The sequence below is a fragment of the Sarcophilus harrisii genome, chromosome 6 (assembly GCF_902635505.1).
Source record: "Sarcophilus harrisii chromosome 6, mSarHar1.11, whole genome shotgun sequence".
NCBI classification, from domain to species: Eukaryota; Metazoa; Chordata; class Mammalia; order Dasyuromorphia; family Dasyuridae; genus Sarcophilus; species Sarcophilus harrisii.
In genome coordinates, this window is record NC_045431.1 from 1,004,735 (window position 1) to 1,440,021 (window position 435,287).

Here is a 435,287-nt window from a genome sequence, read left to right on the forward strand (position 1 = left end):
CGGAGCGGCCGAGGCGGCGGGGGTGGCGTGAGGGGCGGCAGCTTCCTGGAGTGAAGAGTAGCCCCTTGCGCGTGTGTGTCTGTGCGCGCGCGCGCCTGTGTGCGTGTGAGTAGGTGCAGAAGAGGGTTTCCCCCACCCTTTCCCTCCAATCGGGATCAGTCTTTATAGCTGGGGAGCAGCCGCTAGTGCACTGCGGTCCTGCCGCCGCCGCCGCCGCCGCTCTCACTTGCCTTCACCTTTCCCGCCGCCACCATCTCCATCCTGCCCTTTGTACTTTATTTCACGTGCTCCGAGCAGAACGGGGGATGCCGGGTTCTCTTCCCTGCTTTTAAGATCTACTTGGTTTGCAGCCCCTTCCCTTTCCTCCCCCCTCCCCTCCCCCCTCCCTCCATCGCTCCCTCCATCTCTCCGTCCATCGCTCCATTCATTCATGTTTGGGGTCCTTGGCGACGGCGCAGCTCGGGAGTGAAGGTGCGGGAGGAGCTCGCCTGGGGGGGGCGGGGAGGGGGGCGAGGACCAGAGACACGGAGGGGGGCTTCGGGGAGGAGAGCGCTCCAGGATGGCTGAGAGGAAGAGGAACTGGAACAAGGAGGACGACCTGCCCGTGTACCTGGCCCGGCCGGGTACCACGGCCCAGACGCCCCGCCAGAAATATGGGGGCATGTTCGCCTCGGTGGAGGGCGCCTACGAGAACAAAACCATCGACTTCGACGCGTACAGCGTGGGCAGGAAGGGCTCCCGGACTCCCCGGAGCAGCAGCAGGCCCGACATGATGTTCTTGGGGGAGACGGGGGACAATTTCAGCGAGACCGCCAGCGACGTGAGCGAAGTGTCCGGCTCCGTCATCAGCTCCCCGGGAGACAGGGACGACAAGACGCCGGGCGTGGAAATCCGCTACCCCGTGGGAAAGGAAATGCTCCAGGGCCCGGACAATGGAAAGGTAAAAAGGGAAGAGTGTGTGTGTGCTTGTGTGTGCTTGTGTGCGTGTGTGTGTGCTTGTGTGTGCTTGTGTGCGTGTGTGTGTGCTTGTGTGCATGTGTGTGTGCATGTGTGGGTGCCTGTGTGGGTGCCTGTGCGGAGGGGGTGGGGGGAGACAACATATGGTCTGCGGAGGGAGAGACGTGAGGCTGCGGGGAAGAGAGACCTAGACTGCGGACCCCCTCCCCTCGGGGGTCTATTCCTTAGCGCGGCACTGCAGCCTTGGGGGGGCGGGGAGGGAAGGGGACAGGAAATGGAGAGGTGGAAGGGGCTGGGGGGGGGGACCGGCGGCTTCAAACTTGGGACTTGACGAGCCGGCCAACGGTTTGCTGGCAGGCAGCGGCGGAGCCCCAGAGTGAGGGAAGCGGCGTGGTGGGGGGGGGGGGTCGGGAGCCTCCAGGAGGCACCCTACGCAGCGATTGCCCAGGCTTTCCAGGGGCCAGCCCGAGGAGAGCCCGAGGAAGGAAGGCTAGGAGCCCGGAGACTGCCAGGCCGTAACCGGGACCCTCCTCCCCGCCCCCTCCAGCCCCCGCATATCCCTTCCCTGAAGACCGCAGGCTTGTGGTCCTGGTCTCTGGGAGAGCCGGCTCGGGCCTCGGTCCGAGCCACGAAACGAGGCGCAAGACTCCGCTTGAGCCTCTCGGCCTCCACTTATCACCCGGGGCAAGCTTTTCCATGTAACAAAGCGGCTGCGCGGCTGGCCTGCGGGCGGGGAACGGATTGCTCGGGGGGAACCGACCTGGAGCTTGGACTCAGCCTCCCTTTGAGTCCCTGCAAAGCGAGGGAGCCAGCGGAGGCTGGCGGGGCGTGCATCCCCTCGGCTTCGCATGAGAAGGACGAGGGGACGCTTTACTCGGAGAACGTGGGCTCCGAACTCGGGCGATTCCTTTTGGAATCCCGGCTTTCCCCAGCTTAGCTGTATGACCTTGGCCAAGCCCCGTAAAGTCCCCGCTTCTCGCTTCCCAGTCTGTAGGAAGCCACTTTTCCCACGGGATATGAGGAGAGCGACACAATCCAGTGAAATGATGGAGACAGAGCGTTAGCTGCATTTCAGCCGTCAGGGGCCAGTGGCAGTCATTGGTCGAAGCTGGCGGGAGCTTCTCTCCCCGAGCCCGGAGCCCCGGCTGCCCTAGAAGCGACTGTCTGGGAACTGAGAGAAAGGGGTAACCGAGTGCAAGAGGGAGTGATCTCCCCGCTGCGTCGTGCGCGCTAAGCTCGCTTTTATTCGGGAGCTGGGCTGGCCCGAGCCACCGGGGGCCGGCTTTTGCGAAGGTGTGAGCCCCAACCCACTTCCCCTGGCGTCACTGGAGCTGGATAAAGGGTGGTTCTAAGGCAACTCCGGGGTTTAAGGAAGGGTCCCTGGAGCCCCGAGCCCCGATCCAGCTGAGCTCTGTCCTCTTCCCTGTGCCTCGGAGCGGGCCCTGTGCCTCCAGGCGAGGCCCAGCCTCCCCGCCCCGCCGGCCTCCGTCTGCTAGGGCACAGCTGGCTTCCGGGGGGCTGCCCCAAATTCAACGGTTTGCAAGGGTGGGGGAGGGAGGGTCGGAAGACAGCTTCCAAGTGCTCAGCGCTTCCTGATGCGAGTAACTCCCATTTCTGCATCACGGTTTAGATTTGCAACCCAATGGGGCAGCTAGTACAAGGCTTCTCATTCCCTTTTCACAGAGAGGAAAACGGATGCTAAGAGACGGATTAAGCAATGGTTACACTCAATCACTGAGTCGGGAGTTTAGGGTCAGGATTAGAGTGTAACCTCAGTGATTGAGTGACTCCTCCTCAGAGTCCTAAGTTTCCAAATTTCAGGGAGGAATTTTCTTTCCCATCATTCTGCCTCTTGGTTATTCTCCCCTCTTCTCCTCCTCCTCGGCCCCATCCCCCTCTTCTCTTAACTTTTCTTCCCTTTCCCCAGCAGAGCCCTTAATCCCGAGGCACCGACCCCATCATTTGATTGGCCAGCTGGGACGCCCCTCACTCCCTCCTTTTCATTTGTTGCCAAGTGTTCCCATTTCCTCGGGACGTTTCCATGCCCCACAACTCTGGAAAACTTGATGGGAGAAATTTCTTAAATAAATCCGCTGGAGAATCCAATTTAGGAACCAGGAGGACCAAGTGACTTTTCTTTTATCTTTGAAATATGGGTCAAGCAAATGCAATTGGATCTTGGCTCGGGCCTCTCAAGGCCCAGGTCCTTCTCCCTTAACCACCTGGAGGGGGACTGGGGTGTGTCAGGTTTCCTTTCCGGCTTTCCCAGGGTTCCACCTCCAGAGAGCCATAATGTAAATCAGCTTTGAAAGGAAGGAGGAGGCACAAGTGACAGCTCAGCTGGAAGATACCCACCTAGCAACACTTGCCTTTTAAACTCAGGAACTGCTTCTGAATCTCGAAGCTTAAAATCAGGGAACTTTAGGGCTGGAGGAGGATCTGGGCTGCTCTTTCAGGCCAGGAGAAAACGGGTCTGAGGAGGACCGGCCTTGTCCCTTCTCCCTCCTCCTCTCCTCCAGATGGAATTTGCAAATGGCTGTTCTCTAAGGTGTGCCCACATCAGAGGCCAACAGATGGATGTTGGGCACCAAGGCCGGGCCCCTCTGCCACCAGGCCGCTGTAGCTGCAGCCTTGTTCCTTTAGAAAGGGCCTTTTCCACCCAGATGTTTCCTGCTAGCCCCTCCCCCTCTCCCCCAATTCCCACCTCAAGATGTAGAAGCGCCTGGAGCAGCTAGATTTCCAAACACCTTTTGGTTCATTTGGGTCTCCAGATACCTTTTTAAAAACACAGGTGGGGGGGGGGCGCAAACCCCAAACCGAGGGCAAGAACGCCCTGGCTTTTGGAAGGACTGCTTGCTCCGGGAGGGCCCTCCAGCTTGGGCGTGCCTGAACCTGCGGGTGGGGAGCAGAGGTGGATGGCTGGGTGTGTTGGGGGGCGGCGAGCTCGAGGAGAGGAAAGGAGGAAGCGTGTGTTGGGGTGGGGGGGGAGAAGGAAGATTGGAAAGGAAGCGCTTCCTGGGTTGAGCTGAGCTGGGCGAATCCTGCTAGGTTCCTGCAGCCGAGAGGGCGCTGGTGCAGCCTCTAGAAGGAGCTCTCTCTAGCCAACTCCCTTTGGGAGACCCGGCCCTGTTTTATTGCAGCCGGGAAAAAAAGGTGGCAGGCTTTTAGCAACGCTGCCGTTCGGCTCCGGGAAGAGAAAACTTTAGCTTTATTAAGATTTGGAAACGTTTGCCGGCAGGGCGAGGAGACTGCCCGGGCCCGCCCACGGGGTGTTGTGGGAGCGGCCGAGCCTCGGAGGCTGAGGGGGAGAGCCAGAGCCAGAGCCTCACAGGGAGACAGAGAGCCCCCCCAGAGGGACAGGGACCATGTCTTATCAGGGCAAGAAGAGCATCCCTCACATAACGGTAAGAGCCGCCCAGGGAGCAGAAGTAGGCTTCCTCCCCGAGCTCCCCGGCCTTTGTTGGGGGGGGGGGGGATCCAAAGCCGCCACCCCGGCCTCGGAGCCGGGGATGGGGGAGGAAGTTTGGGGGCTGAAAACCCGGCGGGGACAACGGCCGCTACCAAATTGAGGGCAGGCGTTGGCCTTTACTTGCGGGACTGTAGAATGGACCTGCCACAAGCCCTTCCCCTCGGCGCCTGGTGTATGTATGTAAGGAGAAGGGGTGGGGGGAGGAGGGTTGTGGGACTTTGGAACCAGGTGTGTCTGTGGTGGTGGGGGGGGGGTCTCTGCTTCCAGAGGGTCTGAAGAGCGTGGGGGCAGGTGCCGATCGCTGCAATGTCCCCCCAGTCTTCCCCTTTTCTCCTCTCAGCTCCCGCCTCCCCATCTCTGACTCAAACAGTAATACCTCCCAAGGATCCGTTAGGGACCCTGGATAGCTCTTCAGGCTCCGAGCTGGTCCACACTGCCAGCGATGGGAAGGGAGGGCGATGCAGAGGAGGGGGGGAGCGGACTGGGTGGGAAGGTGGCTTTCTCTGGATGCTAACCCGAACAAAAGAGGGAGGGGACCTCTGTTGCAGGCAGGCTCCAAACACCTCCCCCCCACGCCCCTCTGGCGCCCCTAAGGAGGCAGCCTGTGGCACAATGGAGCCTGTGGCTCCTCCCGGCACCCCCTGGGAACCATTTCCTCTCCCTTCTGGGGGGTAGGGCGGGGGTTGTGGAGTAGAAATAGGGTGAGCCAGGGCGCGCCATGACAGAGGCACCGCCTCCCAGCCTTCCTGGTCTATTAATAGATGAGAGAGGGACTGCTGAGCCGGCGAGATCGAGAGTCAAAGGGTTAAAGTGAGCCGGGCTCCCGAGGTGGGGGAAGGGGAGAAGATGGGAAGGGGCACCAGGGCGTTTCCATCTACGCGTGGGCGGAAACAAAGAAAGATCCGGGTTTGACCACCAAAGTCGGGGTGTGGAGTCTGGCCGTGGCCGCCTAGGGAGGCTCCTGGGGCTGGGGCAACTCTCCCCCGGGTGGGAAACTGCTTCGCGAGCTCAGCCTGGGGTGTGGCGAGGCGCTGAAAGCCAGGGCGCTTGGCCCCTTTGCAGGGGCTTTGAGGTAATTGGTACGCTGGCAAAGTCCTGCGAAGTCACAGGGTTCAGTTGAGGTTTCCCAGGGCTAGCCCTAAATTACCCGGGCGAGCTAAGCTTTTCCAAGTGGGAGGTGGTGGGGAAAAGGTGAAGCTTTGGTCCCCGCCCTCCCGGAAATGCAGTGCTCCTGGGGGAGCCTTCTCCAGCTCCAGCAGCCCCATTCTCCGAGGCATCGCTATGCCCAGGGATGTGGGAAGTTAGAAAAAGAGGTCCCCCCCCAGCAATACCCGGCCCAGAGCCCCCCAGAAGAAATCAGGCTGGAGGGCTTGAAGAGGAACATGTGGTTGGAAGGACAGACCGTTCATTTGTGGAAGTCCAAGCGTCCCGGTGGGATAAAATCCCCTTGTAAAATGCAAAGTGTGCATCATACTATACACTGTGACAGAAAGGGGGAAGAGGAGGAAGAAAAAAAAAAAAAAAAGGAAAGAAGGAACAGTGAGCTTCCTCAAAGAAGCCTTGTAACTCCCGCAAAGAGGTTTTCTTTCCCTTGCTAGATCCAATTTAGCTCAGCCCCTGTACAGGAGGGTTAAAGCCTCAAAGAGAGAAGAAACACAACTGGCAATTTATATAGACCCACTTTTACTTTCATTGTGCCTGCCTAGCTGCTGCTGTGGTTAAGTATTGATCCCGCTTGATAAAGGGAGGAAAATTTCTCTAGATATGGAGAGAAGCTTGTTGAAATGAAAGGTAGATGGATATTCATAGTTCTTATGGTTTGCATTTTGTCCCTAAGAATACAGTGACTGGCCCAATCTTGGGAGGGGAAAACAAACAAACAAAACCAGTACTTCAGCTTCAAGCCCTCAAAGATGATTTCAAACATCTAAAAAGCATTCTAAAACACAGACTTTTCCTTAATTACTTACATGTTGGAGGATTGACTTTGATGTTCCTGTCTTTGAAGCCTGATGCGCTTATGTTTAGAGCGAAGTCTGGGTGTGGCTCTATCTGTGAAAGGAATAGCACTTGCTTCTGTAGTAGCAAAAGCTTCTTTCCTCCATAAAGACCAGAAAACAAACGTGAAAGGCGGAAAGAGTAGGCAGAGATTCAAAGCAAATCTTGCTTTAGAGAGTTCACATTCTAGACTCTGAGTCAGGATCATATAGGAATCCTGGTACAGAAATTGTTAGAGCTGAAAGGAACCTTACAACATTGCTTATAAATTGTCAGATCTGGAAGGGATTGGGAATACAGAATCCTAGCTCTGAAAGGGACTGTCAAACACAAAACAGGATGTCAAAGCTGGAATGGGCTTGACAATAATACAAATGTTGAATTTTAGAGCTGCAAGGGAACTCTAGTCCCAGAACACAGAATAATAGAAATAGCATAAGAAAGCTGGAAGGAAATTGGAGAGCATTTAATTCAACTCCCTCCCCTAGAGCTCCCGGAAGTGGTTTGACCAGGTCAGGCACATGCCATGTAACAAAGCAGGGACAGAGACCCCAGAGTCTGTGCTTTATCCAGGGTTCCAGAAGGGTGCCTGAGGATAATCTAGTCCAGGAATATAGTCTAGGAAATAATAGTCCAGGGAACCAGCTTCATTTTTAAAAAAAGTATTTTGGGGGCAAGGGAATGAGAAGGAGCAGAAATAGCAATGAATGGAAAGACTTAAACTTGTCAAGCTAAATAGATGATAACATTCAATGTTGAGTCATTTTCAGTCATGTCAGATTTTTTGTTGCCCCATTTGGGATTGTTGCAGCAGAGATTCTGGAGTGTTTTGCCATTTTCTTTCCCAGCTCATTTTACAAGTGAGAAAACTGAGGTAAACAGGATTAAGTGACTTGCTTAGGGTCACATTTGAGGCCATATTTGATCTCAGTAAGATGAGTCTCCCTGACTCTAAGACTATTAACTCTGTCCAATGGGGCACATTGATGCACAAAGAATTAGTAACAGGCAACAGTAAATTGAGTGAGCATAAATTGAGCATAAATAGGGCAGATGGATGGATCTCTCCTGGGCACTGGAGATACTGGAAAGATGGATATAGGTACCAGTGACAGAAGTGGAGTAACTGGAGAGGGGGTGAGTCAGGTAGTTTTAGACATGTTGAGTTGGAGATGACAGCAAGAATGGACAAGTAGTATGCTGTAAATTAAGAGTCACTTTAGTATACTAAGCAAGTATCCTAAGCAGCTCTGCCAATTCTGCCTTCTTGGAGGCTGCACTTAATTTCTGGGAGCCTAAATCTCCTGATCTGTGAAATGAGAATAACGGTACTTAAAATAACTTGGCAAGGTAGGTAGTACAATTATTTAATGAGGAAATTCTTATTATTATTAAGAATTATTATTAAGAAAAGAATTAGGTAAAGCTTCAGACGTCAGACAAATGAGTGTTCCAGGTAGAGCTTTTTGATGTAGGGAGACATCAAGGTGGCTCTCAGATGCTTACCAGCAAGTCACTTAACCTTCTGCCTCAGCCTTCTCATCTGTAAAATAGGGGTAATTGGAGCACCTGCCTCCCATAGTAGTTATGAGGATAAAATGAGACAACATTTATAAAGTATTTTGTAAGCCTCAGATCACTATGCAATTGTTCGCTCTTATTATTAGCTACAGTTATTGTATTTGCAAATAAGGGATACTTTGATGTAGAACTGGAAAAGCCTTTAGAATCCTTTAGTCCTATTCTCTTGTTTCATAAGCCTGAAGCCCCAGAGAGGCAGTGGTCTTGACCAAGCCCACCAGTTACTAAGTTTCAGAGCCTAGATTCAAATGCAAACACTGGGGCACAAAGCCCAGATCTGGTGGTTTTTTTTTTTTTTTTACTAAGACATGGGTTCCTCAAGAGAAGCATAAAAAGGTAAAAAGGAAAGAATTCTTGAAAACTCGATTTCCGTTATGGGTATACTTATAGAATGTGGTATAATTTGATATTTTTATGATAATATGAAAAAGAAACTAGAGGTGGAAAGGGGATCATACTGGAAAGATGGAAAAAGAGGTAAAATAAAGGAAATTACATCTCATGAAGATGCAAAGAAGACCTATTATAACTGAGGAAAAGAAGGGAGGGGAATGAGCATCGTGTGAATCTTACTCTCATCAGATTTGGCTGAAAGAGAGAGCCCCAGACATATTTGGTTTCATAGAGAAATTTGTCTCACATTATAGGGAAGTGGGAGGGGAAAGGGGAAAAGAAAGGGAAAGACTAATAGAAGGGAAAACAGAAGTATTAGGAGAAAAGTATAAAAAAGGAGGAGGGGCTCTAAAGGAGGAAGCCTGTTTGAGGGAGGTGGTCAACAAAAGCAAAATACTGGGGAGGAGGGAAGAGGGACAGGAAAGAGAACAGCTTAACTTTGGGTAAATAAGAGGGCAGGAAATACAGAATGAGTTATTTTAATTGTGAATGTGAATGGGGTGAACATAAAACAGGAAGGGATAGCAGACTGGATTAAAAGCCAGAATCCTACAATATGTTATTTACAAGGAACACATTTAAAGCAGAGTGATACATACAGAGTGAAGGTAAAGGGCTGGAGCAGAATATGTTATGTTTCAGGTGAAGGAAAAAAGCAGGGCTAGCAACCCTGATCTCAGATCAAGTAAAAGCAAAGATAGATCTAATTAAATGAGATAAAGAAGGAAACTATATTTTACTACAGGGTACCATAGATAATGAAGCACAAAGACATGGGGTCAATATTAAGAATGCAAAGTTGAGTTTGGACCTCTGCACTGTGGTGATGGTTTTCCCACAATGATAAGTTCATAGCATGAACCCATGATGGTATTAGTGTTTGCTAAGGCACTGACACATCCAGGCCAATGAAAGCTTGGGCTGGACAGAAAGAAGCATGGGATTCTTGAGCTTGCTTTGTGCATGAACTGGTTGGCAATCTGGTGAAGTCTATGAGACCCATCTTCAGAATAATGATTTTGAATGCATGAAATAAAAAGGTCATAAGAGAAACCAATTATATTGAAATACACTTACCAAAATATCAAAACATGAAACCCAAGTTCATGGCGCCAAGGTTAAGAATGCTAATTTAGTATGATTTAGTGAGAAGATTGAGCCTGGAGCCAACAGCCCTGCATTTTGTGCCCCAGTCCCAACATCGACCAGTAGTGTGGATTTTGACGAGTCATTTCATTTCTGGGAGGTAACTTGTTTCCCCATCTATAAAATGGACATAAAAATACACAAATTACTCCCATTATGGGTATGTTGCAAATAGAATACTTATTTCCATCATTATTCCTAATTTAACATTCCCAGCTTCCAATTCTAACATTTCCAATATAGTGCTACAATAAATACTCTCAGTAGAAATTTCAAGAGGAAATTCTTTTTGAAAAGAAAGATTTGAGTTAGAAGAGAACAGAAAAAATACTTGAATGGGCTTAGATCCTCACTTACTGTGTTTACTAAATTTTCCAAAGCAGGCAACTAGGTACACCAGGGGAGAGAGCACCAGATCCAAAGCCAGAATGACCTGAATTCAAATCTAGCTTCCTACTCTTACTAAGTGTGAAATCCTGAGCAAATCATTTAACCCTTTTTTGCTTCAGTTTCCTGATCCATAACATGAGGTAGAGAAGGAAATGGCAACAATTCCAATATATTGCCAAGAAAATCCCCCAGAGGGGTCACAGGCAGACATGACTGAAACAACTGAACACCAAAACTCCAAACACCAGCCCTCCAAATTCCATCTCAGTCCTACCTTCCTGACCTTTAAAATTCTGGAATTCTTATCCTTGGCCTTCTGTAAATCTTCTCAAGACATTATAAACAATGTGCCAGGAATGTTTTGACACTGTGAGTGTATCAGTGCAGTATTCAAGTTCTCCATCTGTTATCCCTTCCTCTTTGTCAATGAATTTTTTGCTTTATGTTCTTTTTGGCCACTTCTTTCGATCAGATTATTACTTATATGGTGCAATGGTTGTTATGGCTTTCCTTTGTATTACCTTTTAGGTCATCCATAATTTTGACTTCAAGATGTTATACTTGTCTTTTATTTAAGATCACTGATAACATACTGATGTTCAAAAATGTTTTTTGGTATATGTTGAGAAGGGGGCATTGAAAATGCTACAATATTTCCCAAATTCAATCTATCTCATTCTTCTTTTATTCAATCTTTTAAAAATGATATTGCTTTTTAATTTTTATATCATGGCTATTCATTCTTAACCTGCTCTTTTCTCTTTTCTCTCCTATCCATTGAGCCCTTCCTCTTAACAGAGAAAAATATTTAAACAAAGTCAATTCACAACCCACAAACAACAATGACTATAGACAGTATATCTCATTTCATACAAATATTCTCCACCTTTCTGATGAGGGCAAGGTTACCAGGAATTCTGAAACCAGATTATTATTTATGTCCCATGCCTGTGTAATATATCTGTATTTATATATTAATTTTCCTTTGTGAATTGTTAGGCCATTTTCTTTTCAGTGGCTAGATCTTATTGCATATGACTGATAAATCATTGAATAGTTAGCTCCAAGGTTACATGTATCCATGTATCCTTTTATTATCTCAGCATAAACATGAGAGTAACCACAATAGAGAAGAGACTCAACATCTGCATTTTGTTATATCAAATCATACCAAATAATACCAATAGTACCAAATAACAAATACAGTGTAATCTTGCATTATATATAATCATATAGGCTTTGGCTGACAATTACCTTCAAAGCCATTAAGTATCATAAAGGTGAGAATGTGGACATAATTACTTATTTGATTAATCTAGAATTTGATTAAGTCGAAATATCTTGAGTTAATCAAGAATATAAGTGTATATTATATGCCAATCTCTGTGCTAAGTGCTAGAGATACAAAGATAAAAATGAAATGGTTCTTGTCCTCAAAGAGCTTATCACTTGATTAAATGAGATAAAATATACACATAACAGTTGAAGAGAATATTACAAGATAATTACAAGATAATATATATATATATATATATATATATATATAGATTGATTGATTGTCATTTATTTTTAAGTTTCCTGTTGTTTTATTTTCAGCAGGAATTTCTTCTCTGTGTTTTTAGCCAGGTCAATTATTCTTTTTGAACAAGTATTGCTCCATTTTAACATCTTTACTATCATTTATATTTCCTTTTTCAGTATACGTGATTTCACTCTTTCATCTACCACTCACACAGGCAGACTGATGCTTCAGAGACTCTGTCCCTCAGACTTTTTTGTATAACTTTTACAATCAAAAAATTTCAGACCCTCACCAAACATGACTAGAATAGGCTCCCACCAACATTTCTCTGATCAGTGATTTAGAACATACGTGACTATTTGCATGTGACTAATGAAAACTGTCTGTTCATATCTCTTCACCATATATCAATAGGGGAGTGGTTCTTATTTTTTAAATTCAGTTCAATAGTATTGTATTTTTCTAATTACATGTAAAAATAGTTTTCAACATGGATTTTTGTAAGATTTTGAGTTCCAATTTTTTTTTCCTCTTTTCCTTCTTTCCCTCTTTCCTTCCCAAGATAAGGAGCACTCTGATACTGCTTTTACATGTATGATCAAAATATGTTTAAATATTAAACATATTTCCATATTAATCTTTTTGTAAAAGAAAAAAATCCAAACAAAAAGTAAAAAACATGAGAAAGACAAAAACAAATGAAAGGTGAAAATAATATCCTCATTGACTCTCCAGAGGTTTCTCTGGATGCAGATGCACTCTTTTAGATTGTCTTAGATTAATATATTTCTCAGAAGAGCCAAATGTATCATTCTTGACCATAACATAATCTTGCAGTTACTGTGTCAAATGTTCTCCTGGTTCTGCTTGCTTCCCTAAGTATCAGTTCATGTAAGTCTTTCCAGGCTTTTCTAAAATTAGCCTGCTCATCATTTCTTATAGAGCAATAATATTCCTTTACATCCATGTGCCATAACTTGTTCAGCCATTTCCCAATTCATGGGCATCCACTCATTTTCCAATTCCTTGGCAACACAAAAGGAGCCGCTACAAACACTTTCACATATGTGCATCCTTTCCCCTCTTTTATGATCTCTTTGGAATACAAACCCAGTAGTCAAAGGGTATGCACAGTATGATAGCCCTATGGGTACAGTTCCAAATTGCTCTTCACCCAGAATGACTGGATTGCCTCACAACTCCATCAACAATTCATTGGTGTCCTAGTTTTTTACATCCCTTCAAACATTCGTAATTATATTTTCCTGTCATATTACCTAATCTGATAGATGTGAGGCGGTACCTCAGAGTTGTTTTAATTTGTGTTTCTTTAATCAACAGTGATTTAGAGATTTTTTTTTCACTTGACTATAGATGATTTTAATTTCTTCATTTGAGAATTGTCTGTTCATATCCTTTGACCATTTATCGATTTGGCTATGACTTGTAATCTTATCAATTTGACTCAATTCTTTATGTTTTAGAAATTAGGTTTTTATATAAAGCATTGGCAATAAAAAAACTGTTTCCTAGCTTTCTGCTTTCCTTCTAATCTTGATCATATTGATTTTATTTGTGCAAAACATTTTCAAGTTAATGTAAACAAAATTAACCATTTTGCATTTTATAATGTTCCCTATTTCTTGTTTGGCCACAAATCCATCCCTTCTTCAAAGATCTGACAGGTAAACAATCCAATCCACTGCTCTCCTAATTTGCTTATAATATATCACCCTTTTTGTCAAAATCATGAACCCATTCTAATCTTATCTTGATATAGGGTGTGAAATCAAAGCATAGGGTGTTTATTTAAATCTAATTTCTGTCTTACCATTTTCTAGTTTTTCCCAGCATTTTTTTTTGTTTTGTCAAATAGTGAATTCTTATCCTATAAGATGCAGTCTGGGTTTATCAAACACTGGCTTTCTAGAATCATTGACTATGGTGTCTTTGTACCTAATTTATTCCACTGATCTACCATACTATTTCTAGCCAGTATCAAATGATTTTGATATCTCTTACTTTATACTATAGTTTTAGCTCTGATATGGCTGAGTTATCTTCCTTTTTTTTCCCATTAATTCCCTTGATATTCATCACTTTTTTTTCCTTCCAAATGAATTTTGTCATTATATTTTTCTAGCTCTATAATTTTTCAGTAGTTTGATTGTTATAGTAGTTGCTAAGTAGATTGATTTAGGTAGAATCATCATTTTTATTGTATTAGCTTGGTCATTCATGAGAAATAGATAATTTTTCAATTGTTTAGATCTGATTTTGGGTGAAAAATGTTCCATAATTTTGTTCATAAAGTTCCTGGTGTTGTCTTGGGAGATAGACTCCCAAATATTTTATATTATCTACAATCATTTTAAATGGAATTTTTCTTTTTATCTCTTGCGGCTTGGCTTTATACACACACACACACACACACACACACACACACACGACAATGATTTATATGAATTTATTTCATATCCTACAACTTAGCTAGAGTTGTTCATTGTTTCACATAGTTTTTAAATTGATTCTTTGGGATTCTCTAAACAATACCATCATATCATCTGCAAAGAGTGATAGTTTTGTTTCCTCATTGTCTACTCTAATTTCTTCAATTATTTTGAAATTTTGACAGTTCTCTATGTATTTGAGAAATGAAGCCTTTATTAGAGAAATTTTCTGTAAAATATTTAATATTTCTGCATTGTCTATAGTTCCTTTTAGCAAAATATAGTTTCACTAAATATCTCTTTTATTTATCTATTTTTGTTTTTGATTTTTCTGAAATAATAATTACTACCACTGTTTTTTTTTCCTTCAGCTGAAACATAGTCAATATAGTCAATAACATAGGAAATTGTTTCTTATGTTAAACTACATATGACTATCTGTAACTCCTTTCTGAACATTTAGAGTCCCATAGAATACATGATTTTTTAGAATGAAAACTTTTTGAGAGCAGGCACAATCTCATTTTTAGTTTTGTTTTTGTATCTCTAGAACTTAGCATGACATCTGGCACATGTTCCGTGCTTATTAAATGCATATTGATTCATTACCCTAATTCATATTTTTGTGAAATATTACTTTTTCTTCCTAGACAAGTCATTTCTCTCTGTCTAATCTGTTTTGTCCTTCCTTCAGAATCTTTGCTAAACACTCCAGCCTATATTCATATCTTCCTGTCTCAGACCTCTTAGACCAAATCAGTCTGTACCAAACAATCCACCTCTTTACTCAGTGCTACAATTGTTATGTGACTGTTTTATATCATTTATAAATCTTAACTCCTCTTCTTGATTTTTAAGTTTCTCAGGACTATATTACTGACTGTATATTGTTTTGTATCACCTAGCAGGGAACTAGAAAACAGAATGTTAGATCTAGAAAGACTGTAGAATGTAGGATGTTGAATGTTAGAACTGGACATGGTCTTAGAACATACAGTGTAGAATGTTAACACTGGATCTTAAATCATAGATTATAGACTTGGGGAGACTCAGGACATGGAATATCAAATGTTTAGCTCTAAAGTGAATTTTAGAACTGAGAACCTAGAGTGTATTAAATGGAAGGCCCAAGAGATCATCCTTTCCAACCCTCCCCACCACCTGTTTTAAGATATGAGGAAAACGAGACCTAGAGAAAAGGAACTTGACTCAGTGAACTAAGAGATCTCAGTCCTTAGTTACAGTAGAATTATTTCCTTTACCGTAGCATTTGCTACAGTGTTGTTGTTCAGGGTCAATGTTGTGGTTCTGTTGTGACTGACTCTGTGACCCTGGGGACCACACTGTCCAGGGTTCTTTTGGCAGAGATACTGGAGTGGTTTGTCATTTCTTTCTCCAGTAGACTAAGGTAACATCTGGGGTAAGATTTGTACTCAGGCCTTTCTGACTCCAGGCTTAATGTTCTGTCTATTGAAGCACTTATTGGGGTCCAGGGAGAAGCGGAACAGGGAATTGAGGCAGGAAATGTATAATGAAAGTCAGAGTCTGTTATTGTCTATGCAAAGTTATTATTAAAATTCTACCTTTTTTGGAATCATAGACTCACGGTTGAAGTAGGACCCCCAGAGAACTTTTGATTTAAGCCCTTCATTGTACAGAGAAGGAAACTGAGGTGAAGTTCTGTGCTCATTGTGATTTAGGAGTCTTTCCATTAGATCTATATTTAGGTTGATCTGACTTTTGGCTCTTGTAATAGGAACAGATTTTTGCCTTTGGACATGGCCTCATTTCCAATTATCACTGGAGGCTGAATCTCATGAACCACAGAGAATGATTCTAATGATACAATATGATCATTAAATATCATCTCATCCCAGTGGCCATTTTTTGAGTTACTGTCCAAGATAATGCAGTAAAAGCATTGATAAATATAAACATGCTGCGTCAAAGCAGGAAATATATCAGATATTTTCAGAAATCAATAGTAATGAGCATGTATAAACTTTACCAGTTGTCACATAAATTAGCACATGATTTTCATCAGTTATCAGACTGTGTGAGGTAGAATCTTTAAAGATCTGACTTTACCTGGAAATGTGGCCAAAGCCTGTTCTGGGCAGGGCTCTCAGAAAGGGGCCCTGAAGTCATAGTCCATGCCAACAAGCCCTGGGCAGTCCATATGAAGAGGTGACCCTGGGAGCACAGAGCAGTATAATACAAAGTAGAATGAGGTAGGTCTATATTGAAAGAGGAACGAAGTATTTGGTGAAAGATCTGTGGAAGGTGAGCGAATTTCTAGATGATGAATTCAGGGAGGGCTTTAAGGAAGAGGGCACATGCTTCTTTACTTCTTTCAGTTAACATTAAGAACTCATTATATGGTGTGAAGCATCTCACTCAGGATGGTGGATCCAAACACAAATAAGCCATCGACACCACTCTTAAGGAATTTACAGCCTATTGGGAGTTTGGGGTGCAAAGAGAGAGATGCCGATCAGCATGATTGAAGAGAATGTGGCCCTATGAGGCCCAGGGATGATGATGCATGAGAAATGGAAGGAGAGGAAGATGGAAGGGTTCAGAGAAAAGACAGGTCTTGGGCTAGACCATGAAAGAAAGAGGGAACGTAAGGAGCTGGACAGAGGTGAGATGGAGGGAGGCTGTCCCAGCCATGGTAGATAGCTTGAATGGAGATGTGAAAATAGTGGAGGCAGGAGATGGACACAATTCAATCCAGCTGGAATTCAGAAGAAATGAAGGGCAGAAGTGTATCTCAAGGTTGGAAAACGAGACTCAGGTCAGACCGAAGAGGGCTTTGATGCTACAATAAGCGCCTCATCCTTTCTTTGGTAGGAAGTTGGGAAGTTCTGATGGTTTTTGAGTAGAAAAGTAACAAGATGGAAATGGAGCATCAGGGAGCAAACAGAAGAATAGCAAAGCATGTTTTTGCTAATGGAATGAATTAAAACAAAGCAATAATAAATATTAACTGATAACCTCCTATGTTTCAAGTCTTGCATAAAAGGTTCAGCAGGTGACAAGGCAGGAAGACAAACTGGGCGAGGGGGGAGGAAAAAATAGTATGAAATGTGACTCTAGCTCTCCCAATGGCAGCTAGGTAGAGCAGTGGGTGGAACACTGAGACTGGAGAGAATGCAGATTTCAAATTTGGTGTCAGACATTTAATAGCAGAATGATTCTTGGGCAAGTCACTAACTGGTCAGCTTTCCTTTTCTCAACTGTAAAATCAGGATAATAATAGTACCTACCTCCCAGGATCTTTGTGAGTGAGCATCATATGAATGAGGTAATATTTGTAAAGCAATTAGCACACTGTCTGACATATTACAAGCAATAAATACTTGTTTTTTTTCCTTCTTAACATGCTCATTTAGTGAGTAAGTGGCAGATTTGGGATTTGAATCTGTTGTTGGATGCAAAGTCCAAATAAAAATTGCATTGTTTATAGAACAATGGCTGTCAGAAATCTGGGGCTGTAACACCTTATTGGATTTGAAACCTCCCAATTTTACAAGTTTTCCTCATATTTTTCTAGTAGTCCTCCTCCCATTTTCAGCCCCAACCATACTCTGGCCAGAAAATACTTCATTCTCTGAATGCATATAGTTCTTTGACTCGTTGAGATTTCTCTGATGCATCGGCCATATTCTGACTTGGGTTCTCTTTATTTAAGTAAATGTCAAGCACGATGTGGTGAAAAAACCAGTAAAATCAAAGTGAGAAGACCTGGCTTTCCTATCTATGTATCCTTCCACCTCTTAGCCTCAGTGATAGTCCTACTAACAAGAATAGTGAATCTTGTTGTGCAAACCTTGGAAAGCTGTTTTGGGGATCAAATCATATAATTTTCATCAAATACTTTGTGGCCATAAAATGTGTTACAGAAATGGAAAGTACTATTGCTTTTATGCCTCCTGGACCGTACACTCCAGGGGGGTAGTGAGGTGGAAAGAGCATGTTGGGTTTGGTATCAAAAGGCTAGGATTTACATTAGAGCCCTTTTTGTAATGATGTGTGATCTTCACTTCATCCTCCTTGCTTCTTTTTTCCCCTCATCTTAAAAAAATGAAGATGGGGACCAGATGACTGATAAAGTCTCTTTCAGTTCTCAAACTTTTTTCTTGTATTTGTTCTTCAGGGCCTGCCTTAGACCTCTGCACTTAAAAAATTCTCTTGAATGTGGAGTAGGGATTCTCTCTTCTTCTTTGACTTTGTCAGTGAATAATTGATCCATTTCTACTGGACGGTCTCCTTTGATCATTGTTCCAAGCAAGTCCTCATTTTTGGGTGAGGGTTCCTCAGATTTCCGAAGTGGATGCGTGCCTGCCGTTCTCCCCCTGCTTTTTACAAGGGCTTAGCCCAGCCTCCTCATTGGAAGCCATCTTGGTTCACAAACTCACTTTCCATCCCACGACAGCGCTACACCTGTAATTTGCCATTCAGCAGGAAAGGCATGACCGGGCACCCCGCCTTTGCGATTTTGTTAGTAGACACATAGCTATTATCACAGGAGGGCTGCAATTCCATGCAGATTATAAGAGAAAAATGGCAAGGTCCCTTTCAAGTCTAAAGCCAGGATCCTGTCCTGATTTTACAGATGAGGAAACTGAATGTCAGTGAGTTTGAGTAGTCATGATCAGACAGCTAGAACAAGTGGTGATGGGGACCCAGTTTTCCAAGCCACAGGCTCAGAACTCATTCCATTGTATTGCTGATTTCTTCATGGGCAAGTTATCAACTCTTGCTTTGTAGGGGGGCTTTTCCTGGCCCCTTTTACCCTTGCCCTGATTTTTCTCTAGTGCATCTAATCTACTGGGGACTGGAGCATCAGTTTCCCAGACTGATTAGAACTGTGCCCACAGTAAGTAAAAATGGTCCAAAGACTCAGAGTGACTGAGAAGTGGCAGTTTTCTCCCTCCTGAGATTAAAACAAAACCCCAAGAAAACTTGTGTCATGTTTTGGATACTCAAAAAAAGATCAATTTTGCTTCCCAATGGGCTCATAGAATCATAGGATTTAGAGCTAAAAGGGACCTTAGAGATTACCCAATTTAATTCCCTCCTTTTAGAGGTGAGGAAACAGGTTCAGGAAAGGGAAGTGCCCAAGCAGAAGGGAGCAGAGCTGAGACTCAACAATGGTGATTTCCTGGATGACATGGGGATGGGGATAAGCCTACTAGGTGTATGGTCTGCCTCATCCTAGCTGTTTTGATGGAAGAAAGAAGAAAAAATCCTTCCTGTTAAGAACGCTTGAAGATAGGAGACTCTCAAGGAGGAAAAAGGCACTAAAATATATCAGCATGAAATGAAGTGTGGAACTGTTACAGCCTGGGAGGTGATTGCTCTAGAAGTTTAAGGAAGGGAACAGGAAGTTCAAGGAACATCACAGTAAGATTAAAGACTTCAGGGAGATCTGTGGGATGAGCTAGACCTTGAACAATAGGCAGGTTCGTGGTAGAGAAGAGGAAGAGGATTCCTGTTTGCTTCATCCAGAAAAAAATGTACAGAGGCAGGTATAGGGGTCAAGGGTACATGGAAAGCAAGGAATGAGTCCTTTTTTCCATGGCCTGCCTCTTCATGAACGTATCCAAGATGGGATTTCAGTGCAAGGGTAAGAGAAAGTTCCCAGAAGGGAGCAAGCAACCCTTTAAAAAGAACAAATGCAATTTCATTATCCTCTCTTGAGCTCAGAGACCAAATGAAAGATGGGGCTCGGACATGGAAACCACAGTGCCAATAAATAGTCTTAGAGCAATGTTCACACTGCGGGGGGGGGGGAGAGATCAATATTATATATACACTCTGATGGCGACTTACTCTGGCTAATGCATGCAAAACTCAATCAAGAGCCCACTCTTGTTTCTTTGCTCCTAGCCCTAATAATCCTCTGAGTGTAAAAGAATGAGAAGTGGAGAATGGAACCAGAAAAAGCAAGGTACAAACTCCAGCTTTGTGACTTTCCACTGGGTCACCTTGGACAAGGCAGCTAAGCCCTGTGGGTCTCCAAAGCCTCATTTAGCAAATGAGGGGATTGGACCAAACAAATCCTATGTTTCTCTTCAATTCAAAATCTATGATCCTGTGATGTCTTCCTACCCTGACCACCTTAACAGTACCTTTCAGCAAAGAACCTATAATTGATAAAGGGTCACTGGTTTTCCCACAAACAGGTACTGGATAAATAATGTGGGGTGACTGATTTTTTCTCTCACTCTTGATTTTCCAAATAGATTTTATGAATTCCTTTTGTTTGTATATCATTATGCAAACTCACTATTGACTTGATTTGGGTTAGAGGATGATGGAGGCAGTGACTGAAGCCTTAAGCCAATAGACCAGAATCTGCTCTAGATTTTGGCAGAAAGAGCACACAGAGCCGATGATGGGTGAGTTTATGTGACAGCTATTTTGCTTGATCACTGACCTCTTTTGAGTCCTCCTGGCTTTTGGCAGTCTTCCAGATTGGTGAGGCTGTCAGAAAAGAGACCTCTGAATAAAGGAAGTGTGAGTTTGCCTTGTCCTCCCTTATCCAGTGGGCCTTAGTCCTCAATGAAACTATCAGCCTAATTCACTAGGCATCTAAAAAAAGTTTATTTAGTTGAATTACATTTTTGCAGCCTCCCTCTTCAGTAGAGTGGATGTGATTTGATTATTTCCTTCTGATTCCCCTTTGTGTCTGGCAGTAGCCTGGGCTAAGCTGTTTCCCAGATCCAAAACGCCCGCTTTCTGACCTCAGAGTCCCTAACTCCACTCAAAGTTTGGCTGAAGGACCCTCTCTTTTAAGAGATCTTTTTTTTGAATCCTTTAGTTATTAAGGATTAAGTTATTAATCACTGTCCCCCTTTTTACTTGTTTTTTTTTAATATTCTATATTTACTTATCTGTGATTGAGGATCCTTCTGATGTGAAACTAAAGTTCTAAGACATTAATTGATTTATCCAACATCACATGCATAACAACTGGCAGTTAGAATTTGAATCCAAGTTGTTTGGATTCTGGCACCATTTCCACTATATTTGGTTTCTACCTCACTTCCTCAAGTAGGATGTAAGATCCTTGGGATCAGGGATGGTGTCACTTCTATGTTTGTATTCCCACACCTAGCTCAGTGCTCGGAAAAGGTTATGTGCTTCAAAATAGTTACTGATTGGCCAAGGAGCTCTAGATTTGGCCCATGTGTAGGAATTATTTTTCCCTCCCTCCCTCCCTCTCTCTCTCCCTTTCTCCCTCCCTCTCTCCCTCCCTTTCTCTCTGTTTCCCTCCCTCCTTCCCTCCCTCCCTCCCTTCTTTCTTCCTTCCTTCCTTCCTTCCTTCCTTCCTTCCTTCCTTCCTTCCTTCCTTCCTTCCTTCCTTCCTTCTTTCCCATCCTTTTCTCTTTTCTTTCTTTCTCCCTCTCTTTCTCTGTCCCTTTCCGATAGTCTCCCATTCTTCCTCTCTTTCTTTTTATTTGTCCTTGTTTTTATTTTTCTTTCTGTCTCTTTCTTTCACTTTATAAGTCATAAAAGCATCTGCTAAAGCATTGAGAAGTGTTACTGTTTGTATGTGGGGAGAGGACATTCAAGGAGGAAATTCCAGATACTGGAAATCTTGAGGTACCAGCGTCCAGAACTGATCAAACATCTCAGGCCCGAGTACTGGGACTTTCTTTCCTTGGGAACAGACAGGGTCACAGCAGGAGCCTTCCTGCAGCCTTAAAGGATGGTGTTGATTTTCTTAAACTGTATTCAGCATAAAAACAAATGTTTATTAAGAGAACAAAAGTACCCTGCAAGAAAGCGATTTTCTTTCTTGCCAGGACGGGGGCATGGTGGGTAATTGCAATGTGGCGACAAGGAGAGGTTCCTTGTTTCCTCTTGTCTGGGGAGAACATAGTGTTTGGCTTTGAGGAAAGTGACGTCAGCAAGCCCCCTGGTGAAAGGGCCCACCAGTGCAGGGCAGGCTGGAGGCGGCTCATTTGGCACCATGAGGCTGGTGCTGGCGGCTGCTACTGGGGAGGAGGAGGGGGAGGAGGGCGACAGCTCAGTTTTCTATGGTGCTTTATATAGTTCCCTCTGTCCCTGGGATTATCCACTTGGCAAACACCCATAGGATCATTGTGGGGGAAGGGAAGCAGAAGGGCAAGGCATTAAGCCAGAAGGAGAAATCATTTGGAAGAGAAAAGTGCCTTCTCTGTGTCCCCCAGGAACTAAGTCTGGGACAATTTGGGTCGGAGATTTAGAGGTGAAGGGAAGCTTTCTGCTCAAGAAGTCTGACTGCTTGTTTTCCAGATGACAAAACTGAGGCTCCAAAAGGGCCCATGACTTGCCCCTTCTTCAGCACCCTAACCATGACATCATCCTCTCTTTCTCCAAGGGAGGAACTAGATCAGGGGCTTTCCTTCCAGGCACCCAGAAAGGAGGCCCCAAGGGCCCTTCTAATCTCACGCCTCACTGGGGATCAGAGAGAAGCCAGGGGCTAGAAGCCTTTCCAAGGGCAAGGAGAAGATGCGGCTCAGGGCTATTAGTCAGCAGCTCCCATGTGCTCTTTTCTTTGCGTTTTCTCCAGCTTGCCAGGGTTAATTGTGGGACTTTTAGTCAGCAGCCGGCTGAAAGGTGGACGGCTGGCTGAAGGAGGTGGAATGGCTGGCGGAAGGAGGTGGACGCCAGCTGATGGAGGTGGATGCCGGCTGAAGGAGGTGGACAGCCAGCCGAAGGAAGTGGATGGCCATTCTCCTCTTCTCTGCTCTTTTTGGACCTCCCAAATCAGGAATCTTGTTGTTTCCGTGTGTTCTGATAACTAGGATCATGGGGTGAGGACTTGGGAGCTGGGAGGAACCTCAAAGGTTCCTTTGTGTCTGCCTACACATATGGATCCAGAGGCCCTGCAGGTGGATGGGGGACTTGCTGAATAATTTCCTGGGGTTCAGTTTTCTCATCTGTAAAATGCGTGAACTGGACAAGATGGCTCCCAGTATCGAGCCTTCAGGCTTTGAATATTTGTATTACCTTGGCTCAGAAGGTATGACGTGGCCTGGCAGGAGAAGTCCTGGACCATGGGGCTGGAGACCCATTCCCAAGTTCACTGCTTAATTCTCTGTGACCTTCTTTAGGCCAAACTCTTTGCAGACTGGCTCTTCTGCTTCTTCCTCCATAAAATGGGAATGGTAGCACCTGTGTTCCTGCTCCCAGGGCTATTGGGAGGATCAAACAGAGCAACATAAAGTGCATCAGGAAAATTTTTATACATCAAGGATTGAATGTGAGATGTCCAGTTGGCACTCCATTACATTCATGTGCCCGGGCTGTTAGACAGTCTACCCAATGACACTCATGGACTCCATTTTCAGTTGTATGGTGCACAAAAGGGGCTGATAAAATAGTTTGATACAATCGTGGCCTTTTGATCATTGATTTCCTTGGGGATTTGGTAGTTGAGCTTCACTAGGAACTAATTAGTTCAGTCAATAGAGTCCTGGATCTGGAATAAAAAAGACCTGAATTCAAAACGTCTCTAAGATAGCTCATTGCAATGCATCCTTGGCAAGCCGGGTAAATGCTCTTCACCTCAGTTTCCTCATCTGTAAAATTGTCGTTGAGTTGTTCAATTGTGTTCATCTCTTCATTCCCCCATCTGGGGTCCAGAGGTCCTGGAGGGTTTGTCATTTCCTTCTCCAGCTCATTTTGTAGATGAGGAACTGAGGCAAGAAAGGTTAGGTGACTAGCCCACTATCACCCAGCTAGCAAGTGTTTGAGGTCAGATTTGAATTCAGAAAGAATAATATACACTCCCCAGAGTTGTTATAAAGATCAAAAGATCGGCTTTGTAAGTCTTAAAAGTGCTATATAAATTCTAGCAGTAGCAGTAGCAGTAGCAGCAGTAGTAGAAGCAACAGAAGCAATAGGAGGAGGAGAAGGAGTAAAGTAGTAGTAGTGTAGTAGTAATAGTAGTAGTAGTGTAATAGTAACAGCAATAGTAGTATAGCAGTAGTAGTAGTAGTAGTAGTAGTAGTAGTAGTAGTAGTAGTAGTAGTAGTAGTAGTAGTAAAATAGTAGTATAGCAGTATAGCAGGAGGAAGAGGAACAGCAGCAGCAATAATAGTAGTAGCAATAACAGTAGGAGGAGGAGCAGTAATGGTAGTAATAGCAGTAGCAATAGGGGTAGTAAAAGTAGGAATTAGAATATTCCTAGCAGTGAGTGCTGAAAGGGCATGAACTCAAGTGGTTTAAAGAAAGAAGAGCTTTAGTTCCTCATCCCTGCTAGGAAGATTGTGGAATCTGAGGGCCCCTGAGTCCACTGGTGGTAGAGTCCTTGTCATTAATCATCAGGATGCTCACCTACTAGAATGATTCTAAGCTGTCACTCCAGTGGATATGTCTTTGTGCAAATAAGACCCATTCCACCATGTCCATAATAAGCCACTCAGGTCATCTCAACCTGTGAAAATTTGTCCATATGCTTTTTAAAAAATATTCTGCCATCCAATACACTGGAGACTTTTTTCTAACTCCATTTTCTGAGGATCAGGCCAGTATTTACTCTTTCTTTTAAAAAACAAATTTTACCAATAAATTGTGGGCTATTTATTAATAAGCATTAATAAAAGAGCATCGACATGTTAATAAAAATTACTAGTAAAATAAATAAATATACCATTAACAAAATGGTAACAAAATGGTTAACAAAAATAAAATGATTATATCCTTGAACAGCATTCAAGATCCTCCACAATCCAACACCAACCTATGTTTCTATCCTTATTTCCTGCCTAATTATGTTCATTTTGTTCTCTAGAGTGTTTGACGGTTTCCACATATCCTGTGTGCTTTTTCACATAAAGCAAGATGGAGGGTTGGGGGTTAAGGGTTATAATAGATCATTTCTAAGAGCTAGAAGATCTCTTCTAGCTCTAACATTCTATGCCTTTTGAATTAGCATTTTCTGATTTATGTCCTTTGAACTCCAGCTCTGACTTCTGATGTTCTGTGTTTTAAGGCCCCTTATATGTTCTCTGAAATGTAATTTGATGCGATTCTGACTTGTGAGTACAAAAGTTCAGAGAAGGGAGAGTGGAGGGTGATCTCAGACAAAGAATGAGGAAGCCTTTATTTGCAAGATGCAAACTTGTCCCATTTGCTCTTTTGATGGTGCTCTGGCACTGAAGTAAAGATTTGCAAGACTTTTCAGATTAAGGTGACTTAAATAAATGCTTATTAGCTTCCTGCCCCAGTTACATTATCTCCTTTGCTCTTTTTTTTTTTTCCAGAGTGACCGGCTACTCATTAAAGGAGGAAGAATTATCAATGACGACCAATCCTTCTATGCAGACCTCTATTTGGAAGATGGACTTATAAAGTTAGTTGGCCAAAACAGAATACTTTGATAATTTTTCTGATTTAGTTCAGTGTTATATATGTGTATGATATATATACATACACATACACATATATAAATTGTATCTGTAATGTATATATATGTATATATAATTCCTGAACTCTAGTTTACTTAATCATTGTATGTTTATGCAAACACTACCACACGCAGGGGTCTGTGTCTCTGTGTGTGTATACACAAGTATGTCCATGTGAACATATACCCATGTTTATATATATTCATATGTGCATGCATAAGTATAATATAGTGATACATGTTATATATATATATATATATATATATATATATGTATTCTTGAATTCTAATTTACTTAAGATACATTACTATATGTATGTATACCATATATGTAAGCTACATATAGATAGATATAAAAGGTTCCACATATACACATGCAAGTGTTATGTACACGTGTATGTGTAAATGAGCATGTACACATGCTTATATGTATATATAAATTCCTATAGATGGATAAAAGTATGTATGTAAAACTAATTTTTTTTTTACTTAGACTAGTATTTAGATGAATACCTATATTTATTTTTTGTTGACATTAGAAATGAAGAATTAGAAATGATTCAGGACAATTTGTCATTGCGGGTAGAATGTGGTTGTTATTATTTATGGAAATGACTGTCAGGGTTATAGGGCAAAAAACACATAGATTGGACAATTTGAATATATTAGAACGGGGGTTGGCTATCTCTCCGGCTTTTACGCTTTTGGTCCTTTCATTGACATCCAAAAATCTGTGGAGTGACTCAAAGCTATGGGGAGGTGATTGAGGTTGGGCAATGTGATGCTCAGTTGTTGTTGTTGTTGTTGTTTCCCCATATGCGTATCAAGAAGACAAATTAAAGAATTGCCAGTGTTTATAACAGCATAGATGGATTCTCTTAGCGATTGACTCTTTAGGAACTACAGTTGGTGTCCAGGGGGGATGGCATTTCCTGGTCTATATTTGACTAGGAAGAGACTAAGAATTACCCAGGGATCCAAGTAAGCAAGATTGAGCAATTGAGGCTGGGTGATATGATATTCAGTTTTTTTTTTCTTTCTCATTTGCATATCAGGAAAACAAATTAAAGAATTGCTCATGTTTATAATAGCAGATATGGCTCTCTCTTAGAGATTGACTCTTTAGGAACTACAGTTGGTGTCCAGGGGGATGAAATTTCCTGGTCTAGGAAGAGACTAAGAATTACCTGGGGAATCCAAGTGAGGATGAAAAAGAAGGGAGTGTTGTGTGTGATCCAAGTCAGAGATATCAGCATAAGAAGCCATTTTCTGGTTCTGGGGATTCCATGATGACTCAACGGAAAGAAATAATTGCATCAAAGGGAAGTCAAATTAATGACTATTTATTGAGGGCCTGCTAGATGTGGGCTATTGTGCTATATGCAGAGGTAAATATACAGATGGATTTGACATTGTTACCACTCTGTAGACATTTAGAATCTAGTAGAGAGTAAAAAGAAATGTCCAAAAGTAAATATAATGGAAGACAGAGGAATACAGAAGAACAAACAATAGGATAAAGCTGGTAAGAAAATTAGGAATTGTTCAATTCTTTTCAGTCCTGTGGTCCTCTTCATGACCCCTGTTGGGGTTTTCTTGGCAGAGATCCTGAAGTGGTTTGCCAGCTGCTTCTTCAGCTCACTTACAGATAAGGAAATTGAGGCAAAAAGAGTTAAATGACTTATGCAGAATCCCAAAGATAATGTGTCTGAAGCCAGATTTGAATTTAGGAAGAAGAGTCTTCCTGACTCAAGGCCCAACACTTTACCCACCATAACATCTAACTTCCTTAAGATTAGAGGTACAATTTATTAGAAGCATTTATCGTATTATGTTATAAAAATCCTTGTATTATCCCAAAAGTTAAAAATAAAATGTAAAAAAGCACAAACAAGCAAAATGAGCCTGATACCTTTAGAAGCTTGGACAAACAGGATTACAAATATGACATAAGCACATTGTGCTTCACAGGGCTGGAGGAATTTGGCAGAATTTGCAGATTAAGGTCTGGCAGAGAAGAAGTCAATTCCTAGGAGGCCCTTTGTTCACCAACATGTTGTACTGCTCACTTCCTTTCATGATTCCCTGCATCTCGGGCTAAACTGATAATCCAGACTAAGACAGACAACCTGCTAGAGCATTGCAAATATCCTGATTCCATCCCCACACTCACCACCTGGGTAGAGGAAGTTATCATGACTCAGTTGAGCTGACACAATAGCTTCCCAAAAGACCGCCCCCCTTTACTCCCTACTTGCTAATCCATACTTTAGGCTTCCCACCTTCAGTCCTTTGCCCAGTGGCTAGGTGGTCCCATAGAGCACAGAGTGCCAGTCCTGAATGAGGAAAACTCTTCTTCCTGGATTCATTCAAATCTAGCTTCTGACATTAGTTGTGTGACCTGTTTGCCTCAGTTTCCTCACCTGTAAAATGAGCTGAAGAAGGGAATGCCAAACTATTCCAGTATCTTTGTCAAGAAAACCTCAAATGGCATCAAGAAGAGTTGGACACAATTGAAAATGACTGAACAATTGGACTATTGACCACTCAGAAAAATTAAAACTCATGTCATTCAATTCACATCAGTTCCCTCCAGGATGCCCATTGACTTCATAGTATGACTCTGTTGTGTTATTTGGAAAATCAAACTTAATAAGTACAATTAAATATATATATATATATATATATATATATATATATATATATATATGATCAAAACAAAAAAAAAACAAAAAAATATATATATATATATATATATATATATATATATATATATATATATGATCCATTATAATGATGTGAACTATTTGAGATAGCAGGAATAGCTCAGTTAATTGATTAATTAATTAATGGATTCATTCATTTAACAGGTTAAACAAATAGATAAATGATTTATATATATATATATATATATATATACACACACACACACACACACACACATATGGATGGATGGATGGATGGATGGATGGATGGATGACTCTGTGCTGATTGTTCCAGGAAACATAGAGGAGGATGGGGCAGAGTCCCTGAGTCCTGAGCTAAAAAGTCCAGGCAATGGAAGAGAAGTTCCATATAACCTGAAGTTCAGGGAACGTACTCATTCTTTTTAAGAGCAGAGTCCCCAAAGAGGAGAAGCAATCTCGTGTGAGTTTTCTGAACTCAACAAGATCTCTCCTAAAAGATGGGGCATTTAACTCACCCCCAAATTGCCAGGAATCCTCTGCTTCTTCTGGGCAATGGTGGCGGTGATCCCCATGTACCCTGACACTGGCAGGGTCCAGGCCCACATGAACCAATTCATTTCTCTAGATCTCCTCCCAAATGCCCAGAGCAATTCTGAAGACAATCCATAATTCATGACCAGGCTCTCCATCTGGTCCCTTAGTTCAGAAGTCAGTGCTTGGTTAGGAACTTTGCTTATTTTGATTGCATTAAAAATGACTCAGAGGCAGGATGACACATGTTAATTATGATGAGTGGAATTAGGGCTAGCTCACCTCCCCTCTCCAGTCTATCTTTTCCCCAGCTCCTCTCTCCCAAGCATATATTCACTTCCAGGCTTGCTGGCTTCCCCATTATCATCTGCAGGAAAAAAAGGCTTGTTCTCTTTGCCTTTGTTGCTCCGATTCCCTAAGTCTGAATACTTCCTCTTCTTCTTTACAGATCTAAATTCTGTCTATCCTAGGAGGCTTCCCTCCTTTCCTCTTTCCTTCATCCGTTCTTGATTATTTCCAAATCACAAAGTATCTTTCTTTAATCTCTTATAGTCCATGTTGTGAATGCCTAAAAGAAGGAAGGAAGGAAGGGAGAAAGGGAAAGGAGGGAAGGAAGGAAGGAGGGAAGGAGGGAGGAGTAGGGATGGACAAGAAGAAGGACGGAAGGAAGAAAAGAAAGAAAGAAGGAAGGAAGGATGGAATGAAGTAAAGAAGAAGGGAAGGAAGTAAAAAAGGAGGGAAGAAAGGAAAAAAGGAGGGAAGGAAGAAAGGAAATGAAAGGGAAGGAAGGAGAGAGGAAAGGAAGGAAAGAAGAAAGAAAGAAAAGATTCATTGAGTGCTTTTTATGTGCCAGGAATAGTGCTATGTGCTTTATAAATATTTTGTCATTTGATCCTCACAATGACTTTAAGAAATAGATGCAATTATCATTCCTATTTTACAACTGTGTAGACTGAGATAAATAAAGGTTAAGTGAGTTGGCTAGGGCCATATCTGGTAACTATATAAGGCAGAATTACAACTCAGGTTTTCTGATCTTCTACCTAGCTGCCTAAAATTTACTAATAATTTTATAAATATATCTCCTTTCGTTCTCGAAACTACCCTGGGAGATAAGAGCTTTTTTTATTTCCATTTTACATTCGAAGAAACTGAGGCACTAGGAGGTTAAGTTTCTTGCCCAGGCTCACATAGCTAGTAATTTTTTCTTAGCTCTTCCTGGTTCTGTGCCTAGCACTCTAAACGAGGTTCCTCCTGCTTTGGCCCTTGGGATCATGGAACCCAGAGCTAGAAGACTCCTTAGACATCTTCTCATACAGACTCTCCTTTTAAAAAATGGGGAAACTGAGTTACAGGGAAGGGGAGTGACTTTACACAGAAGCAGTAAAATAGCAGAAGCAAGGTCTAAACCTAACTTCCCAAACTCTGTATCCACTACTATTCTACATCCTCTCTTTCTTTTCAGTGTTACCAATCCTTTCTCATCTAAACAGGAGCTTCCTTGAAGTTAAAACTGAGTTCTGTGCTCTTTCTGCAACCCCCCAACCCCCAGAGCATCTCACACAGTGATGTCTGGATTGATTTAAAAAGAATAGTAGCTGCGAATTCTTAGTACTAAGAGATGAGTACTACTACTAATTACTATGATTGTTGTTCCTATTTAGCTAAGTTTAATGGGTTTCCAAAGCAGTTCTCTCACACCCACCCTGCCCTGCGAGGTAGGTGGTGGGAATGTCCCTGACTCTAAGTTCTGAGAGGCCGGGACCACTCACCACACCATTAGTTTCCACCCGAAGACCCCTCCAGAATGCACCACCCCAGTGCCATCAGTTTGCCTTTTGCATTGGAGGTTATATGGAATAATATTGAGACAACAGCTTATTTTAATCTAGCTCTTCAGGGTTATAGCTTGAGTTCTTTAGCTCATTTGATCCTCAGAACAATGCTATGGTGTAAATAGAGTTGATATTATTCCCATTTTACATATGAGCCAACTGAGGTTCAAGCCAATATAATGACTATGATGTCTTCCTTTGAAGAGCTTTAGTCCTCCCCTTTGGCAGCTTATAGATAATTTCCCCTGTGGCTTGTTAGGGAGAAACGTTTTGTGATGATGCTTTTTGCACAAGGGTGTAGGTGAGTACCAAGGAGACTTTGCAGTAAACAAGCCCTACGTGCCCTGAGTGTCCCTTGCCGTCGAGCTGTGCTCCCTCATACTGGCAGCGCCTCCTGGGCCAGAGCAGCAGGGAGGCTCTGGGCGTGGCCATTCCTATTGGACTTCCTGGTGTCCATCTCTTGCCGCTCTCCCTCACTCTCTCTCCATCCCTTCTTCCTTGAATGCAGACCTTCACTCACAGTCTCCCTCCATCCCAGGGGAGAGGCAGAAGTTCACACTGATGGGCTTCAGGAAGATGTGAGAACGTGCTGAGAGAGGAAGACACAGAGCAGAGTTTGGGTTTGGGAAGTGGCAATGGGTCCCTCAGGGGTCAAAATCAGGGATTCTTCAGCAGTAGATAAGATTCTATGATTGTGGAGGCAGCCCCAAAGTCTGATGACTTTTCTCCATTCATTGCTTCGGGAATAAGAGTTGGGAAAGCAAATGCTGGGGGTTGAGACTACAGAGGACCAGTTCTCATGAGCCTTGTAATTATCCTCAGTTTTTGCCTCCTCTTTACTCCTTTCCATTAGCCAACCACTACAACTCTTCTAAGCTCTCCTCGTATCTGGTCCCTTCTTCCCACTCACAGAGCCACCCCCTCTCACTTCTCACCTAGACAAGATCACTTGCCTCCTACCTGGTACCTTTGCTTCTGTCCTATCTGCTCTTCTATCTTTCCTGCACTCACCTGCCCAAATTGTCTTCCTAGATCGGGGTTTTGACTCCAGTGGGCTTTTGCATGAGCTTTCCCTATTCCTGAAGCCTCCTGGAACTCTGGATTTCCTTTCCTACTGATCCAAGCTCTCAGCAGCCCGACCTGAACCCCAGTATTGGTATTCCATTCCTCCTCACCCCTGTCTGTCACTTGGCTGTGAATGATCTCCCAGAAGCACATGTGGGGTATATACTCAGGTATTTCTGTACCTGGAGCTTTATCAATGCATTGCCTAACCCCCTCGCCAAGGCTAAACCATTTATTCCTGTTTTTATTCTTATTCAATTTAATTAAACCCACATTCATTAACTTCCTAATCTGTCCAAGTACTGGGAATGACAAGGGGAAAAAGATGGTATCGTGTCTGCCTTTAAGTGGAACATTGTACTGGGGAGAGAGAATTCAATCCAATAAACATTTGTTCAGGACATACTGAATAGGTTAAGGAGGAGAGAGGGAGAAAACTTGGACTTTAAAGTTTTATTAAAATGAATGTTAAAAATTATATTTACATGTAATTAGAAAAAAAAATATCAATCATAAAATGGAAAAAATAATAATTAAATCATTTTCTTCTCTAAGTCTGTGGATTTATATCACAGAGGATACTAAATTTGTGTAAAAGTGCTTTAAATATAGTCAGAATTCAGTGGTATTCCTTTGGGGTCATCTAAATGATGGAGACATTCTCCAGTAATTCTATCAAAAATTATATTGTTGATCAACTGATTTTTTTTACTTCGATATTCTGAGACAATCTTTGTTATTTGTCCTATAGACAAATAGGAGAAAACCTAATAGTTCCTGGTGGAGTGAAAACTATTGAGGCCAATGGAAGGATGGTTATCCCTGGAGGAATTGATGTCAACACATACTTACAGAAGCCCTTCCAGGGAATGACATCTGTGGATGACTTCTACCAAGGCACCAAAGCAGCCCTGGCCGGCGGCACTACTATGATCAGTAAGTACTGCTGCTCATCCCTTGGGCGGCTGGGTCCCTGAAGCGTCCTCCTCCCCAGCAGTAGAACGAGAGTCGAGAAGTCAGAACCATTTTGCATCAGTTCTCTTTACCGTGGCATCTCTCTTGAAGAACCACTGTCTTAGTCGGCAGAAAGGGGACACATAAAGCCGAGTCTTGCTTTCATATTTCATCTCAGATTTCTTTGATTGAAAGCCCATTTTTTATTTTTTGGTGATTAGCTTTGCCTTTGCAGGATGTGCTGCTTGAGGATGTAACATAACCTCTGTTGCTTTTCAGAGCTTTCTATTCCAATCTCTCATCTGAATTCTCACAAATTAGGAATAGTTCTGGCCTATTCACAATGCTTTCCCCAGCTGTTTGAAAATCTTTTCTTTTTATACTCATATATGTGTATATAAACAAATAAATACATGTATCTATGTACACACATGTGTATTTGTGTATAAATGGATTATATATTTATATATAAATAACATTTTTAAAGAAATTCAGGAGTTGAATTATAACATTTGTTAGTGATTTAAATTGGGATTGACAATCTACTTGGAATCTATAGAATCTCAAGGCATTCTTTGCCCTTCATGGGCAATGCTTTTTTTCTATGTATTACTTTCCTTTTTTTTTTCTTGCACCATGATGTATAATTTTTCTTTTCTTTTCTGGAAGACTTATGACTCTAATCATCTCTGCATATTTTATATTCAAAATTATTAGTGTGATTATATAGAACTCACATACATCACACCTGTAAAATTGTACCTCACATCTATGTTCTTGTCTTATAAATATGTCCTTCTGTTTCTCAAGCTTTAGAAGGATTTTGCTTTGTGTTTTCTACATTGTAACTCTCGCTTTTCAGTCATTTCAGACATGTCTAACTCTTTGTGACCTCATTTAGACTTTTCTTGGCAAAGATACTGGAGTGGTTGGTCATTTTCTTGTCCAGCTCATTTAATAGATGAGGAAACAGGCAAACAGGATTAAATGACTTGCCCAGGGTCACACAGCTGGGAAGTGTCTGAGGCTTCAGAAAGGTATATTTCCTGTCTCTAGATACTGTTGTCTATCCACTATGTACTGAGTTTCCTCAATTAAATAATTGTGAATGTTAATTTCTCTTAAGTTTTTCTTTTTAGTATTCTTTTTTTCTGCCCTAAATTCTGATTTGGTTTTCACTTTCATTATTCTTAGCATTTTTTATCATATATATTTTTTCTGGATATTAAGTATTTCTTCTTGTTCTTCCAATATTTCTGGATGCACTTCAGAGTTTCTTGTCTTACTATTTATTTTTATTGAGTTTTCAGGTTGCTGTGTATCTGTGAAATATTTATTCAGTGTGTTATATTCTGTGTGATTTGGGGGGGTGTCATTTTTCCTTCTTTTTATGAATCCCATTGCTGATTTACATGTATGGGGGGGACTGGGCTTATACCCAAATTTTTGTTCTCAATCTCTATGTTTCCACACTTTATTTTCTGTTCCAGTAGCTTTCTATGAAACCCACATTGTTTAGCTCCCATTTCTTCCATTACCATCCATTTTCAGCTGTCCAAAACTCCTCACTCTGAAGATGTGTGAGGAAGAAGTTGGACCTTTGCCTGAGGAAACTCCATCAGGAGACGATTTTCCCTGGGTTCATACTCTCCCATTGCTCCAGACAGTCCATTGTTCTCCTCTGGATAATTTTGGAATTATAGGTCTCTTTTGCACAGTTGGGGGTATATGGGTCTAATGTTATTCCTTGATTAACTTTGTCCTTGATGAATAGTGACAGGATAGAAACCACTGCATCAAAAAATGTGTCATATAGGCCTTTGTCCTTTCTTTCTGGATGCAGGTGGGGCTAATTTGGTGCATTCTACAACTTTACCTTGTCATTTCATAAGGCTTTATATGGAGAGATCTTCCCTGTCTACTTTTCTTCATGCCCAGGCCTTTATTTAAAAAAACAAACAAAAAAAGGTAACTCTAATTGTTTGGGAGCCCGTGTAAAATATTAAGGGCCCACTTTGGGAAAAGGTATTGAAGATGATCTGCTACCTTAAACAGGTAGCCCCTGGTATAATGGCTACCTCCCACCTCCCACCATGAGTCCCACATTGATTCTGAGATACTCCAGTGAACATACATTTAAAGAGTTCTTCAAAGGGGCAATCCAATGCTGTGTCTTAGATCTCCTCTGTGTGGTACGGCAAATCCAATTTACAGATACTCAGAGATGTCTCAAGTGAAGAACAGAAGTGTTTATTCTTAGAATCTTGCAAGAAGCGAACTTCTCTAAACTGGGATTCAGCCAGTCTAGAGAGGTTAATTTCCACAGAGATTGAAATGAGTTATATAGTTGTGACCAAAGAATAATGCTTGGAAGTAACATGAATTTGTTAAATTTTGACCTGAATTTTATGATAGTCAGTTGTGCAACTGCTTACAACTGTTTACCCTATTTCATTTCCCCAGATAAACTGAATCAATCTACCTTAGTTAATGATTTTATAAGAAACCGTATAATCCCCCACACAGAGGAGATTTGTTTAGAGGTAAGTAGTTCCTTAAACTAGAATAACCAAGGAGATTTAGTTTACCTCAGGCTTCCTTGACAAATAGAGATTAGCCAGTTTATAGATTTCTTAGAATATTTTCCAGGTCACTGAACAGTTAGATTGTTCTCTAAATAGTTAAGATCCAGGAGATCAGATATTTCTACTAGAAGAGGAAGTCTTGCTCTCCTTCCCAGAGCCTTAATGATTAACACATCTTTGACATTGGGTCTGGAATTATCAAGGGAGAGGTCCTCAGTTTCCCCATTACACTCACATCCAGGGGTTGATTCTCCCTTTCTGCCATCTGGGGCACATGTCCATTTTGCCCTGGTAAATCCCTACAGCATTTTGAATGCTACTAACAGGCCTCAGATCTTTCTTAAGTTTCAGACTTATAGTTTATCTAACTCAAGAGTAAGCCCTCCTCCAGAGCTTTTACATCAAGTAACTGAAAATAAAAGAGTGGTCTCAGAAGACTATCAGAAATTAAACCCAATTTGTATAACATTAAATAATAATTATAATGACATTCCCTTGTAGAAAGATGCCTTAGGCTGTGATTTAGTCAGACTCACAAAGCCATAGAATGCAGACAACTATAGACTTCAAAGCCTAGACTCAGAACTAGAAGGGACCTTAGAACATTGAATCTCAAATGTTAAAGTTGTAAATAAACCTAGATCATGGAATAGAGAATGTTAGAAAACAGCAAAAGCAGATAGAGCTAGAAGGCATAGTAACTTGCCCATTAAAAAAATAATTGCCTGTACATGCAAACATGTGTCAGAACTGGCTCAATGGAAAAATTTTATTCAGCAAAACTGATGTTTCCTCTGCCCTTCATTTCAGTTTCCTCCCTCCCCTGCTTCAGACCTCCCCACATTCACTCCCTTGGGTTCCTGCTCTCCCTTGGGTGACCATAAGAAATAACTGATTAATGGCATAAAGCTTTCCTTGTGTAACAGTATTTCTGGCAAGGCTCAGACCAGGTGCCTTAGAAGGGAACCCAAAGACCTTGGAGGTCATATTTTTTCCTAGTTTGGGAAGAGAAGAAGCTAATGCTAGATCATAACCGGAGGGCAGATTCCTCTCCTCATCCCCTACCCCCTCTTTGGCAAATAGGAGACAGAATGCCCAGAGAGGAGGGAGATGGTGTGGCCTCCCCATATGTGGAACAACAATCAGACTGTGACTAAAGTGGTCACACGATCAGTCCCTTTCCTCAAATCCAGGTGAAAGCTGAAGGAGCAGGCGTCAAGGGGTGGTGGAGTTTCTTTCACAGATGGCTGGAACATGAGGAAAAAAGCAAGGGGCATCGATAGTCCTTCCCACTGCTCCCTGCTGTAGTTTCAATAGGAGTAACTGGGAATTTCTTAGTAATAAATACCAATGACATACCCTGGTGATTTTTTATTTGTTTTGCGTTTTCTGGTTTTCCTTTATTTATGACAGGAGGGAATAGGCAAGACCTTGGATCTACTCCGGGGAAGAGTGACCTTTCTTAATTTAGGGCCTATATCCCAACCTCCTGTTAGCCCACAATTAGAGAATTTCCACTAATTAGGATCAGAATTGTGAGTCATTCTTGTTTTATAACTAAACTTCCAAGGGCAGAATTATTAGGAAATTGGGGCTTCTAAAAATCTGCTAACCAGTCTAACCAAACTGCAAACTGCAAACTGCAAACCTAACAGTGACCCCTAGAGTTATGTATTTCGATATACACCAGTGTCCCCAGGAAATCAAATGCTTTATTTTACTTAAAATGCCTGGCAAAAGGAGGAGATTAATTGGGAATATCGGATGGCTGGGTAGGGAATCAGGACATTTTGATGCCCCTCAGAGTTCATCAACTAGGTGACTGCTTAGCCTGCCTCTGTGTATGGCTCAGCCTTTGAATAATAATACAATGATAGTCCTAAATGGAACAGCTTATATTTTTAACATGTTCTTCAGTTTGAAGCCCACTGTGATTCTGCGAAGTGTTTCTATTCTCCTTTTAAAGAACAGGAAATGAGGAAGTCACAAAGCTAGTAGGAAGTTGTGCTGACCAGCCTCCAGGTTTTCTAATATAAAAAATACACCCAATCATGAGAAGCCATCAACTGCCTAATCTCACCATTTAAGCCCCTGATATATAGAACCCTACCACTGTTGTTAAAAATGAGATCTTGATGTGGACCTGAGTTTTCTGCCAATGTTAACCTGAAAGCGATCTGCCTGGTGCACTCTTCTTTTGCTTTGAGTAAGAAGAGATTCTGTGACAAAGAAGATCCATTCCATTACCATTAGAAAGTTATGGAAATAGAGCTAGAAAGGACCATAGAAAACAAGACACAGGATGTTAAAAGCAGAAGAGACCTTAGAGAGCACCAAATCTAGGCTGTTATTGTTATTGGGATTTTTTTTAAATTTTAGTAACTTTTTATTGACAGAATCCATGCCAGGATAATTTTTTTTTACAACATTATCCCTTGCACTAATTTCTGTTCCGATTTTTCCCTCCCACCCTCCACCCCCCCTAGATGACAAGCAGTCCTATATATGTCGAATATGTCCTAGTATATCCTAGATACAATGTATGTGTGCAGATCCAAACAGTTCTCTTGTTGCACAGGGAGAATTGGATTCAGAAGGTAGAAATAACCCGGGAAGAAAAACAAAGATGCAAACAGTTTACATTCATTTCCCAGTGTTTTTTTTTCTTTGGGTGTAGCTGCTTCTGTCCATCATTGATCAATTGAAACTGAATTAGGTCTCTTTGTCAAAGAAATCCACTTCCATCAGATTACATCTTCATACAGTATCGTTGTTGACGTATATAATGATCTCTTGGTTCTGCTCATTTCACTTAGCATCAGTTCATGTAATTCTCTCCAAGCTTCTCTGTATTCATCTTGCTGGTCATTTCTTACAGAACAATAATATTCCATAACATTCATATACCACAGTTTATTCAGCCATTCTCTAATTGATGGGCATCCACTCAGTTTCCAGCTTCTAGCCACTACAAACAGGGCTGCCACAAACATTTTGGCACATACTGGTCCCTTTCCCTTCTTTAGTATCTCCTTGGGGTATAAGCCCAGTAGAAACACTGCTGGGTCAAAGGGTATGCACAGTTTGATCACTTTTTGGGCATAATTCCATATTGCTCTCCAGAATGGTTGGATTCATTCACAGCTCCACCAACAATGTATCAGTGTCCCAGTTTTCCCACATCCCCTCCAACACTCATCATTATTTTTTCCTGTCATCTTAGCCAATCTGACAGGTGTGTAGTGGTATCTCAGAGTTGTCTTAATTTGCATTTCTCTGATTAATAATGATTTGGAACACTTTCATATGAGTGGTAATGATTTTAATTTCATCATCTGAAAATTGTCTGTTCATATCAACTGACCATTTATCAATTGGAGAATGGCTTGGTTTCTTATAAATTAGAGTCAGCTCTCTATATATTTTGGAAATGAGGCCTTTATCAGAACCTTTAACTGTGAGGATGTTTTCCCAGTTTGTTGCTTCCCTTCTAATCTTGTTTACATTAGTTTTTTGTACAGAAGCTTTTAATTTGATGTAATCAAAATTTCTATTTGTGACCAATAATGGTCTCTAGTTCGTCTTTAGTCACAAATTTATTCCTCTTCCACAAGTCTGAGAGATAAACTATCCTATGTTCCTCCAATTTGTTTATAATCTCGTTCTTTATGTCTAAATCATGGACCTATTTTGATCTTATCTTGCTATACGGTGTTAAGTGTGGGTCCATGCCTAATTTCTGCCATACTAATTTCCAGTTGTCCCAGCAGTTTTTGTCAAATAATGAATTCTTATCCCAAAAGTGAGGATCTTTGGGTTTGTCAAACACTAAATTGCTATAGTTGACTATTCTGTCTTGTGAACCTAACCTGTTCCACTGATCAACTAATCTATTTCTTAGCTAATACCAAATGGTTTTGGTGACTGCTGCTTTATAATATAGTTTTAGATCAGGTACAGCTAGACCACCTTCATTTAATTTTTTTTCATTAATTCTTTTGAGATTCTTGACCTTTTATCATTCCATATGAATTTTATTGTTATTTTTTCTAGATCATTAAAATATTTTCTTGGAAGTCTGATTGGTATAGCACTAAATAAATAGATTAGTTTAGGGAGTATTGTCATCTTTATTATATTTGCTCGACCTATCCAGGAGCATGATATTTTCAATTGTTAAGTCTGACTTTATTTGTGTGGAAAGTTTTTTGTAATTTAGCTCATATAATTCCTGACTTTCCTTTGGTAGATAGATTCCAAATATTTTTATGCTGTCGACAGTTATTCTGAATGGAATTTCTCTTTGTATCTCTTGCTGTTGGATTTTGTTGGTGATGTATAAAAATGCTGAGGATTTATGGGGATTTATTTTATAATCTGCAACTTTGCTAAAGTTTTGGATTATTTCTAATAGCTTTTTTGTAGAATCTCTAGGGTTCTCTAAGTATACCATCATATCATCTGCAAAGAGTGATAGTTTGGTTTCCTCACTGCCTATTCTGTTCCTTTAATCTCTTTCTCGACTCTTATGGCCGAGGCTAGTGTTTCTAATACAATATTGAATAATAATGGTGACAGTGGGCAACCTTGCTTCACTCCAGATCTTACTGGGAAAGATTCCAGTTTTCCCCATTGCATATGATGCTTACTGATGGTTTAAATATATGCTCCTGACTATTTTAAGAAAAAAGTCCATTTATTCCTATACTCTCAAGTGTTTTTATTAGGAATGGATGTTGGAGTTTATCAAATGCGTTTTCTGCATCTATTGAGATGATCATATGGTTTTTGTTCGTTTGCTTATTGATATAGTCAATTATGCTAATAGTTTTCCTAATATTAGACCAGCCCTGCATTCTGGTATAAATCCTACTTGATCATAGTGTATTATCCTGTGGATGATTTTCTGTAATCTTTTGCTAATATTTTATTTAATTTTAGCATCGATATTCATTAGAGATTGGTCTACAATTTTCTTTCTCTGTTTTCAGCCTACCTGGTTTAGGTATCAGTACCATGTCTGTGTCGTAAAAGGAGTTTGGTAGGACTCCTTCAATCCCTATTTTTTCAAATAGTTTATATAGCATTGGGGTTAATTGTTCTTGAAACGTTTGGTAGAATTCACATGTACATCCATCTGGTCCTGGGGATTTTTTCTTAGGGAGTTGGCTAATAGCTTGTTCTATTTCTTTTCTAAGATGGGACTGTTTAGGATATTTACTTCTTCCTCTATTAATCTGGGCAAGCTATATTTTTGTAGGTATTCTTCCATTTCATTTCAGTTGTCAAATTTATTGCCATAAAGTTGGGCAAAATAATTCCTAATTATTGCTCTAATTTCCTCTTCATTAGTGGCAAGTTCCCTCTTTTCATTTTAAGAATAACAATTTGATTTTCCTCTTTCCTTTTTTTAATCAGATTTACTAAGGGTTTGTCTATTTTGTTGGTTTTTTCATAGAACCAACTCTTAGTTTAATAATTAATTCAATAGTTTTTACTTTCAATTTTATTGATCTCTCCTTTTATTTTTTAGAATTTCAAGTTTAGTGTTTGACTGGGGTTTTAATTTGTTCCTTTTCTAGCATTTTATTGTAAGCCCAATTTGTTGACCTTCTCTTTCTCTACTTTATGCAAGTAAGCTCTAGAGATAAAATTTCCCTTATTACCACTTTGGCTGCATCCCACACATTTTGATATGATGTCTCATTATTGTCATTTTCTTGGGTGAAGTTATTAATTATGTCTATGATCTTCTGTTTCACCCAATCATTCTTTAGTATGAGATTATTTAGTTTCCAATTATTTTTTGGTCTACTTTCCCCTGGCTTTTTGTTGAGTCTAATTTTTATTGCATCGTGGTCTGAAAAGGATGCATTCACTATTTTTTCCCTCCTGCATTTGAGTTTGAGGTTTTTATGTACTAATATATGGTCTATTTTTGTGTATGTTCCATGAACTGCTGAAAAGAAAGTGTACTCCTTTCTGTCTCCATTTCGTTTTCTCCAGAGGTCTATCATATCTAACTTTTCTAGTATTCTATTTACCTCTTTGACTTCTTTCTTATTTATTTTGTGGTTTGATTTATCTAATTCTGAGAGTGCAAGGTTGAGATCTCCCACTATTATAGTTTTGCTATCTATTTCTTCCTGCAGCTCTCTTAATTTCTCTTTTAAGAATTTAGATGCTACACCACTTGGTGCATGTATGTTTAATATTGATATTGCTTCCTTATTTATGCTACCCTTTAGCAAGATATAGTGCCCTTCCTTATCTCTTTTAATTAGATCAATTTTTGTTTTTGCTTGATCTGAGATCAGGATGGCTACCCCTGCTTTTTTGACTTCACCTGAAGCATAGTAGATTTTGCTCCATCCTTTTACCTTTATTCTGCTTGTATCTCCCTGCTTCAGGTGTGTTTCCTGTAAATAACACGTTGTAGGATTCTGGCTTTTAATCCATTCTGCTAATTGCTTCCTCTTTATGGGGGAGTTTACCCCGTTCACATTTATGGTTAAAATGACCAATTCTGTATTACTTGCCATCTTGTTAACCCCTATTTATGCTTTTCTCCCTTTTTTCCCCCTTCCCCCCCCCTTCCCTCCCCTTTCCAGTATTAAACTTGTGAGCACCACTTGCTTCTCACAGCCCTCCCTTTTTAGTATCCCTACTCCCCACCTTAGAGTTCCTCCCCCTATCTTACTCCTTTCCCTCTCAGTTTCTGTATTCCCTTCTGCTTAGCTTATTCCTTCCCTTTTCCCTTCTCACTTTTCAATGAGGATGGGAGAAGTTTCACCATATATTGAATATGTCTAACATTTTTCTCTTAAAGTCAATTCTTATGGCAGTAAAATACCCACTATATTCATCCCCTCCATTCTTTCTCTCAGATATAATAGGTTCCTTTGCCTCTTTGTGAGATATAGTACCCCACTTTACCCTTTTTGATCAATGTCCTTTCCACCTCTAATTTCTAGAACAAGGTATACAGGTATTTTTTATACATCTTTACAGAAGAAATATAGTTCCCAAGATTTCTTTTACCTTTTTTAGGTTTTTCTTGAGTTCTATATTTGCAGATCAAATTTCTTGTTAAGTTCTGGTTTTCACCAAAAATAGGTAAACACTTATTTCGTTGAATAATCATCTTCTTCCCTGGAAAAGATGCTCATTTTGGCTGGTGATTTTTTGGTTGCATACCGAGTTCCTTAGCCTTTTGGAATATCATATTCCAGGCCCTTCGATCTTTAATTGGATGCTGCTAGATCTTGGGTGATCCTTATTGGCTCCTCTATATTTTGAATTGGGTTTTCTAGCCGCTTGGGTATTTTTTCCTTTGTTTGAGGGTTCTGGCATTTGGCCACTATATTCTTGTGTTTTGATTTTTGGATCCCTTTCAGTGGTGATCAGGTGAATCCTTTTCAAGTTATTTTACCCTCTGTTTCTATGACTTCGGCAGTTCTCTTTTGATAATTTCCTGGAAAATAGTGTCCAGGCTCTTTTTCATCGTATTTTCTGGGGTCAATGATTCTCAGATTGTCTCTCCTAGACCTGTTTTCCAGGTCTGTTGTTTTCCCAGAAGTATTTCACATTTTCTCCATTGTTTGGTTTTTGGTCTTGCTTGACTGATTCTTCTTGTCTCCTTGAGTCATTCAATTCCATTTGTTCTATTCTTATTTTCAATGAAGTGTTTTCTTCACTCACTTTTTTTATATCTTTTTTCTAATTGTCCAATTTGTTCTATGGAATGTTTTTCCATTTTGCCCATTTTATTCTTTAGTGAGCCATTTTCTGTTTCCAGTTCACTAATCCTATTTTTCAAGGATTTTATTTCTTTATCCATTCTGTCTTTAAGTGAATGGGATGACTTTTCCAGACTCTCTTGCCAGGCCTCCATCTCCTTTTCCCATTTTATTTCTAGCTCTCTTGTGAGAGCCTTTTTAATTTCTTCTTATGAGATTCATCTGCTGGGGAACAGATGATCTCCTCCTAATGAGTCACCTGGAGATAATCTGTTTTTAGTCTCCTCAGGGTTTAGAGTCTGTTCTCTATCTGTATAAATGCTGTCAGTTGTTAAAGTCCTTTTTAACTTTTTGCTCATTTTGTCAGAGAAGAATCAGAGACAAACCAGCAAAGGAAAAAAAAGGAAAAAAACCCCAAATGGAATCTGCTTTTTGGGGGGAGGGGCTGGATGGCATTACCGAGCTTCCTCTACAGACTGAGGGGGCAGCAGCGAGGCACTAGCAGGACTGTGTTGCGCCTGCGCTCTGAGACTCTGACAGTGTGCTGAGACACTGTGGGGGAGGGGTGACCGGTCTCAAGGAACTCCAGCTGTTTGGGGTTGTATTCTTCACCCCCAGTGTTTTACTTCTGCTGGGCTATGACTTGCTGCCAGGGCAAAGATCCAATCCTTGCAAGCTCTCCCCACAGGACGGCTGAGATCCACCCCAACCCGCTCCGGTCTGCTCGGCTGTGAGCTGCCTGCCCTCAGCCTGTGCCCGATCTAAAACCGTCCCACCCTCGAGCAAAAACAGACCTTTCCTGGCAAATCTCAAGGATGTCTTCTCTTGGTAACTATTTGTGGGGTTTTTTTTCAGTCAGGCATTAATTCAGAGGCTTGTAATGAGATGGATTCTGAGAGAAAATGCGGAGCTTACACAGCTGTGTGCCTCCTCGCCACCATCTTTGTTATTGGGATTTTTAAAGTTTTTTTAGTATCATGGAGTCCTTTTGGGAAAATGATGAAGTCTATCAAACTGCTTTCAGAATATTTGTAAATACTCTAAATAAACTACCTAGCATTACAAAGGAAACCAATTAGATTGAAATCCCACAGGTAGCCATGAAGACAGAAATCATGTGCTTGCTAATGGCAGATTAGTAGATAGGATAATTTTAAAGTAGCAATCAGCATAAATGATAACTTTAATGTGATATGAAAATATTGTCCATTTTGTTGGTGACAAAGTTACATCATTTCCTCCATTCACAATTGAAGGAAATACTTAAATTTCAGTTAAAAGTTAATCAAAATTCAAATGTGATGTTTTTCCCATCCAAGTTTATGGACCCTCTGAAATCTATCTGTGGACCTCAAATTAATGACTCCTGATTTAATCCAACCTTCTCATTTGATGGAAGGTATTTAGTCCCAAAGTCCCATGATTTCATGGTAGAGTAAGACCCACAAACCTTGGTCCCAGCACAAGACTCTTCCATTCCAAAAACTGGAGGAAATCAGGGAAAATATCCAGACAGAGGCAAGACCTCCCTGCAGTTATTGTCTCTATTGCTGCTTCCTCCCCTTTTCTTCAAGGGGATGGGCCAACTTGGCTAATCTTCCCAATACCAAACTACCAGCTACTGCAAGAAGGAGTTATTTGCACCTCATGAATATGGATGCTCCCAATGCAGTCACCACCTGTTGGTAGGAAGGCTGCAAGGGAAAGGATTGGGACTGTTTTGCATACAGCCAAATAAGGGTGTGATTGAAGAGAGTGAAGGGAGTAATTGCCTCCTTTTATCTTTTAATCATTTTAGGGAAAACTGGGGATCAGGATGTGGGTCTGTTTGCACACATAGTACTTATTCCACACTGTACTTTGTCTAAGTCAGCACAGAAAATTCAGAAGCATGGAGAGCCGGAAAAATGGGGCCGTCCCAGGAAATAAATGTCAGGGCATCTATGACAGAAGAAGGACATTTCAGTCTCTGAGGATTTCAGGCATCTGAGGAGACAAACCAGGAGGTCGCTTAGACATCTTGACTTCCAAGTCTGTTGGCTTGTATGAAGAGAGTTGGTTTTATTACTAAAAAGCTTTTGAAAAAGAGGAGTGTTTTGAGCCTCTCTCCTTCTAGGTGATTTCTTAATGTTCAAAATTCAGTAAACCATAAATTGCCCGACCCTGGATATCAGTTCTTTCTTCTGACTCCAGCTCTAAAAGCTCATTGTCCCGTAGGATTAATGAGCACAATTTGGGTTCTTTGTACTAAGTAACATATATCAAAACTCATGTTTGAGGGAAGGGAAGAACAAGAGAATTTCATGGTTTTTGACTGTCGAACTCTCTGTTCTGAAGGCTAATTGTTATTAGAAAAGATTTTATAGAATTAGGCTTAGTAATACAGATGTTTTTGTATTTCACTTGTTATGATACATGGGGGAAATCAGCCTTGGCAAACAAATTTTTCTTAGGTTTATGAGCCTTATTTAAAGCCGAAGCAATTACTTCAACAGTCAGTGTTAGACATGGAAAGCCAATGGGAAGCTGAAACATGATTATGTGGATTGCTCTTTCCTTCAGGTGAAGATTAGCCATGGCCATTTAACTGTGACATCAGATATCTTCAGACACAAGAGGGCTGACAGGGCTAAGAAAAGAGATAGCAACCTTCCACCTACTAGTAGCTGAAGCTATGGGAATCGCTTCTTCCCTCTTACTCCAGGCACACACAAAGACCCTAACCCCTTCTCAGTCAGTAACTTAGATTTACAGAGCAGCCAGCTTCAACCCCACTAGGATTTATCGATTAGTCGATTGATTACATTGTTTCAAGAAAATGAAAAGTCTGTGACTGTAGAACTCTACACTATTTCTTCAGAGACTCCTTATTTGGACTTGGGTGATATGGGCAGAAAAAGTCTCTAGACACTTTTAGGTTGCTGTTGGAAGAAAGAAAAAAAGGAAGGAAAAATGGGAGGGTAGAAAAAAGGGAGGGAAGGAATAAGGGAAGGATTGAGGAAGGAAGGAGGAAGAAAATAAGCAAGCTAGGAAGGAAAGAAGTAAGGAAGGGAGGGAGGAAAGGAGAAAAAGAATGGCAAATAAGAAATACGATAGAGCACTAGTCCTGGAGTAAGGAAGGAAGACCTGATTCAAATCTGGCTTCAGACACATTCTACACATGCAGGAAAATAAAACTATTTTCACTATTATTAAAATGGCAGTCCCCTGACTGTCTTCTTACTCAAAAAGTAATTAGGTTATGTTTGTTTTTTGTCACAATCTCCTATTATTTTTAATCTAGTAAAAGCACAAAAACTTGGAATAATGATCCAAGGGATGTAGTGAATCAGCATAGTTAAATTAGTTAATCAGCAGAATTAAAGAATATTTATAAAGAAACATGTTAATAATATGTATTAAATCAATTACATGTAAATAGAGCACTGCTCCAGACAGTTTTGCCACTAAGTTGCTATGGGATCTGGGATACATCCATTTCCTTCCTTGGGACTTGTTTCTTTTTTGTTTCAATCATGTGTGTGACTCTCCATGATCCCATTTGGGGTTTTCTTGGTAGGCATTCTGGTTTGCCATTTCCTTTTCCAAGTCATTTTACAGATGAGCAACTAAGCTAACCAAGGTGAAGTGATTTCCCAGGCTTACACAGCTGGAAACTGTCTGAGGTTAGATTTGAACTCAGGATGATGAGTCTTTCCTGATTTCAGCCCCAGCATTCAGTGCAGTATAGTGTCATCTAGTGATAAACTGAGATGAAGATTTGATGTCGGTTCCTCCAGCTCTGAATTTGTGTGTTCTCAGAACTCTTCTGCCTCCAGTATTAGATATTTTTCTATGTTATTTTTGTTCCCTTTTTGCTCTAGCACTTTTTGATCTTACCCTGCTCAGCATTGTCATTTATCACTATCAAACATATTACGTAGATTAAATGAAGATATGAAATATTAAGTGGGATGAGATTGATTCGTCAGGCGATTATGATTGCCCCTTAAGTGAAAGTATGTTGTTTTTGCTCCAGAATTACCAGGCAGCTGGGGGTGCAGTGGATGGAGCCCTAGGTCTGGAGGCAGGAAGTCCTGAGTTCAAATTCCACTTCAGACACTTCCCAGTTATGATAACATTGGGCAAGTCACCTGATTTCTGTTTGCCTCAATGTTATTAGTTGTAAAAAGAGAATGATACTAGCATCTAACTTGAAGGGTTGTGGCAAGGCTCAGATAAATTGTATCTGCAACTATCCCTTAGCACAGTGTCTCACACCTAGTAGGTATGATGCAAATGTTTATCGTTCTCAGGACCACGGTCAAATTACATTAATTCTTTTTATACATGCTGCAATAATACCAATGTACTAACAGTAAAATGGACCATTAGGTGCAAGTCACTTCACACTTTTTGCCTCAGGTCCTCATCTGTAAAATGACCTGGAGAAGGAAATGGCAACCCCCTCCAGTATCTTTGCCAAGAAAACCCCAAATGAAGTCACAAAGAGTTGGACAAGACTGAATTGAACTAGCAATGAAGGAAAAATATCTTTTAAAAGGAAAAAAAATCAGAGCTCAGAATAATTTTTAAAAGATCAATTCAGCTCCCAGAAGATCTTGTTTTGATTCAGTCAATTAAATATTTTAATTCCTCCTTAAAGGGAGGTTCCAGTCACTATTGAACCTCCTCTGCTATAGATCATTGGCCAACCATTGTAGAAAGCAGCTAGTTTCTTTTAGTCTCCTGGGGGGGGGTGGAGGGGAGAATGTGGGCTTGGAGGCCAGATTGCTTTCTGCAGAGGCAGAATTGATTGTGAGGAGAGTTCGGGTCCTGTCACTTGAACTATGACCTCCTGTCACTCCTTTCTGTGATGTTCTTGGACATTTCTGTTCAATCTTGCATATTCTCCAAGGTGGCAGGGGTGGAGGAGGGGAGAAGGGGAAAGGAGGGCATCTTCAGAATGTAAGAGACATTCAGCCTTATGGGGAAGCTGAGAGACATTCGTGATTACAGAGGCAAGGGAATAAAACCTTAAAGGGATATTCAGAGCAGGCTACGATTATTGATCAATATTTATTGATTGCCTAATCTTCGAAAGGCACTAAAGGTTATAAACGATTCATTTGAATCCAATAAATATTATTGAAGGCTTGGATTACACAGTGTACTGTACTAAATATTAGGCACAAACTATAATATAACCCAAGACAGTCCCCGTGCCAGGAGTCCATTGTCTATTATAAAAATGGGGGAAAAGTAAGTGTCTAAACCAAGAACAAGCAGACATTGGAGGGTATTTGAGGAGAGCAAGAGTATTTCTGACTGGAGGGGAATCGGGAAACTCTTCATGGAAGGAATCGAAGGAGTTGAGCTTTGTATACCATTCATCTTTATGAGTTCAAATCCTACTTCAGATACTTATTAACTGTGATGCCGGACAAGTCACTTAATGCTGTTTACCTCAGTTTCTCTTGTGTAAAAATGAGCAAACACACACATACACACACAGAGTACATATTTTTCAGCTGGCAGTTCTTGGGATCTTGAATCAGTGAGCCAACAGGACATCACTAGGGATATATTTATTAAATAAGCACATGATTTTCCCCAAAAGGGAATGGAAGCACATGGATTTTTATTAGAAAATCTATAGCTTCATCCATAAAATGATTTACACAAACAGAAAATTCATTTTAGAACCATAACTTTAAGAATGCAGATATACATGGATTCTTTCAAAGACAACAAAGAAATTGTTTTGCTTTTCTATGCATATTTGTTACAAGGAACTTTTCTTTCTTTTTCTCAGTGAATGAAAGATGGAAGGAAAAGAAGATAGATTTATTTTTTTTCTTAATTCAACACATAACACTTAATTTTAAAAAAGACAACTTGAGGAGTTAGTTCTCTCCCCTTCTTCCTTTACTTCCCCATTTATTGGAAAAATCTCTTGAAGGCCAAGGAAGGCTTTCTGCTTCTGTATAGAAAGTTGGCTCAGGTAACTACCTTTTATTTATTCAGTCTTGTCAGAGAACCGATATCTCATGGCTGATGGTGGGGTATAACACTTCCAAAGAAGTTGGTTTTCAGACTGCTCTGTCTGTTTTTGCAGCCTTCCCCCCTCCTCTAGAGTCCAATTATCTTCCCTTCCTTGGTCAGTATAGGTTCTGCAGTGGGAATGCCTAGTTTCTGCAGTGGGAATGCCCAGCTTCTGCAGCGGGCACACCAGTGGGGTTGTCAGAGGGAGAGAGGGAAGTGGAAGCCAGAACTAGAGCTCAGATAATACCAGTTTCAGAGATTTGGAGTCTACCCTGAGCTCCATTTCACAGCCAAAGTCCAGGGGCAAAGAGCTCGCTACATTGGTTGCTTCTGCTTTCTCATTCTCCACTCACTTCTCAATTTTGGGAAATCTGGTTTATGACGCCATCAATAAATTCTGTATCGCTAAAACTGCCCGGCATCTTTGAATTGTTAAACATGGTGTCCTTTGCCAGTTCCCAGCCTCCCCTCCTCTGGAGATTTTTGTTACTGTTATCACCCGTCTTCTTGGACATCTCCCTCAGCTTTCATGAAGCTCCATAGTCTCTTCTAGGTTTCTTCCAGCCTGAATGATCTTTTCTATCTCTTTTGCTCAATGATTTCTCAACCCCAGCCAGGGGGTCCCTCAAAGCTCTAATCTGGGATGTCTTCAAACATGTATATGTGGTACAGACATACACACATATGTATGTGTATATCTGTATAAAGATGTATGTGTATAGATATATGTATATATGTGTGCATGTGCGTACATATATATGTATGTGTGCCTATTGTGTGTTTATTTTTTTTCCAGTGGAGAAGAAGAAAGAAAATAGATTAATTTTCTCTTAAATAGAAAAATCAAATTTAATATAAAAAGCAACTTGGGGGAGGCTGTTTCCCTCCTCCTTCCTTTTGTTGGATAGATAAAGGTGGTGATCTCATTTGTACTGGGGATCTCATCAGCTCCCAAGGTTTTAGTTATCATCTATATGTAAATGTCTACCAATTTACATATTCTACCCTAATTTGGTGTGTGAACTTTGCCCTACATTATCATCTCTACTTGGAGGACCTGTATTCATCTGACATCCAAACAGCCCAGAACCATATTTATCATCCTCCCCACTAAGCCCCTCCCTCTTCCACACTTCTCTTTTACCGTTGAGGGTACCAACATCCTTTCCCCCAGATTTGTAGTCTGTCAGTCATCTGACTGGATCTTTTTCTCACCTCCCCCTTCCTCCCATAGCCAGTCAATTTTGGAGTCTCATCAATCCTATCCCCATTTCTTGCATCAGTTCTCTTGTCTTTATTCACTCGGCCACCACCGTGTTTTAGATCCCCATCGCCTCTAACTTGGATTGTCAAGAGCCTCTGAATTGGTCTCCCTGCTTACAGATATCCAGCTGCCTAATCCAGCCTATAGTCAGCTGTGAAAATAATTTCCCTAAATCGGAAGGATGAACACATCATGTTGCATTTAAAAACATGTGGATTCTTCCTGGTGCCTGTAAATAAAACATGAACTCCTCAGTCTGTGTCTGGAAGTGTTTCCCCTCTTGTTGCAGCCTTCCTTCCAGACATTTCACATGGCTCCCGACGAGCACAATGTGGACCAGCTAAACTGAATTTCTTCCTATTCCCAGTGTCTGTGTGCATACTATCCTCACTCCTGACTACTTCCTTATCTAACACTACTTAGTAGTTTCTAAATACCCCTTAGACGGGCAGCTGAATGGTACAGAAGATAGAGGGCGAGGCCTGGAGTCAGAAGTCTCATCTTCCTAAGTTCAAATCAATCCTCAGATAGCTCCTAGTAGCTGTGTGACTCTGGGCAGGTCACATAACCCTATTTTTCTCAGTCTGTAAAATGAGCTGAAGAAGGAAATGCAGATTGCTCCCATATTTTTGCCAAGAAAACCCCAAAAGGAGTCATGAAAGATCCAAGAGGACTGAACAACAACAAGTATTCCCCATTAGAGTGTAAGTGGCTTGAGGGCAATGATTTGGTGTTTGGTTTTTCTTTATAATTTTTTGATGTCTTTGTCTTCTTGTTATTGGATTGTTTCTGTCCTGTTTGACTCTTTGTGACCCATTTTGGACTTGTCTTGGCAAGGATACTGGGGGGATTTGCCATTTCTTTCTTCAGCTCACTTGACAGATGAGTCAACTGAGGCAGACAAGGTGAAATGATTTGCCCACAGTCTCGCACCTAGTTAGTATCTGAAGCCAGATTTGATTTCATGAAGATTTTCCTGACTGTAAGCCCAGTTCTCTTTCCACTGCTCCATATCTAGCTTTCCAGACCCCCTCCCCTTTCCCTGCACTGGATACTCTGTGTACTAGACTGGTTTGGACCATGCCCTTCTTTTTCTCTTCTAGTTGACCACGTCCTCCCTGAGCCTGGGGCCAGCTTGCTCACCACCTTTGAAAAATGGCACGAGGCTGCTGACACCAAGTCCTGCTGCGATTACTCTCTCCACGTGGACATCACCAGCTGGGACGACGGGATCCGGGAAGAGCTGGATATGTTAGTGCAGGACAAAGGTCAGTCAGTGCCCCCCGGGGGGGGTTTCCTCTCCAACCTCGGGCCTCACGCGGTCATCCCTGTGGCCGGCCCTTTGGATTGTACAAAACTCCCGTGTCGGGATGACCGGGCCAGTCTCGGTGCTACTGTTGCCCACCACTTATTCATATCATTATACATACATATACTATATATGTGTGCCCATCATTACACACATATGGGCCCGTCGGTGGGAATGCGTGTATTTGTACAGAACATAATGGACCATAAGCTCTAGAATGGGCCCATTTGGCATCTGTGTTTGCACAGATACGTGTATTGTTATTGTTGTTGTTCACTTGTTCAGCCACATCTGGTTCTTTGCGACCCCATGGCCCACAGACACCAGTGTTTCCCATGAGGTTTTTCTGGGCCGAGACCCTGGAGTGGTCAGCCATTTCCTTCTCCAGCTCATTTTACAGATGAGGAAACTGAGGCAAACAGAGTGAAGTGACTGCCCAGAGGCATTACACCTAATAAATGTCTGAGGTTGGATTTAAAGTCAGGTCTTCCCTACTCCTGCCCAAGTGCTCTGTCCAAGGTACCTCCCAGCTGCCTCATATATTCGCCTGGACACATAGGAATATTCCATCATTTGTGGCTGAGTACAAAGGTGTGCAGCCCCGGATGAGGCCGTGCAGCCCAGGACAAGGATGTGTGGCCCAGGATGAGGCCATGCTTATTGCCTCTGGGATAGGATGCGAGTTACTGCTGATGAAATGGCTCATTGACAGGAAGTTGCAACAGGAACTTTCACAAGAACACCCTTCATCTTTTCAGGATAGAAAATGCATATTTCTTTAGAGGCAGCTGGCCAGTGAATGGAGGCTGGTCAGGGAGTCCAGCTTCAATCAGACAAAAGTCCTGAGCCACCCGAAGCCTCCACTCGGACAGCCGGATTCCCTCTTGGCCCTTAATTGGACGGTCAGTCCACTAAAAACCTCTGGGGACTGTTCAGAGAGGCAGCTGTGAGGGAGTGGGAGAGGTGCCCAAGTGGGCGTCCTATTTGTAGGCCATTTCCAGCTTTGTTTTGTTGTGGAAGCTTGGCGATCACTTCATTTTTTAAGCTCTGTTTTTTTTTTTTTTTAATTTAGAAAATTAATTGGGAAGTGTTTAACAAATAAAAATATAGTTGTTGTTGTTCAGTCATATCTGATTCTCTGGGACCCCAATTGTTTTCTTGGCAAAGATACTGGAGTAGTTGGCCATTTGTTTCTTCAGTTCATTTTACAAATGAGAAAACTGAGGCGAGTAGGGTAAAGTGACTTGCCAAAGGTCACACAGCTAGTAAGTGTTTGAGACTGTATTTGAACTCAGGGAGATGAATAGAGAGACAGATAGGTTATTGATGGATAGATGACAGAGATATAAAAAATAGATAGACAGATAGTCAGTCTCCTTGAGCTCCTTGAGAGCAGGGCCAACTTGTTTTTCAATCCTATGCCTAAAACTTGGCACAGAGCTTGGCATATGTAAGTGTTTAATAAATTCTTTGTGTCCCAAAAAATCTCAACAGGCTAGACCAATGGATCAAATCCAATAATATGAAATTCAATGGGGGTAAATGTCAAGCACAACACTTGAACTAAAAAGAAATAAAGTTCACATATAGAATGGAGAAGATTTAGTTAAAGAACAATTCATGGTGGGAGGAAGAGTAGGAGAGACCAATGAGATGTGAAATGGAAGCCTTTAAAAACAAGAAGTCATAATCCTACTGAATTCTCCTCTAGACAGATCACACTGGGAACACTGGGTTCCCTTCTGGTCCCTGCATTTGGGAAAGGACAACAATATGCTGAGGTGCTGTTCAAGGATCATGTGAGGGCAGTGGGCATGTTTGGCCTACAGAAGATTTAGGATGGGCAGGACCGACTTTCAGGAACCACATGGGCAGAACAGTGGAGAATGAGATGAGAAGGAAGTGCACGCTTTACTTGACCCAAGAGAACAAATCTGGGATCCATTGGGTAGAAATTACAAAATGTCATCCCATTTTAAGGGGGAATCCTGATTAAATTTATCTAATAGAGGATTTTTTGTTGTGAGATATAATCTTTCCCCCGTATTTTAGATGGTTAAGGAGAAATTGAATGTTCTAAGCTCCTTAAGGGGAAAAATGCCTATGAAATGTATGTAAGTGAAATCTCTTGCTTTGAGAGGTGCTGTTTCCTTCCATTTCAGATAGTTAATTAAGAAGTGGATGTTTTTAGCTCACTGAGGGTGGGGCTATTTCACCTCTTTTATATTCCCAGTCTTAGCATAGCTCCTTGCACATAGTAGGTACTTAATAAATGCAGAGAAATTGGTTTTCTGGGAGAGAAGAAATTTTCAGATGGTATTAGAAATCTCTTCCAACTGTGACATTCTGTGCTTCTATCTTTCTTTTCTAGACTGAAAAGGTTAATTGTGGCAGGGAGCTCCTGTTCTATCAGTGGAGCCGCAAAGATTGGGAGCATTTTATTAAGTTTAAAAGGAATTGATCTGGAGGCGATCATTTCTCCGGGCAGCTTAAGTGGATTTCTCATCTCGTCTCCCTTCGATATCTGTCTTTCCAGGGACCACCCCCAAGTTTCAGATTGGATTGCTTTCAGATGAAGTAGAATTCCTTAGGGACGGATTGTAATGGATGTCAAGTGCAAGGCTTTCCCTTCATTCCCTTGGCCCCAGAGCGGGGTGTCTGTCTCCCTAATTAGCTCCCTTCCTGCCTCACTGGCCAGTGCACGTCCCACTCTATCACACAACCATCTTGTGGCTTGTTGGGCCTGGTCTTCCGTCCCCAGGGAGCTCGGGCCAAGTGGCACTTCGGCATGTTACACAGGTAGCTGGCCGACATTCAGGAAATGAGACGAGCAGGCTGGGTGGCTGGGAGGGCTTGCCCCAGGCCCAGGGCTGGATTTAGAAGCTTGGAAGGTGTCCCCAGAGTGGAGGAGCCCTCCGGAGTGGGTGCCTGTGCTCAGTGGGGAAGATGAATTTGGACAAAGGATGGCTGATGACAGTAGTCAACTAGAGCTCCCAGTCACTGACATTCACCTCACCTGTGGCCATAATGCTCCTGGCCAGTGCACTGGATCCATTCCGAGCATGCACTCTGGGCACTTCTAGGTAGGTTCTAGGCACTAGGGGAGGCTTTGGTGTGATACACTACTCACAGTCTCCTGAAGGACCCTCAGTGGGAATCAAATATATGAGAAGAGAGGCAGCTGGGAGCTGGCAGAAGCAGAAAGCCTGGTACAAGCCCCAGTTTTGTTCCTTATGGCTTCAGACTTGCCACTTGCAGTCTGGACCTCATTTTCCTGTCTAGTCAAAGGCTTGAACTCTATTGGTGGTTTTTAGTCTGTTGATATTTTCTTCCCTAGCCCATTTTACAGATGAGGAAACTGAGGCAGAGTTAAATGAGTTGTTCCTGCTGTCTGAGGCAAGATTTGAACTCATGAAGATGGGTTTTCCTGGCTTCAGGCCATGCACTCTGTGCATTAGGAAAGCTTTTTCTGAATAGAGAAACAAAACAGAAAATCAAAGAATCCCAGGAACTACAAAAACCACAAAGAGCTAAAGGAAGAAGAAAGAAATTTCATTTGTAGGTAGAAAACTTGGGTTCAAATCCTCATTCAATTATTTATTCTCTTTCGATATTTGGACAGACAGAATCAAATTCCCTAGTTGAAAAGACCAGACAAGAGATGAGCTCTCGGCTCTTCTAGCCCCACATATTATGATTCTATACCTTTGCCTGTATAAAAATAACCTGCAAGAAAACAAGGAATTTCCCAATTTAGGTCCAACAGAAGTCCCAAGGGTGCATTGTGGGAAAAGATACTTAGGTCTAGCATCACTCACAGATTTCATCCCAAACCTTTGATTTGAGTACTTCTTCTGGTCTAGCTTCCCTTCTATCATTTCTCTTGTCTCTGTCACTCATTCATTTGTCCAAATGCTGGATTTACCTCTATTTCCTACTGAATTTGCATAGAAAAAATGACTTCTTTTCAGCAGTCTCTAAATGAAATGGGGATTTCCTTCCATTATTTAAAACCAGTGACTGAGAAGGGCAGCAGAAGTTACATCAGACTGTCAGTGTTAGGACGCAGGAAGATTAAGAAGCTTATGATGTATTTCCTAAGTTTATGACACTTAATCTTGGTCTTCTCACTGAGAAGTAACATAGCATAAGGGAAGGAACACTGCAGAACATGGCTTTAATATTTGGATTTGGATTCCACCCATTTGCTCCACCACTTCACTAACTGAGTCACTCTATGAGCTTCATTTTACTCATCTGTAAAATGGAGATAAAACTTTGCCTTTCTACCTCAGAGGATTGTTGTTGGGGGAGAGGAGTGTCTATTTGTACATATATATATATATATATATATATATATATATATATAAAATATATATAATGCAGAGATAAATTGTTGTATTTATTTTTGTGAAGCCATTTGCACAATATATAAATATATAATATTATTGCCTAAAACTTCTTTTCTTTACCCAGAATCATTCCACTTGTGCCCACATCCTCTCGTAAATGAATGAAAGCCATCTCTCTGTTGTTTCACTGTACTAATCAAACCACCCATGACTTTCTGGCAAAGTTTAAAGCTTTCCATGTCTCTACTTTTTTTTTTAACCCAAGAAAAAGATCCCCTATGTCCTCTACCCCTAGCCTGGATATTGACTGATGCAAATCTCTCTTTTTTGTTTTGGAACAGGTGTTAACTCTTTCCAAGTCTACATGGCGTATAAAGATCTGTACCAGATGTCTGACAGTCAGGTACTCATCCCCTATCTGTACAGGCTCTCCAGAGCCAAATGGGAAACTTTCAGCTTGAGCATTTATTTACACCTTGGAAAATCAACATTATGGAGCAGGACTTGATTTATTGCTTTGTTGATTGATTAGACTTCAGAAAGCAATGAGTAAATACTGATAATTCAAAGTAAACTTAAATGGATATCATGAATTTTCAGATGACTGATATTAAGCATTTACCAGCACCTCCCTAGTCATACACATTTGACTTCTGAATATATTTCTTATTCCAGAGGAAATTGACTGTGATTAACTGTTCTACCCTCTCTTTCCTTTCATTAGGAGGTTAAAATGGGAAGGAGCAACACTAATGCTCAGTGTCTTGTTTTTCTGCTTGTGATCACAGAAAATAGCTCTCAGTCTCTTTTTTTTTTTATTACCAGTAGACATTATTTGTACAACAAGATAATTTTCATTTTTGTGGTTCCCAGTCACATACTGACTTCATCAATTAACAGTATTAAGTGTCTGCCATCTACCATGCCTTGTGTTAGGAGCTGAAAAGAATGGGTGGTTGTAGTGAGTGGGAGGGATACAGAGCAGAGCTGGGGAGCCCGGCAGGCCCCGGTTAAGTTGCTGATTCAGAGGCAACTGGATCAGACTCTTCCCTGGCTCACAGATATATAGATCTCTGATGCTCTCCCGGCTTGCCGGGTGTCTGAACTGCCAGGACTGAGTACAGTGGTTCCAAGGAAGTGTAAGGGCATAGGATTAGCACCCTCCCTGTCCAGGGTTTTAACCAAGAAGCTGGTTGCTTTTGGCCATCAGTCACCCAAGAGCTGACCTTAAAGTCAGTCGTGTTTAAGTGCTTTGCACAGTGTGGTAAGGTGGGGTTCAATTTGCCTTGGCTTCAGCTTCCTGATTTTGTGAGGATCAGATGATATACTTAAGGAAAGCACTATGCAAACCTTAAAAAGCTACCTTAATGTCAGCTGGTTTCAGAACTGTTTCAGTAAATCTGCCTAGAACTCCACTTTCTCATAGTATATTCAGCTTAGAACAAAGGAATCAGATATGGAGAAACAGTACAATTAAGAGCATATTCCTGAAGGAATCGAAGGAGAAAAGTCACTTTTTGTTGCAAATCATTTCTAAACAACGCTACATTGACTGGATGATTTTGGCTTGGACTCATTCTTGCTTCTTCCTTCTGCAGCTCTATGAAGCGTTCACATTCCTGAAAGGGCTTGGAGCCGTCATCTTAGTCCATGCTGAAAATGGAGATTTGATAGCGCAGGTAAGTAAGGAATGGGCCTGCTTCCTCATCCCCACTGAAAAAGTCGGGCTACCTAATATGCGCCAGAAACCGGCCCGGAAGAAGATGAAATCCAGAAAGTTCTCCTCCTCATTTGGCTCGTATTAATGGGGGAGGAGATAAAAGTAATGAGACAGGTTCCCAAATTAGTATATACAGGGAATAAGATACAAGTTCCTATCCTAGCACTATCATCCATCACGTGGTTGTGTTCTTTCCCCTGAGTATCTACTTCCCTGTCTGTAAAAAAGGGAATTACAGAGTGGATTGTAGGGTTTAATCTAAACTTCCGGGGCTGAAGTGCAATGAATCCAAGGAAGGGAGGGCAAGGACATAGTAGTTACCATCCTTTCCTGGCCAGGGTTTTGTCCAAGAAGTCCTTTGAATCCTGTTTCAGGATAAGTAGTGGATAATGTGGTTTTAAGCATTTTTTAAAAAGATTTTTTTTCATTGGTATTGCTTTTCATTGTTTATAATTTCCAAGGAAATACTGCTCCTCTCTAAATATAATCATTTTTCCAACTCCTTTATCATAAATTAGAAGCCCAAGGCCCACGGAGATTATTTTACCCATTTCCCCTTTTTAAAGTATTAATAGCTTGTTTAATTATCACGTGAAAGAAGTTTTCATTCAATACTTTTTCCTTCTAATTTGGTAGTGATTTTGAACTTTTGGATAACAAAGTCCTGTTTATGCACCGGTAACAGCTTTAGAAATGATGCCCATTTGTTTCCTGTTTATTCTAGTTAATTTCTGTCTTGGTGATGTCACTCGGTGCTTATAACCCAACTTCCCACTTTCTTGGGAAAAATCATCATATTGGCTTAAACAACTGAGGAATCTTTATGACTCAGATCTTTTTTGTTAATTTATATGAAGTCGTGTTTTTCAAAATCTTTCCTACATTGTCCCCTTTGCATTGAATATTAAAGATGTGTCAGTTAAGTATGAAGAGGCTTGAAGGGCCCTTCCCAGGCTTTCCTTACCTCCTCATCCTCTGTTAATACTTAAGATACAATTGTCTCCAAAAGGGATTTTCCTTCTCCTTTTTGTTTCTTATACTCATCATGAACATGATTGTGTGAGTCTTCATCCTTTTCAGTTGTATGGGATCAAAAGAATTAGGGTTCAAATCCTCTCCCTATTGTTTATTACAGGATTTCCTTGGAACAAATGTCAACTTCTGCAGGCCTTAGTTTCTTAATTTAGAATAAAGGATGACAACATTGGTTTTGTATTTCATCATGTATCTAGAAGGAACAAGGAACATCTACCAAGGGATACTTGGGTGTCTTGCTTTTTAGGACATGATGTTTCTTATTTCCTTTGCACAAATGATAAAAAGAATATGCATATGCATATGTATGTGTTATACACTTGTGTTATATATGTGTTATATACACCTGTAGATGGATGTATAGACATGTGCATGTATGCATACATACATATAAGCAGACAAACACAAACTCCACCAACTCCTTAGATTCACTTCCTTATTTTCTGGTTTCATGTGTAACAATATCCGTATGAGTAGGATTACATTTCTCTAATAGTATGTCGCATCAGTTAATGAAATAGCCCATAATGTAGTAAAAATGAAAGAATAATATAGCAGGACATTAATTTGTCCCAAGTTCATCTCCATCTGAACACCATTATGGAATGAGAACAAAACAATAACCACAATAATTACAAAATAACAACAAGGAAAGTAGTAGCAATAGTAGTAATAGTAGCAGCAGCAATGGCAGCAGTAGTAATAATAATATAATAGCAGCAGCAGTGTAATAGCAGTAGTGGTATGAGTAGTAATAGTAGTAGCCGCAATAGCAGCAGTAGTAATAATAATAGTAATAGCAGCAGCAGTAGTAATAGTAGCAGTGGTATGAGTAATAATAGCAGCAGCAGCAGCTGCAATAGGAATAGTAGTAGTAGTTTCTTGAAAGCAAGTGGCAGGACAACTGAAAGAAAATAGCATTAAATTTGTGCAGTTCAGCCTCATGAGAAGCTTGAGAAGAGATTTCTTTTCTTTTGTCTTCCAGGAACAAAAACGAATCTTAGAAATGGGGATTACAGGTCCCGAAGGACATGCTCTGAGCAGACCTGAAGAGGTAATGAAATGTTGTTTCCCTCCCATTGGAAATGGATATTTTTCCTCTCACGTACACCCGAGACAGTCTCTCAGCCTGCTTTTCTCTACTGGCATTTGTGATAAGAGCTGGTTGGCAAAACTGGTGAGCTGGCGGAGCCCATCTTCTGCTAGACCTCCCCGGGCCTCTGCCAGTACTCGGAAGCCTTCTGCTGCCCATAGCTTCCCAGCTTGCCCGCCCCTTAAAACAGACACGGTTGGCACAGTATTTCTATGCTCTTAATAATAACAATCCTCAATCAAGTACCTTTTGAGTACAGAGCTCGGCAGGTGGAGAGACACAAAGTTTAGACAATAACTGCAGCTCTTCTGGAGTTTAGAATCTACAGGGAGGGTGTGATATAAACCGGTACCTAAAAGATGCAGCTTAGATTCAAGTGTGCCAAGCATTTATTAAGTGTCTGCTCTGTGCAGAACCAGCGTGCGAGCTGATGAGAAAAGTTTGGTCTCCTTTCTGCCCTGAGTCCAGAGTATGATAACCCAGAGACAGCTAAGATAGAACTGATCAGTCAATTGCTCAGTAGGTATATTAATAGATAATGTGTATATACATGCACATACATACATTGCATGCTAAGAAGCATAAAGCAAAGTAACAGATGAAGCCCAAAAGACAGGACCATGGCCACTTGGAGGAGAGCGCCCCTCCTTTTCAGCAGGAGACCTTCCATTTCCTGGGTCCCATTCCCTCGCAGGCCCGCTCTCCTTGGGGACGACAGGTGACAATGCAAACTCCTGTGGCTTAGCAGAGAAGCCGCCCAGGCCAGGAGTCCGAGAGGCCGAGCTGAGTTTTTGCCCTGTCACGGAGCCTGTGTGACAAAAGGAAAGTCACGTCTTATTCCCTTCCTCTCTTTGAGAACCTTTTCTTCTGTCTTTCCTTGTAGCTAGAAGCAGAAGCTGCTTTCCGAGCCATCACCATAGCCAGCCGAATCAACTGCCCGGTCTACATCACCAAGGTGATGAGCAAGAGTGCTGCAGACATAATTACCCTGGCCAGGAAGAAAGGTGCTGGTTTCCCTTCCTCTCCTTCTCCCCCCCCCATGACATTTGGGTGACTGGTCAAAGCCAAGTATCACTGGAGAATGGACAGTGGGCAGGATTGCTTAGTTTTTAAAGGGATCACTTTTCCATATTCAATCAACTGCTAATTGGGAAATGAGGTTTTCTTAAGAAATTATTATCCATTGCACAGGGGACTCGATGACTCCTCACTATCTGTGGCAGAGAAAATCCTGAGATTTAGGGAACAAATACAGCAGTTCCCCCAAAGCCCAGCTGTGGCCTCTTTTTAGCCTTCCAAGTGCTGTCTTTCTTGGCCTTCATTAGTAGTTACTGGGAAAAGGTGTGACATTGGATAAGAACTCGTTTGTAAGATTTGTCTGGTGGTTGGTTCAATGGGTAGGTGGATGGGAGGGAGGGAGGGAGGAAAAGAAAAATAATGAAATTTACAGGTTAACCATCATATATTTAAAAGGAATAGTAAGTTACATGATAGATTTGTAGTTTCACGTGCAATCATCTTTATATATTATTATGAAGATACTTATTTTGTTCCATAATTGGAAATAAAGTTTAAAAAGATTTGCTGAGGATCTTGAAGTTAATAAATATGAGGCTGTCCCTCAGACTGTTGGAGGTCCTGACTATAGTAAAAACAAAAATTTTGTTTTGTGGGCCTTTAAATAAAGAAATTTCATAGCCCTGGGGGAGGGGGATAATCGTTCTCAGCTGCTGCATCTGGCCCACGGACATAGTTTGAGGACCCCTGCTATATACTAAGTCATCAGAACCCAGGTTCTGTGACTCCAAGTCCAGAGTTCTTTCCACTGCCATTCCGTCTATACTTCCATACTGAATTAGATATGGACGGTCTCTGGGACTCCCAAGGATAATGACTGGCTGACCAGTCACTCTGCCCAGCAACTCTTGGTTTGTTATTTACATATACACTCTACAGTAGTAGATCACAGGAGATGGCTGGGAGGATGTACAAAGTTAAAATACACACACACACACACACACACACACAGCCACACATATATTTCTTGATCTATTTTAACCCATCCCATTCTTTCTCACCCAAGGTCCTTTAGTTTTTGGAGAACCAATTGCTGCAAGTCTAGGGACAGATGGGACCCACTATTGGAGCAAAAACTGGGCCAAGGCAGCAGCCTTTGTGACATCGCCACCGCTGAGCCCAGATCCCACAACTCCCGATTACTTGAACTCTCTCTTAGCCTGGTAAGCACACTGAGTAACAAATGTGCAAAACTGGACTGGGGGCATGATGGGGGGAGGTTACAATAAAAGACACTTAGATCACCCTCACTTTCCTTTTCTCTATCCATCTCTTTCATCCTTTCTTTTCCTTTCCTTTTCTTCCTCCTTTCTTTCCTTTCTTTCCCCTTCCCTTCATTCCTCTCTTCTCCTCCTTTTGGGTCCTTCCCCATGAATATTTTTATTGATCTTCTACTCCTAAAATAGGATCACTTGGCAATGAAATGTGCACATATGTCTCTGTATAGCACAGGTTCTGGATCTTTGGTTCCTTGATATAGGGAATTGCTGCAGAAAGCTGGGAGGGTCTGGAAGAGGGGGCACACACCCTGTGCCTGTCTGGGGCCCTTGGGCCCCGCCGGGGATCAGGACTCAGCATGGAGTAGGGAAGTCCTGGGAGCCAGGCTCCTAAAGGAGTGAGGAACGTTGGTGGCCACTCACCCTCCAGTCACCTGCCATCTTAAGGCTTTCTCCAACCTCATTGTGTATACAATATTACCAGAAATGGGAAGTCTTGGGTAAGTCTCTGCATCCAAGTGACTCGTGTTCAGGAGGAAGGGTGCCCGTCTGGACGCTAAGTCCCTGTTTTTGCCTCATGACCAAGGAAGGGGTCAGGAGAGTGATCACTGACAAATTGTTAAGTTTTCAAAGGGTAGCAGTAAATTGGTTATTGATTGTGTGCAGTGCCCCCTCGTGGTCTCTCTGTGGAAGGACACTTGGGGATGAGAGGAGCCCATTGAGAGAATCCATGTATAATCCTCAAAGCTCAGTTTACCCAATGATTTGAAGCCCCTTTACCATCAGAACTCAAGCTTTGGGGAGTAGAATAGAGAGTGAGGGAATCTGGCTTCAGATTCTAGCTTTGACATCCCTCTGACCATGGGCTCGTCCCCTGCCCTCCTTTTTCTTTAAATACCGTCTCTTTCTCCCTCTAAGTCCTAGGAGCTAGGGCACTGAGCAAGTCAAGTTTCTCTCCTTCTGCCATGCCCAGAAACAGATAGACACAGGCAGGAAATCACAGAGCAGCAAGCCAAGCTAATCTCGAAATGCAGTTGGAGCAGTTTGCTTCAACAAGAAGCTGAAAATTGTGTGCATGTGGTTAAAAGAGTTATGCAACATTTATATGTTATAAACCTTCACTGGCCCAGATGGAAACCCATTCTCCTTGTTCTTTAGCGTCGACAAACCATGTGCCCTACTACACAAACATGAATAATTCCTAAGTAAGACAACTCTCAGTAACATTCAGTGACCAGGATGTTATGCTGGGTGAAGGTGTACTAGCAACTTAAAAAACTATATTGAATACAACATATATCCAATATGTTTACTGAATTTACATGTGTTTGATAAATACATATTTATATATACATATATGGAAGACACTCTACAGTAGCAGATCACAGGAGTATATACAAATTCAGAGTATATATATATGTGTATATATGTGTGTGTGTGTGTTTCTACATACATATACAAATTAGCATGTGTGTATTTGTTCAGTTTGTTGGTCACTCCATTCCCAATCCTCCAACATTTCAGTTATTATAGCATCAGATTTAAATACAGAAGTAGCAGTTTTTAGGATAAGAACCTGAAGCCCAGATGGGTGGGTGTGCCTGCCGAGGATCACAAAGCCATGAAGTTTCTAAAGAGAGAGGTGGATAAAGATCTTCCTGACTCCTGATCCAGCTGCTCGATCTAATCTCCTCCAAGGATGACAGCTCCCTAAAGAGCAAAGACCCTGTAAAGTACTTACATATGATCTGGATCATAAAATTGTGCCTTTTTCTCCTTCTCAGTGGGGATCTTCAGGTGACAGGAAGTGGCCATTGTCCATACAGCACTGCCCAGAAGGCTGTTGGCAAGGACAATTTCACCCTCATTCCTGAAGGAGTGAATGGGATTGAGGAGAGAATGACGGTTGTCTGGGACAAGGCTGTTGTGAGTAATTCCCAAGTTTCTTATTTACGAGCACACCATAGGTCACTTCATTTGGCCAAGATTAAGATGTTCTGTGGGGTTTACTTGGGGCCACATCTCTTCAAGAATTTCCATTAACATGGTTTCACCAGGAATGGATAACTTAAAATCCTTAATCAAGCTGTAATATCCTAGAAGTAATAAAGCTGGAGTCTAATCCTTTCAAGGCCAAAGGCCATTAACTGACTCTTTAAAAACATCTCTTTAGATGAAACAATCTTATGGGGGCAATCACTTAGGTCCGAATAAATGGAATGACACTAAGACTGTTAATATTTCTGGAGTCCCCACTGTCAGCTTGGCCCTTATTGGCTTTCTGATGCATAATTCACAAGAGGGATTGAACAGTGTGAGGATTCACTGGGTTTTGGTGGGGTTGTTACACTGCGTTGAGCACTTCCCTGTGATTAGATAACAGTATAACAGGAGCTTGGACACACTACCCTGAGCTTTATGGTGTTGTAGTGGGTTTGGTTATAAAATATGAGTGGCATTCTCATAAACTTGACTTAGAGGAGCCAGACCAAGCAATGGTTTGGTCGAAGGTAGCGGGAAGCATTATTTGGCCAGTGTGTCAAAATGTAAAAGATGTGACATAGGTTGCCATTTGGGGGGGTTGGGTTTCGACCTCTAGATACCTAATACAATTGAGATGGAGACTGGCCTTGTAGTTTCATTGGTACAGGGAACTCCCAGGGAGAAAAGTCATTTACCATTGCACGGCCACCTTCCTTTGTTGCTTAAAGTTGCCCACAGTTTTGGGAAGTTACCTGACTTGTCCAGGGTAACAGCCAGTAGGGAATCTGAACCCGGGTTTCCCAGACTCCAATTCTCTTCATTTACACTTAGCTTCTTCTCATCTAATATACTATACACTCATGTAATATCATTCATGTGACACTTTAAAGTTTTTATAATTTTCCATAATTTCATTGAATCCTCAAAGTAGCTCTCTAGAGGATGTAAAAGAGCCTTATTCTCATTAAACAGATTTCATCTATGAGAGGTCAAACTAAAGCTTCTCTATGAATGCTCTTTCTAGTCTGGCCCCTGGAATAGCAGATATTTTATTTCCTTTCCTATTCCTCAGCTGCTGTCGTTACCAGAGCAATGAGAGTCAGTCTAGATAGAAAGTCCAGAGATCCTGGGGTCAGTTCTAAATTCTATTGCATACCAGCTGGTTTTTCCCTTAGCAAGTCACTTAATGGAGCAGCTCAGGAGTTTTCTAAGACAACAGCCAGTGCAGTAGGGAAGAACGTTTTCACTGGGTGCTTCCTGTTTTATGGATGAAATCCCAAGTCTAGTTTAAAAAAAATTTTAAAGTTGCTATAATCCTGACCTATAATTTCTTCATAAGAAACCTCCTGGGTATTGAATCTCCTTCTACAAGTATAAATCAACAACTAGCCTATAGCTTAGAGACTGAAGCCACATTGCTCTGAGGTGTTTGAAAGGAACTGCCAGTGGTCAAGGCTCATGAGGTACATCGTGACATTTGAAACAACTGAAGCCATTGTAGAATGGGCCAATTCCATCTCCCCACATGCTCTTAGGTAATGGGGCAGAGCAGCAGTATATCATAAATGCAGTGGAAGCTTCTTTGTGAGACCTTCTCGTCACAGATCCAGACCTATCTCTTAGCGCCCCAGGACATGAAGGGTAGTACCAAGTGCTTTCAGAAGGTACCAGGTTTTGGAAGACAACACAAAGTCAAGCTCTCTGCTACTTGCCTCCTTGCTGTTTGTACCTGAGGGAAAATTGTAATCAAACCCATCTTATGTATTCTTGCCCTTCCCATGACTCTGATATTCATCTGAGCTTTATTCTTTTTCTGAAAGGAGTTCAAATCACCAAAAGAGAAAAAAAACAAAGTATTTTACCAGGAAATATTATTGACACTGGTAACAATCTTCCTCCTCAGTAAATTCTATTATACCATGAATTATATGTATTATGGTGATTTACTGTTCAAAGGCTGATTTAGCTTTCACTTCTTAGAGGTGCCTTCCAAAGGGGTTATGCTGTTGTTCTCTTTTATAGCAACAATGCCAGCACGTTGCTTTTAAATAATTAATTAAATCCTTGGAGAAACAAGATGGCACCTCCAATGAAGGCGATTTGTGCTACATGAGGGAGAGTGTTTTGAGCTTATATATTTATGGATCTTACTCATTTCATCCCCCAAATAAGCCTAAGTGGTGGGAAGTACAGGTATTATTATCTATATCTTACAAGCCATCAACCACCATTTAATAAGTGCCTAAAGTATACCAGACATTATGTTAAGTGCTGGGGATACAAAAAGAAGCAAAAGGCAGGTCTTGCCTTTAAGGCGTTGACAGTCTCATACAGGCACTGAAGCTCAGAAAGCAGCTTTGCTAACCTTGAGTCACATGACTTGTCATTATCTGAGATAGCAGTGTATGCATTATTACCATCATTTTATGCAGGAGAAAACTGAAGGGCAAAGAAGGGCCAAAGCCTTGCCTTAGGACACATGGCTAGAAAGTAGCAGAGAATCAAATCCACAACCTTTGATTTCAGACCCAGAGTTCAAAATCCTCTGGTTACTGGTTCAGTCCAAATCCTTGTTTTGATTCAAGAGTCATTGGTATGTGCATGGCCCAGGGTCAGCAATCTCCATTTTTGGCAAAAATGTCACTAAAGGCAAATTCTCTTTAGGCCACGGGCAAAATGGATGAGAACCAGTTTGTGGCCGTCACCAGCACCAATGCAGCTAAAATATTTAACCTGTATCCACGGAAGGGCAGAATTGCTGTGGGCTCCGATGCTGACGTGGTTATCTGGGATCCTGACAAAGTGAAAACTATCACTGCTAAGAGTCACAAGTCGGTAAGTTTGCTCCTTCATTGCTCTTTCTGCTTCAGAACAACTGGGAATATTTACAACAAAAATAAAAATCTCCCGCTGAAAATAATTTGTCAAACATTAAGGTCAGATGGCCAGCAAGTCAAGAAAGAGCAAAATTTCTCCTCCTATTTATAACATATTTATAATATGTCAGCATATTATAAATGCTGACATTTCATTAGCAGTTTAAGGTTTACAAAGAGTCTTCCTTTGGATAAATCTGTGGTAATTGTAGGGCAAGGGTTAAAGTCCCTATCTTATTCCCTATCTTATAAATGAAGATATTGATGTCCATAGAAATTAAGATCCAATGTTATGTAGTTATTAGGTGTCAAAAGCAGGATTAGAATCTCTTCTTTTGTACTTGAAACCCAATGCTTTGTGGACATGCTGCCTCTCCATCGTGGACATGATTTTAAACTGCTTTAAGTTTCATACTGATTACTCCTGGACTGGTAGAACCAATGCATTTCTACATGTATCAACTCAATTGTGTCTTTATTTTGAAGGGCCTCAGTTATAGAAAACTAGGAAGGAGTTGGAAGCTGGCTGTCAAATTGAAGTGTTCTGATTCTTTTGCCTCCAACCCTGAACTTACTGACCTTTCAAAGGAGGGGGAATCGAGTTCTGTGTTTTATTAGGTCAATAAGCAAAAGAGTAATCTCCATTTTTCTCTCATTTGTTGGTAGTATTGATCCTTACTATCAAAGGACACATTCCCTTGGTTGTGATCAGGACTTCATGTTCAGAAAATAAATGATTTCATTAGCCTGACCCCCCCCCCAACTAATGGAGCCACAATCTTCACATGTCTTAATATTATGAGCTTTTGTGGCCAATATTTATAGATGGGAATATAAAAGAATTTGGCTGATGATCAAGCCAAATCATTAACAGATGAGTGTTTGTTTACAAGAAGAAGAACCTCAAAATAAATACTAGAGCACCACTTGGTCAACTCATTTTCCTTTGGGTTTCCTCCCTTATTTGCATTGTTTTGAATCAATGATGTTTTCTGTTCGCATACAAAATGAAACATTGCCAATGCAAATGTTTGAAATATGCTTGAAATAGAGAAGTAGCAAACCTTCCTCTGATAACTACCTTTCTGTAGTATGGAGGTGACTTTAGGTTTGGGGAGTTCTACTTTGGAAGCTTCTACAAAGCTGGAAAACTTCTAGTGATGGACCAAGGTTATCCTGTTAAGGACTTGTCTGGATATGTACAGGTGGGCTCACCAGAGGCTTGACAAGCAGGTGACTTTTTCTGGTCACCGCAGCTCATGAAAACTTGTTTCCTAAGGCACAGATGGGTTCTGTTTCTCTGAAGCAAGTCCTATATTGAAGGGATCATGAATGTTCTGGAGTCTAGAGGCATTTCATTCAGTATCTTTCAAGGACCTGGAAAAGGAGGATTTTTGAATGAGAGTTTTAAAAAATAAAGAGGAACATTTATAAGCAGGAAAATTTTGCAAGTAAGGGACAGACAAGGGATAATGCTATCGTTAATGTTGAAAACCAACAAGCCCAGGCCAAGTGATTTTTAGATCAACTCCGGGAGGCTGTTAAAAGTCTAATATTAATTTTTTTTAATATTTAGGCTGTTGAATACAACATCTTTGAAGGAATGGAATGCCATGGATCCCCACTGGTGGTCATTAGCCAAGGGAAGATTGTGTTTGAAGATGGAAATCTACATGTAAATAAGGGTATGGGCCGCTTCATACCTCGCAAGCCTTTCCCTGAATACCTCTACCAGCGTGTCAAAATAAGGAATAAGGTATGTATACAAGGAGTCTTTGGGTTAAAAGTTTGGGTCTCCTCACTGTATACTGAGTGAATCCCAGAATTCTTCCATTGGAGTGAAGATCAATGGATTAGAAATAGATATTTCAGGAGACATTTGGGTTAGTGAGAAGGCATTAGGCTTGATTCCTTCCAGTTTTATTAAATTCTTTCTTCTAAAAAGAGATGGAAATTCATTTGGATATTAAATCACCTAGCAAGATTGTGATGATTTGAAGATTAAAAAAAGATATGATTTTTTATCTCAAAGAACTTAAAAGTTGTTAGAGAATATATGATACAAATGAGTAAGTATAGTAGGTACAATATGATAGCAATAAAAGAGAGTTCCAAAGAAAGTGCTAAAGAAGGACATCATAGAATCATAGATTTAGAACTATAAGGGACCTCATATGCCATGAAGTCCAGTTACTTCATTGTATGGATGAAAAAGCTATAAGGGAAGTCGTTGGGTCCTAGCTATGGCACTAGAAGGGGTCTTAGAAGTTATCATGTAGATGAGAAGACTCAGGCCTGTGGGAAGCAAAGGAGAAAGTCAAGGTTACACAAGCAGTGGACATCAGAAGTGAAACATGAGCCCATTTCTTTTCAGATTTTGTGATTTTCCCAATACCATTCAAGCTGCATCATATCAGTCAAGGGTACGTGAGTGGTGGGTGGGGCAGAGGAATGGGGGTAATAGGGGAGAAATGAAAGGATATGGAAAGAAAGAAAAGAAGGATTTCAGCTGGTATATTCAAAGTGGGGTGATTTGCACTTTATTTAAAGGGCTTGGGTGTCTAAAGAAAATTTTTCCCCATTAGTATCTTTAGTATATGTACATTATATGTGTGTGTATATATATATATACATATATACATATATGTATATAAATATGCATGTATGTATAGATAGATATAAACACACACATACACACACACACACACACACATATATATATATATATAATTTACATGGGAGAGTTTCTATTCTTATTTAAACCCCTCTTTGAACTCTGTAAACTCTAAATTAAATTCATATCCTAGAATAAGAGAATCCCAGAGATGGATGGAAACTCTGAATCTAAAACTTAGCAGACATGTTATCTACAACAGCCATGAGCTAAGCAGCCATTCAATCTCCATTTGAAGACTGATGGAACCACTGTTTCCTGGCAGCCACTTCCTTTTTGGATGGTTTTAAATGTTAAGGTGTATTTTTTTTTTACATTGAACCAACAATAGGTTTACTTAATCAGTGCTTAACAGAATGGTTTTTAGTACTTGCTTATTGATGGATCAATTTGTCTTCCTTCTACTTGATGATGTCTGTTAAAACAACTCTAATCCCTTTTCTCCATATAAGTCCCTCAAAGATTTAAAGACAACAATGATTTCTGTCCCTCCTGCTCTTCCCCCAAAGCAGTCCACTCAGTTCCTTCACTGGATCCTCACTTGACATGGCTTCCAGGACTCATTATTTTGTCTCTTTCTTTGTGATCATTTTTTGTTCCATCTTTCCCCGAGCTTGGTCAACTGGTTCCCCAGCATTTTTTGTTATAAGGTATTTCCTTATTTATTCATTCAAAATACTTATTGGGCATCTGCTGTGCAAACATTTCTGTGCTGGGTGCCGGAAACAAGTACAAAAAATAATGAGGGTTTCTGTTCCCAAGAATATATGCATCTGACGTCAAATGATATTATTGTTATAATATCATATATATTGTGCATAATATAACAATATAGAAGTGAATTTGAAACATTGTCAAGTGTGATAGAAACAAAGGGAGAATGCACACAAAGTATTACAGGAATCGCTTTCAAATAGGGAGAATTAGGAAGGTTTCCTGGAGGAAAACGAAACCTAAGCTGGGCCTTGAAAGTAGGAAAGAATTGCAGCCTGCAGAGATGAGGAGGGAATGGTCTCTTGGCATCAGGAATGAGCTATGTGAACGAGCACGGCAATGGAGGACCGGCAACTCTGGCTATTCCATTTGGACTGGAGTGTAAAGCTATCGAAGTAGAGGAACATGAAATAAGCCTGGAAAGTGACAATGCAAGCTAAACTGTGTAGGGCATTGAATGGTGGTAGAATATAAACTAAGGAGTTTGTGTCTTAGACTCATTATATCATATATAATTTCATATATCATGTGTTATATTTTCTTATGTATTATGTTTATTATATTAACATGTACATATCTATATCTCTATGTTTTCATCTATCTTTGTATATTAAAACTTCAAGGGATCATAGATATTCAATAACTTCATTTTACCGATGAACAAACTGTAGCCCAAGGAATAGCTATGATTTGAGTGAGCTCAAACAAGTTGTAGTCAGTAGGAAAGATGGTATTTGAGCCCAGGTTCTCTGGAACTTAAGACTCTGGATCAGGGAAGTAAAGTTGGCAGATCAGTAACATGATGACTGCATTGACAGTTGTGGAAAGGGGAGAGAGCGAGAGCCCACAGACAGAAAGACCAATTAGGAGGCTCTTAATATAGTCTAGGTGAAAAGTGAAGAGGAGTCAAGGCTTCCTTTTGTTATCAGTGTCAGTAGAGAGAAAGGAGGAGGTGGGAGAGATATTTAGAATTGACAAATCCCACAATTTCTTGAATGTGCAGGGTGAGGGAAAGGAAAGGTAAAAGTCCAGGTATGAAATGGAGATTCACTGGGACACTTAATCCCAGTGATTAATCACATTTTTGTTGCTTGGTCTAGGTCGGTGCATTGCAAGGAGTTTCAAGAGGAATGTATGATGGGCCAGTCTATGATGTTCCAGCTACACCAAAATATGCAACTCCCGCTCCCTCCGCCAAATCCTCTCCTTCCAAACACCAGCCTCCTCCAATCAGAAACCTCCATCAGTCCAATTTCAGTTTATCAGGTAAGGAATGAGACAATAGCCTCACCTTAGGGACTTCCAACAGAGTCAGCCAACCGTGTCCTAAGAGTAACTTTCATTCTGATTTAGAACAAGATAGAGGTCATGGAGCAGGGAGGGACATTTATCTATAGATGGAAAAGAATAGAAAGGGATTCAGACCATGTCCCCAAACATATGTAGAATAGATAAAGAGATTGATGAACAGATTTTTTTATTGTAGCTTTTTATTGACAGAACTCATGCCTCAGTAATTTTTGCAACATTGTCCCTTGCACACACTTCTGTCCCAACTTTTGCCTTCCCTCCCTCTACCCCCTCCCCTAGATGGCAGGCAGTCTCCTACATGTTAAACACGTTAAAGTATATCCTAGATACATTATAAGTGTGCAGATCCGTATAGTTCTCTTGTTGCACGAGAAAAATTGGATTCAGAAGGTAAAAATAACCCAGGAAGAAAAATAAAAATGCAAGTAGTCCACATTTGTTTCCCAGTGTTCCTTCTCTGGGTGTAGCTGATTCTGTCTATCATTGATCAATTGGAACTGAATTAGATGTTCTCTTTGTCGAAGATAGCCACTTCTGATGGATAGATGTTTAACAAATAATTTTTGAGAGGCAACTGGGGTTGAGTGATTTGCCTAGAGTCACACAGTAAGTGTGTGAATCCAGATTTGAATTCAGGTGCTCCTGATCCAAAGCCAGGGCTCTATTCGATGGTTCTACCTGGCTGCCCCCACCAAAGATATCACACAGGTTTTCTGAGGAACTATAAGACACTGATGATTGCTGAGCCCACCCTTCTTTTGGCAATTGGTGAGAGTGTGTCCTCCGCTGACATTTTCCTGAGTAGACAGGCCCCAGGATTTGCTCCTCCCCTGGAAGCCAGCTTTCTGCTGAGACTACACGTTAATTCGGACTGGTCTCCAGAAGAAAGGCCCACCATATGTTACTCAAGGCCTCCATGAGTCGGTTGGACCTCCAATGACTTGCAGGCCATTGAGAGACAGGAGATCGAGGAACACTCCCAGCTTTGACCAAGCTCATGTAACTTTCCTGTAGAAAGGTCCAAGTTTGGCAGGTTTTATTTAAAGAGCCTGCTAGCCTATGAAATGCCTATTTTACTAGGAACCCGGATCAGTCCTCCCATTTAAAATACAGATTTTAGGAAGTTCACTGGAATGTCTGGAAGATATAGGGAAGCAAAACTAGCAAGAAGTAATCTGAGTGGAGTCCAGAGTGAATGAGCTATGATTTAGAAAGAGTTCTTTGTGCCAGCAATGGGATTTAAGATCTAGTTTTCCATACAGCCTCTCCCCAACCACTTTCCTTACAATAGTGCTGTCATGTGGGAAGTACATGCACTACTCATAATATTACAAGTAAGGCAACTGAGCCTTGAGATGCGAAAGGACCATCCCCTTGTTATGAAACAAGGATGCACCAACAATCAGATCGGATCTGCTAGCACTGATTCCCGATTTCTTTCCGCCATAACCCAGACTCCAATATGCTTAGGTCAAACAGACTTCCCTTCTGCCTCCAACCTTGGGGCCCAGAAGCTGACTGGCTCGATCTTTCTCTTCCAGGGGCCCAGATAGACGACAACAACCCTCGCCGCACCGGCCATCGCATCGTGGCACCTCCCGGGGGCCGCTCCAACATCACCAGCCTCGGCTGAGCCCTGACGATGAACGGGTGACCTAGAGTGAAGGATTGCAGGAACCGCATCCTTTCCCTTTTCTGTCAGTGTTATTGCAATCCAGTTTTATTGGTACTAATGGGAAAAAAGAATGGTGTTTCTGGGATTGGTTCCCTCCTCCCCTTTTCTTTTCGGTATAGGAAGAAGTGATACTAGTGTGGTGTATTTGCTTGGAACTACTTGCCTCCTCAACATTGTGTCTCCATCCCATAGTCACTCAAAGCATGGCGCACCCGCTGCTCTGTCAGCGGGTCCAGGTTTTAGCTTTGTCCTTGAATCTGAATGACGACGGTTCCTCCACACCCTGTAGTTGTACTAGGATAGTGAATGCATGTTCCTGAATTATTTATGCCAGTCTGTGAGTGAGTCCCCTAGAACACATTGCCAATGATTGACCTAGATACAACACCATGACTAAATGCCCTCACTTGACACATTGGAAACTCTTCAAAGGAAGAATCCCCTCCCTCCCAACACACACACACACACACACACACACACTGCTCAAGTTTTAAGCCAGAAAGCAGTTCCTACTGATACAATACAGTTAGGTTGCTTCAAGAGTATATCCTATTGACACGGCCCAACAAGGTTGCTCCAAGAACTGAGGTTGTTCACCAAGGCAGTTCAGGGGCAGCTCCTGTCAATACTGTTGATCCATGGTACTGTTAACATTGCCAATAAGATCACTCCCCTTTTCTCAGTTAGGAAGAGGTATCCATGTCTTGTATCAGAAAATCTGGTCTCTGTCACAACTGTACCTCCCCATACTGTCCATTCTAGTCTGTTTTCATTGTGTCAGCTTTTGAGTTCAGGCGGAGCCAAGGGTTGTACAAGAAATGGCTGCTCCCCAACATACCATTCAGGGCTCTGTCCCCTGAGGCAGTGGCACTCTGGGTTCGCATGGGTTTTGGGGTACCTACGAGATGGCTGAAGTGGCAGTCTGATTTTTAAAGTTTTGTACAAAGTTTTCTTTTGAAATCACACACATTTTTACTTACCGATGCTGTCCCAGAATGACTTGTTGTGGCTCTTATTTCTGAATTCAAAGCTTGTGAAATAAACAAAATTAACTGATCTGTGAACTGGACTGTGGGGTTTTTCTTCTTCTCTTTAAGTGGATGCTTCATGACCATACTCTCCCAACCTTGAACCCCTCAGCAGGATAACTCTGTGGCCCTGGTGTGCATTTGCTTTTAAAGGGAAGAAGCAAACACAAATACTGAAACTGGAGCTGTCCAACATCAAACTTCTGTCATTAAGCTATTGAAGGATGTCTAGAATAGGTAAGTGGTACACTGGGTTGAGCATCGGGCTTGGAATCATCAGATCATAAATTCAAATCCAGCCTCAGACACTTTGTCACTGTGTGATCCTGGCTAAGTTACTTCATTCTATTTGCCTTAATTTCCTCATCTGCAAAATGAGATAGAGAAGGAAATGGCCAATCACTTCAGCATAGAAACCCCAAGTGGGATCAAGAGAGTGAACACATCTGGAAATGACTGAAGCAAAGGATGCATAGAATAAATGGGCAAGGAAATAAGCATGTCTAGAATACTGCTCTGTGCCCGGCCCTGTACCGCGCATTTGATTTTTTACAAATATCTGTAGAGAAGTTAGGTTCACCATGGAATTCCCAAGTTTTTCCCTTATCATAATGAAGACAAAACATGTCTCTAAAAGCACTTATAATGATGACCATAATATTTATAACCTATTTAATGTTCAGAGTTCTTTTTTAGGAAGTGGGCAAACTGTCCAATGAACACAGACAAATACAATAATATTTTATTTTTCTACTTAATTTCTACTTAATGTTAGAAGGACCAACACAGGTGCTAGAGTTTGGACTCATAGTAACTGCAGGAGCTTAACAGCTTCTTAAAATAAAAGCATCCATACTGTCTTGCTTCATGGGACTTTTCTATTGTCTCATGGCAGTTCACATTTATGTAATAATTATGAAGTGCTTTTCACACAATGACCCTTGATATAGGGAATATAGGGGTTCTTATTTCTAATGTATATGTAAGAAAACCAGGACAGCTAGGTGGTGCAGTGAGCACCTGCTTTAGCATCAGTTGAACCTGAGTTAAAATCTGGTCTCAGACATTTACAAGCTAGGTGACCTTGGACAAGTCATTTAAGCCGATTGCCTCCCCAGAACAAACACTCCCCTAAAAAGAAACCCCAAAACAAATACATATGAGAAAATCAGAGAGCTGACTTGTGAAAGATCACACAGTTGCCAAGTGATAGAGATGTCACTCAAACCCTTGATTCCAGATTCAAAGCTCTTTCCCTGGTACCACTAGCCCTCTCCTTAAATAGGCTGTGAGTGTTTATAAAATGTCCTAAGCATTCTGATCTTCCTATTAAGCAGGAGCAGGAAAAGATTTATATGGGAAAGTAGATCACTGAAAGCACTCAATTCTGGTTCTCAGCTACTCGGCTACGTTCTGGATAGAATTACAGGGTAATATGAAAATGTCACCACAGAATATCCAATATTTGAGTTGGCAGGAACTTTAGAATATAAAACATGGAATGTCAGAGCTAGATGAGCATAGACATCACAAATACAACATTTAGATATACAAAGAACACATAAAACACACAAACATAACATGCATATATATGTATATATCAATAAATTTCTATTATTTATCATGTTTTTTTAATCTACATTAAATTTCAAAAAAATAGTAACAGAATCATCAGGTTTGTTATCTTCTGATTTTTTTGTTCTGTATTTTTAATGTTTTATTAACACTTCCCATTTTGTCCCATTCCCACACACAAACTCACAGCTCTTCCAAAGAGAAGTTCTCCCTTACATAAATCAACACATCCTCTATGTCTGAAAATGTCCCAGGCTATCATTCCATCACCTCTCTGCCAAGAAATGGTGCGTGCAGTTAGGAGAAACATTTCCTAGAAATAAGAAGGCTGGCAGCAAAGGCCTGAACAATTGATAGTTTTCCAATAGCTTTATGACTGTTATCCAATATCTTACATTTGATAATAAAATGATGGGAGCATACAGCCAAAAAATGCAGATATTTACTTACTTAAAACAAAAACCACTTCATGCATTCTCTTGACCATAGTCTCCTCACTCTCCCACCATATCCACTCCATTATTCAGCCCAGACCCTACCTTTCTCCTTTATAGTATTGCTCATAAGAACATAAGCACTTCGAAGAAAGGGATTGTTTTATTTGCTTTTTATAATTACACCTACTACATAGCATAGTTCCTGGCACATAATGAATACTGAATAAATGGTCTATTTATTTCTGTCTACCTACCTACTTGTCTATCAATATGTATATATTACAAATTTATATAAAAGTAGAACTTGACTGAAAGAGAACTTTTTAGAAATGAAATGATAAAAGACAACTACAAAAACAAATCTTATATTAACTTTTACAAAAATAGAATTCAGATGATGAGATAAAGATGACATCGTATTTAGTTTTAGAGTCAATATGTTGAGTAAAGGAGTGATGTGGTCAGAACCGTGCTTTAGGAAAACCACTTTGACTGCTGTGCACAGAAGGACTCACAGCAGGAAAAGACCTGAGAGTGCAATGAGGGGGGCCTTGGCAAAAGTCAGGGTAAGAAGGGGGGAGGACCTAAATGATGGTGGGACCGAGCAAGAAGAGAAAAGAGCTAAGAGATTCTATGGAGCTCAACAACTAACTGGATTTGTGAAGACAGAGAAGAAAAATCAAAGTGACATGGAAGTTGTAGACTTTGGTGACATCCTTTGGGAAAATGGTGAGTCTGTAAGTAGAGAAAAAGATAACGGAATACAAAAGAAAAGTCAACTGAACCTATTCAACCCTTGAGATTCACACTTTTCCACTGAGACATGAGTGTTTTTCTCATTCATCAGTCAAATCCCCGGGGTCCGGGGCCCGCCCTGAAGGGGCAACCGATCATCGGGGAATACATAACTATGCAGGAAGAAGGAGTTTCCCACTGACTCTTGAGAGCTGCTACTGTGGGCACCCTAAGAGCCTAAGAGTGTACTTAATAGCCCTAGTAGAGTATACCAATATCTAGATCAGGAGCAAAAAAAGTTGGGATCTTACAAAGTGGATGGTGTAGAATACAGGAGTGGTCTCCATCCCATCCTTGGTAATAGCCGAGGCTTGTCTCCTTAAAAAGAAAGGAAAAGAAATAGATCCTTACCTCTACTCCCTTATCCACTTTCTGATCAGTTGATCACATCTTCTTAGAGTCAGTCCAATATGGAGAACAATGACAGAGCCTAAAAGCCCAGAAGACTAGAGCTCCACAGGCTCCTTGAGATGTCACTTCTGTCCAGGTAAACATACTTTTCTGACCACGCTTACCATTGTGACAATCATAGGATCAGGGAAGCCACACCCAGATAAACCATTGTCATTTATTTGCTGAATAGCCTTTCTTGAGTCATTACTGAGCAATCTTCTAGAAGCCATATGATCAACCAGGTTCATTCCAGTCCCCAGACTGGACAACAGGACTATGTCGGCTGGGTTCAGAACAGGACACATTTCATTGTCAGGTTCTGAAGCGATGACTGATCATTACTTTGCCTGTAATTCAGAAGTCTTTCAAAGTTGTAGTCATTGACATTATTCTGATCATCATGTAAAATATCTTACTAGCTGTACTCATTTCTTTCTGAACTCATTTATGCAAATCTTACCAAGTTTTTGAATCATTCATATTCAACGCTTTTTGCTACATAATATACCATTACAGTCTTAAAACATATTTTATTCATTTGAGAATTTCTATTCCAATCTCTATATTTTAAAGAGTAGAAAATTGAAGTCCAGAGAAGGTATTGACTTATCCAATCACATAACAAGGACTCAAATTCTGGTGTCCCTTAGGGAAAATCCAATACTTTATCCACTAGGCCATGCAACTTCTCTGTCATGTCCAAATCATGATCATTTCTCATCTTCAATGTTAATAATTAAAGAAAAGATAAAGCAGTCCCTGCCCTGAAAGAGCTTACAGTTTAATAACGGAGAAATCAGGAAGACCTGAGTTCAAATCCAGTTTTAGCCACTTACAGACACTATGGCTGACTTAGTCATTTAATTTCTGTTTGCCTCATGTTCCTCAAACATAAAATCGAGACAATAATGACACCTATCTCTCAGGGTTATTGTGATAACATGTATAAAGCATGAAACACAGTGTCTAGAATATTGCTTTCTGTTATTATATCTTTTATTACCATAGAATATGTAATGTATATCCATATATAATTTATTATAATATTCATATTGTTTATTATATATCATATATAACTATTTAACATATATATATATATATGACTTAGCTATTTTGTTATTGTTGTTTTTGTCACTGAGCCTCAGTTTTGTCATCTGTAAAATAGAGATAATATTAGCACTTACCTTCCAGATGAAAATAGAATTTCATGAAGATAAGATTAGATAATATGTGCAAAGAATTTTGAAAACCTTAAAGCACTATCTAAACACTAGATGATGATGACAAAAGAACTTTGCTGCATTCCTATTATGCAGGTAAAAAGGAGAGAGTAATTCATGTTGGAGAGTAGCAGGTGATAAGCTTGGATAATTGGGGCAGGTGAGGGAGGGAAGGGAATGAATGCCATGTTTTCTTTATGTTTGGCCTTTGTCTTGTACCATGAGGGTAGAGATTATATTTTTGCCTTTCTCCACTTCGTAGTACAATTCCTGGCACATAATGGGTACTTAACAGAAAGAGCTTTGTGGGCTGACTTTTGAGACCAAAACTGAATGGAGAAAGGTCTTCTTACTTTGCAGCAAATGATATAACATGCCAAATCTTTGGTCTTCTTTGATTATATTTCACACCACCTAAATCAGTTAGAGTTTGAGGGCATCTTTTCCAGAAGATACAACTTTAAGGATTTTATTTTTCTTTTCTTTTTTTTTTTTAAATGGGGAAAGGAAAGAGAAGCCTTACAAGAGAGCAACAACTTCCTGAAATACGAATTGGAAAAAATAAAGAATTCACTAGAAAGTAGGATTTGTGAATTGGAAAAGACAAAGAACACACTGAAAGTAGGATCTGTGAATTGGAAAAGAAATAATTCACTAAAAAAATTAGTGAAATGGAAAAAATTCCACAGACCAAAACAATACATTCAAAAACTCAATTGGACATATAAGCAGAAGAAGTAAAAAGCTAATGAAGAAAATAATTCTTTAAAATTAGAACTGAACAAATTGAAACTAATGATTCATTGAGACAGCAAGAATCAGTCAACAAAAACAAAAAATGACAAACTGGAAAAACCATGAATTATCTACTTGCAAAACGACAGACTTGGAAAATAGATCTAGGAGAGATAATCTGAGGATTATTGGACTTTCCGAAAACTATGATGAAAAAGAGCCTAGATACTATTTTACAAGAAATCATCAAGAGAACTGCCAGATGTAATAGAATCAGAAGGTAAAATAGGCATTGAAAGAATTCACTGAACACCTTCTGAAAGAAACCTAAAATAAAACCCCAAGGAATATTGTGGCAAAATTTCAGAACTATCAGATTAAGGAAAAAATTTTACAAGCAGCCAAAAAAAAAACTATTTAAATACCGAGGTGCCACAATAAGGATCACCCAAGATCTGGCTGCCTCTACATTAAAGGAAAGAAGGGCCTGGAATATGATATTCCGAAAGGCACAAGAACTTGAGATGCAGCCAAGAATAAACTACCCAGCTAAGCTGAGCATTTTCTTCAGGGAAGAAGATGGACATTTAATGAAACAAATGGAATTCATTTGTTTCTGAAGAAAAAACCAGAATTAAACAAAAAATTTGATCTCCAAGAATAAAACTCAAGAGATGCAGAAAAGGTAAAAATAACTCTTGAGAATTGTATTTCTGTTGTGGATATACAAAAAGAATACATGTAAAATTTGATTGATGATATAACATAAAAAGAAGTAGATATGGAAAGGGATGATGGCAGAATAAGGTGGGAAGAGAGGGATAAAAGAGAACCACATCCCACAAAGAGGCTAAGAAACTTATCATATCTGAGGAATTTAGAGGGGAGGAACATTGTGTGAATCTTACTCTCATCAGAGTTGCTCAAAGAAAAATAATTGACATTTGTTTTAGAGAAAATTCTCTCTCGCCTCATTAAAAGCAGGGGAGAGAGAGGAAAAGAAAAAGAGTAATAAGGGAAGGAAGGGGAAAGACTCAAAGGGGAGGGAGGGATTATAAAGAGGATAAGTATCGTGATACAAGAGGGTACATAAGTTTAAAAAGGGGAAAGAGGGTTGGGGAGGCAAGAATAAGTAAAGCACAATCTGGGGTTATTAGGATGGCAGGAAATACAGATTTAGTAATTATAACCGTAAATGTGAATGGGATGAACTCCCCATAAAGAGGAGGCAGACAGAGACTGGATCAAAAGTCAGAACCCTACAAATATGTTTACAAGAAACACATTTAAAGCAGGGGATACATATAAAGTAAAGGTAAAAGGCTGAGGCAAAATCTATTATGCTTCAGGTGAAGTCAAAAAGCAGGGGAGCCATCCTTATCTCAGATCAAGCAAAAGTAAAATTGATCTAATTAAAAGAGATAAGGAAGGAAACTACATCCTGCTAAAGGAGTACATAAACAACGAAGCAATATCAATATTAAACATATATGCACCAAGTGGTATGGCACTCAACTTCCTAAAGGAGAAGTTAAGAGAGTTGCAAGAAGAAATAGACAACAAAACTGTAATATAGTGAGATCTCAACCTTGCACTCTCAGAATTGAGACAAATCAAACCACAAAACAAATAAGAAAAGAAATTAAAATAAGTAAATAGAATATTAGAAAAATTAGGTATTTGGATCTTTGAGAAAATTGAATGGAGATAGAAGGAATATACTTTCTTCTCAGCAGTTCATGGAACCTATTCAAAAATTGACCATATATTAGGACATAAAGACCTCAAAATTAAATGCAAGAAAGCAGAAATAGTAAATGCTTTCTTTCAGATCATGATGCAATAAAAACTACATTCAACAAAAAGTTAGGGGAAATAGACCAAAAAGTAATTCGAAACTAAACAATCTCATCTTAAAGAATGATTGGGTGAAGCAGCAAATTATAGATACAATTAATAATTTCACTCAAGATACATGACAATGATGAGACATCATACAAATTTGTGGATGCAGCCAAAGCGGTAATAAGAGAATTTTATCCTTAGAACTTACTTGAATAAAACAGAGAAAGAAAAGATTAATGAATTGGACTGCACACTAAAAAACTAAAAGAGACCAAATTAAAAACCCCCAATCAAATACTAAACTGAAATTCTAAAATTAAAAGGAGAAATTAAAATATTGAAAGTAAAAACTATTGAACTAATTAATAAAACTAAGAGTTGGTTCTACAAAAAGCCAATAAAATAGATAAGCCTTTGGTAAATCTGATTAGAAAAGGAGGAGGAAATAGAAATTAGTAGTCTTAAAAATGAAAAGGAGAACTTTCCACCAAGGAGAGGAAATTAGAGAATAATAAGAGTATATTTTGCTCAACTTTATGCCGATAAATTTGATAACCCTAAGTGAAATGGATGACTACCTCCAAAATACAGACTTCCAGACTAACAGAGGAGAATAAATTGCTTGAATAGTCCCATTTCAGAAAAGAAATAGAACAGGCAATTAAACAACTCCCTAAGAAAAAATCCCCAGGACCAGATGGATTTACATTGAATTTTACCAAACATTTAAAGAACAATTGGCCTAATGCTATATAAATTATTTGATAAAATAGGGAATGAAGGAGTCCTACCAAATTCCTTCTATGACACAGACATGGTACTGATACCTAAACCAGGTATGGCTGAAAACAGAAAGAAAATTATAGACCAATCTCCCTAATGAATATTGATGCTAAAATCTTAAATAAGATATTATGCAAAAGACTACAGAAAATCATCTCCAAGATAATACACTATGATCAAGTAGGATTTATACCAGGAATGCAGGGCTGGTTCAATATTAGGAAAACTATCAATATAATTGGCCATGTTAATAACCAAATTAACAAAAACCATATGATCATCTCAATAGATGCAGAAAAAGCATTTGATAAAATCCAACATCCATTCCTACTAAAAACACTTGAGAATATAGGAATAAATGGACTTTTCCTTAAAATAATCAGCAGCATCTATTTAAAACCATCAGTAAGCATCATATGTAATGGAGACAAACTGCAACCATTCCCAATAAGATCTGGAGTGAAACAAGGTTGCCCACTATCACCATTACTATTTAATATTGTATTAGAACGCTAGCTATAGCAATAAGAGCTGAGAAAGAGATTAAAGGAATAAGAATAGGCAATGAGGAAGCCAAATTATCACTCTTTGCGATGACATGATGGTATACTTAGAGAACCCCAGAGATTCTGCTAAAAAGTTATTAGAAATAACTCACAACTTTAGCAAAGTTGCTGGTTATAAAATAAACCCACATAAGTCATCAGCATTCTTATATATCACTAACAAAATCCAACAATCAGAGTTACAAAGAGAAATTCCATTTAAAGTAACTACTAATAATAATATAAAATATTTAGGAATCTATCTGCCAAGGGAAAATCAGAAACTTTATGAGCAAAATTACAGACCACTTTTCACACAAATTAAGTCTGAGTCTAACCAATTGGAAAATATTAAATGCTCTTGGATAGAGGCGAGCAAATATAATAAAGATGACAATATTACCTAAACTAATCTATTTATTTAGCGCTATACCAATCAGACTCCCAAAAACTATTTTAATGACCTAGAAAAAATAACAACAAAGTTCATGTGGAAAAACAAAAGGTCAAGAATTTCAAGGGAATTAATGAAAAAAAAATCAAATGATGGTGGCTTAGCTGTACCAGATCTAAAATTATATTATAGAGCAGCAGTTACCAAAACTATTTGGTATTGGCTAAGGAATAGATTAGTTGATCAGTGGAATAGATTAGGTTCAAGGATAAAACAGTCAACAAATATAGCAACCTAGTCTTTGACAAACCCAAAGATCCCAGCTTTTGGGATAAGAACTTACTGTTTGATAAAAATTGCTGGGAAAATTGGAAACTAATATGGCAGAAACTAGGCATTGATCCATACTTAACGCCATACACCAAGATAAGGTCAAAATGGGTTCATGACCTAGGCATAAAGAATGAAATTATTAATAAATTAGAGGAACATAGGATAATTTACCTCTCAGACCTGTGGAAGGGGAAGGTCTTTATGACCAAAGCAGAACTAGAGATCATTACTGATCACAAATAGAAAATTTCGATTATACCAAACTGAAAGTTTTTGTACAAACAAAACTAATGCAGATAAGATTAGAAGGAAGCAATAAACTGGGAAAATATTTTACAGTCAAGGTTCTGATAAAGGCCTCATTTCCAAAATATATAGAGAATTAACTCTAATTTATAAAAATCAAGCCATTCTCCAATTGAAAAATGGTCAAAGGATATGAACAGACAATTCTCAGATGAAGAAATTGAAACTATTTCTAGTCATATGAAAAGATGCTCCAAGTCATTATTAATCAGAGAAATGCAAATTAAGACAACTCTAAGATACCACTACACACCTGTCAGATTGGCTAAGATGACAGGAAAAATAATGATGATTGTTGAGGGGATGCGGGAAAACTGGGACATTGATGCATTGTTGGTGGAGTTGTGAACGAATCCAACCATTTTGGAGAGTAGTTTGGAACTATGCTCAAAAAGTTATCAAACTGTGCATACCCTTTGATCCAGCAGTGTTTCTACTGGGATTATATCCCAAAGAGATTATAAAGAAGGGAAAGGGACCTGTATGTGCACGAATGTTTGTGGCAGCCCTTTTTGTAGTGGCTAAAAATTGGAAACTGAATGGATGTCCATCAGTTGGAGAATGGTTGAATAAATTGTGGTATATGAAAATTATGGAATATTACTGTTCTGTAAGAAATGACCAACAGGATAATTTCAGAAAGGCCTGGAGAGACTTACATGAACTGATGCTGAGTGAAATGAGCAGGAGCAGGAGATCATTATATACTTCAACAACAATACTATATGATGACCAGTTCTGATGGATCAGGCCATCCTCAGCAACGAGATCAACCAAATCATTTCTAATGGAGCAGTAATGAACTGAACTAGCTATGCCCAGAAAAAGAACTCTGGGAGATGACTAAAAAACCATTACATTGAATTCCCAATCCCTATATTTATGCACACCTGCATTTTTGATTTCCTTCACAAGCTAATTGTACAATATTTCAGAGTCTGATTCTTTTTCTACAGCAAAATAACGTTTGGTCAGGTATACTTATTGTGTATCTAATTTATATTTTAATATATTTAACATCTACTAGTCATCCTGCCATCTAGGGGAGGGGCTGGGGGGGGGTAAGAGGTGAAAATTGGAACAAGAGGTTTGGCAATTGTTAATGCTGTAAAGTTACCCATGTATATATCCTGTAAATAAAAGGCTATTAAATAAAAAAAAAAAAAAAAGGATTTTATTTTTCAAGAGTAGTGGTCAAACAGGATAATTTCAGAAAGGCCTGGAGAGACTTACACGAACTGATGCTGAGTGAAATGAGCAGGACCAGGAGATCATTATATACTTCAACAACAATACTATATGATGACCAGTTCTGATGGACCAGGCCATCCTCAGCAACGAGATCAACCAAATCATTTCTAATGGAGCAGTAATGAACTGAACCAGCTATTCCCAGGAAAAGAACTCTGGGAGATGACTAAAAACCATTACATTGAATTCCCAATCCCTATATTTATGCCCACCTGCATTTTTGATTTCCTTCACAAGCTAATTGTACAATATTTCAGAGTCTGATTCTTTTTGTACAGCAAAATAACGTTTTGGTCATGTATACTTATTGTGTATCTAATTTATATTTTAATATATTTAACATCTACTGGTCATCCTGCCATCTAGGGGAGGGGGTGGAGGGGTAAGAGGTGAAAAATTGGAACAAGAGGTTTGGCAATTGTTAATGCTGTAAAGTTACCCATGCATATATCCTGTAAATAAAAGGCTATTAAAAAAAAAAAAAAGAGTAGTGGTCAGCTGCATTTTGTACCTAGTAATTTGATCTGTATCAGCTGACTTACAAAATAAACTTTTTTTTTAAATATTTTTTTCTGTGTGTAAGCTCTGTATCTTACTAGAGACATCTCCATTTTATGTTTTTTAGATATTTTAGTATTCTAAATAGGAGGCAAATGTAATTTTTTTTTTAAAAGCCATGATAGCTAAAATTCTTAAGTCATTATAGTATGGTTAAATCCTGACCACATCAAGAACAGTTAAAAATAGAATTGTTACCCAGAGGAATACTTTCAGGATGACTATTTTTGGTTTGAGGGCAATTTAAAACACTGAAGTTATACATATGGAAGATGGATCAGCCTACTAAATTTTTAATAAGAACTTAGAAATTTGTTTTTTAAACATTAGATTTTAACTCTTGAGTTTGCCATAGATTAATTTTAAAAACTGTATAAATGACTAAAACAGTTATAGTCATCTCTGTTAATTTTTTATGAAATAAAATTTATTTTTATGAAAAATATGTACTTAATATTTTAGAAATGTCCAAAAATAGAACAGACTACCTTGGGAGATGATAGAATCACCATTATTGGATATTTTCAGCTATTTCCGACTATTTTAGAATAGTAAGTCGACAAGCAACTTATTAAATGGTTTCTATTTTCCAGACATTCTGATAAGTGCCAAACAATACCAAGAAGACAAAAACAATCCCAGAATTTCTCATCATTAAAACCTCAGGGTAAGAGAACAGAGCATTCTAATGAAAGAGATGACATTTAAATAATCCAATCTAAACAAGACATAAACAGAGTAAAGAGAAAGCAATATGAAAAGAGAAGGTATTAGCAGCTGAGAAGGTCAGGAGAGGCTTAAGGGAGCAAGTATAATATGAAATAATTCTTGAAGGAGATTCCGGAATCCAAGAAGTATAATGTGACAGGATGGACCAACCCAAGGGAGCAACACTCACGGAAATTAAGTCTGCTACTGGTCATGCAACAGGGATAATCATCCCTGCCTCCTGAGTAGTTAAAATACTGAAGATTTCTAAGAAACGAAATGTTAAATTATTAAAGCTTTTTGACAGCATCAGATAATTCTAAAGACATGTCTTTATCAATGATCATTACATTAAAAAAAGTTATTACTATTTTTCTGTTGTATCTTAAAGACCTCTTGGTCTTTCCATCTGATTTTCAAAATATTCCTATATGTTATTTTTCCATATTACAATGTTATCTCCATGATAGCAGAGATAGATTTATTTTTTCATTTGTATCTCTTTTGCTTAATCACCATCACCACCACCACTATATCACCTCCTCCTCCTCCTCTTATTCCTCCTCCTCCTCCTCCTGCTCCTCCTTCTCCTTCTCCTCCTCCTTTTCCTCTTCTTCTTCCTCCTCCTTCTCCTCCTCCTCTTCCTCTAGTTTTCCTTCCTTCCTTTATTCAGAGAAGACTTCACATAAAAGGTGAGTCTTGAACTACACTTGGAACAGCCATTAATTAGCTAGTCACCAAAGTAGGTGGCTAATTATTAAATTGGCTGAAGGAGGAGGCTGGAGGAAAGGCGCACTTAGAGCATTCATCATCTAAAACCTAATCAAATATCCAAGATGTTCTAATGCTTCATAGTATTAACTGTTCACATTCTTCTCAAATTTCATATTGTTCTACAGGACAATGTTGGGTTTAATTCTAGTCCCAAGGAGCAGGTCAACTGAATATCATCCCCATTTTACCAGTAAGACTAAAGCATACAGAGAGAAAGAGACTTAATTAAGTCAAAATTGCTCCTTTTAGCTCTAAATATTGCCATTCTAACTCCTACTGTCACTGATGAATCAGGTTACCAAAACTATGTACTCCAAGTCTCTTCTCTCTGGAGTCTGGTGGTAAATCTGAGAAAGAAAATGCCATTAGCTTGAGCTCCCACCATCTTATCAGCTGAAAATTAACTTAATCAGCAAGACTTAAATAGCTTTTAGGAAAAAAAAGTATTTACTATGATGGCACAGTAAAAAATACAGTTAAAAAAGGTTCTCTCCCCCTCCAAAAAAAAGTTGATGTCACACTTCCCCAAATCCACACCAATTCCAAGTAAAAGTAGGCTCAAGTTTAAAGGGTAGCAATACTTCACAGCTATTGACTTCTAGTAGTATTTTTCTCCCGCTTGGTGGAGTTCTCAAAGAACTCCCCTTAAGCACTGTGAGTGCAAATCCAGGGGTCCTTGGTTCCTAATTTAGATACCATTATCATCTGACCTTGATATGATTAAAACACTTAAGAGTTTTAATCTGGGCCTTTGAAGGTCAGAAAGCACTCTTCCAACTGATGTTAAGAGTCAGAGCAAACCTTCCTTCCCCTCCAGTTGATTTCTACCTTGGAACAACACATTTGATATCATTCCTCGAAGATTCCCTTCTTAATTCACTTGCTAATTTAGATTGTCATTATATATATATATATATATATATATATATATATATATATATATACTATGCTATGGCCAAGTTTCACAGGTTTGTCTGAATAGTTTATTAAAAAGAGAACTGGATTTTGAGTTAGAGGAGAGGATTCAATTGCAAGTTCTGACTCTGCTCTTTACTGTACAAGTCAATCAAGTTCCTTGGGCTATAGTACTTACTTCCAGCACTTAAATTACTTTTTGTGGTTGGTTTTTTCAGTCATTTCACTCAAGTCCAACTCTCTGTGTTCCTATTTGGGGTTTTCTTGGGAGAGATAATGGAGTGGTTTGCCATTTCCCTCTGCAGCTCATTTTACCAATGAGGAGACTAAAGCAAACAAGATGAAGTATTGTGCTCCAGGTCACACAGCTGGTGTCTGAGGCCAGATTTGAACTCATGAACATGTACCTTCGTGAACCCAAGTCTGATTCTAATACACCACTTAGCTGTCCAACACATTTTTTTTTATTAAAGCTTTTTTAATTTTCAAAACATGCATGGATAATTTTTCAATATTAACCATTGCAAAACCTTGTATTCCAATTTTCCCCACCTTTCCCTTACCCTCTCCCCTAGACGGCAGGTAGTTAAATATATGCTAAACATGGTAAAATATATGTTAAATGCAATATATGTATACATATTTATACAATTCTCTTGCTGCACAAGAAAAATCAGATAAAAAATGAGAAAAAAAAACAAAATATAAGCAAACAACAAAAAGTGAAAATGCTCTGTTGTGATTCTCACTGAGTCCCCACGGTCCTCTCTCTGGGCGTAGAGGGCTCTCTTCATCACAAGGCCAGTGGAACCAGCCTGAATCATCTCATTCCAACACACTCTTAAGCTCATTGAATGATCTAGAGTACATTAAATGTCAGACGAATGTCAAAGTGCTGTCTGAATTCCAAACTTTACTTTTTGGTATAAATCAATGATTTTTACTGCTATTGGGGAATTCCCATAGTGGAAACTTTGCTTTCGGATAAGGAGAAGCAACCTCTCCTATGACTGACAGTCTTAGGGAGATATGGAAACTGAAAGGTTATGCGGCTTACCCATGCTCACCAGCTGGTGTGTGTCAGAGATGGGTCTGGAATATGTCTTCCTGATTGCAAAGATAAACTTCTATCTACTAAGTCCTACTTTCAATTGATTATTGGCTATAAAAAGATGGGGAAAATCTAGGTCTCATGCACCTCTGATATCCAATAACTGAATTGAAAAGCTCAGTGTGGAAAGAAAAGTTCTTTCTGAAGGAATCTAAGATTGCAAACTCGTTAAGGACAGGGCTTGGCTTTTGCCTCTTTTTGAGTCCCCAGCATTTAGCAGAGCACTTGATACTTGGTAGGAGCTGCATGAAAGTTTATTTGTTGATAGAGACGTTGATAGGAGAAAGTCAACCTTCCCAGAACTTGGAATGAAATATTTTTCAACCATCGGAGGGCACTATTGGCTAGACTTATGAAATCACTTTTCTAAAGAAATAAGAACAAAAGGGAAGCCTGCTTTGTCAATCTGACCACATTTCTGTCATTCACGAACATGTTTGTAGTCATATTAATTTTCCAAATTAATTTTCTTTTTAAAATAATTACCATTTTCATAGAATGAGACTTTTTTTTTAATTTGGAAGGGAGGATACAACCCAGAACATCCAACCTCAGAGTGGGGAAGAGGTTTACATAGACCATCAGACCTGGGAAGGCCCATGAAGACCAGTAGGAGGACCAGGGAGTAAGATTGATTGGCCCAAAGTAATACAGTAAACTAATGGATTTGCAAAGGCCATGATCATTTCACACAACTCGAAAGAAACATTATTTTCTTCTGGACTTTTTAAAAATGCTTTTTGGGTCCTAGATAACAATAGCACTTTCCCTTTACATCATTCTTTAAAGTTTTACAAGTCCTTTGTCATGAACATCATCAGACTGGACCTCACCAAAAATGGCACAAGGAAGATTTCTCAAGTATCTTCTACAGTCAACACTGGGACATCTAGGCCCAAGGTCATATGGCCATTTGGCTCTTCTGCTGTACGGCTTCTGACATCTTGATGCCTCTTCAAGGAACTATAAGTTACTTCTTTTTTTCCTGAACTTCTTTGGTTTCTCAAATTCGCCAACTTCACTTTCACCATAATTCTGCAGTTTACTATTTATAAAATAGAAGAAATGAAATAATGAGAACTTGGGTAAAGAATGTCTCCATTTTTTCTCAGAATGTAAAGACAAAATCTATTCTAAATGAATAGAAAGCAACTGATTCTATAAACACACACAGGCTGGTGCAATGGAAAAGATATCTGCTATAGAGTGAGTAGGACCAAGTTCAAATTCTGGTCTTTCCACTTCACTTGCATAACCTTGGGTAAGCTCCTCAACATCACTGAACCTTAGTTTCCTCATATGTTAATGAAGGATCCAAACTAGGGGCCTTCCAGCTTGAAATCCATGACTCATTAAACTGATGGCTGCTCTTTCTTTAGAAGGGTCAAGTCTTGTGAAGTATCAAAAGTAGAAAAAAGGAGCTTTAATCATTTTAGTAATAAATTAATAAAAGGGGTCAGCAGCATTCTTGAAAGCCAAAGATCCCTCATGGAACCCTCAACACTTATATGCCCTTGGAAGAGTGGGTATTCCTGAGGATGGTTATCACCTATGATTGGTTAACAATTAAGGTGTATAATGAGTATTATAAAGAGAAGTGGGCTTATTCTAATGAGAGTCTAGGAAAAATGACTCACATCACTCAGTCTTGAATAAAGAGATTTTATTTATTGCCATATTACTCATAAAGACAAGTTGGACAAAAGGCATAATCTACTTTCCCCCAGATCTGGTTGAGTAAACACAGTGGGCCAGAATCCATCAATTCACTTAAACTAAAATTTCTTTACCTTTTGAACAGAGTTGAGTTTTCTTGTTGGGTCAGTTTTGCCCAAGATTTCATTTCATTATGAGCCTTATGCTTTAAAGGCTGCCTGAATAACTTATAGGGCTTTATTTCTAAATGAGGAAAGAAAGGAGGACAAGACTTTGTCCTTATCCAAAAATTGACAAATAATATAGGAGAGAAATAATGATTTCACTCAGCCACATGGTACCAAGCGTATGCTGGTGGTCATAAGAAGTCACCTTCCTAGAGTTTCAAAGTGCCATGACAGTTTTTATAGAACAGATCCATGAAATAGGTCCTGGGAAGCTCAGGTGCATTTCATGGAGGGAAAAACCTGAAGCTCAGGGAAATGAAATTGCCCAAAGCTACACAGCTAGTCAGGGATCTTGATTCCTATTCTGCCATTCTTTCCATCCCACAGCTTCCTTGGGGTACCCAAGGAAGGTACCTTGGGGTACCCAAGGAAGGTACCTTGGGGCACAAGTTCTAAAAGCCAGGAGAAAGAGAGCCGGCTCCTTCTGGGGAGACAATATGGAACAGTGGAGAAAGCCAAGATGGAGACTCCCATGACATGGCTTCCAGTCCCATTTCTGCCCTTATCTATGATGTTCCTGGTGGTTTTCCTGGAGGTCTTTGGGGCAGCCTTCTTTTCAGCAGATTAATCATCACAAGAATAGCCAGGTATTAAAGTCCAAATCCTTTATTGTCTCCTTCTCCTGTGCTTAGCTAGCTTTCTCGTGGCCTTCAGAGGGAACTTGGTTTCAGTGGAGAAAATGCAAGAGGAGAGCCCTGCTACCAAGAGACTGACTGAAGATGAATGAATCTTTCTCTGGTCCCCCCTGGCTTATATGCTCTACACTGAGAATAAACCAATCATTTTATCACTAGGAAACCACTATTTGTTGTAAGATTAAATCAATAATACTGAACTTAGAGAACTATTAAGCACCATGCTAAACTACTTAATATTTATCAATTCCACTAACTTAACATCTTGTAAGAATCCTTGTTTCAGAGTTCTGGCCCTTATCAAGGAAAGATTCACCTCTTTGGATCTTAGTTTTCTATCCACAAATGAGAGTATAAAACCAGCTATTCTCCAATCTTCCTGTCTGTGCTATTCATCATCATTCATCCCATTCTTTCCAATAGAGCTCTGTACACTTCTCATGCATGATGTATCAGAGCAGCAGAGGGCAGACTTGGTGCATACATGGCTGATTAAATCCTTAGACCTGTTAGTTCCCACCTAAAGGCAGAATAAAGGCCTAATATATTTGACTCTACCAAACTGAGCAAAATATTCCACAATACTTATCATACATGCAGTCATGTATCTCAGAACAGTCCACAAACCAACGCATGATATGGGTACAGTTGGCCAACTGCATTGAGTGTTGGGAAGACCCCAAGTGCTGGGAATCGGTAGACCTGGAACAGGATATGATCTTGGACAAGTCATTCAACATTTCAGAGCCTCAGTTGTCTCATTTATTAAATGGGGATAAAAATATTTTTTTACTTTTTTAAACCACCAGAGCTATTGAAATGTAAATGTTTTTGTAATTATTATAAAGTTAATAAAAGTTATAGATTGGAATCTAAAGATCTCTGGAGTTTATCTGTTGATCAACTTCACTACCACTTCTTTCTAGGAGATACACACTAAGATTTTCCCCAAAGTCACATCCACATGCATGAGTTAGGAAGTTCATTTGTGGATGTGTGAAGAGAGGAGACTTGGGGCCACTTCACACAGTCTTCAAGTATGTAAAGGGCTTTCATGTGGAAGAGGGTTTAGATTTGTTCTGGCCAAGGTCAGAAGGCAGAAATGGGAGCACTGGGTGGAGCTTGCAGAAAGGCAGATTTTAGTTCATGAAAAAGAAAAATCATCCAACAGTTAAGGCTTGCCATTGTGGAATATGCTGTCTTGTTAGCTAATGCTTGTTTTTTTACTTGATATGTTCAAGCAAAAAACTGGTTAGTCATCTACCAGAGACAGTGAATTGGATATTCCTGTACTAGTTGGGAATTTGGATTCAATGACCTTTAAGATTTTGGTTTTTTTCCCCAGTTTTAAGTTTTTATGATTTATTTAGACTCAGGGAGCTAGAAAGGACCTTGAAGCTGTCATCTGGTCTAGCTCCTTATCACAGGCTGGTTTTAATTTAATGATCAAAAGCAGATAGTTGAATAATTCCATTTTAAAAGCTCTTGAGAAATGGTGATTTCACAACCTCCCTTCTATAATGGCTAAACAAGACTTTCTGTCACCTAACTTAATTCTGGAAAACAGCTGGTCATGATGCCTTTTAATAGATAATAAATGTAAAGCAAATATCATCACCTTCTTTCCCTTTGTCAACCAACCTAACCTTATGCATGCTAGCATGTTATTGGATTTCTTTTTATATACATTTTATCCTCTTGTATATTCTTTGTAGCTCTTATATTTCCAAGTATTTGACAAAGATCTGATCAAAGCTGCATATAACCGAATTATCTCTTTCTTATCAAACTCATGCTAATATTACTCAGCATTGTTATCCCATTTTTTCATTCAATTTTATTTTTATTTCAGTTCCAAATTGTTTACCCACTTCACGCCTTTCTTATGCATTTGGAAGGCAATAATTACAATACTTATTAACCACATGAAATCATGAAAAACATATTCCCACATTAGTCATATTCCAAAAGAAAAAAGAAATAGAAAAAGAAAAATAATTATGTTTTGATCTAAGCTCTAAATTCATCCGTTCTCTCTCTCTCTCTCTCTCTCTGGAAATGGATAAGCATGTTTCCTCATGAATTCTTTGGAATTGGAATGGAACATTCTATTGATTAGGTGCTAAATCTTTTTCAATTGGTCATATTTATAATATTGTTGTGCAAATTGCTCTCTGGGTTCTACTCACTTCACTTTTTTTCCTGCTATATTTTGTTGATAAAACATAAACAGTCTGATGATTAATGTGGTTTACTTTATATTCTGCAATTTTGCTGAAGTTAATTGTTTCAATTAGTTTTTTTTTAGTTTATTTTCTAGGATTCTTTACATATACAATCATATCATTTGCAAAAAGTGATAGTTTTATTTTCTCATTGCCAATGTTTATTCCTTTGATTTCTACTGAAAAACTACTAAATGTGGAATGGCCAGAGAGATGGGAGAAAAAACAGGAGAAAGGAATTTCATCCAAATCTAGAAAGGAGGAACTATCTGGGAGAGGATTATGGGCAGCATCAAAAATTGCAGTGTGATAAAGAAAGATGAATGAAGTACAAAAGGCCCATCTAGGCTCCAAAACATGGTTGGCGTTATTTTGTTTATTAGCTAGACTTGATAAGGGAATGGAGAAAATCTTAATATAATGTGAATTTTAATTAGAAGTGAGCTGGCATCCATTTTCTTTCTTTTTTTTTTTCAGAGAGCCATTTGTTAAACATTCACCAGCAAACTGCTGCCATGATTGCACTGACTAAATGATAGAACTAGGGTAGACCTGTAGGGTTATGAATGGAACTTGTAGACCACAATTGTACCTGGAAGTTCCTGAAGTCTGGCCCCTGGAGGGAGTGTCACCTTCATTCAGAACTGGCTCATTGTTTTCTTGAGGGAGGAGCTTCTTCTTTTTGTTCCTCAGACACTTCTCTGCAGAAGACAGACTATTTTAGCTTCAAATATTTACCAATGACATGCTCTGGATGAATCATTTCTCTTTTATGGCCTCCACTTCCTCCTATAAAATTAGGACTTGGACTACGAGGTCTGTAAGACTCTTCCAAATCTAACATCTGCAGTTTTGGATTAACCAGAGCTCTGAAATCTCAGGTTCCATGTTGTAACAAATCTTCTGCTTTTAGATAACAATCTATGATCTTTTGATTGAGGAGCCCATCCAAGCTGAATGTTCTATGCCCTCAGGTCTGTTGGAGCTCTGACCTTGTCTTTTGATTTCTGAGTATTTATTTGGAGCCTATTGTGTGGCAGACACTCCATAGCACCTCAGATTCTGTGTGAGAAGCACTTTCTAAATATTACTGTATTTAATCCTCACAAGAATCCTGGGAAGGAGGTGCCTATTTCCCAGTTGAGTGTACAACTATGGGGGTATGCAAAATCAAACCAATAATAGATCCAAGGTGATGGTGGCAAGTCAAATCAAGAAGCATTTATTTAGCACTTGCTATCTGCCAGGCACTGACAGTTGGGGAATGCTTCATCTAGAAGCCAGTTACAAACTCTAATATCTCTATTTTATGATTATTTGCAGCTCTGATATTAAGGTCCTTTCTAGATCAAAAATTCTATGCTTGTGACTCTAAGACTTGTAAATCAATGATGCAACTAGTTCACTATTACTTCCCTACCCCCCCCCCCAAAAAAAATTCTCTCTTGGGTGTGCTACCTTATATAGTTTCTCACTTACTTATGTTCAGTGCTTGGAACACCATAAGCACTTAATAAATGCTTATCGACTGGTTTATATTTGCATGTATGTTGCACATTCAGAAACTGAAGTTTAGGGAAAAGGTTAATCCTGGATCTCCCCTGATTGAATAACTAATAGAACTCAATTCAGATTGATAGTTAGAATCATAATATTTTGAATAACGGGACATTCAGTAGTGCATCTTCCTCTATGCATGTAGATGCTATCCTCAGTCTTGAGTTTCCTTGACCAGGTCATCTAGCCCACTAGTCAGACCCCCTGGGCCAAATTTAGCTAGGTGGGTCTCCAGATAACAAGCTTATTAAACACTACTTTTTCCTGGAGGCCTTTAAACTCTTGGTTGAATTTTCTAGTCCTTTAATTCCCCTGGTTTAGTGGTGTTCAATTGTTTTTCATTGTTATGATGCTTTGTGATCTCACTTGGGGTTTTCTTGCCAGAGATACTGGAGGGGTTTGCCATTCCCTTCTCTAGCTCATTTTATAGATTGGGAAACTGAGGCAAACAGGATTAAGTCATTCGCCCAAGGTCACACAGCTAGGAAGCATCTGAAGCTGGATTTGAACTCAAGAAGATGAATCATGACTCCAGACGCAGCACTCCATCCCTGTACCACCTAGCTGCCCTCATTGTCCACTAATATAGCCTTCTATAACTTTAAGATGCCTACATACAATGATGAAACATTAAAGAGTCTAATGAATAGTATTAATGATGATGATGATCATGATCATAACAGTTGATATTTATTTTTGTCATGAGCTTTATAATCATTATTGCTTTTAGTCCTTACAACAGTCCTCTAAGGTAATTGGGGAAGAAAGTATACTTTATTTCACACATGACAGAGAGAGGTAAAGTGGCCTGCCTTGTGATACCACTAGTAATTGAAAGCCAGGTCCTCTGGCTTCCCTGTCCTGGCTCTTCCTCTTCACTCACCAGGCTGTCCTCTCTTGTTGGCTGCTGGCTTATTTTCAGTGAGAGGCACTCGAGCCAATGCCGCCAGCTCAGTGATGAAGATCTGTTCGGCTTCCTGAGTAGGCAAGGGGAGAAAATCAACAATAAGAACATTTGATGGGGGCCCCCCCATCTCCGTGGATCCTAATCCAATCTGATCTTCAGGGCCAACATTTAGAGGAAGTGAAAACTGCTATGGACTTCTCCTCACATTTCTGTGTGACTAAAAAGTGTAGCTAGAAAGCTCTTCGTTCCCAATGAGCCTATTTTAAGGGACATGGAAATGTCATCCTCAACTCACAGATGAGGAGGAGTCAAGAAAGGAGAATGGGCTGACCCAAACTGACAGCTCTGGAGTGAGGATGGACAGCAAGTCTTCAAGTCCCAAATCCAGAGTTATTCTCATACCACCTTACAGAAAGTCATCCTCATTCTCTTACAGACACTTTGATTATAAACAAAAATGGCATCACCCAACTCATCCCGTGGCCCTCCATCATCACAAGATTTGTGTCTGAGATATGGAATTCTTTTCAATGGTCAAATCTATCCTCAAAATACAAAGATTCCCCCTGAGAAAGCATGGCGAAAAGGCGTTCTATACTGCAAGTCCAGAAACAAACTGAATAATACTCAACAGCATTGCTGGGGAAAAAATCTCCCAGCTTCCTAGGGGACGACTTTGGAGTGGTCAGCATTTATCTGGATGGATATATCCTGGAAAACATGTTTAAGAAGCAGTCACCGTATTTAGATGTTATGTTTTGGATTTGCATGATGATACAATTTTATTATCAGGCTCAGTTATTAGAGTGATTTTTAAGCTGCATGGACACTCCTATTAAATAGGAAACCCTAGGTATTGCCAGTCCAGACCAAATCATATATATTAATGTTATTCTGATTGCCTGAAGGGAAATTTGCAAAAGATAGACCTCATTCCTTTCCATTCACAGGGAGAGTGTGATAGAATGAGAAGGTCACTAGTTTAATAAAATCCCAAGAGATATAGGTAAGGGACCTGCTCTGACATTTAATAACAATACTACTTTGAACAAGCTAGGTAGTCTGGGCTTGGAGTCAGGGGGACCTGAGTTCATATCTAGCTTCAGACTGTTTGATCCTGGGCACTTAAGCCCTTTCAGTTTCCTCATCTGTCAAATGAATTGGAGAAAGAAATGGGGAACCACTGAAATATCTTTGCCAAAAAATTCCAAATGGTGTCTTGGAGAGTTGGATGCAAACAATTTACTAAACAACAATAATACATTGGGGAAATGACATTGATTCTTAATTTCTTCATTTTCATACCAGAAGCAATATTATACTCTACCTCACGGGGTTGTTGTGGGGGGGGGGAAAGAAATTTTATAAATGCAAATTTCTTTTTGTGCAGAAAGCCAGTTTTCCTTGGCCATTTCAAGTATGTCCTTGCACAAATACAAATACTTTATTAAACTGAACTGACCGTTGGTTTTCCAAAGAGGCAATTCAGTCAATGATACCTTCATCTCGGTCTCAAGCTGGGCTCCCAGGTGATCCATGACTTCCGCAGTCTGCTTCAGGGATGCCAAGCGAATCTGCTGATGCACGTCAAACTGGGCCAAGAACTTCTTCTGCTGTGACAACATCCTTGCAAAAGGAAACATAAGCCATAGACACCATTCATAAGGGAAGATTATTTGGAAGGGAGCTTTCTCCCAACAGCACTAAGTGCATTGCAAAGGCTGAGGTCTCAGAATTGGGAACCAAGTGGATGCTATGTTTTTAAGTTGCAGAGGAGAGGTGGAGACTACTGGGAAGGCCTATCCCCAGGGCCCTTGATGCATGTAGGGCAAGACTGGACTCCCATATCTCAGGATGGAATGGCAAATCAGAAGCCAGGCTCAGTCTGTGGGTGAGAACAAGAATTATAAGATCTCTGCATGGAACAGGACCCCTGTTGAGGGGCAGGTTAATTCCCCAAGAACCTCCACAGCTGTGGATCACAGCATCTGAAGAAGCTGCAGGGCAGCCTTTGCTGACACAGGTGTCACTGGCGGACTGGGAATGAGATAAATTGGAGGCAGAAGGTAAAGGAGAGAGGTCAGAAAATGCAACGGCCTCTCAGTCAGAGAGGTCAGAGAACAGCCACTGCCTCTCGGTTTCCTTGTATCATCCTCTCACAAGAGGAGATCCATTCTGCAGGTCTGGGTGGGATCTTCAGCAGCCACTGATTCCTAGTAGCCAAGGACCTGTACTGAGCAGTTTGACTGACGTGATCATGAGTTCAGTGGAGAAGTCCATGACCTGGAATTAGGGTGAGTACAAAATAGTCAAGCAGAAAACTTTGGCAAGGGCTAAACTAGTCACTTTCATTTTTTAGCTGAAATGGGGCAGATGGTAAGAAAAGAGTCTCCCCCACTCCGAGGGAGGTATGTAGAAAGCATAGCTAGGTTAATAAAGAGGAAAAGTGTGATTATAACTTGGGAGCAAATCTTTAGATTCTTAGAAACATTAGAATACATGTCTCCTTGGATCTCTAAGGATGAAGAATAAGAACCAGATAAGTGGAAACTAGTGGGAGAGCAATTATCTGAATTTTACGATGATGGTCCTGATTCAATTTCTAAGGAAACATTCTATAGATACAACAGAATATAATTGGCTTTAAAGGAGGCCCCAAGTTCTAAAAACAAACAAACAAACAAACAAAAAAAGAAAAGCTTTAAGGAGAGCAGATAGATAAGGAAGTTAAGAAAAAGAAGAGGAAGGGGATAGTACTAAGTTTAAAGAGTGTCCTAATTCAGTTCAAGTCAATTTTGGAGAGCTCTTTAAGAATTTCCTTCTAGACCTTCCCTTCCCTTGATTTGCCTAATATGTGGAAATTTTGTTCTCTCAGCTCAAGCAGAGCAAGCTCCCTCTCTTATTAGGCACGAGACACATTTTCTAGGAAACTATTGGAAAAATTCTGGCACTATACCAGGAATCCTAAGGAACAGGAAGATATTGGGTCGGCAAGGTGAGCATAGTGGGTAGAACAGTGGCCCAGGTTGGAGCTGGGACAACCTGAGTTCAGTGTCAGAAACCTGATACTTATTAGGTATGGAACACTTGGCAAGTCATTGCTTCACAAAAAAATAGGTAGGTATTATACTCAGAAATGGATTTGTAATGGTGACTGGCAGAGCTCCCATTTTATCTGGTGGTCTCTTTGAAGTGAAGAGGCAACTGTGATTCAGTTCTTCCAGCTGAACCCCAGACTTGGATTTAACCACTGTCTTTCTGGTATTAAGTAATTTAATGATTTAATGGATTTGAATTTGAATCTTGACTCTATTAGTCATTAGCTGTTTATCCTTAGGCAAATCACTTTTCATTTCTGACAAAAAGTACTAATTTCATAAATGATTTACCTCTGTTCTGAGAAGAAAAACAATAATGAGTATAAAATACTTTCAAAAAGTCTGTACCAGGGGTCCTCAAACTTTTTAAATAGGGGGCCAGTTCACTGTCCCTCAGACTGTTGAAGGGCCGGACTATAGTAAAAACAAAAACTTTGTTTTGTGGGCCTTTAAATAAAGAAACTTCATAGCCCTGGGTGAGGGGGATAACCGTCCTCAGCTGCTGCATCTGACCTTCAGGCGTAGTTTGAGGACCCCTGCTATACTATTATCATTACCTTACCTTATCATTCTATTGGTATATAAGATGATATTTCAAATACTTTCATAATGTTTTTATAAAATAAATTTCCTGACAGCTCTTTATCACATATTTATTTAGACATTTTTTTTGAGAGGAGAGGAATTAGTTATATGACATACAGAAGAAACTGACACCTATGTGATGCAGTTTGAGGGACTTCTGGAAGTTCCCCTTCCAAATCTTCTTCAACCAGGCGCTTCATTGCCTGAAAATACACCATTAGACTTGAATTTCTTTGCATCAAACAAGACATTGTACAGCATAATAGCAAGTTTATGTAACGATCAACTATGACAGACTTAGCTTTTCTCAGCAATACAGTGATCCAAGATAATTCCTATAGACTTGGAAGGGAAACTGCCAACTACAACCAGCTTGGGGGGGGGGGGAGGACTATAGAGACTGAATATGGATTGAAGCATATACTATTTTCTTTTCTTTTTTATTATAGCTTTTTATTTATAAGTTATATGCATGGGTAATTTTACAGCATTGACAACTGCAAAACCTTTTGTTCCAACTTTTCCCCTCCTTTTGCCCAGCCTTTCCCCCAGATGGTAGGTTGACCAATACATGTTAAATATGTTAAATTATAAATTAAATACAATATAAGTATACATGTCCTAACAGTTATTTTTGCTGTACAAAAAGAATCAGACTCTGAAATAGTGTACTATTAGCCTGTGAAGGAAATCGCAAATGCAGGTGGACAAAAATAGAGGGATTGGGAATTCTGTGTAATGGTTCATAGTCATCTCCCAGAGTTCTTTCTCTGGGCGTAGCTGGTTCAGTTCATTACTGCTCCATTGGAACTGATTTGGTTCATCTCATTGCTGAAGATGGCCACGTCCATCAGAATTGATCTTCATATAATATTGTTGTTGAAGTGTATAATGATCTCCTGGTCCTGCTCATTTCACTCAGCATCAGTTAATGTAAGTCTCTCCAGGTTTTCTGAAATCATCTAGCTGGTCATTTGAAGCATATACTATTTTCACTTTTTTGTTTTTGTTTTCTCTTACTCATAGTTTTATTCTTTTGTTTTGATTTTTCTTTTACAACATGACTAAAATGGAAATATGCTTAAAATGATTGCACATGTATGACTTCTTTCAGATTGTTTGCCATCTTGGGGAAGGGGCTTAGAAGGAAAGGAGTATCAGGATGATTGGAGATTGCCCTGGATGCCATGGAAGACCATGGCTTTTTTAAGCTAAGGTCCTTCCCAGTTTACAGTTTGAATGAAGCAAAACCCAATTGGTGATTAAGGCTAGTTAGGAACTAAGACAAAAAAAATGCCTTTTTTTTTTTTTTTTTTTTTTTTTTTTTTTTACCCGATCAAAAAGAATCAATCTGGGACAGGAAGATCCTGAGGGTTACTGGACAAAACAGAAACAATTGCTATTTACACTCACTCTGGACCATCAAAATACAAACCAACAAACCAAGTGAGGGTTGGGCAAGTCCTATTTTTGGTCAATCAATGAGAGCCAGAGTGATTTGGGCTTGAGTCATGGGCAAGCAGCTCCATTTGAATCCCAAATCAAAGCCTGATTTTTTCCAATGCTGTATTTTGATACTTCAATAGTGAAGCTACATGCTCAAGGAAGGAGAGAAGGAGGGAAAGATGAAAGAAAGGAAGGAGAGAAGGAAGGAAAGTGACAGGGATGGAGGATAGGAATGAAGAAAGGAGGAAAAAGAGAGAAGGAAAATAGGAGGGAAGCAAGCAAGGAAAGAAGACAGGAGGGAAGGAGCATTGCGAAACTGGAACTGGTCAGTGGGGTCCTCAGAGAGGTAGCTCTTGCTGCTCACAGACTGTTGTTTGCCCTTGGATCTCAAAGAGGGGCCTGACAGGGACATGATGCCATGCCATGCCAGTAAGTTGGATTTAAGGAGTCACACTGGCAAAATCATCGGTCTCACTCTCTCCTCTAGAAAGTTAAGGTGGCACAATGGTTCTGCAGTCAGTGCCTTTCTAAGTTTAAATCTAATCTCAGATACTTACTAGCTGTGTGACCCTACACAAGTCATTTAATCCTATTTGCCTCAGTTTACTCATCTGTAAAATCATCTGGAGAAAGAAATGAAATGGCATTATCTCTGCCAGGAAATCCCCAAGTAGAGTAAAAAAGAGTTGGAATAACTTAAAAACAAGTAAACAAAGCTATAAAATTCAGTCTGGGCACTCAGGGAATTCTAAATGCATTCACTTTTTGCCTTTATAGTAGTCTGTGGTCATAGCTTACATTTTAGATCACAACCAGGAAGCTAAACATTTGTATCAATGATCACAAGGGACAGCAATCAAGAGAGTGGGCCTGGAGGAGCAGAAATGCTTCCTGAAAGCTGGAGACAAAGCAAAACACAACTTCAAGGATGATGGTTTAATAAAAGTAGGTCAGTAGCACTACAATACCTGAGCCATCTCAGTGGGAAGGGATTATCAGTGCCAGGAAAGAATGAATGCAGCCCTTACTATGGGTAAAGCCCTGGGGACGTGGGGAGTGAAGCACTGAAGAAGTCAGATTGCTGACAGGGCAAGATGGTGTACATGAAAGTTTTCCACAGCAAGTTGGAAGAAAAAGGCCCAGCAGCACTTAGGGTGAAACAGGGAGGCAGATGGCAAGGTTTCTTTTCAGAAAAGAAACCACTACCTTTCTGGTGTTAAGTAATTTAATGATTTGATAAAAAATAACTTTTTTTGGGGGGGAGGGAAGTGTTCTTTAGAGGGCAAGGGCTGAAGTACCTGAAGGGATATTTGAATTCCCACAGTTTCCACAGTAAAGCCTGAGAGCCAGGAGGAAGCAGGAGTGATGTTCAGATATGTGGTTATATAGGGATGGAGGGTTGGGAGATATTCTTGGGCCTACCTGCCTATCAGTAAAATTCAGTTGGTAGTGGGTGGTATTGGTGGTAAGGATGAGAAGGCACTTTCCCAAGGGGATTAGTTGTTTGGATTCAGTCATGTCCAACTCTCTGTGACCCCCATTTGGGGTTTTCTTGGCAAAGATACTGGAGTGCTTTTTCATTTGCTTCTCCAGATTATTTTGCAAATAAGGAAACTGAGGCAAGCAAAATTAAGTGACTTACCCATGGTCACATAGTGTCTGAGATCGGATTTGAAAGTCTGTCTAGCAAGAGATGCTTTCCTGTATCATGGCAACCAAGGATGTATTGGAAGCACCTGAAGTCTCCTGAGAGTTGACATTATTCTTAGTTTTGGTTTCAGAACCCCAGGCTGTTTCCAGGAGAATCTGAGGGAAGAGTGTGGTCAAGGGGCCTTGTCCCTTTTGCTCCATGTTAGTTGCTTCTATTTCTCCCTTAGGTTGCCCTTCCACTGCAGTTAGGATACCTGCCAGTCTTAGTGGTTGCTGGTATCACCTTCTCTGAGCAAGATTTCCACCTCTAGGATTTCCAATAAATAGTCATTGAATTTCTGCAATCCAAAGAACCCTAATGAGGTGGGATGCATGTTTCTCCAAGATAAACTATTCCACTTTTGCATAACACTGACTGTTAGAAAAGGGCAAGAAAGGGGAGCCATAGTGCACAGAAGGCTGGGCCTGGAATCAGGAAAAGCCATCTTCATGTGGCCATCTTTGCCAAGAAATCTCAAATGGAGGCAAGAAGAGTCAGATACAGCTTTACATTTGTTAGTTTTGCTGAAATTTTCATCCATTGCTCATGGGTGTAGGAATCAAGCAGAATTCTTAGTTTTTCTTCTGGACAGGCTTTCAAATACTTGAATGTAAACAACCTGTCCTCCTAAATCTAAAATCTGAATACTGCTTATCTGAACTTCCTTAAATGAAGCCCCTGGAACTAAACACCATTCTGTATAAGGCCTTTCACCACTCTAGACTCCCTACTCTGAGGTTTTACTGCTTATCTGTCCTTCCTAAAATGAAGCCCCTGGAACTAAACACAATTCTCAGGTTAGGGGCTGACCAAGTCAGAAAAGTGAGGCTATCACTCCTCCAGCCCCATACCTCTTCATGTCATTGATTGATTTGGGTTTTCGGCTAACATATAATACCACTGACTCCTATTGTGTTTCAATACCATAAAACCTATTACAGCTACTAGGTTGTGCATTTGGCTTTTTGAATCCTTGCATAAAATATTACATTTATTTCTTTTGTAACTGAACTTTTAAAGAAACATTTTATTATTTCTTTATGTCTTTATGATACAGTAATTTGTAGATATACCTACCTTTTCATTCTCCCTCGATCCCAACCCCTTAGTGAGCCTTCCTTTGTAGCAAAGAAACTCAGCAAACAAACTTCATTTGTAAAAGCAGTCAGAATATCAAAAAAAAAAAATGATGAGCAAAAGCATGAATGAAGGAAAGATTGAATTACCAGATCTTGAGTTCTAGTAGTGATATGGGCTATTTCCCATCTCTAACATATTCACAGTTTGGATGGGGCAGCTCACTATTCCAGGCTCAAGGCAATCTGTGGGTCTGCACTCCTGACTTGTGCATTTCCTCTGATGTTTGTAAATGGGCCATCCAAAGTCTTAAAGGAAGGTCCTTCTACCTCCCTGTTTTCTAATACCTACAGTTTACATATTGATAGAGTTAAATGAGCAGGATCCCCCGTTCAACTCCTGAATATGAAAGCAGTATTCATCACAGTATTTGATATTGATAAAAAAAAAATCAATGGAAAAACCTAGATGCAAAAAAATAGAAGCAATTGAAAACAGTTCAATATGTGGTAAATCTAAAACTAAAATATTCAGATTCCTTTTTTTATTTAAAAAATATATCAAGATTGGAAACAATTTGATAGATGTCATGGGCTGACACTGAGCAGTGGCCCGAGCACTTAAGGCTAATTATCAATTGGACAATACTTTATTAATATATGCTTGGAGAAAGAATGGCCCTGCCCACTCTCTGTGCAAGTTTTATCTGTTGTATAGGAGATTGGGTGGAGCATTGAGGGGGGGATGAGAGAGCCAGAGTCACTGCTGGTGGGATTCATGTTGCGGCTGCTCTCACTTTGTATCACCATTCCGTTCACGTCCACAAAAAATAAAGATCAAGGACTTTTGCTGATCCTGACTCCTGCTGATTTTAAAGTATTCTGGGTGCTAACACAGTCATCACAGATAGAAATTAGATTTAGAGGTAGAGTTGGGAAATGATCCAACCATTCTGGAGAGCAATTTGAAACTATATCCAAAGAATTATAAAACTTTGTATAGCCTTTGATCCAGCAATACTACTACTAGATCTGTATCCCAAGGAGACAAAAAGAAAAGAGAGAAAGGACCTATTTGTGCAAAAATAATTATAGTTTTTTTGTTATTATTATAGTAAAGAATTAGAAATTGAGGGGATGCCCATCACTTGGGTAATGGATTAAGAACCTGAATCATGGAATAGTATCATGATATAAGAAATGATGAGTAGATAGATTTCAGAAAAACCTGGAAAGACTTACATGAACTGATACAAAGTGAAGTGAGCAGAAGCAGATCATTATACATAGTAACATCAATTAATGCAATGATCCAAGACAATACCAAAGGACTCATGATGAAAAATGCTATTCATCTCCAGAGAAAGAACTGATAGAATCTGAACACAGACTGAAAGATGCTATTTTTCACTTTATTTATTTTTTATTGTTTTTTTCCACTGTGTTTTCTTTTACAATATGACTAAAATTGAAATATTATTTGCTTGACTGTACATGGATAACCTATATCACATTGCTCAGAGTCTCAGAGGTAGAAAAAAAAGAAAGGAAGGGGGAAATTTGGAATTCAAAAATTTTAAAAAAGAATTTTAAAATGTAATTGGAAATATTATTCAGGAAAAGAATTAGGTTTATAGCAACATCTTCCACTACCTACCATAATAATCTTAAAATTAATGGCCGACCTGATTTTCAAAAGGACATTAGAAATCATTCCATAAAAACCTTGGAAGAGAATGAGATAAAGTACCTTTTACAACTATGATTAGAGGGAGAATCATTACCCAAATAAGGAACAGAAGAGTTGATAAAATATAAAATAGACAATTTGACTACATAAATAACAACAATAATAATACCAATGATGATTTCCCAAGTACCTATTACTGGGCTACACACCAACAAAGTAAAAGACAGTATCAAAGGTCTAATATATACCAAAATATGTCCATCAACATTCTGTGTGATAGTAAAAACTGGAAACAAAGTGGGTCCCCACTCATTGGGGAAAATGACTGAAATATAATTTTGCGGTAAAAATGAAAATTAGGAAAAATTTAGAGTGAAAGATTAATGTCCACTGATTCCAAGCAAGATAAACAGAATGAAGACCACAATATAAACAATGACTACTTCAATCATGTAAATACAAAAAATCATCAAAAGGAAGGGGGAACTAGAAGTAATAGAGAAAACAGTCAAAGTCCTAGGCAAGAGATAATGAAACATAGTCTCTTCTCTCACACTAGAAAGGTTGGGGAATGTTAGACAAAATATCATATACATAACGAGACAGTCATTGCTTGGTATGTTTTGCTTAATTGTTAGTCATATTTTAAAATTTAAAAAAACTTAAAAATACTAAGTTAGACAAAATTATGGCCATAGTACATAAATTTGATGTTCTGCACCCTCGGCCATCTATTTATATTTAATGATAGAATATAGATGTGATGTTACCTCTTCATATGATGATAGTTGATCATCATAATTACACAATGTATGATTTTGCTTTAGTGTCCATTTCTTTTAAACTGGAATAATCATTGATTTGCCAGGTCCTGTGAGTTTCTCCATTACTTCCATATGACACAAAGTGCTGGAAGATAGCAAACTATTTGATTATTGTAATCAGACCTATATAGCAACTCAATATCCCTCAATGGTGAGTCATCAAGCACTCATTTCTGCTTCCTGGAAAGGGAAAACTGGATGGGGTCTTGCCCCCTTGGCTCAATGGCTACATTCTTCATGCTATCACTATCTATTACATTTCTAGTCTCTGTCAATCATAGAATCATAGGAAATCAAAGATGGATTGGATCTTAGAACACAGACTACCAGGATTATACTGCTAGACAGAAAATATAGAATTGAATAACTGGCAAGAACTTTAGAATATAAGGTGCATTTTCAACAACATAGGCAACTGATAATTAAAATGCATATAGTGTTTTAAGGATTACATAGAAAGTCAAAGCAGGCCAAATGTAGAATTGTAGAGTCAGGAAGAACTTTAGGACACAGGAGGTTCAAAATAACTTTAATTTAGAAAATATGGAAAACCAGAACTAGAAAGGGCCTTGGATACTAATGATTTCAGATATAAAAAAGGAACAAATAACTGAAAAATAGAAAAGACTACTCCAAGGTTTCATGCTGAGTACATGGCAGCAATGGGATCAGGAGCAAGTTCACACTTTGCAACGAGAAGGACAAGAAATGGTACAGGCATGGGACTTGTAAGGGTGTTCAGTGGCTTCCTTGGAGAGGAAGCCCTGCAGTAAAGAAGGAAGTACGCCTCTGATATCAGTGCTTGTGAAAATGTTTCATTCACTCTATTAGAGTCCTAGCTTCCCAAAGAAGGGATATTGATGGTAAACCTTGAAGGGAGATGAGCAATCTGAAACGTTGAGATGAAAAACAAGATACCTATGCATAGAATACAGTCTGTGCAAAAGCACAGAGGGGAGAAATGGGTTGTGAAGTGGAAGGGACAGCTGAGAGTCAACTTTAATTGGGCTATAGTGAGTGAAATAGAGTAAAGTGAAACCAGATTGGAAAGATGGAGGGTGTGCTTAAGAGAAAACTGCTTTATTGGATCAATTACGAGATATTTAGAAGAATATCAGAAATTTCCTTATGTAAAATGGAACCAGCTCTCTGTACCTGCTCTAGCCAACAGTGCTATATTTTGTTGCTTTTGTTGACAGATAGGGGCCACAGCTGATCCTCGACTGTGAATGGTACTTGCACATTTGAGCCTGTGGTAAGCATTTATCAAGAAAAACAAGACACGGCTAATGGTGAGAAGCTGCAAAAACCTTACCTTTGATGGACAGTGCTGGGGACATCAGAGGCGGGGCTTGACATGTTTCTACTTGGTAATGGGTCACTCAATTCCATTTTCTTCTGAAGCTTATAATTGTCCATCCTTTCAGCTAAAAAGAATAGTACTCCCATTAAGCCATCAGTTCAAAATTACTCTTTTCCAAACTTTGTGACAAGTTAAATATATATTTTTTCATAACAAAGTAGTCACACATTTCTCTTAAGATGTTATTAATTTGACTAGGAAAAAAATCTTTCAAAGATAAATTTTGTTTGAGATCTTCAGATTTTCACAATTCTAATTTAATTGGAGCAAGTGTAATATATGAAAAAGGATCTGAGACAGACGTCTGTAGACCTGGGCTAATGTTGGCTTTATTCTAAGGAGCTGTGTGATTTTGGTCAAGTCATTTAATAACAACACTAGTACTTGTAGTTTATGAGACAGCAACACTAATTTACCTTTAAGGACCCTTTTCAGCTCTGAATCTATAATCTCAGTATTTAAATGTTTATAATCACTCATTACATTTTACCAACAAGTCGTATGCTATAATGGTCTTGACAAGTTCCAGTGGATACTCTGCTGTATTGGTTCTATGACGCTAGATAAGTTCTTTAAATTCTCATTGCCACAGGCTACACTGAGATTGGCAGCTGAGGATTGTGTGTGTGTGTGTGTGTGTGTGTGTGTGTGTAGGGAGTTATCATTCTCTGGACCTCCCCATACAGACGAAATCACAGGCTCTCTAGACATTTTTTACTTAAGAATCTATGATTCTTTGCTGAGATAAGTAAGGGACAATGGCTATAGCCCATCTCATACTGCTCCTCTCTAGACAAATTGTTGTGAGACCCAAAGCTGAGGGGTTCATACGGGAAATGTCTTTAATGCTAAATGTCAGAGGTGGAAGGGACTATAAGTACATAGAACACAAAATGTAAGAGCTGGGATGGACTTTATACTATAGATGAGAACTTGGATCTATTGGGTGAAAAGGACAGATTTTGGCTTAGTGGAACGGTCCTCTTAAAGGAGGAGGGATTTTCCCATCATTAGGGTTTTCACTTAGGTCCTGGAGGACAATCTGATGGAGCTCTCATAGAGGGAATTCCTCTTTGGGGCTCAGTTGGACTAGATGCCTTCTGAACTTCTACAAAAAGGTCTGAACTGAGAGATGTTAGAACAGAGAATGAGCAATCTGAGATATGGAGGTGGTCTTAGAAATCATTTCATTTCTCTCTCCCTCACCCCATTTTACTGATGAGACACCTGGAGAGGGGAAGGAAGTACTATGTCCAAGATCACATACACAGTTTAAAAAAAAAAAAAGGGGTGTGTGTGTGTGTGTGTGTGTGTGTGTGTGTGTGTGTGAAAATTCATGTCTTGACCCTCAGCCCAGTATTTCTAATTCTAATTTCTAACGTGTGTGTGTAATAACAACAGTATTAAATACTGATTCTCATCTCTTGAGGATATAAGATATTGAGAAAGGATATTCCTCCTTTCTTTAATTAATAACAATAATGATAACAACAAATAGTTAGTATTTATATAGTGCTTACTATATACCAGGCACTGTGCTGAGTACTTTACACTTATTATCTCATTTGATCCTCATATTTAGAAGATGGGGCAATTATTATCCCCACTTTAAAGATAAAGAAACTGAGACAAATAAGTGACTTGTCTAAAGACATGTAGATAGTTAATTGTCTGAAGCTGAATTTGAATTTAGTTCTTCTGACTCTAGACCAGTCACTATTCCACATGCTGTCTGGCCAACCCAATTAATTAGCTGGAAGCAGTAAGTAGAGTTCTGGAGTCCTCAACTGTAAAATGGGGAAAATGATAGCACTTTCCCTTGCAGGATTGTTGTGAAGATCAAATGAGATTATATTTGTAAAAAGTCCTCAGCACAGTGTCTTAGCCCAAAGTAGCTACTTTACAAGTGTCTATTCCCCTGAATCCATCGCTAGCCCATTTAATTTGGGAAGTCATTAACATGTAGATAGTTTGCTGTTTTCCAATATATTTCTCAATAGAAGTCAAGTCCAACTAAAACCTATTTATTCCCCAAAGCAAAACCAACAATGGCGTCGATTCTCCAAAAGAAGACTCAGACCATCACCGACACTTACCCTGTAGCATCTTGAGCTGCTGCAATTTTCTCTCTTCATGAGCCTGCATGATTTTCCCAATCTCTTGGTAGTAACTGGACACGAGCCTGTTTACATTGTTGCTAGTCACGTAGACACTTTCTACAGCTGCTTCGATCAGCGTGCCCTGTGCCAAAAACAAAAAGGAAAAGTGCAGGTTTAGGTGGGGGTCATGGTTAGTCTTGCCACCTCTGTGCCGCTGTTCAGCGTGCTCCTCACGCTAAAATTAAGGTGCTGGAGATGAGAATGTGGAGGTTACAGATATGATGAGATGGGGGGTATTAGGACAAAAATTGGCAATAGCAATTTACTGGATATGGGGAGGGCTTAAGCACCACTACAATGCTTAAAACAATGCCCACAAAAGAACAGATAGAAGTTAACAGAGAAATCTAGACAAGCTAGATAGTTTCTGGAAACAACATGGTGAATTTCTTAAATGCTTAAGAAAAAAAATTGCTGTAGAAAATAGAAGTTTGCATTTTCACATATAATTCTAGTTTTCTACTGTGGTTATAGAAATGTTCATGAGGGATGTTTAATTTTATTTATTTGAAAGAGTGAATGCATCCCATAATGTAGGTATATATCAATATATCCATATCTTTCTAGTGTGAGGGAAAGGCATGTTTTATTATCTGTTCTGGTACTTTCATTGTTTTGTTTTGTTTTGTTTTTAATTACACAGAGTTCAAACTTCTTTTCCATTTATACCATTCTAGTATGGAATACACTGGTTTCTTGATTCTGCTTATTTCATTATATAATACATCATGTTTCTCAAATTCTTCAAAGTCCTCTTTCTTACTGCACAATAATATTCTATTACTTTCAGAAATCGTGATTTTCCACCTACATCTCCTGTTTTTCTCTCTCCAATTTTTGTTGTTAATTCAAGGAGTCCAAGAGTCCGTCTTACCTTAAAATCCTCTCTGTCTTTGGCCTGGCTCTTGGCCATGTCGCACCGAGCGTGCTCAAGCAAGGCCCCGCCGATCACCCGCTGCGTGTGTTGGTACAGAAACTGGATACACTCTTGTACTTCCACAATGAACTGCTGATGGAATTCTAAACGTGTCTGTTGAGTTTCCTCCTTTACTTTCCGCTCTTCTTCCAGGATACGAGACTCCTACAAAGGGAATGAAAAGAGAGAGATGCTAACTTTCCCCCAACTGTACTGGGAGAACCCTGTTATTTTTTTTTTTCTTTTAAGATTTTTTTAAAGGTAAGACTAAAAAAAAAAAGACTGCATCTTACCACTAGGTTTGTATCCCAAAGAGATCATTAAAAGGTGAAAGGACCCATATTTTAAAGATATTTATGGCAGCAAATATTTGGAAATTAAGGGGATCCCCATCAATTGGGAATGGCTAAACAAATTGTGGCATATGCTTATATAGAAATGAGACAGAGAAAGACAGAGAGACAGACCAAGAACATTTGGATGAGACCTGCCTCTGAGCTTCATTCCATCTCTGAATCTGATGATGACCGCTATCTGGCTTTGCTTTCAGGTTTGAGAGCCTCTGAGTCTTAGATGAGCCTTTCACAGAAAGGATGTCTAAAGCTGTAGCTGATAATATCGACCAGACTGACTCCCAGGGAAGGCAGGACAGCTGACAGGCCCCTCTTTGGCTGACACCTTAGGTGACTAAGTGAGAAGCTTCACAAGCACAATGAAGGAACAGGAGTGTCCCTGATCTTTGGAGACTTTGATGACCTTGCTAAGGACTTGGACACCCAGGAGTCCAAAGACTCCAAAGGAGGCTGAGCACTCTGTTGGGGTTTGGGACCAGAGGGAAGTCAGAGAAGGACAATGACATGCAGGCACACTGTTCCAGGTCTAGGCCATGGATCTCTATTGACAAATAGGAACCACAAGTCACAATTGATACTAGAGTAGCCGCCATAGAGAAACACAGGTTTTTCATCACATGTGAAGACGTGAACAGGTTTTGAGTCCTGTTTAACTTTCCTCATAAATTCCATCTTCTAGCTTTACAAAATCAGATTCAACCCATGAGATCTCAGCTTGCAATCTGTGCATGATAAATGAACGAAATAAGGAAATGGAAAAGAGCAGACAAAATGAGTGAGGAGGGTGCTGAGAACTGTTGCTGTATCCTCTGGAGATGGTGGCCATGAGGGAAAAAAAAAACTACTGGATTTTTTTTTAAAAATCCAGAAGATAGCATGAAAAATAATGATATGGATAATCCATTGTATTTTCCATTTTTCAAAGTGCTACACTTACAATAACTCTGGGAAGGTAGCAAGGCCACATCCTCATCTGCCCATCTTACAGAAAACAACACCAAGGTTTGGAGACTTGCTGGATCAGACCAGTCACTATGTGTCACAGGCAGGACTTGGACCAAGTCTTTACCTGAAAGATTCAGGCAGTGCATGTTGCAACAAAAGGTGCTCTATTTTAGGCCCAACATGCCATGTTTGAAGATAATTTCCAGATCTCAAAATTCACATGATTTGAAGGGCTTTTAAAGCTATTCCAATTCTAATATTCTATTTTCTAAAGACCTTTCCAGTTCTATACTCTGTGTTGTATATTCTAAGGTTTCCTATAACTTTAACATTCTCTGTTCTTAAGTCTTTTGGTAAGATTTAGATTTAAAGCTAGAAAAATCAGGGGGTCCCACATTTAATTCCCTCATTTGATAGATGAAAAAACTGAGTCACAAAGCTGAGAAGTATCTGTAGGTAGATCCAAACTCAAGTCTTTCTGGCTGAGGCAAATGGGGTTAAGTAACTTGCCCAGGATCACACATCTAGGAAATATTAAGTGTCTGAGATCAGGCTTGAATTCGGATCCTCCTGGCTTCAGGACTGGTGGTCTAGCCACTGCCCCATCTAGCTGCTCCTAGTCTTTCTGATTCAGAGTTCAAAACTCTTGTCATTACTCTCTGTTCCATCTTTTACTGTGTCTATAATTATAATGATTTCTAGAAATCAAGCATCCGTTTCTATGATATGTGTAAACTTCTACCTCCATCTGTGAATAATGAACTCTGCCAATCACGAAAACAACCCATTTCTCCACTCACACCAGAAAAGCTGAGGTGGATGCTGGCTTTTGTTCTGTGACATCCACCATGGCTATTAACACTTTAACAAGATGTTAACCTTCACCATTCATTTTAGGGCTTAAAGAAATAGAGGCTCAAAACTAAAAAAGAATTTCTGGCCTAAAAGATCCCCTTTAAGAGGGGCTGGTAAGCAGGAACCACAGTGTTCTGCTAAATGCTCTGATCACAGCCACCAAGGTGCAGTGTGCAGAAGTGAGGACGGACACAAATTAAAGCTATCTTCCCACTGTGCACCGCTTTCATTTGGATGTATAAGCCTGTCTCTTGTAGTCGAAAGACAAAAAGAAGGAACATGATGGAATACGGGGTAGTCTTCAGTATGTTTCCCCATAGAAAATAATCATGAAGAAGGAAGCTAATGATCCAAAGATCACAGGCAGCCAATGGTACCCACCCCAACACTGACTTTATTTACTCTTCTTTCTTTATAATTCAGGAAGGTGTTTTCTAACCAGACACTTATGGAAACTTCATTCCTCAGTTTTCTGCCATCATAAAAGACACACGTCAGCCCTTCATAACTGAACGGGGATCGGCCACAGAAATCAAAAGGCACATCATTTTCTCTTATCACTGAATAGTACAACCACTGAAACTATCCCGGGCTGCCATTCAATAGATTTTTCTGAAAGGGTCTCAAAAGGAAAAATCCTATTTGGACCCATCATTAGGTCCTTCTTATTCTCTGTTCTGGCTTTGTACTGTCTCTTCCCAGCCTGCTCAGAAGGGGGTGTAACATGATATATATGACAAGGAAAATCTGATTTCTAAAAAACAAAGCACACACGGAAAACACAGATCCCAAGCTCTGTCATTTCCTTTGTCCTCAGACTTTGTTTCTGCTTCTATGGCAATGTGGAAAATTCCTGCTTCTTATTAAACATAGCTAAATCAAGAATGAACATCATCCTTCAAGCTAAAAGGTCTGAAGTTGAGGCTCATGGCTCCCCAAGGGATCTGTGGCTACATTTCAATGAATCCATGAACATGGGTGGAAGAAAAATGACATCTTGGTTTTCACTAATTTTTACTATAATTTAGTGTTTCCTTCTGTTATGAACCTAGGTAGCAAAGGGGCCCATCACACACTCACCCCCCCCCAACATAAAGAGTTTATGAATATTTGTCCTAAAGGGTATAGGAGGCTACTCTTTGCTATCAATCCATGAAGCATGTATTATGCTTCTACTTTATGCAACATACAAAGTCACATATAGCTAGGTTACAATGCAAATACATCAATCTAGCCTGATTGATTGAAGGCAAGTAGAGAGAGATGATTATTTCGCTTTTGTCTTCATATCTTAGGCATCTCTTTAGGCCTTTTGAGAAATTAATTATTACACTAGATTCTGGTTCTGTGATTATTATAAGAATTGGCATTTATGTAGTACTTAAACCTTAAAGTTGGTAAAACACATAATAATAATTACAATAATAATATGATGTACATGGTTCTTGAAAATTTACAAAGTCCTTTACTTACACTATCTCATCTGATCCTTATAGCAAATCTAGGAGGTGGACCTTATTATCATCCTCATATTTCAGTTGAAGAAACTGAGAAAAACAGAAGTTAAGTGACTTTCCATGACTCAAAAAATTGGATTTAAACTCACATCTTGACTCTAAGCCCAGTGCTCTGGCTCCCGTTCTATTTAATTGAGTGAGTAAATTGTGTGTGTGTGTGTGTGTGTGTGTGTGTGTTTCCACTTTACCAATGACAAACTGAGGCTCAGATTACATTACTAACAACAATAACTATTAACACTTTGACATGAAGCACAGGCTACATTATCTGATTAAATCCTCATAAAAATTCTGTGAGGTGATTGTTGTCCTCATTTTATAGATGAGGAAACTGAGTGACAGAGAGGGTGGATAACACAGCTAGTGTCAGAGCTTCTGTCCACTAGTGCAGTAAGAAGTCTGATGCTCTTCCCCTCTTCCCCATCAGCTGCTGCACAAATCAGTGGATGCGGGTTCCTGTGACCATGGCAGATCCACGCCCAGTTCTCTCTCCTTTGGGCTAATGTGGGCTGGTGTCTTCTCCTGCCTATGTGGCTTTGGGCACAGCATGCAATTCATTCCTGCAGCACCAAGGTTGTTTGGCTAAATCTCAGGCAGCCACATCATCTCCTTTGCCAATAAACCCAGGTGCCTCCCTAGTACTTCCAAGATCAAATGCAAAACCCTGTGCTTGACATTCAAAGCCCTTATTACCTTAACCCTGCTCCCAGCCCTTGTTCTGCTACTTTTGTGGGGAAGTCTTTCCAAGTACTCTGATCCAGCGGCCCTGACCTCTCCTAAGACTCCCCATCCATTCCTCTGGCTGTCTCCCTGGCCCAGATTCCTCCTCATCTCAGCCTACTGCTTTGTTGGGCTTCCTTCAACCAAAATCTCATCTTTTACATCTTTAAGCCTTCCCTGGCACTTTCTAGTTCCAGTGTTTTCTCTTATTTCCTATTTACCTGCATCACTTCCGTTTGTATCTATTTGTTTGCTCGTTTTCTTCCCCTCCTAGTTTGTGAGCTTTGTGGACGGGAGCCATCTTTCCCCTCTCTTTGTATCCCCAGCACTCAGTGCAGTGCCTGGGGCAGATGGCACTTAAGAAATACTGCTTAATCAAGGTTGCCCACTGTCACCATTACTATTCAATATTGTATTAGAAACACTAGCCTCAGCAATAAGAGTCGAGAAAGAGATTAAAGGAATCGGAATAGGCAGTGAGGAAACCAAATTATCACTCTTTGCAGATGATATGATGGTATACTTAGAGAACCCTAGAGATTCTACAAAAAAGCTATTAGAAATAATCCATAACTTTAGCAAAGTTGCAGGTTATAAAATAAATCCCCATAAATCCTCAGCATTTTTATACATCACCAACAAAATCCAACAGCAAGAGATACAAAGAGAAATTCCATTCAGAATAACTGTCGACAGCATAAAATATTTGGGAATCTATCTACCAAAGGAAAGTCAGGAATTATATGAGCTAAATTACAAAAAACTTTCCACACAAATAAAGTCAGACTTAAAGAATTGGAAAAATATCAAGTGCTCCTGGATAGGTCGAGCAAATATAATAAAGATGACAATACTCCCTAAACTAATCTATTTATTTAGTGCTATACCAATCAGACTTCCAAGAAAATATTTTCATGATCTAGAAAAAATAACAACAACATTCATATGGAATAATAAAAGGTCAAGAATCTCAAAAGAATTAATGAAAAAAAAAATCAAATGAAGGTGGCCTAGCTGTACCTGACCTAAAACTATATTATAAAGCAGCAGTCACCAAAACCATTTGGTATTGGCTAAGAAATAGATTAGTTGATCAGTGGAACAGGTTAGGTTCACAAGACAGAATAGTCAACTATAGCAATTTAGTGTTTGACAAACCCAAAGATCCTCACTTTTGGTATAAGAATTCATTATTTGACAAAAACTGCTGGGATAACTGGAAATTAGTATGGCAGAAATTAGGCATGGACCCACACTTAACACCATATACCAAGATAAGATCAAAATGGGTCCATGATTTAGACATAAAGAACGAGATTATAAACAAATTGGAGGAACATAGGATAGTTTATCTCTCAGACTTGTGGAAGAGGAATAAATTTGTGACTAAAGACGAACTAGAGACCATTATTGGTCACAAAATAGAAAATTTTGATTACATCAAATTAAAAAGCTTCTGTACAAACAAAACTAATGTAAACAAGATTAGAAGGGAAGCAACAAACTGGGAAAACATCTTCACAGTTAAAGGTTCTGATAAAGGCCTCATTTCCAAAATATATAGAGAGCTGACTCTAATTTATAAGAAACCAAGCCATTCTCCAATTGATAAATGGTCAAAGGATATGAACAGACAATTTTCAGATGATGAAATTAAAATCATTACCACTCATATGAAAGAGTGTTCCAAATCATTATTAATCAGAGAAATGCAAATTAAGACAACTCTGAGATACCACTACACACCTGTCAGATTGGCTAAGATGACAGGAAAAAATAATGATGAGTGTTGGAGGGGATGTGGGAAAACTGGGACACTGATACATTGTTGGTGGAGTTGTGAACGAATCCAACCATTCTGGAGAGCAATATGGAATTATGCCCAAAAAGTTATCAAACTGTGCATACCCTTTGACCCAGCAGTGTTTCTACTGGGCTTATACCCCAAGGAGATACTAAAGAAGGGATACGGACCTGTATGTGCCAAAATGTTTGTAGCAGCCCTGTTTGTAGTGGCTAGAAGCTGGAAACTGAGTGGCTGCCCATCAATTGGAGAATGGTTGGGTAAATTGTGGTCTATGAATGTTATGGAATATTATTTTTCTGTAAGAAATGACCAGCAAGATGAATACAGAGAAGCTTGGAGAGAATTACATGAACTGATGCTAAGTGAAATGAGCAGAACCAAGAGATCATTATATACGTCAACAATGATACTGTATGAAGATGTAATTTGATGGAAGTGGATTTCTTTGACAAAGAGACCTAATTCAGTTTCAATTGATCAACGATGGACAGAAGCAGCTACACCCAAAGAAAAAAAACACTGGGAAATGAATGTAAACTGTTTGCATTTTTATTTTTCTTCCCAGGTTATTTCTACCTTCTGAATCCAATTCTCCCTGTGCAACAAGAAAACTGTTTGGATCTGCACACATACATCGTATCTAGGATATACTAGGACATATTCAACATATATAGGACTGCTTGCCATCTAGGGGAGGGGGTGGAGGGTGGGAGGGAAAAATCGGAACAGAAGTGAGTGCAAGGGATAATGTTGTAAAAAAAAAAATTACCCAGGCATGGATTCTGTCAATAAAAAGTTACTATAATAAAAAAAATACTGCTTAATGGGTGGCACTGATGAAGTCACTCAAACTCCTCAAGTTTCGAATGGAATTAACAATGTTTAAACTATGTATCTCATAGGGCTGTTATGAGATCCAGATATGATACTGTTTCAAAATCCTTTGCAACTGTAGAGCTCTCCAGAAACGTGAACTATTTGGTTCTGAAAGTGCGGTCTGGGGATTCTGGTGAGCATCTAAACATCAAAACTTTCCCCAATAACAGTAAGGCTTTTTTAATGCTTTAAAAATGTTTTTAACATAGTATATATAAATTTACTAATATGGTGTGTGTATATCTGTATATATATTTTATACATATACATATGATTTTTAAATATTATATATATATATATATATATATATATATATATATCAATAGCTTTAGACCACATAAACCAAAACTCTTCAGGGTGACTATTAGCTCTGAGGATCCTTTCACTGCTAACTTTTATTTGGTCCAAGATCCCACTGAGCTTGAATAATCCATGTTTGATATTTCAAGGTCACTTCCAACTCTACCACCCCATGGGTGCATTGGCTGATTACAAGATATCATTATGGAGAAACCAAAGGAAAGTGGTGATTACCATGGCTTTCAGCAGCTGCCACTGGTGCTCATCCTGACATTGAGAGGAGCTCTTTTCTAGGATGTACTGTTCTTTTAACTCCTGAAGAAGACTCTTTTTCCGGGACATTCTCATCTGAGTCATTGTGGCTGCAGCAATATTCCTGAGAGCAAGTCTTCTGAGGATGGAGCTCAGCATGAGCCTGTGTTTCTGTGATATGGATTTTCTTGACCTGTGGAAGGCATTATGGTTTTAGTGACCATTTCCACCTCTAACATCTTGAAACATAGACATACAAACACACACACACACACACACACACACACACATACATAAGCATGATTATGTCCAATCACAATGACTTTGGTGAGTTTCAAATAAAGGAATACATTTTTGGCTGATTATAAGAAAAATGCAACAGTCAATTCGAAAAGGCAAAAAACTCACCCTTTTAAAAACAGGACTGCTAATAATAGTACACTAAATTATACAATCAGGAGAGAGATGTTCACTTTTTGTTCAGTAGTGTCAGTCATGTTTGACTTTTGTGACTTCATTGGGGTTTTCCTGGCAAAGATGCTAGAGATGGCTAGTTAAGTCATGCTATCTTGATAAAAGCTATCTTGATACCTTTTTCTGTACTTTAGATTCCTCATCTCTCAATTCCTTCCTAGCTCTAAATTTCTATTTGTGTTCCTATCTTATGTTCTTTTCCTGATTATAAATTAAGTGGAGATCGGGAATATACGTTATCCATTTTTGCATCTCCCTCAGTGACTAACACAGTTATCTCTGTACAGAGGGTGCTCAGTGATTATCATTGATTTCATTTTGATACTCTAGGGAAGGCACAGTTTTTAACTTTTCTTTTACGTTCGTCTCTTGAGTTATTGATACACATTCTTAAGACTCCCAAGGTAGACAGCCACAGTTCTCATGCATTGCTTTCTCTTACTGCAAGTATTCAAAGAATACTCTGTATATACCCTTTCAGAAATGGAAATCAGAAATCAAGAACAGTGGTGTCCATGACTCAGGTGAGCTTCTGTCATTGCTCAGTCATTTGATCATACCCAAATCTTTGTGGCCCGGTTTGGGGTTTTCTTAGCAGAAGTACTGTACTGGTTTGACATTTTCTTTTCAAGTTCATTTCACAGTTGGGGAAACTGAGGCAAATAGGGTGAAGTGACTTGCCCAGTATTGCTCAATTATTAAGTGTCAGAGACCAGATCTGAGTGCAGGGAGAATGGGCTTCCTGACTCCAGGCCCAGAACTCTATTCACTATACCATTGATACTAACTGCCTGAGTACTAGACAGAATCTATTCTTAGTCTTTCCTACTTGCTCACTCTGAAGTGGTATTCATGGTTTTAAGGAGACACTAACCCTGGGACTCTGGCCTGATGGCTCCTTACAATGCCATGTATCACAATGGCCAGGAAGGGCAGGGGATCTAAGGGGAAGGCTATGGTATGACAGGATCTCAGGTTCCATATTCATCCATACTTTTTGTTCTCAGATGTGTGTGTACCATTACCACCAAGCTCCCAGGGCCCAAAGACTGACTTCTATTCCCCTGGGCCACATATAGCAGGGCTCTGCTCCTTTAGGACGTCCCTATATGATTACTTTCTTACTGAGAATCAGCTCTGTCTTTTCTAGCTGCCCCGGAATCGTGAAAGATAGAGAGGGAATCTTCCAAGAAGTAGAAGCACTCGGAGCTTCCCGTATCCCGCCCTGCCTTTATGTTCCAGTCTATTGACTTATACTTACTCTTCACTGAGACCACCCAGACGACACAGTACCCCATGGATAATACTCTCATGTTTCTCCAACAAGTGTTTCTTCATGATGGCAGACAAGGCAAACTCTTCAGTCCACAGCTAAATAAAGGAAACAGAATTGATGAAGGTGGCTCAAGTTAGAAAGACAGTGTTGTGTGATAAACAGAAAGAGCATTGGCTTTCAGAGTCAAGACCTAGAATCTTGACTCCATCACCTAGTAGTTCTTGCTTCCTCAACTATACATAAAAAAGGAAAAAAAATACATCTGGACCACAGCTCTTATATTAGAGGTAATATGGCAAAGTGAGGAAGATGCTGAATTTGGATTCCAGAAGCATGGGCCTGAATAGCAATTCTTAGCTGTGTGATAATAGACAAATTATTTAATTTCCATTAGTCTTAGTTTGCTCATCTGTAAAAAGACATTGCAATATCTGTAGTATTTATGCAATAGGACTATTGTATGGCTCAAATGATACAAAGCAAATAAAGTGTTCTGATTTTCTGAAGAAAGCACTTTGTGAACCTTTAAGAGCTAGGAAATATAGAATTTCTATAATTATGACCATAAAAAATCCATAAATGTTTATTAAATGCCTATAATATATAATGATGGGTATGATTTTTATCCCAATTTATTTTCTAAATTACCATTAGAGCAATATGGCACTTCTCCATAAGTCACATATCCAACAAACCTTATTTATCTGGAGGATAGAGAGATTATCATCACAGCTGTACCATGGAAACATATTAAAAAATAAAAATATAACGTGAAAGATAGGCATGGGATAGTGTGGAACGATCCCTTTGATATTAGCTAAGGAGAACGGGGCACAGGTTCTGGCCTTGCTATTTTCTAGCTCTGTGATCATAAGCAAATCATTTATACTCTTTGAGCCTCAGTTTCCTCATTTATAAAAATGGGAATCAACGGTCACAAGGTCTATTGCACAGGATTTTGTGAAGAATGTACTTCATAAACCACAAAAATGACATAAATGGGATTTGTGGGATTTCATAGCTGTTGACTCATTGGGTGAGGAGACAGATGAAAGAATATCATGATTTGGATTATGGTGATGTGTATAATCTGGAAATAAATTGGCATTGGAGCTTTTTTAAGTTTCAAAAATATAAAATTGATGATGTAATAATTGGTACTGTTATTCCTATTCGGATGCAAGCTCCTTGAGAGCAAGGATTAGTGAATTCTTGCTATATGTGTCTTCGAGATCTAGCACTGTGCCTGACAAATAGAAGGCACTTAGGAAATGTTTACTGATTTATTCTTAATCATCCTAAATTACTTGTAAAAAAAAAATTAACTACCACAGTCAGGTTACCAAAATGTTTTGATTAAAGACTAAGTCATGAATACTGAGTGTTTGAAAATTGCTTGGATGAATTTGTAAGTGTAAAATGCTAGAGTTAGGAGGTAACTAGGATTATAGAGTCCAGAATTAGAGCTTAAAGGGCCTTCTGAATAGACTACAGACTGTGAGAGGCATAAAGCATCTTTGGACAAAATACAGATTATTCAAATGAAATATTATCTTTAGAGTTAAGAAGTAGAAAAGATTCCTTAGAGCATAGAATGTTCCATATAAAAGGGGCTTTGGGATTGATATGTCACTTGTGGAAGGGACCTCAGAAGAGCAAATGATTCTACTTGTTTTATAGATGATACAATGGAGTCTCAGGGCACAGGAAGTTCCAAGGTTTGTTTGGTCATTTCAGTCTCGTCCAATTCTCCATGAGCTCATATGAGGTTTTCCTGGCAGAGATACCAGATTGACTTGCCATTGGACAAATGAGGAAACTTAGGCTAAAAGGATTAAGTGGCTTGCCCAGGACATATAGCTCGCGAGTTTCTGAAGCCAGATTTGAACTTGAGAAGATGAGTCTTCCTGACTTCAAGGCCAGCACTCTACCCTCCGAGTAATTGTCAAAAGGGAGACTCTCATTTTAAGTCTAGCAAACTTTCCACTATACCAACAAGCTTCTATTTAGGACTTCACACACACACACACACACACACACACACACACACACACAAACATGATAAATATGGTAATGAATCACGTCAATTGGAGGTGACTCATTTCGAATGCATTCCAGGTAACACTTCAATTAAGCGCCTTTCTCTTCATTGTAATGCACCAAACAGCTTGTAGGGTATGAGCTGGCCACTGAATGTGAACTAATATAGGTCCCCTGGAAATTGGGATCAAAATATGAAGCAAGTAACATGAATTCTCTTTTGCTTGAAGCTGCGAGTTGCACGAATTTATTGGAAATTGCAAAGGCAGGTTGTTAAAGGGCTCTGACTCATCTTGGTTAACAATTTGAAATCTCTCGGCCAAATGCTTAGGAAGCCAAGAAAATGGTCTCATCCCTGCACCCTTGAGGAACAAAACTATCCAGTTTGGCTCCATCTCTAGGCCAGAAACATGCCTCTTTTTTGCCTGCTTTCAAGCTCTGGACAAAATCAAAATAAGAAAATATGTGAATGTACCAAGGACTTGGGGATTATTTATGCCATGTGTTTTCTATCCCTTGTAATTATGTAGGAGGTTAATCCATGAATATCTGAGTGCCTGAAAGGAAGATCAAACAAAGACCATGGAACCAGATGAGAAAACAGAGGCCTCAAAGTTAGGCTAGGTGTATCATACTGCCTCCCTTTGTAATTTAGATGCACGATTGACAAGCTTCCATGGTCTCAAAATCCATCCTTTAGTACCCTATGGTAATCATCTTCTCTGAGCTTAGCTAAACAAGTCCTCAGAGGACAAATATACTGCTCCTCCAAGCATGCTGGTACAAGGCCTGGAACTTGGTGTCCAGAAGATTTATGTTCAACTTCTACTTCAGAGCTTTCCTAATTGTGTGACTTTGGACAAGTTATTCATCCAGTTTTTGCTGCAGCATTTTTATCTTTAAAACAGGATGGTTGGGCTTAATGGCTTCTAACATACCTTGAATTCATAATCTATATTTGAAGCAACTTGGAAGTATGGAAGGTAGACACTGGGAATAGTGGGAAGCATGCTAGATTTAGATTCAATAAGCCTCTGTTAGACTCCTGACTTTGCCACTCACTACCTGGCTCATTCAATGAGTCTGGCCTGTCTTTTCATCTATAAATAAGAGGGTTAGATAGGATATTATGCAATATATCACTTGGCTCTAAATCCAGTGACTGCGGAGGTGGCGTTCTGTGGGTACACTCCTGGAAATCCTGGGGCTTCTTCCATGACCAAAAAAAAAAAAAAAGAGATTTAAGGAAAATAGGAAAGATCCTAAATTGTCACCCCCTTCTCATATTTACTTGATGTTTTAGAACATTTAAAAGTGTTTTATTCTAATTAAATGTGAGGTAAGGAGGGCAAGACTTATTCTTCCCTCTTCATGGATTGAGGTTGAGACTCAGAGTCAGTTGCTTGCCCATGGCCACATGACAAAGTATCAGGGTCTCCTGACTCCTAGAGCCTGTTGTATTATATTTTGAATGCCTCAACTTTTAGCAAGTTGACAATTTGTCTGGAACACGGAGTATATGAAGAAGAAGAATGTTCAATAAGCCTGGAATGGCAGGCTGGCTACAGATTGCTAAAGGCTTTCAGAGTCAGAGGATTTTATACTTTATTATTCCAGATACAAAAGAAAATCACTGAAATTTTCTGACCAAAGGACTGACATTGCCAGACCCGGTTTTTTGGAAGTTAAATTTTCTGGCCAAGTGAAAGATGGATACAAAGAGGAAAAAAAAACAAAAAACAAAGGCAGAAAAGACCAATCAGCACTCAAATTCAATAGCCTAAACAACATATAATGAGGATCTAAACTTCTAAACTAGTGGAAGGACAGCCAAAGATATGAGGTAAAAAATATTTCTGGGAGGGGTAGAAAGAAGACCTAGCAACTGATTGGATTTGAAGGGTGTGAGAGAGGAAAGGATGGATGAAGGTTCTAAAGTTGTAAACCGAGGTTTCTGGAAGAATGATGGTGCTCTGATAACAAACGGGGAATTTAGAAAGATAATTTTTGACAGAAAGGTGGGAATCCCATTTTAGACATGTTGAATTTGTGACATCTACAGAACACCCACCTGAATATTTCCAATCAGAAGTTTTTGGAAGAGATTTGGGGTTCAGGAGCTAGATATGTACATCTGAGAGTCATCTTCAAACTTTCCAACAGGTGATAGTTGACTTGATGGGAATAAAAAAAAATCATTAAGAGAGGAGAGTGAGCCTTCCCAGAGGAACAGAGGGATAAAACTACATACAGAGAATGTTACACAAATGTTGATCCAGGAAAAAAAAGAGTGAGAAACCCAGTCAGAGAAGAATCAGAAAACAATAGGATCATGAAAACTCAAGGAGAGATGGTCCAGGAGGTAGGGATGGCTAATGCTATTAAATGCAGAGAGGTCAAAAAGAATAAGGGTTCAAAGAAAACCATTGGGTTTGGCAATTAAATGACCTCAGTAACCTTGGAGAGAGCAATTTCAGCTGAGTGGTAAGAAGGAAAGTCATATTGTAATAGATTGAGAAATGAGGGGGAAGGGGAGAAAGGAGAGGCAAAGCATATAGATATATTTTTTCTAGGTGTTTGACGATGAAAGAAGCAGAGATAATAGTTGATCTAATATCTTGAGATTATGATAGGATCAAGTGAAGGGCTTTTATTAAGACTATTTAGGTATATTTATAAACAGTAGGAAAGGAGTCAAGGTTTTATAACATTAAAAATAAAGCAGAGAGAAGGGATTAATTGATGGAACAAGCTCAAAAAATATGGGAGAAAAGAGAATCAAGAGCCTAAGTAATGGAGTATACCCTGGTAAATAAAAGAGCCACTTGTTCTGAGATTAAATCTGAGGAAGATAGAGTGGGGAAGATGGATGGTGAAGTGGAGAAGTGAGAAGGTTTGGTTGGTTGTTGTCCTTCCTTCTTGAAGAGGACCCAGATGACATTACTATGTTAGAGTCGAGCTGAAGTAAATCTAAGATCAGAGGAATTATGTGGGCAGAACACATACGAGTGCTTTGACTTTTCTCTTTGTAGGTCTGAAATGGAGCCATGATGTACATCAGTGGGGTCAAACTAATGGGAACAGTCACCACAAAAATCAGACACGGGGATCTTTGTAGGGCACATTTTGATTTAAAAAAAGCATATATGAACATATTATATTATTGTATTTTTCATTTATTTTGTTGAATATTTCCAATAACATTTTAATCTGGTTCAGGCTGCACTTGGAAACTGTGGCAGTATTTGACACCTATCATGTAGATTATGGACTTTAAAGAGGTTTCTGAATTGAGAAGCTGGTATATTTGAGAGGACATCAACCCTCTGTTTACCTTCATGTAAAGTTTATTCCTCACATCTTCATTAATGAGGCAATGTGGAAAATGAGAGAGAATGACAGTCTCTAAATATCTTGAGGCAATTTAAAGCAATTAAAGAATCAATCAGTAAATTAGTTATGACTTATACAACCCGAGGAAATGCTATCTTGATCATACTTATTTAATCAGTTGATGAGATCTTTAAACTTACTTGCACATGAAACTATTCTTGAAAAAGTTCTGGTAGAGCCGAGAAAAATCCACAAATAAAAAGAAAACAAAAGAAAAGGAAAGGAAAAGGAAAAAAAAAGAGGGAAAAAAAAGAACTTAGGTATTACTATGACCTAAAATAACTAAATTATTTCCATTATTGAGAGGTTACAGCTAGATTTGAAATATTTGCCTAAAGACAATGGTTCTGTCCCTGTTTCATATCAATATGAAACCCAGATCTTCTATTCAAAATTAGTAGATGCTGACTTTTTAATTCTGCACTTGCTACATCTCCCATAAATAGGAGATGTCTTATAAATGTCTTAGAAATGACATCTGAGCATTTCACTGCTCTCATGCTCCCAGTTTTTCAAGAAATGGCAGGCTTTCTCATTGGGATTCATTTTACTGTCCTCAAAAAACTTTCAGTGATTCTCTGTTACCTATCAAGGTAAACTACAAACTGAGACTGGTCCCTTTCCTTTTTTGTGCATTTTCCAACCCTAGAACACAATTTTTTTATATCTCATTTTTTCTTTCTTTTTTTTCCTTTTCTTTCCTTCCTTTTTTTTCCCTTTCTTTTTATCTATCTACCCGTCTACTTACCTACTTACCACTACTTCCCAATCAGTATGAATAATGAATTCTGTGAAATGGTCTCATTTATTCAAATTTGCAAGTTAATTCAAATTTGAAGTTATAATTATGTAAAATATGTTCAATGGTTGCAGCTTCATGGAAACATACAGCTTTCAAATAATATGATCATTACATGGGATTCATTGCTAGCCCTGAGACCTAGCATTCTCTTTGTGTGTGTCTCTTTGTCTCTCTGTCTTTCTCTCTCTCTCAGGACATATAACCTACCTATATATTAATATATACAATCTATACATAATGTGAACATACTTACATAGGTACATGTAGTATGTACATGCATATATTTATGCACACATGAATCTATGCAGAGGTATATGGATATACATGTGTTACCACATATAAATACATGTATGTTTATTGTATTGTGCCATATCGTGTACATTACATTATATTGTGTTATATGCTATATATTATGTTGGGTCATATTGCATCATATATTATATATAGTATTATATTACATCTAATATATATATGCTCAAATACTGTTTTCTATTTTTATAATCTTGAGATGTCAAGTTCCCAGAGGATGTCGACATGGCTGTTATAATCAAGCACAATACCTGTTTTTCTTGGTCAAGTAGTTCTTGGAAAAGTGTCCATTGCTTTTCTCGGAATTGGTCTGACTTCTCCAACTCAAGGGCTGCACTGTGGTGAACATCTTGCTTCAAGTGCTCACATTCTCCCAAGGGCAGGCCAGTCAGTCTCAAGAGGGTCTGAAGAAATGTTTCCTCTATGAGTTTTTCAAAAGTTTGGATACTTTTGCTATATAGCTCCTAAAAAAGGAAAACGATCCAAGTGAGCAGAATAGATCCTTCTGTCTTAGAAGGACAACTGGAGGCCCTGTGGGGTTACGGAAAGGGGGCTCACCTGGGACTTTGAATCAAGCCTCTGACTCGGTACCTGTGTAATGGTGGACATGCCATTTTCTCTTTCTGGTTTCTTACTTTCTCAACTGCAAAATGAAAACTCCCACAACCTTGACCTCTCTCTCTAAGAATGGCAGTGTGGCCTGCTTGAAGCTTAGATAGACAAATGGCCTCAGAATTAGGAAGCCTGGGGTTCAGGTCCCTCTTCTGACATGGTGAGCTAGGTGAGCCTCGTGAATAACTTAACTTTACAACCTTTGGGGCAACTGAGAGAAGCTGTAGCTCTGGTGGAGATCTACACTGGTAAAGTGCGTTTCCACATGGGAACTTCCTTATAGAAACGCAATCATAGACTTGATCTCCTCTCTCTTTTCCTAAATCCCCCCAAAAGAGGTTGAAATGATTTCCAAGGCAGGGGTTGCACAATATAAGCATATATAAGTGTACGTGTGCTTGCATGTGTGTTTATCTTGCCTCCCTTTGACAATCTGGTGATAACTTTGTACCTCTTCTCAGAGCATTTTTTTAACAGCCAACATTTACAATGACTATGATTTAAATAGTGCTTAAGGTGAGAAAAGCACTTTACAAACATGACCTCCTTTTATCTCCACCACAAGGCTGAGAGGTGGGCATTAATATTATCACCCCCATTTTACAGATGAGGAAAGCAAAACACACAGAAGTCTTCCTGATCCATAGTCCAGTGTTCCATCCACCCCATCCCACCTAGCAGCAACTAAATGTATAAAATAAAATATGTAAGATTACAAAGTAAATCACAGACCATCCTGAAATCTACATAGCCCAAGTTAACAACCGCTGCTCCAATGGATCTTCTTTATACCTTTCTGTTTGTTTTATGGCATCTAGGTGGTACAGTGGTTAGAGTGCCAGGTCTGGAATCAAGAAGATCTGAGTTCAGATCAGGTTACAGACACTTACTAGGTGTGTGGCTCTGCTCAAGTCACCTCACCCTGTATTTCTCACTTTCCTCATCTTTAAAATGACCTGGAAAAGGAAATGGCAAACTAGTCCAGTATCTCCGCCAGGAAAACCCCAAATAGTACCAGGAACCTTTAGACATCACTGAAAAATGACTCCCCTGTTTTTGCTTTGTATTTACTTGTGCACGTTGCTGCTCCCTTTGCTGCTCACCCAGTGGAACATCACTTGCTTGATGGCCATCGTCATTTTGTGTCTGTATTGCCAACAGCATGCCCAGGGCCTTGTTCATGGCAGACACTGTTTACTGAAATAAATCAAATTCCAGCTCTAATAAATGAACTCCAGCTAATAGACTAACTCTTAATTCTGCCATTTAATCTGTTCAGATGCTCCACCACCACTCTTTTTAGAGACCAACAAGGTAACCTTCAAATTATCTGATGTCTTCTCTGGGTCCCAGTGCCTAGAATCAGAGACTTCGTGAACTGGTGGAATGAGCAGCAAGTCGAAAGAAACCCAGTGATGGCCAACCTCAATGTGAACTCCTCTGTGACTCCAAGTGCAGCAGATTGCCTGGGGGCCTGCGGCGTCTAAGCAAGCTCTAATTGGGTTACCCAGAGAAGTTCACCAGGATGGCACATCAATCCCATGATGGCACGCTTGCCCGGGTTCTGGACAATAGATGGTGCTCCTGAGCTTTCCTGGTCACTGATGGAGTGGGACAAGGCTGTGCACTCGCTCTTGTGCTTTTTAGTAGGGTGTTTTCAGCCATGTTGTCAAAAGCCTTCAAGGAGGACAAACATGGAATCATCTGCTGATGGTAATTAATAGTAAATTCTTTAACTTAAAAAGGCTACGAGCCAAACCAGACCAGGGGGAGGGCTGGCATGTAAAGTTTCGTTTGCAGATGAAGGTGTGCTCAGGGCAGCCTCTGAAGCAGAGGTGCCCCAAAGCAGGCATCCATCCTCTGCTTCTAATTCTGACCTACTGATGAACATGGAGCAATTGTGGGAACTCCAGCTGCCAGCCTCACACCATTCATGTGTGGAACCATGGATTACAGCAAATGAAGAACTTTTAGACACTATGCATAAATTCACTTCCCTTGACAGTACACTTTCCAGGGATGTCCACATTGATAATGAGGTTGACAAACATACTGCCAGAGCTCACTCAGTGTTTGGGAAGCTCTGAAGAAAAGCATGGGAGTGGAGAGATATTAGACTGACTACCAAACTGAAGGTCTTCTGAACCATTGTGCTGACCCCATTGTTGGATGCCTGGAAAACCTGAACAGTCAAGTAGTGTCATTCCGGGAAACTGACTTGCTTCAATTTGCATTTCCTTAGGAAGGTCTAAAGATCACCTGGAGGATAAGATGCAGACACCGAGGTCCTTTGTTGAACCAAAATGTCAAATCTTCCAATTCTACGCAGGGAGATCAACTCCACTGGGCTGGCCACACTGTTCAAACACCAAATGTATGCTGGCAAAAAGGCTATTTTATGGAGAACTCACTCAGAGCAAGTGCTTACAAGGTGGTCAGAAAAAGGGATACAAGGACACCCTCAAGGTCTTCCTTAAGAACTTTAGAATTGATCATATGACATGGGAGACACAGGGATAGGACCACCCGGCATTGACTTTGTCTCATCAGAAATGCTGCTGTGCTCTATGAGCAGAGCAGAATTGAATTAGCTCAGCAGAAACAACAGATGTGCAGAGACTGAATCCACCCCAGATGATCATAGATGTGTCTGTGTCTGTCCTGGGGCAGAGCGTTCCAAGTTCACGCTGATCTGATCAGCCACAGATGTGCTCACTGACTGGACTTGGACATAGTGATGTCATTTTGGTGCTCTTTGAGAATGAAGAGCAACAACCAAACCAAAATCAAGCAGTCCCCCAAGTAAATGCCCAAATAAGTAAGCTCTCAAGTAAGAGCCCATTTGACTGGTAAACTAAAGATCCTCCTTAATCACCAAAAGCTATCTGGGAAAGCCGGTGTAGTAAATTATCACAAACTCCTCTACAATTGAACTATCAGAACCCTTTCATACTAAATAATCAGAAATCATTTACATTTATACTGTTCTAAATTAGTCATACTAAACTATCATAATTTATTAATATTTCCTGATAAATTAGTACATTTCTCACACACACATACACACACACACACACACAACACACACACACACACACACACATCCTTACAAGGAGAGATCTGAGAAGGAAAGAACAACATTGGAAATGCATGATGCAGATCACATACACATTTCCTTTTCTCATTTTTTGTTTCTTTTTTTCTTCTTTGTTCTCAAAAGTCACATCTTACCTTGTCCTCATCCCAAGAAGGGCCAGGAGTCTGTGGTCCATTGTTCTCTCCAAGGGGTCAGAACTCTTCCAAGCTTCTTTTGAAAGGTTTTCACAACCTACTTAAGAACTCACATGTCTCTTATGAACTTATGATACTGTGTGTTAGCAATGTTTATGACATGTCTTCCTACTAGACCAGGAATTCCAAAAGACTGGTCACCTTAGCTTCTCTGAACTTCAGATCTCTTCCAGTGCCTCTCCCAGTGCTGGCCTGGCCCTGTACTAGCCTCACCTACTGCCCTCACCTACTACTTAGAAGGTGCTTAATAAATGCCTCTGAATCCACCCCAGATACGCTTCCATGCATGGACACGTATAGCACAATCCTTGCTACTTAGGCTGCAGCTCATGGACCACTAGAGTTTAGAATTTCTGAATTTGAGTGTGCTAAGACGCTCAGTTGTCTACACTGTCTAGTACTAACGTGATGAGTCTCTGCGAGCAGTGCCTTAGGAGAAGCAAGCCAGGCAGGTTGGAAGTGAAATAGGTCGAAGATCCCAGGATCAGGTTGGCCCCATTATTAGGTGCTCTACTTTTATTTTGAGTGAGATAGGAAGACCCAATCTACCCTATAGCCCACTCCCCCCCAAAATGAAGCACTAAGGAAGGAAATCAGGCAAGCAGACTGGAGGACTAGCTCACCATCAGTAGAGACACATTGGGGAATGCAATTACATATTTTTCTTATAAACTAAAACAAAACTTCTATTCAAAGGTAATTGTTCATTAAAAGACTCACAAAAGAGCAACATGTTTCCAGAGATATTATCTTTTTTTAGTTTCTTTGAAAAGTTCTTTTGTTAAAATAGAGTAAGTTCTCCATTTGATGTGTTCTTAAATTAGTCTATATGCGGGCTGACAGATAATTGTAAAAAAAATTCATACCCTTCAGCAATGAAGTGGATTTTTAAACAAAGATTCTGAGGTAAATCTAGACTTCATCTGTATGATGTGGATAATTAGACATGCATTACCTCTCATGGGGCTGTGGGCAGGATCAAATGAGATAATGTATGCTAGTCCCAATTATCCTCCCCATCATCATTAATTATGCAAATGGACAACAGTATTGAGCAACAGGAAAGGTGCTGGATATGGAGTCTGAAGGCCTGGGCTGGAACAGCAGGATGGATGGTAACCTTTGCTCCTTCCGCTGCTCATCTTTTTTTCAGATCTCCTCAACTCTTGTCCCCTACAGACACATATGCCTTTGCACAGTTCAGCATCCCATGCCATAGTCTCTGCTCTTTTCCACAGTCAGAGCCTCAGACCACGTTTTACCCACATTATGCTGTGACTTCCCCACCTCTCTTCATGTGTCACTATGACCAAGAGCGAACTGTGAGTCCTCAAATGTTAAGGGACAGGGCAATTCTCCGAGAGCCTCCACAGCTGTGGATCACAGCATCCGAAGGAGCTGCAGGGCAGCCTTTGCTGACACAGGTGTTGTGGACTGGGGAGGAGATAAATTGGAGGCAGCAGGAAGAGGAGGGAGGTGAGACAATGCAATGGTCTCTCAGTCAGAGAGGTCAGAGAACAGCAACTGACTCTCGGTCTCCTTGTATCATCCTCTTACAAGAGGAGATCCGTTTTGCAGGTCTGGGCTGGATCAGGTGGCTCCCAGTAGCACAACACTCAAAGGCCGGGGGAGCTGACAAAATTTCTGGCAGGTTCTACCAAGCTGGGAGAGATTCAGACCTAAGCTGATGTGATGATTTTCTGAAGACCAAGTTAATTAAGAGTGAAGAAGTTCCTCACCAGAAGGCTGGCTGAGAGGTCCTGACTGAGTGATTGACTGATTGGTTTGGGCATGGCAACCCAGGAAACCGTGTACTAAGATAAGAGCCTTCAATAACAACAATAGTAAAAAAGAGTAGTTAACATTTATCTCCTACTTGGTATGCATTAAGTACGGTGCTGAGTACTTTTCAATTACCTCATTTTATCCTTAGAGCAATCTTGGGAGATGAGTGCTTTTGTTAACTCCATTTTGCAGATGAGAAAACAGGAGCCAAAAAACAAAAATGAAAGTAAACAAATAAAAAAAGGCTATGGGAATTGCCTGGTGTCACTTGTCCTGTGGACAAAAAATAACTTGCCTGTGGATTAATGTGATTAATGTTTTAGTTACATAAAAAAGAATACATCAAATTACAAAAGAAACCAATTATGCTCAAAGTAATACGTGTTTTTTTTTAATTCAAGTTCATGTACCTCCTAAAATCAATCTGTAGACCAGGAATATGGTGCTGTCTTTCTAGAAAAAGAGGTTCCAATACCACAAAACAAGTTTTTTTTAAATATCAAAGCATATTTCAAAGGCTGTGTGACAGCTGCTGATTTCTGACCATTGCCAACTTTCCAACTTCCTAGCTCAAGAACCATTTCCTTCAAGTCTCCTCACACTCCTGTGCTCATTTCCATTGGTAACTGAGATGCTGCCATTCTGTGACAAACTGGGGTACATTAAATTTGGTGGATTTAAAAAGATTGGAATGGAAGTAAGTTTTTAAACATTGTTTGGGAAAAAAGGCGAAGGAGCCATCCCCTCCCCCTACAAGTCCAAGCAATTCCTTTTGTACTATTTAGCTCATTAGTTCAGCATAATGCATAACATAATTTTATTGATCCTAGCAAATTACTCTCTCCTCCTAGATTTCTGATCTCATTCATCTGAAAGCTCTCTAAGGATGCATATGACCGTCTATCCACATCTTCCCATGAGTTGACTCTACCCAAATATGTACCCAATAGGGATCTACCCAGTATACTGGAGACATCCTTTGCTGCTTCTTGACAGTGAAAAGAGCACTCTGGATACCTATTTTTACCATGGGAGCAGCCCATCTTTATTACTGTTATCATCATCATCATCTTCTTTATCAGTTTTATTTTCCTATCCCTTGATTCTTTGATGATGTCTTTCACTGCTGGTCCTTAGGGTTCCACATCAGTTAGGTATTACAGTCCATCAGTTAGCATTTTCTTGTTTTAATAGCATCTGACAATGCTGGTGCTAGTAACATGAGCCTTTGTTTTCATGGGAAGCTTAGGATCATTAAAGGAGCTTCACGATTGCTTGAAGGTAATCTGGCTCATTCCCTTCTTATTCACCTCTGGGTTTAACTCATTGCCTCACAGCAGGATTTTACTATCCATCATTTCGCTGAATAACAGGATTTTTTTTTCAGTGCTTGAACTAAATCAGTCACATCTAGTGGATTTTTTTATTTCTCTTTTCTTTCCTATAATATCCCCATTAGTATAGAAGATAAAGGAGGTACCACAGACACAAGCCCTGATTTTATGTTTCTCTTTGTCTGGTGAGTTGCCATGGCCAGAGGGTCCGATAGCCAGAGGTCCATTTATTGAGGGTAAACTAAATAGTTCTTAGCAAATCTGGTTTTTTTTTTAAATTCTTTGTTATCCAGGATGACTCTAAAGGAACAGGAATAACTGGCTCCAAGTTGATAGAACAGAAGTCAACAATAACTCTGATAGCAAAAAAAAAAAAAAAAAAGCCTATGAGATATTTGCATTAAGAGTCAATGTTTAAGATTAGACAGGTCATAGTCCCTTTACTCTGCTTAGATCAACTCACATCTGGGGCATCATTTTTAGTTCTGGGGATCATATTCTAGGAAGTGGAAACATGGAGCATGCCCAGGATAGACTGAGAAAGGATTATGAATGCTTTAAGATAAATCCATGTAAGGATCAGTTGGAAGAGCTGGAGATGATTAGCTTTGCAAGAAGACTTGGCTAGGACACGAACTCTATTTTCAAGTATTTGAAGGGTTGAATTTGGCCTGTCGTCCTTGGCCCAGAGGTCAGACCTAGAAGCTTTGGAATAGCAGTTAAAAAGAACCAAAATTAGGCTTGATATAATGAAAACCATCCTAAATATTTGAACTACCTAAAAGTGAAATGAAGAATCTTGGGGATAATGAATTGCTCCTCACTAGGGGCCTTCAGGGAAGGATTAGATTCTTATTCAAGTATGGTGTGGACTCCATGGTCTCTGAAGTCCTTACTGGTTCACTGATTCTGGGTCATCTGGGTTGAAATGCTTCTAACTTATCACGCTTCCTCCAACATTCTTGCCAAAGGAAAAAGATGACAAAACATAAAGGAAAGTTGGGTGTCTCTGGTAGCCACTGTCATTTGTACCTTCCCCCTGAGCAAGGGGGCTCTGTGATTTGGTTTAGTTGGCACAGCTCCCCTGGCTGCCAGGGAGATGACGCTGCCCATCTAGAGGGCGGGTGTTTTGGCGATGTTTCATCCAGCCTCTGGAAATGCTGATTTTCTGTCAGGAATCAGGTTGATATCGATTCTCTGCTCCTTTGAGACTTCTTTTCTACAGAGCTACTTTGGATTACTTGAACAAATGTAATTGAAGAGTTGCCTTGTCTCTTATTCAGGCTTATAAAGCAACAAAAATGAAAGCCACAAATTATCATGACAGTTAATTTTTAAGTCTATAAAATAGATTTGGTGCTGTTATTTCTAATAAAAAACGGTCAAGGACTTTGACTTCCAATGTGAAATTGTCCAATGGGTTCATTCTTTTTGCTTTCCTCTGATAAGCAAGAAAAGGCATTTCTTTCCCTTTTTAATTTTGACATTTTTTTCACAGAATAAATATTGATTTTCTGCCTTGAATAGGGCTAAAATTAATTTGTTTTATTTCCTACTCGACTGCCTCAGCATCTTTGAAATGGCCAGGGTAGCTCTAGGGAGATGAAGACGGGGAATGGACTTTTGCCATACGATTCAAAGCATCTATTAATAGAAACACAGTGTCTAAAATGAAATAAGGAAGAGTCACAGTGTACCCTGCTTCAATAGATCATCTCTGAAATGCTGAGCACAGTTCTGGGCACCATATTTTAGAAGGACATTGACACCCTGAAGAACATCCACAGAAAATCAGCTTGAGATGATGAGGGGATGGAAGCCAGACCTTTGAGAATTACTTTAAGGAGCTGGAGATCTTTAATAGACAAGAGATTATTAGGAGGGGCAGAGGGGGAAAAGATTTGGTAGTATATCCCCAGGATGAGAAGTGACTTGCCCACTTCCCTACAGCTAATAAGAGTCACAGGTTCAAACTTAAAAATCAAAATCTAGTATACTCTCCATTAAACTTTCCCTAGAAGATCATAGATGGAGCAAATCCCCTGTATTCAGACAGAGTCATTTCTCTGGCAGGGATATCCATGGAGAACTCTCTCAAACTTCTAGGAAGGTTTGGACTACATCATATTGGAGCTCATCTCCAACTCCCAGATGCTGTGATTTTAAATGTATCCACTATGCAGCAAATCCAACTAGCTGAAGAATGTCCTCAGAAAGGGGAAGGAAAAATATGACTCCCTTAGCAAAACTGACCTACCAATTAAGATGCTCAGAATGATTGGGAGAGAAGTATCTTCTTTTATCCATACAACTGTCCTTGGAGGCTATTATTATCTTCATTATAAGATGAGAAAACCAAGCCAGATAAAGCTTAAGTGACTTGCCCAGGAGTGAGTGTTTGATAAAACTTAAGTGACTTGCCCAGGAGTGAGTGTTTGAATCAGGATTTGAACTCGAGTCTTCTGAAGTCCAGTTCCATCCCTCACTAGCTGAGATTCACCAACTAATCCAGAACTGATTGCTGAAGATTCTATGTGGGGCTCAGCTTGGGGCATTGGTGTATAAAAATGGAGTTCGCTCCATGCATTCATGGAGTTTCTACAGTGATAATATTCACAATCAAAATAGAACTGAGAGAGTTGGCTCTAAAGCCAGGATATCTAGGTTTAATCCCTGCCGCTGAAAGATATAGATAATCTCGTTAGCACTTTGTGCTCTTAGAAACTGGCCCAAACCATACATGCCAAGAGGATGCCAGCCTACACTGGTGGATGTAGTTTCATCACCTGGGAGTTCCCAATATCACTGGAATGACAAGTTCAGTTCCCTCTCTAATGTAAAGTTTTAGAACCAAGACCAGTTGAATGAAGGTATGGATGACCTGTTATGAAAAAAAAGGGGGGGGAAGGACTAGATTAATTTTAGCATAAATAAGTTAGCTTGAATATATTACACATGTAGAATCACTCAGTAAATGGCCAGCTACTGAGGACATAGGAAAGAAGGAGCCAATCGCAACTAAAGTTTGAAATTTTCGTTAGCCATACGATGACTTAGGAAGTCACTAGGATGGATTTAAAGGCACAATTAATTGGAAATCACAAGAACAAGAGTCTAAATCTCGGTTCTTCTCCTTATTATTATCCTGCCCCTGGGTAAATAACTTACAATTTTCTGGACTCATTTTCTCTACTATAAAATGGACTCATAGATCTCAAAGATCTCTCTAGCTTTAATTCCTCTGGCACAATTTGAGCCGCAGTCAATGGTCAGAAAGATTTAAAAGGAAAATCAATCAAGTTTGGGTGATTCCTTTAACTTAGGACGGTGAGGGAGGAAAGACAGACATGGCTCAAGGGTTTTGAGGCAACTGTGGCGATTGGGAGGATGATGGCTCCATCAGTAGAAATAAGGGAATAGATTTGGGAAAAGAAAGCTCAAGTTTCTAGATTCCTCAGAAAATATTGGTAATGAGGACTGACCTTTTGCCATCTTAGAGTACCAAGTACACATTTCCAGTCGTAAAGCATTATCAAGACAGCCCCTGACATTATTAATGATCTAATGAAATGCCCAAGTCAGGTGTCCCTGAAACACTTTCCCATCAGTAGGAGATCACAGATCAATCCTGGCATCTCAGGCCCCCGAAGTGCAAACCAATTTCTTTGAATTCTGGGGAGCTTCTGCTGACCTTTAAGGAAATCTCAACACTTCCCTTGCAGAACAAGCTTTTTAATCATGGAATGACCTTTTCAGAATCCACGATGCTTCTCTGCTCTGTTTCCATTTTGCTGAACTTATATGGAAAATGAGCTGAGTATCATTAGGATTTCTCAGTACTGACCTGTAAATTCAGGCCCAGGTACCTACAGCAGTGGGAACATTTCGAACAAATATTAGAAAATGTCACAGGACTGCCCTCTTGAGTAAATCTCTGATATTTCTTGATGGATACAATGGAATAAGTAACAATCCAAGACTCTGGAAATCTTAGGAACAAGTAAGCTCTCCCTATCCTTTACTTGTCTAGCTGGGCTTTCTGACATCTCCTCTGTCTATTAGAGTCATTCAGGAACATGTTTTACCCTCTTACAGAAATCCCACTGCACTCTTCAGGACATTAGGCACTCTCAAAGGTAGCTCTTGCCCGTAGTTTGTAATAGTTTGTAATCAATCCTTCACGAAGGATTTATCCTTTGAGCAACCTTCCCCTGGTGCGACTGGATATTGAAGCAATTCATGAATGTTTAATATTTTGGTTTGCCAAAAGTTTAATGATTTTGCTGACCTGGGGGCTTCTTCTATTGAGGCAGAGGAAAGCTTCTGTCCAAGTCCTAATAAATGGTTTTCATGAGCTGCTGTGGGTTAAATAACCCTTTGCTAGTGGTTAAGCTTCTGAGGATGAAGAACCTTTACTGTAACCAATTTAAATTGTTTTACTGAAAGCTGCTGGGGGCCTCATGTGAGGGCTGCTTTATAACCATCCTGTGGTCACTAAGTCGCATGCTTGTGTCACCATACATTTTCTTGCTATCATTTTGAACCAAGTTTCTAAAGGCAAGCCAAGTAGGTTCCTTGTCCCTGGTTCCAGTTTCAGCTCAATGATCATTTTCCATGTCTAAGCTGTAAATACTGATTGACTTGAATTCAAGAGGAACATGTGCAAGCAAGTTTCTGAGGCAAGATTTGAACTTGGGTGTTCAGGTCAAGTTCTCTTCACTGTACCATGTAGGTGCCTTCTGTTATGGGCTGAAGAATTTTTTCAAATGTGTAATCCACTTAAATATATTTTCATATTTGCAACAAAAATCAGACTAAAAGGGAAAAAAAAACATGAGGATGGAAAAAACAACCAAACAAAAAGGTGAAAATCATGTGCTTTGATCCACATTCAATCTCCATAGTTGTCTGGATATAGAATGCACTTTTCTTCCAGTCTGTCCAAATTGCCTGGAATCACATCATTGTTGTTTGTAAATATCCATCCATTGCACTTAGATCATCAGATCAGTCGGCATCAATTGAGCCAAAAAGCTCCTAATGCTTGCTCTAATGTCCTCTTCATTGGTCATACATTCTGATTCTAGTAACTTGGTTTCCCTCTTTCCTTTTTCCTGAATCTTCCTGTATTTTATTCATGCTAGCATCTACAGCTATAAAACTTCCCCCAACACCTGCTTTGGCTGCATCCCCAAAGTCGTGGCAGATTGTCTCATTATTGCCACTCTTGAGTGATGTGCTCAAGAGTTCTGAGAGAAAGCTTGATATGGTAGTAAGATCACAACATTTATGGTCCAGAGGCCCGAGTTTCAGGCTAACTCGGTACTGCTTAGCTGTGTGGCTGTAAATAGGTCATTTTATTTCTTTATTCCATTTCTCCATCCTAATAGGGATGACTCCCTGCACAGGGAGTCACCTGGCATACTGGACTTATGGGAATTGAAGGTATCCCATGATGCAGCTTTGTTTTTAAGAATGTGAGCTTCAGGGCTTGGACTGGGGAAGGGACACATTTCTACAAAATGGATTTTTTAGTATGCTCCCCCCCCTTTCAATAATCTGTTTCATAGATGAAGCAGCTTTGTGTCTGAACGAGGGACCAGAAGATCCCATATTTATGCCTCAGCTCTGGCTTACTCATTGTTTGCCTTTTGGCAGGTGCCTGAGTCTGCCTCACAACCCTGAGAAGATGGGTAGTGTAGTGGGTGGAGCCCTAGCTCTGGAATCAGGAGGATCTGAGTTCAATACCACTCTCAGATACTTACTAGCTGTGTGACCTTAGCAAGGTACTTGACTCCATTTTGCCTCAGTTTTCTCATTTGTGAAATGAAATGGAGAAGAAAATTGTGAACTACTATACTATCTTTGCTAAGAAAATCCCAAATGGGGTCACAGAGAGCTGGACTTGACTGAAATGACTCAACAACATCAAAATGAGCAGACATAGGTATTGTGCTAGAATGGTGCTTCTGGAAGGCTCAGCTACCTCAATTTTTATAGATGAGGAAACTAGGGCTTAGTGAAGAGCAATGGGCCTGCCAGTGGCTATCCAGATCATAAGAAGCACAGGTGGGACTGGAATCCAGTTTTTCCAGCTCCAAATCTAACACTATTTCCACTAACGAGATATTGTTCTCTCATACACATGCAGAATGCAAAAAGGTCCTCAAAAACTCCCACTAAAATGATGTAACAGGTCCAAGAAAACACATCATCTGATTTGAGGAGACAAGTTGACTCAATTCATTAAAGCCAAAACTAGGATTTAGCCTTATTGTGAAATCGGTATACTTGAAATACATAGAGACTGATCTTGTTCTAATAGTCATTAGGGAAAAGGGACCTGGGTAGTTATAGTGTCTTCTATTTTACCGTCAATTTCTTGATTTAGTTTCTTCTTAGAGATATTCTAATATCAGCAATCATTTTATTATGCCCACACTTTTTGGGTGACGACTACCACTTTCCTGGTAGTAAACATCTAGCATCGCATTTGCGATCCAATCCTGCCAGAAACACTTACAGATACCATGGGGGAAACGCCCTGATTTTGGCTTGTAACCTGAACCACGTAGGAATTCCCCAGTGAAGCCATAGAACTCCCCAGCTAGGACTCGGAAAAAATCCAGATCTTGCCCTTGTGGAGTTATATTCCCTGAGCTGTTTTAGGAGATCACAGAATTTCACTACTTCATGGAGTTTTTGAAATATTCTTGTGGTTTACCCCCAAACCTCACAGAGAATTCATTCCTTTACCTTATTTAGCAAAATAAGAATCCTTCACCTCCAATCAAGGCAAGGGGTATATGAGTGTTATTATTTAATTATTATTATTAGTTCATATTATACAATTTAATTTGGATTTATTTAATATATTGTGATGTGATTATCATGGTATTATATAATATAATGACACTATACAACATTGTGTAATATTTGATGTTACTTGTTAATATTCACTGTATATTAACCATCTCTAAGATGGTAAATCAAAATGGGATTCTCTCGATCACTTTACTAGTGATACTTGATCTACCTTGTTCTCTCTGTCCTGCTGCAGAGCAGCAAGGAGATGGACATGCTCAGTTGCAACCAGTATCTGCTTGTATCCCAGTGTCTCGCACTGGCCGACACCAGAAGAAGACGCTGTTTTAGTAGCAAGCTCCCGACTTCTCCCAAGCAATTCTTTTCCTAGTAGGGGCCATCGTGTCTACTGTGCTCACACTTTAGGGGCGACCAGCATCACTTTCCTGCTAGTGGCTTGCCAGCATCTCAGAACCTCCCTAGTTGTGACCTGCTTTTCCAGGAACACTTTTAGATATTATCAGAATTTTATATGTTGACTTGTCTCCAGTTGGTGTCCAATATAACAACATTTTTAAAAATACCTTCCTCAGCTGGAAACTGAGTGGATGTCCATCAATTGGAGAATGGTTGGGTAAATTGTGGTATATGAATGTTATGGTATATTATTGTTCTGTAAGAAATGACCAGCAAGATGAATACAGAGAAGCTTGGAGAGAATTACATGAACTGATGCTAAGTGAAATGAGCAGAACCAAGAGATCATTATATACGTCAATAACGATACTGTATGAAGATGTAATCTGATGGAAGTGGATTTCTTTGACAAAGAGACCTAATTCAGTTTCAATTGATCAATGATGGACAGAAGCAGCTACACCCAAAGAAAAAAAAAACACTGGGAAATGAATGTAAACTGTTTGCATTTTTGTTTTTCTTCCCGTGTTATTTCTACCTTCTGAATCCAATTCTCCCTGTGCAACAAGAAAACTGTTTGGATCTGCACACATACATTGTATCTAGGATATACTAGGACATATTCAATATATATAGGACTGCTTGCAATCTAGGGGAGGGGGTGGAGGGAGGGAGGGAAAAAGTGGAACAGAAGTGAGTGCAAGGGATAATGTTGTAAAAAAATTACCCTGGCATGGATTCTGTCAATAAAAAGTTACTATAATAATAATAATAATAAAATACCTTCCTCTTTAAGAAACCTTCCTGGGTGCTATAGATACAGAAGTTAAAAAAAAAAAAGTTCTTGACTTCAGGAAGCTGACATTCTACTGGAGAGAAATGATACATACTGAGAAAAGTTTATACAAAATGTAGACAAAATAAAGGCAAAGTTTTTGGGAGATGGGGAAAAAGAGAAAAAGAGATACCTTAATTACTGAAGGTATCAGGAAAGAAGTTGCATCTGAGCTGTATTGAAAGGAACACATTATTTCAAGATAATTTTTTAAGGGAAAAGAATATTCTAGGCATACGAATAACCTGTGCAAAGGCTAGTTTGTCAACAACCCAGCAGGGGTGTACTTCAGCCAGCTGAAACTGGCTTAGAAGAGCTGATAATTAAATTTTCAGTGTGAAGACTTGTTTGTGGAAAATCAGCTACAAATCAGGACTTGATTTACTGCTTGGTTGAATTCCAGACTTAATGAAGTAAATGAGGAAAAATAATGTGGGTTAAATTAAATGTCTATTATTATATATTTTTAAGAGTTCAGGTTGTTAAAAATTTAACAGCACATTCCAAGAACATAGACTAGGTAAGGGGAAGTAACATGACATCAGTTTGAGAAGGTATGTTTTAAGGAGACTGGCTGGAGCCAGATAGAAGACAAAAGACACTCCAGAAACCTTGAGTTTGGCCCGGAGGCATGGAAACCTGTGTGGTTCACTACTGACCTCACTGGGTGTTCCAAGGGAAAAAAAGGTTTCTATTAGTAGGACTAGAGCTGAGGCTCATCATGAAACATGAAAGCCTGGGACTCACGAAGCCATTTTCGCATCTCTGGCCACACTTGGGGTACTCATCAGCAGCATCTTCAATCTCCATTACTTATTGTACATCCAGACTCATCCCCTTTTATTACTTGGCTGCAGTTCTGGCTCCTTTGTTCTTTTGGCTTTCTTTTCTTTATTAAACTTTACACTCTCCCCATTGCAACCCTAGCACGTTGAGGCAAGAAGCATTGCTATTCTACCAACGTTGGTGCACCAATGCCCATAGTCACCCAGAGAAAATGTTTCAGCGCTGGGACTCAAACCTAGTCTTCCTGAATCCAAGTCCTAGGCACTTCCCACTCTCGCCCATTGCTGGGGGTGGGAGGGTGGGAAGAAACGACGAGTGCATCACGCAAATATTAATTCACAGAATTTTTTGCTACTCACACACACAAAAAAGAATAGTACCTGGCAGAGATCAGCGACAGCTTCAGTGGTTTTAATGTCATCCTCCTCTTCGAGATCATAACGAGTTAATCTCTGCTTTTCCAGGACTTCGTGATAAGCCTGAAATTAATATGAAGAGAGATTGTTAGTGAGAACATGTGAAGCTGTTTTCACAAATATGGCCCCGTTGGGTTTGGTTTTCTTACAGGCTTCTCTTTCCAAGTCTGCAAAACACTTTCCTAAATCTTTTCTAAGTTGTACATGTTCATCTTTGGCTCTGAGAACTTGAGTTTCTGTCTCAGAGCAGAAAACAACTGAAAGAACCCTTTTCAGAATCACAAAAGAAGGGAACCACACAGAATCACAAAGCAAGGGAACCACACCCGTAAAGTCCGTCAGGTGGTATTTATACTTACAAGGTGTGCTGAGAAAGGAATACACCTGATGACTTTGTGCCTGAAGGCTCAAGACAAAACTTTTGAATATCCCATAGCACAATGAGAAAGTGAAGTTAGATGATGGTTTGTATTCTAGTTTCAACATGGACTAATCATGTATGACTGTGGTCAAGTCATTTGACTCAGTTTCCTTGTCTGTAAAAATGAATGAATTCTACTTGAAATATCTTTTGCACAGATATGTCATAACAAAAGTAGTTTTGTAAGCTTAAAAAGCATAGAAATTAGAGTAATTATTATTGCCTGTCTCCAGAGTTCACTTCTGCTGATTTTCTTAATAATATGAAATGTGACTCTATTCTTTAGGTTGACCTACTTAAATATACCCAGAATTACACAGTGGGGATGAACCACAGAGGTTGTTCAATATAATCCATATAAGAATAAAATCCTTTCACAGCATCCACAAACAATGGTCATCAGTCTTTGCCTGAAGACCTTTAGGGAGAGGGAATATACCCATCTCCTGAAGCAGGCTACTGAACTTTTGGAGAACCCTTACCAATGGAAAAAACTTTCCTTTTATAAAGCCCCAGTTGACCTTTCTGGATTTCAAATATTACTCCAAAATCTAGGCATTCCTTCATAAGAATAGCTGCATTCCCTTTGGAGGGTGGACAACATGGTGCAATGAATAGAGCTGGGAATGTAGCTTCTGGGTCCCCAGATTTAAACTCTGTCCACTGCTTACACCTGAATGTTACTTCATCTATAAAATGAGTCTTGAACAAGATCATCTGAAAGCTGATATTCCAGGGACTATTTTTGAAGGGACCTTTCAATTTTCCTTTTCCATATACTGCATGTAAACAGGCCCTTGTGCTTGAATGGTATGTGCTGTGTGTGTGTGAAGGTCAGTTTATGAATTATCCTTCTAGCACCAATAATCTCTGTTCTTTGTGTCCAAATGACACTCTATTTTTGAAAGTCCTTTCCAGGTTTGACATCCTAATCTTTGAAGACCATCAAATCATCACCACAGATAAATAAATAAAACATGGTGACATATTCTACTTGTCTTTTTCAGGTCAATAAACACTTGCTATTCTGAATTCTTGCCCTATAAAGACCAGGTTTGCTGGAGACCTTGTGACAGAGAGTCTTACAGCTGAGGGATAGTAACTGCATTAGCAAATTCCCCAAGTGAAATCACAAAACTGCCACTGCACCACCAACAGGAAGATTGCAAAAGCAGGAGGGGACCAGAGAGTCAAACTGATTGAATACACATGGCTTATTTGACTTCAATAGAGTCATGTTTTAAAACTGAAGCTGTTAGAGAATGGAGGTGAGCTGGGGAGGGGTCAAGGAACACATACTTTAAATGGGTGTTCTTGGAACTAGTCATGATTCTCTTGCATTATTTCTGCTCTTGAAAGAGAAGGATGGATTTAAAAATAACTCGGGAGGTTGGTGACATGCTGACAATTATCAGGGAAGCAGCAGTCTCAGCATGCTGGGCTCCATCTCGTTCTAAGCAGTACCTGGTTATTAGGGGAGAGAGGCTGAATTACACACTCTGATATCGATCAAGTATTAAGGAAGACACTTGGGATTTCAGAGAGTATTGACATCTTTTTGCAACAAAGAATGGAGAAGTCAGTGAGGAGGAATGGAAGTCAGAGTCACAGAATTTCAGTCAGAAAGGCTGTCTAGTCCAAGGCAGCTGTCTAGTCCAAGTTGGATCTAGAAAAAAATCCCCTTTATTAAAAAGATTCATTTTACAAGAACAGATCAGATAGACTCTACTTGAAGATCTGGAGTGAGGGTAACTCGTCACCTCGAGAAGCCTTCAGTTCTACTTTTGGGTCTCTCTTAACTGTTAGGAGCATTTTCCTGAAGTTTTCTTCCATCACCTCTTTGGACTCCTGGAGCTAAATAGACTAAAGGGCTAAACAAACCCTTCACCTACTTAAAGAAGCTCTTCTGTTCCCTGACTCTTCAGTTCTCTGAAGTAAACATCTCTGCTCCATTGAATCAATCCTCATCTTAACTGGATACTCCACTATCCTGGATGAGCTCCCTCGAGTGAGCAGAAGGCAGAGTACTCCTAGATGGGCATAGGTAAAATCTATTTCCCTTCACTGGGTTGCAAGGTTTTGGAACAGAAGGGGCCTCAGAGGTCATCTGATCAGTGATCTCCAACTTAAGTAGACATGGGGTCCATTTCAGATTGGGCTGCATCATAACCGTACATCTGATACCTCTGGACCCTTGGCCCTGTTTAGAAAATAAACTAAGGCTCAGATAGGAAAAGGGACTTTTCAATGTTTGGGCAGACCTGAGATTTGTAGTCAAGTCTCTTGTTCCAAATGCAATGTTCTTTAAGTTATGCCTTCTTATTAGGATGGTGGGAATCAATTAGACTCTTTACTAAAATCTTAGATTTTAACTACCTCCCTAATAAAGTTAGAGATCAGTTGAGTTGAGTCAGTTACTAAAACTGTAAACTGAAAAGAAGTTGATGTCTTTGTTGGGAGAGAGACTTTCCTCATCCAGAGTTTCTGTATCAGTGATACATCACTGTCCCCTTGTGATGATGTTAAGGTAATTAAGTTGCATCTCAACCCCTAACTTGTTACTCTATTGATAGAAGTGTCAATTTGTGTGGTCTTGAAGGTCCTACCCATAGATCAGTGACTCTAACATTGATAAAAACTAGAATTGTCCATCTTTAAGTTCTTTCTTTCAGAAGATGTTGAGTTACTCCAGCTGTCCTGCAAATCTGTACTGCTCTTTTTCCTCATTTCTGCCTCCTAGTTTCACTGGCTTCTTTAAAACCCCAACTAACCTCCATCCTTTCCAGATTCCCCTTAATTCTAGTTCCTTCCCTCGGTTAATGATTTCCAGTCCACTCTGCAAAAAGCTTGTTTGTACACAATTGTTTGCATGCTGTCACCTCCATTTGGCAATGATTACAAACATGAGGACAGAGGATTTTCCCTTGCCTGACTTTGTTTAGCTGACAGTTAACCCAGTGCCTGGCACATCGCAGGACTTAATCAATATATATTGACTTAGTGACACAACAGGCACAAGGATGGTCACAGAATAGCAATATGTCCGAGTTGAAAGGAATCAAAGAACCAAAAACTTTAGTGCTGGAAGACATTGTAGGGCACAGACTGTCATATAGAACAGACCCCAGAGCATAGAATGTCAAAGCTGGAAGGAACTTTGCAGATTACGTATTTCAAATCTCTCATTTTATTGAGGGATAAAAAAGAAACCTTGCCTAAGGTTCTAAACCTGGCAAGTGGTTCTTAACTATAGTGTTCTTGGTGATTTTCTGGAGGTCTTGGGACCAGCCTTCTTTTCAGCAGATTAATCACAACAAGGATAGCTAGGTGTTAAAGTCCAAAAGTCTTTATTGGCTCCTTGCCTGGGACTGGGCAGCTTTCTGGAGGTCCTTTCAGACCGGCCTTGGTCTCCATGGAGGAAGTGCAGGAGGCCAGCCACCACGGTGGCGTGAGATGAGGTGAATGAAGTCCTCTGAGTCGGAGGGCTTCTGCCCTCCATGGACGATGGAATGAATCTGTCTCTGCGTTCCTCCTGGCTTATATGCTCTATTCGGATTACATTATCATAGGTGTGAATCTTCTAGAATTATATTAATTACTAAATACATGTTCTGGACTAGAGAATCACCATGCTAAACTAGATAACCACTGTCTTTATCAATTCCAGCATGTAAGAATCCTTATTTCAAGTACAAAGTTCTGGCCCATAACAAGTCTTGACTTCCAAGTTCTTTATTTTTATTTTATTTTTTTAATTTTTAAAAATTTTTAATTTAATTTAATTTTAATTTAATTTAAAAATTCTTTAATATTTATATCTATTTTACATCAACATCTAGATATGTAATATTTAATGGAAAAGACAAGAGACTGGCTGGCATCTTAAATGCTATGAGGCTCATTTTATGCCATTGGGAGCATAGGGAAGTTTATTTTGTTGGTGGTGCATATTCTTCATTCCATGGAAACTCTAAAGAACTGCCCATTACTCTGTTGAGTGTTCACCTGTCAATAAACAATGAGAGGAGGTCCAGGGACATGTTGGTGGTTCTTTCAGGGGGTGTCACTCTTGATTGCCCATGGCCCCAGCTGATCCAGGCTTGGAAACCTGTTTTGGGTGGTTTGATTGACAACAAATATGATTTTTCAAGAAGTCACTAGGAGGACATTACCTTAATTACCTCACCAGGGTCAGTCATCTTCTGTGCTTTTCCAAGGAGATGTACTCTCTCTTGTTTGTGAGCCAAGCTCATTTTTTCTATCATTGCCTCCCGACGAGCCAGAGAAGTCTTAATTAGGTCCTTACCTCGCTGAACAAATTCTGAAAGATAATTGTCTCATGTTACCGGTTTGGAAAAAAAATCCCAGATCTCAAAAAGGGAAAGGAAACAACAACACAGACAATGATAACAAGAAAGATCTCTCAGTGGCTAATTTGACTAAAGTTAGAGGTGCTAAGAAACCATTACTGAATTACTGATTCAGCTTTGACTTCTAGATGTTTTACAGTGATGTGTTTTTTCAGGTACAAGATATTCTTCTATTTTCTAAGAGAGGTATAGTCATCTGTCCAAACTATTGAAGATATAGCCGGGGTGAAAATCTGAATCGGATTTTCTGCCCAGTGTTCTTTGTAAAGCTCCATGTTGTTTATACAACACCTCATTTTCTATTTCCAAAATTCTTTTTTTTTCATATCTGCATTATAACAAATTGCTTTTCAGTGGGGAGAATATGTGACAGCTTTTCTAAGCTAATTCTGTTTTTCCCTTAATGGATTCTGTAGTAAGATTATAATTATTTTTGGTGTAATCAGTGAATTATTTTTCTCATCTGTTTTTGCTCTGCTGTCACTCTGGTAACCCTCGATGAGCCACAGCATCTTCCAGCCCTAGTGTTAGATGATTTTCTAGAATACATATTTCAACCTCTATAATTTGGATGCAAAAAAGGAAAAAATCCCAAAGGGAAGAATTTCAAAGTTGGAAAGTGAGAGGTCATCTGGTCCAGAGGCATTAAGTTCTTGACCATGGACTGCATGTGACCAAAAACATACTCAAACCATTCAGATGGGATTGAGAGATATTTAGCAAAATTAAAAAAAAAAACACACAATAAAACAGAAAAAAAAATTACATTTTAAAACTAAGTCAATGTGAGTCCCATAGGGAACCTCATGGAAAGATTGCTTGCCCTATTTCTATTTGCATCCAAAACTACTTACCTGAACAGGAATCCCTAAGAAATGGGCCTCCAGCCTCCTCTGAAAAAGACCATTAGTGGTGAGGAATTGACCACCTTCTGAGACAGCCCAGTCTAGTTTGAATGAGCAACCTGAATCTGCCTCTTTACAAGTTTTATCATGGTTGCTGGGTCTGTCTTCTTGGGCAAGCAGAATGAGCGTCATATATTTTTTTTTTTACCAAAATCAGAATCCTTATGAAATGCCTGCAGATAGCAATTATTTCCTGCTCTGGTTTGGATTTGAGATTTAGATCTTCTCTCAGCTAATCTTTGGGAATTTCTTGAGTCCATATTCCTATCATGCAACTATCAGATTATGGAATATTCTGGTTGCCCTGTTCTGGACACACCCTCATTTGCTAACATTCTTCTCCAAGTGGTCCAGATGTGATCCATCAGAGAACAAAGGGACCAACACTTGCACCCAGCCTCTCCCCCCACTTTTTTTTTTTTTTGCTTCTTTATTCGGCTTCTCCTAAACAGGTTCTGCTTTTTTAACTTGATTACAAAGGCAGAGTTGATGTTTTATATTTAATATCTTCTTGGATCTTCTGTGTCTGCCCAGTCTTATCCCAACTGGGAGCTCAATAGCTCTGTTATTGCTTATAGTGGGGAAGTATCTGCCAATCAATATTTCTCATTCTGAGAGTCAATGTGTTCTTTCTTACTTAAAAACATTTATAATTTTAAATACATATTCTACATGCATGATATATATATATATATATGTGTGTGTGTGTGTGTGTATGTATGTACATGTATAGATGCTGTGTCCTTAGGCCAAATATTCTCATTTTTTAAAGTAAAAAGCAATTTTATTTATTACTGGTTTCCTTTATGTTCTATGCATTTATTCTATGAATGTAAAAACAGACTTTTAAGAATGATGAAGGAACCCAGGCTACATGTACACACCAACATTCAGAGGCCTTGCTTGATACTGTGAGGAACATGGGAGAAAAACAGATCACGTTTCTAAAGCACCTTCTGATTCGCAAAGTGCTTTCTTCAAACCAGCTCATGGAGGCAGATCATATTATCATCTCCATTTTACAAATGAGAACAAAGATGGATCTCCTCATGATCAGCTGATTTGCTCCTGGCCTTATGGGTAGTATAAGAGCTGGGTTGGGAATCACCGTCTTTTGATTCCATTGCCTGTGCCCTTCCCACTCCCCAGGCTGCTTCTAAAGAGAAGGAAATAATGTGCTTTTCCTTAGTCAAAGATTTTTTTTTTTGAATAAGCTCAATAAACAGGAAATGGTTAAGGAATAGCATACAACTCTCTGTGGGCATAAATTCAACAATTATTTGTTAAGAGTTGTCTATGTAAAATAAATAAATGGATAAGTAAATGGATATGTGAATATGTGAATGGATGAATGATTGAATAAATGCATGAATAAACCCACAAGGAAGTACATACGTGATCAATAAAGTCCTCATGTTAGTATACCTTTTGAATGATGTCAACATGACCCAAAACAGAGCCTTTGCTAGTAATTATAACAAAAATTAAATTATAAGTGCATAGAGAACATAAAATAAAATTCTGATAAGGGAGGAGTCAGTGAGGAGAAGAGGGGGAAAAAACACTGGATTGGAGGTCAGGAGACCCAGGTTACTTAATATTTCTGAACTATTAATTGTTTCATTTAAGGTAGCAAGGAAGCACGGAGAGTAGACTGCTTGTCCTGGACTCAGGAAGAACTGAGTTCAAATTTTGCCTCAGACTTAGTTGCTTTGTTTCCCTAGACAAGTCATTTCACCTTTGTTTGCCTTACTTTCCTTATCCATAAAGGAAGGAAAGGGGGAAACAAGCAATTATTAAGTATCATTAAGTATCTCACTAGATCTTTACAATGACCTTGGGAGATGGATGCTATTATTATCCTCATTTTACAGTTTAGGATACTGAGGCAGGCAGAGGAAGGGAGAGGGTAAAATAGTACCTACTTCCCAGGATTGCTGTAAAGACTGAATTAGACTGTGTTTACAATAAGTGCTATATAACTTATTATTATTATTAACAAAGGGGTCAGGTTAGAGAATTCCTAAAAGCCTCTCTGTTGACCATTGGATGCTGATGCTTCAAGTTGGGAAGTGGGAGGTGGACAGAAGGGGCAAAGAGAACATGGGCTTCTGGGAAAAGACAAAGATTTCAACAGGGGAAAATAAGGTAAATAAGGGAGGAAAACAGAAGAGGGAAGAGTTCTGGGGAATGTCAGAACAGTGAGCTGGGCCAGAGGCTGCAGTATGGACTGTGAGGGCCAGGAGAAGTTGGGGTAATCAGAAGAGCATCCTGGAAGCAAAAACCAAGAATCAACAACTCTTAAAAGGAATGAATCAAATAGGACACAGACTCCCGGGTTCCACTAAAATGCATTTTTATGAATAATGGCGCTCTTTCGGCATTCTTGATAGAGATTGGCTGTGTGATTTATGAGGCAATTAAGACTTATTTACTTAGGCAGTTACCAAGCTAAGGTCACATCACACAGCAATCCCTTCTCTGACAGGAGTCCCAACCATAAGCAACACATATCATCAGTCTCAAAATAGATTGTGAGAATATGTTACACATAAGAATGAAGGCAGTGAGATGTACTAGAAGGAGCAGTGGACACAGTGGGGAGGAAACCCAAGCGTGAGTCCCAAATCTGATGCTTGTTAGCAAGGAGGATTTGGGACAGTCATTAGTATTCTCTGAGCCTCTGTTTTATCATCTGTAAAATGGAAAAAGCTATACCAGGACTGATTACTTATTGGTTTCACTAGGGTTTATGTTGGAAGAGACCCTAGTTGAGTGGTCTCATTGCAAGAGAATGAAACTGAGGCCCAATGGAGAAAAAGTAAATGGCTGATCCAAGGATTCATCCTGGTAGGTCACACTACCACAAATTACCGGGAACAAAGGGTTTAGTAAGCCCTAAAGTGCTAGAGAAATGTAAATCATTAGCAGAGAAATAGGGGAAGGATTGGAAGTCCCAGGATTCTTGGTTCAATCTTGGTCACTGTTACATGACCTTGGACAAATCACTTTCCCTTTTGGGGGCTCAGCTGCCTCCTCTGGAAAGTAAAAATGTTGGAGAAGCTGATCTGAATCCAACTCTAAATTGTCTGATCTGTTCTTATTAATGATAAAAGCAAGCATCAATTATATTCATTGAACTTAAGTTTAATCTTAATATTTGGATAAGACTTTCACACATATGATCTTAGTTGGTCTTTGAGACACTAACCCTTGCAATTTGTACAAACAGTTTTACCATTCCCTTGTCACATCCCGACATGGCATACAACCAAAAACACTGGCCAGGAAGGGGCTGGCTCAGGATCTAGGTCACCCACCTCAAAGAGCGGGGTTCTTTCTGCCCAAAGATGCTAGGGACAGTATCTTAGTCCATTAAAGCCAATAAGCCCCATTGTGGACTTGGGTGTGCATTTAGGAGGAATGAGAAAGAATAAGAGAAGAGACAGGGAAAAGCAGAAAAGATTCAAGGAAAAGAAGGACTAAAAAGAGGGGAGAAGGAAGGTGGGAGCCCCTCTGCCTTGCAGCTGCTCCCCTTGACGTGCCATATTTCAGCTGAGGCAGGATTCATTAAAGTGACAAACAATTTGCTTCTTGCTGGGAATAAACAAGATTAAAGACTAAGCAATTCACACACAGGGATTGCTGCACAATGGCGGCAGTAGCAAGTTGACAGATTCCTTTGATCGGCTTAATTTGCTCGTGCAAACCTACTGTAGAGGCTGTGCTTTTAACCTAAATGGCCCCGTATAAAACGTGAGAGTGGTCCATGATCAAGATCTCAGTGAGAGAACAAATAAAGTGACAATCACAAAGAGACATGATGATACCGGGGGGGGGGGGGGAGATACTTCTTTTCAACTGAAAGATATATATTAAAAGACTCAGCTTTCCAATTTGGAGCTCTGTCCAAAGGATAACCAAACTGTCCATACTCTTTGACCCAGCAACAGCACTTGGAGATCTGTATCTGAAATAATTTTTTAAAAGCGCAGAGATGGAGGAGACCTCTGCATATAAACAATGTTTGTACCAATTTATTGTTTTGTTTTGGTTTTGGTTTAGTTTTTTGTAGTGGCAAAAAATTGGAAATTAAAGGGATGTCCATCAGTTGAGAATGGCTGGACAAGCTGTGCTATATGAATGTAATGTTATACTATTCTATGCTAAGAAATGATGAGCAGGCAAATTTCAGAAAAACCTGGAAAGACTTAACATAAACTGGGGCTGAGGGAAGTGAGCAGAACCAGGCAAACATTGTACACAGTAATGGCAAGATTCTGTGATAATGCCCAATGATAGATTAGCTTTTCTCAGCAATACAGTGATCCAAGACAATTCCCATAGACCGGGGATGGAAAACGCCATCCACAGCCAGAGAAATATGGAGACTGAAGGCAGATTGCAGCATACAGTTTTTGCCTTATTGCTTTCATATTTTTTTCCTTTTCTTCTATTTCTCTTTATACAATTTGATTAATGTGGAAATATGGTTTACACGATAATACATATATAACCAATATCAAATTGTCTGCCATCTCAGAGATGGCAGGGAGGAGGGAAGGAAGGGAAGAAGGGAAAAAAGTTGAAGGATCTGATTTTTTTGGTGTCAATCTTCCATTGACTCAGCTTTCAACTCCACTCTAGATAACATTAAGAACTGCTATTGCTTCCATTAGTAATCTCTCTGTCTCTCTCTCCAACCCGTTCCCCTCCCCAATTTGGGTCCAGTCTTTATTACTTAGTAAAACCTGCTACACACTATGTTCTACTGGCAGATCCTTTAAGAATGCAGGGTCAGCCTTTTACTTCAGTGAGGCAGGAAAAGACCATCCCCTTAAATAGAAAAATAAAAACCTATGTATGCTATGCATGGCCTTGTGTTGTATAAGCATAGAAGTTTGTTTTCTAGTCAAGGGCATGCTAGTAATTTAATGGTATAAAATGATAATTAAAGCCAATACAGACATAATTGTGATTAAAAAGGAGTGGGGTTGCATGGGGAGGTACATGGATTAGGAGAGTTGTTCCTTACCTGATTGAGAATTGACCTTTAGAAAATAACACATGTATTTAAAGAAATTTTTGTATTTCATACAAGCAAAGAGATGCAAACAAAATACATGTTTAGAAGTTTTATCTGAATGGCAAAATAATTCATTTAATAAAAAAAATCTATTGCATGAGATGGTGGTATTTTAAATTGAAATGAACTAAAATTAATTTTGCTGTGACACCTTTACCCAGATGTAATGGACCATAGCTTATAGGATGGCAAAATCAGGCTTAAAAACCCCTGGATCGGGACCAGAACATATGGTTCCAGCAAAATAATCTGTCTTATATTATAATGAATTCTATCCCTCTCCCACTCTGAATAAAGCAAGTGTATTATTAATTTTTAAAAAGTGAAAGCTGCACATGATTTTAAAAAACTGGTCTAGCCCTTGCATGAAGAAATTTCTCCAAATGAGAAATTCAAATAATAGATGTGATGATAGTAGTTTAAATTAGGACTTAAAATGACAGACAGGATTTTGGAATCCAAGTAACAGATAATGGCAGTCCCTGAACACAGCAAGATGCTACCAAGAAATCGGTGTTTTAAGTAGGGTTGGTTTGGTTTTTCCCATTATTGAGATGACCATGATCACCTTTGTCCTCTAACAGCACTAATTGGTGGTATTAACACCAATTAGTGGATTTACCATGCCAACATAGAAATAACTTTCTTTCTTCTCAGTTTGAAAATATATTACCAATATTCAAATTATGTTCATATTTTTTATCAGAACAAAATAATCACTGTTTCAGAGACCAGACAAATCTGAGCCACCTACCACTATTATAGTGCTCTACTTCTTCCCAGAAAGCTTTGTGCAATTGTGTTAGCAGCTCTTCCTTCTGTCTTACAGAGAGTTTTCCTGCAATGGTTAATGACTCCAGTGCTCGGGAAATCACCATCAACCAACACTTGGTCTCTTCCTGAATTTGTAATTTTAAGGAGTTGATCATTTTGGCCATATATTCCAAACCAACTGTTCTCTCTTGAAGGTCCTAGAAATAGGTAGATAGATAAAAACAAATACAAAAGTAAATTAATGAATGAATAAGCAAATATATATATGCATATATATATAATAACATATCTCCCATGAAATTGAACAAAATTGTTTATGAGATAACTTTGAGGGATAACTTGACAAAATCATGGTTGGAATTGGGAGTTGAGAAGATCCGAGTTCAAGTCCCAATTCAAAATTTTACTAGCTACAAGACTTCTCATCTTCAATTTTTTTTATCTGTAAAATAGGCATAGCATAGGATGAATTGATATGTTATATTAAAGCATTTTTGCAAACTTTAAAGTATTAGGGATGTGTAAGTTACTGATGACTATTTTACACTTTATTAGCAGCTAGTCTGTATATATCAGAAATGCTTAAAGCAATCATTACAATTTATAGCAATCATCCTGCAGTGTGCAGAGCACAGTACTTACTATCTGTAGGGTGGGATATGAAGTTTAGTTAAAACATGGCTTTTAACCCCACGGAAATCATAACATATAATAATACGTTACAGGACAATACTATGGTGCAAGGAAAAGTATTCTGTGAAGTCTAAAAGGGACATTGTAGGGTTATAGAATTCTAGACCTTGGCAGGACTCGGGGAGAAACCACAACCAAGTATCTGAAGCAGTCTGCTCTGTCTGTGTGAATCTGGCCTAGCTAAGATTCCAACTCCTCGACTGCTGCTTGATCTACACTACTACTGTCTCCTACAGACCCTCAGGGCAGTGTGCACTTCATAGAGGGGGCGTATTTTGGTGGTCTCAAAAAAGTGGCCATGAATTCAGTAGCCAAATAGGAAAAAGCATTCCAGGCTGAGGGAACAGAATGCACCAAGGCACAGAGGTAGGAGAGGCAGCCTGAGGTGACCAATACTCATTGTGAGGGAAGGAAGGTGATGCAAATTCAATATGTGCAAAATATTTATAGAAGGTTTTTGGAAGTAGCAAAGAGCTAGAAAGAAAGTAGATGGGCAAAGAAGGAAGGGAGCTGCTGAAAGAATAGGAGTATATGAATGTAATTGAATATTACTGAATTTTATGAAAGGATAAATATGAAGAATTCAGAGAAGCTTGGAAAGACTTCAAGGAAATGATTCTAAATCAAGTAAGAAGAACCAAAAGAACTGGCATGAAAATTTCAAATATGAAACATTTCATATTGCTGATCAACGCAGTGACTCATTACAGAGACAGCGGAAAGAACAATGGATTTGGAGCCATGGAATGCACATTCAAATCCTGGCGCTGCCATTAACTACTCTTGTGACTTGGGTAAATCCCACTATCTCTCAAGATTTCAGTTTCCCAGTTTGTAAAATGAGAAATTTGGACTACATTCCTTCCAAGGAAGGAATAGTAAAAGTGAAAGCAAGAAAACTATTGAAGTAATAAACAAAATTAAAAGTTGGCTTTATGAAAATAATCTCACCCAAGGGACCCATACAAGGTACTGGAGAGCATCCTCCCTTTTTCCTGGTATCTCTTAGATATTATTGAAAAATTCACCTCTTCATCATCCCTCAGCATTGCCACATAATCAGCCCATCTTTTCTTCCTATCATTCTATGTTTTTCTGATACTATCTTTTATTCTTTTTTGTTATTCTTCCTTGGTACTAGGTTTTAGCTTGCTCACACCCATGATGATTCTTTCTGCCTTTTAAATGATATTCATACATTTCCTTGTCATACAGAAACACCAGTAGTATTTTGTCATCAAAGATGATCTTTTGTTTCTAGGAGAAAGTTGAGGTCATGAAAAGATCTTTGCAATTTTCCAACAACCTATCCCTCCAACTCTTTGTAGATATATTGGCACAGAGGACTAATGCGATCGTTAGCTTCTCCCGTTGTGAATGGCACCTGCCAACATCTCTGCCTCTCAAGGCCATGGAAACCCTGTGCTTGGAAAGGTTCTATATATGAGGAATCCATTTTAAAATCTCTCACAGGGATGGGGGGAGGAAGGAAAAAAAAATTGAACTCAATTTTTAAAAATGAATGGTAAAATTGTTTTTACATATTATTGAGGGAAACTATTAAAATAAATGTCTTATTTGATCTTCACAAATAAAAATAAATAAGTAAAATCTCACACAGCAAAGCAGAAACAATCAATAAGAGCAACCTCATCTGACAAGTTACATAATATTCTATGTGATTAGACTTCTGCCTCTCTGCAGACATGGTTCTTGTACTCTGGAATGAATAGCCATTTTTATAATCATTAAGGATTTTGCTTACTTTGGGTGTTTCCCCCCCCCCATTTCTATTGTTATAGGGCTCCTGCATTGTGGAAAGCACACACAGACAGCATTTTCTGTCTTCTTCAGCTCACATAAATTTCCCCATTTTCCTGAATAACTCACGCCTGCCATTTCTTCTTCATCTAAGAATATTCCTTTACATTATCATACCTCAAGTCACTCAGCCACAGTACTCAGATGTCCTCCTGAGGGAACACAACGCCATCAGATGGATGGGAGCACGTCTCTGGTCACCTGAGGCCTCCCTTCTCCTCTGAGCTCTTTCTACTTACCAGGGTCTGCAAGTCCTGAGAGGTACTTAATAACTCCTCTGCTGTAATCCTTCCTTCAGTCAGATTCTGCATGATCTGCCCGACTTTGGCACTCATACATTTCAATTGGTCTAGGAGAAAGAACTGGGTTTTTTCCATTTGGTTCCAGAAGGCTTCCATCTGTGAAATGAAGATGGCATAGCCAAGTGATGATTGGGTGTAGCAGATATCTTTGAAGAATTTTCAAACATTCTATATTGTACAATACAACCTGCTGATTAATTTGCTTCATTTTGTACAGAATTCCACGCTACCCTTCTCCCCCCCCCCCCCCCCCGCTTTCTACTACGCTATCATTCAGTTTTAAAGCATCTTTTCAGAAGATGAAGAGGCTTAAGATAAGGATATGAAGGATTACAGTAAACACAATTTAAGTATTCAAATTAATTGAGAGCTTAAGGAAACATACTGATCTGAAAGGAACAGGTACAGATCAGCTAGCGGCTCAAAGTTCACAGGAACTATTTCATTAACTTCTGCATTACAGCTGACAAAGTATTTTATATTTATTTACTGTTCCCAGTTTGTGCCTCGGATTTGAAACTGAGAGAAATTACAGTGGATTGCAGTCAGGATATCTTTCATTGGTCGAAATCCCACCCCTCTCACTTGCTACTTGTGTGGAAGATCCACAAACTATATGGGTCTCCAGTTTCTTCATCTATAAAGTGAGGTTTGGCAATATGAAGTCTAATGTCCTATTCGATGTTGAACTATAATAATATATATAATATAAATTGGGTTCTATCTTCCAATTATCTTATATTTAGAGTCAGGATTATTTGTGTTCATACTTTTAGTATGTGGTGGATAAAAGAGGAAATGACTAAAGAAACAAAGGCTTGATGTTCTGAGTACATTTGGTTTGTGGAGCAATGCATGGCAATTGCCCAACAAACCAAGACTAGATCTCCTCAGGTTAGGTCTGGACCCTGAATACAGGGGGAGACAGACAGATGAGATATTAAGCAAATAAGACCCATTAATGAAACAGAAACAGTGTAGCATTAGGCAATCTGATTCCTTCTCAGAATGATTGTTTTAACTGCATAAAATACCTAGAAACACAAGGGAGACTAATTGCATAAAATGAAGGAATCAATGAAAAACTAATTTTAAAGGAATTCCAATGTATGAGTCACTAGATTAAGGGTAAGTATCAAGAACACTACTAATCCTCAGGGAACTTTTATTCTGAAGGGGACAACCACATAAATGGAAACAAGTCAGATAAAAAGGTCCTATGATCCTTGGGGGAAGCAGCAAAGCAGATGGAAATGCTTCTTCTTGAAGTCACTTCCATTGATAAAAACATCTCAGTTTATCTGAGCCATATGATTGTGCCAAGGAACATGTGGTGACAAGAACTTTATTTTCTGAGTCTTCCAATAGGGGCGATTTCTAGGGTGAATCTCCACAGATGTTGCTTCATAGAATAACTGTTCTATCCCCTTCAGAGCACCCTGATGCTTTGGGGAGGCTTGCTTGCCTGTCCTGTAAATGGTAGTGGAGATTTGGTGGCGATGCCTGGATCACTTGTTCTCTATTGAAATGCAGTTTTTAAAATATTTTAAAAAATAATTTCACAGACATTCGGTCAAAAACTTCTGCTGTGGAAAACAATATGCACTTGATAAAATTTTTTTTGAGTTAAGAACAACCAGAATTCGCCAGGAAAATCTCTGGAATAACACTTGAAATGATTTTTCTTTTTTAAATAATAGATTTTTATTTTTCAAAATACATCCAAATATATTCAACCTTGAAAAACTTTGTGTTCCATATTTTTCTCCCTTCTTCTCTACCTCCCACATCTCCTAGACAGCAAATAATACAATAAAGTTTAAATTTGTACAATTCTTCTAAACATTTCCTTATTTATTATATTGCACAAGAAAAATCAGAGCAGAAAGGGAAAAAATGAGAGGAAAAAAATCAAACAAGCAAAGAATAACAACAAAAACGGTCAAAATACTATGGTTTGATCCACATTAAGCTCCCATAGTCCTTTCTCTGGATGCAGATGGCTCTCTCCATCACAAGTCTATCAGAATTGGCCTGAATCACCTCATTATTGAAAAGAGCCAAGTCTATCACAATTAATTATCCTATAATCTTACTCCTGGCACTGCTCACTTCCCTCAGCATCAGTTCATCTAAGTGTCTTCAGGCCATCCTAAAATCACTCTGCTGATCGTTTCTTATAGAACAATAATATTCCATCACTTTCATATACTATAACTTATGCAGCCATTCTCCAAATGCTGGGGGTCCTCTCAGTTTCCAGTTCCTTGTCATTACAAAAAGGTCTCAGATAAACATTTTTGCACATGTGGGCCCCTTTCCCTCCTCTTTGGGATACAGGTCCAGGGGAGACACTGTTGGATCAAAGGGTCTGCATAGCCGTTTGGACATAATTCCATATTGCTCTCCAGAATGGGTGAATTACTTTACAACTCTACTAATAATTTATTGGTGTCCCACTTTTCCCACATCCTCTCCAGCATGTATCATGGATTTGATGATTCATCTTTTTTTGAAAACATAGATGGTAATTAGTACGACAACATTTTTTACACTTCACTGGTTTGGGTTGATATTATCAAATGACTAAGGACATAAGAAGATTGCTGAGAAGATGCAAAAAAAAAGCAGTCTAAGAAGCTGGCTAATTTCAGGTTAATTTGGTAGCAATCACAGTTTTATGATGAAATCCTTCAGTCTGGTCTCCAAAATGAAAGTATAAGAAGGTGGAAAAGAAGAGAAGATTTGGGGTCTAGAGATTTGGGTCTGATTGCCAGCTTCTGCTCTTATGAGCCATGTAATCCCAGCCTCTTAACTTCTTCCAGTCTAAGCTTTTTTCCATAAAATGATGATAAGAATTATTTATTATCGACCTCAAAGGTAGCTTTTAACAGTGCATTGTGGAAACTTCAAAGGGCTACAAAAATGTGTGATATAATTTATTACAAAAATGTTAGATCATTTGATAAAATATTTGGTGATTAACACATATGTAAATTATAAAGAAGGAATGAAGAAGAGAACCAAAAGCTAAATTATTAGTACAATACTATGTCATTCCTTGGTCAAATCCAAGGCATTGTGACAGATTAGAAAAGATCACTTTATTTATTTTGGGGGGAACAGAGCTGAGGAGTTCAACTACAAAATATTCTGCTTGCCAAGCATTCCTTTTAATTAGAAATGAGTTTACTCATGACCTATGAAAGATCAATTTTAGAGGAAAATTATGAAGGACTGGGCTTTTAAAATGCTCCAGGAAATGATGGGGCTGATTAGGTGGCATAATGGACAGAGCTATGGACCTGGAGTCAGAAAGAATCTTCTTCTTGAGTTCAAAAATGGCTTCAGAAACTTTCTAGCTGTGTCATTTTAGGCAAGTCACTTAACCCTGTATGCCCCAGTTTCCTCATTTATAAAATGAACTAGAGAAGGAAACAGCAAACCACTCTAGGAAGACTGAACTAAGAAAACCCCAAGCATGATCGCCAAGAGTTGCACACAATGGAACAACAAGTCAGCCGCAAAGGACAAAGGCACAAGGATATCAGAGAACTAGAAGTTGCTGTATAAACGTAAGCTAAATGAAGTTTTAGGAATAGGCTAAATATTTTGACCACTCTAGAATGTGCTACATTGAGTATAGCTTTTATTCAGTGGGTCAATGGTTCAAATCTAGCAGTGCTAATTCTCAAGGCAGCAATTACTTTGTTAGATCACTCTTACAGATGGCTAACTCTTCCACTGAACCAAAATTTTCTTCTTATCCCTTACTGGAAGTAGTTCTGGATCAAAGTAGATCTAAATCCTTGTTACCCAATATCCATTTAGTTTTTGGATGGCAATGACCATGTAATCTTCCCCTGACTCCCTAAAACTTCTGACTGACCATTTTCCATTCCTTCACCCAAGGCTTGGTTGCCATGGCATCAGTCTCCATTTATCCCATGGGCATCTTCTAGGTTGTCATTGTTCTGAATCTCCCACCAGAACTGAGTGCAGTCTTCCATACCATGGGCTGCCCATCCTGCTTTCTTGGCCCTGGACAGTTGAGTTCCATTCATCACTGTAGCTTTTTTATTTATTATTTTGCATCGCTGATTCATTTAAAGTCAAGTGGCAGTTATCTCACTCTTGCATAACTATGTTCTAAATCCTGATAGCAAAGGAAAGGTTCAATAGTACACATCTCCTCTTACGCTTCAGCCAGACCAAGGATCTTCAACTCTTTCAATCACAAAAGTCCTAACTTAGCAGGCATTGAACCCAAAACTAATCGCCCACATATATCAAACTCTATATTCTATTTGAAGCCTATTTCAAAACAGAAAAACAGAAATGGAAGGCCAATATACTATTCATTAAGAAAACTGCAATTATCATCATTATCTGATGCTTCATTTATACTATGATTATGACTATTTATGATTCCTGGAGGTGAGCAACTAAAGGGAGGGAAAGAGTGTATTTAACACAAAGTGAACCCTCAATACCAGTTATTAAGTCTGTCTAATAGATGGCAAACTGTGTCAGGACTGAAGCCAGGTTTTTAGCTTTGTAAAGATTTTCATGGAGCAAAGAGTCCAATTATGCCCATTATACCAGTCATGGATTGGTAATTGCCAACTTTACTTCAAATTATGCGTACAAAGTAATGGTGTGAGAGCCCAGACAGACCATTGTTCAATAGTGAATTTCCAAGTTGGGACAGACCTCAGTCATACTTTTGACTATTTCCAAGAAGGAAACTGAGGTGAAGAGTGGTGAAGTGTTTTGTCCAAGGTCATGTAGCTGCTTGGTGTAAGCTGGGATTCCAATTTGAAGATAACACTCTACGCTAAGCTTCCCAAGTTTCTGCTCCTGCTCCAGCTTTTCTTTCCTCTCTCTATTTCTTTCTGTCTCTCTCTGTGTCTCTGTGTGTGTGCGTGTATGTGTCTGTGTGTCTTTATCTTTCTTTCCCTGTCTCTCTCACACACACGCATACAACTGAATGGCACATGAATAGAATACTGAGATTGGAGTCAGAAAAACTCAAGTTCGAATCTGAACTCAGATACTTATAAGCAATGTGATTCTGAAGGGGGAGGGAAACTGTTGCCTTTACTGAAACTGTATCCCCTTTAAGATTATCACTCTGAACTGTATTTCCTTTTGATCTGTGATCCCTTTCAGAGTCTCAGCCCCTCCCGAGGAAGGCATATCCACCCAGATAAGTTATCTTTTGGGGATGCCAGAGCCTTTGATTCAATTAGAAATCCTGGTCAAAAAGCACCCCTTTGAAGTGTTGTTAATTCCAATAGGAGATCTGGGCTGAAAACTGATAAGCATCGAAGTCTGGGAACCTTGGCTTCCTTTTCAACCTGAAGCATCCATTTATTCCTTTTAAAGGGCAGTTTCTAAACTCACTTCTCACAGAAGGTCCAAAGCAGCTTGCTAGAACCCTGCTCACTGAGAAGGCATTCTCTTCACAGTGTCAGCCTCCATTTCCCTAAGAGGACTTTGGCACTATAGAAGTCAGTCTCTTAGCAAAACTGGCTTCCTATCCAACAACAAACTTTTCATTTTTGCCAATTAATAATATGGGGTTTCATGAATTCTTTCATGAAGAACCTGTGCCAACCATAAGGGGATTTTAACAACTCTCTGACTGCCATTAACCTTATCAATCCTGCATAGATCACCTAACCTCTGTTTGCCTCCGTTTCCTCAGCTGTAAAGTGAGGAATATCAGGATTGTTGGGAACATAAAATGAGATAATAATTGCAAAATAGCACCTGGCAGAATACCTGATCATAGGAGGGCACTCTATGAATATTTGTTCCCCTTCTCTGTCCATGTGATGGCTGGTAGTCTTTCTCTGGAAGATCCTATAGGTCAGGATCCTGCCAGTCCAGGCATGGGTTACAGATTAAATATATAAGTAGCAAACTGAATTTGAACAGAAATTTCTAAATTCTGACTCCAATTCTCTTTCTACTACCTAACTTGCCCTAGAGCACTGTCCCTCTTATGCCCATTTTCCAACCCCACATCAAAGATAGCTTTTAAGAAGGGCCTATGGGAGATAAAGTTCCCAAATGGAATTTTCTCTATCCAAGTGAGGAGGCAGAATTGTCAGGGAAAGCTCCAACAAACTCTAGTTTGAACTACAAAAGAACATTCTGAGATTCTCACCAAGGACAGAAACTTAAACAAATTTTCTGTCTGTGAATCTTAATTATACCTTCTCTACCACTTACCTGAAAAACCAGAAAACTAAGTCCCTAAAGTGAAGGAATGTATCTAATAATCTTTCAGGCTCAGTCCTTTTTATTTAATTGATTTAATCGCCCAGTGGGGGGGGCATTTTTTCCCAATATTATAAGCATTGCAAAGAAAATAAAATAATTTTGTACTTACATGATGTATTATGTGTTCTGAATATTCTCTCTCTTTTCTTTCAATATCTTCCAGTGTAGAATATTCAGAACTATCAGCACCCATCATCTCTGTGTTTGATAATTTGGACTGAATTTGTTTTTCTAAATCTTCAAAATTCTGAAAAAAAAAATCATCATAAATTAAACGAAAAAATCTTTACTCCAAGAACAGCATGTTAAATACCAGAGGACAAATATTTTCCCCATAGTCTTCACTACAACAGAAAAGCTATTTGTTCATTTTTGATTAAAATGCCCCATAGGTTTAGATTTTCTTAATCATAACTCATGGTCCTATGACATTTTAAGGCTTACAAAATATTTTTCTCATAAAAATCCTCTGACATGGATGCAAGCATTGTCATCTTCGTGGTACACATAAGGAAGCATTCATTTGAAACTCAAGGTCACACAGGCTTTAGAAATGCAAGAGAACTTGAACAATACCAAGCCTAATTTACTCTTTTTACAGATAAGAAAACTGAGCGCAAGAGCAGAGAGCTACCCATAAGCAACAATGGACAAACATTTCTTAAATGCTTACAAGGTACCAGGCACTGGGCTAAGTGCTGGGTATACAAAATGAGCCCAAAAGCTGTTGCTGCCCTCAGGGAGCTCAGTCTAATGGGGACGGGAACATGAGATTTGAACCTCCTTCTTAAGACAATTTAAACAAGATGTTTCCAGACCTAGGGTATTTACTGTGTGGCCTTGTAGAATATATTAAATATTGAAAAGTCTCAGTTTCTTTATCTGGAAAATAGGGATGAAAGTATTTATAATTTCTACTTCCTAGTATTGTTGTGAGGATCCTGAGAGATCATTTACATGAAATTCTATGATTGAATATAAAAATATTTTTCACTGCTGTAAACAGAGATAAAAGCCAATGGCTATGGCCACTAGGAGTGTTTGAGTTATGTTTGAGTTAAGAACATGTTCTTCCTTAAACCTCTTACACCACTTTGTCCTTCTCTTGCTGTTTTCAACTGTTAGACTGGAAGCCCCAGGAGGACAGAAATTGTGTCTTATAATTCTTTGTATCTCTGAAATGCCTAAATTAAATTTATATGTTGAAGGGGGATCCTTAATAAAAGTTTAAAAAATATTAGTATTGGGTCAGGGAATGCCATCTATTTGCTTTAATATGAAATCCCACCAAAGTCCTGATCCATATGGCTATTTTTTCCCTAGTTGAGGCAGCTAGGCAATGCAGTAGATAAAGGATTAAACCAGGAATCAGGAAGAACTGAGTTCAAATCCAATCTCAAATCTTCCTATGTGTATGATGTTAGTTAAGTCATTTAGCTTCTGTTTGCCTCAGTTTCTTCAATTGTAAAACAGAGATAATAACACCTACTGCACAGGTTCATTGTAAGGTTCAAATAATATTTAAAAAATCACATAGCATAGCCTTTGAAATGCAGTAGGTGCCTGTTCCTCTTCCTAGTTGAGGTACTTTGTGGACTTAGTACTTATGTGGACTTCATCTCTTTCATTTTTAACTCCTTTCTTATATTATTTCATGGAAATGAGGAGCACACTCAGGCTACTCATCCATTCTTCCTCACACTCAGGGAATGACTTGGTCACCTCCTTATTGATCATGTACATCATTATTGATGAATTTAATGTCATTTCTTCCATAGGAATCATTCTTGGTAATATGCTTCAGGGTACTTACAACTTACCATATACCATTCTATTTATTGAGCACCTACTGGATACAACCATATGTAGGCTCAGGGAAGAAAGAAAACAAACAGGGAGGGGGAAAAGGCATTATTGTTACTGCCTAGAACTAGTTCATGTAACATCCTCTTAGTTATGTTTATATTGTTATAATTTCATGATTCTAAATCCTTTTAAATTGATGGTTGCTTTTTTGTAGTTAACATTTTTAAGGGAACAAGATCTACACACACACACACACACACACACACACACACACACACACATACACACAGAACTTTCCCCAAAACTTTAATTAAAAAATAAAAATCATGGATACAAGTTTGGCATTTATCAAAAATGAATAGGAAATCAAGAAAGAGGGCATGATAAGTTCCAATAGACCATTATTTCTTTTTTCTCTTATTGAGATGCTTCCTTTTGCTGGATCAGTATTTTCCTCAGTGAGGGACGCCCTTGTATGAATGTTCACTTTAACCCTTCCGCACTTGTTGTCTTGAGAGATTCTTGTATTTGCCTTCCCATAAATTGTCCATATAGATTAATAGCAATTCCCATTGACAGAGTTTCCAATGCATTTTCTTTAGAACAGTTTTAGGTGAAAGCTTTGAGTATACTACCTTAGGAACGAAGACTTTCTCAGTGAGAAAGGTGAAATGCATTTAGGCTAAGATCAGAGCTCAGAAATGTCAGTGGGAGGACTTGAGCCCCTCAAAAGCACCATTCCTCCTCCCACCCCTGTCCAGTGATACCTCTCCTGATCATTTTCCACTGCCTTATGAGCATCATTTAGAAGGTAAATTCATCACCAGCAACAATGGGAAATGTGCAAAATTTCTAAAATTGTTGCTTGTTTTAAAATGATATTTTACAAAGAAAATCATATACTTACAGAAAAAATTAATATTTTAAAGTTTGTTGAAGTAGGAATGAGAAAGACTTGGAAGTCTTTGAAGAAGTCACTTAACCCCTAAGTTCCCCCAGACATTTTTTTTAAGTATCTTTGTTACAAGGGGACTGCTAATCTATTACTGTATTTATGGAGCACTTTAAGTTTTACATAATCCTTGATAGATATTTCATTTGATTGTCACAACAACCCTATGAGGTAGATGATATTATGTCCCCTTTTGAGACAATGACATTGAGAAAGACCAAACAAGATGACCAGAATTATAGCTAGGAAGGTCTTATTTGGAATCAGGTCTTCATGATTCCAAGCCCAGTGCTGTATCTGTTATATCACCTAGCTTATTGGACTGCTCACAAGTCCAGGCATAAAATTTAAAAATAAAAACATTAGCTAAGATTAAAATAACAACTGATATCCTGGAGATGATGAAAAAGGACTAGTTTACAATATTTATAGAATGAATAGGATTATAAATATCATATATTTAAAGCTGGAAGGAACCTGAGAAATTATGCAGCCCAATTCTCTGATCTTTAAAATGAGAAAACTGTGTCCAGAAAATTTAAAGGACTTGGAAGTACCCGAGTCAGGTTTAGAACTTAGTTACTTGGATTCTGGAACTAATATTAATCATCTATTATTGATGATCTTTTTAACAGTCACTAATATTTTACAAGGGATATAATCAAAAAGTTCTTTATGATTTAAATAGATCACTTAAAAAATCTAAGATCTACATTCATTTTGAGAGCACATTTAGTTATCACCAACTGTATGTTTGCTGACTAAAATGAGAATCATGCGAATCTTATGAAAATGTTTTTGTGACCCATAAAATGTAACTCTTACCATTTCTTGTTTTGAAATGATCTTTTGATACAAATCATCACCAGCTTTCTTCTTTGGCAGACTATCACTTAGGGACATTTTCAGAATCTGGATAAACATCTATCAGAAGAAGAAAAACAATAATGCAAGACTGGTTTTTTACCTGTCTTTATAGTAAAGTCACTGGATTTTTTTTAAGGAAAACATTATAGGATATTAGCATACTGGTCCTAGAAGTTACCATATGGCATAGAAAATGAGAGTTTAAAACATCAAATTGTCAAAAATTATTTTATAGAGCTAGGAAAATAACAAAATTAATTTGGAAGAACAAAAGGTAAAAAATAACAAGGAAATCAATGAAAACAATAAGATGGCTAGCCATATCAGATCTCAAACTGCATTATAAAGTAGTAATAATCCAAATAATCTAGTACTGGCTAAGAAACAGTTAGGAGTTCAGTAGAATAAATTAGGTATACAATAGACTACAATAAATAACTACAGTAATTTAGTATTTAACAAACCCAAAGATCCAAGATTTGGGGGACAAACAATTCACTATTTGACAAAAATTTCTCGAAAAACTGGAAAACACTATGGTAGAAACCAAGTACAGACCAACATTCACCTCATCTACTAAAATAAGTTAAAAATGGGTGTGTCATTTAAGCAAAAGGAAATATAATAAGCAAAGTAGGGAAGCATGGAAAATATTGCCTGCTGAATTTATGGATAAAGGAAGAATTTAAGACCAAACAAGAGATAAAACATTATGTAAAATGGTTGATTATGTCAAATTTAAAAAGGTCTACACAAACAAAATCAATGCACCCAAGACTAGTAGGAAAACAGGAAAGTGGCAAAACTTTTTTTTTTGTTTGTTTGTTTGTTTTACAGAAAGTTTCTCTGATAAAGGCCTTGTTTCTTGAATATGTAGAGAACCAAGTTGAATTTATAAGGGAAAAAAAGTCATTTGTCTATTGATAAGTTGTTAAAGGATATGAAAAGGCATTTTCAGAAGAAGAAATCAAAGCTATCTATAATCACATGAAAAAATACTCTAAAATATCAAGTAAAGAAAAGTAAATTAAAATATTTCTGAAGAAGCTATTACACCTTACATCGACTAGATTGACTAATAGAACAAAAAAAAGTAAAAATAACAAATGTGCAGTAGACCATGGTTATGGAATTAAATATATAACAGGCATGGTCACTGATTTTGTTTATTTTGTTTTGTCCTTTTTTTAAGGCAATATTTTACTGTTGCAGACAAGGAGGACACATAGAAATAGCAATAAAACATTCATTTAAGAAAAAAATATTTACAATGCCTGTTTTCCTTCAAATATTCGTCTTATAATAATATTTTAGACCTTTCAAAGAATGTCATATTTCTTTCATCAGGATACTCTATTTTTTACTCTTTTTATTCCCCAATAAGGAATCATAGTTAAAGTTTTGAAGGGCCTATCTTGCACTAAATCATTTTAGAATAAAGCACATATGTGTATAAAAGATAATTATTTTCCATAAATTGAAAAAATATATATAAAGACATTTGAGTAAAATATGAACTTTTCCCATCTAGATGGAGGATTTACTATTAAATCACACATATTGATATTTTAAGATCCCATGATTTCTTCACTTGGTCATATTCTCTGCTTATGCAGATCCAAATTACTCCCAGCACAGCTTTGCATTCAGCATTCTAAGGAAATTCTGACTCATAACTAAGGGATTCCTTGAGGAACAATCTTCTTTGATGGAGCTCTCTTTTGTGCTCAACTGTTCCTTATACAGCCCTTAGGCATCACACTAAGTCTTTTCAGACTGGTAGGATCCACCAGAGCTAGTTCTGCCCCAATTCTTAAGCTTGGAAAATCCAGTCACCTCATGTCTAAAATAGACAAGGGAAAGTGTTAATGGAGGGAGGCGCCCAGCCTTCTTATAAACTGTATGGTCAAAGTGTTATATCTACAGATTCAAACAGCTGACACCAACTTAAGGGCCACCTAGATCATCACATCAATAACTGAATGAGAATCTCCTCTAGGTATAATATCTGAGAAATAGTCATTTGACCTTCTGGTAAAGGGAACTCACCATGGCAATTTCTGCTTCTTCAATGTGTAAAGCACTCACATTTTCTAATAAAACCACACTCATATTCAGATAAAAAATACATTAAAAACAACTACCTTCCACCTACCATGTGTTGTTCCTGCCTCATGTCCTTATCTAAGAGTAGCAGGCTTTTCAGGTGAAGGGTATGCAGACATAAGCTAATATCAAAACTGAAAGAAAAAAAAAGAAAACTCCATTATAATGACTTAAATAAATGATTCCCATGAAATTTCATTAGTACAATGCTCACCAATGTACATTGTCAACTACAGTGCTAAATCATTTATATAAATCATGCCTGATGCATTTTCATTTTCCTTCTGTCTTCATGAGATATTATTATATACATAAAATTTCAACTTAAAAATTAAAACCCAACTTTGAGAATGAATGATGATAGAAAAATAACTTACATTTCTATGATGCATCAAAACTGAAAGAATGTTATGTTCCAAAACCCCCTGAGTTATGTTGAATATTGTCGTCAACATTGTAAGAGATTATTAATCATGGAAATGAAAAGGAACTGAGATGTGATACAGTCAAGGGGTTCTTAACCTAGTAGTTTGTCAATATATCAAAAATTTTTATTTACAAAATACATACATATATATATACACACATACATACATACATGTAATTATAAATATTTTATTGATCAGTATTTTATTGATTCATGTTTTAAAAAGTAATTCTCAGAGATCCAGAAGTTTCACCAGGTTGGAGAAGTGTCCATGAAAGAAACAAGATTAAGATGCCCTGATCAGGTTAAATTCCTCATTTACTGGTGAGAGAACTGAAGCTCAAAGAGATAGATGTCTTGCCCAGCTGACACACCCTTAGTGTCAGAGATAATATCTTAGCATCCTGATACAGTCACTTCTCAGAGTATGAGAACAAGCTAAGAAAGAGTCAGAGAAGCTGCCTTTCCTGGGACATCACACAGAGTCCATTTGTCAGGAAAGGACATGTAGGGCCACAAACAACAAGAACCATAATCCCTAACAACTAATGATGATGAAGTGTTTTGCAGTTAAAGTGCTTTCATGTGCAACATCTCTTCTAAGCCTTAGAGCCACTCTCCAAAGTGGGGAGATGCCACCGATATCTTTATACTTATCTTACAGATGAACCCAAGACTTTTAGGGATAAAATTAAGGGTCATACAGCTAGCCAGAAGGAACTGGAGGATTCCAGCATAGAATCTCTAACTTCAAATGCACTATGTCATACATTATAATTCGCACCTTAGCATCTCAATTTATCTTCCTGACCACTTTATTTTTCCAGTTTGTATGATCTTTTGAGATAATAATGAAGATCAGCCCAGAGTTCTCTTGCTAAGCCCCATGATTTATGTTCAGATCTTCTCTTAGAAGGCAGAGGAAAAACCCAGAGTTAATGCTTACTCATTAAAATATAAAGGACTTGATCATTGTGAAATGACATCCTAGTGTGTGCAGGCTGCAAATGAAAAAATAAAATGGATATTATATTTAAAATGTCTAAAAGTTATCAGCCTTAGAAAAGATATAGTTGAGAATTATATGTGTGATTGAACTTTGAAGCAAAAGACAGGCAAAGACAGAAGGTGAAAGAGATAAAAAGAAAAAAAATCAAATGGAAGGAATGTGTGGACAGGATTAATAAATTTAGCTTCCCCTTCATAGTGACAGAGTGAGAAGGAATGAGAAACATTGGAAATTAAAGACTAGGCTAAAGACAATCTCCAAGGGACAGGAGGAAAGTTATCTATTGCCAGGATCAGTCTTTTTAAGCCAGGTTGAAAATTATCTAGGAAGCTAACCCATGAATTGTTATCCTGGAGTGATGACATTACATGCTGGAGAAGTTTGTTGGAGAAAATAATTTAGAGATTATGTAACAGAGGAAGAGAGTATTGAGTCAAAAAAATTAGAATTAGGAACGTGTTGAGGATAATAGAAACGGAGGCATAAAAATTAACTATACAATGATATATACCTAATAATTACAACAATATAAATGTATAAAACAATGAAACAAGCTGAGCTTGGGCCCAGAGAAAAGCTTTAAAAGTAACCTGTCTCAGTGACTTTCTGATAAAGGCCCATATCCCAAATATTTATATATTATTCTATATTATATTCTATATATTCTATAATATATTCTATATATTATTCTATAAGGAAAAGATTAGAATAAGAGTCACTTCTCAATAAAATTATCAAAGGTTACAAAGAGGCACTTTTCAAAGGAAGAAAGCCAAGGTACTAGCAATTTTATGAAAGAATGATGCAAATTATTAACAGTCAAAGAAGTGTAAATTAAAGAAATCTAAGGTTCTTAACCTCAAATTGATAAAAATGAAAAAAAAAGAGAAGGATGGGGAGACAGGAATGATGAAAACTGGAGAGGCTGTGGGCAAACAGGTATGTTAATGTGCTGATGGTAGAATTATGTATTGGTCAAGCCATTCTGCAAAGCAATTTGGCACCATGCCCCAAAAGTCACTGAACAATAATATACCTTTCAACAAGGGATAACTCTAAAAGATATCTAGTACCTTAGGAAAGAAAAGGACCCAGATGTAAGATACTTATAGCATCTCCTTTTGGTTAAGAGTATATCTAGCCATTGGGAAATGGCTGGACAAATTATGAATATTATAGGATATTGTGGCATTATAGGAAATTATGAAAGTATGATTTCAGACAAATCTGGGAAGTTGTGTGTAAACTCAAAGTAAATTGGGAGAAGAATCAGAATAATATTGTATATGATAACAATACAAAAGCAAATAATTTTAAAAGATGTAAGATTTCTGGTTAACAAAAAGATCAGTAACAATTCCTGAAAACAAAAAAAAAAAGTTCAATAATGTTACCCAAGGTGGCAGCTAGGTGGTGCAGTGGATAGAGAGCTAGGTGGTGCAGTGGATAGAGCAGGTCCTCCTGAAAGGAGGACCTGAGTTCTGACACTTAACACTTCCTACCTGTGTGACCCTGAGCAAGTCAGTTAACCCCAACTGCCTCAGTAATAATAATAATAATAATAATAATAATAATGTTACCCAGATTTTGAGGTGAAGGATTCAATTTTATTTTGTGCATATTTATTATTAGGTTTTTGGTTTTAAATTTGGGGGCAGGTGGACTCTCCTGTCAAAAGAAAAAGAAAAGTGAAGAGAAAAAAGAAGCAAAGAAAAAGGTGTCAGACTTATTGACTCAACTATATTGCACTTGATCACATTCAGAGAAAACAAGCTACAATTTAATAAGTGCCTGATCAGCAGATTTCTTAGGTGTATAGTCTAGAGCTGGAAGCAAATTCAGCTTCTACAAGAAGCAAATCTCTTCTCCGACATTCCAAACAAGAGATGATCTGGTATCTTCCTGAAAGTTACTATAATAAAGAAATAATTGCCTCAACAGAGAACATCCTCCATTTTTCAATGGCTCTAAGTCAAAAAGTACTTTTTACTGGTTGCCTTTTTGTTGTTCTTATTAAATAACAAAGCATCCTGCACACCTCTGTTGGATTCTGATCTTGGTTCTGACATTTCTGATCCAAAGAAGGTTGTTTTCTTCATCTATGACCGATTCTGATTTTTGCAAAATGGAGTGTGTTATGCACCACCTGCATTCATGTGTTGGAATCTTTACAAAGTGTTAAGTCATTGGAGTTGATAGAGACAATAATTATCCAATTTGGCCTGGTTCAACATGATTGATTTGATCTTAGAAGGAGATATTTTGGGCCAGAACTTGAAATAAGATACTAAGTACAACTGATAGAAATGATGCTTGTGTTCACACCTTTAGAGAGCTCATAAGTATCTAAGTACTCAATGGAGTTCACACGTTTGGGAGATTTCAGGCTTAGTATGAGATATCCAGATTCACACCTCTCTTAGGGCCAGAGAGCATTCTGGGAGATAACCCAGAATCCCTGTCCCTCCAGAAGGCAGAGTTAACCTTTGGGAGATCATATATATTCAGGAAGCTCTTAGAGCTTGGGGGAGTTTTCTTGGGAGCATTCCCAGGAGTCGGAGAGGAGCATTCTGGAAGAAAGCCTACAAGCCCTATCTTCGAGGCAAGAGAGATTCATTGCATCTTCCAACTTGGTGCTGGCTGGAGGCTGAAAAAAGCAGAGGCAGAAGCCAAGGACAAAGCTGCAAGATCTCTTGGAACCAAGCAGAGACAGGCCTCTGATCTAACCGGGCTATATTGAAGGACACAATAAAAGATCTGAACTCTTTTATCACCTGGCTGTTTTGGGAAAAGAAACACCAACATTCATGTGCTTTCGGAAGGATAGAACCATGCAGTCATTACAAACCTAAGCCTCTGCACATATGTAAGGGGATGCCATTATCACCACCATCACTACCATCATCACCAAAAAGTATTTATCACAAGAAATATTGTATAAAGGGACTTATATAAACCTGAGGCAGCTGAGTGTGAAGTGAATAAAGTGGAAAATAGAGAGATCTGAATTTGAATCCGGCAGCACACATCTCTTCCTAGCTGTGTGGGGCTATTCACCTAACCTCTGTTTGCTCCAATTCACTCATCCTTAAAAGAAGGCTAATAATATCATCTATTTTCATGGATTATTGAGAGAATAAAATGAGACATCTAAATAAAATATTGCAAAATCAGAGATTGGCAAAATTTAAATGCTATATAAATACTATATATAAAAATATGCCTCTGATGTATCATTTATTAATAATAGTAACAACATGTCTACTTCGTGGGTAGTTATGCTCAGGCCTCATGGCCCCATTTAAGGTTTTCTTGGTAAAGACACTGGAGTGGATTGCCATTTCTTTCTCCAGCTCATTTTACAGATGAGGAAACTGAGGCAAATAAGTTTAAGTGACATATCCAGGCTAGTAGGTGTCTGAAGCCAGAATTGAACTCAAGAAGATAAGTCTCTCTGACTCTGGAACTCTTCTGACTGCAGCATTGAACAGCCTAACTGCAGGGATAAAGCCCCAGTATTCTTATGTGACTGTCAGATAATGCAGAAAACCTATCTTCTCAAGTATTACTTCCCCTAGAATATTATCACTTGGTCCTTACCTTTCACAGGTCAGCACCTCAGGGAAAGAAGTCACCTTAGGAAAGGTTCTGTCATGGAATCGGTCATCACTAATAGCAGAGTGCATGCTACTAGAACAACTGCAATCTTCTTTGTCTCCCTGGCTGAGGGATCCAAGACTACTTGAAGGAGAAACTTCCATCATTTGATTAGGCAAAATTGCCTGTTTCAAATTTTCATGCAAAGAAGGGTTGGATGATCCATCAGCAAGAGGCTATTATAATGGAAAAGGGAAGGAGGGATTGATAACTCCATTATTCAGTATAGCAAAAGAAAGGAAGTAATCTATTTGTTATTAACTAATGGCGTTCTCAAATGTTCTCTTTTAAGCTGTACATACATAGTACTTCTGATAGGATTGAAGCAACCAGCAAATGTGATTATATATTTGGGCTAATCTTTTCTCCTTAAATTAACCAAATAGGTTAGTTCTTTTTACAAAACGAAGACAAAGTTCCAATATTTTAAAAAGTAATTATGGAACAATATTAGAGAAATTTAAAATACAGACAGAAATCTTTGCCTGGCATTTATTTTTTTATTAAAGCTTTTATTTTCTAAACATATTTACATATAGATAGATAGATGATTTTTACATTTACTCTTGCAAAACCTTGTGTTCAAATTTATTTTCTCTCTCCCTTTCCCCCCACCCCCCAGAAGGCAAATAATCCAATATATGTTAAACACATGCAATTCTTCTATACATATTTCCACAATTATTATGTTGCAAAAGAAATATATCAAAAAAAGAAAACAAAATCCAAGCATACTACAACAAAAAAGTAAAAATACTATGCTGTGATCCACATTCAGTCCCCATAGTCCTCTCTCTTATATGATGAGCCTTATATAATGGAGACCAATTTATATCACTCTTTGAGCTTCACCTGGAGGTGTTTTGCCTTTTGTGTTCTCAGGGTTTGAGGTCTGTTTTTCTGTCTTCATAAAAGCTATTTAAGGTCAGAGCTCTTTTTACTTTTCTGCTCATTTTTAAAGGGGAGATTGTACCAAGCTTCCTCTACAGGTGACAGTGGCTTCATGCTGCCCTGTGGCTGATGCTGCTGGCTTCCTTCCTGTGCTAGGTAAGTGTGGCCAAGTCCCATGTAAAGCTGGAATTCACTATTTGCCTTTTGTAGTTGTATGAGATTCTCACAGCTAATCTGCTGATTCACTGCTGTATTTTGGCTGAGACCCTCTCAGTAGATTCCCCTGGCATAAGGATGCAACTCCGTTGCTGAGCTGCTCTTGTGCCCAGCTGTTTCCCCTGTGCCCAGTCATCTCTCCTGTGCTCAGCAGTCCCCCCTGTGCCTGAATTGAAACAGATCTCTCCTAAAGTCATTTCAAGTAACCTTCTGCTGGAAATTTGTCACACTCCAAGTATTTGTGGGTTCTGTCACTCCAAAATCTCTTCAGAGGCTTAATCTGGTGTTCATCTGAAGGAAGCTAGGAAGAGCTCAAAGACCTGTCTACTTTCCGCCATCTTGGCTCCACCCTCCTTTGCCTGGCATTTAAAGCCCTTGTCGCCCCATGTCCATCTTACCTACCAGATTTATTAAATAATACTCCCTTGTATACATTATGCTTCAGACTGAAAAGCTGATGTCCCTGAAATACAGTTTGTATTTGGTTTCCATGTTTTCCCTCAGGCAGCTCTATATGTTATGAGTGTAATGGTCTCCTACCTCTCCCCACCTGCTGAATTCCTAAACATCTTTGGAAGCCTAAAATAAAGACTACTTCCCTTAGGACTCTCCCTCAGATCTCTCCTCTTGCTGTTGGGCAGCTTCCTTTGCCTCTCACAGCAATTTATTTTTGTGCTTTCTACTGAACTTATCTTCTGATTATTGTCAGCTGTAGATATTAGTGTTGGGCATCTTAACTCCCTACCAGCCTCTGACCTCCATGAAGATAAGTATCGAGTCTTCCCTGTGCTACTTGTCTTCATAGGGTCCCATACAGTCCTGTACATGATAGGATACTAAAGCTTGTTGCAGTCAAGAGAAATAAACTGGACCTTTAAATACTTTTTTCTTTCTTTCTATGTTTCTATTTGCAAACACTAAAACACTGAAATAATCTGATTTGGGGATATTCTAGGAGCTGTCATACCCGGGAACTCTCTGGGATGGCTGGACCTTTTCTGTTTTAGATAATCTCAAGAGAAGCCAGCCTCTGAAGAGCTCTGCCTTTCTCTGTCTTCTAGATCTGCTAGCCCTTGCTCACACAAGAAGGAGTAGAAAAGCAGAGTAGCTCGCATTTATCCTGGTAGGAGCTGCCATCATAAGCTAGACGAATATGAAGGTCTTGGACTACTGTCCTCTCCTCTCTGAATTTAATTCTCAGATCTCTGTTACCTAGTGCTTCATCTTCTACTATTGTCTACACTGCTTGTCTAGATATTTTTTATCCAGTAGATTCCTCTTCTCTGAACAAAGTCCTGAAGCAACCTCTTTTGGCCTGCCCCATATTTTTTCTGCCCATGGCCTTGTATGAGAAAATGTCCCTTTTATATACCTCTCTTATGTATTCATCCCAACTATCTTTTATGAAAAATGTTTGTGTTTATATTATCTTAAGCAGCAGGCAACACAAAAATGGACAGTGAGACCATCATAATTTACTGAGTCCTGATTATCTTAACCATCATGTCTCAAATGCTCTCTTACCCTAGAACTTCCATCATCACCTGTAACCTAGGGAACATCCCTTCACCCCACGACATTTTTCTATATGGTTCTTTCATTTTGAGGAAAGACTCAGACCCACATACTTCTTTCTTTTCCCAGCTCTTCTAGTATTTGACTTGCTACCATGTCTTTCAAAAGAACCCCTCATCTCAAATTTCCAGCAGTCATTTTTTAATATATTATCTTCCTCCAGTAGAGTGTGAGGCCCATGAGGGTAGGAATTGCCTTTCTATTTTTCTCATCTTTATATTCTGAGTACTTGGCCAGGCACTGTGCCTAGATTATCACTGGCTTGCTCAGATTATCATAATAATTTGTTTCAAATCTCTCCCCCTAATCCATTTTCAACACAGCTTCCAAAGTTACTATCCTGAACACAGATCAAACCATGTCATTGTCATCCTCCCTTACTTCCAGTGGCAGCTAGCACTTATTGGATCAAACCTAAAGTGCATTATTTAAGTTCAATTGACCTTTCCAATCCAATTACACATTACTACCTCTTGTAAACACTATGGTCCAGCCAAATTATTTATCTTACTCTTTCTCCTAAATGGCACCCGTGACTTTTTGTCTTTGTACTGATTGTGCAACATACCTGGAAGATAATTCATTTTCATTCCCCTTTCTTACAATCCCTATTTATCTCTTTGAAAAGCTGAGCTGAGGCAAAATTTTCTACATGAAGCCTTTCCTTATCTATGCTTTCCAGCTACTAACACCTTTCCTATAAAATCACCTCATTTCTAATTTTGTTTTTTTTTAACCTATGATCGGATTCTCTAATGTATGGGTATTGATATCATTCCATATCAGTAATGATGTATTTCTATCTTTGTATCTATTCTCAAAATTAGATACTGTCTCATTTTAGTTTTTGAATAACCAATTCCTAGCACAGTGTCCGGCAAATGGAAAGCATTTAATTAGTGTTTCTTAAAAAACTAAGAAGTTTTATAGAATAATCTTCTGAATACTTACCCTAAATTTTTGATTGATGGGATAGACCACTTTTGCTTTTAATGCGAATGCTGTGATGTTACTGTTGAGTGGCGACTCATATTCCTGAATAAAAAAAAAAAGAACAAAACATTTGAAGCTTTCAGTGAGAAAATGCACATGCTGACATGTATTTACAAAATGCAAGACCTTATTTTGCCCTATGAATTTGAAGAAATGAACAGATTAAGGAGGTGTCTAAACAAACATTTAGAACTGGCCCGAGAAGTAGTTTTTAAATAATTTATTAAAAAAAGTGAGACACCCTTTGTCTTACTTTTAGAGTTATGTTATAACAGAAAAAATCTTAGTTAAAAAGACATGCAGCTATTTTTCTAATTATATATTCTTATGGAAAGGAAAAACGAACATGTAGAATGGTCAAATGAATGGAGAAAGAGAAAGAAACACAGAAAGAAAGAAGCAAGTGATAGTGATTTATACAAGGAATCTCAAAAGTATTCGTGTAGTCAGGATTGGAAGGAATACAGGCAATATATGAAATATATTATATTATCACATATTATAGAATGTTATTTACATAGATAGAGAGAGAGAGAGATACAGACTGAAGGGGATGAAGAAATAGGAATCCAGCCTAAACACAACCTTCTTCCATGCCAGACCACCATCTGGTCACTCAAATTTTAAATCACTCAAGCTAAATTGATCAAATATCATCAGAAGAAAATATCTATGATCACCCAAATTAAATAGTACTAAAGAATATCAATAAAGATGTGTCTCAAAATTGGCATGTGTAAAAGAAGGAAGGGAAGAAGAAAAGGAAAGAAAGGAAGGGGGAAAGGAAGAAGGAAGGGTGGAAAGGAAGAAGGGAGGGAGGAAGAGAGAAATTGAGTAGGGTAAGCATTCATAAACTAAACTATACTCCTTAAGTAGGACACCCTCTCATTTTGTGATTTCTCAATCTGAAGTTTTAAATGTTCTATTAGGATAGATTGAATCAATGATATATTATACAGCAGAGCTTGAAAACAACAAAGAAGAATTTGTTAGAGATGGAAGAGATCTGAGTGTATAAGAAAGAGAATGTTGGAGCTAAAAGACTTTAAACTCCAGTAAACATTACTACTGAGATGAAGAATCCTAAAAATCCCCTTTATATAACAGTTTCATTTGAAAAAATTCTTCCTTCCAACAACCCAGGGAGATATTCAATGCAAATAATATCTTCTTTCTTTTATAGATGATGTAGGTTAGAACTGGAAAAGACCTTAAAGATCATCTAGTCTATCTAACCCCTTATTTTACTAACATGGGAACTGAACCCAGAAAGGTAAATGGAAGTATCCAAGATGCCACAATTCAATCATTTTTTTTTGTCAAAAAGCAAACAGAAGTGCCTTCCTCAATCAAGGGCTATATAAAGACATACAACCTAGAATCAGAAAACTCAAAATCTGACTTTTGTCCCTCTTTTGTCTAATTCAAGGTAAGACCTTTTCTTAAAAACCAGTAGCTAATAATAGGCAATATAAGTAATGGAAAGTGGAATTCATGAGGAGAGAAAAAAGCCCAGCCCCAGCACTTACTACCTTGTACATTCTTCAGTATCCTTAGCTGCAAAATGGATGAGGAAAGGGGAGATGATTTGGGAGTTTTCTGTGCCTAGATTGGAAATTCTGCCATTTTTAGCTGTGTAGTAATTATATTTTACTATGTCAGTATCTAATAAAATAATTCTAACTTCTAAATTATGCTCTTAATTTAAAATATAATTTTAAAATAGTTTAAAAGCACATTAAATTTTGAAGAATTTCCCTAAATTATTCCCACTGTTTTTCAATCAAATTTTGAGGGGAAAGGAAAGATAAGAGTGTATTGGTCTCCATTTATAGCGATTACTGAACTTCACTACGTCCTGGGTGAGGGACTTGGACTAAATGTTCTTTAAGGTGAAGACTATGAATATAACAAGGTGGGGTTTGCTATCATTTCAGCATTTGGAAATTTTAATTAGTTATAACCTGTTAGAGATCAGTCACACTATGCTCTTTCACAAAGACAATGGCACATATAGAAACAGCAAGATGGGCACATGAGAGCTGTGAGCAGACATTCACTGCAAAGAAATTCTACCAATCCCGATGATGCTCTGAATCAATCACAAATAATATACTAAAGTACCTAAAGTTGACTCATCCTCCATTGGAGTTTTCAATTCCCTTTGTTTGCTTTCATCTAAATCAATATGCCTCCTAAGGTTGGTGGGGGAGATTTAGAGCCCATCTGTCTCGGGAGATATTTGAGCATAGTACTGGGAATGTTATAAGGAAGATTTCTCTTCAAAATGGGGTGTGGACCTTGGAGAGCATGGAGAATCTCATCTCTCATAGAGAGCTCAAGGCTGCCAGAGGAGGTTCAGGGTGTCCTCTGTGACCACTGTCTGTTCTGAGACGCTGTACCTTCTGCTCTGATTGATGTGTTACTGAAGCAGATGCCATGTTCTGGCTGCTTAGGAGCTGGACCTCAGCTCCCTTTAGACCATCAGTAGAGTCAGCCAAGTTTGTTGGCTATCATAGGCTCATTTCAAAGGCATTTAAAAATGCTACCTCGAGACAACAGTATATTAAAAAGAGACAGTCTGCATTCAGTGGAGCATTGGCAGATGCCCAGACCAGTGACATTTTCCATGCTTGCTTTGTTTTATGTGTTTATGTGCAGCCTAAATACAACCTTTTTCCATGCCAGGCCACCTGGTCACTCCAAATCTAAGTCACTCCACCTCCACTTATCCAATATCATCAGAAGAAAACATCCACCATCCAAAACCTCTCTGCAAATACAAAGAATACCGCCAAATATGTTTCTCTAGATGGGCACACCATCTTGTCTAACCATTATTTTCTTTTGCCTATTGTTCCATTTAAATTTGTGATGATGATGATGATGATGATGATGAGCCCAGGACCCAACCCCAAGGAGTCTTCCTGCTTTTTTTACTTAGCAGAAAAATTTTTTTTTAAAGTACAACTTGCTAAAAATGTTTTAAAGAACTATTCCAAGAAAAGATTTTTTTTTTTGGCTAGCCATAGAGATGCTGGAGAATATACGTGCATTGTCAACAAGGCAATACAAGCTGATGGGTTGGCTTCTGCAGCTACAGCAGGACAGGGATATTTAGTTGGAGACAGATAGAGCAAACAAATGATATACATCAGTTTAGGTCCAGCCCGAAGTTTTGTCCCAAACTGTTTAACTTCATTTGACTTATTTGAGGTGAGTGAATTTCTAAGTGGCTCCAGTTCTCTTTTGTCTAGTTCAGTGTAGAGTCTCTACAATCCATGAGCCAGCTGGTCACTTTGGCGTGGATGGTCCATCTTCAGAGAATAGTTATGTGCATTGCGTGGCTTTGTGTCAAAGATGAGAGACCCCAAATTGGCAGTGAAGCAAAAACAGATGTCTGTGGTAGACCAGATGGCCAGGGTCCCTTCAGACTGTATATGATTGTGTGATTTTGGGAGATGTGCACAAGTTCTTGGATGAGGAAGTATCTTCACCTGGTTTGTCTGTATCAGGGCTTTTTATCTTGGGGTCTGTGAATCTCTTAACTAGAAATACATACATATATATATATATATATATATGTATGTATACATATATATGTATATGATAATGATTTCAATAGAATTGGTTTCTTATATAATTCTTTGCATTTTATGCACTTTTCCTAAGGCGAGATCCATACATTTCAGGAAAAAACCACCAAAACTGAAAGGTCAAGAACCTCTTGACCTCTTGAGATAATTTATAGTGATTTTGAAATTTGTAAACTTATTAATACTGAAAAACTTTTACTTTTGCCTTTGTATACATGGTATCTAGAAGAATATTTCAGACAAAGTGGGTACTTAGTATATATCTATTGAATCAAAATAAACATTTAGTTTATATTGACAATTATTATGATCATTTGATATAATTCGTATGGTGATTCAAGGCTATTTCACCTCATTTAATCATCAGTCCATGAATTAAGTAGAATAGGGGTAATTGTTTGACATTAAATGTTATTTCATTTTCTCCCCTGTCTTCTTCCCCACACAGACACATTGAGAGGGTAAGAAAAACATAACCCATTACAAACACATGTAGTCAAGCAAAATAAAGTTCTTCATTGGCCATTTCCAAATACATACTGACAAAAAGACACATATCTATATGTATATAAATATAAACATATATTTGTTCTTCAGTCATACAATTGTGTCCATGATCTCATTTGGAGTTTTATTGGCAGAGATAGTCAAAGGGTTTACAATTCCCTTCTCCATCTTATTTGACAGATGAGGGAAACTGAGGCAGATTTAAATAATTTGCCAGGGTCATTCAATTAATAAGTTTATAAACCTCGACTCATACTCAGAAAGAGTAGGTTTTCTGACCCTAGGTCCATCACTCTATCTACTATACTACCTAATTGCTCATGAATATAAATATATGTATGTTATACATGTATGTATGTATGTGTGAGTAGGGCAGGGATCATTAACCCTATTTTATAGATAGCAAATGAGGCCCAAAAAGAGGTGATGCACCTAAGGGTCACACAGTACAAGCTGGATTTTCAGCTTTGGCCTTCTAAGTCCTTCACACTATATTTCAATGTTCAATTCCTAAAAGTCCTTTCTATACAAGGACTTTTGTGCTATATCTGTATAGAAATACAAAATGTCTTTGTAACATAATATAATCACTAAGAAAGTTGGTTAGAATGTAAATGCAAAGTTGTTTAAAGCAATTTTGCAATTCAGATAATTGTGTGTGTGTATGAGTATGATTTCCACAAAAAGAATGTGCCCCCTCCTCCAGAACAAGAACATTAAAAATAAGTAAAAAATCAATTGGTCAGAGAGAGCTAAGCTCAAATCACAGTATTCCTTAGACATGGATAAAATCTGTTAGGAAAGCAACAAGGCATCAGAAGCTCTTGGATTTGGGAGGATGGAAACTTAGAGGTCTTAGAGTCAGACAGATAAGGAAACTAGGATTCTAATAGAAGCTTCCCTGACTCCTGGCTCAGGGCCAAGCTCCAGAGCTCTTGGGGCCCTTATGCTGCACCAAGGAAGGTCACCAATGACAATCTATGGAAGTTTCCAAGTGAATCATAAACAGTCTTTACTGAAAGGAACAGCAGGAGATGAATATATGTTGATTAGTGCATTCTCGAGAGAACTATTGGAACTCCAGGGAATCTCATTGGGCCCCCAACTTTTAGGGCCACTTTTAATTATCAATTCAGAAGGGGAAATCATGAGCATTTTTGCAAAATGTCCCCCCCAGGAACCTGAAGAGACCTTTTGCTTTATGTCCTACAATAATTAGCTCAACACTGAGGAACTGCTCTTAGGAGAAAATAAATAGCTTACAGATTAGAAATGCCTTTTAGTGGAGAAGGAGGCAGTCTGTTCCACCTTCCTGTGGGTCAGGTTGAGGTTAGTAATTCATTTATAAACTCATGAGAAGTTATGAAGAACCCTGAGTTACAAAGGTGCTTCCTACACCTTCCAGGCTGATGTTTACCTGAATGATTTAAGGTTTATAAAGCAATTTATACCTGTTGAAGTCTGAGAGCAGCCCTGGGAAGTAGGTACTACATAGGTTTTATTATCATATTTTTTTATTATAGGTTTTTTATTTTTAAAAAATATGCATGGGTAATTTTTCAACACTGACCCTTGCAAAACCTTCTGTTTCAACTTTTCCCCTCCTTCCCTCCACCCCTTCCCCTAGATGGCAGGTAGCCCCATACCTGTTAAATATGTTAAAGTATATGTTAAATATAATATATGGACACATATTTACACAGTTATTGCTGCACAAGAAAAATCAGATTTAGAAAGAAGGTAAAAATAACCTGAGAAGGAAAACAAAAATGCAAGCAAACAATAACAGAAAGAGTAGAAATGCTATGTTGTGGTTCACACTCATTTCCTATGGTTCTTTCGCTGGGTGTAGCTGGTTCTCTTCAATACTGAAAAGTTGGAACTGGTTTGGATCATCTCAATGCTGAAGAGAACCACATCCATCAGAACTGATCCTCATATAATCTTGTTGTTGAAGTGTATAATGATCTCTTGGTCATGCTCATTTCACTCAGCATCAATTCATGTCAGTCTTTCCAGGCCTTTCTGAAATCATTCTGCTGGTCATTTCTTATAGAACAATAATATTCCATAATATTCATATACCACAATTTACTCAACCATTCTCCAATTGATGGGCATCCTTTCAATTTCCAGTTTCTTGCCACTACAAAAAGGGCTGCCACAAACATTTTGGCACATGCAGATCCCCTTCCTTCCTTTAAGATCTCTTTGGATATAAGCCCAGTAGTAACACTGCTGTATCAGCAGTGTTACTACTGGATCAAAGGGTATGCACAGTTTGATAACTTTTTAAGCATAGTTATAAATTGTTCTCCAGAATGGCTGGATGTGTTCACAGTTCTACCAACAATATATCAGTGTCCCAGTTTTCCCACATCCCCTCCAACATTCATCATTATCTTTTCCTCTCATCTCAGACAATCTGACAGGTGTGTAGTGGTATCTCAGAGTTGTCTTAATTTGCATTTCTCTGATCAATAGTGATTTGGAGCATCTTTTCATATGACGAGAAATAGTTTCAATTTCTTCATCTGAAAATTGTCTGCTCATATCCTTTGACAATTTATCAATTGGAGAATGGCCTGATTTCTTATAAATTTGAGTCAATTATCTCTATATTTTGGAAATGAGACCTTTATCAGAACCTTTAACTGTAAAAATGTTTTCCCAGTTTATTGCTTCCCTTTTAATCTTGTCTGAATTAGTTTTGTTTGTACAAAAACTTTTTAATTCAATATAATCAAAATTTTCTATTTTGTGATCGACAATTATCTCTAGTTTTTCTTTGGCCATAAATTGCTTCCTCCTCCACAGGTCTGAGAGGTAAATTATCCTATGTTTTTTTTTCTAATTTATTTATAATCTCATTCTTTATGCCTAGATCATGGACCCATTTTGATCTTACCTTGTGTACAGTGTTAAGTGTGGGTCAATGCCTAGTTTCTGCCATACTAATTTCCAGTTTTCCCAACAGTTTTTGTCAAATAGTGAATTCTTATCCCAAAAGTTGGGGTCTTTGGGTTTGTCAAACACTAGATTGCTATAGTTATTAATTATTTTGTCCTGTGAACCTAACCTATTCCATTGACCAACTAGTCTGTTTCTTAGCCATTACCAAATGGTTTTGGTGACCACTGCTTTATAATATAGTTTTAGATCTGGTACAGCTAGGCCCCCTTCATTTGATTTTTTTTTTTTCATTAGTTCCCTTGAAAGTCGTGACCTTTTGTTCTTCTAGATTAATTTTATCATTTTTCTAGGTCATTAAAATATTTTCTTGGGAGTCTGATTGGTATAGCACTAAATAAATAGATTAGTATAGGTAGTATTGTCATCTTCATTATATTCGCTCAGCCTATCTAAGAGCACTTAATATTTTTCCAGTTGTTTAGATCTGACTATTTGTATGGAAAGTGTTTTGTAGTTTTGCTCATATGGTTCCTGACTTTCCCTTGATTCACCCCAACTATGGACAGTTATTTTAAATGGAATTTCTCTTTGTATCTCTTGCTGTTGGATTTTGTTAGCGATGTATAAAATTGTTGAGTATTTATGTGGATTTATTTTGTATCCACAACTTTGCTAACATTGTGGATTATTTCTAATAGTTTTTAGTAGAATCTCTGAGGTTCTCCTAGTATACGATCATATCATCTGCAAAGAGTGATAGTTTGGTTTCCTCATTTCTCTACTCTAATTTCTTTAATCTCTTTTTCATCTCTTATTGCTGAAGCTAGCATTTCTAATACAATATTAAATAGTAATGGTGATAGTGGGCAACCTTATTTCACTCCTGGTCTTACTACGAATGGTTCCAGTTTATTCCCATTACATAGGATGCTTACTTATGATTTTAAATCAATGCTAATGATTATTTTAAGGAAAAATCCATTTATTCCTGTACTCTCTAATGTTTTTAATAGGAATGGATGTTGAATTTTATCAAATGCTTTTTCTGTATCTATTGAGATGATCATATGGCTTTTAAATTAATTTGGTTATTGATATAGTCAATTATGGTAATAGTTTTCTTAATGTTGAACCAGCCCTGCCTTCCTGGTATAAACCCCACTTGGTCATGGTGTATTATCCTGAGGATGATTTTCTGTAATCTTTTTGTTAATATTTTATTTAAGATTTTTGCATCAATATTCATTAGAGAGATTGGTCTACAATTTTCTTTCTCTGTTTTCAACCTACCTGATTCAGGTATCAGTACCATGTCTGTATCATAAAAGGAATTTGGTAGGAGTCCTTCATTCCCTATTTTTTCAAATAGTTTAGACAGCATTGGAGTTAGTTGTTCTTTAAATATTTGGTAAAATTCACATGTAAATGCAACTGGTGCTGGGGATTTTTTCTTAGGGGACTGAGTAATAGCTTGTTTTTTTTTCTTTTTTTTCTAAAATGGGACTGATTGAGCAATTTACTTCTTCTGTGTTAATCTGGACAACCTATATTTTTGAAGGTATTCATCCATTTCATTTAGGTTGTCAAATTTATTGGCATAAAGTAGGGCAAAGTAGCTCCTGATAATTGCTCTAGTTTCCTCTTCATTGGTGAATAGGCTCCCTTTTCATTTTTCAAACTAACAATTTGACTTTCCTCTTTCCTTTTTCTAATCAAATTTATCAAAAGCTTTATCTACTTTGTTGATTTTTTCATAAAACCATGTCTTAGTTTTATTTATTAATTCAATAGTTTTTTTTACTTTCAATTTTATTAATCTTTCCTTTTATTGTTAGAATTTCAAGTTTGGCATTTGATTATATTATCCTATTTTTAAATGAGGAAACTGAGGTTTTCTTAAAAGTCATACATTTAATAGGTGTCATTGGAAGAATTTGGATGAGGTTCTAAGGAATCATATGTTGAAGAACTGATAGATACCTTAGTGGCCCATTGGATATAAAATTTTCATTACACAAATGAGGAAACTGAGTAAGTAAACATTTTTAAGAGCCTACTAATGTTTTAGTCATGTGTTATTTAATTTAGAAATTTCTCATTTGATCCTTGCAACAACTGTGGAAGGTAGGCTCTATTGTGATCCTTCGTTGATAGTTGAGGAAACTGAGATAGACAGGCTTGTCCAGGGTCTTATGGCTACTAAATGTCAAAGGCTGGAATAGAACTCACATCTTGTTCAGTGATCAATCCAATGCCTCTGAGGACCAGCAGAGTTTAAATGACTAGAACACAATCACTTATCTGGTAAGTTTCTAAAATAGGATTTCAGTCAGGTGTTCCTCCATGGAATGCTCATTTCATGTGCATCCTGAACCCCCTAGAGCTTCTATCTCATCACTATAGATTCAAATTGAATTTGTTATTAAAACACCCGACTGTATATTCACACACAGATATAGATTTATAATACATACATATATGTATGTAAAAATACACACATACATATGTATGCATAACTATAGGCATGCACACACATGTGTATTTGTATAGTATATCATACAAACATATAGATTATTCATATATACATATATGTATATACATACCCTAGGATGCAAGTATACCTACCCTAGGATGCAAGTATAAAATCAATTCTATTTGAAAAAAAGGTACATTTAAGAAACCATTAGCTAACAACTACTCTGGTCACTTGGAAAAGTTAGTATACATTCCAGATATGGCCATGGGGGGAACAAAGTCTGATTCATTTTCATTTAAATTTTCTGAAACAAATTTTTCTTTAATAAGCTATTAGGCTATACATTGCAGATATATATTATGTGCTTTCACAAATGAAAAATACGTACGCCAAGAACCCCTTCATCCAGGGGTGTTTGGATTTCCTCTCTCTTTTCTCCTGGTGAAGAGTCAGTTTCATAAAGATGTACATCAGCATCCAAGTTTTTGAGGAGACTCTGGGAATCATCTTTCTAAAACCCCAAAAAGAAAAATACAATTCATTGAAAGAAATAATCTTTGCTGATTTTTAGCGGCTCAGTCCTGAAGCTTACACCATATTTGTTTGTTTATGTCACTTACATGAAAGATTACAGGCATTTTTGGTTGTTGTTTAATGGGATGGAAAGTTAAATAATGTTAAAATATTTTTTCTCAATATGTTGTTCTCTTTGTATCTGTGATGGAAATATGAATTGAGAACTTTATACAAGAGAAAAATCTCTCTCTCCTTTCTTTGCCTAGGTAGGCAGCTGTGGGTGTGAAACATGCATGCTCTCAGAATGGTTTGTTACGTAAAAAGTTGTGATTTTCCTATTTCTCTTCCATTCTTTGCTACAAAGAATGGTTTTCTGGAAGGGAAATGAGGCATGAAGATTATGTAAAAAGAAAATGAATAAATCTAAAAAGAAATATCAGGAAAATGAATCATTAGTCCTGGGGACATAGGCAAAATGGCAGCATAGAAAAAGCCAGCAGCTGAGCTCTTCCAACATTCTCCTCCACACAACTTTAAAATGAATATAATGGGATGGAAGAAGCAACAAAAGCTCATGGTGAGCTGTTCTTCCATCCCCAGACAACTTAGGAGGGGGGAGATAAGAGGAAATAGGAAAGCAGCAGCTTTCAGGACTTCTCCAACCAAAGTATGATGAGGGAACCCACTAAGTGGTGAGATGATGACAGGGAACCTCTGTGCTCTTTGTGGCTTGCTAGTGCTGAACATAGAATCAGAGCCGTTTGACAACTCCATTGCTCATATCTACTTCTGGATCACTGTTCAAGGACACAGAAGAACACTTTTGGTCAAGAGGGAGCAAGGGGGAGCTGGACCTAAGGGATATTGAGTGACCTTTCCTAAGTCAGAAGCACAATGCAGACCAGGAGGAGATCGACTACTTTTAACATCACATCACCTTGTAAGCACCCAAACTTGCAAATCTTCTGAACCATCTCTGAAAATAGCAACATGTAAAAGCCTGAATGGGATAGTAACCATACCCACAGATTTATTTCCTTACTGTGAATACAATTCAATTTTATCATAAAGTCAAAGTCAAGAAATAGGCTTGGAAAACAAGCTAACAATAATAACAAAAAGAACTTCATCTAAAGCTATTATGGTGACTGAGAAAACCAAGAAAGAAACCCTGAAAACAATGGAGTAAAAATAATAACTGTATGAGCCATTCTACAAAGAAAAAAAGTGAATTAAACATGACTCCAACAAGAATTCTTCTAAAAGCTAAAAAAATTAATTTTATAATCAAATAAGAATGATAGAGGAATATTTACATTAATAAATGAGAATGAGGGAAGACAATTATGAAAACACAAGTTAACAGCTTGATAAAAGTAGTACAGAAATCATGAAGAAAACACTTTAGAAAACAGAATTGACTAAATGGAGTTTCAAAACTTCCCTAATAAAAATGATTCCTTAAAAAGTAGAATTGGCCAAATTGGAAAAAGAATGGATAAAGACTCACTAAGAAAATAATAAATAAAATAAAAATTAATAGAAATACTAATATTAATAATTATTAAAATAAAAAATTAGAATCAACATTTAAAAGTAATGACTCCATGAAATATCAAGACACAATAAAACAAAGGCAAAAGAATTTTTAAAAATAGAAGAAATGTGAAATCTCACTAGAAAAGCAACTAATCTAGAAATTAGATTAAGAAGAGAGAATTTAAGAATCGCTGGACTACTGAAAGCCCTGATCGAAGAAGGAACGTAGAGATCATATTTCAAGAAATCATAAAGGAAAACAATATCCTGGAAACAGAATAAAATAGAAATGACAAACACATTTAACAGTCACTTCTTGAAAAACAAATTCTCAAATGAAAACTCCCAATTATATCATAACCAAATTTCAGAGCTCCCAGGTCAAAGAGAAAATATTTCAAGAAGCCCTATTTACAGAGCTTGAAATCCTTAACAAGACCCAAATTTCCTATACCTGGCTAAGGAGCAACAGCATCACCTTGGAATCAGCTGCCCACTCAGAAACTAACAAAGACTTGTTGGAGCCCATTTGAGGCTGTGCCAATATATAGTAAAATAGCAATTCTACCTAAGTTAATTTGCTTATTCAGTAATTAGCAACCAAGGAGCCAAAAACTTTTATAGAACTAGAAAAATTATTTTTAAAAAATTCATCTGGAACAACAAAAGGTCAAGAATATAAAGGTAATCCATGAGAAAATAAATGTGAAGGAAGGTGGCCTAATAGTACCAGATTTCAAACTATAGTACAAAGCACTAATCGTCAAACTAATCTGCCACTGGTTAAGGAATAGAGTCATAGTTCCTAATGGAGTAGATTAGGTACATAATACACAGTAGTATATAATCTAATGTTTGATAAACCTCAAGTTCATGCTTTTGGGGTAAGAACACATCATTTGACAAATAGTTGTGGGAAAATGGGTAAGCAGTTAGGAAGATCCTTCATTTCACATGCAGCAGGGATATGCTAGACTTCGGCAGTATGTAAACTGAGAATTACCAGTAGAATGGCTGGTTTTTGAAGAGGCAGAGAAACTAGAAACCAAACTGCTAACATTTGCTAGATTCTGGAGAAAGCAAGGGAGTTCCAGAAAAACACTGACTTATGATTTCTTGACACTAAAGCTTTTGTCTGTGTGGAACACCACAAAATGTCCTGAGTTCTTAAATAGATGGATATACCGGATCATATTACTTGCCTCCTGATAATCCACTGCACAGGTCAAAAGGCAACAATTAGAATCAAACATGGTTTAAGATGGAAATAGTACAAGGTTGTATATCCATCATCTGCAGGACACATCATCTGAAATCCCAGGTGGATGAATGATAAACTGGAATTAAGATTGCCAGGAGAAATAGCAGCAATCTCTGATATGCAGATGATAAAGTGTCATAGAGTGAAGAAGAATTAAAAAGCTTCTAGATTAGGGTGAAAGAGTATAAAAAAATCTCATTTGAAGCTTAATATTAAAAACAAATCGAGATCCTGGCAACTGGCTCTATGCCATTCTGACAAATAGAGGGAGAATAAAGAAAAGCATTTTCAGATTTATATTCTTGGGCTAAAAGAGCTTTCAGAAGGTAACTGTAGCCATGAGATGCGATCATAATGGAATACTATTGTGCTTTAAGAAATATCAATTAGAATGGTTTCAGAAAAACAAAATAAAAGTGGGAAGCTTTGCTTACACTGATGCAAAGGGAAGTGAGCAAAACCAGGAGCAGCCATATTGTAATGATGAGCAAGTGTGAAAGATCTAGCTATGCTGAATACAACAGTGATCAGAGGCAGTTTCCAAAGACCTATCATGAAAAATGCTATCTGCAGAGAGACAACTGACAAACTCTCAATGCAAATTGAAACATATTTTCTTTAAAATTTCCTTAATATTTTTACATGTTTCTTTTGCAACGTGGCTAATGGAGATATGTTTTACATAATGTCATATATATATGTATATAATCAATATACTCCTTATCTTTTTTCCCCTGAGGCAATTGGGGTTAAGTGACTTGCTTAGGGTCAAACAGCTAGGAAGTATTAAGTGTCCGAGGTTAGATTTGAACTCAGGTCCTCCTGACTACAGGGTTGGTGCTCTATCCACTGTGCCACCTAGCTATCCCTAGTCCTTATCTTTTTGAGGGGTGGAGCTTATGTTATTCATGGGAATACATTTTACATGACTACACAGGTATAACTTATATCAAACTGCTTGTTTCTCAAAGCGGATGATGGAGGAAGAGGATTTGGAAACAAAATTTTTTAAATATACGTATTAAAATGTTTTTACATGTAATTGGGGAAATTATAAAATTATTGAAATTTAAATTGTTCAGTTGGGCCCAACTCTGTGGGACCCCATCTGCGATTGTCTTGGAAAAGACACTGGAATGATTTTGCTATTTCCTTCTCCAGCTGGAGGAAACTGAGACAGTGTCACACAGTAAATGTCAGAAGCCAGATTTGAACACACAAAGATGAGTCTCCCTGATCACAGGCCTGATGCACCTTAATGAGCATTTAATAAGCAGCTATTGTGTACATCGCACTATGTTAAGTGTTAAGGAAACAAACAAACAAACAAATTAACAAGAGTCCGCCTGATGAACACAATATTCACATAGAAGAAAACAATGTAATCAGGTCTGAGGAAGGATAGAATCCCAACAACTAGGGGCAGCTTTGGATGTGGCATCTAGATGAGCTTCCAATTAGCTAAAGATCAAAGGGAGGGGGCAGGGAGAGCATTCCAATGTATGGGGTCAACTTGGCCAAAGGCATAGAGGTAGGAAGGGAGCCAAAAAGAAAGTCTAACTGGAGCACAATGAGAGGAAAGTGAAATGAAGTAAATGCACCACTTAGAAAGTTGATTGAGGGAGCCAGATCTTGAAGGGCTTTAACTTCCAGGCCAGAAGGTTGTATTTTACTTTAGAGGCAAGAGGGGAGCCATCAAAGCTCTGAGGAAGGAAAATGCAAAATACCGACAAATCTGTTTTGGGAAGATCATTAGAGGCTACACGACAGGTGAGGGAGGGGAGGGGCTTGAAGTGGAGAGCCCAATTAAAGATTTTCTCAAAAGTCTGGGTGAGAAGCAAAAGGGTCTGAACTCAAGAGCTGGGCTGTGTCAGCAGAGAGAAGACGTGCAAAAAGGTAGGAAAATGCATTCAAGTGCTCAGTTGATAAACTCAGACAGGGGAGGTTGGGAGAGAGAAGATTTAAAAATTGGATTAAGATTGCCAACATTTAGACTGGAAGGATGGTGGTGTTCTTAACAGAAATAGGGAAGACTGGAGGAGAAAGAGCTTCAGAGGGAAACCTAATAATGGATTCCAGTTTGGCCATGTTGAGTTTGAAATACCTTCAGGTTATTTCAGTGGTCGTCAAAGTGTAGTCCAAAGAATTGTTGGGGTCTCTGAAACCCCTTCAGAGGGTCTACAAATTCAAAATCATTTTTTATTTCTAATATAGTAAATAGCTATAAATATAACCCATGTGAAGAAAAACTCTTTGAACAGATCCTCGAAAGTTTTTTTTTAACAACATGAAGATACTGAGAACAAAAGTTTGAGAACCACTGTTATAGAGCAAGCAGTTATGTGGAGCTAGAGCTTGGGAGAGAGATTAGGGATGGATTGGAAGGTTGGGAGTCCTCTGTCTAGAATTAATCATTGAACAAAAGCAACCACCAAGAGAAACTTTAGAAAGACACAAACAATGGCCAGAATCTTAAAGGACCCCATACTAAGAGAAGGTGACCTAGCAAATGAAACTCACTCTTGGCACTCCGAGCAAGATGAGGAAGAGGTGGAGGAAAGATCAATGACATGAAAGCCAAGGAAGGAGTGGATGAGAATAATGGCAGGGGTTACAGAAGAGTGGAGAAAAGACCAGCAGCAATTAAGAAATTTGGTGGTTAAGCCAAAGAGATCAGTTTCAAGTGAGTGGTCAAGATGTCCCTAGGAAACCAGGAGAGAGCAGTTTGGGAGGAGTAGTTTGAGCCTGACTCCAAGGGCCCGAGGAGCTGGTGGGAAGTGAAGAAGCAGAAACTCCAGGCTCTGCCTAGTAAGAATGGGGAACAAAGGCCAAGGAGAGTCTGAAGAGTTGCTGTCCCCACATATGCTTTTTTTCCTCTGACTCAAAGGAACTATGATAGCATTTAGGGGTGTTCAAGTCAGTCTTCATAGGCTCATGTTAATTGTGAAATTTCTGTGTGAGCTTTTATCCTTTAGAAATAGGCAAGCTCCAAATTGGGGCTTGAGATATTGTGTTGATTGTTTTGACTTAAGAGTGATGAAGTAAATGTTAATAATAAAGATTAAACTTGGGGCAACTAGATGACCCAATGGAGAGAATTATGCATCTGGAGTGGGAACACTTTTCTTCATGAGATCAAATCTGGCCTCAGACAACAGACGTGTGACCTTAGGTCAATTAACGCAATTGTCATTTAAAAAATTAAGTAATTTTAGCTCAAAGGAGCTGGTAGTTAGGATAATTTAATGGGACTGGAGGTTAGCAGAGAACTGAGTGCGAGTTCTGCCAGACATGGCAGGACCACAGGCACAAACCATAACTGTGAGTCATATACCTATGGCCAGGAAATTAATTCACAATTGCCTCATCTGTAAAAGGGGGAGAATTCTCTGTAGCATTTACTTGGCAGGGTGCTTATAGATTCAAAAGAGATGAAATAAGTGGCTCTGCCAATATAAACAACTGCACACATAAAAGCCAGTTATGATAAAGCAGCCCAAGACCTTAGGAGATCCCGAGTCTGGTCCATGTTCCTCATTTTATGGATGAGGAGGGCAGCAGGATACAGCTGGTCCATGATCTTCATTATATGGATGAGGAGGGCAGTAGGACACAGCAGATAGGGTGCTAGATTTTGTGAGGCTAAAACACATGATCTCCAAGGTATCTCAAAGGTCCTTTAGGGATGTGCTCTGTGTCACACAGCTTACAGGCAGAGGAATCTAGACGGGAACTTGGGTGCATTTGAACTTCAAATGTTCTTTCCATTGCAAAGCATTGCTTCTTTCCTTTGCTAGCTTCCAGTTTGTCATTAGTAAAATTGGGGGTCTGCATTGGATCCCATAGGGTACTTTGCAGATCTAATGTTCTTGAGTCTCCATGGCTCTAGGACATGGGCAATAATAAGTTGTTTTATTTTGGTTTTGTTGTTGTTGTTGTTTTGAACTCCTTTATACCAAGTCCGAAGGAGGGCATTTGCCGCACCACCAAAATCCAGACATTGACGTAGAGTAGACAGAAGGATGGTGAGAATCCAGAAATCATCAGCTCAGATATAGCCCCCACACACTACTTATGAGTCGGAGCAAGCCCCGAGTCCTCACTAACTTTCTGGGCAGCCAGAGGTGCAGATGTGCACGGGGAGCGGGGTCCCCACCCCGAGTCACTGGGAGCGAGGTCCCCCCCGCCTCAGTGCACGGCGAGCAGCCGGCCCCTGCACGGAGGACTACAAGCTCCAGTGGGGAGGAGCAGACTGTGGGCAGAAAGAACAAAGTGCCGGGGGACCTACCTTCTCCTGGAGCAGAGGTTTGATCACGTAGACGCAAAGCAGGAGCGCACAGCCGAGGCCCAGGGCGGCCCCCAGAACCACCGCTGGCGCCAGGAGAGCCGGGACCACCTGCAGGGACTCTGCCCAGAAGTGCAGCGGGATGTCCCGCAGGCAGGCGCCGGGGAGCGCCTCGGCCTGGGCCATGAGGAGACTTCCAGGGCCGGATCGCTGCCCTCCTCCGTCTCCCTCGCGCCAGACCTTCCCCCGCCTGCTCCAGAGAAGTTGTTTGCAACTTTTCGGAGAGGAGCGCGGCTGCCTGAGCCTGTTCCAGAGCGGGCAGCCCAGATGGGGGAGTGTCGGGGGCGCATCCCTTCCCTCCCCGGAGCCCTCAAAGCCCTGAGCAGCTGTGCCCAAGGGGAGGGGGGCTGGCTGTTCCCGGCCCCTACAGCCTGCGGATCCCGCCTGTGCTCAGGCAGACCCCGGCATACTTTCCTCTGTGACTCATCCTCCACCTCCTCCCTCTCTCCCCCTTTCTCCCTCCCTCTGGGGTGGGAGAGGGAGGAGTCAGTACTGGCGACCAAGCAGACCCTTTTGCAACCAAAACTCTGCCCTTCTGAGCATGCCCAGTAACAACTTCCCAAAGTCTTTTCTGTGAACTCTGAGAAGTAATTTGGGAAGCTGGGATCTAAAAGGAACCTAGATCTAATATTCAAATCCTATGTGAAAGGGCCTTGGGTGTACCCTTAAGGGGCCTTGGGTTTAGAGAGAGATTCTCTCTAATTTTTAATTTCTAATTTAAGCTCTGCAATTTGCTTCTGGGGAAGCCTCAGAACAAAAGCACATCACAGCTCTGGGACTCGGTTTCCCCTTTTGCTAAACCAGAAAGTTAAATGAATCTCCGTTTCCCTTTAGCTTTAAATCTTCTGACCAAGAGGCTCAGGCTAGATGGACCTCAGAAGCTGGGTTTGATGACTAAGTAGAAAGAAGAGGGGTTGAGGGGAAGGGTGAAAGGCAGCCTCCGCCCTGGATCACGCCAAACTTTCCCCACTAGCAAGTCTTTTTCACAGAAAAAATCTTTTGCACAACCTGGGATACAAAGGTAAAGGAAATAGGACTACAAACATTTCCTGAATCGTCATTTTGTGAAGCCCACGTTTCATCCCATGAGCCCATATGGGTTTGTGACCCACCGTTTCAGAATTCTTGCTTTAGGTGATAGAGCTGAGGAGAGCAGGAGAAAGGGCAACTGCTCTTTGGAAGCAGATTTTGGTGACATCTCCCCTGTGCTATCTTTTTCTTAGCCACCTATTCCTTATAAATTCATAGTGGAAAAGAGGTAAGAATTAGACCTAGAAAGAGTCTTGGCCGCTGACTTCTAATTCTCATTTCACTGATGAGGAGATGGACCATAAGAGATTGAATACGACCAGAATTTGGGAAACAGGTGTGCCGATCAAAGGTTTTGGACTTTGCCCACTATTTCTGGGCTGCTGCTATTACTGATCATTTCTCCTGGCTTTCCTGCCCTGGAGGTAGGCGCTGGTTGTCATGATAGCAAGGGGACTTTCAGGCCACAAAGTGAGAGTTGGCATAAGACCCTGGTCTTGTCATAGTGGGGATCGAAGAAGGAGGCAATTGTGAGGTTATGGGTCACATCCAAACAGACCTTCAGTTGTCTGATAGAGGGAGCTGGGCTCCTTGGGAGGATGGAATCTGTGGGTTGGGGACCACAGCACCTTGCCTCTGATGAGCAGGGACTTGGTTAAGAGAGGGAATGGAGCAACATTTACGTTGTCCCTGATTAGTTGAGTCAGAGAAACCGGAAATTCAATGAGTAATTTTTCTATCACTGCAGCCTTCTGCTCTTGTTCAGTAATGTCTGACTCTTCATGACCCCATTTGGAATTTTCTTGGTAAAAATAAGAGAATGGTTTGCCATTCAGCTCATTTGACAGATGAGGAAACTGAGGCAAGCAGGGTGCCCACGAGCACAGGGCTAGTGTGGGAGTCCAGATTGGAATTCGGGGAGATTCTTCCTTACCCTAGGCCAGGCACTGTATCGGCTTCACCACCTGGTTGCTCACAGGTGGGATTTTAATTGGCACTTAAAGGAACCTGGGGGGGGGGGGCAGTAACTGTAGTAGAGAAGGGAGACTTAGGAAAGCTACCTGTTCCTCAGACCCTGGGTAATAGCTCTGAAACAAAGTGTGATTATAGATTTAAATCTGGAAGAGCCTTTAGAAATCATCTTGACCAACCTGGGCACTTTGCAGCTTACAGGAAAACAAAACTTCCAGAAGTAAGAGGTTTTACTGAAGTTCATACAGGCCATAAATGGCAGGCACAGGATTCTAATACGAGTCTCCAACTCCAAATTCCCCCGGGCCGCATGACCTGGGTTCCTGATTCTCTAGTCTGGGGCTCTCTCTGCTCCCACACACTGCCCCTCATATAGCATTCCATATTTCATTAGTTATATAGACATAGTGATCTCCTTTCTGAGCCCAAATCAAACCATCCAAGTCACCACCAAGAACAAAACTTTTTGAAAAGCCTCATTTAAAACCCAGATTGTGCTAGCACATCGAGAATGTGTAGAAATACATATTAGTAAAGGGGTCTCTGTATACCTACATGTACAGGGCAGATCCAAAGTCCGAGTGCTGCTCCCTTTTAAGCTTCCTTAAGTTAAAAAAAAATGCACTATGATTGTGTGTGTGTGTGTGTGTGTGTGTTGTGTTTGTGTAAGTGTGAGACACATAAATGTAAGCTACTGGAAAGAGCAGACCACCCCTTGGTCATTTTGGTCCCTTATTCCGCCAATTTCCCAAGTTGAGTTCAGTTTCCTCATTTATAAACCGAGTCTCCCGCCCTTCAGCTGGGAGACCTTCAGACCTTGTGTTCTGCTCCCTCATCGAAAGCTGAGAAATTGGGGCTCGGGGGTGTGAAGAAGCGATTTGCCCCAAGTAGCTTGGGCTGGGATTTGACAGTGTCCGCCCCGGATGCCGCGCTCTGGCCTCGGGGATCCCAGTTCGGATCCTGTGACTCGCAGCTGGTGCCCAGGATCTTGGTCTCCCCCGGGGAAACGCGGGACCTGGCCCCTGGCCTCCCAGCTCCCTCCCGCCCGGGCCGCTGCGCTCCCTTCGGGCCGGGGGAAGCACTGGACGCTTCTCCCGCCTATGTCCGGGCTTCCTCCCTTCCCTGTCTCTGGGAACAGCCGTGGAGCGGAGCGCTGCCTTTGGTGCAAGTTTGCCCTCCCTGCAGGGACTGAGCATGCTCAGTAGAAGGGAGGCTTTGGGTCGGGACTAACACTCTTCCCCTCCTTGTTCCCTGGAAACTTGGGAGTTCTTTCCCTTGTGCTTCATGGGGAGCCATGCGGGCCAGGCCTCTCCCGGGGGGCCGCGGCTCCCCGGGGCCGGCCCGGCATGAGGCCCCCCCGCCCCCCGGGGCTCTGGCCGCCTCCCGGGCCGGGGACGTGGGCTGCCAACTTGGTGGCTCTAGTTTTGGTCTGGCAGCTGCCGGCGCGGGCCTCGCGGGCTCCCTCCTACCCGGCAGGCGCGGGGGCCCCTCTGCCGAGCTCCCCTTTGCCCCAGCCGTCCTGCCTGGGTTCCTGCAGCCCGCCCTGGCACCCTGCGGACGGAGGGCCCCCCCTGGCAAAGCGCCCGGCTCTTGGCCCCTCCGGAGATCAGGTAAGGCTTCCAGCACCCGGAGCAGGCGCCGAGACGTGGCCTCAGCTTCTTTATAAGTTTGACTTGTTCTCTTTCCGCAGGGACTTTGTGTAATCTGGGAGAGTGACTGGGACAAGCAGGTCCCGGCGGACAGTGTTGCTTTGGAGGCGGCTGCTGCCTGGCACGCAGAGGGGAGCCCGCCTGTCACTTCCACACCCTCAGCCTGGGAAGGGGCAGGACTAGGCTCGCCCTTCCAGGACCTCCGCCAGAGCTAGCTGGGGTGGGGTGGGGTGGGGGGGACGTGGAGATAGATGCCTTGGGGCAAGGTGATGGGCCAAGTCCCTCAAGTCTACGGTAGAGGGGGAGTGATGATGATGATGGTGGGGTGTGTGTGTGTGTGTGTGTGTGTGTGTGTGTGTGTAGGGGTGTGTGTGTAGAGAACTGATTCTGCTTCTGTGCCTGTTTCCTCATATAAGATAAGGAGATTGAATTAGTTGCTATTTAGGAATTTTTGTTTCCCAGCTCTAAAATCTATGATCATCATCATAAATTAGAGTTTTTTTCTGAACTCTCTAAGTATCTAATGCTCTACTTGATTCCTTTTGGTTTTTTGTTGGTCTAGGCTTAGGATTTCTCGGGGCCAGGGAATTCCTAGTGAAGGGACCTCCAGTATCCTTGCAGATGGGCACCTTTTACACGTTTATAGAGTTGTTTGGGACACACTCAAGGAACTTACCTAGAATCAATCATCTAGCTAGAATGTTCAAAGGCAGGACCCAAATTCTTGTCTTCCTGACCCTATTCTACTGCCCCTTGGTTTATCCTTCTCCCCCTCCCTCTTCCCAGCTCCCTCACTCTCTTTTGCTTCCTTTTCTGACTTCTGATTTCATTAGTACAGATCAGTAATATAAAAGTCAAATCGAAACAGATCTCTGTAGAGCACAAATTCACTTAGAAAATAACCAATCGACATCATTTCTGTTGTACTTTTCCGTAGTTTGTTCAGCATTTTCCAGTTATATTTTAATTTGCTTTGTATGTCCTCGGGAATTTTGCCATTCGCAGCTGGTTGGTGGTGAGCTTGACTCTTCTGGTGTAGACACTTCTCAGTGATAAACTTCCTGAAACATGGTTCTGCATCTTCTCTTCAACTTAGACTTCTGGAGAGGTGACTGGAGGATTGAGAGGTGAAGTGATTTGGCCCCAGATTCATGTAGCCAGTTATTTATCAAAAGGGAATCTTTATCAAAAGGGAATCTATTTCAGCACTTTTTGTCAAATAGTGAGTTTATTACTCTAGAAATGGGGATCTTTGGGTTTGTCAAACTCTACATTGCTGTAGGCCTTGAATATAGTGTTATATCTAATCTATTCTGTTGATCCATCACTGTCAGCTAGTACAAATGATGATTGCTGCTTTATAATATAGTTTTAGGTTTGATACTGCGAAGCCACTATACTTTTTTTTTTTTCATTAATTCACTTGATATTCTTGACCTTTTGTTTTTTCCACAGGAATTGTTATTTTTTTTCTGGTTTTATGAAATAATTTTTTTTGGCATTTTATGACATTGAACATATAGATCAAGTTAGGCAGAATTGTCATTTTGATTATATTAGATCAGCCTACCCATGAGCAATTGATATTTTTGCAGTTGATTAAAATTTATTTGTGTGAGAAGTGTTTTGTAATTATGTTCATATAATTCTTGGGTTTGGCTTGGCAGATAGACACCCAAATATTTTGTTGTATTGGTATAAAGAAAATTTCTCTTTCTACCTCTTGCTTATGTCAGTAATATATAGAAATACTAATGATCTGTGAGTTTATTTTATATCCTCCAACTTTGCTAAAGCTGCTAATTATTTCCGGTATGTTTTTGGATGATTTTCTAGCATTCTCCAAGTATAACATCATATCCTTTGCAAAGAGTGGTATTTTTATTTTCTCATTGCCTATTGTAATTCCTTTAATTGGTTTTCTTTTCTTATTGCTAAAGCCAACATTTCTACCACAATGTTGAATAATCCTGGTGACAATGGACATCCTTGTTTCACCCCTGATCTTACTGGTAATTTCTCCAGCTTCTCTCCATTACAAATAATGCTTGTTGTTGGTTTTACATAGGTACTGCTTATTATTTTAAGAATGGTGCCTTTATCCCTATGATCTCTAGTCTTTTAAAAAGGAATGAGTACTGTTTTGTCAAAAGCTTTTTCTGCATCTATTGAGGTTATCAAATGATTTCTGTTGGTTTTGTTATTGATATGGTTGATTGTAATAATAGTTTTCCTGATATTTAACCAGCTCTGCATTCCTGGTATAAATCCCACTAGTCCTATCCTGCTGATATGTTGCTATAATCTCTTTGCTAATATTTTATTTAAAGCTTTTGCATCAATATTCATAAAGGATATTGGTCTGTAATTTTATTTCTCTGTTTTGGTTCTTCCTGATTTAGGTATCGGTACCATTTTTGTGTCATAGAAGAAATTTGGCAGAACTCTTTCCTTATTTTTCCAAACAGTTTACATAATATTGCAATTAATTGTTTAAAATGTGTAGTAGAATTAACTTGTGAATCTGGCCTTAAATGTTTTTTTCTTAGGGAATTTGTTAAATGATTTGTTCAACTTCTTTATTTCTAAAATGAGCCTATGTAAGAAATTTATTACATCTTCTGTTAATTTAGGCAATTCATAATTTTGTAAAGATTCATCCATTTCATTTAGATTCTCAGACTTTCTGCCTTACAGTTGAGCAATATAGCTCCTAATTATTGCTTTGATTTCTTTTTCCTTGGTGGTAAGTTCACCCTTTTCATTTTGGATGCTGGTGATTTTTTTTTCTTTTCTTTTTCTGATCAAATTAACCAAAGGTTCATCTATTTTGTTAGCTTTTTTCATAAGACCAACTCAGTTTAATTAATTCAATAGTTTTCTTAGTTACAATTTTACTAATCTCTCCTTTGAATCTCAGATTTTTTAATTTGGTATTTAATTGGGGAGTTTAATTTGTTCTTTTTATAGCTTTTTTTAATTATACATTCAATTCATTGATCTCCTATTTCTCTATTTTACTCATGTCGTTATTTAGAGATATAAAGATTTCTCTAAGAATTGCTTTGGCTGTATCACATAACTTTTGGTATGTTATCTCATTGTTATTCTCTTAGATGAAATTATGTATTGTTTCTGTCATTTGTTGTTTCACCTACTCATTTTTTTTAGGATTAAATTATTTATTTTCCAATTAGTTTTTAGATTATTTTTCACTGGCCTTTTATTGAATATAATTTTATTGTATTGTGGTCTGAAAAGAAAGCATTTGTTATTTTTGCATTTTTGCATTTGATTTTGAGGTTTTTATGCCCTAATAAATGGTCAGTTTTTCTGTAGGTGCCATGTACTGCCAAGAAAAAAGTGTATTCTCTCTCTCTCTTCAGTTTTCTCCAGAGGTCTATCATATGCAAGTTTTTGTAGGATTCTGTTAAATTCTATAGTTTTCTTTCTTGTTTACTTTGTTGTTAGATTTATCTGATTCTGAGAGGGGAAGGTTGAAGTACATCACTAAGACAGTTTTGCTGTCCATTTCTTCCTCTAACTGGCTTAACAAATTCTATAGGAATTTGTATGTTCTACCATTTTGGTGCATATACATTTATTATCATTATTACTTCATTTTTATGGTACTCTTCATCAAGATCTAGTGTCCTTCCTTATCTCTTTTAATTAGACCAATTTTTACTTTTGCTTTATCTGAGATCAGAATTGCTACCTCTGTGTTTTTTTTTATTTACTTCAGCTGAATGATAATAAATTCAGTTCTATTACCTTTACTCTGTATGTGTCAAATGTGTTTGTCTTGTAAAAAACATATTGTAAAATTCCGTTTTTTAATCTACTCTATTTGCTTCCTTTTTATGGGAGAGTTTATCCCATTCACAGTTGTGATTACCAGCTGTGTATTTCCCTCCATCCTATTTTCTCCCCTGATTATACTTTTGTTCTCTTTTTTCTATCCTGTCCTTGATAGGTGTTTTTTTGACCACTACTTTATCTCCTGTCACTCCTCTTCCCTTATCTTAAATGCTTTAACCAACCCAGTTTAACTTTTGTCACTCTATCCCTTTCTCTTACCTTTTTTTCCTATTGTTTCTCCTTACCCTTCTATCCAGCCCCTCTTTTTCTTTCCTTGTTCTCCTCCTACTTCTTTATATGATTACATAAATTTATATATACAACTGAGTGATTAAGATATTCCTTCTTGGAGTCAAAATTAATGAGATCAAGCTTCAGACAATGTTCATCTCCTTTCCTTCTTTTCCTGGATTGCAATACTGTTTTGTGCCTCTTCATGTGATCTAATTTGTCCCATTTTATCTCCCCTTTGCTCTTCCAGTACAGATCTTTTTCTCCCCCTAAATGTAATTTCTTTTGGATGTCATTATATCAGAATCCATTCACACTCACACCCTCCATCCATGTGATACCTCCTTCTGTCTATCCTAGTGGCAGACACAGTGCTCAAGAGGTACAGATATCATTTTCCCATCTATTGATGAAAACAGTTTGTTTTTAATAACATATTTTCCCCTGTTGACCTTTCAATGCTTCTCTTGAGTCCTGTGTTCATAGATTAAATTTTCTGTTTAGTTCTGTTTTTTTTCAATAGAAATGATTGAAAGTTTCTTTCTTTATTGAAGATCCATCACCTCCCCTGCAGGATGATGCTCAGTCTCACTTGGTCTTTAATTCTTGGTTATAACCCTAGGTCCTTCACCTTTTGGAATATAGGATTCCAGGCCCTTTGACATTTTATTGTAGAAGCTGCCAGATCCTGAATAATTCTGACTAATGTTTCTTGACATTTAAATTGCTTTTGTCTGGCAGCTTGCAGTAAATTTCTTTTTGAGATTGTAGTTTTGGGTTTTTGCAACAATGTTCCTTGGGGTTTTCCTTGGGAATCTCTTTCTGAAGGGGATGTTTTTTTTCTTTTAAAGCCTTTTATGAGCACTTCCAAGAAGCCTCTCTGGGTTTGGGACTAATTTATATCTCTCTTTGAGATTTCCTCTGTGGATATTTTGTCCTCATTTGATTTGATGGTTTAGTTTTCCCTGTCATCATGCTAGCTTTCTATGGTCAAGGTTCTTTTCTGTTTCTTGCTCCTTTTCTTTTCTTTTCTTTTTGCATTTACTCTTTTTTTTTTATTTTTATGATCAGATGCTCTTGGAGCAAAGGGGGTGCTTCCCACAGCTTTCTATGCTGCTCTGAGCCTTGGCTTTGAGTCCAGGGTTTGAAGGGGATAGCTTTGCTTGTTCTTTTCAGGAAACAGTCTGGTTTCCCAGAGGTTACCTTCTGAGCTGAGACAGGAGGGTGCCTCACTGATTTGCTCTTTTACTGAGCCAGGACTAAGGTCTCGGTTGCTGATTTTCTGTGATTAAGACCTCTCACGAACTTTCCCAGAGTCCATCTGACCTGGACTGAGACTAACCAGTGGAGAGACTGACTTTTCTTTTCCAATCTGTCTCAAACTGGAGAGTGGTCTCATTCCATAAGACTCCATTCAAAGGTCCAAGTGGGTTTCAATGGAAACTGGGAGAGCTTGAGTAGCTTGTTGGCTTTACTCTGCCATCTTGGTTGTACCCCCAGAACTTCATTCTGCCATTTTTGCAGATAAAGAAACTACGGCTAAAGGAAGTAAAAGGATTTGTCCAAAATGTCATGTAAAAGCTAGTGGAGTCAGAACTTGAAACTACTTAGAATTGCATCCAAAACTTTTCCTTTGCCCCTTTGTTTCATAAATACAAGATGTATATCTTGGCAGTATCTACAGTGAGAGCTATTTTGAAAACTAGATCTTCTATGGAGCTAATGAAGTTTCTCTCACACTTGAATTGATGCTAAAGTATTAAAGAAGAGTTAAGAGTTACTTGGACAGTAAGGAGATCAATACGTCACTACTTAAAGAATTAATTCAGGTTATTCACTGAAAAGTCAAACACCAAATTTGAAATACTTTGTCTATACAATAAGCTGGGGATACGGCCGGTACAGATCTGGACCAGATTTTTCCCCCCATTACTTATTAGATGCAAAACCTGGACAAGTTACTGAACCACTGTCTGCATCAGTATCCTCATCTGTAGCATGGTGTTAATCACAATATGTAGCTCCTGGGTTCTTGTAAGGATCAAATGAGAAAGTATTTTAAAACCTTAACGCACTGTAAATGCAGCAACAGCTGATCCTGGCCAATGACTATTACCACAAGCTTCTTCCCCTGCTTGATTCTCCAATTGATCTGACTTTCATCCTTGGGTTTCAGTGGAAAAGGCAGGTTCTAGGAGTAGTTCCTGACGACAGCTGTCATCTCCAGTTGTCTTATATTGGTCCTAAGCAGCAACCTGGGATTACTTGCTAGCTGGTAGAAATTGAGGAATTTATCTGTGGCCTGTGTGGCACATTTTAACTCTAAGTGCACAAACCCCACACTCTGCTCTTGTGCTTGCTCTGCTGTCCCATATTTCTTTCTACTGGGCTCTTACAGTCGGCACCATCCTTCTCCTCTCATTTCACGTGGATTTGTCACGACTCCTAAACTAACACCACATCTCAGCCAGAAGCAATTTTGTACTACACTTCTCGATGCTTTGGGTCTTGGATTTTTAACTGTAAAAGGAGCTGCTGGAGTTCATTCTCTGGTTCTATGAGCACAAGATGTCAGAGCTAGTAGGGTCCCTGCAGTGCTGGAACAGAGGGCACTAGGATGGGAGGAAATGTAAATGTAGAATGTTGGAAGGATAGCTCACCTGAGTGGTGCAATGGACAGAGCACTGAATCTGCAGTCAGAAAGATCTGAGCTCAAAACTGGCCTTGGGCACTTCCTTTTTGTGTGATCATGGGCAAGTCACTTAACTTGATTAAGTGGCAAACACTTCTATATCTCTACAAAAACAGCAAAGTATAAGTGGGTGGAGGTCCAGGGCGATGTTACAAGGGATTTCAGAGAGGCAGAACTAATAAGATTTGACTCATTATTGGATATTGAGGAGGATATTATAAATATTTAGTAAGTATCCACAACGTGAGGGTGTCAGTGAATGGTGCTGGCTTGGTGATGCTCTAGAGGGAAATAAGCAAGTTAGGGAAAGGGGTCAGGGTGGGTGTGAAGATCTATTTTACAGACAAGCTCAGTTTCCCACAGGAGCCTTATTTATGTGGAGGTGACGTCCAGCAGTCAGGTGATATTGGAGGAATGGGGCCCATGAGAGAAATGAGGTTTGGGAGCCATCTTCATGGGATGATAATGGTTTTCTTCAGACCTAAATCCAGAGGTTTAAAGAGGGAAGTGAAAGGATCCTTAGCTGAGACTCCCAGGACTAGGTCCCATAAGGTAAATGATGGTCCAAGAAAGGCTGAAAATGCAAGATCCAAGGCAGAGCAAGGTGGCAAAAACTTACACAGAAGAGATTGGACATTTGGGGAGAATGATGAACGTCAGAAACTGCAAAGGTCAAGAAGGACCACGACAGAAAAATAGCATCCCCTGTGGCTGGCAGCAGAGTCCAAAGAGTTCCAGGCTGGTCAGAAGACGTGGCTCAATCCTGGCTCCACTCTTTATTGTTGATATGATTGAGGGCTTCTTAATTTGCATATTCCTGAATCTCTGTTTATTTGTTTATGAAATGAGCATAATAATACCACCTAATTCACCAGTTCGTGCAAAAAGCAGTATAGACATATCAGTTATTAGATACTTTGTTCTTATGAGGCAGTAGTCCCCTAAAGTATAGACCATTTTTGTCGGGAAAATTTCAAATGACATTAGGTTATTTGACCTAATATAATTTTGTTATATTATAATATAACTTTTGGTATGCTTTTTAATGCTTTTGTATTCTTTTAGCTAGACTTAGGACCCAGGATCCTTGCCCTTTTAGTGTAATATTGACTTACTTCAGCGCTTTCCTCCTCAAAGCCCCCAGATTCTCATTTGGCATTTGTGGTGGGCCTTTTTCCTCACAGTAATGCTGTGGATTCTAAACTTACCATAGCCCCTTCATTATTTACAGTAACAATGGCAAAATTTGGGAGTGGAAAAAGGCATTTTAAATAATAGCATTTTCTTAGAGATTAAAAAGTCTGAGATGGAGGGAACTTTGAACACATAACTAAGAATATTTATTCCATAAGGGAGTCTAGAATATCCGAGCTGAAAGAACTTTTGCCTCATAGAACAGAATTGACAATAGAACTTCAAAGTACTTGTCCTTTTTACTATTGATTGGTCTTCAAATAAATTTTACAAGTGTAACTAAAGAAAATGGAAGGAGTTCAGCCTTTGAATACTGCAGCAGCAAGAGGGCTTCATTTTATTTGGTTATGAATGGAAGCAGCATGAGTCATAGGACAGGGTGAAGAGCAACCTTGGAGCCCATGTCCTATAAGACCCTCATGTCACACGTGAAGGGACTGAGGTCCAAGGAGCTTAAGCGACCCGCCCAGGTTCACAACATACCAAGCAGGCCTTGGGCTGGGATTTTTGTCTGTTTTGTGTTTTTAAGTGTTGTGTGGAAATTGGAAATTTCTCTTGCATCGGTCTCTTATTGTCTTCCTAGTTTCTAAAAATCTAAATATAAAGATTATTGCCTAAAAATCTGTCTCTTCCTTTCTCTGCTTCAGCGTCTTCTCGTGTGTGTGTGTGTGTGTGTGTGTGTGTGTGTGTCTGGCTGCTTAGTCTCTATATAGATGAATATAAAGACTAGTCCCCCAAAACATAAGAACCTGTCCATTTGCTTGTACTTTTAATTATAATCAGTGCATGTGCGCTAGTGAGGTCTTTTTTTCTCCCTTTGTAGAATATGAAATCTTTTCTTCCTCATCTTCGCTCCTATTTCTTTGCCCCCATAATGAATTTAAAATCTCGTGCAAGACATCAACTTGTTTCCATGACAACGGCTGAGCGATCCCAGATTCACGGAACTGTAGATTTTGTAGTTGATAGCCTAGGAGAAAGGAGGTTACTGCTGAAACACAATTGAATAATAATGTGCTGAATAATCGTGGTTTTGGGGACCAGCTAAGAGAAAGACATTTACTTAGTAGCAGTCAGTAAATGATTAGTAAGAACCTATTATGTGCCAGGCACTATACTTGGAGATTTGCTAGATGCTTTCTTTACAATGACCCAAAAGCACAAAGTATGACCAGCATTATTATTCCCATTTTATAAAGGAGGAAACTGAAGCTCTGTGAGATTAATGACCCCCATGGTCATGCTGCAATCTCTTAAGTGGGATTCAAATCCAGGTCTTTCTGAACCCAATTTCTAATACCCTTTCCTCTATAATTGCCTGTGATGGGCAGACTGTCTTCTGGCTTCTGAGGTTCGATGTTATGTGAATAACATATTAATCACGAACACCGCATTGTTAATATTAATCACTATTCGTATTATCGATATTCTTCCCCCAAGTGGGTTGTTTATAGCAAGCACTGAGGTTAATTATTTCTGAAACATAATGTACAACCGCTTTTTGCTGTTGTTAAAAGATTAGTATGTTCCTATACCTCTGGAGCTAGGGAGCTATCCTGGGCCCAGAGGATTTCTTCTAGTAGAAGAAGCAGGTACAATTTGGGGCAGGCCCTCTCCAAAAAGCTTTCTTGCTTCCGACTTCGCACCTAGCCGGGGAAACCCTGAGAACTTTGTCACATTTTCCTGCTCCCTAAAGGACTAACTTATTTTGCAAGCCCTTGAGGTAATGACATGAAATATAGAATAAATTTTATTTAGCAATAAAAAGTAGGGGGAAATCCCACAAAAAAGACTGAAGGAAACCTGTTTTCCACAGGGATCCAGAGAATTCTGTTGAGTATAGAATTAATTATCGAGTGGTTCAGAGAAAGTAAAATAACCGTTCTTTATGGTACCTTCCCCAGAGACCTAGCCAGTCACCCTTGGGAAGAATTGCCAGGAGGCTGTGCCCCTGGAGACCCACAGTGGGATTCACAGCACCAGGAAAAGGGCCTGTCCCCTTTGGATTTTCCATGGTCTACCCTCTGGCTTGACTCCCAGGAAAACTTCCCTGTGTCTCTTCTCCACAAAGTGTTAGCAACTCTCTTATAGTGAAGAGAGCCAGAGCCAAGGAGATTTTGCTCAAAGCTGTTTGCTTTGAGATTAAGTGATTTAAACTTGGGTGACTTGAACTTTGAGTGTCAAAGGATAATGGAAAGGTTTAAATGAGCATATGAGAGCTAGGTACTACAGTGGACAGAGCCCAGGTCTTCAAGTCAGGAACGGTTGAATTCAAACCCAGCCTTGCATCCTTTCCAGCTCTGTGACCCTCATCAAATTGATAAAATCCTCTGCCTCGGTTTGCCCTTCTGTAAAACTGAGATAATTACATCTCCCACTAAGGATTATTTTGAGAATAGAATACTTATGAAGAATTTAAAAAACCTTAATATACCTTACAAATTCTAGCTACATTTTACCCCCTACATTCTGAACTTTGCCTGTTTTCTCTCTGACTTTATCATGGTTTAAGATGAAACATAATGATTCCATCAAAAGAGCTAGATGTGAGTAGAGAGATATCTTAGTTGTACAACTGATGATGTTACTCTCCTTGAGCCCTAGTTTTCTTGTCTGTTAAATGGGAATATTACCGCTTGCAGAATTTACCTCAAAGGATTGTTATGTAGAAAACACCTTGAAAACTTTCAATTATGAAATAATTCCATCTGCTCTGCCAGAACACTCTTAACCCCTGGGCCTTTCCACCTACCCTGAAACTACATCCTACAGATGTGTAGAATGAGGATGTAACTGTTGTTCTGTGCTCTGCTCCATTGAGAGCACATCTGGGATATTGCATTCCCTTCTGAACTTGAGGAAAGCCATAGAAGTAATTGAAGGCTTCCAAGAAGAGGGCCTCCAAAATGGTGAAGGCCCTTAAAACCATTCATCCCGAGGAAGGAAATCAAGAAGATGGGTCTGAGGCTTGTGGCAATTCAACAAAAGGACTGGGGATGTTGCTTAAGAAGACACACTAAAGGAAGCCAGATTATAGTAGTTGTCAAGTGTTTGAAGAAATTCCATTTGGAATTAGGGTTTGTTTTATTCTCCTTGACCCCAGAGAGGAGAATCAGTTTGGAGCAATAAGTGGAAATTTTAGAAGTGGATTTTTGGTTCAGTGCGAGGTTCCATATCATTGTTGTCCTTCAGTCATATAAAACTCTATGACCCAGTTTGGTTTGTTAGCAAAGACACTAGAGGGGTTTGACATTTCCTTCTCCAGCTCATTTTACAGATAAGGAAACGGGGTAAAGTGACCGGCTCAAGGTCATATAGCTAGGAAGTATTTGTGACTGGATTTGAACTTGGGAAGATGAATCTTTCTAACTCTAGACCTGGTACTCTATCTACTAAACCATCTAGACTTCTTCCAAATCATCCAAATCTTCCAAAAGTTGGCTGTCTGAATGAAAGAAACAGGAGTATTGCAAAAGTGACTGAGATTCATTCCACTCAAGGGCTACCACACTTTGTCCCAGAACCTTAGTACAATGTTAAACCACTTTTTATCATCTTCTAGGAAACAGCCTGATTATTTAAGGAATGGTATTGAGAGATCCTAAGATATGGGGGTCTTTGTAAGATTAACTTGGAAAAACCTGTGCTTGATTCTTATAATTCACGTTCTTTGTCAAGGAGGAACTTTCTATTCTTGGAGCATGTTATTACTCTATCTCATCCATAACTGGTGGCCATAAAAGTTTTTAGAACATCCCAACTGGTGATGATGAAACCGGGCAGATCCCTTTGTAAACCACTTCACTTATTAGAAAAATGCCCTCTTCCACTCCCCCCACACACACAATGCTCTGAAATCTGACTCCAACTTGCCTGTGAAAGCTCATTGGATCATTCTAAGACAATGTCCTTTCCAAGTCTTCTTTCTTCTCAGCCTCAATCTCAAGATATTTTGATAGATGTTTGCTTCTAATATAATCATGTGAAAATGATTGGTAAAAAATTACAGTTTATATAATGAACTCTCTCTTTATAGATATAGATATATAAAATCTAGTACATTTATGAAATAAAGTACACATTCATATGTTATATATACTTAAGGGATACATATATTGCATGATATATATATATATATATATATATATATATATATATAATTTAATCTTGCATTATAGTAAAGCTAAAAGAAATATGGGCAACTTGATATATCGATGGACCGAGTGCCAAGGCTTGAGTCAAGAAGACTCATCTTCTTGAGTTCCAGTCTAGCCTCTGTCTCTTAATAGCCATGTGACTCTGAGCAAGTCACTTCACATTATCTCAATGTCCTCATATATAAAAATTATCGAGAGAATGACTCTAACATGCCAAGAAAATGCCAAATAGAGTCACAGAATCAGACACAAGTGAACATAACTGAACAAGGACATAAAGAAATGAAATGTTGCACCTTATGATTTATAGTCAGTGTAATATATTTTAATTGATTATTTTGTATTTTTTTTAATTTAGGACTGTTCCTATAAGAGGTTGCTTCATCTAGAGAACTACCATCACAATATCACAGGTTTGTACTTTTGGTTGTTTTAATTCTTAAAAGACGATGACGTAAATTCTCAATAAGGGTTTAGAAATCTGTCTTGCCCAGCAGTAAAATATGAGAGCAATGGGGTATGGGAAGAGGGGAGGGGTGACAAAAGAGAGGGCACATTGGGGGAGGTAGTGATCAGTAGCACAACACTTTTGAGGAATGACAGGGTGAGATGAGAGAGAATAAATGGGAGGGGGGAATAATTAACAATAGAAAATGTAAAAATAAATTTCAAAGCAAATTACTCTGATGGACTATTATTGTTGTGAGAAATGATGAGCAGGATGCTCTCAGGAAAAAAAACCAAAAACCTGGTAAGTCCCCCACGAACAAAGGGAAATACACTGTATACAAAGTAATAGCAACATTCTGAGATGACCAGATGTTAATGACTTCATTACTCTCAATAATATACTCATCCATCCCTTCTGAAGGACTCATTATGAAAATCCTACGCATACCCAGAGAAGGAACGGATTGACTGTGTGTATATATAGGCTGAAGTATTCTCTATTACTTTCTCTTTCTCTCTTTATTTTTCACTTAGTTTTTCTTGAGGGTCTTTAATTTTCATTAGGATAGGAGATCCATGCTTTCTTTCACAACTTGATTTTTATAGAAATGTTGTATATAATTTCACATGTGGTTATTTAATTGTGGGTGGGGTTAAGGCAGAGAACTTAGAAATCAAAAACCTTAAAAACAAATGTTAAAAATGATTTGAAGGTAAATGGGGGTGGGGAATACTAATGAAATATAGATAAGAATTTGAAAAAAGAGTGACATTGCTAGCCAGCTTTTCCTCTTGTCTCCTTCTCACCTCAGATCCATTTCTTACTGATCCCTGGTCAGTTCTTAGCATAGCTGAAGGAGTACTGGATTTGGAGTCAGAAACCTGAGGTTCATTCTTAGTCCCTTGCATCCCAGCACGTAGGAGAAGGATGACTTCTTGGAGTATGCATCGTAGAGTTGATGGTACTGAAGAGCATCTACAAGGATGAGTAAGATTTTAGTGGAAGGATCACTCAGAAAAGGCTTTTCAGTAAGGAAAATGGGACACATAGCATTATCACCCTAGAATTTCAGCTGAACACATCAATGGATTCTGTGTAAGAACGATATCTCTCATTATTCAATGGGTTCTCGCAAATGATTGAAGTCTATTCACTAATTAGCAGAAATCTAATTACCCAACCACTGTAGAATTGGGGAGGGGGGTCACTTATGAATAGACCATGATGACCGAGTTGGAAATTATAATGAAACGTGATGAATTCATCAAGTCTTTGTTCCCTTCTCGTAGGTGTAGACATTGCTTTCTGTAGCCTCCAAGTTGGCGGTAACCTCAGAGGCAATCTACTCCTGAAGCAGGAATGTCACCTATACCATCCTGACAAATGTCCTATCTTTCCCCAGTCACTTTGACAGCACATTACACTTTTGTACTAGCCTAGTGATAGCTAACATCCTCTCCAGAGCTCCAACTTGTGGCTCCTCCTTTTGCCCTCTGGAGCTACAGAGAACACATTTAATCTATCTTCTACATGGCAGTCCTAATCTCCCACCAGTTTTCTCATGATATTCAAATTTTCCCTTATTTGCTTGCATTTATTCACCTCTGAATGCATAAAATACCCAAAGCAAGTGTTTTCTGTTCTGAAAGAGCCTTGATTATGCTCAGAAGGTGTCATTGAAATAATGAGATACGTTCGAAATCACAAAACAAGCAGATTTGTATGTGGCATCCACTTTCTCAACTACCTGTTTTGTCATTTTTTTTCTTTTTTCTCCTTTCTTTAGCAACCAAGCTCTTTTAATTGTTTTAAGTGTTAAAGTTAGCTGAAACACCAGAAATCGCGATTTTACTTCTCAGTAGTAAAGGTGACTTTAAAATGTCTGGAGTAATGCTTATCCATGTTTTTTTCTTTTGAACATTGGTTATAAATGGGGTGAGGAGATGAATGCTTTGGGGAAAGAACTGGCAAAAACTCCAGCCCATCATTGCAGGAGGGAGTAGAGATCCAAAGAGACTGTCGTACATAGAATGAGATGTACCTAGATACCAAGGAAGGGCATTAGGAGGTAAAAAATGTGTCAGGACTGTTTCATGTTGTGTCCTTCTTTCTTAGAGCCCCCAAGTTGGGGTGACAAAACATTCCATTGCTTTCTAGAGCCCCCACACTGGGGTGATTAAAATATCCTGCTTTCTAGAGCTTCCACACCGGGGTGATTAAAATATACCTTCCTAATGGAGAAGTGATGAGGCGGGACTCCTGAGGATGGTGGGAAAATGGAGTCTTTTATTTCAAGGGCTGTTTCCTTTTTATAAGGTAACAAAAGCAACACTGATCATGTGGACCACATAAACAATTTGCTATTGTACATAGATTGCCACCTGATATCACTCTTCCACCTGCTATCACACTGCTTCAATCTCAACATGGGTTGTCACCGCCCCCTGACTTCTGGGAAGGCCCAGAGCCCTTAGGGGAGGTGGGGAGCTGAAACAGACATTATTAGCAGGTTCCCTCTGGGCTGAAGGGTCTTATACCTCACCTAGAGTTTCCCTACTGACTGTGACTCTCTACATGTAGATAGTCTTTTTTTTATTTTACTTTGTGATGGAAATGCTGGTTTGATTTCTTAAGTTCAGAAGAAAATAATAATAAAAAAATAAATGAATGAATACTGAAAATGGGAAGAAAAAAAAAGAAATAACTGAAGTTTCAAAAGGACTTTCCAAGGAGTTGACATAGTTAACCCCTGGATTTGCCTTTTACTGAAGCTAAGTTGTAAGTGGAGAGTGGTAAATCCTGGAGTCAGCACAACTCCATCTGGCCTCAAACACTTACTAGTTGTGTCCCCAAGTCACCTAACCATAGTTGCCCCCCCCCAAGGCAAATTCAATTCTAAGTCTATGTCTGGAAATTAGGTCTCTGGAACTATTAATTGATTCTTCAATCAAAGTGCTCGTAAAAAAAATGCTCGTTAAGCATCTACATATGTCAGTCCTTTGCCAGGTGCCGGGGACACAAATACAAAGAATGACACAATCTTGCTTGGCCAGGTGCTCACCTTCTCATGAGAAACACACCAAGTATGTGGTTCTGGTTTTATTCTCTAGGTTTTATGTATTTGTATTTTTTATAGTCATATATTTATAGCGTGCTATATGCAGTAACTGATCTAATATATATAAATACCAATATTTGGGCATATTTCTGCGTATTTTACTTGCACATGTATACATGCATACAATATAAATACAATATATGTGTACATTATGGATTTCTCAATATATGCAGATCTTATATGTAATATAAAGAAAACATGTACCCGAGTAAAAGCAGTCAGGTGCATGTTTGAAAGGGACTATACTCTCGGTACCTTTTCATATAGCAGAAAGGCTCCCTACAGAAGGGCTTGCTTGAGGAACAGTTGGATAGGAGAAGATATTTTCTGTAAACAGGCGAGATACAGAGCACAGCTCATTCAGGGGAGGCAGCCCCACTGAGGTTGGCCAAAGAGTCAGGTACAAGGACAGATGTGTAAGAAAAGGGGATGGAAGCAACAAGGGAGGAAAACTCCTCCTAACTCTGAATAGGGCTGGCTTATTCCCACCTGCACCTCCACTTTCTGCTGCTCTCCTTCCAACTGAATGAAGAACTGGTTAAAAGTATGTGTTTCTTCATATGCAAAGTAAAGGGGTCACATTCATGGATTTCTAAGTTCCCTTTCAAATCCACGGGCTTGTGGGGCTCTGCAACTTCTCTTTAGCACCAATAGTTTCACATGTATTTTAAATTCTTTAAAAACCAAAATTGAGTTATATACCTAGCTGTGTCTTTTATTTTTTTTAAATGTATTCAATGAAAAAAATCTTTTAGTAAAGTTTCTTAAAAGGGGCATTTCAAGTTACAAAATATTGATTTGGCGTCTACTGATGAAAACTTTGTGGGGACTTCAGAGTTAGTCATGCAGCATGAATTTTTTTAAGGGTGTGGTATGAGCCAGGAGGCAGGTAGGAATCACAGTGGATATGGTTCTGGGTCTGGAGTCGGGAAGATGCATCTTCGGGAGTTCAAATCTGGCTTCAGACACTTAGTTGTTTTGTGATCTTGGGCAATTCACCTAATACCGATTGCCCCAGTTTGCTCATCTGTAAAGTGAGCCAAAGAAGGAAATGACAAATCACAGAAGAGATCCCAGTAGTAGAGTGAGACATTCCTGGATGCCAGGCAGGTCACCAGGAAGTAAAAAAAATGTGAAAATTGTTTCATGTACAATCTTTTTTTTTTCTATTCTACTTTGTGATGGAAATGCTTGTTTTATTTCTTAAAGAAATATAAAGAAGAAATGTTATATAAAGAAATATTATATAATAATATAATATAATAATAAAGAAAATATTATATAAAGAAGAAAATTTTTAAAAAGATACAAAAGAAACAATTGAATGAATGTTGAAAATGGGAAGTAAAAAACAATTGAAGTCACAAAGAGTCCCAGACAGGACTGAACAAGAGCAGAACTCAACAATGGTAGGAAACCAAAGAGTAAGACGTGACCAAAAAGGGAGCATATGACAACAAAAGTACCAAAGTGTAATGTGTTAGGAATAAAAGAAAAAGTAACACAGTGCTATAAAAGTAAAGTATAAAAGTATATATAGATATAGATGTAGATATAAAAATATAAAAGTATAAAAGTATATATATATATATATGGGAGGAGGATGAACCATGGTTCCCATCCTCCCTCAGGTCATTGGTGTGGTTAAATAATTATCCATCTGAAAAGACTCTTTAAAAAATTTTCTGAAAAACTGAATTGCAGCCTATCTCTTAGGGAACATGTAACATAGAGATGAGAGTATTGTCTTTGAGGACGAATTTAGAGTTTAGAGACACTTGGTCACTTTGTAGCTATGTCTGATTCTTCATGATCATATTCCTGGTAAACACTGGAATGTTTGCCATTGCTTCATCGAGGTCATTTCCCAGATGAGGAAACTGAGGCAAACAGGGTGAAGTGACTTGTCCCAATAAGCTGTGTCCACACAGCTAGGAAGAGAGCAGATTCAAACTCGGGAGGTAACTCCAAGCCTGGAACTTTCTGCATTGGGTCACCTAGCTACCAAAGGAAGGTAATATAGCAATAGAACTGAGTATAGTACTTAATCTTTCATGGTAACAACATCAGAGAGACGCAAACTGAGAACTGTGTGTGTTCTCTGATGGAAGATTGCCCTAGGTCTCAGAATGAGCAAAGGTTTCCTGGAGGAGGTGGAGTTGAAGTTGGGATCCAGAGGATGGGCAGGAATTCCCAGAGGTAAAGAGGAGGGGGGTCATTGTGACTAGAGTTGAGTACACATAGAAAATACCCAAGAGACAATGAAGAATTCAATGGTTTCAATTGAAACCATTCAGCTCTCTATCTCTTTTGTGCCCTTCACCTAGTTAGCATTTCTGGTTGGTCCGTTTTGGATTCCTTGCTGAATACAATGACAATATGGTTCTCCTCAAGATCAAAAATAATTCTGGAATGCCCCCATTTTGTCCAGATAATTGAACCATGAGTTTGTCTCACTGAATTTTGGCTTCCTGTTTATTTATAGCACCATTGGACCCAGTTCATAAATCAAAATTTGTCATCTTTCTGCCCTCTTTGCCATATGACTTAGCCAGTATGTTTATTATTAGTTTTATATCTTTTATGTTGTATATCACTGTCATTTCTTGAACCTGCCCCAGTGAAACTTTGTACAAACACTTAAGCCAAAGTGATTAAATGCTTGCATCTGGTAGAATGTGCATTATTTCTTTCCATCACACCCCCACTTTCTAATCAACAGAGAAATATTTGTTTCTTCGCTGGCTCTCTGAAACGAAGACCTTGTATCTCTTTGTGATAAACTGCCTCTGTACTGTCGGCCACCCAGATCTTTTGAGAGTGGCATTTGTCACACTATCATGCAAGAAGATTAATGGTGGCTTATTTTACAACAATTCTGTGAGGCAGAAGTGTGCTATTGTTAGCTTGACTATCCTGCTGTATAGATGTATAGCCCCACGAACATGGATTGACTTGTCTAGGTATTCTTATCCTATGCGTGCATCTTTCCCATCCTCTCCTATACCCCCAAGGATTAGGTCATAATGCTGTGCCCCATTTCAGCTCTGATGATTTAGTATCGCCAACAAGCAGTTTCAGATTTTCTTTCATCCTTGTCTCTCGGGGCTCAGTAAATGTGCTGGCTACATATAATCTCTCTTAGAAGATCTTAAAATCAAATTGCTCTGTTGCATTGTAACTTTATTTATAATATTATATAGATTTATGTATATATGTATAGATTTATTTCATAAGTTTTATTTTTCATTAGATATATATGGCATTATATTTCCCTAAAAGAATAGAGTTTTCAAACAAATAATGTGAAACATTTATTGTAAATGTTTAATACTTATAATTGTATATCTAGAATAACCTACTATTGCAACCCCATGTCAATAATTATTATGCTATGCTCTGGGTGATGAAAAGAAGGGTCATTTAAATCCTTGGTTCAAAGTAACATTCCCAAGTTCATGGTGCTGCTAAGTATTGGCTAGAATTTGGGCGCCAGGTATCTGATTCCAGGGCCATTCTTTTCACTCCATCTACAATTATTCCAAATCTTCTCTTCCTCTCTCAGAGCTCTTTCACTTCCTTCTTTCCTCTTTCTCTTAGTTGAAGATCTCACCTTTTTTCTTACTTACACGGTCTAAGCCATTCCATCTTAACAACTTCTCCAATTCTCTTCATTTCCAAGTCCCTTAATGTTACATCCAACCTATTCCCCCCCCCCTCCACTATTGCCTCTGTCAGTATCTGACAATATGGTAGCATTAGTCCTTACCAGAACCATTTGCTGCTTATATGTTCTTTTAAAAAGCATTTTATTTACTTTTCTAGTAATCTAGGTGATTTATACTTTGGTAAATTATCATCTATTTATGTTAGATTGTCAGGTTTATTGTTATCCAGCTGGGCAAAATTTCTCCTAAGTATTGCTTGACTTTTCTCTCCATTTGTGGTGATTTAACTTTTAAAAAATGATATTGGTAACTGGGTTTTCTTCTTTCTTTTCTTTTAAAATAAAAGAATCAAGGGTTTATTTTACTAGGTTTTTTTCATAAAACCATTTCTTTGTTTTATTTTGAGTTAAGGTTCAATAGTTTTCTTTGAATTTTATTAATTCTTGATTTTCAGGATTTCTAATTGGGTTTTTTTTTTAATTTGTTCTCAAGTTTTTTTTTTTTAGTTGCCTGCCTAATTCACCAATCTCTTCTTTCTCTGTTTTATTCATGTCAGCATATCAAGTTTTACAAAATTCCTCTAAGAATTACTTTGGCTGTATCCTCTAAGTTTTCATGTGTTGTCTCATTATTGTTATTCTCTTTGATGAAATTGATTTTTTTCCTGTGGTTTGTTGTTCCACTCTGCGAATTTTTAGTTTTCAATTGTCTATTCAAGGTCTTTAATGACTTAGGACTTAATATTTCTGCCTTTATGCATTTGATTATGAATTTTTATGCCGTACTACATGGTCTTGCTCTTATATTTGCTACTTTAATTAGGTCCCTTGCCTTTCAAAAATGCAACCTTTCCAGATCTGCTGCCTCCATGTATCTAAGTCTGTTCCATCATTGAATACTGTCACTAGATCCCCTTTTAGTTCTAATTACCCTATATTTTCCTAAATTTACCAAATGCCTAAAAGTAATCCATCTACACTTGCTGCCTCTCCTTCATCTCTCCTTTTCTGCTCCTCAGTTCAGTGCATTGCAGTCTGACTTCTGACCTCATCACTCCACTGAAATTGTTCTTCCCAAAGTTCTTGCTGACCTTTGCTCACTCAGGAGCATGCTTCCCAGCCTCCCTTCTCTATTTCCTGCCTATGCTCTTTCTCTCTTCGGGTCCTCTCATCTCCAGGCTTTCATGACCTGACTGTCTCTTCATTCTCTTTATCTTCTTGTTCCTTCTCCATCTTCTGTTCTGGCTCACATCTATGTCCTCCCCTAATGATGGATGCTACCTGAGGTTCTGTGCTGATCCCTCTCCTCTTTTTTGTACATGCTCTTCAGGCAGCCTCATCAGTTCTCATAGATCTAACCCTGATCCCTCCACAGATGCATCACAAATCTGTGTGTCCGGCTTCCCTGATGGCATTTTAGATGCTGTAAAGGCTGCCTTAGAGACATGCAAAAAACCAAACTCGCATTTTCCATGAACCCTTCCTTCCTCCTTTAGTTCTCTTACTGAATGCTTCAGCTCCAAGTACAGTTCAAACCTCTCTCCTATACTTCCCCTATCTTTGCAACAGGGTAGGCAAAATTGAGGTCTACTTTGTCTGCTACAAAATGGTCTGGGGAAAGGGATGCTGTCAGATTCTGCAATCACAGGAAGATGATGATTGGGTGGATCCCAGAGTGCAAGCTCTTGGGTCACATTGTGGCTAGTGAATGAGTAAGCATGGTATTCTCTGCTGTGCATTCACAAGGAGCCCTCTTGGCTTCTTGATGTCTGAGACTGTGGAGGTACTTGTAATTGCTTCATTTTGGGGACATTATTCTGATTTTGGGAAGATTCTGAAAATTACTAAGACTTGGGTAAATGTCTCAGTCTTTATCTTGTTGACACCAAATTTGGTCTGGTTGACTTTTAATCAAACCCTTGAGGTATACCCTCTTCCAACCGTGATTGAACACAGTATACAGACTAATTTAAAGAAGCAGGACAAAAGATATGCATGTTGTATTTTATTGCTTTTCCTGTTCCCTACTTTCATCATTGGGAGGGAAATTAAACTGCATGTATAACCCCAGCCCAGACAATTTATTTGTGAATAACTAATCATGGATGTCACCTAAATATTAGTAACTGAGGCACAGAAGGGAAACTGAATGAACTGAGTTGGGTAAATCATTCCCATCAATCATGAATATTCAGATGATGACAGACATAAGGACAGGCAAACTTCCTTTAGATTGAGTCTTGGCAAGTTTGCCGACCTTGTCTTAGTGAAGGGAACCTAATCAATTGGGCTCCAATCTAATACCAAGTGCTGTTATGTTGACTTATTTGGAATGGCAAAGCCATTTACAGCCCACGAGGCTGAGCATGTCACCTGAGTTCTCCATCATTCTCTGAAAAATGGAGAAAATAATCCTTAAAGCCTTGCCCTTAAGTGTTCTTTGGGGAAAGCCACTGTGTAAAAACTTGAAGCTCTCTAGAAAAATGAATCACTGTAATCTGTAGTTCTGGCTAATGCCATGCTTGACTGCAGAGTTTACCATGGTATCCTTTTAACTCATGTTGTGACTCATGTGTGGTTGAATTTTAGCTGAAGGGCCCCTTGGAACAGGAAAGGACAAAAGAACTGAGGATTCTGACGTGCTCCTGACTTCAGCAGCCTCCGATGAACCTTGGAGTCATTCAGTATTTTCTCTGATAAGCTCATGGACCAAGAAAACTTTATTCAAAAGAGATTCTTCTATCACACACAACCTGGTCAGTAAACCATTTGACATATTGAAAATCGACATTATTGCTCCATTGTTGTACAAAATGTACTCCAAAGAATCACTCTATGGCACCCCTCTACTGATACATAATGCCCATTTACTCTTCAGAGCATTCTTGTGGCAGTTACAGGGAGACAGAGGCAGCTCAGTAAGGAAAATACTATTGACAATTAGGGCCTGCCAACTGTAGGACGGTGTGTCTCATGGATTCCTGGGGATCTGGGGGGAGAGGAGAGAGTTCAGTGTAGCAGATCTCCAGATACTCTTCTGTGAAATGAGGGTACCATTGTGGATAGACAATTGGACCTGGATTAGGAAAACCCAAGTTCAAATACAGTTTCAGACCCTGTGTAATCTTGGCAGGTCACTTAACCTCTTTGCCTCAGTGTCCTAATCTGTAAAAATGAGCCAGAGAAGAAAATGGCACACTGCTACAAGGCTTTTGCCAAGAAAATCCTAAAAGAGTCCTAGAATCACGCATGACTAAAAACAGCTAACCATCAACAACACCAAAAGCCAGGTTAAACCTGTTGACTTCTAATGTCTCTCTGGTGAGGCAGGTGAGGCAAGCTGTAGGTCTAAAAATCTGGGATGCTCAGTAGCAGCCAATGGGAATCTTCCCTTAATGTTGAGAAGCATTTGACTAAAATGATGACCTGCTATAGGAAAGGACAGTTAGGCAGAGAACATTGCCTTAGGTGGTTAATTTTGGAGGCAGAATCTGAGAAGGTCATGTCTTTGATACCACAAAGCTCAAAGTCATCAAGTTAAAGTTGCCGAACATATTAGTAGCCTCATTTTAAAAGTGGGCAAATTGATTCTTATAGGGTGAAAGTGAGTTTTCAATGGTAATATATGTGCAAAGTCTAAAATAGCCAGCTGTGCCTTTTCCTCCGTATTATTGATCTCCCATACACCGGCACTCAGTTTCTGATCTCACGCAAAAGCAAAGAACAATTGAGCTATCTCTTACAGGCCAATTTTTTTTCAAGTTATACAACTTATATATGTTTCATAACTAACTAAATATATTTCTGATAGAGATTATGATGATAATGATATTTCCCATTTAGATAGTTTTAAGATTGACAAAATGCTTTCCAAAAGTTTTCATTATTTCATTTTGAATTTTATTTCATATTGAATTTTGAAATAAAAAAGAAATAAAGGAAATTCTCTGTCTTTAATTTTACATTCTCATTACATAAGTATTTTGGAATTTACATAGTGCCTGCATAGATATTGTCCAATTCTGTCAGCAAAACAGTGCTGACTTGGAGAGATTTGGTATTATTACCCACATTTTTAGGCATCTAAAATTCAGGGGAAATATTAAGTGCCCTGCTATAGTGGAGGAAACATTAGGTTTAGAGTCAAAATATAAAGCAGTATTGGAACTCTGATTCATTGGCATTGAGAAGTCCTTGGTAAAGAAACAGCGTCTACCAATGCATGTTGGCATTTGTCACTGAGTTTTACAGAGATATTTAGAGTACTTTAAATAACTTGCCCAAAGTCACAAGCATCTAGTGTCAGTGCTAAGACTTGAACCCAAATCTTCTTGACTTTGAAGTTCACTCACTTTCTATATACAACATTCTCAGAATACTTAGGTTCAAATCAGGACTTTTCTGTGTATTTTGTGAATGGCACTGATCATAATATTTCATCTCTCTGAGTCTGTTTCCTCATTCATAAAATTAAATTGCTGGCTAAGTTGATCTCTAAGGTCCTTTCCTTGTCTAAATTCAGTAGCTTGTTCTGGAATCTGCTGGATAAAGTGGCAAAGCCATTGGACAGAAGCAGACATTCTGCTTGCGGCCATTGGTCTTCATTATCCCCTCCTCTCATCTTCATCTAAGTATACTGTAGCTATGGTTCTACAAAGAGCACATAGCTGAATGGATTTCTCTGACTGTTTTTTTTTCCAGCATGAAGATGTTTCCAGAATTTCTGTGTCTTCCGAGTATGGGATAATTTTCCAAAAATGTGCAATGGTAAGTTTTCATGTGTGGGTTGCATTTGAGGAGAAAAATGCATTTTGTTTCAATAGATGATAGTAATTTTGTACATTAAAGATGAATCATCCTAGTTCCACATATATAGTAAAACATAGGAGCCTTGAATGCTTTAATATTTTTTATAGTTGATACTTGAAACATTCACCATTTTATTATGGAGACATGTCTTCCATAATTGAGAACTTTAGCTTCTCTCTGACTCTGGAGACAACACTCATGACTTTCTGTAACTGGAAAATGATGTCCCTTGGTGGCTGTAGTTCAGACCATTGCCTTCCTGAGCTTCAAAGAATGGTACCAAAGCCCTATCAATTTGGCAGGGGAGACAGTGTAATAGAATAGAAAGCATTCCGGACTCACGGTCAGGGAAGACCAAAGTTTTGGTGATGCTTTGGATACTAGCCTATCATCCTGCCCATGGTTTTGCTTCTTGTCTGTAAGGATATTATGAATAGATTTGTCAAATTCTTTGCTCAAATGCAGGTATCTTTTTCCCCTGTGGTCTCTACCAGTCTTGTAATTCAATCAAAAGCCGAAAGAAAATGAGTCTAGTCTGGAATAATTTCTTCTTGAAGAAGCCTTTCTGACTCTAAACGATCACTGATAGTTTCTTTAACATATTTTGTCCCTTTAATTATTTATTCCAAAATTTCCTCAGGAATCATATTCTGGTGTGGAAAGTATCATTTATCCTTCTTAAAAATAAGAAACAGCATTTTCCCAAGTCCCATGGCATTTCTTCTCTTCATGAAATGATTACTCTCAGTGCTTTTACCATATAGTTCATCTCTGAAGGCAGCAATGGACTCTCACTATCTTCTCATTAGTCTTGAGTTTCACTTTGTAGCAATTACATGTAATTTCTTTTTCCTCCCCCAAAGACTACTTTTATTAGTGGCAAATTCATGAAGAAAATGACACTTGGTTCCTTTCTTTTCTCATCTGTTATCACCTTCCGTGAAAAGTGTGCTCTCTCTACTTGGATCCATGCCTCCAGTGTAGTGGATGAAGGAAGGTTTTGTGCTCAGCTTTAACATTCATCCCTGGACTCGGTTCATTCCTATCATCCTTTTGTAAAGGACCACATCACCCTTCTGGAGGCAGCCTTCATTTCCATGTTCTCACCATCTTTTCTGGTTGGTTAACAGATTCCAAGTAAAATCATAGAATCCTGCCATTCTTCTTTTACCTAACAGAGAATCAAATCGTCATATAAATAAGCCATGACTTTCATCAAGTCTGTTTGTGGAAATGAAAGAAGCTTAGCAGATGAGTGAGGTTTCCCTTCATTATTGTGTCATGCTACATTGGTATAATCTATTTTTTATGTTTCCTAAACTGTTTGCTTTTCTACCTCTACTACCAGTTGTCTATATTGTACATCTAATACCATATTGCTTAGTTCCTCCTTCCTGTCATTCTCCACCAAATATATCTTTTGAATAAATTATTCCATTATGTTGCCACATTCCAGTCATAACTCATATTCTACCAATTCCTAATTATATGAAAAGCATTCAGATGTTTCAACAGCGATAGAATGAACATCTGTCTTATTTATTACAGAAGGGACTCTTGAATTGGTTCAGAGGTCAAATATAATGATCTACAAGGAACTTTTCAAATCGAAAATTCTATGATATATTATGATGAAATATATCGGCTAAAACATGACCAAAGGATCACGAGTCACATAGGGGAAATAATGAATAACACAAGAAGAAAAATCTTTATAACATATCAGGATGCAAATACAAGCAACAGTCTCTGCCCCTCAGGAAATTATATTCTAATAATGGAAGAGAAGGTACAAAGTTGAAGGAAAAGAACTTAATTTCCTATGTAGTACTCTCCATCTTTTCATTGCAATACGCTCTTAAAGATAAGAGAAAACAAAAAAGCAGCTATATTTAAGACCTTATCTTGATCTTCCACTGAGGTGGGCAGTCCATAATATATTTCCATCATAAGGCTGCTTCTTTTTCTCCTATTAATGTTCACGCAGATGTTTTCCATCATGCTTTTGAAGTGAGATTGTTATTAAGACATCCTTTTGTTTTTAAGTCAAATTAAAACTTCCCTCCAGTATCCAAATTATCAGCCTAGATTCTGAGAGCAATAAGAAGTGTAAATTAGTTTCAGGTAGGTACTTTAAAGGAAAGTTAGCTTCCATTTTGAAATCTAATTAATATCTTACATTTTATCTTGCCTGTTTTTAAAAAATACTTTAAATGTAGCCGAACAGATACTTTGTGAGCAGTGGTCAAGTTAGCCATCTGGGTATTTCCTCGTCATTTGGCTGGAAGACAACTTTAAAGTTTTTAATCAGTCATCTTCCTGGAAAACATTCATTTTATTGATTTCTAAATAGGGAGGGAATCATCATTACTATTCCCCAAATTTGTCTTCTTTTAAAAGGTATTTGCAAAGCTCTGTTAATGATGTTTTCTCTTGGAAGGGATTTGTGGCTCATTGGATTTCGCCATTATCATAAGTCATTATCAAGTGGCCAGTTGAGCCTTTTGGTCTAGTGGGGGTAGATGTAGTCGCCTTTTCTTTTCTTAGAATTTCTATAGTTTGACTTGCTGATTCTCTTGAAGGTTAGAGGCAGATATTTTACCTAAGTCAGTGTCAGTTTGAAGGTCAGCAGGGGTGATTTAGGCTTCTCTCCATTAGCATCAGGTCAATCTTGAACGGAAAAGGAAAGCCTGTTAAAAGACAACAAAAAGCTCCCTCCCTGGCCTAATCACATGAGACTCTTTTGGCACCTAACCAGTTCTCTCCCACCTTTTCTTAATCACTATTATTTTAGAGCTAGTACATTAGCTATAACATAGCTAGAAGATTGATATTATGAAAAAAAATAGCAATAATAGGATTTTCTTTGAAGCTCTTTCCCACAATGGATTGCCCTCACTGTTTGAAACTTGAATTTCTTTTCCAATGACCATGTCAAATGATCAGAACCAAAGTTTTCTAGCTGGAATGGTACTTGGAGGTCGAGTCCAACCACCTGTAATCATCACTCATAAAGCTAATTTCAGTATATCTTTATTCCTTGCCACACCATCATAGTCATCACAATTACATCTATGTGTTAAGGTTTACTAAATATCTAATGTAAAATGTCACTAGATGTTGACTGGAATATCTCAGAACCTTTTCTGTTTAATGTTCTAGCATAGCCCACCATGCTAAAAAGGCCTTGAGTATCACCCCTATACCACAGATGTAGAAACTAAGTCTCACAAACATGGTAGTTTGTTCACAAGAACCTGATGGGTACCAGGACTTGAACACAGATCTTGTTTCTCTTGGGTAACGAGGCAGCACAGTGCATAGAATGCTGGACCTGAAGACAGCAAGACTCTTCTTTATGAGCTCCAATCTGACTTCAGACACTTCTTACTCTGGGCCAGTCATTTCACCCTGTTGTCCTCAGTTTCCTTCTCTAGAAGATGAGCTGGAGAAGCAAATTACAAATCATTCTAGTCTCTCTACCAAGTAAACCCCCAAGAAGGTCAGGAAGGCTCTTTCCACTATGCCATTCTTTCCGTTTAAATATAATGGAGAGACTAGGCCATGAAATGTGTCTTTATGGGTCTCGAAAAGAGAAAGAAATATAGCCTAACTTCATTTATAATTTCTGAAAAATTCTCGCCTTAACGATGGGCTCCCTGTGCTAACACTGATGGGGCGTCTGCCAAGCTCTGTCTTACGCTCTGTGCCTTTCCCACCAGGTGAGGTGCAGGTTCCCGGATTCCTATTGTACCCACAGCTAACATTTCTCTGCAAAAGCTGCCGCACTCTATCTCAAAATGGAGGTTTTCGATCACGGGGTCTCCAGGCAACGGCTTGTCATGCATGAGTTCCCACCTCCCTGGGAATTTGAGATGGAGCAGCCTGACAGATCATTAGCAAGCTGCAAAGTGCCAAGCAGCCCCCTTGCCAGAGATCCCATATCTCTGCCCCATTTGACCAGTGTGCCCCTGGGGGAAGGAGTACCCCACTGATTTCTCCTCCGCTTTGCTTTAGGTGTCTGGGCAGAGCGAGCCCGAGACGGCCTCCGTGAGGCTGCTCATCAATAACTCCAGGACTCTGTCCGCAGTCAACCTCTCGGACCTTGTCTTGCTGGACAACATTACAGGCCTCACTGTGCTGGACTCCTCTGGAAATAAGACTTCAGAAGGGCTCCAGGTGTTCAGAAAGAAGTTTCTTCAAGGTAACTCTGGCTTAATATAATAAAACTCTGCTAGATTAGACTCCATTTATTATGGAGAGAGATGGCGTAGGTACAGAAGAAAAGGTGCTGCCCAGTTCTAGTTAGAAGACTTGGGTCCAAATGCTTCCTCTGAAGCTTACGCCCAGTATGACTTCAGGAACTGATTTATTTTCTAGTGCTTCCTTTTTTATTTTTTGGCTATTGACTGAGAAAGTTGAACTAGATGGTCTCAGAAGTCCTTTCTAGCTTTGTATCTCTGATTCCACAACGTATGATCCCATGATCTCATGTAGTGCACTGTGTCGCCCTCAAATTTGTATAAGAAAGCAAAAACAAATTATAATATTATATATATATAACACCTATATAACACACATACCCTATTCATTTTGTTATGGCTTTATAATAATAACGTTGACTTGCAATACAGAGAGTTAGTTTGGGAGTGAGATAAAACTGAGTTCAAGCCCTGTCTGCAGCTCATGTTGGCTGTGTGACCAAGGGTAAGTGACTTAGCCTCTCAGTGCCCTATCTGTATATCTACATACATACATACCCACACAGATATGCACACATATACATATTTATTGTTACTCTTGAGTTCGTTCAATCATGTCCGATTCTTCATGAGCCATTTGAGGTTTTCTTGGCAAAAATATGAGAGTGGGTTACCATTTCCTTTTGTAGTAGATTATTTTACAGCTGAGGAAACTGAGGCAATCCAGGCTAAGTGACTTTGCCAGTATCACACAGGTAATAAGTATCTGAGGCTAGATTTGAACTTTGGAAGATGAGCCTTCCTTATTCTAGGCTTGACACCCTACCCACTGTGCTCCCAACTGTCCTTTTGGTTATTAGATGATTGGAGATATGATCTCACAGGGATTATATGGTTACTAGGTGCTGGGAATAAACTTTCAGTCTGATAGAGGAGATAAGATGCATTCTTAGAGTGAAGGAGTGACAGAAATAGTTAAAATAAAAAGAAAGTCCAGTGGGAATCACCCAGTGGAGAGCTCCCTTCTAGGCTGAAGCATCCTGGGTGCTTTATGCATGAGCTGTCATTTCTAGAGAAGTTCTCACTAGTTGTATGTGCAGATGTAAATGAGCAGAGTTGGGAGGGAGGCCATTTTAGACACAGCAACAATGGAGGTAAAAGCATGGCGTGAGGCAGGGAAGCCCAAGAGATGGGGAGGACTAAGAACTCAGATCTGTAGAGTGACCAAATGTGAGTCCCAGACACTGAAGTCCAGCCTGCCACACCTCCTGAGACAGAGGCCACAGAAGCAGGTCTAAAACTAGGTACGCCATCTTAGGAACTTGTTTTGTTTCCTTTGGTATATTTCTTTTTTTTTTCTTTTTTTTTTTAAGAAGAGAAAAAAGCCTTCTTTATAGATTTTTAGAAGCAATCTCATTTTACAGAAAAGGAAATAAAAGCCCTGAAATGATAAGATCATACAAATGATACAAATTGGAGTCAAGATTCACATTTGGGCCCAAAGATTTTAGATCCATTGTCTTTTCTACTCAAAAATAATGGCATTTATATGGTTCTGCAAAATTTTGGCAAGCATTTTACCTATCTTATCTCATTTGATCCTCACAATACCTGGTGAAATGATTGCTATTCATTATACACATAAAAAAATTAAGGTTGAAAGAGGTTGATGGTCACTAAACATTTATTTTATGTGCCTAAAATGAGCAAAAAGGCCAGAATTCCAGTCCTGGAGTCAAGATTTATCTTCCTGGGTTCACTTCTGGCCTTCAACACAAGATATGTGGTTTGGGCAAGTCATTTAACCCTATTTGCCTCAGTTTCCTCATCTGAAAAACCAGGGTCATCTCCAGTTATCTTGATCACTAACTTTATTTAAAATTTTCAAGAGTATTTTATTTTTCCAAATACATGTAAAGTTAGATTTCAACATTCATTTTGTCAAACGTGGCATTCCAAATTGTCTCCCTTACCTCTCTGTACCACAAGACAGCAATCTAATATAGGTTAAATAAGTGCAATTTTTTGAAACATATTTGTTATATTGTTCAAGAAAAAAATCAAACCAAAAGGGGAAAACCACAATAAAGCAAAAACAAACAAATAAAAAGGATAAAATCCTATGCTTTGATCTACATTCAGTCTCCATAGTCCTCCTTCTGGATATACAGGACTTCTTTCTATCCCAAATCTATTGGAATTAAGCATATTTCTTTTTTTAGCTTTTTGTTTTCAAAACCTATGCATAGCTAATTTTCAGCTTTCGCTCCTGTGCTCAAAATTTTTCTCTCTCCTCTAGACAGCAATAATCTAAATATTATATTAAATATTTACCATTTTCCTATACATATTTTCACAATTATCATAGCAAATTTTTAACAAATGCATATAAAATGACCCCAAGGAAGGCCAGAAGTAATCACAGACAAATAGGAAACTTTGGAAGTAGCACTTTTAATTATATGCCTAAAAAGAAAAGCAAACTGTACATAATGGAAATTAAGCATTTCATGTAGTCCTACTTCAGTTCTACCATGTACATGAAAATGTATTTTTATTTGGTGTTAAGTTCAGAGTTAAATAAAATGAAAAAAAAACAGAAACAAAAAGAGTATTTCAAAAATATGTTTGGGAAGCAGAAAGGAGGCTATTTTGGCTCAAACGTGAAATACATAAGAATTAATTTTATGAACTGGAGCCAGAAAAGTAGGTTGGAAAAGAAACATTAGGGATTTAACTAAAAGAAAAAAAAACTTAAAATACCAACATCCAACTAGCCATCCTTCACCTCTCTAACCCTCATATAGAGAGACAATATAAATTGTTAGTATGAGCAATAAAAAATGTGTCCTTCTCACAAATGAATGTTATTCTAAACGCATCTAATCTAGTTTATGCCTGAAGTGTCATTCCTTCTGTAGAACCTGGCAAATGGTTATCCAGATTTTGTTCACAGTTCATAATTATGACCCTGAGATGTTGAGCATGTCAACTTATGCTCAGCTCCTGAAAAAGAATGAGGGTCAGTCAGTGTTAATTCTGAATTAGCCACAAAATCTAGCTTATTAACATGCCATTATCACAGGATCTCCTCAGAAACCATTTATTCCATTCCAGTACCCGGACAAACCAGAATCCCATCTACAAATCCCTCAGTGATACTTGAGTCTTTGCTTGAAGACCTCTGAGAAGGGGAGATCTAACTCGCTGCAACTCTGGACAGTCTATTCCACTGAGGTAGAAATAAAATTATCAGGAAGTTAGGAACTTGATAAAAAAAATATTTGAATTTACTTGATGAAAGTAAGAACAAAACTGCCTTTCTGTATCTCTTCTCCCTTGATCTAATCCTGCTTTCCTGGGCCAAGCAAGAACAAGTCTGGTAAGACTTTTCCCCTAAGGCAGTCCTTCAGACGTTTGGAGAGAACTTTACATTTTGTCCTCTGTAAACTAAAATTCCCCATTTGAGTAAGCCAGCAATCCAATTTCTGATTCAATAGTTTTGCAGATGTTCGCTATTCTATATTTTACATATTAGATAATGTATAGATTATCTATTAGCCAGTAGATTTTATACATTACATTGCAAAGCCCTTTGCAAACTTGAAAGAACAATGTCTTTGCTCACTATTCGTCCTCCCCATTATGCCATCAGGGTTGTTGTAATTGGAGCAATGACTGACAACCATGCACAAGTCATGTCACTCCTCACGGTGTTTGATTCCACAGCTTCTGCTGATACTTTCCAGTTCCAGATCTCAAATGCTATCATCCACTGACCTTCCAAAAGTAGCATCTAGTACTTACAGGTATTCTAGGTATGACTGGAGAGCAACATGAAGTGATCAAGAACTGACCTTGGGCCAGAAAACCTGGGTTCCATTTCTCCTTGTGATACCCATTGGTTGGGGGAGCCTGGGAAAGTCCCAACTTCAGTTCCCCAGGACACTTTAAGACTCTTGTTTTGCAAGCTGATTCTTATCATTCAATCAATAACCAATAAACCTTTATTGAGCATCTGCTCTGTACCAACTAGATGGCTCTTTGGGTACAATGTCAGGCGTAAAGATGGGAAGATCCATCTTCCTGAGTTCAAATCTGGCTATGTGACCCTAAGTCACTCACCCTGTTTGCCCCAGTTCCTCATCTATAAAGTGAGCTGGAGGAGGAAATGGCCAATCACCCCAGTGCCTTTGTCAAGAAAACCCCAAGTGGGGTCACAGAGAGCCAGATGTGACTGAAATGACTGAACGCATGTGCCAGACATTGTGCTATATGCTGATTGGCAGTGGTAGAGGGAATTCTTTCTCCCTACAACAATAAATAACTTATGGAATGAAATCAATGGTTTATGCTGGGCCAAGTACTGAAGAACTAGCGCTTCTTTATTAGAGATACTATTGGTTTTCTTACTGCAGCGCACATTTGCATGAGTTTCCATGGCTGTAGTGTCACATTATTGATTCAATTTGAGTTTGACATACATTAAAACACTACTTCATTATTTTTTTTTACTTTGGTGAACTTGCCATCCCCCCATGTCCTTCTTGTGTGGAGTTTGCTAAGTTGATTTTTTTGAACCTAAGTTTAACGTGACATTTTTCACTATTAATGGTAATAGGATTAGATTTGACCCAACAATCTGTCTTGGATTCTGCCTCTGTCACCAAAGGTATTAGCTATCTCTTCCAGTTTGACATCTGTACATTTCAACAGCAAGCTTTTTTCTTTCTTATAGTTGATAATCATGCCATTTTCTATTCTGTTTATTCTCTCAAATATAAACCATGTATTATAATAGAATGAAGATTTGACTTTGCTGTCAGAAACCAGGATTTAAATGGTGACTTTGATGTAATCTCGTGATTTGGGGTACATCCTTTCTCTTTCCTTGTCAGGTCAGTGCACTCATATGCAAACTGAGGAAGTTGGACTATATATTCTTAAGGTGCTGCCAGCTCTATGTACACAACTGGTTCAATATATCATCACACAGAATACTTTGCAATCTGGTTAGAAGTTTGGCTAACTATGGGGATAGAAAAAAAGGAATTCATCTCTTAATGAGAAAATATGTATACATTTTAGTGTTTCCTAAAGATTATGCTGGTAAAATAGTTTAACACAATCTTCTAATTTTCCTCTATCTACCTTGTTTTAGGAAATTTTTTTTTAAATTACCCATTTTCCTCAACTTGTAGCAGTTTTAATAACAAAGCAGAGGAGAAAAAAATGAATAAAAATAGCTTTAAGTTCTTTTTGCAACATTCATCTCTAAATGCACTGATAACATCCAAACTTTTTTTACATATTTAAAAATAATTCATGAAGTAGTTTCATTTACACTCACAAATGCCTCATTTGGTTATAATAACACTTTCTAATAGCTGACAATCACATCTCAACTTTGTAGCATATACATCAATTTATGTACATTGCCTTGATTTTCATTAATACTCTGTGAATTGGAACAAATTGTATCATCAACATTGTACAGCTGAAGGAAATTAGCCTCACAATGGTTAAATGGTTTCTCTAGAGTCATATAGATTATAAGCAGCATTCTGGGTCATAAATAGATTAGAATATGGAAATATTGGAGGCTCTACTGATTCTCAGGTTAAGGATCGAAGCCTTTGGCAAAGAAAAGTTGGAATTGAGCCCACAGTACAACATGCAGATTCACTAAGAAAAATAAACTCATGATTCATGAAACAAATCCAACTTACACAATTCACTTGGTTTGACAAATTGGAACCATTGTGTGGTTTGGCAACAACTGCTGAAAAATCGTTAGGGGCCTGGCTACTCTTTCCTCATGAAGAGAGAGGAAGAATGTAAAAGGAATTACCAAGGGATGGTGGTCAAGGGTCTATTGTGATATTCATGGTAGATACTTTATACATAATAGTTCTCTAGATCTGGAGTCATGGACAATAAGATTTAGATTGAAAATAATGGGCATCATGATAAGGGATTTAGAAAAGAATTTAGAGATCATCTATGTTTACCATCTCATTTTATTAATGAGAAAACTATGACTCAGAACAGCTTAAGTGACTTATCCAAATGGTAGACGTAAAATTTCAACCCATTTCCCCTGACTCCAAATCTACATCTCTATCCATTTGGAGTTTTAAATGTTTTTGGTATCATGGAACTCTTTTGACCATCTATTGAATCTATGGACCCCTAGTCAGAACAATTGTAATTATCTAAATGAAAATAAATGGTATTTGGGGCAAAATAAGTTTATATTCAAGCACAGTCATAGCAACATTCTTTTTTAAAATCAAGTTACTGACCCCTGCAAACTATCACATTAACCTGATAAATTTGCAGATGAGGAAAATGAAGACCAAACAAGTGACCATCTTCAGGTCACACACAGATGACAAAGAGGAGAGATGGTATCCAAACTCATGTCCTCGGATTCTACATCCAGTGTCCCAGATATGGCTTCCAGGGGGGCGGGATAAAATTCTGTCTATGAAGCATTTGTGAGCTTGGCTAAGCTCTCTGAGGCACCATGTCTTCATCTGGAAAACGGAGACCATTATACTTATATTGCTTTTTTCATGGCACTGCTACTGGGGAAAATCAGTTTGTAAATCTTAGAGCCCTTTGCAAATTTGAGGAATTTTTTCTATAACCCTTCCCAAGTCCCAAAAGTTTTTCTCATCATAATCTTCTGGGATTATTCCAATTTGTGGCATGTAATATAGGAGAAGGAGAGAACAGGGTTAGAATATTATATACTTTGTAAAGATGAGACAGTTCAAAAAGGCTGTGACTTACCCCCTCTCATGAAAGGTGACAAAGCCGGGAATAAAATACAAGTTTCCCAATTACTATTCTAATACTTTTTTAATATTAGTACATTGCTTGTAGATTTGTGTAATTCTATAAATCAATCCAATTTTAATCCACATTCTTGTGAATTTTTATTTATATAGTACTGAGAGGAACCTCTGTACTGTGGGAAACCTCTAGTATTATTAGCTTCATTTTACAAATGAGGAAACTGAGTCTCTCAAGGTTTATTTGTTCAAAGTAACACAACCTAGCAGCCCTTTTTGTAGTGGCAGAGAACTGGAAATTGAATGGAAGCCCATCAGTGGGGGAATGGCTGAATAAGTGATGGTATTTGTGTGTAATGGAACCTTATTATTTTATAAGAACTGATGAACAGGATGATTTTAGAAAAGCCTAGAAAGACTTTTATGAACTTATGCTTAGTGAAGTAAGCAGAATCAAGAGAACATTATACACAGCAATAGCAAGCTTATGTAATGATCACCTGTGATGGACTCTGCTCTTCTCAATAATGAGATGATTGAAGGCAATTCCAATAGACTTAAGATGGAAAGAGCCATGAGACAGGGAGAGGGAGAGAGGGAAGCATCAAAGCATAGTATTTTCACCTTTTTTTTCTGTTGTTTTTGTTTGGTTGTTTTCTCACTTTTCTCTTTTGATTTGAGTTTTCTAGCACAGAATGATTAATATGGAAAGATGTTGAGAAGAATTTCATGTTTAGCCTGTATCAGATTGTGTCCTGTCCTGGGGAGGGGGAGGAAGGGAGAGAGGGAGAATAATTTGCCACACAAAATTTTGTAAGGGCGAATGCTGAAAACTTTGCATGTAATGCAACCAGTGAGTGTGATCAGGATTCAGATCCCAGGCTCTCCTACTGACAGATTACCCATACACTGGATCTCACAGGTGGACAATCTTTGAGGTTAGCCAACGAAGCATTCCATTTTGTGCAGGAATTGTTTCTCTGGCATCTCGGATCCAAGTCATCCAGCCTCTGAACCACCTAATCGTAATAATAGAGATGGAAAGGCTCTTAATGATGATTTAGTTCAACCATTCATTTACTGAAGAGGAAATGAGGGCTTCTAGAGCTGTGGAGGCTGGTTTAAGGTCTTGACTCCTAAATCCTGGGCAGCCCCAGGACTATGGCTTTAATACTCTGGCTCTAAGGCTAAAGCTCACTCCACTAACCCACCACTGCTCCCACAGCCCAGTCCCCTTCAAAGCCTCACTGGGAGTTTTAATTTGAATTATTTACAAAGCTTCAGGGATGTTTTTCTGGGCACCACAAGCCCTGTCAATGCTGATGGAGAACAAAATGTGACTTGTTTTCTTTCCTTGGGAGCCAGAGTCAGCTGTCAGTCAGACTTGAAAGGCTTTTTCTGCTGCTAAGACTGGCTAAGAGAGTTGCATTATTATGAACTTCAACCTCTGGGATGAAGGAGGCTGGTGGGAAACGGACAACTTATTTTGTGTCCAGTGCTTCTAATGGTCTTTCTTTTGCTCTGTTTCAACAGCTGGTGATGTCTACACAGTCAGTTACCGCGCTCGGCTGACAGCCAAAGAAGCTGGAGATGGCAAGATTCTGAGTCTCCCTGCCCAGCTGACCTTTCAGAGCCCATCACTGGTACGTGGCTTTTGGGATTTTTCCTTTTGGCTTATGATTGATCTTTGGTTTTGAGGAGGACCAGAGACCTCTCGTGCCTTACAAACAGTAGACATTAATAGGTGCTCGTTCAATTGTGTGCTTTTAAAGTGCCTGTAGAGAGGTACCTAAGAGGCTTCAACAAGGAAAACAGTAGTCCTTGACATTTGTAGAATTGTGCATATTCCTCCGTACATTTTTGAGTATCTTCTCACTTGATTTGCCTTGTAACAGTTTACCCTGTGTGACAGCTGGTATAGGTAAAATTGTCCTGGTTTTATGAGTAAAAGAAAGAAGATCAACTTACGGGCACCCATAGATACGGATACATGGTTGGGGCTTGGTTTTTCTTGTTCTGTCAGAAACCCTCATTTCCTGTGCTGTATTGCCCAGCTGGAGATGGGTCTTGAACCCACATTTGAATTTGATCTTGGGCCTTCTCTTTCATGGGGTGCCCTGAGAATGATCAATTTCCATGAATCCTTACTACTGGCATTTCTGCCACAAAGGGTTAGAAATAGAGCTGGATTTAAAGGCTGTGGTTCTGACTCCCAGCCAGTTTTGCAATCACAGGCAAATTCTTTCTCCCTGCGCCTTGAAGTCTCATCCATGAAACCAGGACTGGATGGATACCTCTCTCTAGAAGATCCCTTCTTGCTCTGGCATTCACTGCTTCTTGGGTACTACAGAGATGACACAAGATAGCCCGTCAAGGACTCTAATTAAATAAGTTAGTTGTCTTCTTCTTAAATTGGATAGTTTCTGCTCCTTTCATAATGACTCCCCATTTAGAGGAAGTTATGATTTAGAAAAAGAAGGAATCCTAAGGATAACCAAATTTGTCCCCTCTGCCCTCATTTTAAAAAAGAGCTGAAGGAACCTGGCTGAGTTCAGAGACGTAGTAAGAGGTTTAACATTGAAATCAAGGTCCTTGGGCCCCAGAGATATTGTCATTTCCTTTCTGATGCTGCCCAGAAGATCCTAATTGCTCTGTCTTTCTTGTCTGCTTTTATGCAATTGCAGAATCAAATATTTGAAAGAGAGAAGCCAAACTAAGCTCCTCCTCGGTGTTTGGTCCCCAAGCATCCAAGTCCAAACCCAAGGATTTTGCTTAAAGCTAAAAAATCCCCAGCTTTAATTTCAGGCCATCGTTAGCTGTGGTTCTTGTACCTATTAATTATTAATGTAGGAATGATTTTGCATGCCACATGGGCTTGTGCACCTAGGAGGAAAGAAGCTGTCATCTGGAAATGTCTGGCACTTTGCCTTGAGTTAGAGTTTTTTTTAAGTCAGAATTGAATTTAGTGAGCAGACCAAAAAGTGTTGTTGATAAAAGTAATTAATCCTATGAACATCCAAGTCGAATGCTGACCCTTTCCCACTCATTTGTTGTCTCATTTCGCACAGGAGATTCAGAATGCTTTTTGGCTGGGAAGCACTGAAGGGAATTGAGATTCTTTTTCTATGTAATAATGGCTGACCTTTGTCCTTAGCACCTACTGTATGCCAGGTATTGTGCTAGGTACTTTACAGATATCTCATTTTTATCTCAGAAATGGTTGGGAGTAGTTCTATTATTGTCTCCATTGTATAGCTGAGAAAACTGAGGTAAAAAGGAGTTAACTGACTAGCCCAGGAGCACACAGCTAGGAAGTGTTTAGGCCAGTTTGAAGTTCAGGTCTGCTTGAATCCAGGCCCAGCATCATATGGCCACAGTTGGAATGGAAGAGAGCTAAATCCTCCCATCACTGGAGTTCTTGATTCTGGTTCTGACATTTTGTGATTTGAATTTCCTTCCATGATAAGCTTTGAATTCCACTTTCTTTGGCTATGGGGCCATTGAGCCGGAGCTTTAATAGAGATCTTGTCACTGTTGGCGTGTGCTGGATGAGTCAAAAAAGGCGAGTTCCAATGCAGGCTTTGGCCCTCATACCCTGAGTGATCTGGATTATGTTATTTAATGTCTCTCGGGCTCAACTTCTCATCTCAAATCTCCCTCATTCAGGGAAAGGGATTCCAAGTTCCCTTACGCCTCTAAGGCAGTTGTCATATAATCCCAGTTATAATCTATCATAATCACATATAATCTAATTATATGATTACAATCATATAATCTTATAATAATAAATCCAGCCCCATTATTTTACTACTTAGAAAACCAAGTGAGAAAGTTGGTCTGAGGTCACACAAATCTGAAGGCAGGTTCTCTGATTCTAAAATCAACACTCCTTTTACTCTATTTCCCTTAAGGGCCTCCTATCTTTGCCATCAAAATTATATGGGCAAGATTTCATCTACCAGAATACTGATCAATCTTTTTTTCCCCCTGTTTCCTAGAACAAAACCCAGCTGAAGGCGCTTTTGACTGTAAGAGGACAAGAAAAGGCAAAGGTAAAAGCAATACTGTAATTTGTTGTATTCGGTGTTTCACAGGGATCTTCCTCCGTATCTCTAGAGCTGGTCTCCCACACAGTGTTTGAGCTATTGAGGGATGACATGCATCCCTGACAGCAATTAAGTGTCAAACTGAAGGCCTTTAAATGTACAAAGTAGCCCAGTTGGGTTTCTATAAATGTGCTGGGGCTTGGTGCCTTGGGACTCTGAGCTTCAGCTTGCGGGACACATTCTATAACTTGTGTGGAGGAACAATTTGTTTCATTTCAACCAGCTTTGATACCACTGGAGTTGGGTTCGCAGGCTCAGATTCAAATCCTGGAATTCTAAGGCAGAAGGAGATGAATTCAGAGGAGGGTTGGCAAAGTAGTGGGAGAAAATTGGGGAGGAGAAGATCACTTGGCAGGGAAGGAATCATGGGTTCCTTCACTACATTTCTCTATGGAAATAGCATTAGAAATAGTGGCGAGGTTCCCATGTGAATTCTCCCAAGGCTTCATCCTTGGCCCTCTCCACTGTTCTCCAAAGCTTCCCTTTTCAAGGAGCCCATCTAGTTCTGGGGGTTCATTTATCTGGATGCAGATCATTGCTAACCCTAATTTTTCTCCTGAGTTGTAGTCCTGGATCATCAAATACTTGCGACCCTCAGTGGCCCATGTGCATTTCTAATTCATCATGACAAACAGAAAATTCTTGCTGACCCCCAGAGCCGTTCCTCCTTTCAGTCTGCCTGTTCCTGTTGCAGGGACCACCACCTTTCTAGTCCCTCAGGCATATGACAACAAAATCATCCTTGTCCCTTCCCTTGTCATCTTCTTTCCCCTATGCTTGGTTCCTAGGTCTTCTCCCATCTCCATGCATCTCCTTCCCTCTATTTCTCTCACCACTAGCTTTCTTTTCTCGTCACTTAGATTTCTTCTTCTTTCCCACTTTGTGCATGTCCACAGAGAATTATTCTTTGGCTTATACGTTTGTTGTTGTTCTTTTTAAGAAAAAGAATGGTTTTGCTGGTTTTTTCCTTCAATCAATATATGAAAGAAATAGAATAATACATGCAATGTTTCTCATCCCCCAGCTCTTCAGAGGAATATGAGGGAGGGAAGAGGATTTTTCAGACTTCTATTTGGGGGTCATCTTTGCCTTTATGATCCTGAAACATTAATCTTTAATTATTTTGTGGTTGATCTTTATATTTATGTTGTTGTAGTCTTTATGTGAGGGCAGCTAGGGGGATGCAATCATAGAGTGTCGGGCCTGGAGTCAGGAAAACTCCCTGAGTTAACATGTGACTCCAAACACTTACTAGCTTTGACTCTAGTCAATCCACTTAATTCTGTTTGTCTGTTTCTTCAATTGTAAAATGAGCTGGAGAAGGAAATGGCCAACGACTTCCTCTCTTGGCCAAGAAATCCCCAAATGGGGTCAAAAAGAGTCAGATGCAGCTGAACAACAGCTCACTAAGTCTTTATATGTGTTGTTTGCTTGGCTCTATTTTATTTTTCCTCAGTCCATCTAAATCTTCCTGTGCTTCTCGATATCCATCATATTCTTTGCTTCTTACATCCTGACAATTTTTCATTTTATTGATGTGCCAGAATTTGTTTAGTCATTCCCCAAACAGTAGTCATCTACTCTATCTTTTTTTGTGCTTCTTTGTAACCCCCAAAATGCCAGCATAATACTTTAGCATATAAGGACTCTTTTTAGCCACGACTTCCTTGGGGTTATAAGCTATAGCTATAAGGACCCCCCTGAGGGGTCCTGCCCTTATGTATGCTATATATAGCACAATTTCTGGTTCAAAGTGCGAGGACATTGTATTTACTTTATTTGCATGATCTATAAATTGCTATTAAGAATGGCTGAAATAATTCACAGATCATCCAACAATGTTTTAGTGATTCTGTCTTTCCTAAACACAAGATGATTTTTCACTTTGTTTTCCTATCCCTAGGGCCTTGGAGAACTTAAATATTTGTTTGTTGAATTGAATACATAGGTTCATAAGATAATAGGATGTAAAACTAGCAGAAACATTAGTGACCATTGAGTCCATCACAATCCCATTTTATATTTGATTTTATACATCTATGAATGACCTCCTGCCCCAAAGAGCAAGTTTTCTGGGCATTTTGTTTGCTTTGCTATGGAAAGATCACTGGATGAAGAGGCAGGCGACCTCGGATCTCTTCTTGGCTACTCTATCAACCTGACTTTGGACAAGTTATTTTTCACCAGTCCCTAGCTTCTTGATCCACAAAATGAGAAAGGGAAGAGTAAACTAAAAGACCTAAGCTTCCTTCTGCCACCAGCTTGCCATGATTCTGATTGTTAGAAAGATATACTTTTGGTTTCAGCATGCATCTTAAGAGATGTTGCCATAGAACTTTTCAAAATAATCTGCCTCCAGATCTCCTATAGGAGATGGATTGGGTATTGCTAGATGATTTATATCTCCCAGAGACAGGTGGTAAAAGTTACTGATGGCTTAAGGGTCATGGGAACAAATGGTTCACTGACTTATTGCAAGCTACCAAGTTTGTTTTCCAAATGGAGGTGCTTCTTGGCTCTGAGAAACCTGCTTTTTTATGACAAGAGTTAATGTTTCAAACATGGCTCCCACTGAAGGAACCAGCAGGTGAATCTGAGCGGTTACCTTTTATAATGGAATCTCAGAAGTGTCATTGAATTACATTTAGGTAGGGAGCTGAGCCTTTTTGAGTTCTGAACTTTGGAGACCAATAATATTAGGATTAGAGAGAAAGCCGGTTGCCTACATATACAAAATCAACTTTGGAAAAGCTGCTTCTGTTACGTTAGTACTGTCTTATCTGATCCTAGTGGAAGGTGAAGGATATTAGAGAGAAAATTTCACAGGGATCATCTCCTGACATGTACGTGCTAATAACAGCAGCTTTTCACAAAGAAGCAATGATGTCTAATAAAAGAGGGAGAAAAAAAAACTTTGAACTCACAAAAGCAAATTTCAGTTCTCTTCAGTATTTCTGATGTGTCTAAAATGCACCAGGGAACTATATGTAGACATGCAAAGAACAAGACTTGGCTCTGCCTTCTAAGGGGGCAAACTGCTTGACTAGTGCAAATCCTATACTTCTCAATCATTGCACTTTGATAGCGTGTTCCTACACACACAAGGGGCACGGTGTCAGGAAGGCTTGTCGAACTCCGAGAGGCCCTGAAAATGTGAATTCCTGCAGTTGGATTCGGTGAGAATTCATTAAGCACCCATGTGTCAGGGCCATGGCAGGTGCTGGGAGACACAAGGACAAAAAGAGAATAACCCCCCCTCTCAAGGAACCTGGGTAGTATTAATAAATATTTAGATAGTGGTGAGTTTCTTGCAATTCAACTGCTGCTGTATTTTTCTACCCTGTTAGATAAGAAAGATACCCCATTGCCCCAAAGTCCTCAAAAACATTTTTCCTTCATTTTAAAGAATGGCAATTCAAATTGCTGATGTGGACCCTTGTTCTCTTAAGAGTTAGACCCCTGGCTCCCCACCCCTTGCAAACAGGCTTATCAATACAATAGTAGGGACATTCTACATATATTTCTCTAGTTTATTGATTTTTTAAAATCTAGTATGAAATTGGAGTTCTGTGTAGTATGATACATAGACTTGGGGCATTTTCATTTTCAAATATTCATTTACTAAATACAGTGTTTAGAGAGGGGAAGGGGTAAAAATACAACAGATTCTCTGAATTCCAGTGGAACCAACCCAGCTCCTAACCACAGAACCAGAGACAAAGGCTGCATACCATGGGATGCTATGTTAGAGGCTTTACTTTTCAGCTCTGAATCTGATGAGAAAATCTTAGAGGTTAATGTGGGGACACACGTGGAAAGTGGTCCTATTTGTCTGGATGAGACCCTTATCCTTTGCTTATTAACATATATTAATAGGATTGATTCAAACTGAAGGTGTTTTGTAGCTGTTAAATAGCACACTAATGAGGGCTTAGTGGAGTTAAAGCTATTTCAATTTTCTTTTCTTTTTTAGAGATTTAATTTATGGACTTTTTCCTTTTAACTTTTAATTTTTTAATTAATTAATTTGCTTTAAACTTAAACGCAGAATGGGAAAAGAAAAAAAAAAGTCATGTGCACAGGAGAAGATAAGGGAGGATTCAATAACCAAAGGAAGAAATTTCCATTTCAAGAAAGCCTATGTAATAAATATTACCCCTTGTGGTCAGAGATGTCCATCTTTACTTCTCTCTAGGATTTCTTTTGTTCTTTGCTGTGTATTTTTTCCTTTATTCTCTGTGTTTTCCTTCTTCTTCCCTCCTCCAAGAAGGCTCTAATTAAATGAATATACATGCACATCAATGCACATAGATATGTATAGTTGTACATTGATGCACACACAACTATGAAAATGCATCTCTGTAAGACTGTACTGCACTTGTTCTGTTTCTCTGATGATGGCTAACATCATCCTTTTTATATATATTGTTTTCCTCTATCACAATTTCTTCCATCTACAGATTGCCTTCTACTTTTCAAAGTATTGTATTATTCCTCAGAAAAATGTTTGTGGTTGCTAAGATCTAGAACTGGGTGGAGTTTTAAGGCCATTAATCCAGGAGTTCTTCACTAGGAGAGATTTTGAGTACCAGTGACACTAAAAGGATAAAAATAATTATTGGCAAATGTAGTACAGTGACTTGCCTGTAGTCAAGACATTCTGAGTTCAAATCTGGCCTCAGATATTTACTGAATGATTGATCCTGTGCAAGTCTACTTAGCCCTGTTCACCTCAGTTTCCTCATCTGTAAAATAACCTGGAGAAAAAAATGGCCAACCATTCCAGTGTATTTACCAAGAAAACCCAAAATAAAGTCATGGAGACTCAGACATATTTAAAAACAAAACAACACAGTGAATGAGAAGAGACCCAAAGAAGGGATATGACTAACCAGAGATAACAGAACTTGGGTTTAGTGATGCTATGCAATTTCTCCAGGTAATTAGTTCCTGAGAATTCATTCAAGCAGCATTTATTAAACTTCTATTAAAAACACTGAGAAATCCAAGATAAAAATGAAATTGGCCTGTGTTCTATTGAAGGGGCGGGCTGAGTGGGTACCACATGGCCCATTTGACAGCTGAAAAACTCAGTGTGCATGGAGATTAAGTTGCTTGGTCAAGGTTGCACAGTTAGGAAGTGCCCGAGGCTGGATTTGAACTTGTAAGAAGAATTTTCATGACTTCAGACCTGGTGTTCCATCCATCAGAAATGGAGGTGGAGGGAAGATGTTAGACTTGACAGTGAGTTTAAAGATACTGGTATTAGCCTGATATCTAGGTCTCTCCATGTTAAATAAAATTCTCTGTACACAATTTATGGAAAACAGAAAAGTTGCATGTGATGAGGAGGTGTGGCTGAATTGAGATGATGCAATTAGAGGAAATGCCCATTCATTTAATAAAAATTTATTAAGCACTTACTGTGTGCCAGGCACTGGGCTAAGCTCTGGGAATAGGAAAAGAGCTAAAAAATTTTAAAGGGGGGTAGGGAAGAAGAGAGTGATACTGATATTTTTGAAAGTGAAAAGAAAATATTGTCACTGAGTCATTTATAAAATCATAAGAACAGAAGGAAGTTTGGAAGGTAATAGAGACAAATAGGCAGGGTTAGAATTACCATGTTACATTTTAAATATGTTTTTAAAAATCACTACAATCAAGTTTTCCAAGGTAGAGATTCCTCACGAAGACTTGTTTTTTGCCCTTTTTTTAGGGAACTGTTCAAGTTTCCCAAGTTCATAATGATAAAGATTTTTTTTAATTCCTACAATAGAATATATTGACCCATGTGGAAAATTATTTCTTGACTCATGACAATATGTGAGAGTAAAAAGGATGCTATAATTCAGGTCCCATCATGGTCCCTTCAAGTTAGCATTCTCTGATTCTGTTTTATAATTCTATTGTTATTTGATTCTGGAAAAACAATTCATGTGAAAATTCAGTTTTTATTTCCCTCTTCCTTCCAAATAGGACTAAAAACCAAATCTGTGCAAAGAGAAAGGTAACATGGAGTAGCAGATAGAGATTTACTATTACAGTTAGAAAATTCTGGGCTTAAGCCATAACTTTGCTACTAGCTATTTGACATTGGTACATTTCCACAATATTTGACTTCCCTAGATGATTTTCGAAAATGACTTAATTGTACACAGATATTTCATAACATTTAAAAAAAAAAACTAGAAATTTAATTGGTGCCAGATTTTGGAAGAACCTGAATCCCAGGAATGGTAGTTGTCTTGTCTTCATTAGGCAGGAGTGGACCTTTCAGACATGATTGAGCCTATGCCATTTCGAATCTCCTCATGTTAGCATGAGATGAGTTTGATTTCTGAGAGAGGCAATAATTAAAAAAAGAATAAAGCACTGGAAGAACATATAATTTCCCTCCCTCTTTCCCAAAGTAGCAGAAAGTGTTGTCTTTCTAGTCCCCTTTTCATCAGACACTTTCCAGTTAAAATTTTGAGTTTCTTTGGCTAGATTAACCTTTTCTAACATAATCTCAATTCCCTTTTGTGTGATTGCCCTGTGCTGTTTTGACCCAAGAATTTGTATTCTGTTGCAGTGACTGCTGACATCTAGATTGTGATCAAAAAGATGGAAATAACTCATTCCTCCCAAAAGCTATGCTGCCATGGCTGTGTCATTTGAAGTCTAAAGGTCAATCTGACAGGGCACTCACTAAACAAATGGGAAAAGAGAGGAAATAAGGAGATATGTTTTGAATAGAAAGTATTTTTCTGTAAAAAAGTTTTAATATGGAAAAATACTTTTATCCTTAAAGTGGAAATGAGTGGAATTAAGGAGGGCAAATGTATAAAAATGGCTTTGTTGAATAATTTTTTGATCACTTTTTATGCATGAGGACTCTTGTTGGACTGAATCACATGAGGTCACCATTGCAACTCCACCATTTCCAGTTGTCCTTAACTTCTTCTTCTAAGACCATTTTAAAAGGAGTTGACTGATTTGGGGGAATATATATATATATATATATATATATATATATATTCATTCACTATCAAAAGTATATCTAGGGATTGGACATGATGATACTTGAGGTTCTGGTTGCCTCTAAAAATAAAATGCTATGACCTTAAGTTAGTCATGATATGGTCTACCATACTGGAAGGCAATGGCAACCAAAAGAAGAGTTTTTACATGGGGGAGATGGACAAATTTACACACATGACATGTCTTTCTAGGCACATGTGTGTGCATATGGATATGTATGCATACATGTAATTTAAAAACAAATACCTCCTCATTTATTAAAAATTTTAAATATAATGCATACACTAATGCCAAGCATATCTCTGATGAGGGTATTAGAAAAGGTGCGAAATGTGATACACGGAAGATCATTTTAAAGAAGAGCTTGAAAATTACTTAGTTGACTGAAAGAATAGATCCCTCTATATTTATAATTTCAATATATTTGATTCAGTAGAGTCGGGTGGCACAGTGGATAGAACACCAGACTATATGTGAACCAGACATCATGCTAAGAGCTTTATTAGTATGATTCTGCTTGATTCTTACAACAACCCTGGTAGAGAGATGCTATTATTACTTCTGTTCTATAGATGACAAAGTGGAGGAAAATAAAAGTGGTGTGAGAGAATTGTATCATTTTCTACACAAGTATTTATTCAGGAAAATCATTATGAAGGATGCCATCAAATAAATACATGATAAAAGGAGGGGCTAACTATGTATCTACATAGTCTGTGTGGGTGTTAGAGAGAGGTGGGGGAGAGGGGAGGGGAAAAAAGGGGAAACTGGAAAGAGATAGGGGAAGCAAAGAGAGGGGAAGCAGAAGAAGAGGGAGAAGGAATGGCATGAAGAGACAGAGACTAACCCACAGAAAGGTTTATTATCCACAGACGTTAGCAATGAATACAGGAAAATTTCTGCTTTTATGTTGCAGTCTTGAAGAATTCACCTCAATGTGAATTATCACGAGACTCAATTCCACTTCATGTAGGCTATTAGTCTCCCAATTCCGAATGGTTCTGTTTCCTCCCTTACATTTTCTACATGACACCATCCCTACTTCACTAGTTACCTCCTATAGATTTTGACAATTTCTCTTTCCGTAGTCTTTGTATTTGTGGTGAAGTGATGTGGGCCAGCTTCCTATGGATTTAGTTGTGCTTATGACTTGTTAAATACAAAGTAGTAGGGGTAGGGGTGGGGGGTGATTTGTCTGTGAGAGCAGAGACTATTCACTTAGTTTTGGGTGAATCTTAAAATTAGGAATTTTCAGAATTGGAAGGGATCTCGGGGTCTAGCTCTTCTAACCTATAATGGAGAGAACCCTTCCTCCATCATATCAAAGCTGGGATGTTTACCCAAATTGTGCTTGAAAAGTTTCTACTGATAATATCAGCAAATTAGGGGAGTGTAGAATATTTTTACCATGTCAGTTTTATGGATAAAAGAAAAAAAATATGACCAAATGAGAAGAGAGCATGCATGTAAAGTAGATAATTTTGATGCATCAAATTTAAAGATTTATTTTGTACAAACAAAGCTAGCGTGGGCAAGATTAGAAGGAAAGCAGAAAACTGGGGAAAACATTTTATAGGAAGTTTCTATGATAAAGACCTAATTTCTAAACATTTATAGAGAATTATTGCAAATTTATAACATGTCATTGCTCAATTGACAAATGATCAAAGGTTATGAACACAGTTTTTAGAAGAAATCAAACTATATTCATATAAGATATTCTTAATCACTATTGATTAGAAAAACACAAATTATAAGGACTTTAAGATACCACCTAGATCTATCAGATTGGCTAACGTGACACAAAAGCAAAATAAGATGGTGGGAGGGATGTCGAACAATAAGGACCCCAAGTCATTGTTGATGAAGTTGTGAACTTATATGTGAACGGATCCAAGCATTCTGTTGAGCAATCTGAAATTATGCCTAAAGAGCTTTAAAACTGTATATCCCCTTTGATCCAATGATACCACTATTGGGTCTATGCCTCTAAAGAATCAAAGAATAGGGAAAATGATCTATATGTACAAACATTGTATTTCTAGCAGCCCTTTTTGTGGTTGCAAAAAAAATTAGAACTTAAGGGGATGCCCATTATTTGGGGAATGACTGAATAAGCTGTGGTACGTGACTGTAATAGAATAATTTTTTTGCTTTTAAAAATAAAAGGCAGCTAGATTTCAGGAAAAAAAAACCTGGACAGACTTACATGGACTGGTAATAGTAAAATAAGCAGAATCCAGGAGAACATTTTCTACAGCAACAGCAACATTCATGATGATTGACTGTGAATGTCTTGGGTATCTCAGCACAATAATGATCCAACACAATTTTGAAGGACTTGCAATGAAAAATGCTATCTACGTCCAGAGAAAGAACTAATGGAGTCTGAATGCAGCTTGAAGCATACTATTTTGACTTTATTATTCGTAATGTTTGATTTTTGGTTTTTATTTGGTCCATTTTTTCTTTTGCAAAATGGTTAATATGGAAATGTTTTGCATGACTGCACATGTGTGATCTGTATGAAATTGCTTGCTTTCTCAAGGAGGGGAGTAAGGAAAAAGGAAGGGAGAGAATATGGAACTTAAAAAAAACCCTGAATAGAAAAAATGAGTCTTTGCATGTAATCAATAAAAAATTAAAAAGGAATTTAAAAATAAATAACCCCTATATTCTGTGATAGTGTAATCTATTCTCTGGACAACTCCAATTATATAGTTTTGTTTTTTTCCTCTCTTCCCTCAAAATTATGTTTTCTTCTTTGCAGTTTCTGATTCTTGCTGTGGGTTCCATTCTCTGAGTCTAAATAAAAAAGTTCTAGTTCTACATGACAGCTCCATATTATAACTTATAACAGAATTGTAGAATACAGATTCAGAACTGAACTGGAAGAGAACTTAGCTGAGTCATTGGGTCTGATCACCTCATTTTGGAGTTGAGGTAAATGAGGCTCAGTGAGATTGATTTAGTTGCCCAGTTAGAAGTACTAAGTATCTAGGATAAAGTTTGAACCCAAGACTTCATGATGCCAAGATATGACACCTGCTCACCCACGCTGCCTCTCGTGGGACACCCAAAAGCAAACGCAATATTCCTGATTTGAACTGACCAGGATATAGCACTCATAACCCATCATCTTTTTGCTTAAAGAAACTGTAGGTGTCCCTGTAGTTCTAAGATTCCCTTAATATTTCCAGCTGTCACATAATATTGCCTTATATTTGGCCTACAATGTACTAAAACTCATAGATCTTTTCTTTAGACAAACTATAGTTTATCTTAGAGAGAATCTGTAAATTCGTTTTTCTGTTTCTCATAGGTTTCCCCAAACCATGGTGCTCATGCAGCAGGATTTTTCATTGCTTTTTTAGTGTCTCTGGCACTTACCTGCATCATATTTTTATTTATGTCTCAATCTCGGTGTTTCAGATGGATCCTCTGTAATAAAAATCGGGTGAGTACTCATGAGTTTCTTTCTGTGCTGTGATATTATTGGTGTTTAGCTGTAAAATATGTTGGTTTTGGGGTGGGTTAGGCTAAATCTACAATTATAACAATTGATCATGATCAAAGCCATAGAATGTTAGAAGAGACCTTTGAGAGGCCATTTAGTACATGCTTTAATACAAGGATACATCTGCTTGACATCCTCCCTATATGCTATGCTTTGGCATCCCAAATGTCCTAGACATACATATTCCTTTCCCTGGGTCTTTGTTCATGCTGCTCATAGATCTGCAATGTTATTTATCTTCTTGCCCTCGCTTTCTGTTTAATTCTTCATCTTTTAAATTGCATTTTGAATGTTATTATAAAGCTCTGCCTGATTCTTCTCTCCCCAGAGTAAGGACTTTTATCCCTGGAGTTCACACATCATGTTCATTTGTGTTTTTCTACTGAACTTTTCTTGGAATGTTATGTATTGTAGCTGACTGGGCTGGTGTCAGATACCCCTCTCTCTCTAGGCTCTGTGGGATACAGGCTCTGACTTACATATATTTGGTATCTCCCAAAGTACCCATTTCACTATGCTGCATACAAAAAGTGTTTAATAAATGATCATTGGCTATATCCAGTCTATATTAGAATACTTTTAGGGAATTCATTCCATGAAGCAACCTATTCCATTACTGACAAGTTGCTGTCATTTGGATGTTATTTCTTTACAGGCAGCTAAAATCAGTCTTCCTAAAATAGTCAATTCTTTGTTACTGATACTGTTGAAGTAGAGATCATTGTATGTAATGAATAATGCACAAGCAATCTCAGAAAGCTTCCATTTCTTAATGCCATTGAACAATATATTACACAAAAATAGACATTGTTCCTATCCAGGTACCCTATCATCTTAAAAAAGTTTTATGGTTGGAAATAAAAAGGCATAAAGAATACATTGAAAGAGAAATATTGGTTTTTTTATTAAAATTGTACTGAATTCTGAAAAAGAATAATGTCACCTTAGATTTGTATAAGCACTTAGTTGGTGACATATTTTTAGGACCGTAAATTTAGGCCCCAAAGGAAACTTAGAGATTCAATAGTCCAACCTTTTGACCCTCTAGCAGAGAAGCTCAGACCACACATAGAAGAGACTTGCTTAAGACTATATTGAGTAAGTGGCCAAAGGACTTGAACCCAGTTCCCTGAACCCTAATCCAGAGCTTTCTCTCATGAGATAGGTAAGGCAGATGACATTATACCTCATTTGTAGTACAAAAGTACTATTTTGTATTAAAACAATCATGTCCTTTTCTTAACCAAAGCACCTAAATATAAACCTCATGCCATTAGAAACCTCCCTTTATTTATCTCAGGAATCCCAATGGTCCCAGGTATAGGATCTTGTATAAAGCAAGTGGTCAGTAAATGAAGGTTAAGGGAATAGGAACTAGCTCCTCTAGTTACTCTGAAAGATTTCAAGAAGGAATTTTGGATTTCAGAATTTGGTGTCTTGAATGATAGAAGCAATAGGAGTTGATGGCTTGAGAGAAGAAGAAAAAATATCAGGAAAAAAATAGAGGATTTCCATGATCAGATGGATATGAGTCAATTTCCTTTCAGGTACTGAAACTCAAGTAGCACATTCTGTGCCTGAGTTAAGGTTAAGACAAATTTCACTCTTTGGTTGGAGGAAGAAGCTCCTGAATAGGATACCTGAATCACAGAAGCCTAAACTAGGGAAGGATCTTAGAACAAGAACTTGAAATGTTAGCCTTGAAGACATTACCTATCATATGCCAGACATTGTATTAACCCTTTACAAACATTAGCTCATTTACCCTCTCAATAACCCTGGGAAGTAGATACTATTATTATCAATCCCTTTTTACAGTAGAGGAAACTGAGGCAGACAGAGGATTGACTTCCCAAGGTCACAAAGGTAGCAAGTTTCTAACGCCAAATTTAAGTAAGGTCTTCCTGATTCTCTTACTGGTTCAAAAACCAGTAGTCTGTATACAGCATTATTTATTTGCTTCCATAGGCAGTTAATTATTTTTTGACCCTTGGTTTTCTCATCTGCAAAATGAGGAAAATAAAACCTGGAGTATTTAAAGTTTCATGACTCCCAATTCCAGACAGTTACATCTACATTATGGGAAGCCACCAGTGTTAATGGATTAAAGCACTAGATAGAATTAGCAGGTTCAAGTTCTAGGGCCAATTATTTCATGAAACAATTATGTGACTTTGGGACTCTTTTTTCTCAATTGCACAGAAAAAGGGTTGCAGCTGATGACCTCTAGTGTGTCCTTCAGCCTTAACCTTCTAGTATTACAATAGGGAGTATGTGAGTGAGAGCTGTAGTACATTAATGAAAGGAATAACTGTTTATGGTCCTTGTAAGGGATAGCATATCAATGTAGCAAAATACCTTGAATTTCTGAATCTCTCTCTCTCACGCGCGCGCGTGTGCATTTGGCCACCAAGTAGCACAATTTTCTCTGCTAGAGAGCAGTGTGGCTGGTAGGAGACCAATGCTTAGAATGGTCCAAATCATAATAATGATTTACATTTACAAATAAACCTGTGGCATTTTAAGATTTTCTAAATGTCGGACAAAATTGATCCTCAGACCCTATGCAGTGAGTACTCTTATTATCCCCACCGTCACACAGCTGGTAGACATCTAATGAAGGAGTCAGATTCCTGTGTTCCTGACACTAAGAGAAACACTCTCTCCTCTGCACCATCAAGCTGCCATAGTGACTTGTGATGGTGAATCAAGAAGCAAATATATTGAACAAAGTCAGTCATTGAAATAAAAGCTTTGACCCTTGATTTCATGGAGTTTCAAGGGTCAGGGTTTCCTTAGACATCATAGTATCCAGAAGTTCTTCATCTTTTTTTGGGGGGGTGTTTAGAGAGCTCCTTTGGAAGTTTAATGAAGTGTATAGACCCCTTCTCAGGATAAGGTTTTAAAACAGTTGAAGGAAATGCAAAATTCAGTTGAAAATAAAGCTTTATTTTTTATCCAAGTTGTGCTTCCCCCCAAAAATCTATTAAGAATCCACAAACTCCATATTAAAAAAATTCTGAAAAAATTTAAAAATTTACAGTTTAAGAAACTAAAGCTTGGAGAAGTTCCTTGGCCAAAGTTACAAGGTGAAATTTGAATCCAAGTCTCTTCAGCTCGCTTTCCTCTCATCTCTACTATATTCCAACTACATTAATTCTTAATTTCCTTGAGTTTTTTCTGTAACAGAATTGAAGAAATATTGAATGGCATAAAAATAAGCTACCTCCGTTTTCAGTTAAAAATATTCCTAGAGAGGATTTTTACCCCATCTCCCAAACATGCCATCATTGACCACATACTTCTACCTGCTTTCATTTTTGTCCTTTAGCTTATTGTTTTTAACATTCATGGATCTCATTAATGTATTGTGTTGGGAAAAAAAAATCAGACAAAAACCATGACAAGACTTAATTCCATGTCTTAAAAAGAGATCACAGTCTTGGCAAAGTAATTAGCAATGTGTTAATTTGATTCCAATTTTGAAGATCTTTGAACATTTTGTCTTGAAAATTCATGGTAATTTTTAACCTGAATCAAATCATCTCCATCTATTTCAGTATTTTGCTTTCTTTTTGTAATTATACCTTGGGAAATGTAGGAAAAATACATGGTTTGATTGGCCACCCCTATATTTACATAGTTTACTCTGAATAGTTTGCAGAGAAACATAATTGGTGTTCCATTGAAGTGAGAGCTTTCTCCTCTATGTAGCACAAAATAAAATGGAAAAAAATGGGGTCTCCATCTTGCTAGTGTAGTTTTAGACACCCAAACTGAAAAGTGCTAAAGAAACTTGGGTAAAAGTGTAGAGGCATATTATTATTTATGTGGGTAACTTACATGTTCCATGGTGGTCAGAATCTAAAAGTACTTTGACATCTTAGAAGGGTGATCTCTAATAATATGAAATTTAATATGAATAAATTTTGAGTCTTACATATCAATTAAAATGTCACCCACATAAATATGGGGTAGAGTGGGTTTTCAGTTCACTTGTGTTTATCTCTTTGTGACCCCATGGCCCATAGCATGCCAGTACTGTCTTCGGGGTTTTCTTGGCAAAGATACTGTGATGTTTTGCCTTATCCTTCTCTAGTGGCTTAAGGTAAACAGAGGTGAAGTGATTTTCCCAGTGTCATACCGCTAGTAAGTATCTGTGAGTGAATTTGAGCCCATATCCAGGCCCACTGCTCTATCCCTGAGCCAACCAGCTGTCTCCAGACAATGATTCCTGTGGAAAAGATCTAAAAAAATTTAGTGGGGTGCAAGTTTCATGATTCAAGAGTATGATATGGCTAACAAAAATTCTAAGGCAATCTTAGACTTTGGCACAGTGTCCAGAATAGTGGAGATTATAGCCCTGTCCTTTGTCCCATCCTGGGCAGACCCCACTCAAAGTATTTCATTCAGCTGACAACCTGGAGTGCATCCATAAGAGAATGGTGAGAAGACTTGAAAACATGACATATGACAAGATATATTCATTCAATAAACTGTTTATATTGATATTGTAGAAGAACAGACCTAAGGAGGAACAGCAATGTTTTTTCCCCCAAGTATTAGAGGGATTGTCATGTAGACAAATGTTAGAATGGTTTTTGATGGATCACTAAAAACTGAGCTAGAAATAGTGGGTTGAAGTTGTAGATGATTATGTTGACTTGTAATGGATAGGAAGATATTTCCTATATTAAATTATTCCTATGTCTAAGAATTTCCTCCGGAGTTAGTAAATTCTGTGTAACTGAAAATGTTCAGGTGGAGACAGGATGACCACTGGCTGGGAATATTTTGGTAAAAATGTGTTTTGGGTCCAGTTTCTACTACATGCCCTCTGGGTCCAACCTCTCTAAGATCCTTTGAAACCTAGATATATGTCCTGGCTATACCATGTACCTTCTGTTTGCATAAGACAACTCTCTTTGAGGTTCAGTTTCCTGCTTTCTAAAGTGAAGGGCCTAGATCTCATGTTCTCCAAGGTTCTTTCATAGTTCTAATGTTCTGTGTTCAGAAAGCTCTAATGCTGGCATTCTGTGATCCCTTCCAATTGTAACGTGTTATGGCCTAAGGCCCCTTTTAGTACAATCTTTCTATATTCAATATTTTTATGTTCCTTCCCCACTCTAACATTCTATGGCTCTACAACTGGTTATAAACCAAGGAAGTTTAGTGATAATTTCCTCTTTAGTCTCTGGCATCGGTCTAGTTTATCTTTGAGTCTTGCTGTTTCCCAGATAGCAGCATAACTTAGGTTTTCTAAAATTCCTCTGCAGGTCGAGCAGAGCCCCCATCAAGAAAGCAAGCTGGAGTACTCGCAGTTCACATTTGTGGATGGTGTGAGTGAAGAATTCGCCATCAGTGACCAAATCATCGACATACTATCAGCCGAGGAGCCAGGAAGCATGGTTCAAGCCTTAGAAGAGTAAGAATCCCCACTCGAGCTTTGTCCTCCTTCAAGTTGTCTCCTTGCCTGTGCCTCTGTTAACATGAGCACATTTATTTGCCTGCCCAACCCTTGGGGAACCAAGTGAATGATGAATTCTTTTCCTCCATCACATTTTGGGTTATTCTGGGTTGTAGAACTCTGTAACGTCAAGCTGCAAATAACGGTTCTGCCTCTCCTCCCTTTTCATTCTTCTTATTCTGAACTTGAACAATTCAGTATCAATTTAGCACCAGGAAACTAAGTTCTATTAATTCCACAACTTATCACTAGGACCCTGAGGACTTTACTTTGCTGGATGTAAAATACAGTTTGCGCAGAGGCAGCTTTGTGTGGCTAGAATGGGCATTAATCACCTGGTCAGAAAGCCAAAGTTCAGCTCCCAGTGTCAGCTCTCGTCAGCTGTGTGACCTTGAGCAAGCCACATAGTTTTTTATGAGCCTCAGTTTCCTTATCAGTAAAATAGAAACAATCCCCGTTTTGCATATTTTAATAAGTTATTATAAGGACTAAACAAAAGAATTATTGTGAAAGTCCATGATGGCAAAGATCTACAGAAATGTGACCAAGTCCTACGATATAACCAGGAAATCATAAATGGGGAAAAGAGGAGAATTTTGTTGAGAAAATGGGGATTCAGGTAAAGCTATCAATTAGAGAGGTTATTTAGTGAATTGTAAATAGAAATCAGACTAGATGTGAAAAGAATTTGACTTTTCTAAGGGAACCCTAATTTCCCTGAGATAATCACTACTTTATACCCAACTCAGAATGTTTTATGACTTAAAAAAAATTTCAAATAGAAGTTTTGTTGGAATTCCTATAAAACATGTATATGACTCTGATCAGACCAAAATATGAGAATGAACTAATGTTAATTTTTGTCTGTTCAAATAATTTGGTTTTCTTTCCCCCCATTAATCATGTACCTTCATGCTAGGAAATCCTTTGCTTTTCTTAAACTTCAGCTTACTCATTTGTCAGTAAAGGAAGTTAGAGGAGTTAGCTCTAGAAGTCCTTTCACCATAAGTCTCGTGCTGTGATTCTATGATCATGTGGACTTCCCTCTCTCTGGCCTTTACCGCACAGACAACAGGAATGGACTAGGCCAAATAGTCCTTGGCTAAGAACCAGCCAGTGAAATTAGATTATAAGTTTTTCAGATCTCAGCCATTCTCAAAAGATCATGTGCTAAAAGATAAAAGGTTTGTGATTAATGTTGATGGGAGGAATACCAACAGGAAATATCAGGAAATGCCAAAAGGTTGCCTTTTGGCCTTGGAGTGTTGGGATCAGAGCATTTGTGAGTTGGAAGTTACCTTTTAAGCGATCGAAGAAAACAGTGAGAAGATTTTGCTTTGTACCTTGCTTCCAGCTGTAGTTCCCTGCCTGCAAAGTCAGGATGATGAAAACTTCCCTTCCTTTCTTCATGGAATGGTAATGCCCCCCAACCCCCTAGAGATCTGTTGGAAATATTAGATAGGACCTCCTGATCCCAATAGCATAGGTTTTCTTTGTTAAAATCATGGGTTTGGGGTGTCTGTGTGTACTTGGCTTTACTACTCCTCCATCAAATTGACTTGATAAAGGAGATGAAGGCTGACTTGGTTTTGAGGATCTTATAAAGTTCTTCAGAGAATTTCCTATTTCTTCCTCTAAAAGATAAGCTGTGATTCTCTTCATGGTTGACTGTTTTCATTTCTTCTCCCTCCCTGCCTTGTTTTTTAACTACTTTATTTTATATAATGTATAGTATCCTACATGTAACTGTGTCCCATCCCATGATAGATTATCAACACCTTGAAAGCAGGGATTATTCCACTTTTGCTCTTTATCCCTGCCCCCCATTGCTCCAGGGGGGTTGACACATAGGGAGTGCTTAATAAATGCTCATTGATCCAGAACTCTCAGATAAAGTTGTCCCGGACAAAATGATGGATCTTATTGCCTCTTGGTGTTTGGAGATGCTGACTCTTCTGACGTTTTGTCCATCTTTCTCAGAGGAGAGGTGATGAGTCAGCTTTCCATTTTTTGTACTTTATCAAATCGATTCAATAAATATTAATAGCCAACAATTATGTTCCAGGCACGGTGCTAAGCTCTGTCGATATAGAGATAAATGTGCAAAGGCAAAAATAAAAGTTCTTTTCCTCAAGGGGCTTATATTTTATTGTGGGGCTGGATGGAGTTGAGAGAGGATGAAGGGGAGATACCACATGCTGAGCTTTTTGTTTACCTGCAATTTTGAAATGTCTTCTGGTTTCTTGTACCATGAAACTATCAATTTCTATGCAAATGTCAATTGTTTTCATTTAAAAACAAACACATAAACAATCTCTCGCCTTGTTTAACAACAATTAAGTAGCTCTCTGCCTAACCAGTTGGTATACTCAGGCTTTAGTATGGTGCTGGCCTTCAGTAGGTGAGTAATGAATGCTAATTGATTGATTATTGATTCCTTAAATTCTGAATGATTCATTATATCTAAAATCATGGGACTCAGAAAACAATAATAGTTCGCTCTTGTGTTCTTAAACATTCCTATTTTTAGGGAAAGGAAGGCCTGGATTTGGACTAATATTATAGAAAGGAAAATAATTTCAGAAATAATGATAATAACTAGTATCTGTATGAGACTTTAACATTTATTGCTTAACATATGTTGATTCACCTAATCCTCACAATGACCCTGTGAGGTGGGGGATATTATTATCCCCACTTTATAAAGGAGAGCATTGAAATATGGGGAGGCTAAGAGACTTGCTGAGGATCAAATAGTAAGTATAAATTCTACTTGACTGGAAAATACCAAAAAGGACCAGAACAGGCAGGATTTGGTTTATGAATATAATAAAAGTTTTGTTTTTTTAATTGTCCTCAATACATTGCACAGCTGTCTCTGAAAGGAGTTTGTTTTCCCCCATTTATTCAGCCTTATTTTTTAATTGCCTCTGTGATTTAGAAGTATACCTCCGTCAATTGGTTGGAAATCTTAACGTAATGATGTTAGGCCTCTGAGTATTTGAGATGTGAGAATTTCTTTGTAATCTTAAGCTCTTAATTAACTGTGATTTTCCAGTTTTTTATTTCTTGTAATGCTCACTAGCTACAAGAGGCGAAATACCATTCAGAATATAAATGATTTCATTCATATAAATTTTAAATCGGTTTTTAACTACTAAAAATATCCATTCTGATAAGGAATAATTCATCGAAGTTGTCAAATCCTAGCCTGGTTTTTTTGTTTATGAATTTCATGATGAAATAGAAACTTTAGTTACATTTTTCCTCTTCCCTTATCCTCCTATTTCTTTCTGAATTTAGAAGATTTTTATACCTTTTTAGACATGTGTGTATATGTATCTTTTCCTCTTTAATCCATTCCTGATGAGAGGGTTCCAGAACTTTCAGCCCTCTTCCCCTTCTAATTCCTCTGCATCAATTCTTACTCTTTCACCTTATTTGGATAAGATAATTATCTTTTCAACATTTTCCTGCATGGTTTGCTTTACAGAATCACATCATACTAAGCTCTATTCTATTCTTTCTTTTGAACTACCCAATGATTAATACTCTTATATCTTAGCTATATGGTTTTATACTTCCACCTATAAAAAAAGAAAATTTGCCTTAATTGAGTCCCTTGTAATTAAGCTTGGATGTTTACCCTTTATTTCTCTTAGATCTTATATGTTAAATTTTCTTTTAAGTGCAGGTCTTTTTGCAACAAATTCCTGAAAGTATGGCAATTGGTTAAATATCTTTTTTTTTTCCAATTCAGAATTATGCGTAACTTTTCTGGGTTCCCTGCTCCTTTGTAAGACAGGCTTACATATCCTTGGAGAACTGTATCCTCAAGATCAGATAGCTAGGGATGTCAGCATAAAATTGAAGCAAGCAATTCAGACAAACAAAGGGAAAAATTAAGTCTCCTTTGCCTGTAGCAGCCATATTCAGGAACCCATAACACTGTATTTATTTCTAAGCTCGTTGTTTTAGTCAGACCAAGTTTTCCTTGCAATCAATTAAAAAGGTTCCTTGCAACCTAGTGAGAAGAGGTTGCATAGGTAGACCAAGAAGTATGGTGCTGGATTTATGATTACTTCTATGGAGATCCTGCTTATGGATTTTGTTTTGTTTTCTTTTGTTTTTGCCTTTAAAGTCCTTTAGACATTGTCTAGATTAATGGAGGATCTTAAGATGGGTTTGTGAAAAAGTCATTTAATGGAAAGGGAAGGCATTGAAGGACAGTTGGCTATATTTGCTTGTTGCCTCATGCAATAGGTGACTTGAAGTATTGAAAAAGTGAAGCCTGGATTTAAAAAAATTAAGCTACCCATATTTATTCCCAGCACCATTGGAATGGATTTAGGTAAAAATAGGTTCATAGAAACATAAAATTGGCTTGGGCATTTCCAGTCTTGTCCATATCTGTTCTCTTGAGCTATGTGATCATCTGATCTTATCCTGCTTGTTCAAGTAGGTTTCCCTAATGAAAAGAAAAAGGCTGGCTGCTCTACAAAAGCATCTTGGGTTCCCATGTTGTGAAAAAAGGGGATCTTAGAGGCCATCAAACTCGATATCCATATTTTACATAAGAGGAAACGAGTCAAGAAGAATTAAGTGAAGTCTAAAAGTTCACACAACTGATTTATTCAAGTTTAACAAACATGTGCTAAGCTTCTACCATGTATAAGCATCATGATAGGCTGTGAATATAAAACATGAAAGATCCTCTATCTTCAAGGAACTTAGAGTCTGGATGGCAGAGGATACAAAATATATACAATTCAGAATTACATGAAGTCCAGCAGAATGACAGAGGCAAAGGAGATAGTCAAAAAAGTGGACTAAGAAGATGGGAAAAAGGAGAAAATACATTCAAATGGGACTTGGATATGGCATGTCCTTTAATCTTTCCCCCTCAGGAAAAGGCAGCCATGGGTGAAGATGCCATATATCAATGGCAATATTACTCAATGGAAGTTACTTATTTGTTTTTCTGATCTTAAAGCTACATCGCGCCAGTTTGGACAGTGTGTTTTCCCTGCTCGATGAGAGGATCATTGAAGGCAAAGCTTGCAGTGAGCTAGTGGAATGGGATCTGAATTGGGATTTGGAAGGCATGGGTTTCAGGCCTAGCTTTGTCACTAACCAGCTGAGTCATCTGGACCAAGCCATTGGAAATCTCTGGCCATGATATTCCTAGTTTGTAAGATAATGGGCTTTGTCATTTTTGAGGTACTTCCAACTTTGAAATTTGTGGTGGTTCTTGTAATGTCTTAACCTCATCACATTTGTAGTCAATAATAATAATAATAATAACCCACTTCTATAGCACCTTGATCACTGTAATCCTGGAAAATAGTGATTATTTTATTCTGGATATACAAATAGGAACGTTGAATCCTTGAAAAATAAAGTGACTTTCTTTGTGTTGCATTGAGATTTAATTGTATGAACCCAGTTCTTCTAGACAAAGTAAAGGACATTCCCTTTATCCTTCAGATGACTCTGGAAAAAGTATCAATAGCCTCTGTTATTTGTCCCCAGCTTTTACAGCTTTTATTCCTTGGCGTGGATGCATTGATTTTATTTCAGATTCTTTTACCACCCAATAAAGCCCCTGTTTGTGACCACAGCTAAATAAAAATGTCCAATAAACCATGGACATTGGATGGGCATTAATATGTCTAGAAGTCTGTGGATTCGTATTTTTGCTGAGATACTGGGGAGAGGAAGCAGCTTTGATAGCTGATTTTATTATGTGTATAGAAATTACTGGGTCCTCTGTCGCATTCTAGCTACCACAAGCTGTCCCATCCTTGGCTTATAAATTCTCCCTTGCTTTGTAAAGGTTGAACTCCCTGTTGGTACATGTGACATGAATGTGCCACAAAGACAGCATGTCTGCCTTTTGCATATTACAATATTTTAGGACATTCTGTGCTATAATTTAATGGGTGCTTAGAGTGATGGCTACCCCAAAAATTCTGCTTAAAATTACTCCAGTTGGGAGATAATGTAAGACAAAGCAAAGTTGGCTGATACTGGAATTAACATCCCTGGCTTGTTATCACATCACTTCCTCTAACTATGGAATTAGGGGCACAGTCTTCTCTGAGCATTGCTTTTAGCATCTATATTTTTTTGTTTCCCCAGTGTTTTCTCCTAACGGTCTATGAGGTAGGTCATACAAAGATTGACAGAGAAGAAAATGAGCCTCAGAGGGGTGGATGTTCTTGCTCATGCTTACAGACTCAGTGTCAGATACCATGGAAACTCTGATGTCAGAGCAGGACCCTTGGAGAATATTTCTTTAAACTCCCTAAATTCATAGATAAGAAAACTGGGATCCAGAGAAGGGAAATGCTCGCTAAGAACCATGGTCAGAATGCCAACTTCAGTCGGGCGACTCACAGCTGAGTTCTTCTCACTGCCCCATGTTCCATCAACTTACTGGAGATTGAAAATATATTGCTGACTACACCCAAAGAAAGAACAGTGGGAAATGAATGTGGACTACTTGCATTTTTGTTTTTCTTCCCAGGTTATTTTTAACTTCTGAATCCAATTCTTACTGTGCAACAAGAGAACTGTTCGGTTCTGCACACAAATATTGTATCTAGACTACACTATGACATATTTAACTTGTATAGGACTGCTTGCCATCTGGGAGAGGGAGTGAAGGGAGGGAGGGGAAAAGTTGGAACAGAAGTGAGTGCAAGGGATAATGTTGTAAAAAATTACCCAGGCATGGGCTCTGTCAATAAAAAAATTATAATAAAAAAAAAAAAGAAAATATATTGCTGGAATGAACGCACATGAACATTATGGGTTTCAGGCAATCCCCTGGGGGTTTGTGCACTAAGTTCTTACCAAGGATGAGATTTTCACTTGCAGTAGGCGTTTCCCTTTCTGCCAGAGCCCACAGCTTTGAGGATTTGCATGTATCTGCTTTGATCACAAAGCCTCAAAAAGGTTGAGAAGCATATGAGGCAAAGTTAGGTCTAGAACGTCAAAGATTTGTGACTTTTCAAATAATTTATGGCACACTTTGAACTTTCATTCATTCTTTCCATGCCCTATTTTACTCAACCCTTCCAATCTATTCCCCCCATTTTTGTGAGGTTGCAGATGCTCAGAGAGCTGTAATTGTTTGCTTGACACTGCATCAGAGCCTAGATTTGAACCTCAGCCCTCTTAACAAAATATCACTCTTCTGCCTTGGTGCTTCCTAATTATTTCTCTTTCTTGAACTTCTTATACTCTAGAATAAATTGGCCTCATGCTTTTATGCCTTCTGTAACCTAAAATTCCTCTAACCAGCAAGGTGGCAGAGCAGAAAAAGCAGGATTAAATGGGGTAAATTATATTAGAGTGCTGAGCAAGAGCTACTTTTCCAATGGAGTTTCCCTTCTTTAGATGCGTTCTGCTAGCTATACTTCTTGATTCATATGTTACAGTTTTAACATTGGAATCTTTTCTACTTATAACCCAAAAGTAAATGATGATGTGTATTTTGCCTGAAGAACTTCTTGGAGGAGAAACTCATTATATCCTAGAGGACTCTTATTCCACTTTTGAACGAGGAGTAGTTTCTCACTGCATGAAAGAATCTCAGTTGGAAGGTACCCTGAGATAGGCTGAGAAATAGTCTAGCCTATTTTTGACCACGATTTCTCCCTTACAACTTCCCATTCAAGTCACCCTCCAGCCTCTGCATCTGTTCAGGCTTTCCATTGATGTAGAAGGGATTCATAATTTAGATAAGGCTTGAACTCTGAAGCTCTTCAGTAAGCACTGAATACCTCCTAAAGCAAACCATTCCCTTTTCTGAAGAAGTTATGATTTTTTGGGGTTCTCTTTTAAGAAGTCTTCATCCATCTGCCTCTAAGTGCTGCCCATTGTTACTATTTCTTCATTTCACATCCAAGCAAAAAAAAATGTTTTGTGCTTTTGCCACATGACAGTTAATAAAATACATTGAAAAGTGATCACAGTCTTCTTAGAGATTCTCTTTGTGAGGTTGATGTTTCCAGTTCCTTTATATGATCCTGTCATGATGTGGTCTCTTATACTCACCATAATTTCTTTGCTACCTTTGGAAGTACTGCAGAGAATCATAGCTTTATGGCTAGAAAGGATATTAAAAGGAATCGATACTGTTCCCCTCTTCCCATTTGTAGATGAGAAAACTGAGGAATAGAAGAAGCAAGGAATTTGACAAGGATGACACAACTACTTAAATGTCTAAGATGGAATTTGAACTCCTGGCTCCAGATCCAGTGATCCTTCTGGTGTACCATGCTGTGTCTCAGTGGTCTTAAAATGGGGCACTCTGAGTAGGGTATGGTATTGTGGCTGTAATTTGATTATGGAATAAATTATTGAGTGATATATCCTCACCAACTTCATTCTGTAAGTTAGTTTTGTTATTAATATCAATTAAGATGGCAAAGGTTCGGTGAATGGCCACCTCCCATTTGGGTTATATTGAACCTCTGATCCCTAAGACTGAATTCTTTGTGAGATTTTTGAACAGCCACTCCATCTCCATCATGGAACTTCACAATTGATTTTTTTGAGCCACGTGTGGGATTTTGTGGAACTAATTCAAACCCTATTAAACATAGACTCTGAAAAAAATTCTCAGAGGGAAAAATCTTTCCTTCAACATAAACATTGATGTTAATTTCTCGCTCCCTTAAAACTGCTAATAGAATATTATCTGAATGATATATATTCTCTCAAGATGTTCCAATGGATTGAATAGTTTTTCTTGTGTTCTTCAAAATAAAAAAGAACCATTTCTAAATGATTGGCTTCCCTTAGACATTTTTAATTTATTTTTGTAACAGTTGTTAGTAGGTGTGAAACTCAGTGAAAAGGTGAGCAGTTACTGCAGAATCATGGAATTTTAAAGTTCAAGTAATTGAGTATCCACTTAGTCCCACCCATACCCCAAAGGCATTGGGCAAGAAAATTTTTTACCTTTCACTTGAATGGAATGAGAAAGTCATTATCTCTCTATGCAGTTAAGTCTGTTTTGGGGGCAGCTCTAATTATTAGGAAGATTTTGACTTCAATCTTGAATTTGCCTCTTTATAACTCCTACTTAGGATAGCTAAGTGACACAATGGATATAATGCCTGGCATCTACTAGCTGAGTATTCCTAGTCATATTCCTAGTCGCGTAACCCTGTTTGCCTCAGTTTCCCCATTTATAAAATGGGCTAGAGAAGAAAATGACAAATCATTCCAGGATTTTTGGTAAGAAAACCCCAAATGGAAGCATGATGAATCAGGTATTTCTGAAATGCCTGAACAAAAAACCAAACCAAAACAAAAAACCCTCCTTTTTCTTGCTGTATTACTCTTAGTTCTGCTCTCTTGAGACAAACAGAATAGGTCAATCCCTTTTGAAGTTAATAACCTTTTAAATATTTCAAGAGTCCAACCTTCTAAGTAACCTTCCAGTCCCTTCAGTCTCCTCTTCTTGAGGCTATATATATATCTTTTTACTTGAACTCTTCTTCATGACATGAACTCTTGGACTCAAGGACCCTGTATAGGGAACTAGTTGTGAATTAAACATCTTTTCAGAAGCAATGGCTTCCATTTTGAAGTATGATCTGCTTATTTATTTTATGTCTGTGTTCCTTAACATTTTTAGTTTTCCAGAAGATGGGAATGCAAAGAATACCCATGAAATCTATATTATTTAGATTTTATTCAGGATGATGATGATTTGTTATTTGTGGGTTTTTGGAAGTTTTAGCTACGTGTTATTAAAGTACTTAGATGTAGAATCTGCTCCTTTATTCCTTCAGTGGGCGTTTATTGGGAACCCACCAATGCAAGCCATCAAACACAGGATGTTCAAAGACATCTCTCATCTGTTCCGTAAATACTTTTTCTTGTATAATCCCGTTTAATAGCTGAATGCAGTGGGACGCACAGCACAGAATCGCAATGTTGAAATTATTTCAAAGGTTAGAACATAGAACAAAGGATATTGGAGCTATAAATGACCTCAGAGATTACAGTGCTACTTCCCCATGTTATAGATCAATAAACTGAAATCTGTGACAGCGTGACTCCAGAGTCAGGACAATATAGATTCCGATCCTGCCTCTTTCCCATACTAGCTGTGTGGTTGTGGCAGTGGCATATTCTCTAAGGCTCTAGATTTCAGAACAATTGCTGATTGGCATAGGGGGAGCTTTAATCAGAATCTCAGAATCTGATTCCACCTTGAATGTGTCCCCTGCAGGCATCCCTGTTATAGGTAGCATCCTTCAGACACAGAAAGTTTTTTTATGGCTGGTATTCCTTACAGGGTTTTGTTGGTTATTTTTTATTCATGGCAAGGGTTTTAAATACAGTTGAAGAGCCAATTTTAGAGCATCTGGAATTGTGAGAATGGCTGGCCTTTTCTGTGTGTACATTAAGAGCTTATTTTTTTTTCTTAAGTCCAGGTATTGAAGATGGTAAGAAATAGATTTGTTCATTTGCACAGGATAATGGAAAGAATACTGAATTTAGAAACCCTGAGGACAGGACACACATCTTTCTGCCCCTTCCCTGAGAGATGTCTCTATGGATCTAGACTGAGACAGAAATCAATGTTGTAACTAATGCTAGATATGAAATTCAAGATGAAAAGTTGGAACTTTGCATAAATCAAAGTTGGTAGGAATAAAGCAGACTAAGATTTTGTCTTACATGTACTCGGAGATAACTAATTTCTAACTCAGAAACAGCAGAAATTGCTGATGAGGTGATTGGTGTTGACTAATTGGAATTTTGATCACTGACTTGGAACAGGAGAGGTACAGGTGGGATGCTGTGAAGATGACTCAGTAGAGAGCGATTGGAGTAGGAAATCAGAGTCTTTGCTGGCAAGTGCCATTCACTAATCAGGAATGTGGGGAAGGTTAAAATGTGGTGAAGATGACATTTTACTTCTATCTCCATATGACTTTCAAAATATAAATGATCTTCCAAGCAAAATGATAGTTTTGGCTAAATAAGACGACTAATAGATGCTGTTTCTATGGAGCTTTAAAGTTTACAAAAATGCTTTCTTCATAACAACAGCATGAGATAGGTAATGAGACTATTTTTATCCCCATTTTGGAGATGAAGAAACTAAGGCTAGGAGTTGGATTGTGGCTTACTCGATCAGAAAGTTTAGAAATTGGCAGATTTGAAATTCAACCTAATCTCTATTTGCTAAAATCCAACGTTTATAAAGATTCCTTTGGAAAACTGATTTATTTGCCTATCTTTAATATCTTAGGATCGTTCCCATTCTTTGCAGTTGTTCAAAGATTGCTAGAAATAGTTCTATGATAACCCCACAAGCTTTTCAAATTTTAGCATAAAATAATGGATAATGTAATAAATTAACTGCTACTAAGTGAGAATATCCAGAAATGGAAGAGTAATTAAAAATAGAAAGTTCTCTGTCAGTAAGTGTACCTTTTTGTCAAGAGTATTATTGGATGGATTCTTTCCCTGATTAGAAAGGTAGAAGGTGTGACTGGGCGACCTTTTATTTGCTTTCCAACTTTGATTGTTTACAGTTCCCTCCATTTATCTTCATTATCCCCTCTAGAGAAACAATTTTGTCCTTCTGAGGTATCTCATAAACCTTCAAAGACTGCAAAATAAAATTTTCCTGCCTTTTTTTCTTTGCCATAAGAGTAGCATCAAATAAATTATGAAAAAATCAAGAATTTGAAAATAAAATTAAAATGCATTTTTCTTAGGCTTATATCTCAAACTTTATAATGCTCTAGGAAGATTTTTGAATAATTTTAAATATATGTATATATAATATGTATATGTATATATGTACATATACATATATGTATATAAATATATAAATAGAAATATATGCATATATATATAGAGAGAGAGAGAATGTTGCTTTCTCCTGACTTCTCCATCAATGTCTTTAAATAGGGGTCTATGTGAGAATTATTTCTGCATTTTGCATTATGATAAGGGTATTACAGCCTTGTAGCCAGGGATAGAGGATTCTTAACAAGGGCTGATGAAAATGAATTTGCAAATAAAACCAAAAACTAATAAAGGGAAGGAGGAAGGAGAAAACTGTTCATGATGTCAAGCTAAGAATTTTAATTTTATAACTCTAATGTAATTGGGAGGACAGGAGATGACCAGAATTTATAGGAAATAAAATCCAAAAGTGGCTAATATTAATACCCAAGTTGTTACGATTAAGTGAGATGAATCACAGGAACACAAATTTGACCTCATGGGTATCATTGAGTCTTGAGAAATGAAATGCCACTGAAATCATTGATTCTGAGCTAGAGTGGTAGCTTTTGGAAGAACAAAATTAAATGTATATGTGCATTCAGAGGCTGGGAAGGAAGAGAGATGGAATAGATTTGTAAAATAAAAAGATAATATAGGAAATCTAAGAGCCAGAAGGATTCATATTTGGATGAAAATAAACAGAAGCAGGAGAAGATGTGATACTCTGATTGGAGTTTACTATTAACCAGGAAAAAATGAGGAAAACCTCTAGGGTTGATTACCCTGTGCCAAACAGATGGAAGAACATGGACCAGAGGCACACAGGATAGGCAGGATGGGTTGCCTTCTGCATCACTAGAGGGAACTTCCAAAGTCTTAGTCTTAGGTCCATTTGGGCATAGTACAAAATGCCTGGACCTGAGAGAAAATAGAATGCAGCTTAGATTTTGAAATTTCAAAAGGTTTAAGAGCAAACATGGGCGGCATTTCATGGGCTGAAGTTCTTTGAGGGAAGTAAATCTAACAAGAGTGGAAAGCTCTCAGGAATAATTTCTGAAAACACAATGAAGTACAGAAGGAAGGAAGCAAATGTTTAACACCTACTGTGTGTTAAGCAGTATGGTATAAATTTGATAAATGTGTCATTTGATCGTCTCAATTGCATAAGGCTGGTGTTATTATTTTCCCCATTTTACAATTGAGGAAAGTGAGGCAAACAGAAATGACTTGCTTAGGTTACATAGCTAGTAAGAGGAGGACAAGGAACCATTGTCTAAAGAGCTTGAAAGGAAACAGCAATATAATACTATTCAAAAGGGGGAAAAAATATCCACTCTTTCTGTGTCCTTTTAAAACATAGTATAGATTTTTGCCAGGAACCGAGATCATATTCTCTGTCCTAAAGATTAGAAATCCATTTTCTTCCTGTTTAAAAAAGAAAACGTTTCCATTTGCATACTTCTTCTGTAATTCTCCTGTTTTCCTTAAGCTTTCCAAGATCCCAGAGACTCTGCAACCACAGATGCCTCAGAAAATCCTTCCAACTTCTGGGACATGAAACCAAGGGGAAGGAAGTATTAGTTTAGTGTTCATACCGGAGAGTGTCAAAGAAAGAAATTAAGAAATAGAAGAATTTTTAAAAGCTAGTAAACTGAGCTAGATTAAGTAAGCAAGCCTGAGTTGGAACAGTGATTCTCCAAATGCAAAGACAGAACTCTTGAACAGAGCATATCACTCTTCAGCAGAGTCTACTTTAGAAACTTTGGAAGACATAGCCAATTTCAATATTGAAAATGAAGCATTTTAAGGGGAAATTTCAATAATGACAAATGTATAATAGGTCAATTTGACCTATCTTTAAACTTTAAACTGTGTGTGTGTGTGTAGGAGCCATGCTATAAGGCAGCTCAGGGACTTGATGCATAGAACACCATGCCTGAATTCAGGTCAATCTTATCTCACTTACTAGTTGTGTTATGCTGGACAAGACATGTAATATGTGTCAGGCGTAGTTTCCTTAACTGGAATATAGGGATAATAATAGCATCTCCTTTACAGATTTTTTGTAAAGATCCAATGAGATGGTATTCATAAAAAGGTTTGGCACATAGTAGGTGGTTTGTAAAGACCTTTCCCTTTGCTTCCTCACTTTCCCAAATATTTAGACATATCAATGCACCTCCCTAGTAATGGATATTTTGGGGTAAGTTGGGTATGTGTGAGGGGGGATTATCTTAGTCACTGATTGCTTTATTGATACCCCTTCCATTAGAAAATGAATTTCTTTGAATTGAGCTTTAACTCCAGAAGTAAGTATAATATGTGGATTAGAGCTACTCTTTCCCTCTTAAATGTTTTGAATATTCCAAAGAGAGAGCCACAAAGAATGCCCTATAAATATTTATCTCACACGTTTTTTATTCTTTTTGTATTTGCAAAAGAAATGTAATTTTATGATGTTTATTATTTATGATGTTTTGGTTATGAGTTTTATTTCACATCTATATAATGGAATCCATGGAGAACTGGACTTGGCATTGGGAAGACTTGAATTAAAATCTTACCTCAAATACTATGTAAATGAGGGAAAGTCATTGAACCTCTTTCCCTTATCTTGCTTATTTGGAAAATGAGTAAGTTAGATCTGATGACTTGTAAGGTTATTTCTAACTCTAAACCTTGGTATTGATTTTAGTCATGTCTGATTCTTCATGACCTTATTTGGGTTTTTCTTGGCAAAAAAGTAGTAGAGTAGTTTTCCACATCCTTCTCTATCTCATTTTATAAATGAGGGAACTGAGGCAAAAGAGTTTAAGACTTGATCAGGTTCAACCAGTGAGGAAATGTCTAAGGCCAGATTGAAATTCTTGGAGCTGTCTTCCTGATCCCAGGCCTACCCTTCTGTCTACTATGGCATCCCCTAGCTGTCCCACCTCAAAATCTATGATAATAATATGAAAACCAAGACTTGAACACCTGTCTTTTGATTCCAAAGCCAGCCAGATAGTATCCATTCCACCTGTCAGGTAAATAGTGACTATGAAAAATAGAAATTTACCTCGATTCATCCTAACCCCTTGCCATAGTATTCCAAAATGTATTTAAAAAGCATAAAAATTACTTGAAAAATATTTGGGTTTATAGCTTTATTTTTAACATTATGATTTGCCTTCAATGTAATTTCTCCCACTTGGATTGATGCTTTTCATTTTGACTTTAATTCTGTCATTTGCATCATTAAAGATAGAAAAGATGGGATTATTTCCCCTAAGCCTCTGCTGCCAATCACCATAGCTCATGCAAATGATTTGTAGGATGTGTAGAAACTTACCATATTATCTTTCTCTATAAATTAGTTTGGGGGAAGGAGCACAAAAATCAGTTTCACTAATATCGAATTCATATTTATGGGTCGGCAACTCTTATAGCAACCACATTTGAGCAGATATATTTACACTGTAACATTGTCATAGCTATTGAGTTTTCCTTTGGAATTAATTACCGTCTTCATTAATAAACCAGTGCTCTTTCCCATTCAAGAGAACATTTATTGTTCTTGTAGATCATCTCATCTTATTTTCCCTCCAGACACTTGCTGATGTGAAATGTGAAATGTGAAAGCTTGATGGTTTTCAGTGGACAGAGGATGGCGTCAGGGCATTAATTCCTCTTTTGTAGTCAGGAGCTAATCAAAATATTCATCATATTTGGGCCATTTTAAGCCCTTGTCCTTTTTTGAGGGAGAGAGAGATATGGACATTTTACAGTTCTTTCATGAATTATTAGTATTCACCGATTGAAGGAGGGATAATTCAACTGGAGCAACTGCATATGTATTCATTGTATTCATTCAGTCAATCAATGTTTATAAGGCCCCACGAGTAATGTCTACCTATTGGCAATGTGCTGTGTTGGGAGAGAAAAATCATTGTCCTCAAGGATATTATCACTTAATAGGGTTGGTGAGCCAGATACAATAGTAAAAATTAAAATGGGACAAGAGAAGAAAAGCTGTCCAAAATGCAAAAAACAAAGCAAAAAGACAGTATATCTAGGGATAAATGCAAAAGTCAAACAGATGATGAGCTAAAAGGAAAGAGAAATCAGTTCCAGAGAATGGGTTTCTCTTTGAATTATATGTTTGTGAAGAGGCAGAAATCAGAGAACAGGAAATCTAAATAACAGAAAAGGGCAGAGCCAAAAGGTGTGTGTTAGGAACACGTTCAGGTGATAACAAGTAGCTCAGTTTATCCTGGACAGGGATTATAAGTGGGCAGCTAAGCTGCAGCCCAATTATAAGGATCTTAAAATAACTTGATTTTATTTGGTAAACAATGAAACATCATTGAAGGTTTTTCAAGAGAAGTAATGGGATCTGTACCCAGAGCAATGAGAGAGAAAATAAATGATTGTGTTTGTTAAATTATCTCATATTATGCATGGCATAATATATTATAACAATAATAATATAGCCTCTAATAATAACAATGATTAGCACATAGATATATTGGTGCTTTCCTGTTTACCTAGACATCTTTCCCAACAATACCCAGCAAGATAATTAATGTGAATATCACCCCATTTTATAGAGGAGGAAACTGAGCTCACAGAATTTATTTAAAAAATGAAATTCTTGGTTTGAGGTGAAGGTCAAGATTTGAAGTTGGCCTTCTTGATTTCACTACAAACAGTTGCCTTGTGCTAGGTGGTGTGGTCAGTAGAGCCCCAGGTCTAGACTTTTGAAATTATTTTAACTTTCTGATATCTTCAGCCCTGTCTGACTCTCTGTGATTCCATTTGGGGTTTTCTTGGAAGAGATAACTCAAGTAGTTTGCCATTACATTCTTGAGCTCATTTTACAGATGAGGAAACTGAGGCAGTTATGTGACTTGTCCAAGGCCACACAGCTGGGAAGTGTCTGAGCCCGGATATAGACTCACAAACCTGAGTCTTCCAGTCTCTATGTTCAGGGCTCTGTCCGCTGAGTCCAGAAGATCTCAGTTCAAATCCAGTCTTAGATACTTTTTAGCTGTGTGACCCTGAGTAAGTCATGTAATCTCTGACTGTCTCAGTTTTCTCAATTCTAAAATGGAGGTAAAAATAGCTCCTATCTTTAGAGTGACTATGGACCAAAGCACTTAGCACAATGTCTGGTACATAGTAGGCATTTCATAAATGTTTAATCCTTTGTTTCTGACTCTTTTCTTCTTGTACTATGGAGAATCTGAATAAAATCCTAGCATCCCTTCGCTCTTAATAACAATAGGAATGATTCATATTTATTTGTACTTTATTAGTTTAAAGTACTTCTGAATACCTTAACTCATGTAAATTCAATTCTGTAAAACAACTCCACATTGCTGCCATTCACAAGTCCCAATGCTAGACGCTATAGAAATTATAAAAAAATAGACAGTTTCTGCCTTCGAAGTGACTATTGTCTAATCAAGGAAGTAAATAGAGTAAAAGGTACTTGAGAGCGAGAACTGTTTGATTTGTATTTGTCTTTATATTTCCAGCACGTACCTGTCCCATAGCAGGATATTAATAAATGGTGGTGAATTTAATTGAAAATATTTTTTAAAAATATAAAATACTGCAAGTTGGAACTGTGAGAATACCACCTTTCTAGTCCAACCAATAACTGAGTGAACTCCCCCCTCCTTTATGAGTCATCCAGCAAACTTTCTCGAATTTCCGTGATGGAGAGCCTAATAATTCCTGAGGTAGCCTGTTCCTAAGTGCAGGGGAGATTTTGCTATTGTTTTGTTCCTTATGTCTGACTAAAGCCTACCTTACTTTACCATTAACCCACTGCTTCTATTTTATTCCCTTCCAAATCATATCCCATAAATTCTTAGTCAGAAAATGCTCCATCCTGTACTAAGCCAGTAGACTGACTAGTCATGGACTCAGAATTAGTCATAGGGTGAGCGATTGAGAGCTGGAAGACATCCTACAAGCCATCAGTTGCCACTTCCTCACATTACTGCTGAGGACTTGAGTCCCAGGGGGCTGCCCAGGGTCACACAAGTATTGTGTGTTGTGGGATGTTTTTCCAAAAGGCTTCTTTCTTTCCTTCCTTTGGGAGTACATCGGTCTGTACCTCGTGCACACTACCTCCCCTGGAATGCAGCCTCCTCATCCTCAGTCCCTGCTTGGGACACGTCAGATGATGTTATCCTTCCTCAAATGTGTCCCACGAAACTCTGTACTCCTTTCCATGTGTCCTGTGATGCAGTTATGAATAGAGAGACTCATCACAGAACCATCTTTTCTTGAACCCTAGAGTTGAAGGGACCTTGGAGAGCACCAATTGGTCTCAATCTCCCTACTGCACATTTGGGGCTCCTGAAGCACAGAGGGTTTGCAAAACTCTTTTGAGTCATACTGCTAGGTGTGGGGAAGGTCCTCTTGAGTCCAAGGCTTGGGCTGTCTAACCACTAGGCAATGCTGCCTTTCCCAGTTTCTAATTTTCTGAAGTTCCCATACTCGTATCAATAGAGAGAAAGTGGCTGGATCATGCTGTAGACTCCTAGAAAACTTGGAGTTGTTTAGAATATGTTCCCAGATAACTGTGGTACAAGATAAAGTACAAAGGCAGGTGATCTGAACTGGAGAATACTTCGTAGATATCTATTTCCATAGATAATGTAGACTTTAGGAAAAATATTCTTTTCTCATAAAATCTTGAAGCAAGTGGTCTGTGTTTCACCAAGCATGCTGTATTGCCACCAATTGGCCACATCCCTACATTTTAGGTCTGAGCTTCATTACCATAGTAAGGAGGCAGCAGGAGAAAGCAGGAAAACCCTCTCCCTGGAGTCTGGCAGGGTTTGGGGACTGGCTTTTACCTCCTGTGTGACTGTGCAAGGGACTTCATTGCTCTGGGTCTCGCTTTATTGTCTCTGGGAGGAAGGAATCAGGCTAGATCACCAGATGGTCCCTTCCAGCACTAATGCTCTCGGGTACGTGGGTGTGTTCACTCAAGTACAGGTTCTTCCCTACTCCCCTTCATTAGTCAGGCAGATTAACAAATAGTGGCTGTTGGCTTCTTGGAACTCCTTTCTTTCTTTTGTAGGGTTTGGAGCTAATGGCCTTTCCTTTCTGAAAGTACATTTTATCTCTACTTAAATAAATGCTATGAGCTCTGGCAGAATTTGGGGGAAATAAAATAACCTAAGTTAAAAAATCTCTCTCCTTGGGGGGCTAAAAATTGAATTGGGAGGAGGGAAGAGAGCCAAGCAGAGAATATTGCAGTGAGCAACATAAACATTTATCTCGTTGGAGTATGATCTATGGCGGTAGCACTGTTCATGCCGGGTCCTGGGAGGGAAAGCAATGTGATTAGACCTTTTGGAGCTTGAGGGCTCAGGCTGGCAGAATTACAGGGGGCTCCCGCGTGCCTTCTTTTCCTACCAAGGTCTGCTCTTTATTGCACTCCTCCCTCTGGTCAGTGTGGCCTGCTGGGGACTTCCAAAGCTACAACATTTTAGCATAAGGATGCCACAAACTGACTTATGAGGCAGTTGGATCCTTAAGTTTCAGGTCAATTGACCTTGAGGGACTTAATTTGTGCTGCTTCCTTCACAGTGGAGTGTTCCACAATCCTGGAACACAGCAGGGAGCACACCCTTGTCTAGGAGAGCACAGGGGCCAATCTGACACAGTAGTAACAGCCTTAGGGGCTACTGATTAAACTCCGATCAGAACCCTGGAGAGCTACAAGTGTGGTGGGAGTCATTGCAGTGCAGGGTGAGATGCCACAAGTACCTTCTTGGGAAATTTATGGCTCCCTTAAAGTCATCAGCTAAATGAGCCTTCTGTGTTCTGAGCAGGCAGCAGCACCTGGAAGAGGTGGCGTGGGGCAAGATGCCAGGGTTCTGTCCAGACCTGTTCTGTGCCTGTTTTACATAACTCGTGGTTCAGATCTCAACATAGAAAGTTTGGAGCCACTAGCCTTCTAATCCTACAAACACACGTGGGTATTTGCGCACGCACACACACACAGATTTACACATGTACATACATACAAAACATACATGTACCATATGTATACAGAACACGGGCCTTTCTCTAAAACTTCCAATGAGAGACAAGACTGCTAAGCTACCTGCATGGAGGGTTTTCCCAACTGATGAAAGGGGAGGGACTTTGCAAATGTTCACACACACATAGTGTTCCTGAATGGATCCCTACACAGCTGTGTGTACAATCACATGTGAGTGTGTTCTTCTACCAAAACGGGGTAGCCCCTGCTTTCACATTTCAGTTCTTAGAGAGTTGCCTCTGGAGATACTCTGTCCTTTGGATTGATTGGGTGCAAAGCAAGCGCTCAACATGCCAGCAATCGCTCGTTTCCCATCCATCCACAGTGGAGGAAAGCTGTAATAACTTTAAGAAGAGCTCTAGCAATTAGCACCCAAGAGATGCTTTTGAAAATTATATCTTGCCAATGTGTTAACAGAATTGATGACATTTTGGTTGAATATTGTTGCTAGGTCGATACAAGTCCATTAGCTGAGTGAGCTCCTGGAAGTAGGCCCTGGATAACCCTGTGGGTTCTAGGGGAGAATGTTTGGAGGGACTCCTCCTTTGGCCACATGTAATATTTGTGGCCATATCCCATAGGATTGGCCGCTACCTTACTGCATAATGTTGGGCCAATCCCTTCTCTTTGTTGGGCCTCAATTTCTTTACATACCAAATGAGAGGGTCTGAACAGCTGATCGCTAAGGTTTCTTCCGACTCCAGTGTTTTGTAATTTTTATCATATTCCGTGATTTGCCTCGCATTTGTCAGGAACTGAAGTAACTGAATTGCTGCCTCATCTTATGAAATTATATGATCATAGCTCTTATTGTGGTAGAGACTTCTGAGATCACTTAGTCTGATATCCTGATTTTAATGACAAACATATTGAGGCTCCAGGAAATTAATTTGACTAAGATAACATAGGTAGTGAAGGAAGTAAGGTGGGATTAGAGGCTGTGTGCTCTTTCTAGAACCAATCCTCTCTCCTTTCTTTGAAATGTGGATAAAAACAGCATCTACCTCACAAGGTGGAGTGAAGATCAAATGAGGAAACATGCACATATGTACATGTATGTGTATATATGTATAGCATATCCACATGTATCAAGTTATAAATCTCTTCAGTAGCATATAAATGCTAGCTGTTATGGCTGCCATACCATTTGTATTGTTTTACATTTGAAAGAATATTTTTATCCTAGATGCATGGAAAGCACCTCAAGGGCAGACACCACTTCTCATAATCCTATTTCCCCATGCACCTAGCCAAATTACTTGTATCTCGTAAGGACTCAGTAAAGGGTTCTTGATCGAAGGTTGGGTTTGAAGCTAGGTCTTGCTGTCTAATCATGTAAACCGGGATGATACTTCAAGCAATGGAAATTGCATGTGTTCCCAGGGTCTACTCATTTCTCCTCCCTCTCTCTAGCATGGAGATAGCCACCCTGACCCGGGCAGACGCGGACCTGCAGGCCTGTCGGATGCAGATCAGCAAAGACATAATCGGCATGCTGTTGAAAAACCTGACTCTCAGTGGCAACCTCTCCCCCCACATGGAGAAAAGGATGAGCTCTGTTTTCAAGAAACAGTTTCTCATGATGGAGACTGAAGTCCAAGAGGAGTATGATCGGAAGATGGTTGCTCTGACAGCAGAGTGCACCTTGGAGATGAGGAAGAAAACGGAGGCTCAGTGTCAGAGGGAGATGGCAGCCATGGAGGAGGCCGAGGAGCTGCTGAAGCACGTCAGCGAGAGAGTGAGTCGGCTCCCCCTTCCTTTAGTTCTGTCTCTGTTTCTGAATCTCCTTCTCTGACTATATGAGGAAAAGTTCTTTTTGGTTCACAGTTTTCCGGCGAATATCATACTTTTGCCACGTAGATGTTTCCAGCTGTGCCTGAAAACCTTTTTAAAAAATAAAGTTTTTTTTTTGTTTGTTTGTTTTTTTGCTCTTTGCCAGTACTGATTTGTATTTATCTGAATGAACTGTGATTTTTGTTGGAAACTTTAATGTCTTGACCACACAGCTATGTAGCCTCTTGTGATGGAATGAATGAATAGAAAAATATAAAACCTATTAAGCATCGAGAATACAAAAAGAAAAGCACAAATAGCCTTTGCCCTTTGAGAGCTTAAATTCTAATGGGGGCCACAACTCACAGAGCGGGCTGGTGAACAAGGAGCAGCCATTTGGTTCAGAAACTTACAGAAATGGGAAGTGGAACTGAAAGGGCATAGTTTGACATACTCCATCCTGGGAAAATGGCAGAGCTGCTCTGGTCTTGACTCATAATTCAAGAACTGGACATTGTGGGGAGGTAATAGCAAGAAGATGGCCAGTATGGAAAACTCCCTCCGGGAGGGCTTTTTCCATTATACTAGAGAATGCCTCACCAATGTGCTAAATAATGTAAGGATAATGATAATCATAGCCAACACAAAATAAATAGCTCATATTTCTATACTGCTTTAGAGTTTACAACGTGCTTTCCTCATCACAATTTACTTCATGGAAGTGTTATCCGCAGATGCAAAAAGCTATGGGGGAGTAAAGAGTTTGCCCCAAAATTACAGTTAGTAAGTAAAACTCAAACTCTGATTACTCAGTCTCTGGCATATATATTATCCCACAGAAGCTTGTGAAAGGTTGCTTTGGAATCGATTAAACTTCTCATTGGTGAGAAACTTAATAGTATGTTTTCCCCACATTTCATACCTATTAACCTAAAAACGAATGGTTCATACCTGTCACAATTGATCACATCAAATGAGGGGATGACATTGATGGAATAACTAGTGTCCATCATCTGAATCCTGGGCACTTTTTCATCACTCATAAGTGTCTGTCTGCTAAATGTGCTCTTGATCCTGCTTATCTGTTTTATGTAGGATGAAAAGAAGCCAGGAATGATGTTCTGAAACAGACTTTAGATATTTACTCATTCAGCAATTTGACCCCAGATGCATTTTCCAAGTTCATTTTTCAATTGTCTCCCACTATTCCCTTTTGTGCTTTGAAAACTTTGACTAAATGGGACTTCTTTTGCTCCTCTCAACATGCCTGGTGAATTCTGACCCAACATTCAAGCTCAAATGTCATCTCTCCTTTTATAAGCTTTCCCACATCTTTTTCCTAGGAATGCTCCTTAAATTTTTGCTGCATTTTCACATTTTGCCTTGTACTGTAATGCTCTATAACCATCTGTTAAGTCTCTTATCCAATGATGAACTTCTAATTCGTCTTCAAGACAAAGCCTATACTATGTATAAGAAAAATGCTCCTCTTTGCCTTGTTCTTAATACAAAATAATCAAAACATCTTCCCATGACATTTCTTACAGTTATCCCAATACAGCTCTATTTTGATTGACAGCTAAATTCTTAGGGATACAGGGTAGGGATTACCCTGTATTCACAATTCCTACCTCTTTGCCACACCTTTAATCCCTTGGCAATATGACTTCCAAAAATACCACTCTTCTCAACTGTTCTCTCCAAGGATACTAGGCATGTTTTTTAAAATTATATTACTAAAGTCGACAACAATCAACAATTGTAAAACAGCCCCATACAAAAAGGAATAGGAAAGAGGACCAAAAGGGGGCTGTATGTTAAGATAAATCTCTACTATAAAGATGCATGCATGTATATGTATATGTATGTGTATATAGATGGAAGATTTAGCATTTTATCACATTCTCAAAATCACTCAAAGCTCTCCAAACCAGGAATTGTCCATAACAGATAAATCAATTACAGCTATCTCTATCTTCTAGAAAACCAAGAACCATGATGGAGAACAGGGAAGCCTAATTCCCAATCCCTAATTTATTCACTTAGCAGTTCTTCCCTCACCAGTCTCTGTGACCTGAAAGGATTACATAAGGCAGCCCACAAACTCAAAAAAAGAATTCAGTTCTATGTGTTCCTAGGAATACCACTTCTCCCCATGGCAGAAAACCAAAAGGTATAAGCTAGCATTTGCAGGGAGAGGACCAGGTCCTATTCAGTGCTGCAAAGCAGCTCAGCCAGATGACCGAAGAAGAGGGAATCAGAACAAGATGATGATATTTGTTTATATATCACCACACTAGGGAAGGAGTCATGTATCAGTTGGGACCATGTCTGAATCACTTAGAAGTTACTTGAGGCATAGAAACTGATTGCAAAGCATGAAAGGAGAATGTCTGGAGATCTACCCAGTAAGGAAATATCTATTGAAGGGGAAAGAGTCAAAAAATGAATAATAAAAAGGAACATAAGGGGTCCAGGAATGAAGCGATTGAAATTGCCAAAAAATCTCATCAGGAAGAAAACTCAGTTGAAGTCCTTGAGCACATACACTCATCATCTCTTAAGTCAACAAAGAAAATATTAAAAACAGGAAGGAAAATTGCCTCCAAATGAAACAAGGCATCTATAAATAAATAATGTAAAATTAGTTAACACCTGATAAGGCCTTGTGGATTTCTAGGAAAGCATGGAATCACAACAGTATGTTCTGAATGATTTAGAAGAGAAAAAAGAATTGGGAAAGACTTAAGTATTTAGAATTTCAAGGGATTGATTTAGTCTGTTATTTTACAGATATTCAGAGATATAAAGTGATATATTCATAGTAAGCATAAAATCACATATTCATACATTTCTTTGAGACAATATATTTAGGACTATTGCCACTATATCACACTACATATATTTTACAAGAGCCTCAATTGTGGTTAAACATAGATCTTCCAAACGAGGACACATTTTGATGATATTTCCCTGTAATCGGCAGTTTTCTCATTGTTCATTGATAAATATATATTTGTGTATATGTGTGTGTGTGTGTATTTTAAATCTGTCAGCCATGAAACAGACATTTCTTTTCTTCTTTCAACAGTCTGCTTTAGAATATAGAAATTTGCTGCACAATCTACATCGACGCGAGCAGGACCACTTGAGGAAGTCTCTCTTGCTCAAAAGGGAGGAAGATTTTGCAAAAGCATACAGAGAATTGGCAATTTTCCAAAGAAATGAACTACACAACATCTTTTTTACCCAGATAAAAAGTGCCGTATTGAAGGGAGACCTCAAGTTGGAAACTGCTAAAATGCTGCTTCAAGATTATTCTAAAATACAGGTAATGTCATAAAAGGTTACTTCAACCTTATGGTAGAGTAATTTTAAAAAATGTTTTCTTAAATGTCACTGTTCAGAGAGACCTTTTGTATATTTACCACTTTTGCTGTTGTTGATTGCTGTTGAACTCTTCCCCCATCCTTGTCTCCAACCTGTTAACTCTTCTTTCTCGCTTCAGTGGCTCTCCTTTTCTTTCTGATTCCTCTACTTTCCACTTTTTTAATCTCCATGCTTCTCTTATTCATTCTCTCTCTTTTTCTCTCTCTATCTCCCCATCCTAACTTTCTCCTTCCTTCCTTTGCTCCTTTATTCCTTCTTTTCTTGCTTTCCCTAATAATCAGCACAGAGGTTTTAAGCATCTTCATTTACAACTAAGCTGGTTCACCCTTTCTTAGGCAGCCTGGTGACCCCCATTTCCAAAAGTTCACCATATTGGTGCTGAACTTAATACTGATACACTAAAAGTTTGGTCTACTGCAGTTCCGAGTGTCCAAGATTAAGCAATCTAATAGTTTCACCTTCTCCCAAGATAGGGATTACAGGCTTATACCATCCTTTCTGGATTTCCCTTTATTGTTCATTAGTCTTTCTTTCCCTCTGTTCCCTTCCCCTTGTGTTTTCCATTTCCTTTTATTCTCTCTTCCTTCTCTATATTATAGACTCATGAATATCATGAATAAGAGGAAAGCATGTCAATGATCCTCTAGTCTAATCAACATCTGAATGGTGATTAATTCCCTCTGTAGCACCTCTACAAGTACACTGGTATTTGAATTCTTAGGAAGAAAGCAAAATAATTGCATTTATTAACACCTAATAAACCTTAAAACTCAATATATCTTTTATAATTATTAACATAAATGTATCCTACTTTTTATATAATCACTTGTTTTACATTACTTACATTGAGTTCACAAGTATTTGACCCCTTTTCTTTAATTTTTCATCATGAAACTGTATTCTTCTCACACTGAATATCAATTATATCTTTGGCATAATTATCCAAGTCGATCCTTGATTAAAACCGATAGATTCTCTCTCTCTCTCTTTTTTTTAAATAACCTTTTATTTACAGGTTATATGTATGGGTAACTTTACAGCATTAACAATTGCCAAACCTCTTGTTCCAATTTTTCACCTCTTACTCCCCACCCCCTCCCCCAGATGTCAGGATGACCAGTAGATGTTAAATATATTAAAATATAAATTAGATACATAATAAGTATACATGACTAAACTGTTATTTTGCTGTAAAAAAGAATCAGACTCTGAAATATTGTACAATTAGCTTGTGAAGGAAATCAAAAATGCAGGTGGACATAAATATAGGGATTGGGAATTCAATGTAATGGTTTTTAGTCATCTCCCAGAGTTCTTTCTCTGGGTGTAGCTAGTTCAGTTAAAACCGATAGATTCTCAAAGGTGTTTGAATAATTGATTCCTATGCCATTGTAGCATGTTTATCTACATCACTGATAAACTTCTTGACCTTTTATGATATGTGGTATCGTGAAAGGTGGTTGTTCTGGGCCAGAACTTGAAACAAGCTACTAAGTGGAACTGAGGAGACAATGGTTAAATCTAGTTTAGCCATTTATTTAGTCCTACAACAAATAATGGTTTCCTAGTGATATAATGATTGGTTTATATTCAGTGTAGAGCATATAGGCTAGGAGCCTTAGCCAGGATTTATTCGAAGAGATTAAGAGGGCAGAGAAGGAGGCAGGAGCTCAAGGTCTTGGAACCAAGGAGAGAGATAGGCTTCTAAAAAAGCTAACCAGGTTTGACAAACCCAAAGATCCTCACTTTTGGGATAAGAATTCATTATTTGACAAAAACTGCTGGCATAACTGGAAATTAGTATGGCAGAAATTAGGCATGGACCCACACTTAACACCATATACCAAGATAAGATCAAAATGGGTCCATGATTTAGACATAAAGAACGAGATTATAAACAAATTTGAGGAACATAGGATAGTTTATTTCTCAGACTTGTGGAAGAGGAAGAAATTTGTGACTAAAGACGAACTAGAGACCATTATTGATCACAAAATAGAAAATTTTGATTACATCAAATTAAAAAGTTCTGTACAAACAAAACTAATGTAAACAAGATTAGAAGGGAAGCAACAAACTGGGAAAACATCTTCACAGTTAAAGGTTCTGATAAAGGCCTCATTTCCAAAATATATAGAGAGCTGACTCTAATTTATAAGAAACCAAGCCATTCTCCAATTGATAAATGGTCAAAGGATATGAACAGACAATTTTCAGATGATGAAATTGAAATCATTACCACTCATATGAAAGAGTGTTCCAAATCATTATTAATCAGAGAAATGCAAATTAAGACAACTCTGAGATACCACTACACACCTGTCAGATTGGCTAAGATGATAGGAAAAAATAATGATGAGTGTTGGAGGGGATGTAGGAAAACTGGGACACTGATACATTGTTGGTGGAGCTGTGAACGAATCCAACCATTCTGGAGAGCAATCTGGAATTATGCCCCAAAAGTTATCAAACTGTGCATACCCTTTGATCCAGCAGTGTTTCTACTGGGCTTATACCCCAAGGAGACACTAAAGAAGGGAAAGGGACCTGTATGTGCCAAAATGTTTGTGGCAGCCCTGTTTGTAGTGGCTAGAAGCTGGAAACTGAATGGATGCCCATCAATTGGAGAATGGTTGGGTAAATTGTGGTATATGAATGTTATGGAATATTATTGTTCTGTAAGAAACGACCAGCAAGATGAATACAGAGAAGCTTGGAGAGAATTACATGAACTGATGCTAAGTGAAATGAGCAGAACCAAGAGATCATTATATACATCAACAACGATACTGTATGAAGATGTAATTTGATGGAAGTTAATTTCTTTGACAAAGAGACCTAATTCAGTTTCAATTGATCAATGATGGACAGAAGCAGCTACACCCAAAGGGAAAAAAACACTGGGAAATGAATGTAAACTGTTTGCATTTTTGTTTTTCTTCCCGGGTTATTTCTACCTTCTGAATCCAATTCTCCCTGTGCAACAAGAAAACTGTTTGGATCTGCCCACATACATTGTATCCAGGATATACTAGGACATATTCAACATATATAGGACTGCTTGCCATCTAGGGGAGGGGGTGGAGGATGGGTGGTAAAAATCAGAACAGAAGTGAGTGCAAGGGATAATGTTGTAAAAAAAAATTACCCTGGCATGGATTCTGTCAATAAAAAGTTACTATAATAAAAATAAGCTAACCAGGCCCCAGGAAAGGACTCAAGTGACCACCTTATATTCTAAAACAAAAGAAAGTCAAAATGTAATATTCTTCTTGGTTCAGGTTCCTTGGGGTCTCTGGGAGCAGCCTCCGTTTCAGTTCAGTAATCACCACACCAGTAGCAAGAGGTTTAAATCCAAATCCTTTATTATCTCTTTGCCTGGGACCTGGGCCAGCTTTCTTGAGGTCATCCAGAATGTGTCTTGGTTTCTGTCGGGGAAGCAGGAGGACCACCACGACTTTGTCTTCCCTAGTTCTGATTCTGGCTGAGTTTGTTTGAGCTTATATGCTCTCTTATCATAGGTGGAAATCTTGTAGAAGTGTAGTAGGTACTAAGCACATGTACTGAACTACTATAGTCTTTATCAATTCCACTGACTTAACATCTTGTTTCAAGTTCAGAGTTCTGGCCCATAACAGGTTGTGTTGCAGTGTTCCATCTCCTTATGAATCAAAGATCAGTTCTATTTTTCTCAGTATTCTCAGAATGGTCTTAGACTTATCAGAGTGTCAGTCACTCAAAGTGTATCAGATTTCCAGATCCTTGGAGAGTAAAAAAAAATCCCCCAATATTTTTGAGGTAGTTATTTTATACTCTTATAAAGATAATCAATTTCTTTAGGTTCACCTACCTTCTCTGAGAGTGGTTTTAGTATAATCTTGACTGAAAAAGTAAGTTTCTTTAGCAAAGACAATTGTCTTTTTAAAAATCTTTAGCAATCCACTCTTGGCATTATCTTGTCCACTATGAGAAACATTTTTCTTCATAGCAATGATTAACAGTTTTCTTTTTTCTTTTTGTTTCCAATGTCCCTCTGACTTCAAGATAGATGAGGTGCATTGTAAAGGGTTCTTTAATAATACGCTTCCCCCTCTCTCTAAGCTACCCGTTCCTTTGGAGGTCCTTGCTTATTTTCTGAGAGTTATTCAGACTGCTGTGCAATGTGCAATGATTGTTTCTCATTTATTTCTACCAAGAATTGCTTTCATTTTGGACTCGAATGATATTTGGAATGCTTGATTTCTCCAAATCAACAATGATTGCAATGTCAATAATGGCTAATGCAGTGTGCTCTTCAAATACTACAAAATTGTGTATGTTCTCTTGTAATGAAATACATTCCGAAAAACCACAAAATTTAGAAGCACAATAGAAAGAACAATCCAACAAGTATATATTGCATGAAATCTTACTCTCAGTTGACTGAGAATTCACTACAGTTAATGGAAGCAGCTCTGATCAAAGTTGGGTGATCTGAGTCAGCCATTAGTAGAAGGACCTTTATGTGGTCATTGCTAACACAAAAAGAAATAATCAAAAGTATCAGTTGTCCCAAGTAATTTGCACATACTTTCGTCATTCTGCATCTGCTTGAAAATCTTCAGAAATGGAAAGCTCTGCTTCCTAATACAGGCCATTCCTCAAATATGGGGCCTGTATTTGTCACCGTCACTTTCTCATTTCCACTTACTTCTTTATCCCTTACAATAGAACTTCCCTCCCTATTACTGTTACAATATCTCCAATGTCTCTGTAATATCTTTCTTGCTAAATCAAATGATCTTACCAATCCTTATGCTTCTTGACTACTCTGCAACATTTGACACATTGATAATATCATCTGCCACATGACCTCTGTCTTGTCCTCTTATTTGTCTTACTGCTCTTTCCAAAACTTGCTCTCCTTGGGTTACCCTAGGACTCTGTCATTATCCTTAACTTCTCTTTTTATGGTTTTTCTTAGGGTAAGCTCATTAGCCTTGATGTATTCACTTACCATCTCTATGAAAATAATGTGTAAATTCACGCAGTTCATGTATCTCTAGCTGCTAGGTGGACCTCTCCAATTTGATATCCCATAGGCTTCTAAAGCATGCCCATGTATCCAAAGCAGAAATTAGATGTGTCAGAGGATCCCATTGTGATTTCTTTGAAAATATCCTTGAGCTTTTATGTAGCCTGAAAGTTTCAGAAGAAATGAGCCTTTTTATGATCCCTCTTTTTTCTACTCTCCAGTGGGACAGTACTGATAAGAATTTTTCTCTGCCTTCTCAGAGCTCTCTTCTTAGTTATCACTCCCATCTGATGAAATAATACATCATTCTTCAATTTTTAAAAATCCAGTGGGCAGGAAAACCTTTTTACTTGTTATTTCTAACAGGAAGACAGTATGTTTATATACATGTTGTAATGGCTCTGGATAAAACACTATATATCAAAACTTGCAGAGCCAATCTAGGATAAAGTGCATAGGATTTTGATCTTCAGTATCACCATCTAAAAGAAGGGGTATGTTTCTTTCCTGAGGAGTTAACCTTCAAGCTGTGATCTGGGCCTCTCAATCCCTTCCAATATCCTTGTAAGTTCTGCTAAGATAGCCAGACATAAACATGTATACAACTGGATTTGCCAAAGGTACCAAAATTCCTGCTTATAACTCTACATGTCACCAAAACATTCTCCTTGCCCATCTTCTAACATTGAGAATTACACTTAAAGGTTGTTGTTTTGGCTGTGTCTTGAACATAGCCTAGATGCATAAACTGTAAGATTATTTTCCCAGCTTTTCTTATATGGGCAATTCACTGAAGCATGATAAAGAGGGCTTGGCTGGCAGGAGTTTCAGGTCTGCCATTTATGACCAATGTGACCTCAGAATGCTTGATTTCTTTATTTGTAAACCGAGGATATAGTAGCATCCTGTGCCTTATGGGGATGTCAGAAGGTTCACAATAATCAAAAGTCAAGCTCCTTAATATTTAAAGTCCTTCGCAAGTCCTTACATTTGTAGTCTTCTTACTTATTTCTTCCCCATCCACTTTTTGACCCAGCTAAGGTGACTTATTTGCTATTGGTTTACTGCCCGTGGAATTCCCTGTTCCATCTAACTCTGCCTTTTACCTGCAATGCCCTTGCCAGTCAGCTTTCCTGGCTTGCTCAAATCCCACTTTTTGGAGGTCTTTCCAGGTCTCTATCCCTAGTACCTTCCCTTTAAGATTGTCCCCCATCTCTGCTGTAGGATGTTCTAACTAACTGGTTATTTATGGAGTGATTCCCTTTTAAAAAGTGAATTCCTTGAAAATCTGTTGGAAAGTGGTTTTCCTTTTTTGTCCCCACTTCCTGGCACAGTGCTGAGCACTTGCACTGACTGATTGCACACACCCTGGGGCACAACCATGCAACCTGCTTTCTTCTCCTTGTGCATGATGCTCTGTCACTTCTCTTTAAGGTGTTATCATGACTATTCAATACATATGAAAATGCTCTCTTCCCTGCCCTCTGTTCCAGGATCCCTGATTCTCCTTAAGGTTTCACTCAGATGCTGCATCCTGCAGCAAGATCTCCCTTGTCTCCCATAGTGCCTTCTTCTTGGCACTTTCCTCAGCCTCTGAATGTATTATAGTGTTATACAAATATAGTTTTTTTGTGTTGCCTCTCCGTTAGAGTATATATTTTATTGAGGGCAGTGACTATCTTTACTTCTTTTCTGAAGCTCTACAGAGCTTCACATATTGCTGGCCATATAGCATGCACTTTATAAATGCTGTTTGATCCATATTGTAATTTGCTAATATAAAAGGCAGAATAGACTAAAGTAAACTACATGTATCTTTCTCCTTTTTTCAAATAGGAGAATATTGAAGAGTTAATGGATTTTTTACAAGCCAATAAGAAATACCACCTGAGTAAGCGATTTGGCTACACACAATACCTGATACAAAGCATACAGTCATTGGGAACCCGGGACCAAAGTCTTCTGAACACAGCCACAGCTCAGATAATGAGCCTTATTCACAAAAATGAGAGGTAATTAAATGGTGAAATTTCTTAATAATAAAAAATTGTTACCCGGAAAAGAAGAGGTTCTTTAGTCAATTCATCCTTCTGTCAGAAGTGCTTAAATAGAGAATTCTAAGAGGCTCATGAAGCAATGATAGAGCTATTAACTGGCAAAGGCATTAGCTGTTAAGTCATGCTACAAGTTCTATGCAAAAGTATTGGGTGAGTATCAGCCATTTAATTCCACATGTCACAGAGCTGGACATCATTTAAGAGCTAAAAGATTATACAGAGATCTTGTGCATTTCCTTTATTTTAGAGGCAGAGAAACTGAGATTCAGAGCGGAGCAATGAATATTGATCCTCACTCAATAAATACATCAAATGGCCTACTATGTTTCAAATACTTGACTGAGTGCTTGCTCAATGACATGCAGTTACTACTTTTAGAGGCTGGATTTAAGTAGATCTTCCAGATTTGAAGTTCAGTGGTCTATTCACCACTGAATATTGCCTGAATAAGAACTAGTTCAATCTCTTCATTTTACAGTAGGAGAAACTGAGGCCCAGGAAAAGTAAATGAATGGCCAAAGGTCATGTAGAATGCTTGTGGAGAAGCCAAAAACAGAAACTATATCCATGAGTAATACTTGCACACTTGATGCTATAAAATTAATATTCATTAATTCTATAGAGGAAGCTGAGCAGAGTTGGGGGTGGGGTGCAGTGGGGGAAAATACCAGTGACAGAGTAAGGCTATTCAGCTTCAAGCCCTTTATCTGTCACTAAATTTTAACATGGTCTAGGAAAATTTCTTTTTTTCCTTGTGTCTCTCTTTCCTAAGCTATGAAATTAGGTTTGTTATAAAGATCTTTGTGGTTTCCTCCAAACTCTGGCATTCTATATTTTATGCTATACGTCCACTTCCAGATCTAGTACTCCATGTTCTATGTTTCAAGGGACTATCCAGCTCTGATTTTTTCTATTCTGTGTCCTAAGTCTTAGTCTTCCTCCAGCATTCTGTGTGTCAGCTTATTTTGAGCATCAAATCCATTGAATCCTCCTCACTATTGCCCATGAAGATGTAACGTTTCAGTTCCTAAGAATCTGTTCAAATGTTATCTTTCTCCTGTTACAGCATTCTCTTGATATGGGCTCCCCCTTTCCCTTCCTTGGCAGATGGGAAGGATACAGAAGGAAATTTGGAGTTTTCTATATGTTTAATTAGATATCTGTGGTTACTCATTCATATCGTCCTTTGGAACTACATAGCAGCTATCAAAGGGCTTTTTGTGTCATCCGTGTTATGAGCAGATATAGTTTATTTTTAAACTTTTTTTTAGAATTAACAATATTGTGTTTTCATTGTATCCTCATGTTACTATTCATATATTCCCCTAGTGAGACAACATGGTCTAGGTGAATAAACACTTACTGAGCCTTTTTGGGGTTAGAAAATCCAGGTTCATTTTCTGGCTCAGAGATGTATTAGTTGTGCAAACCTAATCAAGTCACATCACATCTGAGAATTTTAGTTGCTCCTTCTGGTAACTGGATGCACAGAGTTTCATTACCTATCTCTCATGACTACCATGATGGATAATGTTTTGTAGACTTTAAAACCCTACAGAAATGGGTTATCCTTTTATATTGAAAAGAGCTGGCTCTTAAACCAGAAGGACCTCATTTCAAGTTCCAATACGGACAAAGACCTAGTGGTTGGCTCTAGGTCTCTTAACTCAGTGTTATAGGCAGCTCTTTTAAACTGTTAAGATGCAAAAAATGATTCTTTATGGTCAAGCTTGGCTATTATAATTTTGAAGTATTCATAATTGATTTTTTGTTATTGTTTTCTTGACTGCTTTTATTTCACTTGCCTTATTCATATAAGTCTTCTCACAATTCTCTATATTCATTACATTCACTGCTATGTATAATCTTATAATATCTGTATATATATATATATATATATATGTATGTACATATGTATATATATATGTCTGTATATATATATGTGTGTATATGTGTGTGTTCATGTAGCACAATTTGTTTATTCAGTGCCCAGAACAGCAATTTTCTTTCCAGTTCAATTTTTCTCCAAAAAGGAATAATTTTGTGACTACAAATTAGTTGAAATTTCCCAATTAATTTATTCTATATTAAGAAACATTTCAGTTATCTTGAACTGCAGAACCCAATAGTGTAGGATCATAGAAGCTAGAGTTGGAGAGAAGGACCTTAGCTATCATCTAGTATAATCTTATCAATTTATAGATGACTCCAGAGAAATAATATACTAGCCCAAACCTTCTGATGCCTAGTCTAATATTTTTCCCCAAATCATGATATTTGTTATATTTCTTTGAATAATTGCTCCAGAGGTGGGGAAAGTAAGGTAATTAGAAAGAAGTTACCAAAAAGTTGATTGAGCTTGAGCTAAAATGGGAAGGATCTGCCTTCTGAAATGGTGATATTCAAAAAGAATTGGGATGACTGTCAATATTCCTTAGAAGAAATTAAGGTTTAAGATTTTATTTGGGCTAATTAATTCATTGGGGACCCTTCTATATTTGTCTTTAATCCCCAGGAAATTTTCTGAGTAGGTTTTAGTGAAACTAGTTCTTGGAGAATGTAGTGTTGAATAGGCTATTTATATTTATTAATAGAGTTACTGGCCCATTAGGTCAAGGGACTGTCAGGAAAAGCAACAGCATGGCAGAGTAGGAAAACCTCTAAATTTGAAATCAAATCTTACTAGCCATGTGATGTAAGGCATGTAACTTTGCTCACTGATTTAAGTTTCTTGATAAAATGAGGGAGATAGAGGGGTTTAAGGATTTCATCTACAATTCATCTTTTGTTGCTATGGTTGTTACAATTTTGAGGGCTGCATTTCAATAGAATTCATTTCTTTTATAAATTGATGTGTAGTTTATGCATCAAAAATTCATTCTAAGAGAGGGTCAATAGCTTTAATCAGAATCCCAATTTGAGTTCAGTTCAGTTCATCCCTATCCCCAAATGAACCCGCACTTTGAGGAACGTGATCCGCTTTCATCATCTACTCCATGGATCTGTTGCTCTGAGGCAAAACAATTTCTACTTGCATGTGACAGTCCATGACAACAAGCATCATTTCTCCCTTTAGTCTTCTCTTCTACAGACTAAACGTCCTCATTGGTCTTCTTGTAGCATTAAATTAAGTCATTTCATCCTAAAATAAGGAGCAAAGAAGTGAATATAACATTTCTGATGTAGCCAGGTCAAGAAAAGTGTTTAGCAAAGTTATCAGCTTGCTATAGACTCTGTGAGTGCACATTATCTTCTCATTGGCTCCCAAGTCAGAGGAACTGGATTCAAGATTACATTCATGCCCTTCAGCAATCTGCTCTTTGCCTAAATGTGATTTCTTACTGAGAAGATGCAATTGGAGAGATTCTTCCTCATTAATAGATAAATATCATGTTGGCAGGAGGTTTCCAGTGGTAAATCGCAGGAAAGTCCTTAGATCTGAACTATTTAATATTGTTAACAGTGACTACCATTTGCCACATGAAGACACCTCTATAAATTCTGTGGGTCACCAAAACCAAAAAGAGCTAATATGATAGATAATAGAGTAAAATTCCAAATTGTTTTGACAAATTGGAACAATGATCCTAAAGCAACAATAATATTCAACAGGTATTTAGGTCAATCAGAGAGTTGTAGAAATATAGGATGGAGGAAATATGCTTGATCAGTACTCCATCTAGGAAAAAAAAATCTACTGATGACTTTGGTTGTTTTAAAAGCTTAATATGAGTCAGCATTTAGAGACAAATATTTAAAACATTTTTAAAGTACTTTGAATACTCCTAATCTGCTTTAGTAAAAATAGTATTCAGATCAGGACTGAGGACTGAGGTCCTGCTATGTCCTGCATTGCCTAGATTGCACCGGAATTATTGTGTTCTGTTTTCAGCAGCATATTTTGAAATAAATAACAACAAATTAAAATATATTGCAAGGACGTTATTCACATTGATTTCAGTAGTTATGGAACACTGACAGATGGAGAGCAATAGATAAAGGACAGATTTGAATTTAGTGAGGACTTCCTAAAATTGGAACTGAATAAGAATGGTTCATATTATCATGCACTAATTTACCTACACTATTTAAATCTATTTATGTATACAGTCAGTATTCTAATGATAAATTCCTGGTTAATTTCTGTCTCCTCGGATCATAGATTTAGGGCTAGAAGGAAGTTGAGATGCTCTACTCTAATTTCATTAATTTATTAGTGAAGAAATTGAGTTTTGTAGAGCTTAAGAGATTTGGTCAGGGTGATGTACTAGGTTGGCAGAATTGGGATGTTAACTCAAATCTTGTGAAGTCAAGATTGGAAGTCTCCAAAGTGTTTAGTGTTATTGATCCTAATCCTCGAAGGTCCTTCCTTGTGGCCAGAAGTGGATCACATAATCATCATTTCAAAGAGCAAAGACATCTTGATGGTGGGTGGTAGACAAGAGCTCTTTAGTAGAAAGCAGGGAAACTGGCTTCTGGTGCCATACCCTAGTAGCTATATGACCTTGAAAAAAAGCATTTAAGGGCTCTGTGATTTCAGTGCTAATGTCATGGCTGCCTAGAAGCAGGGGCAAGGTAAAAAAAAAAAGTCATAAAGTCCCTTTGAACCCTAAGATTTCTTAGGTCCATAGGATGTAGTCATACCGGGATGGAAAATCCTTGGAGGTAAGATGATTTTAGGAAATCTGAATCTATTAAGTCCCAGAGTCTGCTTTTAATAATGGCAGGTCAAGATCACAGAAAGAATACTGAGCTTGCAAGTCAGAGATGGAATTTTTCAATATTATTTCTATTTGAAGATTTGCTGACTATGGTTTTTTTGTATAAGTCATTTAAATTACAAAGTAGTTTCCTTATTTGTAAATTGGTTGTACAAAAATTTCTACTAGTTCATAGAATGACCATGAGAAATTTTCTCAGATGAAAAGATTATGGGAATCAAAGATGTTATTGTTGTCTTTGTTGTTGTTAACAGAATATAGAATATTTTACACTGGTCCCTGAATGAAGAAATTTTGGGTTGAGGTGCAATTGATAGGACATTGGGCTTAGAGTTATGAAAGTATGTTTAAATTTCTCCTCAGCCATTTCCTTATTGTGTGACCTTATCTTAGTCTGTTCTACGTCTGTGAAATGGGGATATTATTATCCATAATACCCACTTCACAGGATTTCTATGAGGACAAAATAAAATATTAGATATCACTTTACAATCTCAAAGCTTTTTAAAATACCTATCATTACTGTTCACTTTTACTACTACTAAGATATGTAAACTTAAACCATATTTTTGTGATTCTGAAAGTATGCTGGGGACACCACAAGTTGATGAGTCTAGAAGCTAGGAGTACTAGTCCAAATTATTGCTAACTAGCTATGTGATCTTAGGAGAAGAAAAAGTCAGTTCACTATTGTGGGCCTTAATGGATAATGTCACTGGATTAAATGACCTAAAATTACTCTGAAACCTGAGTTACAGTGTATGACACTATTCAGTTAATAAGTTAATTGATAAAAATGTTTCTAGAAATGGAAAACTGTAATTAAGAAACCTAGTTCCTCTTTATCACCTTTTATGAAGACAGTGATAATGATCAATAATACTTTTGAGTTCTTGAGGTGTTTACTCAGTTGAGCATCTGCCAAGAAGTTTTTTAGTCCTTCTAGGATACCCAAATTCATTTATGTGATGTCTTCCCTAGAAACAGTGAGCCCAGAGCCTCCATGATACAATGGATCATTTTATAAGTTAGTTGTTTTCACCAAAACAATAAGATAAAATTTATCCCATGGGGGATCAACATTGTGGTTGTGAGCTTTTCTGAATTTTGCTATTGTGTTCCTCAAATAATAGACACATGGATTCTCCCTGGGTCTACACTAAAACTCACTCTTGCTCCATAGGGCCTATTAAATCTTCAATTCCACTGACAGTTTTTAGGAATCGAGGGCAATCTCTATACTACAATGAATCATCACAAGAGGACTCTATCTGAGGTCAACTATAAGTCATTTACCATTTATTCCTAAATGGCTTTCCCTTTACATTCTTGTTGTTGTTCAGTTTCTCCATCATGCATGAACTATAGCATATTGGATCCTTCTGTCTTCTGTCTCTGGAAATCTGTCCAAGTTCATATTCATTGTTTCGATGGCACTCTCTATCCATCTCATCTTGTGCTCTCCCTTTCTCCTTTTGCCTTCAATCTTTCCCAGTATCAGGGCCTTTCCCAATGAGCCCCTTCTTCTCATTAGGTGGTCAAAGTATTATTAAACTTCAGCATCAGTATTTGAAATTCCAGTGAATACCCTGAATTCATTTCTTTGGGTATTGACTGATTTGATTTCTTTGTTATCCTAGAGACTCTTACATTAAAAGTCTTCTCCAGCACCACAATTTGAAAGCATCAGTTCTGCAGTGCTCACTTTTCTCTATAGTCTAACTCTCAGAGCCAGCTTTTTACTCCAGATTTGCCATAAATTTCCTTCTAAGAAGCAAGCATCTTTTAATTTAATTTCGTGGCTGCAATTGTTGTCTGTAATGATTTATAACTTGTACCTTCCAGAAAACTGAAGTTTTCAGTCTTAAATATTAATTTGGAAACTATGGTTTAAATTGCATGTATTTTTAATGTAGAGCCGGGTATTTGGATGAAGATCAGATGGAAACACTGTTGGCTCGAGCTCAGGCAGAAGTTCTTTCTGTTCAACAGAAACTGGAAAATGATTTGAAGCAAGAAAAGAAAAAACTTTGCCAAAAGCTGATGATTAAGAGAAGACGTGAAATGATACAAAAGGTAATATAATTAAAGGCTAGGATACTAAATAGCTCTTTTTGATATATGACAGCAGCGCTATTATTTGTTATCAAGGAGAAATGCTAACCTCTTATCCCAAGTTTAAACACAGATAATAGTTGGACATTGCCAGTTTAGGACTTTTCACTGACAGTCCCCCAGGCATGGAATTCTTAACATCTTCATCTCTGTCTCCTGGAATCCTCTACTTCTTTCAGGTTCCAGGTTAAGTCTTAACTCCTCCAAGAAGCTGATCCTGATCCCTTTCCTCCATTTGTTATTCCTGAATACATAACACATACATGTGATAAAATACATATTACTTACATGTATTTACCAGTTACCCAGCAAACAGCTATGTACAAATAAAATAGATAGGAAGATGTTGTTTGTATATAGTTTGTTTTTTATTTCCTCCATTAGCCTGTGAGCTCCTTGAAGCAAAAACTCATTTGTGTGTTTGTTGCCTTTCTTTTTATCTTTAGTCTCAGCATAGTGCCCAGAACATATAAGTATGTAATAATTTTTATTATTGTTGAGTTGTTATGATCATTTCCGACTCTCTATGATCCCAATTGGTGTTTCCTTGGCAAAAATACCTAAGCGGTTTGCCATTTTCTTCTCTAACTCATTTTTACAGATGAGGAAATGGGGAATTAGTGGCTTGTCCAGGGCTGCAGTCTAGTCTGAAGGTGCATTTGAACCTGGGTCCTTCTGACTACAGGACCAGCACTCTGTCCACTAGGACACCCAGCTATTCCAAATTTGGGTTGACTGACTAATGAGCAATCTAGGCTAATTACACAAATTCTGGAAGGGACAACTTTACTTTCATAGCCCAGAGATGGTCAGCATTGTCTCATTTAGTACACAAATTATAGCACATTATTAAAGTTCTTCTGATATGTAAGTTAGTATTCACAAGCATTTATTCACCAATTATTTAGGTGAGGTCCACTGTGTTTATATGAAGAATATAAACTTTAATTTAGACATGATTAACTCAATTTAATCAAAATTATTGTGTTCCCTCTGTTTTGTTCAGAAGTTTTCTAAACTTCTTGGGGAAATACAAGCTTTTTATAAGATTTGTCTCATGTGGTATTTGAGGAGATAAAAGAAATAGGAAGAGAGCCTCAGAGTCTGGAAGACCCAGATCTAAGTATCGCCTCTGTCATATACTAGCTTCATGAGCCTGGAAAACCCACTTAATCATCCAGTATCCAAGGCAAAGCTCTAAGACTATAAGTTAGAAATGAATTTCTGCTGTGTACCTGAGAAAGGAATTTCCACACTGGGAATTTTCTTATCAGATGAAATTTTAGTCCTAGAACAAAACCAAAAAAAGCATCTAATTCAATTCAGCTACCATATGTTAGCTCACCACTTGTAGATAGAGCAGTAAGATACAGGATGTCTCAAAAATCTCAGTGCCAGCTTAAGTTTTGTTAGCCAAGAACTCCATTAAGACTTTTGGGACACCCTCTATAAAATGCGGATAAGACATAGCTAATGTCTAAATTCAATAAGCACTTATTAAGTACCAACTGGAGGCAGAATCTTGTATTATTAGTTCCTGGTATCAAGCAAAAACACAACTTTTGTCTGCCTACAACTCCTAGGCTAAGAAGGAGATATGCCATCAGCCCGGATACCTGGTGTTTTAAAAGTTAAGTGGATCATTGGAATGATTGAGCTGTAGGATGCTAAATGGAAGGGGGGGGGGCTGTTTTCATTTATATGGTGCTAAAGAAAGTATCCATTGACAGAGAATTCTACATAACTTGTCCCATACAAAGTAAGCCTGCTTGGGTCATCTGAAATTCAAGCAATGATGCTGCTCTGTGGTTGCACAAAACTGGAGTGTAGAAAAGGGAGTAATGTATTCAAAGCAATTACTTTACTTTATGCAAAAATGCCCAATTAAGCAATTTAGATTCTTGCATGCAGATTTCTGTGAAATGAACTGGCCCTGCTGTGTAAATTGACAGATCAAACTAGCTATCTATACAAGGGAAAATTATTAAGGCTCTTCATGGAAGGCAAAAGCTTTTTGGTTCCATCAATCATACCCAGACAGCTTTGGGAGAAAGGATAAAATTCCTTTCAGAGGCCTTCATTACCGTAGCATGAGAGGCCTTATTTCGACCTAGAAGAATTGTCATTCTTTCTTCATCCTTGGTAAGAATTTTTTCTTTCTCAGGATCATAAAATATCAGAGTTGTCAAGGATTTCAGAGATCAACTAGTCCAATTTGGAGCATTCATCTTTTGCAGATTTGGGTTTCATGAAGCTGATCAATTGGTCACAAAAATGTCATCTATGATGAGAGGGACAACTGTCTTTGATGCAGAGGCAAAAAGAAGATAATTTATAAATAAATCCATGAATAAACAGTTTTATTAGTGTTGTTGTAGTTTAGGATGAGCCAAAAACAACATGTGCGACAAGCAGTTGTCCAATCTTTTCTTGAACACTTTCAAAGAGGAATTCACATTCATTCAAGACAGTTCATTCCAGTCCTGGTTGTCTGTCATTGTGAGGGAACTTTCCTAGCTCCTCTTCCTTTCCTCCACCCAACACTTCCTACCCCTTATATTGAGCCTGACAACCTTCTTGTAATTTCTGTCCACTAATTGAAGTTTTCCTCCTGAAATCAAGGAAAAACCTCATTCCTCAAATATTTGAATGATTTTAGCTTACATTTGTATTGCCTTTTAGAGTTTACAAAGCACGTTTACAATACCTTTTGGATAAAGTCAGGGAAAGAATTATTATTCTCATTTTAAAGATAGGGAAATTGAAGAAGACAGAAATAATATTCTCATTCTGCTGCTAAGGCTTTTCTTTTCTGGGCTATATGTCTCTGGTGTCTCCAGCAGATTCTCTCATTCCTTATTTTCTTTTCATCTCACTCGTCTGGACAGCCTCTGGCTTGTGAAGGTTCTCCCTAAAGTGGCTCCCAGAACTTTAACCGCATTTCAGACGTGGTCAGACAAGGTGATAGTGAAACCATCAACTCCTTATACTAAAAAAATCCAAGGTTGGTCTTCTTGATATTAACCTATAGGAAATACAAAAGCTTGTCCTCAAAGATATTATAGTCCAGCAGAACATAATTAGAAGGGAAATGCTGAGATATGATAAAGAAAAATGAAGAAGATGAAAAATTACCAGATGGGTAATAAAAATTTAACAGGGTTTTTAACATTATCTTTTTGAATACTTTAGCAAAAAGAACTGCAGAAGGAACAGCTTTCCATGAGGGATGCCATTAAAACCTCTGGAGAGGTTAGCCATTACTTGATCCACTGGAGAACCATGATATCTGAGCACAATGCCGCGCTGGAAGAGCTAGTTGAAAGACTTGACCATGATGCTCTGGAAGAACTGAAGACCTTAAAGCAGGGGCTTACTAAGAAAGCAACTGATGAGTTGAGACGCATCCAGAATGGTGTGATGACACAAGAGTTACTGAAACTCAATGTGCCCTGGCTCTTCTTACAGCAAATTTTAGAAGAACATAGCAAAGAGATGGCCATCCACACTGAGCAGGTTGAAGGGGAAGAAAGGGGCAAGAGTCAAGACTGTCTCCAAAACATGAAGCAAAATCTAACTGATGAACTGGAGAGAAATGTGGCAGAACAAAAGGAATTAAGGCATTGGGAACAGCTGGTTTTCACGTGAGTATCTCAATTGTTGATTTTTTAAATATCAATGTCTAAAATGGAAAGTTATTCAAATCAGGATATACAATCACAAACATGTTTTGAGTATCTACTATGTGCAGAGCCCTGTGGGTGGGATCTGGGTATGGAGGGATAGAATTTAGATAAAACAACAATCTCAGCTGTTACAGAGCCTACCAGTCTAGGAGGAAGATAAAATTTGGACACACATAAATGCCATATATAATATGACTTGTTAAGTGTTTAGGAGGTTTAAGATAAAAGTATATGTGGGAACTAAAAGAAAGGTCATTACTGCTTTGAGCAGATCAGAGTAAACTTTGTAGGAAAATGGTGTTTGAATTGGGCTTTAGAGGTTAGGTTGTGAACCTGAAAACTGTTGCTATCCTAAATTTGATATGTTTTAGAATTCGGATGTTTTAGAGCTACTTTGCGATCTCATCCCCAGATTTATTATTATAGCTTCTGCACCTTTACTAAGGGCAATCAGCTGTAGTAGCAGATCTGAGGATGTCATGGGGCCATCTTGCCAGACTGTTCTATAAGCTACACAAATAATACTCCTTTGTGTTTCTACCCTCATCTTATTCATCTTCATGCTTCATAGAAGGGAAACAAAGAAGTACCTGAAAGTAGAGACTACATTATTTTATTGTGTTAGAAGTCTGGGAAAGTGCTCCAACAATGCAGATGCTTGATAAATGATTGTTTCATTTTTTAAAAGAAGTAAACAAATAAATAAAAGGAGGGCAGGAATCTCACTAGGTAAGAATAGGGAGGGAAGACACAGCAAGCTTAGGGCACTCCTTGAGCAAAGGGACAAAAGCAGAAAGGGACAGGATGGGAAAAGGCAGCAGAGAGTAGGAAAGTTTGGCTGGAATATAGAAAGCATAGTGGCAAGTGTTTGAAATAAGGCAAGCAATGTATGATAACATCATCTAGAAGCAGGTAAGAGATGCAGTAAATAGAGGAATGGACCTGGGGCAGAAATCTTGAATTCAACTTTCAGCCGGAGACAGTCAGAAGTGTGAAAATCACTCAGGGTTAGGGTTAGTCCTTTTCACTCTGCTCATTTTTACAATGGTGATGAAAATAGGATTTATTTCAGGATTGTTGTAAGGAGAAACTGAAATAATAGATTGCAAACCAATAACGTAAAATGCTTTGAAAATCTTGAGGTGATATACATATATAAATATATGTCTCTATGTGTTTTTGTGTATGGATCTACATGCATATGTGTGTATATTATTATTGTGAAGGTCTCAAATTTGGTTCTTTGAGCGCAAATTGGAATTGAGCAGTATTTTCTTCTTTCCCAGAGATTTTCTTTCTGATAGGGAACAACTTTTAATTATTCCTCATCCGCTACCCCTTGAGATAACTGGTTCAGTAGATAGCATTAAACAGCTAGAATTAGAAAGCCCGGGGCTCAAATATGGCTCCAGAGACTGACGAGCTGTATGACCTTGTTTCTCTCACTTTCTTCAATTGTAAAATCGAGACAATAATAACTTCCAGGAACACTGTGGATCAAATAAAGTAATATAGGTAAGGTACTTAACATAGGGTCTGATGCATAGTAGGTATTTGATAGTACTTTTTTTCCTTCCTTTAATTCTGCATTCCTTCCCTCTTTTATAAAATCAATCCCATATACCCTGGACACTTTAAAGTGGGGGGTGGAGGGTGAAGCTCAATGCTAAATATAAGATAAAAAGAAGCAAGCACAAACGATAGAAAAATCAGAGGCTGCATTTAAATCCAGAGCGTGATCATAAAAGAAATTGACCTCCTGAGTCATGTGAGAAATCAGTCTCATGATTTTAGAGTCACATTAAAAGAGTAACACTGCTCACTCATTCAACAGGCCTTTTTAAGAACCTCCTATATACCAGGCACCGTGCTAAGCAGGAAAAAAATCTAGTTAAAGACTAATTACTATCTAATTATAATAGTTAATATTTAATGAAAAACGAAATAAGTGAGAATAGTTGAAAAAAATAACTGAATGAGCCAATTAGCCCATGTAATTGGCAAGTTTATTTTCTGCTGCATGAGGAACGAAGGGAATAAGGATTTGTTAATTGCCTATTAATGCCAGGTGCTGTGCTCAGAACTTCACAAATATTGTCTCATTTGTTCATCATAATGACTCTGTGAGGTAGATGTTATTATCATATCCATTTTACAAATGAAGAAACTGAGGCAAACAGATTTAAGAGACTTGTCCAGGGTCCACAGCTAGTAATTGAACGAGATGAATTTGAATTTAGGTGGGTATTCCTGACTCCAGCCAAATCATACTTGGCTACCTTCAAAGAGTTGCTAGAGATCTCCAAGAAATGTTTTGTTGTATTTGTTGTTTTTATGTGACATGTATACACACACCTACACAGTTGTGTTCATAATGTTTCCTAACTAGGCAGAATGGCAAAGGAAAGGACTTAATTCCAAAAACACGCCTAAAGTGTGTAAAAGTTTGACCCTAGAAGTGGCAGGATTTGGGTTGTGGTTGGGGGTATAGGGAGAGAAAATAAGAGTCGGGGGAGATATTGAAAGACCCTAAATTCAGACTTGTGAAGCTAATAGTTTGATAATTAATACAATAAATGGCCTTGCTACTGTCTTGCTCAGTATTCGTACTAGCAACTTGATGATGTGTTTGTCCGATGTAAACTTGAAAATGAAGCTGGAATTGAAAACCAATAAGTTAGACTGGACATGGGCTTAATAGACTAGAACGTCCTCACTGGGCTGGAACGAGGGCAGAAACTGATAGGATTAGCTTTAATGGGGCTTAGCATTTTGGGGCAGGAAAAACATAGAAGCACAAATCTCAGAGAAGACAGGGGAAAAACCGTGTTAGGAAATGGGGGGACTGGTAGTAATAGTCAGTCATTGTAGTCATAGTGATGGCAGGAGGAGGATGAGAGTGATGGTGGTGGTAGTAATAATAGTGTAGCAATGCTTTAAGATTTGCAAAACACTTCATATTATCTCTCCTAATTTCAAGACTGAGAGATAGGCATTATAATATTCCTTTTACAGATGAAGAAAGGAAGGAGACATTTCTTAAGTGCCTATTTCACATCAGGCATTGTGCTAAACACTATTAACATTAGTTTGTTTGATCCTTACAACATGAGTAAACTAAGGCAAACAGAAGTTGCCCGGATCATGTAGCTATGCAATATTTGAGATCAGATTTCCACTTTGGTCTTTGTGCCTCCGTGTCCATTTTGGCATTCCTCAATTTGACAACCATCCAAGGGAAGAGACACATTCATTATAAACTAATAGAAGGGCAGAGTGGCTAGAACACGAATGGAATTGTGAGCAGCACTAGTATAGGAATAGTATCTAGGTCAAGGAAGTGATAGTTGTGCAGTACTTTGCCATTTCAAATCTTCACCTGCACCATTGTGTGACAGTCTAGGTAGGACATTTTGTATGACATTTGTCATGTATGATAAGTTAGAGGATGACCTGAGGGAAAAGATCAGGAAGGGAAGCACCATCATCATATGAATACAAGTTGAAAAACAGGGAACATTTAACCTGGAGAAAAGGAACCTCCTACCTTTCCTTGGGCATCCAAAGAACCATCATGCAAAAGAGGAATTCAACTTTTTTCTGTGTTACTGCAGATTGTGGAAATGGGAGTGATGAGAGATGGGCTCAGGGAGGCCTATCTTGGCTCTGTCAAAGCTTTCCAAAAATAGGACAGCCAGCCTTGCATGATAGTGCAGTCCTTGTGCTCATGCTGAGGATAGATGGCCATCTGTCAAGGATGTTTAACTTGGCCCCAAAGGGGAGGAATGGAAACAGCGAGGGGAAAATGTAGAGAGGCAGAATTTGTAGAGAGCACATAACCCTGCCGTATGTGAGAATGACTTCACAATTAAGCAGAGATCTTCAAGCCATTCCCAAGTGGGACTGATTGAACACTTGTTGGGGAGTTTTTAATTAGGTAAAACTTATATTAGATGAGTCCCTCAAAAATTTCTTATGACTATGAGCTTCATATATTTGAGAGGGAGCATAGGAAATGGAGCACTGGATTTGGAGTCAGGGAAACCTGGGTTGCCACCCTATATTGGACGCTTCCTGGTTCTAGGTTGGCAAGCAAGAACTTCTCTGAGTCTGCTCGTTTGTAAAATGGGGTTTTCCATACTTTCTCTTGAGGCTATAGAGTTCTTCAGATGGAATAATGATGCTGTCTATTAGGATTACTTGAAAAGAACATCCTGCTTTGTGAGAGATCCAAGAATTTTAGGCTTTTAGAGACAGAAGAAACTTTGGAGAGCAGCAGCACCTCATGTTTTGCTCAAGGTGAAAGAAAACAAATGGCCAAATGAAAAGACAAAGGTAGCCTTTCTGATTCCAAATTCCATGAGTTTATCGACTATACCATGAACTACCCAACCTCCCAACCTTTATGTAAGAGTAAGTGGAATTAGAAGTTGATAATCCCATTGTCAGACTAGCATACGTGCAATGACTATAAAATTGCCAAGATTGTCTAAAATGTGGAGAGGTTCTACTGTGTGCTCTAATCAGCAGCCCTGTAGATTGAAAGATTTACTGAGAGGCCTGTATTAAAATCACCCCATCTGTACCAAGCTGTCATGGAACCAAAGCAAAGTCACTTCATCTCTCTTGTTTTCAGATTCTTAACCTTTAAAATGAGGAAAATAGCATATTCTTGTGTATTTTCAAAATTTGAAGGATTATATGCCAGCTATTAATATCATGGTTACTCTTCTGTCATCTAATTCTTCTAGTCTCTTTTGATATAATTCCAATAGAAAATCTCAGGAGGGACCCATGCCCTGCTATTATACTCTTATGTTGAATGTTTTCGGGACTATCACATAGATGTACAGCAGAATCATTCTGCCATATCTTACCTGGGTGATCTTGTGCCAGTCACTTTGATATTCTCAGCCTCAGTTTTTCCTCATCTGTGAAATAAGGATGTGGGATCAATTCCTTTCTAGGAACCTAGCTTTTGCCATACTATTTTCCAATTTTTCCAGCAATTTTTGTCAAATGTCAGAAGCTGAGGTCTTTGAGTTTATCAAAGACTATATTATTAATCATTGACTGTTGTGGCCAGTGAACCCAACCTATACCACTGATCCACCACTCTATTTCTTAACTAATACCATTTTTTTTAGATGACCACTGTTTTATAATTTAGTTTTCCATCTGGTACAACTAAACTACTTTCATTGTCATTTTTTTTTCATTAAGTCCCTTGAAATTTTTGATGTTTTGTTATTTTAGATGAGCTTTATTATTTGTTCGAGTCCCTTCAAGTAATTTCTTGGCATTTTGATTAAGTAGATAACTTTTAGGAAGAATTGTCATTTTTATTGTATTAGTTCAACCTACTCATGAGCACTTGATATTTTTCCAAATGTTTAGATCTAACTTTATTTATGTGAAAAGTGTTTTGCAATTGTATTGACATAGTTCTTGACTTTGTCCTGGCAGGTAGAATTCCAAATATTTTATATTATCTGCAGTGATTTTAAATGAAATTTCTCTTTTTATCTCTTGCTGCTGGATTTTGTTGGTAACATATAAAAATGGTGATGATTTTTGTGGATTTACTTTGTATACTGCAACTTTGCTGAAGTTATTAATTTTTTCTAATAGTTTTTCAGTCGATTCCCTAGGATTCTCTAAATATATCTTTATATCATCAGATTAAGAATTTGGTTTCCTCATTATTTATTCTAATTCCTTTAATTTCTTTTTCTTCTTTTATTGCTAAAGCTTACATTTCTAATACAATATGGAATAATAATAGTGATAGTGGGCGACTTCATCTCACTCTTGATCTTATTGGAAATGTTTCTAGTTTATTCCCATTACATATGATGTTTCTGATGGTTCAGATAGATGCTATTTGTCATTTTAAGGAAAACTACATTTATTTCTATGCTCTCTAGTATTTTTAATAGGAATAGGTATTGGATTTTGTCAAATGATTTTTCTGTATCTATTGACATAATTATATGATTTCTGTTTCATTATTGATATAGTCAAGTATATTAATAGTTTTCCTAATATTGAAACAGCCCTACATTCCTAATATAAGTCTTATATAATATATAGTATATTGTTGCAGTGATAACTTGCTGCAATCTCTTTGCTAATATTTCATTTAAGATTTTTACACCTATATTCATTATGCAAATCAGTCTATAATTGTCTTTCTCCATTTTCACACTACCTGGCTTAGGTATCAGCACCATATCTGTGTCATGAAAGGAATTTAGTAAGACTCCTTTCCCTATTTTTCCAAGTAGTTTGCATAGTATTAGAATTAATTGTTCTTTAAATGTTTGGTAGAGTTCACTTGTAAATCCATCTGACCCTGAAGATTTTTTCTTAGGGAGTTCATGAGCTTTCTCAATTTTTTTTTTTATAAAATGGGAGTACTGCAGTAATTTATTTCCTTCTCTGTTAATCTGGGCAATTCATATATATATATATATATATATATTTTAACATCCATCCATTTTAATTAGATTATCAGATTTGTTGGCACATAGTTGGGCAAAATAGCTCCTAATTATTGCTTTAACTTATTTTTCATTGGGGGCATAGTCATCCTTTTCATTTTTGATGTTGGTAATTTTTTTTCTTTCCTTTTTCTAATCAAATCAACCAAAGGTTATCTATTTTGTTGTTGTTTTTTCCATAAAACCAATTCTGGTTTATTAATTAATTTAATAGTTTGCTCAGTTTCAATTTTATTAATCTTTCCTTTAAGTTTCAGAATTTCTAATTTGATATTTACGGGTTTTTAATTTGTTCTTTCTCTAGCTTTTTTAGTTGCATGCCTAATTCATTGATCTCTTCTTTCTCAATTTTATTCACATAAGTATTTAGAGATATAAAATTTCTCCTAAGAACTGCTTTGGATGCATCCCATAGGTTTGGGTTTGTTGTCTTATTATTGTTATTCTCTTGCATGAAATCATTGTTTCTAAAATTTGTTGTTTAACACACTCATTCTTTAAAATTAAATTATTTAATTTCCCATTGGTTTTTAGTCTATCTTTCTCTGGCCTTTTATTGAATATAATTTTTATTGCATAATGGTTTCAAAAGGAAGCATTTACTCTTTCTGCACTTTTGTGATGTTTGTGTATACTCCCTCCCTACTCTTTATGGCAAGGAGTAGAAATGAAAGCAAAAAATCTGCCCATATCCTAACCAAATCTGAGAAGATATCCAATGTTCTTACCTCTACAAAGAAGAGAGGGGATTTTCTCAAGTCTCAGAGTCAAACTTGATTTTCACACACAGTGTTATTCACTTGCATATTCTGTTCTTTTGAATCATGTTGTTCAGGTCATTGTGTATGCTATTCTCTAGACTTTGCTCATTTCACTGTGCATCAAACTTCTTTAAGTCTTGGCTATGCATTATGTCCATTGTTTCTTATAGCAATATTCCATTGTGCTCACACACCACAGTGTTTGCCTATAACTTGTTAATTATCTGGCCAGTAGATGATGTCATTTTACAAGAGTTCTGGACCTACAGTTGGGAAGACTTATCTTACTGAGTTCAAGCCCAGTCTCAGATAGTCACTAAATGTGTGACGTTGGGCACTTAACCCAGTTTGCTTCAGTTCTTTTTTTTAAATCTGTAAAATAAGTTGGAGAAGCAAATGACAAACCACTGTAGTATTTTGGCCCAGAAGACACCAAATAGGGTCACAGAGTCAGTAATGATTGAATCAACTGAACAAAAAAAAAATAACAAATGTGCCAGACTCAGTGGTAGATACTAATGATATCAATTCAAAGACCAAAATTAAAAAGACAGAATATATCAATAGTCTCATTAATAAAAAGAAAAGAAATGCTCTTAATTTTCCCATGTTTATTTAACAGGCCTTTCATTCCTAATAACGAGTAATGGCTGAAAGTAAAAGGTCTTATTGTAAATAAAACAAGTGGAATGATACAATTCCAGTGCATTATAGAATACTTCTGTGGTTTTGAAATGCTAAATTTTTAAGACTTTAAAAATGCAGGTTATTGGTATGCTAGAAACAATACCTTTTGATAACAAGAGATACATTATCTACTCTTGGCTGAGAAGGACTTCAATATTTAAAGCCACAGGATATAATTTCCCTTCCTTGCACTGAGTAGTCATTTTTTGTTTGTCATTGGATCTCAAATAGGAATGTGCTGAATTGAACTGTCATGTAGTTGTCCTATTATTAATTCATTTTTGTTTTAATATCACTTGCAGATTGTCATATCTGACATCTGAGTCATTAAAATTTTAAAATCATCTAAGACCTTGGTAAAGACTTTGTACAATCTAAAACTTTAGGCATCACATTTGTGTCCAAGATATCACTTGATGTGTGTTTGACCTTCCTTTTGGGCTAGCAAATTGGTGAGAAAATGACAATGATTCATTATAGACTGAAATACTAGCTATGACTGTTGGGGGAGGGAATAGAACTTAACAATCTACATGAGTTATCAGTTCCACAAAACCTTGATACATAGAAGTGACATCATGACAATGAAATGGATAAAGGGGATCGTTGAGTTTTAAAGTTGGATGGAAACACATTTTCCTCCCTGCCCAATACAAGCCTGAAAGAAAGCCAGACTCTAATATCATTTTGTAAACCAATTGTTATCCAGTTTCTTTTGACGTCCTTCAAGGAAATGGGAGACACCACTTCCTGAAACAATCTACTCCTTATTTAGGCAACTCTAAATATTAGGAAGTTTTTTTTTCTTCTCCTAAAACCAATCATTTTCCTCTTTGCAAATGAGATAAATGTTACCCAGAAAAGGAATTGTATTTGTGAAGTGAATCATTCCTCATACAAAGTTCCATTGACAACTAGCGAAGCATCCTAGATGTAGAGTTTACTGATGGAAAGAACCATGTATGTAGCATGAGAAAAGTTGAAATGCTGCCTTTATGTGTACTTGTCATAGTTCTTGAACATCTCTTGGTTTTCTCATCTCTTGGTCCCAGTTGCTTTATCTTTAAAATAAGTGGGTTGATAGATCTATGAGTTGGTCTGCCCATTCTGGAAAGCAACTTGGAACTCTGCCCATAAGATACTAAGCTGTGTGTACCCTTTCACCAAGGAGCATTGCTTCTAGGCTTGTACTCAAATAGATCAAATAAAGAGAAAAAGGACCCAAAGGTTAATATACACACACGTGTGTGTGTGTGTGTGTGTGTGTGTGTGTGTGTGTGTGTTTGTAACTTTGAAGAGACCAGTTTGGGTTGAGTCGTGCCATTTGAAGCCAAACCATGAGGAGTACAGAAGAGAATAAGAGGAGAGCACTGCACTGATGCAGATGATATTCTGAAATTTAATAACAAAAGGCAGGAGAGAAGTATTAGATAAAAGTTAACAGGGATTGCTGAATCAAATGAAAGCTTTTTGAGCATATATGTTTATAGGCAGTAAGGAAGCAGCCAGGAAACAGAAGGAGACTGAATGAAGGGAAGAGAGATAGAAGGAATAATTGAGTACTGTACTAGAAAAGGCAGAGTGGAATAAGTCTCGTATCATTGCCTCTTGGGGAAATCTATGTAGGCTGCACAGAAGAGGTGGCAGCTTACATTCTGTGAATACATGAAGAATAAATAGAATTTTGTTTTTTTTTCTTTATTTCTATAGGAAACTTCTATGTTTTCCTCTTTCCTTATCTGAAGAAGAATTACTTAAAATGAGACAGGAGTTTCACAGATGCTTTGCTCAGATGGACAACAGCTTAGCCTTGCCACGGATCCGGGCCCGTGTTTTGCTGCAGAATTTTCAGACAGATTGGAGAGAAGCTGAGTTTCTGAAAGTGGACCAAGCCTTCACAGCCCCAGATATTCAGGTAGGAGGCTCCTACAGGTAGAATTGCAGAGTTGCAGAGGCACTAAAAAGCAAAAAAAGGTTTGAGCTGAAAACGACATTAGAATATGGGTTACAGAAGGTTGGAAGTGGGTTAGACCTTAAAGCATAGATTGTTGGCAGTTGAAATGGACCTCGGGGATTACTTAGTCCAACTCCTTTATTTTATAGAGAAGATTTTTTTTTAAAGAAAGAACATATTTGCCCAAGCTAATGGCAGAATTCAAAACAGAAGCTGGTCTTTCTGATTAAACAATCAAGTACATCATTTTGCAATGGAGGACTATCATTTCCCAGCATACAGGAAATGTTCTTACAATTGTCATGTGAGATTAATTAGCGAAGACACAAGAATGCAAAAGTAAACTTACTTTTAGGGAATGAAAACTATACAAAGCTACTGAAAGAATGCTAACAAACACAACAGAACAAGATCTAGATACTCTCAGATTTAAAAAAAAATCCTACAAATTTGATTTTTTTTCAATGACTGGACAAATGTTGGACATGAAAAGTTGAAAATAGTTTATATGGTGGAGCAGGGAATGGTGAATGAAGCAGGGGATGGGAAGTCAGGAAACCTGGGTTCATCTGCAGGCTCTGTTGGGGATGCTATATGTCCCTAGGCAAATTGTTATCCTTTAGTTATTATGTGCAAACATACATATGTATGTAAGCAGTTTGTGCATGCACATACATACGCGTGCATCTATGTTTACTATGTTCATTGTATATATACCTTCCCTCTACAGCATTTATTTTATTTATGTATGTTTTTACATACATGCATATCAATGCTTCATAAACTTTTATTCTCTACATAAATACTATCTTTATTATTAATTTCCATGAACCTCGATTAACAAGGGCTTGGTAGAGTTTCATTCTTTTATTCAAAAGTCAATTGGAAAGCACCTATTATGTGAGGAACATTTACTACTGAGATGGCATTTTAGAGACAGGAATTCAACCATTTTGCCCCTAAAAGTTAAGTGTTAAACCTGTAGTAAAATAGTTGTAGAGGGACTTTTAAAAAATCAATTTAATCAATCAAAAGACATTTTAACTTCATTTTATGAATCTGTGCATTGTTTTGAGAGCTGGAGAAACTGATAAAAATGGAAGAGTTCCTACTCTAAAGAAATTTCGATTCCAGCTTCTATTTGGGGGTGACAGGAAAATGGAAAGTAACATTGCACATAAGTCTGTACTATCGCTATATATTTAATCAACTGATTACAAAAAAATACACAATCTCTTGTTCCCAGGGTGCCCTTCAACTCTGAGGAATTTTGAAAAGTCATTTGAAATGCTTGTATTTAGCTTCTATTTTCTTAGCTTTTGCGATAATCTCATCATATCAGAAATTTTTGAAGTTCAAAATTTTAGTCTTATAGTGATCTTGTTGTCAATGAAAAACTATTTGCTGTTTCTTGTGATAGAACATCATACCTGAAAATATATTCATTTTCTTTTGTATTTGCAAGACAAAAATATAAAAGTGAGTTATGATTTGGTTATCCAGGAGCAAGTCCTTCTAGTCCCAAATCTAAGATGCCATGGTTGGTGTTTTTTTTTTTTAATTTCTGAATTGTCTATTAACCATGTCTCTTCTATCTTATATTTGTGGAGTCAAATTGCAGATTCCAATTATAAGACTTTAGATTTGTCCTATTGATTTTCATATTTTAAAAAGTCCAGCAGAGTCTTTTTGAAATGAAAAATCCTTTCTTATTCTTTTCACAAATAATATTTTGCAATTAGATTAAAAAAAAACATTAAATGGATTTTGGCTCCAAAGGCTTTTATTTAATTCAGTTAATGTTTATAAAAGGAAAAAGTGAAGTGGAATTGACAGAGTGCAAGATCTCAAATTGGGTGTAGATTTGAATTCTGGTCATTACTTAGTAGCTAAGTGAACTGGAGTAATTCATTTTAATACTATTAAGCTTTAAAATTGTGTGGTTGAATTAAATCATTTCTAAGATTGCTTCTATTTTTAAAACTATGATCCAAGGTATGCACTTTGTAGAAAATACTCTGCTACTGGAGACAAAAAGATGAATAACAGAGGTGTTCTGAAACTTACATAAATAGGATTGATAAGGACTATATACAAATTACTATTACATGAAGAGAGGAAGTGAGAAATACAACTGTAAGGTCCAGTTAAAGTAATGTAAAGTTTTAGAAGAGATTCTCTTTGCTGAAGGGTCATAAAAGTTTCCATGAGTGAAGGAGAACTCGAAGGGACCCTAGGCAGAAAGGGGAACAGGGGAAAATCAATTCCTGGTTTGGGAGACATTATGAGCAAAAGCTAGGACATGATGGCTGGACTCTCTATAGAGATAACTAACTCTACTTTGGCTGCAATAGTGTGAGATGAAAAAAATCATGTGACATAAGATTGGAGCCAGAATGCTAGGATGAGGAATTAATATTTAAGCAATGGGTAGCCACTCAAATCCCCCAATCTTTTTAAGTAGAGATATATTATAATAGAGTGGTGCATTATTTAGAGAAGAGTGAAAAGGTGGGAGACTGAAGGACCAATTAGGAGACTATTTCAGTAAATAAAAACTGATGAGCGCCCTTATCAGAGTAATGATTTATGAGAGAACAGAAGGGAGATATTAGAGAAATTTGGTGATAGAATCAATAACAATGGTGGAGGAGTCAAGTAGATATAAAAATGTAGAAGACCACATCGTTATTTTTATTTTCAAAATACATGCAAAGATAGTTTTTAACATTCACCTTTGCAAAACCTTGTGTTCCAATTTTTTCGCCCTCTTCCTACACTCCTCTCTAAGTAATCCAATATATGTTAAACATGTACAATCTTTCTAAACGTATTTCCACATTCATCATTCTGCACAGTTCAAAAAGAAAAGAAGCAAACAACAATGAAAAAGGTGAAAATACTGTGATTTGAGCCACAATTGGTTCCATAGTCTTTTCTCTGGATGCAGATGGCTGTCTCCATCACAAATCTATTGGAATTGTCCTGAATCACCTTATTGTTGAAGAGCCAAGTCCATTAATGTTGATCTTGACATTATCTTGTAGTTGCTGTGTATAATGATCTCTTGATTCCATCACTTCATTTAACATCAGTTCATCAAAATCTTTTCAGGCTTTTCTAAAATCATCTTGCTGATAATTCCTTATAGAACAATAATATTTCATAATATTCATATACCATAACTTATTCAGCCATTCCCCAACTGAAGATTCACTTCAGGGAAGATGGTAGTGAGTTAAAAAGAGCTTAGTGAAAATCATTTCCAATAATCATGGCTTCTTTGAGTTTATATATTGAAAATGTGATATGGAGACAGTAATCATAATTTCCTTTGGCAAATCAAGAATAGGATGGGGGTGACTGAGAAATAGTTTGGTTTTAGCCAGAAGTAGTAATAGCAGTAGTAATGACTTTCTGCCTATCGTTATTTATTACTCAATATTATTTCTGAATGATATTTTGCAGCAACAATTAAAAGTCAAAAAGCAACGTGCCAAGACCAAGAAGAAGATAGACATTTTAAAGAAATGCGTGGAAGACAAAATTCATATCTTTGCAGAACAGGCCAGTGAAGACCTCCTTGAGAAGGTAAGTTGAAATCTCCTCCAGATAAATTCCTCTTCTCCTATGAAAGATGGCCAATATAAAGTGGCTCAAAAAACCAAAACATTTATTTCTCTTCCTTACTTCTATTATTTTTAGTTTAACATTGACTTTGCATTTCTCTATATATACATTTTTAAAATATGAAGTGTTATGCTAAAGTGGAAAAACCAATGGACTAGAAACAATCAAACTCAGATTTTAGGCTCACATGTACAATTAACTAGCTTTGTGACTTTGGAAAAGTCATTTCTCCCACTACAAAGTTCATTTTCCTCATGGGTAATAAAAGTATTAACTGCTTATATTTACAGAATGATAAACATTTTTCTAATTAGAAAAGAAAATGAAGGTGAAAAGAAGTGAAATTATCCCCCTAAGTTTGTGGCGCTAGTACACAATGTCAAGATTTTAACTCAGATATTCTGATTTCAATTATACATTATGTCTATGACCCCAGCTCCTAGATGGTTTTTTATGATATTTCACTACTGGTAGAGAAAGGATTGTAAAGCACAAAATGTCTATGCCAAAGATTCTGCTCCTTAGAGGTGATAAAACAAATATGATTCTTTTGATTCTTTCCCTCTTCCTTTTTTTTTTGCATATACTTTCTTCCTTTTCTCTGCCTCCTGTTTTCTACTATAGACACGATCTAGCAAAAAGCCCTGGCAGCTAGAGTTTGAGTTAGGAAATGCTGACCTATAGAGCCTTTGTCAGTGCTAACCTTTAACAACTGATCCTGTGAATTGGCTCCAACTGATACTCAAGAGCTACCTCAACATGAGGCTTTATCTACCCTTCTAGTCTCATTTTGGAGTGGTTGCTCTACTCTTGAAGAATGAAATAGATAGAGATTCCCTCTCCCCCCCTACCCTGCACCTTTATATAGGTGAGAAAACCTAAAAATAGAGAGGCAAGAGCTTACTTGGTAAGAATGTATTGAATAGGAGACCAAAAGCAGCCTTTAAAATCAAGCTTTAAAATCAAGTGCTGCTCCTGGGCTGTGAAAATTTCATCTTCCTGAACTGAAATCTAGTCTCAGTTATTAGCTTTATGAGCCTGAGTAAGTCACTTGAGACTGGGTAAATCACTTTGCCCTGTTTGCCTCAGCCTCCTCATCTGTAAAATGAACTGGAGAAGGAAATAGCAAACTACTCTAGTATCTTTGTCAAGAAAACCTCAAATATGGTCATGAACAATCAGGTATGATTGAAAGACTACAATCATTTTGGACCTTAATCCCACCCAGAATAATCATTGATGATTTGAGTGTGGCAAAACCATTTTCTGTGTTCTGTTGAATTTTTATTTATTTTATTAAATATTCCCAATTACATTTTGAGCTGATTTTAGCTAATCCATTCATTTTACAGATGAGAAAATTGAGATCATACAGAAGTTACTTCATAGCTGGTTAAGTGTCAGAACCAGGACTCAAACCAAAATCTTCTGTGCTTTTTTTCTGTGCCCTTTCTATTTGTGTTTTTCCTACCTAAAAAGAACTTTAAATTTATTAGCATTACCTTAGCAAAATGAATTATATTCAAAATACCATTTTTTAAAATTGTGTTTTTTATGGTGACAAAGGCCTGGGAAGAAGTGGCCATTTCAATTAGAGAACGGCAGAGGGAATGGAATGGAATATTATTATGCAACAATAAATGATATGGGGAATTCAGACACATTAACCCAAGACATTTAAGACTGCCTACTGGTTACCAAGCACTGGGCAGAATGCTAGGGTTGTCCTTGAAAAAAGAGTCCCTGCTCATATCCAGCTGACATTCAACTGAAAGCATAAAACGTGTTCATAAATAAGTAAATATTAGCTCCATGTAAAACAAGATCTGCAGTAATGGTTTGGAGAAGAATGGCAAGGAATACTGAAACGGCAGAAACTTGGGAGTCTGGAGGAAGCTAATGGAACCAAGAGCTCCAGGGAAAGCATTCCATTCTTGACAGAAAGCTTTTCTAGAAGTGTGGAGGCAGGAGATGGATCTTATGTATAAGAAAGAGCAAATGATCAAGTCAGCTGGAACACTGAGTGTGTGAAGTCAAGTAACCTGTTATCAGTCCTGAGAATCAGGCTGAACCAGATCATGAAATGCTAACGGATGAACAGAGGAGTTTTTATTTTATCCTAAGGTATTTAGGGGCCACTGAAGCTTATCTAACAGAACAGTGACAGACATGGTGAGAGCAATACTCTAGAAATATCACTCTGACAGTTCTGTGGAGGATAGATTAGAAAGGGGATAAATCGGATGCAGAAAGATGAATGAGGAGGTTATTGCAATAGAAGAGGTAAGAAGTGACAAGAGCCTTGAGTAGAGTAGACATGGTACCAGTTGTCAGAAGGGGATGCAGGGAGAGAGATTGGTATTGACAAATGATGGCAACTCATTTGAATGATGATAAATAAGAAGATAGAGTTAGGGAGAAAAGAGTTGCTTTTAGTTAGCAAACTTGTGTGATTGGAAGAATGGTAATGTCTTAATGGAAAGAAGGAAATTTTTAAAATGGAGTGGATTTGGGAGAAAGATGATTTTTGTTTTGGACATCTAGGTAGAAGGGTCCAGAAGGTATTAGGTGATACTCATCTGAAAAATCACAAGGGATATGAAAGCTGAACCCATCAATTTAAGAGTCACCTGTATAGACATGATAGTTTAATTTAGGGTTACTGATGCAAAGTGAAATAAATAGAATCATAGAATAGAAACCAAAGAATCATGGCATGATAAATGAGATGATCAAGATAAAAAAACCTGAGTAATATAAAAATCAGTATTAATTTCAGATAAAAGTATAATGCTATTGAGAATGATGATGATAATTATACTTCCATTTATATCATATTTTAATGTTTACAAAACATTTTTAAAACATTATGTTTTAGCCTTATATCCACCTAGAAGTTTCTATTATATTACATATTATATTCTATTGTTATATGTAATAATATTTTCTTATCATAATAGGTGGTATTATTAACTCCATTTTTTAGATGAAATAACTGAACCAGAGAGAGGTTAAATGTCTTCCTCAGAGTCACATAGGTAATTAGTATCCAGAGCTAGATTTTAACTCAGATCTTGCCAATTCTGCATTCAGCTTCCAGTATTCTCTCCTCTCAGCAGTAAGAGAGCAGAATGCAATATATCTTGTTAGACAAGATCATTGTATTGGATGATTTTACCAATCAGATTTTCTTTGTTAAAAAGATGAGTTGAAGTTTCATGGGAGGAGTGGGAAATGGCAGATAGAAAGTAGGACAGCATCACAAGAAATCACATACACATGTGTGTATGTGTGTATGTGTTTGTGTGTGTGTATATATATATATATATATATATATATATATAAGTGATAACAAAAAACCTTTTTTAAATGATAATCTAATATGACCAACCGTGCATGCTTCTTTTCTTCTATGCATAATACAGAAGTCATGAAAGCAGCCAAGTAGAAAGTGGTTTGCCATGAAAGCTTGCTTGGCAGTGACCTTTATGACAGGCCATCTTTGAGGGAGCACCCTTTCACACTGATAAATGCCAGTGGAGTAGAACTTCCTAATTTAATAACTTTCATGTTCTTTTAAAATTGATCAAATCTTTTAGTGTCTGTGCATTGTTCCCTTAGATTTTTAAATTTTTAATATGGTCGTATAAAATTAAATCCCAAAGCTCTCTTACTGCATGCAAAAAAAATCCAAGTCCTGGTCTCCAGCAGAGATTGGAGGGCCGTGATATTGTATAATGCAAGCAGAGAAAAATGCTGCTCTCGTCTATGCTCAAGTAGAATTGGAAGCATGGTGCTTGGGGAGGAGCCAGGGTGGTAAAATATGTGGTGGAATCTATTCAAAAAATATTCATCAGCCACCTACTGTGGCCAGGATCTTGAGATAGACAGTGAGAAATAGAACAATTCCTGCTCCCAAGGACTCTGTAATCCAGAGGAAGAAAAAGCAGAAATCAGAAGGACTTTGGCAAAATCGAGAGAGAAAAATACCAGGAAAAGAGGCAAAGATAAAACTGTGAGGAGAAGTTTGAGAAAAATAAACTAGCTTTCACCCAGTGGGTTCAAACAGGAACGTGCAGTAAGCGTGCAAACTTTGTGCATGACTTAAAGGAAAAGACTTTAATAGATGGACACGTGAGGAATCAGTGAAAGTCCATTCTTGGCAAATGAAGCAGTACAGATGCCTTAAGCAGAGGAGAACCTTAATGACTCTTTTTAATTGAATAAGCAAAGGCTGGGGGATGAGAGAAGAAAGAATAAGATCAGGAGAAAAAGAATAATCCAATATGATTATTACTCTAAGGAGATGAGCCAGAAAGATGAGAGGAAGCTAGATGTGTATGTCCTTAAATGTCAGAATCAGGGGGTTCAATGTTATTTGAAATACAATAGTAAGCCACTGAAGACATCCACGCTGAGGTACAGAGCACTGCATCAAGGCAGATTGCTGGGTCAGTGAAGAGAGAGAATTAGGGAGCACAGTCTATACTGTGGAGTAATAGTACTACTGTAATCATAGATTGGTTATATATCTAGCCTATATTAGGCTATATAGTGGAGTAATAGTATTATAGTAATGGTAAATTAGCTATATACATCTGGCCTATATTGGTCTATACAGTAGAGAAATAGTACTATAGTAATGGTAAATGGGTTATCTACATCTGGCCTATACAGTGGAGTAACATAAATACCATTGGTTTGGAAGTAGCAATCAGGAAGACTCAACTTCTAGCTTTGAAGATACCCATTGACTTGCTTGATCATTTTGTTTTGTGTCCCAAGCTCTTTGCTTTTCTCTGAAAAAATGGGTATAATAACATCAGATCTAGCCTCATCATCAGTGAAATTTAAATGACAGCATTTACAAATTTAAGATGATGGTGTTGTGGTTAGTTCTGTGATCGGTGTCTATGTATTTGTAGCAATTCAAAATTCCATAGACATGAACATTTCTGTCACTCGTGCAAATCAGTATCTCCATGTGCTTTCTTTAGTAGCTAGAAGGTTACTTGAATTTCTGTGGCAAAATAATTCATGACCTAGTGTCTAACTTTCCTATAATGAATCTAAGTAAATCCTTGAAGAACAGACAAGTCATTCATCAAAAGGCCCATGTTTGAATGATTTCCAAATAATTAGGACCTGGGTCCCAATAGAGCAAGAGCCCAAGGTCACTTCCATGCTATAATGGATAAGAGCAAGACCTTAGCACAAGACACACTATTACACAACATATCAAAAAAAAATGGTTCAGGAAATACATCTTAAGCAACTACTATGTGTGATGCTGAGGAAACACAAAGTAAAAATAAAATCCCTCCTATCCTCAAATATTCCCTAGAGTGCTAACAAATACACGGATAAGTAAAGATGGGATCGTTTGAGTGGTAAAGAACACAAAAGGTTTCAGTTGAGCTTTGAAAGAATGGAAAGGTTCACAGAGGTGGAACTGAAGAGGGAGTATTTATCCAACATGGTATTTGGCTTGTAAAAGGGAGCAAGGAGGGGAGGGAATGTCACATTTGGAGGACAGCTAACGGCACAGTTGATCAGTTGGTGAGGCAGCAAAGGTGATCCAGTTGTAGAGTGCTGGATCTGGAGTTGGAAAGACCTAATATCTGAGGGGTGCTTCAGATCCTGCCTAGCTGGCTGGGCCAAGACGAAGCACTTTGCCTCATTTACAGCTTCATCAGCTTTATAATGGGACAATAGTAGCACCTCCTGACAAAGAGCAAAGTGCAGATGTAGAAATGTAGACTGTAGAAATGGACTGATGCTGGAAACAGTGCATTTCTTAGGGTTATGGGTTTGGGTTAAAGGGTTCTCAGCATCCCATGGATAGAATACAAGATGCCACTTTAAAGGAGAGCAGCAAATATGGGGTGTGTAAGTATATTTGGTTACTGTAACTGAAAAGATTAGAGGGTTTCCGCAGCAAACCCATCAGTCAGGTGGCAAGAGGAAAAAAAAGAGCAGGTTTGAGGACCTGGCTTAGGAATAAGCACCTGTGGGAAAGGGTATTGAAAGATGCCTTAAGAGAAGCCTTATGTCCCTTGTAGAGATGTTGCTTGAGGGCACCCCAAAATGGTTAGCCCGATGCCATGAGATCAATCTTACTCAGACATGCCCCTCAATAATATTTATCAAGTGCTTCACACATCCTAAAATTCTTTACCCAGATTGTTATTATTGTTGAAAGATCAGGATTTCCATCTTGTAATGGGTTTATATAGCAGCTGGAACAAGATTTGGACATTGTTACTAAGAAAGGATCCAATTTGAGGGAAGCTACCCCACCCACAGTGACAGAGATGGAACACCAACTCTAGAACTGATATACTAGTGTACGTGCCAGGATAAGGACAGCCAGAACAGACACTAGAATGAACATCAGATTGATGGGGAAATATCATGCTGCTACTTAGTAACTGGATATGTCACCATGGACTAGTAGTTTGTCGAGGACTTTATCCTCAAATGAGGAACGGATGGGAGAATCTCTAAAATGCTATGTGTTCACTCATATCTTTGGGTACACAAAATAGGGTATAAAAAAGCAGCTGCTATGACTGTGCTATGAAAGAACTATCATTTCTTAATATTTTCCATTGTGTGTATGTTTTTTGAAGGGGGAGTTGAAAGATTGAAATTTCTGTGAATAGCCAATTTAGACTATGGAAAAATTCTCTTCAAAGACTAACACATATGTGAAAATGATCTGTGAATATAGGGGGAAATATAAATTCCACAATTTGGCATTCAATACCTCCATGACTCCAATCAATTATCTTTTCTAGGCTTAGTTACTAGAATTACTAGCTAGTTCATGTTTATAGAGTGTTTGAACTTTTGTAAAAACCTTTACCTAGATTACTTCCTTTCAACCTACTTACTGGTATATGCTATGTTCTTGGCATTTTCTGTCCTTAGTCATTCATTTCCTGTTGAACTTTATTTTGAGAGGATCTTAGATGATGAAGTCTTTCTCTTCCATCAAGGCCTGGCTCACAAGGGGCATTCTCAATCCCTTATCCAGTTTTTTTTCCCAGAACACTCTGTCCAGATTTCTTCTTTGACCCTATTACCCTTCATCTACTATTATATTACTCTGTGTATGTGTTGTATCATCTGACATAATATTGTACAGGCCTTATAGGTAGGGAATGTGGAGTGTATATTTTTATATCCCTGGAATTTATCATGCTTTGTATGTGGCAGGAACTTGTTCAATTTAATAATCCAACAAGCATTTATTATGTTTTCTCACTTACCTATTATTTTGGGTGGCAGTTCAATGTTTTCAAAATTGGCTATAGCAGAAATCACTCATTTAACCATCCGGCCATCCATTATTCATTACCCACTTCTAGATTTCATAATCTGCCATGTATGTGGGTCTCATTAAAAATTGCTTCATCTAAAAGTTCAACTGCACATAGAGAGATTTTCCATTTTTTTTGCACCAATTTCCCTGTTGTAAAATTCATGCAGAGGTTATTGTTCCTGGCACTTTAGGAATTATTATATTTACACATAAGAATCACATCCTGGCTTTTTGGATGGGTAAAGAATACAAAAGTCTAACATAAATTATTTTTTCTAGTTCATATTTTTTTTTTACTTTTATACAGTTTTTAATACTTGAGGAGTCACTTCTCCCCTCTGTTCCCCTCTCACATACTCTCCCCATTTTGACTTCTTTGGTCCATTTCTTGATTCCTTGACCAATATTTTTGCTGGATCCATAATGCCTTTAGATGGCTATGCCCAAGAACTATATCTGAGGTCTGTCTTCTCTTTTCTCTATACTCTCTCTTTTTTAGTTATCTCATCACCTCTCATTGACTCAGTGATGATTTCTATGCAGATGACCCTTAAGTCTACAGATGTTGTTTTTAATTTCTCTCTTAAAATCTGTGGGACTGGCACTACTTATGATAAAGTGTAACTGCTGAGGCAATAACTTATTATTGGGGGGAAATGCTACAGGAAAAACAAGAGTCTAGCAGAAAATAGAGTTAGATCGACATTTCAAACCATATACTACAATAAGCTTCAGATTGGTGTATAGCTGGCATATAAAAATGGCACATAACAAGTGAATTAGAGAAATAGGAAAGGAAGCATTTCTTATAACTTTGTATTGGGAGGAAAATGATTTGGCCAATTTTTTTTAAGTGGACAGTTTTCTTTATATAAAATTGAAAATTTCCTGTAAAACCAAAATTGGTGCACTGATGATAGGGCTTTGAATTGGTCTAACCAATGTGGAGTTCAATATGAAACTGTAACCCAAATACTACTGAGCTTTGCAAATCCTTTGCTCCAGAAATGACTAAAGTAATGGAAGCAGAGATGCTGAGGGGATCAAAATGAACTAATGCTAATTGAAGAATGCTGAACTATATATTGAAAACACAACTTTAAAAAGCAAAGTAACTCAGGGTTCCCTTCTGTCTTTAGGAGGCAGATGAAGAGGCCATGCTGTCCACTTCTTACTAGAGAGGGAATTTCTCAAATTTGCAGAAAGAGACATACTTTTGGATGTGATGACACATTTATTTTGTTTGATTATATTTATTGTAAAAGATCTCATTTGGAGGGAGAAAAAGAGAGTGATTGAGGATGGGAGGATGATGATAATACCAAGAAAAAAAAAGAAAAGAAAATCAATGGGTTATTTTAAAATATCTAAAATAAATCAGATGGAAGTTCAGAAAGAAAACACAGGAAAGTTATGCTATATTAATTTTTGAAATACTCAAAACTAAAACAAAACAAAACAAAACAAAACAAAACAAAAACAAAGCTCTAAGAAGTCCCATGAATTTCTAGTTTCATATGCAGTCCTCCTTTTCTATCGTTCCTCCTCCCCTCCCCCCCAGGAAAGTCTGTTAATTCATTAAATTCATATTATTTAACTGTAGAGAGTCAGAACTCTGGAGAAGTATACTTGAAACAAGGTATGTTAACTCAGAGGAATTGATGAGACAATGGTTATCTAGTTTACATACACTTAGTACTTACCATGGTGATGTAATATTTTTCTAGTTCACACATATTCAGTATACTATAATGATGGAATTATAATAGGGTATATAAGAACTGAGGACAGGAAGTCAGCAGTCTGCCAGTCTGACTTCTGACTTCATCTTTTTAGGCAGGGCTGCTGTTGAAGGCCTGCCTGCATTCACAACTGTTCCCATTCAATGGAAAACTAGTACCCCGGGGTAGGTGGAACAGTGGCCCTTAACAAATGAAAAAATTGCTTGTGTCTAGAATTTTATTAAAGGCCATTAAGCGAGCAGTAGAATTATCTGGGATAAGATCTGATAAGACATACACATTTTATAGCAATGCACAAATTAATGTATGCTGTGAAACCATCCCAGAGTGGCAAATTTTATTGGCCACGGCTCTAAATTTTACACATGGGTCTCCATTAAAGATAACTCAACTATTACATAATGGGCAATGAATTTTTGAAGAAAAGGTTTTTACATTTCCTCTTAAAGGACCAACAATATTTACACATGCATCCAAATGCAACATTTGTGCTTTATAGTCTCAAGACTTAAGTATAAAGAGAGTAGTCAGAACTCCTTTTCAGTCCATTCAGCAGAATGAATTGTAAACAATCATTCTAGCTCTTACTTATTATCCAGGACATATAAATATAATATCTGATTTGGCTTATTCAGCAGGTATGGTACAAAGAATTGCCCCAGCCCAAATAAAATTTGTAGCTTCCAATATAGAGCAGCTCTTTAAGGAACTTCAAGAGCAAGTGAGAAAGCAACCAGGTACGATTTATATCTTGCATGTCCACTCTCATAGGAGACTGCCAGGTCCTATTTTTGATGGTAATTCAAAGGCAGATAGCCTTCTAACCATGTTGGCCAATAGTCCTTTATTTCAGGAAGCCCAACAATCTCATTCTAAATACTATCAGGCTGCTTGAGCTTTACGTTTGCAATTTGGGATAACAAAAGAGGAAGCTAGGAATATAGTAAATGCCTGTATAGCTTGCCTTCCTTTCCACACTCCTACGCTCCCTCCAGGGAAGAACCTTCATGGTTTGAGACCCAATGAAATTTGGCAAATGGATGTGACCATTACCTATCTTTTATCCATGTTGTGGTAGACACTTTTTCAGGATTCATTTTTGCCATACCAGCAGCAAAAGAGACAGCCCGAGTGGTCATTGAATTCCTCATACAAGCATTTGCAATTATGGGTGTGCCACAAACAATAAAAACAGACAATGGACCTGCATATACTTCTAAACATTTTGCACACTTTTGTGCACAGTATCAGATTTCATACACCACTGGCATGCCCTTTAATCCTCAAGGACAGGCGATCGAAGAGAAGAGAAAAAAAGACATTAAGAAACTCCTCCAAAAACAAAAGAAAAGGGGAGCCACAGGTAACTCCAGAGAACTTCTAAATTTAGCTCTTTATACAAGTAACTTCTTGATTTTTGAGAAAAATGCACTGGCTCTGGCAGACAGGTTTTATAACCCACCAGAAGGGCAGTGTCCAGTGTGAGCAGCTTCACTATCTTTAGATAATCACCAGATGATGTGGAGAGAGCCAGAAAGTAGTGATTGCAAGGGACCAGAGAGGTTAACTGCTTGGGGGAGAGGGTTTGCTTATATTTCTACAGATGGAGTTGGAATCAGATGGATGTCAATGAGCCATATACCTTGTCCATCAGAGAGAGACTGAGAAGACCCTTAAAACATTGGGTAGTTCCATAGCTGCCTGTGCCCACCACTGAAAGAGCATGGCAATTATGGCAATTGACCCATGAACATCAAAAATTGTTTATGAGTGTTACAATTTAAGATGGAAAAAATTTATAGAGCACATCTGCAAGATTATTTTTTATGATCAAAGGGTTCCTTTATAAGCTTAAGACAGTGAAGTAACTGATATAGTAATTGATCCTATGCTTGTATTATTAAAATTTCATGCAAATTAATTAATCAACCCCATCAAAAAAACTAGAAAGTTATTCTCTTGCATTGACTGGAGAGTATTCAAAAAAAAAAAAAAAAGAAAAGCAGTGTCTCATATCTTCCTGGTTTCTTAGAATCCCAGAAAAATAGAAGGTTTTAGAAACATAGAATGGGAAAAGAACTTAAAGGTAACTAGTTTAACTTGGGGAAGCTAAGTGATAAAATAGAAACTAAGCCTAAAGTCAAAAGGACTCATTTTCATCAGTTCAAATCTAACCTCAGACATATATTAACTGTGTGATGCTGAGCAAGTCAGTTCACCTTGTTTCTCTATTTCCTCATCTGTAAAATGAACTGGGGAAAAAATAAAAAAAACACTCCAATATTTTTTGCCAAGAAAATCTAAAATGAGTTGTAAAGAGTTGAATGCAACTGAAAAATGACTGAATAAAAGTTAAACTCTGGATACATTAAAGAAATCCTCTCACCATTTTCCCTGATACATATTGACTATTCCAGGTCCTGGTGACAGAATTCTAGTGTTCATAAAATCTGTCTTTCTATCTCTATTCCAGAGGACAGAGAACTGATAATTAGGAGGCCTAAATTCACAAGGCATCTCTGGAGATACTCCCTCTGTCCTCTTTTCCATTGTTATTGATATTAACCTCATGCGCATCACAAGATTGCAGACTTGAGACAAGAAGGGACTTCAGAGATCATCTTCTATTACAAAAATGGAAAGTGAAATGATTTACCAGCAATCACTCATCTCCTCACAAAGCCGGTATATGAATCTGAATTTTCCGACTCCAAATACAACAAATACTCTTGAGTACATTCTGCCCTCTCTGGCCTTTAGCAGCATTTCACTGGAATATCAACAGGGTCATTAAATAGTAAGCTCTGTGACTTCTAAGCTTGGAGGTTGCTGAGCAAGACCTAACCGAGCCCTAACTCCTGGATGCTCCCCAATGATTGGCAGTACAGAAAGCTTGGTTGAAGCTCAGCTCTCCCACTTAGATGTGTACAACTCAGCATACTTTATCCTTGTCTTCCCCTATTCCTTTCAAACATGCACACTACAGCTAGGTCTTGAGTAAGGGAAAATAATGAGCATGTTACTCAATTTTGCATCTGCTTGCATATTCAACCTAATTATATCTTCAAATAATGTGAATTTGAAGATGGGCAATTTCCTTGTGCCATTTCTACTCTCGAGGGGCATGGTAAGGAAAGTGCTTTGCTTTCTTTCCTTTGTTTGCTAAGATTCATTTGCTAAGATTCATTGAGTGCTCGCTTACTATGTGCTAGGTACTTTACTAGACTGTAGGGCATGAAAATAATAATAAAAAAAAATAGTCTTGCCTTCAAGGAGTTTACATTCTATTGAGGGGAAGGGACAGGATAAATACAGCTAAGTTAATACCAAATAATATGGAAGATGGGGAATTGGTAACTGAAAGGTCAGGATTGGAATAGGAGATCAAACTTAAGTTGAGTGAGGCTAAATTTTAAGAAACAGAAGTGAGTGTAGAGTCCATTTAGGGTTGGGTACAGTGCATAGAAAGACACAGTATTCCAGTCCAGAAAGTATTGAGCTGAGTGATGAGACCTTGTAAGATGAGGGAGTTAAACTTCAGTGACCTTGGAAGTCCTTTCCAATTTGAAAGCTGCTCTCCTGTGATGACCTACAATTCTGACTATTCCAAGCAGTTCTAATAAAAGTATTTTGTTTTTTGTCTTTTTGGAGGTTGGGAGAGGGAAGTAGATGGGGTTTTCATCTTTCCCAATCCTACTCTGATCACCAAAGAATCAGAGGAAAGCACAGGATATAATGGATGTGGTGGTGGTACTACAGTCAGGAAGACCTGAGTTCAAATCTGACCCCAGACTTGTTGGCTGTGTGATGTCCAAGTAATTAACTTCCTCAGGTTCTTTAGTTATGAAATGGAGACCATAATTGCTCCCTACTTAATAGGGTGGTTGTGAGGATAAAATGAGATGAAATATGTATAGTGCTCAGCCTGGTACTTGTTACAGAGCTGGGGCTACATATCTGCTAGTTCTGGTTGTGATCCATTTCCCAGCAGAGCCAGATCATGTCTCCTTAGGTACCTAGTAGTGCTGTCCCCCACCCCTAGGTCCCACAATGAAGAGGTTCAGCTTCCCTTGATTCCCAGTCAGGGAAACAAATGAAGAGGTCAGGGTTGTCCCCAAATGATGAGGGAAGAGAGTTGCAGGGAAGAGAGTTGGGGGAACCCCTTTGGGAGGCACAGAGGGCTTTAGTAAAGGAATTTGCAAACCCAAAAAGCTAGACTGGCAAAGAGAAGTTTATTATTGGCATTGGGAAGTCCGCCTTTGCGAGAAAGACTGAATTCCTTGAGGGTAGGTCCCGACAGAGGGATATAAAGTTTGAAGCAGAGAAAGCCTGTAGCAGAGAAAGTGAATAAGGTCTTGTTAGGGAAATAGAGTAATGTTGAAGGAGAATATCATTTTAGTGGGCAGAGAGTTGCAGCTATGCAAAGGGGAGAGAGAGATTCCTTGGCATGATATGCTAGGCCCTGTGCAAGTTGCCTCTTTATAATTGAAGCCTTGGCTAGAAGCTGGGGGCAGTTCTTGGTGGGGGCTGGCACCAGAATAGAAAATCTTGCAATTGAATGTGTGTCTGGGCTAATCTCTAACTCATTAGGGTTAGGAGTCAACCAGTCCCACCCAGATAACAGAATGAAAACCATTTGATCTTATTCCCTGGAGTGGGTCTCTGGAGGGAGAGCTTAGCATCCCCCTCCCAAGGTCAGAGAGTTTTGGGGCTTCCTTAGTCAACCCCATCAATGTGAAATGAGTATGAATGCCATTAGCTGTAGCCCACTAAAGCTCAGAACCCTTGAGTTTAAGAACTCCAGCCTCCCCAGCAGAAGGGGTTAAGTGTGTCTATCGCCACCCTACAACCTGCCTTAACAGAGTTTTGTGGGATGCATGATGTGTCTTGTGCTAGAATTCCTTCCACTAAAACAGATCTTGGACCTTTATTTCTTAAGTTGTTCTTTTAAAAAATTCTCTAGTGGCCAACCTTCTGGTGCCCAGGGAGGTCCTGTGTTTAAGGCAGCAGCCACATCATTCATCCTCAGATCCTTACTGAAACTCTTTCCCTTGTCCTAGGACATAGCTGACTTCAAATTGCCTTGTCAAAGCAAAGAAGCTCCCAGACACCATCACTTCTGCCTGATCCCCCTGAAATAAAGCAATCTGCATCTCTCTTGTGTTCACTTCTCTGCCCCACTAATGGGCAGAGATAATTTGTTTAACCTTGCATCCGGGGTCTAGTGAAGCATCTTACCTGTAAGCAGTTACTCTGTGCTAATCACAGCTTAAGTTTTACTGAATGGAGAACTCAGCATCTTCTGTCCACCATAATGGATGAGTGCCCATATAGCAGATGCCAATCCTTTAAGGCCCTAAAGAACCCTGCCATCTTCAGCAAGAGGGAACAAGAAAGAAGCAGAAGAGCCACCTTCCAATCTTCCCTCTGTTCCTTTCTTCCCCAAGTCTTCCCACTGTCTCTGTACTGTGATATCCCAATCTGAAGGGGGAAGTAGGCCATGAGTAGCCTGGGAATGGGTGGTAGGAGAAAGGAAAGAGGGAGAGGGTTTTGCCTACCCAGGGGTCTTTTGGGAAAAGCCACTATAGGTGCCACTATTTGAGCAGCATTTTACCCATCTTTCCATGTTAGTGATTAGATGGATTCTTTTTCCTCTTAGAGACAAAAACCATCAAGCCCCATGTGTTGTGCCTGTATCCTTCTTTGTCCTGTGCTCAAAGGTCACCACTGTGAAGGGAAAGGAATGCCTACAAGGAGCAGAATGAAATGCAAACTAGAGAGAACTAACCCCAAAATCCTCTGAAAGGAGGAGATTTTACAGTACGTCAATTGCAAATCAAACCATAGTCTGAATATCTAATGAAACTTGTCAATAACAACACAGAGAAATGCAAATGTCCCTCTGGTCTTTTGGGACTCTTTAAACCAAACTAGAGAAACCTGACTGTAGATAAACATCCCGGGAACCCAAGCCAGTGAAATGTGTTTGGGGGGGAGAATATGAATTTGGGGGCTCCCTCCCTCCTTCCTGTGCCCGCTGTATTGCATTGTGGACAAAGATCTTGGGCTCTGTTGAACCTATACGTGTATGTGACAGGGTATAGCTTCTAGGGAGAGCTAGGGGTGATTTTGGGGTGCCCAGACTTGTATTAGAAAATACTTTTCACATAAAGGAAGTCAGATCTAAACAACTGGAAGAATCCAAGTGTTAGTGGTCGGCTGAGGTGGGATGGGTGGGAGGTGGAGGGGAGGTAACCTCATGTATCTCTGTTGCCCTGCCCTAGAGAAGTAGGTAGCAGAGATGCATGAGGACCCCTCCCACCCCTATACCCTCTTACCTCCCTACCCCTCTCCCTCCCCACCTCCCTACCCCCCCTTTCCCCCTTCACCTCCTTACCCCTCTCCCCACCTCTACCTCCCTACCACCCCTCCACCCCCCACCTCCCTACCCTCCTCTCACCCCTCCACCCCTCACCTCCCTATCTATCTTCTCCCCTCCCAAGATGATTCCCTATATAAGCACAATTACAAAATACTTTGCACATAAAGCAAGTCCGATCTAAACAATTGCAAGAATCCGAGTGTTAGTAGGGAGGTTGAGCTAACGTCATAAAAATGACAACTACTGCAATTACTCTATTTAGTGCCATACCGATCAAATGGCAAAGGCATCATTTCATGGAGCTGGAAACCAATAACAGAGCCCGTGTGGGAGAACGAAAGTTCAAGACTTTCAAGGGAATAAATGGGAAGAAGGCAAATGGCCGAGCTGTGGAAGACCTGAAGCTACGTTATAAAGCAGCGGGCAGCAAAGCCCTTTAGGACTAGCTAAGAAACAGAGAAGTAGCTCGCTGGGACAGCTTAGGTTCACAAGACTAATGGTCACTCTAATCATCTAATGTTTGATAAACTCTAAGACTCCAGCTTCAGGGATAAGGATTCACTCTTTCCCCAAAGACTACTGGGGGAATGGGAGAATAATATGGCAGAAACCAGGCACTGGCCAACACCTACATCCCCTGTAACAAGGTAGGTTGAAATGGGTTTATGATTTAGATCTAAAGGATGTTACTGTGAGCAAATTGGGAGAACAGTGAACCCCTCGGATCTGAGGCAAAGGAAGGAATTGATGGCTAAAGAAGTACGAGTGGATAATTTTGATTAAAAAGTTTTTGTAAAAACAAAGCCAAGGCTGCCAACATTGGAAGGGAAGCGGAAAACCTTTTTACATGCAAGGGCTCTGGTAAAGGCTTCAAAATTATGGAGAGAATTAACTCACATTTTTAAGAAAATAACCCTTTTCCCAATTGATAAATAATTAAATAAAAAATTGATAAATACAAATAGAATTTAAAGTCATTTCCAGTCTCATGAAAAAATGCTCTACCTCAATATTGATCAGTGAGATGCAAATTAAGACATCTGAGGTTCCACTACACACCTCTCAGGTGGGCTAAAATGACAGGAAAAGATAATGACAAATGTTGGAGGAGATTTGGGAAAACTGGTACGTTAGAAGTAGAGTTGTGAACTGAGCCAACCATTCTGGAGCACAATTTGGAACTAGGCCCAAACTCTACTGGGTTTATATCCCAAAAAGATCTTATAGGAAGGAAAGGGACCCAGACCCACAAGTGCAGAAATGTTTGTTGCAGCCGTTTTTGTCTGGCAAGAAACTGGAAACTGAGTGGATGCCCATCACCTGGGGAATGGCTGTTCTAAAAGAAACAATCAGCACAACGATTTCAGAGAGGCTGAATAGACTGATGCTAAGTGAAATGAGCAGAACTAGGAGAGCACTTTACACAACAACAAAATTATATGATGACCAATTCTGACGGACATGGCTCTTTTTAACAATGAGGCTATTCAGCCTCTTCCAACAGAACTGTGATGATGAGAACCATCTACACCCAGAGAGAAGACTGTGGGAACTCGGTGTGGATCACAACATAACATTTTCATCTCCTTCTGATTTTGTTGTTTGCTTTTTTCCTCTCAATCTGATTTTTCTTCTCCAGCATGATAAATGTGGAATTGTACATGTTTTATCTGTCAGATTACCTGCTCTTGAGGGGAAGTGTTTGGGAAAAGGGAGGGAGAAAAATTTGGAACACAAGGTTTTCCTAGGGTGAAATGTTGAAAACTATCTTTGCATGTATTTTTGAAAATAAAAGACTATCATTTAAAGAAAAGAAAAATTACTAAAAATGTCAATCATCATCTGAGGCTTCAGTGAGGCAATCTTTTTTGCTCGTTTTGCCTTGAGGGCCATGACTACTGGCTCATCAAGGTAGTGGCTGTGGCTATTTCCTAAAATAAGACAACCACTCTTCCTTTCACAGAAGGCTTCTCTGCAGATGCAATGCTGTTTGGTAGCATTTCCCTCACAATTTATTTTTTTTTAATTTTTCAAAACTGGAGCCAGTCATTTCCAGTCTTACAATTACTTTATCCATCAAGGTTATGTAATATTCTTCAGTGTTCTCGTGTCTCACTAAGTTGAGAGGCAAGAGGAGAGGGAGAGAAACAGATGACAGAATAGCCATTCAGTGGGGCAGGCAGAACACATCCAACATTTCTCCATTATGTTTGCTATTTTACATAAAAATAGTTTGTAGCACCCCCAAAACAACAATTACTATAGCAATCAAAGGTCATTGATCACAGATAACCGTGATAGCACAATAACGATGTTTGAAATATTGTGCAGATTATCAAGATATAAATTAAAAATACAACATCACAGGCTGATGGGAAACAATGGTGCTGATAAATTTGGTCAACACAGGGTTGGCAGAAACCTTTAATTTGTCAAAAAGTACAATGTCTTTGAAGGTCAATAAAATGAGATGTGGCTGTAGGTTATTTCCATACTCAAACTTCCAGAGGGATAATCTGGGTTCTTGTTCACTACAGGAAACACAAGCTAACATCCCTATAGCTTTTTAGAGTACAAGACTTTTTGCTCACAATAGCTCCATGATGTAGGAATGACAAGTAGCTTTCCCAGCATCTTATAAAGATGAGGGCACTCAGCCTTGGATCTATTCAGTGTTTTGCCCAAAGTCACATAGCTAATAGGAAATAGACTGGTATTACAACAGACATGTGATAAGAGCACCAATTATAGATATTGAGGACCTAGATCTCAGCTCTTTCACAAACTGCCCCTGTGCCCTTTTCTTGGGGTCTCAGTTTCCTTATCTGTAAGAGATTTGGACTAAATGACTCACAATCTGTCATCCTGATGATTCTGGCTCCAAATCCAGAACTCTGCATGAGGCAAAACTGCCCTGAACTTGCCCACCCTGTGGGTTTAGCCAGTGAAATAGTTAAAGCTTTTGCTCCCATAAGTCTGAGACCCATGGATCCAGCTATCATAATTTATCAGAAGAGATCTAAGAGATAGTGTTGGTTACAAGAGAAAAATATGGGCCCTGAAACATAGCAGCTTTGTTTAATTCAAAGAGTAAAATATAGTCTCATAAAACCAGGCTCCAGAGTCTGAACATTTATATTTCATGTGTTATCATCCTGGTGTCTTAGGAGACATACCATAGATTTTCAAAGGAGAAAACTTTTATGTTTTTTATTGTTTCCTAGATTCTAACACCTAGAACTTTGTAAACTTGATGAAATTCAGCCTCCTCCTTTTTCCTGATTTTTCTTCTCTTTTGGGCTTCCTCAGGTCCACAGGGAGTTACTCTTGGAAAGAGTTCAGCAGCTGAAGACCCAGGAGGACAAACTCGGGGAGTATGTGACCTCTGTGCAGCTTCAGAAGGTAACAAAGAAATGGAAAACTCAAGAAATTTACCACACTCTCAGCACTGTCCAGGGTTTGCTGTTGGAAGAGCTGAGCACATCAGAAACCATGACAGAGTCTGCCTGTACTCAGATCCTGGAGTCACACAGCCCTGTAAGTAGTGAAATCAGGGAGAGCAGCCACTGTTTCAACCTCCCTCCCCAAATGTTAATGGATGTTCCAGATTTTTAATAGTTATTTCTAGTGATTCTATCATTGAATGAGGTACCCTGCCATTGCCCAACTCCAGTTCAGCAAGATATCCCTAAGTGCCATTGTGGTTTCAAGGAATACCAAGTCTCTGTTATACATCATCTTGGTACCATGAATCCTTCCACTCAGCCATGATTCACTCCTCTGATCCAAAAAATAATAATAATAATAATAATCTGGACTTTGTTATAATCAACATTATTATTTTCTAAATAGAATCTATTAACTAAAAAGATGTCATCCAGAATTTTACATCAGAAGTTTAGTATTATGCATAAACTAACAGATAAAAAAATCATATTTTTTTTAAAAATCTTTAGAATTTGAATTTTGAAATTTGAAAAACTATTTTTAAAAATCCTAATAAAAATGTTTTGCTAAAAACAATATATTGTTACTGACAAAAGTGTAATCCTACATTACTTGGACATAACATTGATTGAGGCTAGGATGCTCTGAACTTAGAGTATCTGATCTGGAAATGAGAATATCTGAGTTGAAATCCAGTCTCAGACACTCATCAGCTTTGTGACCTTGGGCAAGGCATTTCACTCTGTTTACTTCAGTCTCTTCAGCTACAAATTAGTCAGAGAAAGAAATGGTAAAGCACTCCAGTAACTTGGCCAAGAAAACCCTCATGAAGAGTAGGAAATGACTAAAAAATGACTGAACAAAAGCAACGGCTTTGATTCCTCAGGAGTTTCAATAACTGGTGCTACTACCTTGAATGTTCATAATCATCTTCAAACAATATGTAATGAAAAGCTTTCTAATAAAAAATATGTACAAACAGGATGTCATCCTGGTTTGTTATTCAAGTCATCTTAATGATGCTTTCAGTAAGTCTCTAGAAACTTACATCCCAACAGTTTTACTCAGTTACAAAATGGAGAAATTTTGTCCCTTACAAGTGTCGACAAGATGTTAAATATGCAAGAACAGACAGCAATTTGTGTCAACCGTTGCTGTATCAGTAAGATTACTAATAAACAACGGCATTTTAAAGTTTTTGCAAAACATTTGCTGGAAAAGGTAAAATTGGTCAATTGTGTCCTCTGCAGTAACACTAACTGCTGTTGAGTTACAAAATTTTTTTTTAAATTCCCCAAATCAAAATACATACTTAATGCTTAATAATTTCAATGTGAAGGCAAAGGGAAAAATATAACAGAATGTTGCAAAATATGGGTCAGAAGAAATGAAGGCTCAAACGCAGGTGGAACAAGCCTTGTGTCTTTAGATAAGAAGTATTTTCTTTTAGAAAAGAGTTGGAAGCTAACATCTTAATGGGGCAGAAATTTAAAGACCTAGCAAAAACGTAACATTGCTGCTATCTTAACATAGAGGAAATCACTGATTGCTAATGCAAAAGTCATTTCTGAGTCAACTGACTTTATGCAGTCATATCATTAACTTGTAGAATAAATGTTGAAATCACCATAAAACCTGAAAGAAAAGAGCAAAGGGGAGACCAATTATACTTACAGACATTGTAGAAGTTCTAACATGACCCAATGCAGAAAAATAGAAAAGCATGAATGTAAAATAGCACAATTTCTTCAAGAAGTTTAACTGACTGTATCTAAAGCAGTTGACATAAGGAAGTAGTGAAAAGAACCAAGAAACTGGATTAGCCCGCACGCTTCTGGTGTCTTAGTCAAGTTGAGAAAGATGACAGTCAAGGACACCGTCCTTTTAAAATATAAACTCATTTAGAAATGATTACAAAAGAAGTTGAAAGATTGTGATCAGTATTACTTCTCCAAATAAAAGCTGTAGAAAAGAAAGTGAATTTAACCAATAACCCAAATAAACCCAACCATATTGGAAGAATTAAGAGATGAAAGTGGAAAGAGAATAACAAATACACAAAAAAGGAACAAATCTTTTTTAACATTCTTATAATTAAGAGCTGTAAGAAAGGTCCCCCTTCCTGACCATCTCCACTGAGCTGCCAATATCATTTTTCCTAAAGCTCACGCCTATTTTATAAATGTTGTTTTTCATGTAAAGCCCTTCTAATCATTGTGAGTCCAGCCCACTTTGGGGGCTTGTTAGTCATTAGTTCCCTCTAGGGTCTCTCCAGTCAGCCACATGGCCTTCTTGTTCTTGCTCCACTCTCCTTCCCTCACCTACATCCCTACTTTCTCTCCTTAGAATCTCTGCTTTCTCTTCAAGCTTAGCTCAAATAGCATCTTGTACTTGTAGCCTTTTCCTGACCTTTCTTCAGTGATCACTGCCCTCTTCTTATGTAATTAATTATCTTACATTTATTACACTTACACGCATAAGAGACTCCCCCTAATAGAAAATAAGAACCTTAAGACCTTTAAATCTTGAAAGAATTGGGAAATTGAGTGATGGTATATTCAAAAAAGGAGAAGATGTTGAATGATTGGGGCGAAATGGTATCATTGACGTCTTCAAAAAAGATGACTGAAGATACCAGTAATTTTTTATCACCATGACTACTTTCTTAAATTTGGAATTTTTTTATGCAAAAGATCAACTTATAAGATGAGAATAGTTGACAAATATATAAGCAGAGATTAGTTAAGACTTTTGAAATTTTTCTTTAGTAGACCTTATCTCAAAAGTAGCATAATTAGCATAAAAATGTGGATAATAAAATCACTTTTTTTGTGATTTTAAAAAATGACTTTAAAAAGTCACTAAGCAGATCACTTGGTGACATACATATATATGTGTGTGTGTATATATGTGTGTATGTGTGTGTGTATATGTGTATATATATATGTGTGTGTGTGTATGTGTATATATATATGTGTATATGCCAGTGCTACAGATTCTTAGCAGTCTGCTGAAACCTTTGGATCCCTTCTTAGAATCTTATTTTTCATTTTACAACATAAGACACCAAATTATAATAGAAATCAGTTACATGAAACTATAGGCTGTAGAATCGATGGAGCAAGAAACACAGAAGGAAATGAGGATCTATGGGGTGATTCTGCAGAGGTGAGCCATGTTACCTGTGATGCTTTATTTTCGAGGCGTGCCACAAAAGATCTCATCTTAACAAACGTATATTGAAATTATACGCCAGGAACGGTGCTGGGCAAAAAATACAAAGATTTGCATTAGCCTTAACGTACAGTTTTTAGGGGGAAAGTTTTATACAAATTAATGTTGTTTGAGAAAGTTATTCAAATGCTCAGCAAATCATGAACTCAATGCAAACATAAAGGACTACTGCTTCTATTCTTAGCATGGACTTCAGTACCAGTCTTCTGATTCCCACTTATTATTACCCCATTGTTACTCTTTATAGGACTATTTCAATAGTCAACACTTAACAAATATTCAATAAACTTTAGTAAGTAGATGCTGAGACAAAAATACAATAGAAAATAAAAAGAATCCCTGCCTTTCAAGAAGCTTACAATCTAATTGTAATGCGTCAGATGCTTTACAAAGAGCCTGATAACCAGACTTAGACTAGCACCTCATCTTTGAAGTGAAGTACAAAAGCACCCCAGATGGGACTGCGAAAAATAATCTTGAAACTCTTTAGTTAGAAGTTTGTTAGTAGCTCTTCATGCCCTAATGTAGATGGTGGTTTTACACCCCCAGATGTGCTGCCCTAAAAAACCTCAGACCTTGACAACTTGATAAACATAAAGAAATACTGTCTTATTGCCTGTCTGGGAATGGCCCCCTTAGTGTGATAATCGTTGCCTTCTGTGTAGAATAGAAATTCTATTTATTGTGACAAATGTATCAAGAAACATTTTGATGTCTCTCTTCTTTCTATAAATATATGGCCCTGAGACCCCCATTCGCTCACTCCCCTGTTCTGGTGGGCTTCAGTCACTAGGCTAGCAATAAATGCTCTCAGATTTTCATTATTTTGGATGTTCTGTATTTTCTCTCACCTGGTTACTCCAGAAGTGTTCAGGGGTTTTGGGGAAGTCATTTGTTAGCATAATACATACATTTTCAAATTTGTTTAAAACTTTATTTAAGAAATATTTTTAATGTCATATTTACAGTATGTACACTGCAGATGACACTTAATAAGCCTTGAATTGGATGCAGCTGATACTCATCAAACAGTAATTTAGTATTAAAACAAATTAAAGTCCTGGTTTGTATTGAATTTGATATTCATTTGGCACCTCAATTTTACCCTTAATGTCAGAATATATATATATATATATATATATATATATATAATACACACACACACACACACACACACACACCCCAACTGTTGTCATTCTGTGGTTATTTTATACTTAATTTCCAACTGGTGAAAGTCAATCATGGAATCCTACAGTCTCCAGAACATTAAAATTAAATGTTACTCAGAGAACAGTGGAGAAGTTCATGGTAGACATGACCCATAACAAATAAGTAACTATGGGCATGTCTGGAATAAAGGAGATCTAAAAGAAACTCTAGAATGTGGTGATAGCAAGGGGTTACCATGGGCAGCTGGATGTTCTTCTTGTATCCTGAAAACTAAGCCGAATATGAGTTTAGTCCAGAAAGGATCTAGTGATTCATCAGGTGTCACAGATAGCCAAGGGCTGAGCCAGAATTGGAACTCGGGTCTTAAAATTCCAGAGGAATATTGGGGGAACACCTTGGGAGGCTATTTAGGAGCATAAGTTAAGTGAAGAGGAAGCAGAGTAATTCAGTATGGAGAGGGAAGTAGCTGCCAGATTGAACCTGTAGTTTCTATCTTGCAGAAGTCAATATTCTCTCAAAAACAATGCAGCTTTTGTTTTTTCCTTCACTAAATGAAATAAAGCAGATATATTCTCATGGAGATATATTCTCATTTTCTTGTAGAAAAAAATAATCTTAATTTTTTTCACTGACAAGTATTTTTTTTTCATTTTGTTTCATTCCACCAAAAACACTTGTTCTTTTTTTAAAGTAGTCAAAACCAGGAGAGACAGGTTTGCATCTGGTTTCTGACATCAACTGTGTGACCTTGGAAAAACTGCCTAAAGATTCCTGCTTCTCAGTTTCCTCATCCATAAAAGAAGGATGCAGGTACTTTCATTACCTACCTCCCAGGATTACTTAGATGACTAGATATCCTGGGACCACATGTCAGGGTCAATGACAACAGATCTTTATTGCTGCTTTGGACTGAGAATACTATGAATGCTATCAGTGTTGCATTGTGTTTTTATTTATTTTGTGAAACATTTCCTAATTATTTTTTCATTTGGCCAGGGCAGCACTCCGGTGATTTTTGGAAGGATGTCAAGTTTGATACTTCTGCTAAGGCAGAAATTTCAGAGAACTTTATGGAGAAATTATTATTCTAATAATTTATTAATAATATTATCATTATTACTTTGCTATCAACATTAGATCAGTCTTTCCAATGGAAAGGGGCATTATAAATTATCTAGTCCAACCCTCTATTTGAAAGACGAGGAAAATTAACTCCAGAGAGTGACTTATCCAAGGCCACTGAGTTTAGCAAATGTCAGAGCTCAGATTTCTCCTCCCAGGACCTCCGACGATGAATCTTGCATTGCTGCTAGCATCTCTCTAGCGACTGCCTCTCATAAAGAAGACAAAGAAATCCAAAATACAAGGAAGCAATAAAACCACCCTTTCACTTTAGGGCCTTTCTAATGTTCCACAGCTAACAGGGACAGATAATATTTTTCTGCCCTTTCCTACACCACTGAAATGGATTTTGGACAATATTTAAATTTTAAAATGGCCTCTCTCCAACACAGCTGGTGGAACTGACATTTCAAAACAGCTTTTGCTGACAAAAATTTAATTTGGAATAGTCTACACAGGTGCTTATTCAAGGATCCATTCTTGGGAGAGTTTTCGCCATTAATTCTCATGGGAGATTGAACCTAGCGGACTAGCTCTGGAGTCTGTATTGCTGAAGGATTTCCAAAACACTTTAGAGCTAGAAGGGATTTGGTAGTTCATTTAGTCCAACTGCCTTTATTTTACACATGGATCTGCTCAGGTTTAGATTCTATAAGTGTCTTGCTCACAATCACTCAAGTAATAAGTGACTGGGATGGGGTCTGCACCCATGTCTTCCTGACTCATGTCCCACTCTCTATCTACCACACACTCTCCCTTTTATATACAAATATAAGATTTATAAGCCACTTTTCACATCCTCTCTATTAAGTGGCAAAAACTAGTAGCTACTAATGGAGAATGTGAGACTCAGAGGGAACGGTCAACTTGCCCAAAGACAAACTAGAATACAGTGGACTTTATCCTCAATCTTCTGAGTTTAACACTAATATTCTTGCATCTCTGAACCTTCCACTTGAAGGGGCTTTTGGTGGGAACACATCTCAGGAATGAATGTAGGTGTTATACAATTATGTGAGACTTTGAGAACATTATTGATATCTCCAAGAGGTTAGAACGGGGACATATGGCAAGTGACTTCTTATTGCATGTGAAATACTGAAAATGTTAGAGTTCTCTCAAGTTAGCTTGTATTATAAATGAAAGTTGAGAGTTCTCTTTACAACCATCTGGTCCTACTCAAGACATTACTTAAGTAAGGGAATTTAATTTTAATATAAATTACAAAAAAAAATTCTGTATGGTAAATTTTACCTCAGCAGTCTCAGCTAAACTAAGATGACATGTTAGTGGAGATCAGGGGTCATTTTTTTTTCTCTCTCTCATGTATCATGAATCCTACAATAGGATCTTACACCATTTTAGGACAATCAAAAATGAGGTTCTTACACATAAGTTATTGAGTAATGAGTTATTATGCAGGGCAACTAGGTTGTGCAGCGAATAGAATGCTGGGCCTGGAATTGGGAAAATTCATCTTCCAGAGTTCAAATATGGCCTCAGAGCTTTACTAATTATATGACCTTGGCAAAGTCATTTCACCTTATTTGCCTCAGTTCCCTATCTATAAAATGGGCTAGAGAAGGAAAAGTTAAATTACTCCAATATCTTTGCCAAAAAAGCCTCAAAAGGAGTCACAAAGAATCAGGCATTTCCAAAAAACTGATTGGACAGTAAACATGAGTTATTGAAAAATCTATTGGGGCCATGATTCATGGGAAATTTTGGAGTATCATCTCGACATTGACTTTGATCGTCATAAGGGTGGTCCATGTTTCTTTAATGCTTTATACTTACAAAATGCTTTCTAGTTACTGTTTCATTTGATTCTCATCACAACTGTGCAATGTGAGAAAAGTAGCCTAGATCTCATATTTCCTTAATTTTGCATTTTAATTCCATAAGGATTTACTAAGTGCTATTCTCAAAGAGTTTACAATGGGACAGAGGGATTAGGCCATAATGTGCCTAATCCCTATTAGGCACACCAAGATTTGCCATATAAGACATACTGTGAAAAGCCCAAATATGAGATTCAGGGTGCTATGGCTAATTTCAGGATGCAGAAAGATTCATTTCCATTAGACTATAAGCTTCTTGAGAATAGCAAATGAATCCTGCCTTTTTTTTTGAATCCAAGTACTTAATAGAGTACCTGACACTCTATAGTGTTGAAAAGCATTTTCATACACTTACCAACTCGTAATTCAACAAGCAATTATTAAACACCTATTATGTTCCTCGTACTATGCTAGAGATAAAAGTTTTTATAAAGAAAAATGGCACTTTCCTCAAGGAACTTACATTCTATTGATGAGATGTACCATGTATACAAAAAATAAATTTGATGTCTATATAAGGTAATTAAAAAAAAAAAAAACAACTTGACACTTCCTAGATCATATGGCACTGGAGCAGTGTCTTGGGAGCAGTGCCTGGAAGTTGGCATTTGTAAGATTAAGTATAATAAGCAAAGGCAAGGATGAGAAAGGACAAGACAAAATGGGCATGCTGATGAGTAATCCAGGGTGATTAGAATAAATAGCATGAAGGGCAATGTGAGATAAAATTTAAATAGGAGTTGAGTCTAAATTGTAGAAGGCCTTGAATTCCAAGATAGGAAATGCCTTACAAAGGTTCCGTAGCTGGTAAGTGGCAGAAATGGAACTAAAACCTAAATACTATTTTCATCAGTTTATGCTCTGAAAGATTATAGAATTGGAAAGCTAGAAGCCTAGATTTTAGTTCTATTTCTGCCACTAACTGTGTAACCCTGAGCAAGCTACTGACATTATCTGGGCCTCAAACTCCCTATTTGTAAAATATATTTTAGAAACCGCTGAGATTTCTAGTAGCTCTAGGAATTGTCACCATTGCTTGTGGTTATTTAGTCATTTCAGTTATGTCCAATTCTTTGCGACTCCATTTGGGGTTTTCTTGGCAAAAAAAAAAAAAAAATGGCAGTGGTTTGCCATTTCCTTCTCCAGTTCATTTTATATATGAGAAAACCAAGGCAAACAGTTAAGTGAATGACACCGGGTTACAGAGCTAGAAAAAGGCTGAGCCAGGTTTCTGGACTCCAGATTCAGAGCTCTCTCCATTGTGCCATCAACCTGTCCCTTCTATGAAAATAAGCAGGGTCTAGGCTAGAAAGGGAACACAAATCCATAGAATTCTAAACATAGCAAAAGCAATGTCCAATCTCTGTTCAATAACCAGACCGATTCCTCATTGTGGTGACTAAATAAGGATCTATTTGTGTTTGGGATAGACTGTTCACCTGGCCCTCCTTTCCGTAACCAAGCGCTCAGGAGCTCTGCTCCTTCACGACAGAAAAGCTCATCCCCCACACTGAGTCACTGCTTTTCTTCTCCATGCGGTTTGCTGTAGGAGATTGAAGAGCTTAATAGGAAGCTAGAGTACGAGTTGGTACACAGAGAGACGGCCCTTCAGCAGCGAGCCATCATGGAGAGACAGCAGTGGATTTCGGAAGCAGTTGACCTTTTGACTCGAACCGGAGAAATAAATCCCGAAAGACAGATTTCGGCTGTGCTTTGGCAGGCCCTCACCAAGTCTCAGAAAGTACTAGAGCTTCATAATCAAAGGTAAGATTGTGGCAAGGCGTGTTTGAGGGACGCTGACATTAAAGATGCCCTAAAACAGTGATGTGTCTCTCTGGGCAGTGATTTTCCTGTCCTGGGAAGTCTATAAGCAAACATGGGATGGCAATGATCTAAGATGTCTTTTTTGAGTGAGAGGTTGGATTAAGTGACTGATAAGGCCCTTTTCAATTATAAGTCCTTGAAATTCTATAGAATGTTTTCAAGTTTTGTTAATAAACTGCAGACCTGGCAGAAAAACTGGATATTTCCAGTCTTTACTGATCTGAGTCAATGATGGAAAGTGGTACTATGAATTTGGTCAATTCAATTGAATATTAATTAAATAACTACTCTGTACTAGACTGTGGGGGATACTAAAGTACAAACAAAACAGCATTCACTTTTCAAGATTACCTCATGTTTTCCTTTTCCTTTTATCATCCCATGGACTTATATTCAAAAGACGCTGTCAATTCAATTAGAGCTTGAACTTTCTCCCCTTGACCTAGAGAGAAAAAGTATATTGAACTGAATGTTGTTTTCACTTCAGTTTAAGGGATGAGCAGCAAAATAGCATTGTGCTTGAAGACTTGCTGGAGAATATCGAGATGGACACATTTTTGACCCTTTATAACCAGGTAAATACACATTTCTCCCTTAGAAAGAAAGGTCATGATTCTCATGTGAACAAGGATAGTATTAAAAAAAAAGATTTGGGATAAATTTATACCTTGATGAAAGTTCAAAAGTGGATGTCCCCCAGAATTCCCATTCCAGGACCCAAGACCACAAAGATTCTTACTTGATTCCAGCAACAAAACCAGACCAGATGCTGAAGACGCAAAGACAAATGGCAGTCTGTCCTTACACAGACAAGTGTGTCCTTGGGCATTAGAAATAAAGCTATTCCAAAAACAAAGAAGGTTCTGCAGCTTTGGGTGTTAGAAAAGATCTCCTGGGAAATGGCCTTTAATCTCTGCGCTGTAAGATTAGGGACTTTAGAAGAGGAGGTCAAGTCTCTTTTGTGACCTGATGCTTCCTTACCCTTGCTGAAGAGAAGCTATTTTTGAGACTCAATCCCACTCCCATCTGGGAGATGTAGTTATTTCTCTCTGTGTGTTCTAGTACAGTCATATTATAGTAAATGACTGCTTTAATCAGGGAGATCCTGATCTGTGACGTCACTGGCTTTCAAATGGTTCCAATTGACAAAAGAAAATATTAAATGACAGAATTGTATTGTTTTTTCTAAAAGTCCCTTTGTGTTTATTTTAGACATAGTTTCTTGATGCTTTATGTGTTTGTTGCATTTCCACTACCTCCCAGGAACCTTCAGTCTTATACTCTCTACATGTGTAGGTGTGTGCATGGGGGTGGGGCGGGCATGTGACGCCCTATCTGGTACCCGAGAGTGATGGAGTGTGCAGCATTGCACAGGCAAAGCTCACCCCCCTGCTACTGGGAGGAAGAGGACGAGTGGGTAGAAAACGGAGCCTAGAATGAGAGCGCTCAGGTGATCTTTATGGTGCAGACCAATGTTAGGGCCACAGGAGACTCAGGATGCTGGAGTGGAACCAAAAATGTAGCCCGGGAAAGAAAGACCTTAGGACAGTGACCTCAAAGGCGGGGCCATGGACCCGTGCCAAAGCAAGAGGGAGGCTTGACCCCAAGGGGTATGGGATCACCCAATAAGAGCACATGAAGACAGAGGAGCCCCTCCTCCTCCAGGTAAGGGCAGTCATGGAGTTGGTCTCCATACATGCCAGCTACTCTCAGCAGCCAACTTCTCTCTAGTCCACCCTCCTTTTCCAGGGCAAGCTCTAAGCCCCCCAGCAGCCACACAGTTGACACTGGAAAATCCCCCACCCCTCTAGCACACCCACTTCTGTCCCTTCTCCCACCTTATCCTCTCATGACCTCAGCGGACACCCTCTGGCTCTTTGCTTAGGGCAAAGATCAGCAAGAAACCTCCCCCTCCTGCATTTCCATTTGGGTTGGCGCAGATCGAGTCTCCCAACATGAACAGGTGTGGTTGGGGAGGTCGATCCCAGATGCCATCCTTCCCTCCAAAGGCACCAAACTCGCAGAGCAGCCTCTTACTGACCAAGGCACCGATACCCAAGCACAAGGGCGAGTCCTCCCTCTCTCATCCCCCATATGCAGTCACTTGCTACATCTTGTCATCCCTCCCTCTCTCCTTCATCCCCCCTTCCTCTCTCACATGATCATTCCTGTGGCTGTTGGAAGTGTCTCCCTCCTTTTCATCTCTCCCTCCCTCGTCTTCCTCTCTCTCTTTCCTTCCTCTTCCTCTCTCTCTCACTCCCTCCTCTTCCTCTCATCCCTCCTTCCTCTCTCACATGACCACAATTCCTATGGCTGGTGGCAGTGTCTCCCTCCTCTCCCTCTCCCCCTCCTCTTCCTCTTCCTCTCTCTCTCACTCCCTCCTCTTCCTTTCATCCCTCCTTCCTTTTCCTCTCATCCCTCCTTCCTCTCTCACATGACCACAATTCCTATGGCTGGTGACAGTGTCTCCCTCCTCTTCTTCTCATCCCTCCTTCCTCTTCCTCTCATCACTCCTTCCTCTCTCACATGACCACCATTCCTGTGGCTGGTGGCAGTGCCTCCCTTGTCTTCCTCTCTCCTTCATCCCTCCTTCCTCTCTCACATAAACACCATTCCTATGACTGGTGGCAGTGTCTCCCTCCTCTCCCTCTCCCCCTCCTCTTCCTCTATCTCCCTCCTCTTCCTCTCATCCCTCCTTCCTTTTCCTCTCATCCCTCCTTCCTCTCTCACATAAACACCATTCCTATGGCTGGTGTCAGTGTCTCTCTCCTCTCCCTCTCCCTCTCCCCCTCCTCTTCCTCTCTCTCTCACTCCCTCCTCTTCCTCTCATCCCTCCTTCCTTTCTCACATAACCACCACCTCTCTCCTTCCCTCCTGTGGCTGGTGGCAGTGTCTCCTCACCTAGTCTTGCTGCCTTGTTTCTTCCCTCTCCAAGGTTTTCATCCAGCTGCCACCATGTCCGTCTGAGGACAGGTCACTTCCTACCCATACTAGGATACTCTAGAATAGATTCATGTTCTTCAACATATCCTGTTAAAATGTGGGTCTTTGATAGGTTTTTTAATTTAAATAATTATTAATGTCATTAGCAATTGGGGGATTGCTCCTTGTAGAGTACCTCACACATTTTTTCCTCACAATAGCCCTGAGACTTTTATTATTCTCATTTTGTCCTTGAGAAACCTGAGGCATACAGAGGTTGTTCAGTCCCACAACCAACAAATGTCTTACTGTCACATGTGGACTCACGGCTTCCTTATTCCAGGAATCAAAGGCAAGAGAGAAGCAAGTTAAGAGACTCCTTAAGAGAGGGTCTGGGGAAATCCCTCGGCTTCAGGGCTCTCCTGCCTCTGATTCCTCCATTTGCTTCCTTACTCCTTACTCCAGGTGCTACCACCTGCCTTGTTCAGTCAGCATCTGAGCCAGGATTCACAGAGTCTTTATTTTTCGAGCAGAAATGTATCCCAAAAGCCTAGTGCAACCTCCTCATTCCCAGATTATACAAATGGAGCTCAGGACAATGAATGCTAACTGAAAACATGCAATGACCCAGTGGCCAAAGTGGGGCAAGAACTCATTCTCCTATTTTATTTCTATAAAATGAATAGCACTTTAAATGCTATTCATTTAACACTTAAATAATGTTTTCTCTTATTCCCTCATTGTCTTTCTAAATTTCATTGTCTTTAAATAATAGAATCTGATATTGCTCAGGTGGCTTATGATGTGAAGAATAAGTAACGCTGCTGATATATACTAGGATTGGGAGAAATGTTATATTAATATTAAGACAAGTAAATGTAAGAATGTTCAAATAATCAAAACTTTTTGGATCATTGTAACTTTATGAAATATGGAGAAATCATTATAAAAAATGAAAACTTACCTCGGAGAACATCTTGTCATCTTGTCTAGCACTGCCACTTTGTTTTTAGTTAACAAAATAATTTGATTTTCGTTCCTTCCCAATACTGCCCAATCCTAGGAGAAAAAGAAAAGAAAACACTTCTAATTAACATTCAAAAAAAGAAAAATATGTTTTATTCTTCATCTGAAGTCTGCCCTCTCTCAGGACATGGATGACAAGATTCATCATGGTTGGGTCTTGCTTTGATCAGTCTGGGGTCTTTTAAAGTGCCTTTTTTTTTACATAGTTGTTGAATAGATAGTTCTCCTTGTTCTACTTCCCTCACTTTGCATCAGGGCCTCCAATTCTTTCCAGGCTTCACTGACATTGCCCCTTTCATCATTTCTTATGCCAGAGTAGCTTTACATTCCATCTAAACCACAATTTGCTTATCCAAACCTGACCAGATTCCATCTTAAAGTTCTTTAGTATTTCAAAAAGAGCTTCCATATAGTCTTATGTTGTTACATCTAGTTGTTACTGTGTCCTGTGGCTGGTGGCAGTGTCTCCCTCCTCTTCCTCTCTCTAGTTGTTACATCTAGTTTGTTGGTTGTTGCATCTAGTTGTTACATCTACTTGGTTGGTTGTTACATCTACTTGGTTGGTTGTTACATCTAATTGTTACATCTAGTTTGTTGGCTGTTACATCTAGTTGTTACATCTACTTGGTTGGTTGTTACATCTAGTTGTTACATCTACTTGGTTGGTTGTTACATCTAGTTTGTTGGTTGTTACATCTAGTTGTTACATCTAGTTTGTTGGTTGTTACATCTAGTTGTTACATCTACTTGGTTGGTTGTTACATCTAGTTTGTTGGTTGTTACATCTAGTTGTTACATCTAGTTTGTTGGTTGTTACTTCTAGTTGTTACATCTACTTGGTTGGTTGTTACATCTAGTTGTTACATCTACTTGGTTGGTTGTTACATCTAGTTGGTTGGTTATTACAACTATATGTAGTAGAATAGCCTTTTAGACATAGTTTCAAATTGCTTTCCAGAATGACTGAAGCAATTCAGCTCTACCAACAAGCTCTGATATTTAGCACCTTTATTGTATAGATGAGGAGTATCAAGAACCAGAAAGGGAAAATCTTTTGCACAAATAGAGGCAAAGAAAAATAATGTAAATGACTTTGGCATTACAATATGTTGAATTATGTGATACTTTTCAAAAAATTTTAAGACATATATTTAGAAGACCAATTTCCTTTTAATATTTGCATTCCTATAAGGCAGCTCGATAGTCTAAATTTGCAATACCTACATAGTAACTGATGTTTCAAGTGTTAATGATAATGACAATGAGAGCTTACATATGCACTATTTTTGATCAACCACCTCCTTCTTGTGGATTTAAAATGGATCTTGACTTTCTTCCTAGAGTTCTTATTCTGTCTAATGTTCTTCAGCTTGTTTTGCTGGATTTAAATTTAGTGTATTCAGTGAACATTAAGTCCCTCCTAGTACACACAGGGCAGTAAGACGGCACAGTGGATAGAGGGCCAGTTCTGTAGTTTCATCTTCCCGAGTTCAACAGTGGTCTCAGACACTTACTAGCTGTGTGACCTCGTGCAAGTAACTTAACCTTGTTTGCCAGTTTCCTCATCTAAAAATGAGCTGGAGAAGGAAATAACCAACCACTCATATTTTTGCCAAGAGAACCACAAATGAGGTCACAAAGAGTCAGACATGAATAAACTAGCTGAACGCTAACAAAAACACATAGATTATGGAAATAGTAATAATTATAAATACAACTCCTTCTCTATCATTTTTTTTGTTTATTCATTTTGCTCAATAAGCATGGGTATCTCTCATGATTTCTTCCTGGACCCTTTATTTGTTCTTTTTTTTTCTACAATCTTAATATCAATTATAACATTATCTCCCATCAGTTCCACTCAGTAAATTCAGCTTCTCATGCCTTTATCCTACATACTTGACATTGCCACTGAGCTGTCCTTGAGGTATCTCCAATTCAACATTTTCCTGAAGGAACTTGTTCCCTTTCTTCCAACATAACACCCCTCGGAGCTCCATGCTTCTTTTGGTCCCAACCCGGATTCATCACCTTGCTCCCCTTTTCACATACACACTGCCTCTGTCTCTGTATATCCTCCAATTAGTTGCCGAATCTCATTAGTTTTAACTCACCCACACCTCTCATCCAGTTCCTTTTGTCCATTCATACCCTGTTGTCCTGCCTCAAATCTTGATTTCCCTTTTCCCAGACTATTATTAAGACTTATGCTTCTCTCTTTCTCCTTTCTAACCCAGTATCCACATCTGCCATATTAACATTCTCATGATGCAATGTCTTTGATAACAGGAATAGTCTTCTGCCTTTTCTTGGGACTCTTAGCACTTTGTCAGGCACTCGATAAGCCCTTGATAAATATTAGTTGACTGACTACTCATCTTCCCCAAATCATCCATAGCTCCCTATTTTCTCTAGGACAAAATTCCATCTCCTCAGCCTGACATTTAAGCCCTCGATAAACTGACTCCCATTTATATTTCCTGATTGATTTCCTACTACTATTTTGTGCGCACTCTACATTTATGCCCATTAGCCTGTTTGCTAGTCCCTAAATCTGACATTCCATCTCCCATCTTTCTGTCTTTGACCAGGCTTTCTTCCACTCCTGGAATGACTTCCCTCCTCACCTCTGCTTCTTAGAATGCCCAACTTCATTCCAAACCATGATGATGTGCTTCCTTCTCCATGAAGTCCCCTTTCCCCCTGAGCCGCCCCGTTTTTAACGCTTTTCTTCAAATTACTTTGTATTTCCTTATGTTGGAATGTTGGAAATGACCAGGCGATTAAAATATTTTAGGACCGGGATAAGTTACTTTTTCTTGTCCTGTACATAGTAGCTAGCATAGTATTGCTAAATGAATTTATGGTCTTGACATATTCTCCACATGATTTCCCTTCTTGATGACTTTGTAGTTTGTAGAACTACGATTATCCTCATTTCACAGGGTTTTTTAAATTGACGCTCATTGGGGGAAAAAGACTCATTCAATGTCAAAGGGAAAGTAAGCAGCAGATCAAAATTGCGACCTGATGTCTTGATTGTCACTACTTTTAGGTTGCTGAGATCCCTGCTGGGAATTTTAAGGACAGATACCAATTTTAGCTCAACCTAAGGCAAATGCTATGCAGAAATGGAATGAGCTGCCTCTAAGGGAAACGACGGATCTGCAGGTGATAGGGCAGAGGCTTCCTGTATTAAGGATGCTGGAGAGAGCCGAATCTAAGAGGAAATATACCCAACATGCCTTTTAACTTTAAGCCTATGAACGATTAGAAATTCCTGACATCAAAGTTCTGCTGCGTCCTTGACAGTACCAAGGAGCACATTGGGAGAGGGAGCATGTCCCAGATGATTATTTTGTGCATACTCTACACTCACATCTTCCTGTTAGCTAGCCTCTGAATTTGGCATTCTAGCTCCCATTTATACATCTTTGAACAGGTTCTTCCCCATTCTAGAAATGCTTTTCTCTCCTGACCTCTGCCTCAGGAACCCATTTCCAGAATCTATTGAGAGAATGACCTATGATTGTAGCTACACATATATTTGTTACAGGGAGTTCAAAATTGATTCCTTCTCATTTATCACTTCTCTTTTTCCACTGGTTCTCAAATTAACTCAATAATGCTGAATGGGAACACAAAAACATGAGTATTTTCCCCACAATACTTAATTAAAAGGCTATTTTCACATTTGATAAAGGAAAGCGGATCCTAGATCAAATGTAGTTGAGAAAACTCATTTCAGGATTGTTCTATTAATCAGTCCTCAAACAATCTGCTCGGAAGAGGAATATGTTAGTCAAAGATTATAGCATTTTGGCTAAACACGAGAAACCTGTGTAGTTTGTTTCGTGGAATCTGTGAGCATGTTGACTCCCCTACTTATTCTCTCTGGCGTGTTTCTGTCTTTCTCCGCATGTGGCACTTGGTCACTGCCTCGCTAGCTCCGACAGAGCTGTCCTGCTCCCAGCTTGCTTCTGTGCCCTCAGCCCACTCTCTGTGCTGCTGGCAGCTCCATCTTCCTCAGTCCTAGCATGCTGTGCTCCCCCAAAGCCAGGCCGCATATTCACTCTTGTCTTTAAAAGTAACATTTGTTATTACCTTAGAGTTAAAAACTTCTTTATTTCTAAAACCCCATTCGATAATAACTTCTACCTTATACGTAAATAAAATGCAATAAAGCGTTGTAAGGTTTCAAATCATCAGTTGATGAGCCTGTAAAGGATCCTAGCAGACAGAGTACTGAGTCCCCGCTGTCTCAATGACCAGCTGACCAAGAACAAGCTCTACCCTTTACTTTATTTCTTAGGTAACACGTGCCTATTGAACTAAATGACCTTTAGTTATTCTCCCAGCTTCAAATCTGGCGAATCTAGAAGTATTGCCTGCCCCATTTCACAGATGGGCCAATGGAGACCTCCCAGAGAGAAGGGGGATTTAGCAGGATTCCGTGATTAGCGAGTAGTGGGTACTGAGTCCGCCCCAGGTGCTCTGATGCCCACAATTCCCGCCAGATCTCGCTGGAGCCTCCCCGCGATGAAGGGAAAGGGCTCGGATACCAGAGCTGGCAAACCTCCTACTCAGGACGGGCCTGAGCATTTGCAGCTGAGAGAAGAGGCCTGTGGGAGGTCCCGGAAGACGCGAGGACAGAAAGGGGACTGAGCCCCAGTCTCCTCTCTTAGGGCTCTTCCCAGGGGACCGCAGCCCCTCGAGCGGCGCCTGCTTTGTACTTTTGCCAAAGTTCTCCCCGCAATCCCTCTTTTGAGTTTCGAAGCATCCCAGGGAGTAGATTCCCCAGGGAAAGAAGGGAGAGGAAAAGAGGGTGGAGGGGAGGGGAGGGGGAACCCAGAGGGAGAGGGAAGGAGAAGACTAGAGGAGGAGGGGAGAGGGGGGACCCAGGGAGGAGAAGGGAGGAGGGGGACAGGAGGAGGGGGATGGGGGGAGGAAGGGAGAGAAGGGGGAAAGGGGAAGAAGAGAGGGTGGGGGAAAGGGGAGGAGGAGAGGAGAGGGTGGGGGAAAGGGAGAGGAGGCAAGAAAGGGGAGACCCAGGGGGGAGGGAGCTCAGGGGGAAAGGAGAGAGGGGAGGAGGGGAGAGGGAGGGGGGACCCAGGGGAAGAGGGGAGAGGGGAGGAGGGGAGAGGAGAGGAAGGGAGAGGGAGGAGGGGAGGGGGGGCAGAAGGGAGAGAGGGGGAGAGGGGAGAAAGGAAGAGGGGAGAGGGGAAGAGGGGAGAGGGGAGAGGGGAGGGGAGAGGGGAAGAGGGGGGACCCAGGGGGGAACCAGAGGGGGGAAGAGGGGACCGAGGGGAGGAGGGGAGAAGGGGGGGACTGGGACCCCACCACGCGAGGGGAGGGGGCGGAGGGACCAGAATTCGACCGCATGAGGGGAGGGAAGGGGAGTGGAGTGGAGGGGAGGGACCGGGGCCCGCCTTTGACCTCTGTCTGCCTCTCCCCCCAGGAGCTGCGCCTGGCATCTCACTTAAGCAAGCTGACCATGGCGCCGGCGGGGACACTGCCCAGGCTGCTGAGCCTGACGCTGCCTTGGAGCTCACAGAGCGAGCTCCTCTCGGTTCTCGACGCGGCCAGCCTCGAGGGCGAGCTCAAGGGAGCGCCCCCCGATGGCGCCTTGGAGAGGTGAGCGAGGAGAGGACGGCCGGCGTGGGGAAGGTGAACGCAGTCGTTTACTTTAGGGAAATCGGGGTCCCTCTCCCTGAGAGTTTGGAGGTGCTGCTTTAGGTCCCTCTCTCTGGCCTTTGGAAGCCCACTCCTTTAGGCTCCCTTTCCCTGGGGGTTTACAGGTACCCTTCTTTAGGCCCCTTTCCCTGAGTGATGGCAGGCGCTTCTTTAGGTCCCTCTCCCTGGGTGTTGGGAGACGCTTCTCTAAGGTCCCTCTCCTTGGGTGTTTGGAGGAGCTTCTTTAGGTCCCTCTCCCTGGGCTTTTGGAGGAGCGCTCCTCTAGGTCCCTTTCTAAAAATTTGCCTGATGGAAAGGCAGAAGGCACCTGAGCAATGGCCATCTCGGCTTGTCCCAAACCCTCATCACTTTTCATAAAATAAAAGTCAAAGCCAGAATCTCAGAGCCTTGATGGACATCTACCATCTTGGGCAGCCCAGAGGTAGAGAGCCTCCGGCCTGGAAAGTGACTGCCCCCAAGTTCATATCTGTCCTTATCAGATATTTATTGAGTGAGCGACCCTGGCAAGTCACTAAATATATGGAAATCTAAAATGAGCTGGAGAAGGAAATGGCCAACACTCTAGTACCTTTACAACAACAACAACAACAACAACAAAAACCTAAAAGGTGGTCATAGAGTCAGATGTGGCTGAACAAGTCTCATCTCCCCCTTTTTACAGAGGGGAAAAATGAGGCCTACAGAAATGAAAAGACGTCTCAAGTTCCCCATGAGCAGTCATGATCTGAACCAGGGTCTTCTGCGCCCCAAGATCATCGATGCACTCTCCTCTATTGCCCCCAGTTCCAAGCTCCATAGCCTTTCCACTCTACTTTCTAATTTCATTTATTGCACAGTTGGAATGAATCGTTCAACTTCAGTTTTCAAGTTGTTACCAATTGAGCTAAATTTCCTTACTGGATGCAAATGGAGAGCAGAACACTGCCCGTCACTAGTGATCTGTGAGTCAGAAAACAATAGAAAAGGCGAATGTTTGTGGCAGCCCTTTTTGTAGTGGCTAAAAACTGGAAACTGAATGGATGTCCATCAGCTGGAGAATGGCTGAATAAATTGTGGTATATGAAAATTATGGAATATTACTGTTCTGTAAGAAATGACCAACAGGATGATTTCAGAAAGGCCTGGAGAGACTTACACGAACTGATGCTAAGTGAAATGAGCAGGACCAGGAGATCATTATATACTTCAACAACAATACTATATGATGACCAGTTCTGATGGACCTGGCCATCCTCAGCAACGAGATCAACCAAATCATTTCTAATGGAGCAGTAATGAACTGAACTAGCTATACCCAGAAAAAGAACTCTGGGAGATGACTAAAAACCATTACATTGAATTCCCAGTCCCTATATTTATGCACACCTGCATTTTTGATTTCCTTCACAAGCTAATTGTACAACATTTCAGAGTCTGATTCTTTTTGTACAGCAAAATAACGTTTTGGTCATGTATACTTATTGTGTATCTAATTTATATTTTAATATATTTAACATCTACTGGTCATCCTGCCATCTAGGGGAGGGGGTGGGGGGGGTAAGAGGTAAAAAATTGGAACAAGAGGTTTGGCAATTGTTAATGCTGTAAAGTTACCCATGTATATATCCTGTAAATAAAAGGCTATTAAATTAAAAAAATAAAACAATAGAAAAGGCAACAGGACACGTGTGAAGGAGGAGGGCGCCATGGGAATCCCTTTAATTATAGCAGCTCAGAGGAAGTTTAGTGCACTTGTTCTGTAGGATAGGAGGCTGCAAGCTCCTTTCGGACAAGGGACTATTTCCACACACCAACCCTATTCTCATGAAGGCATCCTTTGGGACACGAGTGGGTCCTTTCATAGAGCAGTCAGTCATCCAGCCTCGGGTCCCATAACATAACAAGGCTTGGATGGGTTCTTTTGTGTGGGGGGTTCGCTCAGATCCAGGTGTTGAAGGACAACCTAGTGAGCTTTACTTGGCAATGAATACTGCTTTCCGTTTTAGAAGATAACTTTTGTCATTGTCATTGATCCTTCTGGTCTTTTAGGGCTCACCCTAATCTTTTTTTTTTTTTTAACTTTCTGAAACCACTATTGTAGAATCGCAATCCTGGAAAGGATACTAGAGCCCTCTGGTTCAGGCCTCGTTCCGGCAGCAAGACAGCTCAGTGGTCACTGTGCTGGATCTTTAATCAAAACACCCAAGTCATAAATAGAGTTTCCCAGTTTACTACCTCTGGGAATGTCACTGAACCTTTAGAGTCCTTCCTTTGCTCATCTGTGAAAAGAGATCGGTGCAGGGTCTCTCGGGTCTCTTGTAACTAAGGGCATCAGCCCTCCCAGTTCTTTCTTTGCCCTCTTTCAACTAATGATTGATTATTTTTCATCTGAAAATGCTCTTAGCCCAAAAGATGTTACACTCTCCTTTTTGCTTGTAGGAGGCATCAGGAGCTCTGGGAAGCTTTAGAGATCAAACTAAGAGGAGATCTGATCAGCACAGAATCAGAAGAGATACTTGCGGCTCAGCAGAAGAAAGAGAGGTAATTATGGCTTTCAGAATTTGCCAAAGGGGGACTAATGTATTCTACTGCCCATCACCTGCACTCCCTGCAGAGGTTCGGGGTGCTGGGCTTGATTTAGAATAGAGGTTCTTAAACGTTTTTGTGTCGCAGTAGCCTTTGACTGACAAAGTCTGTGCACCCCCTTTTGGGAATAGACTTTTTAAAATTTCCAATGGAAAAAAAGCTCTCCATTTCACTTAGAAGCCAGAGAAAGGAAAGGGGCCATTTTCTCCATCCAGTTCCACAGTTCCCCCCATCCCCCCTCTTCCTCCCCGCCCCTCCCTCCCCCACCGCTGTGTGTCTGAGAGGGGGCAGGGAACGCTGAGGCATAATTTCAGCATCTGAATTTTGGCAAAGAATCTAAGGACGGGTCTCGTAATGAAGTATTGAGATGAAATATTGAGATGGGAACGTTAGTGGTTTCAGAAGAGTCTCCATGTTCAAAGAACACTACTCAATGAAGCAATGATAGAAGGAGGGAGGGGGAACACGTCCCAGCTTGGGATTTTATCAGAAGTGGAAACAACCCGGGAAGAAGCTCCCTCCACAAATGCAGATGGGCAACTGCTCTGCTGTCTTACTTAGCATTTCTCACACATAGGCAGTCGGTGGCCACCTTCGGGGATGTCCCAGTTTCCCACATTTCCCTCTGCCTGCTTAACCATCTCCGCAAAGGCTCTTCTTGCTTCTTACGAGCCTCCCAACTTGTCTCCCTACCTCACCGCTCCCTTCTCCAATCCATCCTCCACCATCGATGTTGACATGATTTACCTCAAGCACTTATCATTTCTTTACTCCTTAAATTCCAGTGTCTCCCTGGGAGTCAGGACTGCCCTGAGCACCAACAATTGACGCCCCAAACCCTTCAACCTGCCATAGCAGCCCTCTTCTCACTCTTCATCTGATTCTTGGCTTCCCCTCTCTGGCCTTACAATGACTGAGTTCCCATGACCCCATCTTATCTCTGGGTCTTAGACCATTAGCTTCACTCAAGGCTCAGTTCAAACACCACATTCCACCTGAAGTTCTTTGCCTCCCTAAAACAACTTCTTTCTTTCTTTTTTTTTTTCAAAATCCAAATCCTTTATTATGCCTTTGCCTGATTCTGGGCAGCTTTCTGGAAAGCCTTTCAGTCTGGCTTTGGTCTTAGTTGGGGAAGTACATGAGGCCAGGCTAGCCACAAGGAAGATTGAATATCAAATTGAATTTCTCCCACACCAACTTCTTTCTTTGCCGCCCTCCACCAACTTCTTCATCGCCCTTTAGCAATTTCATTTCTGCCCTCCACCATCTTCTTTGCCATCCTCCACCAACTTCTTTCTTTGCCGCTCTCCACCAACTTCTTTTTTGGTTACCCTCTACCAACTTCTTAGTCGCCCTCGACCAACTTCTTTCCTGCCTTCCACAAACTTCTTTGCCGCCCTCCCCCAACTTCTTTGCCGACTCCACCAACTTCTTTGCCACCCTCCAGCAACATCTTTGCTGCCCTCCACCAACATCTTTGCTGCCCTCCAGCAACATCTTTGCCGCCCTCCACCAATTTCTTTGTTTGCCGCCCTCCACCAATTTCTTTGTTTGCCGCCCTCCACCAACTTCTTTCATGGCCACTCTCCACCAACTTCTTTCCCGCCCTCCACCAACTTCTTTGTCTACCTGACCAACATCTTTGCCGCCCTCCACCAACTTCTTCACCGCCCTTTACCATCTTTTTTGCTGCCCTTTACCAACTTCTTCGCTGCCCTTTACCAACTTCTTCACTGCCCTTTACCAACTTCTTCGCTGCCCTCCACCAACTTCTTTATTTGCCAACCTCCACCAACATCTTTCTTTGCTGCCCTCCACCAACTTCTTTGCTTCCCTCCACCAAGATCTTTGCCGCCCTCCACCAACATCTTTGCTACTTTCCCCCAACTTCGGTGCCACCCTCCACCAAGTTCTTTCTTTTCCGCTCTCCACCAATATCTTTGCTGCCCTCCACCAACTTGTTTCTTTGCCGCCCTCCACCAACTTCTTTCTTTGCTGCCCTTCACCAACTTCTTTGCCGACCTCCACCAACTTCTTTGCTGCCCTCGACCAAGGTCTTTGCCGCCTTCCACCAACATCTTTGCCACTCGCCACCAACTTCTTTCTTTGCCGCCCTCCACCAACTTCTCTCTTTGCTGACTTCCACCAACGTCTTTTTTTTCAACCCTCCACCAACTTCTTTGCTGCTTTCCACCAACTTCTTTGCTGCTTTCCACCAACTTTTTTGCTGCCCTTGACCAACTTTTTCTCTGCCCTTGACCAACTTTTTCTCTGCCCTTTACCAACTTCTTTGCTTCCCTTTACCAACATCTTTGATGCCTTCCACCAACTTCTTTGCTTCCCTCCACCAACTTCTTTGCTGCCCTCCACCAACTTCTTTCTTTGCCGCCCTCCACCAAATTCTTTACCGTCCTCCACCAATATCTTTGCCGCCCTCCACCAACTTCTTGGGCACCCTCCACCCACTTCTTTGCCGCCTTACACGAACTTCTTTGCTGGCCTGCACGAACTTCTTTGCCGCCCTCCACAAACTTCTTTGCCGCCCTCCACAAACTTCTTTGCCGCCCTCCACCAACTTCTTGACCGCCCTTTAACAACTTCTTCAACACCCTCCACCAACATCTTTGCCTCCCTCCACCAAAATCTTTGCCGTCTTCCCCCAACTTCTATCTTTGCTGCCCTCCACCAAATTCTTTCTTTGCTGACCTCCACCTACTTCTTTCTTTGCCACTCTCCACCAACATCTTTGCTGCCCTCCACCAACTTCTTTGCCGCCCTCCACCAACTTCTTTTTTTGCTGCCCTCCACCAACTTCTTTGCTGCCCTCCACCAACTTCTTTGCCTACCTCCATCAATTTCTTTGCCACCCTCCACCATCTTCTTTTCTGCCCTCCACCAACTTCTTTGCTGCCCTCCACCAACTTCTTTGCTGCCCTCCACCAACTTCTTCGCCGCCCTCCACCAACTTCTTTCTTTGCCGCCCTGAACAAACTTCTTTGCCGTCCTCCACCAACTTCTTTGCCTACCTCCACCAACTTCTTTGCCGCCCTCCACCATCTTCTTTGCCGCCCTCCACCAACTTCTTTGCCGCCCTCCACCAACTTCTTTGCCGCCCTCCACCAACTTCTTTGCCTACCTCCACCAACTTCTTTGCCGCCCTCCACCATCTTCTTTTCCGCCCTCCACCAACTTCTTTGCTGCCCTCCACCAACTTCTTTGCTGCCCTCCACCAACTCCTTCGCCGCCTTCCACCAACTTCTTTCTTTGCCGCCCTGAACAAACTTCTTTGCCGTCCTCCACTAACTTCTTTGCAGCCCTCTACCAACTTCTTTGCCGCCCCCCACCAACTTCTTTGCCGCCCCCCTCCACCTGAAGTTCTTTTTCTCCCCGCCCCCTCAGACTTTTGAAGGTGACTTTGTGACCAGATATGTTCTAATTTGATTTTTAAAAAATCCAGACTGGTCCATTCCCACCATGCAAAGAAAAGGCCTGAATTTCTCCCTTCTCAGAGCCATTTCAACACAGCTTTGTGAGCAAGTCCGTTGATTAAACATTAATCTTTATTCTCCATTTATTCCTTCATTATCCCAAGACCATATGTTGTTCATATCCTTAAAGAATAAGCAATAAAAGCCAGATTTGACAAACACTTTCCCTTCCCAAGTAAAGTAAACAAGATCCTCACTTTATTACATGCTGTTTTAGGTCTCTCGTCAACTGACATTATGGGTATTTGTTACTTAAAGCAAGGCATGGCTAGCAGACATCCACAGAGCAGCTCTGACCAGAGGGCTGTTGTTCTACTGTCCATCTCTTGGCTCCATGGCTACACCCCCCATTTTCTCATTGACCTCCTCTAGGGCTGCCCTGTATATTTCTTCCCTTGTATTAGCACAGGGACCTCCTTCTTGAGGTGATCTCTGTGCCCCCCTCCCCAGCTGAAAATGGTTTCTCCCACCTAAAAATCCTTCTGACCATTTAATTCGGGCATTTCCCTTTACTTATCAGACACTCCTACATAATTCCACATGGATATACATGATTTCTTCATTAGATTGCAGACTCCTTTAAGGAAGGGACTTCCTTAGTTCATCTTTCTATGCTTAATACCTAGTGTAGTAACTTCAACATAACCCAATGTTTGTGGGTGTAATGTAGTTGCTGATAGAACTAGTATTAATATAGCACTTTAAAGTCTGGACCGCATTTTTACAAATGGTATCTCAAGTGGTCCCTACACACACTTATAAGGTAAGTACATTATTATCCTTATTTTACAGATGAGGAAACTGAAGCAAACTGAGGTGAATTGTCTTTCCCGGGGTCACATAACTATTATGTACTTATGCGACCCTAGGAATTGTCTAAGGTTAGATGAGAACAAGTTGTCCAACTCCCTGTCCAGAACTCTATCCACTGGGCCGCTGAGCTACCTCTTTTTCATCTAGAACATGCCTATGGTAAAAAGCCCTTGGGAGGGAGAGGAAGGGGGACACTAGGAAAGGCTTCCCATAAAAGACAGGATTTGAGCTGCTCTCTCCATTTCTATTCCATTTTTAGTCTAAGCCATCCCATATACAACAAGGCATTACTGCGGGGTAGACTGAGAATATGGCCTTAGAGTAGGAAAGCATCTGTGTTCCTAAACAGAGAACCACTAGACTTGCTCAGTAGCCCAAGCAGCTCTCTTAGAACGCGGGTTAGAACAAAGTCCTAATCTGAATCAAAGGAGAGAGTTCCTGTACCTGGATGGAATCGTATGTCTCTGACTATATACAAGTCAAGGTCTTTTCATTCCCCGGGCTGTTATTCTCAAGAATCTAACTCCACGCTCTCCTCCTTTTAGGATATTAAAGAAGACATGTCTTCCCTTCGTGGAGAGAGTAGCATTGTTCCGAAGAGGAAGTTTGCCAAAACTTTCGGCAGATTATGTCGGCCAGACTTCTGAAGTCCACATTGGAGGGGCAGAAAAGAGTGACTTATTAGGCACAGGTGAGAAGCTCTTCATATTTCGAAATTCAGAAGAGCCTGCCATCTCCCTGGGTGCCCCATTCAAGAGAAAGAAGAACTTTCTCAACTCCAAAAAGGCCTCATTGGTTACCACGACGTCTGGCAGTAAAGAAGGCAGGAGACTCTATCCTTCCACTGAAAAGCAGAACATTGACCTCTAAAGGCCAAAAAAAGTATACAAACATTTGTGTTTTTGTATAGCCTTGTTATAAGGTACAAATATGACACACACATATCCATTGGCCCAGTTTCTGTTTGAATCTTTGTCTAATTGGAATGAGTCTGAGAGGAAACACTCGCTTTCTGGGAAGATAACACTAGGGCAGGATATAAAGCCAGGACAATGGCAGCGTGCAATACTATGCCTCAGTCAATAGATTCAAGATCCTTTATCAGTTTTCCCTGACATTTAGCCTCGCTCCCTCTTACACATTAAGAAAAAAGAACCATTGCTCTGTCTTTGTTAAAGTAAATCATTGTTCCCATGTTTATTGTATATTCAATTTTTTGTACATATGGACCGTTTTAAAATAAATTTCATTTTGAAACAAGCTATGGAAAAAATGCTTCTACTGTCACCTTGGGGGCAGATTCTGTTTTGGTTATGAGTGTGTGTTCTTCACGCGAGAGGGAGGGTACTGTGAATGTGACAGAGGCATCCATGAGTATTTTCCATGTTGAACACATTGAATCACTATGAATAATGAGAAGTGTGGAGGATGATGAGAAGACTTAGGGTTTAATGAAAAAAGGGTAAAGCAAAGTTTCTTAGCCTGGTATATGGACTGTTTTTTTTTAAATAACTAATTATGCATCTTAAAATATTATGAGAAGATGTTCACCGACTTCATACAAAGAGGTCCATAAAGCAAATAGTTAAGCATTCCTGAATTAGAGGAACTTGTAATATTTAGCCTGGAGAAGCAAAGAGTTCGGAAGAATGGGATTTCTGATTGTCAGTCTAAGAACCTCCCTCAGGGTAGAGCAAGATGTTACTAAGTCTGCAACATTCTTACAATCATCTGTCTTTCTTTTAGAAAACTGAGAAACTTCTAAATTCTCCCTTTCTTCCGCCTATTGCTTGTTTTTGTTTTTTTTTTTTTTCCCCCTCTTCCTATGCTTAACACAGTATGTTGGATCTTATTCCAAGGCAGGGAGAACATTTCACTGAGCTCCAGGATCACTTAACTTTATCTCAACTAGGATTTCTTAATTTAAGAAAAAGGTCATGCTGCAAAAACAACTTGGTGGATGACTAAACAGTGGGTCCTTTGGTCTAAAGCGAGGGTGCCAGTTATTCCAGAAGTTTGCTAAGTTTTATGGCTATGTTGGAGCTATCAACTTTAAATTCCCAGTCATTGCTACTCTTATTATTCTGTGCTCTTTATGCTTGGTTGCTTTTATCTCCTCAAATGCTAAAGAAATAGTTTTGAAAAATCCAGTATCTAAGCAAGTGATTAAAAAAGAACATAGATATAGTCCAACAGAGAAACTTAGTGAAATCGGAAGCTTCTGGAGGCCAGAGAGAACAGTATCGATGAGATGACAACACTGGCAGCTTTGGATTTGCAGCAAACAAAGCTTTCTGCCTTACAAAAAGTAGTAAAAATAGAGACAAATAGAGAAACCCCCTGGCAGAATTGCTTCTAGCTGGTCCCCTCCCTTTTTGGTTTCTTATTCCCTACCTGCTTTTCTCTTGCCTATATAGTGAATGCTAATCCATGTTGTCTCCTGTTGGAAGTTATTCATTATTACAGGAATTCTAGTACCTCCATTGCATTACCCCCTGGACCTCCATGGACCTCTTTTGCCCTCAGAATATCGACTGATTGGAAGGCCATTTCTCCAATGTGAAATGAGAGCCTTCACATTTTCAAGAAGTCTTGGCACAATAATGCAAATATCCAGCTTTGAATTCTAACTTTGCATATATATTACAGTTTCTATTTGGCTAAATGAGGGTATTTGAATTTCTTTTGGTTGGTTATAAAAACTTAATAAGGATGAATGGTCCCCCAATCCCATCACCGTGGAGCCATTTGCAAAACAGACAAGTCACCAATTTATGAACTGGTTGTATTCCAAAAGTTTGTTCTTGTAAATCAGTGTTTAGAATTTGAAATCTACTTTCCAATAGAAATAATAGTTTCACAGACTGGCCCACACAGCATAGGAAGAGGCAACAAAGAGAACACGGCAGAAAATATCCACGTTGGAGTTAGGGAGTTCGGATTGCAAATCTTACCTCAGCTGATTACTTCATGTGTGGCCACGGAGCAGTCACTGCAGGATCAGATCTTCTATGTCCAGTGATCCAACCTGTACCATCAACTCCATGACGTTGTCACTTTATAAACCTTTCAACAAAGGGGAAATAGGGCTTGTCATTATATCAGCCATTATGTACTTTTCTAGAACTAATATCAAAAGCCTAAATGTGAGGAAAATGGAAGCTTTCAATGGGAGTTTGAGACTGTATTTTGAGAATCCGGTAGAGGAGATATGGATGCTTAGCTCAAAAAAGTAAAGATGTGGGGGGATAATTATTTTCCCATATTTGAATCTTATTGAAGGATTAAATGTGTCTTAAGCATGAGAGAGTATAAGAATCAAACTTAGTGCTAGAAAAGACCTCAGCAAACCCTCATTTGATAGATGAGCATGATGAGACTGAGAAATATGGAGCAATTTGGCTGTGGCAAGTCGGGCTGTGATAAAGCTGGGAACACAACCAAGGTCAGCTGAATAACAGTGTTGCACTTGTTCCTTCCCAGTACCCGCAACCACAAGGGACTATGCGGAGGTCATTTGGGCTTTAGAAGAGCCCTAACTTGCTGACAAGTCAAGCCATCCATCAGTGGAATGATCCACTACGGCAAGTGCCGAGTTTGCTCTAATCAAGGGCATCCAGGCAGAAATGGGAAGGAATCTTGCCAATGATGATGTGGAGAGAGATGCTTAAGCTCAAGAGTAAACCTCATGGCCCCAGAGTTCCCCAGTTTTAAAAATATGACTGTGGAGTTGTTCAAAGTTATGATTCCCCAAAATTCTCCAAAGTAATATTGTGACATCATTATTTCATATCTTCAATGAAGGAGGGAAGAAGGGAGAAAGAAAGAAAGAAAGAAGGAGGAAACAAGAATAAGCAAAGAATTCATTTTATTTGATCCTCATCCTCAATAAGTGATGCATGCTATAATTATCCCCATTTCATGGTTGAAGAAACGAGGCAGGCAGAAGTTAAATGGCTTGTTCAGGCTCACGCAGTTAATAAGTATCTGAGGCTTGATTTGAATTTAGTTTGACCTAACCATAGGCCTGGAAATCTATCCTCTGTGCAACCTAGCTGCCCCCATATACTCTTAAACAGTAAGCTCTGCCTCAACCATTTTCATTAAGGCTTCAAGTTCTAGGAGCACACAGTATAGATAGAATCTGATGTCCAGGTCTCAGCTTCTCTAAATGCTGAGAAACTCGCCATCAACAGGTCATAGGCAATAAATTCTTTGGCCATAACTCATAAAATAAAGAAAAATCATAAGTTGATCTTCAGTTCTTCATGGTCCAAGTTGTAGAAAAGTAAACAGAGGATGGTATTGTCTTAAGAATATCTATAAACAGAAACTGATGCTGAGTGAAATGACCAGGAGATCATTATCTACTTCAACAATACTATATCATGATCAATTCTGATGAATGTGCCCCTCTTCAACAATGAGATGAACCAAATCAGTTCCATTTGTTAAATAATGAAAAGAACCAGCTTCACCCAGCAAAAGAACTATGGGAAATAAGTGTGAACAACAACATAGAATTTCTGCTCCCTCTGTTTCTGTCTGCTTGCATTTTTTATTTCCTTCTCAGGTGCAGCAAAATAACTGGAGATGTAAACATATGCTGTATTTAACATACTGTAACATATTTAACATGTATGGGTCTACTTGCCATTTAGGGGAAGGGGTGGAAGGAAGGAGGAGAAAAGTTGGAACAGAAGGTTTTGCAAGGGTCAATGCTGAAAAATTATCCATGCATACATCTTGTAAATAAAAAGCTATAACAAAGAATATCTATAAACTTTAACTCTTGGTGCTTTAATTTTGAGACTGTTTTCTAAAGATTTATCTATAAGTTACTATATGAGTACAGGAAGTGAGACATATTAGGACCAATGTTCTTATTATAAGATTAAAGATATGACTAATTTTTGACTAAATGAAAATTTTAAGAGGTTCTTTTCTGATAAAGGAGATACAAATTAGACTAAGAGACTAATAAAACACTACGTAATAGTCAAGGTGAAAGGTGATGAAGACCTTATCTAGACCGTGTAGATGGAGAAAAGAGAGCAGATGTGTAGAATGGACAGAATTTGGCAGCTAAATGGGTATGTGGGTGCGGAAGAGAGAATTGAGGCCACATACGATTGGGAACCAAAGTAAATGAAAGAATGGTGATGTGGATAGTAACAGAGACACTGGAAGATGAAGGGCTTAAGATAGAAAATCACTATTTTATAAACTTAAATGTGAACTACTATTGTTATTTTATTTTTAAATTTTGGAAAAAAAACTGGCACTTTTAAAAACAGTAAAAACAAAAAAGATAAACTTTATTGGTTTAGGAGTTTTTCCCCTTATGTCTATGATTTTATTGACATAGGGAATTCCAATGAGAGAATTCTCTTTGCAGGTGTAGATCATTTGCCCAGGACAGTGAGAGCTAAGTGACTTATCCACATTCACGCAAGCAGTGTGTAAAAGGGGTAAGACTTGAACCAGATCTGGACTCCAAGGGGGGTCCTCCATTCATTATACTATTTAGCCTCAGGACACAGTGTACTGATATTAAATAATTTTTTGTGACCTAGGGGCAAATCTGGGTTTTTGAAGGTCATGCCAGTGGAACACAAGGCCAATATGTTTCAGATTAAAATGCCTAGAGCTACGATGTCTATTGCCCAATAACCATGTTGGTTAAGTATAGAAAAACTCAAGGAATTGGATACTAGAGGATGATTTTTTATTCACAAATTAATTCAAAAATGTATTAAAATGTGTGGGTAGGCATGCCCACAATGGTGAAAACAGATCTGTAAAATGCTGAACTATTGCTATAATTAAGCTATTAACAAGCAGCAATAACAAATAGTTTTATATGCTGCTTTGGAATCTGCAAATCTATTTAAGCACCTTATCTCACTAAAGTTTTTTAACAAAAATTCTATGATCTAGGTACTAAAGATATTACCACGTGAAAGATGAGGAAGCCGAGGAACAGAGAGATCAAGTAGCTTGCCTGGAATCACAGAGCCAGCGAGTGTCTTAATCAGCATTTAAATTGTGGCCTTGAGTCTTTAGTGCCTTTGAAAACCAGAATGAATGGAAGTTCTACAGGCTCTGGCCTCAATTGCAATATGCCACTAAGTGAGGGGAAGCAAAAATCATATAACTAAGAGTTATAAAGGCACCTTTTTATATTCTTAAAAAAAAATTCCCATGTGACAATGAGGAAAAAGGGGGCAAAAAGTACTACAGCAAAACCATATAATACATAGTTTTTGACAGTAGGTATTGTATTCTATACCTATAATCCCCCATCTCTGTAAGACAGGAAGATGATGTGATTTTTTTTTCCAACTGAAAAGAGAAAAACAGATGAGATGACAGTTTTTCCCTTTGTAAAATCAAGATGTGGGCTAAGGTCATTTCAGATTAAGTGACAGAATTGGCATTTTTAACTCAGGTTCTTTCATTAGAACAGTTAGTATCTTGGTCTGAGATACCCCCATGTCTTCTTGGAAGAAGATGAAGAATCTTCCAGTTCTTTGAGACACATGGAAATACCATGGACTCTCTCACAGGCAGTAACCTTTCCTCATTTCGCCTTTATAACAGGTGCTTTGGATCTTGCTTTCAACTTGGCTCTGACTTACTCTGAAGTAATCACTCAGAGAGCCCTGCTCCCTTTCATCCAGGTTTTAGAGCCCCCCCCAAAAAAAAAACATGAAAAGTTGGAAAGAAATAACACTAAATGTTACCACTGCAGATGAGATGAGAGGCTTCTCCTTTCTCTAGATCCTCCTAAAGACTTGATGCTGCTTCATTGAACTGCCTATGATTATTCCTATAGACTCTTCCTCCAGGATAGTCTGTGTGATAACTATGTATAGTCTATGTGTAGTCAGTGATCTCCATTACTCGAGATCCTTGTGTCCTGAGAGAGCATGGCAGAGACTTACGAAAGTGCAAAACAGTGCCAGCTACACCTAGTGAAAAAACTCTGGGAAATAAGTGTGAACCACAACATAACATTTCCATTCCTTCTGTTTTGACCCGCTTGCATTTTTGATTTCCTTCTCAGGTTATTTTTATCTCGTGTTTAAGTCTGATTTTTCTTGTGCAGAAAATGGACAGACACCAAAAAGGGAAGAGAATCAGAAGGACATACATAGGGAGGTGAAGACAGAGACATAGACACTGATCTATAGAAAGAGGAGAAATATACCAAGATAGAAACAGAGGAATGTTAAGAGAGAATACTAGGGTTGCCCTGCCTTGAGGCAACTATGGGGTTGTTTTTGTTTGGGGCTTTTTCGAAGTGGACGCAGAGCTAGGATTCCCACTGCTTTTCCCAAATGAAGTTAGCTGAACAAAGATGCTCATGGTGTTAAACGCCCTGAACCATGGTATTACAAAGGATGCTGAAGAGCTCATATCATCAGGACTGTCATCAATGCAATCGGGAACTTTTCTCTCCTGCCTAGTCAGCTTCAGAATTGACAGTGTGAGTAACAGCCTGGGGCATCAGCAACAGAGAAAGTGGAGTCGCTGGACCCTGCTGGCTCCTGGCCAAGCCACAACACTTTCCCTGGAGCTTGCAAAGCTGTAGCATCAAAATATAGCTAGGATCAAGCAAGATCTCAGTGTTCCCAAAGCACTGGAGTAGGAGGGGACCTCAGAGATCGCCTAATCCAATCCTAACCTGACCAAAGCCCCTCAGAAATCATTAATGAGAAATGCATTTCTCCTATGTAGAAGACACAGTAGTGTTACTATTCTCAATCAAATTCTCTTTACAGAAAAATATCACAGATATCCGATTTTCTCTGCACCTTTCAGTCAATTGTGTCTCTGCAATGATGGGATAGGCTGGGGAGGATGATTTGAACAATCTGCCTTTAAGGGTATTCTGGATTCACATTCAGCTTATTCTCATGAAATTTTTATAGAGATAGAAAAGTGGGCACTTGGGTCGGTAGCTTTTTACTATTCTTGTATCACTATAAGTCATGAAATACTGAAGTCTTTGAAGAACTAAAACTTAATAGTCACCCAAAGGGCAAAAATGAAGCACAGAGAGGATTTTAGCAGCTGGTCACACATTAAAGAGGAGGCACTGTGTGCAAGAAATGTTATAAGGGAAGGCACCGGAGAGATACAGAACCAGTAAGATGGACAGGCAGTTCCTCAGGGACAACAAACGGGTGGATATAGAGGACCACAGATATTGGGGAACTCTGAGAAAAGTATACTTGAAACAAGAATTCTTACAGCAAGGTGTTAACTCGGTATGATTGATAAAATGATGGTTCTCTAGTTCACATACTTAGTTTGGTGATGTCATGATTCTCTAGTTCGCACACATTTAGTGTGTTGTAAAGATGTAGTCATACTGAGGTATTCAAGGGCTGAGAGGACTGGAAACGAGACATTCCATCTTTGACCAGCCTCTGGGGCCATCCTGTCTTCATCACTCCTCTAAGACCAAGGACTCGGGCTGGTCCTGAGGCCCTCCAGAAAGCTAGCCCAAACATTACAGATGGGTAGCTATCTGGTCCATGGGTGTCCACTGCACTTAGCATCTGATGCTCACCTGGGTTTCAACTCCTACAGAACAAGGATGTTCCTCCCAAAGCTCACCTTTAATCTCCTAAGGATACAGCTAACTGATGCTTGAGTAATACTTCCTTCAGTCTCCTCCTCCCTCTGACTGAAGAAAAGACTCCTTCCAACATCTTCCCTTATAGAGGGCAGGAACGGAACTTTTGGGCTCATTCCACTCTGTATCTGCTTCCCTGCTTGGTCTCAACTCCAAGAAGGAAAATAATATCTGAGCATCCTCTGGTCTCCCCACCACTTTCTGAACTCCTTATGCATGTTGGACTACTAGACTGTGAGATCACCGAAAGCAAAGACTCTTTATTAATTGTACCCCCATTAATTAGCACAGGGCTTGGCATTTAACAAATGTTTATTAGATTGGATTGGAAAAGGATAAGAGATATAGAGGAAGGTCCCTAGAGTTGAGTAGAACTTCTGTGTAGAATTTATAAGATGTCACTGGCAAGATTTGTATGGGATCAGCAAGTAGGGATAGGTTGAAATCTATCCCTAATAAAGAATAAAAATATTGATATTATAAGTCCATTGGAATATCGAAGATAACAAATATTCATTCAATAAAATATGTTGAGAATAGATGCTAAAAGTATATTTATTATAGCATTATTGTCACAATACCGTGAAAGTACAATAGGGATAGACTCTGAGTTGGATTGGACTCTTAGAAGGTATCTAGTCCAAATATCCCTATTACACAGATATGGAAACAAGTTCCAAAAGGTTAAGCAACTTGCTTAAGGTCAAATAGGTAACGTGCCAGAAATAAGATTCAAATCCATATACTCTAAATCCCATGTTCGATCCATTAGACCACTCCACCACACCCTATGGAAACAATACAACAACAACAAAAACAACAAAATATATTAAGCACCAGGGTCCCAAATTAGGAGAAAGGCTTTGATCTTTTCAAAAACCAATGTTCATATTTCTACACAAAGCAAGCAAAATTATATTTAAAAACTGGAGAGACCCCAAGATCACAATGTAGATGCATTTCTGATTCTATGTTTATCTAATCTGGGCCCTTTTCAACAAATCAATCCTGACCTTGATTTCTTTTTTGTCTTATGCATTCTTAGGGAGGCAATTTCACTTCGTATGTTTACCTACATATCGTATGCAAAACTTCTAAAATCAGATTTCCCTCCCTGAAAAATATATTTGTTTAAATTGCATTTGCTACTGATGTGCTTTTTTTGGCAAGGGCATAGCTATGAAATCAGTTTCAAACTATGATACCACCATTTTATTTTTACTTATTTCTAGTTCCCTTTGCATATGAATATGCTTATTACTATTAATGTGCAAAGTCCCAATTATTCATGAACAGAATTTGTAAACAGCTGAATCATATTTGGCTACTGGCTTCACTACCAAAAGGATTTTTATTATTTGCTTTTCAAGCATCTTCTTGTTCTGGTTTGCTTGGAGGAATGATGTTTTCTATGTAAAACAAACACATTCTTTAAATATTCTACATTATAAAAATCAAAACAGGATTCCCATTTATTTTGACATCTCATATGATTTTTGTATAGCTCTTACAAGGTAAGTGCAAATAGATCAAAGCTTCACCAGAATTTGAGGTGTATATCAACATGAACTACAGAACTGAGATGATTAGAAACAACTGCCTCAGAATCGGAGAATGGCAGAATCAACTAGAGCATATAAGAATGCACCAGAAGACTAGAATATAAATAAGCTGCATCAGTATAAGAAAAACAAATATATTTAGAAAAAACTATATTAAGTAATGCTAAACAAAGAAAATAGTACCCAAAGTGATCATATACCGACTATAACTAGTTTAAAGGGAAATATATAGGTGTCTGTGTTTATATATGTACATACATATGTGTATATATGAGTGGATGTGGAGAAAATTTTAAAAGGCTATAGCTACAAAATCTAAGACACAGAATATTAGCTCCTTAAGGAGCTTTTGGTCTTTGTATTTCCAGTAATTAGCATAGTTCCTATCATATAATAGACAAATATTTGTGATTGAAAAAGTAACTGAGATTACTAATTTAAATGGTACTGTAAACCTTAAAGAACTATACAAAATATGGATATTATTTTTTTGTGTGTTTTGGAGTTTTTATTTATGAGCAAATACTTGTAACATGCTTGATAATTTTGTTGGTAATTAAGAATTCATGACAACTAACACAGAATATTAAAAATTATAAATCAAAAAAAATCCTAGTGTGTAATATTCTATTGCTTTGGCATTGGATGGTGTTAAAAAAAAAATCCAATGGAGGTAATCAGAGGATTCAGTTGAAACAATGTCTTCGTCACTTATAATCTATGTGATCTGGGGCAAGGCACACTATCTCTGGATCCCAGTTACTTCAGTCACAAAATATTCTTGATTAAATGTTCTCCGATATCCCTTACAACTCTAAATCCATCATCTTAAGATCTTATGAACAGTATGAATTTATCATATATATTCTCTCCATCCTACCTGGTAAAAGAGATGAAGTTATAAAAACAAAGAATATAGATATTGGGAAATAGTCTTTCCCAAAATTTTTTTGTTTATGTGTGTATGTATACTTTAAACTCTGAATTCCAAATGCTCTCTCCTTCTCAACCCTTATCCCTCTTGACAAAGCAAGAATTTAGATATAGGTTATATGTGTGCAGTCATGCAGTACATAGTTCTACCATTAGTCACGTTATAAAAGAAAAAGACCAAAAGAAAAAAAAAATTTTAAATTTTAAAGTGTGCTTTGAGGGCAGCTAGATGGCATAGTGGATAAAGTACTGGCCCTGGAGTCAGCACTCAAGTTCAAATCTGGTGTTAGGCATTTAACACTTACTAGCTGTGTAACCCTTAACTTCAATTGCCTTGCAACCCCCCCAAAAAAATTAGTATGCTTTGATTCACATTCAGACTCCATAAATTCTTACTCTGGAAATGAAGAGCATTTTTTTCCCCCATCATAAGTCCCTTGGAATTGTCTTGAATCATTGTATGCTGAGAATATCTAAGTTATTCATAGTTGGCCATTACAATATTGCTGTTAATGTGTACATTCTTGTCCTGGTTCTGCTCATTTTACTTTGTATTAATTTATGAAAATCTTTCTAAGTTTTTTTCTGAGAGTGCCCTGATCATTTTATCTTATAGTACAAGATTATTCCATCCCATTCATATTCCACTTGTTTAGCCATTCCCCAGTGGACATCCCCTAAATATCCAATTCTTTGCCATCACAAAAAGAACTGTTACATATATATTTGCACCCATAGATACTTTTCTTTTTTGAATTATTGAAAATTTTTTATACTGAAAATATTACAATATTTTCTCCTTTATCTGGAAGCTTTGGAATTTGGAATATTCCTGGGAGTTTTCATTTTGAGATGTCTTTAAGGAGATGATCAGTGGATTCAGTTTCTATTTTACTTTCTGATTTTAGAATGTAAGGGCAGTTTTCTTTCATATTTTCTTGAAAGAGGAAGTCTCTAAGCTCTTTTTTTTAAATCTTGGCTTTCAGATAGTCACATAATTCCTTAAATTACATCCTCCTCTACTTTCCTGGTCAGTTTTTTTCTTTTTTTGCAATGAGATAATTTCACATTTTCTTCTTCTTTTTTTAAATTCTTTTGTTTGTTTTATTATTTTTGATATCTCAGAGCTATTAACTTTACTTAGCCTAATCCTAATTTTTAAGGAATTATTTTTTCCATTAGTTTTTATATCTCCCATTTCCCCTTTGGCCAATTCTGCTTTTTTTAATGAATTATTTTCTTCAATAAATTTTTGTACTTCCCCTTCCCCTCCTTACCTCCTGGACCAATTCTGCATTTTAAAGGAGTTCTCTTCAGTGGATTTTTGTATATATTTAACACCCCTTTAAACCATTTAGCTAATATGATTTTTCAAGGTATTATTTTCTTCAGTACTTTTTCATGCCTCCTTTACCAAGCTATTTCATTAACCAAGCTTTTTATCATGATTTCCTTACATCATTCTCTTATTTTTTTCTAATTTTTTTCTCTCAAAATTGAATGGAGATAGAAGGGAATATACTTTCTTCTCAGCAGTTCATGGAACCTATTCAAAAATTGACCATATATTAGGACATAAAGACCTCAAAATTAAATGCAAGAAAGCAGAAATAGTAAATGCTTTCTTTTCAGATCATGATGCAATAAAAACTACATTCAACAAAAAGTTAGGGGAAATAGACCAAAAGTAATTGGAAACTAAACAATCTCATCTTAAAAAATGATTGGGTGAAGCAGCAAATTATAGATACAATTAATAATTTCACTCAAGATAATGACAATGATGAGACATCATACCAAAATTTGTGGGATGCAGCCAAAGCGGTAATAAGAGGGAATTTTATATCCTTAGAGGCTTACTTGAATAAAACAGAGAAAGAAAAGATTAATGAATTGGGCTTGCAACTAAAAAACTAAAAAGACCAAATTAAAAACCCCCAATCAAATACTAAATTGGAAATTCTAAAATTAAAAGGAGAAATTAAAAATATTGAAAGTAAAAACTATTGAACTAATTAATAAAACTAAGAGTTGGTTCTATGAAAAAGCCAATAAAATAGATAAGCCTTTGGTAAATCTGATTAGAAAAAGGAGGGAGGAAAATGAAATTAGTAGTCTTAAAATGAAAAGGAGAACTTTCCACCAATGAAGAGGAAATTAGAGAAATAATAAGGAATTATTTTGCTCAACTTTATGCCAATAAATTTGATAACCTAAGTGAAATGGATGACTACCTCCAAAAATACAGACTTCCCAGACTAACAGAGGAAGAAGTAAATTGTTGAATAGTCCCATTTCAGAAAAAGAAATAGAACAGGCAATTAAACAACTCCCTAAGAAAAAATCCCCAGGACCAGATGGATTTATATGTGAATTTTACCAAACATTTAAAGAACAATTGGCCCCAATGCTATATAAATTATTTGATAAAATAGGGAATGAAGGAGTCCTACCAAATTCCTTCTATGACACAGACATGGTACTGATACCTAAACCAGGTAGGCTGAAAACAGAGAAAGAAAATTATAGACCAATCTCCCTAATGAATATTGATGCTAAAATCTTAAATAAGATATTAGCAAAAGACTACAGAAAATCATCTCCAAGATAATACACTATGATCAAGTAGGATTTATACCAGGAATGCAGGGCTGGTTCAATATTAGGAAAACTATCAATATAATTGGCCATGTTAATAACAAATTAACAAAAACCATATGATCATCTCAATAGATGCAGAAAAGCATTTGATAAAATCCAACATCCATTCCTATTAAAAACACTTGAGAGTATAGGAATAAATGGACTTTTCCTTAAAATAATCAGCAGCATCTATTTAAAACCATCAGTAAGCATCATATGTAATGGAGACAAACTGCAACCATTCCTAATAAGATCTGGAGTGAAACAAGGTTGCCCACTATCACCGTTACTATTTAATATTGTATTAGAAACGCTAGCTATAGCAATAAGAGCTGAGAAAGAGATTAAAGGAATAAGAATAGGCAATGAGGAAGCCAAATTATCACTCTTTGCCAATGACATGATGGTATACTTAGAGAACCCCAGAGATTCTGCTAAAAAGTTATTAGAAATAATCCACAACTTTAGCAAAGTTTGGTTATAAAATAAACCCACATAAGTCATCAGCATTCTTATATATCACTAACAAAATCCAACAGTCAGAGTTACAAAGAGAAATTCCATTTAAAGTAACTACTGATAATATAAAATATTTAGGAATCTATCTGCCAAGGAAATTCAGAAACTTTATGGAGCAAAATTACAGGCCACTTTTCACACAAATTAAGTCTGATCTAACCAATTGGAAAAATATTAAATGCTCTTGGATAGGGCGAGCAAATATAATAAAGATGACAATATTACCTAAACTAATCTATTTATTTAGCGCTATACCAATCAGACTCCCAAAAACTATTTTAATGATCTAGAAAAATAACAACAAAGTTCATATGGAAAAACAAAAGGTCAAGAATTTCAAGGAATTAATGAAAAAAAATCAAATGATGGTGGCTTAGCTGTACCAGATCTAAAATTATATTATAGAGCAGCAGTTACCAAAACTATTTGGTATTGGCTAAGGAATAGATTAGTTGATCAGTGGAATAGATTAGGTTCAAGGGATAAAACAGTCAACAAATATAGCAACCTAGTCTTTGATAAACCCAAAGATCCCAGCTTTGGGATAAGAACTTACTGTTTGATAAAATTGCTGGGAAAATTGGAAACTAATATGGCAGAAACTAGGCATTGATCCATACTTAACGCCGTACACCAAGATAAGGTCAAAATGGGTTCATGACCTAGGCATAAAGAATGAAATTATTAATAAATTAGAGGAACATAGGATAGTTTACCTCTCAGACCTGTGGAAGGGGAAGGTTTTTATGACCAAAGCAGAACTAGAGATCATTACTGATCACAAAATAGAAAATTTCGATTATACCAAACTGAAAAGTTTTTGTACAAACAAAACTAATGCAGACAAGATTAGAAGGGAAGCAATAAACTGGGAAAATATTTGTACAGTCAAAGGTTCTGATAAAGGCCTCATTTCCAAAATATATAGAGAATTAACTCTAATTTATAAAAAATCAAGCGATTCTCCAATTGAAAAATGGTCAAAGGATATGAACAGACAATTCTCAGATGAAGAAATTGAAACTATTTCTAGTCATATGAAAAGATGCTCCAAGTCATTATTAATCAGAGAAATGCAAATTAAGACAACCCTAAAATACCACTACACACCTGTCAGATTGGCTAAGATGACAGGAAAAAATAATGATGATTGTTGGAGGGGATGTGGAAAACTGGGACATTGATGCATTGTTGGTGGAGTTGTGAACGAATCCAACCATTTTGGAGAGTAGTTTGGAACTATGCTCAAAAAGTTATCAAACTGTGCATACCCTTTGATCCAGCAGTGTTACTACTGGGATTATATCCCAAAGAGATTATAAAGAAGGGAAAGGGACCTGTATGTGCACGAATGTTTGTGGCAGCCCTTTTTGTAGTGGCTAGAAACTGGAAACTGAATGGATGTCCATCAGTTGGAGAATAGCTGAATAAATTGTGGTATATGAAAATTATGGAATATTACTGTTCTGTAAGAAATGACCAACAGGATGATTTCAGAAAGGCCTGGAGAGACTTACATGAACTGATGCTAAGTGAAATGAGCAGGACCAGGAGATCATTATATACTTCAACAACAATACTAGATGATGACCAGTCCTGATGGATCAGGCCATCCTCAGCAACGAGATCAACCAAATCATTTCTAATGGAGCAGTAATGAACTGAACTAGCTATACCCAGAAAAAGAACTCTGGGAGATGACTAAAAACCATTACATTGAATTCCCAGTCCCTATATTTATGCACACCTGCATCTTTGATTTCCTTCACAAGCTAATTGTACAATAATTCAGAGTCTGATTCTTTTTGTACAGCAAAATAATGTTTTGGTCATGTATACTTATTGTGTATCTAAGTTATATTTTAATATATTTAACATCTACTGGTCATCCTGCCATTTAGGGGGGGTGGGGGGGTAAGAGGTGAAAAATTGGAACAAGAGGTTTGGCAATTGTTAATGCTGTAAAGTTACCCATGTATATATCCTGTAAATTAAAGGCTATTAAATTAAAAAATAATAATAATAATTTTTTTCTCTCATATTTTTAGCTGCTTCTTGAGCTTCTTCAGGAATTCTTATTCTTCCTAAGACCAATTCATATTTTTCTTTGAGACTTTGGATGTAGCTATGTTAACTTTGTTGTTTCCTAAATTTGTTTTGATTTTCCCTGTTACCACAATAACTTTTTTGTTTTTTGGTGAAGTACTTCCCAGTCTATTTTTGCTCATCTCCCCAGCTTATTTTTTGACTTTTTATTTTACATGTGAAAGTTTGGCTCCTGTTATTGAGGGGCCACTGTCAGCTTCAGGTTTTTGGTTAAGTTATTTTCAGAGTTTTGCATGTCTGTGAGTTTTCAGTTTTTCCAAGTAGGTAGAATCAAAGGAGATATTTGTGTTTTACTATTCTGGTCTGTAATCGACTGTGAATTTTTTTCCACCCTAGAACTGTGACCAGAATATGAGAAGGGGACTTCTCATATGTTTATAAATTCTGGTGTACTAATGTTATTTTCCATGAGACTGCCATGCAAGACTGTTACCTAGATCCCTTTCTTTATGCTCTCTGATTTTTAAATAACATGTAATTTAGAGTTTAAACTTCATCAAGGGAATTATACACTATTGTATTAAGTGATTTTTGTATATTTAGATAACATAAAATGACAAAATGTACTACTCAAACATAAATAGCGATGCAATTTTATAAAAAAAAATAATCAAAATTCCTCATATTCCCTCAAATTTAATTTAAAAAATAATTTACAATGAGATAATAGTTTAGAGAAGAAAGAACAGTACAACTGAATCAGAAGAACAGATTTGAAGACCTTTGCCACATTAGCTATGTGATTCAGGATGTCACTCTGCCTAATATATAAAATTAGGAACTGAATTAGATGATCTTTTTGGTTCTATCATTCAGCATTTCTATAATTCAATCTTAAGAAGGATGGCTTTTTCTGAGGACCTCTGTGGTACATGTCCTGTTGTGGATTCGTATTTTGATCTTATCCTAAAAAGTTTGCTTCCGGACATCTAACTGGAGAGTTTTCTTTTTTTTTTTAATTTTTAATTTTTTTTAATTTAATAGCCTTTTATTTACAGGATATATGCATGGGTAACTTTACAGCATTAACAATTGCCAAACCTCTTGTTCCAATTTTTCACCTCTTACCCCCCCACCCCCCCCCCTAAATGGCAGGATGACCAGTAGATGTTAAATATATTAAAATATAACTTAGATACACAATAAGTATACATGACCAAAACATTATTTTGCTGTACAAAAAGAATCAGACTCTGAATTATTGTACAATTAGCTTGTGAAGGAAATCAAAAATGCAGGTGTGCATAAATATAGGGATTGGGAATTCAATGTAATGGTTTTTAGTCATCTCCCAGAGTTCTTTTTCTGGGCATAGCTAGTTCAGTTCATTACTGCTCCATTAGAAATGATTTGGTTGATCTCGTTGCTGGATGGCCTGGTCCATCAGAACTGGTCATCATATAGTATTGTTGTTGAAGTATATAATGATCTCCTGGTCCTGCTCATTTCACTCAGCATCAGTTCATGTAAGTCTCTCCAGGCCTTTCTGAAATCATCCTGTTGGTCATTTCTTACAGAACAGTAATATTCCATAATATTCATATACCACAATTTATTCAGCCATTCTCCAACTGATGGACATCCATTCAGTTTCCAGTTTTTAGCCACTACAAAAAGGGCTGCCACAAACATTCGTGCACATACAGGTCCCTTTCCCTTCTTTATAATCTCTTTGGGATATAATCCCAGTAGTAACACTGCTGGATCAAAGGGTATGGACAGTTTGATAACTTTTTGAGCATAGTTCCAAACTACTCTCCAAAATGGTTGGATTCATTCACAACTCCACCGACAATGCATCAATGTCCCAGTTTTCCCGCATCCCCTCCAACAATCATCATTATTTTTTCCTGTCATCTTAGCCAATCTGACAGGTGTGTAGTGGTATCTTAGAGTTGTCTTAATTTGCATTTCTCTGATTAATAATGACTTGGAGCATCTTTTCATATGACTAGAAATTAACTGGAGAGTTTTCAACAAGTAATTGGAGACTTGGTAACAAACTGAAATCCTTATATTCTTTCAAGGAAGAGAACAACCTATACATTAATTCTTCTTTACATCTAACTTTAAACACTCTGTAAAACATGGCTGATTTAGAGCTTCTTCCTCTCCAACTGAGTTTTTGGTTCATTTAATACCTTTACAAACTAGACATTAATATTTTAAAGAAAAACTTTCAGTTGAGAAAGCCTGGGATTAACAATCACCAGATAGCTTTTGTTAACCTTTATTACTCTGCCTTTCATGTAATATTACTTGAAAAAACTAAGGACCTTTAGCCTGGGGTGGGGAGGAACAACCTTAAGGTAGAGTGCCATGATTTTTTTATCAAATTTTAGAGTACTTTCATGTGATGCTCACACCCAGATATTTGTCTCTATATCTCATCTACTCTCTTTCTGACTTCAGAGGGATTTAATATACAACATAATATATAGTTTCATAAAACAGTGAGTAATCTCCCACTAAAAATATTCAAGCAGAATATGACATAAAGTTTGTTTTATATCTTGAATATGAGATTTGTGTTTAGGCAATTGTATCAATAATTGCTATTTATATGACACTTTAGGTTTACAAAAAGATTTACAGAAACTCGGATGGAAGTAGCTACATAATTCCCCTTCTATGAATAAGAAAAATGAGACAAAAAGATTAAGTGACCATCAAACAGCCAGTGAATATGCCAAAACCAGAAACTGAACTCATGTTTTTGATGCTACCTTGTCAGAAATGCTTTTTCTGACATCAAGTAGGTGACCCCCAAAGTAACAATCCAAAAGCCTCTCTCTGTCCCTGTCTTTTAAAATAATATCTTGATCAATTCTTCTGAGAATACAAAAGACATTAATAGATTAACAACTGATTCCTTATGAACAAAATTTTTAAACTTAAAAAAAATGCATACTTTAAGTATCATCTGTACACTGAATCCTTTATCTCTCTTTTTTGTTGTTCAATCATATCTGATGGTTTCTGCTACTATATGTGATTTTCTGGAGTTGTTTGCCATCTCCTTCTCCAGTGGATTAAGGAAAACATAAGTCAAGTGACTTACTTTAAGCCACACAACTAGAAAGTTGCTGAGGACAAATTTGAACTCAGGTCTTCCTGAAGTACAGGCATATTAGTCTATCCACCGAGACAAAAACTGTCCCTATATTTCCTCTAGCATCTAGCAAAGTATAAATAAGTGCTCTTATGGAACTTACCTGCTCTTAGGTAAGATGTTAACACAGAAAATTAGAATGTACCTGTAATGGGCTGAGGTCTGAGTTGATGCACTGAGGTCCCAAGTACATGAGGCTAAATAGTAATTGGACTATACTCTATTACTATACAGGATTGGATAAAGAATGGTCCCTACCCACTCTCTGTGCAAGTCCTGATGTGTTGTATAGGAAATGATTTTGGTGGGTGGAGGCAGGGAGAAAGACAGGAAGAGAAGCTGTGAGAGATTAAGCCTGGGTTCCATACTCCTAGCTGCTGGTCGTGTGGCTGCTGGTCTAGCTAGCTTCTTGACTCAGCTGCACACATTGCTATTGCCCATTCTCTTCCACCTCCGATCCTTCTTCACTGAGAATAAAGACTGACGATTTTCCCCTAACCTGAATTCCTGACTCCGGCTGATTTTAAAATACGCGATCTTCACATTTGGCGCCCAACAATTGGAACCAAGGACTGAAGAAGTCTCTGGTGACCAGGAACTTGGGTGAGTATTGTTAATAGACAAACAGGGAACATATTTTCTTAAAAACTAAACCAGCAATCTTTTTTTTTTTTTTTTTGGCTGAAATGGGACAAATGCTAGCTAAAGACTCTCCATCCCCGCCCCCAACCCCTTCAATCCCACCCACAAGTGGCACTATAGAAAGCATGCTTAAGCTGATAGAAGGACAAGGGCTACTTATAACTTGGGAACAGGTAGCTAGACTTGTGGGTACATTAAACCGCATCTCCCCTTGGTTCATAGAACAGGAGCAGATCTCTTGAGATAACTGGTCCCTGGTTGGACAACAGCTGTCCACGTATTACAGTGAAAACGGTCCTCATTCAATTTCTATCCAGGCATTCTATTTATACAATATAATTCAGTTAGCACTAGAAAGAAAAAATCTGCTCCCAGTAGCCAAATAGGGAAGCCTGATATTAAGGAGGAAGACAATGAAGAGATTAATGACCATATCCTCACAGGGCATGGAGACTTAAGTGAGCAAGGGTGTGGTGACTTTCCTCCTCAGGAGGCAGCTTCAGTCCCACCTCAGGAGCAAGTGATTGACTCTCCTCTATCAACTCCACCCTCTGGAGTATTTTAAAATCAGCCAGAGTCCCTCTGGAGTTTCAGAGGAACCCTTTGCTGACTTTGTGGGACATTTGCAGACTGCTATCACAAGAACTAATGGGGAAAATTCATCAACAGATGTTTTAATAAGGCAACTTGCTAAGGAAAATGCTAATGAGGTGTGCAGAAGAATTATACTAGGACTGCGCAAGGATGCTCCTTTAGAGGAGTTCATAAGACGCTGTGCCACAGTGGGCACAAATGCCTTTTATAGCCAGACTATGATGCAGACTTCCCAAGATCCCAACATGGGTAGACAGGGTCCCTTCTGGCAAGGGACTTCTAGAGAGACACTTCAATGCTTTCAGTGTGGTAAAGTAGGGCATCTGAAAGCTCAATGTTGGTATAGAGGCAGAGTGAGAAAGCAGGGTGGGAGAACAAGACCCAGTACCCCATGTCCAAAATGCAACAGAGGCTTCCATTGGGCCTCAGAATGTAGACAGGTTCAGGGAAACGGGATGAGGGGCCCAGCCCCAGGGCCCCAGGCAAAAAACACTTGGGGCATGATGGCAGCCAATGGTGCACCCAGAGAGTGCCTAGACGGCCAATACCCCAATATGACCAATCAGCCAGGAAGCCATATGATGGCAGAAAGGGATTACACAATCAATCAGCCAGGAAGCAACCTGATGGAAGAAAGGGATTACAATTAGGGAGAATAGAGTTGTATGCAGCTGAGACAACTGAGATACCCCCTGGAGAGGTGAAATCTGTTCCTCTCCAGCCTATGGATCCCTTGCCTCCAGGCACAGTAGGCTTGACCATTTTACCTCCTGAGAGTACGTACAAAACAGTGTCCATCCACACACTGATGTGGGAAACTGGGGAATGTGTAGATAATATCCCAGTCACCAATACAGGCAGACAATGTGTACTTATCACCCAGGAGAAGTAGTAGAATCAGGTTTACTCATAAAGAATCCTAATAAGCAACCTGGTGATAGTCACCCAGATTCTGATTCCAGATCACAAGATCCAGCAATATACTGGACAGCATCTGTAACAACTGACCGACCTATGCTCATGATCTATATAAATGGCCTTCCATTGGAAGGATTGGTAGACACTGGTGCAGATTGGACAGTCATTAGATATGGCAATTGGCCCAGTCACTGGCCAAAGATTAAAGCAGACATCTACATGTCTGGCATAGGAGGATCAATAGCAGCTGAAGTTAGTGCTGCCCCTATGAGATGGACTTTTGAAAGCAAAACAGGAGTTTTTACTCCTTTTATAGTTGAAAAAAATCCCCATCAATCTGTGGGGAAGAGACGTTTTACAGCAATTAGGGTTAAAAATGAGTACTTCGGTTTTTTAATCAGGGCTGCTGTTGAAGGCCTGCCAACACTTTCACCTGTTCCTATCCAATGGAAAACTGATACACCAGTGTGGATAGAACAGTGGCCCTTAAGTAATGATAAAATTCAGGCCTTATTAGATATGGTACAGGAGCAGCTTGACCAAGGACACTTAAAACCTTCTCTAAGTCCTTGGAATTCCCCAGTGTTAGTTGTAAAAAAGAAATCTGGAAAATGAAGGATGTTAACAGATTTAAGAAAGGTGAATGAACAGATGGAAACTATGGAATCTCTTCAGCCTGGACTTCCATCTCCTACTCAATTGCCTAGAGAGTGGCCTCTTTGAGTCATAGATATTAAGGATTGTTTCTATTCTATCCCTCTGGATAAGGAGGATATGAAAAGATTTGCCTTTTCAGTGCCCAGCGTTAACTTAGCTGAGCCTTATAAAAGATATGAATGGACAGTTTTGCCACAGGGAATGAAAAACAGCCCTACTATGTGTCAAATGTATGTTGCTGCTGCTCTTGCTCCAGTAAGAAAAGCATTCCCAAAAGTTATGCTATTATATTATATGGATGATATATTTGGATGTGCACCTGAGGAACAAATGTTAGAAGCATGTCTACAAAAGACCATAGAAACACTAAGGAATTACAAATTATACATAGCACCAGAAAAAATTCAAAGACATGCTCCTTTTCAATATTTAGGATATGAAATATACCCTAAGGTGCTTACAATTCAAAAACTGTCCTTAAGAACAGAGAAGCTAAACCCATTGAATGATTTTCAGAAATTGATAGGAGATATCCAATGGATGCAACCAGTGTTAGGTTTGACTACCTATCAGTTACAATCGTTATATGACATTTTAAGGGGAGACAGTGCTTTAAATTTACCACGCCAGCTTACAAAAGAAGCTCAAGTGGCTTTGAGAGAAGTTGAACTGGCTTTATCCAATGTGGTTGAAAGAGTCACTCAAAAACCCTTAGAAATAACAGTTTTTGCCACACAAGAGGCACCCACAGCAGTCCTTCATCAAGGAGACAGTGTGATAGAGTGGGTGAACCTCCCAGCACAACCAGAACAAAGCCTTACTCCCTACCCAGTACTTGTGGCTAGAATTTTATTAAAGGCCACTAAGCGAGCAGTACAATTATCTGGGACAAGACCTGACAAGATAGATACCTTTTATACCAATATACAAATTCACATGTGTTGTGAGACCATCCCAGAGTGGCAAATTTTATTAGCCATGGCTCCAAATTTTATACATGGGTCTCCATTAAAGATAACCAGACTATTACATAATTGGCGATGGATTCTTGAAGAAAAAGTTTCTAAAGTTCCTCTTAAAGGACCAACTATCTTCACGGATGCATCCAAACATAATATTTGTGCTGTATACTCTCATGATCTAACTATAAAGAGAGTAGTCAGAACTCCTTTTCAATCCACTCAGCAGAATGAATTGTATGCGATCATTCTAGCTCTTACTTATTATCCAGGAGACATAAATATAATATCTGATTTGGCCTATTCAGTAGGTGTGGTACAAAGAATTGCCACAGCCCAAATAAAATTTGCAGCCTCTAATATATATCAGCTCTTTAAGAAACTTCAAGAGCAAGTGAGAAAGCATCCAGGTAAGATCTATATATTACATGTCCACTCTCATAGTGGACTTCCAGGTCCCATTTTTGATGGCAATTCAAAGGCAGATAGCCTTCTAACTATGTTCGTCAATGCTCCTTTATTCCAAGAAGCCCAGGCATCTCATTCTAAATATCATCAGGCTGCTCGAGCTTTACATTTACAATTTGGAATAACAAGAGAAGAAGCTAGGAGCATAGTAAAAGCCTATATAGCTTGCCTTCCTTTCCACGCTCCTACACTGCCTCCAGGGAAGAACCCTCATGGTTTGAGACCCATTGAAATCTGGCAAATGGATGTGACCCATTATAAATTGTTTGGTCGTCTATCTTTTATCCACGTTGTGGTAGACACCTTTTCAGGATTCACTTTTGCAATACCAGCAGCTAAAGAGATAGCCCGAGTAGTCACTGAATTCCTCACACAAGCATTTGCCATTATGGGTGTGTCACAAGCAATAAAAACAAACAATGGTCTTTGCTTATACTTCGAAACATTTTGCACACTTTTGTGCACAGTATAAGATTTTACACACTACGGGCATACCTTTTAATCCTCAAAGACAGGCAATAGTAGAGAGGAGAAACAGAGATATTAAGACGCTCCTCCAAAAACAAAAGAAAGGGGGAGCCACAGGTAACCCTGGAGAACTTCTAAATCTAGCCCTTTATACTATTAAATTCTTGATTTTTGACAAAGATGCACTGGCTCCGGCAGACAGGTTTTATAACCCACTGGAAGGTCAGTGTCCAGTGCGAGCAGCTCCACTATCTTTAGATAATCGCCAGGTGATGTGGAGAGACGCAGAAAGTGGTGAATGGAAAGGACCAGATAGGCTAACCGCTTTGGGGAGAGGGTTTGCTTGTATCTCTACAGGTGAAAAAGGAATCAGATGGGTGCCAACGAGCCGTATTCACCTTGTCCATCGCAGAGAGACAGAGCAGACCCTTGAAACAAAGGAGACGACCCAAGAAATATCGGGTGGTTCTGTTGCTGATTGTGTTCACCACTGAAAGAGCATGGCAGTTATGGCATTTGACTCATGGACATGAAAGATTGTTGGACTTCAAAACCCTCAGGAATCATTGGATTCTCTGAGACATAGGACTTGAAAACCCTCAGGAATCATTGGATTCTCTGAGACATAGGACTTGAAAACTCTCAGGAATCATTGGATTCTCTGAGAAATGATAAGACTGTTACAGGACTTCAAAATCTGCTGGAATCATTGGATTCCCTAACACATAAAAAGACTTTTGCAGGACTTCAAAAACTCAGGGGGATCATTGGATTCCCTGACATGTGAAGCAATGGACAATAGATTGGTTTTGGACTATCTCTTGGCTACTGAAGAAGGCGTATGTGTGACTGTTGTTTGCATACCCTCGTTCTAGGACTTCTGGTGATCTTTTATAACACCATGTTGATTTATATTGTTTGTTATTCCACTACTTGTGTGCACAATTCATTTTTGTTACACTACATTGAGCCTGCACTGACTGTGGGGAGAGTCATCCCTAATAGTCTCTGCGCTATTGCTATGTGCTTGTGTAATACCTCCCATGCTGATGGGTTTGTGCATAATAAGACCCTTCAGCCCAGAAACCCACTAGCAACCCCCACTTCCCTTTGGTGCTTTTCATCTCCCTTCCTGAGATGTCAGGGAGGGCGTGATCATCTCCTTTTTAGTGCTTTCACCGCCTTTCCTGAGAAGTCAGGGAGGCTGTGATCACCTCCTTTTCTGTGCTTTCACCTCCTTCCCTGAGAAGTTAGGGAGGGTGTGATCACCTCCCCTTGGGAGCTCTGACCTCCCTGAGGAGTCAGGGATGGCATGACCACCTGTGTTCTAAAACAAAAGAAAGCGGGAGATGTAATGGGCTGAGGTTTGAGTTGATGCACTGAGGTCCCAAGTACATGAGGCTAAATAGTAATTGGGCTATACTCTATTAATATACATGATTGGATAAAGAATGGTCCCTGCCCACTCTCTGCAAGTCCTGATGTGTTGTATAGGTTATGACGATTTTGGTGGGTGGAGACAGGGAGACAGGAAGAGAAGCTGAGAGAAATTGACCTTGGTTCCATACTCCCAGCTGCTAGTCTTGTGGCTTCTGGTCTAGCTAGCTTCTTGACTCGGCTGCACACATTGCTATCGCCAATTCCCTTCCACCTCCAATCTTTCTTCACTGAGAATAAAGACTGACGATTTTCCCCTAATCTGAATTCCTGACTCTGGCTGATTTTAAAATACGTGGTCTTCACATTCTACAGTCTACAAATCTACAAGAACACTGTCAAGAATTGATCGATCATTTCAAGCTGCATTTAAAACTGTCTCTCCCAGGTCAGAAAAGGCAGCTTTGAGAAATCTAAATGATTAGTGCATTCATTACATACATCATCTTGATAATTATGAGAATCATCCTTTTTCTTCAATATACTGTAGTCATTTAGGGCTGGTTACTGACTTCAGCTACACTGAAACCTCTTCTGAGGGTATTTCTTTGTCCTTTAAGCTTCTTTTCTTTTATATTTGGGAAGAGAAGACAAAAAGTGTGAAATGCTTTCTCAGATTAGAAATTTCACAAAACAGAAGACAGAGATATTTTGAGGGCAAAGGGTAATGTTTTTCTGGGGAAAATGGCTATAGGAGATGGTTCTTTTCAACATATGAACACCTGACTTAAGAGCATCACAGCTGCTCACAGAACCAGAGCCAACTTGCTGTTTGATAATTACCTGGTTGATACTAAAATGGGGACAATTTTCCACCACTGGGTAGTTACCGAGAGAAATTGTAGAGTCTCTTCTATTCCCAATTCAATGCTTGCTGCTTTTTAGAACATCACAGTGATCTGCTTAAGCTCTTAATTAAGTTAGAGAGAAAGGCAAGGGCACTGTCAGCATAGGGGACATTTTATTTATAATGTAGTAGACATGTGCAAAAGAGCCAAACTGGACATTTTGTCATCTTCTGTCTCTGTCCTGTCTCTCAGTCTCTCTCTGTCTGTCTCTCATGTGTCTTTCTCTGTCTCCCTCTCTATCTTTCCCTCTCTGTCTCTGTGTCTCTCTGTGTCTCTCCCCATCTTCCTCACATATACCATTCCTTTTACCTTCCCTGACACCTCCTGCTAAATCTATTTGGATTTAAACATATCTAACAAGAATCTGGGCAGACCAAGAAATCTCATAACCATACATCTAGGATATCATTTCCTGTTCCATCAAATGTAAAAAAACCTCCCTTTCCTCAACATACATACATATATATATATACATATGTATGTATATATACATATATATATATATATACATACATATGTATGTATATATACATATATATATATATATATATATATATGTATGTTGAGGAAAGGGAGGTTTATATATATATATATATATATATATATATATATAAAATCACTCTATATCTTTTCCTTTTGGAAGAGTTAATACTACCATTCCTTATGGAAAAAAAAAGATTTCTTTCAGCTCTAAACATGCTCCCACCTGAATGCTAATTTGCCGGTCTCTGACAATAAGAGTAATATTCAGATTGGGAAGCACAAAATAAACAACTATTAAGAGGGAGAAGAGCCAGGGAGAAATGATTCCTGCCTTCTGGTGGACTTTAGACAAGATGACCTCTGAGTTGAGCTCATAAGGTCCTTGTGCTTTGAGGATAAGTGTGGAATTCTGTAATTCTGCAGTTAGAGACCAGGGCAATGGCAGGATGGGCTGGACTTAGCAGTTTGGCCATGCTGCTGGTTTGGGGGAGAGGGAAACAGAATAAAGCAATCAAAATGGACATCTCCATCAATGCGGTATGGATTATCTCTTGAAAGCTCTTTAATTCCTTCATAACTGCCCCAAATTGCAGAGCTCTCTCCCCTCTCTGACTACCTGTGTGGCCCTTACTTTCTATGCCTTTCTTGTGACACCCATTGCCTGCTACTGTGTGCCTGTTGCATGTGTCTGGAGTATTATATTTGGTTCTGGACATCAGAAAGGATATAGATGACCTGAAAAGGATCTAAAGGAGGCAGCCAGGAAAGTAAAGGGACTTTCAGTTCTTATCATATCAGGATTATTTTGTTGCTGTTCGGTCACATTTGATTTCATGACCCTATCTGGGGTTTCCTTGCAAGAGATCCTGGAGGGATTGGACATTTCCTTTTCTAGCTCATGTTATGGATGAGGAAACTGAGGCAGACAGGATTAGGTGACTTGCCCAGGAGCACACAGCTAGGAAGTCCTGAGGCTGGATTTTAACTTGGGGAAATGAGGCTGACTGGACCGAATGCACTGTGCACTATGGTACCCTCTAGCTGCCTTCAGATGGATTTAGCAACTGAGAATGTTTAACTTCCTGAGGACATAATCGTTGTCCCCCGGTATTTCAGATATTATCATGGGATAACGGTAGCTACATTTCACTGTATGTTCCCCTTTTCCTTCCTTTCAGTGACCTTGCCCAAGACCCGCCCCCTTCTTCCACTAGACCCTTTGCAGGTGCTAATGAGCTATTTGTCTTTGCAAAGCAAGCTGGCCCTGGGATGACATAGGTGCTTTCCACTTTGAGCCCAGGCTCTCACAGCTGCGGCCTGATTAGTGTCTAATCTACACTAATAAACAACTAAATCAAGTCCGAATGAGGTCAGTAAACACAGGATAGAAGTTCCTTTCCTTCACTGAAAGAACACATGGGGTTCTGGGTGGCTACCAGGGAAAGATGAGGTTTCCTTCTCAAAGGAATGAAGATTTTTGGAAAATGTCTAATGCATCCACTGGTGCTACCCATAAATGCCCTTCAGTTGGTGAGATATTATAAAAGAGGGTGAGATTAAAATGTGGTTTTATACGGCTTTAAATCCAGTTATTCATTTAAATTCTATTCAGTAAACATGTATTCATGTCTTCTGTTCTTAGCACTGTGCTAGGCCCAAGTGGGAGGAAAACCAAAAATTAATTGGCCTCTGACTTTACAATGTACTTGGGGATAGGGAGAGTGCCTAAATGTAATTTGAATAAATAGTAATAAACAAAGGGAGTTGTGTGTGTGTGTGTGTGTGTGTGTGTGTGTGTGTATGTGTGTTGTTCTAGAGTCCAGAATAACTAAAGAGAATGAACTCTTGGGGTAGAACCTCATACTAGTTTAATACCCAACACTAAATTGATTTTTACTGAGTAGGGAGGCAATTTAGAATAGCAAAAAAGAGGATCAATTCTGGAAGAAGTCCTATATTCTAGATGGAGAGCATCAGGGGACATTGCTCAGGGCAGAATTTGGCAAAGGAAGGCTTTCCCCATTCAAAAGAAAAGCTGGGGAAATGATTTCCTCCCAGACCATACAACTCCTTTCCCTGGGCAGCTCAGGATGTAATTTTGCCTTTGGTCATCACCTTCTATCCCAGCTTCTTACACTGTGGAGCCTGGAGTTTATTTAGCTCTAGACTTCCACATTCTGATCAAGCACTCATTAGAACAATGATTTCCCTCTCCCATGATTTAATAGAAATGCCCAAGCCTGGTTTGAACTGTCTTCCCCCCCCCCCCCACACACACACACCTAGTTTATTTATTTAAATAATAAGCCTTTTCTTTCCAAAACCATGCATAGTTTTTCACAGTCATCCTTGCAAAACCTTGTGTTCCAAATGTTTCCCTCCGTTACTCCCACCCCCTTACAACAAGTAATCTAATATATGCTAAAGCAGGTGCAATTCTTCTATACATATTTCTACAGTTATCTTGCTGCACAGGAAAAATCAGAATAAAAAGGAAAAAAAATGAGAGAGAAAACAAAAAGCAAACAGACAACAACAAAATGGGTGAAAATGCTACGTTGTGATCCACACTCAGTTCCCACAGTCTCTCTCTGGTAAAAAGAGAGCTAGCTGACTCTCTTCATCACAAATGCATTGAAAGAGCCATGTCCATCAAAATTGATCATCGTATAGTGTTGTTGTTGCCATGTACAATGATCTGATTCTGCTCACTTCACTCAGCATCAGCTCATGTAAGTCTCCCCAGGCCTCTCTGAAATCCTCCTGCTGGTCATTTCTTACAGAACAATAATATTCCATAACATTCATATCCCATAATTTATTCAGCCTTTCTCCAGCTTGTTGGAATCCTAGTGTCAACTCAACTTGAAACAAGGTGAAAACTCAAGGGTGATGGCAGAATCCTGGTGTTAACTCAATAGAATTGATACAGTGCTTATTGGTTCACACCTTAGAGCGAATCCTTACAAGGTGATAAGTTGCTAATACTGATAGACAATAATGCTTGTGCTCACATCTTTAGAGAGCTTATAGAAGCAAGAAATTTTTAAGTACTCATTGGAGTTCACATGTTTGGGAGATTTCAGGGCTTAGAAAGAGATATCAGAATTCACACCTCCCTTGAATCAAATACCATAATTTATTCAGCCATTCCCCAGCTGATGGGCATCCACTCAGTTTCCAGTTCCTTGCCATTACAAAATGGGCTGCCACAAACATTTTTGTACATGTGGGTCCCTTTCCCTCCTTTAAAGATCTTTTTGGGATACAGACCCAGTAGAGGCACTGCTGGGTCAAAGGGCATGCACAGTTTTTTTTTTTTGTTTGTTTGTTTGTTTTTTTACATTTAAGGGTTCTGATAAAGGCCTCATTTCTAAAATCTATAGAGAATTGACTCAAATATATAAGAATTGAAGCCATTCTCCAATTGATAAATGGTCAAAGGATATGAACAGGAAATTTTCATGTGAAGAAATTAAGACCATTTCTAATCATATGAAAAGGTCTCTAAATTACTATTGACAGAGAAATGCAAATTAAGACAACTCTAAGGTACCACTATACACCTCTTAGATTGGCTAGGATGACAGGAAAAGATAATGACGAATGTTGGAGGGGATGTGGGAAAACTGGGACACTAATATGTTGTTGGCGGAGTTGTGAATGGATCCAGCCATTCTGGAGAATAATTTTTTGGATCATGTTCAAAGGGTTATCAAACTGTGCATACCCTTTGACCCAGCAGTGTCTCTACTGGGTCTGTATCCCAAAAAGATCTTAAAGGAGGGAAAGGGACCCACATGTACAAAAATGTTTGTGGCAGCCCATTTTGTAATGGCAAGGAACTGGAAACTGAGTGGATGCCCATCAGCTGGGGAATGACTGAATAAATTATGATATTTGAATGTTATGGAATATAACTGTTTTATAAGAAATGACCAGGAAAATGATTTCAGAAAGGCCTGGAGAAACTTACAGGAATGGATGAAAAGTGAAATGAGCAGAAGGAGATCATGGTACACGGCGACAACAAGATTATATGATGATCAATTCTGATGGACGTGGCTCTTTCCAACAATGAGATGAGTGAAGCCAGTTCCAATGATCTTGTGATGAAGAGAGCTACAGAGAACTATGGAACCGAGTGTGGCCACAACATAGCATTTTCACTCTTTCTGTTGTTGTTTGCTTGCATGTTGTTTTTTTCCTCATTTTTTCCTTTTTGATCCAATTTTTCTTGTGCAGCAAGGTAATTGTATAAATATGTGTACATATATTGGATTTAACATATATTTGAATATATTATAAACAAAAGAGCTGCCATAAACATTTTTGCATATGTGGGTCCTTTTCCTTTTTATATGATCTCTTTGGGATATAGATCCAGTAGAGACACTGCTGGATCAAAATTAAACTCTGTATTTAAGAACGTTTATCAGAATTATTAACAAAGTCATAACCATGTGTTCCTTCAAAGCTCAAATTCAAAGTAGAATAAGACGTGATTCTCTGGCCTATTTAAATTCTTTTACATTCAAACTAACCATTCACATTTAACTAAATACATTAAAAATCAATGAAGTTTGACATTAGCTAGAAAAATGCGATGTTGGAAAGTAATATTTCTCTATCTGTTTGTTTGATGGAAGGTGAGTGGTAGTTCTCCAGTGGTCAGGTTTGTCCCTCTCTCTGATTCCTGCAGACCTGCCTGCACCACTGGATGAAGACTTTAACTAATCAATGCATATGTGAAGTCTGAAAGTATATTATCTTCTACCTTGATAGGCTATGCCAAGAGGGGAGGGAGATCCATTTTCTTAAGCTTTGCTTTGGGGAAGCATATTAAAAATCCTTTTTTTTTTTTTGTAAAATGTAAAACATTAAGAAATAATAACTCCACCACCCTAGGTCATTTCTAGATTCATTAAAAATACTTTTATGAAGGTCAGTGGTAGGCTTAGAAAGACAAGATTTTTCTTAAGAAATTAGGTTAAAGACCTTTTAACACATAATAAGCCATTTATATTATTAATTTCATCACCTCCAAAGTTATTTGATTACTGATCTATCTAAGGGCAATCTGTGTTTTATTCAATTTCTTGAAGTGATTGATTCTATGACTTTCTGCTCTCCATTGAGAAGGTGTGTTAAGATGATGGAAGGGAGGTGATAGTGGTCCAGGTCCAGGAGGAGATGGGATGGTGATTTTGTTACATAACTATTTTAGTATATTAACCCCAAACATAACATGTATTTTATATGTTATGATCTTTTCCATTTGCATGATTCATGTGAATATGAACTCTTGGGAAAGAGAATTATAGCAGAGGGTATAGGTATTATACCAGTTTGGACATTCCACTCTTCAATCTAGAAATTCCTTGTCCTTAGAAGTCTCGAGCCTAAAAGCAGAATCCAATATTAGTATTAATACTTTTTATTTGCAATAATTAAGGAACCTTCATTTTTGCCATTTTTCTTTCTATTTGCATTGTTATTATCATGGTATGGATTATTTTCCTTTTACTCTTTTGTAAATAGGGCCAGTGGATTCTTTCCTAGTACCTAGCACAGTGCTTGATACATAATGGACATTTAAAGAGTGTTGGTTGACTAATTCCTGGTTTTACTGACTTCAATGAACATCAAGATATGAAATTCTTCCCCCAAAATTTTGAATTCACTTCTCTCAGCTTCATTTTGCCCAACTGTAAAACAAGAGGGATGCATTCCAGGGCCTCAATCAATCCTCCTAACTCTAAATCTGGGACTCTGTGATCCACTGAACTTATGTACTTCAATTTGTTTGCCTAATACATAGCACTTTCTTTGTCTGCAATTATATAGTGCTCCAAAAATTGTCTCTAATTGCCTCAAATCCCTTCTTTTAGATCTGGCTCTAGTACTCTGTGCTTCCGCCTCAGTTTGCTCCATCTATTGCATTTAAGAAAAGACGACATTTTCCTGACCAATTCCTAAGGTCTAGTCTGGTGCTCAAATCCACATACTCTGATTTCCAATCTGTTACTTTCCCCCCCCAGTTTCACATTTCCAAGATAAGCATAACAAGTGCCTTGTACAAAATCACTTCTGAAAGGCAGTTTGGATTTTGACACTTACTCCTGCATCCCTATTTCTGTCCCACCTCTCAGCAGTGACATTCATACACAACCATTTGCATATTATTGATCCTTTTCTGTTCATTACTATTTGGGGTTTGGGGATTAGGAAAGTAATGAACTTTTGCCAATTTTTCAATATCCAGTTGTTTTATCCTGACCTCTGCTTCTTTACTTGCAAAATGAAGGGGTTGGACTAATTGATTCCAAGACCCCTTCTTCATCCCCATTGTTAAAATTTTATATTCTAAGATCTCTTCATTCTGACATACTGTGTCTCAAGTTCTACGACTTAGTCGTACCAACGGATATTCCCGATTAGGAATCCAAGTCTCTTTTCTCTCAATGTCCAAAGTGGGCTGGTAGAAAATGATCATCAGGTAAGAAAAAGTTTATAAAAATCACTGTAGCCTCTAAGGGAAGTTGCGAGAATCAGATCTGAAATGACATGACTTGGAAGTTAACATGCAGACCAGAAAGATCTGCTGGGGACAAGATGACTTTCCCAGGCTCTCTTGCAAGAAATGGGCAAATGCTCCAAAGTGAGGGAGATTGGCCAGACAAGGATATTGGACTCTAGGGAAGCTAAAAAGTGTTCAAGTTCCCAGTATGCATGTGGTCACTTTGGGCACAGTGTAATTATTGATTAAGAGCTCTTCGTGTGGCAGAAAACTGATAGTGAGGTAAGGCTTTTTATTTCCATGAATTTTGTTCCTTGGAAACAAGTTGATTTTTTAAGAAATAAGCCTAAATTTATCCTGGGATCAGTACAGTGGAGAAGAAAATGGTTACAATCTCTGTCCTGCCAAGCTTTCCTATTAGAGAGAAGCTCAGATGTGTTTCTTTGCAAGCCACACACTGGGCATAACTAACTCTTCTTGATGACTCTGGCAGCACTCAGATTATTTTTCTGCCCTGTAATACAGTGTTATGCTCCAATTGAACCAACTGAGTTCATGCCCTCATACCTGGAACAGATCTTTGAGGTCACAGAATTTAACACTCAAGGAAATGGAGGGTCACAAAAATTAAATGGCTCTTCACAAGGTAACACAGGAAGATATTCACAGAACCAGGATTTGAACCAAGATCTCTAGCTCTCAAATCACTGTTTTTTTTTTCATTATCTTACTCTGCCTCTCCTCTTTATGTTTGTCTGCTTTACCTTTTAAGCCATGAAGACATAGTGGTTTTCATAATTTTTGTCATTATTATCATATCTCTGCTTATTTTACTCAATATTTTCAATAAAATCTAAGATAGTGAGAAATTTCCTGTTTTTACAAATAAAATACTTTTTTTCCCAACTGTTTTCAAAAAGGCTTTTTTCCATTTAGTTTTGTAGTTGTATTTAAATATATGATGATGGTGGTGATAATGATGATGATGTATATATCATCTGATAAAGGGAGTTGTTGTTTTAAGTAGATGTGGATACTCTTACTAACATAGGTTTGTCTTTCTCAAGTTAAATTTCATGCCCAAGTATGTGTGACTTTTAGTTCCTTATTTTGGCCACCATAACTTTCTGTGAATAGAGAAATACATTATTTTTATGGAAAAAAGAATGGGTTGAGCATCAGACGGTACTAGCATGAGTCTGGAATCTCCCATTTTCTTGCTCCTTTGAGTCCATTTTTTTATATACAAAAGAATGGAAAATAATTGGACTCATTAACTCACTGGGAGGTTGATAAAATGAAATGTCATATAAATATTTCATAATTAAAACTTCTAAGTTTCACAGCACTTATAAAGGATTTTCAAGAGTAATCATGTCTCCTTTGGTCCTCAAAACAACCCTGTGATGTTGGTGATATTATTACTTCTGTTTTATAGCTGAACAAACAGGCTGTGAGAGCCCCAGTGACTTTCCTTAGTGATATATGAGGCAGGATTTGTATAACTTCATCACTGAAGCTGCCTTTTGCACTAATGTAGATTGTAAAACTTCTGAGAATTTCTTTGGCCAAAACATTCTCATCCCATGGTCAATGTCTGGAACCTTATCCATGATGGGCCTCTGCTGAATATGTTAAGTGTTGCCAGAAACCTTTCTGGCTCTGTGGGCCTCTTTGTCAGAGCCTATGCTCCACTAATATAGACTATGAGAATGCAGGGTCATCTCGTGCCATGAAAGTAGAAGGGAGTGAGTGAGAAAAAGTGAGAAAAAGAAAATAAAATACACATAAACACACATACACACACCCTCATGGGAACTATTAATATTATCAATGTAGCAAACACTTTTATTTAAATTTATTTTTTTAAAAAAATCAGCCCCGCCTAAGACTTTGGAACAAATCTTGTGGCTTTCCAGGGGAAATGTACGGAATGGTGTACCAGTATCTTCAGAACCAGTTATTCTGCTGGTGACCAGTGTGATGAAGTGAGTTTCTTCAGGCTTTAAAAGAAGAGTCTGTGTGGACTCCAAATTAAGTCTTGAATTATATATTGGATCCACATTTCCAGTTGACAGCTTTACCTTGGCTTGCCAGTATATGCTTATGTATTGCAAGATTGTTTTTTTAAGTAACTTGCTGGAAATCTGGGGAAAATTCAGAAATGGGAAATATTAACTTCATTTTCATTACAAAAGGGCTTTTCTCATCCAGCCCTTATTATACACACAGCAGAAGAATTTTTCTGTGTTTTTAGATATTCAAGATTAACTTAGAGGAGTCAATGCCTTGTTCATGGTCATACCACCAGTAAGTGTTAGAGATGGGATTAAAAATCAAGTCTTTTGCTTCCAAAGCCAGCATGGGTGAGTGTTGGTCTTGGAATCATAAAAGACCTGGGTTCCAATCCAGTCTCTGACTTAATAGGTCTCTTATCATGAGCAAACTAACTTCTCTGAGCCTCAGTTTTCTCATTTGTAAATTGCAGATAATAATGGTTCCTACCTCCCAGGGTTATTGTGATGATTGATTGAGAAGAGATACTTTGCTAACCATAAAGCATTAGGAAATATAAGCCATTGTCCAACATCATTGCTGTAACTGGAAATGATGGCATTATAGGATCAATCAATTTTATGCTAAAATTCCCTTAATTTAGCAAAAGAATAATGAGCTCGTGGTCCTTAGCTTGCCTACCATTGTCAATTTTCCTAGTAACCATTGCTAGGCTGAATCCTCTGTGGAGACAGTTTTCAACAAGATCTAAGAAGACTCTGCATGGGTCAGCGAGGTGGTACAGTGGATAGAGCACCAACCCTGAAGTCAGGAGGACTTGAGTTCAAATCTAGTCTCAGACACTAAATACTTCCTAGCTGTGTGATCCTAGACAAGTCACTTAACCCCAATTGCCTCAGTGGGGGAGGAGGGGGAGAGATTGTGTGATAAGCAAGACAACAATAAACCTCTAGCTCTCATATATTTTTAATAGGTTTGCATAAAGTTGGAGTAACAAGCAAGGTAAGCTAGAGATCCTGACGGATGAAGGAAAATTTAACTTCATAGGTAGCACCAACACTTGTTGCAATGAGACTCATGACTGACATGTGGCCAGCAATGCATATGTGTTACCCAAAAATAATAGAATAAATAAATATGATACCATGTGATCCATTTATTAAAAAAAGCAGAGGGTTAAGTATAAGGAAGAATATTTGGGTGTGATTCAGTGGTAAGAAAAGTAGAAGCTATATCATTTAAGCATCCTCATTTATAAAGTAAGAAGATAGTGATATGATTTCTCACATCATTTCTAGTTCTGAATGCTATGATCCTATGTAGGTCAAAGTTTCCCTGTGCTAGTCTTGATTTCTACTCTAAAAAAGCAAATTGCCATGGTATTTTTTGAAAGTATTTCTCCAGACAAACAAAGGGCTTTTTTGTAAAAGCTCATTGGTTTTCATTTATTAGCTTTTTTTTTTTTTATTCTAGTACACAATATGGTGGAATGAATGGTGACGCCCACAACCCCACAAGAAGTAAAAGTATCTCAAACACCTCCTGGAAAGTCTACAAGATTGGCTATAATTCATACATACAGTGGCATGATTTAGCATGGCTATTTCCCTGATCCATGGGGTACCCAGGAAATAGGCATTGTCATGTCCCCTGTTCTGGGGGTTGAGCCAATGCCAGCTTCTTTTTTCCCCAGAAGGCACAGTTAGGTACTGCTGAATAGATAAGAATCTTCTTGGAAATCAGTTAATTTGCAAGGATAAGAGCTGCTGCATGGTCACTAACAGGGATTTAATTAAGCAAAAGTTTAAATGGAAAAGAATCAGGATTTCTTATTGGAAACACACCCCAGCACCCCAAGTGCCAAATATTGTTAACCTTAGCACTTTGTCCATATGGGAGAAATTCCTTCCTTTAGCTAGAAATGAAAAACTTGCATTCCTTTTCTCACAGACCAGTCCCTTTAAGTTAATGTAACCATAGTGCTTTAGAGCACTATCCAGAGCTACCTATTTTCAAAAGTTTGAGAATAACTTCAAAGTTTAAATTTCACTGTCTGATCTTCTAGAAAAAGTAGATAACACTCATTGCCTCAACTTCTTCTGCATCTGCTCACTCTCCAAAGCTACTGTGCAAAATGTCTTCCCACCACTCCCTCCATTGTACTAAAGTCTACCTCTTAAAGGCTCCTGAAGACTTTTTCATTGCCAGATCCAATGCCCTTTTTTGAACTTCTATTTTCCTAGTTCTTTATTAGGGTTTGACATTGAGGACTTTCCTCCTCTCCACCTTCTTAATCCTTTCTTTTTGGCTTCCATTACACAGCCCACTCTTGCATCTTCTAATTCTTTAATCTTCTCCTTCTTTGTCCTCTTTAGGGACTCTTCTTCATTCTCCTACTTCCTAAATATGATTTCTCCCTCTTGTTCCTTCTTTTTCTTGGTGATATTATCCATGGCCATGGCTTCACTATTTGGTTTCCCAAATTTATATCTCTAACTTTGTCCCCCTTTCTCAACTCCAGTGCCTTATTCTGATTTCCCACAGTGCTTTTGTGGGCACCACAAACAGGACCTACGCAGAATGGAGCTCTTCATCTTCCCCTAAATTCTGACCCTCTTCCCCAATTTCACTCTATTATCCTAGAAATTTCAAAAACTAGAAACACAGGAGACATCTTTGATTTTTAACCTCTCCTAAACACCCCATATTCAATCATTTGCTAAATGCTATTGATTCTATCTTTGGATGAAAGAGCAATTATATTCTCTTTTTTCCCCCATCCCATTGTAGCCATCTTAATTGTGCTTGTATTATCTCTCACTTGAACTACTTTAATAACTTTCTCATTGACTTCTCCTCTAATCCAGTCTTCATGGCTACCAGATCACTTCTAAACTTAAACTTAATTTTTATTTTAAAAAAACCTGCACTGATCCCCTGCCGCACATGCCTCTCTGCTTACTGAATAAAACAAATGTCTCCAATTTATTTTTGTCAGGCTTGTTTTAGATGTCTCCCTTTTAAGCAGTGATAATTATAGACCCAATGAATGCCTCGGTACTCCCTCATTTTACCCAGAAACTCCCCATCCTTGTGTTGTCCTTGATTCCTGCAATGGTCTCTCCTTACAACCACCTGTTTGGATCTAGTCCTTCTCTCCAGGTGGGGCTCAGGCATCCCCTCTTTAATGGGCCTTCCTGATCCTCTCCCTATGTCACCTTTCATGCCTTTGAGTACTTCTACACTTAGATTATAACTCACATTAGAATTATTTATATATTTCTTTTATGTTCTTTATTAGATTCCAAGCTCTTGAAGAACAGGAACTTTATCTTGTTTTATATCTGTATCCCTAAACCAAACAAATTCAACAGGCTTTAAGGTCTAGAACTTCATTTGTTGCTGAGATACAAAGACAGAACTGAAATAGTTCCTAAAATCAAGGAGTTTGCGTTCTACAGGGCAACATATGTACTCAAATAAGTAAATACAAATTTTATCCAAAGTAGCTTTGTTTAGACTGAGCTGAGCTTGAACGAAGTCTAGTGAGAGAGGGGAGTCATTCTCCCAACCAAGGAAACACATTGACACCCTCATTTGATCCTAAGCTTCATAAAGGAAGTATCTAGTGTGAAGGAGCTCAGCATGGGGATTTGGCCAAGGTGGGTATATTTGGTTCTAGACACTGAATCTTAGGAAAAGTATAGACAAATGGGAGAGTTTCCAGGACAGTCAGCAATAGAGAGGGGCTTGATGGCAGTACCGCACAAACATCAGCAGAAGGACATGGGAATATGTAACTGGAAAGGAAAGAGCTGGCCAGGGTAAGAGTTGCTTTCAAATATCTGAATGAAAAAGAAGCATTTTCTATGTAGCCCCAGAAGGCAGAACTGGTAACAATAATTGGAAATGGCAGAGACCCAGATTTTTTGCTTTGATGAAAGAAAACTGAATTCTAATAATCAGAGCTGTCCACAAATGGAATGGATCGTCTTATGAGGAAGCAAGTGCCATAAAACTTCCCCTCCCCCCCAAGTTTTCAAGTAGAAGCTTCATGAGAACATAGAAAAGATTTTGTGGAAGGGATCCCGATGTCTGTGAATTAGATTATTTCTGAAGTTTCTTCAGATTCAATTTTTCTATGTGTCCTTTCCTGGGAGTTGGGAGAATTACTACTTAGTTTAAGCTATGCTGCTATGTGCAATAGATAGAATGTTGGGTCTTCAGTCAAGAAGACTAATCTTCATGAGTTCAAATCTTTCTCAGACACTAGCTAGCTGTGTGACTCAAGGCAAGTCACTTAGCTTGTTTGCCTCTATTCCCTCATCTGTAAAATGAGCTGGAGAAGGAAAGGGCCAACCTGTCCAGTGTCTTTGGGAAGAAAATCCCAAATGGGATCATAAATAGTCAGACACAACTGAGAAATGACAGAATTACAACACATTACTCACTCTCAGCATTAAAAAACTTTGCTTCCCTCACATCTCAGTTTTTTTTTTTTTAATGTAAAAGACACAGTTTGGAACAGATGATCCTAAGAGTTCTTTGTACCTCTACCATTCTAAATCCTATGGGGGTTTTTTAGCTGTAAAATATTGCTTTCAAAATTCTCTTTCTGCCCCAACTTTGTATGTTCTAAAGACCCTTTCATCATGGACCTTCAGGCTTTTGTGATTTAAGACATGGAACTATTATCTAAAATAAGCAAATTGACTTCCAAGGGAATGTTTTGAAAACCAGCAGCCGCTTTTGTGGTTGGGGTCCAACATGCTAATGAAGACACTGCATTCATTTCTCCACACTCCATTGGTGTCACTTAAGCTGGACATTTGGTCTTGGGTGTAGGCAGGCAAACTTTACTGTGATTGAAACTATTCTCCTTTCAAACAATCAAGGGCTTCCTAATTGTGACTTTAGTTTGGCTTTTAATTCCCATTTTGAACTTTGAATCACATGGTACAACCTTTTTCCTCAAAAGGGAAGAAACTGAGTTTTTATCCAATATCCAAGCTGTGTTCATTTGTGGTGCAAGAGCCTCACCTGAGGTGAACTGCAAATCTTTGTAAATTGGGAATTTAAACAACAAACAAGTGGCAGAAGACTCAGAAACCAGTGAGCTGTTTGCTTAAACAAGCTAAGGAACTGTGTGCTCTCTGATTAAGTGATTGGGGCTTTTTGTGTGCAGTAGACTGAAGAACATGTCTCCATTTCCTTTTCAGAGACTGAACAACTCTCCTCAGAGAGGAATTTGGTTTTTGCTCTTGATTGTTTATTTTTTTCCACATTTACATTCAATCATCTGTCTTCTTTCATTGAGTCTTAGAATCTTAAAATAGGAAGGGACTCTCATTAAATTTCCCAAATACTACAAATTCCTGATCCCATTTCCTTCTAAAGCACATCTGATGGGTAACTCAAGTCACTTGGGAGGAGTTCAGAGTTCATCTACTCTAATTTATTTCTGAGTAAGATTACTTTTTATGCAATGCCCAGAAATGATCAAGTCACTCTTTGTGTAAAGACCTGCAGTGAGGGGGAAACCATTCCCTCACAAGATAGTTCCTTTGGTTGATAGCATGTTAGTCTTTTTTTTTTTTTTAACTAAAACAAAATCTACCTCCCTATAACTTGCATGCATTCTTCTTGATTCCCCACTCTTGAACCGAGCAGAATTTGTCAACTATGACAATTGGAGATAACGTGTCATTGAAAACAACTATTAAAAGCCCAGTTTATGCATCTGCTGGAGATGCCATTCCTATGTAAAATATTGTTTTTTTAAATGTCATAAGACACAGAAACCAGATATCTAGAAGAAAAGCAACAAGTGGGTTATTTCCATTATGACATTTTTTGTTCAGAAACAGTATGGTGTTCAGATCAGGTGACATGGGCCCTAGTCGTGGCTCTGTAGTTAACTTTTCATAAAGCTGTCAGAAAGTTGTATTTTTGTTCTTTAACTTTATAGGATTTTGCACTGGAAGGGGAAGATGTTGGAAATCATTAAATCAATCATTTCATTTTACAGATGAGGAAACTGAGGCTCAGAGAAATGAAGCCACATTCCTAAAGTCACATAATTCACCATTATCTCCATGTAATCTGAAGCTCTCTTTAAGGCTTAGTTAATGTATCATCTCCTGTGGCAAACCTTTCTTCAATTGACTAATTGTTATGATTCCCATCCCTCTCAAATTAGCATTTATTGTTTATCTTTTTACATATTTTAATCCTCTAGTAAAATGCTCAGGGACTGGTTTTCATGTTCACCTTGGATCCTGGGGGGCTAGCTCCTGCCCTCAATAAGCAAAATCAATAAGATTATATGCTACTAAGCAGGGGGACAACTGATACATTTATTGTGTATTTGGTTCTTATTTAGTTCTGTATCTTTGTTTCCATTAACAATATGGAGAATCAGGAAATGTTTCTTGAAGAAGTGACACTTTTACAGGGCATTGCATAGAGCTAATGATTTCAAAAGGTGGGGGGGGAGCAAGTAAATGAGGGTGAATAAAAAAAGTAATACCATTCTATAAAAGTAGCTTTTGTAACACTAATGGCCAAAAATGCCCAGGACTATAAAAGGATCCCTTAAAAGTGTGTGGGAGTATTAGGAAGATCAAAGAATGACTAAAACCACATGGGGGGACAATGATTATCCACACCTGGAAGAAGGTAAAGCTATTAATCCCTTACTTGCTCTTGTTTTCTCTGCCAAGGAGAAGGAAAGACTTAAATAGGAGGGCAGAGAATGGGAGCACGAGACAGATGAGGGGTTGGCAAGAATCCCTTGTGTTGCTCTTCCTGATTTGTAATGGTCCACATTTCTTGAAGTTGCCAAATTGGAAACGTCAACATCAAAATAACCTGCAACTTGGGACAATTCAAAAGTTGCATACAACGCAACCCAATCTTTCCAAATGGATTAGTTTGTTCAGAAATTGTTTCCTTTTCAATTGAAATAAGTCTGATTTCTAGAGAGGAAGGAATGCTTCCATCTGAACAAACTTCTACAAGTAGTGACTCATGGAGTCACTCATGGACTCATGGAGTAGGGCCCAGAGCTGGAAAGGGTGCTTACAAATCATCTTGGCAAATCTCTTTATACGATAAAGAAAATGAGATCAAGAGAAGGGACTTTCCTTGTCCAGGGTCATCAGTAATAAATTCAGAATTTGAATCCAGACCTTTTGGCACTAAATCTAATCTCATTCTCCCCTTGAGCCCTTGAGAGGTGTTCTAAAGTGAAAGCAGCTGGAGAGTTAGCAAAATTGCCAAGTAATGAATAGGTTCTTCATTTCCTTGACATATGATGCAATTCTCTGAAGTCACTAGTTCCCCAGCTCAAGTTCATAGGAAGACAGAGATGGAGCGATGATCAAAACTCATTTTAGGTGAAGGGAGCGTAATGAGGTCCACGCATTAATGGCTGCTGTTGTGCTAACTTGGTTTGCCAGGAAGCACAGCTGCTTGGAATGAGCAATCAATGCTACTGCTTAAAAAGAGGATCCCTGGGAGCCTGCCTCCAGACGTGGGGAGGATCTGCTGGGCTTCGGTGCCTAGTATTCAGATCAGGAGAATTGGGAGTCAGCCTGAAGATAAGCAGAGAAACTTGCGTGTCTTGTTTCTTTATCGTTAACATATATTCTTTGTCACTGCCAGACTCAATTCTTGGGTAGAGAAATAGAGGGCTGAAAGGAAACTTTAGAAATCATTGGATTATGCCCTGTTTTTACATGTGAGGAGCCTGAGGCACAAAGGAGTTATTTATAGGAGTGTAGGTTTTAGAATTTAGGATGAAGCTGAGAGGTCATTTAGGCAAAACATCTTATTTTGTAAACGAGAAAACTGAGGCTTGGAGGAAGCAAATGATTTGTTCAGGGTCACACAACTAGTATTTAAGGTGGAATTTGAACCTGGGACCTCCTTACTCCAAGCCCAACATTCTATCTCCCATATGATTTCTCATTTCAGTAAACTTTATATCTTTCCATTCAAAAAGCATTTATTAAGTATGAAGTATATGAAAGAAACTTTCAGGTGGAAGGGATGAGTCATTTCCTGCCCTGAAGCATATACACGTGTATAATATTATACATGTGTGTATATGTAAAAATAAATATATAATCTAACCTAAAGAACATGATATATAGCAAAGAAGAGACCCGGATGAAGTGAACAAAGGTGAGAACTCTTTTGTAAGTGGAGTTGGAGAAGCTTTTGTAGGGGACAGTGAGGCACTCGCCTTAAAAGAAAGGGGGAAAAAAAAGTCAACAGTCTGAAATGAGATGGAATTGTGCTCTATGAATTGGGCAGGAGTAAGAATAGTCTGTAAATTCAGAGAGGAGAGAGCGTGATATAACTGGGGAATTGGCTAATAGCCAATAGTTTGGCTAGAATAGTTTATAGAAATGAGATATATGAAATACTGGAAGTTCAGCTGGAATAACGCTAGGAAGGTATTACATTGCAGCCTTCCTAAAACTATATTTTTATTGCCTGGTTTTCCTGCCCAAGAACAAACAATGGCTCCCTATGTCTTCAAAGATCAATTCTAAAAAAATTTCCCTCTACATTCAGGGCCCTTGAATCTTCTTATATACATACACACACACACACACTTAATAGTAAGGGTAATAAGGCTAATCTTTCTACTACTCTCAAGTTCACATTTTTGGTGATAGGGACAAAAAAAAACAGTCTTTCCTTTTACCTCTGCTCCAATTGTCCCTCTGTTCAATGATGCTTTTTCCTGTCATCTTTTAATTTTTTTCTCAATTCCATGTAAGCAAAATTTTGAACTTTTGTTTTGTTTTGTTTTGTTTTTTTATTTTATTTTGAGAACCATATCTTTTTCCTTATGTCCTGTAATATGCTTTTTTGTTTGGTCATACATTTTTCCCTTATCCTTAAATGAAATATTCCATGCAAATAAGATTAGAGACCAAGCTTAAGGCAACTGAATGTTAATCGACTACTGTGGATTATACTTCAAGTATCTTGTCTTCTCAGTGTTCTGAGACAAGATCTATTTCCATAGAAAGTAAAGCTGTAGTAATGATGATGTTCTCATAGTGTCTCCAACCCTACAAATATCTTGTCCTATGGGTGTTCTGAGACTAGATAGATGTATTTCCACAGAGAACAAAGATGTTAATAACCAAAATGTTCTCAGAGAGTCTAATCACAAATGTCTTATTCTCTGAGTGTTGTGAGTTGAGTTATATTTCTACAGAGGGCAAGATTATGGTAACCAGAATGTTGTTGGAGTATTTGTGTCCTCAACCACAAATAGCCTATTTTCTGAGTATTTTGTAGTTGGGCTAACATTTTTATTTCCATGTTCTTTTTATGGGTGAGAGGTCTTTACATGTTGCATATATTTTCCAAATCTGTTTTATTGATTTTTTTTCTCCCTCCCACAATATACTTACACAAATGCTAGATTCTACAGAGATTAATCGGATAAAGGGAGAGCATGGGAATGAATGGAAGCTGTGGGGATGAAAGGGAATGGAGTAAGAAACAGACCTCAAGCTGCCCAACACCCTTTTCTGACTTGAGCAAATGAGGATCTCACTCCTCTTCCCTTTCCATACATAGAAAGAACTGACCCATTTTATTTTTTGAAAGTATGCTATTGTGATCTATCTGTGCCTTCTGTCCATGTATATATTTATTTTATCTGCCCTAATGATGATAAAATTCTTAGGAGTTATAATTATCTTCCAGTACAGAAATGTAAACATTTTAACCTTATTGATTCTGCTGTGATTACGCTGTGGTTGTTTATTTTTGCTTTTTATACTTCTCTTGAGTCTTCTATTTGTAAGTCAAATTTTTCTTTCAGCCCTGTTCTTTACATAAGGAATGTCTGAAATTCCTCTATTTCACTGGATGTCCATTTGCTTCTCTGGAGGATTATACTCAGTTTTACTGGCTAGATCTTTCTTGGTTGTATTGCTAACTCTTTTGCCCTGCAGGTTATCGTACTCTAAGTCCTCCAATCCTTTAATTTGGAGAATATTAAATCTTGTCTGAATTTAACTATGAATTCATGATATTTTTTCCCTTACTGTTTGCTTGCAATATTTTCTCCTGGCCTGATGGACCTGGAATTTTGCCATAATGTTTCTGGGAGTTTTTATTTTTGGACCTCTTTCAGAATGTCATCAGTGGATTATTTCAATTTTTATTTACCATCTGGTTGTGTAGGATATTTGGTAGATATTTAGGGCAGTTTCCATGATAAGTTCTTGAAAGGTATCAGGGTTCTTTTTCTAATGGCTTTCAGATAGCCTAATAATTCTTAAGTGATCTTTCCTAAATATATTTTTCAACTCAGTTATTTTTCCAATAATATATTCTTCTATTCTTTTATTCTTTTGATTTTGTTTGATTGCTTTGTGATTTCTCATGGACTCATTAGTTTCCACTTACTCCACTTCTATTTTTAAGGAATTATTTTCTTCATTGTTCCTCCTTTTCAAATTGGCCAGTTCTACATCTTAATAAGTTCCTTTTTCCAGTGATTTTTTAATTTGTTTCCAATTGTCTAATTCTGTTTTAAGGAGTGCTTCTATTCAGTGGATTTTTGTGCTTTTTTCTTTACTGTTTTGCCAATTCAATTTTTTAAGTATTATTTTCTTCAGGTTTTTAAAAATCCTTCCTTTACCAACCTGTAAATAATTTTTGTAATTTTCTTGAATCAATTATTTTGTTTCCCAATTTTTCCTCTATCTTTTAAATTTGATTTTATAACTCCTTTTAGGATCTTCAAGGGATTCTTAAGTCTGTGATCAATTCACACTTTTCTCTGAAGTTTTACATGTAGTTGCTTGATTTCATTGTCATTTTTGGGGGGTTTGTGTCTTGATCTTCCCTGTCGCCAAAGCATCTTTTCCAAAAACCACTTTGGTTCCAAGACTTGAACCCAGGTGTCTTTCCTCCTAGGATACCATATTTTCCATTCTTACAAATATACTATGCTGGCTCACCCCTTAATCCTGGAAAGAAGTAAGGTGCTTCAACATACTATATGAACTACAAACTAAATGCATCAAACTATCCAGAGATTTGTTTCATGCATAGATTCATGGGAAAGAAACACATGAACTAGATTTTCTCAACAGAAAATTTGCATCCTTTGTAATAGTCTATTCGCCAGGTAGTTTCAGATAAACCTAGAAAGACTAATAGGAACTTGTGGAATATAAAGTGGGCAGAACCAGAATAAGTCAAATAAGGAAAATGGCATTGTAAAGGAAAGTAACTTTGAAAGATTTAAGAATTCTGAAGACATAAAAACAAATCATGATTCCAGAGGACTCATGATTTTAAAAAAAAAAAGCTAACCATCTGTTTACAAAGAGGTTGATAGACATATAATGCAGGTTTTCATTAATTGAAGAAAACAAAACAAAACAAAACACAATCCTTCATACCTTCCACTCCAGCTGGACCATTTGTGGGCTAATTAGTGTTCTTTTCTCATTAACTTTATTTTCTTCCTGGTAAGAAGAGCATAAGGGAAAGAACTTGTGACAGGATTAATATATAAGGAGAATGTTACCCTCTAATGGGTTTTAAAGGGCATTCTCCCAGACCACGATATACTTGTGCACTTTCTGAGGAGAAACTGCTATTCCAATGTTCAATTATTATTTGCTCTGCTTTGTTACATTCTAATAGGGTTATAGTGTGACAGATTTTTTTTAAAGGTTTAATTCTTTTAAAGCAAGTTTTCCAGGAAAGAACTGGAGAAATGGGGGAAAATAAGTGGAGTTGGACAGAAATCTTAAAAGGGTAAAAGATTGCATTTACATCTCTCATATTCCTTAGAACAGTAAGGAATCTGGTTTTCCCCTTGTGGGAGAAATTATTTAACATATCTCTTATATGGCAGTCTACCTGCTGGTTCATCTATTTCTAGTTTGTCATTCTTCATCTTTTATCCAAAGGTCTGTTTACTGTTTTCTACACCAATTCAAATTCTATTTGCTCCAGAGAGCATTGCCTTAACTTACTTTTTCTTCTTTATTTTATGACTTTTTAAATATTTTTATTTCCCCCAGATGACTGCTGCTTTACACAGTAGAATTTTAGGTCTGGTATGGCTAGACAACCTTCTTTTATAATTTTTTTTTCATTAATTCCCTTGATATTCTAGACCTTCTGTTCTTCCAAATGAAATTTTAATTGTTTTTCCCCCCATGATCTCAAAAATATTTTTGGAAGTTTTGTTGGTATGGCATTGAATAAAGAGAATAATTTAGATAGATGTCATTTTTATTATATTAGCTCAGCCTACCCATGAGCAACTAATATTTTACGCAATTATTTAGATCTGACTTTGTGTGTTGTGTTTTGTACTTGTGTTCATGTAGTTCCTGGATTTGTCTTGGCAGGTAGATTCCAAATATTTTATTTTGTCGATGGTTATTTTAAATAGACTTTTTCTTTCTATCTCTGGCTGCTGGGCTTTCTTAGTAACATGTAGAAATGCTGATGATTAGTGTGGGTTTTATATCCTGCAACTTTGCTAAAGCTGTTAATGGTTTCAAGTACATTTTTGTATGATTTTCTAGATTCTCTAAATATATCTGCTTTCATAACAGGAATCCCATAGTTTCCAAAGAATTTAAGTGGTGAAAACCACTCAAAGACAATGGAGAAAGACTATGGGTTTAAGTTGGCTTCAACAGATGAATTGATCAGTAAGCATTTATTAAGCCAGAAGCTGTATCACATTCTGAGGGTACAAAGACAGAAATGAAAGAGATCCTGCCCTCAAAGAGCTTCCATTGTATAAGGATTAGTTGAAGGGGCATGATTTTCTGGAGAAGAGAAAATTTAGAGGCAACATGGCAACTATCTAGAAGTATTTGATCAGATATTATGAACAAGAAGGATTAGCTTTGTTCTGCCTGGCTGGGAGACCCAAACTGGAGTACCAAGTTAAAGGCGCAACAGAGGAATTTTTAGAGTTGCCTTCCAGTAGAATGGTCTGCTTCTGCATGAAGTGTTTCCTTCTCCTTAATCCCCTTTAAGCAGAGGTGAAAAAGTCTTTACTTTGAAGATGCACTATCTTCTGGAGAAGGAAATGACAAAGAATTCCAGTATATTTGTCAAGAAAACCCAAATGGCATCACAGAGTTGGATATGACTGAAAAACAATTGGATGCCAGTTATTTTAGTGCTTGCCATATGGCAGGTACTTCTACATACTTTTAATGAAGAATTATGCCCCAGAAGCCATGTAAAAGATTTCAAAGACCTGCAGAACTAGAAAAGAAAATGCATTTTTTTCATGCAGAAAGAAGAGGTTGTCCTTGTACTTACCCATTACCTCTTCTCCCAATCAGGTAGTATACTACACTAGTACATCTATAATATCAAGATAACTAGCTGAAGATGTTTAATCTTTGATGAGACAATATGGATGGATTATAATCCATGGACGGTTTATCCAGGTGTCTGAGAACAAAGGTCTATCAAAGTATTTGGAATATTTAATATTATCCTCAAAAATACAAATATTATCTTTAATTTATAACTAAATCAATAGCCAGTGCAAAGTTGTCATATGTTCAGGGTCTTATAGTTTGTAGAGGGAAGGTTCCAATTAATTTTTTTTTACCTCCAAATTCAATAATTCTACTAACGTCACAATGTTAGCATTACAGAACAAAAACACAAACAAAAAACCCTCTTCAAAAGCTAGGTAAGAAATTTGGTTGCTGTACTTTCACAAAAGCTTTTTCTCTCCATCTATTGAGATTATAATATGATTTGTTTTGTTCTTTATGTATTTCCAGCCTTATATTCGTGGTATAAATCCCACTTGATCATAGTGTATTATCCTGCTGTTAGGTTATTATAACCTCTTTGCTAATATTTCATTTAAATTTTTTGCAACAATATTCATTAGGGATATTGATCTGTAATTTTCTGTGTTTTGGCTCTTTTTGGTTTAGATAATGGTACAATATTTGTATCACAGAATTTGACAGGACTCCTTCTTTGCCTATTTTTCCAAATAGTTTGCATAGTATTGGAATTAATTGTTCTCTAAATGTTTGGTAGAATTTACTTGTAAAAACCATCTGGCCCTAGAGATTTTTTCTTAGGGAGTTCATTAATAGCTTGTTTAATTTCTTTTCTAAAATGGAAATATTTAAGTAACTTATTTCCTCTTCTGTTAATTTGGGCAATTTATATTTTTGTAAATATTCATTCATTTCAATTAGACTGGCAGATTTGTTGGCATACAGTTGGGCAAAATAACTCCTAATTATTGCTTTAATTTATTCCTCATTAGTGGTGAGTTCATCCTTTTTACTTTAAAATAATGCTGATTGTTTTTTCCCTTTCCTTTTTTAATCAAATTAACCAAAGGATATTTATTTTATTGTTTTTCATAAAATCAAATCTTAGTTTTATTAATCAGTTTATTAATCAATAGTCTTCTTAATTTCAATTTTATTAATCTCGGTTTTTATTTTCAGAATTTCTAATTTGGCATTTAATGGAGAGGAGTTTAATTTGTTCGTTTTTTTTTTTAATTTTTCTAGTTGCATAACCAATTCATTGATCTCCTCTTTATTTTATTCCTGTATTTAAAGATATAAAATTTTCCCCTTAAAACTGTTTTGGCTGCGCTTCAGTATGTTGTCTCATTATCATTTTCTTGGATTAAGTTATTTTTTGATTTATTTTTTGATCCATTCATTCTCTAGAATTAGATTATATAATTTCCATTTGGCTTTTAGTCTCTTTCTCTGTCCCTTTATCGAGTATAATTTTTTATTGTGTCATTTATCTGAAAAGAATCATAACTATTTCTGCCTTTCTGCATTAATGCATGGTCAATTTTTGTGCAGGTGCCATGTACTGCTGAGAAAAAGGTATATTCATTTCTATTTCTATCCAGTTTTCTCTCAAGGTCTATCATATCTAAGTTTTCTAAGATTTTATTAATGTCCCTAATTTATTTCTTGCTTATTTTGTGGCTGGATTTATCTAATTCTGGTAGGAGATTGAAGGTTCTCCACTAATGTAGTTTTGCTCTCTATTTCATCTTGTAACTAGCTTAACTTCTCTAAGAATTTGGTTGATGTACCCCTTGACGCATATACATTTAGTATTGATACCACTTCATTGTCTATGATAACCTTTAACAAGATGTACTTTCCTTCCTTATCTCTTGTAATTAGATCTATTTTTGCTTTAGCTTTATGTGAGATCAGAATTGCTATCCCTGCTTCTTTTGCTTTGTCTGCAGCATAATAAAATATTCTCCAGCCTGTTACTTTTACTGTATATGCATCTCTGTTTCTAATGTGTTTCTTGTAAACAACATATTATAGCACTCTGGCATTTAATACAGTCTATCTGCTTCTGTTTTATGGAAGAGTTGATCCTATTCATGTATAATTATGATTATTAGCTCTGTTTTTCCCTCCATTCTATCTTCTCCCCTGTTTATAGTTCTCTTTCCACCTTGTCCCTCCTTAGTAATGTTTTGTCTAACCCAGTCTGCCCTCCCTTCTATCATCCATCCTCCCTGTTTTTACTACTTTCTTCTTATGTAGGAAGATAAATTTCTATACCTAGCTGAGTGATTGTTATTCCTTCCTTGAACCAAAATTGAAGAGATTAAGCTCAGACAATGCTCATCCATCTTCCTCCTTTCTTCCCCTCTATTGTGCTTTTTCATGTGATCTAATTAATCCCATTTTACCTCTTCTTTACTTTTACCAGTACAATTCTTTTTCAATTCCTTAATGTTTTTTCTTTGATAACATCACATCAAAGTGAATTTATACCCACATCTTCTATCCATGTATGCCCCTCCAACTGCCACAATAAAAGATAAGAGTTCTCAAGAGTTATAATTATTTTCCCATCTAAGGATGTAGTTTAACTTTGTTTTTTCTTTCCTATTTAACTTTCTATGCTTTTTTGAGTTTTGTATTTGAAGATCAAAATTTCTGTTAAGTTCTGGTCTTTTTTGGTAGGAATGACTGAAAGTCCCTTACTTCGTTGAAGAACCATCTCCTCCCCTGAAAGGACTTCAGTCTTCCTGGATAGTTGATTCTTGATTGTACCCTTCTGTTCATTTGTCTTCTGAATATGGTATTCCAGGCCTCCAATCCTTTATCTTAGAAGCTGCCATATCCTGGGTAATTCTATTGCTCATTAATATTTTAATTGTTCTTGTCTGGCAGATAACAGGGTTTGTTTTTTTTTTGTTGTTGTTGTTGTTGGAGATTAACATTCTGGACTTTTGCAACAATTTTCCTTTGGGTTTTCTTTGTGGGATCTCTTTCTATATATGATCAGTGGGTTGTTCCAATAACTATTTTGCCCCTCCAGTTATAGTATATAAAGACAGTTTCCCATTGTCTTGAGGAATGCTGCAGACTTGTGTGTGTGTGTGTGTGTGTGTGTGTGTGTGTCAAGGTCTTCAGATTAGGTCAATCATTTTTAAATTGTCTTTTCTGGATCTATTTTTCAGATTTTTTTTTCCAATGAGGCATTTTAATTTTTTTTCTTTTCTTTTCTTTTCTTTCTTTCTTTGTTTTTTTTTTTGTTGTTGTTGTTGTTGTTGTTGACTGATTCTAAAAGACCCATAGAGTTCTTAGCTTCCATTTACTTTTTTTTTTACTGTATGATTTTCTTCAATTAGCTTTTGTATATCCTTTTCCATAAATGTTTAATTCTCCTTTTTTTTTTTTTGCATTTGTCCAATTGTATTTTTATTTTTTAGCAAGAGCTTTTTATTTTTTAAATATATACATGGATAATTTTTTTACTTTCACCCCTACTAAACTCTATGTTCTAATTCTCCCCCCTTTCCTTACTCCTTTTCCCAGTCAGCAAGTGATCCAATATATGTTGAACATGTGCAATTCCTCTATAAATATTTCCACAAATACCATGCTGCAGCAGAAAAATCAGATCAAAAAGGGAAAAAATGAGGCAAAAAAAAAAGATGCAAGCAAACAACAATAAAAGGAATGAAAATATGTTGTGATCCACACTTGGTTCCCACAGTCCTCTCTCTGGGTGCAGACGGCTCTCTATGACGAGGTCATTGGAACTGGTCTGAATCACATCATTGTTGAGAAGAGACATCTCCATCAGAATTGATCATTGTATAATCTTGCTGTTGGCATATATAATCTCCTGGTTCTGCTCATTTCACTTATCATCAGTTCATGTACGTCTCTCTAGGCATCTCTGAATGCATCCTTTTGATTGGATTTTTATAGAACAATAATATTCCATAACACTCATGTGTTTTAACTTATTCAGCCATTTTCTAATTGATGGGCAATCACGTAGTTTCCAGTTCCTTGCCACTACAGAAAGGGCTGCCACAAACATTTGTGCACATGTAGGTCCCTTTCCCTCCTTTATGATCTCTTTGGGATACAAGCCCAGTAGAAATACTGCGGGGATCTAAAGTTTGACAGCCCTTTGGGCATGGTTTCAAATTGCTCTCCAGAATGGTTGAATTAGTTCACAACTCCACCAACAACATATAGTGTTGTGGTTTTTTCCACATCTCTTCCAACATTCATCAACATCTGTCATCTTAGCCAATCTGAGAGGTGTGTAGTGGGTATCTCAGTTGTCTTAATTTGCATTTCTCTGATCAATAGTAACTTAGAGCACCTTTTCATATGACTAGAAATGGTCTTAATTTCTTCACGTGAAAATTTTCTGTTAATATCCTTTGACCATTCATCAGTAGCCAATTGTAATTTTTAAGGCATTGTTTTCTTCAGTCAATTTTTGACTTTACTTTTCTAAGCTGTTAAATCTCGAAAGCCTACATTTTGTTTCTTTTCCCAATTTTTCTTTTATCTTTTATTTGCTTTTTCAAATCCTTTGAGAATTTTCAAGAATATTTTTTGGACAGAAACCAATTTATATCACCCTTTGAGACTGCCCATGTGGCATTTCATCTTCTTCTGGGATGGTGTTTTGGTCTTCCCTGTTACCACAGTAGACTCCTATGATTAAGGTACTTTTCTGTGTCTTATTCACTTTTTCTCCCTCCCCACTTATTTTGTGATTTTTTTTTTTTTGAGGTCAAGCTCTGCTCCTGAGGTACAGGAAAAGCTGTACCAAGCTTCTTGTGCCACTTTGAGCACAGGGGCCACTTGTGTTTGGTGCTTTGCTAACAACAGAAGTAGTCCCCACCTGTTTTCTCCAGAAGGCAATTTGCCTTCTGTCCTGGCTGCCCCATTGTTCTGATCCACTACTGTGCCAGGACTAAGGGTCTCAGTAACTGATCTGTTGTCATTAAGACCCTTTCACTGGCTTTCCTGGATACCATCTGAGCTGGCCTGAACACCTCTTTCACCACAGTGAGACTGATCTTTCTTGAAGTCCTTCCAATCTATTTTGAGTTGGTGGAGAGTTTTCATTCTATCAGACTCTGTTCAGAGGCTTGGTTTCATGTAGTTTTTGAGGAAAACTTGGAGAGCTCAAGTAGCTTCCTGGCTTTGCTCCTCCATCTTGAGCCCTCCCCACCTCTCCATTTTAGGACTATCTAATATACAAGGATGTCCCAGAAATTTTAATAATTTGTAAATGTTAATAGCTCCACTAAACTTTAAGAGCTTATTAATACATTAAGATTTTTTTTTGGGGGGGGAGGGGGGACTGTAAACTTTCATGATGGGTACATGTGAAGACCGCATATTTTAAAATCAGATGGAGTCAGGAATTCAGGTTAGGGGAAAATCGTCAGTCTTTATTCCCAGTGAAGAAAGATCGGAGGTGGAAGAGAATGAGCAATAGCAATGTGTGCAGCTGAGTCAAGAAGCTAGCTAGACCAACAGCCACATGACTAGCAGCTGGGAGTATGGAACCAAGGTCAATCTCTCTCAGCTTCTCTTCCTGTCTCCCTGTCTCCACCCACCAAAATTGTCATTTCCTATACAACACATCAGGACTTGCACAGAGAGTAGGCAGGGACCATTCTTTATCCAATCCTGTATAGTAATAGAGTATAGCCCAATTACTATTTAGCCTCATGTACTTGCAACCTTCAGTGCATCAACTCAAACCTCAGCCCATTACAGTAGAACCTGTTCCCATGGCAGAACTCTGGCCCTGTTCCCCCAGCAAGTAAGAACTCTGATTTGAAACAATCATTTAAGATCTGTTTCACAGGACTGGGGCACACCCATATTGTCATGGCCTGGTCATGGAAAAGCACTTAAGACCCTGAAACCGTCTTGTAATCTACCCTCCCCTCCCTTCCCACTTAGGATGCATGGAGAAAATTACCTGGATTCAGGGTTATTCCAATAGGCTTGTGATGGAAAGAGGCATCTTCCTCAGAAGACTATGAAGACTGAAGGTGGATCGAAGCACAGGAATTTCAGCTTTCTTGTCATTTGGTCACTTGTTTGTTTTTTCGTTCTCATTCATTTTCCTTTTTGATCTGATTTTTTTCTTGGGCAGCATGGTAAGAATGGAAATGTCTCAAGACTGTACATGTCTAACCTATTTGCTGTCCAGGGAAAAGAGGGGAGAGGGAGCAAGGGAGGAAAAATTTGGAATACGTTTGCAAGAGTCAATGTTGAAAATAATTTTTGCATGTATTTTAAAAAGGCTCTTTTTATTTGTAAAAATTAAACAATCTCTACCTTTCCTGTCACAGGTGGACGTCTCCTGCCCAGAAGAACTTTCTATTTGTTGAATGCATTCCTCACTCTGAAAAGGTTTCTTTAAACTGCTACTTGATCTCTAAATGTTGACTCTGCTTTGTGCCACTCCAGCTATCAAGTTTAGTGACCAAGATGATATAACTTGGTTAACCATGCCTATTTTTCCATGTGATGCCCAGGGAATGGAGTCTTCCCTAAAGCCACGCAGCTAGGATGACTGAGACCCAGAGAACCTGAGGGACTGACCAAATTGCACACACAGCAGCAGAGCTGAAATTTAAGCCCCACCCCGACCACAAACCCAGCTCTTTCCACTGCATCACAGCATCTCAGTGTTATCTCCCACATGCATTTTAAATTCTCTCTACCTGGCATTCAGATCACCCCACCATCTGCTACCACCCTGCCTTTTCAGTTTCAAACCCTGTTAGTCCCTTTCACAAGCAGAGCAGTCTAGCCTGTATTTCTTTCTCTCCCCACCTTTGTGCATATTTCTGTGCCTGGGACACCCTCTTCCTTGCTGAGTCCCTATTTCTCTTGGGAGGACCTAGTAGAAAGATCTTGGGAATCCAGAAAGACCCGTCTCCTGCCTGGGTCAGTCTAGGCAAGTCCCCAGGACCATGGTGGCAGAGGATGATAAAAAGAGCCTCCTTATCTGGGAGTTCCCCATGCTAAAGGAAGCGCGGGTACCTTTGCTCACCCATAACCTTGTGAAGGTCTCCTCCATCATCACCCCACCTCCTGACACCCTAATGCCCTTGTTCTAAGTAGATAAACAAAACACTTATGAAGTGTTTACTCTGTGACAAGCAATGGAGACAAAAAAAATAAGTCATATCCCTTACTCTCAAAGAGCTTTATTTATATGAGGTAAACATAAAATGAGGAACTGATTGGAAATGGGCTCTGCGATGCTGGTGTCTGGTGCTGGAACAGACAATGGCATAGGTGAGCAGAAGGAAGATTGCATAGGGTGTTTAGGAGTCAATGAGCTAAACCACAAATAAGTTAGGATTAGGGTGTTGGGAGGGATCCCCAATGAGGACAAGAGGGCCCCAGCCAGAAAGTTTGGGAGATCCTTTATCTGCTTGTGTCTGGTCTCCTTCTGTGAGCTTCATGAGGCTGAAATCGTATCAGTCAAGAAGCTCTGACCCTGAGGGGTGATCATTGTGATGGCTGCAGTAGATCTTTACTAAATACCTGATGGACTGAAAAGCAGAGGTCTAGAAGGTAGGGGAGATCGAGGGAAAGAAGCCACTGGATTTTCTTTTTCTCCTTTTGGTAAATTGGAAGCAAAGAGTCGGATTAAAGAAAATGTCACCATTGACATTGCTCATCTCCATTCAGACCCAGTAACCTCAGAATCCTCATTACCAAAGGCAAGCCTTCAGATTCATCTGTTTTCAAACAGGGGACCTTTTCATTTTTTCAGTAACAAATGTGTTTTTTTTTTTAAATCTCACCTTAATATCATTTGGTCTGTGGCCCTGAAGAGGGAAAAGGTGGCCAACAGATATGATCAATCAGAAGAGGCTGAGCCCTGTATGGATGGAGGACACAGCCAAAGGGGAAGGTCCAGAGGTTGTTGGGAGGTCAGAAAATGGGTTATGGAGCAGAGGAAGTACCTTCATTGTACTACTAAGGGGAGATGAAAACCACTTAAACAGCAGCAATGCAAAAAGCTTTCAGAAAATCAAGGAAGAAAGCAAGAAAGAATCCTGGAAGAGAAAGTGGGTGTCGAGATCGGTGGGGATCTCCTCCTGGCTCTGCCAATTCATTTAGCATTTCTCAAAGACCATCTGAATTTCAGATAGCAAACTAATATTGAGAAATGAAATATTTCTTCCCTTCAAGAGCTTATGCTCTATTGGAAAAAAAATACCTAGATGTGTACATACACAATTGTGTAAACACACATGCAGGCACACACACATGCACAAGTGACTACAACATGCATACCAAGTAAATATAAAACACAATGAGAAACACTGCATAGAATATTGCACTTGTTTGATGTTTTTATTGATTTAACTGAACCGATCATTTTTATTGCTTTAATTTTGTGGTTGTTGTTAGAAGGGACCACTGACTGGGATGGAGGAATAGGAATGTTAGAAAATGGAGGTGTTTTTTTTTTTTTTAAATAAGAAAATTTGGAACATTCGGTTTTGCATGGGTGAATATTGAAAACAATCTCTGCATGGTTTTTTTTTTTTTAATAAAAAAGCTATTATTTAAAAAGGATGGGGAAAAACACATTAAGGCTGGATATGATCTTAAAATTTTCTGGTCAAACAAATGAAAAATCTTGAAGTTCAGTGACTTGTTCAATACTGCGCAGAATATATTAAAGTTGGAATTAAACCCAAATTTCCTGACTCAAAGTCCATGATTCTTTCAAATGCATTATCTATTCTTATCCTTTCCATCTAAGTGTGCCTCAGGGCTTTGAGGAGCTAACCTGTCATTTATGGAGAACCCGACATCAGCAAGTGATTGGCTGAGGGGAACACTTATTTTTTTTTCCCCCTATGGAATAATAGCAGCCTACAGTTATGTAGCACTTCAAGATTCATAAAGCTTTTTAAGGCAAATGTGTCTCTGTGAGGTATATGTAGACATTTAATTATTATTCTTAACTCACCAGTTGAAAAAACTGGGCTCATACAGGGTGAATGCATTTTCCCAGAGGCAGTACCACTAATAAGCATCAGACATGATTTTATAGCTCTCAGGATTTTAGAGATAAAAGGGACTTTTTAGAGGTGATCTAGGGCTGGATTTCTTAAACGTTTTTTCTGTATTATAGACCCTTTCTCAGAATCATGTTTTCAAACAAATAAAATAAAGTGCATATGCTTACAAAGAAAACCATTTATATTAAGTTATCCATTTTAAAACATTTCATAGATCCCAGGTTAAAAACTAATTCCGGTCTAAATCATTTATTTTACAAAGGAAACGAAGGCTCCAAGAAATAGTTATCTTCTCAAAGTCACATAGGTAGCAAAAGAGACAGGATTTGAACCTAAAACCTCAAGTTCTGTGATCTTTCCACCATACCATGTGATCATTAGAATATATTCATTATTAGGTAACATGACAGAGTTGAATAGACTTGCCCAATAGGATGATCTCATAATTTTTTAAATGCCTCCAAAAACTAAACACTTTCATCACATTTCAAGCTTTTCAAGAGCAGAGGAGACTCAGACTTTCCAATTGAGGTGTCTCAGTAGAGCAAGAGATAGCCCTCACTGTATACTGTCCAGGGGTAGACACTGATTGAGAAAGCCATGATCGCTCAGATGGCTGGGCAGCCTGGAGAGGTTCTTTGCTTTCATCCTCTAGCTGACTGCAGTGGAAGACTGGATGATTTCCAATGGAGAATAGGTGCTAATGAAGCCAGATTGATTTAGCAGCTGAGAGTCTTTGAATCCTCAATTAGAATGGTTTAACCTACCTTTAGATTTGAAACTCTTCCCCAGACTAATAATCCCAACACTCAAAAAACCCCAAAGGACTATAGTTTTAGTGATTTAAAGGGGTATTAGACTTTACATTACCTAGTCCAAGCCTCTCATTCTAAAAATGGAAAAACAGACTTAGAGAAATGAAATGACTCTCCCATGATCACGCGCTTCTTAAATATCTGAAGATCCAAGTAGGGGTCACTCTGTTTTTAATCTTAGTGCTCTGTCCATTTACCACACTGCCAGTTCCCACTTTAAAAAGTCTGAGACAAAGGGTCATTTTCCAGTTTTTCAGCTCTTTTCCCCAATCTGCCATTAAAAGAAGACAGTGATTAAACCTTGAAGATACCAGGAGGAAGACCTTTGGTTTTTAAAAGTCCCATTCTAGTTTGTTAATCCATTATGATCCTTCATCTCTAAAATGGTACCTTTCCTCTACCCCTTTCTGAGGGTGGCCATTCCTGACGCAATTGCAGACTTAATGCAAAATTAAAAGTGCCAGATATTTACCCCCAGTCTTTGGAAATTAAGGACACATGATCTCGATTCTTTTACCAGCAACAAAAATTGCTAAAAATAGAGAACAAAAGTGGAAGATATCCCCAAGATACATTTAACCAAAGCCCTGCCTGTTGAATAAATCCCCTCTAAAGCATTAGTCAATCAATATGAAGTTAGTAAGCACCTACCTTGTGCTGGGCATTGTGCTACCTCTGGGAATGTGAAGAGAAAATGAAACTAAATGATTTTGAGGAACTTCCATTTTCTCTGAGAGGAAATGTAAGATATAGAACTATATAGAAAATACATAAAATAAATTATAAATAATTGGAAGGGATTACTTGGACTTCCCTAAAAAGTATTGTGGGCTGTATATGACCCATGGGCTTTGACACCATTAATTAGGGCATAGTTGACATTCTGAGATCTTGCCCAATTTCAAACATGAAGATTTATTCCCTCATTACATTGATAAACTTCTTTGAAGAAAAGGGTACCCCCAAGGTGTCAAACACAGTAACCTCCTGCTAACACCCCCAGCTGGAAATTATATTAAAGGATAATTGGGAAATATTTAATAAAATCAAGGAAAACACAATAAAATATAGATGATGTTAGTGTGTGGTTTTCTAAATTCATTGGCTACTGGCAGGGATTATGGTCTTGTTTCTGTTTGTTGTCAGACACCACTGGTATACACTAGTATAAACTAAGGTTCAATATTTGCAAAGGACCTTACAGATTTTCTCACAACCACCTTGGGAAGTAGTGGTTATTTTTACTTTTTATGCATAAGGTAGCTGAAAAGGACAGAATTCAAGAGATTTGCTTGGGGCTACTGTGTCAGTCTGAGATTTAATGACAAAAATGAAAAGCAATCCCTGCTTATATTGAGGGTATTTTTGTTTAAAACATTTATGCAGTAAATATAAGATAATTTGAGGAATCTAGGAAGGTTTTTGACAGGAGGTGGCAGCTGAGCTGAGACTAGAAGAAAGCTCAGAATTCTAAGTGGAGGAAGCAAAGGAGGACATTTGGGAATGTATGATAGTAAGGCCAAAGGAATAGAGGGTAAGAAGCGAATGTCAAGTTCAGGGTCAGAAAATGGACTTCTTGGGCTGGAATGTAAAGTGAATGAAAGGGAAATGTGATGGCTACCTATATGAAAAAAGAGGAAAACCAGAGTTGTGAAAGTCAAATCAACATGAATGAATAACAAAAGTTCACATTTCTATGCACACTAATACTAGTGAAAGACTTTACATGTATTATTTCATATGGTTCCTGTGTTAATTCTGTGATATATGCCCCAGTAACATTACTGTTTTGTAGAAAAAGAAACTGAGGCTCAGAGAAATAATGTTTTTTCCCTGGATGACACACCCACTAAATAGTAATGGTTTAACTTCCTAATTTCAAGTCCACGACTTTATCCAGCAGAACAAAGAATTGAGAATGACTATGAGAAAGAAGGGAAAGGGACCTGTATGTGCACAAATGTTTGCGGCAGCCCTCTTTGTAGTGGCTAGAAACTGGAAACTGAGTGGATGCCCATCAGTTGGAGAATGGCTGAATAAATTGTGGTATATGAATATTATGGAATATTACTGTTCTGTAAGAAATGACCAACAGGATGATTTCAGAAAGGCCTGGAGAGACTTACATGAACTGATGCTGAGTGAAATGAGCAGGACCAGGATATCATTATATACTTCAACAACAATACTATATGATGACCAGTTCTGATGGACCTGGCCATCCTCAGCAATGAGATCAACCAAATCATCTCCAATGGAGCAGTAATGAACTGAACCAGCTACGCCCAGAGAAAGAATTCTGGGAGATGGCTAAGAACCATTACATTGAATTCCCAATCCCTATATTTATGCCCACCTGCATTTTTGATTTCCTTCACAAGCTAATTGTACAATATTTCAGAGTCTGATTCTTTTTTCAGAGTCTGATTCTTTTTGTACAGCAAAATAACGGTTTGGTCATGTATACTTATTGTGTATCTAATTTATATTTTAATATATTTAACATCTACTGGTCATCCTGCCATCTGGGGGAGGGGGTGGAGGGAGGGAGGGGAAAAATTGAAACAAGAGGTTTGGCAATTGTCAGTGCTGTAAAGTTACCCATGCGTATAACCTGTAAATAAAAGGCTATTAAATAAATAAATAAATAAAAATTAAAAAAAAAATAAAAAGTTAAAAAAAAAAGAGAGAATGACTATGAGATTGCCAAACTATATGACCAAGAGGACAGTGCTGCTTTCAATGAAGTGTGTGTGTGTGTGTGTGGGGGGGGGGGTACTCAGAGAGAACTAGGACCTCTAGTGGGAACCTTGCCAGGCAGCTCAACTCCCTTTGATGTCCATCAATCATCCAACTTTGACTTGTGGCTCCAAGAAGCTGTAGCATGTGCAGTGGCCACATTCTGGTTAAAAAAACACTCTTGGATGAAAGCTTTTAAATCAGGTTGAGGGCTGCCAATGGGTCTTAAACCTGTTAGAGAGTAAGGGGGATGTCTACCTGCATGCATGGGAAGACTTCTTCAAGTACACTGGCCACTCTTCCCACCGCCATGAAAGTAGCTGAATTCAAACCTTAGTAGAGTGCTTAGAACTTCATAAGACATTGAAGACACCCAAGTCATCCACTGCCTCCCAAGTCATTTGCAGGCATGAGGTCTTTTGTCTTGCCACTGGACCTCTATGACTCTGGAAAAGACAATGAAGACTTTGACTTTGCAACTCTTCCTTAAATCTAATTCATCACCATCAAAACATCCCTTCATGATGTAGATGATATTCTTTGAACACAAAGAACAAACAAGTAAACAACAGCGTTGCTTTCAGAGGAAATAGAGAAACTTGGAAGAGGAGCTGGTCAAGGGAGAACCAAGCAAAGATATCCAACTGTCACTTGGAGCTGGACATTGAAGCTAAACAGAAATATGGAGAGCTAGATATCAAAAATATAATCATTTAACAACAAAAGTTTGTCGATCTCACTGACAGAGAAGAGGGCTTATCACAGAATGTGGGGGAAGGGGACACCCATGATAAGAGGGAGAAGGCTGTGAAGAAGTGTCCAAATAGGGAAGGGGAGAAGAGTCATTAAAACCCAAGGGGGAAAAGTATGCAGAGATGGGGAAAGGTTGGTCAACAGAATCAAAATTTGCAGAGAGGTGAAGAAAGCTGAAGACATGAGATTTAACAATCCATTTGGCATCAACTCACTAAATATTAAGAGTACTGAAGTAAAATTTTAACTTATTGCTTTTCTTCTAGTTTCTCTCCTGGACTTCCCTACTTTTGTCAATGGCCTCATCCATCCCCCAGGCTTCTTATTTTGAAGTCTCAGAGGTGACTTTTTTCTCTGTGTCCCCGCCCACATTTCAATCAAGTGCTAAGCCTTATTAATTCTTCTTTGGATGAAAAAAAAAGTTGCCTTTTGGGAAAAGGGTCAGCTTTTTTTGGTCCATGTTATTGTTGTTGTTGCTGTTGTTGTTATTGTTTTGTATTTGGCTTGGAACTTAGATACTCTTTTCCAATTTAGTATTTAAGCTATTTTGTATCTATCTAACGATACCTGTTTTCTCTTTAATTATTCAAGTATATAACTCAAGTGTGTAACTGTAAATTTCTTAATGATAGTGGTTTATCTAAACTCTGATGGTAGGAGATTTCATCTTTTAAATATGTAAAACATCTCCCTTAAAAACCTAGTAACTGTCATGAAAATTTCAGACATGGCTTCCTTTCCATGTTCATTGCATTGGTCTTGATGCCAAAATGGTGGACAGAGTGGGGCATCTCCATTTTAGGGTTACTCAGACATTACAGAAGCATAGCGTCAGAGCCAGAAGGGACTTCAGTGGTCCATCTAGTCCAGAGGCATCAAACTTATTGCCCATGGGTGGTGAGATGAATGAAATGGCTGAGAACAGAGTGTCTGGATAATTAATAATCAATGAGTTGATGTCAGTGATTTTCACAGTATGCAAAGACCCCAGAGGACATTGAATTATTTAAATACTTTTCTAAGGGGAGTGTTCCTGAGGGTTAAAATCAACTCTAATTAGTTAACAATTAATGAGAAATGGACACATTGGTGAAGAAGGGAGCAAATAAATCATCAGCTTCTCTTATTTATTGTTGAACAATGGGCCAGAATTCCCCTAGATTAGATCCTTTTTTACCCATTAATCAGAAGTAAGTTCTCCCATTTGGGTGGGGTTCTGCCCAAGATGGAGGAGAACTTCATTGTCAGTCCTATCATCAGGAATGACTTTGAATGGGGGAGTAAGAAGGGGGGAAAAAAACTAATAATAATTGGCCCTTAATAATCAAAAAGGAAATCTTTGGGTCCTATATATAATATGATCATTAATGTAGTAAGAAAACAATCATTTTTCTCCCTGGCATATTGGTGACAACGCTGGAGTGCTCTGGGGTACCAGATTAAAATGTAATTGGGTAATATTTATTGTTGTTTGTCCTTTTGTGCTCGAAGAGGACACAAATGCCATGACTATGTTAGATACAGTGTGCCCGGCTGGGACTTATCAGACCAATATGAGCAAAAATAGACCATGTGAATAATTGGAGTGGAAATGTCTAAATGTGCACATTTTTTGTTTCCTCGGATTCTGCCTTTTATTAACGTGGGCATGCCATGTTTGATTACCCTGGGCCAATTCTCCTGCGTCTCACAGTTGATACCAGAGTCCTTCAGAGAGATCTTGAGAGTGTACTTTTATTGCTTCTTCTGATCTCCATGTGAACTTCTCCTTTATAAGTTCTCCCCAAAGGAGTCTTTTGGGTAAATGTATATTTGACATTTGAACTCTGTGGCTAGCCCACCAGAGCAGCACTCTCTGCAGAGAACTTGAGATGTTTGGCAGTTCAGCTCGAGAGGACCCCATTGTTTGGGGTCTTCTCCAGAGAGAATCTTCCTGAGACAATTCAAATGGAAGCAATTCTTTCCTGTCATGGTGCTGGTACGGCATCCAGATTTCACAGGCATGTAACAATGAGATCAATACAATGGCTCTATAGACCTACAGTTTGATAGTTTAATACCTCTTCCTTCCTAATGTTGTTTTTTTTTTTTGGGGGGGGCATTCTAAACACTGAACTAGCTCTGGTAAAGCCTATATAAGTCTTATCCTTTATATGTACATCCCTGGAAAGCATACTGACTAAATAAGCAAGTTTATCCACAACTTCTCCAGGAAATATTTAAGAAAACAAACAATACAATAAAACATCAATAGTATAACATTTTAAAGCTAAATCAATATATGGCCCTCAGCATCCTTATGCATGCATTATAGGCCCACAACTTCTATTTGAGTTTGAATTTTCAGCTCTAGTCCAATTCATTCATTTTAAAAATGAAGAATTTGAGACAAAAATAATGTTACTAGCCAAGATCGCCTCTCAGTTGTATGTCACTTGATACTGACAGAAGGTCAATGAACAAAGGTGGTATGGAGCAAGACTTTTATATAATTTTGAGAATTCTATGAGATAACTTACTGGAAGAAAGCCTTCAAGGCTGCAATTTGCTTTACCAAGTAAAAAGCTGGATAGTTTATATTTTAATAATTAATAAATAATGAACACGGAGCAGCTTGAATGCTCCCAGTCAGTTGTTTCACTGTGAAGATAGATGTTTGTTTGTTCAGGATTCCAATGATTCACTTGTGCTCTGGTTTCTGATTCTACAACTCAAATGAAACAGCTCTCTCCAAAGCTACCAATGATCTCTGAACTGCTAAATCCATGACTTATTCGCAGATCTCATCCATGTTGATCCTTCTCTAGACTCTGAAATAGTTTTCTATTCTCTTCTCCTGAATGCCCTGTTTACCCTTGGTCCCCATTATGTTACCCACTATATGCGATTTGTTATAGAAATTCATCTGTAAGAACTTGTCATTTTCTTCCTCTTATTGCCTGGGGATAATAATTATTGAAAGCACTTAGTAACTTCAGAACAATGTGGTATACATAGATAGAGAACATCAAATCTATTTGAATTCTGTTTGTTTTTTAATTTAAATTTCATTGACATATTTTGTTTTAAATCACCTCCATTTCCAGAGTTCGCTCACCCCAGTTGTTCTACTCATCAAACCATTCCTTGTAAACTAGAATAAAAAGAGAAAGAGAAAACAAGATATCGAAAGTAACCAATATGCCAATTTGAGTTTCACAGTACTTCTGTCCTCTCCCACCCAATAAAGAAATGGGGGGAAGGCACATTATTTTCAGCACTTATCTTAGGCTAAGTGTGATCATTATAATTACATAATTTTTCATTTCATTGTTTTTGTTGTTCTTTCATTTATTTTGTGGTGGCCATTCTATTTGTTTCCTGGTTCGGCTTACTTCACTGTGTATTAGTTTATAAAGCCTCCACATGTATCCCTGATTTCTCCATAATCCCGATTTCTCACAGTGCAGTAATAATGTATTCATTTTAAATAAAGTTTGCTCTTTGGTCAGTAGTACAGAGCATCCCAGAAGTTTTAATTCACGTCTGAATTATTAAGCTTGAGTGATTAAAGTCAAAAATGGCACTAAGATTTGGGGGATACCCTGTAACTAAAGAAAGTTTAAGAAAGGATAAGTGACTCATCCATACACTTCATGATACTATTCCATTACATTCATGTGTAATAATTTGTCCATTGCTCAATTGATAGGTGTTTACAAGTCTTTGCTACCATAGAAGTACGACTATAAATATAATATGTTGGTGAACTTTCCTTTCAATCTTTGATCTCCTGGAGTTTGTATATATAAGAGTGGAAAGTCTGAGACAAAGGATATGTGTAATTCAATCACTTTTCTTTAAAGTGAAATTTCAAATTGCTGTGTAGAATGAATTGCTATATAGAACCAATTTATAGTTCCATAAATCTACTTTTATTTTAAAGAAAGCAAGGAAATAATACTTGTAAACATCACACATTATTTTAGAAGACCACTGATCAAAAATAAAAGCTTCCCTTCAGATCTCATCCAGGAGAACATTATCAGATGACTCCAGGAAGAGGCAACGATGACGTGGTTGGTTGGTGAGATTATGCTAAGAAATCCTGCATATTTCTTATGCATTGAAAATAAGGTCCAGATGTCTAGAGCTGAGTCAGGTTTCTTCATGTGTAGATCACAGTTCCCATTAATGGTCTGGAAGCCCCATATATAATATGCATTTGCCTCTACACATAGGAATGATAATACTCTAATATGCATTAGATGCAATATTACCGAATGAATGGTAAGAGCACTGAGTCAGTCTCCTCAAATAGAGGATAGTTATAAAATCCAGGACAGGATTATTGGCAGAATCTGAGATAAGGAAATGGGAAACTTGTTCATGTTTAGCAAGTGAGATGTTTTTATAAAGAAAGAAAATTGGTGCAAAGCACAAGTTTAACTCAAATAATATATCAGGTGTGTCCCTGTGGAGGAGAGAGAAAATTAAAACAATTAAAATCATACAGTAAAGCCTCCTGGCCCTGGATGAGGATCCAGCTATATTAAAGGGCTTATGTAAGATCATGCAAAGAACTGGTCCTTTCAAGTGAATTCCAACTGACCAAATGCAAGTCACTTTTGGCCTAAGTCTTAGTTTCTTCATCTGTAAAATGAAAAAAACTACTTGTTTTATCTGATTTTAAGAATTTGAAAATCTTAAGCACCATTACAATATGTATTTCTCAACTTATTTTAGGAAAGTGACTTATTAAACTATGAACTTCAATTTTATCTGCAAAAGATGAAGAACTTAGACATTCCACTTCAAGATATTATAAAAGAAAAATTTCCAGACCTCTTAGAATAAATTCAATATTTATTAAGTGCCTACAACGTGCAGATACTGTGCTAAGCACTGACAAACTAGAAATAGAATCTACAACTTATTTCCTAAAAGGAAACTTAAAATGAGACCAGCAATATTACAGCCAAAACCCAGTTTCCAGGTCAAAGAAAAATGACTCTAATCATCAAGAAAAAAAAAATAGAATTCAAGTACCAAGAAACCATAGTCGGGATTACATATTATTTTACAGTCTCCATTATAAAGGAATGGGCAGTTTGAAATATATTCCAGAAGGGAAAGCATATATGCTTACAACCAAAAATAACTTAGAAAATGATAAAGTAAATTAAAAAAATAAAATAAATGAGTATAATTCTGTGGTGGATTAGGGAGGGGGGAAGCACCTTTAATGAAATAGATGACTTCCAAGTTTCCAAGATCATATTTTCATAGAAACTTTGAAGCGCAAACATAGGAGTCAAGAGAAACAAGGTAAAAATGAGCCAACGACCCACCATAAGACATAAAAAGGATAAACTACTGACATTTTAATGTGGAAAATGAAACATGTTCCCTCTTAATCCTATCATCATCAAGAGTCAAAGACAAAGTCCAATCCATCACAGGGTCTGGCATTTGTTCAATCAAGCCATGATGATCTTTTAAAAAAAAATGGATAGTGAGAGAAAACAGATATACAGGAGATATGAGTGGGAAAAATGGAAAAATCATTTCGTACAATTTGAGTATGAGTAGAAATCTAGAAGGGAAAGATGGAGGGAGCTAATGATATGAATTTTGTTTTCATCTAAATTGGTCAATCAAGAGAAGAATATAAATACAGAGTTCCATATGCAAATACATTTCACTAAATAGGAAAACCACAGGGAAAGAAAAGGAATAAAGGAGAATGATATTGATTTAATGTTTAGCCCTAAACAAAATAAATTAAAAGGATGGGGAAAATATTTATAGTAGCCATTTTGATAGGGGCAAGGAGTTAGGAACTGACAGAATACATAATAGTTAAGAAATGGGTAAATAAGTTTTGATATTTAAAGATGTTAGAATTCTACTGTATTGTAAGAAATGATGTATGGGGTAGCTTCAGAAATCTGGGAAGATTTATATGAAATGGCCCACAGTGAAATGAACACAACTAAGAGAACATTCTGGACAAGGGCAACAGCATAGTAGAGACAAATTTGAAAGACTTCTGATGGGCATAATGACTGAGTAAAATTCCATGATGAAACATGTTGCACATTCCCTCCTAAAATGATGAATGCAGAATACAAATCAAAAGACACTTTAAAAATGTTTGTCCATACAGGTCTGTAACAGGGCTTTTGTTTTTCTTTCTTTCTTAGTGAAGGGTAGGGAAGGTAGGAGAAAGAAAAGACCAGTTTTTGATGATTGAAAAAAAATAAATTAAAAAAAAATAATGGTGGACAGGTATTGGGGTCAATGAGTGGAACTGGGTAGAAACAGACTGCTTTGGAGATCATGACCATTCAAAAGAGGATTTGGCCCAAAGCTGACCATTTATTTCACAGCTTACATATAAGTGGAGTTTTGAAGAGAAAAAGAGAGAAGGTAAAATATAAAATGTTTAATCATCAATTCTTCAGGCTATTTTGTCTTCTAATTAGTTTTAAGTTTCAACCTCTCAGAGTTAAAAACCAAGTTGCTGAATCCTATTTTAAGTCCCCTTCCCAATACATATGTGAGTGTTCTGTGCCTTCTTTTCCGGTGTAGGGAATAAATAATTGTCCCACACCTTTCAAAAAAGAATTCAACAATATTTTAAGATTTCCCACAAACTTAAAAGAAACTTCATTAATCATGTTTGTCCCTGATTGCACAGGAAGAAAAAGCCTCTTGTTCTCAGTGACAGTTCATAATTAAACACGGTTGTTGTTGTTCTAGGGCTTACAACATGCTGTCAACAGAGGAAATGAAATTGCCAGTAAACATCAGGCCCCAGGAATCACAGCACTGGCTTTGAATAACCAGATTTACCATGGTGAGAAAAGCAAAGAACACAGAAAGGAAGCATAACAAGAAAGTAGGGTGATCTGCTACAATGGGCAGACTCCTGGATGAAAGCATCTACATTGAGTTTCACGTCTGCCTTGATAATATTGGTATAAGAAGTGGACAAGCCCCAAGTCACTTCCCTTCTCTGACCCCAAGTTTCCTCATTTGCTCAGTGAAATAGTTTGGCTATACCCCAGATCACTTCTAGAACCTCTTCCAGGTCTAGACGCATACCCTACAATCCCATAATCTATAATAAGTTCCTTAAAATCTTTTACATCTCCGGCATTCAGTATTCTAAGTGCTCCCAGTGCTAGTCCCAACATTATATCCTAAGATCCCTATCATTTTGTTTCTGCTCTAAAATCCCATGTTCTAACCTCTTCATTTTTATCATTACTTGGCTCTAATTAAAGTTTAATGTCTTGTATTTGAAAGTTCCTTCCAATTCTTACATTTGATATTCTAAGGTCTTTTTGTATCTATGATGAAACAGTTATGATATGAAACAGTTGCTTTTTCCTTCCTCTCCTGCTGAGATTCAAAGTCTCCTTGTTCTGCCTGTCTGAGAAGGGCGCATTGTTTTGCTCAGTATCCCACTGAGGGCAGCAGTAGGGTGAGCAGAGATCCCGTTGCCCTCCCCAGAGCTCCATCATAGTGATCGGTGAATTGTGTTGACTTTTTCCCTATCCTGTTTCATCTCTGTGCTCTAGGGTCCTGGTCAGTGATTCTTCCACAGCTCAGATAATTAGGAACAATGGGAGAAAAGGGGTGGATCTGACATGAAGGAGGGAAAGCTGTAAAGAAGACTGATTAAGGAAGAATATTACACAGAGGAAAAGAGAAAAGAAAGGGGATCCGCAAGTCAAGCCAAAAAATGAATTTATACTTCTTCTCAAAGAGGAGAGAACTAGATATTCTAAGAAGAGAGAAGTTTCTTTCCCTTCCAGTAATAGCATAGTATAGTCACAGAAGATCTCAGGTAAGAAATCACCTATTAAAAGACAAAGGAAGAGGAGAAGAGCAGTTCAAGTTGGCAATGTTGTGCTCTGGGTTACTGAGGCAGCTACTTCCTTACCTGAAAACAGTAACAACAAATAACATAGAGATCCTAATGCTTGGGAGAAAATTTAACTTCATGAGCATCCCTTTGCATTCAACGGGATTAACTGTGTAATTGAACCAAAATGCTGGATGCATATGCCTCCTTTGAAAGAAACAGGTCAGGAAAGTGGGTTGGAGGGTCTCACTATGTATTAAGAAAGTCTAGTCATGTAAAGAAATCCAGGAACCAAGGAGAAGGCATGGCAAAGGGAATTTGGAGCTTAAAGGAACAGGAAATAGAGATGACAAGTACACTATCTATAAACCACTCTGTCTCTTCCTGTCTATGTCTCTGAGTTTCTGGTCTCTCTCTTTCTCTGTCTACTCAGTCTCTGAAAGGTCCATTGCATTCCTGGGATTTGAATATAAAACCAAACAGAGAATATTCTAATACTTATCAAAATGGATGCCTACTACCCAAGTCTGGCAATTTAGAAAGAGCAAATGACACTACTGGGAGGAACATGAAAGTTATCACCAATGATTGGTCTTGGACAAAAATAAAACAAAATCCAAAAAGTATACGGGAATGAATTATGTTTACTTCTGTTTTGTCCAAAACTGTTATTTGAGAATGAACAGCTAGCTAAGAAGGCAGAGTGTGAGAATAGGATTTGTGTTTCTAGATCATGGCTCACCTCGCCAAGTTGACAGATTCCGCTCCAAACAAAAGCTTGCAAGAGTTATTTGCCGAGTGCCTTGCAAATATAATCAAAAGAGCTTCAAATTAAAAAAGAAAGAAAGGGAGGGAGGGAGCGAGAAAATAACTAGGGAATAACCCCAAATTAGATATCATAGGAAGTAGCCTCAGAGAAAAGAATCGCAACTGAGATAATCAGAAATTCAGTAGACATGAAAATCAAGAATAAAGTTGGCAGCGAAATCAATGCCTTCGATATCTATACACAAATGTACAAAGTTTTAGCAACAACAACAACAGCAAAACATATGGAGATCCTAATGCTTGGGAGAAAATTTGACTTCATGGGCTTCACTTTGCACTTAATGGGATTAACCCTGTAACTGAACCAAGGCTCCAGATGCACATGCCTCCTTTGAAAGAAACAGGCCAGGAAAGGGGGGTGGGGTGGGAGCTAGCACTGTGTATTAAGAAAGTCTATTCATGTAAAGAAATCCAGGAACCAGAAGGAGAGAAAGCATGACAAAAGGTATTTGAGTGGAGCTTAAAGGAACAATAGAGATGACGATTATACTATCTATAAACTACTCTATATCTTTTTCGCTGCCTCTTTGTGTCTGTTTCTCTGGCTTTCTGGTCTCCTTCTGTCTGTCAGTCCCTTTGTCTTTCTCTATGTCTCTCTGTGTGTGTGTCTCTGTCTCAGTCTCTCTGTCTCGGCTCTTTCTGTGTCTGTCTGTCCCTGACTCTCTTGCCTCTGCCTCTTTGTCAATCCCTGTCTGTCTCATGTATAAAAATGTGGAGGAACCAACAAGAGGACGTTTTGTCCTGGATCTGGACAGGATTGTTAAAAATGGGAAGAACTGATAGCAGCTAGAGGAGAAATGATGGAAAGTCCCTCCATTTAACCAATGAGGAATCTGAAAGAGAGGGAGAGATGGACTTGTGCAAATATAACACAACTAAGTAGAACTCCAAATCAAGGACATGCCAGGAAATAATTAACAACCAGCTTTCAGGGTCAGGGGGAAGACAGTATATATTCACCTACACTTTTACATTTAACCTGAATTGTCATTTCACATCATTTTCTTAAGTCTACACAAACTAGATACAAACATACACATTTATAAATGCTCACACTGAAAATTTAACCATCTACTCTCTTAAAGAGTAGGCTTTAATTCAGAATCAAACCTCCCAACTTTAGACCCACTACTCTTGCCACTACAATAGCGTGGTTGAATTATTCCTTGTGCATCTTCTAGTTGAATATTTGGCAGGTGATGGTTAAATCCTATAATAATAATCCCATAATATCCTATAACTTCTACCCACTGGTCCCTATTCTACCCTCTAAGATAAGGCAAAAGTAAATATAGTCTCTCTTATACATAATGTTTTCTTAAATATTTGAAAAGTGATGCTATCCTAAGCTCCTTAAGGCACACTTAACACTGTTTTTGCCATTTTTTGTTCTTCTAGAACATAGTTAAGAAAACTGGAATGAAGTAGTTAATAAATGTTTATTAACAAGATTTGAGGCCACATGCTGTCATTTTAATTACTTTTTACATGGAATAATCTATAAACTCTACATTATCTCAGTTTCCTTTCTCTGCACTTTTCCAGAATCCTTTATTAAAAATTCAATGATAGTACCCATCATTGAATACATTATTCCATAGCATGGTCCTATAAGTGATGTGTGTAAGAGCTGGGATTCAAACCCAAATATATCCAAAGCTAAATGCAAGAAGATGAATGCCACATTTGTTCTGAACTGTAACCTCTTGAATTCAAAGAATACACTTTCCAGGTGTAGAAATGGGTTATAAAGAGTTGAAAATGTGAAGATAACTTCAGAGTGAAAAGTTTTCCTGTGATAATTATTCAAGAGAAACAGAGGCTCATTTGGATTTATTTTTATAAATGTAGTAAAAACTCTTCATTCTACATATGGAAAAAAATGGGGCCAAAAAATGATTTTTTTCCCAAAGTTGGTCAAGTGATCAGAGCAAGGATTCAAATTCGAACTCCATAAATAGTATCCTTTCTATTCCTTGAGAGAGAAAAAAAACAAGGAGTAAGGGGTAGAAGTTGAACAGAAGATATATTAATAATAATTTTTATTATTTTTAATTAATTAATTCAAGATTAATAATAATGATTCTATGGGGAAAACAAACTCTCTTATAATTAGAGCTCTCCAACTGTAAAATGGGCTGCCTTGATAGGCTGGGCATCCTCCCTCTTCCCCATTCCCCTTTCATCACTACAGATCTTGAGAGACAGTATATTCTTCACTTTCAATAGAGGTCAGGCTAACTGACTTCTGGTGTCCCTTTTGCAAGGACACAGACTGTTGGAGCTGAAAGGAAAGCCTAAATTCTGCCAAGTCACTTTACAGATCAGGAAACCGAGCTTCCAATTTCTCTTGTTTAGAACTCTTTCTTTCTGCTGGATTATTTTTCTATTATCTAATTGAAATAGAGATGACTAACAGAGATTTCTTCTGTATTAAACAAAATTATTGGGAATTGTTATAGACTTATTTGTGACTCAATTCAAAAAAGAGTCATTGAGAGTGAAGAGTATAGAAAATGTTGCTATGATAATTGGTGGTTCAATTCAATTCATTTTAATAACATTTATTAAGCACGTCTGTATCAGGCACTGCCAGTAGGTACAGAGGATTGAGACAAAGGAAAAGCAGCAGTAGTTCTTGCCCAAAAGGGCTTGTGGTCTCCAGCTGAGAAAACATTTCCACAGATAAATAGGGAGCAGAATCAAAATGGACGTAAAGTCATTCTTGTTTTTCAGTCCTTTCAGTCATGTCTAACTCTTCATGACCTTATTTGGGTTTGGTTATTGTTGTTGTTTTGGTAAAGATACTGGAGCTGTTGGCCATTTCTTTCTCCACTTTATTTTACTGATGATGAAACCAAGGGAAACAGAGTTAAGTGATTTTCCCAGGATCACACAGCTATTAAGTGTCTGAGGACAGATTTGAATTAGGGAGTTCTCCTGATTCCAGCCCCAACACTGTGCACTATCGTGCTTCCCAGCTGTTCAAAGTCATTTCTGAGAGGGCATTAAAACCGGAAAAATCAGGAAAGGCTCCATGTAAAAAGTGACATTTGAGCTAAACCTTGAGGAGACATAGGGACTTCTAGGGGTGGAAGGAGAGATACTTTCTGGGCTTTGGAGATAGTTTGTGCAAAGGCAGAGATGAAAGATAAAATTTTGTAGTCAAATGAGTCAATCATGTACATCCTAGAGGTACCAGCAGCCTACTGATGTCTCTGGAGCAAGAGAAGGATTATAAGCCAATTTTAGCTTCCAATAATGCAATTTTGCAGTGTGTGGAGAACAGATTGGAAAAGAGAGAGACTTGAGGGGAGAAACAAGTTAAGAGTCTATTGCAAGAACCAAGTGAGGAGTGAGGGCAGTCTAAAAATTTGTAATACCTGGTTAAATAGAAAAAAGGAGATAGATTTGCAAGATGTTGTTGAGGTTGAATAAAAAGACTAAGTAAGTGATTGGGTGTTGGGTTGGGAGATGAGAGTCAAAGGGCTGAGGTAGCTCTTAGATTGGGAACCTGGGCAGCTCTGCCCTTGGCAAAAATAAGGAACTTAGAACCTAGGAGTAATGGGTTATTTTTACCTTCTGAATCCAATTCTTCCTGTGCAACAAGAGAACTGTTCGGTTCTGTACACATATATTGTATCTAGGATATATTGTGACATATTTAACATGTATAGAACTGCTTGCCATCTGGGGGAGGGGAAAAGTCGGAACAGAAGTGAGTGTAAAGGATAATGTTGTTAAAAAAAAAAAATATTACCCAGGCATGGGTTCTGTCAATAAAAAGTTATAATTATGAAAAAAAAAAAAAGAACTAGGGGTAAAATTTGCCTGGAGATGAGGGATATGGATTGTGAGTCAATAGTTTTTTCGAAACACCATTTTAATCTGTGCAGCATGCTTTGTTCTTCTGTGGAGAATGCTTTTCACAGACCGTTCATCATGTGATCGTCATGATTACCCTTTGAAGCTGATACTGCTGGCCCTACTATATTGTCAGGGAACTGAGACCAGAAGGTGAATTGTCTTGCTTATGTGGACAAACCTTGTCAGTGGTAAGGAAAAGAATTTTGAAGCCAGGTCTCTTATCATCCAGTAAATTTTCTTGCCATCACATTCAACGACTCCCTTGGAAAAGCATTTCTTTGATAGCTTTTATGATTACAATTCTCATTTTTTTTTCTCATCCTGACATAAAAGTAGCCCTACCCTCTCAAAGGCATACCGGGGACCACACGTTCTAGCATGACCTACCAAAAGAAGAGTCTCCTTCCCACCAAAACCTTGGGCTCTGTTTCTGGGAAGCCAGGCTCTGAGAAGGAAACTCTTACTTTGTTTCCCAAAATCACAACTCTGTGTTTCTTTCTGACAGCTACTTGTTTGTATATTTCCTTCATTCCAGCTCCCCTTCATGTGTTGTGTTCCCCAGTCAGAATACAGACTTTGTTTTCCTTGTTTGGATTAGTATCTCTAAAATTTAATACTGTACCTAAAACATAGTATATACTTAATAATTACTCTAACAGCTAGCTAAATGACACAGTGGCTGACCTATTGCACTTAGACTCTCAACTTCATAAATTTCAAATTTGACTTCAGACATTTATTTACTATAGGAGGCTGGGAAAGTCATTTATTCCTATTTGCCCCAGTTTTCTGATCTGTAAAAATAAGCTGGATAAACAAATGGGGCAAACCTAGTATTTTTTCCTATCTTTTCCAAGAAAACCCCAATGGAATCCCAAAGAGTTGGGCACAACTTAGTAACAACAAATTTAATGTGGGTTGGTGCTTTTGGAACCTTCTAAACTTCTCATCTTCATACAAAATCTTTATTGTGCTGTCTTAATTAAGGTTTTCATGTGATCTGATGGAATGAATCAGAGGCTATGGAGTGGTATAGTAATTTCACCACTATTTGCTTGGTTTGGCACTCTATTGCCAAAATGAGGGTCTAGGGTTAAATGATGTCTAGAATCCTGCCCCTAAATGCTATAATTGAAGATTGCTTTGTAAGCAGTAAAGTCTAGATTAAGTTTTTTTTTTAATATTATATCATCTAACTTTACTAAATAATTTAATCTCAAACAGGTCAGAATTTCTCTTAATATATATGCCTATCTTCCTCATTTCTAATTATATATGTATGCATATAAATATATCTACATATCTCTCTGTATATATTTTTCTCTATTTTTAAAGTGTTGTTTAATTGTTTTAACATTCTTTTCTTTCTAAATTTTGACCTCCAAATTTTCTTTCTCCTTCCAACCCCTCCCTCCCTTACTGAGAAAGTAAAGAAAATAATATCAATTTTATATGTGAAAACATGAAAAACAAAGATCTATATTTTCAAAATAAGGTAAGAAAATTATATATAAATTTACACTGAGTTCATGACATTTTTTCAACATGAGTAGTTTGTAATTGTTTTGGATTATTATATTGATCAAGTGTTTTATTGATGATCGTTATAATATTGCTGTTGGCGTTCACAGTGAACTCCCAGATCTTCTCACTTCACTTTGCCTCAGTTCATAAACATCTTATCATATTTTCCCCCTGAAATAATCACCCGTATCATTCCTTATAGCATAAGAATATTCCATCAAAATCATATGCCACAGATTGTCCAGCCATTTCCCAAATGATTAGCAAACCCTTAATTTCTAATTCTTTGCCACCACAAAAAAGAGTTGCTATAAATATTGTACATATGTGTCCTTTTCCTTTTTCTTTGATATCTTCGGGATTCATTCCTAGTAGTGGTATTGCTGAGTCAAAGGATGTGACCAGTTTTACAGTCCTTTGAACATAGTACAAACTATTCTCCAGAATGATTAGACCAATCCACAGCTCCACCAATAGTTTAAATCTATTTAATATCTATTTTAATATCCCTTTTCCTTCATCCCACAAGCACTCAACATGTGTGAGATGGTACTTCAGAACTGTTTTAATTTATATATCTCTATTCAATAGTGATTATGAGCTCTTTTTTGGGGTGGGGAAACTATAGATAGCCTGGACTTTTTATTCTGAAAACTTTTTTTTTTCATATTCTTTGTCTTTTTATAAGTTTGACTTATTTGATAAATAAAACTCTTATCAGAGAAACTTGGTATAATATTTTAAAATATCACCTCATTGCCCATGGTACATTTTAACAAAATGTAGTCTTCCTGATTAGTTCTTTTAATTAAATCTGTTGACTTTAACTCCTGCCTTTTTAACTTCAACTGAAGCATAATAGATTTTGCTTCACCCTTTATTTTAGCTCTATGGCTCTATCTCTTTCAAGTGTGTCTCTTAACAACAACCAAAAAAAAATGTTGTTGGATTCTGGTTTCTAATCTATTCTGTTATACACTTCCATTTTATAGGTGAGTTCATCCCATTCACATTCATAATTATGATTTCTAAATGTGTATTTTCTTCCATCCTATTTTCTTCTGTTCTTTTTTGTTTTTATTTTGTCTCTCCTCAAAAAAAAATATTTTACTCCTGACCACTGGCTTTATTAATCTTCCTTCCCTTTTAGCATCCTTTTCTGCAAGTCTATTTTCCCTTTCCCCTCCTACTTCCCTACTGTGGAAGAGAAATTTCTAAACTCAACTGTGAACTCAAGTGAGTTCAAGCATTTTCCCTACTATCCTCCCTCTCATTTACCCTTCAACTATAAAAGTTCTTCCTTGCATGTCTCTTTTAGATAAGAAAAAATTCCCATTCTACCTCTCCCTTACACTTTGTCACAATGCAACTTTCTTATTCTTTCATTTAATATTTGAAAATCATCCCAACATAATAGACATACCAACCATGTCTTTTGTCTATGTAGATTCCTTCTAACTACTGTGATAATGAGAAACTTCTTAGGAATTACATATGCCATCTTCTCATATAGGACCAGATTAACTTTATTGAGTCCTTTATGGATGTTCTTTTATGTTTATCTTTTTATGCTTCTCTTGAATCTTATATTTGAATGTCAAATTTTCTATTCAGCTCTGGTTTTTCATTAGGAATACTTAAAAGTCTTCTATTTCATGAAATATTAATTTTTCCCCTGAAGGATTATCCTCAGTTTTGCTGAGCAGCTTATTATTAGTTGTAATCCCAGGTCTTTTGCCTTCCAGAAAGTCAGATTCCAAGCTCGTTTAATGTAGAAGCTAATAAAAATACTTGTGGCAGCCCTTTTTGTAGTAGCAAAAAAATGGCAACTGAGTGGTTGCCCATCAATTGGGGCATGGTGGCCCATGAGTTGGAGAATGGCTGAATAAGTTATGGTATATGAATGTTATAGAATATTACTGTTCTATAAGAAATGACCAACAGGATGATTTAAGAGAGAGCTGGAGAGACTTACATGAACTGATAATACTATGTGAAGTGAGTGGAATCAGGAGATCACTGTACATGGCAACAGCAGGATTATATGATGATCAATTCTGATAGACATGGCTCTTCAACAAGAAGATGATTCAGGCCAGTTCCAATGTTCTTATGATGGAGAGGGCTATCTACATTCAGAAAGGACTGTGGGAACTGAGTGTGGATCACAAAATAGTATTTTTACTTTTTATTTCACTTGTTTGCTTCCATTTTGTTTTCTTTCTCATTTTTTCTTCTTTTTTGACCTGATTTTTCTTGTGTAGCATCATAAATGTGGAAGTAGATATAGAAGAATTGCACACATTTAACATATATTGGATTACTTGCCCTCTAGGGGAGGCGGTGGGGGAAGGGAGAGAGAAAAAATTGGAATACAAACTTTTGCAAGGGTAAATGTTGAAAAATATTCATGTATATGTTTTGAAAATAAAAAGCTTTTAAAAATGAAGCACTCTATTCACAGCCTACCAGAAAGAGGGATGGTGATATATGTAAGATGCAGAGAAATAGACAGTGAAGCAATTTGTTTTCCTGTACTAGAACATTTATGAAGTAGATTTTCTTTCTTAACCCTTTCTTTTGTTTGTCCAACAAGGTAGATGGGATAGAGAAAGACATAGATTATAAACATATGTAAGTATATAAATTATTTGTAAAATATTTTTAAATCAAATTTTTAATTAAAAAAATTATTTAAAATATAATATTTTAAAACTTTAAACTGACCAAGGGAAAAAAAAAAAGCTTTAAAAAATGTGGAAGCTGCTAAATCTTCTGAGATCCTGACTATGACACTATGATATTTAAACTGTTTCTTTGTAACTGCCTGAAATATTTTATCCTTGACCTGGGAGCTTTGGAATGTGGCTATAATATTTCTAGGAGTTTTCAAATTTAGGATCTTTTTTAGGAGATAATCAGCAGATACTTTCAATTTCTCTTTTACCATCTGAATCTAACATTGGGGACAGTTTTTCTTGATTACTTTTTGAAACATGATGTCTAGGCTCTTTAAAAAAAAGCCTTTTAGACATGGCAATAATTTCCTAAATGATTTCTCTTCAATCTTTTCTCCAGATCAGTTGTTTTTCTGATGAGGTATCACATTTTCTTGTTTTTTTCTTCTTCTTTGGACTTTGTTTTAGTTTCTTGCTGTCTCATGGAGTCTTTAGTTCTGGTCTGTTGCCCAATTCTAATTTTTAAGGAATTACTCTTTTCAGTAAATTTTTGTAGTTCTTTTCCCATTTGGCCAATTCTATTTTTTAAAGAGTTCTTTTCTTTAGTGAATTTTATGCCTCTCTGTTGTGTTAAGGCACTATTAAAAATTGATGCCTCTTTTACTAAGCTATTCTTTTTCCTTTCATGATTTTCTTGCATCACTATCATTAAAGTCAGACTTTTTCATACTGTTGTTTTTAGATGTAGTTGGGGGTGGGGTGGAGTGATCCTGCAAGTTTTCAGTGATTCGGAAACTGTAATCCTGAGAGAAGTGTAGTTACTACTCTCCTGGTCTATGTTCTGGTCTTTATCCAAGTGCAGCTGCAAACACTAGAACTTCTCTTAACTCTGGGACTGTGACCAGATCCCCTGCCCACCAGCACTCACAGGCACTGGTTCTTCTCTCTTATTTGGAATTGTGATTCTTGCCCTGCCCCCATAACAGATCCTCCTTTCTACTCTGAACTGTCTCTGGGCAATTAGAAGTGCCAGTCAAAAGTCACCCAGAACCTCTTTCTGGTCAGTTATCTGATCTTCCTACTATCTCTGGGCGAAGGCTCCAAAATCTGAATTGAGGAGATTTTTTAAAAAGTTGTTTGGAGGGAAATGCTGGGAGAGTTATGCTGTGTTGCTATCTGGACTCTACCATCTTGGTCCTGTCCCTCCCTAGAACAAGTTTTATGACCCCCTATTACAGGACTCTTTCCCAGATTCCCTTTCACATTTTTACCTTACACAAAATTTTTATTTTATAAGGAAGGAAAGAAAGATCAAGCACTTATTAAATGCCTACTATGTGCCAGTCA

At 38.5% G+C, this 435,287-nt stretch overlaps 3 protein-coding genes and 1 long non-coding RNA gene across 9 annotated transcripts; 2 read left to right on the top strand and 2 right to left on the bottom strand.

Annotated features, from left to right (window-relative positions):
• The first annotated feature begins 422 nt into the window (after positions 1–422).
• CRMP1 (collapsin response mediator protein 1) lies at positions 423–74,098 on the top strand. Of its 2 annotated transcripts, none has more exons than XM_031944240.1 (14): positions 423–940; positions 25,171–25,259; positions 32,183–32,367; positions 51,101–51,265; positions 56,000–56,061; positions 57,257–57,337; positions 59,399–59,467; positions 60,390–60,510; positions 61,590–61,746; positions 63,585–63,726; positions 66,448–66,618; positions 68,236–68,415; positions 71,148–71,313; positions 72,900–74,098. In XM_031944240.1, the coding sequence occupies exons 1-14, from the start codon at positions 560–562 to the stop codon at positions 72,989–72,991; spliced, it is 2,061 nt and encodes a 686-aa protein (XP_031800100.1). In that variant the 5' UTR covers positions 423–559; the 3' UTR covers positions 72,992–74,098. The 2 variants fall into 2 exon arrangements, with proteins under 2 accessions (XP_031800100.1, XP_031800101.1); XM_031944241.1 differs by lacking the exon at positions 423–940 and adding an exon at positions 3,964–4,361.
• Positions 74,099–88,382: 14,284 nt separating this feature from the next.
• Positions 88,383–195,766, bottom strand: EVC (EvC ciliary complex subunit 1). 2 transcript variants are annotated; one of them, XM_012552338.3, is made up of 21 exons: positions 195,251–195,766; positions 188,035–188,157; positions 178,113–178,196; positions 174,423–174,655; positions 169,436–169,520; positions 167,239–167,337; positions 163,765–163,902; positions 157,302–157,460; positions 154,529–154,745; positions 147,586–147,734; positions 142,957–143,055; positions 126,964–127,176; positions 120,154–120,263; positions 118,401–118,611; positions 110,752–110,958; positions 109,815–109,959; positions 107,671–107,782; positions 97,446–97,572; positions 95,923–96,016; positions 94,075–94,183; positions 88,383–89,784 (listed from the first exon to the last, which is right to left on the bottom strand). In XM_012552338.3, exons 1-21 carry the CDS (start codon positions 195,431–195,433, stop codon positions 89,703–89,705), a joined length of 2,979 nt encoding a protein of 992 aa, XP_012407792.2. In that variant the 5' UTR covers positions 195,434–195,766; the 3' UTR covers positions 88,383–89,702. The 2 variants fall into 2 exon arrangements, with proteins under 2 accessions (XP_012407792.2, XP_031799664.1); XM_031943804.1 differs by lacking the exon at positions 126,964–127,176.
• Positions 195,767–198,482: 2,716 nt separating this feature from the next.
• EVC2 (EvC ciliary complex subunit 2) lies at positions 198,483–355,945 on the top strand. 2 transcript variants are annotated; one of them, XM_031943199.1, is made up of 22 exons: positions 198,483–198,918; positions 211,451–211,505; positions 220,918–221,084; positions 223,030–223,095; positions 227,155–227,341; positions 235,673–235,782; positions 238,138–238,191; positions 248,588–248,722; positions 254,059–254,207; positions 275,485–275,809; positions 278,936–279,175; positions 286,085–286,260; positions 292,943–293,102; positions 296,334–296,785; positions 306,489–306,693; positions 310,201–310,323; positions 329,123–329,350; positions 338,177–338,391; positions 338,939–339,026; positions 347,858–348,033; positions 350,512–350,613; positions 355,505–355,945. In XM_031943199.1, the coding sequence occupies exons 1-22, from the start codon at positions 198,655–198,657 to the stop codon at positions 355,827–355,829; spliced, it is 4,002 nt and encodes a 1,333-aa protein (XP_031799059.1). In that variant the 5' UTR covers positions 198,483–198,654; the 3' UTR covers positions 355,830–355,945. The 2 variants fall into 2 exon arrangements, with proteins under 2 accessions (XP_031799059.1, XP_031799060.1); XM_031943200.1 differs by lacking the exon at positions 198,483–198,918 and adding an exon at positions 212,355–212,530.
• LOC116420022 lies at positions 306,655–343,056 on the bottom strand. 3 transcript variants are annotated; one of them, XR_004230349.1, is made up of 5 exons: positions 342,645–343,056; positions 342,338–342,432; positions 338,803–338,893; positions 332,443–332,524; positions 306,655–306,735 (listed from the first exon to the last, which is right to left on the bottom strand). It is a non-coding gene; the product is annotated as an uncharacterized LOC116420022 (long non-coding RNA). The 3 variants fall into 3 exon arrangements; XR_004230347.1 differs by having other exon boundaries at positions 342,338–343,053; XR_004230348.1 differs by lacking the exon at positions 306,655–306,735 and adding an exon at positions 329,784–330,895 and having other exon boundaries at positions 342,338–343,055.
• Positions 355,946–435,287: the final 79,342 nt, after the last annotated feature.

Excerpts from the sequence above, each read along its gene's own strand:
- CRMP1 (XM_031944240.1), top strand. The coding sequence starts at position 560 with ATGGCTGAGAGGAAGAGGAACTGGAACAAGGAGGACGACCTGCCCGTG. Across the intron at positions 56,062-57,256 it reads ACCAGATGTCTGACAGTCAG|CTCTATGAAGCGTTCACATT; the intron begins GTACTCATCCCC and ends TTCCTTCTGCAG. Across the intron at positions 59,468-60,389 it reads CTCTGAGCAGACCTGAAGAG|CTAGAAGCAGAAGCTGCTTT; the intron begins GTAATGAAATGT and ends CTTTCCTTGTAG.
- EVC (XM_012552338.3), bottom strand. The coding sequence starts at position 195,433 with ATGGCCCAGGCCGAGGCGCTCCCCGGCGCCTGCCTGCGGGACATCCCG. Across the intron at positions 178,197-188,034 it reads TGGATGAAGGGGTTCTTGGC|GAATATGAGTCGCCACTCAA; the intron begins GTACGTATTTTT and ends TTTTTTATTCAG. Across the intron at positions 143,056-147,585 it reads ACCCTGGTGAGGTAATTAAG|GCTTATCACGAAGTCCTGGA; the intron begins GTAATGTCCTCC and ends TATTAATTTCAG.
- EVC2 (XM_031943199.1), top strand. The coding sequence starts at position 198,655 with ATGAGGCCCCCCCGCCCCCCGGGGCTCTGGCCGCCTCCCGGGCCGGGG. Across the intron at positions 296,786-306,488 it reads TGGGAACAGCTGGTTTTCAC|GAAACTTCTATGTTTTCCTC; the intron begins GTGAGTATCTCA and ends TTATTTCTATAG. Across the intron at positions 329,351-338,176 it reads TCCTGGAGTCACACAGCCCT|GAGATTGAAGAGCTTAATAG; the intron begins GTAAGTAGTGAA and ends GGTTTGCTGTAG.